Consider the following 482,272-nt stretch of genomic DNA (forward strand, 5'->3'; position numbering starts at 1 on the left):
CATGGTTGAATTCAGTATCAGACTTAACTGATTTAGGTCAAACCAGTTTATAAAATTTGTGTCCCAGACCCCTTCCTGGCTCAAGTTAAATCAGAATCCCCCAGCATCTTAGGATGCTTTGCAGCCCTGGGCTGGGCTGTGCTGTCTGCTTGAGCAGAGAAGGGTTGTCCTCATCCCTCTGCTCTCAAGTCAGAGTAGTGAGGGCTGGCTGACAAGGGGCTGGAGGTGTGAAACCCAGCTGGGGACATGGCCTGATCCCCCTGGCAGGGGAAAAGAAACCCCTGCTGGAGTGGACAGGGTAGAGGAGTGGGACAGCAGGCTCAGGCTAATCCCCTGTCTCTCCCCTCCTACCGGCACAGGGACCCCAGCCTGGGTCTGCCGGGCTTTCCCTGCCGCTCACCACTAGCGTGGGCCTCAGGTGCTGTCCTCCCCCCAAGCGAGTGGCCAGCAGGGGGGGAAAGCTGCGCAGACCCCAGCTAGGGTTCCCATGCCAGGGAGAGAAGGGTTAAATCCCCCTCCCTCCCTCCCCTTTGCCTGATGCTGCCTGGGCCAGCTCTGGCCATGCCTCCTACTGTACAAGTAGTCATCAGGACGGAAAGCTGAACAGACCCTGTCTGGGTTCCCCATGCCGGTGGAAGATGGGAGAGATGGGGGTTTAAGCTTCCTCCCTCCCCACCTTTGCCTCTGGTGCTGCCCACTGGCCATTCCCCTGCCATGCAAGCAGGGGAGGGGAAAGCCCAGCAGACCCCAGCTGGGGTCCCCGTGCTGGTGGGAGAGGGGAGGCAGTGGGGTTTAATCCCCCTCCCTCCCTACCTTCGCCTGAGGCACTGTCACGCCTAGTGTCTGACCATGCCTCCTCTACCACTCCCCCCCCCCCAGCCAAACCTGGCTGCTTCCCCTTTTCCTTCCCACCCTGGCTGGAAGTTCCTGCAGGCCAGGATGGGAGTTTAATTCCCTCCCCAATTGTACTCAGCAGCCTGCCAGGGCCTGGGCATGCGCCTCCCAGTTTAGCTTCCCTCCAGCCTTCCTGCCACTGCCAAAGAAAAGGGAGGGCTCACTCTAGCTCCCCCTCAGCTTCTAGCCTGAGCCAGTGCAGACATGTGGCTGCATTTCTAGAATCAAAAGTGAATGTCTATTCACTTGCTTCTCTGTTCAGTCTACACAGGTTAGACTAACCTACAAAGATTGAATCAATTCAGCCTCAGGTTTTTTGAAAGTCTGTGCTTAGCCTTGATGATAAATTCTGTCCTTCACAGAGGGCTAGTACATAATGTTATACAACCCTGAAGACCCTCTTAACCCATTGCACTATGAATCCTACACATTCTGTAATTCTTATGTCTGATATCTGTGTGTGAGTAGCTCTATAGAAACCAATCTGAGTTTCTTCTGAGTGCACCACAGTGCAAACCATGCTTTTCAGCTCTGTTGTGGGAAGAACTTGAGGTTCTCAGTACTGTAAAATCTAGAGCTTACTCACTGAAAAGTTATGGGACTACTTGAAGAGCTTGGTGTGATCAGGGCAGGTAGAATCTGACCCAGGGTCCCTGTGTAGCCACTACCACCTCCCAAAATCTGGGAGAGATGTAGATGACCAAGCAGGAGTCTGTTGGCAAACAAGTAACTGTAGATCTGTTATCCCCTAACTTCAACGTACATAGCTTGTAGGACTACCTGTTTCTAACTCCCATTTGTGTTTATGCTGTAAAATCAAAGACAGAAGGAGGGAAAAATTCACATGGATTTGAATCCCTAACACTTCCCAAAACTGTCAGACCTCAAGGAAAAGCCAAAGATCCTGCTATACTGCTGGGGCCCTCCCAAGCCATTTTTAGTTATCGCCAAGTGGTTGCATTCCAGTGTCCAGTGGCATGTGTTTTGTATATCAGCAATGTCAAAAATATGTTAATACCCTGTGCCAAATTGACATGTCATTGCCACAGCACCCCCCTCCTCCTGCAAATGTATAGCTTGCCTTGCAGTTCTCTGGCATCTCTGATACCAAATGGGCTTTATTTTTTTTCTTTCTTTAATCACCACTGCATTTTTAGTGCCTCTTCTAATGGATGAAAAACTGCAGTTATACTTTACCAATGTGCTGTTTGTGTATTGTAGTACTATAAGTGTATAAAGGAACACCTCATAAAATATTCCCCCTTCCAGATGTTTTTACTAATGCCTGTTTTTATGTTGGAAGTATGTATTTCTGGCTTCCCTCCTTTTGCTGTAGGAAGGAGCATTATCATGGGGAAGGAGGATAAAGGAAAGCTTTAAATCTGAACTGCTCAATCAAGGGTGAAAGCATTAAAGGGAACGGCATTTATCCTTAGCAGTTCGCCATTTAAATGGTGCATAAACATTTATAAAGAATAAACTTTCAATTGCTGACAGTCTGGAAACGAGACAGCTAGTATTACAGCATGAAAAATGTCTCCACATGCCAAACTTGAAGCCTGATTCTTCTTTCCCTTACTGTTGTGTAACTCAGGGCTATTGGTATTGAAATAAATGGAGTTACAATAGAAAACAGGTGTGAAATCAGAATCTGCTTCCTGATTTAACTGGCTGTGGAAGGACTGAGCAGGAAGGAACAACTTGCAGGATTTATAGGTTGTTGTTCTATATTAATTTATAATATTCTTGGGAACTTTAGCTGTGTTTAGAGTTAGCATTTTTATAATTTTCCAAGAGCTGAATTATCTTGCATAAGAGAAATGGAAGAGATAAATGATTTATGAATCTTTGTCTTGCAAATACCTTAAGAATCACACACAATAGGATGGCCTGTTGTGCGCTATACACGTCCATTCTGGTTGGATGCCACACTGCTGACAGGTGATGTAGTCCACCATACCACCTCCACTAGGCACAAAAGCATGTAATGTTCTCTCTCAATATATAACCTTACCAAACACACTGTAAAATCACAATTCTTGGAGGGAGTTTGAGGAGAGGGTTAAGGAAGGCTGAAACTCAGCTCACACTTTCGGCTTGAGTTGCTGATTTCATCATCCAGCCATTTTCTGTGCTGTTCCCTGTGCCCTGCATGTCTATGCCAGGCTCTGTATTTATGCCTGCTTCAAAAACAACTAGAAACAAGCAAGCGAATAGTTGGCAGCCAGGTATGCAATTGATCCTGTCCTTCAATATATAAAAATATTAAGATGTACTGATGCAGAAACTTTGCAGATGCTGCTGCTATATGTGTTTTTCTTGCAAACTGACTCTGCTAGTCAGTTCCATAGGTTTTCTAGTAAATCTCATCTATCTGGGTATGCTCTGAATTTTTGCCTGATGGGTCATCAGTATATCTTGTTTATCCCCTAGTGTTAAGTAAAGCAGTATGTATTCTTTAAATTGCTACTGAGGACTAGTGTCTATGCAACTGGACAGATAACAGATGGCTTCACCCATTTCCCAGCTACATACTTGACTTAGTTATTTTCAGTATTAGTACTAATCATGTCTCAGGCAAGTATCTATGGCAATTCTGACTACGGGGGTTGCAATATAATAGTCTGAAGATAAAAATCCCAGTGAGATAACACAATAATAAATTATACTAACTGCTATTATAGCCATCCTCAAAGGGTTTATGACAGTTCTACAACATTTCTAAGCCATTGATAGCAACATGTACAAAGTTTGCTGCTGTTCCAAACCAGAGCTGCTAGACTAGAAAACTAATTATTTTCTCAAGATAAAAGTTCATCCTTTAATCAGGAAAAAGAACCATGCTGAGTATGTAAGTAGAAGTACGCAGATTCTCATTTAACATTTACCCATTCATTATTAGCTTTTCTTGCTTCCCTCCACATTACTAAGAAATTAAACAAAACAAAAACACAACCCTAAACAAATCAGAAGTTGTTTTATTACTTGATAGCAAATGGTAGTTTGATATTGCTTTACCAATATTTTGAAAGTGATGTGAAAACCAATTTCTTCATTAAAATAGGAATTGATTTTTTTTTGAATCATCAGTATGGAATTAGGAAATCAATCTGTCACCTGATATTTTATTTAAGTTTATTCTCCCCATAAATGACTGGTGCAGAAGAGAGAGCTGTGATTATTCCTAACATTTTTATACTAATTTGAGATTCAAAGAAACATCTTGTCATCAGAAATTTCAGTGTGCATATATTACAGCAGTATATTCATCTGCACATTTCATGAAACTGGAACAAGGAGTTGGGTACTAAGGCCAAGTACAGACATTACACTTTTACTGGTATAAGTAATCAGCAGGGATCTTGGTTTTCTCTGTTTAAAAATCGCAAATTCTCTGATTTAAAACCCCCAAATCCATAAATTTAATAAATCCATAAAATTAATCAATTTCTGTTATTAAAATGAAATGCCACTAATATCTATATATATCTATAGCTATATATCTATATCTAGATATATGTGCGTGCATATGTATGTATGTGTGTGTGTTTCATTTGAACACAATAATTTGTTGATATATTTACAATTTTAAAGCAATTTGAAAGCCTACCAGTGCCTCAAACACTATAATAAAATACATTCTAAATCCCCATAAATTTGCTGGTTTGAATTTTTTGGCTTTTTTATTATGGAAATCAGAGCTCCCTTTACCCCCTTCGCTCACCAGGATGCAGGTCCAGCTGTGCCTCACCCCCCACCACCGCCTCCCACTGCTTTATGACACTGAGCAGCCCTAAAATGCCAGTGCCCCTCACTTCTGACCCACAGCCCTCTGGGCCTGCTGGTACCCCTCACTTTTCATCCACAGCCCCCCATCTCTGATGGTGCCCCTCACTCCCCACCCTCAGCCCTGCCAGAGGGGGCCCCAGTTGCCTGGGCTATGGGTTCAGAGACCCAGGTCTGCAGCCCCCTGGCCTTGCAGCAGTGCCCCAACCCCAGCTGCTGCCTGTGGGAGGTGGCTGTTGTGGCGAAACCCAGCTCCCCCTCCCCCATGGGCAGCATGGCCAGAGCAGAGCCTGTGGGGGGTGCGGGTGTGAGCTGGTGGCTGCAGGCTCAGGCTTCCCACCCTGCTGCCCTCCACAGCCCAGTGGGCAGTGTGGTAGGGCAGAGCAGGGTGGGGAAGCTCATTGCCACTGCTGGGAGCTCCACACTGCCATGGCGAAGCACCCCCTTCCTGCCTGGCAGCAGGGAGGGGCACGACTCCGCACCACCACACCTGCTGCTGCTGGACGGGCAGGGGACACTTTGCCATGGTGACTCAGGGCTCCCAGCAGCAGCATTGAACTTCCTGTCCTGCTCTGTCCTGGTGCACCAAGTCCCACCTACTGGGCCCCAGGGGAGGGCAGCAGAGCAGGGAGCCCAAGCCCACACCCACTAGCCCACACCCACCCCTGCCCTGCACACAAATTTGGGAGTTGCGTTCCCCCCCTTCAGGAGTGCATGCAGTGGCAGGAAACCAGCCTCCCCCCACCCATGCCACCATCCCACTCCCTGCCCAGGCCCTGTGGCCATGCATTATGGCCCCAAGCCTCATGCCACATGCACCGCCCCAGCTGGGCAGGAGCTCTAGCCCTGCACAATTCCCTCCCTCCCTTCCTCACTATGGGGGCTACAAGCCTCCGGCTCCCCCCTGCTGCCACTGCCAGACCTACCTGTGGGGAGCTGCCGCTCCTGCTGATTGCCCTCCTCCCACTCTCTCCAGGCCCGTGCAGACTGGAACTTTGCCAACTTGCAAGGGGAAACCCACTGTTTACCATGTTTTTTTCCTTAACATGAGAAATTCCAAGTTTTACCATGTTTTTTCATGGCAAATGGAAAACCTGGATCCCTGGTAATCAGAAACTGGTCTACACCTATAGCAGAACAGAAATTTGGCAGGCACGGGCTGTTTTAAAAAATGGCAGAACCCAGTCTAAGATTAGACTTGCCCTTCCCCGCAAAGGGCAAATGTGTTTTATTCATACTGATCTAAACTATACCACTTACAGAAAACTGCATAACTTTGATTCCATCTCAGGCTTTTTGAATGTCTGTACCTAGCCTCGAAAAAGCTCAGCTCTGCAGTGTCCTGAGTATGTTGACCCTAATCCAGCAAAGCATCGAACTGTGTGCTTAACTTTAAGCACAAGTCATGCTGTTTATGTTACTAGGACAACATGCATGTTTAAAGTTAAGGAAGTGTTGGAAGGCTTGTTAGACTAGAACTAACATGTCAAATCTTAGGTCATGCCAAAAGAGGTCATTGAAGGAAAATAACAAAGTTTAGGGTCCAGCCCTGATCCCATTAAAGTCACAAGAGTTCTATGAATGAATTCCTAGGATCCTGTGGTAATCCTGATCCCAGTGAAGATAGGGCTGGAAGAGACCTCGTGAAGTCATCTAGTTCAGCCCCATGTATCCACGACTAAACTATCCAAGACAAGTGTCTGTCTAACTGGCTCCAGGGACAGATTCCACAGCTCCAGGGACAGATTCTAGGTAGTGTGTTCCAATGCTTGACCACCCTCGTAGTCAGAAAGTTCCTCCAACCTAAATTTCCTCTGCCGCAGCCTGAAGCCATTGCTACTAGTCCTATCCCCCTAGTCCTGTTACCATACATATAAACTTCGTGTCAGCTCAGTGAACCACCTACTAAGTAGCACAGCTGATCTGTGCTAAGTGCAGGACCAGAGGGATCTCAGGCGAGTACCTTCATAGATTTGGGGCAGTGCTGTGATCCACAGGGCAGCATCAGGAAGCTGGCATAATTTAGACAGACCTTCAAGTCTGCACAAGGTATGTTCTGAGGTCCTTCATTTTTACTTTTACTAGTGAAAACTGTCCTTTGCTAACAATGAGGAGTCACCCAGTGAAGTGCAATACTTCACCTGTAAACAACCAGCATATCAGAAACCTGTTTCACATGAGATGTAATAATGCAGATGATAAAAATGTATTTGAACTGCATCTAAATTGCAGTGTTTTGTGAATCTGACTTCAGCTGTTAAGAAAGAAGTTTTAATCTCAATGTTATGTAATGCCAAAGCTGCAGGTTTGTCTAGATATTGGCTTTGTACCAAGTTGTTTGCCTTGTTTTTGTAATGGCTATGCTTCAGCACTCATTTCCACAATTCTGATTTGTAAGAGCAAATCAAAATCTGCTGGCTTCAGCAGCCACCATAAAAGTCTGAGTTCTAAATAATATGCACAATATAGTTTTGGATGCTTTTGGTCGCAGCAGTATCTTCCATGCATGCCAAGAGTAGATTTATTTTCGATAATTGGAATTAGACATTTATAGCTGCCTAATACAAGGACTATTGCATTTTTAATGGTAGGTATCACTTCTAAATCTGTGTAATTAGAGAGTAAAGAAATTTAATGTTTTAAGATTAAAGAAGCCCTATATCAGGGGTGTCAAACCTATCCAGCCCCATGAGCTGGATGAGTGTCACGGGGCTGGTTTGCTGGTCTTGCTAGACCCACAGGCCAGCCCTGCATTCTGGATCTGGAGCCACTGCCACCATGGGGCTGTGCAGCACAGCTCTGGAGCTCCAGGGCAGCCATTGCATGCAGCATGGCCCCGGAGTGTCATGTGGCCACTCCACAACTCTGTGAGCTGGAACAGGTACCCCATTCAGTGCATTTGACATTCGTGCCCTAGACTATGCAAGTCCCACTGGTAAATGCACTGATCCCTATATTACAAAGTGGCTACACAGTAGAATTTAGATGGTCTTTTTATTAAAAGCAAACCATTTTTACTGACACCAAATTAACCCTGGTTTGTAATGTCTTGTTTGCTGAGGCCCAATTTACCTTTCATGAAGGATTGTTAACTGTCTGTAAATTTATGGATAAGCCATTTGGTTTAAAAAAAAAGGAGCTGTCTATTTTAACTGTAAGCTTGCTTGAAGCTCAGTCATTGGAATGAGGCAGGATACAAGTGTTGACAGATGTACAGAGCAGAGCAGTGCCGCTTTGTGTCCGAGTGGAAGTGTAGCTTGGCATCCTATAGGGAGCTCTCCAGCAGGGCTTTGTAGTACACAAGATCCTCTGTAACCCTCTCCCCATCACCACTACATGCTGCTGCTGTGTCCCATCCAGCATTGCCTACCTGTAACAGCTGTTTGCCTTGAAGTTAGGCAGGACCACATGGCCCCAGGCAGTCTCAGGCACCAGGTGAGTTAGGGTGAGGGGCAGCCAGGGTAGAACTATGGGACTGGGAGGGAGGTGAGGTAGTTGGTGAGTAACCAAGCTGGGACAGGGGGAGTGGAGCCAGCAGGAGTAAGGTTCAGGGGTCTGTTGGGGTGGGGAAAGCATAGTGTGGCCACATATGTCAGTAAAAAGAAAAAAAAAAGTTTGCAAATTGTCAGTAAAAAAAAAAAGAAAAACAAAAAAAACCAATCTTTCTTGGGTTAGCAACCCTGCTTCCTTGTAACCCCTGCCTCCCTGTTCCTCCCTTCCTAGATCTCTGTTTTCCCTTCTCCCTTGTGAAGGATATTTCACTTTCATTTCTCAGGACACCACCTTCACACTATCTGTACCTCTCTTATCCCATTGTCCCACTGGCTTGCTATTGAAAGGTAGAAAAAAAGGGAGGAAATCATCTAGGCCAATTATGCCTGCTGTATATGTGCATTTGTATTAAGGAAATGGTAGCTTTAGTGGTGCTGTAGCCATGATGGTTCAGCAATTATGTGACGGAGGTATTTCTTAGGATGCTATCTTTTGGTGGACCGACTGCATAGTTGGGATAGAGTTAGACAAGCGTTTGAATACTTGCAAGATTTTCTTCATCAGGTCTGAGTATTAAAAGCCAGCATAGCACAGTAAAAAAAACAGCTGTAAGAAGGGAAAGAGAAATCCCCAAAGCTAATAAAAACAACTAGCAGAAGAAAAAAAAGCTGATTACTGGGAGATCAAGGTCTATCAAAATGGAGGAGAATCCTTCTCATCTTTCATTTGGAAAAAATTGAGGAATCGGGTAGGTTATAATTAGCACCTGAAAACCATGAATTTAAATGATATTTTCATGAAAAATGCATTTTGCAACAAAATACCACAATATGGCTGCTTGCTGGGGAGTTTGCCAGCAAATGGCCACGTCATGGCATTTTGCTGCAACAAGATGGCTGTTGTAGGCTGCGGAAAGAATTCCCCAGCCAGCAGCAAAAATGTACCAGCCCATGGGAGTGGGGAAGGGGTCCCAAAAGGGACAGGGGAAGGAGGAAGTTTGAGGATGGGTTGGGGAAGGGTTGCTTGCTCCTCCAGGAGGGAAAACTGGGGAGCAGGGAGGTGGGAGATCCTGGGGGCTGCCTTTGCAGATGGCCCTGGCCCAGGGTAGGGGAGAGGCTATTGGTCTTCTGGGTGGTAGACCTGAGGCACCAGGGATTGGGGGCAGGGGAGAGAACACACTCATGGAGCAGCAAACAGCCCCTCCCCTACCTGGTGCTAAGCCATCTGCCAAGGCAGCCCCCAGGCATCCCCAGAGTACCCCCAACTCCCCATACCCCAGTTTTCCTACCCAGTGGAGTAAACAGTCCCTCTTCTATTCATCCCCAAGCTCTCTCCTGCCCCCCATCCCTCTTGCAATCTCTAACCCCCTCCCCTGGGCTGCTAGGCTTTTGCTGATGGCGGGGCCTTCTACTAAGGCAGCCAGCAGCTTCCAAGCCCAGGAAAAAGCCTCTTGCCTTCAGTGGAGGTAATCAGGGAGCATGGGGGAGTGAGGGTGCAATGATCTAGGCTCTAAAATTCATAGATTCATAGATGTTAGGGTCGGAAGGGACCTCAATAGATCATCGAGTCTGACCCCCTGCATAAGCAGGAAAGAGTGCTGGGTCTAGATGATCCCAGCTAGATACTCATCTAACCTCCTCTTGAAGACCCCCAGGGTAGGGGAGAGCACCACCTCCCTTGGGAGCCCGTTCCAGACCTTGGCCACTCGAACTGTGAAGAAGTTCTTCCTAATGTCCAATCTAAATCTGCTCTCTGCTAGCTTGTGGCCATTGTTTCTTGTAACCCCCGGGGGCGCCTTGGTGAATAAATACTCACCAATTCCCTTCTGTGCCCCCATGATGAACCTATAGGCAGCCACAAGGTCGCCTCTCAACCTTCTCTTGCAGAGGCTGAAAAGATCCAGTTTCTCTAGTCTCTCCTCGTAGGGCTTGGTCTGCAGGCCCTTGACCATACGAGTTGCCCTTCTCTGGACCCTCTCCAGGTTATCCGCATCCTGGAAATGGCAAACCCCACCCCAATTGGGCCATGATATTAGTGAGCTGGGCCCACGATTTAAACCAGGCCCTATTGCAGCAGTCATGCCAACAGCAGCCCAGCTTGCCAGCTCGAAAGGGCTTCTAGCCATTGGTGGGACTTTCCCATTTAACCAGGTTTATCTTAAACCAGTTTCAGTCATTATGAAACTGGTTTATGTGCACTGAATTTCTGTTCTGTTACAGGTTTAAACTGGTTTCTGTCCGATCACTTAAACCTGTTTATGTGTAACTTATGTCCCTAGCCCTAGTGTTATCTAGTACATTTTTGACAAGATACAGAAGCTTTAGATGTTCCCCACTATATGAAGAATTAACTCCAGCTTCCCTTCTTGCACACCTTCCTGAGAAATCAGAGAGAGGTGAGGCTGCCTCTCTAGTTACTGATCACTGAGCCTGTCAGGGAAAGAGTGTTTTTTAAATGCATTGGGTTTTTTTAATTCAATTTTCCAGCCAGTGTACAATTTCCTTATTGAACTTGATCCTTCATTTGCAAGGGGATGTACTTAATGCTCTGTCTCTCTAATAGTTTCTAGCTACTGATCCTGTGCATTGCAGCAGCTGCCCAGCTACCACTAATAATATCAGGCCATTTAACTCTCATAACAGCAGACCCAGTCCTGTACTAAACTATATCCATGAAAGGCCATTGGAGCTAGTGGGTTAGCACAGGTCTCCTGGGGGCAGGATTTGATTTGCCATGCTCAGACTTGTCCCTTTCATCTCCACACCGTTGCTATATAAAGGCTGTTCCTGCTTCAATGGATTAAAAAATCTAATTATTTATTGTGTTATGATATTTATCTAATGTTCAAGACACCCAAAAGTGTGCCAGGCATCTCCCCATCCAGGTAAAAGACAATGCCCCTGCCTTATGGAGCTTACAAAATAATGTCAGGCCTGGTACAAGGAGGGAAGTAACTAAGCAGTAAGTAGGGGCAAGGTTAGGTTTTATAGAATTCCCAAGCAGCTGACGTGCAACACGAAGGGGAAAAATATTTTTGTGATGCATAGAAAAATGCTGAAAACTATCAGGTCTAATGAGCAGATGTAGTTGTAGGCACTGTAGGAAGGAATGTGCCAATTCAGTCTCCAGCTTAATAGTTTTCATCTATCTACTTAAAAAAATAATTTGAGCCTATTCTATTTTGTTGTGTTGCTATGGGTCCTACTTCCCTCATTCGTTTACTCTTTTTCCGCTGGTGAAACTCAGCAGAGTTGCTACTGATTAGAGCAATAGAAGTAAGGAGAATCAGGCTCTTCCCTTTTGAAGACTAGATTATTGCTTGTGTCAGGTCTTCTGACTAAAGGGATTAAAAAAATCTATCCTGAAGGATCACGGATCAAGGAGAACAACTGAAGCTCCTACCTCTGACACAAAGTAGTGCTGCAACTGGTGAGCCTAATCTTTTGGCATCCCATTGAATTGTCCTACTCCAAAAAGCTGAACTAGGCAATTCAGTTGCACCTTGTTATGTTCTCTGTCAGCCAGCTATATGCACTGTATGCTCTCTCTCAGAGATGGTGTCTTATAGGTAGATACATTCAAGACGAAAGCTAAGAGTTTTAGTTTACTTCCTCTTGGATATGAACTGAGACTTAATGGGACAAAGTTGATTCAGCAGTACTTCTAAATTTTTTAACACTAGTAATTACACCACTGGCACATTTCCACATTTAAACACTCACAGATTAGCCAGGGTTGGGGAACAGGTGTGTCCATGTTTATTCCAGTAAGGGGTGTGTTGGGAGAGGAGCCACCCTTTTTTTTTTCTCTGCCACACTTGTCACTTTCAATCCTATCAGGTGGTTATTCAGGCTGAAGTACCACAAACTCTTCACTTCTTCACTGCAGCACATTACAGCAGCACTTGATTGGTTTTGCTAGTCACCCAGGGACATATTCTATTCTTGCTTCAGAATGTGCAGAAGTCAGGCTTCTTTTTTCAGGGTTATGTCTGATTAATGAATGTATCCACAGGGTCTCTAGAAAAACTCAAAATACTTATATTCTGATGGGAAAGGCAATTCTTAGATATACTCTTCTGCCCTGGAGAAAAAAATGTCTTCAGAATGGCAATTCTTAAATAGATTTTTAGAAAATGCCAATGACTCCCTGAAAGATCCAAGTGTAATAGCTATAATGACCAGTAATAGTACCTGAGGGTTTTTAAATGTTAATACAGACTTAAAAGTAACTCATAAAAAAATCTTAAGAAGCCATGTTAATTCTCCTTCAGTAATTTTTGTCAGATGTATTCAATTTACAAAGCAAAACAAGATTTTTTTTCTAGATGCCAGAAATTAAACTCATTATTAAGTACATTATCCAATAGCTTGATTGTACTAAAAAGTAGTTGCTTACGATTTGTCATTTTACAGGCTAGGATGAAAAAGGGAAATGGTTATTAGTCTTCATATTTCAGGGCATCATTCTCAGGGATTGTTAGACTTTACAAGCTAAATAAGTTTGGGTTGGGTCAGTACAGAGAGAAAGGATGGTCCAGTGATTATTGTATTTGCCTAGGATCTTTGAAAAATTACTTTAGGCACAGACCATCAAAGGTCTTTTGAGCACTCAGCTCCTTTTTTAATACAACAAGGATTAGGTGCCTAAATATCTTTTGAGGACCTGGACCTTTAGATTGTGCTTGTGCTCCCTATCTGTAAAAAGGAACATGAGAACACTTTCCAGTCTTACAGGTATGCTCTGGGAACAAATACATGAAAGATTGCAGTTATAAAAGCAATGGAAGCCATACAGGAACCTTTGGTGCACAAGTTGCTTAAAGTTAATTGTACAGCAGTATATATAACCCATAAATGCACTGGAAGGAAAAGAGAGCTGCACTTTCTCCTCTGGCATTCTCCAAAGGCCATACTGTTGATCTAAAAGATGGTTACATTACACCTATGAGTCTGGATGTGGTCCACAAATGTTTGGATGCTGCCCAAGATTCCCTGACAGCCAATAATATTGATGATGATCATGTGTACAACAATCCATGCTCTGCTTTGAAATGTTGCCAATTAGAGCAACAAACACATTTTAAAATTATTCCTTCTGTGTTTCCTCCCCTTTTGCAGATATGTCAGTTTGAAGAACGGAAGTATTGCTAATCATTCCTGATCTGAGCAGTTGTTATAGAAAGAATACTTGCAGGGATCAGAATAGTCTTTTTTTTTGTCTGCTTCACAAATACCAAAGGGTATGATTGTGTGCGCGCTTTGGCACTGCAGAATTATTTCCCGCCACATGGAGCTTTCTTTGCACGGTGCAATTCTCAACTGCATAGAGAAAACCCCGGTGCAAAGGAGTTCCCACCACCCGTATGTAAATTTGTTTCCCACTATTGGCTGTTTCTAAATTATTCCCACGTGGCGGCTAGCGATTGGCTTGCTAGCCGTATAAGAGGCTTGAGCAGTTTCCGCCCAAGGTGGAGGAGGAGGACTTCACATCCATCTCGTGAAGAACTCTAAGCACGCTGTGGAGCCTAACAAACTCCGTGTGTGCCTTAAAGGCCTGATCAACCTCTAGCCTGATCAACCTCTAGCCTCTCCCCGTCGCCGCACGATCCCTCGACGTACCCCACCCTGCGCGCTCGTGGAGAGTCACCTTTCGGACTCTCATTTCGGACGGTCCACGGAGCCTAGCAAACTCCGTGAGTGGTATCCAGAGCTCTGTTCGTGTTTGTTTAGCGGAGCCTAGCAAACTCCGCTCGTGTGTCTTCGGTGGAGCCTAGAAAACTCCACGTGTGTGTTGTTTTTTTTTTGTAACTGCAACTCAAAGTTTTCCTGCCTGCACCGCGACCATCTACGGTGTAAGTAAAATAATCTTTAATCAACTTCTACGCGTCCATGCCTAATTCTAGTTCGCCGTGCCGACCTTTTCCCCGGCCCACGTGCCCGGGCTGCTGGCCACAGCCCCTCGGCCCTGACACATTCATGTGTGCATGTTTGTGCTCCCTCTCTCTCTCTTTCTCTTTCCATGCATGTGTATAGAATTAAGGGTGGGGAAAAAAGTTAGCTCTACATTCTCCAACTTCTCAATTACAGAAAATGTTATACCTTGACTTACAAATCCTCATTCCAGTTTCACAAACACAGCTCTTATTCACCATGACATATGAGTGAAAATGTTAGTGACCACAACCTTTTAATTAACTCTTTGTGGTCACAGGTTAGGTAACTATTGGTAAATGTTAAAATGGCCACAGATCTGCCCTCAGTTAACTGATCCATCATAATTTTAAGGCTGAATTGCTGAACTGGTACTCCTTTTAAAAATTGGTGCCACGTAACCCTATTAAATAAACTTCAGATGCATTTGCAATTTCTGTTATATTATGAATCGTATGCGTTCTATTCCTAATCTATCTAGTGATAAGAACGTCACCATTCTTATAAAGGATCTTCTTCATAAACTGTTCATGCTTACATATATTACATTTCCAGGAACATCATTGACATGAGAGAATTCACAGTAACTTCTAGGATCCTTTAAAGCTAGGCTGAGGCTTGTGGAGGTCATCATGCTAACATGTTTTGTGTAAGTACTGTCAAGCATTTAAGAAGCAGTAGTCATAGACTACTTTCTTCACATTCTTCACATAAATTACATGCAATGAAAGTTTCTGCACTGAAAATAGCAGAAGCCAAAGTTCAGAGTTGTAACTGGATTCAAATTTTACAACTTGAGATTTGAGTCAGTAATGGAACCCAACTTCCCAGCACACTCAAATGTTGGGAAAACTCTGGATCCAAACATCCCAGCTAAAGGCAGAGCTCCCCTGGAGACTGATGTCCTCTGTGTAATCCACACAAGAGTCACAAGCGCAAGCACCGATGACACAAGCCTGCTTAGGCTGTCCTATAACCCCAAAGGTCATTTCTGGTGGTAGTTATGATGATGAAGGAAACTAAGTGAAAACTCAGACCACTAAATTATTTTCAAGCTAGTCAGGATGAACAAACCTTTTAAGAAGCCTTAGTCATATGATGGGAATTGCATGATGGGAATATATGACAAAGGTAAGCCTCCTGGAGAATATAAGGAGAGCCAGAGCTCAGAGAAACCTATGTAGAATTTAGATGCCAAAGTTCATATCTGCAGTCCAAATAATTTCTGCTCTCCTGCTGCCTAATCCTGGAGCACTTGTATACTGGAAGACAATGGATTGTAGGGTTGGAGGTCAAAATAAATAGCATGACTTCCTCTTGTTTCATTCCATTATTCATTTAGCTTTTGCAAACCACCCAGTTTCTTTTTCAGGAAACATGAGGGAGATACGGGCGGTGCTGTAATTGTGCCGGTGAAGAATATAAATGGGCTGCAGCAAACATCTACTACAGTTGCATAAAAAAATGTATAATTGGGGTGTTGGGAACATCTGCAAGGAAGACGGCTGAACCCGAGCAGACACTCTTTCTTTGAGCCAGATTCACTTTGTGGACTGAAGCTTTGGGGTTCAGATAACTTGCACTGTCTAGTAAGACATAACAGCTGCAGATGTGAGATGAAGGAAGGTTATGACAAGAAAAAACACATGTTTCTATAACTCTCTGAGTTTGCTACAGTAGTTGTTCACCTAAAGAAGTTCCCCCTCTCTATGGTCTCTTTTTATGCTTAGGTGAGAGGATCTGAAAAAGTTCATGATGCCAGAACCTTTAAAAAGTCTGGGCCTGTTCAATAACAAAGGAAATTGTTGTAACCAGGGTTTACAGAAGCATTAATGGTATTGCCATTCTTCCACTCATTCTAGGAGACCATGCATGTCCTCTACTCCCCACTTCCACGACTTACACTGAACATTTGGATAAGAAACATGCACTACTTACATCAGAAGCAATTATGAAATGACTGTGGAATGTGCAGTTAAAAAGCAGATGGAAGATCCCAATACTAAGGCTGGATCCTAAAGAGGAGCATCTTCCTCTTTTGATGCAACTTGTTGTGTTATCTCCAGCCTTCCTGATACCAAGGAGAAATGTGGGTGCAGGAGCTGAGTTGACTTGGTGAATGTTTGACCAACTAAAGAGGAGGCCTCTACAGAATGATGCAGCTACTCAGGGTGGGATATGTTGCACTTGTTAGAGTGCAGGGGTTCCTTGTGAAGTCCAAATGTACATAGCAATATACCAAATGCTAAGTAATCCGTGCAAGAATTCCATTATAATTTGTGTACAAAGAATCTCATCATATGGGTTCTGTGCATCATGAATTGGGTGGTATTTCAGTTTTGCGGGTACTATATCTAATGTAAAGGAGGGTCCAAGGCTCAGAAGCCTGAATGCAAAGACATTTCAAATTCTTTAAAATCTATAGAGTTTTCCTGCTTTCCTTTCATGGCAGCACTGGAGAATTTGGAAGATTGTATGTGGTGGACTGGGTTGAGGTAGTCCAATCCAATAATTTAAAGTTGAGGATTGGAACAGAAAGCAAGCCCTAGGTGAGGGAAGAGGCAAGGAGCAACAACTGCAGCCTTAAATGTTGACCAGCCTGCATTTAATTTCTGTGCTGCTCCATATTCCTGAAAACCTTCCATGTGCCCATAGCTTCTTTCCATCTCAGTCTACTCTCTCTTTCAACCTTCTCTGGAAAAAATCTTGAAAATACTGTAACCTATGAGCACTGGCCTTCTTATCCTTATCCTATTTGCTTACTGAAAAAATAGCTCTACTAAAATTGATATTCAGATTATGAAATTACTGAGGCAGGGACTCAGTCACATGACTTTTCAATGTCCTCCTCACCCTCTTCTTGTACTTGTTTGTATGGGCCAGCTTCTCGAGGACCCTACGCAAAAGCACTTAAACAAGGAAAAAGAAAGGACCATTCCCTCCCTTGTATCATGTGAGGCCAGAAGAAGAGCAAGCCACAGCCTACCTTTGTAGACTGGTGGGTTGGGTGATAGAGGAGGAGGCAAAGATTTTAGTCACTGGTCTCAGAATTATTTGTGTTATACCCAATAATTCCAAAAATCTTCTGGGGATTAGTTCTCCTTGGAGATCACCCTAATCCAGATATGTAACTTCCATCCTGGGCTGCAGTAATGCATAGGGCAGTAACACCAGCTACTATTTTTCCAGGACTGGTGCCTCTCTCATGCCTCCACTTTGTTATACTACTGCCCTAACAAATAGATTCTGTTCCCCATAGCCTAAGGGTACAGTACTATCCTGGAAAGCAGAAGTGGTAGGTTTGAATCTCCTCAGGCTTAGGGGTGCATAGAGGAGGGTGAGAGGTCAAAGAGAAGAGTAAAGGTGGGGGTGAGAGTGAGAATTAAAAATATTTCATCCTGAGTACACAGTCATTTTACAGGATTTTAAATTTCCATGCATCAGTAAGCAATATCCACTAGAAATCACTCCAAAGCATTTCCAATTCATAGCATTAATGATGTAGAAATTGAAGAATTATACAGCTGAAAGGAAATTCAAGGGCCATCTATCCAACCCCTGCACAAATACAGGTTGCACTTTTCCTAAACTGTCCCTGTTAAATGCTTATTCAACCACTTCTTGAAAACCTCCAACATAGAAGATTCTACAGATTCCCTGGGCAGTTGGTTCTGTTCTCAGGATGTTGGGAGGGTAATAAAGTTTGTTTGTTTTTTTCCCTTGCGATGTAATCTAAGTCTTCTTTGCTGAAGTTGTAAATCTGTTGCATCTTGAACTGCCCTCTGTTCTCCCTCAGTTGCTCTCCCTCTTCTTTATGGCAGCTTTTCAAATACATTATCATAGAATCATAGAAATTAAGGGCTGGAAGGGACCTCAAGAGTTCATCGAGTCCAACCCCCCTGCTCTGAGCAGGAATACTGCTGAGATTGAATGATCCTAGCAAGGTGTCTGTCCAGTCTCCTCTTGAAGACTTCCAAGGTTGGGGACTGCACCACCTCCTTGGGAAGTCTATTCCAGATTCTGGTCAGCCTGACTGTAAAGGAGTTTTTCCTTGCATCCAATCTGAAACCATCCTCTAACAGTTTATGACCATTGCTCCTTGTCCTCCCCTGGGGTGCCCTAAGGAACAGTTTTTCCTCAAGCTCCCAATATTCACTCCTTACATATTTATAGATGGCAACCAAGTCCTGTCTTGATCTTCTCTTCCCCCGGCTGAACAGTCCCAGATCCGTTAATCTTTCCTCATAAGGTTTGTCCTCCAGGCCCTTAATCATTCTTGTGGCTCTTCTCTGGACCCTTTCAAGATTATCCACATCTTTTTTCAAGTGTGGTGCTCAGAGCTGGACACAGTAATCCAGCTGGGGTCTCACCAGTGTTGAGTAGAAAGGAAGTATCACTTCTTAGCCCTGCTCGTGATGCATCAGCTAATGCATCCCAGTATGCGATTAGCTCTGTTGACTGCAGCATCGCACTGGCAGATCACGTTCATTCTGTGATCAACCATAACCTTGAGGTCCCTTTCAGCCATTGCGCTGGCCAGGACATCTCCTCCTAACCTATATTCATGTCGCTGATTACTTCTCCCCAGATGAAACACTCTGCATTTATCCTTATTGAACTGCATCCAGTTCTGCTCTACCCACCTTTCCAGCTTGTCCAAGTCTGCTTGGGGCCGCATCCTAACCCCTAGCATGACCACTTTTCCCCATAACTTAGTATTGTCCACAAACTTGGCCAGCGTATTTTCCACATCCTCATCTAAATTGTTGATAAAGATGTTGAACAGCACAGGGCAAAGAACCAGACCCTGCAGTATACCACTGGCCACCTCCTGCCAAGATGATACAGACCCATCCACTAACACACTCTGGGTTCAACCCCTTAGCCAGTTCCCAACCCACCTGACTGTGGACTCTGCCAGTCCACAATCCCCCAGTTTTTTTTTATAACAGCATCATGGGAGACCATATTGAAGGCCTTTTTAAAATCCAAGAATATGACACCAACTGCATCTCCCATATCTAAGTGGTTCGTTACTTAATCAAAGGAGATGACGTCAGACACGACCTGCCCACAATGAAACCATGTTGGTTATCTGTCAGCATCATGCCTTCTGCCAGTCTCTCACAAATGGACTTCTTGATAATTTTTTAAAAATTTTACCTAGTATTGAGGTTAAGCTGACTGGACTATAGTTTCCTGGATCCTCCCTCCTCCCTTTCTTAAAGATTGGCACCACATTGGCCCTTTTCCAGTGGTGCCAATTCCAAGCACCACGAATCTTCAAATAGTAGTTGAAAGCTACTAGCACTTTCCCCCTCAATTTGCTTTTCTCCAAACTAAACATACCTTGTTCTCTCAACCCTTCCTCACACAGCTTGCATTCCAACCTCTTTATCATCATCCTCACCTCTGGACCCTCTCCAGTTTCTCTACTCTTTCCTAAAATGTGTAAGTTAGAACTGAATGTAGTGCTCTGACACCAGTGCCAAGTAGGGTAGTAATATTGTGCTTCCCATGTCTTGCACACACTGCTTCTGTTAATGTAATCTAACATTCAGCACAATACACTTCTGCTTCTGAGCTTCTCCCAATCCTATTTGATCCAAAACATCAAAATAAGGAAAATGAGAGGGAAGGAGGCAGAATAGCTTTTTCCCCTGGGGAATAAACAGATAAGTTCTGCCAACTATACTACTAACTGGTGCAAAAATGACTCAATAAAGATTATCTGCTTCACAGAAAGGGAGTTGAGCATATGAGAATTGAACCTGCAGGGTTCATGTGAGGTTGTCACTCTTGCTTTACCTAATTGCCAAGGTTGATCACACTTCAGTGCTAACCCAGCACTGCATGTTGTAGGTGGGATGATTCATCAACTTTATTTCTGGTGCTCCCAGCAAAACCAAGGCTTGGAACAGGCAAATTTTTCACAGCAAGAGTTAATAATCCTTGCAAATTTGCAAGCTATAGAAGTAGATCAAGGGAGAGGGGAGCGTGCAGTTAGACTGACAGAGGGAAGCTTTCATTTTTATCATCATGTTTTTCTATACTGAATCTTCCTTTATGGCACTGTATTCTCCACTTACCTCAGTAGATTCCAAGTGGGAGAAAATTCTAAATGTTTGAATGCTACTTTGTTGCAATGAGTCCCTGCAATGCAGCTATTGAACATCTACCTGAGGAGAACTGCAAGAACACTATTTAAATCATGTCAGCACCATTTCTCAGTTAGTCTGAGGCATTGTGCTTGAGAAGATGGAGACAAGAGTCCTTCATACTCCATCAAACATTAGGATATTTTGTAGTGCTTCATGCATACAGCAAGAGAAACTAGAAATCCATCCAGCTCTCATTCACAGCAGTGTGGATGAATGCCACTATGGTACTGAGCTGAACAAGACAGGTATTTTAAGCTATTCACTGCAATAAAACAGAAAGAGTACCACTTATACAAGTCATCGGTACATATGGGTAATATGTTTTTCTGTATCCTGCTCACTCATAGACTTCTCTGAAGGTGAAAAAAAATCTTATTGCAGTTGTTTCTTATCTAGCGTATTTGAAAGACATGTGGTCATGATCTGGTTTTTAGGAAGCATTTAATATTTTACACATAGTTGAATTTAAAATTACTATAATACTAGAAACAAGTCTCAAATCTTTTTCTTTTTTAATATATTCTGATTAAGCCATCAAACACACATGTTGGGCAGAAAATTTGGGACCAGTCTAGTATACTTATACTACTCCAAAGCCACATTCCTGGTATATACTATTCTTTAAAATAGTAACATACTAGCAAAGGGTATTGTGATCTGAAACTAGTGCAGAATGCAGTGACATAGTTGCTTAATGGAGCTTCTCCCTATATTCACATTGCTTACCGTTTGCTCTGTGACCTCCAGTGGCTGGCTGAAATGTTCAGAAGGACTTGGCAGTTGGCACCTGTTTATATGCAAATTAATTTTTTCTGCAATCATCAGGGGCACTCAAGTAGAAGTTTGTCATCCTAACCACCAAAGGTTTGGAGGGAGGGAGGAGGGGAAGAACTGATAGCATTGAATGGAAATTTCTGTAACTTCAGAATTTCATCTCCATCTTACTCCAGAATAGCACAAAACTGTTGACCTTTAAAGCAGCTGCAAAGCTTATACCATTTTCCAGGGCCTATGTGAAGAGGGTGTTTTGAGGTCTAAGACTTGTGACTTCAGTGTTTTGACTTCTTTTGGTGTGTGTTCTTTATTACTATTATCTGACTTGTATTTCTAATATATGGCAAAGGCAAGGAGCATTCTGATTTGGGGTCTTTCAAAGTTTTGCTTAAATGGAAGTAAGTCAGTATTACAAGAACCAAGCAATGAATTGCTCTAGATTTCTATTTGCCTCTTCAAATGCTGTTTCACTGATGAAAATATAATTTCAAATAAGAATTTTCAGAGTAGTAATTTTCTGCTAAATCAGAAACTCTCCATTTTCGTTCTTTCACTTACTTTCTTCCTTTGCCTTTAGATGGTTCAGAGTTGCAGTGCAAAAATAACCAACTCCAAAACAACAGTAATAACACCTAGTTGTGAGGTTCTTTTAAAACTTCCTCTCTTTCTTCCCTTTGAAACCCCACATACAGTTTTCTTTTACAACTACTCCTTCCTACCAGAAACGGAACTTAAATACCACTATAGCTCAGAAGGAAAATAAGAGAAGAAATTAACAAGCACAAATTATTGTGAAGTCTTAATGTATATGCCATGCCGTGTTCTTGACCTCTGTTTCATTTTGTGTACAAAATCACGCAACAATGCCAGGAGAAGAATTCACTATCCAGTTGAATCTGACTTGAAAAATTAAAGTTGAAGACTTATTGATTAGGGAATAAAATATGCTTCCAGGCTACTTAAAATATGTTTGCATTATTTTAGAAGTAAGCTGTATTCTTTACTCAGAGGTAACACACTGCCCTACCCAGGGGACTTGAAACTGCTGAGCACATCTTGGAGAATTTGCTATATGTTATTCCATTGAGATCAGGCCATATTCTTCCCCAAAGTGAGAAGATATGCCCTGTAAATGAGGATATTCCATATCTACTGATCTCAGAGGAATCCATCCTAAGTAAAAAGGTTCTGCATTGAAACATTTTTAGGTTTTTTTGCACTGCAGCTCATCTCTTTCTTTCATGTGACCCCTTAGTACAGCCGCTCTAGCACCTTGAGGAACAAGCACAACTTGTTGCAGGTTCTTTGGCCATTGAATTTAGTGGGAAGAATGGTTTGATGTTGTGCTGACCTCCCTTGTTCTCTTTTTACCAGGAGCATACTCAGGAAAGGCATTTCATGGCATTAGAAGGAAAGGGGAAACATGAGTGAAGATCTTTATCTCTATCCCCAGCCACGCTTCTTCTCTATTCCTAAAGCAGAAGGGAGCACAAGGCTTAAATGAGTAGTAGAGTTTGCCCAGATTTAAATATGCCTTTCCTTGTACTAATTAGATCCACCAAGCAACACCAGCTGACCAGAAACCATTTGCTAGAATACCAGAAGTTCAGCTGGATGTAGAGTGATATAACACTGACTCTAATGGAGACTTGTCACTGATTTATCATTATAAACTGGAGCTGTAGTGAGGGTCATTACTGGTGTACTATCTCTTGCATTAGTGAGTATTTGAAATATTTTATATTTATACATTTTTTAAATGGGGAATGTATACTTATTGAACATACTAGCACCTGATTGATTTACTGCAATACAGCTGCCAACAAGTCTCTTAGGCAATTCAGTTCAGCTTTTCACTAATTGCATAAACAGGAGAAAAATCATTAATTTCAACATAAGATTCAACATTAAAATGTTATTCCAAGTGTTGAGGATCATAGCTCTTTTCATCAAATGAATGCCTTTTGATGTATGTAACTTTACTGTAATTGTATTGGCATTGATAAATACTCTCCCACAGCTTCTTTTGAGACAAAATGGGCAAAAGAGAAGGGAATAGAGTGTAATCACTTTTATTTGGACTTCTGCAGCAGAGGCCAGTGTTGCCATAGCAACAGGATCTCTAGATTGCTTGAATTTGAAGCACCACTGCAGTCAAAGTCCCTGTTGTGGAAGAAAACAGCTGCATTGTTAGTCTATGCTCATTCTAGCTTCTGCTATTTAGAAAAGCCTGCAATATATTTCTGGAATTCTGTTGGCTTATATTTCTGTTACTAAGAATTACTGGGAAGCAGTGACAGAGCAATTGAGGTGTCTCACAACAGCTGTGGAGATTTGAGTTTGAGCTTGCTCCACATTGATGCCAGAGACCTCTCCCAATTGACCTGACTATAGATGAACACCTAGTCCTTCAGGAGTGGAGTTAAAGATGTCTGTACATGAGGTTAACCACATCCTTCCTTTGTGTGCCTTAATCCTGCTGTTTTAGGGGCTACTTGGGTCAGAAGTATTTGGATCTGTGTGGGTTCTTTGGGTTTGATTTTTGCGGGGGGGTTCTTATATTTCTCTGCTATTGTATCTGCAAACTGCTACCTCTTTAATTCTTCCTCCCAAGTCAACCTACTTATTTCCAACAACTCTATTTTGATTGCACAGAAGGCCATGTACGTTCCCAAATTGCTTACATGAATACCAAAGCTGTGCTAGCAAATGGGTAATTTGATATAGCTATATACTTATTTGTGAGCTAAACTTGTAACTGATAATATGCACATAGATGCTTTTTGTGTAGAGACTTGTGTTTTCAAGTCGGGGGGGGGGTTAATGCAGATACTAGTTTTACATCTACTCTCACAGACTAAGGGGAATAAAATATACCTTTTTCAGAAATTAGGTTAATGGTGGAGAAAGCAGAATTTTAAAATGGGATTTTAAAACATAAGAGAACAGTATACAATACCAAGAGTTATGGGTTCTAGTACCGTATCCAATTTAGGAGCTGACACCTAGTACTGTATTAAATTAAACTATAAAAGAGAACAGCTTGTTATGCAATGCCAGCATGTACAAGTTAGTGAAAAAAAATATTGCTGTTTAGATAACCAAGGTTTAGACAAGTGAGGTAGTGCTGTGTTAGAATAATATTAAGAGAACAAGCAGAAAATTAACTCACTTTAATGCAACAGGTGTAATTTCTGAATGTTACATCCCACCAATTTTATATCTGTACCTTCATTTTTTTTCGCTTCCTACTTTTTGGCTGTTGATGCTTTTTACGTATTAGGATTAATCCTTCCCTCAAACTCTCCAACGTTAATGGTCTCCTAAGACCATACTATACCATCCTGGCTATAAAAAGTTTTAAAATGAGAGTAAATTGTATTTTATATTCTGGAGTGGAAAGGTGTGGCTAAGTATGAATGGGAATCAGGCCTTCAAATGACTCTCCAGTGTGATTTTGTCTTTTTATAGTTACTGTTCCTTCAAAACTTGATGTAATTTCTACATTACAATTACTGTCACAAATAGCATTACTGATCTAACAAGAGCTGCTACATACTGGGCAGGGGGTGGGGGGCGGGAATATTTCCTATGCTGATTTGCAGGCACTGTATAAAATTTTACATTGTCCAACACATCTGCTAACTATTGGAGTGATGTTCCTTTCTCCCTACCCTGTAAGAGTGGCATTGCAGCTGGCAACTGTAGCTCACAGGTGGAAATGTGACTGTTTCTGGATACATGATTGCCGTCACAAAATAGGGGCTTGTCTACACAAGGAAATCACCAACATGGCTATGTAATTATACTGCTATAGCTATGCAAGTCTAACTCCCTGGGTGGACATAATCTGCCTGGTTTTAGAGTCTCTTTTTATTTTAACTTGCATGTCTTTAAACACAGCTTAAGTTGAACTGCAAAGGCACTATAAATCCCAAGAGTAAGTGCCCACCAAGGTACTCACATCAGTATATCTATAGAAATTTGTCATATTGAATGTAATATTTGAATGTTTGTAATAGTTGCCCTTTAGCCAGTTTAGGAAGAAGACAAGATTTATCTTTTTATCTAGGCCATTGTTTTGGTCTATGTGAGGAAGGTCCTGACTTTGCTCAAAGTCTTCGCTCTTGAATTTTATCTTTAGAGGCCTTTAACAAAGTTAACCTAAAAATGACCCTTAAGCAAACATCCCACATTCTGAGAAATCAAACCCTAGGAGCCTTTTAAAAGATTGGAAAGAAAGGAAATTCCTCAAAGTAATTGGTCAACAAAAGAAACTGAACCCAGCAGAAATCTGTTGAGTAAGATCTGAGCCCAAATTTGGGAGTAGTAACAGGTTTGGGTAGGAGGGGCCCAAGACGACAACTCACTCAATAAAAACTGTAACCTACTGTTCCAATTTGGAGGTAACCTTACTTGCAGAACAATGAAGGAAGAATTGCAAGTGTAGGCCGAATCAGACTGATCACCTGAACCACCCTCTCCGTGAACACGAATCTCTTAGTTCACGCTGAAGCCGCACAGCACCCGAAAGGGACTGAAGGAAGGGGACTTAGTCCTATCAGTATTGAGGCCAGCCCATTGAACCATACTACTGAGGCCAACCCATTAAATTGTACTACTGAGGAATGAAACCATATTTAGGTGTTTGGCTTCTCGGAATTCTAGGATTGTAAGTATATTATGAAAAATAATAGTATTGATTCAAATTTAACTTTGAGTTGTAATTGTTTTAAGGAAGTACATTTGGAGCATTGTTTCTGATATATGTTGTTATTGTGTTCTTAATGTTTGTGGTATTTCTTAAAGCTAAGCAATGTTATATGTGTAGCAAAGAATTTTAAAATAAAATTGTGTTGTATGAATTAAGTGTGTAATCATTGTGAAATCGTGCAATCAACTAACTACTCCCCCAGCCAGTGCATCAAATGAATCAGTAAGTTGTGTGGGATTATCTCTATTCCATAACCCACTAGAGACCAAATTGAGCTATAGTAGATAAACATCATGTACACAAGCCTCAACATAAGCCCTTCATTGTTCATTCTAGGCAGCCCTGCACTGCAGGCCCCATGGGCTATACCAATGGGGGCCACATGCAATGCAGGCTGCTTCAGAGCTAGGCATAACCATCCTCTCCAGAGGCTGCACAACCCCTGGACACCCCCCCCCCTCCACACTGCTGCACCATGCATCTGCACTCCCTGCACCCATGCAAGTGCCCTCTTGCTGCACTATGTGCTGGTGACTCCTCCCCATACTGCAGCATCATGAGCCACATGCTTACTTTCTGCATTCTGTGCTGCCCTGCTCCCACCAGTTGGACAGCCCACTTCTAAACAATGATGCTCTTTCTGCTTGGGCTAATAAAAACACCTATAATGCACAGAAGCACTGTTACTTACTTGTTACACTGATACACTGTTACTTGTTATGGGCTGTGGGATCCTATATAACGAGTCAGTTATATAGTTGATCCACCCAGAAATGCATCTTTGTGTATTTACCCATACACTCACCACTGCTGAAAATAAGTGTCTTGGCTGAGCAATTAGCCCGTTGAATTAACTAATCATGTTGAGGATTTAGATTTCAACTCCAAGTGACATCTATAACCTGAGAGCCATCTCCCTGGCTGCTACAATTAAACTGTCAAGTGTCACAAGCTCCTGACCTAAATGGAGCTGTGTAGAAGATGGTCTTTCTACAAAGCATGGATCCTAAGCACTCCTTGAGGTTTTTATGACTAAATACTTGCTTCTTGTGATTGTGGCTGGGACAGGACATCCTACTGCCCTCAAACTCTCCATGTGTCTCTACAGTTTAACTACCAGTAGCTTGAGAGCTCTTAATGCATCATTAATATCACACTTGAGTGACATTTTAGGTATATTTTCCTCAGTCAAGAGCAGTAAATTGTGATATAGCAAGTACTGAGGGAATCTCCTATGTATGTCACTGTCTGGTTAGTTTACAGGGCAAAACACATTGCTATGGTCTGTTGCATACTCTGCGTTGTCATTTGGGGTATTCAGCACAAACAGGAAGTGCCACCTTTTGCACCCCTGAGAGGGGTGAGCAGGCACTGAAGACAGTGCAGTCTGTCTTCATGGCTTCAGGTGGGAAGTAGAAGAGGAGGAGGAGGAAAATTATCTTAAATTTCTCCAGGAATTTTGTGATGAGGAAAATCATTGTGTGATTCAAGGTATCCTTGATTCAAGGTATCCTTTGAAGACAGCAAAGACAGTAAGCACAACAGGCCCAGATGAGTCAAGAACACTACTTCCCAAGTGACAAACTTAGATTCTTTTGAAAAAGTCAAGAGTACAATATAAATTAAGTTCAGCTGATTGATTTTAGACTTACATAGGTACATATATAGCACGTAACCCAATTAGACACTGACCTTGGCAATATGAAAAGGATAATCTTTTTTTATAAGGATAAGCTGCTGTTCTTGATGAATGCCCAACATATGCTAAACATCTTGCTTATGTCCACCCTGGCCTGAATTGATGGCATGCTGGAAACCAAAACAATTTTGAACTGGGAACTGGGTAAATGAGCCTCTAGGGGTATTGATATTGGGTCATGTACTGGCCTTAGTTTATTAGTTTGCCTATGGACCAAGTAAATGATATTTAGGATCATGATGGGAAGTATTAGAACTCTGATCTTGGCAAGAGAAAACAGTGATATAGCTCAAGGCTTGAACTCTGGTATGTAATAAGTCAACCAGTAGTTCAATGACAGAATGGAGTTCTTGGCAATCAGGGTGAGAGCAGTTACATTGCAAACTGTAGCCCTGTAAAATCTTAGACACAGAAGCTTTAAAAAAGCCTCTAAGCTATAAAGAAAAACCCTTTGTAAGTGACCAAGTTCTATCATATAGTTTTAGGTATTATGATAAAATTGTAATGGGACTATAAAATCTGGGATGGTCATTTTGTTGACAAGGCAGTATAGTACTCTTGTACTTTTAACATAGGACAACTGGAAGTAAAACAACCCCTGGGAGCAATGATGTAGTTGGGAAAGAATTGTAGTTGATAGGCCTGTGTCTGAGGTTTAACATCTCCTTTGCTGATGCAATTTAGACTTTATTCCTTGCTCAGGGCTGCACCTAAAGGCAAAACCTCACCGCAGTGTTTGGCAGGGTTCAAGAAATGACTGCACATTTTTGCTCCTACGTTATAAAAAATTGCCCAGCTATATTATTTTCCCAGCTATTTATTTTTATTTTTTTTAACATTCCTAATCTAAAATATTTCAGATAAAGATGGATGCTTGGAAAACATGTTTTTGTTTACTACCTTCTCTATTTCACTTAGCACATTGTCTTTTCAAATAAAGGTTTTTCAGCTTGTATTTCAGACCTACAAAAGATAACTTTATTTTACAAGACTGCACATGTATTAGTCAATTAAATTATAATATAGACTATATGTATTGTACTCTGTTTACCCCACACAGGAGGTTCAGGTTACTAAGGGAAGCCTTACATTTGTATACCTCAGTTTTTGAACCTGGTTGTTTTTCCTACGTGTTAGTTTTTTCTTTTTTTTTCTCTGGTTTTACAAATCTCTTGCTCTGGATACGAAGGAAAGAACAAACTAAAACAACAAATATTAAGACCTTCCCAGAATATTCAGCAGGAGGAAGCACTGCCATCTTTTGGTTGTGCACAATGTTGCAAAATCCTGTAATAAGTTTTTTTCCCTGCTCAGACTGAAATGGAGATACTGGAATTCCAGAGCTTTATTCATATGAAGATCAATTATTGTTTACAGCTTGCTTAATAAACCTCATGCTTCTGTTATACTGATACATTATATACTATTGAGGAGAGAAAAACTAAACTTGGATAATTTGCATCTTTGGAATATTAAACATAGTGATAGAGAATTTGATCTGGATAAGAAATTTTAAAGGCCTGGTAAGTCTAAAACACATTTACTTCCCAGTACTTCGTTCATTGAAAAAGTGCTGGAAGGCATGCATATATACGATAACCATTATACTGCATCACACAATTATGTATTCCATCCAATTATTATTACACTATGTATGTGACATACTACACAAACACACACACATATAAATGTATGTAAAATGATGATGATGTAACATAAATGTTTATCAACAAGAGTTTGAGATAAGGATTCATAAACAGTGAAACCCGCACATGAGTAATAAATAATATCCTAAATAAAAGAAAATACAATCTGTATATCCCCTAACACTTGACTAGGTACAAACATACGTTACAGAACTATTTTATGCATCATTTTTTTAAATCCCAAAATTTATCTAAAATAGGGTTTGTTGGGGTGGGCGGGGTCAATCATATATAGCATCTACATAATAGAATGCTATGAAAAAAGTAATGGTATTTCTTTGAGATGAGGTACATAACTCATTCATGGATTCACCACTTGTGAATAAGGCACCCATTTTAAACTCATATTGATTCAAGCTTCCAATACCATGCTACCATGTATTTCCTGTATCCATTTGCTATATCCCCTGTGTGTACACTAAACATGATAGTGATGGTCATCTGGTCATTTCACATAACTTGCACATGTCATTCTTATTCATAATGTAACTAACTCAAATTCGTTGAAATGTTATAATTTCTATATATGTTCACTCTTTAGCCCTCCAAGGCTGACTCTCTTGCATCTCTAAGATTGTGTTCTCAAACTCTTCTCAAACTCTAGCTTAATACCTGGTCCTTCTCTAGACTGAACCATTAACAAAACTATCCATTAGGTGGCACTACATAACAAGACTACAATGAAAGTTCCTTGTGCAAAGCAATCCCTTGATCAGAAGCTAACAAATAATTTTAATCTAAAAGGTTACATGATGCCACTGGCACATTTGGGTCTATTCATAGGAAAGTCTTAGTTGAATGGATGTTCTCAGGCTGAGCTTTAAAATTCATAAATGTGCTACTGTACATTTTTATTGCTATGCAAAAGAATTTCAGTGTGAAAATGTAAGCTACTGCATAACAGTGGGTTGACTCATAAACAAAAATGAATAGTTCAGATTATATTTGATTGCACTACTTTTTAAGCAGAACTATTTTCACAATTATTTGCATAGTATCTATATTATATATGAATGGATACACAGAATGATAAAGGAATAGCATTTCTGATAAAGGTATTATTGGATTTTAGTTAGAGATGGCTATAGTAAACACATGGAGGAAGGTACAAGCCATTTATGAAGTTCATCTTCATGTGTATGCCTCATCTGTAGAGAAAGATTTAAGAGAGTTTTCCAAATGCAAATTGGGACCTTCATTTATGTCTCCACCTGTGCATTCAGGTGACTTAGTTCCTATCATTCCCATTCCAGTAGCTACAAGGTTCAGGTAGAGCCATACAATCTTAACTATTCTAAAATGGCTCTCCCAGTCATAAATATTACATGAATTTAAAATCTATTATATCAAGCTTTCCAGAGACAGAAAAGACTGTTGTGTGTCTCAGTGGACTATGAGAAATACCATGGTATCAAGCTCTTGGAATGAGGTTCTGCATTGTGCTTCTTAAAAGCATAGCATAGGACTTACAGTCCTGGTGAAGGGAAGGATAAAATATCTTTAGCCAACCTTCCTGATCCTAGGCTTCTCTCAGGGTTGAAGAGATCGACAGTGTAATTTAGACTGCCTACTGCAGTCTTCTCCTCTCACCCCAAGTCCTACCCAGTGCAAAGACTAGCTGTGGCGTCCTTGGAAGAAGCCTTAGTTTTCTGCTGTGTTGGAATTGAGTGAATGTTCCTCATGTTGCAACTGTTGTTATAGGGCCTTATGCTATATGTTCTTTACACCTCCTTCTGAGAAACCAGATTAGGGGGATCTCACTCACTAAGCGCCTAGCCTTTTGGACCCCATGATTTCAGGCTTTAAAATCATGACATTTTAATATATGGAAAAGCTATTACTGGCCCAAAGCTGAGCTTTTCCCCCTTCCTGCCCTTAAGCCATGAAATAATTACAGAGAGAATCCATGATGTTGTGGTGTAATATAGCAGTTTTATTGGCATTAAGCTGGCATAAATGGAAGTGTCATAAATTGATTATTTGGGACATGAATGACTATCACAACAGCCTCTTGTGTACTTGTAGTTATTGTTAGAATGTGTTCCACATATCAGACATGCCACAAAATGCTACTGTAGAATGGGTATTCTGTGTTTTTATCTATATTAATAAAAGGGCCTCTGTGTGTGTGTTTGTCAGTGCCATAGCTTCAAGACCATGATACCTAGAGACTTAAAACTTTGCATGTATACTAAGGGGACCCTGGCGGCATGCACCTGGGTGCTATTTTTTTATTTCACTCAAAAAAAATTTCACCGATTTTTTATTTTTATTTAATTTTGTTTTATTTATACTGCATAACCCCCTGTGACAGGTCAGCCCCAGGAAGCAGAATAAATTTGCATGTGCAAAACATTCTTTAGCAAAGCTCCTGGCCAAGGCCAACCGGTACAGCTGGAGAAGGCTCTGCATTTAGGAGTATTCCCCTAAGGGCTGTGGTTGGGACTAGTTAACAGGACCTGGAAGCAGCCACAGGTGGAGTGAGGGCTTAAGGAAGGTCCAGGGAAAAAACCATACTGGGCCTTCTCAGGGACTGATTAGGGGATTGTGAGAGGCATTCCCTGTAAGGCAATCTACAAGAAGCAAACCTGCCAAAAATTGACTTGCAAAAGCTGCAGCCAGAGCAGATGAGACTCCAGAGCTGTGAGACAAGAAACAATCAGAGCAGCAATGACTGCATCCAGAGCAACTGAAACTCTTGCACAGCAAGTTGCAAACAGAGCAGTAATAGCTACAGCCAGGAACTGGCCCTAGAGGAAAAAAGAAAACTCTGCCTTCTTCTACAATCCAGCCTTGGATTATGGTTCTGATCCATTAGTTGTAATTGGCTCAATGGCAACTTCTTGCAGCCACTGCCTTGCAATGAGATGGAAAGGAGAAGCTCCAGGGATATGCTGCAACAGTGGCAAGGTTCAACTTCCCCAAATGAAAGATCCTCCTGAGCTCCTTCATACATTGTTGACAGGCAACACTCCAGATACAAGTCATTTCACATGGCTCCTACCAAAAATAAGGCCATCTACAACAAGCTAACTTGCCAAAAATCAACTTCCAAAAGCTGCAGCCAGAGCAGCTGAGACTCCACAGCAGCAAGTTGCAAGACAACAAACAAACAGAGCAGCAATGGCTGGATCCAGAGCAACTGAAACTCCTGCACAGTGGGGGTACTGGCAAAGCAAAGATCCTGCAGGAGTGCTAGCTTATTGTCTGGGATAAGTGCACAATAGGTCACAAAGCTGCCTTAGAGGCTCTTGATCACACCCTCCAAGATCTTTGACATAATGACAAAACAATGGGAGGAGTGACTCTGGTGTTGGCTGGGGATTTTCAACAGACACTGCCAGTCATTCTACATGGAACCAAAGCTGATGAACTGCAGGCCTGCAGGCCAAAGCTTCATACATTTGGAAAAACGTTCAGCGACTCAGCCTTATGACCAACATGCGAGTGCATCTAACAGGTGATGCATCTACTGGAGAGTTTGCTGCAAGCCTGCATGAACTGTGAAATAGTTCCATCCTGATTCTCAGATACCATGGCCCCATCTCAATGAACAACATTGGGAACACAGTTGCAACATGTCAAGAACTGAAAAAGGCAGTTTTTCGTTGCACACCACTTTCATGACCACAAGTGGCTCTGCCAAAAAGCCATCCTGGCACCAAAAAAATGATGCAGTCAATACCGTAAACAAAGACCTTCTTTCTCAATTGCCTGGCACTGTGCAAAAATACAAGTCAATGGACACTGTCCCAGACACCAATGGGGCAGTCAACTACCCAACAGAAGTTCTCAACTCTCTCGAACCACCAGGCATGCCTTCACACAATCTGAAGCTCAAGATTGGTGCACCCATCATTCTTCTCAGGAATCTGGACTCACCAGAACTCTGCAGTGGAACACGATTGGCTGTAAAGAAGATTATGCCACATGTCATTGAAGCCACCATCATGACTGGCCATGCAGCGGGCCAGGATGTCTTCATTTTGTGCATTCCAATCACTCCCTCTGACCTGCCATTTCAATTTAAACAGCTCCAGTTCCTGATCCGCCTCAGTTTTGCCATGAGCATCAACAAGGCACAGGGACAATCAGTCAAGGTCATTGGCCTCAACCTGCAAATCCCAAGCTTTTCTCACGGCCAACTCTATGTTGGTTGTCCCAGAGTTGGCAATGACAAAAACCTTTTCATCTTGGCACCAGATGGCAAAACATGCTATATTGTCTATCCTGAAGTTCTACATGCATAAAAAAGTGTTAAACACCGTCATAAATTGGGACAGAAAAATGTGATGTGAAATTCTCAGTACTATGCTAAAGTCTTACAAAGTAAATAAATAATTCTACCTCACAATTCAGTTGTTTAATACATTTAAATGTTCAACTTTTATAGGTTTTTGGTATGACCAAAAGTTCAGTGTCAAAGTGTATCACACAAGTAAAATAGGGTACAAAACTAATCACATACACACAGCTTATTAGTAGAGGGAAATAAGATAGAATTAAAATATTTTATTTATAAAACTTTAAAATTTGATTACTGCAACCCATGCAAAGCCAGGTACTTTGACTAGTTGTAAATATTTTAGACTTTGTGCACTTTAAAAAATATATATATTTACATCTTTCCACCTGTAAAGTCTTTTATGAGCCCAGCAGTATAAAGCTCAGAAAAAAGCAACAAAAACCTCTTAAAATGACCAAAAATACATTTTTTATACTTAAAGGTACCATCATCTTATGGTTTGAAGTCTTTGAAACGTCTAGACTCAACTCATTCATTCCAGTCCTGTTAACAATCTCCACACTTCCTCTTTTCAGTGGTTTACAACACTTCTTTCTAGCCCCTAATGAAGGATGTAGTATTAGATACCAAACCGTTAATTGGTATAAGACTGAGTATTGCTACTCTTGGCTTTAGGCTCTTGGAATTTAAGGGGAAACTTTCACATTTGCAAAGTGAAAAGGAATTATTTCTTGGGATGCGTGCTTTAAACACTTAAAACATTATTATGTAATAATGTTGGAGTGTTGTAGCTGTGAGGGTCCAGGAATCTTGATTAATACAATAATACTCTTGAATTACATGCTGCACATGCCTTGTTGTTATTGAACAATGGAATTTGTTCACAAGAGGATCAAGGCCCAGGCATTTGCTGATTCTAGTAGTGATGTACAAAAAAACCTCCCAATAAATAAGAAAGCTGAATTAATAACCAGAGTTTTAAACTGTTTCCTAATTGTGAATAAATACCATGTGAATAAAGCAAACTGGACTAAAGTCCTTATAAGTAAACCAAAGTGAAATTAATTTAAATTAGACCAACTGTGAAAATGTTGACCCCATGTGTTTGTAAAAACTGTCTAAATATAACAATTATTTGCTGAACAGATAGCGCCAAACGGTGCATCAGTGTTCAAAGTAGGCTCTGATTCACACTAGGTACATTTCTAAGACACAAGAGTACATAGTGGGCTGAGGACAGACATGCATCCACAATGAAGCTAAGTAAGGATTCAGATCTTGCACAGTAAGCATTGTGATTCTTACACTGCATTCTCTGCTTTATTTAGGAGAGCAGCAAAATCTTCTTATCTGAGAAACTGCACCAAATTTACCTCTAGTGTAACATAACTGAGTGTAGAAATGAATTTGAATCAGAATATCTAGATACCTAGAGAACATGGGAAAGAGTGAAAACTGTTGTCCAAGCCCTTGATTAACCAAGCATTTAAACATGTCAATGGCACACAAGTACTTCAGTGAAAAATAAATACATGGTTAAATAAAAACACATTTAAAATTTTTGCTTAAGAGCAGTAGTGTAACTAGGGTGGGGCACCAGCCCCAGATGCCTAAATGGAGGGGGTCCCAGCATGGCCCCCTTCCCCCAGGAGCCTGGCAAGCACAGCCCTGCACTCAGTGTAGCGGGGGGGGGCAGGGGGTAAAATTACAAACCCCACAGGAGGCTTTGCTGTTGGAGGCACAGCCCTGCACCTGGGGTTTGGTGAGGGGAGAGAATGGGGCACTAGGAGTGGCCTCCAGAGAGCCTGTGTTGCTGTCTGTTTTTTGGCAGCAGCAGCACAAGCCTATATTGCTGCAGGAACAGCTGCAGCAGAAGCAGCTGCTGTGAAAAGAATTCCATTAGGTAAGACCCAACCCCTCCTCACCTTGCTTACCAGTGGTCAGTATAATCCCTTCCCCATCTTCTCCCCTACTCCAGAACTGAACGTGCTGTACCCCTCTGCTGAAGAGGGACTTAAAGTGCTTAAAGTTTAAATTTTAAGTGCTTAAAGTTTAAGATTTCTCTGACTCAGGTCCTATGCTAGCAATAAATATAATTTATTTACTAAAGGAAAGGATGGAGGAACTAGTAACAACAGGTCATAAATTCTTTCTATTCAGCTACAGCAGGCAGCTTCAGTCTGCCCAGGTCAAGATGAATATCATGCATTGTATAGTTCTAGAATAACCAGGATTAATTTAATGCCAAACTGCAGCTAGATCATGTAAAACTGGATAGAAAATCCTGAGGGCTGAGCATCCACTGGTTTGGACAGGCAGCTTTCCCTGCCTACTCTGTGGTTTCTAATGGGATTGGAGATCCAGTTCCCTTTTCCCTTGCACTATTTTTACACTGAAGTCTATGAACTTACTTCTCATTTACATTAGTTAAGGCTCTGATGATTCAGCAAATACTTTTACATGTAATTAGAACCATTGATTCGAGTGGAAGAGCTCCTCTGAACAGAGTTATTGTTACCTTCTTCTAGATGAGGGGTTGGCAATATTTCTGGGCAGAGTGCCAAAAACACCTGCAGCCTTGACTAGTAAGATGTTGGCATGCGAGGGGTGGACTGCAGGGAAGCTGTAGGCGGTCTGATCCTTGTTGTGCTAGCACAGCCCCAGCCCTTCCCCAAGGCATGCATGCCAAGCAAAATGCCTTCACGTGCCACACTCTGCCATGTGTGCTGGGGGTTGCCTACCCCTGTTCTAAATAATACATCAGCATCATGGTGCTTAAAAAGAATAAGGAAGAGTAGGTGAAGAATATTGCTGGATGGGTACCATGTAGAAGGGGCATAGATCTGGGAGTTTCTTTTTTTATTTGATTTTGTTCTGGGAATGTAGGATTCCCTCTTCCTCTGCATGGATAAGTATGATCTATGCCAATCACAGCTGTGGGTGTGAAGAGACATTGTGTGTGCCCAGAAGAAAGGGGATAATTGAGGAGTGATTCAAAGGTGGGAAAAGGTACCTGAGATTCTGGGCATGGGGTTCAATTAAGTTGGAGAAGTAGATTTGTTCAGCTAGGGGGTGTCACAACCCAAGGGTGTGATTTTTGTTTTGTGTGTGCTTTGGCACCACTGAATTATTTTCCCGCCAATTTGTAGCTTTCTTTGCAGCGTGCATTTCTTCTTTGCAGCATAGAAATGCACGGTGCAAAGAGTTTCCGCCATTTGTATTATAATTCGAGCCCCATTATTGGCTTGCGTTAAATTATTCACACATGGTGGCTAGTGATTGGCTTGCTAGCCGTATAAAAAGCTTGAGTGGTTTCCCCCCAAGTTGGAGGACTCCACGAACACCAGGAGGAGGAGACTTCACGCTGTGTGAAGATCTCTAAGCGCTGTGGAGCCTATCGGACCCAGCGCATTTCAAGCAGGCAACAGGGGTCTGATCAGCCTCTAGCTTCTCCCCGTCGCCGTTCTCAATCCTCGACGTATCCCTCTCCCTACGCGCAAAAGGATCCACGGAGCCTCAACAACTCCGTGGGAGTGATCCGAATATTGTCTGAGTCCTCAAACGAGGATTTAAGCGGTGCTATGCCTGGGAAACTGTCCAGCCTACACCGTGACCATCTTCGATGTAAGTAAATAATCTTGAATCAACCATTACGCATCCATGCCTAATTCTAGCGTGCCGCCTGTTTTCTCCGACCCAGCGTGCCCGGGCTGCTGGCCACAGCCCGCGCGGCGTGAAAAAGGGCCCGGATCGCTCCTGGCCTGCACAGGGGGGTGAGAACTGAAGGAGAGAATAAATAAGTAGTAGAGGAAGTCTGCTTGATTATTGGATTTCTGCCAAAGATGCCCTACAAAATTAGAGCAGGAGAAGATGATGTTGGGGTGGTCATGAACCCTTGTTATGTTTTGGGAGTTTGTGGTCTGTTGTGAATATTTTCTTGTACTGATATGTCTTATTGTCTCTTTGGAAAGCCCATATAATGCTTTATCCATTTGTCACTTTTATCACTGTCAAGTCACTGTTTAGCTGATACCTGACCTTGTGATTCCCCCCAATACAGGGCTTATTCCCCAACTCTTCTGCTACGCCTTGATGGAATGGAACTACTTAAAGGAGGGGTTCAGTGGTGTGATATGAAAGCCCTGGCTGGGGTTACTCACAGTTTGGACATGGTCAACTTGGGGCTCTGCCTCCCCTACACCCCGTCCACTTGCCAATCATGTGTGTTGATACGTATAGCTAGCTAGAGCTGCTTCCACCCTCTAGACCCATATGTCCACCACCAGCCAGAATTCAGCAATCGGGTTATCTGGTGGGCTGTTTCTGGGGCGCACTGAGGCATACCCAGAGTCCTTTCTGCCACCTGGCTTTAGCCCACTCTGAGGGTCTCTCACCCTACCTCAAACCTTCCCTAGAAGGCATCCTTTCTAGTTGACTCAGTGGTCATAGCACACTGACCAAAGCAGAACAAAACAAAACAAAAGCAAAAGGAGCAAGGCAAGTCACAAAGCAATAGAGGGCTAGCTACAAAAAGGCTCAGCCAGCTATCTGTAGCTGTTCCTCTACTCTGCCTCCCCACTAGGAAGGCTCTGAGGGAATGAGCCTGAGATAAGGAGCCAAATAGGGGCTCCCTGGGGCTTCCCTGCATTAAATTAAATGGGGACCCAGCATTCCCGGTGTCCTGTACCAGCCTCGGCACCCCAAGGCTTCCCCACACCCAGGCTCAGCTTACCTGGTGACAGATCTCTCTCCCCTCCGCTTGGTACTATGCATGCCTTTAAAATCTCCTGCAGCAGTACCTCCAGCAGCATTGTCTGCCTACAGTGGGAAAAATCAACTCCTCAGTAGAAAGGCAACTGAGATAAAAGGCCCTTAGCCAGAGGAGCTCCAGGTGTCCCAGGGAGACCAGAACGTCCTGGAGGATTCCATGATCATGGATGGGCTGGGTGGAGGTGATGTAGGAAGCTACTTGTGGGATATGTTTTGTCATTGAATCTCAGGCTTTGGAGGTTCAAGGTCCTCAGTGGTCAGGGCTGGGAGAATCAGCAAAAAGGCTGAACTCTGGAAATACTGGCAGGATTCTCAGGAGGGCTAGGAGATGTAAGAATTTGTACCTGTTTTGTTTTTCTGTCTCCAGATCTATGGTCAATTTTGCTTGTATTTTTTTTTTTCCTATGTAGCAAATCATTTTGTTGTATTGTTTCCTCACTGTGGAAGGAGTGATTTTTGGATGAGTGGTATTCCCAGACAGCCCTTTCTACAGAAAGGGGAACCTAAAACTTCTTTCACAACCCAATGAGGATGCTACCTAGAGCTGGCAGTTTCCCTTACTACAGCTACAAGGTCTGGTATAAGGGCAGTGGAACTGAGGCTTTGCTGGGGGCAACCTTGGTCTGTTCCTTGAGACAAGAGGCAGTATGGTGGGGATAAAATTGGAGCTCTGGGGGTCCTCTGAGGATGGGTTTAGGACAGGAGTGAGTTAGGGCTTTAGGTTGATAGGTTGAACCTTACAAAGAAGAGAAAGGGGAAAAGCATCAGGGGTGGGGCAGAGTGAAGCCTGGAGAGAATCAAGAATCATAAATGGAGGCGGGGGGGGCGAGGGAAAAGGCTGAAAGCAAGTAAAGTCATCAATGCTTATGGACTGGAAGTCATTGAAATGGTGAGCGACAGAGTCAGAAGGAAGTGGTTAATAGGCAGTTGAGAGAGACATTTTTCTCATTGATATTGAAATGTAGAAACAGCTGAACATTAATAACCCATAAATATGTACAGCTGGCTTGAAGACTCTCCAGGTTTTTTAGAAAGAAGACTTACAGAATTAGTACACTAATAATTACTATTTATGTAGCACGGTAACTGTGTGTGGTGATGTATATTCAATAAAATGCCATCTTTGCCTGTGGATTGTGCCATGACATGGAGGGAAGGCTCATGTGGTCCAATGATACTTTGGAAATGTATGGCACCAAAACATTCTTCTGGCGACACGAAGGCCAAGCAAACAGATGTCCATGCCCCTTGTCATGCAACATATTTGTGGCTGTGGCATAGGTGATATCAATTTGTGCTGCTTACTTGCAGCAGATATCTGTTTATTTTATGACAGGAAATCACACAGCCTGGAGCTGCTCATGCTGTCTCATCATCCTGGGCAGGCACTCCTGGAGCTTCAGGGTCTGAACCTGTGCACCCTGAGAATTTCCCTGCATGGGTCCCTACACAGCAATACAGGGTGGCATGGGACCTGACTGAGGTCCCAGGGCAGCATGGCAGCACAGGGTGGTATAGAGCAGAGCAGCACTGGGCAGCATGGGTCCCGGTAGGCATGGGGTGGCACAGGTCCCAACATGGTGTGGCAGCACAAGGCAGCACAGATCCCAACGCAATGTGGGACCTGCCATGGTGGCACAGTGCAGTGGTATAGTTCCCAGCCTGAGATTCCCAGCCTGAGATAGTGTTTGCAGAAGCACATAGCAGTTTTGTCCCACTGGATCAGGCCACTGCCACTGTCAAGAGCAGCACAGATCCAACTCTCCAGGACAGTGGGTGATATCTGTTTTGCCCAATGAAGCGGATCAGTGATGCTGGGACACATCCCAGCCCAACTGATCCACTTCATTTGGTGACATGCGTTTATACCCTGAGAACTATGGTACTGAGAGTTTGGTACTTCCTGGGTATGGCCACCTGCTCAGGCAACCAAAGGGTTGGCTTAGGACTGTATGAAGAGCAGTCCACTGGTTCTCCAGCTTAGGAGTTAAGAAACAGTATAATAGGCATGTCTTGGTTGTTCCCTAGGTAATGTCTGACAATATGATAAAGATTCTGATAGCATATTAACACATCATATATAAAGTTGCTGCCTGAAGGGTTTTACTGTCTGAAGTAATGGCATCATTTAAATTGCCTTTTAAATGCCAGTGGTCAAATTCATTCCTTGTATAACTTTGCTGTTTCCAAGGAACTTCTCTGCATTATAGTCTCTTTCAGTCTACAGCCAACTTTTTGAACTTCATCTTTCCTCCCTCACTTTTTCCAAAATGGCAGGTTTAAAGACCCTGTCTTATACAAGCTCTGGTCCCCTTTGTCAAGAGACTCTTAGATCAGACTCATCAGATGATGAAATCCCTAACTAGATTATTAATTTCTTCCTTGCAATCCATCTGGGATTAGATTTAAAAAACAGGTTTGCCCATCTCTTTTCTAGAGGCTCCATTTAAATAGATGATCATAAAAGATTTAAAAAATTCTATAGCTAGCCTGTGGCAGGGCACTGCAGGAGCCTGCCACTTTAAGGGCCTGGAGCTGGCAGCTTCCAGGTGCCTGATGAGGGCAGCCATTTTGAATCTGGGGCTGCCCATACAAAGAGGGCAGTTCTGCTGCTGGAGGTGAGGTAGCAACATTACCTGGCTGCAGGTATCATGTGGAGGTAAGGGAGGAGCTGTAGAGGATGGTCAGGAGGCTCCTGGTCCTGGGCATGACCTAAAACTGCACCCTGCCGGGAGTGGGTGGCCTGGTGGGGCTCCCAGTGGTGTGGGAGCCCCCAGGAAATGTCAGGCCAGTTACCACCCCGGTGAAAGGTGGGTCGGGGCACCTTAACCCCTAGCCCCCACAACCGGGTGGGTTATGCCTTGTTGGAGGGTCTGGAAGGTGGACCCCATGGAGAAAGAGTGAGGCCATAGACTCTCACCTGTCTGACCTTACCCTGACTGGCCCATGCTGGGGCCAGGACCAGAAGGGTCGAAGGGCCGGGGGCCCGCCTCAAGGAACGCCCAAGAGCTGCAGGCCTGGGGTTCCAACTGGCCTGGAGGTGGGCCAGGGCTAGTGAGCCAAAGGTCCCAGGGGGGACCACACCCGTAGGGGAAGCAGTTCAGGGAGCTATGCTGCCCAGGATGACAGTGGAATAGACCGCCTGAGGAGAGGAATCCAGGCGGGGTTCAATTTGGAGGATTCTGGGGCCCAGTGTGGGAGGTCGGTGATTATGATAACATCTAGATGCCATCAGCGAGGCTTGGGCTGTGGTGTAGGGGAGGAATGGAGCCACAGATAACGCCCCCTGGCATCGGGGCAGGAAATGGGCAGCCTTCTGCTTAATTACATCATTAACTAATTAATTAACAACAAGGTGTGGCGGGCGAGAATGTGGGTGGTTAGCCCAGAAACAGGTGGGCAGGCCATGGTTAAATCCGCCCTGAGAAGGCCCCCTGTTACGTAGCCCCACGTCAGGAAAGAGAATTTCTCTTTCTACCTCCTTTGAATTTTATCTCAGTGTGGAGGTAAAAGACCACAAAGACAAATAAGCCTCCAGTTCAAACTGGAGTTTGCTACTGCAGACATAAATACACACAGAGGGCATGTCTACATGTTCATTAATGCATAATAGTTACTGTGCATTTAGTTTAGTACTTGCTTAATGAAGTACCAACTATGTAACTGCACAGTTACTGCACAGTTACTGCACAGTAGCGCTGGGGCATGTTTTTTTTTGTGATGCTTACTGCGCAATAGCCCAATATCACTGTGCAGTAGTGTATTAGCACAGTTTTTGACCAGTACACTACTGCACAGTGATATTAAGCTACTGTGCAGTAAGTGTCTTGTGTAGATGCACCCAGATAGTCTCAAAAATAAAAACAGAATTACCTTCTGATTATCACAGTGTTGTTATTAACATTGAGAGAGAGAAAAGGGTGCAACAGAATTTAGGTCTTATACTTTGTAGACAAAAATAAATGTCAAGTGGTCACACTACTGATGGTCTCCAAGAAGATAATGAATGATGATAGAGACATAGAGAAGGGGAGCTTGAAGGGACCTCCAGAGGTCATTTAGTCTAACACCCTGCTTGAAGCAGAATCATCCCCATCAAAGCCATCCTATACAAACCATAATTTGAACTCTACATAAGGCTGCTATCAACCCTAACACAACACAGACCTAACACCCTAATTTGCCACAGGTAAAGCAGGGCAACAATGTCATCCAATGTTCTGCTTCTATAAAATGTTGTTAGTATACGCTCCAGAAGTATATGCTCCAGAAGCATATGTTGCTAGTATGGAGCTAACTGTGCAGGTGCTGCCCCAGTTCACAGGCAGCACCTGCCGGATCTAACTCTTTTCTCAGCCTGCACACTGGAAGTCTGCCAGACACTGCTCACTGCACAGGTCAGGGAAAAGTTGGATCCAGCAGGTGCTGTCTGCAAGCTGGGGCAGCACCTGTACAGCTAGCACCCTACCCGAGCAGCCCCAAAGGGCACCGCCACCATGGAGGGAAGGACCAAGGCCACCCTGCAGCTCAGGGGCTGCATGGCCCTGTAGCAGCTTGCACAGGCAGGCTCTGCTGAAGGGGAAAAAGAAGAAAAAGCAACGAGGGGCCTGATCTTCTCCCCCCACTCCACCCCACAGAGCCTGCCCACCTCCCCCACGGCTGGGGAGCAAGCTGCGGGGGGGGCCCTGAGCTGCAGGGGGCCCCACATCTTCCCTCCACAGTAGTGGTGTCCCCTGGGGCCACCCAAGCAGGAGGCTTGTGGGCAGGTGCAGCCCCAGGCTCTACGGTGGAGGGGGGTGGGGGGGGAAGGTTCAGGCTCCTCACCACTTTTGCCTTCAGCCTACCTCTCCCACAGTCGGGGGCACAAGCTGTCAAAGGCTGCAACATTACAAATAGCTAAATTGCAAACTAAACTATATGCAGATGTGGTTTAATTTGCAACGTAGCAAACTCATTTAAATCATTAAAAAAAAACCCTGAACATGTGCAGCATGACACAATTGAACTGCAAAGAACAGCTAATTTTTGTCACGTGTACAAGCGCCCTAGAAGTCTGAACTGCTAAGCTATTCTCACAGGGATCTCCCATTTAGGTAAATGGCAGCTTCGCATCTGGAAGACTTACAGGATTTGGTGCCAAGTTAAAACATGAGATAACAAAAAAAGAGATAATGTCTACTATGTAGGATGGGGAGAGAATTTAGTGAAAAGATGACAAGAAATAGGTACAGCAATAAACTCATGTGGATGCTATAGCTAATAAAGTTCATACCTAGATGGTTCTGTGCAGGTTTTTAAAGACATTTTATGCAATTTTTTTTTAAAGGAGGGAGGGCCTTCTGCTCCCTCTGTTAGTTCATGCTAGAGTAGAGGCTCTACTGTATACTCGGTAGTCCTCATGTTATGTCATGTGCTTTGGCTATCATCAGCTATTTCATACTGATTGTTGTCATGTAAGGCTATTCACAGCAAACAGAAAAGCGGTCATATTCACATCTCTCCTAGAACCTGATATGGCTCTGAGGCATCTGAGTTGAAAACATAAATAATCAGTAGATTAAATAATGAAAAGTAGCTGCACCTAATTATAATTGTGATAGCTTTTTTTAATAAAGGAGTTCACAGTTGCAAAAAAAATCACACTAATTCCTTTTTTTGAACTCTGTTTGAACTACTACTATATGTATTAGTCTTAGAAAGTCATAAGGCATCAGAAGAAGTCAGGTCAGCCTGTCACATTATTGCTGAAAAGCAATTCAGCATCTCTTGCCACACTACTCTTATTTCTGCAATTAAATATTATTAAGCTTACTATATTTTGGATACAGAAGAAATACTAGAAATAACATGCATTGTTTAGACCAGTAGTTCTAAACCTTTCTGGACTCGAGGCCCCCTTCACTTCTGACCCACAGCCCCCTGGCCCTTCCAGTGCCTCTCACTCTGGACCCCTAGCTCCCCACCCCCAGTTCTGCTAGTATTCCTCACTCCCAACCTGCAGCCCCCTGGCCCTGCTGGTACCCCTCATGGCTGAACCACAGCCCCCCACCCCCCAAGCCCTGCCGGTGCTCCTCACTCCTGACCTGCAGCCCCCAGCCCCTGAGTGTGTGGGGCAGGAGGGAGTGTGAGGTGGGGGTGGGCCATGGCTTGGCTACTGCTGCTCCCTTCTGGCTGCCCATGCTGTCCCCTACCCCATATCCCCTCTGGCTGTGGGAGGAAGTGAGAGCATCATGACCATCCCCAGTCTGTCACTCACTGTGCTGCTGGCAGTGCAGCTGGTGTGGGGGTCCCAGCAATGGTGGTGGCAATGAGTCTTGCTGCCCCACTCCACCCTTCTGAGCTGGGTCCTGCCTGCTGGGCCATGAAGGCAGCTCCTGTCCATGCCAGTCTAGCTAGGCTGCAGCCCTGTGCCTGCTGTGAATGCAGAAATCCGAGGGGGCACCCTTGTCCCCTATGCATTGTCGCATAGACTTACCTGTAGGGAGCTGCAGGAACAGCAGGGTGCAAGTGGCCTGCAGGCAAGAGTAGAGTATGGTGCTGCGGCAGGTGGCACCACATGAGAAAGTGCTCTCAAAGAGCATACTGGGCTGTTTCACCAATAGCACTGTGCAGCATGCCAGCTGCCCCTGCAGCTCATGCAGTGCCAGGCTCAGCCCAGTGTGAAGCCCAGCATGAAGAATGCCCGGCCTGAGCCCCCTGCCTGGAATCAGCTGGCACCTGAGCGCTGTCCCACCTCCTTGTCCCTCAGGTGTGGTCCCCCTGAAACCTGCTCACCTCCTCCCCTCCCCCTCACCAGAGAACTGCTGGTTTAGCCTATTTATATTATTCAATGGGTTAGTTCAATTTATGTTCCCCACTTCAGCAAACTTTGCTCTTAAGTCTCTTTCAGAGACTAATTAGGGCATTTTGAGTGTAAGACTACTGTAACAGAGCATGGTCCAGTGAATAGGTTGTCAGATAATAGGTCAGAAGTCCTTGCCTGTACTCTGATTTCAGCTCTGTTATTAACTCATTATGTGACTAGTGACAGATTAACTATCTGCCTACATTTCCCTATCTGTAAAATGAAAATAGTAATCCTTTATCTTGATCTTTCGATGATCAGGCTAATATAAGTGCTAAGTACCATCCAGTAATTTATCTGTGTTGATATAGAAGTAAAATTATGTATACCCATTCTAATATAATAAAAGCCTTAGTGTGTCTGTCTGTAATGCTTTATTCGCTCTCTGATTGGTTGTCTCGGCAGCCAATCACAATGCTGAATGAAACAACCAATCAGAGTGCTCTGCACAGACAGACACACACAATGGAGCGCCACCACGATGGCGGGGACTGAAGGACCAGAGTGGTGAGTGAAGCCAGTGGCACTAGAGTTGCCCCACGCCAGCCCTGCTCCTTGGAGGCAGACGGCAGGGACAGAGCGGGACTGAGGGGCTGGAGTGGGGCAGCACTGGCCTCACCCCACCCCCCTGCCCTGGCCCTGCTCCTTGGAGGCAGACGGAGGAGCCAGAGTGGGACTGAGGGGTTGGAGCAGGGGGGCAAACCCAGCAACGCTGGCCTCTCCCTCCCCCCATCCTGCCCTGGTCTTTGGAGGTGGCAGCGGCATGGGGTGCTGGCAGTGCAGCGCTAGCCTTGCCCCCCCGCTCTGGTCTCGTTGCTGCATCTAAGGGGTGACTATTCCCCCCGCACGGGCAGACAGGAGAGAGGGATGGGGGGGTGCCACAGGGCCGAAGGCAGAGTGACGGCATTGTGGGGTGCTGGGTGGTAGCGCTCCATCCCCACCTGCTCCGTCCTCCGCCCCACCCCATAATTCATAATGGGCAATTTACTAGTTCTTAAATAACAGAGAGAGTCCCAAATTAAGATTTTCACAAACTTTAGATAAGACTTTATTTTTGTATGTTCTAGTTAAAAACTAACCTCTATGTAAATAAGAAAGATGAAATTATAATGCAACTCCACTGAAACAAATACATTGCAGTTGATTCAAAATACAAATTTATATGAGGGACACAGAATATATTTGTATATAATGATCAGTATAAATTGTTAGGATGACAGTATTTGGATCTTGGGGAGCATTGGATTTGCAGCTGAATAAAAAGGCTATAGCCTGTGGCCTAGCAGAGCTGCTAACTACAAGGCAGAATGGTATATTAAAAGTAACATTGCAGGATGCTTAGGCAAGCATTTTCCTAACAATATAGTAGTGTTATGAAATATATAGCTCATTATGTAAGAAGAACAGGATGCAAACCACCGGCTATCATTAGGAGATAAAGAAGATTTTGCTTATGAATGCTTATGCTAAGCCAACCATTTGCTTATGCTAAGTAGCCATTTTAACTGTGTCAGCCATTTTCAAGTGAGTCTGTGTAAGTCTGTGTGCTGTGAATTAGGTGGTCTTAGGATTGTGGAGATGGTACAACATGGGACTGAAAAAACAGGCTGGAATGTGAAAGACAACATGTAACTGGTAACAGAATCCAAGATAAACATATGCGTAAAGGTGAATGGTGATTGGTAAAGAAGCCTCCAGAAGCTTCCAGCTTTGGTCAAGTCTGCCCAAATGACCGAAAGAAGCAAGAGTCAGGGTCTTATGCATGCGCTTATAGTAAAAAGACATGTAAATAAGTGAAATGCATAGGCAATTCCATGCTAATGAAGTAAATAGTAAACAGAGGCAGGGCTTAAAATGGGAAGGACTAAGGGTGGAACAAAGGAGGGACAAAGGTGGGGTAAATTTTAATGAGCATAAACCAAGGTGTAGAAATATGGAAAAAAAACTAATGTTCACTGCAGCTCCCCGGTTTGTTGGAGCATTGCCCAAAGCTGTCTCCATTTTGAATAAAACTGTTGTTGAGCAATGTGTGCAGGTAATGTGTGATGGCATTGATCCATTGTCTCCCTAGTCATTGGGTGTCACATGGAGTCGGGGTCTAACATAAGCAATAAATGTTTTTAATGAATAGCCTTATTCATTCCTTTTTCTATCAATAGTAAAATTTCTAGATGAGAGTATGAATTGCCCAGTGTTGCTAAAGCAATGTCTAAAAACATAAGCTATCTGTAGCCAAGCTGAACAAAGTACAGTGTGTCCTTGCCTAAAGGAAATATAGGAAAGGAAAAGGAAAAACATAAAATACCATGCAGTACTAATAGTAGATAACACTATTTGTATACAAAACATGAATATCATAGGGATGTTCAAGTGCTATGTTGTATTTTTTGGTACCATTTAAAAAGTACAACAATCTATATGACACATGACCTTGGCTAAAGTATTTCTTGATATTTTACTGAGTTTACCTCTCTTAGTAGCTAATGCAAAAATTATCCTACCTGTAATTCATTCAGTAGGCATTTACACAAGATATTATTAAATGATGACAAGCTGTATGTATATTACCTCAATTAGGTATGCTTTACTGGGAGTATGCTTAAGCTTTCCTTTTACTTTTTCTATATAGCTTGCTGCTACAATCATTCTAATTTATTTCATGCAAGTTGTGGAATGGAGCTAGAAAATTTTCCATAGCTCTTAAATCAATAGAGAAAATAGGTAAGCCACAGCTGCATTTAAAAATGAGGATTGCCTATAACAGACTCTGAAAGCAGGCAACCGTCAATCCTCTGGTCTAGTCAGATGCCTGATGAATCCGCTTATGCGAAGTCCTGCAACCATTACACCAAGACTTTTGATGCACACATCTAGGCAAGAGTATGGATGGAGGAGTGGAAGCTGTCCAAAACTTACCATCCCTCTTTAGATAATTGAGACAGAATTCAAAGGCTAAACCAAGTCCAGACATTCAGGGCGCCTATACACAAAGGCGGAGGCCTCTCTGACACACTAGAATTCCAGTGTGTCAGAGCAGACTCGATTAACTAGGTCTGTTGGAGTGTGGCAACTGTCGTCCTCCAACAACCACCTGCATCTCATGTATTAGTGTCCCTGTGTTTAAAAATTTCAGCAGGGGCATTTGAACTAAAGTGAGTCGAACAAAAAGTGCCCCTGCCATTTTTTAGCACAGGGGCGCTGATATAGGAGATGGAGCAGTACTTTAATTAGAGAGCAGCTCTCTGAGAGCTACTCTCTAATTAAAGCAATGCTCTCCCCCACCCCTGGAGCATGTGGAAAAGTGCCTTCAGTGCATCAATGGTTGTAGCTTCTGCCAGAGAGCAACAGATAAAAAACTGCTGCTGACTGCCTAATGCCTCGGCAAAGGAGCATTTCTGTCAGGGTGATATCCCTTAGCCTTCCTCCAGCCAAGGAGCATCCACAAGGCAGTGGGGGCTGGAGTTTTGATATACTTACCTTACTCTGGGTATTGCAACATTGTGGTATTTTGTCGCAGCTACCCTGCCATGAGTAGCCCTACCTCATTGCTACCAGGCCCTTAAATCAGATGCACTTTATGGTCATAACCAGGACCTTTAGCACCAACTCCAAAAGCTACTTCCTTGCAAATTGGTAGGCCAACTCCTTAGCTGATGAAACAAAGTAGTTCTGTCCACTCTAGTAGACTGTTTACATCAGATCTAGCCCACAGTGAGTCTATCACTTTATGAGTGCAAGTTAAGTGCTAACATCTGTAACTTGATTTGTTACAATATTTCTAGGAATCTTTGCCAGGGTGTTCTGAGACTTGCTACATTTATACCAAGATTTTTTCTTCATTTGTAAGAAGATATCAGAAACACTGAAAGCATTTGCAGTATTCTCTGAATAGTGATTTGGTTCATCCACTGACACCTGTAACTGTCTTGATGGGATTACTAGTAAACTTTGCAACAGTACAGGTATGAGTTGGCAACCTTTTCCCTGATACTATTTCTTGTCTGTGCTTTCATCAGATGTTTCCCAGGTGTCTGTCACACATTATACCTATTGGAGAGGACTCCATGGAAAAGGTTTGTGTGCAAGTTTTTGACTTTCCCTATTTAATTTGCCAAGAAAAATATGGGTGCTTTCTCTCCACTAGGATTGTAGATTGAGGTAAGCACAGACAGTCCTCAGACTTACGACACAATTGGTTCCTGAGAGCCTCATCTTAAATTGAAACGTTGCAACTGGGAACCGATTTTTCCCAAAGGAAACAATGTTATAAATGGGGGATTAGTTACTGAACCAAGGCCTGATATCCTATTTTCACCAAAAATAACCCAGAATTTTGTACTTAATCAATTATAGATGAGTAATATAGCTATATTAACATATTTATATTGTAAATAGCAATCATATTGATTTAGAAGGACTTCTTTGAGGTTGTGATAAAGAAAAGTGACCAAACGCCAAACACGAGAGCAAGTTGTGCTCATGGTGTGGGGGAAGTGGTGGGCGCAGCCTGATAGCCACGTGATCGGTGTTCCAGGCTTGCGCGAAAAGCCTCTGACATAAAGTCAGAGACATAATTTAATTGGCTGAGTGACCGTGTGTGTCCTCATGCAGCCCGCGCAGCGCGCCAAAAACAAATCGCCGGATGTACTCAGCTCAATCCTATTGGCTACCCGAGCAGTATATCTGGAAAAAAAGGAGGGGGGGGACCCCCGCACGATATCGAAGAGGCCTGATCACCCTCACTGGAGGTCCTGCATCCATGCATCCCTTCCCCCCGGAAGCCCCCCATTGCGACTGAATATATCGTTCAGACGTGTAAAGAGCTCTCGAGTTACTGGCAAAGCTTAATCTTGAAACTGCTGTAAGTAAAGCATTTATTTGTTACACCGCTTCTTTAATTGTTTTCCGTCAACAGGAAGAAAGATAAGGGAAGGGGAAGCAAGGTCCCACAGCCCTTTCGTCCCTGGCCTGTTTGCGCAGCACCTCTCGGGGTCCAACCACCCACCATCAGGTTGGTCATGGCGTCACGAACAGGATCCTCGGGGCAAAGGGGGAATGAAGGAGACGTTGACGAGCTAGCCAGATATTGCCCGCGGGGGAACCATCACCGGCCCCCGACCACGGACGCTGATACTCTGTGGGCCCACATGGCATACCATCAAGCTGGGCAAGACGGGAAGATCGGGGGCTATGTCTCCATCCGCCCGACTGAGGGCAGCGGGGAGCCGCTTAAAGAATGGGTCATGTCTGGCCTCAGCCCTGCAGCCCTAGGATGCCTCCTTTCCAGCCCCGCGGTTCTTTACCACCCGCCCGACACAAAACCAGAGGCGTTACTTAGCCGTGTCAAGCCTACAGGCACAGACGACCGCACTCCCGTGGAAGAGTATGCCAGGTGCATCCAGTACCTAAAGGAGGGGTGCGGCTGTGAAACCCCCCCCCCCCGATAAATTCAGATGCCCCAACCTCGATCCTGGGGGCGCTGAAAATGAAATCCTAATGGCACTCCATGAGAGTCTTGAGACCGATGGGCGGGACACCACAGGGTGGACAGGGCAAAAGTGGAATAAGGGAAAGAAGATTAATGTCCTGTTTTGCTCGGTGACCACCTTACTACGACACGCAGCGAACCAAGCCAACATGATAGATACGCTGAGTAGAACGGCCGTGCAGCAGAGTACCGCACAACCCGAGCCACCGCTTAAAGATGGCGCCACGGGAGAAGAAGAGGGAGTGGCCAAAAAGTTCCAGGCGGGAAACCCCGACGCTAGCAAAACCCCATCGTCCCCGCCCGAGGAACCGCCCCCATATAACACCCCACTGCGGCTATATTCCGCCCTCCCTGCCGACATAGGCGCACCCGTTCTGCATGCGAACCCTGTAGCCTTAGTGAAAACTATCACCGATGGCACGGGAACCCACACCCTCACTACCTTCTGCACGCGCACCAGAGAGGAACTCCAAGAGTTGGTAAGAGACACCCGACTAAATCCAGGTGAAACACTGGTGATATGGTTGGGACGATTAATTTTAGAACACGGGTCAGATTTAGTAGACCCTGAAGAGTGTACTACCCTAATGCGCCAACCCGCATGGAGCGGAGGAGCATGTAGCGGCACGACTCAAATACTGCGCAACCAGGTTTGACCAATCCCTCTGTGTGCTGCCGCGGTCCCAGCGCTGCTAAACCGAACTCACGCTTGGCATGCGGATCCACCCGGTGATTCATCGCCTGCACAGCTCCTGTATGCAATAGCGGGAGCCAGTTACTTAACCTGGGACGCCGGACGGTTTCCACTAACCCTGACTCCACACCAGGCAAACAGTGTTTGACCGCATCGCTGGTGTCACGATCCTGGTAAGATCCCTGTGTCTGCATCAGCAGTAGAGGCCTGCGTTGAAATTTACGGAGGTATGAATACACCCATGTTTCGCTTGTTATTACACCCACTGGTAGGGGGGCTGATACGGAACGTCCTAAGTAGCCTGGGAAAGCTTACCACAGCGTGTAAAATGGAACCCAAGCCCACCCCATGAGCGGCAGTGCAGGCGGTAGGAGCGTGGGGGGCACCGCCTAGTAAACCCCAAACCGATCGCTTGCCGCGTGGGCGACCGCCGGACTGCACACCTGAAGAACATGCCATGTTTGGCTTTCTGCTAAACAAAAGCGGCCTGACGAAGAATCAGCTTCGCGGGCTAGGAGATGAGGGGCAAAGAGCACTGGTGCTGAACCTAGGCTTTAAGCCTAGGGGGCAGGAGCCAGACAAAGAAAAAAATGAGTAGCAGCCGTCGATATGGGCAGTGACGGCTGACCCCCCCAATGACAAACGCCTGTACGCAACCTATAGTGTAAGTGTAACTGTAAATTCTACCCCTACCCCTACACGCTTTTTGCTAGACATAGACACGGGGGCCCAAGTAAACGTGTTGAGACCTGAAACGCCCCATGTCAAGACATCCAAAGTTATCTTTGTACAAGGGCTAAATGCCACGACATCCGCGCCTGTGGTCAAGTTTTGGATCAACAAAAGGGCCCTGTAAGGAGTCTTAGGGGGCATAAACATCTTGGGCATCCCTGCAATAAAGGCGTTGGCCTTAAAGAATGCCATATACTTAGCACTTCCATTGACTGTGGCACCAGGTGAAAAACACCAGCCAGTGCTAGCAAACCCTGCACCCTGGCGGTATCAGCCAATCCTGACGCGCACTGACCTGCAGCCTCAGATCCGAAACCTCTTGGCTGACCTGTGCAAGCGAGGGTGCATTCAGCCCGAAAAATCCTCCGCCTACCTTTCAGCTGGATGGGGTATCCCCAAACCGGGAAAACCAACGGAAGCTCGTCTAGTGGTGGACTACCGACAAGCGAATCGTTGCTGTAACCCGCTCCAAATGCCTGCCGCGCAAACCGTCACGGACATCCTCGATGGCATAACCGAGATGCAGAGGGGCGGAGAGTGGTTTGCCACCACACTAGACTTAAAGGACATTCATAGATTCATAGATTCATAGATGTTAGGGTCGGAAGGGACCTCAATAGATCATCGAGTCCGACCCCCTGCATAAGCAGGAAAGAGTGCTGGGTCTTGATGACCCCAGCTAGATACTCATCTAACCTCCTCTTGAAGACCCCCAGGGTAGGGGAGAGCACCACCTCCCTTGGGAGCCCGTTCCAGACCTTGGCCACTTGAACTGTGAAGAAGTTCTTCCTAATGTCCAATCTAAATCTGCTCTCTGCTAGCTTGTGGCCATTATTTCTTGTAACCCCCGGGGGCGCCTTGGTGAATAAATCCTCACCAATTCCCTTCTGTTCCCCCGTGATGAACTTAAAGGCAGCCACAAGGTCGCCTCTCAACCTTCTCTTGCGGAGGCTGAAAAGGTCCAGTTTCTCTAGTCTCTCCTCGTAGGGCTTGGTCTGCAGGCCCTTGACCATACGAGTTGCCCTTCTCTGGACCCTCTCCAGGTTATCCGAATCCTTCTTGAAGTGTGGCGCCCAGAATTGCATGCAGTACTCCAACTGCGGTCTGACCAGCGCCCGATAGAGGGGAAGTATCACCTCCCTGGGCCTATTTGTCATGCATCTGCTGATGCACGATAAAGTGCCATTGGCTTTTCTGATAGCTTCGTCACACTGCCAGCTCATGTTCATCTTGGAGTCCACTAGGACTCCAAGATCCCTTTCCACCTCTGTGCCACCCAGCAGGTCATTCCCTAGGCTGTAGGTGTGCTGGACATTTTTCCTCCCTAGGTGCAGCACTTTGCATTTCTCCTTGTTGAACTGCATCCTGTTGTTTTCTGCCCACTTGTCCAACCTATCCAGGTCTGCCTGCAGCTGTTCCCTGCCCTCTGGCGTGTCCACTTCTCCCCATAGCTTTGCATCATCTGCAAACTTGGACAGAGTACATTTGACTCCCTCATCCAAGTCACTGATGAAGACATTAAAGAGTATCGGTCCAAGGACCGAGCCCTGCGGGACCCCACTGCCCACACCCTTCCAGGTCGAGACTGACCCATCCACCACGACTCTCTGGGTGCGACCCTCTAGCCAATTTGCCACCCACCGGACTGTGTAGTCATCCACATCACAGCCTCTTAACTTGTTCACCAGTATGGGGTGGGATACCATATCAAAGGCCTTCCTGAAGTCTAAGTATACGACATCCACCCCTCCTCCTGTGTCCAGGCGTTTTGTAACCTGGTCACAGAAAGAGACTAGATTGGTCAGGCACGACCTGCCCGCCACAAACCCGTGCTGGTTTCCCCTCAGCATAATTTGCCCTGCCGGGCTCTCACAAATGTGAGCCTTGATAATTTTTTCAAAGACTTTACCAAGGATGGAGGTGAGACTGACTGGCCTATAGTTGCCCGGGTCCTCCTTCCTCCCTTTTTTGAAAATGGGGACCATGTTAGCCCTTTTCCAGTCCTCCGGGACTTGGCCCGTGCGCCACAAGCGTTCGAATATTCCTGCCAGTAGCTCTGCTTTGATGTCGGCCAGTGCCTTCAGCACCCTCGGATGGAGCCCATCCGGGCCTGCCGACTTAAAGGCATCCAGTTCTTCCAAGTGACTCTGCACCACCTCAGGATCTACGTATGGAAGTCCAGCGCCTTGCTGCTGCCTCTCTACAACCCCAGTGAGAGACTTGTCGTGCCCCTCACTTAGGAACACTGAGGCAAAGAACTCGTTGAGGAGTTCAGCCTTGTCCCCCCTATCTGTCACCAATTGTTTCTGCCCATTTAGCAGGGGTCCTATTCCTCCCTGGGCCTTCCTTTTACTCCCAATATATCTAAAAAACAATTTCTTGTTGTCTTTTACTTGGGTTGCCATCCTCAGCTCCATGGTAGCTTTGGCCCGCCTAACTGCCTCCCTACAAGCACGAGTAGAGGAGGTATATTCATCTTTAGTGATCTCACCCTGTTTCCACTTTTTATGTGCTCCCCTTTTGGCCCTTAGGCTGCCCTGGATTTCTCTGGTCAGCCATGGAAGCCTCCTGGCCCCTTTCCCTTTTTTGCCTCGCTCGGGGATCGTCTTGCTTTGTGCCCGAAGGATCGTTTCCTTTAGGCACAGCCACTCTTCTTGGGCACCCATCCCATCAAAACTCCTACTCTGCAGTGCTTCCTTGACTAATCGCCTGAGTGCAATGAGATCAGCTTTCCTAAAGTCTAGCACTTTCACCCTACTAGTTACCTTACCCATTCGCCGTCTTATGTTGAATTCTATTATTAGGTGATCACTGTCTCCCAAATGGCTACCGATCTGGAGGTCCCCTATCATGTCATCTCCTGTTGCCAATACCAGATCCAGTATGGCATTCCCCCTAGTGGGACCATGCACCTCCTGTGTCAGGTGGAGGTCCTGTATACAGGTTAGAAACCTGCGTGAGCGATAGGACCTTGCTGTCTGCGTCTCCCAGCAGATGTCCGGGTAGTTTAGGTCCCCCATGACTACCGCCTCTTTAGCTTTTATGGTCTCCGAGAGTTGCCTCAAGAGCCCCACATCTATTTCTTCCCCTTGGTGTGGGGGTCTGTAGCAGACCCCTACCACCAAATCCCTTTCTCCTTGCCCCCCATGTAGCCTAACCCACAATCCTTCTACTTCCTCAACCTTGGATTCTGTCTTGATGAGGGTTGATGTATATTGCTCACTGACATAAAGTGCAACCGCCCCCCCTTTCTTCCCCGACCTGTCCTTTCTATACAATCTATAGCCCTCAATATGTACCACCCAGTCGTGGGATGAATCCCACCAGGTCTCTGTTAGCCCCACTAAGTCATAGGTGTTTAGTGCAAGCAGGAGCGCTAATTCATCCTGCTTGTTCCCCATGCTCCTAGCATTAGTATATAGGCACTTGAACCCTGCGACTGGTGCCTTTGCTGCCCCCCCGCTCCGAGTCCCAAGGGACCCATTGTTTCTTACCTTCTTGTTTCTTACCTGTTCTGTAGTGCTGGTCTCCCCATGGCTTTCAGGTTTCCAATGTTCTCCTTCTTCAGGCTGGGCTGTCCTTGTGGGTGCCACATGGTTTGGTGGTTCACAGCTTCCCCTGCCCTTGTACTCCCCTCCCCCCGACGAGCCTAGTTTAAAGCCCGCCAGAGGAGATCCGCCAACCTAGTAGAAAACACACGCTTACCTTTGAGGGACAGGTGAAGCCCATCCCAGCTGAGCATGTCCCTCGTTGTGATGTGTGGGTCATTGTCCAGGAGTCCGAAGCCTGCCTCGAGACACCACTGCCGAAGCCGCCAGTTGGTCTCTCTGATGCAGTTCTCCTGCCGTCTTCCTCGTCCGGTCACTGGTAGGATGGAAGAGAAAACCACCTGTGCACCGAACTCCTTCAGCACGCCACCCAGAGCACTGTAGTCCACCATCAGGTGATCGGGGGTTCTCCTGGCCGCATCATTAGTACCCACATGGACTAGGACCATGGGGTAGTAATCGGTGGGCTTGATCCTGGCCTGGATTACCTCCGTCACATCTATGAATCTATGAATCTATGAAAGTTTTTGGGGACACGATTCACAGAACAATGGCGATCGGGAACAGCGCACAAAGTTACCCCTGAGTTGTCCTCACCTTGGCTGACCACGCAGGCAGACTTTCAAGGCCTGCTAGGCCAGCTAAATTGGTTCTGCAATTTCATAACGCCATCACATTTAAAAGCTATCCAACGTTTACAGCACCAAATTCGCAAGAAAACACGATGCAGAGCCCCATGGAGTGAGCGTGACCAAGCCGCCCTGGAAGAAGTTGTGACAGAGGTTAAAAGGACGTGTTTGATCGCACCCCCTGCTGGCAATCTCCTGACAATTCACGTGGGCTACACCATGGAACATAACTGGTTTACAGCCAGTGACGCCGAGACGGGAAAACTCGCATACACCGGTCACCACACACAAAAGCCACCAACATCGGTATGGTTGTCTAGGGAAAGTCATACTCGCGACTCAACTAGGAGAACACCTTGCGGCAAGCCCAGGTGTACTTGTTGCACCCGGCGGCACCACATTGGGATTACTTAACCCTAGCAAAATCCACCCGGAGTATCAGGGCACGGCAAAAACTTGGAGCGCCCTAGTCCTTCGTCACCAGTATCACTGGTCGGCGTGGCAAGTCGCTGACAGAGAAATGATTCCAGCCATCAAAGAGGATGATCTCATTGTACCACGATTGTATGGGACCTCATCCCCGGCGTGGATAGCTTCAGACAGTACATCCCGTGATGGCGGAGGGTATGGATATTATTGAGACCCCTGTCACAACTACGAGCTTCAAACGTCCCATCCAGGAGAATCGGTCCAGGCATCTGAACTACGAGGCTTTCGACTAGCTCTCGAACACGCCTACTGTCACCACGATGGGACACTCCCAGTACCCGTCATAGCCATAGACTCAGAATATATATACAAGATTGTCACCGGAATGGCACAAGTTACGGAACACACACCCCTCTGGGACGATGTCAAGGCCACTTTACTACTTTTCTCTGTCCGCCCCTTAATCAAGCACACGCGCTCTCACCGACCTGACATGGACCCCGTATATGCCGTCATAGATCGGCTACTGGCCCACCAAGGACCCATGAACTAAAAGGACATACCTCAGTTACACGCTATTGACATCATAGACACTGACCCCTTCCTCGCTTGGCTCCACGAGCGTTGGGGGCACCTCGGAGCAAAAAGGGCGCAAGCTCGCTGGAGGGAGCAAAGCAAAAAAGGACCAAGGGTAGAACAATGGAAAAGAATAATCCAAGCCTGGTCTGCTTGTGCACGAGAAAAACGGGTGCACCAGAAGCACCAAAAGGGTGCCTATGACCCAGCGCACTTTGCTCCAGGTAAGGTGTGGCAGGTAGACCTGCTCGGGCCACTCCCAGGAACCAAGTCACCAAACAAGGGACTAGTAATCGTAGACCTGGGAACCCATCAAATCCTCGTCCTCCCCGCGAGGAAGACCACCGCTCCCGTAATTCAAGGATGCCTACAGCTCGTTTTCGCCCATTGGCAAGTGCCCCACATCATACACTCTAATGGAGGACCACCTTTTAACTCCAAAGGCTTAGAGCGGTTCGCGACAGAGCATAACATTCAATGGCATCACCATCTACCCTATCACCCGCAGTCCAATGGTGTCGTGGAGCGCCAGATAGGACTATACAAGGAACAGTTAAGGCTAAAGGAAAATGGATCATTCAAGAACTGGACCAAGTACAACAATGATGTACTAATTGCCATGAATACCACTAAAGCTTTGTGGGATGAACGCACCCCGGTGCCACGTCCGCCTTGAAAGCCATGTTACTCATCCCAAGAAACAGTGTGGCTAGCCATTCCCACAGCTACCAGCAAGCGCCCAACCCCAGCTCCTGGTGTTGTACTTAAACCCGGTGAATACCCGAATACCTATTTTGTCTCTCTTGAAGCAGTCTCACCTGCACGCACCATCTTAGCCCACCATAATTGGCTAAGTTGACATAGCACAGTTTAGTATACATTACTAACAAACCCCAAGTTTTGTTTTCCAGCCTAAAACGGTATGAAGCCGCTGATGCATAACATGGTGTGAAACATCGCATTGGTGCTTGTGTTCGGGACAACCGTTGCCGTGAGTGAACCCATCGGCGACAACCCCCGGCAAAAACGCACCTTGTAAAAATCTAGACAGACGCGGCCGGGTTCAGTCTAGATAACCCTATTGTTACCATTGTTTGGTGCCTTATTATGTATTTGTATTGGATGCTGTATTTTGTATGTTGTCAAACGGCGTTTGATGACATTTCAGTTTTGTATATACCCACTTACTCGCTATAGGAGAAAAGGTTCTCGAGCTTGAAGATGTCTGAGCCTGGTCAAGGGGGCATGTGATAAAGAAAAGTGACCAAATGCCAAACACAAGAGCAAGTTGTGCTCGTGGCGTGGGGGAAGTGGTGGGCGCGGCCTGATAGCCACGTGATCGGTGTTCCAGGCCCACGCCAAAAGCCTCTGACGTAAAGTCAGAGACATCATTTAATTGGCCGAGCGACCGCGGGTTCTCATGCAGCCCACGCAGCACACCAAAAACAAATCGCCGGATGTACTCGGCTCAATCCTATTGGCTACCCAAGCAGTATATCTGGAAAAAAAGGAGGGGGGGGGACCCCGCACGATATCGGAGAGGCCTGATCACCCTCACCGGAGGTCCTGCATCCACGAAATCCCTTCCCCCCGGACGCCCCCCATTGCGACCGAATATATCGTTCAGACGTGTAAAGAGCTCTCGAGTTACTGGCAAAGCTTAATCTTGAAACTGCTGTAAGTAAAGCATTTGTTTGTTACACCGCTTCTTTAATTGTTTTCCATCAACGGGAAGAAAGATAAGGGAAGGGGAAGCAAGGTCCCGCAGCCCTTTCGTCCCCGTCCTGTTCACGCAGCACCTCTCGGGGTCCAACCACCCACCGTCAGGTTGGTCAGAGGTGACTTGGCTGGACTTTTTGAAGGGTTCCTGGTTGGACTTTTTGAAGGGTTGTTGGCTGGAGTCTTCTCAGGAGTCTTGGCTGCAGGTTTTTCTGGAGCCTTGTCTGCTTTCTTAAAGGAAGTTTGAACAGACAGGAGATAGGCGACACAGCGAATTTGTTTGCTGGCGTGGCGTGGAGTGGCATTGGATTAAGTGTTGTAAAATTGAAACTGACACCAGAAAGTTGAAACGGTGTCAATTTATAAGTGTAAGTGCAAAATGTTGTAGCTCAAAACATTGTAAGTCAAGGCCTGCCTGTACAGGTAACCCCCATTTAGTGCTCTTAAATGGTTCTTGAAAAACTGAGCATTAAGTGAAACAAGCGTTAAGCGAAACCGAAAGTATTTGATGGCCCAGGGTAGTGACTGCAATTGTTTTTAATGATCCAAGATGGTGACCACGAGCGTTAGAATGAAACTCGCTGAGTGATAAATGAAATCAGGTATCAATTTAAAATGAGCATTATAGCGAAATAGCTCTAAGCAAAACAGCCTTAAGCAGGGTTTGCCTGTATCATGCACTAGTTATCTTTATGTGAAAACACAGTCTTAGTTCATGCCTCAATGTAAACAAAAGAAATGGTTACATAATAGAAAATATAGCAGTAGGTTGCAAAAGAATTTCAGCATATGTTCACTTCTGGTACATTTACAGAAAGGAGAATTTTATTTTTCTTTTGTTAAAGAGTGCTTTTTTCTTTCTAGCTCTCGTGAGAGCCATCTACTTCTGTTCAAGGCATCTCATTTTTTTTATAACAGCTCTGTTGCATCTTTTAGGTTTCTTTTGTGTGTCAGGTTTAGTATGAGCTCAGACAATTTAACTCCCATGGAAGTGGTCTTTGAGGTCTATGTCCAGATTAATTCCTGACTATAGTCTGTTATTCAATGCCAGGACTAAGCAGTTGCAATACCTGTTTTCATGTTCTGTCTCTTTTTCATTCCTTTCTAAATGTTCCTTTGAAGATAGAACCACAGAAACATCTTGTGTGCACTCCCCACACTCACCAGATGGCTGCCCCCAGCTTATTCCAGATGAGAATAAGTTATTTTGTGATGCTAATGAATATCCTTTCTAATATTTACAGTTCTTGAATGGATGTATTAAATACTATCTGCTTTGTCTTGCATTTGTTTGCATATGGATCTCTTAGAATTCTTCTTGACATTATTTCTGCTCTATAATCACATGTAAATTATTGATGGATTAAAGCCAATCTGTCATGAGTATAGCAACCTGCTTTCTTTATGGAACACAGCAGTTCCAATCAATTCTTTCCACAATTAGAGGTGAAAACCATTGGTTTCAATTCAGAATAACCTATTCTCAGTTGTCTTCTATGCCTTGAATATTCAACATGATCTCCTCCTCTGTATGTTGCCTATGTTTTTCGACTGCTTAGAGAGCAGACCACTGCACTGCATTTTGATTAATCAGACACAGATTTTACATTGCTGATTTTATAAATATGTTAATACTTTTCTCTTTTTTTATAACACTTGACATGTGACACCCAGAACTGACTGAAGGTTTTTTTAATGTGACAAGTAGCCTGATAATATCCCCCCCATATGACCTGTTTTCTGAATGATCTCTATGAATGGCTTGTCAGTCATCAGAATGTATATACCATGAACCTTCCAGCATATATCTCTTGAACCCTTAAAAGTAAATATTTTCTAATATGTTTGACTGGTTAAAATTCTTTGAACTAGGTAGGCAAATACAATGCTTTGATTGTTGGAAGAGGTGCTATGAATGTCCCTGTGTGAATAAGAGTTTGGACATTAATGAGAGTTGATTTGTTTATTTTTGCCCTCAGGTGGGAGGATAATATAATACAATCATTAAATATTCCCAATACACTGCAATTTAAAACAAAAGCCTGAAAGCAACTGATATTTGGCAAAGACACCTTAATAATTAAATCTGATAAAACAGTAAATAAATATTTGGAAATGTAGCTTCCATAGCTTAGACAATAAAAAGATGCATTCACTGCATTATGTTATTCTGAATAATTTTTAAATACATGGAACAAGTTGATTTGGTATTATAGTTAGTATTGTGATGTCTTTAGTGACAGCCTAGAACCTAGATCCTACATTGACATCTGTGGAAGTCCATTTTGGAGAAGAGCATTATACTATGAGATCCTGACCCAAGAAGAAAGTCCAAGTTGCTAGTGAAAATTAACGGTAAGTTTCTCCAGTCTTTCCTTCTGTCTGAGTAAACAGTGTGCATCTCTAATACTGCTGAAGGGCAAGCATTTTTTTCTTTTCAAGTATGATTTATAGCAAAAGCAATTGAGGTGAAAAATGGCACCCTTCTAGCTGCAGCTGAAGCCTCATAGAGTGGGAAATGAAGTTCTTTGTAGGCTTAGAGCTTAATTAGGTCTTGGGTACATTTTTGAGTAGAGGAAATATGTATGTTTAAACATCCCAAGCACATCTACAGATGGTTTTATGCTCCAAAGCAGTAGTGTAACTTGAGGTGAGCAAGCAGGGCACCAAATTAGCAGGGGTGCCAGAATCGCCTCTTTCCCCTAAAAAGTCTATGTTCTGGCAGGAGAAGCAGCCCTTTGGAGTAGCTCTTGAAGCAGCAGCTGGGTGCATGGATGCTGCAGGAGCAACATCCAGGGTGGGTGGACTACGTTGTGGCAACAGTAGCAGCCACTGCTGGGGACTGGTTTTGAGTCCCCAGTATAGATAAAACTCCCATGGCTCCCTTTTTCTCTCCAGAGTTCAACAGCACTCCCCCCCCCCCCCCCCCTTTCCTGCAGGGGTTGCCCAGGGTGCAAACCCTGCTCATTATGCCTCTGCCTCAAAGATACTCTTTAAAACACTTTTTCCATTCTGATTTCCCTTTAAACTGAGGGATGGAGTACAGGGATTCTGTTGGCCTATATGTTTAGTGAATGATAGCTATACCTCCACAATGGCAGTTAGTACAGTTACTGAATCTGGGAGCATACTTGAACAGCAGCCTGCCCATCTCTCACTTCTCCACACTCACCGGTTTTGCTTGAAGGATATGCAGCATAATATGAAGAGTAATTTATATCATTTGCTTATTCTTGCCTTTCCAGACCCAAAATCAAGGTAGCATAGAGAAGGGTTTAATGGGAATTCTGCATAAGTTGAAGTCATAACCAGTCCCTGATTGTTGAGTCATCTTGCTAAAGAAATGACATCCAACCAATGATAAATTAATTGAGTGAAATGTGCTTAAGAGAAGTAGTCCCTTTCATATATGCCTGGTAAATGTGTGTACTTTCCCTTGAGAGTGTGTACTTTTCCTTGAAATATTAGTTTACATCTTAAGCCTATACATATTTCTTTCAACACCTCCGATCTGGATAACACTTCAGTATTTCAATGTAATATTGAAATGCCACAGAATGGGCATAAAACCAACAGTCCCATTTGTTGGATAAGACAGATAATGGGCCTTGCTTATTGGTTTTAATTTACTTGTTTTATTAAAAAAGGCAATTCTGATAAATAACTTTCATTTGAATCATGAATGTTTGGAACTGTTGTAATTTTCTTCTTTTTATTACAGGTTATGTGTATACAAATACAATCCAATAATGTACAATGCGATTAGACTCCATATAATGAATTTGTTGGTCTAATAAAAGATATCGCCTCTAGCACAAGAGTTTTGTCTGTTGTTGCTACCACTATGCATTTCTTATTCTATAGTCAAATGTTTATGAATTTAGGCACATATGGACAGTGGTATGCAATGAATGTAGGACCATTCCATGAATCTAATCATACATGGCTTTTGCTATTAATAGATCTGAATTCCTCAGGCAGATGCCCAGCAGAATGTGAATATTTGTTTGAGTATCACAGTCTTTATTCTGTGCTTGAATGGCTCTGCACTGATATACTTGTGTTGCTTTAAGCAGCTTTTTACATGTCTGAAAAATTAATTGCAGGCTAATGTATGGATAAAGAATCAAGTTTTATAAGGAGAAAAATAAATTAGGGAAAGCAAATCAACAACAATCTGAGCTATCATCAAAACAGGAGGTAGGACGTCTTAAGACTGATTAAATCAAGGAGCAGCAACATGAAGGCAACTGACATAACTGCAAAAAAAAAGAAATATTTCAATAACAATAAAGTTCCCACAGGGCAAGTACTACACTACACACATATTGGTCACTGTGACTGAAAAAATATTCTGTGTTAGAAGAAAAATTACTACGCTGTGGCATAGAATACAGTAATAATTACTGTTATGATAACTGCTTTAAACAAGGTCACTGGAGTGCAAGTTACGTGAAGTTTTTAGTAAATTTTCAGTTATATTTTAAAACAAAAATCTTGAATATAAAGTCAATTCCTGTAGTTTCATAGTTTCTAGGGTCGAAAGGGACCTGAAGAGATCATCAAGTCCGACCCCTTGCCCTGGGCAGGAACGAGTGCTGGGATCGTAATACCCCAGCCATATATCTATCCAGCCTCCTCTTGAAGACCCTCAAGGTAGGGGAGAGCATCACCTCCCTTAGCAGCCCATTCCAGAGCCTGGCAGCCCTAACCGTAAAGTAATGCCTCCTGATATCAAGCCTGAACTTACTCTCAATCAATTTGTAGCTGTTATTCCTTGTTATCCCAGGTGGTGCCCGGGGGAACAGAGCCTCACCTATTTTCCACTAGTCCCTCCTGGTGAGTTTATAGATGGCCACCAGATCTCCTCTGTCTTCTCTTGTGGAGGCTGAATAGATTCAGGCCCTTTAGTCTATCTTCATAGGGCCTGGCCTGCTGCCCCCTGACTATGCAAGTGGTCCTCCTCTGGACCCTCTCAAGGTTAGCCACATCCTTCTTGAAGTGCAGCGCCTAGAACTGGACACAATACTCCAACTGTGGCCTGACCAGTGCTGCATAGAGGGGAAGGATCACCTCCTTGGACCTGCTTGTGATGCATCTGTAGATGCATGACAAGGTGCGGTTAGCCTTACTGACCACTTCCTCACATTGGCGGCTCATGTCCATCCTGGAGTCAACAATGACTCCAAGATCCCTTTCAGCCACTGTGTTGTTGTGAAGGGAGTTCCCCAGCCTGTAGGTATGTTGCAGGTTTCTTCTCCCTAGATGCAGCACCTTGCACTTGTCTGCATTGAATTCCATCCTATTCTCATCCACCCACCTCTGTAACCTGTCTAGATCTAGTTGGATTCTGTCCCTCCCCTCCAGTGTGCCCATTTCTCCCCACATCTTTGTGTCATCAGCAAATTTGGACAGCATGCTTTCCATGCCCACCTCCAAGTCGCTGATAAAGATGTTGAATAGCACAGGCCCGAGGACTGAGCCCTGGGGAACTCCACTATCCACATCCCTCCAGGTTGAAAACAACCCATCCACCACCACTCTCAGGGTGCGACCATTGAGCCAATTTGCCACCCATCTGACTGTGTGGGCATCAATACCACAGTCGCCTAGTTTTTTTAATGAGAATGGGGTGAGAAACAGTGTCAAAGGCCTTCTTGAAGTCCAAGTAGACGACATCCACCTCAATGCCTGCATCCAAGGACTTTGTGACCTGGTTGTAAAAGGAAACAAGGTTAGTCAGGCAGGATCTGCCCGCAGTGAACCCGTGTTGGTTGCCCCTGAATATTACCTCTCATGCTGGGCCCCCACAGATGTGTTTCTTGATAATTTTCTCAAAGGTCTTCCCAAGGACCGAGGTGAGACTATCTGGCCTATAGTTACCTGGGTCCTCCTTTCTCCCCTTCTTGTAAAGGGGGACCACATTGGCACTTTTCCAGTCCTCTGGGACTTGGCCAGAGTACCACGAGCGCTCATACAGCTGTGCCAGGGGCCCTGCTATGACTTCTGCCAATTCCCTCAGTACCCTCAGATGAAGAGCATCCAGACCTGCTGATTTATACACGTCCAGTCCCTCCAAGAGTTCCCTAACTAGATTGTCCCTGACCCTAGGCATGGCATCGTGTCCCCTGAGCCTGTCCGTACTCCTAGTGGAGGAATTGTCCTGGTCTCTGCTCAGAAATATGGAGGCAAAGAACTTGTTGAAGAGATCAGCTTTTTCCTTTGCTGCAATCACAAGATTGCCAAGCCTGTCCTGTAGGGACCCCACATTACCTGGTGCCTTCTTCTTACTCCCTATGCATTTGAAAAAGGACTTTTTGTTATCCTTAATTCTGGTCGCCAGCCCTAGTTCCATCACTGCCTTGGCCTTCCTAACTGCCTCCCTACAATCACGAGCAACGGAGGTGTAATCCTCCTTGGTGATTGCCCCTTGATTCCACTGATTGTATGCCACCCTTTTTGCCCTCAGGACCTCCTGGATGCCTTTTCTGAGCCAAGGGGGCTTTTTAGCACTCTTGCCCCCTTTGGTTCACGTTGGGACTGACTCCCTCTGTACTGCTTGGCAAGCTCATCCGCAGCCCTAATTAAAGGCTTGTCCTACTGCAGCCTCAAGTTGCTTCATTGGTGTAAAGAACAAACGTGGCAGTTAACAAAAAACGCCGTTTTCGATCCTCCGTATGCGTGTGTAGCTTATCCTGATTTCAAGCACAGGTAAACATCAATGGTAGAAACTGATTTAAAACAGTTGCACCAGACTAGCTACCCCTGGGACTAACCATCAATCAGTATACTTAACGCCTACGTTGGCTCTGCTTTCTATGAATGTTTCTATGAACTCAAGGGCGTTTCATAGAACAGTTGTTGAAAAAATAACTCTAATTTTTTTTTTAAGTATTATTAACATATTCTGGGCAAAATGCAAATGTATAAAGTAGAAGGCTCAATTTGGGTGTTTAATTCAGGATTTAGGGTAGATTTGCGCTGTATAGACTAATCAAAGTAGAGCTCTCTGTATAGCACGAGCTTGTGTGGGCTGATGCTCACATCAGATGCTATGAAAAGAAATTTTGTTCTATGTGTGTGGGTGTATGTATATATATGTGTATATATACACAGGTGTGCGAATGACATATGCCCCTGGCAGCTGGGGGTGGGCATGGTGGTGGCGGGAGTGCGACAGCAGTAAGTGGGGGAGCTCCCGCAGGCACTGCCGGCACTGTCAGCGGCAGGGGGCTGGGGGGGTGGTGAGCACTGAGCAAAGGTTGGTGACCACCCACATCTACCACCAGCATCATCAGTGGCAGCCAGCAGGGATCATGGACCGCAACCAATGCTGGCAGTGTTGGCGGTGGGGTGGCAAGTGGCAACTGCCTGCAGGAGTTGGCGCCTTTTTGCAGGAGGTGCACGTGCACCTGTGTGCACCCTCTACGCGTCACCCCCGCACACACAGCATGTGGGTATGTATTATGTATGTATATGTATACGTGTGTGTATTTATATACGTTTATCTATCTATATAATGTGTGTGCACCACATGTATATACTACACACCTGCACACACACACACGTGTGTGCATGCACACGCTGAAGCTGAGGAGACAGCAGGTGCGTGGTATACACGTGTGGCACAGCTCTAGCTCAGCTTTCCTCTCACAGCATCCCTGCACAGCGAGCCTGAGCTCCTGGACACTCTGCTGCGTTTACATAATGTCCTCTGGCCAGTCCATAAGCTGCCTCGAGCTCCGTAAGATTGTTCCCGAGCTCACGAGACACTGACTGAGCCGTCTCCGTCTCGCAGGTGCCGCCTTCCCCGCCCGCTCCCTCCCTGCCGGGCTCCTGCAACGCCCCCGGGCGGCGGGGGAGGCGTTGCTAGGTTACGACGGGCTCATAGGCGCCGGGACCGCACGAGCAGCCCCCCTCCCACGCAGGCGTGTCCAGCCGCGGCTTGGCCTGACGTCCATGACGCTGTGACTGAGGAGCCGCCACCCGTGCGCCCCCGCCTGGCGGGGCGGAGAGAGAGCAGCGCGCGCCCGCCTGCGCGGGCTCGCGCACGTACGCACGTACGCAGGTGCCGCTGGGGGCGCGCGCGCGCATGCGCCAACCGTTTGTCTCCTTGTTGCTGGCTCGGGGGTCGTTGACGCCGCCGCCATGTTGCTGTCAGCGCCGGTGCGGGCCGCCGCTGGTCTCTTGGTAAGGGAAGCCCGGGGCGGCCGGTAAGGGCGCGGGGGTCTTTGCCTCCTTCCCTCCCTCCCACGTCAGGGCTCTGCGCCGCCTGTAGGTCTGGTGCGCGAGGGGCAGATAGAGCGGGAAGCGGAGCAGCACGTCGGGGCGGGAGCAGGCGGGACAGGGTCGCATCCGGCACGGGCAGGGGAGCGGAGTGGCCATCCATGGGTGACACACCTGTCAAAAAGGTGGGCCCCCTGCTGGGTTTGATGCCCACGGGTGGAAAACCTTGATTTGTTTCGAACTTTGGCTTGTTTTTTTAACCTTTCCTTTTTTTTTTGTTAGTGGTCAGCGGTTTGGAGGATTAAAAAAATAACAAAAAACAACTCTACAAGAATTACTATTTCCTTGTCAGGGTATCCTAGAGCTGTAGGACAGTAAAGTGCTGGAACAGGCTCCCTGGAAAGGTTGTGAATTCTTCATCCTTGGAGGTTTTTAAGACCCGGGTGCACAAAGCCTTAGCTGGGATGATCTAGTTGGGGATGGTCCTGCCTGGAGCAGCGGTTGGATTAGATGGCCTCCTGGGGTCCCTTCCAACCCTCATTTTTCTATGATTCCAGCTAACGCTTAAGTGTGTTACCAGCGGGTCAAGGGAAGTGATTATTCTTTTCTATTCAGCACTGGTGAGGCCACATCTGTGTTCAGTTTTGGGCCTCCCCCTGCTACAGAAAGGATGTGGACAAGTTGAAGCTAGTCCGGGAGAGCAGCAAAAATGGTTTGGGGGCTGGGGACATATGACTTCTGAGGAAAGGCCAAGGGAACTGGGCTTATTTAGTCAGCAGAAGACATGACTGAGGCAGGATTTAATAGCAGCCTTCAACTACCTGAAGGAGGGTTCGAAAGAGGATGGAGCTAGTCTGTTCTCAGTGGTAGATGACGGAACAAGGCGCAAGGGTGTCAAGTTGCAGCAGGTGAGGTTTAAGTTGGATATTAGGAAAAACTTTCTCACTAGGAGGGTGGTAAAGCACTGGAACAGATTACGCAGAGAGGTTGTGGAATCTCCATCCTTGGTGGTTTTTAAGACCTGGCTACAAAGCCTTGGCTGGGATGATCTAGTTGGGGATGGTCCTGCTTTGGAAGGGGTTGGACCAGTTGACCTCCTGAGGTCTCTTCCAATCCTGCTTTCCCAGTGATTAAATGTATGTGTTTTTACGGCTTTGTATGTTTTAAGAGCTAAATAGTGTGATATAAAAAGTTATGTAGCTCTTTTTTGCTTTGGTTTCTTGTATTTGGTTTGTTAATTTTTACTACGTTATATTTTTCCCATATCACAAATGGTGTATGACTTGCTTCTCATTTTAAGTTTTCATTTCTGGCTGGACATTGGAATTCACTGGAGAGTTGTGTATAAGTAACCTTGTGTGTCTTGGATACACATGAAAAAATGTTTATCAGCATTTACCTAGAATTTAACCTCCATATGTTCCCATGGGGTAATTTCCTACCCCAGAACCATATTTTGTACAGTATTTTAAAGTTAATTGATTCTAAAAAAAATTATTTTTAGAACACTGTCACTGGCACCACAATGCACAATATCCCCAAAGAACAGCCAGCTTACATGAATGGTTTGCTCTCTGTGGATGAAAAACTGCCCAGGGTAACATATTACCTCAGTTGTTACCCCATATGGAAAAACACATTCACAACTTACCCCAAGCCCATGATAACGCATTGCGGTAACTTGTTACCCCCATGAATGCTACGTGCCCCCAGGGCTGGGGGGGATGGTGAGCTCCTGCAGGTGGTGGCAGCGCTGTCAGTGGTGGGAGCATGGCAGCGGCAAGCGGGGAGCTCTGGCAGGCATCTGCAGCGGGGGAGGGTGGCAACCACCCACAGACACTGTTGGTGGCGATGAGCAGTGACTGCCTGTAGATGCCACCAACAGTGTCACAGGGGGTGTACCGCCATGCTCAGGGGGTGCATGTGCACCTGTGTGTACCCCTTACGTGTTGCCATTGGTTACCCCAGTGCAATTTCTATATAAATGACAGACCTAGACCTGTTTGGCCACACTGGGTGGATGCATCTGAAAGGTCAGCATTCATACCTCATTCATGTTCACTTCAGGTATCCATGGTAACTAATGGATCCTCTACTCTGCTCTTGCCGAAGATGTGGCAATTCCTTTTGCTAACCACTTTGTTTACAGGCTGCAAGATCATCAAAACAGCTTGCTCTTTGCCAAAAAACCCCAAACACTTTGTCACACCCAAATCCACCTCTGTTCTCTTTTCTCATGGCAAAACTCTCTGTCTCACCTGCCCCTTTTATAACATACAAGCTAGTTTGCTTTGCCTTTGGAAGTGAGGACAAGGAGCAAAGGGACAGCAGACAAGAAATAGAACAACATCATACTGCAATACAGTGTACACTATGGAGTCCTCTTCAACGGTAAGGTCTTGACACCCACCCCCCACCGTTCCTGTTTTACCTGCTCTGAATAAGCCCCTGCATGTGTGGTTTCCAAACAGCATCCACCCACATTTGGCTTGCTTGTAAAGGGTGGATGCTAGTCTCTGGCTTCTGTGCCCAGGAGGTGAGGGTGCTACTTGCATTGCCATAAGGCAGGGCGGAATTGCTTCTGTGACAGCACAGCATTGCTTCTGTGATGGTTTTTGGACCAGGCTTGTCTTTGATTGTTATTTATACGTATTTGGCAATAATCAATTTTTTCTTTTTCTTCTGAAGTCCAGTATGAGAAGGCAGCGTATACTTAGTGGTGAAGCCTGTCTTGCACAGGTAACTGGGGATGACAGCGACACATCCACTGGTGAAATCTTATCCCAAGACAGTGAGGATGCTGACTTCATTTCAGACATGGGAGATTGTTCAGAGCAAGAAAACCATATGTCTATGGAAGTTTCATCCAGCTCATATGAGGAAGAATTGATGCTAGAACTAGAAGTGATGCCAGCACTTCCAGTGGGAAAGGGAAGAGGACTAGCCCAGGGCTGCCGTGGAACACTGAGAAGACCTGCAGCAGGACGTGGAGCAGAGTTACTGCCACCACCCACAGAAAACATTGCAGTTGATGGTACCTTTAGAGGAGGGAATGGCAGCGTGTGGAAAAAAAGTCCACAACTAATACATCATTGGAGAACAGCCAAAGACATAGTCCATGGAAGTGCTGGGCCGACAAGAGAAAGTAATAAAGACACTGGTGGAAACGTTCCACCTGTTTCTCTCACAAGATATCCTGACTGTTATTATAAGAGAAACAAACAGAGAGGCAGAAAGAAGATTCAGGGAGTGGAATCATAGCCATCCTGAAAATAGAAAGGAGTGGAAAAAACTAGATGAAACAGAGCTGAAAGCCTACATTGGCTTCCTACTGCTGAGTGGTCTATACCACAGTGATCATAAGGCACTGGAGGAGTTGTGGGAGCAACGCACTGGGTGTCCTTGCTTCCATGCCGCCATGAGTTTAAACCGATTCCTTCAAATCGCCAACTACCTGAGATTTGATAACAAACTGACGTGAGAAAAGGAGAGCTGTGGACAAGCTTGCTGCCTTCAGAGAGATTTGGACACAATTTGTGAAGCAGCTCAGGAAATGGTATATTCCAGGAATACACCTGACGCTTGATGAGCAGCTCATTGCATTTAGGGGTCGCTGTCCCTTCAGACAGTATACACCCAGCGATCACCAAATTTTCAAGCCATATTTGGCAGGGTGCTGTGGTGCAGCAACATCATTCCCCCTCTCTGGAGACATCTGCCTGGCCAAGCAACCAGAAGCTCCGCACCAAGGTAATCTTGTACCCAGGTCATTGAAAAACTGGTTCATTCCTGATATAAAATGGGAAGGAATATTGTGGGTGACAATTTCTTCACAAGTACTGACCTGGCAGAAAGACTGCGACAGCAGGACTTGACCTACGTGGGTACGATTAGGAAGAACAGGGCCAATATCCCAAATGAAATGCAGGCAAATTGAAGAAGGGATACTTTTTTTCATCCATTTTTACTTTTGATGGGGAACTCACCCTAGTTTCCTATGTTCCAAAGAAGTCCAAAGTTGTGCTGTTGCTGTCAAGTATGCACCATGAAAGCAAAGAAAGCTGGACATCTTCCATGACTACAATAAAAACAAGGGCGGGGTGGATAACCTTGACCATTTAGTCCGTATGACTACCTGCAGATGGAAAATCAACAGATGGCCAATGACACTATTTTTGAATATGTTGATGGTGGCTGCCATTGCCAGCCTCATCATTTGGCTAGGCCACAATGCAAACTGGAAGCAAAGATCACCTTTAAGAAGATGGCACTTTTTTTTGCAGGAGCTTGGAGAGCAGTTGATTGATGGACAAATAAAACAAAGAATGATGGATACATGTAATCTGTCTAAGTCCGTCAAGTCTGGTATGACTGCCTTAAATTACAAATTGCCACAACGCACCCGAGTAGAACCTGCAAGCATGAGTGGACGTTGTGCTTTTTGTCCAAGGACAGATGACCGCAAAACCCGGAAACGATGTGAAGATTATAAGCAATTTGCTTGTGTGCACCACAGTACATCACTGCTGCTTTGTGAGGAATGCAATATTTAGTTAAAACAGTTAGGAAATGTTTTTGAAATAATTGTTAGTTTGAAAACAGTGTGAATTGCAGACTTAGGAAATTGTTTATCCACGTTTTGAAACTCCAAAAATGTTTAAATTTGGTTCATAGCTCTAGTTAAATTATATTTTGGGTTTAAATACTCATAAATACTTTTTCAAACAAGCTGTATGTTTAATAAATAGTTTTTGGTACATTTATACTGTTGTCACTGGTTCCATTTTGTTCATGTGGTTGGAGTAACAAATTACCCTATGAAACCAACATTGTTGAATTGCAGGGTAACAAGTTACCCTATGAGAACAACAGCGGTTACGGTTTCATGAGAACGGATGAGGGTTAAAGCTAATTGATGTATTAGGCAAAAGAAACAGAGTCCATAAGGAGAGAACAGATCAGAATTTTTTTTTCAGGGCGCTATCCCCCAACATTTTTGAGTTAAAAGATTTTATCTTCTCCCCTTGTTTTTATTTACAGATTGAGAGGGGAAAACAGGCTTTCCTGCTTTTTTTAAGCCCATTGTGTTTCTTAACTTAGAGTGAACTTGTCAGTGAATAGAACTAGCTGAATAAATTGACGTGAAGAAAATATTCTCTTTCTATGTGCAGAAGAGGCTACTGCTGTTAAAAGCTGGCTATCACGTAGTGACTGCCTAAGTACAGCTTTTGTCCGGTTCAGTTATTAGACATTTATATAGAATATTGTCAGTAAGTTGCTGCTTGAATAGCTTGTATTTAACATAAATGATATTTAGAGGTGCACCAGTATATCGGTGGTGTATCAGATTGGCACTGATAAAAGGAAAATGAACATTATTGACAATCAGCTTTTTTGGCTGCTGTAGCTGATAACGTCACCGATAAATGTGGTCTGCATGCATGCAAGCATTAGTGGTTTTCTTTTGGTATTGTATTTTTGATCACTTATATCTATGGTTTGTATATCTCTTGAGAGAAATTTCTGTTCATCTGGCATATTTAAGCATTTGTTTTGTGGCATAGACCTTTGGCTTTTCTATAAAAATGATTGAGAATGTATACTTGTATTGGCTTCTCATATAGGAAACTTGTTGGTTAATTCCACTTGGTTCCCTTTGAACTTCAGCAGACTTAACATCATAAAACTTATTTTCTCCCTATGTATGATCTTAAAATCATTGAGGTATAGGATTGTTGTCTCTGTTTTCAAATAGAAAGTGTCTTGCTTTGATGGAATCAATGCTTTAACATTTATCTTGGGCTACTACAGGGACTTTAGGAAAAGATTCTTGGATTTTTCCAAACGTGACTAGGAGGAAAAAAAAACAGTTTTTAAATTCTTGCCATTATCAATATTTTCCTTTTGTCTGTTAGACTTCGTGGATACAAATCAATGATTTTTAAAAAAGATTTTTAAAATTTTAAATTGTATTGTTTTATTTTTATTTAAACTGTAATTTAACTGTAATATTCCTCTTTAAAAATAAATTAGCCTAAAATGAAATTTGATTTTAATACAGCATAGGCTAAAATATAAATTTAGTATAATCTATTAAAATAATTTAATATATTGAATCAGTGAGCCTGTACTAAAAACTTGAGGGTTAAAAGCTGATTTTCTTCTATATTAGAAAAGGGGTGAAGGCGGGATCTAACTTTTGAGGTAAACCTTTAAAAATATGGAAGAGTATTTCATATATTAGGGGCTTGACCCTGTTAGGGGATACAGGGCTTATACTATGGGTGGCAAAAGATCAGCAAAGTCATCACAGGTGTTGGAACCTAGCCTCTGACTCCTGCAGGCACCGTCCTGTGCGCTCTTTGATCAGGATTATCAAATGAGCACATCCTGATAGTCACATTAATTCCTGAACTCTGACTAGCTCTATGCTCAAATTATGAATATTTGAGTCTGTTCTGGAGGCTTATTCTTCAGCTCATGGAAACCAAGCATCCGCTCAGTAAAACCCTCTGCTTCTGAATGGTTCTGAGTACTCCAGTCAATATTCTTTCTTGGTCCCTTTGACATTTATGAGTTCTGAAAACTTGAAAGAAAGGGGGTAAAAATTTTCAAAACAGCCTAGGTAAAAAAAAAAAAAGACTCTAATTTAAAGAGAATAAGGCAGGTAGGAACTTAAGCGCAAATGACTTTCACCTAGGCATTTTAGAAAACTTTCCCACGGGTGAACTGTAATAATTATTCACTAACCACTGTTCATCCTTCTAATGCTATAACAGATAATATTAGTGTTTTAATAAATTAGTTGTTAATCTGCACCATATTATGATTTAAAAAAAAGTTTCTGTATCCAAAACATTGTTTTGTTTAATAAATCTGAAATGCTGGTTTGTATCTTTTAATTAAATTCAAGTTGCCATCTTAATGCAGCTTGATAGAAATATGAGCAAAAAGCGAATGATTTAGTGAATAAGAAATATATATTTCACCATTTTATAGCTTATTAAAATGTAGGATTTCTAACAATCCAAATATTTAAGCTATATATTTAAAAATGTAAAGCTTATCTGGTTTGTGTATCAAGGAAACTTATGTACTAAACCTACTGTAAAAGCTGTACTTAGTTGTAAATCAACATGTTTTAATTATTATATCAACCAATGAAAATATACAACGGGAAAGCTGATAAGAAGCAATTATTTAAATTGAGGTTTATGGCTTGCTGATTTAAAACAATCCACCCTGGCCAGAGTAGGCTGTGATTTTAAAATATTTTAGTTTCTTACTGCTGCTTTTTTATTTTTCCTTGCCTTTTCCTTAAAACTTCTCTATGTGGTCTCACCTTTTGGAAAAAAATACATTTGGGTGGGAATCACAATGTTTGGGTTTACAAAAGTTTGCAAAATACATTTACAAAAGTATTTTGATACTGAAAGTTGTAGTTAGACACCTGTTGGGATTTACAAAAGCACTTAAGTTAGGCAACAAAACCCCAGTGATCTTTCAGACTTGCGCACGTTTATTTCTCTTCTCTGTTGTCTTCCAAATTTGTTTGTGTTTTCCATTTTTATCTCCTCTAACTTCATTTTTAAATGGATACTTTACATTATGAGGAGAAGTTACTTTCTTCATAGTAGGCTGGTAGTGAGGCTCATATTTCAAGTCAGTATTTTTAGACTTTGGCCCGTTGAAATTTACCCACTTGAAATTCCACAAATGGGATCATGGAGTAAGATAATGGAAATCCAAAAACAGGTGTTCTTGTGAGACAATAAGGTGTCTTGGGTGTTTATTTTATATTTTACGGCCCCTTAAATGCATTTGACGTAGACATTTCAAATTTGAGTCAAAATGTCTGAGACACAAACTGTAATACCTTTTGTGTAGTTTTAACAGGGTTAGCTACACAGTCTTGCTTGCTCTTGTTTTGCAGTTGGGTATATAAGCTGAGCCTTATGCCATTATGGATACTCACTGAAGTTAGTGAAACTCTGTATGGGCACAAGATATGCCAATGTTTATCCTGTTGCAGCTTCAGGGATTTATTTAGCTTTGTGATTAGTCCTGTAGAGCCCAAAAGGACCATTCAGTTGTATAGCTGTTGGTTTGTGAAATGCAAGCAGCGGTGCTCCACCTTTGGGCCCTGCAGGCCAGATGAGGGGTACAGGGCCCATTTGTGTGCCATATTGGGCCCTAGGGGCCCCCTTCCCACCCCCTGCATGCCAGGTTGGGTCTTGGTGGTCTGGCATCAACCCTTCCTACCTCTTGTGTACTGGGATTGGGTCCCAGTGCCCTGGTGCTGCCCTCTCCTGCCCCCCACCCCATGTGCTGGGATTGGGTCTTGTAGGGCTGGCACCAACCCATCCTGCCCTCTCACCCCAACATGCCACATTGAGCCCTGGGGTCTGGGGCCATACGCCACCCCTGCATGACCCTGTGTGTTGTGACTGGGTGCTGGATCCAGTGTGCAGGGCCTGGGGCTCTCCATGGGTCTAGAGATTTGACTGCCCCCTCACCACCAAATTTATGGACCCGTGGGGAGCCCTGCGAATTGGATGACTTGGCACTGTGGGCCAGATCTGGCCTGCGGGCTCAAGATTGAGTACCCCTGATTTACAGGATCAGGTTGTCAGTCATTCTACATATGTCTTAAAGTATATGTGGCTGAGGTTTGTATATGAAGTATGTGTTTGAGGCATTGGTCAACTGTTTTTTTGGCAGCACATTGGAATGATCCAGCTAGAGCCCTAGCTGAGCTGGTACTAGGACCTGGCCACTGCTGCTGTTTCTTTCTGCTGGCCATCCACAACATGGCATAGGGACCTCCCACAGGGAGCTCCGGGCTGCAGCATGGTGTGACATGGATAAAGTTGTCCTCTGCCCATCTGCATTATGGCTTGGGCAAAGCTTTCTGGCTTCAGGATGGATCCAGTGGCTCTGTGGGCTGGATCTGGCCAACTGGCCATAGGTTGCCAACCCCTGTGTTAAGGCAATTAATTCTATATAAAACGTACTGTGGCTGATGAATACTTACATGCAAGAAGATGACATTGTGTTATGTTGTAAAGTAGTGGTGCCTGTATTTTTTGGATGAGTGAACCATTGCTACTTTCCTGCAGGCCACAGCCCCCCCCTTGTTTTTTGTATATATTATAACTATAAAGGTGATGTAAATAGGGGGGAGACCATTCTAAGTTGGTCTTCCCTCATACATTTTCATTTTGCTACCTGGAAGTGGAACTTTTCCTTTATGTATCCCACAACAAGAGGGGGCTTCATCACTCTGAACATATGCTGGAGGATGGTAGTGCTGTTCATTGCAGCTAAACTTCTCTATATGCATCCCAGCTAGGGGAAGAAGTGACATCTTCCCCATATATACACTTGACAAAGCTAAGAGAATTTCCTGTCCAGGAGCATCCACAATATCCATGCCTGAAAAAGGGAGTTAGCTATCCTTTCAAAGAATTTTTTTTCACCTTCTGCCCCAACAGATGAGGGGGCTACAACCTGACCTCATGACCTACTAAGGAGAGGAGCTGCCATCATAAACTCAGTCCCTTGAATATACATTTCACGTAGAGAAGGAGCCTGCTGCCCAAATACATCAATTTCTTACAATAGCTGTTTTCTCATGAGCTGAGGGAAATGTGGTATGTAAGGCAGAGAGAGGCTGCTGTGCTGTACCATGTGCAGGGGATGGGAAGAGAAAGTGGCGTGGCATCTTATTAGCACAGGACCTGATGAGATATGTGCATCAGTTGCTAACTACAGTTGGGAACTGTGGGTGTAAAATTCTGTTTTACAAATTTAAAGGATTCGCTTCCTAAACTTACCTGAAATGATTGTGGGTTAAATGAACAAGGATACTCTCCTAATAATATTAGGAGAAGCTTTGAATGTTGCTTATTGTTTCACTAGAGAACAAGGAAGAAAACAAATTGTTCATTTGTCGGTATTTGATAGTAAGTATTTGATCCATAATTAAAGGCATTACTGAAAGCAATGTATGGCAATTGTATAAATTTTGCATGTATTTTTAATACTCTATAAAAAATGTATTTGTAGGTGAGACAAATCCGCGGCTTGCATAAAACAGTTGCGCGTAGTGGAGCCGGTGGAGCCTTGTTTGTGGTAAGTAATTTTGCACAAGATTGTTCTTCCCCCACCCAACAGAAAAGGGAATTTAAGTTGAGAATTGAGTGAATATCTAAACTTTTGATTGTCAAAAACTTTTTCCTAGAGTGCCATAGACATTCACGAAGAAGCAAATGTTTTCATTAGATTCCAATGCTCAATGTGTGTGGGGGTAGTGGGTTTGAAAAATCATTTTCTTGTCACCCATTTATTTCCGTAAATAGTTGATGCCACTAGTTTTTAATGAGAATTAAGGTGATAGATAATTCTAGAAGTTGAAACAGTAGAGTATTCCAACCTTAATTGTTACTGAAAATGCTGTAAGCAGAAATAAATAAATAGCATTATTTGGCATTTAGTAAAGAGGAAATAATGTGTTATAAAAGAGTGATTCAGACTCAGTGTTACATTACTGCCTGGTGTACATGCACTGTGATGCTTGCATTCTTGGTTGCACGGTGTACCAGCCTCTCAGGGTGAAGGATTCCTATTCATCCTGGTGATTAGGGCACTCTCTTAGGAAGTCATAGAATCATAGAAGTAGGGTTGGAAGGGACCTTGTAGATCTTCAAGTCCGACCCCCTGCCTGGGCAGGAGAGAAACTGGGCTCAAGTGACCCCAGCCATGTAGCCATCGAGCCGCTTCTTAAAGACCCCCAGAGTAGGAGCCAGCACCATTTCCCTTGGAAGTTGGTTCCAGATCCTAGCCACCCTAACTGTGAAGTAGTTTCTACGGATGTCTAATTTGAACCTACTCTCCAACAACTTGTGGCTGTTATTTCTTGTTATCCCAGGGGGCGCTGGGGGAAAAAAGGTCTCCCCCAAACCCTTCTGGTCCCCCCTAGTGAGTTTATATACGGTCACAAGGTCCCCCCTCAGCCTTCTCTTGTGAAGGCTGAGGGGGGACCTTAATAGCTGTTGACATACCATATTTACCTGAATTCAAGAGGACTGAATTTAAGACGACCCCCCCAATAATTAGATTCTATACATATAAAAACTGTTATAATTTGTTATAAGTTTCCATATATAGAATACATGTATAGAATTTTTTTTGGGGGGGGGGGTCATCTTAAATTTCTATTCCCCCCCCCCCAGCCGCTGGCCCTATGGGCTAGACTCCCCTATCACTTGTTCCCTTGCCCCTTGTCTCCCTTGTGCCTATCCCTCTCACTCCCTACCTCTCTGCTCCCCCATGTAGCTTCCCTGCTCCCCATGCCTGCCTCTACCTCCACTCTCTGCCCACTCCCCTTTTACCTTCTGTTGTGCCCAGCCTAGCTAGGCAGAAGTGGCAACAGCTCACAGCTTAGCAGGGTGGGTCAGGGCTAGAGGGACCAGAGCTGGAGCAGAAGGTAAAGGGGGAGAGGACAGTTGGGGGGAAGATTGCAGGGGGTGGGGGGCAGGTTGCAGGGGGCCTGGCACAGGGACAGGAGGTGCAGGGCAGGCACAGACATGGGGGCCAGGGGGGAAGGCTGCAAGTTCTCCCCCATGAGGGGGAGACCTTTTGGGGGGTTTGAAGCAATATGGTAAATCTCTCAGGATGCAAGGGGCCTAGAACAGAGGCAGGCAGTTATTTCAGCTGGAGGGTCACTTTACTACTTTTGGTAAGCTGTCAAGGGCTGCATGGGTAGCCCCACCCCTTGACAGTTGCCCTATCCCCTGGTTGCCATCTTGTTGTCAGAAGTCCTGCCCCCTAATCCCTGCCCTATGCCACCAGAAGTCCCTCCCTTTGCCCCTGGAAATAGTCCTTTTGGGAGGGGGTACTATGGCCTTGGAACTGGAAGGTACACTCTGTCACGTGGTCTGTGTCGGGTAGGCAACATTTTTTGGCTGGAGCACCAATGTCTATGTGTACAATGTCTATCTTGTAAGGTGCTGGAGTGCCGGCATGCCAAAAAAGACTGGGGGAGGGGATATGTGGCAGGATGCACTGCATATTAATATAGTTAATAATCATAGGTATTTTTTTATGGTAAATACCAGGTTTTCTAAAAATTCTAAACCTGGTGACAGTACATAAAATTTCATAGCGGGGGAAAAGGGAGAGAAGAGAGTGGGGAGAGTGATGGGAGAGGCTTTGGGGTGTTCCTTGCTCATCCTCTGTGCACGCTGGGCACAGCGTGAGTAGGCGAGTGGGCTGTGGCAGGAGCCCCCAGAGCTCTGGGAACAGCTGTGCAAAGCTGTGCACTTACCACTGCCAGTCTGGCCTGTTCGGTCCCGAGTGTCACACGGTTCAGCCACCGCTTCTCCTCACTGGTGCCAACTCAGCCGGGCCCATCACATCCTGGGCGGCATGCAGGGAAGCAGTGGCTGGGCCGGCTTTGCTGTGTGCTGCTTGGGACGGGATGGGCCCGGCCAGGTCGGAGAAGTAGCAGCTGAGCCAGATGATCCGTGTACTGCTTCTTCGCATGCTGCTTGGCACAGGCTCAGCCACGGCTTTGTCTCTTTGGTGCCAACCCAGCCAGGCCCAGCCTGTCCTGAGTGGTATGGGGAAGTGGCACGCAGCTCACCTGGATCAGCTGCCACTTCTCCTCACCAGTGCTGACCTGGCCAGGCCCATCGTGTCCCAAGTGGCATGCAGCAAAGCCAGCCCAGCTGCTGCTTCCCTGCGTACCACTCAGGATACGATGGGCCCAGCCAAGTTGGCACCGGCGAGGAGAAGTGGTAGCTGAGCTGGTCCCGAGTGGCACACGGCTCAGCTGCCACTTGTTTGCTGGTGCTCACCCAGCCTGTCCCAACCCGAGCAGCATGAAGCAAAGCTGGCCCAGCTGCTGTGTCCCTGTGTACCACTCAGGATGGGCAGGGCTCGGCCGGGAGGGCACCAGCCAGGAGAAGTGGTGGTTGAGCTTGGGACCAGCTGGCAGAGGTAAGGGAAGGAACAGCTGAGCTGTGTGCTGCTCCAGCCGGGCCAAGCTGGTTCTGAGCTGCACTTGGCTAAGCTGGCTGGGCCTCTACTTCTCGCCAGTGCCGACCTGGTTAGGCCTGTCCTGTCCCATCCCGAGTGGCACACAGCAAAACCAGCCCAGCTGCTGCTTTGCCGCATGCTGCTCAGGACAAGATGGGACAGGCCTGGCCAAGTTGGCACCAGTGAGGAGGAGCAGCTGAGTAGTGCGTGCTCCCACCACTCCCTACAGCCCCTGCTGCTTGCAGCACTGCTCCTGAGGGCCCCCGCCACTCCCTGTGTGGGTGGGATGGGGAGTGGGGGTGGGCTGGAGCCGGGCTGGCCTTTCTGCTCAGTCACAGGCTCCTGCTGGGTCCTGCTGCTGTTGGCTGCCTATCGTCTTTGACAGGCAGCAAGGGGCAGGTAAAAATTAATTTTCTAAGATTTGTAGAGGCTCTATGGGCTGGATAGAATGGGCTTGTGGGCTGGATGCAGCCCGTGGGCCGTATTTTGCTTGCCCATGGCCTAGAACCTCAGTCTCCCAATTTGTGGGTAAGTACTCTTACTATTGACGTAGTATATAAAATGTGGACAGTGGCATCTTCTCTTGTTGCAAAAAGAATGATTCCATTTTTTAACAAGAATACTTGTTAGGCATCTGGTTTCATGAGTGGACTGTGGGCTGTCGAGTCCAAATAGGTGGAGGTGCCTCCATTGCAGCCTAGATTTAGCCTAAGCTGTGGAGATCAGAATTCCTCTGTCCTCAGTATTTCGTGTTGGCTGGCTCTAAGCAGCACCCTGCTCAAAATGTAGGTATTTTGGATCATCCTTCTGAGGTGTTTACCTCTACAGAGCTTAGGGTACTTAATTCTTGGTTATGGATTTTTCTGGAGACCAGGTTCCTAGATTTGTTTTGCAGTGCTGAACGTGTAGGTAACTAGGGTCAGAGCCAAAAGGATGTAAGTTCCTGAATGACATGTCAGTATTCTCACTTTCCTTTTCTGCTTCTCTTGCTTTATGGTGTTGAAGGTCAATAAAGTTTCATTATTGAAAAGAAAAGGGATCATTCTGGAGCAAATCTAACTTTACTTCCAGTGTTATAGTTCTAGTTTTATGTCGGTTTCAATATAAAATGATTGGTTCTTATATTCCTGTGCATGATTTTATGATGCCATGTTGTTTTGTACTTGTTGCATTTCCAGTTTAAAGACTGCTTTTTTTTTTTTCTTTTTAATCCTGTGGACTCTACAGGATTGGTTTGAAGACATGAAGGGACATATTCAAGCTAATATAGTTTGTTTGTTTTTTTAATGGATTAAAAATAGCTTTGGATGCAGCACATGCTTTTGTGCCCTATTGCAGACTTTTGTTTTACAGTCATGCTTGCCTGTTTTAAGTGTTTCTTGTCTCATTCTATAAGGTTAGTGTAGACTAGCTGGAATGATTGGTGCTGTTGGTTATAACCTGGATTCTGCTTTTAACCTGCACTAGAAAGTGGCCCACTTCATAGTGTACATGCAAACTGTGTTCAGGTGCTGATAATCATTGGGTGCCCTCTTTCAATTAGTCTGCCCAGAATGACAGACGAAGTGTACCACAGACCACTAGGAAAGAATCATAAACTAGTTAATCTTGTTGCTCCAGAAAGAATCATGGGATATATCCCTCAAAGCTGTAGTGATGCATAGGGAAATACAGCATCGGTGACACGGTGTAGTAGAAGTGCACCGCTATATTGGTTGCATATCCAATCAACAATGATAAAAGGAAAATTAACTTTATCAGCTATCAGGTTTTTTTGGTCAGCGTAGCTGATAATGTCACCGATAAATATGATATGCCTTCTGGCCAAGGCCTCTGAACACTACGTGCATGCATGCAGCCACATGCATGCACGTGGCCAGGAATGCAGCTGGGCAGCATGAAGAGCAGTGCCCTGCAGGTAAGTCTGTGGAAGAGAAGAGACGTAGGAGGGGAAGGTTTTGGGGGGAAGCAGATTAAAGCCCCCATGGTGAAGGAGGGAGTGGGGCAGGGGCTGGGGGCACTGCCTAGCCAGGGCAGTAAATGGGACCTAGCGCCAGGGTAGGGAGCAGATTGGAGCCCTGGGTGGCTCTTTTGGTGGGGGGGAGGGGGGAGGGGAGTGGGCAGAGGGCAGAGGATGTGGCTCCCCACTGCTGTGAATACTCCCTAGAGGGCATGGGGGAGGCATGTGCTTCCCCCAGATTTGTGCATGGGGCAGATGCAGGCTGTTTGCTGTGGGCTTAGGGCTCTCCACTCTGCTGCCTTTCCCTTGGGAGCCCTGTGCTGGCTACATGCCCCCTGCCCACATGGCAGCAGAGGGGGCAGCAAGTTGTCTCCTGCTGGGTGGGCAGGGGGCATGCGGTCAGCGCAGGCCGCTGGGGCAAAGGCAGCAGGGCAGAGAGCCCCAAGGTCAGAGCCAGCAGCCTGCATCCATCTTCGCTCTGCTCAGCTCCATTCCATTTAAAAGTGTCCCTGCACTTAAAAATGGTGACAGTGGCGGCACTTGAACTCAAGCTCATTCAATTAACTTGTGTTCAAGTGCCCCAACCACCATTTTTAAGTTCTAAGACACTGATCCACTGGACAAGCTGCCTGTGGCTCTGTCCCACTCCCTGCCCCACGTCCCATTCACCACCCTGGCTAGGCAGTGCCCCCAGCCCCTGCCCCACTCTTTCCCTCACCATGGGGTCCTCAATCTGCCCCACCGCCCCCCATACCCCTTCCCTTCCATAGGCTTATCTACAGGGAGCTGTTCTCCACGCTGCCTAGCTGCACTCCTGTAAATTGGTTATCAGATTGGTATTGGCTGATACGGCTAGTTAATAACCGGCTATCAGTATCGGCCAAGAAAATTTTTATTGATAAACCCCTAGACAAAAGGGAGAAGGACCATAAAGCATTCATCTTTTCTGTGCATGTAGATGGTTGTCCTTAGGTCAGCGGTTCCCAAACGCCGACAGATTGCGCACCACCAATTTAAAACAATGCAACCTTAAGTTACACCAGCAAATTTTTGTCAAATAAAGTAATTGTAATAAATCTGTTAATGCATACCACTGACAGGTTGTCTGCGTACCACTCATGGTACCCGTACCACAGATTGGGAGCCACTGACTTAGGTGGTAGTCAGTAAATAGGTTGGCTCAGGTGTTAGTCAACAAGGGTAGCAAGGGAGACTTGCTGAAGTGCTCCATCCAGCACATAAGGCACGGTTGCTGTCAGCAGTAAATCCAGTCTGGCTCTCCAGACTGTTCTGCCTAGAAAGGGGCAGAAATGAGCCTTTGTTTTAAAGAGTTAAACTAGTAAGCATAAATCTAAGGCAGATGGTACCTTTTTATAAAATACAGACAAATCCTGCGCAGCCCTGGATGGAGAACAGGTCTGGATGAAAAACTCTCAGACTTCACACAGATGCTTTCTTTCACCCCCAAAACATTAGCAACAATTACTCATACTGGAAGTTGAAGAAGCCAACAAAATAGAAAAATTTCTGCTGTTCACCTACCTGGTCTGTATCCTCTAATATGATTGCTCCAACCTCTGCTGCATAGACCTGTGCTTAGACAGTGACAGTGGGTCATTATTTCCTGCACACTTATGTGTATTTCTGTCTGCTTGAGGAATCTCAATAAATAGCAGTTGTTCCAGAAAAAGTTGAGCTTTTATAAATCGAACTGACTTCTTTGGAAAAACAAATTTAAGATTAGTAACAAGAATTAACTGAGTCACAGAAGCATATAAGACAAGAAAACAAGCAAAAATAAAATACAAATAAAAAGTCATACAGGTTTGAGGAAACATTAATATATGGAAATAGATCCATGATACATCATACAGGTTTGAGGAAACATTAATATATGGAAATAGATCCATGATGCACAAATGTATCTGGTGTACCCGTGAGAAATGACACAACTGTATCATGACAGTTGATACTCTGTAAGAAATCTGTGAATAATTAAATGATCATATTCCTGTATCTGAGAACACATCAACTATTTTTACAAAAGTCCCTTCTTTCATTTCATCTTCTAGTGAACTGGAAAACAAAATGAGAATTATTTTAATGGTAGGTGCTATTAGATAATTCAGCAGTGATATATAATCTTACAATATTAATGAAGGGAGAATGTAAATATTATTAAGACATACAATCATTAAGTTAAGCAGTATATAGCAGACAACTTTATTCGTGATAATCCAAATCAGTTGTAACAGCACTAGCCTACAGTTACAGGTGAAATCACCATAGTCATAGTTGTGACAGATACAAAGGTATTAGACAGGCAAAGCTCCAGGCTTAGGTAGGTTGCTCATGCAAATATAAAAGTAATTTGCAAGTCACCTATCACCCAGCACTTTGCTACTGAGCAATGAGTGTTAAAGCCAGCTGAGCACCATTTTTAGTCCATCTTGCAGCAGTGCTGCAGCCTCTGCTTCAGTTCTGATGTCTCTTATTGGTGAATCCCTTTTCGATAATTTTCCTGGTTGAATCCCTTTTTATTCTTTTCCTGGTTTACAATAACATTTCTGTATTATCTTTTCCTGAGAGATTTTTGTTTACAGTGAAGCACATATACTTTGTAGGATGTATATTACAGGTAATTTTTGATACAGACCTTCCTTATCTGCATATGAGCCTTGTAGATTGGGACTGGTATGTATGTTTGTGTGATGCTTCATTTATTAGGTAGTTACATACTTTGTGTGGAATTTTCAAAAACAACTAGATTACTAAAGAGAGAAGACCCAGTGAAAGTCAGTGAGGCTTGTTCTCCTAAATTATTTAAGTGCTTTTGAAACATCCATTTTGGACTAGTTTGGGGTTTTTTTTAACCATTAGAACCTGAAACCCACAGAGACCATGATAAAGGGTGTATCATTCACAAAGAACACTTGGCTAAATAATGCGTCTTGATGTCAGATGGAAGCACACATTGAGATCTATGAGAAAAGGTGTCAAAGGTTTTGAAACAAGATCATTGTAGCTAGTTAAAGCTTCTTACATAGGAGACTTTTTCATTGAAAATTGTTTTGTCAAAATTTATGCCTATATGGGAAAATGTCATTTTTTCCTCAGCTGTCAGCATTCAGGTTGATATTTGAATTTGAAACTTCAATTTTAGTTTTCTTGTTATGAGATTTTTGCCTTTTTTTTAGGGTATTATGTGTGTTTTCCTTTTGAATAACATTTCAACTTCCTGTTCTTATTGGGAATTGTAGCCAATCAAAAAATAGAATCTCTGGTTTCACAACCAGACCTAAGGATCTTGTAGTTAACTTGGTTAGTAATGTGCACGTCTTAAGGATTTTGCAAAAATGTTAGATATTTTTAGTTTAAGAATACTAGAGTTCATACAGTATGTATTAAAGACAGGAGGAATGCTGCCACATGGTCAGATTTTTGTTCTTCAAACTAGAAATAATAATTTACTTTAAATCAGAGGTGTCAAAAGATATGGCTCTGGGGCTGGATCTGGCTGGCAGAGTCCTATTAGCTGGCCCCCGGTGCTACTTGTGAGTCTTGGAGTTGACCCACAGGCAGCATGCAAGGAGGCCTCACGGCCCTATGTGCTGCACGTAGAGCTTGCTCCAGGACTGTGCCACAGCATGCATGCATCAGCTCAATGAAGGATCCAGTGGCACAGACAGCTGTCACATGTAGTGTCCACACTGGCTGCTCCAAAACATAAGCAGGATCTGGCATGCAGGCCTGGTTTGTGCATCCGTTCCAGCCTGTGGACCAGTCCCACATGACTTATCCAAACCATGGAGCCAGATGCATTTAACACCCCATTCTTTAACTGTTTAAAATAAAGGATGACCTATTTTGTTTAAAAGAGAATTTAAAGTTTTAACAATCTTTTATAGCTAATGCTAAGTTGCCCAGAAGATTTTATTTTAAGATGCTTCCAAACTCATGTTTTGAAATATTGAAACTATTTCCTTATTAAAAATGTGCACTCATTACTTTATGACCCAGGAATGCAATTTATATAGGGATGGGTATGTGTTCCTGTTGAACTCTCTTGACTTAAATGAGGCTGTACTTGAGTGCAGGGATCAGCCCACAAACTCAGATGCCAGCTCAAGGCCTTAGAGATAAATCTACTACATCTGGAGAAGTATCCTTCTTGATTTAGAGAGATGTTAAACAAAAAGAAAAGTTACAAAAAGGAGAAATAACCTACAGATTGGAGGGCTATTTTGTGATTTTTAGAGTTAGCGGTTAAGAAAATGTAAACTACACTATTAACTTAAAATCTTGTTAGTTGATGTCATTAATGTATACTTCGGATGTTAGAATGCAATTATTACTGCATTTACCTGAGGTTTTTTCCACCTGCCAGCATTGGGGAAAAAGCCCCTTGTCTTATTTTTTTTTTATATATCAGACCTCTCCCCCCTCCCTGTTAAATATATTATCTGTCATTAAACTGCTGCTGGAAGCATCATGTGCTCAGTCATGGAAACCAGTTATGAAGTTGACTGAATGCAACCCATGCTCAACAAGCCTAGAAAACACATGGCCCATACTGGATGGAAGCATTAATGGAACCTTTTTTTTGTGTGTTTCTTAAAAACAAAACAAACCTCTGTCTCTCTGTCTCTCTCTTCCCCCCCTCCATATGTATATGTATGTGTAGATAGAGGTATACAGATATATATCTAGATATAGATCTATAGACAGTTATATATTTATAGCTATAACTATACTTTTAACAAGCTGTCTTGTGACGGCAGGTTCCCTGGACAGTCCGAAACATACTTTAACAGCTACACCATTCTTAGTCCTGTTACAAAGACCACTCCAACCACCATCACCTTTAAACTATCACAGATACAGATAGGACAACTTCAGCCCCTTGCCCCTTCCTTCTCATCTCCCCTGCCTGTTTGTCTAGTCCTGTCAGCCCCCTGCCCCTTCCTTCTCATCTCCCCTGCCTGTTTGTCTAGTCCTGGGTACCTGGCACAAGCCTAGGTTAGTGCAACCCATCCAAGTAAGTTATAGTGCCTGTTGTGCTCAGTCCCCCTCAGCACTAGTTCTTTTTCAATTAATGGTGAACCACTATATCATAGTATCATAGTGCCTAGGGTCAGAAGGGACCTAAACAGATTGTCAGGTTCGACCCCCTGCACCAGGCAGGAATGGGTGCCGGGGTCATATCACCCCAGCCAAATATCTGTCCAGCCTCTTCTTGAAGACTCCCAAGGTAAAAGAGACAGTACCACCTCACTTGGGAGCCCATTCCAGAGCCTGGCAGCCCTAACTGTAAAGTAATGTCCAGCCTGAATTTTCTCTCTAACAATTTGTGGCCGTTATTCCTAGTAACCCTGGGTGGTGCCCAGGGGAACAGAGTCTCCCCCAGTTCTCACTGGTCCCCCCTGGTGAGTTTGTAAACGGCCACCAGATCCCCTCTCAGCCTTCTCTTGTGGAAGCTGAATAGGTTCAGGCCCTTTAGCCTCTCTTCATAGGGCCTGCCCCACTGCCCCTGGACCATGTGAGTCGCCCTCCTCTGAACCCTCTCAAGGTTAGCCACATCTCTCTTGCAGTGCGGTGCCTAGAACTGGACGCAGTACTCCAGCTGTGGCTTGACCAGTGCTGCATAGAGGGGAAGGATCACCTCCCTCTACCTGCTTGTGATGCATCTATAGATGCACCATAAGGTATGGTTAGCCTTATTGACCACTTCCTCACATTGGTGACTCATATTCATCCTGGAGTCAACTATGACTCCAAGATCCTGTTCTGCCACCAAATATCAAATACATTTGACTTTCTTTTCACTTGTGCAGCTGAGCTGTGCCTTTTTTTCCTGTTTCCAATGATTCCTGTTCTTTCACCAGCTTTACATGTCTGGCAAACATCACCAAACTTCTATATAGATGAGAGACTTTCCAATCCCTCTCTTGGCCTGTCATACGTGATCAGTGTGGCCCTACCCTCCTTGAGGTGGAGCTAGCCCAGACAGCCCCACGTTTCATCTGCATATATATTTTGGAGGTTTCCAGGACTTATAGATTCATAGATGTTAGGGTCGGAAGGGACCTCAATAGATCATCGAGTCCGACCCCCTGCATAAGCAGGAAAGAGTGCTGGGTCTAGATGACCCCAGCTAGATGTCTATCTCACCTCCTCTTGAAGACCCCCAGGGTAGGGGAGAGCACCACCTCCCTTGGGAGCCCGTTCCAGACCTTGGCCACTCGAACTGTGAAGAAGTTCTTCCTAATGTCTAGTCTAAATCTGCTCTCTGCTAGCTTGTGGCCATTGTTTCTTGTAACCACCGGGGGCGCCTTGGTGAATAAATACTCACCAATTCCCTTCTGTGGCCCCGTAATGAACTTATAGGCAGCCACAAGGTCGCCTCTCAACCTTCTCTTGCGGAGGCTGAAAAGGTCTAGTTTCTCTAGTCTCTCCTTGTAGGGCTTGGTCTGCAGGCCCTTGACCATACAAGTTGCCCTTCTCTGGACCCTCTCCAGGTTATCCGCATCCTTTTTGAAGTGTGGCGCCCAGAATTGCACGCAGTACTCCAACTGCGGTCTGACCAGCGCCCTATAGAGGGGAAGTATCACCTCCTTGGACTTATTCGTCATGCATCTGCTGATGCACGATAAAGTGCCATTGGCTTTTCTGATGGCTTTGTCACACTGCCGGCTCATGTTCATCTTGGAGTCCACTAGGAGTCCACTAGGACTCCAAGATCCCTTTCCGCTTCCGTTCCACTAAGCAGGTCATTTCCTAGGCAGTAGGTATGCTGGACATTTTTCCTCCCTAGGTGCAGCACTTTGCATTTCTCCTTGTTGAACTGCATCCTGTTGTTTTCTGCCCACTTGTCCAACCTATCCAGGTCTGCCTGCAGCTGTTCCCTGCCCTCCGGCGTGTCCACTTCTCCCCATAGCTTTGTGTCATCTGCAAACTTGGACAGAGTACACTTCACTCCCTCGTCCAAGTTGCTGATGAAGACATTAAAGAGTATCGGTCCAAGGACCGAGCCCTGCGGGACCCCACTGCCCACACCCTTCCAGGTTGAGACCGACCCATCCACCACGACTCTTTGGGTGCGACCCTCTAGCCAATTCGCCACCCACTGGACTGTGTAGTCATCCACGCCACAGCCTCTTAACTTGTTCACCAGTATGGGGTGGGATACCGTATCGAAGGCCTTCCTGAAGTCTAAGTATACGACATCCACCCCTCCTCCTGTGTCCAGGCATTTCGTAACCTGGTCATAGAAAGAGACTAGGTTGGTCAGGCACGATCTGCCCGCCACAAACCCGTGCTGGTTTCCCCTCAGCATAATTTGCCCTGCCGGGCTCTCTCAACTGTGAGCCTTGATAATTTTTTCAAAGACTTTACCAAGGATGGAGGTGAGACTGACTGGCCTATAGTTGCCCGGGTCCTCCTTCCTCTCCTTTTTGAAAATGGGGACCATGTTAGCCCTTTTCCAGTCCTCCGGGACTGTGAGAGAGAACATGCAGTTCCAGTCATGAGTGAGGGGCTAATTCTCATGTGGATCCTTTGTGGAGAGGGTATCTGGAGTATATGCACATACTGAGCAGTGCTGGGCTGTCAGGTCACCATGGCTTGAAATGCTGGCACCCAGCCCAATAAACTGTGTGATAATAAATCATGAGCCATTTGGACTATTATTAGGCATAGTTTATACTTTGTATAAGGAGGTGTACAAGTACTGCTCAAAAGTCTTAATAAAGTATGTGCTGAAACTTGCAGAAGTATGCAAGAAGTTCAGATGTATCAATTCTGGATGAACTAAGTCTGTAGTAATTGTATATATTCAAATTACTGTGAGTATGTTTATTTCAAAGTCAGTACATTTTTTTGGCTCCTTTTTTTTCAAATTAACAAGGTTTTCCTATGCAAAGTTGAGGGGCAGACAGCTGCTGTGGGTTGGGCCAGAGCCAAATGCACAGCAGCTTCCTGCCCCACCCCTCTTTCCCCCACTTACTGTCACATGCAGCGCTCGTGCTCTGGGAGGTAACAGATCCTAAATAAGGTCTGACGGTAAGGGGGTGAGGGATGAGGTAGAGACTGTGGGGGCAGGAAGGCCACAGGGGGAAGAACTAGGGTAGAGCATAAGGGGGCCACCTGACCTCCTTCCATATCACTATTTTCCCTGCTGTAGCAGTTGGAGAGGGACAAATTTAAAACAACCCTTCAATAATTCGATTCTATACCTGGAAAATTATTTTTTTTAAATACACATTTTCCGTGTATAGTATCTAATTACTAGGGGATTGTCTTGTATTAAGGCTCGTTTTGGATTTGAGCAAATACATTTGAGTCTAACATCACTTTTAATATTCAAAACATGCTAAATATAACATCACATGTCTTAACTCTAAAAGGAATATGAGCCTTTACAATTGAATTAACCTGAAAGTTTTCTCATTTTGAATGTTATCAAATCAGTTTAATTTATAATCTTGCTGAAAATTTAGTGTTGCCTAACATTCTGATAAATTGCTCATAAATATTATTAAATGCTATAAATAGGATTGGTCTCTGTTTATATCAGGCTTGTTTTAAACTGTGTTTTATGTATCTGTCTTACTATTGTCACAAAACTCCTTGCTTTAAAAAATGACTTCTTGCTCATAGCGAAGAGAAAATTCTGCTCTTTTATATATTTTTCTCCAACTACAAAAACAAATTTTCATAGTCACTGAACTAACATATAATAATGCCCCCAGGTTCTGACAAGTAAGGATTAGATTACAAGTTTAGATATTCTACGTGTTTTAACAAACTCATCTTAAAGAAGGTATATTTTATTTACTTTATAACCACATTCAGCGATTCTCATGCGTGCCATGGCATCTTGGAGTGTCTTGAGATCTCTTCAAGGATGCTGTGGGGTGCATGCAATGTTATTACTGTTAAGTGTGCACATATGATTCACTAGATAAACCCAGAGATTTCAAACAGGAATCCGTAGTGTCAAAGGCATCCTGACGTGGTGTTTCTGAATTCTTTGCAACAGAAGAACTGTTTTATTATATTTCTGTAGTAAGAAAACAAGTGAAATCTAAGAGTTGGCATTTTTCACTGATTGCCTCAAGTCCACTGAGGGGTGTCTTGAGTCTAAAAAGGTTGATAACTATTTAATTATATTGTGAAATATTCTGTTTTTTCCCCCTTTATAATAGCATTTTGACCTGTTTTTGTTCTTTCTTTTAGCACAGAGATACTCCTGAAAATAACCCGGATATTCTGTTTGACTTCACACCTGAAAACTATAAGGTATTCATAAAAGGGCATAAAACTGTACAGAAAAGAACACAAAACTGAACCTAAGTGTTGTAAATTATAATTTTTCTTTCAAATAGAGAATAGAAGCAATAGTAAACAACTATCCAGAGGGACATAAATCTGGAGCTGTGATGGCAGTACTAGATCTGGCCCAGAGACAGCATGGATGGCTGCCCATCTCTGTTATGAACAAGGTACTTAATAAGTAGCATTTTTAAAGCATCATTTTACTACTATTGATGAAAAATCTTAGCACTACTAATAGGATAAATACATTAGAATGTTCATGCTTGAACATGTTAATGAAGAAGTTTAAATCTGGCCTAAGATTGTGAGAATCAAATTGATTTTACAAATTGTCGCGTAGGTTCTGTATCTGCATTGAGTGCTAGAACCTTCAGGCCTAACAGCAAACAAATTTGAGTTGCTCTGCTCCAATCAAAAAAGCAGTATGCAGGTAGAAACAGAGGCTTGTAAGCATTTGTTCACAATTGAAGGGAAAAGGAACATGCAAACAACCTGTTTGACGACCCCCTCCCCGCCATTTCATTCCAACTTCTCCAAGTAGCAGTAGGGTATACATACATAAAAGATAGAATTCAGTCCCTGGGCTGGCAGCATCGTGATTATCTGTAAACTGCTTATGGCAAACGTGCATCTTGCATCACTTTGTAGCAACTGTTTCCAACATTTGTTTCTTATCAAATTGGTTCATCACAGATATGGCAAAAAAAACTAGTGCAAAACTCAAAATGAGAGGATAGGGACAATCAAATAAATAAAAATGTGTATTCATTTTGTGAAAGAAATATAGTGAGAGTTAAAAAAATACAATAATATAGATTAAAGTGTGATTTTTATCATGCAATTAAAATGTGAACTTTTTTAATCAACTTGAACCACAGTAGTTTCTATAGTACCTACAACAGTTGTCAGCAATGGATGTAAGTGAACCTCTGCGTGGAACATATAGGTTAGACTACATTCTCTAGATGTGCAGCTATGTTTAGCACCATTTCAGCAACCATGAATACATTTTCCACTGATATTGAAGCCTTATGTTGGCTTACTCTAAACTTGATTTTTATTTTTTAAATCTGTTTTATACATAATAAACTAGTAAGATGCAGCAAAAGTTCTTCCTCAGGCCATATATATTTCAGCAATAAAGTGAATCAAATGCTAAATCTGTTAGAATTAAACTATCTTGTTTTTGTTATGGTCCAAGAAATCTCTTCTGATAGGTTTTTTTATGTTAACAACTGCTGAAATTCAGCTATAGACAATTTAAAGAGAGAGACTAAAATTACTGTATAGGAAAGAATGTATTTGAATTTACTGTGAGTGAGGAGGCTCAGAATAAAGCTGCATACAAATGTTAATTTCTACCAGTGGAAATTTCTGAGAAATTTGCCTGGTAGAAACACTTCCAGGAGAGGGAACAGACATTCAGTCTGTAGCCATCCCCTCTCTCCTGCTCTCCATGCCTTCCCAAGATGAGGGTGACCCCCCAGTCTGGGGAAGATGGAAGCAGTGGGGAAAGAACCCCCACCCCACCCCCTGCACCTGCCCCAGCCTGGACTCTGGTGAACAGGGTGCGGGACTGGTTTCCAGGGTGGTGGGAGCACTGTGGCAGAGCCCAGCTTAAGAGCAGTGGTGCCTCCTCCTCCCCCTACTCCCAGATCAGTAGGAAAGGGGAAGGGAGTGGTGAGCGGTTAGACAGAGCCCCTTCCCAAAACTGGGTACTTCTGTGGCTTGGACTAGTCTGGGAGGGGAGAGGAGCAGTGGGGCAAAGTTCAGGGAAAGTGCCCCTGGGAAAAACTTAACCATGGTTGTTGCCAGGTAATTTTTCTCCCAGAGCAGCTGTTTTGGCTCTGGGAGAAAAAGCCTGAATGTCTGTACACTTCTTGTTTCTACCCAGAGAACAGCAGTTCTGGAAGAAACTGAACATCTGTACATAACCTTAGAAGAATCCCTGTTTAAAATATTTGGGTTTGGCAGGGATGAGGCATAGTAATATTAACTTAGAGCTAAGTGGAGAAGAGGATTTTGGTTTCATGGGAGATTTAAATACTGTATTTACTTGAATACAAGACAGGACTTTTTTCCCCAATCAGCAAGGGGGGGAAGTGCCTACTCCTATAAATGCATACAAAGAAACCTCACTAAATACATTGTCTATCATTAAACTACTGCCAAAAGCAGGAAATGCTTAGAAATGGAAACCAATTATGAAGCCGATTTAAATGCAGCCAACGCTGAGCATGCCTATAAAACACGTGCATTGCCCTCACCTCCTCCCACCACCAGGCATTTCTGCAGTGGGCCACGACTCTTCCCCAGAGGGGAGGTGGGGTGGGAGACAGCTCAGGCAGCATGAGGGGAGTGATGGCCAGGCCATGGCGGTGGACAAGCGGGAAGTGAAGGCAGTACAGTCCCCTCCCCTTGCCCCCTACTCTGTTACTCCTCGGGTTGCTGGTGACGAGGCTGATGTGGGGGACCTGGTGGCAGCAGTGGCAATGAGTCTTGCCACCCCGCTCTGCCTTCCCACTGGGCCACAGAAGCAGCTCCTGTCCATGCTGGTCTGGGCATGCTGTAGCCCCATGCCCCACTATGGGCGCACAAATCTGGGGGAACACATGCCCCCACCCCATTCCCTCCAGATGTGTTGCCTGTGGTGTCCCCACTGCTCCCCCCTCCCCCCCTGGCTCCCACCCCACACATTGGGGGTCTGAGGGCAGCAGGTTGGGAGTGGGGTACCAGCAGGATTAAGCGGGGTGGGGGGAGCTGTGGGTCAGGAGTGAGGGGCACCAGCCGGGATAGGAGAAGGTGGGCTGGGGGGACTATGGCTTGGGAGTGAAAGGCACTTGTATATCAGGGCTGCTAACTGCCACAAAGCAAAGGTGGGGATGGGGGACAACTGCAGCTAGACTTGCATCCTGGTTAGTGAAGGGGAAAGGAGGAGCTCTGATTTTCTATGATAAAAAAACAAAATCAAATGCCAACATATAGGTATTTATAATTTATTTTATTATGATTGAGGCACTGGTAGGCTTCCAAATTGCTTTAAAATTGTATATATATCAATAAAAAATGTGTTCAACTGATACCTGTATATATAGTGGCACTTCATTTTAATCGTGGAAAAATGTGCATTTTGGAGGGGGTTTAATAGATAATTTTTTTTCTTAATTGGAGAATTTGCAATTTTTAAACAGAAAACCAGGTTCCCTGAATCAGGCATAGTTTGTACTATATATATATATATATAAATAGGTACAAAACTGCTAAAACTTGCAGTAGTTTCAAGAAAAGGTAAAATGCATCAATTCTGGATGAACAAAGTCTGTGGGTACCTGTAATAATTTGCTTATATGTGAATTTTGTCCCTCACTTCCATGTGCTCAGGTAGAGCAGGGTCCATCAGGGGGGGAAGAAGTTGGGTGGGGGGCAGAGGACAAAGGGGCTACCTGACCTCCCAGATCTTTTTTCCTGCTGTATCAGTGGGAGGGAGACAAATTCAAGGTAGACCTCCAGTAATTAGATCCTATACCTAGAAAAATACATTAAATATATACATTTTCCATACATAAAATCTCATTATTAAGGTTTGTGTTATATTCAGGGTCATCTTATTTTTGAGTGAATATGGTATTTTGGAGCAAACACCAGCTCTTCTGAAATTCTGTGAAAGGAAAAGCAGTCCATCTGAGTTACATGTGCCAAAAAGTAATATTGATGCTGATTTACTCTCCTTTTTCATTTTTATATGTAGGTTCCCATAACCCATTTCTACATTTAGGTGACTGTTTGGAGTGTCTGTTTTAAATGAATAACTTGGAATCAATTTTTATCACTAAAAGTTGTGATTCTTTTTCTTCCTAGCAAAAAAAAATTTTTTTTAGATACTGTCATACTATTATTTTAAAGATACAGTGATATCTTTAAAAGTTTTCCTTCGGGTATATATTTCTTGGTTAGGATGTGCGTGGTTCCTTGTTGATGAGATAGTTGAACAATTCAGAATGATGAATTATGTAAACTTCACACGGCTCCTTATTAAAGGCATGAGAGTCGCAAAGTGATGATTTTATTTTTTTTTGTAAATTCTCTTGTACTGAAGGTAGCCATTGCAAGTAACTTTTTATTTTAGCTTCATCGTCGTACTGAGGGGTGTCAGTACTACAGGACAGGGGTGTCAAACTTGCCTGGTTTCCCACTCCCCAGTCAGATCCGAACCACAGAGACAACAGGGTGAGTGGTGACAGCAGCTGTCGGGGTTAATACCACTCACCCCCAGTGGATTTTGGTGTCCCTGATCTTGGCAGTGGGCCCTATCCTCAAATTACCATCTCCTTTATGAGCCCTGTGGGCCATACAGCATGGCTCCAGGTCGGATCCTGCCCATGGTCTACAAGTTCGGCATTCCTGCTATAAGGTACTTGACCAGAATTAACATTATCAGTGCTTTTGAAAACAGAGCAATTTTCTGAAATTTCTCTAATAATACCTTAAGAGAATAAAAATTTATGTACTATTCTCTTTTTCTTAGGTTGCTGAAGTCTTGCAAATGCCTCCCATGAGAGTGTATGAAGTTGCAACTTTCTATACAATGTATAATCGTAAGCCTGTTGGAAAATACCACATTCAGATCTGCACAACTACACCTTGTATGTTGAGAGACTCTGACAGCATATTAGAGGCCATTAAGAAGAAACTTGGTATGATACAAATGACATTTTATATTTTCTAAAATTGTGTTTTTACAAATAGTGCTACAAATTTTCAGTGCCTGCAAATTTGATATTTCACTATCCAAATAAGATCTTTCAAAATGAGGAATTTATGTGGTGGTGGTGATGCAAAAAGAAAATACAGTTGCTTTTTAAGTTTAGATATAAACTTGTTTATCCTTATTATTTATTCCAAGATATTCTTATTTATTCATATATATTAGTAAGAATAAATTTGAAATTTATGAATTTTAGATTTGGAACAATAATGAGTAAATGGATTTAACAGCACTATAAGGTAATGGTGTAGAGAGGACAAAGAAAATATTTCTCTGGAGTGATCCCTCTTGATTTTATAGACAGCTTGAGAGAGAAGGAGTTTTGGTTTCAGAATTAAAATGTGAACCATGGGATCTTTGGAAAATTCAGGGTGTCCCATCCCACTAATATTGAAACATGTTTCTCTATCAGGTGGTATCAAAAAAATGGGTGCCCTTATCACATTTTTAAAAAATATATGTCTCTGCATTTGTTATCTCCAACATAGCTGTGTAAGAAATAAGTACTATTTGAATAAACTTGAAATCAAAGATGCCCCTTCTCAAAATTATGAGTAAAATGGGCTAAGTTCCATTATAATAAGGATTTCAATGTGATGACCTGTATTTCTGGTCCCTCCCTCCCCTCCCCCAGTAATTACCTTCATCATTCTTTAGACTGATAGGCTTAATATTGCAACACATGGCTTATTATGGAGAAGAGGATTATAAATAGTACATTTTAAAAAGTTGAGATTTGGTATTTTATTTTTCAGGCATAATTTACAGAAAAATGGTGTTGCTGGGTGCTTTGAAATCTCAGTCAGTATGGTTTGAAATGCTCTGTTTCACGGTTGCATCTTCCTTGCAGAAATTGCCTTGTCTTGAAAACTAAAATCATGGCTGCTGCCATTTTTTTTCACCAGCACCATGCTTCTATTTGCATAGTTCGGTTGGAATGATCACTTAGGCCCAGCTATGTAAGCCAGTAGCAGACATCTAATTATTTTGGTTCTAGTCCTGCATATCAGCAAACTTGAGAACAGTGGAATTAAATAGTTATAAATATGCAAGATTGATACCTTAATGCCCAAATTTACAACTTGTTGACTGCCACCTTCTATGGTTTGTATGCTCTGCTCTCACTTCTCTTGAAGTGGAGGCAATTGGCATCTAGCCCAGTTGGAGCTGGAGCAAGTCCTTTACTTGGTGATGGTAAATGCATGTCTTCTCTCCCCTTTTTAAATTAATTTTCTCCTTGGTTTCTGTCCAAAAATATAGCTGAGTAGAATTAGTCCTCTAATCTATTGATAAATATGTAATTGGTTTATAAAATAATTTTAAGAAATATGAAGCGAGTGAGTAGTTTTTCGAAATGTTTTGCTTAATTGAACTAGAGCTGTTTGAGAAGTGTTGATAGGAAAATCAGATAAGAACTAGAAGAGTTTTTACATATGAGGTGAAAATTAAAATGAATCATGAAACATTTAAAAACCTTTTCCTGTTAAATTTCTTAAATAGCCACTGCTGAACCTAATGTTCTTTGTTACTTTAGGCATACAAGTTGGTGAAACAACACCTGATAAACTTTTCACATTAGTGGAAGTGGAATGTTTGGGTGCTTGTGTGAATGCACCAATGGTACAAATAAATGATAATTATTATGTAAGTATTTCATTCTGTTTAAAAATGCATAATAGTTTAACTTGAATGTTGTTCATGCGATATATAATTTGCATTATCTTAGATTACAAAATTCTAGCAGCTCAGGTAATTATCAAGTACTAATTGACTTACAAATTTTATAGATTGTCTTTCTGCTGTGTGAAAGACTGTCTTCAAAACTATTTTAGAACTGCAGTACCCTGTGCTTAATGTTGAACATACCAAGAAGATGCTTTTAACTTTCTGGAAGCTAAAGCAGCGAATCTCAACCTTGAGATCCTTTCAAAGGGGCTGCAGGATGCCATGCAGTGTTAGCACTGTTAAGTGCACCAATAGGATTCACAAAATAAACCAAGGGATTTGAAATATGATTTTTTAGTGTTAAAAAATTGACTTGTTAAGGGCCCTTATGAGTTCTTTTCAGTGAAAGAATGGCTCTGTTATCTTTCTGTAGACACACACAACCTGTGAAAATTAAGAACTGTTATTTTGGAAGGGGTGCTTTGAGTCCAAAAAAGTTGAGAACCACTGAGCTAAAGTATCTTGTAGTTTCTTTATCTACAAGAGACTACACACATCATTTTGTACATTGTGATAGATAAAGCATTCTAAAGGGACCAGTAGGAGCTTTTTTAATGTTCACATTTTCAAAATTGGATCACAAACAAAAGTACTTGTATATAGTTTTTTAGTGTGGTATGAATCTGTGAACTCTCATAGGTTTGGAGAAGTTGAAAGATTTAATTCTGTAGGACACGCCTGATCTAGACAAAGTCTACTGTACAAAACCAAATTTGGGTGAAGTTAGGAATATTTTAAATAAGAACTTCAAATTACTGAGTTGGGTTTGGGCTTAACATGGAATCAAATGCCTACTGCACTCAGATGGCTTCATTTAAGAAAAAAGTAAGTCTCTAGGCCTCAATGGAGAATTGTCAATGAAAATTAGGAAGTTTTCCTATCAGAGCTGACATTTAGGCAAACCACTTCTAAGAGTATCCTTTTTGATAGGAGAATACTCCATCTTTGGAGGGGAAGAGGAGGGAAGGGGCATGGGCTCACGGCAGTGAATATGACCCCCACTAGAAGCAGGATAGAGCTGCAGACAGCTCGTCTGGGGGTTGGGATGGGGATGCGGAGGCTGGGGAGGGGGGACAGCTCCCTACTGTTGCATGCAACCCCGGGGGAGGCATGTGCCCCCTGGATTTGTGAGTGGGGTGAGGGCGGGCTGTGGGCTGGGAGCAGCACCAGCCTCTTCCTGGTGGTGGGACTGGGCTGGGGATGCATTCAGCGGGGGGAAGGGGGACAGTTGGTGGCAGCGCTGGCACTGGGAGTGGTGGCTATGGGGTGGGCTAGAGCCACCCCAAAATTACTTGTAGCCACTCCTTCAACTGCCGCCACCACCTGCCCCAGTGGAAGATAATACAGCTGTGCCCCCAGTTTCTTCAATGTTTGAATGAATTTATTTTTAATAGGCTTTGCAAGAATAGTAGTTACTTTAAAAATCTAAATATTATTAAACTAGGAAGTTAAAAACTGAAATTGCAAACTAATTGCATGAATGAGGTAAGGGTAATACTCCTGAAACAAATGTTTGAGAACAAACCATTTCATATTGAAGGACACTCAGGCAGCCTCAACTCTGTTGTACTGTGGAAAGCCTCCAGTCTTAAATGTTACGTTTTTTTTAATCAAGGTTGACCAGGGGCATTTTGACGTTGCAGCCAGATGGCAGTAATTTTACAGGTTCATGGATTTCTACACTTCCTAGTTTAATTTGGGAATAAAGAGACATCAGGCATTGCTTTTAGATATCAAATGTATAATTATGAAGCCATTTTTGGACGTATACCTATTCACTAATCTAACTCATGTTCTTGGCACAAGTGCTGTAATTTCATGCTATGTAATGGTGCATAGAATCTTTAGTATTACCTCTAATACAATTTCCTGCTTAAATAAAGTACTTATTTTATGGCTGTTTAAAGATTATAGAAAAATAAGAACCATTGCATCTGGTTTCCATTTAAGGACTTCAGTGTTAGTCAGTGGTGACTGATAAACTGATGTGGCTAGATAGGTTTGGTTCAGTAGCAGAAATGAAGTTGTTTGGATTACTTTAATGGAAATGTTTTTCAGCTATTTCATGACATGTATGTGTATGTTTAAACATTCTTGTAAGATGCATGTAACTTTAAATCTGGGAAAGAGGGGGATCCAATTCCACTAGTATCCTTCTCAGTAAATGTACAGAGCATGACTTGCTCATCACAAATACCATCTTCAGACAGTGTGACAAATATAAGACCATTTGGAAATGCCCATGCTCCAATCACTGGCACCTTCTTGATTATATTATTGTTAGAGCCCATGATTGTACTGATGGCCGTATCACCCAAGCCCTGAGAGGTTCAGATGACTGTTGGATGGACCACCATTTAGCCAGATCAATCATGGATATGCAGTTTCCTTCATAACACCGTAAACAATGGAAAGGAATGAGGAAGTGATTTAACATCAAGGCACTCCAAAACCAAGCTAGATGGGAGGCTTTTCAGCAGTGCTTTACTGAGAGACTCTCTGACCTACCTGATGACAACAACATCAAGGACATCCAGGCACATCGGGGGAACTTAAGAACACTATTCACAAGGCATGCACTGAATCTAGGGGTGCACTGATAAAGATTTTCTGGCCAATACTGATAGATGATTATTAACCAGCCATATTGGCCGATTTACAGGAATGCAACTGGGCTGCTTAGAAAGTAGCATCCTGCTGGTAAGTCTTTGGGGGAAAGGGGCATGGGGAGGCAGATCAAGGCCTGCATGGTGAGTGAGGCAGGGGTAGGGGTAGGCACTGCCCAGCTAGGGCAGTGAATAGGACCCTAGGGCAGGGCACAGGACAGAACTGCGGGTGGCTTATCCAGGGGGGGGTGGGGAGGGGGGCTATTCCTCACTGCTGCACAACCTGGGGAGAAGCATAAAGGAGCATGTGCCTCCCCTCCCCCTGAGATTTGTGCATGGGGTGAAGGCAGGTTGCCCACTGCAGGCTCAGGGTCAGGGGCAGTGCCAACCAGCAAAAATGAGTCTCACCATCATCCCAAAGCTATAGTTCAGAGGAGACTGGGGCATCAAGAACCAGTGGTGCCACGAGCAAAGGCTATGGAGATCCAGAGTTTTGCTGATCAACATGACATGAGAAGCTTCTTTCAAGCAATACAAGCCATCCATGGGCCACATTCCAATGGCCCAACCCCCTGCAATCCCAGGATGGCTCCTCCCTTCTCACGGACAGTGTATCTATCTAACAACACTGGAAGGAGCACTTCAAGATTTTACTCAGCCATGAATCTCAGGTCTCAGCTGCCATTTGAGTCCAGCCCTTGACACCCAGTAAGAGAATATCTTGCTGTTCTCCCATCCTTCAAGCAAGTCTGGCATGCCATCATTCAGACCAAGAACAATAAGGTGCCAGGCCCAGATGGCATTCCTGCAGTTGTCTTCAAAGCTGGTGGAACAACACTAGCATAAAAACTTCACCAAATTCTCATCAAAATATGGGTTAACAAGGAACCTCCACCTGACTTAAAGAATGCCAACATTGTGACTATCTTCAAGAAATGAGAAGTCAGTGTGGGAACTACCAAGGCATTGCTCTCCTCTCTGTTGCTGGGAAGTTTCTTACTCACATCCTTCTGAATCACTTCCTCCCCCTTGCCGAAGATGTCCTCCCAGAATCCTAGTCTGGCTTTAGACCAGTTTGGGGTACCAACATGATTTTTGTTGCCTGACAGACTCGGGAGAAGCGCAGAGAGCAACACCAGGAGCTGTTTATGGCATTCATAGACCTAACCAAGGCCTTCGACTCCATAGGTGTTGGCTAAGTTTGGTTGTCCATTGAAGTTCATCAGTGTCCTCAGGCTACTCCATGATGGGATGACTGCCACAGTCCTCTGCAATGGATCAGAGACCGACCCATTTGCCATCTGTACCGGTGTCAAGCAGGGCTGTGTCATCACCCCAACCCTTTTTTCTATCTGTCTTGCTGTGATTTTATTTCTTATCCATGACCACCTTCCTCCTGGAATTGGGGTTGAGCACTGGATGGTCAGCTTTTCAACCTGTGGCACCTTCATAGCAAAATGGAAATTACCAAGGTTGGCATCATTGACCTTCAGTATCCTGATGACTAGGGGTGCACTGATAAAGCTTTTCTTTGCTGATACCAATAGCAGATTATTCATCAGTCATATCAGTTGATACTGATTGTATAACCCATTTACAGGAATGCAGCCAGGCATCATGGAGAGCAGTGCCCTGCAGGTAAGTCTGTGGAAGGGAACGGGCATGGGGGAGGGAAGTGGTGGGGAGGGGTAGATCAAGGCCCCCATGGTGACAGAGGGGGTTGGGCAGGGGCTGGGGGTACTGCCCAGCCAGGGCGGTGAATGGAACCTGGGGCTGGGGTGGGGAGTGGGACAGAGTCCCGGGGATCGGCGTCTCTGTGCTTAAAAATGGCAGGGCGCTTGGACAGAAGTTTGTCAAATGAGGTTTAGTTTAAGTGCCACTGCCACAATTTCTAAGGGAAGGGATGCTTCTAACTGGAGCAGGGTGAGGGTGGATGTGGGTTGCCTGCTGTGGACTTGGGGCTTTCCCCTCTGCTGCCTCTGCCTCAGGGGTTCTGCATTGGCCATGTGACCCCTGCCTGACCAGCAATAGGGAGCGCAACTTGCTGTCCCCACTGCTGCTGGGTGGGCAGGGGTTGCCTTGTCAGCATGGGACCCCCCCCAAGGAAAAGGCAGCAGAGTGGAGAACCCCAAGTCCACAGCAAGCAGTCCTGTGCACAAATTTGGAGAGGCATATGCGCCCCCATGCTTCCCTCCAGTGGAGGTGTGCATGCCGTGGTAGGGAGCCGACTCCCCCCGGCTTTAACCCCTATGGCCTGTGGACAAGCAGCCTACGATTCCATTCTGCTTCCTGCCCCAGCCCCAGGTCCCATTCACTGCCTTGACCGGGCAGCTGCTCCAGCCCCATGTTCCACTCCCTCCCTCACCGTGGGGGCCTGAATCTGCACACCTCCCCCATACCCCTTCCCCTCCATAGACTTACCTGTAGAGTGCTGCTCTCCATGCTACCCAGCTGCATTCCTGGCCACATGCATGCATGCAGCTGGGCATCCAGGGGCCCCGACCAGATGGTATATTGTATTTCTTGGTGACATTGTTGGCTACATCAGCCAAAAAAAGCTGATAGTCGATAATGTTAATTTTCCTTTTATCAGTGCCAATCCAGTATGGTATTGGTGCACCTCTCCTGACTACTGTTATCCTTGAGCACACTGAGACCAATCTGCAGTCCACCCATTACCTTTTTTCAGGTGCCTATCATAGGCGGGGACTCTCCCTTTAATATTGGGAAGGCCCAGGTGCTCCATCAGCCTGTCCCAGCACAAGCTGCCTCCTCACCCCCACAAATTACCATTAGTGGAGAACCCCTGGAAAACATCAAGCACTTCCCATACCTTGTCGCCCATTTCTCCCAGTCAAGCCAGTCTTGATGTAGAAATTGAACATAGGATTTGCTGTGCCAGCATATCCTTTGGAAATCTGTTTTGCCATGTCTTTGCCGATCTGATGTGCAGGTGGAAATTAAAATCCTGGTCTATGGTGCAGTGGTTATCCCCATGCTCCTCTACGGGTGTAAGATATGGGTGACATATCGAAGCCATCTTAAACACCTGGAATAGTTTCATATATTCATAGATGCTAGGGTCAGAAGGGACCTCAATAGATTATCGAGTCCGACCCCCTGCATAGGCAGGAAAGAGTGCTGGGTCTAGATGACCCCAGCTAAATGCTTATCTAACCTCCTCTTGAAGACCCCCAGGGTAAGGGAGAGCACCACCTCCCTTGGGAGCCCGTTCCAGACCTTGGCCACTAGAACTGTGAAGAAGTTCTTCCTAATGTCTAGTCTAAATCTGCTCTCTGCTAGCTTGTGGCCATTATTTCTTGTAACCCCCGGGGGCGCCTTGGTGAATAAAACCTCACCAATTCCCTTCTGTGCCCCCGTGATGAACTTATAGGCAGCCACAAGGTCGCCTCTCAGCCTTCTCTTGCGGAGACTGAAGAGGTCCAGGTGTCCCAGTCTCTCCTCATAGGGCTTGACCTGCAAGCCCTTGACCATACGAGTGGCCCTTCTCTGGACCCTCTCCAGGTTATCCACATCCCTCTTGAAGTGCGGCGCCCAAAACTGCATGCAGTATTCCAACCGCGGTCTGACCAGCGCCCAATAGAGGGGAAGTATCACCTCCTTGGATCTGTTCGTCATGCATCTGCTGATGCACGATAAAGTGCCATTAGCTTTTCTGATGGCTTCGTCACACTGCCAACTCATGTTCAGCTTGGAGTCCACTAGGACTCCAAGATCCCTTTCCGCTTCCGAGCCACCAAGCAGGTCATTTCCTAGGCAGTAGGTATGCTGGACATTTTTCCTCCCTAGGTGCAGCACTTTGCATTTCTCCTTGTTGAATTGCATTCTGTTGTTTTCTGCCCATATGTCCAACCTGTCCAGGTCTGCTTGTAGTTGTTCCCTGCCCTCCAGTTCTTCCACTTCTCCCCACAGTTTTGTGTCATCTGCAAACTTGGACAGAGTGCACTTCACTCCCTCGTCCAAGTTGCTGATGAAGATACTGAAGAGTATCGGTCCAAGGACTGAGCCCTGCGGTTCCATTAGTGTTACCTCAGAAAGATGCTTTGCACTAGATGGGAGGACCGCTGCACCAATGTCAGTATCCTCTTTGCAGCTAACATAGCCAGCACTGAGGCAGAGATCAGGAAACATCAACTCTGCTGGGTTGGCTACTGTGTAGATGGCTGACACTCATCTCCTAAAACAAGTCCTCTTCTTTCAACTTAGTCATGGTAAGAGGACCTGTGGAGGACAGAGGAGATGCTACAAGTACACCCTGAAAGCATAACTTAAAAGTGGCATTAAGCCTACAAATGGAAGTGCTGGCTGGTAACAGGTCTCAATGGTGATGTACCGTACATCAAGTTACAGCCCACTTCGAAGAGAACTGTCTTGCTCAGGAAGCTGAGAAATGGCAGAGGACGAAAGAAAGCACGTAACGCCCCACCCCAAGGCACCACCTGTCATATCTGTCGAAAAACTTGCAGGGCCTGGATTGAACTTCTCAGCCCTCTTAACTCACCAATAATTCCCTCCCCCTCCTCCCAGCAGATATCATCCTTGTATTGAGGGATAGTTGAAGATGTATGTTTAAACATTCTAAGATGCATGTAACCTTTAAATCTGAATGTCCTGGTTTCTTTTTTTAAACAAACTGTTTTTTTGTTCTTACCCTTTCCTGGTACAACCTGAGAGTAAACAGTGTTTTCCCAACTCTGTTACTGGTGGGCTTAAGCCCTGAACCATAGAGTTTACCATATTTACTCTAATCCAAAACCAGGGTCCTCCCCCACCCCCCAGTCAGAATGGGTGATTGTGGGGGAACCTCATCTTAGATTTGAATACCAGCCCAGGGCAGGTGTTGGCTGAGCTTTGGCTTTGGCCCCAGGCTTGGGGTTGAAGGCAGAGCTAAGCCACCACCTGTCCTGCTAGAGCAGACCTGTGCAGTGGAGGGGGCGGAGAGAGGAAGGTGGAGGGTGAGTGTGGGGTAGGGTCGCCATCATACAGTACATTCCAGTTTTCTGCTATTCTGTTCTGTCCCCTCTATTGATACGAAACCCAACGCCTTTATGTCCTCTATTTTTCTCTTCAGGAGAGAAATCAGATGGCCTTTATGTCCTCCTTTTCTCTTCAAAAGAAAAATAGAGGACATAAAGGCGTCCGATTTCATATCAATAGAGGATAAAGGACAACCGGACTGTAATCTGCGACGGCCCTCATAATGTGGGTGTGATGTACCTGTGGTGTGTTGCTTGAGAGTGCAGGGGAGACCCCACGGCCTGCCCCTTCCCAGCCACTTGTCCTTCTCTGACCACTTGCCCTCCCTTCTCCCCTCCCCTCCACTTACCTTCAGTTCTAGCTCCAGCCCTAGATTTGCCACACTGATTAGCTGCGCTGGGCCAGGGCTGGCACATGACAGGCAGGTTAGGCTAGCTGGAGTGACATGCAGCAGGGGATGAGAGGGTGGGGGCCAATGTGGCAGGGGCAGGTGGGGTGGATGGGAGGCAGGCAGGGAGGATTAAGGGTTTGGGTCTGGCCCGTTCCTTCCCCTGCCACTGCTATCCCCACCACAGTGGTGGGAGGATGAATTTAAGATGATTCCTCCAATAATTAGATTCTTTACATGTCCAAAATTTTTTTTCCATATGTATAATCTAATTACTGGTTGTCTTAAATTTGAAGCCATCTTGATTTTGGGTATATCCCTTGCAAAATTCTTGTCTGTAATTCTTATTATTTGTATCACTGGATGCATTTGCCATTCATGGCAATACTTAATCCTTTTTTGAATCCTAGTAATCTTTTGGCCTCAGTAACTGGTAAAGATGAGTTCTATTGGTCTGATTGTATAGTGTGTGACAAAACTGATGAAGGAAGCAAATTTTAAAATGTCCTATTGACTTAATTGAACGTTCCCTTTTTTGTATGTTACATGAGAGAGTGAATACCAGGCTTCTGTGAGTCATTCATTTCTTTGTAGAGCTTTATCATATCCTCTTTTTTGGGATGCTGTTTCAGAGATGATAGTCTTTTCGGCATCCTTCATATATTGGAGTTTTTCCATGTCAAAACATTCTCATTGCCCATCCTTAGAGACCCACTTTCTGTTTCACCCCGTTTTGATACGGTGTGAGTAGAAGTGAATGTGGGATTTACGAGGAGAGTGTGCAATGGTGTAACTGTGTCCTGCCTCTTTCCCTCCATTCCCCAGCCTGTGTCCACCATTAAGAGAACATAGAGACCTTTTGGGTTATTGAGTCCAGTTCCCTGCTCTTGCAGACAGCAGTATTATAAAATCCTATTCATAAATTTATTGAGCTTTAACTCAAAACCAGTTATTTGCCTCACTCCTCATATTGAGGACTGTTTCATAACTTTACTCCCCTTTCTATTAGAAACTTGCTAATTTCCAGAGAGTTTATACTCATCTGTTCGTGTGCCAGTATTGTTGGTTAGCTTAAATTTTGTTCTTCTTCCTCTCAGGAGACATAGAGTGTAGTCATATCCTCAGTCAGTTTATATTTACTAAGTTACATAGCCAAACTCCTTCAGCCTCTCTTCTTAAGATAAATCCATCTTCCCCTAATCATCCTAATAGCCATTCTCTGCACCTGTTTGAATGTATTTTTCATGAAGATATAGATAACCAGAACTATATGCATAATTCTTTAGTATTTGCCCAGTACTTTGTACAACAGCATTAATACTTTCCTATCTCTGTTTGAAACATGTCAGCTGATATGTCTTAGGGTTGTGGATTTCTTCACAACTTTTTTCCCTGTTTTTATTAACCACTACTAAACCACTGAGGATAAGTCTTCATTATGAAATCCGCAGTGATGATGCATCTTTTTCTTGATGTAAAAATATATACTGTTTGAGTAGTTCAGATTATTTCTTCCAGTGTTTTGGTACATTTTTCAGTATTGAATTTCAGCTGTCAAGGCGATAACTTTTTACCTAGCATTGCTTATGTTCCTTTGCAGCTTGTCAAAATATTGGTTGGTGGTGCGTTTATGTAGTTTGAAGTCTTACTTGTCACCTCCTTTTTCAGATCATTGATAATATAGTGATTTTTAGTAAAAATCTTGTGACGTTCTGTGAACCTTTTGCCTTAATATTATTACTTACTCTTTTTTTTTGCCTCTCTTTAGTTTCTAATCCTTGCTACTACTTTTCCTTTCACTGCAGTTTAATGAATTTTTATTGGTCATTTTTGCACCTTGCTCTCAAGAAAACTTTCACCAGTTGTTTTGCTGCCTGGGCCTTTCTTTTCTAGGACTAATATTTCAGGAGTTAAAGGATGTTAATTGCTATTGAAAGTGCCAAAAAAATAAGTTTGTGAAAAGTTTAGAGCCTTAAAAAAGGAATGTGTAATTCTGAAAGAAATTGTGTTGTCTTTCACTTAAAGTGAAAGTATGCAAGGAATACAGTGTAACAGGTGCTGGGTGCACCTGTTACTTTAAGAAGGCAGAGGACTGTGGAAGGACCAGAGTCAAGCAGGGGAGCACATGACCAGAAAGGGGCAGAGCTTAACTGGGAGATAAGCCCCAGGCCAGAGCTGGGGCAGGCAGTCTCACCCTGGCTGCTGATATGGAAGGAGCTCCTGAGTGTGCTGCCGACAGTGGGAGAATATGTACTCCCAGGAGTTAAGAGAAGGCAGCCTTAGAGCTGGGCTAGGGCCTGGTGGCTTAGGGATTGAGACAAGGGGCGGTGATGGTCTCAACAGGCCTAGGAGGAAGGAGCCAGAGAGGGCTCAGGCCCAGGAGCAGGGCAGACTGAATGATAACATCTGCAAGACATGGGCATGGTGTAAGGGGTGGTTGGAACCATGTAATAAGCCCTTAAGGAGCTGAATAGTGATACCTGAAAAGCAGCATGAAATCAGGGATCCCTGGGTAACTTCCCTTTCCACGGATTTAATAACAACAAGGCATGGCAGGCAAGGAGAAGGGGAGCAAGTCTGAGAACCGAGGCAGAGCAGGGGCCAAGCAGCTACCCCTGAGATCAGCACCTGTTACATACAGTATAATGATATTGCATTCATTATATTAAAAAGCTCTGAAGAGGTTTCTTAAAAAATATTTTTCTTGGCAAATTTGGTCTAGTTAATAGGTTCTTCTTCCTCTTTTTCCACAGTGGTAAGAGTACTGACTAGTGGGATGCGACAGTTCAGGAATACCACAGTAAAGAAAATGAATTCTACTTTTAAGATGAAATTCAGATCATGCTGTGGCTTCCCTCTCATGTTTCCTTTGACGTAATTATTTTGCACTGATTATTCAGCTGGCTGGGTGTAGTATGCATTGCTGTACTAGGGAAATCCATAATCATGCTTTTGATAGAAAAATCAGTTTTGTTCTTGGCTACTGACCAATCATCTCTTAGTGCTTGTATGTATTTCAAAACATACAACATGTAATAATGGTAGAAAGGAAACTGTCCATTTTTCTACCACAATGCTCCACTTACCCTCTCAATTACAAGGGGCGCTGTGGGAAACCCTTCAAAGGGATTTGTCTTCAAAGAAAGGGAAGGGAAGATCCTGAATGGTATTTAAAGGCAAAAGCATAGAAATGGGACAGAAGAAAGAACTAGTATACAGAACAAAGTTGGTTGACTTCATTATTTTTTTTCTTCTAAACATTTTCGGTGTAGCAAATATACCTGATGGGATTTTTTATCTTTGTTACATTTCTAAACATCCCCACTAGTTCTGAATTGTGCATGTACATGATTAATGTAGGTTTTAATGGAACGATGGGTTGTAATACATTTAAGACAGACAAGGTTCTTTGGGTAGATGTGATATCTTTTATTAGACCAGCTACTCAAAGAACCTTGTCTGTCTTTATGTCCTTAGACCAACACGGCTACAACTAACAACCCTAACAAACTTACGAGAATTTCAGTTTGGGCTGGATTTGAATCTACTTTGGCAGTATTTTAAACATTGCAGATTTTGCCTGTATAATTAGAGGTGCACTGATACATCAGTCTGATATTGGATCGGCATTGATATTAAGAAAATTTACTATATTGGACATCGGCCATATCGGGCCGATAAATGCCCCCATGCATGTGCACAGCTGCAGTGCAGCATGCAGGCAGTGAGGAGCACAGCTTGGCAGTGTGGATAGCTGTTAAGTCTGGTGTGGTGGAAGGGAAGAGGGGAGGGGAGGGAAGGGAAATGGGGCTCGCCTGCTTGTGCGGCAGCTCCTGCTGCTCGTCCGGAAGGGCACAGGAGGGGTCATGTGCCCCCAGATCTGCACAGGGCAGGGTAGGCTGGGGCCAGGGCTGCACCAAACTCTTTCTGGCAGAGCAGTCTGTGCTGGGAAGAGGGCCGAGGGGGGGGGGCTGCAGTTACAAATTCACTGTAATCCCTTCCCAGCACAGCTTTGGCCCCACCCTACACAGATCTGGGGGCACCCTCATGCCCTCCCAAACTAGTGGCAGGAGTCACCGGGTGAGCACCAGACCAGTGGCTCCTGGATAAGCGGCCCAGTGTTGGGAGCTGCCTTTCCCCCACCCCCGCGCCCCACCCAGATGAGCTGCGTGCCCATCCTATGCCCGCCATAGCTGGGCAGCACTTGCCCCAGCCTCTGCTCCAGCCCTCCCTCCCCACAGAGGCCTTGATCTCGCACCCTCCAGGTCCCTTCCCTCCCCTCCCCTCCCCTCTCCTCTTCCACCACTCCAGATTTACCAGCTGGAGGCAGCACTCCACGCTGCTGGGCTGTGTATTGGAAATCGGATCGGTATTGGCCAATATGCCTTCTTAAAAATCCGCTATCGGTATTGGCCTCAAAAATCTCTATTGGTGCACCCCTGCGTATAATCATACTGTTAAAAAAAAAAAACAAACCCAAAATTAATCCATTTGAATGAAATGGGTCTTTAAAGTGCAACATTTTTCTTTAAAAAAAACTGAGACACAAAACACAAATCTGACTTTTTTTTAAATTATTTTTCAACCACAACTTTGAGCACAGTTTTAAACTGTGAAACTAGTTTTAATTGTCTAGGCAACTGCAGGTATAATGAGAGGCAGATAGATCTCCTTTCTGCAAGAATAAGTTAACCTGCAGTCACTTTCATAATATGTTTGTTATGTGCAAGTTCAACAGATATAGGTGATCTAAAATTAGCTGGTTTAAAATCCATTAAAATGTATTTATTATTATATTAGTTTATCATGAAACTTCTAGTCTTAGTTTTGCTAATTCTTTAAACCTGGATAGATATTAACTGATATGGTCAGATTGATTATCTGTCTTGTATTGAAAATGGTGAAGAATTTTTGGTTAATAGGTAAAAGGACTGTTAATTTGAGATATTGTGAATACTTCATATTGGCACAATTGATGACAATTCTACATTTTGTTTTAATATTATATGGTCTCTTTTATTATAGGAAGATTTGACACCGAAAGATATTGAAGACATAATTGATGAACTTAAGGCTGGCAAAGTTCCCAAACCTGGTCCAAGGTACGTTGTATAACAAGAGCTGAGTAATTAGAAATAGCTTTATGGGGGGAAGAGATGTTATTTTAGTGTCTAGTGAACTAGTGTGAAAGGGGACGGAGGTGGTACAGCTGCTAAGGTGGTTGACAAACCAGAGTTTGCAAGTTTAAGGCCATAGAAGAAGTGCTTATGGCGTGGCCCTGTCACATTCCAACAAATCTGTAAATTTTACTAAATACCTTGTCACACAAGGACACAAAAAAGATGGAAAGTTTCTGTGAAAGGTATTGGATTATATACCGTAGAAACAAAGGCTTCACTGTTTAGTGAAGTAAAGGTACAAGCTTTTCCATGTGTCTGAATCTGAATATAAAGAGGACTGGGCAAACTGTTGAGGAAAGTTTTTCATTTTTGGTCTTTTAAGACTGCCAACAGGAGCACTTAAAGAGGTGAGGGCTTTGACATGGCTGGGAGACCCATAACTAGAAGTTTTGCCTAGAGTACATAAACACACTACTAATCTGTGCTGTATTTGAACCTCCTAAAAAGCTCATTTCTCTGTTACCTACTGTTCCTGAACCATTTTGTAGGTGTAGGAATGTGTAGCTAGGAGAGCTAATTATTGATATATATTTAGAAGTATTATGTATTATTGATTTTTGTAAGCAGACTACAGTAATTGAGGAAAAAATACAGCTTTCAGGTAACACAGAAATGAATGAAACATTATGTTGCCTTCTGGTGTTGACTAGATTAAAAAGGGGTGTTAAACCCATGGACCACAAGTTAGGTCTGGTCCGCATTGCCATGTCATCTGGCCCATGGGATTTTTTATGGGTCTGAAAATTTGGTGGGAGGTGAGTGGTGGTACTGTTCCCCTGCTTCCCAATTTCCAGACCTGTGGGGAGAGCCCTACAGGCTGGATAGCGTGACTGTATGCATGATGCCCTAGGGCCCAAGGCATCCCGCAGACCGGCTCTGCACCACTCATCTGGCCCACAGTGCCAAAAGGTTGAGCACCACTGCTATAAAGTACTCAGATGCTTGACACTGCTTGAATTAGAAAAATAGCAGACCCAAGTTTGAGTCAGACTACTTTAATCCTTTGGATAAATGACAATTGTTACAATACTGAGTAGTTATTTAAAAACAAATCTGATAGATCTTTTTCTTCCCAGGAGTGAGCGATTTTCTTGTGAACCAGCTGGTGGTCTTACATCTCTGACTGAACCACCCAAGGGACCTGGATTTGGAGTTCGAGCAGATCTATAAGGATTGATGTAATAAATTATAAAATCACAAATTGTATTAGAATAATAAAACTACTTTCCACTCATTAAACGACCATTATGATATGTTTGAACCTTTTTTAAAAGGTAGGATAGCAACAGCAGTAAAATACAGTTAACAATACAAAATGCTAAAATCACCATCTTCAGATTTCTAACCCACTGCAGTAGGGCAAACCCTAAGTAACCAGTTTGGTGGAAGGGAAGAAGTAGTTTATGATAAAGCATCATAATATGTAACAATTCCTGTCAAAGTACTTTTGTGAGTTTCCCTGATCTTTTATTTATAAAGGTTCTTTCAGTGAGGGAGAAGCTGACTAATTAGCTGCATACCTAGTGCTGGCACACACTCAGATACACTGGAAACAATTTTTTCCCCATACGTAACTTCCCTTTATTATGTGTTACTATAGTAGAAATGCTTTATGGACATATCATTCTTTTTATTTAAACCGCTTTTTAAACATTTGTTGGATTAAGTAAAGACACGTTTAATTCTCAATAATGCCATGTTATGAAGAACCAGAGATGGCCTTTTAAAGGTACAGGAAAATATAAGTGGAATGCACACATAGAACAGCTGGTCTCCAATGATATATTAAGTAATAATGCATAAAAAAAACACCTTCTGTCCAAATTTATTATCGACCACAGTCAAAGTGTGCAGTTAGAGGATGGTGTGCAAGATATTTTTATAATGCATCTTAATTTTGCTATATGAAATGTCAGTCCTTTGGTCCATGGAAGGGAGTGGGTGTGTGGCTAGGCCCAGGTGAAGGGTTCTGACCACCCGTGTCTGCCTGCCCAGTGTTCAGTTTAGGAGTTGGCAGACATGGGTGAGCAGCGCTGCCAGACAAGCCAAGGCCTGAGGCTTTTAAGTGCTGTAAAACAGACTGGAAATTGACACAGACCTTTTGGAGAAGCTATTATTTAAGAACAAAGTGTGCTACAAACCTTTAAAATTATGAATATAACTGTTCTTGGAGTCCATGTTGACAACTGCATTCAAAATTAAGACAAATATTAATTGAAGTGTGAATCTTTAATAGTGTTCATAACATGGCTTACATTTTCAATTTGAGACCATCTGAAAGTCCTGGTCCTGTAACTCTTTTGGACCTGGGTGAGTAGTTGGCTAGATAGTCAAGTTGGCCCTTTTACTTTTGTTTTCTTATTAATCTTGTGATTCATCTCTGATCTCATTGTTTTGTGTTTGCTGTCACTGTTAATGAGCAGGAGACTGGTAATAGCATCTTTTTCTTTTTGACCTGGGCTTTTTTTATCTATCTAGCTGTCAGATGGTTTTTTGGTATTTTAGTCAACAGAATAACACTATGCAGTTTATTTCTTCATAAAATATTAGTGTAACCTGTTATGATGGTGTATGCATTTGGTAGAAGAACTGTTTTCCACGATCATGAACAGGAAAGAAAGATGGCCTATGGAATAGTTTCAGTACGAATGTGGTCTTCCTACTAAAAGATTTAAAATTACTCCCTATACCATATTTCCAATTGAGGAGAAAGTTATGACAAATAGCATACCTTTTCTGAAATCAATCATCTATATGGTAGTCTCCAGCTTTCTACGTAAGTGCAAAAACCAGTGAAACAAAAATAGTTAACTATCATAGCACACAATTATACTAAAATTATTTCCCTATCCCATATAAAACCCTAATTAAATGTTGAAAAATGTCTATTTTCTTGGCTTCAGAAATTTAGCAAGCTATTCATTCCCTGCAGCAGTCCCAAACATAGTGTATGCCTCCTGAAAACGTGTAAAGGCAAGTTAGTGACCTCAACATATACTGCATTTCCTGATGTTCTTTGTGCAACTGCTGTTATGACAAGGTCCACAGCATATGTTCTGACCACAACACTCACAAAGTCAAGTGGCATGTCATAACTTATATTGCTTGAAATAAATTGTATATGGTGCTATAGTAGTATATTTTTCCCTTTTCAAATATAAATTTTTATACTTTAAAAAAATAAACCTCATCACCTTTTAGTTTCCATGAATGCTGCCATAAAGAACCTTTGCAGTGGTAGTATTTTCAGTGTTATCTGTATGATGTGTTCTTGTAGTAGCTGTGCAAGTTGTAACTTTGTAACTTGCAGTTATCTAGTACTACTTTAATAATAATCTTCAAATACTTTCAAATATTAGCCCTTAAAAAGCAAGCACTTTTTTTTTATAAAAAAGCAATTTGAGTAAAGTGACTTGTTTCAGGATTTTTCTACATCGAAAAGCCAAATTAGTGGTAAGTGGTCCATAACTGGTGAAGTGCCAGTGGTCCAGTGTGCCACACTAGCAATCCAGTTTTGTGTGATGCTTAAGCTTGAGTTCTCCATTTGAACTCTACTAGAGCAACTGCAATGCTGTATCTTATGAGCCCTTATTCTAAAGCTCATGATGATGATCTCTGAAAACAGTTGCTTCTGGGAGGTATCACACGCTTATTAAGGAGTCAAGCCCGCTATGAGAAAAGACAAAAAATCTGTAAGTCTTTAGTTGTTGGGGCTGTATCCAAGACTTTTTCAAAAAAGACCAACATGGCAGTTTTGGAAAGTGAGTGGCAAAAACATCCAAGGTAACTAGCAAATGGAAAAACAGTTAATTATAGTTTTTCGGTGGTGGTCATAAGTGCATTTTCTAGCTTCCTTTCCTTCTGGTTCCATACAATACTCAGATTCTAAGTACTGAGGTGTTTTGGGGGGGGGGGGGGGGTTATGGTCCAAACCATGACAGCAGAATGGCCAGACATTTGTTTTCAGGTCCTGAGAGAGAGAATAGCGAGTATAACTTTAAAATGTGGAAGATTTTTCTGTATTCCTTTGATCAGCTAGAATAACTGTGCCCAAATATGTGGAATAGTCCACTGGAACAATGCAGCAAATACCCTAATAAGTTGGATATCTCGGCTAGTTAGTTAGCTGGATGTGTGGTCAGGGATTGCATAGTGGGCAGGCATTATGTTGTTTTGCAATAAAGAATGTATAAGAAGGTATACGAAAAGTGCACATTATAATCAAAGGATATAAGCAATTTAAATATATTTTATGTTCAGGAGGTACATTTGGACCTGTGTGCCCATTCTGTGTCTTCTCTTTTCTCTCAATTAACTCTCTTTAAGTGTGTCCGCTGAAAGGGCTGCCACATGTGTGCTTTGCAGCAGACTTAAGATAGGAGAAAAATCATTGGAGATTCTGTAGCTGCCTTACTTAAAGGAAAATACACAGGCTTTACTGAATTAAATACAAATGAAATACAATCACCAGATACACTATAGTGAGTTAATTTTTAATACTGTTTCATTTCCAGTTTTCAGCATGCAAGTGAAAACAAAAAGGGTTAAATTGTTCACTTGTAACAACTTGGTGATTAAATGCAACCATATTTGCATACATAACCTATATGTAGAAGGAGGTGACTTTAGTAGTTCCTGCAAAGGCTAACAATTTTGCCCTGGAATCTGTTGCATATATTGGTATGACCTGTAGTTTGCACTTCATACCGTGTCCCCACCATCATGGCAGCACGCTGCCTTCTGTCAGAATGCTTCTTCATGCTCTGATTGGCTATTTGTCAGCCAATCAGAGCATGACTAAAGCATTACGGACAGACAGACAGATGCAGGCTTTTCTAATACTAGAATTCCTTTTGGGACTACTGGTCTCTCATTGTTCTCTTTTCCTGATTCCAGAAATAGTAGCCAACATTTCCCCTATTTTGTTGCTTGAATTAGTCTAGTCTCTCACACCTATGTCTTACTTTGTTCACAGACCTTAACATGAGATCTAAGTTTTGTTATGTGCCCAGAAATTAAGTTTTCCTTGCTGTTTCATTTCCTTACCCTCACTAGGATATCTGTAATGTGTATTAGTGATAGCTTTATGAATCCTATACCTTATTAGTGTTTATATTCATTCTGATGAAGGAGTATATAGAGTGGTTAAAAGATTCCATATCAGCTGCTGGTTATCATTGGACAACCACAGTGGAGGAGATGTGTTAAATGCAAAACAAGTAATGACTGTTGCAATAGGCAGACATTTCTTGAAATAGCAAGGAAAATACCAGAAGTAACAATTTCAGTTCAGTTTCAGATTCCAATACCTTTTTGCAAGGGTCTCTCCTTCAACCAGATTTAGAATTCACCCATGTGAGGTATATGGGGAAGGAACATTTTAACTAGAGTAATTAGTATTACCTATTACAGGGCATATGGCCCCTTTGAAAACATTTTTGTGGGGTCCAAGAAAAAAATTAATTTCCAGACAAGGGGGATGGCTGAGAAAACTGTACTATGGAGGCACTGACTGCTTTGTTGCCTCCCCCCACCCCTGCAATGTAACTCTCAAGGGTCTGAGGGAAGATTAGTTGAAGTTGCCACTAGATTTCTAGTAGCAAAAGTCAAGTCAAACAACTGCTGATATGGGAAGTGCATTCCCCTGATCCTCATGACTTGCGCTGCAGCCACTACTAATATCCATCCATCCAGAACGCACGCGCGTGTGTGTGTGTGTGTTTGTAAAGTATCCATAGCCATCCAGAACTTAATTGTTGTATAGGGAATAGTAAGACTGAATGAAAATAAGATTCTACTGAGATCTGAACAGAATGCTAATTAGGTTCCCTGACTCCTTGGTGTGCCAATATAGATAAAATGTAGCATGTGCTTGGTTATGTAGTGTCCAGTATGTAATTTCTTACAATAACATTTTTATTGTTGGCCTTTTTATTATACTGTTTGTAATTGCCCCATCAGTTGTTTAGCATTTTTAATTCAGCACGAGGCATCAGATAATGTGCATGCCAATCTAGACACATTTGTCCAAACCGGTAATAGTACTTTATGCAGCAGGTAAGAGGTTTTCAGGGTAACAGAGGTTTTCAAGGTTGATGCCAAATCAGCGGTACTGTTAAGGTACTGGATTGGTTGAGCTCTAGAGGAAGTTGGCAGCTGCACCTGTGTAACAAGGAAAGGAAGCTACAGCTTTCTGGATATGTTAAAGAGAGGGAAGGGAAGGGAAGGGTCTTCTTGTCATGTGATGCTGTATCTACCCTTTTATTGAACCCTTATGGCAGCTTTTGTAAGAACCTGGGTAACACTTCCCTTATCTATCAAAACTTTCAAATGTACCTGTGATTGAATTTGCAACCATATCTGCTGCAGAGGATCCATGCCCTCCTCCCCCAGTTACTTCTCACCCTGAATTGGCTTATCTGCTATTTCTGGATTTCCAATGTTGTTCTGCAATTAGTATTCGGAGTCTCCTTAGTTGCTTCCTTGCCTTCCTGACTCCTCACATTCAGGACCCATGCTTCCTCTTTATGCACCATTACACCTGGTGTCTTTGGGTTACCTAGAAGCATCTTCTGTTTTAGTGAGAGGATACATCCTTGAGCATTTGGTTCAGCTTATAAGTTTTCTTTTCTTGGAGGGGGCCTAGAAGAGCCCCTACTTGTTCTGAACTTTGTTTTATAGAACAGCGGTTTTCAACCTTTTTTCATTTGTGGACCCCTTTGGATATTTCAAATGAAGGTTTGGACCCCTTTGAATTTTAAGTGTGGGCATGCACATGTTTTTGATTGGTCATAGGCATCTTTCGCAGACCCTTTAGCGTCTGTGGACTCCTAGGGGTCTAGGGATCACAGGTTTTAAACCAATGATGTAGGACATTCAATCCTGTTGCCTACTCTTGGCACTGCCTGCCACTCAAGTGACAACCATCTCGACCAGTCCATCTGATAGTTGTTTATTAAGTTATTGCAAAATGAGAGCAGCTGCCCTTACAGATGGCCACCAGTGCCCTTAAGACATCCTCAGGCCAGCTGGCAGCACCCTAATAGTAGCCTCCAAGACATGCTAATAACAGCATCAAAGTGAAAATGCTGTACAAAGAGCATGCAACTGAACTCCATGGTGAACGAAGTAGTATTTGTATATGAGAAATGACTCCAAGAAATTTTGAACTTTGTGCAACAGAACTGAAAAAGCTGATCAGACAAGCTGCCTCAATGCAAAGGAATGTTTGCTTTGTTAGGTCTGTGACACCAGCAATCTCTGTCCACATATAGAGAAGGGTGTGTTGGAGGGCCATGCAATGGATAACTGTTCTCAAAACCAGCCTAATTCAAAAGGTGTTCAGAATATATGTACCATCTGAAGCATGTGTAGGGACACAACATGATGTTGGCATACTGCATACTTGAGGAATGAAACGTCAAAATTTCTCTAGCATAGACTAGACCAAAATGCCAGTTCTGCAACAATTCAGGAGAACAGAATCCAAATTTTGTATTTAACTGTTTTCAATGGTGACAACCTTTAGCCCTGAGGACTTCTTGTCTTGCTACCTTGTTACATCCAGGTATATTCTTAAATGCACTTGACTCTTCTACTTCAAGTCTTCAAGTTATAATTTAAGGGACAGTCTATGCAAGATAATTTTTTTCAATTTAATGTTAAGCTAGTCATAATTATCATTTGAGCATGGCTCCACATTTAATACCATCATGCTGACTCCTAGTTTTGCCAGTGTTGCCTCTACTGCACCACTATCTACAAATGTAGATTTTGAAGGGCATTTTTTAGGAAGTTTCCCAAACGCAGACGGGACCTACCATTCCTGCCTCTTAAGGCTGCTGTAATTTCAGTTAATGCACAAACCACCTAACTAAATAGTTTTGGGACTACCAGAAAAAAGTGTATACTATTTGACCATTGAATTGTCCCCATTTGGGACTTCTGAATCTTGAAAAACCTCCCACAAACTCAAGATAAACTAAACCTGCCATCAGTACTACTTCAGAGACAAAAAAGTAACTTAATCGCATTTCTTTTATTAATTTGTATGTCGCCTTCCCCCAAAATGGCTCAGAGGTGGTTTATAACAAAAAACAATATACAAATACTATAATGAAATGTTGACAGCAGTAAGGAGAGAGTTCTAGGTCTAGTTGATATGTGCATTGAAAAGTACCTCCTAAAGTATTTAAACCTTTCCTACCTTTTCCCTCAATACAAGAGGCTGTGAAAACAGGATCAAAAGGGTACAAAAAAGTGGCTGTTGTCCCCTGAGATTCATGGTGGTGCGTGCATAGGGAGATGAAGTATTGGATGGAGGGGAGGAAGCAGTTTGAAAGGCACCTTTTACAAATTTGCAGGAGAAGCTTAGAGCAGTGATTCTCAAGCAGGGTGCCTTGAGAGCCTTTCAGGGGTGCTGGGACACGCCACACAAAGTTAGCCATTAGGCATGCAAACACTAGTTCACAAGATTGAAACCTCTGGGTTTAACAGGAATCCATGGTCTCAAAAAACCTGCCGTTTCATAGATTCATAGAAGTTAGGGGCTGCGGCTTTTTCAAGTCCTTTGTAACAAAAGAATGGAAAAGTATTTTTTCTATAGTCAGAAAAACAAGACTTTTAAAACTTTTCAGAGTTGGTATTTTCCAAAGGGAGCCTCAAGTTGAATAAAGGGTGCCTTGAGTTAAAAAAGTTGAGAACCACTGTCTTAGAACGTTGGTTCTTAACCTTGCTAGACTTGAGGAAAATGCCAGTTCTTCACTGGTTTTGCCTTCTCTAGGAAAATACTAGATTAGTTCTTCTGTTGCAAAAACCTGGTGAAGACCACAACAGAGCAGAATGCTTTTAACACTAGGGATCCCTGTTTGAAATCTCTGGGCACATCCCTGTAAGCAGGAATGTACATTTCCCTGGGGACAAGTAGCGAGTGGTAGCACACCTTGTGCCATTGCTACTTGTCCCTGTACATGTGTTCCTGTGTGTGACAGGTTACCCTAGGTGGGATAGGGGAGATGGGCTAGCAGCTGTGCTGGCTCCAGCAGCCTGTCCTGGGGGTCTAGGGGAGCTGCAGCACTCCTGCAGCAGGGAGCCTGGGCACCAAGTAGAGTATGGCTCTGGCCAGCCAGGCTCTGGTTTTCAGTGTGTGCTGCTGCCATGTGTGCTGCCCTGTGTGTTTTTGTGGGTTTTTTTTGGTGGGGTTTTTTTGACCCAGGGATTCCTGGGGTCAAGGACACCCCCCCCCCCAGTAGCAGCACAGAAAACACCTACATGTGTGGTGCCACAGATGGGTCTGCAGTGCCACCTACTGCATGTCTGCTCATCTGGACAAATCCTCTGGGTTTATGTTGTGAATTGTGTTTGCACACTTTAGTAAAGAGCTAAAAATTGTGTTGTACCTTCTACCACCCTTGAAAGGCTCTCAAGGCACCCTGCTTCAGAATCACTGCTTTAAGCTGGGGGTGCTCAACCTTTGGCTTGATGGGCGGTGTCTGATCCAACCCCAAGCGGGATGGTGGTTCCAATCCAGTGTCTGGGGTTGGGGAGGAAGGGCATCATCCAGCCATAGGGGGAGGAGGGGGGCAGGGGGCTTCACCTAGGCCAGGGGTGGGCAGAATGTGGCCTGCCAGGCCAGTCTATCTGGGCCACCGGACCCCTTAAAAAAATGTAGAAAATAATAGTTATCTGCCCCAAAGTAATTGCCTGCCCCTGACCTAGGCCTGTGGGGGGGGGGGGGCAGGTAAAGAGGGGGCATGGCTCAGCTGGGGGAGATGCGGGGGTGGAGAGGTGGGTTTGCTCCAGCCAGCATCCAGGGTTTAGGAATTTGGCAGGGGGAAGAGTGGCTGTGTGTTACTGGCCACCACTCCCAGGCTTTCCTGACCCTACAGCTTGCACAAGGTGCCTGTCACCTGGCTTCTTCCCCTGACTCGTGCTGCATCTCCCTGTGCCCCACCAACCCCACCCCTCAAGCTGTCTCCCACTGTCTGTGCCCTTCTCACCCTCAGCATGAAAACAAGTGCAGTTTTTCTGCTCCCAGGACCTCAGCAAGCCCTCCTATCCCACCACCAGGGCACCATAACCTGGGGGCTGCTCCCAAGCTGGGTTTATCGCCTGAAGGGCAGCATTGCCATGATGATAATCATATCTATAGGATAATATCAACCCTTGTACACCCTGTGATAGATAGCACTAAGTGTTCAAAACATATAATTTGAAGGCAGCTCATTGAAGCAGCATCTACAAAAAACCCACGCCTCTCCTAGGAAGTCTTAACCCTCTTTCGGGGTTGCTGTCTGTACTTTCTTATGCTCTGGTACCTGCAACTGAAGAAATGCTTCAACTTTGACGACCCAGTTCTCGCTCGCTCCCTGGCAAGTTACAGTGAGCAATAGAAAGTAAATAAAACGACTGACTTGCATACTTATTTGCATACCTTTTTTTTCGGTGTACAGTAGTTTTCCAGGAAATAGGATCATTTCGTATTTAAGACCCGGCCGCGCCGAGGGTCATGATACACCTCCACGCCCCAGGGCGCCCCCGCCGCCTGCCCCCACCGGCAATAGGCTGCAGCGTGGCCACCTGCGCATGCGCACTGCGCCAGTTGTTAAAACTCCCTGCGCCATCGCCGCAGGAAAAACCCCTCCCCGGGGAGGGGGCGGCGCGGACGAGCGGCTCCCTGGGACGCCTCGGCTACTCCGTTCCCGTTTCTGAGGGGGAGGAGGGAGGTAGGAGCCGAAGTGCTCCACTTCCGCCCCCTCTTTCCCTCTCCGGGACTCCCGCAGCCTCGTCTCCGCCGCCGCCGCCATTTCCAGAATGTTCCAGTCGCAGCGGCCAAGAACAGAGCTGCCGCTCCGCGCATGCGCCTCGCCAGCCGCGCCCCGCCCTCTCCCGGGGTTGCACGAGCAGCTAGTCCCCTCAGTCCCTGCGCGTTTCTCCCGCGGGGGAAGCGGCGGGAGTCGAGGCAGCGCACGGGGAAGGGAAGAGGGACGTGATGTGATGTGATGTGACGTTGTTGTGGTCCTCCCTCCCTCCCCCGCTAAGCTCCCCACCTAACCGCCGCCCAACTCCCCTAACGTTCGCGGCGGCGCGTGCCCGGCTGCGTCTCGTGCCTGGCCCGGGTCACGTGGGGCGGCGCAGCCAATGGGAGCCCTCTGGCGCTGAACTCGGAGCCCGACGCTGTGAGCGGCGGGGGAGGGGGCGGGGAGGGGTGAGCGGCGGGCGGGGAGGAGAAGGAGGGGGGAGGGCTGTTTTCAAACCCGACAGCCCCAGCAGCGGCGACGGCTCCTCGGAGCGGGGCTGATACTGAGGCTGCGGCTCGGTTGGCACAGACGGGCGGGCGTCCTGGGTCCTGCCGCTTCCGCCCCGAGGAAGGTAAGGCCGGGGAGCCGCCCCCTCTGCCCTCGTCCGCGCGGCTGTCGCACCCCCCCCCCCCCGCCATTCGCGGCGCCCGGGGGCAGGGCCGGGTCCGCCGGGGCACCGCGGTGCCCCCACGTGCGGGGGGCGGGAGCGGCCGCTGTCACTGCCTGCGGGGCCGCGTCCTTGGTGCCAAGCGGGAGGCAGCCGCTCTCGGGGGGCGCGGAGCCGGGCCGGGCGCGGGGCGACGCTTCCGCGCTCGGGGGTCCCGGTGCTGCCCGGCCGCGGGCGGCGCTGGCACGGCCCTGGGCGGGCGCACGAGCCGCGGGTGCCCCGGGGCCGGAGCTCTCGGGCGGGCGGAGGGTGTGTCCGGAAAGGCAGCGCTCTGGGGCTGCGTGTCGGCCAGAAAAAAAGCTCCTTGGAGAGGGACGGAGGTACGGCGGGGCCCGGGGCTTTGTTACCCGGGCGCAGGGTTCCCGACACGGCATGACAGGTGTGTGGGGAGGGGTCGCTCTTCCCGCTGGCAGGGCAGGGCACACCCAGATGTCATTGTGTCTTCGCTGCCATCCAGCTAGTATTCCCCTTGCCTCCGGGCCTCTACCTTTCCGGGGGGCTCGGCAGTGTCCCCCAGGGCAGCAGGTCTTGAAATCAAGACAGCTGGGAGATGATGCATCAGGACGGTCTACCTTTTAGAGCTGCCGTTTCAGGCCTTCTGGCAGATGTTGGGTCACACTTGCTTTTCTTCAAAAAAGGGAGGGCTAGCTAGTCATTTCTCATCCCCCCCCCCCCCACCTGCAAGTTAAGATTCAGATTTTGTCGCAAGGCTGTAGGACTGCGAGGCAGGTGCTTTTGCCTTATGCCCAGGAGGGTAAAAAATTAGCTGGGGGCTCTCTGCCTATACAGTTGTAAGATCTGGGCCACAGTAAATCCTTTTCTTTTCTTTTTTTTCCCCAGAAGGTAGTGGTGTAAACCATTACCCATCTGTAGTAATTTTGCTTGTATTCCGTAAGCTAAAAATCAAGGGGAACTCTTGCTGGGTCAGAATGGGGTTTATAGGCTGTAGGAGCATTTCTGTGATGATGTAAGCCCTTCAGGGCTCCGGTCTCTGACTTCCTGGTTCTCCGGCAGCCCCTGACACCAGCTTCAGAAAACATGTGGCACATCATAGTGAACTGTGCCTTTTTTCAGTGAGGTTCGCGGCAACTGAGTGATGTAAGGGCTTTTCCCCTTCTGTTGACACCTGCTTCACTTTTAACAAAGGAAACGGAGTTGGGGGTCTCTCAAGTTAACCATTTTAGATTACAAAAAATAGCAATAATCTTCTGCTACCCCAAAAAAACAGTCTCAAAATTTTGTATGTGCTTTGTATTCCAGTTTTAAACGGAATAAAACTTCCAATAGGAGACTCATTTGACTTCAACAGTGCAAAACAAATTTAAGTAAATGTAAACCTTGCAGTATTTCTTGTTAGAGGAAATGATTTTGTGAATAAACCGGATGATTGTGTACAAGAATGAAATTTCAAAATTGGCCTTCTCTTTCTGGAGTGCCTGACTATACTGTGGTAGGAGCATCAGAAAAGAAGTAAAATTCTGGGTTTTTTTTGTTTTTGTTTTTAATCGAGTAAGGTATTAAGTACAGTGATAAGTAAGTGCTCCACACTTTTCCTGACACATTAAACAGCAGCTAAACTATAAACCACTACCATGGGATATTTTTGGCACGTATAAGATACTTTCAGAACTGAAACATCAGCAGCTACAAATAGCTTATTTTGAATTCCTTTTTGAATATTGAACTTATGAATATAAAACAGTATGTTGCACTACTTTGTATTCACTGGAGAGTTTGGTTGTAAGGACTGTCAGGGAGACTATGGCAGCTGGTTATCTCTTGCTTTCAAATCAGAAGGAACTATTGATCGCAGAACACACAATGATTAACTTGCTGTCCTACTGGTACTATTCATGTTTCTCTTGGTATAGAGCAGCACAATTTAATATTTTCGGATTTTATTTTCAGAGGTGGCCTGCACAAAAAAAATCTTTTGGCATAATTCCTTTTGCATATTTTATTGCAGATGGAGCTGTATAAATGTTGACTGGTCATTTAGTCTCCAGATCAGACCATATTTTGTAACTACCACTTCATTAAAAGTGTACTTAGAATCCAATGACAGATGGTACGAGATAACACGGACTATATCTGGCTTTTCTCTTATAACATTGAATAATTTTATTAACAGAATAGTGCGAGTCAAATCCCTGTTGACTTATCTAGTGTTTCCTCAGCAGTCTATCATTATTCAGGAGACTTCAGTATTCTTACCTGAACTATTAGGCTGTTTTAGACTCTTATCAGTCAGCTCCTAATATTAATGAGTCCTAATTTTTCAGGGCTCAAATAATCAACGCTACTTTTGCAAGTGAAGAGACCTCAACAGCTTCTGTACAATCAATCTTTGATTTAAAGCAGGGTTGTCCAACTTCTAAGACCACAGGGACCACACCAGTATAGACCACATGTTGCATGGGCTGTGCCAGGTGCACCACATAGACACTTTCTTTTTCTCCCTGCCTTCCCCAACCACTGTACCATGTGGGTACTTCCTAACTGGTGCACTGTTCTGCGTGGGTATGCATACTCCCTGCAAGGCATTCCCTCCTACTGCTGCATGTGGTCCTGAATCTTTCCCCCCCCCCCCCTCCCCTTGTGGCCCCAGTTTAACGTTGGGCAAAATGGTAGATCCAGTCAGTGGCTAGACTCCATTTCACAGTACCCCCTGCCTGTGTGGCTGGGGCCAGAGCTGTGATCTGCTGCCTGCATGTCCCTGCCTGGGGCGTGCAGGCTGCAGATTGCAGCTCGGCCCTGGCTCTGGACCATGCTGTTATTGCCATAAGATCCCAGCCTGGCCCTGGAGCAACTCCTTGCCCTGCCACACACTCTGCCAGCAGGCGTGGTGCTTGGGGAAGCTATAGCCACCCCAAACTTCCCTATAGCCTACCATACCCACCCCTCCCAGTGGCACCACTTGTGCTGCCTGCTCCACACAGGCCACCACACAGCCGTACCCAAGCCCACCCCACTCCTGGCTGCTGCATGACCCCCACTGCCAGGAAGAGGCCTGTGCTGCTGCTGGGACTGGTCTCCAAGGAAACCCTGGCCATGCACTATCACAGTGTGGCTGCTGCTGGGGTTTCCATGGAAACCAGCCCTAGCCACACAGGCAAGGGCTTCTGGGAAATGGAGTCCGCTGCCGGTTGAATCCGGCCCATTGGCCAGACTTTGCCCACCTAGATGCACCTTCAGCTCCAAGTGCTGCTGCACTGCCCCATCCCTGGGGTGAAAGCAGGAAGTTGCAGCTGGAGGAAGGAGTCTGAGTGAGAGTCAGGGGGCCCTACGTTCATGTGGCCCACAGGCCACCAGTTGGACAGCCCTGATTTGAAGAAAGACGGTCCCTGAGAGTAACAAGACTGCCTTTGTTTATATTTTGGTTTATCTTCCTGAGTCTAAAGGAAGCTCTCTTACCCCTACTGCAGCTACTGGTACATTTGGTGAGCAGCACATGAATAAACTAAGAGCCCAATCAGTTTCACAGCTGCAGTTCAACACTACATGTAGCAATGAAATTGTCACAAATTGGGTTGTTTCCTGTTGCCAGTGTTTGGGAAAGCTATCAGCAATGCCATGGACACAAGCAATAATACAATTTATAAAGAGTAGAATCCAAAAAAAAAAGGAGACTGTAGAAAAAGAGTAGAAGAAACTTTTTTTCTTTTTAACTTGTACCTCTTTGTAATTATCAGTGATCTGAATGAGGGGCAGAATATTGGGGTTGTACTCCCTTTGCTCCTACTGTTGTGACTGGGATATTCTAAAAGTTGAAGAAACACAAAGCCTTTTTTCCCTTTATTTTTCCTTTCATAGCTTCTTCAGCATAACAAGCTGGTTATATTCCTGCTCTGTACTGAGGGATGCTACTCTGGTAGACATTCTGGAAGCTTCTCTGTGGCAGGGAGCTGCCATCCCCTCTCCCACAGTGTTCTTGGAGTCCTTTTCTCCCTTCTGCCCCCCAAGTCTTGAATATTTTTCTGACTAGAAGGTATCTGTCAAACTTTCCAGCTCCTGATAACTGGCTAAGGAAATTGTCCATCTGGTGGAAACATTTCAGTCTTGGAGGCGTGTTGTCACTTCAGACATACTGTATTTTACAAAGTATATTCACTACAAAACATAAGCTTTCTTCAGGTACCTTTTCTGCAATGCCACTTAAATATATAGGCCTAAGTATTACTATCAGCAGGGAGAGATGGGAAAATTACAGAAAACTACTAATGACAACTCCCTTTCTGAAACTGATTGAAGCTGCCGGGTTGTTTTTCTGGCTCCAAAAAATAGACACATTGACAGCCAAACCAGATTTTTGGATTCTTCCTTTGTCTTTAGATGAACTCATTCTCTACTGTCATTTTACCTTTAATATCCAGATTAGGAGGCTTTGTTCTTCCTTTATCAGAGCACTCTGTCAGTAATGTTACACCTCTGTCAAAGGGATATGCTGCGAATTAAAATGGCTTTCTGGTGGTTTTATGTTTCTTTCTGCTAAAAGTTGTAAGTTTGTGGAGCAAAGTTCCCTTTCCCTTTCTCTGGTACTTTCTCTGTGTTTGGAGATGGTGGCCAACACTCAGTATTCCAAACTGCTAGAATTCTTCAGTACAGGGTGGCTAAGGTAAAGGCAAGGTATCGAGTAGGGGAAATGAGGCTTTCATTCTTCCATGTGGGTAAGAACTGCACTTTAGATCCTGAACAAGGAAAGCTCATGAAGAATGAGCTTTCTTGTACTCGGGCAGAGTCATGCTGAAAGCAAATGTGTATGCATGGCCACAGGAGTCCACCTGCTCAGACCTCATTGACGGATCAGGTTAATGCGTTCGTTTTTGTGTCTTAGAATGAAAGTGTTTCAAACATGATTATTTTCTTAGTTGGTACGTTTTCTCATTGGTTGGATAAAGGCTTTAATGTTACCTTCCTGAGTGTTCAAGCAGTGAAGACGCCTTGAAGACAAGATAAAGTACTCTTCCTTAGCTAATATGGGTTTATTTTTGTCTTGTTTTATAGAATTGGTGATTGGCTAACACTAAAGCTCATTGAAGTCTGTTCCTCTTCTCTGTTTCCATCTGGGACTGCATTCTGATGCTAAACATGTCTTCACAGGTGCTTCCCTTGAACCCATACACCATCCTAGAGGGATACAGAGGAAGCACCTGTGAAGACATTCAGCATCTGATTTCAGACCTTTTAGATAAGGAATGGACCTGGGAGTAAGGCAGAGGACTAGGCCTTAAAATCTGATATCAGTTCTCTGCTTTTACTTTGTTTTACCTAAGGTGAGTCAGTTAAGTCTGGATTTTTTTTCAAAAGTTCTTTCTAAGAACATAAAACCTGCTTTAATGCATTACAGCAATGGTCCATCTAGGCTAGTACCCTGTCTCTTGACAGTAATTGTTGCTTAACAGCAGGGGTGTCAAATTCACTTCCTGCCCTAGGCCAGATCTGGACTGCGGGGTTCTTTGTGTGCTGGATCCAGCAGCAGTGGTAGCCACTTCAGCTTGTGGTGGTGGCTCCAGTTCCCACCATATGCCCCATGCCAGAGATGCAGATTCTGCTGCCAACATGTCATGGTTGGATTGGGCGGGGGGGGGAATGCAGTTTTGGCTTTGGCTCTGGCACAGAGTATATGGCGGAGACAGCTCTGGGTCCAGCACAGTGCACAGGGCATGAGGAGGCGGCAGCAACAGTGTGGGCTGCTGAGGAGCTGGTGCTGTGGTTGTTGTGATAAGTGAAGCAGCTGGAGGATTTCTGGGGCTGTCAGTCCTTGCTCACCCTCCTGTTGCTAATTGCCATGTCCACCAGGGCCCTGAATTCTGCCGCAAGCTCTCTGTCTGCTCCCCCCCCCCCACCATGTCCTGCAGCAGTAGCCTGGCTGATTGGATCCAAGCATCTCTGTGGGCCAGATTCAGCCTGTAAAGCATATATTAGAAACCCATAAAGAATACTGTATAAGAAATCAGGCATATGTATAGTGAGCCATTCCCTATTAGACTCTCCCAGTTAGCAAGCAGTCACCAGGTTAGGAGTGAAATGTTAACCACATTTTATCTCTCAGGAGTGCTACGAGCACAAATTCATTAATATTTGTAAGGAGGCTATTTACAACAGTGATTTATGCAATGTAAAAATCTAGATAGATTTCTCAACTTAAAATTATTTTATTGACTTTCTGTTAAAGTTGAGTTTGAAGTTATTTTGCTCTGTGACCCCTTCCTGTTTTTTCACTGTGACTGCACACTAAGCATACTTGTTTTTAGGAAAGTTATATGTTTAACTGGAAGGGTGAAGATGCTCTGAAATTCAGAGTGAAGCGGTATCTCCCTTTAGTAAATGCTTCTTATCCTCTGAGGGCCAGGTGTATTTCTCAAGGGAGTTAAATGATTCCCATCTAGCGCTGAATAAAGTAGCCATCTTAGTGGCTTTATCTAATGTAATTCTAGGCTGAACATGACAGCCTGCCTGCTATTCAAGCTTTCCTAGGTACCTGCCTTTGGTCTTTGTGAAGCTGGATATTTGCTGGGCTGGCATAAGAAAGATGCTGGATAATAAAATCAGTTGTTACATTCAGCATATAAAAGAACAAATGTACCACCAGGAAGTAAGTGTCACTAGGTCCACTGCTTTCATTTAATGGAATATCTGAATTTCATACATACTAGCAGTATGAGTAAAAAACCATTAGATCCTAATTTTAGTAGATTGTGGTTCATTGATGAGCTTCTTATTGAAAACCTGATTATTCCTCTTAAAATCTGTAAACTACCTCCTTTCAAATGTCTTTACAAAACAAATTAGTATGATTGTTTTCAGCACTTCCAAAGCAATTGTACATAATCTATTTTCCTAAATTTTACTTCTGCTTCTGTATTAAGGAGACAGTGCTTTTATACTGCTCCCTACATTTGGTATGTAGCCAGTTCTGCAAAATTGGCATTTTTTCAGTGTATTCTCAAAGATGCACATTCTCCCCTAAGCCATAGCTTTGGTTTTCATTAAGTAGTGTAACTCAATGTTTGGTATTTTAAGAGAATACTTGAGGCAAATAAGTAGTGTAGTAGTCAAAGAAATTAAAGATTCTTAATCACGTTTATTTATGGAAAAACAAGCTTGCAAAATCTATTTTTCTCTTAAAACTTTAAAACATTTCAATTTTTTTATTTAGTATTTGCTACTGAGTGAGAAATTGAAAGTGAAACAAAAGAATTCAATCCAAGGTGAAATACAAAGTATATAGTATAAATATTAACAGCTTCACTCTGTTTTAAAAAGATAGTAACCTAAGATTGAGGACCATAAAGGTAAAAAAACCATATTTTTAAGATACCTTTTGAAAGGCAAATGCAGATTTAAGTAGAGTCGAAAACAACTGCAGCCAATTTTTCTGTACCTCTAGTTCAGTGGTTCTCAACCTTGTTAGACTTGAGGGACCCCTTGGAAAATGCAAGCTCTTAGTGTTCACTGATATTTTTCTTTTTTTTTTTTCTATAAAAATAATAGTGGATTTCTGCTGCTACAGAAAACAGGTAGAATATTTTTAACATTATAAATTTCTATCTCAAAATCTCTGGATTTATTTTGTGAATAATATTTGTACGTCTAACAGTGTCAGCATTGCACAGTACTCTGCTTCATCACTCTGGTTGAGAGTCTGCTCAAGTCTCTTCTTCCATTACCCAATTTTCCTGCAGAACAGTCAGCTTATGTGTATGATTTTGTGGGAGAAAGGGCATGAGGGAGGAAATACAGAGATGTACAATGAAAGAAAATATAGGCACGAATCAGCAGCTGGCATCAAATTGGTTTATTACAAGTCTGTTATCATCACTGATACTGGGTATTGTTGGGAGCACTGCAGAAACAGTGCATTTAGCCTAGAAGGAAGGATGTGCTTTTGATGTTATCTAATGACCATCCCAGACTGACCAAAACAGGGGCCAGCTTCAACAGCATCTGTAGGAAAGATGTTACTTTGTTTGCTTTTGATTGATAAGATAAAAATGGATTCCAAAAGAATCCTTTTTTGATTTTTCTCCCTCCTAAATTGAAAACTATACTTTTAAAAACTGTATTAGAAATACATAGTTTTTCCTTGGTCTGAAAGTGTGTAGTGGCTTCCTTTGAATTAAACCCTTTTTGTCTTCTCATGACTACTTATTGTGTTGTGCGGATTCCAGAACTGTTCAGCTTTAATTTTTTTAACCCATTCTGCTTGACCTGCTGTCTTTATCATAAGTTATTAATATAAGCGTAAATTCGTGACTTGTAATAGTTTCTGATCTTGCTCTTCTAATTCAGTCAATATTATCAATATGTGCTTTATAAGTTTCTGTGTTAATTAGGTCCGTAGTCCTGCAAATACTTCTGTTAAGTGCTGAGTAGTCCCACTGAGTTTAAGTACATGTCAGTGGGACTAATTTGTGCCTGAATTTTAACCAGGCATGCAGATCATTGCAGGACTGGAGCCTAAACTGGTGGTTTGCAGGCACTTATACCAAAGCCCCTTTCATGGTCACATGGTTTCCTTTGTACATTAAGCAAGATAATAAAAATTGCAATTCCATATATTTGACTTTTAATCTGAAAAGGAATAGATTATATAGTGGAAAAATTATAAGACTTGATTATTTTTGCTTTCTTAGGTTTTTTTTAATTCTCAGATGGCACTGGAGTGTCTTGACTGTTAGTGTTGCACAGAAATCTGTCTTGGAGCTTCCTATTGCTAGGCAACATCTTCCCCCACCCTCTGTTTGCAGACTGGTTACCATAGTGCCCCCTGTCAGTGCCGGCACAGTTGGCTAACAACACTTTTCATTCTGAAGTGTTGTACGTTCAGTTTAATTCCGTTAAGTATTGTAACTTTTGTTTTAGGTGTCCTTCACGTATAAGGGGAGAAATTATCTCTATTTCCCTCTTCTTTCATTCCCTTGCTAATGCACTTCAGAGGTAGGGAACAAGAGGATGTGGCTTATTTTACAGGCTCTTCTAGCACTGATAACTTCATTGACTCCCTTGGTGAGTGTCCATCCTTTTGAATAATGACTTATTGGGCTGCTTGAGTTTTAATGCCCAGCCATGTACCATATTCACCTGAATCCAAGATGACTGAATTTAAGACAGCCCCCCAGTAACTAGATTCTAGAGGTGGAAAATTTATAACTTTGAATAATTTTTCATGTATAGAATCAAATTTCAGAGTGTTTTGTTTTTTTTTAATTTGTTCCCCTTACCACTGCCAGAGGGTATGCAGTGGTGGGATGCAGGCAGTATGACACTCAAGTAGCCTGACCCTTGCTGCTTATCCCCTCCCCTCAGTTGTGCCCCCTCTGCCTGCCCCCCAGGGTACCTGCATACCCTGGAATCTATCACCCTCCCACCACTTGCTCTCCTGATATCTGCCCTCCCCTGCCTGTGCCTTCTGGTACCTACCCTCCCCCACTATATCCCCTACTCTGCTTAACTTACCATTGCAGCCCCAGCTGGGGCCCTGGTTTTCATAGAGCAGGTGCTGGCTTTTGCCCTTGCCTGGCCACGTAGTAATAGTGATGCAGCAGCTTTGGTCATGACCCCAGCCCTAGCTATGGAGCTGGGGCTAGAGCTGTCACCACCACCATCACCGTTGTGTAGCCAGTCAGGGGCCAGAGACAGCATGTGCTCCATGCCTTGAGCTGGAGCAGAGCCCCAGCTGGAGCTGCCCTGGGAAGGGGGCAGTGGTGTGGTGTGCGGAGATGGGACTATGGCTCCAAATCTTCCTCCAAGCTCCATCCACCCCCTTGCTTGTACACAAATTTAAGACAAGGGGCTTTATTTCCCCTATATTGAATGGGGCGAGGGGAGAACCTTTTCTTGGATTTGAGTAAACATGGTAGAGTGCGACACTAAAGCAGAAATAAATTGAATAGAATCTAGACCGGTCTGTTTCTTTCAAATGTTCCTTTAAACTCTTTACCTGGAGAGTTCTAAACAGTCAGTCATGTAGCTTGTAGCTCCCTTTTTTGTTTTTCTCATTTCATCAGTAATTGTCATTTTCTTACACTCCAAGCAATGATGGATTATTTGCTTATTCCTCCAGCACAGCAGTATGCACGCTGCCAATATACAATGACAAAAAATAGATTTTTTATGTATTCATAAAAATGCCTCCCAAATTCTGGTTAATTCTGTGCAACCTCAGCACTCCAACATCAGGGATAGGATTTGTAATCCCTTATTAGTTAAGGACTTGCCTAAGTCTGAAGTTGGTAAACCGCATGCCTCCATATCAATTAATTTTATCCATTCCCAGCTACATGTGCTGCTTGACCTCCTTTTGCTAGTGCAGCATACTTGTGATCAACATGTAGGTCCAGCGATGGTTCTTTACATCACTTGTGCTGAAGCAAGGCAGCTTTAGGGGTGATTTGTAATTACCTCCATCTGCTTGGACTTGGTGTAAAGCAAGGATAGGCAACTCCCTGTGCCAGTTAGTGGTATGTGGAGACATTTTCCTTGGCACGCCAAGGGGTATGCTGAGGACATTTTTTTTTTTTCAATTTTTTTTTTTTTAAGTTGCTGCTCTGGGCTCTTTCAAGAGACTCAGGAGGAGATGCTGCTTGAAGAGCCCTCACAGGGAGCTATTGGAAGCAAGGGACAAACCCCTTTTGCAACTCTCGCTGTACCACTGCCAGTGGAACAGGCTCCCCTGCCTGACAGTGGCAGCTGCAGCTCTGCCCCGCCTGCCCTGACGTATCCTCCTGCAGGTTGCCGGGGGGGACATGCCTGTGCGTCGGGGAGTGCAGGAGGGCACTGGAGGAAGTGGGGCTGTCAACCCTGCCATGCCATGAGCTGCTGTATCTTGGGGGCAGGGAGGAGCAGCAGCAGCATTGCTCTGACTCCTTGCGGGTGCTGCAGCTGCATTGGAGCTGCTTGGCCAAGGAGAGCCTAAGGTGAGAACAAGGGGGCCAGAATTGCATTGCCCCCACTCCCCTCCCCTCCCCGCCTGTTGTGCTGCCTTCTTCCCGCTGCAGTGCGGCCGCAACCCCAAGGCAGGGGGCCCGGCCTGGCCCAGTGTGGCATTTCTCTTCCCACCCTGGGGAGGAGGCAGCTGGCTGATGGGTGGGCTCCAGGCTGGAGCCTTGCCAGCCCACACTGCAGCCCGGAGGCTGGCTCCCCAGGGCAGCCCAGGGGCTGATGTGGACCCAGGATATTGTTAGGTTGCACTTTGTCCTGTGGCCCTGTAGCCCAGCTGTGTGCATACATGTTTGTCTGGTAGTATGTGTGTGCACACGCGTTTGGTAGTGTGTGTGTCTGGGGTTATGTTTCTGTGTATGCATGTATCTGATTCTGTGCGTTTCTGTCTGCATGTGTGTGTCTGGCTTTGTGTGAATCCGTGCTTGTGTCTGTTCTGCGTGGGTTTGCATGTGTGTCTGGTTCTCTGCACGCATGTGGTTCTGCGTGTGTGTTTGTGCGTGTGTCTGGTTCTCTTCTCTCCTTTTTCTTTCTTTTCTTGTTTTCTTTCTCTTTCCCTTTTTCTCTTTATCTTTTTTTCTCCTTTTTTAGGATGTTTAGAAAACCTGGTATTTACAGTAAAAATAAAAAAAGCAACATTTAAGATTATTAATTATACTAGCCAATTGCCCATCAAAAATGACTGGGGGGGAGCAGGCAGGGATAGAGCCGCTTGTCTGTCCCTCCCCCCCATCTAGGCCCACTGCTCCCTTCTGTGCTGCCACTTGGGGTCTGGGCCTGCTCCCCCCTTCCCTGACGTGGCGGCGGTGTGGGGAGGGGAGGAGTGGCTGGGCCCAATCCTCCCCTCTCCACACCGCCGCCGCGTCGGACTGGGCCCACCCGTTGTTCCCCCTGCCGCAACAGCATGCCCGCCCCTCCCCCCACCCCACATGGGGTCCACTCCTCCCCCCATTGCTGCCATGTTGGCCCTGCAGGCGGCAACGATGGAAGGGGGGAGGGCTGGGCCAAGGCATCCCAACCCCGCTCCTCCCCCATGCTGCTGCTGCCATCTCCAAGGAGCAAGGGGGGGGGGACGGTGAGGCCAGTTCTGAATTTTTAATGTGTGAAAGTGCTATATGATGCCAGGTACTGTGAAAAATCAAGTGTTGCAAATTAGGCACCTGAAATTTTGAAACTATGAAAAGCTTGAACACCAACAGTACTTGAGGTATTCATAGAATTATATTGAAAAGATTGTAAAATTTGGGTTGGGGAAAGAATTTTATGTGGTATCTCAGGGCAGTGGGAAAGTTTTGCTGCTTGTAGCATTTGGTTAAAATTGTGCACCTTTGTAGCCATTAAATGACTGATTTCAGCTTTTCCCTTGAAGACTAAGAAGGTGTCATCAATTCATCAAAACAGTCCCCCAGAACACTTTAGCTAATGATTTAAGCATGCACCTATGTTAAAGCTACCTTTTTAGTCTTGCACTGTCTGATAAAGAAGCATTTCAGCTCTGGGCAGTTTTCTTTTTCCTCTTCAAGAAATCTTGCCAGGTCTACTCCTAAAGCAGATAAAGAAGAGTCTGTTAGCCTCACCACAAATCTCTAATGCACAATCAATGTATCTGTATACTGCCAGGAGTATGAATCATCTGAGTGCTTCTACTTTCTTTTGCTGTATGATGAATTTTTCTCAGGTACTGATAGAAGATAAAAACTGTGCAAAGACCATGGTTGAAGATTAAAGGCCTAACACTTCTTAGTGGACATGTGGTTCTCAGGTGATTCTGGAGCTTGGCTTCCTTCTGCCTGATTTTGAGGCAGTATTAGATTGATTTATTTAGCAACTCAGTTCTCCTCTTCTTACATCCTTTTCCTGTAGAAGTGGCACCTGTTTGGTCCCTTCTTCCTTTTTAGTCTGGTAGCACTCTGTAGTTAAGCTGTATACTTTTCTTCTTAAGTTCTGAAGAAGTAAGACTGAGTTTAACTATAGACAGATTCTGTAAAGCTGGTGGGAGGTTCCCTCTTTGTTCCTACAATCATGTTTTACCCTTTCTTCTTCATTAAATATTAGGAGTAAAAAATATTCCTGTTATACCTAAAAATTATTTCTCTGACAAGGGGCTAACCCCAACCACTAAGCTGTCATTGTACAACTTTTGTTCAGCATTTCATATTGTCCTTGAATAAACTTAGTTATGGAGACAGCAGTTGGCTGATCTGTTCTTTGATTGGGGTAACTTACTTGCAAAGGCTGTAAAAGAGAAGATAATAGCCACTTTTAGCTGAGGGCAAAGCAGGAACAGTCTGTTGATAGAGAACAGAGTGAAGGAGATTTAAAGGAATTACCCCCAAGAGGGGGAAAGAAACACTCCTCTCCCTCTTGTTCTTTGAATATATATCAAGGCAAGTAACGTATCTTCCTCTCAACAGTACACTCTCTTGAGCCGTATCTCAGGCAAGTTACTACCCCTATACCAGGTAGCTTTGGCTATATTGGGAACAGTTGTCCTGTGTCTTTACAATAGATCTCTTCTCCTGGTCCAGGGAGAGGATGAGCTCTTGTGCTTCCTTCATTGTTTTTGGCTGGATCTCTAACACCAGAGCCTTGATTTGCTCACCATTAGCTGGGATTAAATCCTTAACTACGTGACATTCGTAGTTTCCATGGAACAAAAAGTCGTGATGAAATGTCTAGTAGAGGTGCACTGATACATTGGTCTGATATCAGATTGGCACCAATATAAAATTGAGCATATCGGAAATCAGCTTGATGTGGCCGATAATTTGGCCAATAAATGCCTGTGCATGTATGCAGCTGCTGTACAGCACGTAGGCAGCAAGGAGCTCAGCCTGGCAGCTTGGAGAGCTGTGTGTAGCTGGTAAGACTATCGTGGGGGGAGGGAAGGGATATGGGGGGACAGATCAAGGCCCTGCAGTGCGGAAGGAGTGGAGCTGGGGCAAGCGCTGCCCAGCTGGGGCAGGGCGTGGGGTGGTTCCCGCTGCTGTGCACACCCCGGGAGGGCACAAGGGGGTGGGAGGGAGTGTGCTCCTCAGTCTGCATGTGGCACAGGCGGGGTGGGCTGCAGCTGCGGGCTGGGATGGTGCTGAGCTTTTCTTGGTGCATGGTGGGGGTTGGGCTGGGGCTGCGCTTGGGGTGGGCGATGGTCCTGGGAGGGGGGACGACAGCAAATTGGGGGGGGCCTGCAGTTTCCCCTGTAGCCCCCTCCCAATGTGCTGCCGCCCCCCAGTGCACCGGGAAGAGCCCAGCATTGCCCTGGTCCCAGCCTGCAGCTATAGCCCACTCTGCCCTCACCCTACACAGACCAGGAGGCACACGATGCCCTTTCCCTATGCCTTCCCAGGGTGCGCACAGTGGTGGGATCCAGTTCCCCGCCATACCCCCTGGACGAGCCGCAGCTCTGTCCCACATCCTGCCCCGGCTAGGCAGTGCTTGCCCCAGCCCCACTCCTCCCTCATTGCGGGGGGCCTTGATCTGTGCCCTAGTGCCCCTTCCCTCCCCCCCTCTCCTACCACAACAGATTGATCAGCTGCACACAGTTCTCCATGCTGCATCGGAAATCAGATCGGTATCGGCTTATATGCCTCCTTAAAAATTGGCTATCGATATTGGCCCCCAAAATCTCTCTCGGTGCACTCCTAATGTCTAGCAGTGGTTACAACGTACCTTTGGAGACATGAGATCCTTATGTGGGTGACTGATTGATCTGAGGCAGGATAGGAGGCAGTGATATGTCTAGGTTGTTCATTTAGCTGTGTTTCTAAGAGAGAGGTTTTTTCACAGTTTACTATCACAAATGATACAGTTCATAGCTCCTATGATCAATCTCTGGTCAAAACAGACAAGCTCATGTCTCTGATACTACTAGAGAGAAAATCAAACCTAACTACAATATGAACTTGCTCTGAAACATAAAGCCATGGCAGTTTGAACATAAAGAATGCTGCTTGTTATTCTTCATCATAGCGCCTTACAGCTCTGACTCAGGTCTATCTACTTGCTGATGTGATAGTAGATGGACAGAATGATCTTGGTGCCATTTTATGTTCTTGGAGTATTAAGGTGGCTGTTAGAATCAACAAACATAGGAAGAGGCATACCACTGGATCATCTGAGGTACTCCTGCTGTCTTATACTTTCCCCTGACCCATTACAGTTTTCCATTCTGTTGGTAATTCAGTTTGCAGACACGCAAACAAGCTTTCACAGCACCATTGCCAGATATTCCATCTAGCCTCAAAGTCCCTGTATATTGGCTAGCTAAGTATCATCAGTTGGAATTACTCCAAATAAATTCAGGAGATCCTGATACAGAATGGGAAGATATGTATAAGAAGGACATTAACATGGAAGAGTTTTCTGGACAGTCTAAAAGGCAATGTAGAGGCTACTTGGAAGGTAGCCTCTAGTGTAGACTTTGGTACAGTAGATTTGCTGCCATGTCTTTCATCTGAAACTTTGCACCAATCTTAGCTTGTCAAATTGGAGTATTGGGCCAAAAGAAATCTCATGAGGTTCAACAAGGACAAGTGCAAAGTGCTGCACATAGGATGGAACAGTCCCATGCACCAGTACAAACTGGGGCTGACTGGCTGGGCAGCAGCTCTGCAGAAAAGGACCTGGAGGTTACAGTGGACAATCAAGCTGGATATGAGTCAACAGTGTGCCCTTGATGCCAAGAAGGCTAACAGCATCCTGGGCTACATTAGTAGGAACATTGCCAGGAGATCGTGGGAAGTAGTTATTCCTCTCTATTCTGCTCCAGTGAGGCCACCTTGGAGTACTGTGTCCAGTTTTGGACCCTGTACCCCTTACAGAAAGGATGTGGACAAATTGGAGAGAGTCCAGTGGAGGGCAGTGAAAATGGTTTGGGGGCTGTGGCACATGACTCTGAAGGTGCCGGGGGATTGGAAACTGGCTAATGTGGTCCCTATTTTTAGGAAGGGGAGGAAGGAGGACCCAAGTAATTATAGGCCTGTAAGCCTCACCTCGGTGCTCGGGAAGCTCTTGGAGAGGATCATCAAGGAGCATATCTGTGGGGGGCCTGCAGGGGAGATCGTGCTCAGGGGCAATCAGCGTGGGTTCACCAAAGGCAGGTCCTGCCAGACCAGCCTGATTGCCTTTTACGACCAAGTAACTAAATCCTTGGATGATGGTGTCGCTGTGGACATAGTCTTTCTAGACTTTAAGAAGGCCTTTGACACTGTCTCTCACCCCATCCTCATCAATAAATTAAGCGACTGTGGTATTGATGCCTACACAGTTGGATGGGTAAAAAAACTGGCTGATGTGGCACACCCAGAGAGTAGTGGTGGATGGGTTGTATTCAACCTGGTGAGATGTGAGCAGTGAGGTACCCCAGGGCTCGGTCCTCGGGCCCGCACTGTTTAACATCTTCATCAGCGACTTGGACAAGGGGGTGGAAAGCACGCTGTCCAAGTTTGCTGATGACACTAAGATGTGGGGTGAGGTGGACACACTTGAAGGGAGAGAGAGGCTGCAACTAGATTTAGACAGTACAAAAGTGGGCAGACGAGAATAGGATGGGGTTCAACATAGACAAATGCAGGGTGCTGCGCCTTGGGAGAAGGAATCCACAGCATACATACAGGCTAGGGAGTTCCCTTCTTGAAAGCACAGAGGCAGAAAGGGATCTTGGAGTCATTATTGACTCCAAGATGAGCATGATCCGCCAATGCCAGACCGCAGCCAGCAAGGCCAGCCATACCTTGTCGTGCATCCAAAGATGCATCTCAAGCTGGTCCAGAGAGGTGATATTCCCCCTCTATGTGACTTTGGTCAGGCTGCAGTTGGAGTACTGCATCCAGTACTAGGCGGCGCACTTCAAAAGGGATGTGGTCAACCTGGAGAGGGTTCAGAGGAGGGCCACCTGCTTGGTGAGAGGGCAGCAGGACATGCCCTACAAGGAGAGACTGAAGGACCTGAACCTGTTCAGCCTCAGCAAAAGGAGGCTGAGGGGGGACCTGGTGGCTGCCTACAAGCTCATCAGGGGGGATCAACAGCAAATAGGCAGAGCTCTTTTCTCCCCAGCACCACCTGGGATGACGAGGAACAATGGTCATAAGCTGATGGAGAATAGGTTTAGGTTGGAGATCAGAAGGCAATATTTTACAGTTAGGGTGGCGAAAATCTGGAACGAACTTCCCAGGGAGGTGGTCCTTGCCCCTACCTTGGGCAAATTCAAGAGGAGGTTGGACGATAACCTGTCTCTGGGTTCTTGTGAACCCAGTATTCATTCCTGCCTGTGGCAGGGGGTCAGGCTAGATGATCTGTTCAGGTCCCTCCTGACCCTAGCTACTATGAAACTATGAATAAGAGAGGCTGAGGGAACTGGGTTTATTTAGACTACAGAAGAGAAGACTGAGGAGGGGATTTGGTAGCACCCTTCAGATGGGTGGTTCAGAAGACAATGGAGCTAGACTGTTCTCAGTGGTGGCAGAAAACAGAACAAGGAGCAATGGTCTCAAGTTGCAGCAAGGGAAGTTTAGGTTCGATATTAGGAAAAACTTTCTCACTAGAAAGATGTTGAAGCACTGGAATGGATTACCTAGAAAGGTGACTGAATCTCCATCCTTAGAGGTTTTTAAGGCCTGACTCGACAAAGCCCTGGCTGGGATGATCTAGGTGGGGATGGTCCTGCTTTGAGCAAGGGCCTGGATTAGATGACCTACTGAGGTCCATTCCAATCCTCATATTCTATAATTCTAAGTTATAGTTGGCTGTTCAGTTATGATTCATTTTTCACTTGATTGTCCTAACACATATGTACTCAGCAGTCAGCCTGCTTTTAACATTATCCTCCTAAGATAGCATCATCTTAAGTTCCTTTCAGAATGCTCCTTACTTCACCCCTCAAATTGCCTTCTCCATTGTGATCATTTCAGCCAAGAGGGTAAATCAGCACTTATGTCTGACTGTTCCTACACAGTGATTCATGGGCTTCATCACCATTTTTTCCATATCTTTATCACCAGTGTTATCTTGGAATTTGATTTGAAGTCAGCATGCTGGATTTTTTTCTAAAATTCCACTCCTTATTGGAAGAAGAAAAGTGGCATACTTTTAAGTTTTCAGAATTTTACTTTGTTATGTTTTCAGAAACAAACCATTTAAAGCTCGCCCAACTTTTTTTTCTGGCTGTGACAGTGGCAAAGGCCAGACCATCGCATCACAGGAGTTTCTGAATGGATAACATGATGCATCTTGCTCTGTTACCAGCTAATTGGTATTCCTTTCACAGTAACATTTAGGTTTACTCTGCCTAGCCACGGCCAGACAAGTGCGGCCACGGTCTGCAACGCCACTCATTGCTCACTCAGGCGTTTCCTGTGCTGCTGGCTTCCAGTATGGTGTGGGAGGTTTGACTCTGGGAGATCCCGGGGTCCAAAAACCCGCGCAGAAAAAAAAACGGCAGCATATGTGGCTGCAGTGTGTGCTGCCCAAAAGTGGAGACTGGCTCACTGGAGCCACGCTTCGGCTGTCGGCCAGGCTGTAAGCTGCAGGAGTGCCGTGGCTGCAGCTTCCATGGCCTCCAGGACCCCAGTAAGGCTACTGGGGCCAGCACAGTTTCTGGCCCCAGCCTCCTTACCCCACCTGGGGTAACCTGCCATGTGCCAGGTGCCATTGCTTCTTGTCTCCAGGGAACCAAATGTCCATGCTTGTCTGGATGCAGCCCCAGGGTTCAAGCATCCTTTGGTGACTTTAGAAATGTCACAGTTTCTGAAATCTGTAAAGTGTTGGCATGAAACAATTCATTCACCTTTTTTGAGAAGTTTGCATTGGACTCACCTGCCAGACGAGTGCCAGACGAGAAGATCAGTGCCAGATCAAAGCAGTGCCAGATGAGAAGATCAGTACTATAATATAAATTTACTTGTAGGCAATTGATGAAGGTACTCAGTTGGTAAGGGGAAATCTGGATTCCCCTTCCTTTTCTGAAAACTGTTTCTGGTTTTTGCACTAAACAGTTGTTGGATTAAAACAACCCAACAGTTCTAAGAACAGACACTGCTGTTCATAAAAACACCCTATAGCAGGTGAATTTCCTCATCAGTGGGCTGTGCTCACGTTCTTTTGTTCTGGCTTCATGAATCTTGCATTTCTTTCTGCATAGCTTCAATGGGAAAGGAGATTGTCTCCATCCCTGCCTTATACCCTGGTAGTCAGAGCACTTTCCTGGGAGAGATGGATTTAAACCACTTAAACTAAGGTCCTTTATTTAGGGGCACTGTTTTAACTCTAGTATATTGTATGAAAAGTAAACAATTCCTCTTTTTCCTCCTTCTGTGGCTGCCTCCTTTAGGAGAAAACCCATACTCAAAAGGATGAGTTGGGATTCATACATTTAGGAGGGGTTTTGGCCTGTGATACTTACAACGGCATTTATTTACCTCTGGCCTCAATTTTAGATGCCTAAGTATGGGATGGGGGTAGGACTTGGGTGACTACACGGTCCGGTGGGTGGCGAATTAGCTAGAGGGTCGTACCCAGAGAGTCGTTGTGGATGGGTCAGTATCGACCTGGAAGAATGTGGGCAGTGGGGTCCCACAGGGCTCGGTCCTTGGACCGATATTCTTCAATGTCTTCATCAGCGACTTGGACGAGGGAGTGAAGTGTACTCTGTCCAAGTTTGCGGATGACACAAAACTGTGGGGAGAAGTGGAAGAACTGGAGGGCAGGGAACAACTACAAGCAGACCTGGACAGGTTGGACATATGGGCAGAAAACAACAGAATGCAATTCAACAAGGAGAAATGCAAAGTGCTGCACCTAGGAAGGAAAAATGTTCAGCATACCTACTGCCTAGAAAATGACCTGCTTGGTGGCTCGGAAGCGGAAAGGGATCTTGGAGTCCTAGTGCACTCCAAGATGAACATGAGTTGTCAGCGTGACGAAGTCATCAGAAAAGCTAATGGCACTTTATCGTGCATCAGCAGATGCATGACGAACAGAACCAAGGAGGTGATACTTCCCCTCTATCGGGCGCTGGACAGACCGCGGTTGGAATACTGCGTGCAATTTTGGGCGCCGCACTTCAAGAGGGATGTGGAAAACCTGGAGAGGGTCCAGAGAAGGGCCACTTGTATGGTTAAGGGCTTGCAGGCCAAGCCCTATGAGGAGAGACTGGGGCACCTGGACCACTTCAGCCTCCACAAGAGAAGGTTGAGAGGTGACCTTGTGGCTGCCTATAAGTTTATCATGGGGGCACAGAAGGGAATTGGTGAGGCTTCACTCACCAAGGTGCCCCTGGGGGTTACAAGAAATAATGGCCATAAGCTAGCAGAGAGCAGATTTAGACTAGACATTAGGAAGAACTTCTTCACAGTTAGAATAGCCAAGGTCTGGAATGGGCTTTCAAGGGAGGTGGTGCTCTCCCCTACCCTGGGGGTCTTCAAGAGGAGGTTAGATAGGCATCTAGCTGGGGGCATCTAAACCCAGCACTCTTTCCTGCCTATGCAGGGGGTCGGACTTGATGATCTGTTGAGGTCCCTTCCGACCCTAACATCTATGAATCTATGAATTCAGTGTTTCCTACTGGCTGACTTAAGTATCTTCTACTCCCTGCTCCTTCCATTCAATGTGATGGATGTTAGACACCTCAGAATGAGATTCATAACATTCCCCGTGTGTTGTCTAGGAGAATTGTATAGGCATTGTATGGGAACTTGGTGTAATTCCTGAGTTCAACACGCAAGTCATTTTATGGATTTGATCCTCAGTCTCTTGTAGTTTGGCTCCCCACCTATAAAATCAGAATAATAGTACTTACCTACTTGATAGAAATGATCTGAAGAGAAATAAGTACATGTAAGGTTTGTGAAGCGCTTTGCTACTACAGTGATGAGGGCCGTACAAGTATCTAATATGTGGATGCTAAGACTTCTTGCCTACTTTCCTCCACTAGCCTCTTTGGCTGCCCATGTGACCCTGTCTTTTGCCCCTTTTCTTATTACTTCTTCTTACTTGTCTTCCAATCTCTCTTATTCTAAAAAGGTTTCATTCCCTCCCAATACACATGTCCTTTGTGCCCACTCTGTCTTTAGAACATGCACAACCCCACCATTAATTCTTTCTCTCCATCATACTAATGCTTTCTGTTCCCATAGTCAGCTTCAGATTTACTGAAAATAAACACCATGTGTAGGTTCCCCTCCCTGTTAGGCTTGATCCTCTTATCTGGCTGCCACCCTCTAGAAACTTCATTCTAATGTATGACTGATTTCGCTGGACCCTATAAGTTTTTCCTGCTCAAATCTCAGGGCATTACTCTTATTTCATCTCTGTTCCTTTGTCCTCCTGTAGTCAGAGATGTGGGTTTTCCAGAAAATTTTGAATTGGAAAATGTTTTGGAAAAATTTCCAATTCCCTAAATAGCGCACGATTTGATTTACCATGTTTATTTGACTTACTTTTTTAGTTTTGTTTACTAAATGTATCCCAGTGTTAACTTTGTTCCAATAGCCACAAGTATTTGAACTGAAATACGTGATTAGGGAAAAAAAAATAAATACAGCACATTTAATGTGGTTTACATGTTATATTCAAACATTCAAAGCTTTATGTAGAAAGAAATTATTTTTATTGGAATACTCCTAAAAATGTAAAGACAATACACAATAGCATGTACTTCCCTTACGTCGTTTGTTTAAATTTAAGAAAAATGGGAAGGCACTGAAAACTTTTGACACGCTAATTTTAGTACACCCAAAGAACTGTGCATGTTATGCTGTGCTTTGGTTTTGGTTTGACCTGCACAGCCAATTAGGTGAATTCATATCTTGATTTTTGGTTTGGATTTATTATGTGAGTGTATTTACCCTCCTGTTTACAAATCAATAAAACATATATGTACTCTCTCTTATATACTTCCTAGGGATAATCACCTGAAAAATATTAATTACAACTTTGCAACAGCCAAGCTGGTATTGGCATTCATTCATTGTTACTAATTACTTTTATGTAACAGGAATCAATTTTTAGAAATGGAAAATTTCCCACAGAAAAATAAAGCACTGGAAATTTTTCTGCCTGTGGTTTGGTGTCTTTCTTCCCCCCTCTCCCCAAGCTCATTTTACAAATCAAATTTCTTTTTCCTTGTGAGGAGGATAATACATATGACTTCTGTGAGTGTCCATGGAGGTATTGTCTTTGGCTTCTTAAATTCTAAACTCTGGGAAATGTTATGTACAAGGATGGTTTTAACTGCTGTTCCCTTTCATTCAGGCTGATATATTAACCTATCTTTTTTGACATCTCTATGGATGACCAGTCATTTTAAACGCAGCTTGACCAAAACAACTTGAAATCTTGTGATGTTGTAGTTTCTCTCCTCTCACTTGAATCATTCTGTTCAACAGCACTGTCCTCCCAGTCACTCAGGTCTGCAAACTGAGTGTTATCAAATTATCTGTTTGAGTAGAACTACCTTTAATGGGTAGATTCTAAACATGACTATTTTCTTACACGCCATCTCTAAAATTTGACATCTCCTCTCTGTCCACACAACCAAAACTGTTATCAAGCCCACATCATATCACATCTTTAAAGGAGCAAATGCGCCACAGTAAAGTGTATGCATAATGCTGCTACTAAAAGCAAAAGTTTTTGGCCTGTTGTTTGGGCCATGTTAGTTGCATCTTAGAATTCCCTTTCACTTTTGTATCAGATAAAAGATAAAGACACTCTTTATGGCCCTTTATAGCTGGGCTGAACCAATCCCTTGTAAACTAGCAAGCCTAGTGTAAACTATTGTGATATCAGTGTCCTTGTCTTCTATAACATAACTTGGTCTTATTACCTCTGTCAGTTTCTTTCCTGATCATGTATGTGCCTTCTCCCACACTGTCTTGCGCATAAAACAGATTCCGTGATTAAATGTGAACAGCCTTTACCTGACGTTCTTTAAAGTCTTTTTAAGACTTGCTTCTGCTATGATACCTGCAAAACCCAAGTTGCTGATTGTGGCTGGGGAGATAGCTAACTGACTGAACTTTCCTCTCTGTATTTCCTTCTTTTCTAGTCTCCAAAAAACAGTTGTGAAACTGTGTTAATGCTTCACCAGATTAATTAGTTTAAATGTTGCACAGTCATCCCTTTATTTTTGTTTGGTTCTTTAAAAGACCTTCAGATTAGAAACGATGTATTTGCTATCTTTGTAGGAGTACCCAGAACAATGGGCCTACAATTTTGATTAGGGTCTTTGAATGAGAATATCATGTAACTGCTAAAATGCTTCATGCCCAACATCAATTTTTTTTTAAAGTGGTGTTTGTACCAGTGGTGTCTGCTACTAAGATGCTTATCAAACTATCTAACGTGATAAAATCCACAAATCATACAGTGGACTTCTGTTTGCTTGCAACTTTGGAGGCTGAACTCAAACTCAGTTACTGTCTTGAGCAGGAGTGGACAAAATATTGCCTACAGGCCAGATCCAGCCAATAGCCCTGCCTGGCCCTGGCTTGGGGGGCAGACCAGGCCATGATGTGTGTGGCCAGTCCTGCTGCCTCTCAGCATGCAGGGGGTGGTGCAGTTGCTGGACTCAGCTTCCTGGCAAGCCCCACGGCAACGGCTCACTGTCTGGCTGCTGCTGCCTGTCTGCCCCACACCCAGCACTGGGCGGGCAGTTGGATCTCCATGAAGACTGGCCCAGAACCCCTGTGGCAGGGCGTGCTCAGCCGGGTGGATGGGATGGGACCACAGGCAGATGGAGACTGGGGCCAGGATTGTGCAGCGGTGACAGCATGGGGCTGGGGCCCAGGGCACAGCTGCAGTCTGCTTCCCGCATGTCCTGGCTGCAGAAACAGCATCTATTGCAGGGATGTGAGGGAAGTGGATCATGGCCCTGGCCCCAGGCTGTCACCACCCTGTGATCCTGGCCCTGCCGACCTGTCCCGCTACCAGATGCCATTCCCTACCCACCCATGGCCCCATCCTGTCCACCTGGCTGAGCATGCCTTGCCTGTCAGGATCCTGGGTTGGTCTCCATGGAGACCCCACCTGCCTGTTCTGTCTGGCACCCCCAGTGGTAGGTGCAAGGGGGATGAGCCCAGGGCTCTTCTCCCACTTCCCCCTGCAGCCTACAACAGCTCACCAAAATTCCTTAAGTGGCCTGCCAGCCCAAATAATTTTCCACCTCTGTCTTGAGGTTGAGACCTTTTTTTTGGGAAGTGAAGAGCCATCTACTCCCCTCTCTCCACCCCAAAGCTGTAGAGTGGTTTATAGATCTCTCTGCCACTGACCTTTAGTATCTTTGAATCCAAAGTTTTTATGAACCAAGACAAAATATATAAATTACATATCTAGTCTACAGAGGTTTGTTTGTGACTGGCTTGCTGTCAGATGTTGTTAGGACTTAATTCATTTGGCTTTTAGGGTCCAGCCATTTCATTCTTGATGTATCTTTACTTGAAGCAATTTGTTTTCTAGCAGGAGGGGAGGTTGTATTTGTATTGTTCACCAACTGTATAGCTAGAAGAGATAATAGACAAGCATTCAAGCACAAAGCACAGAAATATGTTTTCTCACAACATACCCCACATTATAATGCACACCTTGTTTTCACAGGAATGAAGAAAAAGATTGTTTTGAGAGTTATAGTTTCATAGACAAGGGACAGAGTCATATTATTCAGATGACTCGCCTTCCTTCTTTCTTGGGCTGTGAAAAAGGAGGGGAGAGATCAGGAGCAGCTAGCAGATGGCAAAGTTGCCCTTAGAAAGGGTAACTTTATTAGTGGAAAGTCAGGACCATTAGCAAGAAGAGATGGGTATTAACACCTGTGGAGTGGAGAACAAGGAACCATTAAGTCAATTGACTCCCTCCTGTCTGAGCAGTAATACCACAGCTGCTGTACTGGGGAGCTGAAAACAAAGCAGGGTGCTTCTATCCAAGGCGGAAAATTGGCTTCTGTGCTTAATAGAGGCACCCCAGTTTTGGGGGCCTGATATTTTTTTGGAGAAAGGTATGTGTTATATGTGAGAAAATACAGGAATCCAATTATAATGTGCAATAAAGATATCACCAAAACCCCCTTTTTCTGTGAAACACTGCAGTGGTTCCTGCCTTGCTGTTCACTTCTACTTCCAGCTTGGTTTCAAGAGCGTGAAAAATGACAGCTTGAAGAGAAATATAATTCTCCTACCCACTTGTTTTAAGTTTATGGGCTTGAAAGGTGGCTTCTGCCCATTTAAGTGTCAAGGGTAATCTTTCCCTTTACTTGTTTCAGAAAGGTATTGTATAAGACTTTCCATTCTCCAGCCAGAAGAAACCCCAAGTTCATGTGAAGAGGCAGAGGGAGCCATAGCATGGGAGTGGTACACAGCACTCTCCTGAATGAGAAATTGCATTAGTTAGCAGAAAACAGCATTCTAAAGTGACTACTGATTAATGACCTTGGAATTTGCTGTCCTGGGCAGAAATCTGCACATAGCCGTGAAAGCAGGAATTAGATATTCCTGTCTCACCTATGTCTTAGCTCAAAAGGTACATCTACAAAAAGCAACACAGTATGGGGTCTGTGTGGACTGCTTTGTTATTACCACTGCTGTCCTGCTTCTGCTATTAGAGCTGGCTTGGGTATCTGTCTACCTAGTGCTTCATCATGCTATGTAGCCATACCCTGAAGTGTCTTGATAAAGGAATCTGTTGCAGGGCACTAAGGTGTTCCTGCTCCTTTAAGGGCAGAAACTGTCCAGAGAGAGGGCCTTAGGAGCCAGGCAGAACCATCCCACAGGTGCAGGCTGCCATGGCAGCAGGCTAATGAGGGAATTAGCCTGCACCTGCACCCAGTCAGCTGACCTGAAGGCAGGGCCCTGGGCACATATAAGCCCCAGGGCTGGGACTGGAGGTAGGTAGTGCTTTGGCAGCAGCCAGGGGAGAAGGAGTTCATGCAGAAAAGCTCCACAGAGATGCTTGGTTGCCTGTCTGGCTCTTGGTAAGAGTAATGGGCTCTAGGAGCTCCTAAAGTACCTGGGGATAGGAGGCATACATTGTTTAGGGAGAAACTGTCCCTCTTAAAAGTGCAGAGAGTGGCTTCTAGTGTTATTGGTATTCTTATTGTTAGGTTATAGCTCAGGGGCTCATATTTAAGTTGTTTAATCTGGTGGACCGGGCTGAGACTACTCGGGGGGAGGAGGCTTCATTGGGGCACATTACTATGCTGAGCCCCAGCGCCAGAGAGGGTGCCATGACGGGGCGAGGAGACCCCAGTGCCAGAAAGTGCAGTTACTGAGGCTAAGGGTCCAGTGACAGCAAGAGGTCAAACTAGACTGAGGCTAAGGGTCCAGTGACAGCAAGAGGTCAAACTAGACTGAGGCCTCATCACAAGAGACATCTAAATATCATCTGTGAGACATGGGGTGGTTTTGGAGCCACACATCTAGTCCATAAGGTTAGGGGTGTCTTGCGAGGCACCTGCTTAAAATGGGACCCAGCAAGAGGTCTAAGAACCCTCGGGGCTAGTGGGGTCCATTAGGACTGTGACTGCATACCAATGTGTGGGCAGCCTCCCTATCTACTTTCTACTATCTTAACCAACAAAGCATGGCAGGTGAGACCAGAAGACACCTGCAGGGTGGAGCTGGCACAGTCACAGGGCCCTAGGGGCATTGCAGCCATCTCTAGGGACCCCAACCTGTGGCAGAATCGAATAACTTTAAAATCCATTTTGATAAAACATAAGTGCTTCTAAGGGAAACGGTGATAGTCTCAGAAAGTGTATGGCTAAATGGAAGGGTTGGAAAGATGGTTTGAACAAAGCAAAAATCCTTCAGAAATGGAAATTCAGCCCTAATGAAGTCAATAAAAGGAACAGGCAGCAGTATGCGTGTAGTTTAAAAAAAAAAAAAAAAAAAAAAATGAAATTAAGGGGATTATCATGGAAATCAAATAGCAAATAGGTTAAGATACATCTTAAACCTTACCCAGAAATCAACAGGCAGAATAAATCTTGGAGGACTGGTTGAATGTGTATGTGGCAAATTAACTTATTTTTTAAGAAGTGCCCAACATGGCAGGCCACTTTAAATATATTTGTAAAGTAGCATTGCTCCAAGAAGAGTGGCAAAGATGTATGTTTAGAGTGGTCTGCAGCAGGAAAGAAAAAGTTGTGATTTCCTTCCCACTTGTACATGATGAAATACAAGTCTGATTGTTGAATGTTCAGCCAACAGTAACAGAGTCTAACCAAAATTCCAGCTATCAAATATGAAAGGCAGTTAATGAACAGGCTCATTCATTTTGTGAATATGGATATAACTTCAGACTGTAAGATTTTACAACAGGGTTCTGCTATTTCCCCTCATTGCAGAGCACTGCCAATAAATTTGCATTGAATCATCTGTAGGCTGTGTGTAGACGAAATGAGAGGTGCGTGTGCATGATACTTTAAAGCAGGATAAATGCTTTTGCACTGCTTAATGGTGTTGGTGTTTGCACGCCTCAGTGGCATATTGTGCATTAATTCCAGCCGCTGTAGGCAATTTAGCAGCATAATGCGCCTTAAATGACTTGGGGCTCAGGCTCCTTTGAGGAGTTAGTTTGCTGCCTCTACAGCACCGGGCTCCGTGCAGCTCCACGGCTCTGCAGGAAGCCCTGCAGGCAGCCTGGCAGCAACCTGGAAACTCAGGCTCTGCCCAAGAAAAGTGGCAAGCCTGATTTTCCCCTCCCCTCCTCATTTAATCTACATGGGGGGGGTTAATCAGCCCTAAATTGAAGCTGTGTTTTTTTTTTTCAAACCCACCAATTTAAGGCCCCTGTTTTGTCTACGTATACCCGTAGATGTTACTGTACTGAGGAATAGGACTTTGATGGACTTAACAATCTTCCTTTTTTACAGTAGTAAGGTCCATAAATCCTGTGTAAAATAGAAGCTATCTCTGTTTAGTCTTTAAGTGAGAACTTTACTCATGCTCTGCAGTAGGCACACTCATTTAATTAATGTTCTTCATAAGAATTCAGATTAAACATAGAGATTTTTTTCATCATTAACTTGAAAGTAGTTTTAACTGGCTGGCTCTTTAGAAGAAAGGGCTTATCGATTATCTAGAGATCAATAGGTCTGAGTACTACCATCAAAGCTGTAAGTATGCTTAAGAATATTGGGAGATCTGTGGACCTTTGCTTAAAAAGAAAACTTTCAGTAAATGCATGCATATTGTGAGGCATGTTCAGGGACATAGTTCTTGTGGGCCAACTTTATTAAGTCAAAGTCATATACAGATGATTATTGCACCCCGGAAGAAAGGCTAAGTTTGTTCTTTGAGCAGCTGAGAGGAATTCGAACTTCCCCCTTCAGTTTTGCTCTTACAACAGAAATCCTTAGGCTGATAAGTTTTATTTGTTCCTCATTTTAGCAGCAAATAGTGGCTATGTGGGTGGCCAGGTGGGTTGGTTCAAACATATTGGAGAATCTTCCTCACTGTTTTAGGTTAAAATTTGTAAAAGAGATTAACCCTTTGCTTTAGAAATGAGAATCCATCTGACTGATGGTTCCAGTATATTATGTTGTTAGAAGATATATCTTCTGTCTATCTTCTGACTCCAGGCCAAGTCCATTACATTCCTAGACATGTCTCACAATGTGCATATGTTTATCTCAATTTCCCTTTTTCTGGTTCGCATGTCCTGTATCCTGGTGTTGCAAGAGCAGATACTTAGGTTAAAAACAGTTCATCATTTCCTGCTTAAGGGCTCATTCCAACCTGCCAGTGATTATTATCACCTCCCATAAAATGTTGCTCTGGTGCATCTTCTCTTATTCCAAAAAGGATTAAAAGATTCCTTTTGGTTTTTTTTATGGAGATTTATTAATTGGTTAAACTAGTAGAACTTAATCTTTTGGTGCCTCAGGCCAGGTGAGTAGTATGGGGCCAGTCAGCAGGCTGAATTTGTCTCCATGTACTAGGATCAGCCCTATGCTAACTTCCATACCTGATTCAGCATGCAGGGTCATGTTATCTAGCTTGTGGGACTCCCCATAGGTCTAGACATTTGGCAGCAGTCTAGTGGCAATTAGGTCTGGCTTTGAACTGGATCTGAGATTCACTGTAGTCTAGACCAGTGGTGTGCAGCCTTTTGGTGTTGCAGGTAGTATGAGTGGCACAGGGTCAGTCTGCAGGCCAGAATGGAGCCATCACTCCAAGACTGGCTCCTGCCCTGCACTGCCTCTCTTCAGCTCATGTTGCTGGATAGGGGTCCCATGCTGCTTTCACTCAGCCATGTATTGCTTTGTACAGCCTCCAGCTGACCCATGTGCTGCATGAGGCCCACTTCTCTGTGCTCATTTAGCATACTATCCAGCACATGTGGCTCCACACAGGGCCAGAAATTTGGCAGCAGGGGAGCAGCAATTGATGTCACTACTTCCCTACTGCCAGATTTCTGGACCCATGGGGATCCTTGCAGGCATGGCTTGATAAGTCGGATCTGGCCCATGGTCTAGGGGTTTGAGTACCCCTGGTCTAGACCAAATATAGTTGACGGTGCCTTTTTCACTTTGGAGTTTTAAGTACTTTGGTCAAAGTCATTCAAAAAGCCTGTGGTAAACCAAGGAACAGAACCTATTGCATTATTTTAGTCCTGTATTTTAGCCATGAAGAGTAGTTTGGTTGTATTTAGGATCACCCAGTTTTGGAAAAAGAATGTTTGGTTGTATTTTATTGCTGCTCTGTCAATTTTAATAACATCATCTGTTTCTCAAATGACACACTTGGTATAGAAATTGCTATAATGACTCACTGATGTCGGATTAGGTCTGTTTGGGGCTGGGGGGAGGGGAGGGGCATGCGTTTCATCTCAGTTCTTCTTGTCTTTGTATATAAATGATAGCTGTAGACATATTAATAGTAAAATAACATCTCTCAGATTTACCAAATTTTGTCTGTGCAATTCAGGAAAGGGAACATGAGAACATTCCATTTTGCAAGAGCCATATTAAATTGGTTTTGCAAACTGCTTGTTGACATCAAATCATTTTGCTCATGGAGTTTTTTGGTAGTCAGTAAGATAACTTAGGCCAAAAAAAGTGTGCAGTAAATAATGCTGTGTTCTGCATCATTTAACATCATTAGTCCTCAGCCATGTAATGAAAATAGGTGTGTAAATATTGTTTAAAACATTTAGTTTAACCTCCTCTAATGATATTGGTTAAACGATTAACTGATAACATAGCAGCTCTGGACACAGCTGCTGCTGGGAGCCACTCCTTGCCTCTGAGGCTCTTTGACTAGGGGGAATGTGGGGGAGGAGGCAAACTACACCACACGGCATAGCCCAGGTGAAGCCCTGCACTGGGAGGGAAGCAGCTAATTGCTTAATTAGTCATTAAGCCACTTGCTGTTTTCCTCTTAAGCTATGGGTACTGATCTTCCCTGCTTCTCCTTCCTTCCTGCTTGCCTGCCCTGCTGCCTTCTGATTCCTGCTCAGGCACTGTGTGGCTTCCCTTTCCCCTTTTCCTGCCAGACTATGCCCACCCAGAGCTAAAGAATAACCAATTAAGCTAACTCGTTATCACTGCACTTATCGGTTAAATGATTAATTGTTTAACCTTTTACATCCTTAATTGAAAATGATAATGACTGTTTAGTCTTAATTAAAAAAACATGTATAAAGAAGTTAATCATTGTTCTTTTTCCTTTCTGCCTTTTTCTCCATCCAAAATATGCTCTGATTGAGTGATATTTTTAACAGAATACAAATGTGAAGTCTCTGCTAGGGCATCAGGAATAGTTCTTGATCAGTGATGGCCAACCTTTTTGGCAGCCATGCCACAAATTAAACCTATCTCCCTTGATAAAATTTGAGCCCTGGGGTGCCAGGGTGGAGGTTGGGGAAGCTTGATCCTCCAGCTGCAGTCTCCCAGAACATTGCAGGGGCAGGATGCTGCTGCAAGAGGAGGTGTCGCCACCAAGAGCCAGGTTAAGCCTACATTGGCATTGCAGCCACTTCAGTTTTATATGTGAGAATCCAAAGCCCTGAATTTGGCAGTGGCTGCAAGGGGCAAAGGTTAACCTTGCTCTTGGCAGTGACACTCGACAGCTTTTGCTGTAGTATTCTCCCTCAGTTCTTCTCTGCAAAGCACTTTGCTTGCTTCCTGCCTCCATTCTGGTGCCTTTCACTACTGAGTGCCCTGGCCTTGTGTGCCACACGCAAGCTGCCCATGCCACTTGTAGCATATGTGCTGCAACTGACCACCCTGTTTTAAATTATCTTCCATAGAATAAAATTTTTATTGGAAACTTGGTTAATGATGCAGCTGCTTGTGTAATCTTTTCCTGTAGCCAGAAGTTCCAGTATCGGTCAATGCACGCTCAGTGCTCTTGGTACAGGGATTGCATTTATTAAGCAGTCGGGAGAATAGATTTTCAATTTTAATGCCCCCCTGAAACTTCCCATTTTAGTGATTATATTTTTCTTCCTTGTTCATTGTATCTCAGTTTAATGGTACTATAAAAATGAAAGAAAAGGGCAGAAAAAATTGAGATTTAGAGAATAACTTTTCTTTCTGGTAACTTTGGTTTTACTTGACAGGAAACAATTAGTCTAAATAAAAGCATACAGATCCTTAAATTCATGGCTATATTTTCCTCCTTCAAAAAAGGAAAAAAAAATTGCAAAGCCTGTGGCTTCCATGTAGAACAGCAAGGGCCTGTGTTGTCTTCAGAGATTTTTTTTTTTCTTGTGAATCGTGTTGGTGTTTGCACAGCCAGGAGCGCTGATATTACGTGGCAGTCTGGTTGAGAATCATTTGTCTAGTTTTTGTTGTTGTGATGTGGGAGGTCTTATGGCTAGTGACACCTGTCAGTTAGGTAGCCCCTCCCCTCATCCTGCCTGCCACGACTTTGCTGGTATATTATTGTGAGAGGGTTCCAGTGGAGTTCTTATCAGAGGGGTTCCCCAACACGGGTGTACTCACAGCTGTTGCCTACGGTGTTCCGCGGGGCTCCGCCACCCCTACACCCTGTCCATCCGCCAACCGATCACGTGCTGGTGGGATGGTGCCCTTCGGTCCTCTGTGGGCTTTCACCAACGCAGGGACTCGGACTCAGCTGTACAGCTCTGCCAGCCCGTCATCCTGTCTCTCTGGCTCTTCTGATATCTATTTGTGTCCTTCCTTCCTAACTTCCCTAGAAATAATATTCCCCTTGGGTAAGGAGGCTCCCAGAGGTGCCTTCCCTTACCCAGTGGATTCCAGGGAATTCTGCACCTGTCCCCGGCTCTATTTCTCTTAGGGGCAGTGCTGGCAAATGCAGGGTGCCTCGTCGTTCCCCTTGCTTCCCTCCTCTCAAGGGGAGTACTGGCCTCTCCCTGCTCGCTATCTGTTGCAAGGTAGGAAGTTTCCCCTTGCTTTCCTCTGCTAGAGGTTTAGAGGCTTCTCCTGCCTCTTGTGCTGGTGCGGCACAGCGTAGCTGGTGCGTTTCCCCAGCAGGAGCCTCAGCACGCTAGACATGCTGCCTGCTCGCTTGCTCTTTCTCTTTCTCTGGCTTCCCCTCCCCGCGGGTGCTGTTGGGGATTTTAAACTTTCCTGCAGCAGCCATACCGGCTGCTGCACTTAGCCCGGCTCTCTCCCTTAGTGGGAACAGCTGCTTAAATAGCCGGCGTAATGCCGGCTCGTGTGGCTGTAGTTGCGGCTGCAGCTACTGCCGCGGTCGCGGCTCCAGCACCGCCGGGTCTCCCAGAGGTAAGTTACCCCCTCTGGGGTTCTGTTCCGGGGTTCTGTCTGCCCCACAGCCTTTCCTCGCCTCTCCTTGTGCCTGTGACAGCAGCGCGCCGCTGTCACAGTTGTAATATTCAATTTTTTAAAGATTTATGTGTTGTTGTATAATCTTGCCAGACATGATTTGGGACACTTGTAGCTAATGTGGATAAAGCCCACTTTAAAGCAGCGTGTCTGGCTTCTCAGAGATGCTCTATACTAGCAACAGCACTTATTGTCTAGTATGTCTGTAAGGCCCTTTCTACACATTAGAGGTTTTGCACAGTTAACGGGTTTAATTGCACAATTACCATAAGACCAGCTACATGTGCAGAGTACCACATGATAAAATGCTCCAACCAGCTATAAAGTTAGTTCTCAAAAATGTTTACTAACTTTTTATAGCTGGTTGCTATCAAGCTTTAATTTGCACATGTAGTAGTCTCTCCCCTGCAGCTGGGGATCCCCAGCTGCAGCTTTTATCATGCCCAGCATGAAACCTGTGAGTCCTGGGAATCATGGCTGTAGCGATTTTCCCCAGTCCTGGGGGTACTTGATAAGGCTGTGCGAAGCTTTGGTTGCTGATTCAATTTGGAGGAGATTTGGCCCAATTCGGCAGCCGAATCTCTGAATCCGAATCAAATCGGGAGACGAATTAAAAAGGTCCAAATTGATTCGAAGCCTGCAAACTGATTCAGATTCGGGCAGTCCCTGCTCACTGCTGCAGGGAGATGGACCTGGACTCTGTAGAGGGCGGGGAGGGGGGTTGGTGGAGAGGGGAAAGGACCATGGGGGGACCCCTGCCAGGCCCCATCGCCTGCCTGCTCCCTGAGTGCCCCCCAGCCCCCACCTGCTGTCCCAGCCCCGTCAATGGCTGCCCTGCCAGGCCCCAGTGTCCCGGCATTTAAAAAATAAAATAAAAAGCCCCGCACTCATTGGATGCTGCAGTAGCCATTGGGGCCTCTGGGGGCTTGTAGCAGATTCTGCGCCCCCCCTGGCAGGAGCCAGTGAGTGCAGGGCTTTTTTAAATGCCGGGTTGCTGGGTCCAGGTAGGGCAGCCATTGACGGGGCTGGGAGAATGGGCGGGGGATGGGGGCCTGTTCAGTTTGGAGGTTCGTCCAATTTGGTGGTGGGCGAATCTGAATCGGATTCAGCCGAATCAATTCAGGACAGTGATTTGAATCGCTGTCCCCCAAATTGTCTGAATCTAAATCCAAAGTGAGTACTAGCTGCTTCACACAGACCTAGTGCTTGAGGTGCCCTTGTGGCTGGGAATCCCTCAACTGAAGGGGCTTCTAGACGTGGGAGCTTGCTTCTTGCCAGTTAAGGGGGAGCCCAGGATTGCATTCCCCCTGTACCAGCAATAAGACTCAATGGATTCTAATGCGTGATCCATATAACTGCTCCTCTTGTCATGCATGTGTGGCATGGCAGGAGGCACGATTGTGTGTATTGCACACTAGATCCCATTGTGCTTTAATCTGCCTATGTAGAGGGGGCCTAAAAGGCCATTTCTCATCTCTAATCTATTTTACTGACATGCTTGGATTCAGATACAGAGTGGTAGTGGTGACACGTAGAGGGTGCGCAGGGGTGCACGTGCGCTCCTGAGAGCACTGGTGTGCCCCCTGTCAGGCTGTGCTCCCCATTTGGGGAATGGGAAGGGGGGCAGGCAGGAGTGTGGGTGCCCCCCTGCAAGCACCAGCTGGGAAGCGGGGCTGCCAGCAAAAGTGGAAATGTCTGCAGGACTTCCACTGGGGGACCCCACCCCAGTCACTGACTGCCCCTCCTGACTTGAGAGGCACCAGTTGCCCATGCAGAGCAGCGAGATGTAAGTTGAGGAGCTATTAGGAAATCCTACATTCATCTATTTCAGAACAAACAAGGGCTAACTAGGCTGTCATTAATGATAAAATTGTGTAAAAAGTATACATAGAAGGGATCTTGGGTCATCTAGCCTATCCCCTGGTCCTAAGACAACAGTCCTGAGAGGTGTTTGTCTACCCTTTGTAGGCTGCTTTGTAGGAGTATACCTGCAACGCTTGCAAGTTCCTGGATGTGTGGCTGGACACCTCTGCTCCCAGCCACTTTTACTCTAGCTGTCCCAGGTCCTTCTCTGGGTCCATGGTACTGGAGCCCAAGCTGCCCCTGCAGCATAGTGGCAAGGCTGCTCAGTCATCGTGTGTTCTGTCCTAGGTTGTTCTTAACTCGCTTTGAATTCAGTCCCCAGCTGGTGCCAGAAGCCCTGCCTGGGCTGGCTGCTACTAAGGCTTGGTCATGCACCAAGAGAAATGTAAACAGAAAGAAGATTACCTGTTGTTAGTAGCTCAGTCTTTGTGCTGCAGCAGCTCCTCTGACTCCCCACTACTTTAGCGGTTTGCCTGGGGTCTCCTCATGGCCCCTCCAGAAACTGCCACAGCAATTCCTCCTCTCACTCCACCTTTTTCCCTGCTGCTTTTCTTCCCTTCCTATTCTTCCCTTTTCCCCGGTGTCTCCAGGATGTTTAACTCAACTTCTTGTGTATGACTAAAGAAAGTGGACTCCTCCAACCATTTAAGAGTAGATCCATCAGTATTGCTGCAGTCTTTCAAATTGTATGGTCCACTAGAGGGAGCAAACAGAGGGCAGTCAGTTAGTATATGCTGGTCTGTCTGATCTCCTTTGCTACAGGGGCATGATGGTGAGTTTGGAAGGCCTATTTTATGTTTGATTTTGTTGAAGGCACTGTAGCCTGATCACAGTCAATTCAGGATTACCCATGCCTTATGTGGGAGTTTGACCAGGAGGGTGTGAGGATGGTAGTTGTGTAGTTGTTATTCCTTCGCTCTTTCCACTTTTTCTGGGGCCATGACAACAGTATGGTGTCTCCTGCTTCTTCTGTGATGTTTCTAGCAGATAGATACTGGTAAGGGTTTTCTGCTGCTTATATGTTTCTGTGTTCGGTATTTTTCAGTCATGTCATGTAGTGGATGGTCTTCCTGTTGGGCTTTGATTGTCAGGTCAAGCGGTATTTCAGACCTCTTGATATTATGAGGGGGGATTTCTGCCAAGATGAACATGTTTTCCTGTTCCTTGTATACCAGGCAGCCACTTACTGTTTGTAGTGCAGAATTCAGGGTACTGTTCAGTTTGCAGCTGTAGGCACCATTTGCCCACACAAGGAGGCAATGTTCTGCTGGTGCATAAACCATGTTTAGTGTAGTTGTTCTCAAGGTAGAGAAGCCAGCTCCCCATGTTGTACCAGCTAGTTTCTTAATGGCTGCTGCCCTTGAAGTTACTTTGTGCCTCAGCTTCTCCAGGTGGTGGTGGAAGTTTAGGCTTCTGTTTCGAGTGATACCCAGGTCACTCGAAGGGTAACTCTTCTAAGTTGTCTTCTGGAAGGGTAACTCTTCTCCACACCCCCCCCCCCCCCCCCCCAACAACTCTTGGCATTCATGGTATGATTGTTAAGGTGAAAAAGCATTGAGGTGTGTGGTCTTCTGTATATTCAGCTTCAGTCACTACTGTTTTAGGTAGGAAGCTATAAGTTCCATGCCACAGTTCAGTTTGGCCTCCATTGATAATAGGTTGCTGCTGCCAGCAGCAAGTGCCAGGTTGTCTGCTTACTTGTATTTGATTGATGTGGTGCTTAGGTAGACTGTCATGTAGATGTTAAATAGGGTGGGAGCTAGGACGGAGCCTTGTGGTACTCCATTCCTGAGTCTCTTGTGATGACTTGTCTTTCCGCATGATGTATTCAGAGTAGAGGATTGATTTGAGATCATCTCCATGATGAAGTTAACCAGACTTCTGTCTGGTAGTGTGGTAAGTAGCTTTTACTGAAGGCTTGGGTGCCAGACTGTGTCAGAGGCTGCTGTTAGGTCAACTAGAACCACTCCAACCTATGCTTGATTCTTGAAGGCTCTCTTAATATCAGTTGTAAGAGCTGCCACATGGTCAAGGGTTGATTGGATTCTTCTGAAGTCTGCTTGTTCATATGGCAGCTGTTGGTCAACAACTCAACTGGCTGTAATTGCCTGTAGCAGAGCTGGAGTCCAGCCAGCCATGTGCTGTTGCCTGGCAAGCCTGTTCCCTGCCTGTCTGGTAAGATATGTGCTTTGGGGAAACTGGCTCAGGGTTAGGGAAAACATAAAAAACAGGAGAGCAACCAGGAGCTTGTGGGGGAGAGGGAAAGTCGCAGGGAAGGGGAGAGGGAGGGAGTTGGGGACATGCAAGTAGTCTGTGCCTTCTGGCCCTAATTTTAGTAATGGGGTTGGGGGCCCCTTATACCCTCTTAAAAACTTTAAGCAATGCAGAATCTCTTGGATAACCTACTCAAGTGATTAACTATATTGTTGGAAAGTTTTTGTAATGGCTAACCTAAATTTCTCTTTGTGTCATTTAAGTGTATTGCCCCATCCACAGTAGACATGGAGAAACAGTTTCTAACCTTTCTTTTTTTAGGAATCTTTTATACACTTGCAAACTGTAATCCTCTCTCCTCAGCCTCCCCTTCTCTGGACTAAGCGATGTCAATTCTTTCAGTCTTTTCTTAAAAGTCATGTAGATCTGTCCACTTTGGTAGTGTTCTCTCCAGCTGGTCTGTATTTTTGCTGAAGTATAGTACTGAAAACTGAGTAGTATTCAATTGAAGCCTTTGTAGTGCTGTATAGAATGGAAGGATTTCTTCACGTCTTGCACGTACTCCTGCTTATACCGTCCAGTATTGGTGGTTATATTTTAGATCACTTCTCCAGTTTGTCATAATTTTGAGTTCTAATCCTTTCCATCAAAGTACTTTCAACCCTTCCTAACTTGGTATTATTTGCACATGTAAGTTCATTCTCTACCCTTTTATCCAAGTCATTCATAAAAATGTTGAATAACGCTGTACCCAAGACAAACCCCCTTGAAGCCTCTTCTTAATATATCCTACATCCTTTCAGTTTGAGAGCAAGTCATTGATAGCTAATTTTGACTTTGGGTACTCAGCTAGTTGGAAACCATCTTACAGTAGTTCCCTCTAGGCTTTGGGTCCATAGGCTGTCTAAGGGTCCGTGAAAGATGGCTGTGATCAATCAAAAGCATTTGAATACTCAAGCTTACAATTCATAGGGGTCTGCACCTCCATTTGTAATTTCCAAAGAGATCTGCACCTCCGTTTCAGATTTTGTGAGGGTCCGCAAATGAAAAGCTTTTTTGAAAACCAGTTCTCTAGGCTATATTTCCATAGCTTGTCTAAGGATGTTATATGGGATATATAGTACAGCTATATTAAATTTACTGTTTCTCCCTTATTCGCAAGACTTTTTTTTAACCTGTTAGAGAAAGACGTTGGATTCATTTGACATGGCTTACTTGGCAAATTCATGTTAGCTGTTACTTTTAACCTTATTATCAGGGTGCTTAATGATGGTTTATTTTGCTCTAGTATCTTTCTGCAAATGGAAGTTAGACTGATTCACCTATAATTATGTGAGTCCTTCTTTTTCTTCTCTTTCAAGATGGGCATTATGTATACCTTTTCCAATCTTTAGAGCCTTGCCTGTTCCCCACAAGATCTCCAAGATGATCATTAAAGGCCCTGAGATGGTTTCAGTCAGTTCCCTAAGTACACTAAAGTAAAGTTTATCAGGCTCAGTTGATTTGAAAGCATCTAACTTTTTTAAGTAGTCTCTAACTTGTTCCTTCCCTATTCTAGCCTGAATCATTGCTTCTTTATAAATTATCATTGATGCTGTTAGCCATCAGGTCTCATCTGTTAACCATTTTAGTGAACATTAAATCAAAGCATCATCTATTATTAAATTATTCTTCCTATGGTTTAGTAGGCCACCTTTATTTTTTTTTTTTTTTTTTTTTTGGACTTCCTCTTATTATTGACATACTTAAAAATGTTTCCTTAGTTTCTTTTATGTCCCTTCCTAGTTGTGTCTCCATTTTGTGCCTTACCTTTCTGATTTTTAGCCCTTCATTCTCTTGCTATACTTCTATGCAGATTCTTACTAATTTGACCTAGTTTCCACTTTTAGTATTTTTATTGAATTTCAGATCATTGTATAGTTCCCTGACTTAGTCAGAAGATCTCTTATTACATCTCTCCTCACATATCAATTCTGAGTTCATTGAAGTCCACTGCCTTCATTTTGGTGTTCTCTCTCCTTCCCCTTTTAGAAATCATAAATTATGTTGTTTCATGGTCACTTTTCTTTAAGAGATTTATTTTTGGCTAGACCTCTCAAAAATGAAAACATTCAGTTCCCAGATGTTCATACTTTGTTGCTACTGACATTCTTGATATCAAGAAATTATGATTTGAAAGAAGAATAACTTATGCTTTCCTCGAGCCTTTTTTCAAAGGTAGGCTATTTCATGGAGGGCCCACTTCTGGGGTCTTTTTTCTTGTGCTTTGAAAGGAAAGAGAGGAGGAGTCATGGCAACCTTCTGGTGATGTTGAGGAGACTCAGCACTAGATCCTGAAAATACAGAGAGGAACTGTTGTCCAGGGAATGCTCTAAGGAGTATGAGTTCAATACTGAGAGAGTTCAGTTTTTCAAGGTTAAATCATTAAAGCCTTTATGGGTACATACTGCCTGTGGAGTTGGTGGTGCTGTATTTCATGCCATGAAGTGAAAACTATTATCTGGAAGATGTTTTCCTTCATGCTTATTGTTTGAAGTCTAAGTCTGCTATGCTGGGGTAAAGTGGGATTGAAATAAGAAATCTGAAAAGTAGTAGGTGAGAAAAATGGACTAGGATGTGGAACTAGGTTGGGGGGAAATGGCCTGTGCCTGCAAGAATACATTACTTTCTTGAATCTGGAATCAAAATGCTTTTAATTAAGTAATATTCATGTCTGCTGTCAGGACATATCTGTAAAATGAACTAGAAAAGCATCATGACCTCCTAGTGCTGATGTTGCCCTTGCCTTGTTAGAGCAGATCCTGCAGGAGGGTGGTCCCCCATCTTGGTGGAGTTGCTGGTGGGGCCTGTACCTCATCAGGCCCTGCAGCACTCCTTGCTGCATCGCCTTAGTGGGCTGGAGAACAAGAACATGGTCCACTTCTCAGCCCACCATCGCCAGCTCTACACGCTTGTCCACCAAATGCTCCGCCACGCTGCCCTCGTGTCCCTCCCAGACACTAAATAGTGGGACATCCTAGGCAAGGGTGAAGCTGGTGGACCCCGGTGGCCTAGCCTGTACTCAACCTTGATCCCACATGCCACCAGGGACCTAGGCTAGTGGCTCCTTCACAGAGCCATTGCTATGGGCATGTATTTGGCACAGTTTATGCTGGCCCGACATGTTCCTTGAGTGCATCAGGTTGCAGGCCCCGCACTTCCTGCTCCTTCCCCTGCACTTTTCCCCACGCTTGTTTGTTTTTTCACAACCCATTCTTTGCCCCACCAAAGCCTGGGACCTCCTGGTCAACCTTCTCCTAGCTTGGCCAAGCTGGCCATCTGTCACTATGAGGGAGGCTTTGCCCAGGAGGGCTCCTGTGAACTGTGGGGCTGTATTCCTGGGTTTTCTCCTGTCCCATCTCTGAGTGGAGCACCACTGGGGAGTAGCCACCAACTCTCTGGCTGCCTCTGAGAGTCAGTGGGTGCTGTCTGGGGTGCTCTGCTTGGTGTCTCCCAAGGGTGCACTTGTTATTAATCTTTGACCCACCTACACATTCTCTTTTTGTCGTTTTTTGTCCCCCGCAGTCAGTTGTGGTCCTTCTTTCTCTTGCCACCCCTAAGAGGCGGCTTTTGGTAACATAGCGGGCTTTTAGGCCCACATAAAGAATGGTCACAAATAAGTGTAGTGCTGATGTCATCAACATTACAAACTCAGGGTCATCAGCAGGGTGGGAATAGTACTGTTGCATAGACTACAGATGGTTGAACTAGTGGCAGTTGATAACAACAGTAGGTTTCCTCATCTCTTTGGACCAGCTACAGAGATTGCAGGAAGTTTACTTCTTTAACCACTTTTTCCAGGCTTGACCTTTTTTGTATTGTTGAAATCATCAACAACTCTCCATGGTGCCTAGGCCCAGCAGGGCGGGTGATAATTGCAGATCAGTTCAGGGGCAATTGTAGTATCCCAGACTGAATATTTTGGCAGTATAGGTGTTAAAATTTGGGGAAGAAAAATGTTTGCATATGCTCAGTGAAAACTATGAGGCTTATAGGCTGGCCAGATTTGTGTTGATTTTTCATAAGCATGGCAAGTGATACATGGTGACACAAAGATCATTCATCCCCTGTCAAATTTCAAGTCTCTGCTTCAAAACATGGGAGCGTTTAAGGTTTTCAAAGAAAAAATCAGTGGAATTAATGTGGACAAATACTGTATATTTTTCCCTACCCTCATATTCTTTGATATGATTTGATTATTGTCTTGGCTGATATTTTCTAACTAATTTCCATGAGACAGACACCTGGCATGAAAACTGTTAATCAAATGGTTACTGTGTTTACTCAAAGATATCCGCCCCCCCCCCCCCCCCCAGCAAATTAGATTCTATATATGGGAAATGTATAAATTAGTTATAATTTTCCAGGTATAGAATCTAATTATTGGAAATTGGCCTTGAATTTGTCCCCTTCCCACTGCTACAATAGGGAAAATAAAACGGGGGGTCAGGAACTCCCTTGTCAGCACCCCAACTTCTTCCCTCCTCCTTACTGTCAGACTCTGCTCTTTCTGAGCACATGGAAGTGAGGGACAAATTTGAAAATACTGACCTGGAAATAAATATGTCTATAATAATTTGTATATGGTACCCATAGACTTAGTTCTTCCAGAATTTATGCATATTTTGTTTCTGAAACTACTGCAAGGTTTAGCACAGGTACTCTATAATCACACTTTCAAACAGCACTTTGGCACTTTATATAGTACAAACTTTTAAATTTTTTTTGCAAAATATATAAATAAAAGTAGGGAACATTGGAAGTGCACTGCATGATGGCTTCTTTAATCCTGGAGTTTCTCCTGTGTGCCTGTTGGCACTGGATTTGTGAGCCAGATACCTTGTTCCGGGCAGACCCAAACTCTCAGACCAACCATGACCTTTCCATTCAATAATAAGCAAATTTTACTGATACATAGTGATAGCAGATAAGAGTAATGCAAACAGTTTGATATCTACCAGTCCCAGGGTTCGCAGGGTCAATTTATGTCTGGCCAGTGCACGAACTTCACCCTGAGTTTCTTTCTTGAATGTCATATGGCAGCAGCCTGGAGGTCAGAGGTTAAGGCCCACCCCACCTAGCCCCCAGTGGAATGGGTGAGACGGGCTAGTAGTGTGCTCTCTGTCCATAATGGCCTTGGGTTCCCCTCTTAGGGGACCCTTTGCTGGTCTGAAATCCCTCCTTTTTGTATCCTTTGTCTTCTTTGCTGATATTTAATCTTTGGGCATTGCAGATTATCTTTCTGTGGTCATCATACTGTCCGTATTCTAACCTATCACATGTATGCATCCTAATTTGGACTTTTTCTGGTTCTTCTCCTAATTAGGTCTATCGAGCAAAACTGGAAATTCCAAGGGCTCTGCACTTGGGCACTGTGACCTGCTGGTAATGATACAGAATCCCTTATCTTTGTTATGGAACAGTATGGTACATGTCTTCAGTTTTCCAGCCTGTGTGTCTGTTTGCTGCTTGCCTGTGTCAGACACAGTGGGCTTTGAAGAAACTGTCACAAACAGGCTTTTAAAAATCAATTAACCCTTGCTGTTGCCCTGGGCCATTTTTCTAATGTAATATCTACTTTACCTACAAGCCAGTTCCCAAAAGCTTGCTCTTGGGGCCCCTTGCTGTTTAGTCAGGTGCCCAGATGGAACCACCTTTCTGGTCAGGGTTATAGGAAACTCCTGTCACTACCAGGAGGAGTACATGTGTTCTCTTCCACACCTCTGGCGTATGGGCAGTCCCAGAAGAGGTGGTTGATTGTTTCTGCCTCCCATTGGCAAGATTGCCTGGGGCAGTTGGATGGGCCTTTCTGCCCCACACTGTTTTCTCCATGCCCGCACAAGAAGTGCCCAGTGGCCTATCTGCCAGTTCAAGTCTCTCTTCCCCTTCTGCATGTCCTTGTGAAAGATTCGTTCCCATGTGGCTTGGCATCTGTCACCGGTAGTAGGGTCATGGGTGATATGATGTCTTTTACCCTTACTATCTCCTGCATCTTGCAGTGAATCACTAGGGTTGCTAGGGCCTCATCGTGTAGCTTTTATTTATCCCAGAAGCATTTCGGGACCTCATAGAACTGTGAGAACTCCATGGTCCACAGGCTTACATCGGTTGTCGTGTACACGCACAGGGTGGACTGTTGAAGTAGTTGCCCTGCAAAATACTTTACAAAGTGAGCTGTTTTGGATTTTTTTTCCTTGTTGCCATTTTGTAAATTTGGCTCATGTACTTGGCTCAGAGGAACAGCAGGAGGCAGAGGAATGCCAGACATCCAGATTTTTTTGCTTTTGTACAGTGTGGTCATTGCCATTTTCTCCCATCTGGAGTCCCAGAAGAAGATACACTTGACTCTTTGGATCCTGTGAATAACTTGCTCTGAGTGGCTGAAGCCTAAAACGGTGTGTAGAAGCATTGGTAGTAACATCACCTTCATGTGTGCCACATGCCCCCTCATTGACAGACGGTGCGATTGCAATAGTCCCATTCTGTTTGACCATGGCCTCAGTCAAATTTTCCTCGGCCCTCTGGCTGGTCAAATCTGGGTCAAACATCACCCTGAGGATCTTTACTCCCTCATGGGGGACAGAGACCTTCAGGGCTGACAGGTCCCCAGATCTGCACAGTATTAGGGTAGGTGCTTTTGCTCACGTTGAGTTGGTCCCTGCTGTGCTGCTCTGTCTACCTGAGTGTGTGGTAATGCTCTTTTAACAAAAAACTTGTCCCTTCATATGATATTGAGGTCATCCATGTAGGCCAGGATCTTCTGTTCCCTGTTACTGTAGGGGATCTTTACACGGCTGATCCCAGGGTCCTGTGTGAGCTGCTGTGCTAGCTGTTCCATCATGCAGATAAGCAGGATCAGGGGAAGTGGGCAGGCTTGACTGACACACAACTCTCCCACAATCAGAGCTGTGAGGGACCTGTTAGTCTGAGTGAGGGAGTGACAGGGATTCTGGGTTAACCATTTGGGGCCCTGTTCAGTGGTGTTTGCCAGGCATTTAAGGCTGGTGAAGAAACAGGAATCATTGGGAATGGGAAAGAAAGGCACAGCTTTGTTGCGGGAGTGAAGAGGAAGTAAAAATGTATGCTATATAGTGGCTCACCATTACGTGAAAGAATTGGTGCTGAGGGAGACCGCACTCAATGGACATTAGCATATATCTTGTTCAGATGAGCTGTGCCAACCTCTTATAATACGTTCCCATCAGCAAGTTTTATCCCTTATGGGCAGTGTGTTTTATGGTGGTGCTCAGTGTTGGCTGCAATTAACTAACTGCATAGTTGGTTTCCCTGACTAAGCACATGCTGCTTTTGACAACAGTTTAATAATAGATGATGTATTTTATGTGGTTTTGTTGTATGTGAATATAAGAAGGGGGGGCTTTTCCCCCCATGCTGTTTGGGGAGAAAACAAACATTGTATTGTATTGAAGTAAATATGGTCGTTTTTATGTAGCTGAAAAGGGAAATAAGAAATATTGGGCTATATTAAGACGCAGTTCTATGAGCCTCACCTATGATGTAGTTTGTCAAGGGTTGTTTTATTATTATTATTATTATTATTATTAATAGTAATAATATTTTAATAGCACTTCTTAAGAAACACACAGAGCCATCCTTTCCCTGATACCTTTATCATCTAAAGCAGTGGTGCTCAACCTTATCTGGCCCACTCAAAGTGGCATGGTGACCTGTGGGGCAGATCAGGGTATATATAGGCCAGATTGGACCCTGGGGCCTGGCACTGCTCCCTCCCTGTCCTGTTCACAGTGATTGGGTCCTGGGGAGCTGGCACTGCCCCCTTCTGCCCCATTTATGTCATGGCAGCGCACACTGAATATGCCTGGCTTTGCACACTGGAATCAAGAACCAGATCCAATGCACATGGCCCAGGACTCCCAATGGGTCTTTATTTGGTAGAAAAGCTGTGCTACCACTGTCCAGAACCATGGGGAGCCTTGCAGGCCAGATGATACAGCACTGTGGGCTGGATCTGGCCCATGGGCCAGAGGTTGAGCATGCTTGGAATAAAGCAGTGATGTCCATCTAATCTAGCCCCCTAAGCTGAATTTTGAGCATAATGCTGGTCTACAAGATGGATCCAAAATGTAGAGCCATTTGATCTGGCCCACAGGGTTGATTGAGATTTGGCACTGGAAACATTAATTGGGTAGCTGCATGGCCCAGATGACCCATCTCTGTGCTCTAGATCTGGCCAGCAGAGTTCCCCGTGGGTCTAGAAATGTTGGTGGCATGGTGAGTATTGTTAGTCTTAATGGCAGTGGCGCCTGTGGCTTATGGGCCATATTTTGATCACCCCCTGATCTGAAGGAACATTATAACAGTCAATAAATTGTGTGTGAGAGAGAGACAGGTTTTGGTCCAGGGGTGGTTGTGATGCCCCCTGGTGGCCACATAATTCCTGCCCTGGCTCCCACTCTAGGGCCCCTCACTCACCTCTTTACTGTCCTACCATGCCTTTGATATTATAATTTGGAAAGGAGAGCGGCTGCTTGAGGAACCTAGGATGAGCTTGTTGTTGTTTGGCCTTTTGAAGCCAAAGCTTTGATTCAGGAAGTGCAGGCCAAATGCTGGCTAGCTGCAGGAATTCTTCTATGTGGTTATTCGGGAAATGTTGGCTGCATTTCCTGAATTGGGCTTTGGCCTTTCCAGCCTCCACCTTTTTGCTCTACTTGCACCCTTTAGCTCTAGTCCACAGCTTTCTGGACTAAGCTTCAGGGTTTCAAGCTTCTTGGTTTGCCCTCTCAGGCTGTTGATCCTCCCTAGGCTCTCTCTCTCTCTTTCGGTTCTAAGCCCTGTCTTTGCCCTGCCCAGAATCTGAGTCCTGTCCTTCTCAGGCTCTGTGACTGCCCTTCTCAGACTTTCTGTGGTTGCTGTACCCTCCCTGCAGGCACTGCGGGACCTTCTAAACCACTGTATAGTCCCTGCCAAACCTCTGGGGTAAAACTGAATCAAAACCCAAACACAAGCCCTTCTGGCTCTAACAAAACTACTATCCCAGTCCTGGGTCTAGATCCATTCCTATCCTTCACCTTTCTAACTGACTCAGGGCCTGGCATACTCATAGTCTGCCTATACCTCACAAGTGCCTTTGAAGAGCTCCTTCTTGCTCTGTTCCCATGACCAGAGTGCCTAGACAGCATCTGGGGCTTCCATATATTCTTCCCAGGGACCTGCCGCCTTCTGGTCAGGTGACTCCTAATTAATTTCATCAGCCAGTCTCTATAGCAACGCAGCTGCAGCTGTGCCCTTCCTCTGGAGCAGGGCCCTGCCTGGGATCTTGTTTTTTAAAGTGACAGAGCCCACAGGCCCTCTTGCAATGGGTGTGTACATATACTAACTTTCTGACAGTTAAGACAGCTTAACTTTTTTAAGTTGACTTAACTGTCAGAGTGTACACCTGTATGTGGAGCGGGTTCAACTAAAATGTGGCACATCTCTAAGGTATATTACCTTAAGATGCATTAGTTAAGTTGACTTAGCTCACAAGATGGCTGCCACCATGTCAAAGAGCTGCATCTGTGTATGCTCTGACACGGCTTGAGTTGACTTGGTAAAGTCTCCTTATTTTAAGTTGACTTATGTGTGTATGCACCCAATGAGCCTACAGCAGGAAGGGGACAGACAAAGAGAGGCCCAGGTTACAATGACATGATTGTGCACTTGCTTGCCTATGTGATTCAGAATTTTTATTTTTAAGGTTTGAACATATCCATGCTACATGTGGTCACCTTTGTGGCTGTAACTTCTGGAACTCTCAGCCAAACTGAAGCCCTGTTATGTTATGTTCACTGTGCACACACGTAACACTTACTACTTTTTTAATTCCGTGTGACAAATGCATGAACCAAACCAGTGGGCTGGATAGATACTGCAAGGCATTAATTACAGAATGCTTTAGAAGGGAGTTCTTGGATGTTCTTTGAAATAGGAAAGTATGGAAGTCTCAGATACCTAGAATTTAATTCCAAAATGTATATTTGCACAGCAATGATAGAGGTATAAACTGGAAGGGACTTCTTGGAACATTCAATCCAGTTGCTTTCTATCACAGGCAAGCACATCATATAATTCCATTAGAGAAACTGATGATTATATCAGGGGGAGTGTCATGGTGGGGTCCTACAGGAGGGCCGTGATCTCCTTTAAGGCCCCTTCCTCTGTGCCAAGTTGGCCCAAGGGCACCCTCCGATTCTCGCCTGCCACGTCTTTGATGTTTAGGTAAGTTTGGGGAGGCTGCCTTATGCCCTCTTGGTCACTTCTTAGTATTGGTTCAGACCCTGTAGTTTCCTGGGCCCCTTACGGGTCCCCACTCTGGGTGCTTCAGGGGCACCCTAGCCTTAGGGGCTATGTGTGGCTCCAGCCACCCCTTATACCACACCCCAAGCCTCACAGTTAGAGTAGATGTTGGTCTGTCACATATACACTCACCCTCTCTGGGGGCCTTCTCTGTGCTGCTGCCCCCCCTCTGGGTCTCGCTGTGCCCGCACTGGGGCTTCTCAGTAGTGCCCCCCCCCCCCCCCAGGGCTCACCACACCCGCACTGGGGCTTCTCAATAGTGCCCCCCCCCGCGGCTTGCTGTGCCCACACTGGGGCTGGGGTCCCCACACTACTGTGGGCCCCCTACGAGGCCTCCTCCAACTCCTAATAGCCTCACCCAAAGCACCAGTAATAAACAACAACAAAGCAAAACACAGGCCCCTAGGCTACAAAGTAACTTAAAGCCGCCCGGCTAAATCACATGGCTCAGACATCCTAGAGCTGCCATCCTTTACCCCGGCTTGAGCTGTACCTGTGTTCAGGCTTCTCCTCACATCATTGCCCCAGGAGCTCCTCTCTCTCTGGCTGCTGGCAGGGGACTGCCCTGGCCTCAACTTCTGGGCTTTATAAGAGCCAGGCCTTGTCCCTTCCAGCCAGCTGACCGCTGGCAGGTGTGGGTCGGTTGCTGCCTCCAGTTGCCCTGGCAACCCGCAGGTGGGCTCCTTATTCCCTGCTAGGGCTTTCCCTCTAGCAGTTTCTCCTCTTTAGGAGCAGGGCACCTTGGTGCTCTGCGACAGGGAGTTATAAATGAATTAAGAATATGTCACTAATAAAATGAAAAGGGTAAAGGGGGAAAAAAAACAACCTTTTTTGTAAATTTTATTTGTATCTGTCCAACTTCAAAAAGTGACTGAGCTTCGAAGTGCCTAAAATAATTTAAGATATAATTTTTTAAAAGAATTTAAGTTGGATATCTTCAGTAGGAACTGCGTGATGTAGGACATTTGAAAGAAAGTCAGAATTTGAAGCAGGTGTATAGTTCAGTAGGGAATCTAGTAAAGTATACCTTACTTTGAGACCTCGGGACCTTTTGTACTTCAGAAGCAAAGTGCATTGTGACGCATTCCTCCTTGAGAAATATATAGCAGAAGATTGCAGTTCAATTTATCCTCCCCACTGGGAGAATCTAGCAAATCTCCTCACCAGAGATAAGGAATAAAGCATCTGTGGGAGGATAGTTTCCTATACCCAGGAGATTTGAGGACAGGGCAAGGAACTTAATCTGCATTTTACAGAGAAAAGAAAGGTCTCTGTGGATATTTATGCCCTCTGAACTTGCATTCATGTTCAGGATATTGTAGTTTTGAATTTTGATATTCTTCCCATGCATACCACCAAAAGTAAGAATGAGCTGAATTCTAACCTTGGGGGAAGGGTTGTAGTCTTATAAATAAGGTTAGGGACAGAAGTTGCACATAAACTGGTTTAAACCTGTAACAGAATAGAAGCTTAGTATACATAAACCAATTTCAAAATGGCTGAAATTGGTTTGAGATTAACCTGGTTGAATGTAGTATCAGACTTAACTGATTTAGGTCAAACCAGTTCATGAAACGTCTGTCCCAGACCCTTTCCTGCTTCAAGTTTAAAATCACAGTTCCCTACTTCCCAGCATGCTTTCCAGCCCTGGGCTCTGCTGTCTGCTTCAGCAGAGATGGGTTGAGGGGAGGGAGGAGGCAGGGACTAGGGCCAGGGAGGTGGGTTAAACCTACCTTCTGGTGAGTACAGAAGTGCCCTGCTGCTAAACTTACTGAAACGTAGTGCTAGCTGCAACTGTATACTACAAATTCCAGAGGTACCTGGAAGCAGGAAGAGCAAGTGATGAGCAAACCCTGGAGAGTCCTGCTGCTGTGATTCTGGAAGAGGAAGTACACACACATCCCATGCTGGCTGCATGCCAGACAGGTGTGCTCTAGAACCCCTGGCTTCTGGCCTGAGCCAGCAGTGGATGCATTTCTTGAATCAAAAAGTACATGTGTCTAGGTGTTTCTCAGTTTAATCTCTGCAGCTTAGACTAACCTGCAAAGACTGAATCAATTCAGTCTTGGGGTTTTTGACTGTCTGTACTTGGCCTAAAAGTATTACTCACTGACAATGTACTGAGTTGGTGCAGAATTTGATTTAACTGCAGATGTATTTTCCATTTTTTTTTTACTAGTTTATTTACTCAAATCTAAGATAACCCTGGATTTAAGGTGTGCCCCCCCATAATTAGATTTTATACATGGAAAATTTATAATTTTAAAAGAATTTTCCATGTATAGAATCAAATTACAGGGAGGGTAGGCAGTTGAGAGGGGTAGGTGGTGTGTGTGTGTGGGGGGGGGGAAAGTCAAGCAGCTTGCCCCCAGCTTATGCTTAACCTCCCTGCCACCTTTGCTCCCTGCTTGAACCCCTCCCCGCAGACCTGGGGCCCCTCTTCATCTTGCTCTCTCTCCCCAGCCTCTCTGCTCCTCCCTCTCATCACCCCTTACCCTTGCTCTACATAGTGGGCTCTGTCCCTGTACTAGCCCCAGCACACGGTACCAGCCATGGTTGCAGCATGAATGAAGCCTTCCAGGGCAGATCAAGGGTAAGAGGTGTTGGGGGGAGGAGGCAGGCAGGTGAGCAGAGGCTGTACTGTTGGGTGGGGGGAAGCAGGCTGCAGCTACAACCCCAGGTAAGGGCTGGAGCCTGAGCTACGGCAGCTGCCTGCACTCCCCCCGATTTCAAAGATGAGTGGCTTTCTTCTCCATGTTAAATAGGGGTGGACACCTCAACTTAGAGTTTCATAAACACAGTATTTAATTTTTTCTGACTTCTGAGACTTTTTGATTCCGCATCTTGGAGCTTAGTTCATCACTTTATTTTAAAGATTGGTATAGCACAGATTTGAATGTAGTACTTTCATCAAGCAAGATGCACATGTTTAATTGCTTGTTAGCTGTGTATTAATATATTTTGGAACACTCTTATTTTACACCAAAATGCATAACATTATTTTCAGTTGAAATTTTGTGGTGATTCACCTCTATCGCATTTTTCTTGAAATTTAATAGGTTTTTTCTTTTTATTTTGTAGATCTGTTTCTGGTGCTCTATAAACATTACTGAACTAATTTAGATCTAAGTGGATAGTCAAAGTAAGATTAAATTCACCTTTGTGATTCCACTCTAAGTATCTCCTCTGTCTTCCTTTTTAAAAAATTGACAGTTTCTCCCTCTCCCTTCAAACATTGCATTAAAATAGAAGTCTAAATTGTCAGAAGTGACAAGTGATTTTGAGTGCCCCAGATTTGGGCTGGCCAGCTTGAGATAACTTAAAAAGGACTGAGAAACAGGTGATTAACAATTCCTGAAAATATAAAGTGTCAGGCATCCAAAATCATTAAATATTTGAAATCTCCAGTCAAAAGTAAATTGATTTTTTTTTTCTTGCATTGTAATATATTTTTCAGATATTATAGTGAAATAGAAAAAAAGAAACCCACTAATTAAGATGTGTAGCTCTTAAATTTATTTTCTACTGCTGGATAAAATATTTAATATCTTGAAAACTTATGCTAACTTTAGTGAAAGAAAAAAGAGATACAGGGTATCTTTCTTACTGGCTTCCAATACTTTATCATCCTGAGAAAGTAGCAAAGGCTTACAAGTAGTCTTGAATAGCTTTAATCAGCATGTAGCTTTGAAATATGATATAGGTTGCTAAAATTGATGAGTTGTCTTATCACTACCAGTGCCTTTACATTTGGATATGGCGTGTTAATATTCTAGGATAAAAATAGTTCATGAGGATACATTGGGGATATATCCTCTGACATCCCTAAACCAATGACGGTTGATGCCAGGGAGTGGGGTATGACAGGGATCACTCTAGATTAGTGGTGTCTAACTGTTTGGCCTCATAGGCTGAAGGAGTAGCACAGGGGTGGTTTGCGGGCTGGATCAGGCCCCATGTTGCCTGTATCGCACGTGCCAGGATCGGGCTCCGTGCTACTTCAGCCTGACCCTACGTACCCACCTCAAGCCTGCACTGCCTCACCCCTGTGCACCTGGTTTGGGCCCAAGTGCCAGGATTGGGCCCTACACTGCCTCAGCTGGCCCTTATGCACCTGGATTGGCTCTGTGCTGCCACCCCAGCCCTGCATTTCTGATTTGGTGTGCTTGGCCATTCTATCCAGCTTGTGGGGCTCCCCAAGGGTCTGGAAGTTTTTGGACCCGTGTGGAGCCTTGTGGGCCAAATTACATGGCTTTGTAGGTGGGAAGGGTGGGGGGTTGAGTACCCCTGCTCTAGATAATGCCATATTCATATACTCTCACTCTAAAGTATCTACCGCTTGCTACTGTCAGCAGGGTAGTGGCCAAATTAGGGGTTGGCAGCTTATGGCCCACAGGCCAGATTCAGCCCATGGAGTCACTTTATTCAGCCATTTGAACTTTGGCATTTCCATAATAGGAAATTCCATGCAGTGGCCAGAGATGGGAGAAGCAGTGATTGTGGCACAGCAGGGGGAGCAGTGGCTCTGGCTTCAGCATGGGTAAGGTTGGGGATGGCCTGTACTCATAGCTAAGCTCTGTTAAAGCTTAGTCCCCCCTGCTGCAAAACGTTGCTCACCCCTGGCATAGATGGACCATTGGTCTAATGCAGTATGGCTTTTCTGACTAAGACATTGTCGTGTTCAGGGTTTTTTTCTGATTAACTGATTTTTTTGTGGGAGTCTTATTTTTGCAACAATAGATGAACTGTTGTTGTAAATGCTGCGGCCTCAAGAAGAAGTGCAACCTGCTGCCATCCAAAGGAATTAAACTTCTGGTCAGTTAATGTTAATGCACTTTTCATATTGGAGAACTTTGTGGAGTAAGCAGTGACTATGTGAAGATTTTTTTTTTTTTTTTTTTTTTTAATGATGCAAAAGAAGTATGGTCTTCAGCTTGGATTAATTAGTATGTTTTAGTTATAGTTATTTAACTTTTAAAAATCCCTTACCCTTTCTGAAATCCTTAGCTAGTTCTGGATTGAGTAGAAGGGCATCAGAGTTCGTTATTCAGTGGCTGATAATCATGAATCTAGGACAGTATCTTCCAAACTGGAGTGAATATCCTGCAAAAGGGGCAGGAGTTTTCTGGTGGAATAAGACACTTAAAGCATAGAAGAAAATGATGATGGAGAAGCTTGCATTAGGCTTAGTGCCTTCTAAATGCAAATGTTTTTAAACCTACAGATGGGATAATTGGAAAATCACTAGCTTCCCAGTGCTGTTCCCCCAGCAGCTCAGACTTGCAAGGTCCCCAGATAATCTAACAGTATACAGCTATTTCAGGACACCCAAGTAGCATGTAGCTTTCTGTTGGATGGAATACAGGAATGGAAATCCTTGGAATAAGAAGGTAAAAGAGAATAAATCTGAAAATCAAAAAAGGAAGTATCCTTATAGCTTCCCTCAAGAATTCCTGAGACAAGTCTTGAGTCTGATCCAAAGGTGTCCTTATTCCTCAATGCCACATTTCTAGGTTTAATATATGCAGGCATGAGTGGGTTTGTGAGGGACACTCACAAATGGGTGCCTCTGGCATCGGAAGGAATGAAGTATAGATACGTACTTTCGTTATCAAGTTGAGTGAGGGGCACTGAGGTTAGGACTGACCTCTGATGTTTACAAATGGGTCCTGGTACAAAAAAAAGTTTGAGAACCGCTGGCTTAAACCATATTGACATTTTTGGTAGCACACCAAATAACATTTTTTTGAAGTATAAATGTTACAAGAACTATTTTGATAATGAAATGGAGAGAGAGAGAGAGCGTGTGTGTGTGTGGTGGGGGGGAGGGAAGGGGTTGGTATGAAGGTAGTTATTGGTGGAGTGTCAGATTAGTGTTAGGTTCCATATTTTTTGTAACTATACTTTGTAATGTTATGCAGTGTATACTAGACAAAACCAATAACTGAACTTGATATATGAAACTACACACAAATGAGACAAGGATCTGGAGTGTGATGACAGCATTATGGAGCTGCTCTGTTGCTCACGCATTATGACCTGGGCAGCAGTGCCCCACTTTAGAAGGGATATGCTCTGCTATACCCTCTGCATACAATTATATAACAGGGCTGTCCAACTTCTGAGTGACTGGGGCCTGCAGGCTTCCTGCTGCACCATACTAAGTGGCAGGGGCACACCCCACCACTACAGTGATGCACTGGGGTCCTGGGCCCTGTGAGTTCTGCCATCCTGCTCCCTAGGATGCAACAGAAGGTAGAAACTGGAGCCTGGAGAACTCACCTGTAGCAGCATGCAAGTGATGGAGTGCCACCTGAACGAGAAATTCAGGAGGCTGCGAGGTTAACCTCTCACATGCCACAAGTTGCACAACCCTCTTATAGAGGAAAAATTGTGAAATAGGATTTTAAACCTACTGTGTGATCACATAACTAAAAGGAAGTGCAGTGCATGTGAGCTAAAGACTAGAGATAAAGTTGACAACATTAAGGGCACCTATACATGAGCAGCGAGGCTGCTCCCACGTGCTGTAATTACAGCGTGTCTGAGCAGACTCAGTTTATTGAGTCTGGAGTGTGGAAATTACCATGCTCCAGCAGCCTCCAGCATCTCATGTATCGGGGTCCCTGCACTTAAAAATGCCAGAGGAAGCACTTTAGATAAAGCTCATTCAGTGAGCTTTAAATAAAGTGTCCCCGTCACCATTTTTAAATGTGGGGATACCTGAGATGCTGTGGGCGCTTTGCTCTCGGAGCCACTCTTAATTCCTTGCACTGCACCCTGCCAGTTAAAAAATAAAAGAAGCCTTTGATACCACTTTCACACATCCTTCTCTTTCAGCAACCATTTTGAAATACTTAGGGCATTTTATACATGTGCTTCTGGAGCGGGAAAGGGGGCGCTTTAATTAACATGCAGTCCCCCAGCTTCTACCTGCTTGCTACTCCCCCTGTTGCTCAGGCTGCTGCCACAGCCTGGATCACAAAGTTTTCCCCTCTCTAACCTTTTGCTTCCTGCTCCCACCCCAGAAGCAACAAATGGTGCTGTGGGAGCCTGTCGCACTGTACAGTGAGGCAGCTGAGGGTGGGAGGGTGTCTGTGTGTACAGTATAGTGGGCTGTGCTGCCTGCCTGTGCTGTACCATGTGTATAAGCAGCCACTGCAGTGCAAAGTGGGGGATGCAGCACATGGCCTTGTGGCAGCCCCTGCTGATATGGCCCAAGGAATGATGGATTTAAAGGTTTTAATGCATATCTGATCCACAGACCTCATGGTAGAACAGTGAAGTAACTCAACTTGTAATAGATCTTCTAGACTGTTCATTATAAGCCTTGAAAAAGACTCAGAGGGAAAAATTATGCAATCATAGAAAATAGACTTCTAGAGGTCATCTAGTCCAGTCCCCTGCCACAGGGGACCTAACCTTCCCATATTGCTACTTGTCTAACCTATTATTGCATTTACTCAAATACAAGATGACCCTGAATTTAAGGTGACCCTCCAATAATTAGATTCCATACATAGAAAATTAAATGATACATTTAAAAAATGATACACTTTCCATGTACAGAATCTAATTATTGGAGGATCATCTTATATCTGTCCCTCTTACTCCTGCAAAAGGTGAGGGGGGAGAGGTGATAAGGCAGGCAGTAATGGGGCAAGCAGTGTGGGGTTTCTTGGCCCCACCTGGCCGAGTTCTGGGGTGGCAGCCTGGGCTGTGGCATGTGCAGCCGGTCCTGCTGCCCTTGGGTGCACAGCAGGGCTGGGGCAGCATGGCAGCCAGACTCCGCTTCCCAGCAGCCCTGGTGGCAGTGGCTCCTTCTGTTGCTGCCACTGCTGTGTCACCACTGCTGCTGGACCCAGCCTTGCTGCCTGGGCACCCCGGCCTGTCTACTTTACACCCATTGCCAGAAGTACCAGATAGAGTGGAGATGGGCCTGGGACCTGCATAGGCAGGGCACGCTTGACTAGGCACATGTGATGGGGCCACTGGAGGGCACTCGCTGTGCCTGCTGATTGATCCGCCTGTGAGCTCAGAGAGCTCACTGAGCATACTGAGCTCCATCAGAGAGCTAAATTTTTCTTAGCTTGTGAACTCAGCCTGCAGAGCTCTGGCACCCCATGTGCCATACAGCCAGAGGGTGGTGTGAGTGCACTACCTTTACCTGCCCTAGATTTGCCTCTGGTCTTTGGTTTATAATAAAGACTGTTGAATGCCCAAAGATATTTACAGCCATCAGTGAAAGGTATGAGTTAGAGGGAGGAGCTGTCTCTGAGCAGTTGAATTAATATTTCTCTTTTCACATTGTCTACTGTAATAGCTATATTTCTGTATTAGACTTCCTGTTCTTCAAGCCAGATATAGAGCTGTGCTTTGGTATGGTATTGGAGGTCAGGTGTGGGCAAAGCCTTCTTTTCTTCCTGCTGTGATTCAGCTGAATAGTAGTGCAGCCTACAAAAAAAACACTGCCTTTAGCACGACATTATGAACCTTGCTTATCTGTATGTTTCCCTTTTTGCAGACACACAATGAGTACACTGATGCAAGATACAGCTAGCTGAACAGATATAAAATGCCAAAATTTGGGTCCACAAAAGCAGTTCAAATTGAAAATTCTGACAGTGACAGTACGATGGTGGAGAAACCAACTGCAAGAAAGGTAAAAATACTTATAATGATAAATTATTTAATTAAATTACACTGAGGCTTGTTTAACTTTGTAAGAACATAGAACATGCAAGCCAAATGAAACCATTTAAGACATTCCAATTTTGTACATGAATGTGAATCTCTTTTGGTGCATTAGTCCTAAAATATAATTGAGAGAAATTTTACAGCTTTTTTTAAACTTTAAACCTTTTATTAGTGTAGGATCAAGAGAGATATTTAGATTTTAAAGCCTTAAATGCCATGAATAATTTAATTTTAAAAGAAACAGATTTATTTTTGTTGTTTAATATATAATCAGTCATGTTTCATTTTATATGAAACCTTCATATAATAGTATTACTGTTTTTGATTACTACATTTTATTTTATATTTTGTCAGTATATTATATTGGTAGTCTGAGCATTTTCAGAATTCTTTCAGAAAAAAGTACAACTCTGTGTAATAAACACAAATACATTTTTATATAGTTTCATAAACCAAAAGAAGTTACTGTTGAGTCATGCTGACTTGTTGATTTTCAGTCTTATTACAAATACGTGCATTTGTGTGCAATTTGAGTGTGAGTCTACTTCAAAAGTTGTAAAAGTTTGTTTTTGATTGGGGAAAAAATAGGGTCAGCTGATTAGAAACAGTAGGGGTTTTATTCTATAATTGTGTAGAATGGAATTAATTCAATGATAGTGCCTATACTATACTCTTTTAAAACTTTAGGCTAGATTATGACAACCCTTAAAGACTTTCAGTGAGTGGGTGGACATAATTTCTCTGTTGGGCTAATGGAGTGTAAGAAGAAGGGAGTAGCTGGTGTTTACAGTTCTATCAGCTTTCCAAAGGTACCCGGGTATGGCCATGCTCTGCCCTCTGCTGCACAGTGGTATAGTTACAGGGGAAAAGGATATGCTCTGTTTCTCAGATATGACTCTGCTTGCTATTTTCCTCTCCTTCCTGCTAGAGGAGGCATCTTCCTTCAGTGGTATAATCAGGTTTGGCAGGATTTTATTTCTATTGGTACACATTGATTTTTGCCTCACACTAGCAGGCTGATTGGAAAAAAAATATTTCCATCGTTAATCAAAATTTATAGAAAGGGGATGTAAGAAAAATGATGGCTGATGGAGTGTGTGACGACACAGGGAGCAGTCTTACAGAACCAGGCTGTGACTAGCTTGGACTATAGCTCCTTGAAACCCCAAAGGACTGGAAACAAAGGAAGAGGAAGTGACAAAGTGAATGAGGGAACTACAGGCCAGCAGAGCCATGACCGATGGCAGCTCAGCTGGTGGCAGTCCTACAGTAGTTATGTTTATCAGTGGGCGGTTAAATTGAACTATAATAATAGTATACTGTCATTAATAAATTGTCTGCCCCCATACTCCTAATTTCACAGAATTCTGAAAATTTAAACTGATAAATATCTAAATAAATACTTGAAAATAAACATCCATGTTATCAACTCAAATTATAAATAAAAATGGAATGCTGCCAAGCCCAGGTATAACCCTTCCATGTACAGCAGCTCATATTATGCTGAAAGTTGAGCTTGAAAGTGTTAAGATATTGGTAGACATTGATTTTAATCTGTAATTCATATTTAATGTAAAGTGAATGCTTCTGCTGTAAGTCACTTTGTCAGCCATATTAAAAACAAAAATTAGAAGTGAAATAAAGTCATTTTAATCATTTTCCCTTATACTATTTAGCTGTATAGTGCATTTTAAAGGAATAGTTCATTATTTAATAGTTCCCAAGGTTACAGTTGAAATGCCTTCTCAAAAAGGTTATTCACTGGCTTTATGTAAGACCTTTTCCTATTAACTTAACATTTTGATCTGTTGCTGAGACAATGTTATGATTTCTGTGGGAACCCAGAAAAATCCCTGCTTAGTACTCTTAGCTTCTGACATCCAATATACACCAGCCTTTTCAACTTTAACTTGCATTTATTTCATTGATAACTTTCTGTAATAGATTTCCTGTTTGGAACAATTTATTCTTATCTTTCATCCGATTTTAAAAAATGCAGGTATTTAAGGCAACAGAGAGTACAGTCTTTAATACAGCAAAGCAGTGCACGTCATTGTTCTGTCAGAGATGTAATTTTGTGTACCAGGAATTCATAGATCTGAAGACTTTGAAAAATACATGATTTCTGCTTTGGGGGAAAAAAGAAACAGATTGAGAATGCTCTTCCTTGGGCTTGTCTGTGTTTCAAAGCTTCCGCCTTCACTGAGCAGCCACCACAAGGAATCCACCACATTGCATACAGAGTTGCATGCCTTTTGCTGGAACTGCATGACTTCACTATAGTGGCTGTGCCAGCAGGGCATGTAATGCACTCTGGGAGGCACCAGCTGTTGAAGGGGCCGTGACAGTCAGCAGAAACCATGGGCACATCTCCACGTGCCTTCTGTCAGCTGCAGGGTAGCAGCAGAAACCTACTGTCACTTGCAGAGTTGGTTTTATTCCAGCTGGCAGAGAAAAGGCATTCTGCTGCTACAGAGGAGCATAGAATATGGACGCCATTTTGCCAGCAGAACTACATAGAGTAGACCAAGCTATAGTGATGATATAAACCTACTCAACTGTCACATCACTTTTGTTGAACATTTGTCACTATCTGGCTATTCCAACACAGAAATATTTTTTTTTTTGTAAATTGAGGTTGCTGAAGTGAATAGGTCACCAATATAAATCATAAATATGGGAAAACCGCAGTTTAATCTACGCACCATGTCCAATATCCTCTCTGACTCTGGACTGGCAAAAGAAGAATGTGGTTGTACAGATATAAAACACGGCTATTAAATACTGTTTTGATTAGGAAGAATGCACATGGAAGTGGTATTTGTAGATGCATGTTTAGGTGAACAATGGGAGTGAGAATATCTTGAAAGATGATGTATAGTAATTGGAGTATGATGTAGAGAATAATTTTTGGATTCTCTGGGAATAATTAATTTAAATATTAGCCTAAAGGATTCAGAATGTGAAGTCAAATATTGATTGCTGCTCTAATATAAATCTCTCTTAATATTACCTTTAATTATTTCTATAAATTGGTTTTGAGCATTCTGAGAGAACTCTTGAACTAATTGCTTTTTGTCCAGTTTTATAAAGCTAAATGTAGCAAAGATTTTAAATAAATTGCCATTTGGACAATTAAAATTGCAGACACTGACTATTGTGTGTGTTCAGAGGTGTTAACTGACCTTTGCTTTTGGAGAAGATGCAGTCCGTTTTCCTCTACAGAAATAGATAGCTAGTAGTACCAAATTATTTGGATTCTGTGTTCTACATACTAACAGCACGTTAAATTCTTTCTTCAGAAGATCAAAGCCAGCATGTATAATCTAAAATAAATAAGACGGGAATCTTGATTACTTGCAAAGTTAAACAGTCTAAATGAGCTATTACATTTTCAAAATGCAACTGAAAATGCTGGAACAGAGAAAAAATTCTTTGTGTACTTAAATATTTAGAGCTGAACCAATACCAGTAATAAAAATATTAAGCAATAGCTACGTATTAACATGATGTAAACTGCTACATTCTTCAATATTTTATACTAATTCAATAAAAGTTAATATTCACTATACTATGGTGGTAGCAGCACCGTAGTTGTAATCAAGAGGACATTTTTCATTATAAGCCTCCTGCTTTCTGATGTTTACAGTTTTTAGAAAAATTCTTTGGACATAATTTTTTAGCTTTAATTATCAGTCACAAAGTGAATATTGTGGCAGTTGAGATAAAAATCATATTCAGATATTCTGAGTAATCTACGAATGAAGAGATCTCTTCATGTAATCAAAGATCTTCCAGTTTTTTTTTTCTTGGTCTGGGGAAACTCAAAAGCAGCACAACAGAAATAATGTGGCATCACACCTGGCAGCACAGTTTTGGGAGAAGGTTAGCAGCCAACTGTGGCAAAAGAACAAGTTAGGGACTGCTTAGAAAAGCTGGATACATACAGTCCATGGGACTGGATGAGGGATGCACCCAAGAGTATTGAAGAAGTTGGCAGATGTGACTACAGAGCCACTGGCCATCATCTTTGAAAACTCATGGCCATTGAGAGAGGTCCTGGATGAATGGAAAAGGGCAAATACAGTGCCTATATTTAAGAAAGGAGGTAAAAGGAGGATCCAGGGAATTACATTCCAGTCAGCCTCACCTCAGTCACTGGAAAAATCATGGAACAGGTCCTCAAGGAAACCATTTCTAAGCACTTGAAGGAGAAAAACATGATTAGGACTAGTTGGCATGGATTCACCAAGGGCAAGTCATGCCTGACCAACTTGATTGTCTTCTGTGATGAGATGACTAGTTCTCTGGATGCAGGGAGACCAGTTGATTATCTTGACTTTAGCAAGGCTTTTGTTACAGTTTCCCACAACATTCTTGCAGGCAAGCTAAGGAAGTATGGGCTGGATGAATGGACTTCAAGATGAATAGAAAACTGGCTGGAGCATTGGGTTCATAGGATAATAATCAATGGTTCAACGTCTAATTGGGAGCTGGTATCAAGTGGAGTGCCCCAGGAGTCAGGCCTGGGGCTGGTTTTTTTTTAGTATCTTCATCAGTGACCTAGAAGATGGGATGGAGTGCAACATTAGCAGGTTTGCAGATGACACCAAGCTGAGGAGGAGTAGTAGATGAGGTGGAAGGTAGGGTTAGGATTCAGAGACCTAGACAGATTGGAGCATTAGACCAAAAGAAATCTCATAAGGTTCAATAAGGAAAAGTGCAAGGTCCTGCACTTAGGACAAAACAATCCCATGCACCAATACAGGCTGGGGGCTGATTGACTGGACCCAGTGCTCCAGCAGTTCTGCAGAACAGGGCCTGGGAGTTGTAGTGGACAATAAGCTGAATATGAGCCAAGAGTGCACTTGTTACCAAGAAGGCTAATGGCATACTGGGCTGCATTGGTAGGTGTGTTGCCAGCAGATCAAGGGAAGTGATTATTTCCCTCTATTCTGTACTGGTAAGGCCACATCTGGTGTACTGTGTCCAGTTTTGGGGCCTCCACTATAGAAAGCATGTGGACAAATTGGAGAAACTCCAGCATAGGGCAGTGAAAATGGTTAGGGGGGCTTCTTAAGGAACTGTGGGCTTATTTAGTCTGCAGAAGAGAAGACTCAGGGGGGATTAGTGCCACCACTGGGAGCCCCATACTGATCATGCCACCATGGCAGGGTGCCCCCTGGCAGTAGCAGTGGCAGCACAGAGTTGTGTCCCCTACTGCTTCCAGGTGGGCAGGGGGCACCTTGCTACAGCAGTGTGGCTGGCATAGGGCTGCCAGCAGCAGCACTGAGTCTCCCCACCCCACTCTGTCCTCCTGTGCTGGGTTCTACCCACTGGGCCTTGGAGACCTCCCAGCAGGGCAGGGAGTCCTGAGCCTGTGACTGGCAGTCTGTATTTGCCCCTGCCCTGTGTACAAGTGTGGGGGCATGTGCCCCCCTCTATGACTCCCCCAGGAGTGTGTGCAGGGAGCCAGGAAAAGAAAGAAAACATGGGCTGAAGACCAGGAACAAGAAGCCTGATAATGAGGGAGGTGAGTTAGAGGAAGAGCTGGAGAGTAGTTTCCTGCTGTCAGTGCCTCTAAGCTCCAGCCCAGAGTAGAGACTAAAAGTTGGAAGGTGGTGGGGAGGTGATAATATGCAAGCTTTCCTAAATGCAAAATCAGTCCAGCAGATTGAAAAGGTTGCAGGAATGGGAGTGAAGGAGCTAGAGGAGTGGACCACCCTGAGTAGTAGCATAGACAAACCTTAAAGGGACAGATGCAATCATTTTAAAACAAGCATAAATGGCATTGACAATAGTTTTGCTTAACATCAGGAGTATCTTACCACGCAAAGGTGGGAACAGATTGAACCAGTGTTGAACCAAGTAAGGGCAAACATAATCTGCCTACAGATCGGTCTGTTCTAGTGGAAAAAAAAACCTCAGTAACTGAGTTTGCTTTTGTATCAAAAGAAATAAGGATAAGGAAGAAAGAAATCATATGTGTGGCTTTTAGCAATCAACAGGTGCTGAAGGTGGAAATGAGTCTTGGTAAGAGCCCCATGAGAGGGAAGGGACTGCGGAAGATAATTGTGCAGCTGTTACATGATGAAGAGAGATACATGAGCATAGCATACAGGACAAAGTATGAGGGGTGCAAAACAAGAAGAAACAAGGCAAGAGCTAGAAACCTGGTTTAAAAGAAAGATGAGACAGAAAATGTTCTTAGCACAAGCACCCTGAGTGGGAGAAAATGAAGAGTGGTCTGGATACTTTTTAGTCAGAGTGAAGGCGTCAAAAGAAGAGCTTAAAGCAGTGTGGGAAGAAGGTGATGCCCAGGTGGAAAAGCAGGAGATGTTGGAGGCGACAAGGAGATTTTACAAAGAGCTATACCAGAAGAAGGAAATCAACAGGAAGAAGATGAAGGATTTCTTGGTGGAGATAGAAGAGAAAGTAGAGGAAGCAAAGAAGATAGAAGAGATAAGCTTAAGGGCATGGAGGAGTGTTTAAAAACCTTTAAAAGAGAGAAATCACCAGGAGCAGGTGGACTGCCTATGGAATTTTATGAGAAGTTTTGGGGATGGGTAGGGAGGATATAGTGGATTTTCTGAGGAAATGCTGGAATCGGGAGAAGCAAGGAAAGATTTTACATGAGACATTATGATCTTACTCCTCAAGAAAGGGGAGAAGGAACTCCTGAAAAACTGGAGACCAATTACGCTTCTTAATATGGACTATAAATTAATGGCCAAGACCCTGGCTTTGAGGATGAGAAAAAAACTTCAAGAAAAAAACAACCAAGTATGCTCAGTACCAGGTAGAAGGAGCTCCACAGTGATTGGAGATGCACTGTTCCATATCCAAGAGAGGAAAACAAACGCAGGTATAGGAAACCTAGATTTAGAAAAAGCATCTGACAGAGCGGATCATAATTATATAATTGAGGTGCTAGGAAAACGGGTTCCCAGAGATGTTTATATGTTGAATAAGGTTATTGTATAGAGTAGTGGAGAGTCGAGTCCAAATTAATGGATACGGAAGTGGGGCCTTTAAAATCCATACGGGGTGAGAGAAGGGTGCCCCCTATTGCCACTACTATTCGTGTGGAATGGAACCATTGGCACAAGAATAAGAAGGCAAGGTCATAAGTAGAGTAAAGATACCAGGGAGGGGGTGAGGTCAAATGCATAGTATACATGGATGATATAAATGTAGTACTTAGAGAGGGACTTTTGATGGAAAGGGTGCTAAAGCATACAGCAGAGTATGGAGAAGCGATGTGGTTAAACTAAGATCGAAAAGCATAATAATGGGAGTGGGGACCTGGAGGGACTTCAAGAAGTTGGGCTTTCAAATAAGAGAGAGAGAAATTGGAGTGCCAGGGATTCTGATGGATTCCAAAGGGAAAGGAAATACAGCATGGGAAAAATTGATGGCAAGGCTACGGCAAATACTTTGGTTACATAGTCCAGAAGGACACTGCCCTTTGCCGGAAAAATGGTGGTGGTTAAGGCTGTGTTAGTATTGATTATTCTATATATGGGAATTATGTTTCCACCAGCATGGCAGCAGATGGCAGAAGTATGGAGGGAAACATGGGTTTTCTGGAATGCCAAAAGAGAGAGGTTGACCTCAGCTGAACTGTATAAAGCAAGAGAGATAGGAGGATGGGGGCTACTGGACTTGGGATTGTTCACCTATATGAAATATGTAAGCATGATATGCAAGGTGGTAACAGAGGTAGAGGGGAAGCAGCATGTATCACTTGATTTCACAGAGCTGCAATTTTGAGGAAATGGGGAGTATATTAGACCTCTTTGAAGAGTCTGTGGGCATGGTAACCACCAGTTCATTATATCAGGATGGAAGGGTTCACACCCACAACCCCCATCCAGGAGCCCGACCAGCTGGGCTTGCAGCCCCGGGGTTCAGGGAAGATGGTGCTGAGCCATGGCAGGGCTGCCTGGCACCCTCAGCCCCCATGGCTCGGGCTTAGGGAGGGTTGGAACCTCCTGGGGACTCCAGCACAAGCCACCTCCAGGCCTACGGGTCTCCGTGCATCCCTGGTCCAGGCCCCTGGAGAGTAACAGCAATGGCAGCCCCGTGCTCTGTGCGCCCACAGAGACAGCTGCTGCCGGTGGGCAGGGGTGGGATTCCTGCAGAACCACCTCCTGCAGCCCCCGGCCTGGGCCATGCTGCACATCCAGCCCCAGTCCAGTGCTGACAGCCCGAGCCATGCCCAGCGCTGCTACCGCAGCACTGTGTGGAGCTGCTGCTGTCCTCCCTGTGCTGCTTGGGCTCCTGCTGAGACCCACATGGAGCCACTGGGTCCTGGCGTTAGCCCAGGTGGTTCAGGAAGGAGAGGTGCAGCTCTGCCCAGCTCAGTGACAGTTCTAGGCACAGCTCGGGCTCTGGCAGTGCTGGGCTGGTCCTGGGGGCTGAGAGAGGTGGTTTCATGGGAATCTCACTCCCTCCTGCCGCCATTGGCTGCTTCCATGGGGGTCTGGGGACACTGTCACCGCCACTCTCCAGAGGCCTGGAGCGGGGATGCACGGGGACCCGTGGGCCTGGAGGCAGCTCGTGCTGGAGTTCCCAGGTGCTCCTGCCCTGCCCTGCCCTGAGCCCAGACCATGGGGCCCAAGGGTTCTAGGTAGCCCTGCTGTGGCGGATCTGTGATGGGCCTGGCAGGACTCAGGATCTGAGTGGTTGCAGCAGGAAGGCATGGCCAGGAGCATGCCCAGCCACCCACCTACAACCCCCATCTAGGGCCCTGAGCAGCTGGGCTAGCAGTGCCAGGGGTTTGCAGAAAGCAGTGCTGGGCTATGGCAGAGCTGCCTGGCACCCTCAGGCCTAGGACAGGTTGGAACCACTTGGGACCCGCTGAGCAAGTAAATGGGGAAGGCCAGGGCTGGGGCCGGAGCAGCTGCCCTCCGCCTGGGCTGTCCATGTCCACCACTGCTGGGTCAAGGGCGGGGTGAGCCCATCACTGCTGGGGCCGTGCTCGGGCAGGGGGCGTGCCCTAGTCCCAGGGCAGTTTGTCGGAGACTGCTCAGATTGGGCATCCTGCCAGGGTTTACAGTGATTCCCCGCCCCGCAAACAACCCCTCTCCTCAGGCTCCAAACCCCACACACCCACTCTCAGCCTTCCACCCCCCAACCATACAGAGTACCTGCATAATTTTGCATAATTTTGAGTTTTTAGCTGTGTTATTAAAATTGCGATTAATTGCGACTAATTTTTTTAATCGCACAAGTAATCACAATTATTTTTTGTTAACTGTTTGACCACCCTAATATTTAGTGAGATTTCCATTTATGCAACTATAAGATGAAGGGCTTCCCCTGCACCACCATACTGACTGGGGGAAAAAACCTTGACTTGTATTTGACTAAATATGGTAGTTTTACCATCACCAAAACTACAGGTCTAAATGGCTGCAGAGGTCATTTGGTTTCCCCAATACTTTGAGATGAGCAGAAGTTGGCTCAGGGCTTTTGTTGCACATTGCACTGTGAGCTGCCCAAATCCTGCCCTCTTCTGTTCTTCCCTGCCCCCATTTCAGAAGTTCATGTGCAATCCAGGTGTTGAGCTCCAGGAGCCGCCCAAAATTACTGTGAATAAAGCCCTCAGTTTTACAGTAGAGAGACTTCTGAACAAATAGTTTTTTACACTGAAATCTTTAAATTATTGCATCTTTATGTTCTTGCACATTTTGTTCTGCAGCAGTAAAAATGCTTGGCTTTTGTTCCACGTGATTATCTTCTTCTTGAAGATCATATATTTGTTATATGCTCTATTTATTTATATTTAAGATAGAGCCATAATTAATACAAATGGTCTGTCCTTGAAATACCGAATAGTAAATAGGGCTTGTATTTATTCCCATTACTGCAGCACCCAGGAGTCTCACTTAAAAGTTATATTGTGTTACTTCTACGATGAATTTAGATCAAGTAAAATATATGGAAATGAAAAGTGTCATTTTTCATGTTTTCACATTTGAAACTTAGTTAAATTTATAGAAAATAATACTTTGAAAAATACTGTGTAGTCATAATTTATTATCATTGGAGGGAAGAACTAAAGTTTGAACTTCCATTTTTCTTAATTTTTGCAGACCACTGAGCTTATTTGTTCTGTAACGCACCACAAATATTTATAGAGCTGTAAAAAAATAATTATTAACAAATATAGGAATTGAATTAATATATCTAATACTTGAAGTATATTTTGATGAGTATATATGATTAGTTTCTTTATGTTCAAGAGAGTTGATTTATGCTTGATGGACTTCTCTGTGCGTAAGATAACAACTATAATAGATTGCATGAGTTTAGGACTGCTTTTAATGCAGTGTGTGTTACTGTTCTTCTTAACATAGGATACAGGGTTTTATTACTAACTGCTCTAGTCATCTCTGTGTACGCCTGATGATTGATTTTTAAGTAGGATAAACTTACCAGCTTTAGATCTGGCAAACTTGCATTTATGTTATAGCTGGCAGCCTGGTTACTCAGTACTTTGCATTAGTACTTAAACTTAAGTAACATTGGAATCATCTAGTCACACCATTGCAGAACTGCATCATGCTTTTTGATCAGCCTGATTCATAGGTAACAGCATCAATGGAATGAGAGTTTTATCAGGTTCTGTGTGAATCTTTCTTTCTATCTTTCTTTCTGAGGCTCCCCATGGGTGTCCCCGCTTGCGGAAATGTAAATATGTAAATAGACCTTTGGCTTGCTATGGTTTTTAGTCTAGAGTGTACGGGCAGGCCGTGAGCCCAGGACCATGTCCGTGAGGCCCAGGTGTTCGGGCCAACCTGTACATAGTCTTTACTGGCCCCAATTTGTCACCCTTCCTGGAATAAAAGCCTCTTAAAAGTCAAAAAGTCTCTCTCTCTCTCTCTCTCTCTCTCTCTCTCTCTCTCCTCTTCACCGGGGCCCTCCGGCTCTTGTACCGAGACTTTTCCAGCATGCTCAAAGTGAACGGGGTGTTTTGCGCTCCGTTTCCCCGCGCGCAGTGGCATTCGCCAGGGCTGTCCGCTGTCGGGCATGCTCTGCGCCCTGGCCATCGAGCCGCTGCTACACGCGCTGCACCGCCACCTGAGTGGTGTGGCCCTGCCATCAGCCACGGGCCCGTCCGCTGGCCCTCGTCTCTGGCTGTCCGCCTATGCGGACGACGTCACCGTCTTCCTCAACACCCAGGAAGACGTGCGGGCTCTGGCAGATTGCCAGCGGGCCTATGAGCGCGCCTCCTCCACCCGCATCAACTGGGGCAAGAGCGATACTCTACTGCTTGGCGCATGGACTGGCACGCCTCCCCCAGACTTGCTGGGGGGGCCTCGCCTGGCACTGCGAGGGCCTCAAGGCCTTGGGCGTGTTCCTGGGGCCGACGACCTTCATGGCGCGCAACTGGGACGACCTCGAGGAGGGAGTGGAGGCCCACCTGCAGCGGTGGTGCTGCGCCTGCCCAGCCTTTCCTACCGGGGGCATGTCCTCATCATCAACAACCTGGCGGCGGCGACCCTGTGGCACTGCTGCGCGGTGCTGGACCCTCCGCTGGAGCTACTGGAGAGACTGCAGCGACTCCTGGTGGATTTCCTGTGGGATGGATGCCACTGGCTCCCACAAGCTGCCCTCTACCTCCCCACCGGCAAGGGGGGCCGGGGCCTGATCGATCTGGCCAGCAGGTTGGCCGCCTATCGGCTGCAGGCCCTCCAGCGGCTCCTGTACACCGAAGGCCACCTCCTATGGCGACAGCTGGCGTGCCGATTCGTGTGGTGAGTGGGGGGCCTCGGCTTTGGCCGGGAGCTATTTCAACTGGACCTCGCCTTCCTGAACGGGGCAGTCCTTCCCCCATTCTACCGCAGCATGGTGCGGGCCTGGCGGGCGGCCTTCCATCTCTGTCCCCAGGCCAGGCACCTGCGGTTCCCGCAACTGCTTCGAGAGCCCCTGGTCTACAACCCGGCCCTGCAACGTGTCGTGTCGTGCCGAGCCTGGCCTCCGCCAGCCTCGTGGCAGCTCTCATCGAGGCACGTTCTACCCGCCTGGAGCACCTCCTGGACCCTGCTCGGTTGGACTGGCTGTCACCCAAGGCCCTGGCTGCCCGGCTGGCGATGCGCTCCGTCCGCACCGTAGGGCGGCTTCTGCGGACCGTTAGGGCCGCCCTCCCGACGGAGGCAGTGACCGCCCTGGAAGTCCATCTCCAGACTTGCCGGCCCCTGCCCGCCGCGGATGCCGCAGAAGACGCCTTCCCACCACTACCCGTCATCCCAGCGGTACCTGGCAAGCTGGCCGAGCGGCCCAACACGCTGCTCAGGCTCCCAGTGCCCCCCAGCAGCAATACGGGCTGCCCTTTTGGCACCCTGCCCCGCAAGGGCCTCTACATGTGGGTGGTGTGCACCCGGCACACCCAGGTACCGCCGGCCGCCCTGACACCACGTGGCACCGGCGCCTGGTGCAGCCCGGGACCCCAGCGTGGCGCACGCTGTATAAGGTGCCCACTGCCAAGAAGACCGGCGACCTGCAGTGGCGACTCATGCACGGCATCCTGGCCACCGGCACCTTTGTGCGTCACCTGGACCCAGCGGCCTCAGCGGCCTGCCCCTTCTGCCCGGGGGTGCTGGACGAGGACATTTTCCACGCGTTCCTCGACTGCCTCCGGCTGCAGCCTCTCTTTGCCGCCCTGGGCGCACTGCTTCAGGTGCTGGGCCGAGACTTCTCCGAGGACGCCTACATCCACTCCTTTCCGTACCGGGCGACCGAGCGGGCCACGGTCAGCCTGGCCAACTTCCTGCTGGGCCAGGCCAAGATGGCCACCCTGAAGAGCCGGCTCACCGGCACCGGGATGGTCGACGCCCTGCAGTTCTTCCGCCTGCTGGTGCGGACCCGCCTCTCGCTTGAGTTTGAGCATGCTGTCTTCCAGCGGACGGTGCCCACCTTTGAGGAGTGCTGGGCCCTCGGGGGCGCTGTGCCGAGGCGAGGCGGGACGCCTGATCCTCGTACTGTGATACTACCGGCTGCTCAAGCTGCAGAGACGCGTCAAGCAGGCCGAGGCATTGGACTTCTTTTGTTCATGCGGGTCGACCCCTGAAGCCTCCATGGGTGTCCCCGCTGGCAGAACTGTAAATATGTCAATAGTCCTAATGTTCGTTGTGTTTTGTGTGTGTGTGTGGTTTTGTTTAGTCTATAGTGTACGGGCAGGCCTTGCAGGCCATGAGCCCAGGCCTTGTCCGTGAGGCCCAGATATTCGGGCGTACCTGTACATGCTCTTTACTGGCTCTGAGTTATCGCCCTCCCTGGAATAAATGTCTTTTAAAAGTCTAAAGTCCTTCTTTCCTTCTAGCTCAAGTACTTCTGGGATAAAGAAGATATATAACAATATTGACTCTACTCAGTTTTTCCTATCAGGTTAACTTTAAAAAAGCTCTTTTATTGTTATCAAGAGCATAATAAGAATCAAATTATCTCAAGTATATTGAAATTCTTTTTTGAGTATTGTCTCTAGACCACACGTCAGGGATAACTGTCTCTGCAAACTTGAGCTCAGCATGTTCTGTAAAAGAGTAACTATTAATTCCTCTTCAGACTCCTTTGCTGATCCAAGTGTTTGCATTGAAAATAACTGGGGAACTCTGGCTCAGACTGCTTTTTAGATTCTGTGAGCAAGTAATGCTGGGAGATGAGAAGCCTTATTGCTTTGCCTCTGCAGGCCACCTTTAATCTGTAGTTTTTCTCCTTGTGCATGTGGTGGTGGGTATTTTTGTTTATTTGTTTTGTTTGTAAGCTTCCATCAATAAGAGTAGTGATGTTAGTGTTCATTAGTACCATTGGTATTTTTGTAGTTCTGTGACTATTGCTTCTTGGCCTCTTTCATGTTATTACCAGTATTTCAGCTCTGCTCAGTACTGTTGGGCAAATCCTTGTCATGCCATTGGTCTTTCTGTTTAATGACATTATTGGTTGTTTTATTATTGTGGATCTTGGCACAGCACTTAAAGAGGGTCTTTGTCACTTCTAATGGCAAAGTGTTGGTCTCTAACCTACATATTTAAAATACCTTCCCTTTGTGCAACATCCAAGCCCAGATTTTAGAAGAAATGGGAGACTCTGATTTAAATTCTTTCTTTTAGAACAGTGGTTCTCTACCATATAGATCGTACATATTGAACACAATCCTACAGTGTGCACCCTTCCTGGTGCCCAGCAGCCAACCTCCTCCAAATATTATGCACAACTCCACAGTCTTCCTCCCTCGTGGCTCCCTCACCAGGCATGCTGCAGAAACAGCCAATCTATCTCTGCATGCATTAGTTCTAGAATGGAATTAGCACTGTCACATTTTGTGAACTGTGCCTGGGCTAATTAGCCCAATTGCAGTGCCATATCAGGGGACTTTGTGCTTCCTGTTTGGGCAATAGTGTGGGCGCTGACAGATGTGGGGGGCGGGAAGAATAAAAAACACACTGTACTGGAAGCAGCAGCGCATTAGTTCAACCAGGCTCCTCCTTTCAAGCTGGTTTCTTGGCACTTTTAGCTAAACCTGATTCAATAAGCTGTTAGATAAGTGCCAAAAAAGCCCCACTAAAGCATCCAATCTATATACGTTGGGAAAGCCAAGTGCAACTACCGTGCTGCCTCTTGTGGGCAGATGCTGGGCTTGGCGCGGGAGTGCGCTGAGTTTAAAGTGCCGGTTTTGGGGGGTTTTTTGCTTCTCCACATCGGTAAGCAGCCAATATGATGTTGTACCCCAGGAATATTGCATGGAGGTCAGACAAACTCTCGCTCTTTCTGTTTCCAACCCTGTGTTCCTTGTGGGCCTATCCATAGCCTGCTTGTTGAGAACCACTCTCTTACAGAAGGCAATTAAGAAACAGGCTGAGTTTACCTCTTTGGGGACTTCTTCGTCCTCAGAACAAACTTCTAAGCCAAAGCTGAGGGGTAGGTTCAAGAATCACTGTTGTTGAAGGCTGAGTCATTTAGGGATGCTTTAAGAATTAAACTAGCAGCTAGGGAAGAATAAGGACCATAAGTTTTGTTTTGGTGTTTTTTGTTTTTCATTCCTACTGAAGAAATTGAAACTGAGGAACCCCATCTAGACAAAATGTTCTGTCTTGGAGATTTAGCTCTTTTTCAAGTGTTACATAAAGACTTAAAATAAACTTCTCCTTTTGGCCTAAATTGGAAAAACGTATTTGCTTGCTGTTGCTATTGAGAAAAAAGTATCCTGGACTTTTGAGGGAAAGACGTTTTCTGTAGAAGGTGAGGTCTCTGCTCCAGATGGGTTCTCAACTTCTTTGCCTCCTGTATACCAGCACTTTCTTAGTGATACATAGGTTGTGTTTTTGCCAGCAGTTTGCTCAAATACCCGTTGTTTCAGACAATGACAGCTCTCTGTCCTGCCCACACTTAGTGAGGGGCTGTAGAACTGAGTGTCATACATGCATTGATATGTTAATAGATTATCTTATATCTTTTGATATCCCTAGTATATCCTTATGTGGTTAACTATATACGTTAAACATAGAGTCCAGTGTGGGTGTGTAACCGAGGGCAACTGGTCTGTTTCACCATCTTAATCTTCTGTGACCTATCTAAAAAGACAAAATAGATTTAATACAATTAAAGTCTATCCTTTCTAAGTTTGTATAGGAATTGGCAGCAGGTCATGATCAGTGATGGGGAAAGCTGCTGATAGATATAACAATAATTGCATGGAGACTTGTTCTATTCTAGCCATTAGGATAACTTAAGATGGGTATCAGATTCCTTTTGTAGTGGGTGAGAAAAATGGACTGGCATCTTTTTAAATTCAGGCATTCAGTCTCCCTGCACTATGGTGCATTTTCTAATGGGCCATATCCTTAGGCTTCAAAGTCTTCCTAAATAGTCTTGTGTAGTCTTTTCCTTTTTGGAATTTAAATCCATCTAAAAAACCTCTGTTAGTCTGTTCTTGGATTCTGATTTTTTCCATAAAAGAAATATGAAATATACTCCTGAAATATGTTCCTGAGAATACCTGCATTTTTCCCAGTTTAAGCTAGTGTGATAACAAATTTTGCAAACTTCTTTTTACCAAAAGTGAGCCCCTTTGATTAAATATCAAGACAAATGATCTTATTTCAGTTGATCTACTTGCTGCTTGCCTTAAGGTGAGGAGAAAGGTGGGCTAAAGCATCTGACGTTCTTTGGCCTACTCAGGTGATTATATTTCTAAAAATATAAATGTAGAAAAGATCAGTATCTCTCTCATTTGTGTCTTGAACAGAGAGGAAAAAGGAGGCTTTCACAGAGGAAATTAATCAGGCAGTTTGACCTTATTAGTCCTGTCCCTTGGCATAGTCCCCCTGTAGAAAAGTTAAAACTAAGAGAACCACCTTTACTTGAGAAAACACATATGAAAGGATTAAAAAAAAAAAACCCTTGGGTAGACTTCACCATTCAGTGCACAGAACATGAGAGGGCACCATCTTTGAACATGACAACAGTCATTCTTTGGTGACTTGTATCTCTTCTGAGTATGGTACAAAGCTAATCTTGGTGTCTAACCCAATGTTTTCAGAGTCAAACAATCCAATCAGGATGTTTCCAATGTCATAATGACAAAAGAAAGTAGGGTTTGCAGTTCTCTCAAGACAAATCATTTCAACATTTATGAACATTTTTCTTACATAGTTGAAATATAAATACTGTATATAAAACTGGAATTTGATATGAAATTAATAGGAAGTGCTATAACATGCAACATGATATTAAATTAATACAACTATTGAAAGAATTTTTCTTTTAACATTTTGGGGTGATCCACCCCATCATCCATTAGACTACTTGATTTTTCCTTATACGGTTTTCATCCCGTTTGCAGTGTTTGATACAAAAAATGTAATTTTTTTGGCACTTGTATCTTGCAGTTTTGCATGTTGCACAGCTACATGTCAGCAATAATTCATCAGAAACAGAAGCAAGACATTTGTCCGGGAAAAAAAGCTCCAAACAGCTGTCTTTGTACCACTCCAAGATCTTTCAGATTTAATGTACTTCTGTAGCTGCTCTTATCCAGGCGAAAGCATTCACGTGCCACAAAGAAGCATCTCCTGAGATGCACATTTCGAATAGGGAAAGAAGTGGGGGGAAGCTGTGAGATCAGTTTACTTTTGTACAGTGCAAAATGAAGCTCATTAAATGTTTTGCAATGAAGTGATGGCTGTAGGACCTTAAGGTATTCTTCAGCTCTGTTAACTGCGTCCTCAGAAAGTGTACTGTCTTCAGCAAAACCTAAAAGGAATTTCTCTGATGCTGCGTTCAATATTGACAGTTTTATTCCCACTTTGCTGGTGGTGTCACATCCTGTGAGAATGTGAGCCTTAATAAGAGCACTGCACAAAGTTGGTCCTAGTTTCTGTTCAGGCACATGAAGAGGAACAAATCTGACTTTGAATTAAAGTAGGCTTGGGTGACAAAATTCCAAAAGTCCTTTTTCACGCAATTGAAACAGATATAAAAAAAGAAGGACAAAAACATCTGTATCATTAGACGACAATATGACATGTGTGAAACCAGATGAAACTGCATTAAGTAAATGGATGACCAGTTAAGTATCTGCTTTTAGAGCAGCAGGTAAATGATTGCATACCTTAATTCCATCATCTGTGATCATTATGCCATCCCTTCTGTTACTTCCTCCTGTCATAGTTCCACTTAACACTGTAGTATGTTATGCTACTCTTCCTTCCTTTTTCACAAAAGTATTGTTTGGCTGACAGTTGTAATAACTCCTTGTTTGCTGAAGAAAGCCAAAATTTCTCCATCTGAACAAGTAAAGGATTGTAAGAATCCAGTTTTACAAACTGTTGGTGTAATAGTCTTTCTTCTCTCTTGTTCACCTTCTTTTAATGAATTCACCATGTAACTATCAAACATATCTACCCTCGGAACCAGCTGAAATTGGATAGCTTTCCTCCATACGGTATCAAAAAGTTCTTGAAAAGTTTTGGGGGTTTTTTTGCTGTGGACTTGGCATACTTGAGACAAAGTCTACGATTACCACAAGTTGTTTTTTTGTTTTTTTTTTCCTATTCTGATGGAAATTGTAATGGTTTCAGTTTCTTCTCAAGCTCCCCTAAAAGAACTGACTTGGCTTAGTAAGAAGGCCACAATCATCAATTAATGTGTTAGATGGCAGTAGATTGTACTTCAGTATGTTCATAACAGACTCTCCTCAATCCTTTGCTATGCATAGGATTTTCTCAGCTGCAGAGTAGGATTTTTTTTCCAATACTGCAGGTGGCTTATGTTTTTCTACCTGTAACTCCATCAGAAACAAATCCTGGACATTTTATCTTCTTAATGGTATCCAGAAGCTTGTTTCCTTAACAAAATGTTCATCTCTAAACCGCATATAAGCTTCCTTTGCATGCTCTCTGAATGAAAGCAGTCTTTCAACTATGTCTCTTGAGACGCATTGCTTGCTAATGAAATTGTGAAGTTGCGTCTGACTGGATGCGATATATGGGTTCTCTCTATCCTCCCTGAACTGGAACACACAGGAAACACATGATGCAGTATTTGAGGGAGAACTCCCAGGCAGCTCATAGTGAGTGGATGTCTCATGATATCTAGTTCTATCAGACCCTGTTCATTCTCAGAATGTATTGCTGATTGTGAATATTTCATGATAAACAAGTTCCCATTCATTAACGTATTTTTGTTGCCTGGTCCATCCAATTATACCTCTCTCTACCAGGACTTTTTTGAGATCTCTGAATAGTTTGTTCCAGCTTCATGTCGGGAGAAACTACGCAGAATGACCCGTTCTGTTGTTGGAAAACAACATGGCCATCTAAAAACGTTTGTTCTACATGTCACGCGTGCCTGGAGATCTCTCATATTTTCAAGGTACCGAGATGCATAGCGCAAGTAATTAATTCTGTAAAATTCTCAAAACACACGGAGTAAGTCCTGTACAACTTGAAGATGTGATTCCCAATCACTTTCTCTATCAGCAGGTGCTAGATTTTTGAGCATCTGAACTAGGTCAATGAAACCATCCCAATACTTACACATTTCAGATTTTGCCTGACAGGAAATGCTGAAAGCCTTGTAATCTTCATAGAGTAAAATGTTTTCATAGGTGGCCTGAGATGTCTTTGCATCCTTCTCTGTGAGAGATGTCTTCATTTTTTGTGCATTTTTGAGTACTGCAAAATACTTGTTAGTGGGAGTGATTTTCCAGACAGCATGACTTCTGGCAAGATGAGAAATCCGTTGAGTAACCTCATATAGTGACTACCTTGCATAACTGATTCTAAACTTTAACACCTAATACATCGCATTCCACCAAGGTATTCTGAGCACCACTCCCATGCAGGTACTTCCCAATAATGTGCATGACAACTTTAGCTCAATGAAAAATTCCCATCATTGGAACAATGTCTGTAAACTCTGATGGGTTACACATTATTATATCTGCAATTATATAGACTATTTCCTCATCATAGAAGGCAGGTGGAGATGTCTGATTCAGCTGAGAGCAAACAGTCTGAAGGTTTATAGGGAATGTATAAGCTGTTGCATAATCAGTAACAGGTTTTGGAATTACTGGTAGCAAACCAATATACATCAGAGGTGGGGTTTTTTCTTAATAATAAAGCATGACATCCAGCCCATGTAGAAATGGGTGTGGCTGATGAGCACTCACAGACTTGTGAGTCTGGCTGCCCACATAACTCAACACAAAACAATAAACCAGGGTGGGCAGTTATTTAGGGCGGAGGGCCGCTTACCCAGTGTTGGCAAGTTGTCGAGGGCCATATGGGTAGTCTGCCCCTTGACAGGCACCATCTTGGGACCAATGTCCCAGGGCCAGCACTGGTGGGGCACAGGCTGGCAGGGAGAAGGGGGAGCTGGCCCGGCACCATAGAGCCCCTGCTGGCCAGGATCCTGTACTCCTGCCGCCCTGCTCTGAGCCCTGCTGGCGCTGGCCCTGGGACACTGGTGCGCAGGCTCTGCTTCCGCACCCGCTCACTCCCAGTGCCCTCCCAGCCCTGTGGTACAGGCAGGGGGCAGCGCATAGCCCTGACCCCCTACTCACCAGCAGGGGAGGAGCTAGTGCGGAGCACAGGGAAAAGCAGCCCCTCGCCTGCCCCGTGGCTGGCGCTCGCTGCTGCAGCCGCTAGCAGCCTGAGCAGGGCTGTCCTGAGCAGGCACAGTCAGCCCCATGTGGGTTGTGCAGGAGCCCAGCGAGGATTCCCTTGGGTTCTACTGCCCCTGGTTCCTGTCATTTTTGACAGGAAACAAGGACAGATAAATATTAATTTTCAAATTTTTTTTTTAGGGGCTCTGCGGGCCGGATAGAATAGTTTCGTGGGCCGGGTCCAGCCCATAGGCCGTATTTTGCCCACCCCTGCATTAAACCCATTAAACTATAGTTAATACAGTAACTGGTCATTAATATAATATACCGTAAATAAAAGAGTACACAATAAATTGAGCAGTTCAATAACTGTTGTTTATTTATTAAAATAAGATGCAAACTCACACATACATTCAATAATTATTTTGGTAGCGCAATATATGGTACCAATTTTTTCAGTTGCATGGATGTGGAGCTTACATGGATGTGGGAACCTACTTTCTTTTTTCACTGTGACACTGGAAACACCTTTAGTGGATTGTTTGTCCTTGAAAATATTGGGTTAGACACCAAGATTACCTTTGTACCATGCTTAAAAGAGGAGATACCAGTCGCCAAAGAGAGATTGTCACCATGTTCAGAAATGGTGCTCTCCCACGTTCTGTGCACCAAATGGTGAAGTCTACCCAAGTGTTTTTATCCTTCATCACATATTTTCATAAGTACAGGTGCTTACCTTAGTCAATTTTGACTTTTCTACAGGGGTCTATGCCAGGGGCTGAAATATATTTTTTTTCATCTAAATGCTATCTTTTATATGCTTTTTAACTACTGTATCACTGTAGCAGAGAAGATATAGTGTTGCTCCCACCATGATTTATTAATATTTTTTTCTTCTCATATAAAGGTATACTTGTAGTGTTCCCAAAAGCTCTAGATGGGTGTATTATGAGGAAATAAAAATATCTCTATTCTTCAAAGGTTGCTTTTGCACGTCAGAAGTCTTTACCAGATTTGCTAAAATATCCTAAATTTTAGTATTTTACCAAATCTCTTAAGTGTAGGAATGTAGTTTTGAATATAGTTGAAATGTTCATTGCTGTTTTTTGTTTGGGGTCACATTTTTTCAATACCAATGCAATTAGCCTTTCATCATCATTCCTATGATATGAGTAAGTAAAGAAGTTCAGCAGAGATTTAAAGGATGCCAGTTTCTTTAGCATTCCATTGCTATTTGTCTGATCAATTAAAATCAAGTACCTGAAAATGCAGCTCATAAATCCCCATATTTGATACATGTGTGAAACAGAAACACTTGCAGGTAAAACTTACTGTCTCCCAGGGTGGATGTGATTTAAATAGATTTAAATCACTGGTCATGGAGCCTTGACTTAATCATTGCTTTCTACAAAAAGTGCTTTCTTGTTGTTTTGATATAATCATTGTGGAAATAGGCTTCAGGATAGTCAGCATGCATTCTACATTTCTCTTTAGCCCAATGTTGAGAACTTTGGCTATGACAGTTCCATCTATTTTGTCACAATTTTGTTCACAAATTGTTATCAGATTCGGCCAGTTCTCAATATATCACTCAGAACAGTCCACTACTGAGTTCCGTCGCAGTTTTGTGGGAGAGCTAGGTTCCTCCTGCTTTCTTCAGAGCAGCAGCTGCAAAGTGGTTGTTACAGGAGTATTTTGCAATTTCAACAAAATTTTGCTCAAAATGTTTCTCTTTTGTTTCTGCTTCCCCTCCCTCCTTGCATTTATCCCCAGACCTTCTCCTCTTGGCCCAGATCTACTCTACCCCCAACAATCCTCTATTCATTTAACTTCTTGAAAATTTGCACTTTGAGAGAGAAGTAAGGGCTTGACTCTGTGTACACAAACTTGCAGAGAGACAATAGGGCTGATCCTAGATAATCAGGTCTGTTATCTCATCTCCACATATTGCTATTAAGAAGGATGTTATCTCTGGAGGCACAAATCCACAGTTTGAGAGCTGAAACTAAGCATCACAGAGATGCTTAAAGGGGTCTTCTAGATTGAGCACTGAGTCCCATTGAGTAGAGTGGTTTCCTTTAATCATTACTAATCTATAGAGGAGCCTCTAGGAATCCCATAAGATTGAACCCCTAACATAGTCCATGGCCTGTTGTGGCCTATTGATAAAACTTTTTTAGAAAAGTTACATGAATATATTGTGTCAAATAGTATATAATTAGAAGTTATAATCTTTATTCCAGGATGATGTCTTTGAGCTTTTAACATATCTTAAATTAAAACTATATATACGTTTATTTTTTTTAAAGCATCTTAATTGAAAAATATGATTAAGTTAAGAAATCCATTTGTTGTTTTGTTTTAAATCTGATTTAAATGCATCCTGCTGTCCCCAAATTTCCCCCCCCCCCATACTTCTAATAAAAACATGGCTTTTTTATTTATCAGTAATGTTACTTGGCTTTAAAATGCAAATATTGTATGGAATTATTTTATATCTGTATGCTTCGTGATGCTATTCTCTTGTCTGAAAACTTTACTTTTATTATACTTTTAATTTACATCAGAGCAAGGACAAGATTGCATCCTACAGCAAAACTCCAAAAGTGGATAGGAGTGATGTTGGGAAAGAAATGAAAGACAAGTCTTCCATGAAACGTAAACTTCCGTTTACTATCAGTCCATCCAGAAATGAAGATCGAAATTCAGACACAGGTAGAATCTTTCTATTTTCTCTCCTAATCATGTGTTTGCAATGAGCATTGTAATTAAAATTAGCTTACGTTATGATATTGACTTTTTCAAAACAAGGATAGTAGGTAAAATATACATGCTTGCTTGCTTGCTTGTTTCTGACGGGTTTTCATCCTGTCAAGCACTTGCATGCCAGTGCAGTTCCTTTCGGCTATTTTTTTTTTTCTAGCCATCCTCCAGTCTTACTCTTCACTTTTTCTATTTTAATCATAAATCTGTCACCTTCATTGTCATCGCCAAATGTCTGAAGAGGAGAGGGTAAGTTCCTTGACTGAAACAAATTCCTCTGCCTGTTGTGGCCTTCTGTTTTTGTCTTCCATGTGGATCTTCAATGCAAAGTCCATGGAAATAAATACCCCCATATCAACTCATAGAAGAAATTTTTCCTGCAGCCTAAATTTCTGTAAGCTATAAAGGACATAGCTGCTTGATGTTTTTTCTAATTCAAACATCTACCACTAGAATTATTTGCTTGAAGTTTTCATGGTCTTTTTTAATACATCTCTTTTAGAATCAGGATAACAAGGAGTTTTAGGGCACTTCGCCTACTCCAATGTATAATTTTCTCATAGAAATTTAACTCCCTTGAACAGGCCTTTAGTCCAATAAGCGCTCCAATAACAACAAAACAGTAGGAATGCCTCCCTCCCTTTCCCAACTGTGGTTGAAAGAAAAATGCTTCAAGTATAGTACTTTTTCAGTACATTTATTTATAGCATTACTTCTGAAGCAGCTTCTCTCCATAATAAGGTTGACTGTGCCTGTAAACTTGACACCTCCATAAGCAAGTTTAAAACTAAATACAAGATTATAGTATATCTCCCAGTTATTTACTACAGGGCTGTCCAACTTAAGGGTGAGCAGGGATCGTCTGCTGTGTGTGACATACGTTGTGGGGGCAGGCTGGTGCTGGCATGCAGCTCCAGGGATTCCCCTCTTTTCCCCTTGCTACATGGGCCCTGCCAGGATTCATTTTCCCCCAGCCATGTGGGCAGTGGCATGTAGCCACCCGAGATCCCATTGTGTGTGCTGCACAGGTCGTGCTGCCTGGCTGTGCATGCAGTGGCAACAACATGTAGTCCCTTCTGGGCCCTTCCCTACTATGTGGCAGTGGGAGAGGTGGCTGCTATGAGCTACCATTTGGATAGCCCTGATTTACTGTACAGCCAAAGTTAATATCATGCAGTGATCTGCCTCCCGAATGCACAGCACCAGATCCAAGTGAAATTGCATCACTTTTGTCCTCAAAAACAAGAATGATGAGCTTGTCCTAGTTTTAGTTTGTTAGTAGAACCATTCACATTACATGGAAGAAGAAGTCATGTCATCAGATGTCAATTTCTAGTAGCTCTTTGGAATTGTAGCATCTTTTGCAATTTATTGAAGTTTCTTAATTCTGAAAAAGCCATGTTCTAAGCATAAATTCTCAACACGCTACCAGAATCTGCTGTATTGGGTAGAGCATTTAGACACTAATAATATTTAGTCTGTATTTTTAGAGTAATTTAGAATAATATAGTGTTTTACATGAATGAAGATTTGTACAACTATAACAAAAAGTAATCATCACATCATGTAAGATTCTATTGCTATGTAATGTTTTATCAGTAGCATCTACTGTAACAGTTTTAAGAAAGAAAAAGTTAATTATGCTAAGCACTCCACAGATGTATCAAAATTACATTTCTAGTTCCAAAGAATATGTCAAAAAGATTTTTCATAACAGGTATACGAGGTAAGCAGGTAGCTTAGGCCCTGAGCAAGGGTGAGGTAAAGCAATAGGATATGCATTGATCTAGGTATTCATAGCTATGATCACAACCTGATCTCTGACTGGTTGTTGCAGATTTCTGTCTATTTTATGGCAGAAGTAACTAGTATCATCCCTGTGTTACAGATGAGGACCTTGAAGTATAGAGGTTAAGTGGTTGCTGAGGCAGTCCAGAGTCAGTGGTATTCTTGGGGCTAGAACTCAGATTTTCTAGTCCAAACTCCTTCCTAATCCATTAGATTAGACTGCTGTCTTTGATGTTGCCTGTGCATGCTGATTGTACTTAGAGGAGATTGGTAAAGGGAATTTTAGCGAGAGAAAAAGAAGTAGGAGAATCAGAGTGTGAAGCCAAATGGGGAGCAAGAGGCAATTGGAGCAAAATGGAAAAAGACAGTTGGAGAGTTAGACAAAAGAATAGAAAATGAGGTATTTCATGAACCTCATAATAAAAAAATATTTTTAACGTTTTCTAGGCTTGCCAGGTTACCTATCAAATTGCTTTTGATTACAGATTTCTAACATTTATTATCCATTATTTGAGATATTGACCAGTTTTCTTTGTGTTAGAAGTGTTCTTCTGAATAGGTAATAGAAATATTGATAGGTTTGTGCCCTGTTAATTTGAAAATGGAATCATCAGGTAGCTCATCTCTGAACACATCACTGTTTCACACACCAAAACCTAAGAAAAAGTGTGGTTACGGTTAAAGCTAGAGTGCCTATAAAATAGCTAGTCTCCAAGAACACACAGTGTTGATTGGGGGGGTGCCCAACCTTTTTATCATGTAGGCCAAATGAGCAGTGCCTAGTCTGTGGCTGGCCAGATCCAGCTGATGGGCCTGATCTGGCTTGTGGGGTAGGGGAGGTAAGGAGTGTGACCCAGGCCTGATCCAGCTGCATTGGGGCAGGGGTGTGGCCTGGCCCCAGCTTGGCCCTGCAGTCAGGAGCAGGTGTGGCCTGGCCTTAACATGGCTACATGGAAGGGAAAGGAGTATGTTTCGGCTTAATCCAGCCACATAGGGGTCGAGGGGTGCTTCCCAGCCCCAATCTGGCCATGTGGGGCTTAGGAATTTGGCAAATGGGGAGGAGTGACAGTATTAATTGCCACTGCTTCTCTGCCTCCAAATTTCCTAAACCCATGGGGAGTACCATGGCCCAAGGGTTGAACACTAGGCCTGTGCAAATCAGGAAGTATTCAATTTGGATTCGGCCGATTTTCAGAGGACGATGATTTGATTTGGAGATTCAAATCACTGTCCCAAATCGATTCAGCCAAATAGGCTTTGGAAGATTTGGCGCTGATTCAGAGAGATTAGGTGATTTGGCCATAGACTATAATGAGGAATCCCAGAAATACCTATAACTTCATCATTTTTTGGCAGATTTGGATGAAAACAGCAGTAATGGTAGCCCCTTCTGAGGGCATGAAGCCTTCTAAGATTCAAGGGAGAGAGATACAGGGGTTTCTGGGAAACTGCACCTCCAAGGTGCTGACAAGCAAAACTCATGATGCGTGTTACTCTGTGTGTGTGTGTGTGTGTGTGTGTGTGTGTGTGTGTGTGTGTGTGTGTGTGTGTGTGTTAAGGCACAGTGGAATGAAAACTGCAGGGATGGTAGCTCTTGTTCTCACCCTCACAACTCCATTGCAACCACTAAGCCTCAGGCCTCTCAAAGATTTTACAGGTCTGGACTTTCCCTAGCCAGGACTGTGCGGTGACTGGAGGTTATCAGGTGCCTCCTGCTCCCACCTGCTTTTCACCAGGGAGGTTCACAGTCATGGCATTTCCTGGGGCTGCTGCACTACTGGCAGTCCCACCCAGGCCTCCCTACCCTGGCAGGGTGCAGTTTTAGGTCATGCCCAGGATGATGTGGGACCACCTCCTCCCCATATAGCTCCAGCCCTTATGCCTTCAAGTTCTTCCTGGTACCGGAGCTCAACAGGGAGATGTTCTTCCCCTGTTGGCTGGTGAGAATCTAAACCACCGCCTCCAGCTCTGAGAGTGGGGCATTAAATGGCCGCCCTCATTAGAACCTGTCCTGCCACATACATAAGCCCTCATGTGGGCATGAGGGAGGCCTGCCAAGTTTTGGGCAGAGTGGTGCAGGGGGTTCTGTGAAACTGCACCTCGAACTACTGAAAGCAAAACTCATGTTACTTGTGTATGTTAAGGGATGTAGGCTGTAGCTGTGTTGGTCTAAGGATATAGCCCAGACAAGGTTCTTAGGGTTAATCCGATTATCTTTTATTAGATCAAATGAATAGTTGGAGAAATTCTTCTTTGCAAGCTTTTGGATTTAAAAACCCTTTGTCAGTCTGATGAAGTATCTAGTTGGTGTGTTCTCTTCCTGGATGGAAAGAATAGTAAAAGAAGCCAGAGGCTAGCGTGCAGTGCAGGCAAGAAAGCCAGTCAGTGAAAATGTAAACTGAGGCATCAGGGGCTGAGACACAGGTTTGGGGGGTGGGAGGTGGAAGGGGGATGTAGCAGGTAAACGTAGAGAGAGGTACCTGCTACCTGGAGAGTCAGATGTCAAGCAGGTTGTAGTGTGTCACAAATTGATTGTCTTTCTTAGGTCCATGAGCTTCTGTATCTAGGAGGTTGATGAAGTGAAGTTAGAGGCCTGGCTGTGTTTCTCTAAGAGCAGGGCATAGGTGCGGGTGGAGTGAGGAGGGTGGCACTCAGTAGGCCTGTGCGAAGCGGCTAGTATTTTGCTTCAGATTCGGATTCATCTGATTTGGGGGACAATGATTCAATTCAGCCAAATCTCGAAATCAAACCCTGCATCCCCTGCCTACTCTCCCAGCTCTGTCAATAGCTGCCTGTCTCAGCAGTTTAAAAAAAAAAAAAAGCCTCGTACTCACCAGCTCCTGCCGGGGGGGGCATCCCCACTGCCCCCCACTACCCTGCGCTGCATGAGGTGGCTCTGCCACAAACCCCCAGAGCTCCCGATGGCGACTGCAGCATCCGGTGAGTGCGGGGCTTTTTTTTTTAAAGCACTGGGATGCTGGGGCTGGGCAGGCAGCCATTGACAGGGCTGGGGGAGCAGGCAGGGGATGGTGCCCGGTGGGGGGCCCCCCATGGTCCCCTCCTCCCATTTACCAGCATGGAGTCTGGGTCCAGCTCCCTGCAGCGGTGAGCAGGGACTGCCGAAATTGCTGAATCTCCTAATCTTTTTCCAAATCGATTTGGAGGCTTCAGATCAATACAGACCTTTTTATTTGTCTCCCAATTTTTGATTCAAAGATTCAGCCGCCGAATCAGGCTAAATCTCTTCTCTTCTGAATGGAATTGGCAACTGAAGCTCTGCACAGCCCTAGCTCTCGCTCTGACTGTAGGTGGAACTTGTGGAACCCCAGCAGCAGGAGGTCTGCCTTAAGAAACACCAACTGCTCCACCAAACCAGGATCCAAGGAGGTGTGGTGGGGTGTCACAACATCCCCAGCAATGCTGAACACCCTCTCATTTGGAACACTGGTTGGTGGACAGGACAGGTGTTCCCAGGCAACTGTGGCCAGATGCTGCCACATCTGGCTTCGGGTTGCCCTATAGGCCAAGGGGTTGCAGTTCAGCGGCTCCATATCCTCGGTGAGTTGGGTAGCCACCGAAGTCTCAGTGCTACCTGCCTGAGACTGGGGTCTGGTGCCTCTGGACCCCAACATTGAAGATATGCCCTTGGCCCACATTGGCAGTGCGGGCGTGGAGGAGACTGGTTGATGCTGGGAGTGCTGACATGAGAAAGTGCATCCCCTTCTTCCACATCCCCTCGCCTATGCCCTTCTGCCTCTCTGATTCTGTTCACCACCACCTCCATCCCGTGATTGAGGGTTTTGCTGCTGCACATGCTCCCCTTCACCATTGGGTCGCGCATGCCTGCCAGCACATGGACCATACTGGACTGCAAGGGATCCAGCTGTTTTTTTGATGCCCTCCTTCACCTGCCTCACCAGTACCTGCACCTCTGGCAGTGGCGACACTTAGTGGCTGCATGTACACCCCTTGAGAGCGCTGGTGCACACCCTGTCAGGCCGCACTCTTCACTTAAGAGATGGGCAGGGGAGGCATGCGGGAGCACCAGGTAAGGAGTGTGAGTGCTCGATGTAGGTCGCATCCGCTTCCAGAAGCCTTGCAGCCACTTCTGGGAGTGCCCCGGCTGCCGTCAGGAGTGCACCGGTTGCTAAGTTTTGCCACGGGGGACCCCCTCCCCCAGTCAGTGCGATTGGCCATGGGAGGACCCCAGCCCCCCTGGTTGCTGACTGGTCACTGAGGAGGCATGTGCCTCCCCTGACTAAGGCTGCACCTGTTGCCCATGACCTCTGGTGAAAAGTGGCTTGCCCCAGCCAGGAATTTTGATCCCCTGGAACTTCTCCATTTGGTTCTCAAGCTCCTAGACTATGGGGATCACCTGGCTAAGGAGGGCATCGCCAGCGCTGAGGGTCTTGGTGGCCTTGAGGAACGGCTTGAGGACCAGCAAGATCTGGGAGATGGTATCCCACTTAGTTCTGTTAAGGGGGCCGCTGATCCCAATCTGCCTGAGCAAGGCCATCTCAGGGATGGCCTTCTATTGCTCCACCAGTCTTTCCAACATCAGGTATGTGGAGTTCCACTGAGTCACCACATCCTGTATGATTTTGTGCTGTGGGATGCTCAGCTCTGCCTGTTTTTCCCACAGCATCTTGCCCCCCTTGATGCTGCGGTGGAAGTAGCCCGTCACCTTCCTGTATTTTGAAATCAGCTGGGTGGTAGTGATGGCATCATTACTGGCAGCCCTGTCTCCCTCCAAAGCGTCCCTGACTATGAGGTGGAACTTGTGTGCCACACAGCAGATGCCAACAACGTTGGCATCACAGACTTCCTTGACCATATTGGTCCTGTTGTCGGTGACTGTGAACCTGCAGGTGAGCTCGCCCTGCCCTGAGAGCCACCCCTGCACCATGCAGTTTATGGCTACCATGATCTCCCTTGCCACATGGGCTCATCCAACACCTCTGCTTGAAGATGAGCCAAGCCCACTGACAGCCTTACTGATTGCACCAGTGCCCTGTGAGGGAGAGGTAGGCATGATCTCTACCCCAGGGTGAAGTGCAGAGCAACCTGTGGCCCTGCTTTGCACAGCTCCTCCCTCAAGTACTCCCTGCATGCCTTGTACAGGGAGGGCACCACTGTTCTGCTAAAGATGGTGTGTGTGGGCACTTGGTAGGATGGGGCCATGAGCCACCTGAACCCTGGCCGCTCAACTAAGGAGAAGGGCTGGCCATCCAGAGCAAGCATCTCCCCAGTGCTTTGGGTGACCTCGCTTACCTTCTGAACGCATCCCCCTTTGTCTGCAGCTTTCCCCCACCACTCCAGGGTGGCCTGCCTTTGCTTCGTGGGGATGGGGGCTTTGGAGTAAGAGGGGGACTTCCCTTTGGGCACACTACCACTGGTGCTAGGCTGAGGAAGAGCAAGGGCAAGGAGATGCTGCCTCCTGAGATTCAGCAGCATCACCATGGTGGAAAAGTGTTTCGCCTCCTTGCCCCAGCTGATCTGCCTTCAGCAGTGCTGGTAGCTGGCATGCTTGGGATCATCTGCCACTTCAAAATGATCTCACACTGCACTACTTCCCTGCTTCTGAGCTGAGGGTGGGGATCCTGCCTTCTCCCCCTCCTCAGCAGGCAGAGGCACAACAACAGGAGATGACTCAGCTGAACCACTTGCCTCCACAACCTCAACCTCCTATGAGGTGCTGCTTTCCAGAGAAGGAGACCTGGCTCTAGGGGAACTTTGAAGGCTGTGCAGCATAAACTCAGATTTCCCCTCATTGCCCAGAATTTCTTTTGCTAGGGCACTCAGGTTCCCTGCTTCTAGATCCAGCTCCTCCTCTAGCACTGGGAGGCTCAGCTGGGAGATGACATTGGGTTGGAGGAGACTGCTATTCTGGTGCTGGTGGCTATTTCTGGTGTTAGGGGACGTGATGGAGGGACAGGTACTGCTCCCACTGGCAGCAGAAGACTCATTGTTGCCAGGAAAGAGGATATGTCTGTGTTTGGGGGTGGAGGGGGAACTTACAGCTTTCCCCCTACCCTCTCTAGCCCCTCTCCTTCCCCTGCCAGAAGACCTGGCACCTGCCTTTCCAGCACGCTTCATATTAATCTTTGCCATGCTGGAAAATGTGTGTGTGTGTGCAGCTGTAATCTCTCTCTTTACCTGTGTGTGTAACTAACTAATATCTCTTCTTCTCTGTTTACTGTATGTGTGTAATGTATATGCTTTCCTGTACAGTGATGGATCATGCTGCCAGGGAAAACAGCTTTCTTTTTAAAGTGTGGCAGGTGGGGGGGTGGAAATAAGAATAAGAGGTTTTTGGGGGGAAGAGTAATTTGAAAGAAATAGATTGGATTGAGATAAGTAGAGGGATTCTAGGCAAGGGTAACTAGTAAGCTGTACTTTCCAAGAACAGAAACTAGCAGGAGACTGACTAGGAAGGCAAGCCAATCCAGTAGTACTTTTCAGATGCTGTTGCTGAGGGACAGAAAGGCTGCAGGCTTGAGCTTATGTTGTTTCTTGGTCCCTCCCCCAGAACACTGTGATTGGAAGGGGACTCGGGGAAAGATCACAGTCACTGGCCAGCTAGAGATGTCAGTCTTTCCCCCCTGCTCCCCCTCCCTCTTCTCAGTTTCTGTTCCCCTGAAAGGCTGCCTTCTGAATCTCCAAATCTTTTCCGAATCCATTTGGAGGGTCCAAATTGATTTGGAGGTGTGGTTTGTTTTGTTTGTTTTTTTTAATTCCCAATTCGATTTGGATTTGGCGATTCGGTCTCCAAATCGGGCCGAATCGTTTCCGAATCAAATCGGCAACCGAAGCTTCACACACCCCTATTGAACACTGTGCCCGCCTCTGCTCTATCAGGCGTTCTCTTGCAGCCTTACCCCGGACTATCGATCTTGTCTGTCCCGGGCCTGCGAGTGGACCCCAAAGGCTACCCCGGCTGACGTCCGGGGTTCCCCTTAACTCTCCTGCCATGACTTTGAATGGAACCTTAGTGGAGGGGTTCCCCTTTAAGGCAGCCTTCAGGGCCGTCACGCTTCTTGGCGGGCACTCGCGGGATGGCGTCCCAGTCAACCCAGGTCCCATGGGTCGTGGCTGACTCTTCTTGGGGATGCTGTGGGCCTGTCTGCAGGCTCCCTTACTCAGTTAATCAGCCCTTGTTGGGGTCTTCTGCCACTCACCCCACAGCTATCCCATTTGGGGTTCCCGTCGGCCCCGCCCTCGTTACCTCTTCTCTGGGCTTCCCCTTAGTTGCTCCGGCTTCCCCGGCACTCGTCTCCTCCTCTGTTCTCCCCACTCACCACTGCTCCCTTCGTCAGCTTCTCTGCCGGCTTCTCTGTTAGCTTCTCGGCTGGCTTGCTGGTCAGCTCCTCTGCCGGCTAGCCAGTCGGTTTCCCTGCCAGCTCCTTTGCCGGCTTGCCAGTTGCCTCCGCTGCCGGTGCCTCCGCTGCCGGCTTCTCTGCTGGAGCCTCCGCCAGCTCCACTGCCGGCTTCTCTGCTGGTGCCTCTGCTGGCTCCACCCCCATCTTCCCAGGCTGCCCGACACAGCGGCTGCGCCTTTCGGGCCATGGGCTTCCCTGTGGAGCCTCCGCTCACCAGTCTCTCTCCTGCGCCCTCGGGGCCGCCTTTTGTTTCCACCGGGTGGCGTCTCCAGCTGACGTCACCTGGCCCCAGCTGGATGGGAGCGCGGCTTACAAACCGCGTGGGCGGTTTCTCTGCGTGCGTTTTCCCCACACCTTTCGGCCCCTGCAGAAGGCAAGTTGGGGCTTTCTTCTATTTTGGCCTGGGGTTCTCCTATAACCCCGGCATCCCTGGGACAAACACCCCTGGTGTTGATGATCAAGGCTGTATTCTAATGAGTTTCCTTTTAGGTTACTTACTGATGGAGGAACATTTTGTCTTTTCTTAGTGATTAGATTATTAGAACTGCCACTGGGTTATCTCCATACTATTAGCATGTTAATTTGGAGGGTTTCTGATGCACCTTTTGAACTTTCATTTTCTCACATACAATAGCATCAGCCTTTTGTAAATGTATTCAAATTTGGCATGGCTGAAACTCAATGGTAATTCATTTGAAGGTAGTTCTTCAGTTTCTTGAAAAAAAATGTGAAAAGGAAAATTTTAGTCCAGCAGTTTTTGTGGGGGAGGGTTTTATTGTTAATATTCATTTAGTATCATAAACAGCTACATAAAATATGTTTGAACACAAGATATGTTCTAACATAGCGGTGGAAAAATGTTTTTTCTTGAGTAACAGATGCATGATTAGAAATCACTTCTAAATTCATAGATTCATAAATAAATGCAATTAAATGACTTTTCATAGTCAAGGATCCAGAAATGCTTTTTAAAATATGTATTGCATACAAGAATAATTTTGCCTGTGGTGGGATCTTACAGTCTGGTTAACCTGTGCTCTGCAAAGTCCTCCTTGACAAAATCTTTGAAAAAATTGTCAAGGAGGCCATCACCCACAAGCTTGTAACTGGTGAGGTATTAAGAAGCAACCAGCATGGATTTTTTGAGGGCAGGTCATGCCTAATAAATCTGGTGTCCTTTTATGAACAAGGGGCACGAGAGTGACATCATTAACCTAGACTTCAGTGAGACCTTGGATGCTGTTTCCCATGAGATCCTATCAATTAAGCTGAAGGGTACTGGCCTAGACCAGGGAGGTGGGTTATTGTTTGGCTCGGAGGCTAATCCTAGAGAGTTGTAATTGATGGGATGGCCTCATCCTGGAGGGCCATCTCCTGAGGTGTCCCCCACGGATCGGTGCTTGGGCCTGTGCTCTTCAGCATCTTTATCCATGACTTTGGATGAAGGGGTGGAAAGCGCAATGATTAAGTTTGTGGACAACACCAAGCTGTGGGGAAATGCAGGCATATCTGAGGATAGGGTAAGGATCCAAGATGACCTCGACAGACTGACCCTATGGGCTGGACACAATCAGATGAAGTTCAGTAGGGACAAATGCCGGGTCCTTCATCTAGGTAGGAAGAACTTTCACCTTATCTATACTGTGGGTGGTGGACCACTGGCTGGCACTGGTATCTGAAAGCAACCTGGGAGTGACAGTCGACCAGAAGATGAATATGAGCCAACAGTGTGATGAAGTCATCAGCAGGGCAAATAGAACTCTGGCATGTATCAGCTGATGTGTTGCAAACAGATCCAGAGAGGTGCTCCTCCCTCTCTGTTCGGTGTTGGTGAGGCCACAGCTGGAGTACTGTCTCCAGTTCTGGACACCACAGTTCAGGAAGGATGTGGATAAACTTGAAAGGGTGCTGAGAAGGGCCACCCAGATGATCAGGGGCCTGGCGGATAGGCCCTATGAGGAGAGACTCCAGGAACTGGGTTTGTTCAGTCTGAGCAAGAGAAGACTGAGAGATGACTTGATAGCCACCTACAAGTATGTCAAGGGTGAACACCAAGATATGGGAAGCAACTCTTCAGAAAGGCACCTCCAGGGAGGGCGAGGACCAATGGGCACAAGCTAATTGAGGAAAGATTTAGGTTGGACATTAGGAAAAACTTCTTTTCCATAAGGGTATCTAGAATCTGGAACACATTCTCCGGAAGGGGTGGTGCAGTTGCTATCCTTGGAGGTGTTCAAGAGGAGGCTGGACAAGCACATCTTTGAGCTTATTTGAGCCCAATAACCTTCTGCCCATGGCAGGGGACTGGACTTGATCTTACAGGTCTCTTCCGGTCCTTTGATTCTATGTTTGGGAAACAGTTTAGACTAGAATGTATTGCCATCGTTGCTGAATGCACTTTTCCAGTTTTAAAGCAATAATATGTATAGGTGAGGTAAAAAATGAGTGAAACATACAACATATGGTGCAATACAGAAGACATCTTCAACTATTTTGTTGTTTTAGGACCTTGTTTTTTTTGGCTGAGCATAACAACAACATTGAAAGGTGTCATTCTGAAATACTAAATATTTTAACATATGATAGCTTTAAGTTATTTTAATAAATGTAGAGTTAAACTTTAACTTGGGATATCTAACTTTTAAATATTTAAAACTTTCTAGAGAAAAAAAACATAGGCATGAGTTCATAAACAGCAAATCGTGTCACACAAAGCAGAACATATATTGTTTTGATAAATTATTAAATTAGTAGATGAAGTAACCAATTCATGTAATCAAATTAGTGGATGAAGTAATTCATGGAGGAGGTATTTTCTCTCTCTAGTTGAGGTTCAAATAAGATTTTATTATCAGTTTTATTCTTGCTTCCCCACACAAATGCTTCTTTTTATTGGGGATAGGGCATAAGTAGCAATCTTTGTAACTTTTTTTTTAGATTTTCAGTTCAGAATTAAAGAGGCTTCAGAAATGACTTTTTTTTTTTAATGTTAAAAGTGTCTCTTGGGATTTTTGTTTGTTTTGCTTTTAAAGCCACTTCTTGTCATACTTGTGATCTTTCATTATTAAAGTAATTTTGACTAAAATAGTTGAAATGTTAAAAGGATGCATTCATTTATTGAGGGTTCAATAGAGAATTTATTAATGATGCAGTGCTTCGCTGTTTTTCTGTGCCTGGGAGAAGCTTTTTTACTACCAGTGCTATATGGAAACAACCAACTTTTGTTAAGAGACAGTAGTAGGACAGGGACTTAAAAAGTGGTGAGAAAAGAGGAGCCTAGAGCAAGCAGACAAGTCTATAATAATTTTTTTTAAAAAGGTAAAGTAGGGAACTTGCATCAGGAAGGAAAGGAAAAGATAGAAACAGAGGAGACCTTGGGGTGGGGGAGAAGCTAAAATCAGAAGTGGGGAATAATGGAAGAGTAGCAGGAAAAGGAGGGAAACAGAAGGGATTGCAGATGGCTAGAGGAGTGTGAAATGGCATAAGATGTGTCCTCAATGGGACTTAACACTCCATACGTATATGTCACTTGATAATGTAACTTTAGTTTCCCAAGTCACTTAAACACTTTTGCAAAGGTTGTGCTTAATGTGTTGGTGTATATGAAAAGCTATTTTGCATAAGTCATGAATAGGAACCTACTGAATTTGCCATTTTGTGAAATCTGGCATTGCCCACAGAAGTCACAAGGGGGGAAAAAAAGAAGCAAACTTATGGAAAATAAAATGCTGGTTCCACAGAGGGAGCCAACAATTCTCAGGGGCACTGCAGCAGCCCACTGGGGCAGGGAAGAGTAGATAGAGAGCAGGCTGCCCACTCCAAGTGCTGCTGGCAAGATGGCTGCTGCTTCCATCCCTCTCCCCTGCCCCACACCTCTAATTGGCTGTGAGTGCTGTCATGTGGCCCTGCCCCACTCCACTTGGCAGTGCTTCCATATAGTACTGCCAATTGACAGGGCTTCATGACATACTTCCCCCACAGCCAATCAGTGATGAGGGGCAGGACCACATGACAGGCAGCGCTCAGTGGCAAAGGGCAGGGGCGCCAAGGCCCCATAGCCAAGCAGACGCGTGGTTGGGGGCCTGCCATGCTCCATACATGAAATGGAGCCCAAGTTCTGCCCCAAAATTGACAGGCAACCACTGTGAATTATGTAGATCCCTACTCATGAATATTGTTACATGAAAAGGGCAATAAAGCTACTCCTTACTTAACGTCCTAGTTATGTTCTTGAAAAATGCAACTTTAAGTGAAACAATGTTAAGCAAATCCAATTACATCACACTGGTTACCTGCTAGTAGGTAGTGGCCAAGCAACATTATAACTGAACATTGTGCGACTTTAAACGAGTATGTTCTCTAAGAGATCAGTGATGTAATAACAAAACAACATTAACCAGGACAAAGTTAAGTGACGAGTACCTGTATTTAATCTGGTTAAAATAAGCATACAAAATCTTGCCTCCTTATATGTAAGGCTCCTGCCACGTTTAATGTTTAAGATGTGTGTGACGGGGGCCTCCTGGGGCCGAGCTCTGTGGCCCGCCCGCCTGTCACCATGACAGCAGGCCTACTCAGGGCCGAGCTCTTCATGGCCCGCCCACCTGTCTCTGGGCAACCGCCCGCTTATCTCATCTGCCACGCCTTTGATGATAATTGATTCGTATATCGATGTCAATTAAGCGGGAGGCTGCCCATTGTAGTGCCCCGATGCCAGGGGGCGCTCTGCGGCTCCAACCTCCCCTAATACCGCAGCCCAAGCCTTGCAGATGGCATCTCGGTGTTAACGCTATCACCGGCCCCATACTGGGCCCCAGAATCCTCCTAACAGGACCCCACTCTGATCCTTCCTATCAGGAGGCCGCTCTGCCTTCATCCGGGCTACCTAGCCCCCCCCAAAGCTACTTTCCCCTCTCGGGTGTGGTTTCCCCGGAACCTTCGGCTACCTGGCCCTGGCCCACCTCAAGGCCAGTCGGGACCCCAGGCCCCCGGCTCTTGGGTGTCCCTCGCGGTGGGCCCCCGGCCCTTTTGACTACCGTAGTCCTGGCCCCAGCTTGGGCCAGTCGAGGGTACTCTCCCCTTCAGGCTGGGTCTCTCTAGCCACTCGCTCTGTCACTGGGCCTCACCGTGCCACTACTCCCCGTCCTCTCGGGGGCAACTGCAGCACCACGCCCACATTACTCCCACTCTCGGGGTCCGTCCTCTCTGGGCCCCTCACAACACTGGCCCTCTAGGCCCTCCAACAAACACATGGGTAACCCACCTGGTGCTGGTGGGAGCTAGGGTTTAAGGCGCCCCGACCCGCCTTTCACCGGGGTAGTAACTGGCCTGGCATTTTCTGGGGGCTCCCACGCCACTGAGAGCCCCACCAGACTACCCACTCCCGGCAGGGTGCAGTTTCAGGTTATGCCCAGGACCAGGAGCCTCCTGCCAACCCCTTGCAGCTCCCCCTTACCTCCGGTTCATTCACAGCAGCCCTACAGCCAGGCGATGTTGCTGCCTGGCCTCCTGCAGCCAAACTGCCTTGTTTATATAGGCAGCCTAGGCCTCAAAATGGCTGCCCTAATCAGGTACCTGGAGGCTGCCAGCTCCAGGCCCTTAAAGTGGCAGAGACACCCTGTGCTCTGCCACAATGTGATTACCAGTTTATCATATCTTAAGTTATACTTATGACTCAGCCACATCTTAAAGCAATTAATGGTGTTATAAAACAAGGAATAAGGCACAAAGTTAATCCACAAAAAATATGTAATAAGTTCATGACTGGTTCTTGTGGTGCCGTTAATTAATGTCTGGAGATATATGCCACCATGGCTGGGAGCCCTATCAACCCCGTGCACACAGCAGAAACTATCACACCTTTACCTGCATGTCTGGCAGGGGCCTAAGTCACCACAGTACTATATTCCTTTGAATATGAGACATATCTCTTAAACCCAAATATCTGTTCTAAAAAGAACCTGTATCTTAAATTGTGTTAGAAAGATAAAAATATAATCTATTACAACAGTAAATATTGTGATAATTAAATTACTTGATAGAAAAAATACTAAATGCATATTATAGTAAAAATGCCAGCAAAAGGTGTGAATGCCAAAAGATGCACAGCCAGGAGTGTGGCTGTCCAGTGTCAGATAACCCACAACAAGCAGTCAGCCACTTTAGAACACTTGTCATTGATTATTGGCAGTAATATACAGTTTCCTTTAATCTAAAAGTTGTGGAATTCGCAGAAACAAATGGAAATTGAGCAGTAGGAAGGAATTGCATTATTAATTAAGCCTGTATGTGAAAATGGAAACTTAAAATTCAAAAAACTTTCATGCAAAAAAAATACATATACAAGAGCAGACAGAACTGTGGGTGCTTCTTAAAAATGGTGAATGTTGGCTACCTTTTAATTGAACAAAGAAAATCTGGCTTTCCTGTCCGTCCAAGTGATTTGTCCAAGAGCGCATGAAGTTGCACATTCAGCTGACATAATTCATGTTGTAAAGTAAGTTTCTGTTGAGCTGAAGCTTTTGTTCCAGTGCAGGGAAAAGGGTGGAGGAGACAGCAGCATATATTGGTTTCAGCAGACTGTTGCCCCGTTACAACTAAATTCAGTGCTTGTGATGAATGCTTCTAAAGTTCACACAACTGATGCAGTTAAGAAAATGCATGATTGCAAAACAGACCTGATTATCATTCTAGGTGGGATGATATCACAACTTCAGCCACTGGATATCTTTGTGAATAAGCCAGTTAAAGATAGACTTAAAAATTCTAATATAATAAAACCCTTTGTCTGTCATGCTCTGGGCCAACTGCGTATGTGCTGCTGAGAGGGTGCATGCCAATTGTCTGTGAGGGCCCAGAGCCTTATGGACAGAAGGAGCGAGGGAGCCTCTGTACCACCCCCCCCCCCCCCCAACAACAACAGTTGGCAGGGATGGGGAGGTGGTGGAGAAGGGAGGAGAAGGGTGGCTTGTAGTGGCAGCGCCACCACCACCTCCTGGCCCTGACAACAGCCGACAGAGGGGGAGGCGGGGGGGCAGAATGTTGCCTGCCACCAGGGTGTCAGTAGCTGCTGCCGTGTGCAATCTCCCCTCCTTCCTTTTTCCTGAGACTTGGCAGCAGGGCAGGGTGGAGCAGTAGAGTGAGGGGGGCGCACAGGGCCAGACATGGTGGGGGGGGGAGCACAGGGGTGAAGGGGGATGTGGGGGGGGGGTGAACTGGGCTGGAAGCGGAGCGACAGCATTGCGGGGCGCTGTGTGGTGGTGCTCCGTCCCTGCCCCCTCTCTCCCCCGTCATTTATGATTGGCAATTTGCTAGTCTTTATCATAAATGCCTTGTAAGTAAGGAGAGACAACTGACACCAACTGGCTGAAGGTACAGTGCACCTCTTTCTCTCTTGTGTGAAAGAATTAAGGGATGGGATTCTTTGAAAAGTCTGATACACTCCTTGAGAAAATATTGCATCCCTAACCAACTTGACAGAACACAGACATTTGTTTGTGAGAGGTTAAATTATAAAGAAGATTTTTCTGTCTTGGAGGATGACTAGGAGAGATTTGTGCTGTTTAAATTTATAGCATTTTATTCCAAAAAGCTGAGTATTGTTTGGGTTTTTTATTAATGCAGTAGCACTTATATGTACACAGACGTTATATACTTATAAATGTATATTTAGTGTGATGAGGTTTTTTTTAAGAGTTATAAAAATGTATGTCATCTTAAATTTGAGGGTACCCTTATTTGAAGGAATATAGTCTGCTACCACAGGCTGCAGAATTAGCATTTTTATGAACAAATGAGGAAGGAAAGATGGAAGAATAATATGGAACCAAAATAGAAACATTTCTAAATTTAAAACATCCACTGCCATAGTTTGCAAGCTTTTTAAAGCTTTTTAAGTCCTTAAACCAAAATACCATATCTTGCATTTCATGAGTTTCTGTTTGTAAATGCTTGACTACAGGCAGTCCTTGGACTTACGACACAATTGGTTCCTGAAAACCGCATCTTAAGTTGAAATGTTGTAACTCGGAACCAATTTTTCCCATAGGAAAAATGTTATAAATAGCGGATTGGTTCCTAAACCAAGGCCTGATACTCTATTTTCATGAAAAATAACCCAAAATTTTGTACTCAGTCAATTTATAGATGAGCAGGATTGCTACATTAATGTATTTACATTGTAAATGGCAATCATACTGATTTGGAAGGACTTCTTTGAGGTGACTTTGCTGGACTTCTTTGAAGGGCTCTTGATTAGGCTTTTTAAAGCAGGGGTGGGCAAAATGTGGCCTACCAGGCCATTCTATCTGGCCCGTGGGGCCCCTAAAAATTTAGAAAATTAATATTTATCTGCCTCTGGCTGCCTATCATGTGGCCCTCAACGTCTTGCCAAAACTCAGTAAGTGGCCCTCGGCCCAAAATAATTGCCTGCCCCTGTTTTAAAGGGTTTTTGGCTGGAGTCTTCTTGGGCATCTTGGCTGCAGCAGTTTTTCTGGAGTCTTGTCTGCTTACTTAAAGTAAGTGTCCAAGGAAGTTTGGACATATGTTCTCCAGGGAGATGGGCAATGCAGTGTATTTGTTCGCTGGCATGGTATCAGATCAAGTGTTGTAAAGTCAAAACTGACGTCAGAAAGTTGAAACGGGGTGTCAATTTATAAATGTCCTAAGTGCTGTTCGTTGTAACTCAAAACGTCTTAAATCAAGAACTGCCTGTATGTGAATCTGACTTTGAGGCATAAGTCCTGTATATGAAAAGAATAGAGAAGAATAGGTAACTAATATTGCTGTATGGACAGAACTACGGTAGTGCGAGTGCATTGACTATATGTCTGTATTTTTCAGGTGTTTGTTTTTCCTGTGATAGTGTACTAAGAAAATACTAAGAGACTGATTTTGTTTGATTTAGATATAGGCATTCTTTTATCACCTGGCAGTTAGTTGGAGTGAGAATAAAATTCAACACATCTAGTTTGGAAGGTCTGCCAGCAGTGCCATAGGGAATAATTTATGACCCACCTTATTTAAAGTGTAATAATACTCCCCAACCAAATTTTGGGTATGTTTTTCCACCTGTTTAATTCATCTAACTTTCCTCTCCACCCTCCCCCATTTTATTTCATTTTATCTTGCTTTTTGCTTTTAGACTTATTTTCACTTTTACACCATTTTTCCAGTTAGTGGGTTTAGGGTATCAGCCAGATGAACAAAGGAGAGCATGCAACCAAGCAGACAATGTTTTCCCAGCTAACCAAATTATTTCAGTTTCTCTGCCCCTAACAACGTAACTCAGAAGGCAAAGGAGTGTTACTACTGACTGGGGGTTGCAGGTTACTGTCCCTGAACTGAATGGTGTGAAGATAAAATCTGAGCAGGCAAGCTGAAGGGAGAGATTGGTAAAACAGATAATACCACTATAAACCATTACAGTTCCTGCTACTTCCTTCTTTGTAGAGGCCTGCTTTCTGCATTGAGAACAGTACTTGATTGAGCCTTTAGGGAAGGGTGACAGAAAAGAAAAGTTGTTTGGTATGCATCTAAGATGTTATTTCTTTTGACTGATATAATTAGAGCAACCTGCAGACCTTTCTGATTGTGTAAACCTTTAAATAAAAGTAATGTAAAAGTTGCAGCCCCTTTTCCCCACACCATATAATTTGTTGATAATTGCTGGTGGACCGTCTTGGAAATCTAAGCAGGTTTAAAAATGAAAATAATCATCCCTTAATATCATAATACTCTGAAATAAGTAGACAAGCGTGTTATCTGTATATGCTGATACTACTATTGTAATAAAACAGAAAATTGGTAGTTACCTACAGAAGTAAAACTAACAAGTACAGAAAACAAAATTGTCTGGATAAAGTTAGTATCTATAGGGAAAATATGGTAATAGCAAGAAATCCATTAGAAAGAAAATGGTTATGCTAAAATAAACTTGGGGAAAAACAGTAAAAAACAAAATGTGAGTCTTTGAGATTGCAGTGTAGTGTGGCATTATAAAAAAGATGATGCCTCTTTGGGCTGCTTGATCAGAGGTATCTTATGCCGAATCAGTTCCTCTTTGTAATTATCTAGTAAAGCCAAGCCTGTGTGTTCAATTTAGGGTACATCTAGATCAGAAAGAAATAGGCAGCTGAAGGGATCTTAAAGTTAAGAGGCCAGAGTTTTCAAATTATACAAATAAATATTAATTCTAAATTCATATGAGGGACAATTCTGGTTGAAGTCAGTGGAAGTTTTAGCTTCTCAGTAACTTTGGGAAAATGTGCCATTTATTTAGATGCATAATTTATAGAGGTGCATCAGTACATTGATCCGATACTAGATCGGTACTGATATAAAGACAATTGGCTGTATCAGAAATTGACCTGAAGTGGCCGATTGTAAATGTCTGTGTGTGCGCACAGCCACAGCGTAGCATGCAGGCAGCGAGGAGCAGAGCCCAGCAGCATGTAGCTGGTAAATCTGTTGTAGCAGAAGGGGAGGGGAGAGAGAAGGACCGTGGGGGGCAGATCAACGCCCCCTGCAGTGAGGGAGGGAGGGGGCAGGCACTACCCACCTGGGGCAGGGAGGGGGGCACAGGATAGAGCTGTGACTCATCGGGGTGGGGGAGCGCCTCCCGCCACTGCGCACACCCCACGAGGGCATGGGGGGGCATGGGCCCCCAGATCTGCATGGGGTGGACTGCAGCTGTGGGCTGGAACTGGGGCTGCGGTGGACTTTTCCTAGCAGGGGCTGGGCTTGGGGCAGGTGGCAGCAGTGCTGGGAGAGGGCTGTGGAGGGGACTGCAGCCACCCCAAATTTTGTTGTAGGCCCCCTGTAGTGCCACTCCCAGCGCCTCCCACCCAGCACAGCCCTGGCTCTTCCCAACACATGGGTTGAGCTGGGGCTGTGCTGGGTGGGCAGTGGCAGCATTGGGAGAGGGACTACAGCACAATTTGGGGTGGCTGCAGCCCTCTCCCAGCACCACAGCCACCTGCCCCAAGCCCAGCCCCCACCAAGAAGAGCCTGGCCCAGCCCCAGCTCCAGGCCACAACTGCGGCCTGCCTGTCCCACCCCACGCAGATCTCGGGGCACATCCAACCCCCTCCCCCATGCCCTCCCGGGGAACATGCAGCAGCCAGAGTCGCCTCCCCCACCTCCGGATCAGCCAATATGCCTCCTTAAATCTCAGCTATCAGTATCAGCCCCCAAAATCTCTATTGGTGCACCCCTAATAACTTACGTTCCCCAAAAAATTGACCTGGAGTATTAGAGACTTTAAATGGTGACTTGAAGGAGAGGGATAACATAGAGAAGTTATGTGTACTTGATGAGTGTGAGCACGAACGAGGAGGAGAAATGCATAAGATATGTTGCAAGGGGTTATAGCTAAATGTAATCAGATGAATTCCAGAGCATCAGTACTTGGGCTGAATATCGGGGGGAGGGGAATTCCCAACAGTGAGATTTATTAAATCAGGAGTGTTCAACCCCTGGCCCTTGTATCTCTCGATGGGTCCAGAAATTTGGTGGTTTGGGAGCGGTGCCACTGCTCCTCCACCACCGAATTTCCAAGTCCTCTGCAGCTGGATTGGGCTTGGCCTTGCATAGGGAGATCAGGTCCCATTGCATGTCTGGATTGCTCCAGGGCCTGAGGCAGCCATGCAGCAATGGCCTGGCTGGGCCCTGATGCAGCCATGTAGGGCCAGGCCATTCCCACACAGCTGCATCAGACCCTGTTCCTACATGGCTACATTGGGCTCCAGCAGATCAGGCCTACAAACTGGATCTGGTGTGTGGGTGGACTTGGTACTGCTTGTCTGGCCCTTTGGGCAAAAAAGTTTGGGGAACACTGTTAAATAATTGGGCAGTCTGCTAAGGGAAGTGGAGTGAAATTTTTGATGTTTTAAAGCTAGATTATACGAACAAGGAAATATGGAATAACATGGGAGTAAGGAGAAACCGTCTTGTGCTGTGATTTTTAATGATCAGATAACTTCATGACATTTTTTCATTGCCTGAAAAATCAGAATTGCAACAAAATCACCACATTGATATACAAATGGATTTTTTTTACCTTATCTTCTATATGATATACTTCCAAAAGTTCTAAGTCCTTTACCCAGGACATGTAATACTTCTCAAATGAGAACTGATGGGTATGATCTTTTGGAGAGTTCATGTCTTCATGTTTATTTGTTTTTTTAACTTGTATACAAGATGGGGATGTATATTTCAGCCTATTATTTTACAACCCCCAGTTCACATATTTGAAAATAGAATTCTAGAGACACAAATAACTATGCTAAAACTGTGATTTTTGTCAGAATTTAATAAGTATATTAACATTACCAGAAAAAGAAGGCCCAGAGAAGAAGAAAATGAAAAAGGAACCTGGAAATAAGAAGGCAGCACCAGTTAGCATTCTTTTTGGTTATCCACTTTCGGAGCGCAAACAGATGGCCCTTCTTATGCAGATGACAGCGAGAGACAACAGTCCAGGTGATACCCATCATAACTGAATATTTTATTCTTTTTCTTTGCTGTTTTTAAATGCTACAGAAGTAAATTATGCCAGATTTTATTTGAAGCATGTAATTTTTAAAGTAATCCTTGATTTAACCAAAAACTATTTTGTGTTCAAAATTCTGTCCATGAAAAATCTTAGTTTTTCAGAAATTGCACTTTTCATTGAATATATTAAATTGTTTTTTACTATCTTTGCTTATTGCTGAGAGTGTTGAATTACAGATAGCAGTGGGAAATGAATTTCTAAATAATCCACTCGAGTATTTTAGCTTTTAACCATTATATTATTACTTTTTTCATCCAATAATGTATTCTTAGTATTCTAGAGTGCAATTGCATGCTCATTAGGGTTCAAGGGTTTCCTAATATGTTGCAAAATTTTTTTCCTATTGTCTTCAAAAGGTACCAGATCAACTCCTTAGAATCTTATTCTGTTTTTATGTAGAGGGTGACCCCATAAAAATATCCACAGAAGAAACTGATTTATATTGACAAAATGTAGCCATTTAACTTCCATAATAACTCAAGAGTTCCTAAGTTCATTCTGTAAAAACAAGAAAAACTTATGTGAAGATAAAAGACCGAGTTTACTTTCAGAACATGGCAACATTTAATTAACCTTTCAATTGGTCCTGCTGTGTTTAAAACTAAAGTTGTGTGGAGAAGGTGATTCAGTTTGCATGAAGGGGTTGGATATTTTGAGGTTCACTTTTGGAATAAAATCCAAAAAAGGGAACCTTAGGGGTCAATGGCTGCAGAGCTGCTTGGGAGTTAACATTCCTAAGTCTTTCAGTCTCTTCACTTCCCCATTAGCCTGTCAGGAGACTTCCTGAAGTGCTAGTAGCTCAGAAGTCCAGGCTCCCCAGCTGCCCAGAGGTTGAGGAATTGGGTGGGTTAACTGTCAGATAACAAGACAGGTATTCCTATGAAACCATGCCTTTTTTCTGTTTGTCCTTCATCAAAATTGAATAGTTTCCACCAATCTCTTTCCTTTCAGGTAACTAACATGATCCAGTGAGAAAACATTCTAGTGGAAAAGCAGCAAGCAGATCTAGTTTACAGCTTTGTGACTAAAATATTTTCTTCTCAAGCAGTATCACTTAATACTAGCATTTCAAATATGTGCATTCCTTCCCTCTGCCCTGCTCCATTTTTTTTCTCCTGGATTATTTATTTCAAGGGTAGGGTGTTTTTCCTACCTATGGAAACTGCTTACTTGATATCCCTGTTACATGCCTTACTCGGACTTCGGGAGCTCAACCATATTGTCAGTAGGATAATTTAAATTCCTGTTCTAGTTTTGACCTTTTCACTGAGTCTAATAGCATAGTGAAAAACTTTAGTGAAATAGACGTGAGACCAGATTTTCAAAGTTATATAGGCACCTGGTGGGATTTTCATAGCTGCCAACACACCAATGCCTGTTGGTTTCTGTTGGAGGCCGATACTTAATCAGCATTGGTAGATTGTATATGTGCCTCAGTATCATAAAAATCTGGCATTTAGTCCACTAGTTGCAGAAGAGATCAGTAATTTATCACAATATAAGCAATTGTATCATTTACAGTTTATCAGAACCAGATGGCACATAAGATGGGAGCCTAAATTGCTCTAGAACAGGGACTGACAACTTTTTAACAACAGTGACCCAAATTAACACAGCTGTGTCCAAAGGCAGGCTGCCAATTGGAGCTCCGCTGTCAATGCGTCATCCCCTGCTGCAAGTTGCCGCTGACTCCTTGTGGTGCCAATTACTACTGCTCTTTTGGCTTGGCAGGCCAGATGAAATCTCTGTATGGGCTGGATGTGGCCCACAGACTGTGTAGATGGCTGACCCATGTTTCAGAAAGATACAATACTACAGTAATAGACATTGAATTCACTCAGTCCAATGGTGTCATGAAATGCACTTGCAAGTTTGTGACAAGTTTGTACATGTATTTGAAATGCAATCTACATAGTCTGTTTAATAATACAGCTAATAATGCTGAAGATTGTATGCTAAGAAAATGAATGTAAAGTAAAAATTATTAGTCACGTATACTGACTGTTTTGATACTTGTTTTGTAGATGCCACACTAAACCATTCTTTGCAGACAACTCCAACACAAAAGAAAACACCAAGTTCCTCATCAAGACAAAAAGACAAAGTTAATAAAAGAAATGAACGAGGGGAAACTCCTTTACACATGGCAGCTATTCGAGGGGATGTTAAACAAGTTAAAGAGTTAATCAGTCTAGGAGCAAATGTAAATGTAAAAGATTTTGCAGGTAAGTTCACGTTCAATTCTTTCAAAATAGGATTTATTCTTCAATTGTAAAAATTCAGTGTTAGTCCTGACTCTTCTAGAGATTTAACTTAGTTCTGTATTTCAATTTAATTTCATTCTGAATCTAAAATTTACTAGAGGTGCACCAATACATCGATCCAATATCGGACCATCTTCGATATAAAGAAAATTTATTGTATCAGGGAATCAGCTTGATTTGGCTGATGGATTTTTTTTTTTTTTTTTTTATGTCTGATTTGGCGCAGCCCTGGCCACGGATACCCGGTAGGGCAGTGCCTGCCCCAGCCCCACTTCCTCCTTCACCATGGGGGACATTGATCTGCCCGCCCTCCCCTCCCCTCCCACCACAACAGACTTACCAGCTGCACTCAGCTGTATCGGAAATCTGATCAGCATTGGCCAGTATGCCTCCTTAAAAATTGTCTATTGGTATTGGCCCCCAAAATATGTTGGTGCCCCCCTAAAAATTACAATGGTCAGAAGTTTCTTAAATTGTATTAATGACTGTAGTGGTAACAAGGGATGATTAGTGGATATGGTGGAAGGGAAGGGGGTGTTTTAAAGCACTTTAATAAGATCCTTCAGAGGCACCAATTACACCTAGGGCTTTCTGTGTTAGGTGCTGTGCAAAACTAAAGGCATACAGTACACTTGAATAACTTCATAATCTTAAATTATGTCTGTATTGTAGTTGAAGGTGAGATTGCAGAGTGCAAAAGTGCACGTGAGCTAGGATTAATTAAGCCTGTTCTGGTAATGATAACACTGATGCAATGCCACAGTCTTCAGTGCAGGCTGTACAAGCCTACGGAATCCTTACTGGGCAACCAGCCCACACCAAAGTTAATGCCATCACCTCTTCAGTGTAATCGTTACTAAGCCTAGTTACGTTAAGGCTAGCTCACGTGTGCCAACATATGCTGAAATCGTATCTCTGCCTACGATGAAGAGGGATACTAAGATACATGAGCAGCTTGCACCGTTTTCTGTAATACTCCTTTTTTCTTTTTACCTCTGTCTCTTGTGTACATTCTTTCTCTCTCTGTGCGCACATTTGATATTTTTAAAAGTACATATTTTTATTTGTAATTTTAGATTTATAGTTATGCTAAAAAAGAATTTCCTCATCTATTCTTGAGCCACTTGCCTTAGCATTAGCCATTAAACTCTTGCTATTTTTGCAGTTATAGAAATGGGTTATGGAAAGGTATTTGGAGGAGAAGAGAGAGGAGTGTCCTTGCAGTTCGGTTCAGGCTGTCCTCTAGATAGGAGGCAAAGTGGAAGAAAGCATAATGATAGTTGTCAGAGCAGTTTAATGTTGAATTATATAATATTAGTATTGTAGATGTTACTATCCAAGGCTAAGCTCCTTTTGACTAGGTACTGTGTAAATTTGGAACAAAAATGCTGTTCTTATCCTATACAACTTAAAATCTGAAATATAAGGTAAAGATAATAGTTGCATATAGATGGTGGAATACAAGAAAGCAGTTGAGTCCACGTTGATTAGTGTAGTAGACTTAGCATACCAGCAACCTAACTGTTTTCAGGTTTTAAAGGCAAGGCACCGTGAACTGTCAAACCCAGATTATATTACTTCTTTTTATAATATGCTGCCTGTCAGCACTGCTTTCATCAGCAGCAGCTGACTTCTTTACGTAATATTTTATTTGTTATTACTCTGGACATTATCACAAGCTGCTTAATACCAGCTACTTCAGTGATCTCTGCTGGGTAAATTTTTACCTGTTAATGTCAATTCATTGTGCCTCTGACCCCATGATCAAGTCAGTTAGCAGATGATTAAAGTACTGCTGGTCTCAGTGGTCCTGTGATCATAGAATCATAGACAATTAGGGATGGAAAAGACCTCAGGAGGTCACTAGTCCAACCGCCTGGTCACTAAACCATCCCCAACTGGATCATCCCAGCCAAAGCTCTGTCTAGCCAGGTCTAAAAAACCTGCGACGATGAAGAGTCCACAACCTCTCTGGGTAACCTGTTCCAGTGCTTAACTACCTTCCTAGTAAGAAAGTTTTTACTAATATCTAATCTAAACTTCTGTTGCAGCAACTTGAGACCATTGCTCCTTGTTCTGTCATCTGCCACCACTGAAAACAACCTAGGTCCGTCCTCTTTGGAACCTCCCTTCAGGTAGTTGAAGGCTGGTATCAACTTTCCCCTCAGTCTTCTCTTTTGCAGACCTAAAAAGCCCAGTTCCCTCTGCCTTTCCTCAGAAGTCATGTGCCCTAGCCCCTGAATGATTTTTGTTGCCCTCCCCTGCTCTTCCTCCGTCTTGTCCACATGCTTTCTGTAATGGCGGGGGGGCCCAAAACTGGACACGGTAACTCCAGATGTGGCCTCACCAGTGCTGAATAGAGGGAAAGAATTACTTCCCTTATCTGCTGGCAATGTTCCTACTAATGCAGCCCAGTAGGCAATTAGCTTTCTTCGCAATGAGGGCACACGGTTGACTCATATTCAGCTTATTGTTCACTGTGACTCATGACTCTTCATCTGAAACTCGCCAAAAACCAACAGGCGACAACTGTGAGTGCATATGCCCTGACTCTCGATGCTGGTGAGATCATGAAGAACTTCTACTCACAGCTAGATATCTTCCCTTGGGATATTTGAGAGGATGGTAAGATCATTGTAATCTTCCGTGTCTCTCCCCTGGACGTTGCATGTGTGGATTCTTTTCGAACCTTGCTGTGACTTTGGGATGAACAGTTTGGTTACTGAGTGACTTCGGGTTGGTTCCCCCAGGGGCCTTGCCTGCCACGTCTTTGATGATAATTCTGTTTGGATCAGGAGGACGATGTTTGGTCCCGCCTCCCCTGGCGCCTTCCCTTGGTGGTTCCCACTGTTCCTCCTTTATGGGGCTCCGCCTCCCCTACACCCTGCCTAACACCAACCACAATGTCACCTGTGTTGTCGAAGTTAATGTCCAGAACCTTCTCAGCGCTTGGGCTCTTGGGATCTTACGGCAGCAGGCTAGTAGTGATGTTTCCACTCTGAACCTCTCCTACAGCCCCCTTTTCTCCACTTATGCGGCATCTGTCCTCGGCACCGTTCTGTCCCCTGGCACGTTGCCTCTTCCCTGGGTTTGATATCCGCCACCCATCAGCTACATCTGGATCCTGGTGCTGCTGGGTCCTGCCGGGCTCCAGTCTTCACTGTAGACTTCCTCTGCCCACACTGACCTCATAGGTAAATCCTCTGGCCCTGCATTCTCGGAGGAACCCCCTCCTGGGGTACCCACCAGGTTCCCTCGCTGGGACCGCTCGTGCGCTCCAGCCCCTCCAAGCCAGCTGGGGACTACTTCCGGTCCTCCCTGCTGGTCTTCCACCAGGTCTTTTATCCTGGCCCTGGGCATCTAGCCAGCCAATCGGCCCAGTATGCTAGTATAGAAAGTGCCCAGGCTGATGCGGGAGCTGTTCCCAGCTTCTCCCGGCTTGTCCTTTTTTTCCCTTTGATCTTCGCCCGTGGTGGCTCCGCCTGCTGCTGTTTCACTTTTGCCATGCTCGTCTCCTGGTGCGGTGTCCCACCGCCTCCAAGCTTTATCCGGTAAGTCTTTTTCACAGTCATCCTTCTCGGAGCTTTTAATGCCAGAGTGGGAAAGAGACTCAAAACTTTGGAATGGTACTACTGGAAAAGAAGGCATTGGAAATTCAGATTCTAACGGGGTCCTTCTCCTAACAAAGTGTACAGAACATGGGCTTGTCATCACAGATACCCTGTTCCATCAAAGGAACAAATTCCAGATGTCCTGGAAACACCCTAGATTGAAACACTGGCCTTTGATCAACTATGTGATTGTTTGGACTTGTGATTGCCAGGATGTCCTGATTTACGAGACTCATGACTAGTGCTGATGACTGTTGGACTGTCCACTGCCTCATCCATTCCTGCATGTCCATCAGGACTGTTCCTAAATGAAAAATGCAGAAGAAGCAGGTCGGGCACGAGTTAAACATTGGGTGCTTGAAGGACCCATTCAAGCAGAGAGAAGAATTCCAGCAACTCCTGAATGAGGCACTACCAACAGAGCACCCAGAAAGAGTTGAGGAGCACTGGACAGGACTTAAGACAGCTGTTCTCTCATCCTGCGAAAATACCATGGGTTACAAGACCAGGAAACATCAAGACTGGTTTCACAAAAATGACACTGAAATTCAAGGTCTCATGGACAGGGAACGGAAAGCTTTCTGTGCCTGGCAGAATGACATCAACTCTGCCATCATGAAAAATGCGCACCAACAAGCAAAATCAGGTGCAAAGGAGAACACAAGAACTGAAGAATGAGTGGTGGATTTAGAAATCAAAAGAAATCCAACATTTTGCTGACATCTGTGACACCTTGCGGCTTCTTCAGTGCTACCAAAGCCGTCTATGGCCCTAGCACTCAAGGCCTTACTCCTCTAAGATCAAAGGATGCTTTGCTTGTTTTCTAAAAAAAAGGAGGAGGGAGGACTCGGGCAACTATCCTGGGGAAGCTCTTTGAGAAGATTATCCAGGAGCACATCTGGGAAGGACCAGCAGGGGGGAGGGTCAGGGGCAACCAGCATGGGTTCATTAGGGGCAGGTCCTGTCAGACCATCCTAATTGCCTTCTACAGTTGGGTCACAAAATCATTGGATGTAGGTGTCGTGGTGGATGTAGTCTTTCTGGACTTCAGGAAGGCCTTTGACACTGTCTCCCACCCCATTCTCATTAAAAAGCTAGGTGACTGTGGCATTGATGCCTACACAGCCAGATGGGGTGCGGCCCCTCAGCCGATTTGCAACCTGAGAGTGGTGGTGGACAGGTCATATTCAACCTGGAAGGATGTGGGCAGTGGAGTCCCCCAGGGCTTGGTCCTCAGGACCGCACTATTCAATCTCTTTATTAGCGACTTGGACAAGGGAGTGAAAAGCACCCTGTTCAAATATGCTGACGACACAAAGATTTGGGGCGAGGTGAGCATGCTAGAAGGGAGGGACAGGATACAGCTGGACCTGGACAGACTACAGGGGTGGGCAAATGAGACTAGGATGGGATTCAATACCGACAAGTGCAGTACTACACTTGGGCAGTAAGAACCAGCAGCATATCTATAGGCCGGGGAACTCCCTTCTCGAAAGCAGTGGCAGAAAGAGATCTTGGAGTCATTATCGATTCCAAAATGAACATGGGCCACCAATGTGAGGATGTGGTCAGTAAGGCCAGCTGCACCTTTTCGTGCATCTACAGATGGATCACAAGCAGGGCCAAGGAGGTGTTCCTCCCCCTCTATGCGACACTGGTCAGGCCACAGTTGGAGTACTGCATCCAGTTCTGGGTGCCACACTTTAGGAGAGATGTGGCCAGCATTGAGAGGGTCCAGAGGAGGGCCACTCGGATGATCTGGGGACAGCAGGGCAGACCCTATGAGGAGAGGCTATGGGACCTGAACCTGTTCAGCCTTCACAAGAGAAGGCTGTGATCAGCCCAGAAATGGCTATTCTGACAGTGGTCCACAACTATAAGGAGAGAGAGTGCTAAGAAATTAGGAATAGGTATATCAACAGTTTCAAATATAGTCATCAGAAGACTGCAGATAAAAGAATACCACGGTTTGTTGTCTGCAATGAGCTGTAAAAAATTGAGAACCTACACCTGAATGGAGTTGGCGAAGGTACTGCTGAAGTGGTTTAAGTCCATTCATATAATCTTCCAGTAAATAGGTCTTGGTTGTCAGAAATGGCAGACACTTGCTAAATATTTTTGGATTAGAATTTTATAATGACTTCCTTGAGTAATTCAAGAAACATAATATTCCATTTAAAGCTGTCACAGGAAAAGCTGCCAGTGTTGTTCATGATGCTTTGGAATAGTGGGTTTCAAGATTACCAATAACTGGAATCGTTACACTTTTGATGATACTCCATATGGGCGAAACTGGATTCTTTTTTGGAACTCCTTCTTGATGGAACATTCTGTTTCAAAAATGAAAAAAGTTATAGTGGTAAACAAGCCAAGTCTTGTTGGACAGTTGCTCTTTGTACCAATATAACTGGCACTGAAAAATGATCGCTGTTTGTGATAGGAAAACATCTCAACATTTATGATTCAAAAATTTAAAAAAACATTCTGAAAGGGCTAACAGCCTCTCATGGATTGGTGGGCAAATATTTGAAGAGTGAGTTGTAACACAACACAATAAAAGCATTGTTGGGTGATTGTCAAGCTTACACCAAAATTAAAGAGCTAGTTTTACTTCCATCAAACATGACCTGCATGCTTCAACTATGTGACCAGGGTATCCTCAGTGTATATCCAAACAACAGTAATATCTGAAGACAAATACATTATGACCTACATACCTACATGCTGTGGAGTAGAACAAGAAAGAGATTGATGAGAAAATTTCCATTCAGTTTATGCACAGAGCCTGGAAAGTTGTCATTCCTGTCACCATTACTAATTGCTTCTTTGAGGCATGTTTCAGCCAGCTAACACCTCAGTAATTAGCCCATCCAGTTCCCATCATGTTGGAAATGTACTACTAGCATCAGTTTCAGACTCGAAATGATCTACAGTTGTTGATGCTAGTGTAACTTCTGGAGAGTTTATCCAAGTTTACAGTGGGTTTGTGACATTTACAAAAATGATTGTCAAAGACATTACTCGAAGTGTCAGTAGATGTTGTAATGATGATAAAGATGGGGGAGAAGAACAGTATAATGAAGTTTCTGGTCCTGTTACTGAAACGATGTCATGCATGCAGTCGCTATCCTCATTTCAAGTTGTCCAAGCCTTTATAAATAGCATTCCTGAAGTAATAGATGTGTTCACTGTTTTGCTTCATGTACAAGAGTACTGACTAAACAAGTAGAGAAAACAACCTTTTATGTTACAGAATTCACTGTTGTTTAAAGTATTGTATGTACAATGATATACCGTTATGTATGCTGGTAAAGAAAATTAAATGTGTTGCAACAAAGAGAAACCTTTCTTTCATAATATGTTATTTGCAAAGATATATACAGGTAAAAATTAAATGGGTATTACCATGTAATATTGGCTTACTCAGTACTTCTTCAGCATGTGCTGCCATCTGGTGTATAACTCTGGTTATTGTCATAAGCTTAAAATCAGGCTTTTGTCAGTCCCATGTATGCAATTTTATTCAAGTTTGACTGTAACTTTAGAAAAAATAGGGCTGGAAGGGACCACTAGAGGTCATCTAGCTCCAAATTCCTGCTCAAGGTAGAATTCATACATTCATAAATGCTAGGGTTGGAAGGGACCTCAACAGATCATCTAGTGCAACCCCCTGCCAGTGGCAGGAAAGAGTGCAGGGGTCAGATGACCCCAGCCAGATGCCTATCCAGCCTTCTCTTAAAGACCCCCAAGATAGGGGAGAGCTCTACCACCCTTGGAAGCCGATTCCAAATTCTGGTGACCCTTACCATGAAGAAGTTCTTCCTGATGTCCAGCCTAAATCTGATCTCTGTCAGTTTATGACCATTGTTTCTTGTTACATAAAGCGTCTCGAACAAATAATTTGTTTAATCTGTATTTAGCATCCAGTGCCATAACACAGACGTGCTTGCTTGGTGATATGAGGGGGCAGCCAACATTACTGGAAGCAGGATTTAGCATCTCAGTAGTAAATAAGAAGTTCAGCACAGGCATTTAAAGTTAAACCTAGTAGTTCCTTGTAGCATATGGGGGAGATGACAGAAACATACACAAAACTGCTGGACTGTAAGCTGCAACTACTAAGGGCTGGATCTTTCAAGTATTAAGCAGAAAGAACACACAGGTAGGCTGTGTCTAAATTGTAAGGACCTTGATGGAAATTGAAGAGAAACATAAATCCCAGATTACAGGTCTGAGTGACAAACAGAATGGTGATGCTCGTTTGGTCAGGGTGAAGAACCAGAACACAGTGAGAAGTTAAGAACAGTAAAAGGGGTATTGAGAGCTGGTGCCAGGAGGTGGGAAGGGATCACTGGGGAAAGTGGAAGGGTTAGAGGAGGGAGATCATTTGTGAAACTTAAGCATCTGTAACCAGGAGTCCAGGGAATGGTTGGCAATTCAAAGGAGAGGGGATGGTCACTTCTTGTGTTCTCAGTTTTTATAGGATATGGCAAATTTCTTCCAAGTGAGGAGAAAGAAGTCTTGGTAGGAGGAAAGGAATGATTGAGGACTGAGTCAAAGGTAGTAAAAGGTGTGTTGCAGAGCTGCTCAACCCAGGCCTGTGGACCAGATGTGGTCTCCAGAGCTGTAAGACCTGACTTGCAGGGCTCCCCAAAGATCCAGGATTTGGCAGATGAAAACAGTGACAATACTGCCACCACTCAACCCCTTCCAAATGTCTAAGCCCCCCCAGGCCAGATGACACCCTGTGCATGAAATCCTAGCACACAAGGATACCAGGTTAGGGCCCAATCCAGTATTCGTGGAGTCAAAATAGTGGAATCCCATATGTTACACCTGGTGCTGTGGTTGGGCCTGGGACCAGGGCAGCAGCCTTCATGTGGTGTACATGGGACTGTGGTTGAGGGGTTAGGGCCACAGCAAAAGGGTCCAATCTGGCATGCAAAGGGCCCAATCTGGCTTGCTTCGGGCTGGTGCCAGGATAGCAGGCCTGATCCAGCACAGGTGGGAAAGTGACCAATCCAGCATAGGTAACCCATCTGGCATGCAGTGGATTAGGTCCACAGACTAGGTCCAGATTGTAGACCCACCCCACACACAGCTGCAACTGTCCCATTCCAGCCTGTAGACCCACCCCACTCACAGGTGTAGCTATTGGCTGAACACTGCAGATTGTGCCTGAAGCAGCAAATGAGCTGCTGGTAGTATTTGCCTTGCCTTTTTTTATATTCTGCCTTCCAAGAACAAGGCTCATGTTTCATTTGGGGATGTGTTGTTGGGGAAAATACCATAACTTGCTTTATTTGTCAATAGTTTATTATTTAAGAAAGTGAGAGAAATGCCATTCTGAGCTGTACTTAGCAATATGAAGTTGTTACTTCTGTTACATGTTCAGTGACTCTAAAATAGCACTGGCAATTAATACAAGGTTTTGCTTTAATTCTAAACTAAGGACTGTTTTGTTTATCTACATAATGATCTTTCCAAGGGCTTAACTAATGAGTTTTGTGCCCTGGACAAAATCTCTGTGCATCCCAGAGGGTGGAGGGGAGTGAAGATGAAAGGTGTTAAGTGCTGGAGAGCAGGATTGGGGGATGAAGGAAGGGTGTATCCCTATGGTGTGTACCTACACTGTGCATCCCTATGTTTGGCTTTTCCAGCTGGGTCATGAAGGACTGATCCAGGCCAGCTCTTATGGCCAGATAGAGCAGGGCTGTTTCTGCTGTGTCAGAGGCTGGGGAGGTGGGTACCACAGTTGCCCCCGTCCCCCCTCCCTGCAAACTACACTACCAGACCTTTCTTAAAATGCAGAGGAATGTTTGTTTTTTTTAATGCAGTGCTTTTATGGTCAGATTTTCAGTCATTCCACAAACTTTAATTTTGGTATGTGTTTGGTTTCTATTTACTCAAAATAAAAATTGGGTGCTTGCTTGTCCAGAGTGTTGATAAGACTTAAATTCGTAAAGCATTTTGATCCTCCAACCGAGGTGTTGAGTAGCATCACATTATGTGCGTATAGCACAGTATAACATAGGAATTACCCTAGGGCAGTTGTTGCTCAACCTTCTGACCCCATGGGCCAGATGAGGAGGAGAGCCAATCCAGGGGCTAGACCCTGCATGGCGTTGGCATGCAGGGTCAGCCCACAGGTATGATCCAGCATACCAGCCTCGGAAGGCAGACCTGGCACACTGGCCTGACTCCTCACATTGGATCCAGCCAGGAAGCTGTCCTGTGCACTGATGCTGAGGCCATGTCATTTAGTACAGAACTCCCCGTGTGTCTGGAACCTGGGCGGCAGAGGAACAAGGGCAGTGTTAGTTGCCACCACTTCCAGAGCTGAGCTGTGGCAATTAATGCTATCACTGCTTTCTTGCCCTCGAATTTCTGGGCCTGTGAGGTGCCCCATGGGCCAGATGTTGAACACCACTGGAAATAGGGAGTTCATTTCAAAATCACGAACAGGTAGCAATTGTATTGTCTTAATGTTTGTAGTTTTGTTATAGGAGGTATCACTTGCTTACAAGCACATGTGTATGATCAGTAATTGAATTTTGTGACTTTCACTATTACAGGTTGGACACCGCTGCATGAAGCTTGCAATGTTGGTTATTATGATGTTGCTAAAGTCTTAATAACAGCAGGGGCTGATGTGAACACACAAGGATTGGATGATGATACTCCACTTCATGACTCTGCTAGTAGTGGACATAGAAATGTAAGTATATAATAATAATAATCTGTAAACTCAAGTTTTGAATTGAGCAAGAAAACGCATTCTGAGCATCACCAAGTGTCTATATAACCCTGGTTCTGCTCTTCCTGGGTCATCCTTTTCTGGCTTTAGTCCCTTTGTTCCACTGACAGAACTCCACTTTTCCAGTCTTTTGTCTTAATGCCTGTTTCAAAAACTAGAAAGCCTCTAAAGGCTATTGAATGGAAATCACCCCCCCCCCCCCAACTTTCTACTCTGTTTCTCAAGAGAAAAGTATTTCCAAATTATGTTGTAGCTTCCGCAGGATACCATATTTTTTTGCGTACAGTATAAACCTTCTCTCCCCCACTCCAAAAAAAGCCAGCTGCTGGAAGTTGGGGTGTGCATTATAAGCAAGAAAATATGTTGATAGCAGCTTCTGCCCCTTAAGCTTCTGCCAGGCCAACGTGAAAGTAACTCAGCACATGATCCATAGGGAGCAGAAAAATCAGCAGGCTCAGCTCCCTAGCTGCTGCTACTTATTTACTTACTACAAGGAAATCTTTTTTTCTTCATTCTGCCTTTCAGAAATCAGGTGTGTATCTAGTTCTGGGTGTGTTGTATGCAAGAAAATATGGTGTTTTAATTCATACTTCTATATCTGTATTAATATATTTAAATAAAACAGGGTGCTTGATACCAGGTCTTAGGGAAGGAAACTGAAGGTGATCCTGTACGTTTATAGCCATTTGTTTTCTTCTTTATTTTTTATTTGTGGTTTTATTTCTGTTTTAGATTTCTTCAAACTAGCTGTTCCTGTCTTTGATTTCTTCTCTTTGAAAATTATTTTAGGTACTACAGTGTGTATGGTGTATTGTGGAAGATGCAAAATAGAAATATTGCTTACATCAAGAAAATTATTTTCTAAATAAGTCACTGAACTGAGAAAGTACTTTTGCAAGTGTAAAGAGGCAAATCATGAGGGTGTTGTTGCCATATTGGAATAATGAAGGAAGGTGGTGGATATGTCTAATGAATTAATAAATAAAATAAATAATTGTCTTATTCCTTATTGGTATCATGGCAGAAGTGGGTTTTCATAATGGAACTGAATGAAGACAGTGCCTGAGAAATGGGAAACTTTGTGGTTATGGGTTAGATGGATGCTGTGTTGTTTAATAAAATGGTCATAAAAGAAGCATATCCCAAACCCACTTGCAGTTTCTTTTCAACTTGTGACTAACAGTAAATTGCATAATTTGGAGTTGCAGCAAAAATGTAAACAAACCTAAGTGACTTGGGCTGTTTAGTTGAAGATGCAACGATTTTTGGTGATTGCTGTGATCGTTTGCTTACTGTGGATGTTTTCATTTCAAATGTGGGTGGCTGTGAGAGCTAGTTACACTACTGTTGCTTGAAGTGTCACTTCTTTTTAAGCAATAAGTGCTGTGAAGGTGGAACAACTGGAGAAAAGTAGGGCATATTGAATCTGGGTTGTGTGAGAGAGGGGTTGAAGCAAAGGGTCAGGAAGGAAGAAGAGTTAATTTATTTTTTCTTCCTATTGCTGTGTTCAAGCAAATGCAGATACTATAATAATATGGGTTTTTTGGAAAGGGAAAGAGGGTTCCCCCCAGCTTATGGGTTATAGCTTGCTTTGGAGTTGCATTCCCGCCTGTTGAAGTTTTGTTCTGCAGCCTGGGCTTCCATAGATAAAAAGCTGGAGCACGTTGTTAAGTCACAACAATACATGTGTCCCAAGTCAAATTAGAACTCGCGTTACAGAAGTAAAAATATATAAGAACACAGGCATAGAAGAATGCATTCAAATATTAATCTATTTACTGCATATATTTTCTGATGGGTAATTTTGAAGCTCTTGCAAAATATAAATGATATTCTCATGTATTGCAGATTGTGAAGCTGCTGCTTCGACATGGTGGAAATCCTTTTCAGGCCAACAAACATGGAGAGAGACCGGTCGATGTAGCTGAAACAGAAGAGTTGGAAATGCTGTTGAAAAGGGAGGTGCCTATTTCTGATGATGAAGACAGTTGCTCAGGTTAGAGAGTAGACTTTTTAATTGCACAGTTCTAGCAACAAACGCTTTCTACTTTTTATTTTAAGACCCTATTTTCTGTTGTGTAATTGCCGGACATCACCATTTGAAATTAATTATTGGAGGTGCACCAATACGAGTAATACCAATATGATTGGTCAGTGGCTTTAGAGGGTTACACCTTGTATAGGAGAGACCATGTGGGGAGGAGGAGTAGGGGTATTGCTCTTTACGTTAAGGATCAGTTCACCTCCCTGCAGATTGAGTTTTCTAACCAGGAAGGGCATCTTGAGACTCTCTGGGTCAAAATACAAGGAGAACATGGGGAGGGTGACATACTTGTAGGAGTCTACTATAGACCTCCTCACCAAGAGGAAGATCTAGATTGGAAATTCAATCGGGAACTGGTCAAAGCCGCACACTTCTGATATGTGATTGCCATGGGGGATTTCAGCTTCCCTGACAACTTCTCTTGGGATGAGCGCATGGCCAAATCTGACAGGTCGCATAGCTTTCTCACTTGCATTGAAGACCTGCATTAGGTAGAGGTCAATGGGCCAACTAGGGGAGAGAGGCATTGCTTGATCTGGTCCTGGCCAAAGGGGAGGACCTGGTGAGCAATGTGAGGATTGAGGGGAAGCTTGGTGACAGCGACCATGAATTGGTCACCTTCTTAGTTCACTGAAGAGCAGGCAAACCCCTCAGCAAAACAGAAGTCCTTAACTTTGGGCAGGCTGACTTTTGCAAACTGAAAGAATTGGTCTGTCAGGTAATTAGAGGCCATATGCCTCTAGAAAAGGGAGTACATGAGGAATGGTCCTCTCTCAAAAACACATAATCCAACAAGCACAGGGGAAAGCCATTCCATCTCGCAAGAAATTCAGTCAATGGGCACAGAAGCCCCCTTGGCTGAATAAGGAACTGTTGGATGTATTTCTTGCTGGGGTCACTTGATCCCAGCTGACTTTCTGCCTATGGTAGGGGAGCTGAACTCTATCTCATGAGGTCCCTTCCAGCCCCTAATGTCTATGAAATACATCGGTCCCATATCGGATCAGCACCAATATGAGGAAAATTGAGAGTATCGGCAATCAGCTTTTTTTGCCTAATGTGGCCAATAATGTGGCTGATAAATACCCCGTGCGTGCACTCGGCCACAGCATGCACGCAGCTAGGAGCTCAGCCCTGCAGCTTGGAGAGCAACATTGGCTGGTAAATCTGTTGGGGGGGGGGTATGGGGGGGAGGAGCAGATCAAGGCTTCCATGATGAGGGAGGGAGTGGGGCTGGGGCAGGTGCTGCTCAGCCAGGGCAGGGAGGGTCACAGGACAGAGCCACAAGTGGCTTGCCCAGGCAGCACAGGGGATGGGGGGGCGGCTCCTGCCACTGCGTGCACCCTGGGAGGGCATGGGGGGGGGGGGGCATGTGCCCCTGGATCTGTGTGGGGCAGGGTGGGCTGCTGATATGGGCTGGGGCCAGGGCAGCGCCAAGGTCTTCCCAGTGGGGAGTTGGGCCAGGCTGTGCTTGGGACAGGCAGCGGTGGCACTGGGAGTGGGGTTACGGGGGGGCCTATGGCAAATTTTGGGGTGGGTGCAGCCCCCCCATAGCCCCTCTCCCAGAACTGTCACCACCTGCCCTGAGCACAGCTTGGCCCAGCCCCCTGCCAGAAAGAGCCTGGCACCACCCCAGCCTGCAGCAGCAGCCTGCCCTGCCTTGCGCACAGATCCAGGGGTATGCATCCCCCTTGCCCTCCCGGGGTGTGTGCAGTGATGGGAACCGCAGCCCCCCAGACAAGCCACTTGTGGCTCTGTCCTGCACCCTGCCCCACTTTGGCTGAGCAGCATCTGCCCCTGCCTCACTCCCTCCCTCATTGTGGGGGGCCTCAATCTGCCCCCCGCCATGCCCCTTCCTTCCCCCCCACTCCTTCCTCCACACCAGACTCCACACCTGGCTGCATATTGGAATTGGATTGGTATCAGCCAGTATGGTTTCTTAAACAGCCGCTGGTATTGGCTCAAAAATTCTGAAAATGTGTACCCCTATTAATTATTTCATGTTGTGTGTCTACACTTCAGGGGCAGGCAATTATTTTGGCCAGAGGGCCGCTTACTGAGTTTCGGCAAGCCATCGAGGGCCGCATGACGGGCAGCTCAGGGCAAATAAATATTAATTTTCTAAATTTTTTAGAGGCCTCGCGGGCCGGATAGAATGGCCTGGTGGGCCGCATCCAGCCCCCAGGCCACATTTTGCCCACCCCTACTACACGTGTTTATTTTTTGTAATGGTTTGGTTGTTTCTCTTAGCAAGGTAGAGGAAACTATATTTTTGTCCATGCTAAAAAAAAAGACCCTATATGCCCAATAACATTGAGCAAATCTAGTGCCCCTGTGCTTTCAGAAGAGGCTTGAAATGTGGCCTTCAGTCACACTGGTGACAAGAATATGCCTTGTGCGAGTTCTGAACAAGTAACTTTCTAAGTTAGAAAGAACCATTTGAGGATTAAACGGTGGTGTAAAATGTTGAATGTATGTAACAAGGTCTTGGCCCGAAGGGTGGCTGTGATGCCCCATGGTGACCTAGTGACTCCTACCCCCCTCTGACTCCTTAGAGTACCCTTCCTCTTTAACCAATCCTGCCATGCCTTGATGCATCTTACATAGTATAAGGAGACTGTCCCACAGTCCCAAAGTGAGACCCAAGTCCTCAACCAATCAGCCTCAGGTTTGCCCTTCAGGGCACTTAACTGTAGCACACTTGGCCCTGCTGTGTCTTGGGGCACCAGGCACCTTTTGGGCTGCATTTGTGACCTCCATCCTCCCCTGTAGTCATGCCCATGCCTTGCAGACGGTAATTGATCACTTTGGAGGGTCCCCTTGGCCTTACCATAAGACTTGGTCCCCTCAGACCTCAAACCTTTGTGGGGGCTTCAGCATTCCTGGCTTCGGCACCTTTTTCTCTGGTTGTGTGCCCCTCAACCTAGGTCCACTGCCCCAGACCTTGGCTTCTGGGCCCTGGCTCTGGTCTCACCCTTCTCTGGACCTGGGGCCCGCTGGGGTCCTGGACCCAGACAAGGCTGCTCTTTTTTCTCAGCCCCCTGGGGTCCCTGACTTGAGCAAGGCTGATTGCATAGCACCCAGCCCCTTGGGACCCTCACTTGAGAGAGGCTGTTCTCGTGCTGCCAAGCTTCTCCCTTATGGTCCCAGACCCCTACAAGGCTCTATGCAGGGTACGTCTGAGGTGCACCTATGGCCTCCATGCTGCCCCCATAGCCACAATCTGGTCTTCTGGCATCAACTTAAAACAGAATGCAAATACAAATAACCACTTCTAACAAAAACTCTGCCCCACTCTGGGTTTATGCCACCCTGCAAGCCCTACCTCCCTTTGGGCTCTCACCTCCCAGCAATCTTGAGTGCTTGGGTGCTTGCCAGACTGGTTCTTTCAGCCCCTCTCTCCCTGGAGCTCTGCTTCCTGCAGCTTGTAAGGCCACACTGCCTGCCTTGCCTCAGGCCCTGGGCTTATATGCCTCTAAGCCTCACTCCTTTCAGTCATGTGGCTCCCCCAGCCACACACACGGGTTTCCCGTTTGCCTAATGACCAGCCTGTGCTCCTCTGCTGCAGCCTCACATAGCAGGCATGGCATCCTGCACTCCTTACTTAAAGTAACAGGGGCTTCTGGCTCCTTGTCACTGTGTTACTGAGATTTATGGGTTTGAAAGTAATTTGTTACCAGAGTACTAATATTATACTTTCCAAGTCTCAGGGGAAATTATAGTAATCAAGACCTGGACTTTTCATATACAAATGTTTTGCACCATGCTTAATTTGTAGTGGGTCATTGAATTAAGAATGGGACACTTAGCTGTTGGCTGTTACTTTACAAAGGGTGTCTCACTTGGCTTTTAATAGAGGGTGAGCTCCAGTCAGCTGGAGCTGATTAGAGAAGTGGTGCGTTTTGAAGTAAAGGCTTCTGCAGGAGACCTGCTCTTGCTGTATATACTTCCAGATAGTTTTCAAGCTCTTGTATTTGTAGAGGGATTAGGAACCTAACCATGGAAAATAATCCAGGTTATACTGTATACTGGAATTGAGTATTTGATTAATATTCCTAGATGGACATGGGTGTCTCCTGTAGGAAGAGAGGAGTGAAAAAATGGTGTATAATTGAGTAGCAAGATAATAATTGCTTTAAGTCATTGCATTTAAGTGGCCAATAATTGCTTTATGTCATTTCTCTTTCATTTCGATATATTCGAAATGAAAGAGAAATAACTTAAAGCAATGTTTTGATAAATTATATAATTAGCTATGTATTTTAGTTAATATTCACATAAAGAGTCTGATTTGTTTTCCATAATGGATTTTAGTCATCTTATTTTAATTGCTTTTGTTTAGATATAGTTATTTCAGCAAGACTTAAGCAAGTCTTTCAACTGTAGATGTTTTAGCCATTTGAGATCCCTCTAATTAATTACTTTCTCCATTTTATCCAAAATTAGCTTCTTTAATTGTCTGAGGGTCTTTTGAGACACCAAGTGTGAACCTTTTAAGACTTAGTTACACCAGTGAACATGCCTACATTGTAATATATTTAACTTCTATAAAAGTAACTGACAAGATGTTTATATAATAAGCTTTCCTTTGAGATTGTTCTCTCTTGTCTCTACCTCCATGCCATAGTTTTTGTATTCTGTTGCTTTATTATTTCTAACTTAGATTATAGATTATAAGCTTCCTGGAAAAGCACTTGTCATATCTTTAATGTGCATATAAAGTATGAACCTACAGCATAAAAGGAATAGAATGTTAAAATTTTCTTCTCCACACCAGGTAGGCTGTTGTGAAATAAAATTTAACTTGGGCTTGATGGAAAGCATCAACGTCGCAGGATTTTAGAACTAATGTCAAAAACTCTTTTTATGATTTTCTGTTACAGGTTTTCATAAGTTAACATCTAACGTTCCCTAAAAATGAATATAAGGGGCAGTTAAAACATTTGCACACAGTTCAACCCTTCAAATAACAGCAGCCTCTGCATTATTAGCCTGTACATTTATACTGCAGTGACTGGTTGTGCCAAGTTGTGCACAATATGATGAGTGATGGGATATATAGGTTCTCAGAGTTCCAGTGGGTAATTCACTCAAAAAAGCTCCCTATTCCTATTGATGCTTTGTGAGAAAAATCTCAACAGCTGGTGAAAAACATTATTGGCCTGAACCTACACATTTAGGTGGGATTTGATAGCAGTCTTTACCTGAAGGTTAATTCCAAAGAGGATGCAGTTAGACTGTTTTGAGTGGTGGTAGATGACGGAACAAGGAGCAATGGTCTCAAGTTGCAGAAGGGAGGTTTAGGTTGGATATTAAGAAAAACTGTCTTGCTAGGAAGGTGGTGAAGCACTGGAATGGGTTACCTAGAGAGGTGGTGGAATCTCCAATCTTGGAGGTTTTTAAGGCCTGACTCAACAAAGCCCTGACTGGAATGATCTAGTTGGGGATGGTCCTGCTTTGAACAGGGGGTTGGACTAGATGACCTCCTGAGTTCCCTTCCAACCTTAGTTTTCTATGATTCTATGCAGAGCAACCCATAACAGCGCATCTTAACACACAGGGCCACATGTGGCCCATAGGGCTCCCCATGGGTCCAGAAATTTGATAGCAGAGGAGTGGCAGTTAACTCTGCCACTACTTCCCCACCACCAAATTTCTGGCCCTCTGGGTTGAATGACATTAAGTGGCCCTTGCAGTCCTTATGAAACCTGCAGGCTGGAGACAGAGCACCAATGAACTAGACCAGTGACAGTAAACACCTAGTTTAAAACCCTTGGCCTAGAGCAGTACATTGTGTGACAGCACTGAAATAGTTATGGTGAAGTCTTAAGTGCTGTTTCGTTTTGCCCTCTAATAATACTGTTATTTATCTGTAAACTGAGATATTTTGTCCTTAACTAAAATGTGAAGGTTTTTTTTCTCTTCAGTCTCTTAACCTTGTTTGTTTGTTTTTGTGTTCTCAATCTAGATTCTGAAGAAGCTCCATCTGTAAATCCTTCCAGTGTAGAGGGGAATGCTGATTCAGAAGTAGAGAAAGAATCTCTAGTCAGTGACAACAAACAGATGGTCCCTAGTAAGGCACCAGTTTCATCTGCTCTTGATGAATATGAGTTTAAAGATGATGATGAAGATGAAATTAAAAAAATGATTGATGACAGACATATTCTTAGAAAGGATCTAAGGAAAGAGGATGAGTCTGAAGTAGAAAAGAGTAATTTATTTGTAAAACAAGAAAAAGTTGTTTTTCCAAAATCATTTAAAAGTAAAAAACAGAAGCCATCACGAGTTTTGTACTCAAGTTCTGAAAGTTCAGATGAAGAAATTCTTCAGGACAAAAAGATTGTCTCTCCTTGTTCTATCTCAGAAACTTCGAACTCTGATGTAAGAATGAAAAAAGAATACATTGTTTCAAGTGAACACAAGCAAAAAGGGAAAGTTAAAAGGAAATTAAAAAATCAGAGTAAAAATAAAGAAAATCAAGAGCTAAAGCAAGAAAAAGAAAATGCTAGAGTAACAAACCTAGCTAGTCCTGGATTAGATTCTTTAGATAAAGCCAGAGAGGAGGAAACTTTTAAAAAGTCTTTCAGCCCAAAAGAAGATTCTTCATTACAGTTGTTTCATATCACTGCTGGAAAATCTCCCAAGCATCCCTGTGGATTAAGTGAAAAGCAGTCAACACCACTAAAGCAAGAAAACACTAAAGTATGCTCATCACCAGGAGGTTCTGAAATCACATTACAGTCCGAGTTAGTTCGGTATGATCATAATACAGATTCTGAATACCTAGTGGAAAGTTCTAGTGGAAAATCTTGCAAACATAAAGAAAAAAGCAAACATCACCAGAAAGAGTTTCAGTTAGATTTTGGAGAAAAATCTAGTCCTAAAATTAAAGATGAAGATAATAGTCCAACTTTTGAAAATTCAGACTGTATGCTGAAAAAAATTGATAAGGAAGGCAAAGCTCTTAAAAAGCATAAGCTGAAGCATAAAGAAAGAGAAAAGGACAAACACAAAAAAGAACAAGAGGGGGAAAAGGAGAAACATAAGCACAAAGATAATGCTAAAGAGGTCCAAAGAAATATTGAATTTGATAGAGAATTTTGGAAAGAGAATTTTTTTAAAAGTGATGAAACTGAAGATATATTGTTAAACACAGAACATGAACCTCAGTCCTCAGACAAAAAATCCAAGTTGGAAAAAACTACAGCAAAAGAAGATAAATTAGGAAAGGAGAGACACTTCCAGAAAGAGAGAAGTTTAAAGGAGGAGAAAGAGAGAGAAAAAAACAAAAAGGAAAATGAGAGATTGTTTAAAGAAGAAAAAATCAAAGATATAAAAGAAGAAAGAGAAGTCATGTTCACAGATAAAGAAACAGAACTGCTTTGCTTAAGTGCAGGTCTTAAAGATGAGCCAACTAGCACGCATCTAGTAGAAAAAGAAGTGGATACTGAAAAGCAGGAAAAAAACTTTAAGGAAAATAAAGAGAAAGTTGAAAAGCGAGCCTTGATTAAAGAAAAAGACACTGAGAAGATAGAAAGAAAAAATGTAGATAAAGAAAAAAAGATAAAACATGAATATAAGCCAGAAAAAGAGAAAACAGAACTAAATGAATGTATAGAAAAAGCAAAGGAAAAACCAAATTCCCAGCAAGTGGACAAATGCCATAAAGAAAATGATAAGATAAAAAGTTTTGGTACTGTTAAAAAGCTAGATGAAAAAGAAAGAAGCAAAGAAAAACTTGATAAAAAATATGATAAAGAAAAGATTGAAAGCAAAGAAAAACACTGTATAGAGAGAAAAGTTAAACAATCGGAAAAAGATGGTGACTATGGTAAACCAGAAAAAGGTAAAAATAAAGACAGAGAGCTTGAAAAAAAGGAAAAATCCAGAGATAAAGATAGCTTTGCTGTAGCCAGCTCTAAGCACTTACAAGACGAAAGGAGATGTAATACTACAGAAAGTAGTAAGGCAATGCATGAAAAATTTTTGTCCTTGAAAGAGAAAGTAAAAGATGAATTGCTGAAAACTCCAGATGGGAGAGAGAAAGATAAAAAGGATAAAGATATAGATCGATACAAAGAACGAGACAAGCATAAAGATAAAACTCAGCAAAATAATTTACTTAAACTGAAACTTGAACCTGAGAAACCTAAACCTAAGTCATCACCAGCACCAAAGGATACTCGACCTAAGGAAAAACGATTAGTAAATGATGATTTAATGCAAACTAGTTTTGAAAGAATGCTTAGCCTTAAAGATCTGGAAATTGAACAGTGGCATAGGAAACATAAAGAAAAAATTAAACAAAAGGAAAAGGAAAGATTAAGGAATCGGTCCTCTTTAGAACTTAACAAGATAAAAGATAAGGAGAGAACAAAACATTTGGTAACTGACTCAAAAAACAAAGAGCTGATTCGTTCAAAAAGCTCAGAGCTGTCAGACGTTTACATGAAAGAAAAGCAGCTGAAAGATGCTACAAGTGGTAGATCACAGTCTGTGGACACAAAGAACTTAAACACTGGAAAGTTGTCATTAGTTTTAGACAGTAGCTTCAACAGATCCCCTAAATCAGAAAGTGAAAAGACAGGTCTAAGCTCCAGATCAGTGTCCATGATTTCAGTTGCTAGTTCAGAAGATTCATGCCATACTATAGTAACTACTCCAAGACCTGTAGTTGAATATGATTCAGATTTCATGCTTGAAGGTTCTGATTCCCAAATGTCCTTTACACAATCACCATTTTTGGTTAGTGCCAAATCACCAGCCCTCCTTGAAAGGGAGACTGATAGCCTTGCAGAGTTGCCAGACCGCATTAAGCCACCTTTTGCAAATAGACTTCCACCAACCTATATTAGATCAGCTTCTGTTGAAGATGTTAAACTGGTTTTAAGTGACTGTAGACCTGTTGTAGAAGTACGAAGGTGTAGTATGCCTGCTGTTATTCCTGAACATACAAAACAGCCTCGACTGTCTGAAGAAAATAATCAGAATGTTCTGTTAGCAGCTCCAGGTCATGTTTCCAGTTCCCCCAAACATGAAATACCTTCTAGTTTACCTGAAAGGGATTTTCCAAATAGTACATCTAATTTGCATTCCAGTTTTGCATCTTCTCCATCTAGAAGTGATTGCAACAAGATTGTTACATCAGATATAAATATTATTAAAACTACTGCTCAGATGAGCCCTTCAGAAGAAAATCATGTGCATTTAGAGCTGTGTAATCAGAGTAGTATGACTCAGCAACCTAAACCATGGGATGTGCCTTTTGACAGACTTAATTCTCTAAACAATGAGTTTAACTGCTCGGGTTCTGGGGTGTCAGAACAAGATACTAATACTGTTGCAGCATTGCATAATTCTGAAAACAGGACAGTTAAAGAGCAGAAATTGTCTGACTTTTTACCTCAACATGCTGAAATTATGGGAAGTTCCAGTTTTCAGGAATCTGCATCATTTTTGCCTTCACAGTCACCCAACTCTTTGCATATCCAGCCACCTCCAAATACAGAGTGTCCATCCAAAAATACATCTTTACTAGGTATTAGCAATCAAGAGCCAATGTTTGTGCAACAGCAACAAAACATAATTCAGATAACCAATTCTACTTTGGATACAGACAGTAGTAGTACAAAAGAGACTGAAAACGCCTTATTCCCCTCAAATATTAAAAAGGCTGATGTACATATAAATGTATATCCTGAGAGCTCCACAAGGAGTGTTTCACATAATTTTGAAAGAGCGAATACTCTCTGTGTGTTATTGTCTGAAAAGGATGTTACTACAAATAGTGGTTCACAATTAAATGCAAATTCATATACCTTCAATAAGCTTGTTTACAAGAATTCTCAAGCTGATGAAGTGGATAGTAGCACAGCTGAATCTCAAGAAATCAGAAATGAAAAGGTCCAACAAGAAAATTTTGTTTCAACTCATGAGGTTAATAATAGAACAGACATTGATCTATGTGAACTAAATACAGGCATACCAAAAGGAATTATGAGTGAATCTGCTAATAAAAAAAATTGCTCTGTAGATAGTGGAGAAATTATTTTGGCAGATGATCTACCACAGTACCCTTTATCTCACTTGGAAAATGGTTCACAACACACTGCACAGGAAGATGTACATAAATACAATGAAACCATTAAGCTAGAAGTAGAAGAAACTGAGGATCATAAGGCAGAGCAGCAAGAAGTTCCTCAAAGAATTACTAGAAATAGAGCAAATATGCTTGCTAACCAGAGTAAGCAAAATCTTGTTGGCTGCCCACAAACATCTGAAAAAGAATCTGAATCGTCTGCATCTCTGAAAGGAAGGATAAGATTAACCGAGGAAGATGATGCTCAGGTCCACCATCCACGTAAAAGAAAAGTGTCACGTGTACCTCAGTCTGTACAAGTGAATCCCTCTTTACTTCAAGCTAAAGAGAAAACACAGCAATCTCTGGCAGCTGTTGTAGATTCCCTGAAACTTGAAGAGATTCAGCCATACAGTTCGGAGAGAGCAAATCCATATTTTGAATATTTGCACATAAGGAAAAAGATAGAAGAAAAGCGTAAACTATTATGTAGTGTTATCCCTCAGGCACCTCAGTATTATGATGAATATGTGACATTCAATGGATCATATTTACTGGATGGCAATCCCTTGAGCAAGATATGCATTCCAACTGTAAGTAATAAGGTCTTTCTGTGTACAATACAATGGATGGCATGTTTTCAGTTTGCTTTATTATTCATATTCTTCCCATTCACTTGAAGGCTTCTGAATATTTTACCCCTAGTTTTGGTATGTTGGGCAGAGTCTGCGTGCTGAAAGACGCATGCTGACTAGTGTTGTACTAATGTTGACTAGTGTGCGTTCATGTAAGTTTTGTATGCTTGCCCTTTATACTAGTCAGGAGCAGTAGGCATCATAATCATCATTATAGAAGACTAGCAGTAATATGTGAAAGGTGTATAGTATAAAAAATAAATAAGGAAAATTTTTCATGCATTTGAATGTGTTCTGTAGTATAAAAGCCCTTCTTGTAAATGAGATCTCTGCTAAGATCAATTTTCTTTTTCAAGTACCTCTGTATTCCTACTCCTGGTACAGCTGACCTCACAAACAATCTTGTAATTTTGGGGGCAAGGGAATACATGTGGATTTCTCTGAGATGTCATGTTCAGCACCTAAGGGTGCCTATACATATGGTCAAGAGTGGGGAGGGGCCGTTTTAATAAGTGTGGTTCCCTGACAGCTGCTCTAATTAGAACACAGTCACATGTATTAAGCCCCCCACATTTTAAAATGGCCACAGGGGCACTTTAAAGCTCATTTGATTAGCTTTAGTTAAAGCACCCCTGTGGGGATTTTAAAATGGGGGGGGGGCTTAATACACATGATGGTGAGGCAACCCAGAGTCTGTTCTGACACATTCTAAACAGTATGCAAACCAACACACTTGTAGGCAGCCTAAGTCTCTAGAAGGGAGTGCACATCTTCACCATCTCATTTCTTTTCCTATTACAAGGAGAGCAGAAGCAGCGCTATACTGTGTGCTTGTTTTCCTAGTTACCTTTAACTAGCCCAATTTGTAGTCAGTTCTTTTTTAAATGTTTATGTAGGTAATATAAAGTATCAAGGCTTGGCTTCAGTACTGGCATTTGCCTATGCCAGAAACATGAAAGGGCGTCAAGAAATTCCCCGCATTTCTGGCAGTACCCACATACATTGCTTGATTTTCCTGGGGAAAGTAATTCCTGACCTAGTATGCCTAAGGCATTTATCCCCCAGACCTGCTGTGGCTCTCAACTTTGATATGGGGGAAGGGCGTGTCTAAAGGCTGTTAAGCCTCCAGAAGATCACAGTTCTGTGCATTATTGGAAAAATCTCTTTCATGTAACAAAACAATTTAGTGGACTGACTCATCTGCTCCAGAAGCAGCACTGGCACTGGCATTGGCACTGGGCTCAAATGTGGGGTCTGTAACAGCTTTACCACATGGAGAGGAATCAGAAAAGATTTGATACAATGCTTTCAACAGCAGCATCTGCCTGGTAGAGTCCCTCCTAGGTCCCTTAAGAGGACACATGTATGCCTCAGGTTCCTCTTCATGGAAAAAACTGAACTAGAGACGGAGCAGGTGACCACTAAGTCTGTTGAAAAGTCAGTGCAAGCTTCTTCTCTATACTGTTTTAGCACATGATTCTGCACTGATTGTTGTCCCTTCTAAGGAGAAGAGAAGAATATAAATCTTGGTCTGGCACTAAAGACCTTCTCAAAGACCCCCTGAAGTGATATACTCAAAAGTAGGAGATATTTTTCATCTGACTCAAGGGAAAGCATCTTATTCCTTTCACGACAGGGATCTCTGGTAAATTGGACTTCTTGCTGTTTCTGAAAATCTCATTCTGGCATCCTTAAAAATCTATCTAGCTATGGTTCTTACATTCTACAGAAGAGTTTCTCAACTTTTTAGCCTTAAGGTAGCTCTTCATAACTTTTTTTTTTAATTTAGTGGCATCCCTGTTGAAAAATCACTGAACTTAGAATCTAAATTCAGAAAACATAGCATGGGAATGCATGTTGGCAATGAAAGAAGACAGAGAGGTTATTCACTGGCAACTTTCTTGTTCTTCATGAGTTGCGGAGATGTATTTATCCTTCCTGTCCACCTTTCCCTCTGCCTTGGGAGTTCTCTGTGTAATTCAGACCATGTGGTTCAGGAAAATAAATTGAGGCAAGTAGTGGGTACACTTTCTTGAGTAGCTTTAGATCCAAGGATTTGATGACTCACTGGGTGTATGAATATCCTTCCCCCGCAGACACAGCTTGGAAGGTTCTCTGAAGACAGAGACAATTTTTGAAGATCAGTAGTTACTGATGGATGACTTTCGTTATTTAATCCAGGATACTGCTTGTTCCATTTTAGACCCAGTTGTTTGATTTAGGTTATTTCTATCTTGTTAATTACCACTGCTGGAGAAAGAGCAGGCACAGTTCCTTGTTGATATATTGTCAGAAGAGGTGAAAGAATACATGCAGAGTAGATCTGCCCATGGCGTCTAGTCTGCAGCAATGCCTACAGTTTCAGCTTCTGGCTAACAGTTCAGCTCTGAAAGTTAAAACTGAAACTGTTGCCTGAGCAGGAAAGGCATGGCTGAATGAGCTGAAGATTAGGCTCTGTCCCTGCTGTATATGATCATAATTAAAAAAACAAACAAAAAAACACAGCAACTTTTTTTTTAATTCATTCTGCTATCCCAAAAACAAGGTGCATGTCTTATATGGGGGCATGTGGTATGCGAAAAAATATCATAGCTATTGATAATAGTCCTTTCTGCTGTTCAAGCATCTTCTACCCTTGGCAACAAAAAGTTCAACTGGGTCCATCCCAATTTCCACAAAGAAGTTCCCAATCTGTATGGGATTCCTCATACTAGAGACATAAATCTTGTAAGGTAGGAAACATGATAATGAGCAGTTGGTTTTCCAAATTCTGCCCCAGTCTCCTAAGACTTCTCAGTTTATCTTTCAGTAAGACTCGGATGGAGAAAAGTTGAGTTTGTAGGAGTTTCTGTCTGCTAATGGTCTCATTTGCTGCTGAACTAGGCCTCGTGTAGAAGGCCATACTTTTATTCTCGTAGTCTTCTGTATCTGTCCCGATAGGAAAAGGACAGGCACAAGAACTCCCACTGTTAACCCACCACACATTTTCCTTCCCTTTTTCAGAACCTTAATACTTCAAGAGATTTTATTCATAGCATCTAACCTGTATGAGCCCTTTCCCAGTTCTAAGGAATGGGACTATTCACTGGACAGAAGTGGAGATGAAAATCCAGGCTCTTTTGAGACCATAGTTAACATAATCCAGCCTATGGATGATTAAAACTCACCTTGTATATGAAATTGTAGAACAAAAAAATCATCCACTGACTGGATTGTATTAAGTGTGGTCTCAACAGAAACTGGATTCTTGTCCCATTACCTGGATTTATTTTCCCAGCTATTTCAGTGGGAAGGGGATAAATTCAAGACAAAACTCCAATAATTAGAATACATATGGAGGCTCAAGTAGCCCCTCTGCTCTGTGCCACCCCAACTTTTTCCCCCTGCCGAGTGGTCCTCCCCCACCTTTACTGTCAGACCCTGCTTTCCCTGAGCACATGGAAGTGAGGAGCAAACTTGAAAAAAAAGACCTCAAAATAAATATAGCTATAGCAATTTGTGTATAATAAAAGTGGACTTAGTTCATCTACAGTTAATGCATTTTACCTTTTTTAAGAACTGTTGCAAGTTTTAGCACAGGTACTCCATAAGCACACTTTTAAGCAGCACTTTAGCACCTACTTATATATAATACAAACTGCATGATATTAGTCCAAAGCCAAAAGATTCATGATTTACCATATAGTTCATTTGGCTGGGCCCCAGCAGAGTCGACAGTGTTTCAAGCCATGGTGATTCCACAGCTCAGCCCTGCTTAGTATGCGTGTGTACTCCAAATATCCTCCCCCACCAAAAAATAGATGAATGTGTTAATTAGCCCTCTGCTGTGACTGAAACCAGGTGTTCTTGACAGAAGCCCTAGGATCCATCAAAAACTTGTATGTAGATCTGACTTCACCTCATGGAGGGCAGGGCAACAGTAATCATATGGAATACGCTGAGAGAGTGCCTGATAGGGGTTCTGGGAGAACTGTTTTGGGGCCCTGTTCGGTGATATTTGCCAGATATTTAAGGCTGATGAAGAAACAGGAATCATTGAAATGCGAAAGAAAGGCATAGCTCATTGTGGGAGTGACAAGGAAGTCAAAACATATGCAGTGTGGTGGCTCACCATGACTTGAAAAGAGGGGGGCTGAATGCAGTAGGAACTTCTATATTATTTATTCAGATTGGTTGCACTTCCACAATTTATGGTGCTGGGCTGGGACAGTGTACAAGCCACATCTGCAAACTGGCAACCAGTTCAGAAACAAAAACAGACTGCTTTGTCAAATACTATGCAGGGTATCTGCTGAGTCAGTGGCCAGGTATACATACTGCCCAACTGGAGACCATGGAGCAGTTATAGTTCTACAAAGTCTTGGACATTTTCCGGAGCGAGTATGACCTGTTCGAAGAAGTGTCTGCAACCATGACCAGGTACCAGAAGTTGCGGGAGGCTGTCAGAGATGACGACAGACTGTTGACCATGGACCTGCTTCCTGGTGATGGCTGCCAGGCCCTGTGGATGTGAATCTTCCGCGAGGGCCTACAGAAAGACCACAAAGACTTGAACTAGCAAGTAGCCCACCAGGCACTCTCCATGCAGGCTCTGAGATGCAGAGAAGGCCAGAGAAGCCAATCCAACTGCCCCAAGGAAACCTGCCCCTGGAAAGCAGATACCATTGACTGTCTCCTGTGGTTCTGCATATACACCAAGGCGGTGTGGGAGAAAGTAAACCAGCTCCACTGGATGGTGACAGGGGTCAAAACCATGACCAGAGAGGCAGCGCTGTATGGTCATCTGACCAAAGAATAGGTGTATCCATCATTACACTTTGGTCGGTTTGTCTTCTGGGTCAGGAGGACCCTGTGGAAGATCAGGAACGTGCTGAAGTACTGACGCACAAAGCTGTCAGTTGAAGACTGTGTTAAAATGGGACTGAGCAAGCTGCAGACCTACTACCAGAAGATGATTGGACAGGACAGTGAAGAGTTGACAGAGATCATCTGTCAGAGGAACCATTGGCACAGACTGTTTAAAGACAACCCCCCGGGGAAGATAGCAGTGACAATGTGGAAGAAGTCAGGGAGAACAAAGAAGAAAGTGGATCAAACAACAAGGGCGGCAGAGGAAAAGAAGATGGTGATGACAATGAGGACCGCAACAACAGAGTGAGCAGCAGCAAACACGTACTAAAGACCAGAGACTAAAGAAAGGAATAGAAGGCGGAGGCAGGCCAGCATAATTGTAACAGTGAAGAGAGTGTGGATGGGTGCATGGGAACATGGGTGCGAGAATTCTAACAGGAGTGCAGATGTGCGTGTTGTAATGGGTATACTGTAATGGTGTACATGCTTGAATATTGGAAAGATAGAGTGTGTGTGTGTATTTTTTTTATTTTTGTTTTTACAAAAAAAAAAAAGGTGATGAGGGATTGTTCTCAGGCTTTTCCTCTAGCTTGCTACTTCATTCTTCAGGGGGCATCTGAACTCCAAGGCCTCTGGGCTTGGGGTTTGCATGTAGAATGCCTGCCATGGATTTGGGAGTGTCTGAAGTCCCAGACTGAAGAGTCTAGGAGGTAGGATATTTACTGGTGGTAGTGCCACACAGACTTGAACAACTGAGCTCTGCTTAGTCTAAATTTGGAACTTAATTTGGAACTGATTTGGCCTTGAAAATGAAATTTAAAAAAAAGCAGGTTCCCATCAGCATGTTTGCCTAATATGGGCCAGGTACTTTGTGTTAGCTGCATTTAATCAACTTTATAGTTGGTTTCCATTACTGAGCACATACTGCTTTTAGGAGCAGTTAAGAAAGAGACTGTGTACTTAATTAAGTTTCCTTGTATGCAAATGAAGACAAGGGGCTTCCACCATGTTGACTACAGAAAAATCCTCATCTTATATTTGAGTAAATATGGTATTTAAATTGTTTTCCTTTCTGTTTAGTACCTTTGCTCTCTGCAAGTCTATTTATAGCATCTAATAAAGTATGCTGTTGCCTATGAAAGCTTATACCTCTCTAGACATAAAGAAGAAGAACATATGTTATTGCCTATGAAAGAAGCTGGAGGATGGTGCTAAACAGTCTTCTTTCGCATCTTGGATGTGTAACCAGGGAGCCTCTGGGAGTTTGTGATTCTATTACACAAAAGCTGTCCTTCACCCAGAAAATGCATAGCTTCTATACTCTATCATACAATATTTTTAAAGCATTCCTTTGGGCAAAACATTGGCTTGTAGCATCTGATTTCATTTTTTTTTTTTTTTTTTTTTTTTTTTTTTTTTGCCTCGTGTTAATCCAATACACAAATTAAAATGTATTTTTCTCATTTGTTCTTATGTTTTAAATATTACTGACTTTAAATGTCAGTATGAAGCCAATATGTTTAAACTGTGATGCTGTTCACCCTCAGTGCAGTTTATAATGGACTATAATCAACATAGGATTTGTGATGACAGTACCAGGGGCAGGGGGAAGAAGCAGAGGGTGCCTAAATCGGACAAGCCTTAAATATTTCGTAGACTAGGAGACAGTTCTCTGAACTGGAAACCATGAATTTAAATCTTACCTCTAGCCCATTTTTTTTATACTGATAGACACGTCATTCCCCTTCAGTTCATAAGGCATGAACCCGGCCACTCAAGTATGAATTAACATTTCTGTTTCTTCTTTGTATGTGAGGGGAAAAAAGTTATGGCAGCAGAGATGGTGATAAAATCTAAATAAAATATTAGTCATTTAGTCATACTACCCTTTTAGTTTAATAAATCTTTAGGTATGTACTTTCATGTTTGTAGCCACTACCCCACGCTCCCCATTTAGAGCCAAAGAATGACTCCAGGATTTATAAACTCTAACCTATAACTGTTTAGCAAGTTGTCATGTACTACATTTGGAAAGTATGTCCAGTCACATTATAGTGGGTACGACTCATAGAAACTAGCAGTTACTCTTGTAGTTCAAGTAAAGAGCTGGCATCGCTAACATTATGGAATCACTATTGAGGTGCTGCATAGAAGTGCCAGTTTGAATTGAGGATACACTTTTGGTATCTGGAGATGGAACTGAAAGTTGTATAGAATGGAGTATTAGAGAGGATTCCTGTAAAGAATGCCGTGAACCTTTCTATATTCTCTATGGTGTGTTAGGTTTTGCATGTTTTAGGTATGTGAGTCATAGATTATCAGGCTGGAAAGGACCTTGAAAGATCATTGGGTCCAGTCCCCTGCACCAAGCAGGAAAGATAAATGGGGGTCAGGTGACTCCAGCAAGGTGACTGTCTCGTCTTCTCTTCAAGATTTCCAAGGTAGGTAATTGCACCACCTCTGGAGGGAGCTTATTCCAGAGTGGACTACCTGACTGTGAAGAAATTTTTCCTAATGTTGAGCCTGAATCGATCTTCCAGGAGTTTGTGGCCATTACTCCTGGTTTTCCCCAAGGGTGCCCTGGTGAACAGTTGCTCTCCCAGCCCTTGATGTTCTCCCCTAGTGCAGCAGTAAGCTGCTACCAGGTACCCCCTCAGCCTTCTTTTCCTCAGGCTGAAAAGTCACAGATCTCTCAGCCTTTCCTCATATGGCTTGCCATGTAAGACTGATTATACGGGTGGCTCTTCTTTGATGCAGTCACGACTTACTAGCAAATACTTCGTTTGTGTTAATGCAGTGGCTGTTTTCTTATGATATAAGGCAAATAGTTAAACATCTGACTTCTCTCTGGTTCTCCATAATGGCTAGTGTCTCAGTTTAGGCCTGCAGATGGGTTTCATTAGTACTCAGAGAAGGCACGGTTCTAGTATTTCAGAGCATTTCAGTCTCAGAGATAGCTCCTTTAGTGAAGTCCAACCCTAAAGTACCCTGGCTTGGTAACCAGATACAGTTAAACTTGGGTCTTCTGTTCTGTTGTATCCTGAAGTCCAACTAGACCTTCATAAACTATTTTGTTCTCTGTGAACCCATAACTAATATATTGTTATTTTTGAGATGCGTTACTGTTGTAGTTCCCACCTCTAAAAAGAGGCTTGTGAGTTGACTTTTGTAATCTGGTATAATTTATTTTTATTTTTCACATGAAATCACGCTGAACCCAATTCCCAGCTTTTTTCAAAAATTCAAATCCTACCATATTTATTGTACTCCAAGATGAGTTTCCCCCTGCCCATTTAACAAGGCAGGGGGAGCTCCTCAAATTGGATTTGAATACAAGCAGCTGCTGTGGCTCTGACTCAGCTCTGACCTAGCCTCAGTCAGAGCCACAGCTGCTGCCCACTCCCCACGGTCTCTGCCCCTTCCCCTTTGCCCCCCACCGCTGCCTCTGTTCCCCACCCCCCGAGCAGCTGCTGCCACCACCACTACTGCATGTCTGGGCAGGGTCCAGAGCTAACATGTCCCATGCCCTGTACTAGAGCAGGGTTGGAACTGGTCAGAGCTGGAGGATAAGGGAGAGGGGGAGGGAGGGTAGGTGGGATGGGGTTAGTGAGGGGAGTGCAGGCACAGGAGGCACAAACAGCAGGGGGCAGGCACCAGGGAGTGTAGATATGGGGGCAGGCACCATGGGGGGGGGGGAGGAGCGGGGAACAAGTGGTAGGGAGGGAGAGGCAGAGGGCAAGGAGCAGGGGTCAGGCCACTTGTCTCATTTGCTGTCTGCCCCCTTACTGCTGCTTGCTCTGCTGCATTGGTGGGCAGGGGGCATATTTAAGATGGCCCTTCAATAATTAGGTTCTATACATACATGAAAATTTATAATACATTTTCCATGTATAGAATCTAATTTTGGGTTAAGTTGTCTTCAGTTAACAGTTATGTTGGATTCAGGTAAATACGGCATTTAGAGGGAAACCAGAACACTTTCTTTCTGTACTTGTGTGCAAATTCAGTGTCAGACAAAGGTATATAATTCCCCAGCAGATGGAGTTAAGCTTTTTGTTCTCTTTACAATCTTTTTGGGAAAAAAATAGATTGTCTTCTGTTACTGATCAATGGTTTAATCAAGTCATTTATTAGAGGTTTGTATTTTTAAAAGTAGACTGTATCTTAGTAGACTAAAAGTCATTCATCCTGAGGCTATGGTATCCTTTTGGGTAGAAACAGAATCTTGTTTCTGTAGAAAATGGTTCAGACTACCTCCTCATCCATATTTTTACACTATCACAAGATATTGTATGGATACTAGGAAGTTGCAACATTTGGATGTAACGTCTTAGATACTGTGTTATGGAGGTGTCATTGTAGATTTCTTCTTCTCATACTCATCTTGTTCAGTTTATTTGTCTACATAAATTATGAAAAAGAATGCATATTTATCCTTCAGTTTTCAGTACCCAGGAAACTGTCAGTTTATTTTCAAAGGCAGACAAGGTTTTTTGGGTGAATCTGATATCTTTTATTAGACCAACTTAAATAGTTGGAAAAACATTTGCTTTAAAAAAAAAAAAAAAAAAGCTTTCAGGTTTTAAAAATGCCTCATCGGGCTGAGGAAGTTTCAGCAGTTGGTGTGTGCTCTTCCTGGATGGAATGAAAAGTAAAGAAGCCAGAAGCTGGGCTGGTATGCATACAAGATAGTCAGTGAAGATGTAAATTGAGGAGTCAGTGGGTGAGAGACAGGCTGGGTGGGGGAAGAGAAGAGGGATGAATAGTGGAGAGGTACCTGGGAAAAATCTATTGCAGGATGTATGAGCTAATAGTTTACAGCAGTGATTCACAACCAGGGTACTGCTCAGGACTAGCACTGTTAGGTGTGCAAACACCTACACTCGATTCGTAAGACAAACCCAGAAATTTCAAATAGGAATCTGTAGTATCAAAAATACTCTAACCTGCTGTGGTCTTTTGGAATTCTTTACAACAAAAAAATTGTTCCATTGTTTTATTTGTAGTCTGAAAATAAATGAAAGCTAAGCACTGCTATTTTCAGAGGGGTGCCTTCAGTCTAAAAGCATTGAGAACTGCTGGCTTATAGTTTTATGGTGCCACGTGCTGTTCAGAATTCTTTTAAAGAAGTGTTTAGGTTGAATTAGAGTACTCTGAACTTTGGTATAGACTAGGGAAGACTTAGTAAGAACATACCAGATAAAATAACATTGTTCTTTCACATTAATAATTATTGGTTCAAAATATGCATTGACATTTAGAAAAAAAGAACAGCATTCTAGTAAAACCATCCCTTAGTCAGCTGCACATGTATAGAAGGGGAAATAATTGGTCTGGCAGTAGTGCTGCCTAAAAGTATCAGGGTTTCATCATGAATCAGAGACTCAATATGAGTTAGTAGTGTGATGAGTGATCAATACCACTGACAGATTGCTCAAAGGGATGTGGCTACAGAACAAAGATTTCTTTTTTAAAAGGAAAGAGGGTTTCAGTATAAGCAAGCCAACATATCCTGGACCTACTGTAAATTATGATGCTTGAAAATTCTGGATTGCTTATTTAATTGAAAACACGGTGACCTTCAGCTTCATTAAAACAATCTCAAGCACGGTATCTGTCTATACAGTCATGTTCTGTCTTCCATTTGACGGAATCAGTTGCTTAACATCCTATTGCATGCATCAGTCAAGGAACTGGGTCATGTCTGGGACCTCAGTGGCATCCTTCTGAGGTTTATAGAGCTTCCCTGCAAACTTGCTTTTTATTTTCTTTTATTCAGGGGGAGGGCTCCTTAATCAGCTCACTCTGAAGGGATTTCCAGTTGTCATCCCTTCAATCAGGAGAGAGCATGACATTTAAACATTTTTGGCTTTTTCTCCCTAATCAGCTTTCTTTGGGATGAAAGAAAGTTAAAATCTCACCCTGCATTTTCCCCAGCATAGGCTCAAAATTTTCAGCCAATTAATTTACTAATCTTCCCGAAATCCTGTGCCATGCTGGAACAGAAATTAAACGCTCTGAATGTTTTCATGTACCTGGACAAAATAAAAATGTTCACATTATCTTTCTATTTCTGGCTATAGATAGCTATTCTGAAGGTTAGGCCATTTAATCATAGAGAATAGCTAAGTGGATAAAATAATGCATCATACCATTTAGCTAATGTATCTCTTCCACCCTTCATCAGGGGACACTCTTCCAGAGTTCAACTGTGATCTTGTCCAGTGCACAAAAACTACAAAGTAACACCATAGAATAATGTATTGATTATAAATAATATGCATTAAGTTAGCCCCTAGATCACATACTTTTGCATGCAAGTATGTATACATCCATAATGGCATCCTTGTTGATGATGACATTGCAGAACTTGAATAACAGCTCTTTATGATTAGATTCTACATGATTGACAGAGAAGTAGAACTTGAAGGGACCTTAAGAGGTCATCTACCCTGATCTCCTGCTCCAGGCAGTCATCCCTGTATAAACCATTCCAAGAAAGTGTTTGTTTAACTTGTTCTTAAATACTTCCAAGGATAGAGATTCCACAACCATTTGAGGTTGTCTATGAGGGTCACTAAGCATTGGAACAGTGAGAAGTCTTCCTAATATCCAGCCTTAATTTCCCTTGTAATTTTCAGACTATTGCTCCTTGTCCTGTCCTTTGTGGTCTGTCACTGTCCATTTTATAACAACCTTTCAATTACAGCTACCCTGTTCGGTCTTTTCTTCTGTAGACTAAATAATACCAGTTCTTCCAGACTTTTCTCAAAAGTCATGTTTCCTAGACCTTTATTCCAAGTTTATTTGTACTTGGGTCTCTGCCTTCACTCTGATACAGAAGATTTCTTTTTTTACTTCCATGAATGCCATGACTATTTTGTAAGTTCGGGTATGAAACCAAATTATTGGGGGCTGGGAGGGTCTGAAAATTCACTGTATTTGCTATGGAATTGTTGGCTTATTGGGTCATATAATTGTGAGCGTAAGAAGCATAAAAGAAGTAGCCCAACGTTGAATGAAATTGCAGAATACTGTAAATGTTGTTCAGTAAGGCAGAGACCAAACCCTTTTCTCATAAATATGTAGGTATGTAGTATGAATCTTGTAGACAGTGTACATTTTTATATCAAATTAGGCAATTGCCTGCCAAGAATGAGGGGGGAGGGAGAGTGGGTGGGCAGTGGCTGCTGCCAGGGCCGCTTCAGCAGGAGCTGGGGTGAGTGGGGACAAGTGAAGCCCCAGGGAGTTTGGGGCACGGCGCAGCCCAGCAGCTGGTGTTGATTGCTCCCAGGGCTGCTGCAACAGGGGCTGGGGTGAGTGTGGACAAGCTGCACCATGCCCCATACCCCCTGGGGCTCTGCTTGTTCCCACTCATCCCAGCCGTTGCTTCAGCGGCCTCGGGAACAGCTGACACCAGTTGTGGAAGGAACTGGCAGTGGATGTGGGGCTGGGGAGGTGCAGCTCTTGCTATTATGTGCACCCCAGGATTGCTGCAGGCTGGGGGGCTATGCCAGGCTCTTCTGGGGGGGGGGCATGCGTGGCCTCTGATTTGCATGCAGGAGAGAAGGCTGCCACCTGCCCCAAGCACTGGGAAAAGCCCAGTGCCGCTGGCGGCCCCAGCAGCAGCCTGCTCTCCTGCGTACAGGTTAGATAGGCATCTAGTTGGGGTCATCTAGACCCAGCACTCTTTCCTGCCTATGCAGGGGGTCGGACTCGATGATCTATTGAGGTCCCTTCCGACCCTAACATCTATGAATCTATGATCCAGGGGCAGGCATTCTCCTTCCCCCAGCCCTCCCATGGCGCGCATAGCAGCAAGAGCTGTGCCCCTCCCACCCACTGACAGTCCCCCACACTTTGCTCCCTGCTGCAGCACCAGGAGTGGCTGATCCCACCTGCCTGCAGCCCTTGGGCCGTGTCCGCTGCACCCTTCCCCCTGCCCATTCCCTAGGCCCAGCCTCACTCCCTCACCGCTGTAGGAACATATCCCTATTTGTTACCTTATAAACTGGGTTCCCTTTATGCAAATTCAATTTAGGTGCAGTTTTCCAGAAACGCATGTACTGCATAAAGCAAGGGAAACCTGTATTATGATGATAAAGGCACTGGTAGGCTTCCAAATTGCTTTAGCAGTTCAGCTGGCACAAGGGCTAGTGTCTCCAGATACCAACCGGTCAGGCCCCAGAAGCTCCTGAGCTGCTCACCAGGGCAGGTTTTTATACAGCTGGGGCCAACAAAGGGCAGGTTTTCATATTGCTGGGCCCACCACAGGGCAGCTTTTTATACTGTCATCATAATAAAATAAACTCTAAAATATCTGTATACTTTTGCTTTTGGGTTTTTTATCACAGAAAAATCAAAGCTACCCCTTCCCCCTTCGTTCACCAGGATGTGGGGACAGCTGGAGCTGGACCCACAGCTTTGTGGTGCTGAACAGTGTGTCTTGCCACATCTCAGTCTGCTTTGAGATGCAGCAAGAGGCACATGTGGACACGTCTGGACGTGTCTTAACTGTTGAAAATATAAAACACTTATTTAAAGCATTTCAAGATAAACTCGAGTATGGACTGTCATCATTTGACTTGTACAGTACTAAATGCACTGTCTCTATATAATAAAACAAATTATTTGTTTTTCTTTTCTTTAGGAGTTTTTATAATCTCATTATATATTGTTCTTTACCACAAACAAGCTTTTTTAATAAATTATTTACAAACAAAGGTTACATACAAAGTTAAAAACAATACTTAAAACCTACAGGTATTCTAGTCTTAATTATTATTTTGTTTTTTTGAAAGGGTTGCACATTAAAAATCATGTGTCATGAATATTGTCAAAATTGAATTAAAAAAATTTTTGAAATGCCACTCCCACATACATATTTTTTTTAATTTTAAAGATAATCAGATACTGTTACCTCAAAAGGAAGAGTTGCTTAATTAATAGGATGCAGCAGTAAATATGTAAATTCAGTTATGTTCTAGATGTGGTTCTGAGAAATACATCCTAGTAAAAAACTACTGTTTATGCTTTTATTTTGCACTTTGGTTGAATGCATAAAACCAATTAATGTAAAACTGTTGAATATATAGTCGGTACATTATTTGTAACTATTTTTTATAGATTACACCACCTCCTTCACTGTCAGATCCACTTAAAGAACTCTTTAAACAACAGGAAGTTGTGAGGATGAAATTACGTTTACAGCACAGTATTGAAAGGGTAAGACTATAATAAAGTATTTATGTCTTTGTTATAAGCTTTTTTTATATGGATGGGCTAGAGTTTAAGTTACTAGTAAAGTCTTTACCTTGTTTTACAGTTCAGAGAAGTGTTGCAAATATTTATGCTACATGTTAATCTGGAAATAACAGCAGAATTTAGATACAATATAAGTGGTAGCACACCCCATACTAATCGATAGGTAATGTGAGAAGTCCATCAACTTGAAACTTGCTTGGGTTGTCTAAAAAGCAGTTTTTATATGAACTGTGGAAATCATCCAGAAATAAGGAACAGCATTCTAAAAATGTTTTGAATGTCAGTAGTTCTGATATTATAACACTGACTAGGTTTGCTTAATGTGTGTTCTGTTAATACTACAATGTATTTCTTAAATAAATTAAACAATAATTAAACTGGGTTGAGTTGTTCTGGAGTAATTTCCAGCGAGAGTTTCACCTGGCTCTGAAATATCCATGTTAACAAGAATATTTTGTTATTTTATTTGTTAGAATCTCACTACATTTTTGTTAGAGTTACATCTGCAGACTTTTGGAAGTTAGAGATGGAAAATCCTATGCCCTTGCCAAAGTATATTTTTAGATCCTTCAGCATTGCCTGTTGAGCTTTGCTTTAAGAATTCTGCATGTATTAGAAAAAGTAGCGAGAAAAAGTCTGTAGATCCCTTTAAAAATCTTTCTAGTACAAAGGTGGTTCTAAGAAAATCATGTTCTGAGGAGCATTAGCAGCCCACTAAAAGCTGAGTATATTAGCCCAAGGTTTTGAATTAAAGCAGTGTTTCCCAAAACAGTGCTCAGATGGAATGTGCTGTTCTGCAGATCAGGTCCAGCTTTGAATTCTGCATGGCCTTGAGCCAACTTAGTTATGTAAAGCCACATTCCCTTGGTACTTCAGGCCAGGGCCTCACATGCCCCTGAGTACCCAAAATCCCTCCCTCTGTAGCAGCCCTGCCACTTTTTCCATTGTGCACTTTGTTGTTTATGTAGGCTGACCTGCATGTCAAGTGAATGTAGCCTAATCTGTTGCCTGTGATGTGTATAGGCAGCAGCAGATGGTGCTGGAGAGATTCCTTTGCTTTCTCCAAACATGAACTTCATGGAATCTCTCCTAATGGTGAATATCAGGCTTTTACCATTTACCTTTTTGAGACTTCTGTTTACTGATACCTAAACTGTTCCCTGAAATGTTGGAAGTGATTGGATAGGAAGTCCAACCCTTCAGTCCAAACATAATATCTAAGAAGTCAGCACAGTTGTCTGTTTTAGGCTGGTGGTGGGAGAGGCAGAAACACAATTTTTATCTCTCAGCCCAGATAACTTGCCTTCCTTCTGCATCATCATTGGAAGCTCTCAAAACAATTCATGAGTCCTGAAAGGCCTCTGGATTTAGAGATGAAAAAGGAAAATGAGATTCTTATTATTTCTGCTGCCTTGATCTCCCTTTTTTTTTCTCCCACTGTACATCCTTACATCTAGACTTAACAACCTCCACTTTGCCTGTTGCTCTCCAGCAGCCACCTACCCACATCTTTTCTCCTTTTGCATCCTCTCTGTTCTTTATCCTTGCCCCTTCCCCTCTTACACACTAAATACTGCTCCCTGCCTTGGTCCTTTCTTACCTTGATTCCTCTTTGCTGCCTCTCCCCTTGCTCCCTCTTAGTCCAGCCAAACTGCTACTGCTAAAATCACCATCCCCTCCTGCTGCTCCACTTATGTCACTCATTTCTTCATAAACCTTCACTGCCCTCTCCACATCTTCTGCATCATAGTCAAATTTCTCCCCTCTACAGCTATAGCTCTTGTCCTGTTGTCCCCTTTTTTCAGCCCAGGCATCTTTTGCATCCTTATCTCTAGCATCTCGTGCCGTCTTCCATTCCTCACCATCCTCACTCACTGAACAATCATTCTGTTAACCTGTATGTCATGTGATCTACTTTTCTGTTTTATTCCTTCCCAGAACTATATTTCTCTCAAGAATAATCTTACTGAAATTCCTGTATGGAACTCCTAGGGTACTCTGGGTGTGAATTGTGCTGACTGGGTCCTGATTCAATAGCATGTCTTTCTCAATTCAAAACCAAAATTTCAATGAATGTTCTAGGCATCAGTGGACTGAACCCACTGTAGATTTAGGTAAAAACTGGTAAAGCCTAATTTCCACTGAATTATAAGCTCCTTGGGCTGAGGAAGAAGCAGCAACGCATTACTTCAACCCAGCTCTGCAGCATCTGTAAAGATCAGGTGCTTCAGCGGGGCTTTTTGATGCTTTTAGCTAAACCTGATTAAATCAGCTATTAGATTAAAGCACCAAAAAATCCCAACTAAAGCACTTGACCCTTACAGACACTGCAGAATCGGGTTGAAGTTATGAGCTGCATCTTCTGGACATGCGCTTGGCTCGGTGCGGGAACACAACGAGTTTAAAGCACCATTTTTAGGTTGTTTTTTTTGTTGTGTTTTTTTTGGGGGGGGGGTTACATCTGCAAGCCCTTGCCAGCAAAGACCAAAGTCAGTGCCTATGGGCACAGGGCCAGTCCATGGGCTGGATCAAGTCCATGGACTCCCTGCCCTTTCACCCACCTGCATGCTTGATCCAGCATACGTAACAGCCACCCAGCCCAGGATGTCAGCCTGAGAAAGTTCCATGTGCTAGTCCACAGAATAATTTTTAAATGTTTTGGTTCTGCTGGTGGGAGAGTTTCTGGGAGTGCCCTGTATTTTGAGGAAAAAAATTTCCACATTGATCTAAATTAACCAAAGTTGACAGGCCATGTTAGCATAATGTTTTTAATTTAAAAAATCTGTATCCTCATCCTTTATCTCTGCCTAATGACGAATGCATTTTTGTTTCCTTGTGGACTAGGCATTTAATTGATTGACAAGAAACCTAATGATCATTTTATTTTTGAATGTTTCTGCATATGAGATGATCTAAAAATGCCCTCTTCATTTAAAAAAAAAAAAAGTGTACATATTAGGGATGTGAAAGATTAAATATTTATATAAGTATATTTATACCAGTAACGCATTACCAGTTAACATTTAGTGCTGGGCGCAGTCCAGTGAAGAAGGGAAGCGGTGTGGTACTGCAGGAATAGGAAAGTAGCACAGTAGGCAGGAAGGAAGAGTGAAGAGAAGGCAAGGGGTGACTTGTACCCATAGCTATTCTGCTCCCTCCCTCCCAGCGTGCTAGCGGCTACAGCGGGCTGGGAAAGCCTTTTGCCTGCTGCTACTGCCCACGGCTTCATGTGGGCTGTGTTGTCTGGCAGGGCTTGCTGCTGCCATCTCTCCCCCGACCGTAAAAAGCCTCAGGGAGTGGCTCCCAGCAGAAGCTGTGTCCAAGTGGATCTGTGCACGACCCCCAGCTCCTGGTGCTTCTCTGGGCAGGCGCTGCAGTTTCTCCCCCATGGCAGGGTGGGGTGGGGCAGGCACCCACCCGGGGCTCCGCACCCTCCAGCTGGGACTAGGTATGTGTTACTGGTTAACCATTTAACAGATATAATTAGAGGAGGTTAAATGGATTTTTTTTTTAATTTATATTTACATCCCTAATACTTACCATGATACATACAGCCTCTAATATCACCCTACCCTCCAGCTGCTTCTGAGGCTTATTCCAGAAAATGAGTATCAGTACCAAGAGACTGTAGAACAAGGAAGAAGGGAAATAAAACTGAGAATGAAATCCTGACCTTAATGAAATTAATGGAAGGTTTGTCATTGACTTCAGCAGGGCCAGGTTTTAGTTCAGAACTTTAACTTAGAGAAGTGATATCTTGCCACGGAAAGCAAAATATATATATTTTTTTTGCAGGTATGGCATAAGGCTGTTGCTACAGGAAAGAAGGGACAGAAAAGTTTTAAGCCTGCAGTTAGCAATGAAAAATACTTCTAAACAAAAAATAAAATATGAATTCTTTCATAACTAGGGAGCAAAGTTGGCCAAGAACTAAGCGTTTTGGGTGCCATCAGAGCACAGTGTCTCTTTATCTAACATACTAATAGTCTCTGCTACAGTATGTTTGGAGTTTTGGTTCTTACTCCACTGCTGAGGTGTGTAAAGTAGTTAGCATAACAGCTGCACAGTCTATCTCCAACAAGATAGGAAGGTCAGATGATGTTTCCATTTCAGCTGTGATACTACATCTCACCTCAGGATATGATAAAGAAACAGGAAGTAAAAACTAGTGCTCTTTAGAAACCAAGTAGCTTGCCAGAAGGTGGTGGTGCCACTGTTGCTTACAAGACGAGCTTTGTTGCTTGCATGGGTACTCTGTAAACAAACAAACTATGTCTAAGGTTTCCAGCTGTCACTGCTGCAGATATTAAATCTTGGATAATAATTTGAAATCTAGACCTTCAGAATCATTGTAATACATTTGATCTTAGTCTTTATGTAGAAAGCAGGAAGCATTTTCAAATGCTTTGAATCTTAAAAAAAATTTTGAATATCATACGCTATGTATGTTATGAAGGGCAAAAAATAAGGGAGCGTTTTTCATTAAAGCCATTAAAAAAAACTTAAGGCCTGTGCAAAATAAATAAATAAAATAGGTATGCAAAGATCTTTACAAATGCCAATTAAAATGACAGTTTATGACGTCTACATTTATATGTTCATATTTTATTCAATTAGGAAAAGCTTATTGTATCCAATGAACAAGAAGTTCTACGTGTCCATTACCGAGCAGCAAGAACGTTAGCTAATCAGACACTACCATTCAGTGCCTGCACTGTACTGCTGGATGCTGAAGTTTATAATGTGCCTCTGGATTCTCAGGTAAAAAAGGGTGTCAGAATGGCAAGCTGAATGGCTCTCCTAATCCTTGTATTTGTAAATTCTTACAGCTGACTTCAAAAGAGGAGACAGTGGGTGACATCTTTGTGCCTTGGCAAAACTCCTAGAATTTTGCCTGTTGTGGGTCATATTTGATTAGTCCTTATTTGGGTGTACAATTGAGAGGACATCACAAGAAATTAGAGCCACCATGTTTCCTTATTTTAATGCATCCACCTCTTGAAAATCATACAAGATGGTCTACAACTGATAATTCTGCTCTCTCTTCTGAAATTTAGCTTTAATGCAAAACAAGAATTAGATGGACACAGCCCGATCCTAAACTGAAAAATAATCTTTTTTTTTTTTTTTTATTATGTTGCCCTAGAACAGGGGTAGGCAACGTTTTTTGGCCGGAGTGCCAAAAAACACCACAATGCCTACCTTGGAAGGTGCTGGAGTGCCGGCATGCCAGAAAAACAAAATGAGGGTAGGGGGTACATGGCAGGATGCCTTGCTTGTGCTCCCCAGCCCAGGCTCTGTGGCTGTCAGCAACTACCCCAGCTCTGGGTAACAGCTGGAGCCTAGGCTGCTCCCAACAGGGCTTGCAGCGCAGCCAGCCCTGAGGTCCGCACAGTCACTGCCAGCATGGAGCTGATGCCAGAGCTGTGGAGCCCGGTGCAGCTGTTTGCAGCCTGCCCGCTGCTTGCTGCAGCTGCCGAGAGCCCAGGCTGGTTACAAACAGCTGCACTGGGCTCCAGAGCCCAGTCACCAGCTCTGTGCTGGGAGTGGGGGAGAGACCGGGGTTGCACTGCCTCAGGCCCCTCCCCCACTGCCCGCTCTGAGCCACGTGTGCACACACAAGTACAGAGCTGATTCCTGGGCTCCAGAGCCCAGCACAGCTGTTTGCAGCCTCCCTGCTGCAGCCGGCCCCAGCTCTGGGTAGCTGCTGCCAGCCGGGAGCCCAGGTTGCTCCCAGCAGGCAGCTTGGATGCTGCAAGCCCTGCTGGGAGCAGCCCAGGCTCCGTTGCTGGCAGCAGCTACCCGGAGACGGGGCTGGCCATAGCATGCCAAGCAAAATGGCCTCGCGTGCCATGCTTGGCACGATGCCAGGGGTTGTCAGCCCCTGTCCTAGAAAGATCTGGGGATTGGAGTAGCATGCATAGTGAAGAAGTTTAATGCTAGGACCTTCTTGCTTTGTGCATAACACTAAATTGCTCAAATCAGTCATAAATAACTGACAGTTGCCACTGAAAGTACTTGGTATAGCCAGCTGTGGTGTATATGGTGTATTCCTCCCTAACCCCAAGTATAGCAGGTCTAAACACATCATATTCTTGAGCTCACTCATTCGGTGTGGAACAGTGTTTGGGAAAAACAAGTAGTTGACCCTCTAAGGCTACTCTTTGTATTTTTTTTGATATATAGAACTACTCTGACTGCTGCTGTGAATCTGAGAACATTTGTATAGTACCACTTTTCCATGAGCAGTCCCATCAAAGAACAGTAGTAGAGATATGATTAGATCTTGCTTTTTGATCGTGTGTTCCACTCAGAAGTAACTGTAGAGAATGGAATAAAAATAATAAAACTAGAACTCAATAGAAAGTATAGGAAAATAACTATAAATAATAGAAAAGTAATAACCCAGTTTATAAGGTAACAAATAGGGATACATTTCTGTAGTGGTGAGGGAGTGAGACTGGGGCTAGGGAATGAGCAGGGGGAAGGGTACAGCAGACGCAGCCCAACACTGTTATAGAAATAACAGTACAAGTAATAAAAATAACTTGAGTTTGTTGTTGTGGCTATAGGAAAAATATTGACATATTGTATAGAAGACACTTTAAAATGGAACTGTTCTGGAGGTGTCGATGTATATGGAAGTCCACATTAGTTCTGTAAGTCTTTTTATAGAATGGATCTAGTGGCTTGCAATGCTCCCTTTAGTGGAATTACTGCCATCAGAAATACCATATTTACTCAATTCCAAGATGAGGTTTTTTTCCCCATTCAACATGGGGGGTGGGGGGGGTGCAGAGGAAGACTCAGAATAGGGTATCAGATTGCTCCAGCTGGGAGTTGTGGAGACTGGTACATGGAGAGTTCAGTTCAGCCAGGAACAGCTTTGGCGGCACACAGGCTCCTTCTTTGAGCATCTGCTCCCTGCCTGGCTCCCTCGTTGGCAGGGAGCAAGAGGAGAAACATGCACAACCCCACATCTGCTCCCTGCAGTGTAGGGCAGAAGTGGGTCAGGAGCGGCATGTGCCTGCATCAGCTGGGAGTTGTGGGGAGCAGCTGTGCAGGAGCATGACTCTGCCAAGGACAACAGCAGCAGTGCACAGATTGTTCCTTCTAGCCTCTGCTCTTTGCATTAAGGGAGATGTGGAGGAAGGGAGTGGTGCAGGGAGCAGAAGCTGGAAGGAGGAACCTACATGCCATAAATGCTGTCTCTAACAGCTCCTTCCCACAGCTGCTCCTTGCAGAACAGGGTAGAAGTGAGTCAGGAGCAGCTGTGGGGCTCTCCCAGGGCTCATCAGCTGGGGACAGCAATAGAAGGAGGGGGACAAGTGGCTGGGAGGTAGATATGGTTCCCCTCTAAGTGGTATGGGCAGGTGCCCAGGGGTACAGGCAAAGCACCTAAAGCAGTTCAAGTCCTAAGCATATGTTTGTCTTATTGAAGCCAATGGAGCTTAATTCCATGTTTAAAATTAAGCTAGAACTTAAGTGTTTTGAAATGAAACCTTGATGGGAGTATTGGAAGGGGAGTGATACCACTTTAAAATTCAAGAATATGTCTTCCTTGTAATAATTTGTTCTATTATCACAATCTTTTCTAAACATCACACTTTTGTACTACTCATCTCTTCATTTTTGTTTTATATTGAAGCCCAAAAGCAAACGACTCTTAATATTTCGTAGCAAAGGAAAACATAAATAGTTTGTCAGGGAAAAGGAAGGGCAAGCAACATCCCAAGCCAAATATGTTTCAGGGAAAAAACTGTTTGAAATATCAGCGGTATTGCTGTGAGACTGCTTAGTACTTCTACTCTTACTGTGCGCATGTATCCCATGAGCAGTGCTCTATTATAGCAATTAATGTTGTACATTGAGCAATAGACCTATACAGTTCTAGTCATGTCGACTACACCTTCAGAAAAATGGGAACCTCATTAGTTATATCTACCTAAATACTGCTTCTGTGTTATAGTTCAGGTGTAGTACATTTTCTAATGATAAGGATCTTTTTCCAAACGAATCTGTTCCATTTTTTTCTTTAAGCATATGTAAATCTTCATTACTCTCCTCAAACAGATGTCTGTCTGTCTGTCTCATTCTCACCCCACTCTTCGCAACCCCCGGTCTCACCCTCTACCCCTTTATAATTATTTTCTTTTATTGTTTGACTAAGTCCATCCAGGATGTTTCTCTCTCTTTTCCAGAGAGTACTAGACCCTTAGACTGTCTAGTTATGTTTAAGTGAGAAGCCAGTCCAATCTAACTTCAAGACCCTATACCAAAAATCCTATGTTCTCGGTGGGCAAATTACTTTTCATCATCCAGATCAGGATTGTCCAAGTGGTGGCCTGCAGGCTGCATTGCACCCCATCCTGTAGCCTTTTGGGCAACACTCTCCACCTTCCTTTCCTCCCCTCATCACTGTCCTACTGCAAGAGTCTCTGGGCTGCCTCTCCCCCCCCGTTTGTTTCCTGCCCCTGCCCACTCAGAAGTTTGGACGGCTCTGATCCAGATCATCAGATTTTATGATGATGGCAAGCAGATTAGAAAATGAACCAGTTTTTATCTTGTTGGACTGAGGGACACTTATTTCATTTATTTGATTAATTTCATTCAGTGACTTGTATTTAATCATAAATATTTGGATATCTAAAAAAAAATAGAACAGCTTTTCTTGAAGTCCTTTGCAGATTGTCTTTTTGTCTTTAAAAGCATGAATATAAATCTTCCTCCTGTTCTCCTGTTGAACAGCTGCTGCAATCAATAAAATTGACTGCTTATGTTTTACATGGGTGCTTTTGTTCTCATCCCCAAAAATCAGTTTCTTTTTTTCTTTTTGTTTTTATTGTATCTGCTGCTGCTTTTAAAATCTAGTAAGTAGTTTAATAATTCTATGCTGGATGCATCTTAGCATAAGTAAAATTAATAACATTTTGAGATTTATGTAAGTCTTCTAATTTTCAGAACCTCCTATCCAAAATGGTTCAGATAACTTTGAATCCTAGAATTTAAAACTCAGTTCTTTGTTAATTAATATACCCATAATGAAACATTGTGGCAATTTGAACTGTTATGCTATCGGCATATACAATCTTAGTGCATTGAATCAAAGTCTAATTTTCATCTAAAACAGTTTCCAAACGTCCCACAAATTTTAGTTTATAGTAGGAGAATGAGTTGATACTAAATAGTATATGCCACTTTATTATTTGAAAAACTGATTCTAATATGTTTCTTTTGCAGGCTGATGATAGTAAAGCATCTGTTAGGGATCGATTTAATGCAAGGCAGTTCATGTCATGGCTACAAGATGTAGATGATAAATTTGACAAATTGAAGGTATGTATCTTTGTGTCTTGTCAAGTCTGAAAATATAGACTATAGATGATGCTGTAGAGATGAGATGGACTTGTTTAGGTACAATATCATAAATGGGAGAGAATTACAATATAAGCAGCTTACCTTCATGTCATGTAAAGAACTCAGCAAAACACAGGTCTGTCCATCAAATAATATTGGAATTAAAATTTATATGTACATAGATAAAATAGTACTACCAGCGTATATCTTCCAGCTTTTAAATCTCACTGGCATTGCTTAAATGAAACTCTTCTTTTAACTTTTCAGTATTTGAAAATTAAATTTAACTTTTTTCTTCTCCTAAAATAGACATGTCTTTTGATGAGGCAGCAGCATGAAGCAGCAGCTTTAAATGCAGTACAGAGACTGGAATGGCAGCTCAAACTACAGGAACTTGATCCTGCTACATACAAATCTATCAGCATTTATGAAATTCAGGAGTTTTATGTTCCTCTTGTTGATGTTAATGATGACTTTGAATTGACACCAATTTGATAGCTACCATCTCTCTTTTAGTCTACAACTTGAAAGTGATGTACCATGATGGACAGAAATTTATTTATCTGTTGAGCTCTAGCACTTCCATTTGTGGAGTACCACTTTTTCAGTAATCCAGGTATTCTTTCAGAAAAATGTTTTCACAAAGTCTTGTAAAACATGGAAAATGGATGTTACACACTGTGTCACTTAGTGATAAATGACATTGGTTATATTGGATGCTAGTTCTACAGCCAGTTCCTGATAAGTACCATTATTTATATTTTAAAAGTTAACTACAAATTTAGCATGTATTCCTTTTAAAGGATTATAAAACATGGCGAGTTTACAGCGCTGGAAGCTGTTAACAGGGTAGAACAGCCACTGAAAAAAATTGATATTTAATAAAGCTTGCTTTAAATCTTTATATTATAACATTTCAATAACAGTTGAACTCCCACAGAACAAAACAAAGACACGACCTGTGGAAGAAAATAAAAGATTTGGAGGAGAAAAATGTATTCATCTTATTATATTTGTAAATTATCTGTACATTTTTCTTTTTGGAAAAGATGTAATATTGTCTTCATTTTTAAATAACTTATTTTATACATGTTGTGCAAATGTAAATAGTCTTGTAATTAATGTTCAAAACCTGTATAAAAATAGATATTTTAACTGTAAAACTGTTTTGTCTAATGTTTTATTGGACCAAAGTTGTAGTTTTTATTAAGTGTAGTGTGTTTCTGGTTGGCAGTTCTTTTAATAAGGCATGTGTTTGATTTAGCTACTTGTTTCATCACCACAACTGTAAAAGATTTGAAACTGAACTGTATTGCATGCTCAGCTCAACTCCTTTACTTCAGTAACTGATACATAAACAATTGTAATATTTACAAAATCATATTTCATATTAGTCTGCTGTTGTAATGCCATACCTATGACTTACTATGCTGAAAATATTTTTATTTAAATTAAAACATAAAACCTTTTGCTCTTATATGGTGGTCTCGTAATAGAGCCTATTTTTTTTCCAACAAAATGCCTTTGAATGAAAATTCTTAAATTGTACATTGTCTATTTTAATATTTACCTATGGAAGATATGTAAATAATTGTAAATATAACGTTTAATAAATTTTATTGGTCATGTTAATATACAGTTGGAGTTTTTGTAGCAGTGAAATTTAAATTTTGAACCTTTATAACATGTTAAATAACCTGTAAACATTGCTATTTAAAGATAGGGAATATTTGTATTTTTTTCATGTTTCCAGTAGTTTCTGATCAACTGATGATTGGGTAGCCTTTATCTTTTCTATCATTCTGCTGAGCAGAGCTAACATGTATAGCTTTTATCATTAGTGTTGCCAAAGTGTAAGCCAGTGAAGTATTTATTTGTGAAAGATTAGAGAGCTTCATTAAAAAATAGTTGCTGTCTTAGTCATTAAACACTATTTTCTCATGTATAACATGGTTCTGAAATGAGAGACCTTGTTTTTGAAAAACAATGAAGAAAAGAAAAGATTTTTCTTCATGATGAGTAACTTGAATAGCAGCAGCTAGGGAGCCAAACCTGCTCATTGTCATCTTCTCCCTGCAGAATTCATTTCTGCACCCCACCTACCCACCATATTTCCTTGCATATAGTGTGCACTCCAATTTCTAGCTGCTAATTTTTTTTTAACTTTTTTTTTGGGGGGGGAGGGGTGTGTTTGCAAGCAAATATGGTATTCATACACTTTGGGTCTGATGTCTGCTCTGAAATTACTCCTGAATTAAAAAGTTTATATGAGAAACTAGCTAGTTGGAAAACAGATCTAAATACTGGGAGTTGAACCTACAGCAGCTGTTTAATTACTTGGTGAACCACAGAGCATCATGCCATATATACCTGTATAAAGAAAGTGCTTTTTCAGATGGGGAAAAAGCTTAAAGATTTATCAGGAGAGAAAATCCAGTGTCATGTCATAACTAGTCCTATTCCAGGATAAGAAGATAGTAAACAAAAAAGCCACACTGTGCCAGCTAGGAAAAGCAGTTAAGGAGCCTGACACTTCTGCTGTGCTAGCTATACTCCTTTGTTTACTTTTATTTGGCACTGAAGAACCAGAGAGAGCTGCCCCAGGTCTGTACCTTAATAAGAGGATCAAGCTGAAGTTGGTAAGAATGAAAAACGGATTTTGGATCTTGTGAAGTAAATGATGAAATGTTCTTACAACTGCAGATATAGAGGAAAGTACACACTGGCTACAACTACGAGTGGCAGGCAACTGTGCAGTCATTTAGTACTTGCATAACCAACTACTAAATAACTATGCAGCAGCCACCATGCACAGGTTTGTGTTTTGTTTTGTGGTTGGTTTGTTTTTTTCCTGACGTTACTGCGCAGTAGCAAGAAGCTACTGCCCAGTAGCATCGCATTAGGGTTAGTGCCCACCAACGTTATGGCGCAGTAGCATCTCATGTAGATATGGCCACTGACTACAAAAAAGTGTGTATAATTAATGTTAATTGGATCTGGATAAATGCTAAGAGGAACACGAAAGAAACACGATAACATTTCAACAGTGTAAAAGATAACTTTTCAACAGTGCCACGGCCTGCAGCCACCTCCGTGCCCCGCAGCTCCCCCCCTGGCACGGCCTGTCCCTGTCCCTGCCCCTAGGCGGGGCGCTGCCTCCTCACCCGCCTCCTCCTGGCTGCGGGGGAAGCGGCGGGGCCGGGGCTGCCTCTGCCTCCTCGGGAGCGGCGCCGTGCGGTGAGGGGGACTGGGGCTCTTTGTCCGCAGACCATGGGGGAATGCGGCGGCCGCGCCGGGGCGGGGAGACACCCTGGGCCCATCTCTCCTCGGGGACCGCGAGGGGACTACCGGTGGCGGCAGGCCGCGGCGGCCCGGCCGGGCCCAGGCGGGCTCCCCGCCACGCAGATGCGCGCGGCCCCGGCCGGCGCTGGGCAGCGGCGCCTCAGGCGGGGCGGGCCGGGCCGGGCCGGGGGGGGCGGGGGGCTCTGCGCGCCTCGGCTTCACTTCGTCCGAGGCTGGGACCGGCCGCGGGTCGCAGGGAGCTGGTGCTGCAGCTGTGCGTGTGCGCCCAGCCCGGCTGTGCTCTCCGTGCACAACTCTGTATGTAATCTCGCTCCCTCTTGTTTCTCTCCCTCTCTGTAGAGCTCTGTATCTAATCTATTATATCTTTCTCTATCCAGATATCTCTAATCTCTGTCTCTCCTTGTCTGTGTATATATTTAATCCCTCTCCCCACCCCTCTCTCTAGCTATATCTAATCTCTCTCCCCCCTCCATATATATATATCTATATCTATTTATCGATAGATAGATATCAGTATCTAATCTCTCTCCATATATAGATAGAGATATCTATATTTCTAATCTTTCTCCCTATATATATATATCTCTAATCCCTCTTCCCTAATATATCTACTTTCTCCCCTGTATTTATATCTATAGCTATATCTAATCTCTAAAAATCTGTATCTCATATTTCTCTCCCCCTTCCTGTCCATCTTTCTATACATAGTTACTCTCTATGTATAGACAGATAGATATAACTATCTTATCTGTGTCTGTGTGTGTATACACACACATGCGCACACACACACACACAGATATGTGTGTGTGTGTGCATATATATATATATATATATATATATATATATATGTATATCCCTCTCTGTAGATATGTATATCCCTCTATGTCTAATCTCTCTCTCTATATAGCTATGTCTAATCTCCCTCCTTCTCTTTCTGTATCAACTTTGGTTAGTTTATAAATTATAAATCTGCACTGCCTTCTTGAGACACTGCCATACTGGGGTTTTGCCTACTTCAGGAAGGTTTTGGCTAAAACAAGTTTGCTTGGAGAGGGTTTCAGCAGGTTGGGTTGGCTGGAAGCATTGACTGCTTTACAGCATAGATCCAAGGGGAGCTAGCTCCAGGTTAACTAAAGCTTACCAGGACTCAACCAGAGAGCCCTGTTTGTGGTTAGGCGCACATTTTGGGAAGTGAATAACTGGGAATGAGTGGACTGATGTACACAAGGAGAAACAAGAGGGTAGGTAGTTAGCAGAAACTGAACAAGGGTAAGGGGTAAAGATGGTTGACGGCAGTGAATAGTTTGAGGGCAAGCAGGGTGCAGCAAAGATGTGTTGAGTAAAGATACAGGAATGAGAGATGCAGGGAGGGCGTTGGGAAGGGGGGCAATGAAAACTAAGCTCCTCACCCTGCTACTGGCGTCTATGTTAGATTAACGGGACACTAGGAGTGTGTTCATACAAGGAACATCTATCCAATTTGGTGTTCAGAAGCCATTTATATACATGATTAAATCCAGACTGATGATGATGAAACAAACGCTTTGATTAAAAGCCCATTTTAATCATCCTCTATCAAAGCTTAATGTTTGCACTAGCTTCTCTGCTTGGGCTTCCTCTCTTACTTCAAGTTACCTTGAAGAATCTTAATTTTTGTCTCCTGCTTTTTTATTTAAGATAATTATAGTGAAATCTAGATTCTAATTATGGTGAGCATCAAACCTCGTATATGTTTGATGTCTTAATAAACAGTGAATGTAAATGGTTTGTGGTTTTATGAAGGATCCTGCGTCTGTGGCTTGGGTAGAAGAAGCTCTGCAAAACTCTAAGCGAATATGAATCATGTTTTTCTAAATTAAAAAATGTATATTTAAGGACTTAACCTCTCTATTTCAATCCTACATCTTTATTTGTTTACATGTTGGAATTCTTGACTCTCTTCCCACTTGCAGTCTTAAACTCCTCCAGAGGATGTTTTGCACTGGTTTCTTAAATTAGTTTCCTGCCTACTTGTGGAATTGGAGATCACGTAGAAATGTTTCTTTGCAAAGTAGTTTCACACTTAAAATGCTCATTGCTGGAAAAAAAAACGAATCTAGAGTCTCATTAACATCCTCATGGTGAAAACAATAGCAATTCATTGTAAGCTGCTTGAGACTGAACTTGTCTTTTGTAGTGTTTGTGTACAGTTTGCAGCACAAAGGGGTTTAGGTTTATGATTAGAGTTCTTAGGGTACCATGATGCAAATAATAAGGAATGGTGAAAGCAGTATTCCATGCTGCCTTTGTAATAAATACTACTTACCTACCTACTGATAGACTTTCACAAGTGGAAAAAATGGAATGGCTTAACTAGACTACTTTCTTTTTGGCAGGGTTTGAAGTTACAGGTGCACCTGGTCCCCTTTTTGCTTTGAAAAAAATCACACCTTCAGTTAGCATTAAGTTCTTATTTTTGAAAGTTTAGGGTTGAGTGTAAAAATTTCACATTGCCTTTGTTGATATATTCACATGTAAGTTAGACTTCGTGTTAACACAAGCAATTTTATTTTGAACTGAAAGAGATTTCATGCCATTAAAAATGTTTTTGATACAGATAGAATTTTAGCCCTTGATGCTGCAACTGAATAATTTTCATATGAGAGAAGTTATGTACCTGATTGCAGAGGCAGCCCCTTAATTTTTAGTATTGGCGTGTGTGATTTTTTTTTGAGGGGAGGAGGGTTATAACATTCAAATAAAATACTCTATTAGTCATAGCATGTGAAAAACACAGGCATTTCATAATGTTTCCTCAGCCTGACAAATCCTCAGCCTGACAACGGGTGTTTGTGCCTGAAAGCTTGCTAAGAAGAATTTTTCCAACTATTTAAGTTGGTCTAATAAAAGATATCAGATTTACCCAAAGAACCTTGTCTACCGATGTCTGTAGACCAACACGGCTACAATCTATACCCCTGAGGCAGTTTATAATGTAATTTAGAGTAAGTTATAATCAAAAGTTATATTGGCACAAATAAATTGTTTTATATATATTCATATACACACATGCACTTAATTTGATTTAAATTAATTCACCCTACCAGAAATATTAAATGGTATCCAAAGAGTTATATGAAAGGAGTTATATGAAAGAGTTACAAAAAAGGGCTTCCACTCTAGCTAAAGCAGCCTTTTCAGTTGTGGTTTCTGATTTCAGTGCTGCTTGGAGGTTCCAGAAATCGCCTGCCTGCAGGAAACATGAGGTCACAGTACGTCACAGCGCCTGCTTTAACTGTCTTAATGTTTTTATTATGGATTCAGCCATCAACAAGCTGCAATAAGGCCCTCTGTGCAAGTGATGTCAGTAAATGTCTAATCCAGGTATGAAAAGGTACTTCTGTTTTTTACCTTAAAAATTTAGAAACAGATTTGAAAAGATGTCTCAAGTAGATCTAGTGATCTAAACAGTCAACAGTAATAATATCCCAGTGAAATTTAAATGATAATTTTTGAGTCAGGCCCTTCATTTTCAATGGGGGGGAGGGAGGGGAGAGTGTGAAATATGAATCAAAATGCTAGGATTTTAAAGAAGCAAAGCTTTATTTTGCTTAGCTACTTATTAAGAAAGTTGAATTTTTTTGGAAACTGTTCTATTTTTATATTCTTTTACTGTATGTTTTGTGAATGTTAATGGAAACCATTCATTTCAGATTTTAAATAAATACAAAATGGAGCTAGGCTCCTGTCCCTTATCTCCCAAATAAAGGTGGGTTCTTCTGTTTATCACCAAAGTTAGTTGGTTGTTTTTTTGTTTTTGCTTGGTTTGGTTTTTAAACTGGGTTATAAATAAATATAAGTTCTGTTGTTCACAATTTTAGTAGTAACCATGAGGAATAGAGGACATACATTATTTAAAATTAGGATGCTTTCAGAGTTTTTTTGTAAAGTATCTGATGCTTTTTAAAATGGTCTGTGATGTGAACATCAGTATCTACTTAAGTACCTAGATGCAGGTTGTGGAAAGAACTTCTTTTGCTTTTCTGCGGGCAGTTAAGAAACATGGCATCTGGAGGTGATGGCTAGCTTTCTAAATGCATAGCTCAGCTCAAGACTGCATAATGCAGTTAAGAATTGTGGGTAATGGGATTCTAAATTTTCAAAGCTCAGGTTTTAGATTACTGAAGTTAGGAAATGAGGGAGAGAAGGAAAACGTCATAAGTCTGTAACATATTTTGTGTGTTTACTTTAAACGTGTGGTTGTAATATAAAAAGTAACTTTAAAATGGCATCAAGAGTTTCCATGTTTGTTTCATTAGCTTCCATATAAAATTTGCTCAGTTTACAAATAAAAATATCTGCCAGACTGGCAAATTCCTTCTGGGCTCTGAAATGGGTTCTTCCTGGCACATGAATTGCCATTTGTAATAGGGCTTTTGCTAAGGGAACTAGTTAACAATTCTGTAGATGTGTGAGCTCAAAAAACAGCAACAGAAATTGGAAGAGTTCCCTTTTTTTTACTTAAGTCAACAGATAGGGCTCTGTGCTTGCAGTGAGTGGATGTTGTAAGGATCATTTTCCTTATCTCATTTCCAACTACAAATGTGCTTAAAACTCTCTAGAAAAGGACTATACTAATTGTGACTTTGAAGGTACATTGCATTTCAGCATATAACTGATTACTGGAAATTTCTTTAATAATGTCTGTTCCCAAAAGAAAGTGCTTCGTTAAAATAGTTTAAGATGCCTACTAAGTAAACACCCAATGCTCGGATGTTTTGAGCACTTGCATGTCTTGCTGAATTAATTTGGAATCTGGATGCTTGAAGCTAGTGCCACTTGGATCAGAAAATCTCAAAAAACTTCAGTTTCAAAGACATCTATAACATTGAGAACCACAGCAAATGCATATATGTGGTCTCCTTGAATTGGCTTTGTCAGCTACTGGTCCCTTTTAATACACTAAACTTCATATTTTGTAGTGCTCTCTTTGGCCTTATGTAGACTGGTGATTCACCCCAGTTACAGCTGGTGGCATACACTTGTACAACCTCAAAGTTGCTGTTTGTACTAGTAGGCCACATCCAGACATGCAGACACATGCAGTTTTTGACACTGCAAGCCACACACCCAGAACATTAAAATGTGCTCCACGCTGAAAATTTTTAGGATGGGGGCAAAATTTGTTACCAGGATTTCCCAGTAGCAAAAAAAAACAAAACGAAACCTGCCAAGAATAAAAGCAGTTCATGCTACAATAGTGTGAGCCGGAACAAATAGAGGCCCAGTCCTTTAGGGAGACACTCTGGCTGCTGGCCAGAGCCTCTGTATTATTTCATTTGTGCCCCAGCTACTCCAGCATGCTGGGAGAAGCGAGGAAAGGGCAATTTGCCTGAAGCAGGACAATTTGTCCCTCACCAAAGTGCACGTGCAGGGGCATGCCCTGCAGTACAAAGTAGCAGCACAAATTTGTGCTGTTACTAGCACATGCCCCTGCAAATCTGGATGTGGCCCCAGGGTTTAGCCATCCTTGAGATAGTTATGCTCCACCTGTGCAAATAGGAGCTTTGTTTTCCTGTAGAACAGGTTGCTTCAGTGCAGCCTCAGCGATGGGTATCAGGGCAAATGTAGAAGGAGATTTTCTTTTATTTTCTCTACTAATAGTCTTCTTACTGGTATCTCAAACATTCGTTTGCTTAGAAGAAGAGATCCTGTCAAAGTCAGGAGACCCAGCATTTAAACTAGCCTTTATACCTCATTCTTAGTCAGTTATCTACATCACTTCAAAACACTTTCCCACTATGAAGAATGCAAAATATGTTATTCTGCAATAAACAAGCCTTTGTTTTATCCCTAGTTTTGGGGTAACCAGGCAGTTTGTTTCAGGCCTGTCCTTTTCTTATGAGTAGTCCTGGCCTGCTTCGCGATTCTATTTCCACAAAACATAAATTGGGTAAGGACAGGGAAGGAGTCACCTGAGTGTGCAGAGCAAAACACAGCTCATGGGGTTTTTCATGACTCTTAAAGCATCAGCTGCTTCTCTAAATCAGTATATCATCCTTTGCTTGTTTCTGTAGCAACAGCATTGACTGTGTTAGTTTGGTTGTGGGGCTAGTGTTAAGTGCTATGTGAGACGTACCTGATTATTCTTGATTCTGAGCCCTGTGTATAGGTGTGCAGGTAGTCTAGAATCTTTACATTTTCTTAAAATTATCTTGGTAATAGAATTGTGAACTTTAAAAACAAGCAAAACTTCTTGATATGTTAAACTGGAAGATAAAAGGCTTTCCCCGTCAAAGCAGGACAACTGTGGGATAAGTAAAATTTGTGGCCTTAAAGTGAATAATGTTTCTTTTCATTTCACTGGGGAGATGAGACAGCATGTGGATACTTTTTCATTTGTACAGATAGTGAAACTGCCTGGCTTGGAAAAATTGAAATAAAAGACAATCTCGCTTACAGCATGCAGTTGTATAAATATTTTTGCCATCATGGCTGGAAATCAGTACAGTCATTACTGCCACTCCTTACAAGCTGCAATGTTTAAGGGTGGTCCCTACATAAATATTTATTTTGTTAGCATGAGATCAAGAACTTTGTATTCATTCAGCTTTCTAAGTACTCTTGCTTCATTTGTGTTCTTGTTTTATTGGCTATAATTTTTGTATTCCCCATCAAAAGACTACAGTAAAGTATTTTGCAGCTTCTCCATCTTAAAAAGAAGCCACATCAGGCTTGGAAACAACTTCTTAGACAAAAGCCTGTAGTGAAGCTTTCCTTTTTTAAAGGAAATAAGTACAATAAGATCATATAACAGCCTTTCTGTAACTAGGCATGTACTTTGGGGGCCCAAAGTACTTTCTTGTCGTTATGAAAACCTCCTTCTTGTGCTGTTGAGGTTTTGTGGGCATTTGGGTTTGAAGGTGCAAGATGATAAAGTAGCGAACTTCCTTTACAGGGAGATAATTCAGTCCTGAATGCTTTTCAAACAAATGAGTAGCTAATATAAATTAGCTCTCTGAACAGAGTATAAGTTGTTGTTCCCTGCCTCTGTACATAGAATAGGTTAGAGAATGACGAGGGCTACAGACTTTTAGGGCCCTGCTCTAACTCATGGCACTTTACACACAACAGCATGAGCTAGAGCCTCCTCCCCCCACCCAACAGACATTTGCCTGTTGGGTGAGAGGGGGAGCTGGAGTCTGCCTGCTCCAGCCCTGGCCAGCAGGTGGGGGCGCTCCAGCAGCCTTTGAGGAGACTGCCTAACCATCCCTATCCCAGGCCCCCCTCCTCCCATCTCTGGGCTGTCAGCAGGGAGAGAGAGAGAGGGAGCAGCGCAGAGCTGTCAGCTGGTTTGCCTTGCCAGAGCTGGAGGGTAGTATGGGGTGCAACAGAGCTCCCTTGCCTCACACCCCCCCCCAGCTACTCCAGCTGAGGCATTGGTAGGGAGCCGGGCTGGGCCCATGAGGCAAGGGATAGCTTTGGGGGGGCTGCAAGGTGAGAGGCCTCCATTCTGCCTCACAGCAGGTCTGTGCTGCTCCCTACCCCTCTCCCTCCCTCCCCAATGACAGCCCCACAAAGCAGAAATAATCAACCCTGGGGGGAACACAAGTTCTCTAAGGCACTCTGCTTTAAAGCACCATCATCTTTTACCTGCTTTGACCAGGGTTAATTTTTCATGTCACGGGCTATTTAAAAGCGCTCTACATCCATGCATGTGTGTTGTGTCACAGCTTTACAGAGCCTTCTTGCAAAAAATTTAACTTGTGTAAGCACACTGAGATTCATTCTAGTGTGATAGAGCAGAAGCTTTGTTAACAGTTCTGTTGTTTCCCTTCAGTACACTGAGTAAGTCATGAGAAGCACATGGTTGTATGATGTGGTATCATCACAACTGCTAAGAGACTGGCTTAGGAGGCAGGCCTGAGGTTTGCTTATGGATAGGGATCATTAGAATTTGTGCTGGAAGTGCACTTCATGGTGGCTCCTTCAATTTTGCAGATTCCCCCATGCGCCTCCCCCCTTCCCCTTCCCCCTTCTGATTGGTGGAGGGGTCCTGGTAGCCCTGCTACTTACTCCTGGCAGCTGGGAGCTGAAAAACAGAGTTTTAAATATGCCACAGTTTTTGCCTCCTGGCCAGTTAGGACAAGTGGGGGCTGCCAGGGCCCTTCCACCAATCAGCAGCAGGAGACAAAAAATGCATTTTTAAAACCATGCTTTTTGCCTCCTTGTCAGTTGGGGGGGCAAATGGCAGTGCCGACAGGGCACCTCCACCAATCAGCAGGAGGGGACGCCCGGGGGGAAATTGCAAGATTAAAGAAGCTGCTGCACCGCACACTTCCAGCACAAATTCCAGTGGTCCCAACTTATGGGGAATGGGGCCCACTCTGGGGTAGTAGGAATTAGGGTATAGACACTTGTGCATTAGGGCTCCATAGTAGCTGCTACCATGGTATGAACAAACTCCGTACAAAGTTCCTCTTCTCCCTACTCCTCCTATCCAAGGACTTGTAACATGAGAAACATACTTCACCTTTGCCTTCCTTGCTCAAGCCTGCCAAGTTTGAGCAGATGTATAAAATTACTTGAACTCTATTGTAGAGTGCTACCTTTTTTTCAAACAGCTGCTGTAGGTAGTGGAGCAACTGCTGTAAATTGATACTTGAAATACATGCATTTCCAAAGAAAGTGTGCTCTACAAAGTGAAAAGATGGCTAGTGATGCTTCATTTTGATTTAAGTTTTTTAAGTGAAGATACAATCCATTGTTAATGTGTATGCACACTTTAAATAGCTGTAAAGGATGTTGACAGCCCTTCAGCTCTGTAATATCAAATAAAGAATATTTTTATAATCTTGTTGTTTTTTAAACAAAAAAAACTTTTATGCAAGTTTTTTATATGTAGGTAATAAAATTGGATTACCGAATAGTTTGCATGTTTGTTTCCAAGTTTGTCTTTTACCATGTTAAGAAAAAGTATTAGCTTTTGCAGTTTTTTAAACATTGCCAGTGCATTCAATTCAGGTTTCTCACTGCACTGAGAAAATAAGATGTATATGTTAAATACTTTGTATCAAAGTTTTGTTAGTAAAACATCTTTATAGGTCCTTTAATGCAGAAGTATCTTCACAGGATGATCTTCTTGTCTTCCCACTTCATGGTATATTTTTAGATTAAAAGGTCTCCTTCTTTGCATCTCAAAAATATACTCTGAGGCACCTTCAGCAGTTCAATTTGGGGAGTAGCCAAATTCGCTTATGAGTAATAATTTTTTTTCCACTGTATTCTTACCACCCCCAGCTCTTAACAAGGAGCATTTTCATCCTACTCTGCTTTACTTCACCCACATCTTATGCAACCTTACTTTAAAAAGATGTATCCTGTGCAAATATCCAGTTTGGATGACTCAGTTTGGAACTGAGAGTGGTTTAGAAAAACAACATATATGTATTTTATGGAAACATATGTGGTTCTTGCCCTAAAAACATACAATCAAATTCTGAGGGGGTGGAGTTGAAGAATTGTGCAAAGTATGAGTATCTCTTCTCCCCTTCTTTCCCATCTCTCTTCCCCCAAGTGTTTGAAAAAAATTAAATGACAGTATTCATAAATATTTCTACTTTTGAAAGACTACTGTTTAGTATATCAGTAATTCTGTTCCAAGCTACAATAGAACAGCTTTTTTTTAAAGCACTGAATATGTAAAATTCGGAGTTTTATCTAGTTCTGTCGGAATACACTTACATGAACATAATCAAGAGTGCATCTACAGACTGAGCCAATTTAGTGCTCTGGCTCTGATTCAAATATTTTCAATTTAATAGCTTATAGAGAATAGCCTACTCCCACACATTGGCTTGTTCATGTTTCAGTTGCATTTGTAAGGTGGCTCGCTCAATTTTACTTGAAAACTTTCCATAGCTTCATATATGAATAATTATATATTTTTGGTAGTTAAGGTAAAACACTATGCATTAGGGTGATTAAGCATTTTTTTTGTTCAAGATTCTTATTTTAGTAAATGATAGTGTATGGTTATCAAACATGGTAATAATGTAATATTGAAATATCATTTACACTGAAAAGGCATGAAGTGGTCAGACTGGCTCCCAGAGGAATTACTTCAAAGTAGTGTTATGCTTTTTCCCTATGCAGGTGCCAGTAGAAGTCACTGAGCCATTTTCCCCACTTCTCTGCCACCACTGATACCAACTTGTATAGTCAAGAAGATTTTTATAGGCAAACTTTCATAAGCACCCCTGTACTTTCTCCATTGCTACAACTTTTATATAGAAGAAATTCTCCTAGAGTCCTACAAACCCATTAAATCAGGGGTCGGAGTGTTTTTGGGCAGAGTGCCAAAAACACGCATAACCTTGATTTGTAAGATGTTGGCATGCCAGGGATGGATGGCGAGAGAGCTGTGAGGGGCCTGATCCTTGTTGTGGGAGCACAACTCTGGCCCCTTCCCCACCATCTGCCCCAAGGTGCATGTGCTAAGCAAAATGCCTTCATGTGGCACACATGCCAGGGGTTGCCTACCCCTGCACTACATGATTCTCCTCTCAGCTCTTTTCTTTCAAACCTGGATTTAAGACCACATTAGACATTGTACTCAGATAGTACCATTGCTACACCTTACTGCAGTAAATGCAGTTGTTTTCAGTGTCATCTTTTGTGCTGCCTGCCATCTGTTTGTTGTAACCACCTGATGTCTCTAGTTTTATACTTAAAACTGCAAGTATAACTGGCTGGTAAACAGAAGTAACTTCCCAAAATGTATTTTTATTTTATTTGCTAGGCCTGTCTTGGAACAAAAAGTCATATTTGAAAATTCTCTTGGGAAGAAAAAGTCTCAAATTCCTTTTCAAGGTAATTTTTAAGATTGGGTTTTCAGTAGGGGTGTACAAAACGGGACATGTTCAATTTGAATGCATATTTGGCCCGAATTGGGGACAGTGGTTCAATTCATTGATTCGGATCACTGTCCCAATTCGATTCAGCCGAATCCGAATCTGAAGATTCGATGCTGATTCGACCATAGACACAGCTTTAAATGTTTTTTCTACATACCTTGAGGTACCAGGTGCAGCTCGTGAACTCTGCTATGTTGGGGTGGATGGAGCATCCCCCAGGAGCACAGGGGAGGCTCCCACGTGCTCAGTGGCAAACCTGGAAGCAAATCAGAAGTAGTTCCGGTCCACTTCCAGGTCTGCTGCCAAGCACATGCCCCCTCCCTGCACTGCCCTGGCTCAGCAATCAGCTGTAAGGGTCCCTGGGTGCCCCCCCCAGACCTAGGAGGCACTAGTTGCTGAGCCAGGGGGCGTGAGGGGGGCCCAGTATGCTGCTGGCGGACCTGGAAGTGAACCAGAAGTGCTTCTGGTCCACTTCTGGGTCAGCTGCCAAGTGCACTGGGGACAACCCCCCCCCCCCCGCTGCATTCCTGTGGGATGCGCCATCTGCCCCAGCATCTCAGCATTCATGAGCCGCCTGGTACCTTGAGATATGTAGAAAAAAACATTTAAAGCTGTATCTATGTCTGAATCTTTCTGAGGGTTCCAATTCAATTTGGAGAGATTAAAGGGTCTCCTGATTCAATTCAGAGATTCAGCTGCTGAATCGGGCCGAATTTCCACCGAATCAGATCGGTGACCAAAGCTTCACACAGCCCTAGTTTTTAGACCCCTTACACAAGGATTATAAAAGCCTAGCGAACTCCTCCTGCTCCTCTCCACCCTGACATTTCCTTTTCCATTTGGAAAACTTATGACAAGGTCTAATTATAAAATTATTAGGAACAAGGTCCATTGTTTTATTTATTAGTAGGGCAACCCCTGGGGCCTAAAATGAGCTCTCTCTTCCCCTGCCCCCCCCCCCCCCCAACTTGAGTCATCACCTCAAGACAAATAATAAACCTATATTTTTAGAAAGATAAAAACAGATGGTTATCTTCCAACCACCCTTTTCTCTAACATGTGTGATCTTCTAATATCCATCAGCTCTTCAAAGATATTTCTGTGTCACTTTTGTGTATGATTTAAGCTATTGTTGTTACCCCATTAACTCTTCCAGTGTTTCTGTCATAGTTGTTTTTTCTATAACATACAAGAAACTGACCGAAAACTTTGTTCAAAATAAATTGGCTAAGTCAGGGTTGCCAACCTGCAGTGCACACACCACAAGTGGCACTGGCAGCTTCTTTATGGCACACAGCGGTTCAGGGCATGGGGCAGAAGGCAGAGCAGCAGATCATGCAGAAAGCACAGGACAAGGAAGAAAGTAGAACAGCAGATCAGGAAGGGAATCAGAGTGGCACTTGGGGAGGGTATTGGGGCTAATTTGCTGCATGCCCACGAAAAAGGTTAGCCTCACTGGCCTATGTAATTTGACTTGTACAAAATGAGAAGTATTAAGGGTTACATGCATACTTAACTACTAAACTAAGGTCAAAGGGGTCTGAACTTCCCTTTCTGATGTATTAGCCGTGCTGATTACTACAGGAAGCAAATTAATGAAAGCCTTCCCATAAGCTAATTCTTTTAGGCAGGGCTATTACTTATGTTGGAAAAAATCTATACTTGGGCAGATCATCTGGATCTGCAATGACATTTGTAGTTTTCACTTTTTAAAAGTATAGTTTGTCTGCGGTATAGTGAAAAATTGATGCTGATTTAGGTGTTAACACTTGCAATGACTGGTGCTATGAGAGTGAAGTGGCAGTTATATAGAAAAATATCAAATTACTTTATTCTGGATGGAAAGAAAAGTTAATTTTCTTGTGAAGATGTTCTTTAGAATAATTGACGAGACTTACTTCCCACCTGTCACTTGCTCCTGTCCTGTCACATAACATTTATACCTAATTATAAATCAGTAAATAGTATACAGAAACTTCTATTTTTGCCATACCAAAAATATACATGAATAGCTGATTTATTAAGAGGATATAGCAAACCTATTTTACTATTTACTCACCAAGTCATGTAGAAGTATTTCTGTAATGTTCCTTAGCTATTACAGGCAGTGCATTATAGAGAAAAACCGGGTTTCTGTACTCTGTTCCTAAACTGTGGTTAACAAAAGAAGGCCTTTGATGTATAGAGCTTTTTCCCCCCAAGTGTTCTTTAGTTTAACTTAATTGAAATTTCTGTCTTTGAAGAGAATCAGAGCACTGGAGTGAGAGTTTTCTCTCGGCTTTTATCTAAAGTGTTGGAGCTAGTGAAACTTTATTTAAGAACATTTTCTTTCTAATTGGTTGTTGATATTGGAGTTAAATAGATGCTGTCACCGAAACAAATTTAGTCTGACCTAAAAATGACACCACTCTTAGCTGTTCAAGTCTGTCTCTAGTGGGTTATGGAATAGAGAAAATCCCACACAACTTACTGATTCGTTTGATGCACTGGCTGGGGGAGTACTTAGTTGATTGCACGATTTCACAATGATTACACACTTAATTCATACAACACAATTTTATTTTAAAATTCTTTGCTACACATATAACACTGCTTAGCTTTAAGAAATACCACAAACATTTAGAACACAATAACTACATATATCAGAAACAATGCTCCGAATGCACTTCCTTCCCAAACAATGCTATAAGAATTAGTATTACAAAAACAACTACAATTACAACTAAAAGTTAAATTTGAATCAATACTATTATTTTTCATAATATACTTACAATCCTAGAATTCCGAGAAGCCAAACACCTAAATATGGTTTCATTCCTCAGTAGTACAATTTAATGGGTTGGCCTCAGTAGTACGGTTCAATGGACTTGCCTCAGCAATACGATTCAATGGGCTGGCCTCAGTACTGATAGGACTAAGTCCCCTTCCTTCAGTCCCTTTCGGGAGCTCTGCAGCTTCAGCGTGAACTAAGAGATTCGTGTTCATGGAGAGGGTGGTTCAGGTGATCAGTCTGATCCGGTCTACACTTGCGATTCTTCCTTCATTGTTCTGCAAGTGAATTTACCTCCAAATTGGAAGAGTAGGTTACAGTTTTTATTGAGTGAGTTGCCGTCTAGGGCCCCTCCTACCCAAACCTGTCACTACCCCCAAATTTGGGCTCGGATCTTACTCAGTAGATTCTCTTGCTTAGTAATTAGTTTCTTTTGTTGATCATTTTAATTACTTTGGGGAACTTCCATATTACTACAAGTGACCTTTTCTTTCCAATTTTTTCAAAGGCCCTAGGGTTTGATCTCTTGGAATTCGGGATATTTGCTTAAGGGTCATTTTTAGGTTCTCTTTGTTAAAGGCCTCTAAAGATAAAATTCAAGAGTTAAGACTTTGAGCAAAGTCAGGACCTTCCGCACGTAGACCAAAACAATGGCCTAGATAAGGAGATAAATCTTGTCTTCTTCCTGAAACTGGCTAATGGGCAACTATTACAAACATTCAAACTATTTCATTCAATATGACAAAGTTGTATTTTGTGCTGTGATCTAAAACTACATCTGCTGTCCAGACAGCTACTATTTCCTAGTTTCAGTTGCCCTATTTTTACAAGAGATCTTAGTGTCTGTAGGATTGTGTGAGCTGCAAAGCTGGGCACTTTTGTAGGCTTTCTGAATACACAAGTGGTGGTTCAATGCTAGGAAAACTGAAAGTAAGCATAAGTGTTATGTGAAGCTTTGGTCTGTGATACAGTTCGGAGATTTGGCCTGATTCAGAGGCCAAATCACCAAATCTGAATCGAATTGCAAGAGGGGAGAAAACCTCCGAATTGATATTGAAAAGATTCGGAAGGCAGTCTTTCAGGGGAACATAAACTGAGAAGAGAGAGGTGGAGCGGGGGGGAAGCATCCGTAGCTGGCCTGTAACTGTGATCTTTCCCGAGTCCCCTTCCAATCACAGTCATCTGGGGGAGGGACGTAGAAATAGCATATAAGCCTCTGTTTGCAGGCTTTCTGTGCCTTCTGTGAGCTGCTTCTGCTTGAGCAACAGTATCTGAAAGGTACTGAACTAGCTTGGCTTTCTATCTAGTCAGTGTCCTGCTAGTTTCTGTTTTTGGAAAGGAACGTATATAGCTTACTAACGAGAATCCTTCCACTTATCTCAATCCAATCCATTTCTTTCAACTTATATTTGTTCTTGTTTTTTCCCCCCCCACTTTTTAAAAAGAAAGCTGTGTTTTCCCTGACAGTGTGATCCATCACTGTGCAGGAAAGTACATACATTACACACACTCATACACATACATCATAGGAGAAGAAGTCGGATAGAAATTATTAAACACAACACAGAAGAAGTTTGGCAGTCATACATTAGAGAAGAAGAGGAGGAAATATTATTAGTTAGTTACACATACAGACACATTTTCCAGCACAGGAAAGATTAAAATGAAGTATGCTGGAAAGGCAAGTACAAGGTCTTCTGGTAAGGGAGAGGGAGGGGCTGGGTGGGGATAGGGGGAGAGCTAGAGCTGCAAGATTCTCCCTCCACCTCCTCAAACATAGATGCATTCTCTTTCCTGGCAGCCATGAGTCTTCTGCTAACAGTGGGAGCAAGGAGGTGGGAGCAGTACCTGTCCCTGCACCTGTACAACCTCCCCTAACACCAGAAATACCCACCAGCAGCAGAATGACAGTCTTCTCCACCCTAATTTCATCTCCCAGCATTGAGCCTCCCAGTGCCAGAGGAGGAGCTGGATCTGGAACCAGGAGACCTGAGTGCCCTAGCTAAAGAAATTCTGGGGACCAAGAGAGAATCTGAGTTTGTGCTCCACACCCTTCAAAATTCTCCTAGAGCCAGGTCTCCTTATCAGGAAGGCATCTCAGAGGAGGTTGTGGGGGCAGGTGGCTCAGCTTCCCCTGTTGTTGTGCCTCTGCCTGCTGAGGAGGGGGATAAAGCAGGATCCCCACCCTCAACCCAGAAGCGGCGGGGGGGCAGTGTAGTGTGGGATCATTTTGAGGTGGTAAGTGATCCCAAGTATGCTATCTGCCAGCACTGCTGAAAGCAGATAGTCCAGGGCAAGGAGGTGAAACACTTGCAGGGGGACAGGGCTGCCAGTGATGGTGCCGTCACTATCACCCAGCTGATTTCAAAATGCAGGAAGGTGGCGGGCTACTTCCACTGCAGCATCAAGGGAGGCAAGATGCTGTGGGAAAAACAGGCAGCTGAGCATCCGACAGCACAAAATCATGCAGGATGTGGACACTCCATGGAACTCCACATACCTGATGCTGGAAAGGTTGGCGGAGCAACAGAAGGCCATCCCTGAGATGGCCTTGCTCACAGAGATTGGGATCAATGGTCCCCTTAACAGAGCTGAATGGGGTGCCATCTCCCAGATCTTGGTGGTCCTCAAGCTGTTCCTTGAGGGCACTGAGACCCTCAGCACTGGCGATACCCTCGTTAGCCAGGAGATCCCCACAGTGAGGGAATTTGAGAACCAAATGGAGAAGTTCCAGGGGATCAATGTTCCTGGCTGAAGTAAGCTGCTATCACCAGACGTGCAGGCACTGGTGAGGCGGCTGAAGGGGGGCATCAAAAAACCGCTGGATCTGTTGCAGTCCAGTACAGTCCACATGCTGGTGGACATGTGTGACCCAAGGGTGAAGGGGAGCATGTGCACTGGCAGCACCAAAACCCTCAGTCACTGGATGGAGGTGCTAGTGAACAGAGTCAGGGAGGCAGAAGGGCAGAGGCGAAGGAACATGGAAGAGGGGGATCCACTTTCCGATGCCAGCCCTCATGGCACCAGCCAGTCTTCTCCATGCCAGCCGCTGCCAATGTGGGCCAAGGGTGTAGCTTCAATGTTGGGGTCCAGATGCATCAGACCCCAGGCTTGGACAGGTAGCGCCAAGGCTTCAATGGCTACCCATCTCACCAAGGACATGGAACTGCTGGGCAAGCCACAGCCAGATGTGGCAGGATCTGGCCACAGTTGCCCAGGAACACCTGTCCTGTCCACCAACCTGTGTTCCGAGCGACAGGGTGTTCAGCATTGCTGGGGATGGTGTGACACCCCCCCTGCTTGGATCCTGGTTTAGTGGAGCAGCTGGTGTTCCTGAAGGTGGACCTCCCGCTGTTGGGGTTCCCCAAGCTCTAGGTGCAGACAGAGTAAATGTCACCCTCCTCATTCTGTCTGCACCTGTTTCCATTTTTTTAAATCCAATTAATGCCCCGCTCGCTGAGCTGGAGCGGCACTCACTGCATCACCAGCCAGTAGGGGAAGAACACGTCCCTGCTGAGCTACTGTGCCAGGACGAACTTGAAGGTATAGGCAGGTGCTATGGGGAAGGAGGAGGCCCCAGGTCCTGGGCATGACCATTAAAACAGCACTCTACCAGGGTTGGGAGGCCTGGTGGGACTGCCGGTGGTATGGCAGCCCCAGGGTATGCCAGGACTGAGGATCCCTCTTGTGAAAGGCAGGTAGGAGGTGCCATAACCCCCAGCCACCACACACACTCACACAGTCTTGGCTGGGGAAAGCCCAGACCCGTCACGTCTTTGATAGGCCTGAGGCTTGCTGGTTGCAGTGGAGTTCTGAGGCTCCAGGTGAGCTCAGCTTAGTTGCCTGGGATGCTAGCTTTCGGCTTGAAAAACACTTCATCAGGCTGAGGAAGCACCTGCAGTTGGTGTGTGTGTGTGGGTGTGTGTATGTGCTCTTCCTGGATGGAAGGACTAGTAAAGAAGCCAGAGGCTGGCATGCATTGCAGGCAAGAAAGCCAGTCAGTGAAAATGGAAATGGAGGCGTCAAAGGCTTTGAGAGAGAGGCTGGGGTAGCAGGGAAGGGTGATATAGCAGGTAAAAGTAGAGTGGTACCTGGGGAGTCAGATGCCTGGCAGGTTGTAGTATATCATAAATCCAATGTCTATATTGAGTCCATGAGTTTCTGTGCCTAGGAGGCTGATGAAGTGAAGTTCTTAGGCCCGGCTATGAAAAGTGGTTTGTAAATTCCCTTTCAGAATCAGGCCTGAGAGACTGGAAACAGAGGAGTTTTTTTGTGAGAAATGTGCCACCACAGGTAGTTGGGTATTCTTGTCTTTGATAGATTTTGGTGCACAGTTTGTGAAAGTACTAGAGATTGTTGGCAGGTTTTGTTTTGAGCTGTAGGAAGTTGGCTTCTGGTGATGAGGTTAGGTTAGCAAGGTTCAGTGCTTGTTTGAATTTACAAACCAGTTTTCACAGCGAGGCCTATGAACTTCACTTCATCAACCTCCTAAATACAGAAACTCATGGACTTGATATAGACATTGGATTTATGACACACTACAACCTGCCAGACATCTGACTCCCCAGGTACCTCTCCACTTTTATCTTTTATATCCCCCTTCCCTCCTACCCCAGCCTGTCTCTCTCACCCCCGACGTCTCCATTTCCATATTCACTGACTAGCTTTCTTGCCTGCATTGCATGCCAGCCTCTAGCTCTTTAACTATTCCTTCAATCCAGGAACAGCACAGACACCAACTGCAGGTGCTTCCTCAGCCTGACGAAGGGTTTTTCAACCCAAAAGCTTCCTAAGACATATTTCTCTCACAATTCAGTTGTTCTACTAAGAGATACCAGATTGACCCAAAGGACCTCGTCTGCCAGTGCCATGCCCTTAGAACAGTACCCCTATCACCTGTCCCCAGTCAACTGACCAGAAGGACACAGGGCCCTTGGCAGTGGGCACATCTAAGCCCCAGGGCTGGAGCTGGCAGGGAGAGTTTTCTGGCAGCTGCTGGTGAAGAAGGTCGTGCAGGAAAGGAAAGAAAAGCTCTATGACAGTTTGGCTGCCTGAGATGCTGCTACTAGAGTTACTGTGCTGCTTACTAAATTATCACCTGTTGTTATTTAAAGTGGTGGACTGGACTGAGGCTGTAGGGGAGGAGGAGCCCCAATTGGGGCGCACTTCCATGTCGTGTAGAGGCCCCAGCTCCAGTGAGGGCGCGCCTTCACACAGACACACGGTATCACACATGTCATGAGTTTTGCTTGTCAGCAGTCTGAGGTGCTATTTCCCAGAAACCCCTGGACCTGTCTCCTTGAAACCTGGCAGGCTTCATGGCCTCAGCTGGGGCTACCATACCTACAGTTTTCACACCGCTGCACCTTAATGCACACACGTGACATGAGTTTTGCTTGTCAGCAGCCCGAGGTGCAGTTTCACAGAAACCCCTATACCTATCTCCTTGAAGCTTTGGCAGGCCTCATGCCCTCCAAAGAGGCTACCATTCCTACAATTTTTAGCCGAATCAGCCAAAAAATGACAAAGTTATAAATACTTCAGTGATTCTCCATTATACTCTATGACCGAACCTTCCAGAGCTGATTCAGCTGAATTGATTCGGGACAGTGATCCGAATTGAATACTACCCTATTTGCACGGGCCTAGTAAGCATTCGGTTTTTTGCAACAGGGCACCTCTGCCAGTTTTCCCAGGTGTAGGTCCAGAGAGGAGAGGGTTTGTCCTCTAATTGCTTCCATACTTACCAATGTGGAAAAAAGTGACTAGTATAGGCAAATTTAATAAAGAAGCCTCAACAAAAGTCTGTTCGTTCTGGTATGTATCACTGGCTTCATTTTTTTTTTCCTCTTAGAAAAAAGAAAGCTAACACATGTTCTTTGTAGCATGTGGATGTAGTCTTTCTGGACTTCAGCAAGGCCTTTGACACTGTCTCCCACCCCATCCTCATTAAAAAACTAGGCGACTGTGGCATCGATGCCTACACAGTCAGATGGATTGCAAATTGGCTGGAGGGTCGTACTCAGAGGGTGGTGGTGGACGAGTCATATTCAACCTGGGGGAAAGCGGGCAGCGGAGTCCCCCAGGGCTCGGTCCTTGGGCCCACACTGTTCAATTTCTTTATCAGCGATTTGGACGACGGGGTGAAAAACAACCTGTTCAAATTTGCTGATGTTACCAAAATTTGGAGTGAGGTGGGCACGTTAGCAGGGAAGGAAAGACTGCAGAAAGACCTGGATAGGTTGCAGGGGTGGGCTAACAAAAACAGGATGCATTTCAATACTGACAAGTGCAGAGTGCTGCACTTGGGCAGTAGTAACCAGCAGCACACTTATAAGATGGGTCATCATTGACTCCAAGATGAACATGGGCCGACAATGCGAGGTCACGGTCGGCAGGGCTAACCAGACCCTATCGTGCATCCACAGGTGCATCTCAAGTAGGTCCAAGGAGGTGATCCTCCCCCTCTATGCGACACTGGTCAAGCCACAGCTGTAGTACTGTGTCCAGTTCTGGGCACCCCACGTCAAGAGGGATGTGGACAACATTGAGAGGGTCCAGAGGAGGGCCACCCGCATGATCCGGGGACAGCAGGGCAGACCCTACAATGAGAGGCTATGGGACCTGAACCTGTTCAGCCTTCACAAGACAAGGCTGAGGGGGGACCTGGTGACCGTCTATAAACTCACTAGGGGGGACCAGAAGGGTTTGGGGGCGACCTTGTTTCCCCTAGTGCCCCTGGGATAACAAGGAATAACGGCCACAAGTTGTTGGAGAGTAGGTTTAGATTAGACATCCGCAAGAACTACTTCACAGTTAGGGCGGCTAGGATCTGGAACCAACTTCCAAGGGAAGTGGTGCTGGCTCCTACCCTGGGGGTCTTTAAGAAGCAGCTCGATGCCTACCTGACTGGGGTCAATTGAGGCCAGTTTTCCTTCTGCCCAGGCAGGGGGTCGGGCTTGAAGATCTACAAAGTCCCTTCCGAGCTTACTTCTATGATACTATGAGTCTATTATATCCAAGTGTTCTTGACTATTGATGTTGTTTCTGTTTATGTTTCAGTTAAATCATAATGATGTTGATGATGGCAAATAATTTCCCTTTCCCTCTTTAGATGACAGTGGGCACGTCTACACATTCATTAATGTGCCTTTGCTACTGCACATGGAGTTTAGTACCCCTGGGCATTTTTAGACGTGTGAGAGACTTGGCGCCGGGTGCTTTTGAAAGCACCTGGCCCTGTCTCGCATGCATTTGTATAAATGGCAAAATGCACATCAGCACTGAGAAAATGGCAGTGGCGCATTTTTTAACTATAACATGACAAAGGTGTTTCAGTTCAAAGGTGCATAACTGCCATTTTCCCAGGTCTGACATGCATTTCACCATTTATACAAATGTGTGCAACTCAACGCCTGGTGCATCAGCTTGTGCATAGAGCAGACTTGATTAATCCACTCTGCTTCAACATGCCAGAGATCCAGCACATTGTAGCACAAAAAGGTATGTATATAGGTACACATAAAAGTACCTATAGGTACATATAGGTCTGTAAAAAAGTATGTAAAAGATACATCTAATATGAGATACTAGATAAAGGTGAAGTAGCTGCGCTAATGCACGGTGGCAAAGGCAAATGGGGTTTTTTTACACTTAATGCACAGTAGACTAATTAGTGCATTAACATCGTTTTTGCCATGATGTGCTAATGCACAATAGAACAGTCCACTGCGCATTAAGGTGTTTTGTGCAGGCATCCTAAGTAAGAATTATCCCATAAGTGTATCAAAGGTCTGATTATCAATGATTTTGCTCTCTTTCTCTAACCATTGATTTTTGTCACTGTGACAGAGCAGCTTTAGTGCTCTGTCACTTTAAGGCTGGGGCAGCCAGCAGCCAGGTGTCTGATGAGAGCAGCCATTTTAGAGAGCTGTGATATAAGAGCAGAGCAGTTTGTGTTCAGGAGGGCTGGAAGCAACATCACCTAGTGGAGCTTCTGCTCTAGGAATATTTCAGAGGTGAGGCTATGGGGAAGGAGGCGGCCTCATTGGCCCTGGACATGACCTGAAATTGTACCCTGCTAGGATAGGGAGGCCTGGTGGTCCTGCCTGTGGTGGGACAGGGCCACTAAAATGCCAGGTTTGAGGACCATCCCAGCATAAGGTAGGTCAGGGTGCCTAAACCCCTGCCCCCACCTTCGGGTGGGCTTTGGAGGCAGTTCAGGACCAGGCATGCAGAGAAACTGCAACTGAGCCCTATGGGGTGGTAGACCCTGGAGGTGGGCCAGGCGCAGCAGGAGAGTGCTTCCTGAGCCTGCAGAGGTATTCTACCTCAAGCTCTGAGTAAGAGGGCAAAGTGGTGGGCCAGGCACAGCAAGCTTAGTACCACCTGAGCATACAGCGGTGGTTGACCCCAAGCTCAAATGGTAGGGTAGAGTAGCGAGGCCCTGAGTTTGGGGCGATGTTGTGAGAGGTAGTTGAGTTGTGGGGCGCAGTGGTGGGGCCCCGAGGTAGAGGAGGCAGTTGACAAGGGCTGGTAGGTGCCTCTTGACTAGAGGCCAGGTGCAAGACCACATATATGAAGGCCCGGCATGTGCCCCAGTTTGGAGGCTGGGTGCTAGGCCAGATATGGAAGGCCCGGTGTGTGTACCAGTAGAGAGGCCAGGTGCTAGGCCTGAAAACATCTGCGAGGGCGCTGGGACCTTGAGATCTGGTGGGGAGTGAGAGTCCCATGTGAGACTCCAGCGCTCGGGTCCCAGTGCTACCTAGCTGTAGGAAGTATCTGCGAAGCATGGGATATGTGTAGAGGTGGTTGGAGCATGTACATTTGGCCCTTGACATCAGGGTGGATTGAAGAACAGCCTCCCACCTATTAACATCAAGGCATGGCAGGAAAAAGAGGCAGCCAGTTGGCCCAAGGACAAAGGAGTGGGCTGGTCTACTGACTGGGCTGCAAGTTGGCTCCTTTTACCTTTAGTGACTGTGACAAGAATGCAAAATGAGAGAGATTCTTAAAGTTAAATAGTATGATGGGAATTTAAACATTTAGTGATATATTTCAGATACAAATTACTGCATAAGAGGCATTTGTCTTTGTCCAAATATCTTGGGTTCAAGTGACTTCACCATTATGGTTCTATCAGAATTCACAAATAGGTCATCTGCAGGCTACTTTTAATTCTAGGCGGTATGTGCATATTTATAAAGCTATCTACATGTTCTCTATTTTTTGAGACAGAAATTAAACCTTAGCAGCCAAACACCTGTGAATGCTTTGTCTGTATGCAAAATGATTTAGTTTATTCTGCAGTGTTATTAAGTTCAAGTATTCATGGGGAAAATGGTCCTTTCCCTCATTTTGTTTTTAATACTCAATAACTTGATATTGCAGACACTAATTAAAAATAAGTTTCTCAGAGATGCCTAAACTATTAAATCTTATCCTTTGTAAAAGAACAAAATAACTCTTGCTAGGGAAAGAACTGCTATGATGTGGTGTTCTGTATCTCTGAAAGCTCTGACGTAATGTGCTGTGTTTCTAGGAGTTGTGTCAGTGCCGACCTGGTGAAGGAAACTGTTCCTGTTGTAAGGAGTGCATGCTCTGTCTAGGCACGCTGTGGGATGAGTGCTGTGACTGTGTCGGTAAGTTTCATATTTATTGCCCCTGCTATTGATCATTGCCAGATCCGTATTTAGGTAATAAGATCTTCAGAGTACAGCTTGAACTATTTGAATGAAGTAACAGCACACTGGGTGTTGAATTATAAACAAATGTCAGGTCATTTTGGTTGGTGGAATTGTTGACTTGACTTGATTTTTTTCAGTGTCACGCTAATTGATTTACTAATTCTGATTTAAATCATTTCATCTTGTTAAAGCAGGCGAGCTCAACCTTTTTTGCCTGGTAGGCCGGATGGGCAATGCCCAGTCTGACCATGGTCCAATCTGACCAGTGATCCTGATCCAGTACCTGGGACAGATGCAGTAGGACTCTGTTCAGCCACATGGAGAAGGCTAGAGGGGCAGCCTGACCCTGATCCAGCTGTGTGGGGGAAGGAGCTCAGCCTGGCCCCAACCAAGGCCCACAGTACATGACTTGGCCTTCATACAGCTGCACAGTGTGAGGGGGCATGACCTGGTCCCATGGGGACAAGATGGCATGGGCCAGCCCTGATGCAGCATTCAGGAGAAGGGGCCGGACTTAGCCCCTTGGGGAAAAGGTGGCATGGCAAAGCCCTAAGCCAGCCATGCAGAAATAAGGAGGTAAGCGGCCCAGGTCCAATCTGGCTGTGTGGGGGAGGGAACATGGCCCTGCTCTAACCCACCATACTGGATTTGGAAATTTGGCAGCAGGGAGGGGTGCCAGTATTTATTGCCACTACTCTCCTGCTTCCAGATTTCCTGGCGTGTGGAGACTTGTGGACCAGAGATTGAGCATCCCTTTTTTTAAAGCAACTCTTGATACAGCAATTCCTTCACCAGATGTAATGACTGAATGCTGTGATGGTCTTCACATAGTGAAGTTCAATTAACTTATAATGCAGTTGCAATGTAGGGTCTGCTCTTGCGTTTACCGTTATGAGCAGAGGACAGCACTCTTGGATCCAGTCTGTACAAGAAATGTACCTGTTAGTGGTGTGAACTTATCTGTTTCTGGATAGTAGGAAAAATGACTGCTTCAACTATGAGCAGTACTAGTAACAAGAAAGTCAGGATGTTTGTGAGCAAGTGCTGCCCTTGTTTAGGAATGCCATCTTCTTGTTCAACCACTTGCTAATGGATCTCTTCAATAAAACTCACTGCTAGAAAGGTGAGCAACACATTTCCCTCTGGAGGTCCTCTTCACTTCTGTGAAAGGGGCCAGTTTCTGTTGTTCTATATGCCCCAGACTCACTATTTCATAAAAGACTTATGTATGGTGGGCATGGGGGCATAAATGTCCAAGAAGGAAAATGTCCATTTGGCATTTGTGCAAGTACTTGGATTTTATGAATCCTCCAAGTACTGCTGAACAGGGATGATTCCTGCCTTCCCAAGGGCATAGACTGTTTCTAACCCTGGAGGCTGCATGAAATTGAGACTAAAAGTTGTGTTGCTATAACGACCAACCTGGTGCTCATTTCTTTTCTTTTCTTTTTTTTTTTTTTTCATTCCTGTTGTGCTTTTGCCTTTATTTTTGGTAGGCTTTTTAGTGTGTAAATATTTAAATTTTTAATTGGGGTTATGTTTCACTTGTGTAACCTAAGAATAGGAATGTGTACTGCTTTGTCATGATCATGAAAATCTGTTCCCCTGGGGAAGTAGGATACTTCCTTGTGTTAACATTTTTTGCCTCCTTCAGAATGGAAGTTTTATCATGTGCTTAAAAGCAAAAGAATCCTAACCTTTACGGCTGTGATGAAGAGCTTCCAAACAAGAGTCAGGTTTGAACAGGTCTCAGCCCTGCCATTGCTTCATGTAATACTACCCTGTAGCACAGGGGTGGGCAATTATTTTGGCTGGAGGGCCGCTTACCAAGTTTTGGCAAGCTGTCAGGGGCTGCATGGGTAGCCCTGCCCCTTAACAGATGCCCTACCCCTTGGTTGCCATCTTGTGGCTGGATGTCCTACCCCCTAAGCCTTGACCTTTGCCACCAGAAGATCCTCCCCTTGTCCCCGGAAGTACTCCTTTCAGCAAGGGGTTTTGCCATCTCAGAACTGGAAAAATACTAAATTATATTCTAAAAAGCGAACATCTACAACCTTCATTAATTTGATTTCAAAAAATATTTTTGTCCTGATTGACATGTGTTTGTGTAGTGTACATAGAGCTGCACAACAGCTTAACATGAAGTGTTACTTTTGTATACTGTGGGGAGGGTGGGGGGCATGAGGAGGTAGGTATAGGTTTGTGGGGGGCTGTGGGCATGTGGGGTGTGGGGGAGGGTATGGTTGTGTCTATGGTGGGGTGGACAGGTGTGGGGTGAGAGACCATGTGGGTGTGTATGTGGATATGTGGTGTATCGGTGGATATGGGGTTTGTGGGGGGAGTGGCTGAGGCATGTGTGGAGGTGGGGGTCTGCATGTATGGCAGTGTGATGGGGGGTGTGGGTATATGTGTATGGCTTGTGCAAGGTGTGCGTGTGGGACTCGCCATACGAACAGACACACAACACACACCCCTCCCACTCCTGGCCCCAGGGTACTGGCCTGGGCCTCATGCTCCCGCAGTCCAGTGATGCAGCCAGGAGCAGCATGGTGCTGGAGCAATCTGTGGGTAGCAAAGCAGGGAAATGGCTGGGGGTGGGGTAGGACTGGGCTGCCAGGTCCTGCTGCCAGCTCCCCCTGGGTTCTACTGGCCCTGGCTCCTGTCATCTTTGATAGGCAGCCAGGAGCAGATAAAGATTAATTTTCTAAATATTTTAGGGGCCCCATGGGCCAGATAGAATGGCCTGACGGGCTGGATTCAGCCCATGGGCCATATTTTGCCCACCCCTGCTGTAACACCTGCAGGGTGGAATTAACAAGGTCTTGGTCAGTTTTATTACTCCATTTAAAAACATTCTTGATGGCTTCACTGATGCTGTCAGGAAAGTCAACTTTGTGTTGTCCTTGTGTGAACTGTGAGTAACAGCAGAGGCAGCAATTGCAGCTAGTAAATGTGAAAAGTGGTGACTTGGAAGGCCCTAAAAACAGAATGGGGTAGGAATAGGGCAGGGGTTCTCAAAGTTTTTATGCCGTGGCCTGGCAAACTGTGGTCCAGAAGTGGCCATGGCCAGGCAAACTGCAGCCTAGCAGTCACAGCTGACTGCAGCCGGAATTTCCAGCTGGCAGACAGGTAAGGATATCTCCACCCCAAGGCCGGTGCAGGTGGGCCAAACCCTGCACTACTGCTGGCCCTGCAGAAGAAGCCATAGCCTCTCTGCCCAGCTCTCGGGGTGGCTGCGGTTTGCCGTTCTGCAGCCACTTCCGGTCCAGCAGCTGACTGCTGTGGACCAGCAGATGACCAGGAATTGAGAACCCCTGGAATAAGATATCTGAGGATCCAATCACACTTGAAACAGCCAGGAGAGACTTTGGGGGTGGACAGAAAAGTAGAAGAAGGACTTTGGGTTTTTCACCTGACCTGAGATTTGTATATTAACTCATAATGTGTCTTCTGAGCATGTGGAGTTTAAAAATGTTTTAAAGCCCTATATATGCATGAGGGGGTGGTTAGAATTAAGGGTGCAGGGCAGCTGATAAGTGGGCTGTGGAGACTAGAAATGGGGAGAGTAAGATAATGAGAACAGAGTGTAAGGAAAGATAGGAGTGGATGAGGGGGAAGAAAGTAAATAGGAAGCCTACTGGAAGGCATCTAGAACACGGTGATTTATGATCTGTGTCAAGAGGTATGAAAGTAGAATGAAAGCAAAAGAAAACTGCATAAAAAGTTGCCGTAAGTACTATAACACCACATCTTTATTGCCTTCCATCCACTTGCAAAAGGGCTACATTTAAGCAGTTGGTGTTTATTCGTCCTAGTTTTTAGGTCACTATTGCAAAAGGTCACTACCAGGAACGCCAAATTTAAATTTAGGTGTGAGAACTAGTGTGCAAGGGAATGCATGTTTTATGAGCTCCAACGTTTCTGGTCTGCTGAGAAGGCTCAGTCAGTCCAGATGTTCTCACACACATGGATGACTGGAATAGTCCATCTTTTTATTTAAATTTGTTTTATTGAAACTTTGCATTTGGAGGATGGCTGCTGAATGAATGTGAACATTTGTTTTAAATATGTATGATAGTGCTACCAACAGCTTCCACAGCTATTAATCCTGGAAAAAGAAGCAACAGTGTAATAAAATAGAATGGAATTAAGAATTTTAATGACAAACTAAATTGAAAGCAGGGTGAAATCATGACAGGACCTTCTTACATGTTCCTGTATTAGACTGACCTACACAGACCTTGCACTCATTAAATAATAAATCAGCAATTACTTGATATCAGCTTTTGAGGTTGGCTTGGGTTTGAGGCCCCTCCCCTCCCCTTCTCTTCTCCAAGTGTCCCAAAACAATAGAAAGAGATTTCAAACAGGCTGTTCAGACATGGACTCCTTTTGTAGACATTTTACTTCTTTCAGGTTTACCATTTACTAATGGTATTGTATTAATATCTCTATGAAGCTTTTGTGCCTAGGAGAGTTTTTAGACCTCTTTTAAATAAACTTTTAGAAGGTCTTTTCTTCTTACAGGCACTTCTCTTCTAATTTAATTTCCCAGATGTTGCTTTTGCTCAGTCAGGGGAGAGCTAATGGTATAGGAGGGCTTTTCCTTAATTCTATGTTATCTGTTTCTCTCTCCTACAGGTATGTGCAATCCTCGCAATTACAGTGACACACCTCCGACTTCCAAGAGCACTGTGGAAGAGTTGCATGAACCAATACCTTCCCTCTTCCGGGCACTCACAGAAGGGGACACACAGCTGAACTGGAATATTGTTTCCTTCCCTGTAGCAGAAGAACTGTCACATCATGAGAATCTAGTTTCATTTTTAGAAACAGTGAGCCAGCCGCAGCACCAGAATGTGTCTGTTCCAAATAACAATGTCCATGCACCATACTCCAGTGACAAAGGTAATAGACTATTTGAAGGCTAAATTCTCAGTCAAGATCAAAAACCTTTCTAACCAGGTTCAAGTGTGCTAGGTAAAACAAAAGTTCTGCTGTAAAGAGTTTGGTCTAATTCTGAACAGGTTATAAAGGAAGGTCCAACTTCAAATTGGTTGTAATGCCACTGTAGAGACTGGAGGAGGACAGGGTTATTGGAAAGGCCAGTTGTAGGAAGTAATGACACATATGACATCTTGTCAACATGAAATTCCATCTCCCAAACAAGGGGTTTAGTTTACAGTGTTCCATATGGGCTTATGTAAATAAAAATCTTGGAAGTCAAAGCAATGCTTCTGATTCGGAACCTAAAAATGACATTAGAACCAGGAACTAAACTTAATCCACCCAAGAGCTAGGCCATCAAGACAGAGTTAGCTGTTTTGTTTGAAAAAAGAAAAAACAGGAGGCTGAGGGGAGCAATACCAATTGCTAGGGGTGTACAAAGCAAGCCCTATTCAACTTGGATTGGGGCCGAATCGGGGACAGTGATTCAATTCGGCTGAATCCAAATCTAAAGATTCGATGCTGATTTGGAGAATCAGTGATTTGGACATAGACACAGCTTTAAAAGCTCTTTCTATGTACCTTGAGGTAGCAGGCTCAAGCTTGTGATCGCTGCGGTGCATGGAGCGTCCCACAGAAGTGCAGGGGAGGCCCTTCACGTGTTCAGCAGCAAACCCGAAAGTGGACAGGAAGTACTTCTGGTCCTCTGCTAGGGAGTGCGCTGGGGGGCCCCCCTGCACCTCCCCAGCTCAGCGATCAGCCACAGGGGTACCCCAGGTGCCGTCTCCAGGCCCAGGAGGCACCAGTTACTGAGCCAGGCAGAGACGGGGGTGCGGGGAACAGCACGCCACCCAGAGGACCCGGAAGTGGACTGGAAGTGCTTCTGGTCCACTTCCAGGTTTGCTACTGAGCGCACTGGGGAGCCCCCTGTGTTCCTGTCAAACTTAAAGCAACTTCTTAAAATGTTCCTCCCTTTCATAAAATTTCTCCTCAAGTCTGGTGCCTTTCCTCTTATTTATTTATTTTTTTAATTGTTAGCCGTATTTGGAATCAGTATTGGCCTATGGCTGGTTTGTTTAAACATTGGTAGCTTTCCTTTCTGCTCTTGTTCTGGCCTTCTAGCTATTGAATGGGATCCTAATTGATAGACACATTGTTTTCCGTACTAGCTCAAATCTCTGACCTAGTTAGGTTTCTAAGCAAGACTGCTTTTAATTAAATGGAACTCAAACAGAGAGACTTTTATAATTTCCTTTGGTTAAGGCACATTAGGAAAATAAATTAATTCCAGATCCAGGAAACCACATGGTCAGAAAATATCTAGTTCATATCTGTTTGACATTATTAAAATACTTGCTCTCTGTTATTGGAATAATGCAAATAACTATGTTAAATGGTAAGCCACAGCCATGTGTGTTGAACAGTGCATGCAGTACAAGTGAATTATGCCTGCAAGAGTTATGGTTATAACTATCCTGAATCTATCCCAGATAGCTATGTTATGCAACCTGAGTATCCTCATTTGCCTAACTTTAAGGTGGACTAATAATGAATTTTCACCATTACTGTGAGTTTGAAATACAGCTCAAAGAAGTGAAAGAGATAACATTAATAAATGGAAATAAGAATGTAAAACATCACCAACCTTGTTTTAATGAAATGTCCCGATCCTGGCACCTACTTACTACACCTTGTTTCATGAAACTGAGTGTTTAATAAGGGTGTGCACACATGACACAATTAGTACAGAGTAATTTACTCTGGATTTTATTCAATATTAGAGTGGACACAATTTCTTGCAGGAGGTGATATTATAGGACCTTGCTACTAGATGGCAAGGGACCTGATCTACATTGGACAAATGGCTACCTGAGAATGAAGCAGGAGCAGAAACATGTCACTTACACTGGGTGATTTACCACAGATTTTTTTGCAGAATAACTTTACCCTGGAAAAGAGAATTATGCTGTATTAAAGGTATTCATTGTGTGCTCATTCTATTTTTAGTCTTTAGTAAACATATAGTGTCTGCACTCCAGGTAAAAGGTAGGTTAGATTTAAAAAATCTTGCATGCTAAAAAGGAATTCCTAAACTGGCAATTGAGTGAAACTCAGATAGGTACTGAGTGTGTCTGTTACCAGACTATAGTAGGCACTTAGCACAGAGATAAAAGTTAATTCTTTCTATAAATTAGAGTTAGGCAGAATTAATCATTGGAAAGATTGAATTCAGATCTTCAGTGAGTATAGATCCCAAATTGCATTCAGCTTCATGTACATTGAGAAGAAACAGAAATCACTGGACAGCAGGACTGCTTATATGGATGGGCATGTGGGTAATGCGATCACAGGATATAACTGTTTTGCATTCAGGCTTCTCTACAGCTTATGTATACGAACTGTTGTGCCCATACCCTCAAAACCAGAGAAGTTAGACAGGGCATAAGCTAACCCTGAGCAGCATGAATTGATCAGTCATATTATAGTAGTACCTGAGGACCATGTAAGAATGGCATCCCATTGTACTAGGCACTGTACAAGCACAGATCAGTAGTAAGTGGAATAGGGAAAAAGTGTGAGCTCAAGCAGAGTGAACTGAGGGCTGGTGGCAGCTGTATTAATTCCATGACTTTTGGGGGCATCAGGTTTACTTTTAATTGAATTAGCAGAACAGAAGAAGTGCAAGGGGGATGGGGTGGGATGGGATTTACAGAGTAATAGGCAAATGTAGAACAAAGCTGAGATGATGAAGACTGCTGCAGACCCCCTCACAAACAGCAAATCAGCACATAATAGAGGAAGTCCATTCTAGGAGGGTCTCTGGAAATTCAAAGAGCTGTTTTGGCTTGCTCTGTTCCCACCAGCTGGAGTTTGTCTGCCTCCTTTCTATTGTTGTTTCAATCTTGAACAAAAAGTCTGTATCAGCAGTGAGCATGGTTTAGCAAAGGCACTGCCTTTCATACCAGTGTACCTATGCCCATTCATAGAGAGTACTGCTCTAAATCACTGGGAGCTGGAACACTGTTTGGTGCAAAGTATTCTGTTCTAGTCTTGGCAGAGCATGAGTTATTGCACCTCACAATTGCTTGTTACCATCTCTCTGATTTCCTTCCTCCTCCCCTCTACCCCCTGCAAACCCAGAGTTGACATATGAGATGTTGCTTTGGAACTGTTCAAATCTGGCTTTCCACCATTAAATTGTGTTGCAAAAGTTGATTTCCAGTTCTTTGCAATCTAATCTTTGCTTTCCCCTCACATTTTTATCTTACTCTTCTAGCTGGCAACTTCAGAACCCTGAACTTCTTGTAGCTTGTTACCTTTTTAGAATTATCCCAATTGTCACAGATGACAGAATCTTGGCAATGAAGGAAAAGGTAGTAAATAACATTTTGACAACTGATGGAACAAAATCCATGCTACAGTCAAGGTTGTCTTGATTTGACTCCAACTCTTAATTGACTTTTAGCTCCCTTTTTCTGTAGCTCCAACTAGGTAAGAACTTTTTTAGCAATGTAGTATAGCTGACTTGCGGAGTGCAATAGTATGTTATTATAAAGGTCTCTCTCCTTCACTTTTAATAGCCATGCAATGGCGTCCCAGTTTGGAACTATTTGTAAAGCACTTTGAGTTTTACTGATGAAAAGTACTATACAAGAGCTAGGTGTTAGTTATTTGTTTGTAATCACAGTCTATTTTAAAATCTTTTTTTTTTTTCCACTCACATTTGTTTCTCTTCATTTAATGGGCAAAAATTTTATGGAAATTCTAAAGTTTTGGCTTTAGAAGTTAAGAAAAATATTGCAAATCAGAAGTATGATTGTGCTTCATACTTGTGTAGCACATCAGCCTGAGCCACACAGATCACCTGAAAACCAACTGTCTGTCTGTACACAGACATTGCAGTTCGTCCGATGAGCTCTTTAACTGTTGCACTATCACTTGTGATTCTTCAAAACTCTAGATTTATGCCCTGACTGGAGCAAATGGCTGGGATCAGTTGGGTCTGGGCACTACCTTAGGTTTTTATGTAATAAAAATGTAATAGCCTGTGTCAGCTTTAAGATTTCCCTCTCCTTCCGGGTTATGCATCTTTGACATTTTGTAGTCCACTAATTCATAACTTAGATCTGTAACTCTAGCCTACACCTTTATCACACATGCAACATTTGAAGGCAGTCTGCATAAGCATGTGGATTTTGGAGCCCTTAAAGTGATCTTTTAAAGTGTGAGGGTTTCTCAGTATTATTGGAATCTGAACTGGTGCTCTAATGTTGTATGAAATTAATCCTCAGCATGCACTTTACTGTGTGAATCCCCGGCACAGAATAGAGCTGAAAGGATGGAGGGAAGAAAAAGGTACTATGCATCTATCTTCAGTGGCTGGGTCTCAAAGGTGGCTAGTCCACAACATCTCCTTGAGCACAATCCAGTGAGAAGGATGCAGCCTGATACAATAGGCCTGAGATGTTGAAACTGCTCCATTATTTTTAAAGGGTGTCCTGATCCCCTGACACAAAGATAGTGCTTGAGCTCCTCATGCTGGTCACAGCACTGTATACTTCATCTCGGTTCCCCAGCTGAGGAATAGGACTTCACCTCCTAGCTCCAAGGAGAGGAGAGACAAGTATATCTTATCAGATACAAAGGAGAGTAGAGAGAAGACATGACCCCAAATTCTAGCACATGGGGAGGGAGAAAATAAGTCTCCAACATCACCAAAAAGGAAAAGGCCCCCAGGTCCTGAGTCACACCTTGAAAGTTGCAGTCAGGCAACCCATTTCCTTGACCTGAGCACTACCTCTTGTCTTTATTTCTTCCTGTAATCCTTGCCTCTGCGCCCCCTCCTCTCCTAGCAAGTGTTCACTTGTAAGATTTTAATCTCTCTACAACAAATGGAGTGAACATTTTATTTGGTAGCTGATGTTTATGGTTTACGTTTCCCTAAACTACCTCTCACTAGATTTTTACAAACTGCTTTTCAAATGGTACCCAGGGGTTGGATTCAAACTGATATTTGTCCAGGTGTAGGTCAGACTAAAGGACCACAACACATCCTCTTGTGCCACCCAGTTTATGAGAATATTGTTTTGCACACTTAACAATGCTAACATTGTGTGGCACCTTTTAAAGGATCTTGTCATGGCACCCTAGGTGAGAATTTGTGCACTAGATTGAGTGTGTACATAGTCATAGTCTATGAAAAAAACATGCTCTGTTGATTACTTTGACTTAACCTACTTGTATTTGACTTCTCTATAGGACAGCCAGAAGCCCTGCTCTTATTGTTAGATCACGTAAATTTTCCTTAACACCCAGCACAAGGAAAACTAGAAGAGTGAGTTTGTTGTTAAGAGACACTAAGAATAGCTGGGATCAAAAAGTCTTCAGGTCCTGTCATAGGCATCTAGGAAAGGAGGATTGGAGTTCGGGGCGAAGCGGTGGCTGAGGAAGGGGATTGTTGGAGTGAGCGTGGGGTTTCAGAGAAAGCAATCTAACAATGCTTTCTGAGCAGGGACAGGGACATCCTCCCCACTGGGATTCCGGATGGACCCAGGGGAGGCGCACCCAGGCCTAGGGTCAGTGAGGACCTAATCAGGGAACTTCTGGAGGGTCTAGACATGTTCAAATCAGCAGGTCCTGACAATCTGTACCCCAGAGCGCTTAGGGAATTGGCAGAGGTCATTGCAGGACCCCTGGCACAGCTTTACAAGCACGTGTGGTGCTCTGGTGAGGTGCCAGAGGACTAGAAAAGGGCCAGTGTGGTCCCCATTTTCAAAAAAGGGAGAAAAGAGGACCCAAGAAACTACAGGCCCATTAGTCTTACCTCAGTCCTGGGGAAGCTCATTGAGAAAATTATCCAGGAGCACATCTGCAAGGGGCAAGCAGGGGAGATAATGCTTAGGGGCAATCAGCATGGGTTAATTAGAAGCAGGTCCTGTCAGACCAACCTGGTTGCCTTCTATGACCAGGTCACAAAAGCCTTGGACGCAGGTGTTGCGATGGACGTAGTCTTTTTGGACTTTAGGAAGGCCTTTAACACTTTCTTTCACCCCATCCTCATTAAATAATTGGGCGACTGTGGTGTCAACGCCTACACAGTCAGATGGGTCACAAATTGGCTAGAGGGCCGCACCCAGAGAGTGGTGGTAGACAGATCATTTTCAACCTGGAAGGATGTGGGCAGTGGGGTTCCCTAGGGCTCGGTCCTAGTTCAACTGTTCAACATCTTCATCGGCGACTTGGATGAGGGGGTGAAAAAAACCTTGTTCAAGTTCGCAGATGACACTAAGATGTGGGGAGAAGTGAGCACGCTAGAAGAGAGGGACAGGCTACAACTAGATTTGGACAGGTTACACAGGTGGGCAGATGAGAATAGGATGGGTTTCAATACGGACAAATGCAAGGTACTGCAGCTGGGGAGGAAGAACCAGCAGCATACCTACAAGCTGGGGACCTCCCTTCTCATCAGTACAGAGGCAGAAAAGGATCTTGGTGTCATTATTGATTCCAAAATGAACATGGGCTGCCAATGTGAGGACGCGGTCAGGAAGGCTAACTGCACCTCGTCATGCATCCACAGATGCATCACAACCAGGTCCAAGGAGGTGATCCTCCCCTTTACGTGACATTGGTTAGGCTGCAGTTGGAGTACTGCATCCAGGTCTGGGCGCCGCACTTCAGGAGGGATGTGGATAGCATCGAGAGGGTCCAGAGGAGAGCCACTCACATGATCAGGGGGCAGGAGGGCAAACCCTACAAGGAGAGGCTAAGGGACCTGAACCTGTTTAGCCTCCATGAAAGAAGGCTGAGAGGGGATCTGGTGGCCGCCTGTAAACTTGCCAAGGGGGACCAGCAGGCAGTGGAAGAGTCTCTGTTCCCCCGAGCACTACCGGGGTAACAAGGAACAATGGCCATAAGTTGACTGAGAGTAGGTTCAGGCTAGACATCAGGAGGCACTACTTCACAGTCAGGGTGGCTAGGAGCTGGAACCAACTTCCAAAGGAAGTGGTGCTTGCCCCTACCCTGGGGGTCTTCAAAAGGAGGCTAGATAGATACCTTGCTGGGGTAATTTGACCCCAGCCTCCCTTTCTGCCCATGGCAGGGGTTCGGACTTAATGATCTGCTTAGGTCCCTTTCTACCCTACCAACTATAAAACTATGAAACTATAAATGTTTCACTAAAAAGCCACAAGAATAATGATATGATAGAGATTAGAGAAACAAGGGATCTAACAATGCATATTGTTCTATGCATGTCTCCAGTAGTTTACTGATTCTTTGAACTGAAACCTTGGTCTATGCATCCTGTTTAGTTCATAAATTACCTGCTTGTAGTGGTCCAAGTTTACAGCACACTTGACACTGTTTTTACATTATAAGATCATGAAGTTTGTAAGCTAAGTACTCAACTTGGGAAAGGTCAAAAGTTTATTCTTACCTCTGCCCCCTTAGTAAAGAGATCTTACTGCATTGTGTTGGCTTAAGTACTTGAAAGTTTCTTGGGGTGGGGGGTGTTGTTTGCTTTTTATGTATTACAAATATTGAAAGCTGGAGGCCAGGACTCATTGTATAGCCCTGCCTCATTTTTCTCTGTGTTTTGCAAGGTACCCCTTTTAAGGCTGTGAAAAAAGGGGTTCTTCTATGTGAGAAATAGAATGCGATTCTAAAAACAAAGACCCACTGGAACTGCTGTGTTTGTCCCACGGTCTTCATAAATGAATGACTCCAGCCGGGGCAACTGCCCTGAGTGCCGAAGTGAAGGAATGCCAACACGTGGTGCCCAGCTGGGGCGGGGCGTAAGACAGGCACGAGTGGCTCGTTTGGGGGGGGGGGGGCATGGGGATGGGGAAGGGCGGCTCCTGCTGCTGCATTCACTCCCAGCATGGGGGAGGGACACGTGTGTGCCCCCCCGGATCTGTGTGTGGGGTGAGGGGAGGCTGCCACTGTAGGTTTTCCCTGGATGCCAAGCTTCTTTGTCATGGTGCTGACAGGCCTAATATTCTCACCTCTTCCCTTTCCAGAATCACCGCTTCTGTTGTCTTTGTCTCCTATGGCAGGTAATTTGAATGATTCTAATCTTTGATAGCTACGTAACTAAAGTGCTGTCTTTTTTTCCCTTTTGTTTAGAACACATGTGCACTGTGGTCTATTTTGATGACTGCATGTCAATACATCAGTGCAAGATCTCTTGTGAGTCCATGGGAGCATCCAAATACCGCTGGTTTCACAATGCCTGCTGTGAGTGTATTGGGCCAGAATGTATAGACTATGGCAGTAAAACTGTAAAATGTATGAACTGCATGTTTTGAAGCAGACAAGTTGTATAATAGTAGTCTGGAGGCCAAAGTAATCTTTCTTAATTAAAGAGAAGAGGATTTCAAGTATTTAATGGGTGGGATAGGTACTGGTTGCTACTAGATATCAGATTTGAGAAAAGATGTAAAAAAATTTAAAACAACTTCAAAATTTGAAACACACCATTTTTGTTTTTTAACTCGTGTAAATAATGCTGATTAGCAAACATTTCATTTGTTAAGTTTATTCTCAGTTGAAGAGGACAGCCATGCTCATGCTTACTATCCTGGTTGTTTTGCTTTGATTTGAATGTATCATCTATATTGGTTTTCACAGTATAACATTGTAGTTAGTAAATTAGAATAGTGAAACCTCAAGGAAATAGCAACCAGATTCCCATCATTTAAGTTCCATCAATGCTCAAACGCATAATGCTTGCACGTTTGTTTTTATTACTCTCCACAATAAGGCTGATGTGGTTTATGGTCATATACCAGCGGCTGAGACTCCTGTTGTGAAAAGGATGTTTTAAAAAATGAAAGCGAGAAATTGGGGTAATTCTTTTTCTTTGGCTTTTAAACATTAGATTTAACAGATAATATGGAAGCTTCTTAGGAGGCCTCCCACCACAATATGCGATACCAGCCCTCCTAGTGTCATCTGCCTCCATTCTTGTAATTAGGCAAGTGATTACCTTGTATAAAGGAATGGTGTTCTCCTAGGTTCTCTTATGAACCAAAACAAATCTGTTAAGTTTAGTTGCATCCATTTCCTAATGCACCCCTTTTTTTCTGGGTTATTTTTTATCCCTGGAATCTCAGTGCAGTGCTAGAAATGGAAGACTGCAATGAACTGAAAGATGGTTTAAAAATAGGAATGAAATTGCAGATCCTTGGGAGCTCAGTGGATTTATTGGTTGACAGTTGACATTACTGCACCTGGTAATACTATGTGCAGCATTTTTTTTTCTACAGGTTTGTTTGGTTTTGTTTTGATTTATTCTTATGAGTAGAAATGTCATGATGGGGCAAGAAGTATCCTTGAAAATAAATGAGGATGCTCTGACTGCAGAACATTTTGTCCACTTCTGTGAGTCATATTTTAATATGTGGAAGAGTTAAGTACAAGGCAGTTACTATGGTACAAATATTTTTTTTAGTGATAAAGAATAAAATCAGAGTAGATAGTGATTCACTAGAAACTCAAAATGATGTTAATAATCCTGACTTTTTAAGGTTGCTAATATGAATAGTCAAATCCATAACTATGTGTGTTTCCCCAACTCAGTTTAATCTTTATAGGTAAAGTGCCTTCTACTTGCACATTCCTATGTCATGTACTAATAAGAGCAGTTATTTTGAACTTGCATTTTATTTGAAAAGTTTATTTGGGAGTCTTTAGTTCTCAATATTAAGCTCAAGATGAAGCAAAAAATGACTGCTCTTGCGGAGGAAAGTTACTCTCTTTCAGCTCTTTTCTAGATATGCAGAACTGTATGAAAGTTGATGGTTTGCTTAGAAAATTTTAAACTGGAGGATAATAAAGTAGAGAGAATTTTAAAAGAGTTTTTTTTATAGTTCTGTTTTTCTTCCTGGGAATAGCAACAATAAGATTAAAATGAAGGAACTTTCCCTTCAGTTGCCTTATATTTTGACAGTTTATAACTTGCATTTTTTATATGTGAACTTATTACAGTGATTGAGGAGAGAGGATGCACTTGTCTAATACTATGACTTTTTGTCTTTTGCTTGAAGAGTATATGTTGCCTCTGATCAAGATACAAAACATGCTAGTGTCCTTGCAAAAAAGTGGAAGTTTTGAGTTGTTAGACTATTTGTAATGTTAATCAATATGTTTCAGCATCTTAAGACAAATTCAGAATGATTTTCTGTTTAGAAGCCTGTTGCCATGGATTTATGACATTACTATCACTTACATGGTTATGATTTTACTGTAAAATCCAGTGGGAAGGTTGGCTGGGTTGTCTGGAGGAAGGGTTGAAACGAATTTTGTTTAAAATTAACAAACATCCAGAAAAAGCCATGGAAAAAACACAAACATTATGCAAAATACCCTGAAAGCTTTACTGAGTGAGGACAACACACTTTAAATAGGATTTGCTTTATTTTCGTAATTCATGATGCTCTCTGGAGAGTCTATGCTGTAAATTGTATATGATCTACAGCAGTATCCAGTGTATTTTCTTATATTATACTTGTTTACAAAATTATTTTAATAAAGAGACTTTACTGAGTTGTTTGATTTCTTTATTGCTGCTTGCCTCTCCTTAAGCTATGAGCACTATAAACCTTTTTATCAGGTTTAGAAACCAGAACTTAGTTTTTATACTAATAATTATATTTTTCTTAACTTGTGATTGACAGGCCTTTTTAGTAGTCAGAGAACCCTAATATTATAAGTTTGCTTTTAATTTAATATTTTTGTTGTACATAAAATGTAAAATCTAGAGAAGGTAATTTGTTTGCTCTGAAATGTTCTTAGCAATGAAAATCTCATAATATGGTACTATTATGCATTTTGTGAAGGCCATCTGAGAGTGGGAAGATCATAATTTATTTGGGGGACATTTACTTTACTAGGCCCTTGATTTAAGCATGAGATTAAGTGCCTTGCTAAAATTCTAAACTTAACTATATGCTTGAACACTTTGCTGAATTAGGGCCTTACCTAGTTGAAGCACCTGGGTAATATATATTATTAAATACTCACTATAATATTGTAAGTAATTTTAAAAACTTAATAAACATGCCTTAGTGTAATAAGCAATTATATAAATTCCAAATTTTTCAATCAGGATTGTGCTTAGCTAGATGTCATTTATGTGACATTTTAAATACAGAAATATATAAAACATTTTTTTTCAATGGGATTATGGTACTAACATCTATAGAAATGATTCAGATACATAAACCCTGGTTTACCACTCGCTGTCAACACTGCCACTTACAAATAGTGCCCCTCAAGTCTCGGGAGGCACCAGCTGTTCATGCCCCTGGGTGTTCCCCACCTTTCTCACTTGGTATACAAGAATTTGCTCCTGGATGACCAAGTAAAAGTGTGACTAAGGGAGATCCTTAGTGCTTATGGAAAATTGCATCCAGAAGGTTTCTAGTATTGATTAGGGTTACCATATTTCCAGTTCCAAAAAAGAGGACACTTGCCATGTGCATGGGGGGCATATATGACTGTTAAGTGCAGTGATATGTCAGTGCCCTCACCCTGCACATTCCATTGCCCCTCACTCCCAAGCCAAAGCCCCTCCAGCTCTACTGCAGCCCATCACTCCTGACCCAGGGACCCCTGGCCCTGCCAGTGCTCCTCACTCCCAACCCACAGTATCCTGTCTCCCTGGGCCATACTAGTGCCCCTCACTCCTGACCCACAACTCCCTGCCCCACATTCGGGACCCACAGTCTCCCCACCTCTCACTTCTAACCACAGCCGTTTGCTCCCTCCATCTCCTGGCTGCCCTGCCCCTGCAACCTTTTTCCCCTACAGTGGACTGCTGCCAACAATCCATCCCCCTTGACAAGTTGCAGTCCCACACCCAAGAGTGACCAGATGCTGCTGTAAGAGGGAGAGAAAAAGGCAGGTGCTAGGACCCTAGGGTTCTTTCTCTGCTGTGGCAAAGAAGCTAAACTGAATTTGGTAGGTGCTAGGATCCTGCAGACATCTCCTCTGCCCCAGTTCTCAGCTGCAGCCCCAGCTTCTCCCAGCCTCTGCATGCACCCACCCCACCTCACACAGCTGAGCTGAGCAATATCCCAGACATTTGAGCAGATTTTTAAAAACTGCCTAGAAAGAGATCGGAGGATAAAAAAAAAGGACATGTCTGGGAAAACTGAGACCTATGGTAACCCTAGTATCCATAGATGGCATAAATTATTATGCCAAATGTACATGTGGTAGAAGCCTGTTACCAGACCTGATCAAACAGAGTTGTGTTGATCATGAAATGAGCTGTTCTGGCAGTTATGAATACTAGGAATCTTTCACTAACCACAAACAAAAGAAAAACCTGTCATGTGTCTTTTCTGCAGGAAGGCTACAATCTGGCAGGAGATGGCATGAAGAGGGATGCTATTAATTAATATATCAGTGCTTTTTTTCCCCTATTTCTTCCTTGCATGCTTTCCAAAACTCCTCCCCATTCTTTATTGCACAGATTGAATTTCAGAGAAGAGGACCTGCCATTTCAAATACTTTAGCATGGCTCTTGTTTAAAATAGCCAGCAAGAATTTGCCAACAGTAAATGTAATGAGGCATGTGGAGTGAAACTATCTGAGGTAATGAGGACCAAGACAAGAGAGAACTTTTCTAAAGGAACAAATCTCCCAGTGAACACACACAAATCAACTGTAAGCTAGAGATGCTCTTTGTGCTTTTCACCCATTTGCCCTCCTCAGCGATTAGGGAAATCATCGTTTTGCATCATGCAGCTTATGAACCTTTATAGGCTCACAGTGACAATAGCCCATAGGAATCCTTACTCCTTGGAGGTGAAGTGGCTCTTGTGAATGTGCCTTAGAGCAGGGATCCACAGAAGCAAAAAACTACAGTGAGTAATAACCTTTCTTTCCTCCTATGGCCTGCTGTGTTAGTCTTTGTATGGTAAAAACATTTGCTTGTGATGTTAAGTAAAATAAAACAATGAGTACTTGACATTAAGATAGCCTCCATGGGATAAAAAGGGATTTATGGGAGTTGCATAGTTACATAATACATTGTAAAGACAACATATCTATGCTCAAAAGCAATCAAGAGTATTTACAACCCTCTCTTTTATATTTCCTACAGAATAGACATACACACAAATTCCTGCAGGGGACCTTTTACATTACCACAGAAGGTTGCACAAAGAGCCCATTTGTAAGGACTGAGGAGCACTGAATGTCAAGTGAATAAATGAAGCAGGTGGCAAGCTGCCATTGTATTCATGTGTCCAAAATGCCAGGATTATGCCTGGAGGCTGGGGAAATGAATCAGTCCACTTTTCACTGGAACAAATTCCCTTGTTTACCAGGAGCTCTGAAAGAGATTCAAGATCTGCAGGTGTCTAACATATTCGGAAACTTGCAGTCGAATGAAGGCAGAATACAAGAAATTATTTAAAGGCCAGAGAAAGAAAGTAGGCATTGAGATGGAAGATGCATTTCCAGGCATAGAACGTGTACTCGCGCAACAGCCGGACCCTTTCTCTGTTCTCTGGCATTCGATGCGAAAGCAAAGAAAAATATGCAAGACCAACTTCTTTGTCAAAGAGGAAGCCAAAATTGATTGCTGCTTTCTAGTCCTATTAAATTGCTTAGGGACACAAAGCTCTATAGTCAGGTTAGACCAGGAGCAAAGGAACAGTTCCAATCCTTGCAGCTGCCGGAGGAGTTGTGCTTTTGTGTCCCTTAAAAGCTGGTTGAATTTTCTCTAGTTGCAACATTTAAGGGCCTTCCAGCATGATAATTTTAACTCCATTCCGACAAGATCAGCAAACTCTGCTCTTCTTTTCAAACATATCTGCTCAAAAGAACAGACTTGTGGCTGTACTGGTGGGTTCAGCACTGCTTTACTGCACCAGGGGACCAACCTGCTTTGACAGACGTACCACAAATTAGCTCCAATCCCCTGCCCACTCTGCCACTTTTCTGTCCCCTCCCTGCCCTGTTTCCAGCTCTGCGTCCTGCCCTGTCTGCTGTTTTGGTTCCCAGTCCCTGCCTGATCTGCTGCTCTAGTTTCTACTTCCTGCCCCTGCTCAATCTGCTGCTCTATTCCCCCACCCTGTCCTGTATTCCTTTATCTGCTGCTCTCATTTCTGCTGCCTGCCTACTTCGCTGCTGTGCTCCCTACCCGATCTGGGGCTCTGCTTCTTGCTTCCTGCCGTGTGCACTGTGCCCTCACGTACTTTTCTTTCTGGTCTGCTGCTCTCTTTTCCACTCCCTACCTGATCTGGTGCTCCCGCATCTGCTTCCTACTGCCTGCCCGATATTGCTGCTCTGTTTTCTGCTCCCCACCTCCCCCCCCTCCATTTCTCCCACAGCAGCACGCATCTCTCCCTGGCCACTGAACTAGCCCCGCCCCTCAGTGGAGCCTGCCGCGCGGCCCGCTGGGACCTGTAGTCAGGCTCGCCCCCCACCCGGGCATCTGCCTCTACAGAACTACAATTCTCGGCATGTACCGGGAGGGCGCTGGCTGGAGGAAGGTGGAACTTCCCCTGCGCATCCTTACCCAGGCGAACGCTCAGGCTCCGCTGCCGGCGCCCTGTCAATGCGCATGCGTATTCGCCCTGTGCTCGCAAAGGCGCACACTAGCCGGAGGCTGCATCTCCTTGTGCGCATGCGTAGTCTCCCCTCCTGGCCTCAGCTGCTTCCCTCACGGGGGGGGGGGGGCGGCGCGCCTGCGTACATGCGTCAGCAGGCTCGCGCTGCTCCCGGCCTGTCTTTGCAGCCGCGGGCGGCGGCACCATGGGGCGCGCGTGAGGCCGAGCGGGGTCGAGCCCCCGGGTCAGTACCGAGCTCGCGCGTGTCGCGGGGGGCGCGTCCCCTCCCAACGGGGGGTGGGCAAGGGCCCGGGACAGCCACTTCCGGGCTGGAATGGGGCGGTTAACGGACGTTTTCCTGCCCCCCCTCCTCGTTTGTGTGTGTGTGTGTGTGTGTGTGTGTCCGCGTCCGCGTGTCCGTCCGTCCGTCCACGTCCACAGGAGGCGCTGTCGCGAGGAGGCTGGTGGCATGGGCTGGTGCAGCATCTCGCCAGGCTGGGACCTACCGTGACCCCCTCGCCGCATGGCGGCCCTGGACCCACCCCACGAGGCAGGGCATCGGGTGGCGGTGGCAGCATAAATGACTCCCAGGGTGGCCCTGTTTCTAGGCTGGTGGGAGCCCTATGGGCCAAGTGACATGGCCCTGCACCACGGCCTGCAGAAACACCCGTCCTGGAATAAGGGGACCTTGTGTACAGCAGTGAGGCCGTGTCCTGCCAGCTGTGTCGGTGCGGCCAAGGCGGTGCAGCGTACCAGTGCCGACAAGCCATGTCAAATGTGTGCACCTTGCATGGTGCACAGGTTTCAGTGGGGGACTCCAGCAGGGTCAGAGGGACATTGTGACTGTGATGGTCTGGCAAATGGATGACAAGTAAGAAGTTTTTGGCAGTGTCTGTTATTGGTAGTCGAAGAGCGATGGAATAGCTATGATGGCCCAGAAATGATGGGAGAGGCAAGGATTTCTTAGGGCGGTCTCTTACTGGACCAAGTCTGTAGCTGGGATAAAGTCAGGCAAACTCCCGAATGTAAGACCTGAGGATGCGAGATCTGAGGAAAAGTGTCTTGCATTTAAAAGCTTGTCTGATTATAGCCCAACTACGTGGTTGGTCCAATAAAAGAGATCACCCTACAAAATCTTTGTCTTTTACTGAGCCTACCATATAGCTGGGAGAGAAGCAAGACCAAAATGGTGCCTTCCTTCCAGGCTCTCCCTTGTGCCCTGTGCTGCCCTGGCCCCACTCCCTCCCTTGCCATAGGGGCCTCAGTCTGTTCCCCTCTACACCCCTTTCCCCCCATAGACTTACCAGCCAGACTCTGCTCTCCGGGCTGCCAGGCTACATTCCTAGCCGCGTGAATGCTGCGGCTGCATGCATGCATGTGGCATTGATCGGTGGCATTATTAGCTACACCTGCCAAAAAAAACCAATTGTTGATAATATCAATTTTCTTTTATAGGTGCCAATTTGATATGGACTGATATATCAGTTCACCTCTAAAGAAAAAAAGAAGTGCATTTTTTAACATTTAAATGTAAAGTATATTTTTCTTTGTAGATACCACTTGAAATTGGCATATTACATAATATAATTAAAATTATATTGAACCTGTACATTTGCTAATTTGGTATAATTAAAGACAAAACTGGTTGAAATGCCTGGCTAAATAACTGGAACTACAAGTTTTTGAAGTAATAAACCAGCTCTTGAGAGTTGTAGCCACCTCTGCAGGTGTAAAAAGAATATGTTCTTAATTTCAGTTTTAGTTCAATAATGTGTTTGCTCAAATTTGAGAAGCCACTAGAGCAATGATTCTCAGCTGTTTTTAGACCCAAGACAGTAGACTTGAGGTACCTTTCAGAAAATGCCAGATTTTATATTTCAATTATTTTTTTAAAATACAAAAAATAATAGCACAATTCTTCTGTTACAGAGTACTCAGAAAAGCCACAACAGGCAGAATGTTTTTGACCGTATTGATTCCTATTTGAAATCTCTGAGTATATCTTGTGAATTGTGTGTCTGTGTTTGCAAACCTAACAGAGCTGATATTGCACGACACACTTAAAAGGATTTTGGGGCACCCTGGCATGCTGCGGCACCCTGGTTGAGAACCGCTGTGCTTGAGCTCTGAAAAAGCTGGGAGACTGGTTTTCCTCCTCTAATCTGTGAATAACAACTGTGAGAGAGAGGTTGAAGTCTACCAGTTCTAAAATACTGAAGTATGCAGTGACTGAAACAGTTGGTTCAGCTCAGTAACTACAGAATCTTTCCTGTGCTTATTAAAATGTTACCTTGAAATGCAGAATATATTCTGATGTGTTACAGGGGTGTAGGTTGTAGCCATGTTGGTCTAAGGACATAGGCAGACAAGGCTTTTTGGGTGAATCTGATATCTTTTATTAGACCAACTTAAATAGTTGGAAAACAATTATTAAGCAAGCTTTCGGGTTCAAAAACCCTTCGTCAGGCTAAGGAAGTTTCTGCAGTTGGTGTGCGCTCTTCCTGGATGGCATGAAAAGTAAAGAAGCCAGAGGCTGGGCTGGCTTCTTTACTTTTCATGCCATCCAGGAAGAGCGCACACCAACTGCAGAAACTTCCTTAGCCTGACGAAGGGTTTTTGAACCCGAAAGCTTGCTTAATAATTATTTTCCAACTATTTAAGTTGGTCTAATAAAAGATATCAGATTCACCCGAAGAACCTTTGTCTGAATATATTCTGATAAACTTTTTCTTGTGTATCCAGAATATTTAATATATTATTTTTAATTATTAAAAATAGATTACAATTAATTAGATTAGATTTAAAATGCTGAATTTTAGCAATTTCAGTTTTTGTCCCAAAGCAATTTGATGTAAACCACAAGTAAAAAATTCATCATCTAGTAAATAAATAATGCAATTCACCGTTTTATAACACAATAAAATATAACAAGTATCTGAGTACATGTATATAGTTGCTTAAATGTGTAAATATCCTGGTTAGCAAAAAGAAGAATCAAATTTAGTATAAAAGCTATTTTTAGTTGTATACCTGCATGTTTTAATGGTTACCAACCAATGAAAATCAACTTAGGAAAACAATTAGAAGTTCAACAGTTATAACAATTAAAAGTGTTAATGCAAAACAAGATTAACATTGATGATGTAAACTGAGTCTTCCTGCTTGCTGATTTAAATCTGTCCATCCTGATTGGAACGTCTCTCAACACTGTTATTCCAGTATCACATTTCTTTTCCTCTTGCAGCTTGTATTTCTGTCTGTTAGATCCTAATGTTTACCCCTGACTTTTCCCAATACTTTATTTTAAATATAAATAGCACTTCTTTTTCAGAATATTCTAATTTACTGTTGCTCAAATAACATCACAGGTTACTGTAACTGAAACAGGTTGTTTATGCTTGGTTTCTTGTTTTCCCTAGCTCTGGAAACAGTTACACATGTACTTAACTTTATGCAGCTGAGTAGTCTATTACAGTCAAAGGGATTGCTCATGTATAAATGTTTATAAAGATTTGGGGCCCCGTCTGTATTTTTCTGTAATGTTTTTCATACTGCAGAAAGTAGAGTGAGAAATTATAAAATGTGACTGCAACATATTCCGTATTTACTATTTGTATAGGAATTCATGGGGCTTTTAATGTTTTTATTTTATAAAAATACCTATCTTAAACTTTTCAGTTCAGAATAAAGCTGTTCAGGTATGGCGCAAAGACTTTTTGAAAAGGAAAAGTAAAATCAAATCATGGTATTGATGAATCTTCATGAATCTCTTCCCCCCATCCCCATTACATGCTGGTACATATCAGCAATGGATCCAAAAATGCTTTACTGATCTCATGGAAAGAATTGAGAGCTCTGTTTTTCATAGAATATTTGGGCACCTTCATAAAAGTGGAAAATGTTCCCCTAGTCCAGTTGCCTCCCTCACATTAGAGTTTTGGGGAAATTTTCATCTCTGCAGGATTTCCTCAAGTATTTCAGGACTTCTGCTAAGGAAGTAGTATGGGCTGAGTTGATGGGAAAGTGACTTTGAATTGAATTGGTTTTGCTCAGGCAAGCCATAAAAATTATTTCTTGATCCTCTGTCTCATCAGTATTCTTCTAATGTATACTGTTTTCCTGTCTTAAACAATGTATTAAGATTTTTTCAATGAAAAAGGAAATGAGTAAACCAAGAGGAGAACTGCAAACTTTCCAGTCTCCCTTTGTAGGACTGCATGGCCTTCACTCAGACTAAAGTAAAGGTTTGGTGTTTGAGTGTTTTAAAACTAACATACAAAAAACTAGAACTCCTGGTTCCAAAATGATACCTTTTATAAAAGGTATCATTTTGGAACCAGGAGTTCTAGTTTTTTGTATGTCTTTTTGTCTTAGATCAACACAGCTACGAAGTATACCCCTTAAAACTAACATGCAGTAGTTAAAAGCAAATGTTAGCCAAGTAATAGTCCACCCGTGCTGGTTTTTGTGTAAACAAGGAAATGTCACTAAGCATTGCTTGTGGTTGTCTTTGTGTATGTCAGAATTGTTCATACCGTCTCCTAAAGACCAAAGGAAAATTTTTGGAAGTATGGTCACTCTCCACTGGATGTGCCTGTGTGTAGCACACAGAATTGCTTCCTGCTTTTCATCTCAATTTCAGCAACAGGACCACAGGCTTCCTGCACAAAAACATATCCCTCAGAAATGATGTTCTAATAGAGAGGAACTCTCAGGGATTGAATGAGCTCTTATGTTAATAGAATAGTATGAAGAATGGTTTAGGATGCCTGCACACAAGTGGAAGAAGAGGCATGAGAATTTTAACAATTGTGGCAAGAATTAGCATCAACAACAGTATCCTAAATGTTTCAAATCAATTTTAACATAGATCTCATTTTTACACAAGGCAAGGAAGACAATGACTCTGATACTGACAAGTGTGTTTTTAGCTTACTTGGTTCATTGAAGGAATGTAGAAGTCAGTGTCAGAAAATCTATTTAGGGTAAATAGTTAAGTTAACTTTCCTTAATAGACCTTATCATTAACTTTAACTGTGTATGTTTGTATTCTACTTGATCTTTCTGCAATACTATAACTGACATTTTTAACACCCCTCCCCATCCCCCACTACCTTCTTACATGTTACATCTAAAATAAACTGTATGTTAATATTAGAACAGAACACTTGGAGGAACAGTGACCACCTCCAGAGTTAAGCATTTCAGCAGTAATGCTCTTCCACTTCCTAATGGTAACAGTATTTTTCCTCTTCAAATTCCAGAAAAGCTGATAAATTCATGGTTGGGGGGGGGGTTTCTTTAAACCATGAAAAATAATATAGTTTATTGGACAGTACTGAGCAGGACTCATTACATAGCACCTGTGAAGTAATTATGTGGGACACTAACATGTACTAAATTGGAAATAATTGTATGGGGAAAGATGGTGATTTCTAGTTATCTAACTCTATTCTATCTAATATTATGAGCCAAGTGCTGTATCTCTTGCTAGGAACAAATATAATGTTAATCCAGGAAGGGTATAAAAACACTTAATTTTTCTTCATGCACAATAATATTTCATCTGTTCTTGTGCTGATATTTAATATTTCAACCTATGAATCAAATTAAGTTACTCAGTACCAGCCTGATATTTTTCATGTGTTTAAAAACTAGTTGGAGGAAGAATTTTTCTTATTGATTGAAAGGGCTAAAAATAATAATGACAGAGAAGAAATAAGGGTATAGGTTATATTTGTAGCCTTTAGCTTCTTTACTATTCATTCCATCTGGGAAGAGCACATACCAACTGCAGATGCTTCCTCAGCCTGACAAAGTGTATTTATACCCAAAAGCTTGCTAAGAAGAATTTTTCCAACTACTTGAGTTGGTCTAATAAAAGATATCAGATTTACCCAAGGAACCTTGTCTGCTAGAGAAGAAATAAGCACTAACTCCTAATACAGTAAAGGGGGACTGAATGTTAGATTAAACTCACTGGATTACTTCAATCTAGTTGATATATTCTTGTTTAGAAGTTTTAATCTCTACAAATTCTGTAAGAAGGGCTCTTCATATTGCTACTTGTCTCCTCCAAACTAATCTCAACTGATAAGATCTTTCACAATGAACAAATGGCGCGCTTCTGAAAATGTTTAATCCTGCAATCTGGCTTCAGAGTTCTCTGAATTTGTAAAGCAACTCAAAGATTATGTGATGTTATTGTCTGTTTGGCTTGTTCTCAAAAATGATTTAAAGATGCTTTTAGAAAGTTGTTGGAGGAAATGACTTTCAGGAGATGAAATTCAGTAATTACAAAGTCCGGCGCATAGGATGGAATAATTGCATGAACAAATTCAGATTGGGGAATGACTGGCTAGGCCACAGTACTCGGAGAAGTACCTGGAGGTGACAGTGGACCATAAACCAAATATGAGCCAACAGTGTGCTCCTGTTGCAAAAAAACCCAAACAAACAACTGCATTCTTCATGGTATTAACAAGAGTGTCACTTGCAGATCAGGGGACATGATTCTTCCATTCTGTTCAGCACTTGTGCAGTCCAGTTTTGGTGGTCTGCTCTTAAAAAAAAAAAAAAAAAAAAAAAAAAAAAGTAGAAAGATGGAGAGTGACAAAAATGATTAGAGGCCTGGGAAACATGACTTGTGAGGAAAGGCTGATGGACAAGTATAAATAAGTTTCTACTGAACTTGAGGAGGCAGCTAGTCAACTTTCACAGGCAAATCCAGCGGTTGGCTGCCATTTTCATGGGCTGAGCATGGTGTCCCTTTCCCCCCCACCTCTGATTGGCCAAGGGGCCCCAGCAGTCCTCTTTGTCCCCACAGATTGCCAGATGCCCCAAAACCGTAGCTCAATTACCCTGATTAAATCCAGGGAAGCCATTAATCCACATGCTATTAAGCATGGATTAATGGCTTCCCCAGGCTTAATTGGGATAATTAAGCTGTGATTTCAGGCTGTCCCCAAGCAAGGAGGCTGCAAGCAGCTGCACCACGGTCTGCAGAGCCCCAGCCCAGCTCACTACTGATGGCAGGTGCAGCACAGCTCCAGCTCCTTCCCTGCCATCTACCCCAAGGTGCATATGCACCCACTGTCAGCAGTGAGTTGAGTCAGGGCTCCATCTACCCCAGTGCAGCCACTTCCAGTTTCCTTGCCACCTGCCACAGCTAGTCCAGGCTTCCCAGCGGCAGAGGCCTGCCTACAGCCTAGACCCAGGCTGGCTGTGGCAGACAGCCAGGAGGCTGCAAGCATCTGCACCAGGGTCTGTGGAGCCCCAGCTTGGCTCATTGCCAGCAGAAGGTACACACATGCAACAAGCTTCATGGACCCCAGTGCAGCGGCTTGTAGTCTCCCCACTTCCTGCTGGGCTTAGACATGTGAGAGCAAAAATCCTCCCTCACTACTTGTGATCTGGAGCTCCACTACATGTAGTTTGAGGGAAGGAAAGTTTTTTGCACTCAGTTAAGCTATATACAAGTCTAATTATCCACTTGGTGCAAGTCACTTGGTAAGCAAGTAAGATATCATGAAGGAAGATGAAATACTGTTTTTTGGAAGGTAGAAAGATTTTTGCAGAGTCATGGTCAACCATATGACACAGAGTAGGACCTCCTGAAAATATCGTGTCCAAGAAGTGTGGCATTTCAGTCCCGGTGAGACAGCAGGGCATTCCTGGTGTGGCAGGACAGACAGTAGGGCTGATTTTGAGAGGGGGGAAGAGGAGTGCCTGTAGTAGCTGAGTAAATACAGTAGATTGTCTGGTTTCCTTTGATCATTTTTGAGTACTTTTAGAAGGTTGAATAATGCATCACAAGTTCCATGCACTGTAGGTGATTGTATTAATCATAATTAATAATATACTAACTATGCTTACACATTTAAATAAATTTTCCCCCAAGTCTTTGCTATAAATTAGTCACTAAGATGAGAAACAGAACATAGCAATCTTGTCTTCAAGTAAGGCACTGAAGACTTAATAAATAAGTAAAAGTTTAGACGTGGCATAAAGGAAAGTTTTTTTTCCTATAATTTTACTGCAGTATTTTAATTGACACTGGGGGGGCAGCTGCTGTGGAATGAGGAGAGTATACAGTCTGAAATTTATGCAATGAACCATAATCAGAAATGGAATTCTGTATTTATTTGCTGGATGAATTTGATAGCCTGTTACTGTACCAATAGACCCATACTAACAAATCCCACTTATATAAATAAAGTTTGACCAGTCAAAGAGATTTTTCTATTTTGCTAGTACAGTTCCAATCAGATCCCTGAATGGATCACCAGCAAAAAGGTCCTTTTGTTGGTAACTTTACACACACACACACACACACACACACACACACACACACACTTTGGTTAGTGTAGAAGGTACAAATCTGTCTTGCCTTCCAAATGCCTAAATGCCATTTTTAGCCCTTACACAGTTTGCAGTTCAGCTCTGGGCACGCAAGCATCTTCATGCCTAGCACATAAGCTCAATAGGGCTGTTCAGCCCAGACAAGGAGGCACATGAAGCTAGGTAAATCCCAAAACTGCATTTTACATTTAATAGTCAGTAGGTAAAGAGCAGTGAGGAATGTCTCTGTCTCATACAGCATATATTGGACTGCTGGTGGTGGTACGGGCACGGCCACTAGCAGAGGGTAGTAAACAACAGTAATTGGCAATATGGGTTGCTCCCCCATTTCTTTCTTTCTGTATTAAGTATTCTGTATTCTTTATGTGTTAAGTGCTAGGATAACTAATAGAGATGCCCCCCCCTGCAACATGCCCTGGCTGCCTGCAGTCAGCTGTGGGAGCAGGGGAAGGGAGGGAGGGATGAGCAGGAGCCAAAAAGAAAACAGCAGCAAAATAACAGCAGCACCTACTGGCCAAAGGCCTGAACTACAGAAATGGCACAACACCACCTGGTGGCAAAGAAAGTAATTACAAGTCTTTGAGTCACTTGGTGTTAACATGCCATGAATCCATAGATACAATGACGTAACCAGAGGCGACACAAACTAAACTATGTATGAGCAGTTTTACTTTATCACGCCAAAAAGACTTTTAAACCAGCAGGAAATCCTACTTGTGCAAACACAAATGCAGTTGTGGCGCTGTAAATGGGAAATCTCATGGTGTGTACATGCAGTCATAGGGAGCAGTGACCCAGGGTAGAAACCAGGCCCCCTCCCATTTAGAGCAGAATCTATCTCCCTGAGCCACATACCTTCTACCTTCTGTTTCGCCAGGCCTCTCATATTTTTCCGTCTTGGCTGTCCAGGGTTGGTATTTCAACTGGCAAGCTGAAGAGTTGTTTAATTCTATGAATTAGTGCCTGGCCTGTGGCCTGTTGGGTTGGTGCCCTGTGCTAGGAAACAAGTGATGGAGGTTTAAACCTTCTTGAGGTAGGGGCTCGAACTTGAGTCTCCTACTTCTTGGGCAAGTGCCTTAGCCAATAGGATAAAGCAGTCTCCTTCATCTTGTGTCCTGCAGGGTGATTCTGTTTTCCTGTCTGATGAAATAGAATCCAAAATTGTGTGTAAAGGCCAAAAGTGGCATTTATGCAGCTGCGTAACTGGCACTTAAGTGTGTAAAGCTGAATAAGATTCTGCCCTAAGCCTTTGTAAGCATAACTGCATGGGTTCAGCTGATGAAAAGCTGATGGCCCACAGATGGATTTTCTTATATCAGATCTGAACTAGTATCTGTTGAAGTTAGCGGTTATCTTTTCATTGACATCAGGTGGCTGCTGGGTCAGAAACACACAATGCACAGTGTTCTTTACCACAGTGCCTCCTCCAGAGTCAATGGTTAATTTGTTTTCCCAGGCATCAAAAGTTCCTATCATTCGATGGAACTCTTATGCAATACATAGAAGCAATAACCAATCTTACCAGATTGTAAGCTTTAACCTTTTCTTTTGTAATCTTTTCTTTCTCTTCTAGCACTATTGTACAATGCGCTTTAAATTTTTAATTGCATTTTAATTACATGAAGTTGATTAAATGTTCATTAAAGGTTGCAGTAAGTTATAATGTTACATTGTATCATCCATACCAGTATGATGTCTTCATTTTTTCATGAATTACTTTTTAAAGTTTATCTAATTGTGTGTCTTATCAGTCCATGGAGAGATCAGACCAGTTATTTTCAGCTTCTTTTTGTGTTTCAGGTTTGTCAAGGCAAATGACATCTTATGTTGTTAAATGCAGCTTTTGAGCTATTTGCAATATTTGTATGGAAAAAACTGAACAGGAAGCAACACAAATTTATTTACAATATCCATTCTAGAAAGAAGCCACTGTATTTACTTGAATCCAAGATGAATCCCTCCCCCTGCCATTTTACATGGGGGGAAAAAGCTCCTCATCTTGGATTCCAATGTGAGGTGTCAGTGGGGCAGGTGGCTGCTGCAGCTCTGACTCCAGCCTTGACCAGGGGTCAGAGTTTCCACCCCCGCCCCTGTTCCAGCAGGGCTCCATGTGTTTGCTCTGGCTCCATTCTGACCATACAGCAGCGGCAACAGCTCTGGCCCTGGCTCTGGGGCCTGGGGGGAGCTGCTGCTGCTACAACAGCTGCTGCATGGTCAAGCCGGGGCTAGAGCAACCATGCACTCTGTATCCTGGGCTGGAGTAGGGTTGGAGCCATTCTGAAGCTGGAGGGTAAACAGAAGGGGGTTAGGTGGGGCAGGGGGGCGGGTGCCAGCAGGGCAGGCACAGAGTGGGGGGTGGGCAGGCAGCAGAGGAGCAAGTAGTGGGTGGGCCAGATCGCAGAGGGCAAGGTGGGGAGGCAGCCAGGAACAGGGATCAGGCCACTTGTCTCCCCTTCCTCCTACTGCTTGCTGACATTGCTTTCTCCACTGTAGTGGCGGGAGGGATGATTTTAAGATGATCCTCTCATAATTAGATTCTGTACATGGAAAGTTATAAGAAATTTATACATTTTCCTTCTATAGAATCTAATTATTGGGGGGAGGTCATCTTAAATTCAGGGTTGTCTTGAATTTAGGTAAATATGGTACTTCTCAATGCATATTTTAAGGTTTGCATTGTGTTATCCTAATGGCAGAAGTTACTTTAGTTTTACTATAGTTTTTGTGAATTATAGTTCCCCAGTATTAGAACTGAACCATGGATCACACAAAAGTAGATTTTTTTAATATTGTTCTCCCAGATAAAGGATTGTAGAGCAGCTTTCATAAAATGGACCCAAGCATTTTTCTGTTTCTAGTTCCTAGCCCATTTTTGTCCCTTCCCAACTCCTAGTCATGTGCAAGTGTGTGGGGCCGGTCAGTGGGCTGGCGTGGCCCTACACCACTGACCTTGGCCTCGTGTCACCCTGCAGAGCCCCAGTCAGTCCTTTGCCACTCTGCACTGCCCCACAGCCTCATGCCAACTAGCTTAGTCCTCCATGTTTGATCTAGCATTCAGGGCCTTGCCATCCAGCCTATGGCTCCCCCCAGGTCTGGAAATTTGACAGCAGCAGACTGGCAATTATCTTTCACCACTCTTCCTCCCCCCACAATAAATTTTCAGACGTGGGGAGCCTTGCAGGCCAGATAACATGCCTCTGCTAGGGACTGAGCACCCCTGGTCTAAGACCTAACCTTGCATGACATAGAGGAAGTCCTCCTAGAAACATAGAGTGTCTAGGAAGTGAGGCATTGCAGGAGACAGTATGCCACACCAAGAAGTTCCTGATGCCATGCTTCCTGAACACTTATATTTCCAGGAGGACTTACACTATGTCACACAGTGGGCCTTCACTCTGGAAAAATCTTTTTTTCTACATTCTGCCTTCCAAAAACAAGGCATGTCTTATTTGGTGACATGTTATATGCAAGAAAATACAGTGATTTCCCACTTTAAAATTAAAGGTTTTGTGTGTTTGTTTTAAATAGTCAAACTAATGTATTTTCCCCATGCTTTGTTCTCTGAAAATGTTGAACTGTTTTGATTGAAATTTTTTGTGTCTGCTGCCTGCTTAAGGTTTTTGTTTTGTTTTGGGGGGTGGAGGGTGTTTTTTAATGGAATTTCAGCTCAAATAGTTAGTTTGATAAAAATTATAAATAACTAAGGACGGGGTGACACAAAATTAACTATAGGTTAAGATACCTGCCACACCTGGACTACTATAAGGTAACATTTATGTTTTATAACATACAATAAAAAGTCATATTTTCATTCTGGAAATTATACTTTTCTAAATTCGACCTCACGTCCACACTTTGCTACTACAGCTCTTGACAGCAACAGTAATTTGTTGCTGCATATTTGCCAAATGCCTGAAAGTGACATGGTCTGAAGTATTTATACCTAAAACATCCTACAGAAAAAGGGAGGAGAGTAGAATACAATAAGAACATCTGACAATAATTCCCATATTTGTCTTTACCTAGCCAAGTACCATAACACCATCACCAGAGGTGTACACGTTTTACATGATCCACAATTTCTGAAAAAGTCCTAGAAAGGGCCCATGATTCTGAGCGATTGTAAATCTAAAGCAGCTTCATCTTGCTATTGGGCAAAATGTCTTCCTGTTAATAATCAGTGAGTTAGTCTCATTTTCTTAAAACTTTTTAGCTGGTTTAAGTGAATAAATGCAACTTATTTAGGCCTCTTGATTATTGTACTATATGTAACAATCTCAGGTTCACACACTGATCTCTCTATTTAAAGCTTCATTTGCTTTCAAACCATTTTAGTCACTTTAGTAAAAACAAGAAAATTCAATTAGCTGAATGTTCAATTCACTTCAGAAAAAAAATATCAAAAGCACCCCAGTAGAAATAAAACAAGTTGTATGCAGACACCAGATCTGGCAGAAGGTATCTTAAGAGTTGTGTGCAGTTTGGTGCTCTTTCAGCTATGTGTATGCATTGAACATGATAGGTCAGAAAACAAAAGGACAGAAACTGATTTTCTTTAATAGGAAGAACAACAACAGCTTCATACCTTTCATTCTGTTACCCTAGTCTTAGTTAACCTTATAACAGTTTTCTGCTTGCAAAATTAAGTTCAAAACCCAAATACTGAGTTAGTTGTGCACTGAATTGGGGGGGAGGGTCCCATGAACAAAACAGAATGCATGATCATGTAATTAAAGACTGTATCATTACACATATGCACATGACAGTTGAATTAGGATTGCTTAAAAACCTTAATTCCAGCATTTCCTAAATTTGAGTGCTTGACTTTGCAGACAGAATGGTGTTATTTTAATATGGTTTTGTTAAACATGGTATGCTTATGTAACATTTGTAAAGCAGGTTTTATTCTTTTGAAGGAAGGCATGTTAATTCATTTGATCATCTGCTGAAGTTGTACAGATAATCATTTTGCAAAACACATTTTAAATAAAAAATAAGTTTTTGGTTATTTTAACTTTAGAAGAAATAACATTAGAGAACTCTTTAGTTGAATAACATAAACCCTATTATTTAATATAGCCTTTATTATCTCCTGTGAATCTTCAAGGAGGGTCTGTACAAGAGTTTTAATTAGTAGTTGTGCAGGGTTTATGAGTCACCTGTGTGATTTGATGCTCATCTATGCCATTGTGCTGACTTGTGGAATCTAGGCTTGTTTTACCTGTGTGTAAGATGCATTTTCCATAAGTGGCATAAAGAAGAGTAAGCCTGGGTATAAATACAGGCCTGCATACTGAGAGAGGTGATCAGGGTTGAAAAATAAGCTTCTCAAAAATAGCCCTTGAGTGTACTTAAAACCTAGCACAATGATGAATGAGCTTTATTCTGACAGCAAAATCATACTAGGTATCTATTTAAATAGTTAACTGTCATAAATTTTAAATTAAATGTTGCTTCTGAATTTGAAACTTATTTTGTGGGACTTACTTGCAGAGACAGATCTAGAAAATTAAATCTCTCTACCTGTGCAAGAGAGGGCTTCTGTTTCATTTTTGTGCGTCCATGCTTTACACAGAGCCAGGAGGACTGTTCGAATTGTTACATAGATTTGAAAGGGTGTTTTTTTACACATGCTCCAGAGGATGGCACTTTAATTAGAGTGGCTTCTAGAGCCATTCTAATGAAAGTACGCACAGTATCATGTGTATTCAGCGTCCTTCACTTCAAAATGGTAGTAGGGGCGCTTTAACTGAAGCTCATTTGATGAGCTTTAGTTAAAGTGCCCCTGCAGACATTTTGAAGTGCCGGGATGCTGAATACTCAAGATGCGGAGGATGCTCCAGTGTGCTACTTAGCACACTGTAGCAGTCTAGATTAATTGAGTCTGCTCTGACACACGCTAATTAACGTGTTGGAGCAGACATCTAGCACGTGTAGGTGCCTCAACAGACCAGGCTGACATTGTGGATGCTTACAGATGTAGAAAGAAAAAACCATTAAACAGCGCTTTACTTTCAGCTTGGCTCAGCCCCATGCCAAGTGCAGCACATGCCCAGAGGAAGAATCATGTCAGTTTGATCCAGTTCCCCAGCGTCTGTATAGCTTGCACGTTTCAGCAGGGCTTTTTGGCGCTGTTATCTAATAGCTGATTGAATCAGCTATCAGATAAAAGCACCAAAAAGTCCCACTGAACCGCACAAGCTATACAAATGCTAGGTGAGTCAGGTCAAACTGATGTGATTCCTCTTCCAGTAAAGCACTGTTTTTGGGGGGATTTTTTCCACATCTGTCAGCACCCGAACATTTTTGTTTCCGTTTTCGTGGTCATTCCACCTTGTTAGATTACTCATGGCTGTACTTATTGCACAACTGAATTCTTGTTTTTCAAATACTATAACTTGGCTTTGACACTCATTCCTTCTTCAGGGTGTCAAAGATGCAACCCGTGGCCTGGATCCAGTCCACAGAGCCCTATCATCCAACTTGCAGTGCTTCCTATGGGACTGAGATCCATGCCACATGCAGCATGTACTAGCCCTGGCTCTGTGCTCTACATCTGGTGTGTGGAGCCTCTCTGGCATGAGCTATACATGGCATGGGGACTGGAGCTGCTGCACACGGGGTTGGTCCGTGCCATGCACTGCATGAGGCACCAGCACCATGCTGGCCCTGCATCTTCGATCTGAGGCCAGTCCAGATCAAGCCCACAGACCAGCCACATGTGCTGGATCCAGCATACAAGGCCAGTCTGGCACAGCTGCCACATACAGCATGCTCCCTGAACTGCCCCTGTGCTGTTCAAGACTGCACACAGCACGTGGGCCTGGGCTGGGGCCAGCCCTGTATACAGCATGTTATCTGAACCCGTCCCACACCCCATGTGCCGCACACACCAGATCTGTCCTGCACACTGAATCTAGCAGGTGGGCCTGATCTGTGGGCCATTTCCACCTGCAGACCAGCAGCTGGGGGGCCAAATGAGTTTGATACCCTTGGTTTAGATTACAAGTAATTAAGTAATTAAACCAGCAAAAAACCTTACCTACTTGAATAATATTTGAGCTATGGCAATATACTGTGTGATGTTTCTTTCAAGAGAAGACTGATGGGAATTATTTTGATGTATTTTGTAGAAAGCAGCTAAATCTTAATGCAGTTTACAGTCAAATTATTTAAAACTAATAACATCCTGGGTTTGGGGGGGGGGGGGGTTGCTTAAGCGGTTGTCAGATTTGACAGCTGTCAGTTTATTTATGGAAAGATTAGATTTTAATAATAATTCTTATCTGAGAAATCACACTTTTGTGATTAATGTATTAATTAGTGTCTGTTTGTTAGATACGGGTTCTGTATCCAGCTCTGACTGATGTTTATTACTAGAGTTATTTTTTTCCAAGGGCACTGTTCTTTATTTACTTAATATGTCCAGGCCATTCTGTATTCTGGGGTTTGCTTTTGTGTAACTCATAAAACTTGCTCCTCCATAGTTATTGGGGGCCTGCCTTGGTCCTCCCCTATGTTTCCATCTCTTGACCATAGACTTCTCAACATCTAGGAATTCATCTTCCAGTAACAACTGACATTTGCAAGACTCTGAGGAAACCATATATTCTTTGGGTTTTGGAACCGTGTTTATGTAGTCCGACCTTGTTGTAGGCCGGCCTAATAATTGCTGCTGCAGTAAAAGTGGCAATACACCTCACCCTGCACAGCAGTTCTACAGAATAGTAGTCATACATGCTACTGCCTGTCAGGGTGGATTTGATTTGAATCACTGGTCAGTGATTTAAGCATTGTTTTCTATAAAAAGTGTATTCTTGTTTGATATCCTCTGTTCATTTAACTTCTTGAAACTTTGTACTTTTAGAGAAAGGTAAGGGCTTGACTGTGTGTACACAAATTCTCAGGAAGACAATAGGGCTGATGGGTGGGTAATCAGGTCTGTTATCTCTCATCTCCATATACTGGTGTTAACAAGGATGTTATCTTTGGAGACAATAAACTCTCCCTATGCCTGAAGAAGGGCATTTGTGCCGGAAAGTTTGCAAAGACCAATTTTTCCAACTATTTAGTTGGCCTCAAAAGATATCACATCTAACCAGAGAACCTTGTCTGCCTATGATCTCTGGAGACACAAATCCGCAGTTTGAGAACTAAAACTAACCATTACAGAGATGCTAAATGGCATCTTCTAGAGACTGAGTACTGAATCCCATTGGGTAGATTAGTTTTCTTTAATCTTTACTAAACTATAGAGGAGCCTCTGGGAACCCCATAACTTTGGGCCTCTAATATATTCCATGGCCTGTTGTGACCTATTGATAAAACTTCTAAAAAGATTATATGACTATATTGTCTCTAATAGTATATAATTAGAAGTTATCATCATGGAATAGGGATTATATCTTTGAGCTTTAACATATCTTAAAACTATCTTTATATAAGTGTATTTTTAAAATCATCTTAAAAATAAAAAATGTGATTAAATAAAATCATCTGATTTAAATTTAAAAATCCTATTTTTTAATTTAAAAAAAAAAATCGTTGATTTTTATCCACCCTGCTGCCTATTTCAATTTGGTCCTGTTGTTGCAATCTGACACAAGGCACAAGGTCAGGAGACAGGCTCAGCAGAAAACTGAAATAATGGAGTCTTTTGTGCTGAAAGGGTTTATGGTATAGTTTGGAGAAGCACAGACTGAAAGTGTTACAGGCCAAAGTGTCAGTTTTCATCCCCCTTATTACAATGCGTGCAGCTGGTAGTTTGCCTGACACTTTCCAGCCCAGCCCCTATTTTCTGCTTCTTATAACATCCCAAATAGTAAAAGTTTGGCAAAAATGTTACTTCCCAGGTGTCTGCCTGCAGCTGATATTTATTGGAAAAATCCAACTGTTTCCAAGAATGAGGCCAGGGTAAAAGGGGAAAATGTTGTTTACTCCATATAAAAAAAAAAATCTGAAGACCTTGTCTTAAAAAAGCTATAGTGCTCCATATTTTTCAGCAGGAACTAGAAATTTGCTGGAGGTGTTTGGCATTAGGGATCTGTCTTTTGCTGTCCATTTAAAACAAAACAAAATATACTAATTTGGCCAAGTTTAAGTCTTTGAAAAGTAGCATTTTTTTCACATGCTCAATAAAGCTGCCTTACAGTTTTGGTTTTTGGGGGTTTTTTTAGGGGGAAGTTTCTTTGACGATTTTACCAGTCCAAGCAGGGCATGCTTCACCATGGGGCTGAACAAGGATTTTCAGATCTGGGTGTCTGCACTGAGGACAAGGAGACATTTTCTTTCTCTTCAACACTTGAAAGAACACCTCCATTCAACCTGGCGCATTGTGGAGAGTCTCCAGGCTTCCTGACCCTTCTCCAGCTTTTGCATCCTGCCCCATCCCGTGGTGGGGCAGGGTGGGGGCTGGAGCCATACACAAGGCACTGTGCAGTGGGAGCACCTCTGTGTGGTGTGGAGCAGTGCAGTGTAGCATACACAGTATGGTGCAGCACAGCCAGGGGTGGGAAGGGGGAGGAGAAGTATCCATGTGCACAGTGTGATGGAGTAGAGTGGGGGAGAATGGCAAATGGGGAAGTGTCAGTATCTGCAGTGTGGAGCACAGTGTGGTAGAGGGGGAACATGTGTTGCATGGTGGAGCTCAGTGGAAGGAAGGTGGGAGCACATGTTTGCGTGTGTGTACGTGTGTGCATGTGTGGCTCTCAACAATTCACCAAAACTCATTAAGTGGCCCTCCAGCTTAAATACTTGCCTACCTCTGGTCAGGACTGAAGCCTAGGAGCTTGAAATGAGAAAGAAAGAAACTGGAAGGTCAGGGGAAGAAGAGGTCAAGTTGTATGTGGGGGGGGGAAGAGGAGGAGGGGACACTGAGCAGAAATGAGTGACGAGTAGAGAGGTTCTCCAAAACTCTGGATGTGACCTTTGATTCCAGGTCTTACTGGTCCTCTGTTGTCAGCAAATATCTGTAAAATGTATTATTGAAGTGTACTGTTCTCCATCTAGGTCTGGGCTGTCTGGAGCAGAGGTTGCCAGCCAGTCCATGGCACGTGTGCCACAAGTAGCACAGCCAGCAGCTGTGTTTGGCATGTGTCAGATAGGTAGGAGCAGGGAGCAGAATGGCACTTGGAGATGGGGTGGGACTTAACTTGTTGTATGCCTGCCAAAAAGGTTGACCATCATTGATCTAGATGAAGATGACAATTTACAATTGCTATCATTTACTTTGTTAGTCCAAGTGTCAGAGGTCCACATTTGGGGATTTAAAGATTCTAACCCTGCTGATAAATCATGAAAGTGAGAATATAATCACAGCCTCATGGAATTTGTATTTATTGTTGGGTTTTTATCTTTTTGTTGTGTTTTTGTTTTTAAAGAAAACTTGGAAATTACGCACAAACTATTTTTAAAAAGTTAGGCTGCAAAGTCCAACACCCAAAAGTAAAGAAGTGACTTTTGAAAGCTGCTCCTTTTTTATATATACATTATCATAATCTCTTTAATTATATACTCACATATGGTTGCTCAATATTTTCTTTTTCTCATCATTGCTTGGTGTGTGGTTCTAATCCTTGTTCAAATCCTGGGTTTGATTGGCTGTTGGGCTTTGCTATGTTGCTTATTCCTACAGTATTTGAACACTTCACAAACAGAAATTACTTTTTCACTACACCATTTCACTAGTGAAAGGGGCATTATTATCCCCATTCTGCAGGTAAAGAACAAAGACAGATTACGGTAAAAAAATACCTGTTTATTTGGGGCATCAGAATTGAGAGGCCTATGCCTGAATTTGCACTTCTGACTATGCACTTCTGCCGTTCTGATACTGAGGACCCAGGAAATGACAGAAATGCAATTAATGAAAGTGACTTTAGTAGTATCAGTTTTAGGAACTGTTTGGTGAAGGGAGGGATAGAATCAAATTCTCTAAATAGCACTGAACACCTTTAACTGTGAGCATATTCTTTCTTTTCTGTCAGTCTCCGCCTCATTCACTCCAGACCCTCCTCCAACTTCTGCCGCAGGTAGAACAGAATCTGGCAAACAATGGGTATCTTTACGCTGCAACCATGATTCATCTCTAAATTGAGCCCCTCCTGTTCACTGGAAAGATTACAAGTCACATGGGAAAAAAATGTGATCATGTAATTACACGCTGTATCATAGTTCATCAGAACAATGGTGCCAAATTAAGGTTGCCCAAGCATTTCATATCTTTTGATTGCTTAATTTGAAACCTTAATAATAATCTTTTAGCATAGTTTTTACAAGTATTATATGAAAAAAAAGTTTTTTTGTGTGTTTTATAGTTTGTGAAATGGAGGTCTTCAGCATATTTCCAGGATTCCTGCTGCTATACTGGCCTATACTCTGATCCTGGTGAGTTTTTCAAGTTAAGAGGGAAGTGTTCAATAAATATCTGACTAGAGGAGGATGTAGCAGTAAGTGAGTTATAAAAATTATTGCAGAATCAGTTCTTCAGCAGGGTATTCAGGAGAGTGTACTGTGGGAAATGCCATCTTTTGACTAAGATGTAAAGCTCATGTCCTCTCCTTTGTAAGAAAAACGTGTCCTTTTTTTCTTTTTTCCAAGAGTTAGGGTGTGAATCCAGGTGCTGTGGCCAAAATTCAGTTAAGATCATTATATTTTACCACTACTGTTTAAGTTGTACATAGCTGCAGTACATACTTAATGCCCTTCCCTAAACTGCTGTGTAATTTTAAACTCCACTGTTAAACAGCTTCTGTATTCCACGTTAAATAGCTACATTTCATTGATGCGTGAAAGGACTCTTCTCTGTCATTTACTTAATCAGGGGAGTTAAGATGTTTAATTTTCTAGCTTTTGTAGAGCACTTTGATATGCTCAACTGAAAGATGTAATGGAAGTGCAAGACTATCTTCTTTAATAACAGCTGTGGTGTTATGGATTGTTTTGATCTTGGATGGGAACAAGTTTTAAACTTGCAAAACTTCTAAGTATTTCTGTTGCAGAGCATATGTTGTTAGAGCACAGCATTTACTTGTTTTTATGTAAGAAACCAATTAGCTCAGTTATAACAAAATAGCCTAAATGAAAAAAAAAACTGATTCATAACCATAATGCATATAGAAATAGTGGAACAAATGAGACACGAGAAAAAATGAAGCAGTTGTGAGAGAGAATACTATTAACACAGGAAGGCAGATTTTCATGCTGGTAAAGAAAGAAGTGTATGCAGTTTAATGTATATAAAAGATCAAGTATATTAATAGGGTTTTTTTCATCCCAGCCAGTGTGTATGTTTTGCTTCCCCAAATGAGGGTTTGTGTACTTTTAACTGGGATTGTTTACTTAAAGTGGAAGCAGTGATTTTTCACTGTATTGTGTACTATATCATTGCTTAATAGCAGGAGCTCTGGGAGCAAGGGGTTACAAAGAAGCCAAACCAGTGATGTTGTGTTTAGAAGCACCCTTGTCATAACTTTTGTCCTCTTCAAGTGGGATTGACAGTTCTGCGCTCACATCTCACTGTAAACTTGTAATTCTGTTCTCTGGGCCTTTGTCATATGCATCAATGGATGTGGGAGTGGAGGAATTTTGTCTTCCAATACTGGACAGAAAAAGCAGGATTCCCTCTCCCTCCCATTCCCCTTCCAATTAAACTCTTTCTCCAGTTTAAAAGGAAGGGTCATATTTTAAGATAACTGTTTAGATTCAGGAGGCCAAACTCACTGCAACTAATGCAGGCAAGTCCTTCAGACTAATTTACACTTGCTTAGTGTAGGTAGAGTTTCTGCATCTGCCCTTTTAGAGTCTCTTGGGCTGGGAGGAGTTTTAATTAAGGAGCCTCTGAAGGAAGGAGGAGTTGACTTCATGGCTGTCTTGGCAGTACACCCTTAAAAGGCACAACATTCACGTTTTGGGCTTTGTTAGCTCTCTGTAGTCTCCATCATCTCTTTTTGTTAGTGAAGTTATGGTTGCTTTGCATTAGATCTAATTTCCCCTCCCTCATTCTTCCCACTGCCTCCCTTTGCACCATCATGAGCTGGTGATGAGAAGCCTCAGGGATCTCTTCTTACTGGAACGGGATAGGCAGTTTCTTGCTTGCATATAGAAAAGATAAATGACAAAAGAACGGATGAACTCAGTATGTTTTCTGTTATAGGTGTGATGGACAGGTAACAGAAGATTGTACCACTTTGCTGTCAGAGAACCAGAATGACTGAGTGCTTCCTGCCTCCTACCAGCAGCCCCAGTGAACACCGCAGGGTAGAGCACAGTGGAGGTCTTGCTCGTACCCCAAGCTCTGAAGAAATCAGCCCAACAAAATTTCCTGGATTGTACCGAACTGGTGAGCCTTCGCCACCTCATGACAGCCTCCATGAGCCTCCCGATATAGTGTCTGATGATGAGAAAGAGCATGGCAAGAAAAAAGGAAAATTTAAGAAAAAGGAGAAAAGAAGTGAGTAGATGCCCGCCATGTGTGCGTTTCTTCTATATTTAAGAGAAACTTCCTGGAAGATACTACCTAAGTTTTCAGCCTTTCTTTTTTTTTTTTTAAATAAAAAAGCTTTCTGCTTTGCTTTTGTTTTTTAAATGCAAGTGCACTATGTTTGTTCCAAATGGCTAATGTAAAGGTTTATCCAAAGTCTAAGTGGGTGCTGAATCAGTTGTCTGGCATGATGCTCTTTTCATCCCATTATCTCCCCCTGCTCTGAGTGGGGAGTTCCCAAAGTGTAATGCCAAATAAAGGCTCTTTGATATAATAGCAGCATGCCATCTAAAACAACATGCTTTGGTTTCAACTATGTTTAATTGAGCAGGAGAGGATCTTTCAAAATTATAGAAACCAATTTGAATCTAAAAGTGGAGACTTTCTACATGGGCTGAGGACAGTAAACTGAAGAACAAGTACATATATATTTTCTTATGGTTACTTAATCTAATCATGTATTTTGACTTAGTAGTATATTCCTACAGTGTCTTATTAATAATTAATAATACCCGAAGTGTACAAGCAGATTTCAAGATCAGAATCTTTTAAAAAGGGACATATAAAAAATGAAAGAAAGTGGTTCTTTGATTACAAAATCCATTACTTACCACAGAATCATTCCCCAGAACTTCAGTTTTCACTTAAACCCTCCCCTTCCCCCCCCCCCAAAGAAAATCTAACTGCTTCCATAGGTGCTAAGAACTCCAGCTTCAACAGGACTTCTTTGTTGATATAGTTAAACCTTGTGTATACCAATGCATGCTGCATATTGAAAAGAGAAAACATGGACACAGCTTGATGCATATTCAGCTTTTCTTAAATGCCTATTTTTATTCTTTTTATAATATCCTTCCTTACATATATGCCTCATGGTAATCTAGTTTAAAGGAAAGTGGAAGGGACACTGCAGTGACACAGCAGTGTAGCAAAGAAAAATCTGATGCTGTGCACATTTGCCTTAATTGTTCTTTTTTATGAGATATTACAAACTACTCTATGAAAGATTTAAAGCATTTTTTGTGATTTCAGAGTAGCTTTAACGGTGTGAGGCAAATTTAGGCAGAACCAACTAAACCTTTGCACCCGAGAGGTAAAGTTATCCAGCATTCCACATTCTTTCTATTAGTAAGCTGTGTACTGCTCAAAAGCTGTGCATGGTAGGGTGAATTATATGTGATGTTGTAAGTATTTTTAGTTACACCCCAACTGTTATCCCTGTAAAATTACATTTTAAATTATATGACTTTTTGGATTCAAACAGCAAAATGCCTCAGAGCAGGTGTTTTACTTAAGTGTATGCACAAGGTCTCTTTAAAATGATATAATACCATGGACTATAATAGCTCCCTTTTCAGCCTTGCTTTACAGTATTCTTTGCAAATTTTAATGTTATTTTCAGTCTCTTCCAGCCTTAATTTTTGCTATACCATTTATTATTTTTATTCAGCTTTCCCCAGTTTCCTGTCTACTCTCTATCCTTATAGCCCCTCAGCCCACATACAAGGCGGTACACAAGCTAGCTAGGTGTCATAAAAACTCAGATTTAAACAAATAGTTTCTATCAGAACAAATGTTTCAAAAAGCTTTGTCTTCCTCCTCTTTCCTGGATAGGAACATTGTGTAACTGTAGCACATTCAAGTAATGTGTTCAATGCTTGACACTGAATGAAGAGGAAAGGAAGGATGCTGTTTTCAGGCTTTGTACATAAAATTCAAGATAGAGCAAATGTTTGTTTGGCTTACAATGTCGATATATTAATGATAGTGTCAGCAGAACCTTTTATGTACAGCAACATTGTGCCAACAGTCTTTGCTTGCTAATTAGCCAAATAGTATTACAAACTCTTTTAGAAAAGCTGTTGTTGTAGAAAAAAGGGGCAGTTATCCTGACTGATTGGACTCGAGAGTAGACTTTTAGATGAAGCAGTTATTTGCAAAATGGTCATTGTTTCTACTCAACTGTTGCTATGTTTTTCTGTACATTAGTGTGGGAGATTTTTATCTCTGTAGTAATCTATTAGGGCTGTGCAACACTTTGGTCGCTGGTCAACAAGTAGGCGGAGCAGGCCCACTCGCTCTTATTCCCTTATATCTACAGGTAGACCTCCAGCCCCAGCCCAAAGTAGACAGCTTTGGGAATGTACCTTCAATCTGCACTGCTGGCCACAATATAAAAGCATTTCTATTACCATCCTCAATTTTAGGTTGGGAAGCAATGAAAGGGTAATTCTGTCCCCCTCCTGATGCAATCCTTGATTTCTCTGCAAAGTGCCAACCAAGATGGATATCACAGTGTTTTATGTGAGGTGGATGCTTGTTTATCTGGAATTGTAATGAAGCCATCAGTAACCAAACAGATGCTATTACTTAACAATATTTGATTTCTATTGATCTTGCTAGTCTTGAGGTAGTGCTTTTAGGGAATAGCTCTGTATGCAGCTTTAGGATTTCTGAGATATACGTTTCTTGGTATTCTCTTACCTTGATGTTTATCTCTTAGTGAGGAGATCTGAAATTCTACTTTTCCACATTCTTTTTCTGATGCATGCTGTACATTGATCTCTACTTTTCCAAAATCAGTACAGTCCTTTAAAATGAAAAGAAAATGAAGTAAAGCACTTCAGTTTCTGGTGCTTCCTACACCCAGCAGACAGCAGTAGCCCGAATGTGAACTTGCACTTTGATGTGCTTTGCATATTAAATGACATACTTGATCTACTTGTTAGTTGGACACCAAAATGCCTGCTAATAGACAAATCCTTTGCTAATTTTCCAAAGAAGAAAAAATTAGAAAGCTATTTACAGAAGGTAATTATGCATGTATCTCTGTCTCTTCTTGATACTTAAGGGACCTTTGTAAATTGATGGTAGAACCTCTGACAAATGGAAGCTGAATTTATATCTCAGAATCGCACAAAAACTAGTGTGCTTATTTTTCATCCCACCTCTTGCTGTTTGTTTAAAAGAGCCTATGCTTTTTAAATGTGTTGATTGGAGGCAAGCAGAATGCTCCAAAGAGCTACAGTAAGGCTACTGAGCATGTAGATTATTTAAAACTGTTGCATCTAGTACCTACTTCAGAGATATATCTGACCCTTTTAAATTCAACCTTACTTTATTTAAAATAGAGGTGCACTGATAAAGATTTTTTTGGCTTGTACCAATGGAAGATTATTAACCAGGCGGAAAATTATTTTGAGCGGAGGGCCGCTTACCCAGTTTTGGCAGGCTGTCAAGGGCCACATGGGTAGCTCCACCCCTTCACAGGTGCCCCGCCCCCTGGTCACCATCTTGGGACCAGTGTCCCAATGTCCTGGGACCAGTGTCCCAGGGCCAGCACCGGTGGGGCCAAAAGCAGGGTGCAGGCTGGCAAGGGTCCGTGGAACTGAGCTGGGCTGCACCAGCAGGGAGGGGGGAGCTGGCCCGTCTCCATAGAGCCCCTGCTGGCTGGGACCCCGTGCTCCTGCCACCCTGATCTGGGCCCCACCGGTGCAGGCCCCATGCTCCCACTGGCTCCCCACCTGCTCATACCCAGTGCCCCCTAGCCCTGCAGTACAGGTGGGGGGCAGCACACAGCCCTGAACCCCTGCTCGCCAGCAGGGAAGAAGCTGGTGCTGAGCATGGGGAAAAGTGGCCCCTCACCTGCCCCATGGTTGGCGCCCCACGTTGCAGGCACTCGCAGCCCACGCGGGGCTGTCTGGAGCAGACACAGGCAGCCCCAGGCAGGCTGTGAGCGGCTGCAGCGCGGGGCGCTGGCCATGGGGCAGGCGAGGGGCCACTTTTCCCCGCGCTCAGCACCAGCTTGTAACCCGCCCCACTGCCAGCCTGGCAGTGGGGCCGGGTTACAAGCTGGTGCTGAGTGCGGGGTGGGGGAAAGAAAGCAGCTCCTCCCCGCCCCATGCCTCGTGCCCCATGCTGCAGCCGTTCGCCGCCTGCCTGGGGCTGCCTGTGCCTGCTTCAGACAGCCCCACGTGGGCTGCAAGCGCCTGCAGCATGGGGCGGGCAAGGGGCCATTTTTCTCCGTGCAGGGAAGGAGCCCAGGGAAAAGCTGAGAGCGGGGGGGAAGCAGCCCCTCCCCCGCCCCACACATGGTGCCCCGTGCTGCAGGCATTCGCAGCCCACTTGGGGCTGTCCGGAGTGAACACAGGCAGCTCTACACGGGCTGCAAGCAGCAACAATGTGGGGCACCAGGCATAGGTGGGGAAGGGGCCGCTTTCCCCTCACCACGCTCCTTCCTTGCCTGGGGTGTCGTTCCCCTCCCCCCCGTCCCGCCCCCCCCACTTACCTGATCTTCCTGCGCTGGGGCAGCCACTTGCTCTCAGCCCAGAAACCACGGCTGGGGCTTCCGGCTGGGGGGTGAGGCCAGGCGGGCCCCACTGTTGTTGGAGCCTGCTGGGCTTCCCCTGGGTCCTATTGCCCTTGGTTCCTGTCATTTTTGACAGGAACCAAGGGCAGAGAAATATTAATTTTCCAAATATTTTTAGGCGCCCTGCAGGCCAGATAGAATGGCCTTGCAGGCCAGATCTGGCCCGCAGGCTGTATTTTGCCCACCCCTGTGATAGCTGATATGCAGCCCAGTAGCTTGGAGAGCAGCGTCTGGCCAGTAAGTCTGTGGGGGAGGGAAGGGGCGTGGGGAGGGGCAGGAAGGAAGGGACGTGGCGGGGGGCAGATAGAGGTCCCCACGGTGAGGGAGAAAGTGGGACAGGGGCAGGCCGTGCTCAACTGGGGCAGGGCAGAGTGTGGAATGGAGCCACAGGCGGCTTGTCTGGAGGGGCATAGGGGGTGGAGGAGAGGGCAGCTCCCTGCTGCTGCACACACCCCGGTGGGGGGCTATGTGCCCCCCAGATCTGTGCACAGGGCGAGGATGAGCTGCGGGCTCGGGGCCAGGGGCTGCACTGGCCTCTTTCTGGTGGGGGGGCCTTGGGCAGGCAGGGTAGGATGGGCAGGAGCACTGGGAGGGATGGCTACAGGGAATTTTGTGGTGGTTATAGCCTGCCCTATAGCCCTACCCCCGCACCGGGAAGTGGCCAGCTCAGCCCCTGGCCCTGAGCCTGCAGTGGGCAGCCCGCCTTCACCCCACACACAAATCCAGGGGGCACATGCCTCCTCCAGGGGTGTGCACAGTGGCTGGGAGCTGCTCCCCCCGCATGTTCTGGATGAGCTGCCAACAGTACCATCCCATGCCCTGCTGCACCCCAGCTGGGCAGCGCCTGTCCCTGTCCCACTTCCTCACTGTGGGAGCCTCCATCACTCCCCACCCACACCCTTCCCTCCCCCCACACAGACTTGCTGGCCGGAACTGCTCTCCAGGCTGCCAGGCTGCACTCCTGGCTGCAAGCATGTTTCGGCTACACACGTGCACGTGGCATTTATTGGTGACGTTATTGGCTACGCCAGCCAAAGAAAGTCAATTGCCAATAATATCAATTTTCCTTTTATCAGTGCCAGTCCAATATGGACCGATACATCGCTACATCTCTAATTTTAAAATAAACTAGAATATATTTCTGGTTCTTATAATCTAAATATGTACACAGTGCAAACAATGAAAAGATATTGGAGTCTGCAGACCAACTGAAACAAAAGCTCTAACAGATGGGAAAGGGTCTGTCCATCTCACTAGGATGTTAACTTGGGTTTATAAAAACTGCTCTCTATGAACTAGATTCAAGGTAGATAAACAGTATTTAAACATGGATTTAACTTGAACCAAGTCTTTTTTTTTAATCTATTAAAGCTTTGGCAATCTTTGGTAAGGCTGCTGCTTACTAAAACATAACAATACTTTAAAAAAAGGGCAAGCATACATGTTTACTGTTGAAATTTTAAAGGACGTAAAATTACTGAAGTAGTGGAAGTCAGTGGCTAAGCACCTGGAACCACAGTTCAGCAGTATTATAAATAAACCTTTGTCAGCAGCCACTCTGATACAGGTGCAAAGAGTAGTTGGTTCTTTTTTTTACCTTACTTTGTTCATCTACCTCAGTTCAATGGCAAGTTCCTTCAGTGCTAAGAAACCAGCTGGGAGTTAAGAAATCAGAAAGAAAGCAGGAAAGCAGTTTTCCAATCTGCGAGTAACAAATCCGAGTTTGAGAGGTGCTTCCATCTACTAGTTTGAAATCTTAAAGTACACAGTAAAGAGAAACAAACAGTGCAGTTCACTAACTGCAGATGATGCCACTTAGCTTAATAAATCAGGTAGTTTTTTTCTTAGCTTTTCAATGTATGTAAGGTAATTTTGCTCTTGCAACTCAATGACTGTGAATATCATGCAGTAATTTTATTAACTGAAAATCTCGCTAATTCTAAAGGATCATGTTTTAGATGCTTTAGGAATAAAGGGGGAGAAGGAGAATGGGGAGAGAGGTGTTCATGCTTTCTGGATATCTCTCCTCCCACATGAGGGGTGTGTTGTGGGGGAGACCGTGGAGGATATGCTGACCAAGTAACTATTGTTTCTTTAGTATATGGCAAAATTCTGTATCTCTGCCATACTTTATTTGCTTTACAGTTTGGAGATTTGCATGGTAAAATTACAAAGATCTGCTGTCCATAAAGCAGCATGTGTAAAGTATGCCTTGGGCCTCCCAAGCCTTTAGAGCAGCCCAGCACAGGGAAGGGTACAAAAGAGTTTTAAATTCACAAGAGTTCTTAATGCTTTGAATTCTGTGCTGCACTGACAAAAGCAGTAGCATGGACTTTCACCCCACCTGTCTTCTCTAAGTAATGTGTAAGTTAAATAATAGGCCTGTAAGAAATCAATGCCCTCCTCCTTCATGCAAACAGCAAAGTTCCTGGTTAATAGAATAACATGAAGAAAACTGCATGTCCTAGTATCACATGAGAGCTAAAGCTGGTTATCCAGAAGTTGAAGGAAGTTAAGAACTGCAGACCACGTGTAAGGTATTTCCTTTTTTTTTTTTTTTTTTAAACGTACTTCATATTTACCTTCACTCTCGGGATGGTTTAAGGTGGAAACCTACAATTAATTAGGTAGGAAGGTTCTTTTTAAAACCACCTTTAAAGTTTTACCTGCTCTTGCCTGCAGCGTGGGCAGGGATAGCTGCAAAGGTATAATGTATAGCAACTCGCACATATTTCACACACGGTACCTGGTATTCTGCAGCTGAAGCACAGTATTATTGCATTGTGACCACAAACATCCAAGCTCTCGAATAGGCTCTACAAGGCAAACGTACTGCTATGCAAGTATATCTGGAATAACATTATGTCTCTAATGGACAGTAAGTTTTTTCCCTTTGATTATGTTGTTGTCTAAGGCTAGAATTTTAATATTTTTTACATTCATCTTAAGAAGAGGCTTAACATTTTCAAAAAGAGAGTGGGCAATTAAGTGACTCAGCCCTTTGTTAGACAAATAAACATGTAGATTATCTCTCTTAAAAGTGACTCTTATACTATTGATTGAAGGAACTATACTATACTACACATTGCCAAAGAATTATTTTAATTTTGTATTTCTTAGACCATTAAGTGAGCAAATAACAAACGAGATGGGCATTGTTGTATTAAGTATGTGTTTAAAATATCAAATGTTTAGATCGTATGTGATATGTTTTTTCATAATTGGATGAGATTATGCAACACTGGATTTAATATTTGTCCTACTTTGTAGAAAGTAAAATGGATCTTCTGAAGCATTGTGCAGGCAGACACCATGTCTTGCTTCCTACTATATTTCCCTGGTTTTCTTCCTCCTAGATCTTGCTTATAAATTAAAATGGCCTGTAACTTTCTCCCCCTTGCTTCTCCTCTCCTTTTTCCAATAGCGGAAGGCTATGCTGCTTTTCAAGAGGACAGCTCTGGTGATGAAGCTGAAAGTCCTTCTAAGCTGAAGCGATCCAAGGGAATTCATGTCTTCAAGAAGCCCAGCTTTTCCAAAAAGAAGGAAAAGGATTTTAAAATAAAAGAGAAACCCAAAGATGAAAAACATAAAGATGACAAACATAAGGAAGAAAAACATAAAGAGAAGAAGTCAAAAGACTTAACAGCAGCAGATGTTGTAAAACAGTGGAAAGAAAAGAAAAAAAAGAAAAAGCCAACTCAGGAGGCAGAGATACCTCAGCAAGATGTTCCAAGTCATAGACCTGTGTTTGGGATTCCTTTGGCTGATGCAGCAGACAGGACCATGATGTATGATGGCATCCGCCTGCCAGCAGTTTTCCGTGAATGTATAGATTATGTAGAGAAGTATGGAATGAAATGTGAAGGCATCTACAGAGTTTCAGGTATACTGGGCACACCAAGTATATGGCATACCCAGGCTATTGTTCCCTTTGTCTAACTTCGTTTATGTCAGAAATATAGCTGCTGTGGTGGTTGAGTTGAAAAATGTCCTAGGACCCTTGCCAGTGTATCTGCAGATGGATAAATCCAGTCTTGTGAAGCAAGGAGAGGAAAGGGTTTATCAGATGTATACTGAATCTCTCCTTTCCTGGCACAGCCACCATTGTGCCATTTTCACGTGATTCATTGACTACTGTGGCTAGCCACTTGCTGAAAGTGGCAACAAAAATATATGAGAGTCAGTCTTTATGATGGGATGGAAAATACAAATGGAACATGTCTTTATGTTTGCCTTAATGCTTATATCTTTTGGTTGGCACTTGCTATTATTTTGAATAGGTTATTGTTACTCCTACTTTAGTAATGAGAGATTATACTAGTTGATGGATATAGAGATCTGGTGGGGAATTTAGGAAATAAACAGGCATGCTCCTAAATGTGCCTTCCTCAGTCCCTTGCATTATCATTTCCTTCTGAAAAGAAATTTCTTTTTGTTTTCAGTAAATCTACTAATAGTGTAGAGCAGCAGTTGAGAGTTTCAGCTTGGATTTGTCGAAAAGCATTAGTAGTAGCAGCACAGTAATTTACAGCTTTGATCATTATTGTTAATGATTTGTATATGTAAGCCATTAACATTGACTTACGTATAAGTGACAATGATTTCAGCCAAGTTAATTATCAGCTGAGTTTGACTTAGGAAGTCTACCAGCAGTGTTTATAGTTTAAATATTCCAGCTGTGGAACATGACCTGTTTAAAGGAAAAGAAAAAGGAGATTGGGAAGAGCATTTCAAGCCAAATGTGTATCATCTAAGTATATAAAACAGTACATGGAACTAATTTGAAAGGCTTTATCAACAGATAAAGCCACTACAAGTAAAAATGTATTGCGGTGCATATATACGGCAAAAGTAAAACCAGTCTCTCAGTGCTTGCATACCGAAGTATTCCCATCACAGCTTCTTCTAGAGACATAACATAGTCACTTCTTTCTGTGACCCATTTTTGATGGTTGAGATTTCCAGTTCTTTTTTCTAGTGCCCTCCTCCATACATGTTTATATAGGGTATAGGCTGATTCAAACCGAGCTAATTCACCAAATTGGAATCCTTCTCTTTATTATGTAGCTTTATGTAGGCTCACGCAGTTGAATCGAAGTCTAAGCAATAGCAGCAGAAACGGTTACTCAGGCAGTTGAGGGCTGGAGGCTTGCTCTTTATGGTGATTATTTACCTTGGACAGCATTTTAATTCACAAAATGCTGCTCTGTCTGGGACTTTTTGACATGAAACAGTTAGAAAAATCCACGCAACTTTATAGCTGTATTAAAATCCTCAGTATAAAATTCCCCTGTACAACTCTACAGCAGTCTGAACCTAAACCTTCCACTTAATTGAGAGAGAGATTTTCCTCATTTGTGTTCGGGGATCAAGACCATACAGATAAATAATATACTTAAAATACTGACTGGAGATTTTTCTAGTCCTACAATACAAGCATACCCTTTTAAAAACCATCCCAATACGGAAAAGCAGTGGCTTCTTCCATACACATACTTGTGCTCACAAACAGAATCTTTGCTTCAGCAAAACTATATTGCCACATCCAAGAGGAAGTCAGTATTTTCTGACTTCAGGGGACTTCAAAGAAAATAGACACAACACTTGCTTACATGCATCAATGCACATTTTAGTCTTGATGTCAGAGGTGTTGAGCACGTAACCCTACTAGAATTGATTTGGTTTAAGGTCTTTGTTTCTGAGCTTTGTTTTGGGTCAGGAGAGACAAATATTTTAATCTAAAATTAAACTGTGTGGAACTAAGGAGACAGGAATAGGAGTAAGGCTTTGTAAAGCCAAATGATGTACATTTCCAAAGTGGTCTCTGATTTCTAATCTGAATGTTTTAGGAATAAAATCGAAGGTGGATGAGCTGAAAGCAGCCTATGATCGAGAAGAATGTCCCAACCTGGAGGAGTATGAGCCCAATACTATAGCCAGCTTGCTGAAACAGTATCTGCGTGAACTGCCAGAAAATTTGCTTACCAAAGAACTAATGCCCCGTTTTGAAGATGCTTGCGGAAAGAGCAATGAGGCTGAGAAAGTTCAGGAGTGCCAGCGGTTGCTGAAGGAGTTGCCAGAGTGTAACCACCTCCTGATTTCTTGGTTGATAGTGCATATGGACCATGTTATTGCAAAGGAACTAGAAACAAAAATGAACATCCAGAACATTTCTATAGTGCTCAGCCCTACTGTCCAGGTATGTGCGTACCCAGCAAAAACCTGGTCCTAGCACGAAGTTCTCCCTCTCAGGCAGGCAGGCAGGCAGGCAGGAATGGGATAAATGGTAAGGTTCAGTTAAATTGCAGGTTTTCTTTAAATACTTGTCAGGCCTTCTCATTCCCCCCCTCCCCCCCAACACACGCACATGCTTTCTTCATATGAGCTGGCAAACACCACTGTTCTGGGCTTTCAAGTATAGTTATATTATTAAAGCATTACAAACACTGCTTTAATAGGAGATAGTAAGAATACTGGAGGAGTTCAACCCTCAACACCAATAGGTTTGTGCATATACTAAGAATTTGTTAGGGTTGGCTGTTCAGTGACAAGTCATTGCCCAAGAGTATATTATTGCTTAATGTGTGCATCAGGCTGGTCAGTCCAGTTTTGTAAACCCAGATCTGCCTGATGAAATAACTTACATAGTAAGAGCTGGCTTCCAAATTCATAAAAAGTGAAATATGAAATTTCTGAACCATTATAGCTGTTGTCATGCTTTAACAGCCTGGAGTCCTGCAGATGCACTTGGGACTGCAGTTTCTGCTGCAGGACGCTTTGGTTTTCATTGGGCATCTTTTTAATAAAAACCTACCTCCTTATATAATAATCTAGGTGTGAGGCCCTTGGGCAGGAGGAGGGTTTGCTGTTACTCACTGGTACTTTCTGTGCCAGTCCCAATTCTCCCTCTTCTACCAGACAAGCACAAATTATTGCAAAATAACTCATACTCTATCATGTTTTGTTTGAATAGATTCAGGGGATGAAATCAGTCACTTGTTTTGAGACAATTCTGTGAATTTTAGCTTGACAGATAGTATCAAATCAAATCTAGCATCAGAGCAGTGAATACAATAGTAGCAGGTCTTTCCAAAATATTGTGTGACCAGCATTTCCCCTGTTTAAAATAATTGAGGAGGGTTAGAGGATGCGTTAAATCTGCTGAATTACCGGGGAGAAATAAAGAAGGTAGTTATCCAACAGGCATAACTCAGTGACTCTTTATCTTTAAATACTTCATAATGTTGCTAGTAGCTCTAGAAAGAGACTCTTGTTGGATTATACTAAAATGCTGCAAGCACTATCTTAGCTGAAGACAATATATGTAAGGGACTATAATAATCTGTATTTTAGTAAATACAGTGTTTGTTAGCCAGGCTGTGGTGGCTTAGTAGGGTTATACAGTGTTTTGCCTAAGAGCCAGTTTGTGGATGTTTCTGACTCAGTCCGTTGTAAATCAATAGTTTAAGGTGGTGATACAGTCTGCAATTAAGAAGTTAATGTTGAACACAGTTACAGCATCAGGTGATTAGTCTCATTTTTCAGGAAGCTCTAGAGGAAAACATGTTTTTATGGATGAAAGACAAATGTTTGTTATTTAAAATGTAGTAATTTTCTTGTTAGTTCTCTTGTGTCTTGCTAGTAATGACTCAAATGTAAGGGACCTATCAAATTCACAGTTTTGCAATTTTCACGGAAACAACAAATTGGTAGGTTCCCTGTGAAAAAGCCCAGTCCCTGCAGAAAAGCGTGGGGACTGTGAAAAAGCGGGAAAATGGCCAGCAAGCCTGAGGAGGGAAGGGAGCTGCAAACAGAGGTGTGAAGCCCTGGCAACCGGGGGGGGGGGGCGGTGCAACAGAGCACGGCAGGAGGGCATGCCTCTGATTGGCCAAGTGGCCCCAGAAGTCCCACCCCCTCCCTGGATATTGACAGGTGGCTATCTGTCAATCTCTGGGGAGGGGCAGGACTTCCAGACCCCCTTGGCCAGTGGCGTGGGGGGGCCCACTGCGCTCAGACTGCAAAGTTTGGAGGCATCTGCCATAAATTTGGTAGGTCCCTACTTATCTACACACAGAGAGAGAGAAGCATAGTAAGCTAACAGATTTCTCTGTCTGTCATCTATAAAACTAACTGTTAACATTGCAGGCCAATTCCAAAAAATTAAGCTTGGAAAGAAAAGTTCTTATACCTCAAGGGAATCAGAAAAGGGAGAGAGAGCCCAGTGAAAACGGAATGAATACTTCCTTGAGGTCAGCAGCAGGTCTTTTAAGACATTTTTAAACCAGCTGTTGAATCTGAAATACATCATCTGAGTTAGTTGTCTTCAAAGATGAAGTAAAAGCAGTAGTCTCATCCAAGAAGATAATTGAGTTAAGATACAAAATAAACTAAAAGACATAGTATTAAAAAACCACTTTCTGAACCAACATTTTGACTCTCCTTTCTTCCCAGATCAGCAACCGTGTCCTGTATGTATTTTTTACACATGTCCAAGAGTTCTTTGGGAATGTGACTCTAAAGCAGGTGACGAAACCCCTTCGCTGGTCTAATATGGCAACAATGCCAGCTCTGCCAGAAACACAAGAAAGCATTAAAGAGGAAATCAGGCGCCAGGTTTGTTTTTCCATCAGTACACCTCACTGGCTGTCTACTTTGATTATGATGTTGCTGATTTATGTGAGAGGCAGGGATTTCTAAGGGTAATAACTTTTATTGGACCAATGGCATAGGTGAAATAGAGTGAGACAAGCTCTTGAATTCAAAACATTCTTTTCCAGGTCTGAGGAATGAAAGCCAGAGCTTCATAGTAAAAACAAATGGAAGAGTAGGGAGAGCAATTCCCAGGGATAGCAAGCAAACAATTAGCAGAAGAAAAGAAGCTAACTGGGAGATTAAGGCTTATCATAAGGCAGGAGGGTCATTATCACCTTTATTGTTTAGGCAGAATTCAGGAATCAGGTAGGTAATTTATAACATGTCATAAAACCAATATCAGTGGCTTACCAGCAGGAGGCGGCTTTCCAAGCTGCCAGGCTGCATTCCTGTAAATCAGCTATTGGATTGGTATCGGCCAATATAGCTAATTAATAATCAGACATTGGTATCGGCCAAGAAAATCTTTATTGGTGCACCCCTAAGTCATAAGAGATTTTGGTGCAAGTGGATTCAGTGGAGTGTGAGTCAGATTGGAGAGAATGGAATTGAATTAACTGCTGGCAGTGATTGCACACAGTACTTCAGTAAGCTAAAATGAAAGGGAGGAGAGGACATGAGGTCCAGGGTCAATTTTAAGTTTGAAAGTATGCTTATGTTATATGGGGAAAGGGCCAGAGAAAAGTGAGAAGCATAAAGGAGGGAATGAGATGAGCTCACTGGGACAAGTGGAGAGTTAGAGTAGAAGAGAACAAACAAGAAACTTAAGCATTTTGATGGGGGGCAGGAGAACTGTGGAAGGGAAGAGGAAGGCAGGTTACACTATATCGTGTCAGTTTTCTCTTGGAAGAAATTAGCCAGATCCTGAACAGAGGGATAAGCGGAGGCAGGAAGAGGGGAGGACTTCAGACGCGAGTCAAAGATGGCAAAAAGAAACAGAGGACACGAGATTCAATTTACTTAGGACAGAAGAGTTGTTTGCTGGATAGATGACAGTACAGGCACAAAGGAATCTGATGTTCAGGTTGAATTGACTGGGATTTGGAAAGGCCCATTTTGTGATGAGAAATGGACAAAGAGCTGAGTGGGGGAAGGATGCATGGAGAGAATGAACAGTACTGGAGGAAGGAATGAGTAATGGCTGCATTAACATCACAGTTAAATGCGAGCAGGGTAATATGTTTACTAAGCACTTTCAACCAAAATGAAAGAAATGATAGCATGAAAAATAACTATTTTAAGCCATGAAAGCATATACAATGTCTTTGCATTCCAGTGACTGGTGAACGTGATGCTCTTGGTCTTGTTTCTAGGAGTTTCTTCTGAACTGTTTACACCGAGACTTGCAGGCAGGGATAAAAGACTTATCCAAAGAAGAGAGATTATGGGAGGTGCAAAGAATTTTAACAGCCCTCAAAAGGAAACTAAGAGAAGCTAAGAGACAGGTGCGTAATTTTCATTTCATTGCTAAGCATTTACATCACAGACGCTACGTATTTTTAAACAGGTCAGCGAACAAACTAAAGGCTTCTTGTAACTTCCTACTATAGCTTCGTTGTTGCATACAATTATAACATTACGTTAAATCCTTGCCAGTACCTCACTGCAGGAAACTGAGGCATGTGGGTCTGTTAGAAGTATTCTATGATAGTCGAGATGCATTTCATGTGGATTTATAAAGAATAAGTTTTGCTCTGGGATTTAATGTGATTACCTTCCTGCCAATAAATGCTGAACATAGGTTCAGTAAGAAAGGGGCTGAATTTGCTCATTCCACTCAATTTCTTTATTTCCCAAGATGCCTTAGAACTGTACATACATCCCGTTGCTTATTTCTCAGGCTTTTGTTATGTTGAAATTGAATCTTAGGAATCTGGCACCTTACTTTTGTATGGCATGTCCTGCAGTAAAACAGCATGTAACTGAATGTCTATCTTGGACAGCCTGCTTGCTGCATATTTTGCTTGCCCAAGAATGAGTAAAGTACAGCAGCTGTCCTTTAAACTATCATCTTTCCCAAAAAGGTGCATAAATATTTAGCTTTACACACTGATATGGTTTAATCGATCTTAAAATAATAGGCAGACCTCAGCAGAAACATCTGTCATGACAGTGACAGATGCTGTCTTTGGACAAGTCTCTTCAGGATTCTGTTACATAATGCATGGTATGATTGTGTCAGGGAAACCATTTTAATCAAACTTCTATCTTTCAGGAGTGTGAGACTAAGATTGCCCAAGAAATTGCCAGCCTTTCTAAAGAGGATGTCTCTAAAGAAGAAATGAATGAAAATGAAGAAGTTATTAATATTTTACTTGCACAGGTAGATAGTGTTTTAATCCTATTATTTTCCCTAAATCCTCTGGATTTGTTATTCTTCTGTCAGCATACCGGGAAAGCCAATTTTGGAACAGGGGACTTAAGAGATGTAAATGTATTCCACAGTTACTGAAGAACTGTTTGCTGGTTAGTAAAAGGGGCCGTCATGTTCTGTTATTAATTATGTCTACACCATAACAAACCCCCCTACAGTGCCTGTCTGGTAGGGCAAAGGGGTTCAGGACTGTGGATGGAGTGACTGGCTGGTTGTAGGGATATGCCTAAGACAAACACTTTAACAGGTGCTGAAAACAAAGCACTGTGGCTTGTGAAAAGTATAGCTTTCTATTGAATACTTTTTTTTGAAGTCGGTAAAAATTTCCTTGATCTAGTTAATAATGTCAACTATTTTGCTGAAAATAGAGACCATCCTGTTATGCAAGCATGTCCAGTCTGAGTAATGTCTCATTTTGGCATCAGTAAATGAAGCTTGGAAGAAGGGAGTGTAATCACAACTTCTCCCCCCAATCTGACTCCTGCTTGGTGGTAAATCATGATGTTCCTTTTCAAATTTTGTCTGGAAAGCCTTGATATATAGGGCTGGTTTTGAAGGCTGTGAACAGAAAGGGTAATGTGGCACAATGGAGCATTTAGCCTTGATGACACAGAGTTACATTTCCTTTAATTTCTATTAAAGTACTTTAAATCATCCCAACCACTCTAGAACCAAGGACTTTTTCATGGGAGATATCTCTTAACTTCAACACAAACCCTTGCAGTCTCCTTGAAAGTCAATTTAAAATGTACCTTTATATCTCTGAAAGTACATCCCTAAGACAGTGATTTGTAACCAGGGTGCCACCGCACCCTGGGCACCCTGGGGTGCTTTGAGACTTTAAGGGTGCTGCAGGATACCATGCAGTGTTGCCATTGTTGGGTTTGCAGATATGATTCACAAGATAAGACCAGTTTTCAAACGGGAATCCACAACGTGAAAAAACATTCTGCCCTACTGTAGTCTTTTTGAGTTCTTTGCAGAAGATTACCCTACTTTTTTCGGCAGTCAAAAAAGATGGGCTACCAGCAGCTGGGGACAAGGCCCACTGCAGAATTCAGGGTCCCTGGACCCTGATAGACACAGCTATTAGTGGCAGGCTCCCAACTCTGCACTGCAAATGCAGCTCTCTAGTACCACCCACTGACTTCACACCACTGTTTGGCAAGAACCCCACACATTCACATGCCCCTGGCTCTGTGCTGATGTCTAGCCAGAGCTCCAACACAACTACCCAAACACCAACCTGTGCCATCACCCAGCCCCAAGTGGATCCAGCCTTTATTTGCTTCATTTGAGACTGAAAGTGATGTGCTCTTCGTTCTTTGCTCAGAGCCTCTTTGTATAAGTTTATAATTTGCTTGTTTAAGAACAAAAGGGTAAAGCAAACAATGTGCTGTAAGGGGGCTAGATCTCTGAAACAGGAAGGAAAGGGCACTTATCCTAATGGGCAAATATGGGGACATATAGGAGATATGGCAACAAAGAGATTAGTGCCACACTACTTGTGACAGGGAGTGGGAGGAAGCTACTCAGCATTTTTCTTTTTTCCTTCATTTCAAACCTCCATTTTTGGCCTTTCCTCCACACACCCATGCATCCATTCCCTTCCCATCTCTTTGGCCCTTCAGTCACAAAGCTCCTCCTCTCTACAGTAATTCTTGCCAGTCATTTCTGTATTAACATTTTAATTGATGACCTGTCTGCTTCTGTAATGGACCCCAGTGCTTCCCCTTTGATTTGAACTTTGGCACCTACATCTCAGCAGCACCATATCCCAGCCTTGCACTTCCTGGCTTATGCTGGAGTTGGGGCACCACTGTGCACCAGAGAGCACACAGGAATTCAGTAAGCAAAGCAAATGTTACTTGGTCCCAGACTTATTCTGGCTGGTGGGCAAGCAGAGTAGGGGACTGGCAGGTCTCTCATGCTAGGTAGACAATAGGACAGGCCCCCACTCTGAGCAGTTAAGGGTCATTTCCAGTGACAAGCCTGTCCAGTCGCTCCTGAGGATGTGGCAGTGGAAGAAATACTCATTTGTAGCATGTTCCTTATAGACTGTAAATCCAAGACCTCACAAGAAGAACTGATTGATTATTGCAGGAGAATGAGATCTTGACAGAACAAGAAGAGCTACTGGCAATGGAGCAGTTTTTACGCAGACAAATTGCCTCTGAGAAGGAAGAGATAGACCGCCTCCGAGCAGAAATAGCAGAAATTCAAAGGTAAAGAGGAACCTGCTGATAACCCCCAGGCAGGCAAGAGCTTTTGTTCTATGAGGTTTTCCTTATTTATACCTACTTTTCTATAAAGAATGAGGTTTTCCAAAGGGTTATAGACACTGTAAAGGAACCTAGGGAAGATCCTTGATTCTCAACCAGAGTGCCATGGCACCCCAGAGGGGGTCTTGAGCTCTTTTCAAGGGTGCCATGGGGTGCTCCACAAAGTTGGCACTGTTAGTTATGTGCATATGATTGATCAGATAAACCTAGAGATTTCAAATAGGAATACATAGTGTTAAAACATTCTACTATTCTGGTTTTTCTGAGTTCTCTGCAACAGAAATATTGCACTAATATTTTTCTGTGGTCAAAAAAAAGTGAAAACTAAGAACTGGCATTTTCCAGTAATGCCTTGAGTCCACTGGGTAGTGCCTTGAGTTTGAGAGCGACTGCTGTAGACTGTCCACAGCGCGGCATAGTAGATTTCATTGCACTAAGGGAAATCACACCTAGTAATCAAAGAACCTGTTGCCTCTATGAACAAATTACTATTTTCCTCACGTCAGAATTTGCTGTAAGAAAAGTTTCATTTCCTACCTCAGCAGAGAGGTGCTTCCAGAGCTGCTTTTCCCCTTGTAGTTCTGGGAAACTTGCATTTGAGCAGGGCTTAACCTTAAGGTTTCCTTTGCCCTTCAGTCGCCAGCAGCACGGTCGAAGCGAAACCGAGGAATATTCTTCTGAGAGTGAAAGTGAGAGCGAAGATGAGGAGGAGCTGCAGATAATCTTGGAAGATTTGCAAAGGCAAAACGAAGAGTTAGAGGTGAGTAAATTTTACCTTTGTGCTTCTTGCTGGCTTCCTGCCATTTGCTCTGCAGAGAAGCTTTGTTACGTAATTGGAAGAGTTGCTTATTCTCACTGAGTGAACTGGAAGAGTCCCAGGCTCCAGGGCCCTGCATCATGTGCAGTCATTTAAATGTGCAAAGTGGATATAAAACATCTGAATTGGTCATGTTCTGTGCAGGCTGCAGGATCCTCCAGAAAGAAGGGTTCCTGTGTGGGCAGCAGCTCTGTTCCATTCAGGCAGCTGTGCCTGATTTTCTCCTTCTCTGTCCTGAACGCAACTTTTCAGGAAAAAGGAATCGGAACTCTTGGTAGAGGTGATATCTTTTATTAGACCAACTAGATATTTGCCAAAAAATTCTTTATTTGCAAGCTTTTGGGCACACGTGCCATGAGTTCTCTGATCTTAGCCACTTCTTCCACGCGTGGGTGAGAACCTCTCTCTGGATGCTTTGCATGACCTGTTTTGAGGCATAATTTGGAGTACAGAGAGGCAAGACCCTTTGGAGTCAGCTTTTCTTCGCATCAGTCTTACATTTGTGGTTTGAATAGAGCTCCTCAATTGGCTAAAGTAACGTGAAGGCCCATTCATCATTCCTAAAGCCCTGTGCCTGGGATGTTATGGTGTTTTTGATTAGCATTTTTCAGACATGAGAAGACAGGTACAGAAAAATGAAGTGACTGAGCTGGGAACATGGCCCAGGTTTCTGGACTACCTGTCCCTGTGTGATAGTGACCAGCTGAATTTGAACCGTTTGGCTACTGCTGGACCACATTTGTAACCCAAATTGAAAAGGGGGGGGTGTATACACCTTTAAAAAGGCAGTGGTCTTTTTGAAGCTGTAGTCCCTAAACAGGAGAGCCTTTTTGCAAGCCTGGAAATCATTGCTCTTTTTAAAACAGCTTTGCTTATTTATATGGTTATTCCTGACGGAAGAAAAGAAGCAGTGTCAGCACTCATTTACATATAAAGTGCCTATTGGACTTGTCCCATGTTCAGATCCCACATGCTGACTAGTATTGAATTCAAAGGGCAATTTAAATAATCATTAGCAGGTTCTGCTAGGTGTCAGGTTGTGTGGGTGCAGGGATGGATACTAGGAGCATTTGTTTTTCATGTCAAAATGTAGGTTTAGTGCCTGCAGCTGTTTGTTCTGTTGTCACATAAACCATCTTGTCTAGACAGAAGGCAGCCTTTTTGGCAGGTGTGCCACAGGTTAAGCTCCCCTCCCCCTCCAGTAACCTGCTAGTTACTGCCCTGGGGAGCCAGAATGGATGCAAGAGGCAGTGTTCAGCAGTGCAGAGTGGAGCAGCAGCAGGATACTGAATTTGGCAGCATCTGTAGGGCCAATGAAGCCTTAACCTGGCAGTGACACCTCCTCTTGCAGAACTATCCTGGTGCCACGCCACTCGGCATGGCTGGAGGCTTCAGCCCCACATCACCACCTCCCCACCCCCACCCCAATCTGGCATCTCCTTTACTGAGCACCCTGGGCTTGCAGGCTGTTGTGGCACCTGTGCTCTGGGTTGGCCACCCCTGTTGCTTTGCAGTTCTTAGGCTGGGAATTAAAAGGAAAAATAAAATAATTTTGAGTAAACGTTATAAGGAGGTGGAAAAATTGCTGTGCACCAGTTGTGCTGGGCAGGGGGTGGTGGAAATCTTTGAGCAAGTTTCAGGGCTGGGGGAGAGGGGCAGGGTTTCATGTCCTTTATCAGCAGTGAGAGTTTTGTTTTGTCATAGCTGCAGGTGTCTTTACTCCTGTGACCACCTCATTTGAGGCACCTTTCGAGGCTGCATCTAAAGCTACTTTCAATGATGGTTGTGGTGTGCCCAGTGACAGCCTCAGGGCTCATTCACCATGTGGGACAGAACAGGCAGGGTCCTGCTGTCCTCACTGGGATGCCTTAGCACCACATGCTCTTTGCCAGCTGGGGCCTCGGGATGGAGCAGCACTAACATCTGCGGGGCCTGGTGAAGTAGTGCCTTCAAAGCCAATGACCAGAGCCTTAAACCCTCGGGCAGCCCAAGGAGGTGGCACTATGGGGGCCTCTGGAGCAGAGTACTCCCTCCTTCCTGAGCAGCTCCTTCAGCAGGAACTCTCTTAAGGGAGTTGCCCCAGTTGCACCTTCAGGGTCTGAGGCACTCCATGGGGCAGTGGGATGAGGTGTCCCTGAGGGCTGGTTTTCCAGGCAGTGCCACCCTGTGGGCTCCTACTGTCATCAGGGGCTAAGGACAAACACTTTAACAGGTGCTGAAAACAAAGCACTGTGGCTTGTGAAAAGTATAGCTTTCTATACTATATGGGATTTGGGGCATTGAGGCTGGAGGGTTCAGAGTGGGGTGGGGTAGCATTTGGGTGGTCAGAGGCTGTATGCAGGGTGCCTGCTGCATTCCTGGGGTACCCAGTGCAAAGCTTGGCAAGGGGTGATGAGACTATCCTCACTCTGCGCTCCCTGGACTCAGCTTGCTGCCGGCATATAAGTCTTCATCTGGGACTGCCAGGCTGGACTGAGCCCAGGCAGAGGTATAAATAATAGCTTTGCACCCTGGGCAAAACCACCTTGTGCTCTGAGTATGGGTGGGGGGAGGATGGGGGGCATGATCTGACCTGCCAGGTAGCCAGCCCCTCTGGCCAGGCTGAGGTTGCAGGGTGGGGGGCAGGGCAGGGGCATGATGAGCCCTGCTACTTCAGCCCCTCAGCCAGCGCAGTGCAGACCCAGTGAGCTGCAATGCCATAGACCCTGCCGTAATCCTCCCCTCTCCTCCCTGCCCCCAGCCCTTGCTCTAGGCCCTGGAAGGTTAGTTGTCTGTGAGTTTGTTTCCCAGTAGCTCCTGTGCAGGTGTTTACACACAGTCTCCCATGTTAGCACAGCTCACAGCATACAAAGCCCAATTAACGATTGGGTGGCTGTGGAAGTTACTGAGTCTGTGCAGTCATTTTTAGGCAAGTGATACTTTTCTTCCCCCTTGCTCAAAAGATAAAGAACAACCACCTGAACCAGGCGATTCATGAGGAGCGAGAGGCCATCATTGAACTGCGGGTGCAGCTCCGGCTGCTCCAGATGCAGCGAGCAAAGGCTGAGCAGCAGGTGCAGGAAGATGAAGAGTCAGACAAGCGCGGAGGGGGTTCTCAGCAGCAAAGAGACAGTGTCCTGGAGACAAAAGCAGCTAAAGAGCAGCCAAAGGCAGTCAAGGAGCAAGTCAAGCCATCGCCAAGTAAAGACAGGAAGGAAACTCCCATCTGATCCTCCTCGGGGATTCAGAGAATCAACTGGACTGAGCAAGGACTGTGCAACTTACTGTAATTCTGAAACTACAACTGCACAAATGGATAATGGCTGTGTACATGATGTAAAGAATCTTATCTTTTAAACCCTGGAGACGTTAGTCTCCTTCATACTTGTGGCTTCTACCCATCATGCTCAGGTGAGTTTGGAGGGGCCAGAAGAGTTTTCCAGCTAATGTCAGATGGTTTCAAGACTGACATGCTTCTGGTGACTTAAATAAAACCATTACTGAATTATTCTAAGCCAAAATAATGATTTGCTTTCATCAGAGCATAGTTGGAAGATCTCCTTTCCAATAACCCACCCACAATCATTAATTATTTGCCCTGTGGATCTGTTGATTCTCATTAATTTCTGTTTATCTACTCACTCTTGCTTGTGCCTTTTATACCTAATGCAGATTATACAAGGGAGCTTTAAATTATTTCCTGATTGGCTAAAAAAAACTGAAGGCTTATCACTGTTACCTAACAAATGCCCTCCTACAATTCTACAATGTACTAAATTTTTTTTTTTAAATCTCACAAATTATATTTGTCCCTGTCCAGTGGAAACACTCATCGAGAGCTATTGAAGTCCTTTGACAAGTTAATTAACCCATTTGCTGGTTTGGAAACAAGCACTCGTATCTATTGTGTATGTTGTATTCATGCTGCTAGCATAGAGCAACAGCCTTCTCTTGTTTAGAGAAAGGGGCCTTTTGTAAAGGTTTCATCCCTCTGATCAGTAAACCTTCAACTGATGCGCAGGTTAGTAGAGGGGAGGGATTAGGTTGCTTGCTTAAGTTCTCTTTGCCTGATCAAGCAATATATATTCAAGTCATCCATTGCTTTCCAGAGAAGCCTGAGAAAAGATGCCCAGTGGAGAAAGCAGGGTTCAGCAATAGACTTTGTTTTTTTCCTTTCATAAGAGTAACTGTGATTTGCTTTTGGTTCAGCTATTTACTGCTACCAGCAATCAAAGGCCTCCATAAAAGCTGGGATTTTAGGGCCATTTTTTGTTTCAAATGCACTCATTTATATCAGTTCATCTAAACAATAGTCCTGAGACTGGTCAGGGATAGTTAGCTCAGCTATTGACAATAACTCCATAGAGTGCACCATGCCTACTTTATTTCTAGAATCTGGATATTTATTTTCCGCACGTGTTGGACATGGTTGTATTCTTTACCTATTGCACTGTTGTGAATCATTGGCCATGATTTGATTTTGTACAAATAATGCTTTGATATGTTATAGAAAACAGCATAATATTTTTTTAAAAATTTGGAGAAAAGAATTTATAAGAGACTGAAAATGTGGTCAGATGACAAATGTAAACTTGTAAAGTGTTCTCTCTCCCTTGCCTCTCTGTTACATGCATTTTATATTTGCTGGCAATATTTAAGCTTTTTTTTTTGTTTTAAATTCATACTAATTCCTATCAAGTTGTCATGATTTTTTCTAATCGGTGTTCTTCAGACAAATCTCTTAATAATTGTTAACTTTTCTTTTGTTAGGACCATATTTATCAAACAAATAAATTCAACAGCCATTTGAAAGATAGTTTTTAATTTATCTACCTCACAATGTATGTTCATGTGTCTAATGCAGCCTAGAGTACTTGGCATGCACAGCTCTCTTCATTGTGTAAGGGGTTTGTAGTAGTAAATGTGTTACATTTAGGCTATATCGTTAGTTTCTAGATTGGTCTCTAAGGATGATCACAGCACTCTAATTCTCAAGTTCTGGAAAAAAAATCTTGGCTTACAGCCAATTAAAGAAGAACAAAACAATCCTTTTAGTTACGGCCTTTTGTTGAGACTTTTCCCTGGAGCAGTTGCCAACTGCTGCTAGGTGTTTGTCACTGTCCTCTGAGGGTTAGGCCTGAAGTTGGTGCTTTTGTACAAGAATTCATTTTTTAAAATTATTCTGACTATAAATAAATCAACTTTCTACAGTATTCTATATTTGGGGACCTCCATGTTCCTAGGAAAAGGTTTTTAATTTTTTTTAAGGGGGAGAGGAACAAAGCAGACTCTGTATCCTTCCTTAATGCTAATTCATAAAACCTTTCCTTTAAAAAAAATTATCTTAAAGAGTTACAAGGCATGAGTTTTTGGTTTGTATAATTATAAGTCATCAGTTAATTCAGAGTATTTCCATCAACAAATGCTTAATCTGTCCATTTATACACAGACAGGATCTGGTACTAGTACTGAAGGGACCATTTGTCTGAGATCAAGCAGGCTGCAGTAGAACAGTGCTAGATCTTTTTTTTTTTTTTGAAGATGGCATCTAATATTTAGTTGTTTTACTGTCAAGCTGATTTTTAATTGGACAGTTTTTCCAAGTGATCTGGGCAATGTAAAATAAGATGCCTTATCCTGGGAACACCCCAAGGTGCCTTATAATAAAATTAACAAAACCTGCAGAACAAAGCTGAGTGGGTATGTCCACATGTTTATTAATTACAGCACATAAGTTTAGTACCTGTAATGACAGGTACTACTTAATGCGCCATAATCGGTGCTACTGCACATTAGCATAGATGAGCACTTTTTTAGTGATGTTAATGCACATCAGACTAAATCTGCCATGCGTTACCACATGCTTTGCCAGCTGCACTAATGCGCAGTAGAATTAGTCTTCTGTGCATTAAGTGTCTAGTGTAGATGCACAAAGTTAGAGGTAGATATCAAAGGATGATCAGTTTTCCCCCTTCTGTCACCCTGCTCATCTGAAAAAGTACAAAACATTTACCTTTGTTCTAAAATAGGGGAGAAGTTAGTTTGTAAAGGCCCTCATTATGCTGCTGGCCTCCTAAGTGCAGCAGCTGGAAAAGCCAAGGTCAATGGCTAATGGCAGCAGGTGCCCTGGCAGGTTGCTCATTACACTGCTCCAGTGTGACCAGAGTAAAAGTAAAACTATGGCATCCACTTCCTCAAATGAGCAATGTGTGGCTGGGGCACTGTTACTTTAATCAAAGGACAAAAGTTCCAGATTCAGCTAATTTTACATTTAATGAAACCAGGAAAACAGCCCTGCCTGTGGTACCTTCAAGTCTGACCTATAAAATAGAAATGAAGATGGCTTGAGCTCTGCTTACATCATCATTAATGGCTGATAATGCAATAATAGTGTGATGGTTTAACATGGGCCACTATTCTGATCTCTGAACTAAAGAATAACCATTATAGTTTACCTGTCATTTCATCAACACTTAACCATCATGACAAAAAAGCCCTTAACTTTTTAAATTGTATACTAAACCTTGAAGTACATTTTGGTAGGCCATGCCAGCACACATCAGGAATAGTTTGCCAATTAGCAAGCCAATTACAAGTGAAACTTTAAATGCCAGCTAAAGGACAACATACCCAACTGAATAAACCAACCAAATCCAAGTGAATTGGGAAGGAAAACCAGTGTTAAGCAGAGGATGTTCCATGCATCTGAAACAGGAACTTGAAGGCTGTTAACACTCCTAATTTACTGAAATACTCCAACTGTACAAAAGCGGTCACATATTTTAGAAATATTTTTAATGCAATAAAAAAGTGTTTGTACCTTGAGAAGTAGCAGCTTGATGTGAACTCTTGCTTCTTTGCAAGAGGCAACTGAACTGAAAGGTGGTTTGTCAAATGATGCAACAACCAGATTCTTTTCTTAATTCAAGCCCCTGAAATCACACTGAAAAAGGTCAGCAAGTACCTACTTACATTTTGTGGTAGCTGCTTCTCTGCTGGCCTGAATTTAAGTGAATGCATGCTGTTTTATATAAAAACTAGAACACAGAAAGGGCCACATTCATCCTTCCTAAAGGAGTTCCGATGTTGTCCAAACCTGCACATCTAATGCTAGGGAATGGGTTCCACACCAGTACAACTGAGCAATGCCTTGAATCACTCTACCTTTAAGGGTTTTAAGTGGCTGATTTAACAACAAACACTTGACCATTATACTTCAAGATGGCCAAGATGTTTTGCTGTGAAAGACAAAAGAAAGATTGTAGCCAAAGGACAGAGTGGTTCTCTGCCATTCTGTTTTGCCCAGTATCCCACCCACATGATATACTGGGTTATGGATTTTGAGCTTCACTATCTTCTGGGCTTGTGAAACCTATAGTGAGTTTGTGAATTCGCCCTCTAGGTTAGAGAATGTTTTTGGCCAGAGTGCCAAAAACACCTGCAACCTTGACTTGTAAGGTGTTGGTGTGCCACGGGTGGATGGGAGGGGCCCAATCCTTGTGACAACACAGCCTTGGCCTCTTCCCCAAGACACATGTGCCAAGCGAAATGCCTTTGCATGCCACACTGGCACTCGTGCCCGGGGTTGCCTACTCCTGCTGTACACAATGGAGCCATGAACAATCTGCCAAGCCATTACAGCTGTCCTCATCCTTAAAATCAATCAAGTTCATTGAAAACTGACAGTCAACAACATGTTGATGAATTACTCCAATGGCCAGAAAGGGGTGCAATCTAGCAAAACCTTCTATTCTTGGTTGTTGCAAGTGGGCATCTCTAGGATCTGTCAGTGTCTTACCTGCCAATGAAAGATGTCTTGGCTGACTAATCAGAGTTCAGTATAACACTAAGTGTCCTAGCAACGTGTTCACTTTATGACAGTGTCTTCCTGCTGGAGACAAAGCCTTTCAGCCAGAGCCAAGAGTCTCTCTCTGCTCTGACCAAGCTTTGACCGTTTTATTCACTGGTATCATGGGTCCAATACTGATGTTCAGAAATGCTACTTCTAACTGGTTGGTATTAGCCATAAAACCATTTTCTTAAGTCCATGTTTCTGGTGCCCAATAGTTACAGATGTTTATTTACAGGCCCATTTTCTGAAGATATTGTGCAGGTTTCCTTTAAGGATAAGGAGGACACTGAAGTCAGAGGTGGGAGTGGCTGTCCTGTGAGAAGTGTTGCCACACTGGTTATCAGGTGTTTCTGTCCTTTATCATTTTTTCTGTGAGCACAGCAGTTTAGTTTCACCCACAGTGTCCTGTCCTTCCACCTGGGGTCTTCTGATATTTCTACTGCCCCTCAGCAGTACAAATGGGACTATGCAGAGATCACTACAAGGAATGGGGGTTACTTGTCCTTAACTTTAATTTCTAGAGGGAAGCTCTCACCCTACTTCCCTGCTCACCTTCCTTTCTTCCTTGGAGGCACACATTATGAATCCTCAAAGGTGACAAAAAGCAGCAGTGTCAAATTCTATCAGATAATAATGGAGGCATATGAATCTGTTTTGCCATAACAGTCAAGGTATTTTTTTTTAACCTTTTTGTTCTCATCTGTGTAAAACACAGACTTTTGATTTTTAAAAGTAATTTAAAGTTTCTTTTGATCCTCACATATTCAAACTGGGTGCATCTTTGGTTCTGGTTGGCCCCTTTAAGGCAGCTGAGAGAGCCAAGTTCAGCACTTTATTTTCCGTGTCCATGAATGAAAATCTTTTTTCAGTTAGTCCTTTAAAATATTTTGCCTACAGAAACACTGAATAAGTAGATACTTGAGTTTTAAAAACAGAGCTACTTATCACAGTTAGAAGGTCTAAAAAAAACAAACCCCAAAACCCCTCCTGTTGTAGTTGCAAAAACGCAATAGGGTTAGTAGATGCACCATTCAATCTTCACAGCAACAGAACCGTCAAAGACTTCGGGGTTTTTTCAAACATTTTAAAAAGCTAATACAAAATCATATAAATGCTAAAGAGTAAAACCCAAAGGTTTCAGCCTCAAAGCAAGAAAGAATCTAAAAGCAATGGTGCACACTTAACATTCTTCAAAGCTTATTCCCTATTCCATATTCTGTTTAGTTTAAGTCAGTTTAGCCATTTGTAAGCTTTACATAAAAGGAAAGGAGAACCTCTTGCCTAAAAGCTACCCTGGAAAAGGCAACATGGATTGGAAGGTGAGCCTTTCTTGTCAGCATAAGAGAGGTGAAGACCAATATAAATCAGGCTTTGGATTTTGCCACTCAGCTAGTCCCAGTCTCCTGGGCTGAAACTCAACTAGAAAAATTGTGTGTTAGTCTTTCAAGACCATTCGTATAAGAAAATGGTACAAATCTTGCTAACTGAAGCAAAACTGAGTGAAGGATGGGCATCTACCCTAGGTTAACTGAAACTAGAGGTACAGAAATGATCCCTTCTGCACATACTTACTTGATATCAATACAGATAATAGTCTCTGAACAGCAATCACTACAGGAGGAGAGAAGCAGCAAGCTACAAGCAAAAGTATTCATAAATCCACCAGTGACCTAGCATGAGTCACTGAATATTAATCTCATCATAAGCTAGTAAGTGATGGGCTTGTATACTTTGCCACAAAGTCACCTCCCCTCTGTCCTAGAGATGGCTACTGACTAAGTGGTATAATGCATTGCTTTCAGTTAGACAAGGCTAACTGGTTATTCTAGACACAAAGCAGGACCAAAATCCACTTAGTCAGAACCTGAGACATGCCTGGCTTGCGTCTTCCATATGCAATACAAATATTTTCTCTCTCCTAAAAGAAAAGTGGCAGCCAGAGCCAAGTGAAGAACCAAGGCCCTTGTATGTATGAGATGGTGCAACTCAGTTGTCCAAGATGGTAACAAATTTGCTAGACACATTCACGACTGAAAGAATTTCAATGGGACTATGAAATCAGGACTACACTGACATCTACCACAGGGCAGGACAGGAGAGGCCTAGACTAGAGGGTAGTGGTTAAACAGTGTGATCACATAGCCTGAGGATGGAACTTGGACAAAAGTCAGTTAATTGCTGATGCAGAACTACCTTGACATTTCACAGAGGCAGTGGAGATGGGATGGGGGAAAGTCTGATGCTGCTTTTGGGAACGTGAAGACAAGTCAAGTCAGTCTAGGTACAGTACCTGGATTCTACCCTAGAGATCATGTCATGCCCCTAGCTGTGCCCACTCGCAAGTCTTTTCACCCGTCTTTCTTGCTGAAAGAGATACAGAGAGGGAACTGATGCTTTCTTTGGCAGACTTCATAGACCCTGCAGCATCTGGAGAAAATAGCATATTTTCTCCACTTCTGACAGTGATGTGAACTACCCCTACAATCCCATTGCTTGAAAAGGCTCCTTTATGCATCCACGTCAACAACCCAAGCTGAAAGGGGCTGAGATGCTTGCCTGAGAACACTCTCTCAGTTCAGCAAAGGGGATGTGTGCTAGATCTCCAGGTGGCTTACAGACCAAGCCCTCAGGTCAGTGGAATAAACCAAGACTTTCTCCTGCATATGATTAGGAATCTCTGAATAAGAAAGGTGGGAGGAAGCAAAAAAACTAAATACCGAATGACTTCTGGACAAGGCTCCCTTTCTAGACACCCCTCTGCGGTATGAGCTTGGGTAGCGGTGACTTTCAGAAATAACCATATCGTATAACTGAAAGGACTCAAGTGACTTCCCTTATCAAAGTCAGATCCTGGAAGAGACTACCAATTCACCCTCTCACAAGGCTGAACGAAGAGATGAGGCAGACCATCCAAATGAGTGTCTGGTTTGAGTGGTATTCAGGGAGTGGATTCGGAAAGGAGGGGCACACAGATCATTGAATCCACAGGTCTAGAATGAGTTTGAAAAATGAAACTAGCAGATGTGCATGAACTATGACAAAGGGCAACAGCCTTTCCATGGTTTTAGGGAGGCCACTGTGGGAGTTCTGTTTGTTAGTAGTAGTTCCATGGTACCATGGAAGACAGGAGGTGTCATATCTCAGTCATTCAAAATAATTTTTTTTAATGACAGGAGAGAAAGGCATCTAGAGACCAGATGAATTTTCTATACCAACACTATACACTCTACTCAGCTCGAAATAACAGAAGTTAGGCTTACCTGGTTCTTGAGAAAAACCAGGATTAAGGTGGGTGTCCAGACTGTCCTCAGCTAAAAGGTCATCCTGCAAGAGGGTGACTGGAGAGTCAGTAAGCCTCTAAGACCAAATAAAAGACAATTTTGGCAACCACTTCTCATCTCACCAAATTACATAATTAAAAAAAAAAAACACCAATTTTAAACTCAATTTACTACACTACCTCTGTAAATACAGTGGTTAGTAAACATTATATTACTATACTGAGATTTCACTAAATCCACATCTTCAAAACTGAAAAAACTATGAAAAAAGACAAGTTATAGAAATCACTGCATTTTTGCCACAGCCATTACACTGTAAGAATTGGGAAAAGAAAAGACAGTTAATTCCAAATTTGTTCTTTTAATGTCTTAAAAAGGTAACAAGATTTTGTTCAATCTTATTAATAAATTTTATTTGGACAAGTAGAGAACAACTTGTATCACAACAGTTTTAAACAACATGATTAAAGACGGCAGCACTCCAGCGAGTGATCACAGATATGTACAGTATATGAAGAAAAGAAGTTGCACCTTAGAGCCGATCATGATCAAGTTAAAAATACCTGACGTAAAGTACATGTGCTAATAAATTTCCTTTAGGTCATGGCCAGCATGAAAATTAGGACACAGGTACTCAGCAAATTTTATGCCAATGGATACAGCAATATGCTGCATTTAAGGATTAAAATCAGATTCTAGTTTAGTGTTAGCACTGAGCCCTTGAGAAAAATCCAAATCTCTACCTTTCTCCATTTACACACATCAAAACTATTCATGCTTGAGGATGTGGCTGGTCGCACACAATCAAGTCCTTGCATGGATAAAAACTTTTATAACTAATACTGGAGGGTCTTGCATGTTGGCATAAATTTGCCTTGCTGGCTATACGACTGCCAGCTATCAGTCACTAAGGGAAAAACTTGCTAAGTTAACTCCTCAGGAGAAACAATGCAGGTCTCTGGAAATCACATCCCTTCTACAATGAAAACGATCTGCCAATTCAAGTTTCATATGTTCAGGAAGACAGAAGATTTAAGGCTTCGGTGGCAAATACAATCCTCTGAGCAATTGTTTTCTACAGTCAAAATAACATAAGTAATGTTTATTCTTCTTGACTCTTAAAAAATCCCTGGTATCAGGTTTAGATAATATCCACCTGTAGTTAGGTCTGGCAAGAGATCTCTCCTCCTCCAGAAGAGGCTGTCCTAGATCATCCATTTCAGGAGCACTTGAGGATAGTTTTGTTTTGCTTTTTTTAATTAAAATTTAATAACTTTCAAGAACTTTTTAATAAGTTGATGAAGCTGTGCTCATGGCATCATCTGCAATTTTGGTACTGGCAGGGTGAATGCTTGCAAAATATTTGACATCATTGTCATCATCCATTTGAAGTGCCATAATTGTTTGTTCGACAGCTTCTTGATGAGAGTTGGCAGAATTCAGAAAATATTCTGTTAAGTAACAGAGAATACAGAAAAAGGTTTATATGAAAAGTGAAAATATATTGTGGTGTAAATTCAAGCTACAATACTATAAAACAAGCATGAGAGCCCCAGTAATTCACAGAGGAAAGTTTAATGCAGAAAAGGCAATGCTAAGACTGACATTTCATATCAGCAGAAATGACAACCCAAATAGTTCAGGTTGGTTTTGTTTCTTCTAGTTTAATCCTTAAACAGCTTTATTCCATTAGCAGCCACTGCTTCACTGATGTGAGTTGCACTTAATCCTTGAAAAGCAGCACACAATACTCTTCTAAATTTTTTATACCCATGTAAGGATTTCTATTTCTGTTCTATCATTTTGACATGGAGGAGACGGGAGAAAGTACCAGATGAGGTCACTCCAAGACATATAACAGCACAACATTGCTGGTATTATTTTCCTTCCCATTGTTTTAACATTCTAATACAGTTGGCTTTTCTGAACATAGCTCTGCACTGAGGTAGCTACTCTCTGCAATGTCTGCAGCTTGAAACCACATTCAGATCCCTTATGAAAAGGTTAGAAAAATCTCCTTCCCGTCTCCTGCACCTCCTTCATCCCAGAGAGGCAATCAAGGTAGGGTTGGCAAATATAAGCACTTCTCCTGAGCTCCCACCATGATTACACACAGCATCAATTTACAAAATTTTAGATTGAAGAGCAGAACATTTGCCTTTATCATGTCAGCACCCCATCAGTATTCAGGTTAAGCAATGTCAGTTGCTTACAGCAGTGGTTCCCAACCTGTTTATACTGCAAACCAGCAAACTATTTAAATTGCATATTTAAATCTAATTTTTACATGGTGGGGTTGAGAGGATCGGATCAGGTTGGGGCATTGCAGCCACGGACACCAGGGGACTCTGCAGGGGAGGGGGCTGTGCAGGCCAGTGGCCTGGGGAGATCCAGCTGGGGCTGCCCAGGAAGAAAGGGCTTTGCTGCCTTTCCAAGGAGCAAGCAGCGGAGCCGCCTCCCCACTTTCCGTCCCAGGTATTTTCCCAACTGCATCCCCCCACTCCCAGCCACGGGTGGGACTCGGGGGTCCTGCCCGGCCCGGCACAGGCCCCAGTACCTGCTGCGCAGACAGCACCTTGCCAGGCACAACCACGGCACTGGGAGCAGGCCGGGGCACATAGAGCCAGCTGCCTCCCTCCCGGGGCTTCCCCACTGACCAGCTTTAACCCCACATGTGACTGCTGGCGGCAGAAACAACAACCCGGCAGCCAACCCACTGTGACCCAGTACCAGACCACAGCCCAGTGGTTGGGAACCTCTGGCTATGGACACCGGCAGTTCCTAAAACTAGCCCATTTAAGGAAAATGCGGGGGGGGGAGTTAAGGGAGGACATGGGAAGAAGCCTTCATGTTCTCCAACATCACAAAGTAGCTCAGAACTTCTGATGCTGCAATCCAGCTTGGGGTACTATCAGGGCCAGGAGGGTTAGTTTGAACTACCTAAAGGTAGCTTAGGAGAGTACAATGGCAGAACTGATTTCTTACACTAGTGCCATTTTCTCCACCTGGCTACAGCAAAGTTACGGCAAAGGGAAATATAGGAACTATTCAAGTCATCCTTGACATGTATCATTATCTATTAAGAAATATTCTTGCTGAATATCTTGTTAAGATTACCAACCTTTCTCTAAAAGGGTTTGCCGTAATGTCTTTGCAAGGAGTACTCGAACATTTGGAACTCTATCAGATGCCAAGTGCAGTAAATGTGGCAGTAGGTGCAGAGCAAACTGGTCCATAGGGAGGCAGTCATCTTCAATGACAGTCTATAAGTAAAGAAGAAACTGCATTAGCTTTCACCAATCCAGCAAAGACAGACTGCAAATCCCCCTGCCTTAATAATCAATAAAATTATTTATCGTCTTTTTCTTCATAGATCTCCAAGTGCTTTACAGTGATAATGTATTTAACATTCAAACAGGAGGTCATACTTTATGATGCAAAATGGCTCTCTGAAATTCAAGCCCAATTAGAAAGTACTACCAATCAGTGTCAGTTATTTTACTATAAATTTGGTAACTTGTTATTGTGTTGTATTTTAACAGGAGAAGTTTATAACAAATTCACCTGCGATCAGGAATAAAACATGTTTTACTGCTTTGCTCAGCTCAAAGAGTTATTGTCACCTTGCCTCTCTTTTACACATTTAGTCTTCCCTGTAAATAGATGACATGATAAGAACTGAATTATGCTAGGCAGTACACAGAAAGGGAATGGCAGTGTATTTTCAGGAGTTGCCATAACACACAGGCTGCCAACTGTCTACCCCTCCCTACTCTGAACACCCAGAACAATATTTAGTTCTGGGTGTGAGACTTACCTTCAGAAAGTTGTGCAAATGTTTAAGTACACCTATCCTGACTTCATCTAGGTCCTTTAAAAAACCATTGAAGACAGTAACCAAGTCTCCTGCTGTGAGCTGGTCTCTCACTAAGGACTGAGAACCAGTTGGCACCCTGCCTCTTGCAGAAACACATCTTAGAGACTCTGTAAAGCTCTCTCCTCACCTTAAAGGCTCAAAGAATCAAGGAGACAGGTGTTATATCACCAAATATTTCAGCTTACACCCATATTTAAGCTTCTACATCTAAACTACAAGTCTCAGAGAACACCCTGTGGGAGCCACCCTCTGAAGCCCACCTAACCAAACAATATCCAAAGACTGCATCTTTGCCACCACTGGTCATGCCAGCTTCACCTGCATTCAGTTCCCTCTCTATGGCTCAAAGCTGGCATTAACTGTTGCCTGTTTAGCTGATGATATTTAGGCCAGCATCTAGGCAACCTGTACTACCTGGCTACACAGACATAGTATTGGGTATATTCTTGCTGGCTAAAGGGGTAACCCAGCAAAATGATAAGTAGCTGCCAGCACCATTGCTATCACTAGTGAACACTTACTTCATGATGTTCCATGAAACAATTTCCAGAAGCAAGTATACTACCTAGCATTTTCTACACGCATTTTTGTTCTATACTCATCACCCCATTTTTAACACACTGAAGTCACCAGGAAGCGGAGATGGCATTAGATGGTGAATTTTAGGTATCCCTATAATGGAATTCACACTGCAAAAGAGACTGTGGAAGTTGTGGCCTATTGTTAATTAATGCAGCTGACTTCCTTAGGTAGGGAGTTAGAGACTTGTTTCTACAGCATCCCCTGCTGACTTGCCTATAGAGTAGCACTGAGCAGAGATGGTAGGAAATCTAACATCCAGGGTGAGAAAGAGCTCTCTGGTAACTATTTCCATGAATTTTAAGATGAAAGGCATGGGTATGAACTATAGCTGGTGCCTAAAGGATGCCAGTCACACGTCCCCTAACCCCTTCAACCAAAGCAAACAAAATCAAGCTTCTTACCTGGCAGATAAAGACAAACGTCTGCCGACCAGACCACTTTTGGCATCTACAGAATTTTTCAACAAGTTCATTCATGAGGTCCACCATAAATGTTGGTGTTGAAGCCATATATAGCTTTTTTACCATTTCACTAACCTATAAGAAATATTATTAATATATAAATACAAAAGTAATTCCCATCACCACCTTGAGATACAAGATTTATATTAATAGTTTTAGCTCATACCAATTTATAGGAAATCCAACGAACAGAGGAAACCTTGTCTGCACAGAGGTTGACAGCAATAGGTCTCAAATAGTCATAGACGTCTCTGGCACTGTACAGATCCAGAAGCAAGATAAGCTGTCTAAAAGGAAAACAAAGCAAGAGGTACAATTAAGGTACATTTTACATGAAAGATAATTGCATTACAGGGAACCCTCGCTATTCACAAATCTGCTATTCGTGGATTCGAATATTCATACACCATGCCAACGGGGTGGGTCAAGGAAAGCACTGCTGCAGCTCCCTCTGGTGTTACACCAACCTCCTGCCTATGCATAAGTAGGCATAGAGCGCTGCACCAGGCAGGGGAGGGCAGAGCTGGGGAGAGCAGACCGGAGAGCAGAGCTGGGCGGGCGGTGGGGGAGGGCAGAGCCAGGCAGGCAGAGAATGAGCACCGAGGACAGGGAGGGAGATGGCGGTGGCACCTTCTCCCCCGAAGGCAGCCGCGGTCGGTCCACAGGTGCTGCAGGGGAGCACCATGCTTCCAGCTTCTCGTGGAGGCAGGGAGCAGGGGAAGGCTGTGGGGTCTGACGGGGAGCCCCATCAGTATTCACGAATTTCGTCACTCACAGGCATCTCCAGAATGGATCCCCCGGGAACGGTGAGGGTCTCCTGTACTTTGAAATGTATGTGTGTAGTGAGGCTTACTGCTTATGAGTACAAATTGTTTGGTCCACTGTAACCATTTCACCTGTCCACTTCTACCCTTCAGTTATCAAAGCTAAATGGCAATGATTTCTCCCTGAATAAAACAGGTGGTAAGTGATGGCTGTTTAACTTCCACTTACCATGGAACAGAGTGAACAGATGAAACTTACAGTTGCACCACATTAAATTCCTCCCATTCCTCTTTTCAATCCATGCACTGTTTTGGCCAGTCACACCCTTACTGTATTCTTTGGCTTTGTTCTGAAGTTCCCATTTAACAGTCCTTCAGTAGTGTGACTGCAGCAGTGCAACTATGTGATAACCACCACTTAAGCACACATTCTCATTTTAATTTTTTCTCTGTTACATAGAAATTTCTCATCAGACTTGCACTAACTTTCAGCAAAACCAAGGATTTCTATGGCCTTAAAAGGAGTTGGATTCTACCTATTGGAACCATTTTTTAAAGTAAAGTAAATAAATGGTTTGAAGGTACTATAATGGAAAATATTTCTATTCAATTTGTTGTATGACAGGAGGCTAGATGGAGGAAGACAACAGTAAAGCCATAGTTGAAAACAAAACTGTAAGCAGCCACTATAAAAGACTGGTCTATGGCATTTGATGAAATGTAATTTGTGGATTCTAATTTAAAAAAAACCCAAAACAACACAGCAGAAAAAGTTACCCCAACCGAAACCTCAGGAGCAACATACTCAGCCAGCTCAGCTCGGAAACGCCAGTTCCTGCTGTTATCAGTCACTAAGAATTCCTGGAGTTGATAAAGATATTCTCGTCTTTTGTCAGGATGAAGAAGCTGAAAATAAAAATAAGATCGTTCAGCACAGTGCAGATTACAAGACTCAGTGTCAATAGATGGAAGGGCAGAAGGTAGGGTACGACGAACCCTTAGAAGCGTGAGCTTTTGTAGCCAACAACCTACTTCAGATGCTATCAGACCCATCAGCCAAAGCAGGCTGTTGCCTATAAAAGTTCATGCCTCTCTGACCGTTAGTCTAAAGTGCTACTTTGCCCTACCTTCTGCTGACTTCAGACTAATTACCTAACTACCTCTCTGATAATGAATGGACTGTGAGCAAGATGTTTACTATAGATCACAAAGCATGCACAGATTGAAAAATTACCCTTTAGCTGGAAATAATAAGTATAATGCCTGTAGAACAAATTCTGCCACAAATCATAGTCACGGAAAATTAGGGTTGGAAGAGACCTCAGGAGGTCAGCTAGTCCAACCTCCTGCTCAAAGTAGGATCAACCCCAACTAGATCATCCCAACCAAGGCTTTGTGTAGCCCAGTCTTAAAAACCTCCAAGAATGGAGATTCCACCACCTCTCTAGGTAACCTGTTCCACATTTTTACTACCCTCCTAGTGAGAAGTTTTTCCTAATATCTAACCTAAACTTCCCTTGCTGCAACTGGAGACCATTGCTCCTTATTCTGTTATCTGCCACCACTGAGAACAGTCCACCTCCATACTAAAGTCAATAAAACTACATGGCATATTATGAGGCAAAATTTACTCTGTATCTACTTTTATTATGCAAAACATATTAGTGCTTATTTTCAAACTATTGTAAGTTATGTATTTCAAATCTAAAGAATCGTGTTCGGTACAGATGTCTTTTAGAGGTTAAGAAGAAAAGCACAGAGCCTGATACCATGAGAAACTCAATTCAATTCAGTTACTCAGAAAGAAAGTCAGAAAGAGAAGAGCATCACAAAGCTCTTGTAAGACTTGTTTTGATGTTAACTGGGCATTTGGTTGGATTCCTATAAGGAATCATAATTGTGCTATCTATAGATATAAATTTACGAAGGCAAAACAAGTGTCACTAAGAGCATAATTTAAATTTTGCCCGAAGTCAAATATGAGACCTACCTTCAGAAAATCGTGCAAATGCTTAAGTACACCTATCCTGACTTCATCTAGGTCCTTTAAAAAACCATTGAAGACAGGAACCAAGTCTCCTGCTGTGAGCTGGTCTCCCAGGATGACTGCAAGCTCATGTATTGAAAAAGCTAATGTCCTTCGAACTTTCCACTGGGAGGGGGGCAAAAAAAAAAGGGAGAATTTAACTTCAAGATAAGAGCTTATCTGTTTCATCTAAGATGATGCAGTACAAACCATTAAGAAGAAAGCATTAGCACAAACAAAACACGTACATTTAAAAATAAAATAAGATTAAAAAAAAGACATGAATGGGATGGTTCAAGGTTTATTTATTGTACCTGCCTATCAAGGAAGGACACTTTAAAAGGGAAAAAAAGTAAAAAAAGGGTTTGGATATAATTTTATTCTCAAGTCACAAATGTCTCTTACACTTGCATATAGGAATTATAAAATGCTCTGTAAGTACACAACAGGAGTTGGGAAGTTTTATTATATGTGGTGGGGAGCATGACAATTCCAGGAATCTGACTTGAGAGACAGACAAACAGACATGCTCAAAGACAGACATAGTCAAAATGCTAATGATGGCAGAATAAGTGATAAGCCACAGATGTGCTAATGTAGGAGAAAAAGTGGGTGAACAAATAGGAAGGAAACTGGTAGGCCAAGGTGTCAAACAGATTGGCTGGAGAAGGTCTAGGAAGACCCTCCAAAAACAAACACAGAGTATAATATGGTTATCTGTATTGAGAATGACAAGGCAGGGTGGATAAAAATCAACTTTTTTTTTAATTAAAAAATTGGATTTTTTTGTTTAAATCAGACTTTTTTTACTTAATATATTTATTCTTTGTTAAAATGCTTTTTAAAAAAAATAAATATATATATATTAAAGCTCAAAGGCATCACTGTGGAATAGGGATTATAAATTCTAATTATATACCATTAAGACAATATTTTCATGTAACCTTTTTAGAAGTTTTATCAATAGGTCACAACAGGCCATGGACTATATTAGGGGCCCAATCTTATGGGGTTCCCAGAGGCTCCTGTATAGATCAGTAAAAAATTAAAGAAAACCACTCTACCCAATGGGACTCAGTGCTCAGTCTAGAAGATCCCATTTAGCATCTCTGTGATGATTAGTTTTCAGTTCTCAAACTGTGGATTTGTCTACAGAGATTATACACAGACAAGGTTCTCTGGGTAGATGTGATATATATTTTATTAGCCCAACTAAATAGTTGGAAAAATTGTTCTTTGCAAGCTTTTGGGCACAAATGCCCTTCTTCAGGCATAGAGAAAGTTTATTGTCTCCAGAGATAACATCCTTGTTAACACCAGTATATGGAGATGAGAGATAACAGACCTGATTACCTACCCATCAGTCCTATTGTCTCTGCAAATTTGTATACAAACAGTCAAGTCCCACAGTCAAGCCCTTACCTTTCTCTAAAAGTACACAGTTTCAAGAAGTTAAATAAATAAAGGATATCAAACAACAAGAATGCATTACAGTAAACTCTCTGTTATGCAGCATTTAACTAACCAGAATACTTAATTAACCAGTATTTCAGCAGTGGGACGCACACTACACCACGCCGCACCACTTTGCTGCCTGCTGCACTCCTCTGAGGGTACCCACATAGGGTACCTGACCGTGCGTGCCCTTCCCCCTGTTACAGCAGCCTGCGGCTGGGCTGCCCTGGCATTTGGGATGGCTGACTATTATGGCATTTTTATCTGTATATTATTTTATTCTTTATACAGTATATTATACTGTAATGTACTGTACACTAGTTCTTTGAAAATTTGCACTACAAGAATGGCACAGTCTTCCTTGAGTATAACTCTCAAATAACTGGAAATTTTAGATAACTGGCACCCCCCCCCCCATTCCCCATGCATGCCAGATAACAGAGATTTTCCTGTATCTGCAGAAAATTATGATTAAATTGTGGCTTCCTGACCAGTGACTCAAATCATAATTTAAGCAGGTTTGATTTAAATCAAATCCGGCCTGTGACAAAGTAAGTCTGCGTAGATTTGGGTTAGTTCTAACCCCTTTCTGTAACTCAAAAGAAGGTAATATAATGAGAAATCTAGGGGGATAAGAGAGGCAAGAAAGACAGGTTCTTTGCTAGTGTGAGCTGATCTGCTAGGTCAATCGAATTACAACAATACTGAATCTTAAAGCCTGCTCTCTGGGTTCTGTAATTTACAAAGCAGAAAAGGAGAGAACATATTCTACCATACTCTGGAGTGGTATAAAGAGACTTACAAAGACTTTCCTATTAGGCAGCCAACATCTTATTTCCACAAACTGTAACAAATATTCCATCTCAAGGAACAGTACAAGCATACCATTTTTCTCAATTAAGAACCATGAGGGCTTATAGTTTCTACATGGCTGTATTTTGGAGGGGAAAAAACAAGGCACTGCTCTATTGAACAGTTATTTACCACTGACATGCTTTGAGAAGTTTTGTCCATATGCATATTTCAGCATGTGCACATAAGCATATAAGCTTAAACCATTTTTATTTTTACATTAGCAATATGCATACACAGTAAGAAAATATTTGACCTGCACTGGAATGGTAACTTCCCTGCACAGGGAACAGAGGGATACGAGCCATGCCTGCATGCTTCTGTGTCTGGCAGCAACACGAGTGTACATAACCATGGCCTAGGGACGGGTACAAAAGTCGTGACTTAATGGAGTCCTCAACCTGCATGATGAGATTCCAGGAAGTAAGATTGGGTCTGGCTAGAGTCTAGAGTGGCCCATATAAACTCCAGTGTCTGAAATGGGGCTAGATTCTACTTCTAGATGTTCATCATGAGACACCATGGTGTGGAACAAGTGCAAAAAATATATTAGAGATACTTTGTCGCATGCTGAGCAGACCTGCCTTTCAATAACTTGTTGTCTAGGTAAAGAAAAACCACAACATGTTCCTTCTTAGGTAGGTGACCACCAACCACAAAGACCTTAAAAACTTTTGGGATCAAGGGTCCATACAAGTGAACTTCATATCAGTAGTAATAGGCATGACCTTCTATGAATTTAAGTCATTTTCTGCATGAGCACATGATGAAGATTTGAAAGCAGGGACCATGAAAGTTAAGGGATACAAACCAGGACCCCAGTTCCAGGAAGGGTATTAGATAAGCTAGCATAACCATCTTGAACTTGAATTTATGGATGAAATTAAGCTTTAAGTCCAAAATGGGCACCATCATCCTTTTCTTTTGGGACCAGAAAGTAATCTCTGTGCTTTAAAGGAACTTCTTCCATGTCCTCAAAGGTAAGAGGAAAGAGGATTCTCACAGAGATAAAAATCTCGTAATAATTTGCCTCTGAAAATGACCTGTTCTAGGGAGTTGCCCCCTTTAGCGTGGGGGTCTATGGGAAGAAAGAAAGCCAAGGTGTGCAAGGTTGGTCTAGAGGTCCAGTATTCCTCTCTATAAAGCATTCCATAGCCATGGTCATGTGTAAAAGGCGGCTGCCCCGGGAACTAGCCTGTCATTCTTGGAGCTGAAAGGGAGAGTGCCAGACAAGGAGATCTCAATTGTTGGTGTAGATTGACCAGAGATCAGGGATGGTTCCCTAATTGTAATAAGAACTATAGCCAAAATATTTGGGATCAGTCAGTTGGAAAAGAGCATCAAGGAGCATGAGCCAGGCTAGATGGCAAGGTTGTTTGAGGCAGTTAAACAAAGAAGCTGCATAAGAGTTTCAGAGATGATGGATGGTACAGAGTTTAAAAAGGCTGGGGAATAATTGATGTTGCTGAAACTTGTAAAATCAGGCAGAAGACAGGCCTAGAGCATCAGCTTTGATGACTACATGCCACAGATAAGTTAAATCATGCTTCAGGTGCTTGTCTTTTGGTTTCCTAGGCACTTGAGGAAACTATCTCCAGAACTAGGCTGTGACTTGGGTGTTAAAGAAGCTTCTGAGCATCAGTGGGATCCACATAGGGGCTGCTGCTAGGGCCGGGACAAATGTCCTCCTGCCCTGGCAGCAGGGACCTCCTAGGCTGTGAAATCTGAGCTGGAGGGGTGAGGAGAATGAGAAATACCTTCTTGAAGAACCACAGGACAGCGATCTCCCCCTGGACCCTTCAGTGGGCCTGCACATGCTGGATAACTTCTCTGGCACTAATGCCAAGGATGATCTTGAAATAGAATTTGAATCCACTAAAGATCTGTGCTCAACAGGGTCAGAAGGCAACTCCATAAATTCATCCAGGATATGAACCCGGAGTCCTTTTGAGCCTGAGAAGTGAAATATTTGCAAAGAAACACTTCCAAGGGACAAGGGATGTCCCTACACATGAAAGCTGCTAAGGCAGTCATACTCCTGTTGCACAAGAAATATATGTTGAAACCAGTTGATCAGAGCAAACCATGCTGATTGTGAAGGAGAAGAGTGATCAGACAGAAGAGAAAAATGGAGCTGCACTCAGCTAGAAAAGCCAAGTAACACAGGCCAGGAGAACCTCAGGTATTGTAGAGGGGTGAAGGTAAGGTGGGGAACAACACCACACACAGAGATCAGAACTAGAAAGGTACAAAATACTTTCTGAGGTGTAAAAAGATAAACACATTCAAAAGGATGATTGTAGGGCAAGCATGCAATGTAGTCTGGAACGAACTCCAGAAGCTCTGTCTTGAGCCAAGGTGGCTCAGGGGAAACAGAAAGCTCACTACTATCTTATGAACTCTGCTTGGAGCATGGGGACGTGAAAGGTATGTGTAGTAGTATGAGATCAACTAGGGTAAAAAAAATTCTCTGACCTTGAAAAGGCACATATGCAACATATGCATTCATAGTAGGCTGTACATTTGTAGGAGAGTACTTTCTTAAACACTTTGCAAGTACCATCTATAATTTTAAACCAATTTATAATTACACATACTTAACCCTAATTCATTGATGCAGTTTCAGTTCATATTATATGTGCAGCAGACTCAACATATAATGTGTGTGGAAGATTCAAGACAGTTCTACACTGAATAAACTTTACTCATAGTAAGAGTACTGCTTATTAAAATTACTAACATCAGTGCTAAATATGGAAGCTAGGCATTAAAAAAATGCCAACACTACAAAAACATTATAATACAAGTTCACATGCAGTTTATTTTCAAAGTTTCTGAGTTAAAAGGACTTACTTACCTGCATGTCAGATGCTAATGTCTCATAGGTGTCTTTCAAACAGTGCCAGTTCTGCCTACCTAAAGTAAGTGCCACACCCGGAAGGCTGTAGGCACAATGTTTAGCAATCTCAGTATCAACTGTTTGTGCACGAGAGGGATCTGTCATGGATAAATACTGATCTAGCAAGGCCTGAGGTACAACATCCTAGAATGAGAGCAGAATTTAATTTCCACAAGGTTCCAGTTACATATATAAAAAGCGTGCTTGCGTGTTCTTAAAAGGATAATTTTTATCACCTATATAATACTGTTAAAACTACTTATAGATTAAGAATGCAAATAAATGTTTTAATTCATAAAAGATTATATATTGTATATTACAAACACAACATTTTAAAAATATCTTAAGATACTATTAATCCAGAAAAGTGACTGAAAACAGAGGATTATTCTCTGAAAATACACACACATTATGAATGAATAAGTTGCTCTATTTTGCCAAAAAGTCAAAATTGTTCGGGGCAGCAAATCACTAGCAGAGAAAAGAAAAACAGCCTTTACTACCAACTATATTAAAATTATACTACCTCCAAGACCTCTTCTACTCTCATTTTTAAACTGGAATAGACACTTACCTCTAGAGGTAATTCAAGAAAGATTATACAGTGACTTACCAAAAAGTTTTTTACATCCTCTAAAAACTGCAAAATATATCCATGGACTACACAGGTTAAGACTGTTCAAACAATACCACTTCCACTTTTTAGATGCATAATGAAAAAACATCCTTTACCTGTACTTTGGATTTTCTTTCCTCTTCAGGGCTAAAACTGCTATTGGTACTCAAGTCTGAATCATTATGAATATATGGGAGATTGGAACCCATGTTCTGTGTATATGAGAGAGGACAAGGATCACTTACAAAAAGGGATGTTCAAGGTTTATACAATCTGAAATTATCACAAAGCTTTACACTTTATCAGGGAGGACAGGGAAAGCTAGGTTTGCTTCAAGATTCCAGCTATGCATTTTTTGTTTTCAGTATATCTTGTAGCAAAAGGATTTAATAAAATGTTGCTATGTATTTATATCAGAAAAAAAAAATCAAACAAATATGTCTTGTACTTAGACTGAATGATGAGAAAGGTTTCTGATAGTCCTGGGTTGCTGGGAGCATTCATTCCAGTCCCAAACCAGTTCTCCAAGGAAAATGCCATCTCCACAATTAAGATAAAACCTAGTTGCGTAGTAGAGTTCCAGCATGCTAACAATCTTCAAAATCTGGGCCCAAGGTATGGAGCACCTTGAAGACAAGGACTGATATCTTGAGCCAGATTCAAAATTCTATGGGAAGTGAAAGACGTTTGATACACTCATGGTAGCTGACATCATGCCTACCATTAACACAACTTTCTGAGTTTTCCCAACTCCTGAAGGCTTTTATTTGCCTAGATAGAAAGCTTTTATGTAGTCTAGGGAAGCAACAAATGTATGCGCAATCAACAGCTGCTGGGTCACTGTTCACCAGAATGGGATGAATCTCCTAGTTAATCAAAAGACTGTGCAAACAACAGTGCAATGCAAGTTCTCAGTGTTCACAAGGAATAATCCAAGAGTACTCCTAAACTATGGACTGAATAGACCAACTGTGCATCCATAACCTCAAACACAGAAGCTTAAAATATGTCTACAAACCCTTTCAAATGCTTTCTTCTTCCCACCACCATTCTCTGTTTCAGCTTCATCCAGCTATTTTTCTTCCATGAGCTGATTTAATCCAAACTCAGGGTCATTCTGGCAGCGAAAGTATGGTCATATGTGACAATGGATAGGTAGACGTATGACTCAGAGGGCAGCAATTCTCAACCAGGGTGCCAAGGTACCCTGGGGTGCCTTGAGATCCTTTCAAGAGTGCTATGAAGTGCAAACATAGGTGTCCAAACATGATTCACAAGGTAAAACCAGAGATGTTAAATAGGAATCCATACCATCTAGCGAGAGGTACTTTATGTCTACCAAGAGGTGGCTTGAATCCTAAAAGGTTGAGAACCACTGAATATGGTACTGCTAGAACTGGTAGCATGTAGATGTTGAAAAGAACCAGAGACAAAACTGATTTGCATGAATGCCACAACTGGTGTGGGGAGTAGAAATTTAAATAGCATACAATAAAACCTCAGCAGCATTGAAATCTGCTGCACAGGGCCTTGGCCAACCAGCTAGCTACTTACCTGCTTGATATTTTTAAAAAACCTTCTTCAAAAAACCTGACCAGACACCTGTAGCAGCACAAATTCTGGCTGTTTCAGAACATGATTATACTGGATGGGGGTGGGGAAGGAACGAGAAGAGCAGCAACAAGTAAAAATTTAGAAATTATGTTTCATGGTAGTATCGTCCCATACACTCTAGAACAGCGTTTCTCAACCTGTGGATCGTAAGAATATATGAAAGGGTCGCAAACAAACTTTAAAAATGAATTCTCCTTTAAAGGAGAAAGACATAGGAAACCGTGGCTTTTCCCTTGCAGGCTGCAAAGTTCCTGCCTGTAAGGGACTGCCTAAACAACTCTCCCTACCCACACACTGAGGGGCTGGGGCCTGGAGGCAGTGAGCAGCGGGTCAAGAGTGAGAGGCACTGGGTCAGCACTGGCCATTGATGTTTACAAATTGGTCCTGGTACAAAAAAAGGTTGAGAACCACTGCTCCCACAGGGCCTCAGGATCTGATTATCTCCTATACAGAACAGTACGGTATGCTACTGCTGGGTGCAATAAAACAAAGTCTTTTTTTTTTTTTTTTTTTAGAAAAAGAAAGGGCGACTAACATTAAAAAGAGCTTTTTGCCTCTGATAAGACTATTTCACTGCAGAAAAACAAAAGCAATGCTGAATTGCCTCAAAATGGTAAAATAACAGAACTGAGGTTTAGACTCAAGGAATCCAGTGACTGTTACACACAAATAAAGAACGCTGGAGAGTAAACTTAATGCAACAGGCAGAGCTGCAAAATCAGCAGACAAAAAGCTGAGCATCGTGTCAGCATTAGATGTAAAGAGTTACACCTCAAAACAGTGCAAAATTCAGCTCTTACTGGTGCTCTGAACTGAGCTTGCTGACTCATCTAAAAAACACACAAGTATGTTTCTTACCTCAACAGTGTCACTAATCAAAGGCACAGTATCATCCTGAATTAGTTTACAATTTAATTGGTCTTTGACATCCAGGTCATTTTGTGAGTACATTCCTTTGCCAGTTCCTGCTGATGTTTCTTCCTGAGGGTCAAGACTAGATGCTCGGAGTGCAGCTGAGAGGACTTCCACTTGTGCTATGCAAAAAAATACATTAACTGCTTCACAAATAATTGTTCACACAGCTAGCAGCGACAAATGCATAGCAACTCTCTGATAATTTTACTTTTCGATTTATGAAATAGACAGAGGGAAATTGAAAACTTCCCGATCAGATAACCTGTGGAAAGTCCCAGGTTATCTGATTCCATTCTACAGGAAGCTGGAAAGATAAGACAGTCACATGCTGGACCTGCCTACACCTCAAAAGATAAAACAGAACTGGGATAGGAGAGTAACTATCCTTGATGCAGGAAACCCAGAAGGGATTAACTGCTGTCAGGACAGTATCTGTTCAGAACCTTTTAAATAAGATAAAATAAATAAAAATGTGACAAGCAGCTCCAAGGCTAGGTACTGCCATAGGAATAGGCAAAACACTATTTTATTGGCAGCTTTCATGGAATGACAACTACCAGTAAGGAGTAGGAGTACCCTGACTCTTTAGATTTTAATTGTGTAGACTGGTGAAAAACTAAAAACTGCTAACAACTAAAAACTCTGTAGGGGCTCACAGAAAACAATCCTAAGGGCAAAATGGGCAGGGTATAAATGTACAAGCAGTATACAACTGCATCCCTCTATACCAGGAGCGTCAAACACGGCCTGTGGGCTGGACCTGGTGCACAGACCCTCTTTGTCTGGCCCACTGAACTACTAGTAGGCACAGGAAGTTGAGGAGCATGGCCTGCAACATAATCCAGAGCCCTTTGGCCATGCTGGGCATGGCCATCAGCAGTGACTCTGGCTTGCTGTCACCAGCCCTAGACTCCTTGCCACTGCTGACACCCACTGCTGCCACAGTCGCCACTGCAACAGAAATAATGCCATAGTCTGGAGGCAGCCCACAATCCAGACCCCACCTGGGCTCCATGTGACTGACACCCCTACTGTATACAGGAGACTACCATTTTCCCCCTCAAAAGGTCTCCCAAATACCCTATTTTCTCACATACTACAGCCCCTAAATGATATATGCACTTTGTTCTGGGGAAGGAAGACTGAAGAAAAACAGATTTTTTTCAAAGTTATACCTGAACAGAGCTGAGTGGAGCCTATTCCTTCACTCACTCACCCTCCCTTTCCTGCATAACGAAAAGCCAAACCCCTAGCTATTGATGAAAACTGATCTCAATGGTTGGATCCATGATTTTGGAAAGGGCTAAAAACTACAAGGCCATGAAATGGAAGGAGTAGGCGTGCACCAACAGATTTTTGAGGCCAATACCGATAGCCAATTTTTGAGGCATAATGGCCAATACCAATCCGATTTCCAATACCAGTCCGGCAGCTTGAAGAGCGGTGTCTGGCTGGTAAGTCTATTGTGGAGGGAAGGGGAGTGTGGGGGGGCAGATCAAGGCCCCAGCGGTGAGGGAGGGAGTGGGCCTTGTCCCAGCCCCTGCCCCAGTCCCATTCCCTCCCTTACCGCGGGGCCTTGATCTGCCCCCCACTTCTCTCCCCCTTCCCCTTCCACCACAACAGACTTACCAGCTGGGCACTGCTCGCCGCCTACGTGCTGCATTGCAGCTGAGCCTGCATGGGCCATTTATTGGTCAAATTATTGGCCATATCAGGCCAATTTACAATACAGACAATTTTCTTTATATCGGTGCCAATCCGATATCAGACCAATGTATCAGTACACTTCTAGAGAGAGACCAGGCAGCAAAATGGCCGAAGAAAGGTTAGCTTGACTACTGAAACAAAGACCATTAAAAAGAAGAGACAACTGTTAACACCTGTTGACAGAAGACCAATGAACCATTAAGCCAACTGTCTTCTGCAGCTGCCAGAATTGAGATACCACTGCTGCTGACAGGAAGCTGATTTTGGAGCAGGAATCAAAGTGAGGTGTTTCTATTCTAAGCAGAAAAACAGCTTTCCCGCTTACAGCACACATCCCAATTTTGGGAGGGCTGTTTTGGGGGTGAAAGGGTGTGTGGTACGCAAGAAAATATGGTACTACACTCATTCTGAATAGAAAACAAGAATTCTCTCTTACTCAAAAGTTCCTTCTTGGAATTTCAGTCATTTCCCTGTGGATTTACTCTGACAAGTAAAGCTGACGGGATCTGTTTGCATTGCCAAAGCCAACTGCCAAGTTTTTTAATGTTCATTAAAACCATAACTTGGCATAATGCTGGTTACTAAATGCACTATTGTAAGACAGTGACATGGGGAAAATGTATACCACCATGAGTTAAGATTAGACTTGAGCTGCAATCTTATGCCAGGAATGGCCTGTAGATTGGGCAAGATGAGCAGAAGCAAAATCAGTAAAGAAAGTGGATTTGATCTTTATGTAGCATGGCCAGTTCTGCACTCAATATTTAATAAAATACCTGAATTAAAAATTTACAGTAAAATCACTGTAATCCAAAAGTGAAGGGAAGCCCACTGCAAGTTAGCAAGTAAAAAACATCAGTAATACTTCACAAAAAAAAAATAAAAAATCATGTACTTTAGAAAACAGCTTAGTTTTAATTAATACCCATAGACCATACTATATTGTTAAATATTCTACCCTATGTTTTGTAAAATTAATAAAGCCTTGATAATAGGAAACAAGCTCAGTATAATGTACAATAGTTACTTCTTTAAAGAAAAGTAAAAGGAGAAACCCATATTTTTAAGGAAAAGTACAGCTGCATGGATCAGCAGGATGAAAATCAGCAAAATTCTACTAAATTAAGTAGGAAGGGAAAATAACATTACCTTAGGGCCCTTCTCACCTGACTACTTGGAATGAAATGCCATTTCAGATTTCCAGATTTTATTCTTGTGAGAAAAAGATACTGGAGAAATAAACTGAACTTTTATCCTTATGCAGATATAGAACTCACCGCTTCTTTATAAACTAGAACCAATTTAAGTGCAGGTCTTATATCTTCAACCGAGTGGTAATATGTCAGTTTACTGCAGGGATGAGCAATTATTTCGGGTGGAGGGCCACTTAATGAGGTTTGGTGAGCTTTTGAAGGCTGCATGGGTAGCCCCGCCCCTTGACAGTTGCCCTGCCCCTTGGTTGCTATCTTGGGACCAGAAGTCCTACCGCTAACCCCTGACTTTTGCCACTGGAAATCCCTCCCCTTGCCCCCTGGAAATACTTCTTTTGGGAGGGGTGGGAGATGCCATCTTAGAAGGAGAAAAAACCCAAATCATACACTAAAAGTCAAGTGCCTACTATAAAATATTTTAATTTTATTACAAAAAGTATTTCTGCCATCATTTGTGTTTGCGTAGCATGTACAGAAGTGATTGCATAACAACTCAAAAATAAATTCTTAGTCTTGTATGTTAGAGGGGTTGAGGGGTGTATGCATGTGTGGGGGGGTTGTGAGGGTGTGTGGCTGTGTGTGTGGGAGGCATAGGGTATATTGGGGGTTGTGGGGGAAGGGTGTGGGTATGTGGCTTTTGTGTGGTGTATGGAAGGGTGTGGGGGTGGGGACTGAGCAGGGTGCAATTTGTTGGGTGGTGCCGCAGGCCAGATAAAAGTGCCTGGTGGGCCATATCCAGCTCACGGGCCATATTTTGCCCACCTCTGGTTTATTGGGTTCTGCACTGTGTCCTAAAGACCATCTCCCTATTACTTAAGGCAGGGGTGGCTAACCTGTAGCACAGGCAGCCTCTGTATGCGGCATGCAACAGATCAGGGACAGGACAGGTAGCACAGTAGCAGATTGGGCAGGCAGCAGAAAGCAGAGCATCAGATCAGGCAGGGGAAGTGGATCAAAGTGACACTTAGGGAAGGTGAGGGGCTAATTTGTGGCACACCTGCCAAAAAGGTTGTCGCCCCCACCCCCACTTAAAGGTACAAGTTGTTAGGGTGTTATTTAGGAGTGAAAAAATTAAATGAAAAAAAGAAATCTTATTAGCTATTTAAGATACGGGACATTTTATAACTTGAAAATCTTTTCTAACTACCATTCCTTAAGTTTACTGCTCTCCAGAATTTCTCCCTTGTCAGGGCACTGTATTTCCTTCCTGCTTTTCTCCTTGCATTTCATTAAAAGAAATATTTTTCTACATGGCAATGTAACATCTCCTTCCTCTTCCCCACCCACCCCACTTTAAACTTCTCTTCTGTGCTTTCCTAGGGGTCACCCATTGCTTTTTCTTTCCTTGGTGTTCAGTTATTACCAGCTGGCAAAACTGCCATGGTGATTATGTAAAAGTGTTATAATGATGTAGATAGGATATTTAAAAACACATGTTCTACAGCAAGTGTTAAGGAAAGAAAAGCAACAGAGGTGGGGAAAAAAAACTAGGGGTACATGGGTACAGAAGGCTGCGATAACTGTATAGAAGCAAAGAACAAGGACCAGGAGAAGATGGATAGAAGCAGAAAGACAGAAAAACAGAATGTCTCTAATCATTAGAAATATTACTTTACAGAACCTGGAATTGAATTGAGTCCTAAATCTCCATATACCTCTGAGGCCAAATAATGGCTGTGAAACTGACTGAAAAGTGCATCATTCACCACTACTAGTTGTTTCACAGAGAATAACAACAGTATTACTATTCACAAAGAATAAGTACTACAAGATCAAATAGTAGACCTTCAGGCTCTAATTCAATGGTGGTTAAACTGTGGCTCACAAGCTGTATGTAGCTTGCTAGCATGGTTCTTGCAGCTCTCTGGAGCTTTGGTGGAGAAGCTCACCCCCCTCCTGCTCTGCAGCCGTGCTGGGTCACTCAGCACCCCCTCGAACCCCCGCTCTCTGGCTTTGGTGGAGGATTGGATGTGGCTCCCAGGGTGAGTAACTCTAGCCACCCTGCTCTAATCTTTAAGAACTTTGAAAATTAGCTATACTGTGAGTTAATATGATTCCATGATTGAAACTGTTCTCAGTTTTTGTGATTTAAAAATTTTATACAAAACGACATGAAAAGAACATTAAAATTACAAAATTAGATTAGCCAGAATGAAGGTAGTTTGTGCAATCTTCATTTGGACCAGTGTATGATGGAGTTGCTGGTATACCGCTTTTGCCACAGAATCCCTATTCTGATCAAACCCATTTTGGGGACAAGTCAGGGCTGTATAATTAACATAAAACACTTAAATCATTTGTGGCAAAAGCTGGAAAGACTTCAGAAATAGAATGATCACAAGCCTCATGATTACAGTTGAATGTCACCCTTGACTGCACCTCCGCCCCACGACAAAATTCTTATGAAATGCTGGACAAGTCACTGAAACATTTTTTTTCAGATAATTGCCAATCCCAATGTTTTCTGGAAGCTCAATCTGAAACACCTAGGAGTTGGTCTGCAGAAGTGTTGAACTCTTGCAACTGACTGGTGCAGTGCTTGAATGTGAACTTCTAAACTTCTATAAAAATGCTTAATAATCTGAGGGGAAAGAAACCCTAGACCAGGGGTTGTCAACCGGGGGTACGTGTACCCTCAGCAGTACTTAGAAAGGTCTTAATGGGTTATGTATGGGCAGGCTGGCCGGTGGGCAGAAATGGAGCATGCCCTGGGGTGCTGCAGTGGCATCTCCCCGGCACGTTCCCACACTTCGCCAGGGGACGGGGAGGAACACATTAGGCGCTGCCAGCCCCACACTGCACACAGTGGCGCCTCCCTGTCCCCTGCCCCAGCTTGTTCTCTCAGCTGGCCACTAGCCCCTTACAGCAGACCTGAGGGTCTGAATGGCATGGGGGGGGAGAGGGGGAGGGTGTGTTTCATGTCCGCCCCCCGGAGCATGACTGGCTGGGCACAAGGCCCATCAGCAGCCTGCGGAGCCACATGCGCATTATAACAAAACTTGTTGAATGCTAAGTAAAATTAGGTATCAATTTAAAATGAACACTACAGCAAAACAGCACGAAGTGAAACAGCATTAAAAACGGGGTTTCCTGTAAACAGAGGTGCTTCAAGAAATTTGGAACGTGCAACATTACTTCAAAAAAAATTCAACTGATAGTTCAAGAGGTAAAAAAAAAAATTACATTCAAGCTTCATCTTCTGAAAAAAAATCTTAATATGGTTTCTAATTCTGCATGTAGGCTAATGGCAACATTTTTTCCCACATCCTTCAATACTCAGGTGACTTATGCCCCTGGCAGGTAGAAGTGTAAGTACTAAAAATTGCAGATGCTAATTAGGCCTACAATTAAGCATTCAACAATCAAAGTAAAACAGCATTTGCACTATTAGAGGCTGCTTCTCAGAAATGAGGGTCCTTTCAGTCTGTCATCATTTTTCCCCAATTAAATAATGCCTACTAAACCTATTTTAATTAAAATTCCCCCAAAACCCAAACATTCACTTTTCAGAGTCCATTTTTAAACAGCTTTGTCCAAAAGGTTAAAAATGAAAACTTCTAGGGGAAAACATTACACGAAAATTCCCGCATACTTCCATATTTTTGCTATACCTTTAACATCTGGATCATCAATGTGAGGCTCCAGATTTTCTATCATTTCTTCCAACTCCTTCCTTGTAGCCATAGTAATGTTTGGAGAAGCTGGCACAGTAGCTTCTTGTGTTCCTTCCTGAATTTCTGGAGTAAAGATTATATCAGAGGCTTGCTGAAGCTCTAAATCAATATCTATCTCAGGAAGTGGAGTCCTCCAGAAATGGAAAGAGTTGTACAACTCCTGCTCTGAAAGGGAGGTTTCATGGGAGTTCAACCCAGACTCCCGCACCATTGTTGTACAATGACTAGAATTTTGCTCATTCTCCTCAGCTAGTTCTCCACAAGAGTCTGAAGACAAAGTGCAACTTAAGAATGTCTCAGTCAAGAAATCAGTTTCATTCTGGGATTTACTGGATCCAAGGTTTTGATCTGCAGTGTTTTCAGGTTTCAGCATACAATCACTAATATCAACATCTGAAGATATCTCTACTGTCCTGCTGCATGCATCCTCTGTTATGAGATTTGCTGTATTCCTCATCTTTTCACTGTTGGGTGTCAAAAAAAAACAAACACATTTATCTGAGGGGGGAAAAAAAGAATCTGCAACCAATATATAGCTTATAAATGTAAAAATTTATCACAAACATCATAGACATGTTCTACATTTGGTAGGTCTATAATTAGCCAACAATGCTATAAGTAAAACTAAGTGAAATACCTGAAAAGAAGAGTTACTGAAAACTTATTTAATTAAAGAGGAACCCAATAGTCACTTACTATAAAAAAAAAGAAAAGTTCTGGAGTATTCACCTACCAAGACGTGCAATAAAATTAAAAAGAAAAAAAAAAAAGTTTCTTAAGTACTGGTATCTTTATAAAAAAGAAAGTTGGGAATGAAATCCAAACCCTGGAAAATTCATACCTATTTTCCTTAGCAGAACTATGATCCTCTGTAGTTTTACTTTCTTCTTCTTTAAAATACTGGCCACTGCTAGATGGATTAGCAAAAGTAGATATAAAAGGCCCCAGGGACTGAAAGGCAGCTTGGCGGACCTAGGAAAAAGGGGGCTCAAGATAAATCGTTTAAATACAATACCTGCTCCTTCCGCTCCTAAGAGGCATATAGCCACTGGGGAAGTGATACGAGAGACTTGAACCTGAGAACTGTACCAGTACGCTGCATACGCCAAGTGGCAAACAAAACCTAGAGGTGAAAAAGGTTGGAGTGATGGGTGAAATGCAGCGTCAGACAAAACTGTCAACTCAGGTAATTGTAGACTTTGCCACACGGTTTGTGATGGAGGTTAATCCTGTCATTCACAACTTTTTAAAATGCCTAAAGCAGATAATTTTGGAAGCCAAGTGAAAAACCGAAGGGATCAGAAAGTCGGAATTAAATCTTAGTGCACCTATTTTACATCATCATTTAATTCAAGTTGATCCACTGAGAACCCATAAGTTTGGAATGTCTGCTTTTCCAACCTATTATGTCTTGTCCTTCAATTATTCCTCCTCCCCAACTTACTCCTTCCAGTAAGTTTCTCCTGCCTGCAGTTCTACTACATCTTTCATCATACTTGACTGGCTCAAGACAAAGAGTTAGTGCTTCTGGTCAGTGAGACTTCCCTCTGGCGCTGAAAATAAGACTCTGCTTGTTGACAACCTTGTTACAAATTTTAAGGGAGGATTTTCAAGGCTAGGGGAAAAAAATTTAATGGAGTGCAATGTAATTACATCTGCAATTTTCCAATGGTCCTGATGACTGCATAGCAAGAAAGCCTGCAACTCAAAAGACCTTGCCTCAGTGGTATAATTACACTTTACAACATAGAAGGAAGGCTATACTCTAGTATAATTAGAGCATATGCTATCTGCAAAGCCACCACTCTACTGTTCTTTTTATACCATACACATGAACAAGCTATATCTTTTTGAAAAAGGTTTACATGGGGTATCAAACTGAAAAATTAACAGTATAATCAATAAATAAAACAATTCTTACCCATCGTGAAGGGTCACTGATCAGATTAATAAAAAGAGTTGACAATTTTGTCCGCCGGACCTCTTGTGATGTTGCACATGAAACTGCCATGAAGCATTCAGCGCAAGCCTTCCGGACTCCCCAGACATTATCAGAACAGAGCTGGAAAAACCTTGGGAGCTACACAGAACATGGTAAATAAGCTTTTATGTAGGCATTATGGTGGGTGGAGGGGTTACTTGCTCCTTTATCATATCACTTTCTGTCAAAGGTTCATCCTGATGCTAAAGGCAGCATCTGTTCATTTTTTTATTGTAAAAGGATATGCCAGTAGTAACTACCTTCTTAAATCAGTTCCCTTCAAATTGATTTTAGGGATGTACACTGCAGAACATATATCTAGATTCAAAACATCTTTTTGGCTGCAGAGTTTTTTCTTTCCTACCCCCATCTTCTGCATCAGAATAAGTCACCCTCTATAAAAATGTAAACTGCCCTTAAAATTCTTCAGTACATAATTTCTTTGGGAAAAGGTAATGTTAAAAGGTACAATGAAATTACACTTGCCTGCCAACTTTCTAGTCAATAAATACCGGAAAGGACAAGATTGGCAACTAGAAACAAAGGGAGAACTTCTTCAGAACATGGAAACTCTAATGATAAAATATTCCCATTTCCTAATAGAAACAAGGTCTGTGAGGCAGCAGACCTTAAAATCTGTCATTATCCACCTTGCACCACGTTATAGGAGCAACTGGGAGAAAATGTGGAATCCCACATTTGATGTAAAGAAAGCAGTTTTATTGTTAGATGTTTTATAAACATTGGAATTTGTTTGCAGTTGCTTAGGTGTTTGAAATTGTTGAAACAATCCCAGTAGAGATGGTTTGCAAAGAAAGTGCAGCTGAGGTATTTGTAACAAAGTTCACCTTAAGATCATAACCACTTGTGGTGTGGAGAAGAGAGTGGTACTGTGTGCATTATAACCCTGGGTTTCAGGTGCTGAAGAAGTCTCCCTTGGGGCTGAAATTTCCAGATTTTGTTTCAGACTAAAAAGTGGGGGTTTTTCAATAAAAACAAACAAAACAACAACAAGTTTCAGAAAAGAGTCATTCAGCTGTTTATAAAAGATAAGGGGAGCGCAAAAAAACATATACTCTCCAACAGCCGAAGAGATTCCCAGCTTTTTAAAAAAACTCCACAACTGAAAACATCTGGGAACTAAAAACTGTATTTTTACCAAACAGCTCTCAGTGAGGAAAGACATCCACCCTTGTACTAAAAAACAGACCAATTTTAATTTCATAACATCGTCTAAAAATTTCACACTTGTACATACAGTATATCCTCCATGGTTTTTGTTTTGTTTTAACATGAGCTTAAAGTATCTCTGTTTAGAAGAGGCAGGTTCTCCCTATCATCACCTCCCCAAGTGAGAGAGGATACCTTAGTGATGATTAGCCTAATAGTTTTAGATTATGAAAACTGAATAAAAAGACCTACTAGCATTTCTTCAGTAGCTTGCTGCCCAACCACACTGCAGATATCTCCAAAATTGGCTGCACAGACCTGCAGATAAAAGTTAGAGAAGTACATAACATTATATGATTTACTGAATTTGAAAAAGTACTGTAATAGCCAGTAAGATATTACAGATTTAAGTTACTCAACATGAAAACCTGAAATCTAATCAGTTTAAAAATGTGAGACAAAGGCAGAATTAGAAACTACATCAGAGCAAATCATCTCTCCATTTTAGCAGTTATAAAACAACAAAAAAATCCTATGCATTTGAAAATGTACTTTTTGCCCTTCTTCTATAAAGCCCCCACAAACACCTGAAGAAACTAATTAAATACAAAGGTACTATCAAAGAGCAATCAAATGCACACAGTTAAACCAAAAAGATTTTATTCTAACATTAGATTCTCTGTTGCAGAACAGAACCAATTACATAGCAGCAATGCTTAAATTCCATGATACCTCTAGGTTATTTGTCCATTTTCCTGAATAACTCCTCATTCCTCTCCTCCTATCTACAAAAAGGAAACTACAGCTCAGGCAGATGATATCAAATCTGTTTATGCTTGGTGCATGTTTTCAAGGTTACCTCCACAAACATGAGGACCAGGCATTTTTTTAAATGATATTAAAGATTCTGAAATGCAGTTCTGCAGCACATTTCACAGCTGAAGATCTCTAAACCACCTGGAGCCCTGTAACTTTCATTCTGTTAGTTATTCTAGGTATACAAATAATAACTGGAAAAAATTCACACAAAAGGTGGCTGATGGTTCACCTTTGAACATTAAAGTAACAGCAGCTTAATCAAACCAAACAGGGAAAAATGATACCTTACGAACATGAAACATTCTGCAATCACAACACATCTCACAAAACCTAGGAAGAATGAGTCTCTCTGTGATGTCTTTCCCCACCATGGAAGCCATTTTGCACATTATCTAATGACAAAGAAAGCATTTATTAGGAATGCCTATCTAACAATCTCATTTTGCATAAACAATAATGCTTTTATATTATTAAAATTGCTGTAACAGTCAAGCTTACATCCTAATGCACATAATTCTGTTTTTTGTTACTTGTATCAAAAACACTGAAAAATTTGTGCATTCGCTAAGTAGTTTTAACAATTTATTTCTCTGCATCACACTGCAATAGGGGATAGGAGAAACAAGAGTATTTCCCCAGTGGGCACGTCTACAAGATGCTGAAAGTGCAGTAGACTAATTCTACTGTGCATCAGCACGTCATGGCAAAAGCCAGGCTAATGAGCAGTAGAATTATTCTACTGTGCACTATCGTCATGTGAAAAATGTGCACCAGTGCTACTGCACGGTAGTGCCAATTACAGTACATTAAGTAGGTACTAAATTTAATGCACCATAATTATAGCACATTAGTGCCCATGCAGATGTGACCAATATAATGTAAAAATCAGAGGCCTAAATCGCAGAAACCACCAAAGTCTTAAACAAATCTGGTAGAACTTTAATGAGGTTAATTCACGCTACCATGTACTATTCTGTATAAAAGTACAACATTAATTAGGCTTTAAAAAGCAGTCAAATATGAGACTTCATTCTCCATTTCCATTAAAATGTTCCACTGCTCAAAAGCAATTTTCTGACATTTTAAACCAAGCACATCCATGTTTTTAGCACAACCAAGTTATTCCTACAGCTCTTTGAACATTCAATATTTACTGACACAGATTTCTAAAATTCTATTTTTTACTATAAGAATATTAGCCTCTGTAATATCCTTTATAAGTTAAAGAAAATGTTTTAAGCAAAATAAAGTGGTAATTCCTTCTAATATTTAGGTCATTTGTTGATTTCTAACAATTTTTTTTTCTTAAGAAAAATGGAGGCAGCTGAATAGCTCTCCTAGGAGACTGATGAAATAAACTATTCTTCAGAAATAAACTACCTATCGTTTTCAAATTTCTATGTTCTGATGCTCAAGATGGAAACTTCTGATAATCAAAAAGAAATTGCAACTTCAATGCAATGAAAATTTTTTGTAAAATAATTTAGTGCTTTAACTTTATTCTCACTCTTGCTACTCCTCTCTGTCATCTCTTTACTTTTAAATTTAAAGCTTAAAAAAGGATGTCAAGTATAGTGTCTAGGAAAACAACCACTAACCTGGCTTTAGGTGCTAAAGGTTAAATAACAGTTTAATAAGAACCCTTCCCGCACATGAATAAAAAATGGTTAAAGTAGAATGGAAAGGTTTACAATGCACTTAACAGAAGGTGAGCCTTTTTACTATATCCAGCATTTCATTAACTTGTCAGATGACTTAATCAATCATTCTTTTATTTTTCAAAAATATTCATAATTTTAAAACTTTAGTAAGTGTACATATTCCCAGGTCAAACAACTAAATTAATTTTGTCCATTCAATACCATAGATTTCACATAATAGAACTTATTCAAGATGATCTTTGAGAATTATGCAGAGCCAGAGATGGATGTAGTGGGACAGAAAACAAACTCGCAAGGCAAAGGTCAGTAAAATCCCAGTACCAAGAACTTTCCACTGAAAAGGGAACAGTACAAACACAAGCAAGTGACACAGGACATTAAAGCAAGAGCCCAAACTAGCAGGAACATTACCAGGTAGCAGTACTAATCTCCTGAATGGTTTTGCCCTATTGGAACTTTCTTCTTTTAGGGAATGTGCAAGGAGTTTATTTGAATCATGACCTTGATTAGGTGTCAGATAGTGCAGATAATACTATAGGTTAGTTTACTGACATCCATCTGAATCTCTCAGGCACCATAGTGAGGAGTGTCTTTGAAATGCTTATACACCTACATAATATCAGCGTGATCTCAATCCTTAGACTTACTAGTGCAGTTGCACTGATTTACTTACAGCGACTGCCTCAGTCTTCACATCATCATTGCTGTCTGGGGCCGTCAATTCTATAAGAACTGGGCACACTTTGGTCTCCACATCATACCTCTCAATAAGTTCTTGTTCCAACAAAACGAGTAATGCTGCCTGGCTTGTTTTTCTCACCTATTACAGAAAAAAGCCACAAAGCAAAAAAGAAAAAATGTAAAGTAGATTATTTCTTTTAGATGCATAGTAAAGTCTGCATCTACATCCATATACTGTTCCTAGCACTAGGTGAAGACTATGGTGTATGCATATTAAGTCCTCCTGCAAATTATAACATTTAAAATAAAGTCAACCCCCAGATACATTCATTACTTTAAATTAATGCAATGATACATATATTGCAAGACTGTACCCATACACTTTATGAAAGACAAAAAGGCTGATGATTCAGTAAACAATTCAAGAATGATAACATAATTAAAGCAAATCAACTCTGTTTTATGGAAGACAACTTGCCAAACAAATCATCTTGTTGATGAGCTATCAAGCAAAAATGTAAGTAGTAATATGCTGACATTAAATACATTGAGAATTTTGTAAGCCATTTAATTTAGTTTTACATGAGACTGATAACAGTAGCATTTTGATCTGCATCAATTTTAATATAAAGTGTCTAAAAATTATTAACCAACAGTTTTAAAAAGGGAACTGCAAGCAGGGGAAGAATAATTCAGCTAGGCTGTTTCTAATTACATCATCCCAGGGCTGTTCACTATGGGCTTGACCTAGAAATGATGGTGAGAGTCTATGGCCTACATTGTAAGTGCTCAAACTAGATGATGAGATCATGTTCTCTTCTGGTCTTAATTTCTACGAATTACATTTCACACTTCCGTTTTGCTTCTTCCCTTCTTTTGATGCTTTTACAGTATATAGGCCTATAAAAATAAGAGTGTTTATTTGTGTACCTGTGCCCTGGCACTAAGATACCAAAGGCCAACTTACGATCCTATTATTAAAAAAAACCCCAAAGCCTCTCTCAATCAAATTCCACATTCCTCAAAACTGTATTTGCTCCAAAGTGTAAATATATAGTAAGTCAGAAAAAGTATCCATATTCTATGTATAACGGACTCTTACCTGGTTATTCTGGTCTGCGAGGTATCTTACCACAATAGGCAACAAGTATTTGGAAAAAGCATAGGGGATTGATGGCCTGTTTTCTTGACAGAACATAGCAATATGAGGCACCTGCTCCATCAGCTCTGCTCTCACAGTTGGTTCTGTTAAATAAAGCAGAATGACAAAATAAAAAAGCACTATTTAGGCAATCATGCTTCAATGGTTAAATTAATCTCTTCACCATTTTAAATAAATGAATTACATTCTAATCCCTTTATGTTAAAACTGGTTTAACAGAATACTGTTCTTCTGCAACCCATGACACAGTTTTATCTGCACTTCTTGCCAGCACTTAAGACTGTCAGGATGAGAACAGAGGCTAAACACTTAAAACATTCATGCACAGAAATTTCAACACTTAAGAACCAGCCCTATTCCACATTAATCACAGAGTAGAGGGGAACTATTTGAGAAAGAGGACAACCTTGATACCTGCAACACCCTTGTCACCAAGATGAAAGAAAAGGAACACTTGACAGGCTGCAAATTTTGAAGAGGAACCCTGCTCAGTAAAGCATCTTGGGATAATCACGTATGTTCCTTAGGGTATTTCATTTTTTCCATTAGTTAACTTGATTTTTTTTTTTTATGAATTTTGTCAGCTTCAATATTTATTCATACTTGAAACTGATATATTAAATATGGAAACATGCAACTGAGTCACCAAAGTTTTCCATTTAGAATATATTTTCATATTAAAATATGCAACTTTTAAAGGAATACTAATGCAATTTCTGTGAAGGAAACAAATCACTACCTGAGTGAACCCAGGTATCTACAAGGATGAAATGTACACCTGAGTTGAATCTAAATGGGATGTTCTGCACATTCTTATTTAAATAGACAGCAGGCCTTTATCACAAGCCCAGGAAACAACCTATTTCAAGCCTGAACATTGTACAAGTTCTGTCATTTGGAACTTGCTGATACTTTTAGCTGATGTTACAGAACAAATTATTTATGGCCCTGAAAAATGAAAAAGTTCATTGCCTTCAGCTTACAGTAATTTTGACTATTACAAATATTTCTATGCAATATTATTCCAGAGTTCCATTTTTGCTGCCTGTACCTGCTATAAATTCAGGAGTTAGGTGAATAAAGCCTCTGAGACAACAACTAACATACTAATCAAACAACATTTATTAAACCAATGATTGTAAAAAAAGTCTTTATTCCTTTATAAAAAGATTAAAATTATATTTATTTCTAATATGGACTATTTGCATCTAATCTTGATTGGCACTGATTATTTGACAGCAGCTTCTGCTACATGTGCTACTATCAGTGTTCCCTCTAAGCTGTGCGGCGTGCATGGCTGCGCAGATGCGCTTATGCCACACTGCCAGGAGTGCCTGCGCAGCCGCGCACCTTACAGAGAACGCGAGCCACTATGTTGAGGGATCTATCTAAGCAGAATGGAAATAAAGCAAATAGAATGCGCTGTACAATCATTCCAAGCATGGGTTATAATGGTGTGGTAATGCAGGAAATACTGTATTTACCGGAATCCAAGATGACTTCCAATTTAAGATGCCCCACAATAATTAAAGTCTATATCTGGAAAATTTATAAAATGTAAAGTATCTAATTATTGGAAGATCATCCAAGACAAAGGGGCTCTCTTACCAACCCCTCTCCCCAAGTTGACTGGGGGGACCTCATCTTTGATTTGAGTAAATATGTTAAGATTTATATTTCTGCCAACCTGTTCCATTATTTGTAACATATATTTAATTTTATGAAGCATCAAGTAGAAAATATTGTAAGAGTTCTTTTTATAAGGCACTAACAAATTCCCCAAATAAATCAAATTGCTTGGCTGTTCTATGCATTAGAAAGCAGAGTAGAAATCCACAAATTGTACATTCAAGCATCCATCCAAAAATAAAATCCCAGTACAAGCCCTTTGAACACGTTCAATTCTTAATCAGAGTGGAATTAAATAAATATTAACACTAAAAAAAGCTTAAACTTCAGTTTACTGAGAACACAATTTTGGCACGTATGATCGTAAAGGTAGAAAAATTTAGCCAACTTGACTATTTTGACTGAGAAGACAAAAGCTGTTGACAGTTCAGCAGTGAAAGGGTGAAAACTGTAGTTTGATTGGGGGGGGGCAGGGGGGAAGAAGGGAGGGGAGAGAAAGGGGTGGAGGGAAGAGAGGGGAGCAACTGCCCAAGAAGGAAGGGGAGGGTGGGCGAGATGAAGGTTAGACTTTGTCCCTGCTACACAGTCAAAACTCTGGAAAAAAAATATCTTTTTTCTTCTTCATTCTGCCTTCCCAAAAAACACCCAAAAGGCGAGTGTCTTACTTGCATGGGATATGGTATGTGAGCTAATACTAGGGATGTGGGATTTTGCTTTGCTTTTAAAAGTAGTATTAGATTTGAAATTATCTGTACTGTTTATTAAGGTTATCCAACACTTCCTATTAGGAAGACCCAGCTTTCCATTATGTGTAACCTTACCAAACTCATTATTAGTATGAAATATTACATGCTGGATTCTCCTTCAGGCTGAATTCCTTTGGGAAAGTTTCAGACAAAAAAAAAAAAATCAGCTGTTTTCATGCATAAGCTAAAGGAAATAAATGGTTCACATATGTTAAATTCCGGTCATATTTCTTTAATATGCTCTGGCTTTCTCATGGAATTTGGCTGGGGGCATCCTTTATGCCAGAGAAGTGCCTTTTGCTACCTCTGTCAAAATCTGCTCAAAACTGAAGAAGTTAAAAGCCTCTGAAAGCTTCAGTTTGTAGACTGAGCAGCAGACTACACAGAATACAGCTACTTAAAAAGGAACGCTAAGCCCACACACCAAAGATGCCTTCTTCAGTGAGCATACTTCAACAGTCTCTCACCGTTCCCATCTCTGATCCAGTGCCATGCTGCATTCCCTCACATTGCCTGGTGCTGACCAGACTGTGTGTGCACAGAGTAACTGAGAATAGGCTATGGGACCAAAGCAAACATGCCCTGTAATGGTTCTTCCAACTGCACTGGGCCAGGCACCAGGAGTAAAACATACAAGTTTATCTTACTTATACCCTTAATATTCCACTGGCTGCAACCTAGGCAGCACAAAGGAAGAAATCCTAATCAAAACCAAAGACAGAGGGGAGAAAGGTCAGAAGAAGAATAAAGAAAAAGAACAGACTGGAAAAAACAGTTTGGAGAAACTGAAAGAACAAAGGAAAACTGGGAGAGTGGGGCTTGGTTCATCACTCAAATAAAAAGCCAGATAGTTCATAGATTCATAGATGTTAGGGTCAGAAGGGACCTCAATAGATCATCGAGTCCGACCCCCTGCATAGGCAGGAAAGAGTGCTGGGTCTAGATGACCCCAGCTAGATGGTTATCTAACCTCCTCTTAAAGACCCAGCTAGATGGTTATCTAACCTCCTCTTGAAGACAGTGAAGTTTTGGTGAAGTTGTGCTGGGCAAGTGGGAGACAGCTAACAGGTAAGACCTTTGCTACCTGAGGAAATGTGGGATGCAGTTTGGGATTTTGGTATAAGCATTTGAGGCTAATGTGATAGGGTTCTCTACTCAAAGATAGGGAGAAATGACTGAAAGTAAGAGGAGACCATTCCAAAGGGACAGCTCCAGTAGATGAGAATCTATTGCTGAAATGAGAGGCAAAAGGCATCATAAACAGATCTCAACTGCTCTTTACCCAGCTGCCAAAAGTTTCCTCTTCCTTCCACAAGTTTTGTCACAGCTGATATCATTGTATAAACCATGCACACAGTGACTTCATACTTAACCATTTAGACTTTAACATTAAATATATATAGGAAATGTATCAGCCTGCTTAGGGTCTGGGTTCAGATTGCACTAAAGTCCAATTATGAGGAATTAGATTCACATGTCAGTTATATGTTGGAAGAAAAAGGAGGAGTCTTTTTTTTGTTCCTTTTACAAAACCCATAACCGTTAGTTATCTTAAAATGGAAACTGACCAATATACATACTCCAGAAGAAAGTGATCATGTGGGAACTGAACTCTTTCACTGTAGTCTTGCCAGAATAATTATTTTGGTTTGTTTTGGAAGCAGAGTAATTAATCTAGAATAGAATGTCCAAAATGGAGAGCTATTCCAGAATGACCAATATACAGATGGTGCAGATTAAGTTAATTTCTCCAAAGTAGATAAAGCCAAATGTATTTGGATATTGTGAGATTTGTGTTGTAATGCACTGGACAGGTTGCAGATATTTAATGTTATCTTAACTGGTAGTCCTTTTTGGTGCATTAACACAGTACATATGACTCTTGTTACCTCTTGTCAATTTAAAGGGGTCTTGCATAAAATATGTTGATAAATCTGAATTAATACTTTTTAACTTAAAAAGAGTTATCTCCTTAAACACACTTAACATTTAGTTTACATGTGCTGAAGAATGAATAGGTAGCATGGAGATAAAACACTACACCACATTAAACCTCCTTCCTGCATACATCTCCATCTGTTTTTCTTTACATAAGGTACAGAATTTGCAGCACTGAGAACCACAACAGCGCCTTACCAAGAGCATGGGTGGGAGTAATATTAAATCTGCATGTGCAAGAACTGTCTCAAGATACAGTTAGAATTTTACCAAACTTAGCATATAAACCATAGAAGAAAGCAAGCTGTATTTCAGAGAGAATGTGCTGAACCTGGACCAATGACGGAAGAACCAAATACCAGATATTAGCAAAATGTTAAAATAGAGGAGCACTTAGTGATGAGCCAGAGGAGTAACATTATGCCTATATTGAAGACTGAGAAGAGAAGTAACTTAACTAGGCTCATATATAAATCTGTAACAGACCTAAGTAATCTACCCAGATTTCTTGAATCCTATTCCAACACCTTTTCCACAAGCCTGTCTTTAAGGAGGGGAGAACCACATTCCACACCTTAAGGCTGTTGGTGGGATAAGGTAACAGTTGTGAAGCATTTAAAGACTACTATACTGTGTTCCATAAGAATATATATCAACACAAGGCAGAAATACATTTGACTATAAAACTTCTGTTCACCTGTCAATATATTTAAAAAAAAACAGTACAAAAACATTTTCCCAAACCAAACTGCAGTTAGTCTATGGAACTCATTACCACTAAATACCCATGAGATCCAGAGTTTAACAAGATCCAAAACAGCACCAGACACTTTGTATTGGGAACAATAATATGCAGGGACAGAAGTAAACTATCACTGTATTTACTCATATACGAGACAAGGTTCCTCCCCCAACCCAACCCCTCTCCACCCCCCCAATCACCATGGGGGCAAAAAAGCCCCTCATCTTCTATTCATGTACAAGGAAATCACATTAAATACACTGTCTATCTTTGAACTGCTGCTAAAAGCAGCATGTGCTCAGCAATGGAAAACAATTAGCAAGCTGATAAAACACAGCCAACACTGAGCATGACATGAAGTACGTGGCCCATATTGGAAAACATGCTCATAGGAACCTTTTTTTTTCTCATGGTACTTAAAAAAGGGCAGTCGCTCCCCCAGGAGAGAACAAGCATCAGGCCCAGAAGTACTGCATTACCAGGCCATCATTCAGAGAGGCCACAGCAAGTTCAGACACTCTCCCCTGGTGTCAAAAATGCTGGAACCCTTTTTTTTGTAAAAATATGTCATACACACGCCCTTTCTAGTCACTGTTCATTACCTCTGTATCCATCATCACTCCCTGATGAACGGATGCCATTAAACTATGCTGTATAGTTTGTACTATATAAAAGATACATGCCAAAGTGCTACTTTAACGTGCGTTTATGGAGAACCTGTGCTAAAACTTGCAGCAGTTTAAAAAAAAAAAAAAAAAGGTAAAATGTGTCCAATCAGAGTGAACTAAATCTATGGGTACTACATGTAAATTATTACAGCTATGTTTATTTAAGGTCAGCTTTTTCAGATTTGCCCCTCACTTCTATGTGCTCAGGGAAAGCAGGGTCTGACAATAAGAAAGCAAAAAGGACTACAAGGAGAAGAAGCTGGGGTGGGGCCAGAGGGCAAAGGGACTACCTGCCCACAGAGATTTATTTTCTCCACTGTAGCAGTGGACAGGGGGGTAAATTCAAAACAAACCTCCAATAATTAGATTCTATATCTGGAAAATTATACCAGATTTATAAATTTTCCATATATAAACTCTAATCATTGGGAAACTGTCTTGTAAATATGGTAGTAAGAATTTGAGGAAGAACAGAATCTCTCGTACTTCAGAACAAAAGCCAGGTACAAGAACCACTGGGATTAGGAGAAAACCTCCCTGGGGGTACAAATTATTTTGATGTAGACTATAGGTTTCCTCTGAGAAAGTAGCCATTACTGACCACTGTACAAGCCAGGGCGTTTGATTAGAAGGATCACTAATTCCTGTGCTCTCTTGAAATATTAATTGTGGTATTATTGATTTCTAAACAGTTAACCTTTACTGTATCCCCCTGTATAAGACTAACTAGTCCCCCAAAGAGGATATAAAATGGTGGGAAAAGTTTTAAACAAATCTAATTGAATTTTTCCATTTTTAATACAACATCAAATATTTTTCACAATATTTCATACTTCATACCTGAATCATCAGCCAACCTGCTGATTCTCTCCAACACAGCAATACAATCTCTTTCATCATCACTGACTTCTTTCAAAGTATCCAGCAAACTTCGAGCCACCATTTGCCTAGTTAAGGAGAGAATAAATATCAGTTTTTGGAAGAAACAATGGTCCAGTTTTGTTTAGTCAACATTTGAGGGCTGAGAAGTCTCTTAGCAACACTGGAAAATGAATTTAAATAGTTAATAATGTTAACTGAAATAGCTTTAGGAATACTGAAGGATTTTCAGGAGCTATAATAAATAGCTAAGTGGACATTAAATGTAAAAACATCAATAAACATTGAGAGTCTATACTTTCAGTTTACACGGGCAAGACTACAATTACTCTATCTTTGGAAGAGTAGTCAACATTAGGTTTCCATCCAACTATGAATTACTTACTAAGATGAGGAAAACCAAGGCAATACTGTCAGTGTTAATCATTTTTGTATGAAACTATGGTCTTATTTTCACATATGACAATATGAGAACTCCAACTGATTATATTCAAAACAAAAAGGTAAGCCACAAAAAAACCAAACTTCCTTCTTCCACGCCTATCTAAGCCATATATATATACACAAGCACTGTGAAAACAGCACATGTGCAGCTGTTCATATAGAAAACAAGTATGACATTCAGGTAAATCAAAACCATCTTTACAATTTTTAATTTATGTGAAATTTGTCTAAGGATAACAAGTCAAATTGATATTGGAACCATTAACTATAAGAGAAATGTAGAGGACTAGTTCCCATCCACAACATGTTCTAATCAGAACTGTAACCTGTTAGTGCTATGGGTGGTTCTAAATACGGTCTTCAGATATCATAGTTATTAACTAGTCAGTAATCATTTGAGCCATCAGCTTTTCCTTTTGTCAGATGCCTATATTGTCATGATTGTCTCTCCAAAACCATCTTGCTCAATATTTGGACAATGAAACAAGGGGGGGAGGGGAGGTGAAGCAAAGAACCGAAATCACCAGTTTTGTGACTACCTCTATTCTCTAGACACCTGCTCCCATATGACTGGCTAGGCAAGTACCCCTACATGCTAATGGATCTTTCTGTGGGTCCTTCACAGACAAGTCATCACATCATTTAATCAGCAAAGGATGAATGTCCAGCTAGAATGGACTAATAAGCAGTATTAGAAAGTAGGCATAGCACAGGGTTACCATATCTCCAGTTTCAAAAAAGAGGACACCTGTGGGGGTGGGGGGAATATGATGGGGGGGGTGATACACCCATGTCCTGCCTCTGCCCCTGACACCCAAACCACAGCCCCCCCATCCCTGCTGCTGCCCCTCACTCCCAAACCACAGTACCCTGCCCCTCAAAGCCATACTAGCGCCCTTCACTCCCAACCCAGCAGGCAACCACCCCCCTTGAACACACACACCTCCCCCCCCCCCCCCAAGCCCTGGTCTTACCTGCCTACAGCTGCAAGAGCTTGCGAACAAATGCACGTGATGCCCCTCTCCCGCTACCCCCAGTCCCAAGCAGTTCCTTGCTGGGGCAAGCCAGGAAGTGCCAGGAAAGCAGAGGCAGAGCAAAATCTTGGACTTTTGCTGATATTTAAAAAAAAAAAAAAAACACCTGGAGGGAGGTGGAGGGGCCCAAAAAGATGACATGTCTGAGAAAAACTGGACGTATGGTAACCCTAGCATAGCACAAGCATTGTTGGCAAATTGCAGTGCCATCATAAAGAGCATCTGTGAACGCAACTCCAACATGTTCATTAAAATTGTGGCTCACATGCAAGTGCCCAAAATGCCTTGTGTTTCTGGCATATGCAAAGCGTTAAGAACCCTGCAAGTCATTTAATTGAAGTCATGAAAAAACAGGCACATTATATGAATAAAGCGACAACATTCACAAGTCAAAAGTAGAAAATTTCTACTGTACCGAAAGTAATCACATTAATTAAAAAACAACTCTTCAGATATGCATAAAAATATATTTCTTACAAACTACAGCTAATCTTTGCCTTTTATAAGTTTCAGCCTATGGTGAAGGTAAAACTTCATGTCCCCACCCAGGCCAAGTTTCAACTTGAGCAAAATTTTATAATGAAGCACATTCAGATAGAGAAGGGAAGAAGCAGGTTTCCTTTAAGAGTCGCACAAAAGCACAAGGAACTCTGTACCAGAATCCATTTTTGTTCCAATGTAATTTCCAGTATGGAAACATATCCTCCAATGATTTGACAACACCATCATCAGCTCTGCTTCTGGAGTCAACACAGAGGTTTCATAGACATCAGTAGTAAGACAGAAGACCACACTACCGGTCAGATGCAGATAGTAGTGTGCATCCAGTGTTGAGCGAAACCAACCTCCACTTGTCCTCGCCCCTGCACCTTCTCAGGCTTTCCCTATCACACGGATCAGCAACCCCTGGCACATGTGCCATACACATGAGGCCATTTTGCTCGGCATACCACAGCTGGCCTGGGCTCTGAGCAGCTGCTGCCAGCCATAGAGCACGGGCTGCCCCCCAGCAGGCGGCTGGGAGGCTGCAAGCCCTGCTGCAAGCAGCCCAAGCTCCATGGCTGGCAGCAGCTACCCAGAGCCTAGGCCAGCTGCAGGGACAGAGCCAGCCTCTTCCCAGTGGGGGGAGCTATGAAGGAGCTGCTCTGTGGGCAGAAGCAGGGCAGGGCAGGGCAGGCTTAGCTGCGCGATAGCCACCCCAAAATTCAACTTAGCGCCTCCATAGCCACCCTTTCAGTGCCGTATGTCCCACTCTGAGCCCAGCCCTCCCCACCCAAGAGCACTGCACCTTTGTGGGCTCAGCTGCATGGGACAGGTGGCAGCCACAGTGGGAAGGGTGGCTATGGGGACGGCTAAGCCAAATTTTGAGGTGGTTATAACTCCCCTTAGCGCTGCCCCTGCATCAGCTGATGGCTGGGCTTCGGGCCAGGGCCTTGGCAAGCTATGCTGCAGCTCAAGGGCTGGCTCCCCAGAGAAGCACAGGGGCTGCAGCGGGCCCAAGGCATCATCAGGTTGGTCTTTGTCCTGCCGCACAGCCACCCAGCTGCATGTGCACACACGTGTATGTCTGGTTCTGTGTGCATGTGCGTGTGTGTGTGTGTGTGCGCGCGTCCGTGATTGTGTGCATCTCTGTGCGCATGTGCATCTGTTTGTCTGGTTGTGTGTTTTCCTACATGTGTGTCTGTCTGCACGCATGCACACGTCTGGTTCTGGGTGCACACGCATGCGTGCGTGTGCAATTCTCTCTCTCTCCTTTCTCTTTTTCTCTTTAATTTTCTCTCTCATCACAACATGCTTACCAAAAAAAAAAAAAAAAATACACAATGACAAAGGGAGTATATGAAGCTTTACTTGCTGTCACCAGGTTTAGAATATTTAGAAAACCTGTTTTTACAGTAAAATAAAACAAAAAAAACAACCTTTATGATTATTAACTATAGGCAATGAGTCCTGTCATATACCCTCACCCCAGTTTTGTTTTTCTGGCATGCCTGAATTCCAGAACCTTAAAATGTAGACACTGCACCGCTTTTGGCACTCCGGCCAAAAATGCTGCCTACCTCTGCCCTATCAGAATCCATCGAGCTCCATCCCAGGAAGTCTTTGTCCCTATGCTTGAAGCAGCCCTCTCAGTGCAAGTGAAGCTGTCTTCAGTGTATGGATGTAAATATAGTTTTAAAAAAATATTAGTTTAACCTCCTCTAATTATATTGGTCAAACAACTGATAACACAGCAGCTCAGACACAGCTGCTGCTGGGAGCCACTCCTGGCTCCTGGAGCCTTTTGACTAGGGTAAGAATGGGAGAAGGCAAGCCCAACCAGACAACGGCACCCAATGCAGCCCTGCTGCTGGGAGGGAGGGAGCACCTGTGAATGAGCAGCTAACTGCTTAATTGACAAGTCATCATTAGGCTGCTGGCTGTTTTCCTCTTAAACTATGGATAGTAGTTGCCATGGGTGACTGGTCCACATGCCATACCACCCCCCCAGTCAGGGATGGGGTGGGTCCCAGCGGCCAATTGCGCTGACCTGGGGGGAGAAATGATCTCACTCACCAAAAAGCAACTGCACACCTTCCAGAAGTACCACTTTTGCTGGCGGCCCCACTCCCTGGCTGGCGTCACAGGACGGGCATTGGTGCTCCCGCCTGCCCCATTACCCACCAGCTAAACAGAGAGCATGGCCTAACAGGGGTTGCACCAGCCATGCACCTGCTATGCATTGTCACTGCTAGTCCTCCTTGCCCTTCCCCTCCTCTTCACTCCTATCTCTCTCCTGCCTGCCCTGCTGCCTTCTGATTCTTGCTGCAGCACTGTGCAGCTTTTCTTTCCCTTCTTCTGTCAGCCTGTGCCTGCCCTAAGCTAAATGATAACCGGTAAGCTAACCAGTTATCACTGCACTTATCCGTTAAACAATTAATCACTTAATCTTTCACATCCCTAATTCAGAGATTTTTTTTTTCTACTGGAACATTTGTTAATATTTTCTAGCATCTAGAAGGATCTGGTACTTTTCTCCCCTGGGTCCAAAGAGACTTTTATTGGCTGTTCCAGTAAGCACAGCCTCAAACCAAGGATCCTACAACATGCAATATCTTGAGGAAAACAGCTTACACACTGAGCAACTACCTAGTAAATTGTCATCCAAGCAGAAGAGACTTGTGGTATATATATATATATCTCTGTTAGAGAGATTAGCCTACTGGTTCTCACCCTTTTTATGCTTAAGGAACTGCTCAAGAGACTTGAGGACTCTCTCAGACAATGCCAGCTTTTTTTTTTTTTTTTTTTGACTACAGAAAATAATTCTTTAGTTGCAAAGAACTCAGAAAGATGACATGTCAATACTTTTGATACTATGGATTCCTATTTGAAATTTCTAAATATATCTGGTGAATCGTGTTTGTCCATCTAACAATGCCAACATTGCATGGCATCCTGCATCACCCTTGAAAGGATCTCAAGGCACCCCAGGGTTCTGTGGTACTCTGGATGAAAATCACTGGATTAAACCATAGCAAGAAAGCCAGAGCTCAAAGCCCCAAAGCTTGTCACAAGGCAGAAGCACCTGAGCTGCCATACAGAGCGGAGAGGAATGGGTGTGTGTGGTGGTGGGTTGCTAGCCATCTAGAGTCAGTACAGGTGGATGATATTTACTTGTTGCTTCCTACAGCAATTAGAGAGTTCTGACGAGTTTAACAGAACTAAAACAGGAGGGTTAGCAGGCTGTACACTTGCTAGGTTGCATCTCATTGCCAGAGATACCAAGATGAACCAATGGCAGCTGGCAGCCAGCCTACCCTTTATGTCTTCACATAGGAGTACAAGGCAGTAAGAGTCACATATGTGAACCCAACACCATATCTATTCCAGATTTTGATCTTGCACATGCATATACTCCTACTTTGGGATCTATCCTGACACATTTTTAAGACCTACAGAAGCTTTTGCTCCATCACTCTAGATTCCCTTAATCTGTTGACCTATTTGGAATTAGTACCGATGGCAAACAAATAATCCAGTAACAATACTTGGACAAATCTTCAAGCTTACAATAATTACATCTTAAAATGAACAATTTTACTATTAGTAATGAGAATATTTGGCAAACCAGGAGTCAAACCTAAGTGAGTTTCTGAAGCAATTCCTAAATGAAACTCGTATTGCTAATAGAACGATTAATACACATAACAAACACCCTTTCTGGTTTTGGTAAATATGAGAAGTACTTATACAGCAAATTAAGACTCATAGGATTGGCTCAACAACAATGATAAATCTGTTAGCTCAGCTTCTACTGACGTCATTTCAACAAATTCCTAACCTAAGCAATGTCACTCAATTCTATGAAGGTAAAACATACTTGGAAATAGAGTAATTTTCATTTGATTTTGCATGAATATCCATATTTATTTATTTTTAGCAAAAGAGGCACCGAGACTCTCATAGCCATGGATCAAGCAGCCATATAAAATTCATCCACTTGTAGTGCTGACTTTGCTGTATGCTTGATAGCGTGTCAATTTATCCTGAGTTTCCTGCAGGAGCAAAAGTCTATGTAAACACATTCAAATGGCCTGGGAGAACTCTTCTGGGCTTGTTCTACTAGTAGAAAAAATTACCTGAAGTCACCAGAACAAACATTTGACTGCTGAACCCCTGAAGAGCAGAGAGCTTGAAGCTGATGCTTCAAACACATCTCAGCATGCTCTGAAGGCTCCCCAGGTCTGCCTGGTGACAGATGGCAGCAGTGCATTGGGCAGTCCCAACTGGCTGACTCAGACTGCTCAGAGTCAACCTGTTTCTCTCTACAGCACAATGTGGGATTGTAAAAGGGGTGCGTTCTGCTCCTTCATTGGCTGCAACAGTAGAGTCCAGCCTGAGTGACACTGTCTGCAGGGGGGCAAGAGGGATGGGAGTAAAGCATCTTGGGATGCAGGAGAACGGTCTTGTTCCTTCATAGTATCATAGTAGCTAGGGTCAGGAGGGACCTAAACAGATCATCTAGCCTGACCCCCTGCCACAAGCAGGAATGAATGCTGGGTTCACAAGACCCCAGACAGGTGATCATCCAACCTCCTCTTGAATTTGCCCAAGGTAGGAGCGAGGACCTCTTCCCTCAGAAGTTGGTTCCATTTTGGCCACCCTAACTAAAATATTGCCTTCTGATCTCTAACCTAAACCTACTCTCCATCAGCTTATTACTTATTATTATTGTTCCTTGTCACCCCAGGTGGTGCTGGGGAGAAAAGGGCTCTACCTATTTGCTGTTGATCTCCCCTGATGAGCTTGTAGGCAGCCACCAAGTCCCCCCTCAGCCTCCTCTTGCTGAGGCTGAACAGGTTCAGGTCCTTCAGTCTCTCCTCGTAGGGCATGTCCTGCTGCCCTCTCACCAAGTGGGTGGCCCTCCTCTGAACCCTCTCCAGGCTGGCCACATCCCTTTTGAAGTGCGGAGCCCAGTACTGGATGCAGTACTCCAACTGCGGCCTGACCAAAGTCGCATAGAGGGGGAGCATCACCTCTCTGGACAGGCTTGAGATGCACCTTTGGATGCATGACAAGGTATGGCTGGCCTTGCTGGCTGTGGTCTGGCATTGGCGGCTCATGTTCATCTTGGAGTCAATAATGACTCCAAGATCCCTTTCCGCCTCTGTGCTTTCAAGAAGCGAATTCCCCAGCCTGTATGTTATGCTGTGGATTCCTTTTCCCAAGGTGCAACACCCTGCATTTGTCTATGTTGAACCCCAACCTATTCTTGTCTGCCCACTTTTGTAGTTTGTCTAAATCTAGTTGCAGCCTCTCTCTCCCTTCAAGTGTGTCCACCTCGCCCCACATCTTAGTGTCATCAGCAAACTTGGACAGCGTGCTTTCCACACCCTTGTCCAAGTCGCTGATGAAGACGTTAAACAGTGCAGGCCCGAGGACCGAGCCCTGGGGTACCCCACTGCTCCACATCTCACCAGGTTGAGTACAACCCATCCACCACTACTCTCTGAGTGCGCCACATCAGCCAATTTTTTTACCCAACCAACTGTGTAGGCATCAATAGCACAGTCGCTTAATTTATTGATGAGGATGGGGTGAGAGACAGTGTCAAAGGCCTTCTTAAAGTCTAGAAAGACTAAGTCCATGGCAACACCATCATCCAAGAAGGATAATGTTGTGTACATATTCAGTCTCTAAAGAGAAACTCTCTTTGAAGTAATTAAACCCTGGCTATGCCCAAGTTATTATTTTTCCTGGAGCAGTCATTTTTGTTCTGGGAGAAAAATCCTTAACATCTGTGCACTCCTGGTTTCTCCTGGAAGAGCAGCAACTCTCCCAGGAGAAACTGAATGTCTGTACATGAGCTAGGCCATGAAGAGGCCGTCATTTTTCTCCTGCATCAGAAAACTTGTGAAAAGGCCTTGACATTTGTGACATTAAATTGGAGGAAGGCTGATAAGGAAAAAGAAAGAGCTTCTTATCTGGAATTCCCATGGGTTCAGAAGCCATATATGATGGTCCTCAAAACATTCAAAGCCCTAATGAAGAACTTTATAGTGTTTTCTACTCATTCTAAAGTGGAGGGAAGTGAGACTGGGATGTGACAAAGTCCCTCTTACCAATCCAATATGGCCTCACTAAACTGGCATGACAGTTCTTGTCAACTTTGCAGAGTTGAGAATATTTAAAAATTTGTACATGTTCGCTTGGACTGGTTCTGTCTTGATGTCCGACTTCTAAGCTATCGTTGAAAACAGGTAAATGGAAAGCCCTATCCAGTTCCAGGGTAATGGTTATTGATACAAACACTGACAGAGACAATCTTCTCTTTCTGACATGAAATGGGTTTCCACTCACATTGGGAATGCAGGCCCAACACAGCTAGAGTAGTAAACAGCACGAACAGTATGACCAGACTGTGGCTAGTCCATCCACTTCTAGTTATGCACTGGTGCTCTATGAAGGATACTGCTAGTACTCTCCTTAAAGTACATTTCAGTCTAACGTTCCCTGCTCAAAGATGAGGAGAAGCGACTGTGAGAAAGCAAAAAGAAACACATCACCAGAAATGACAGCTCCATCAGATAATATGTTGCTGATATGAAGGGCAAAGGCATTTCCTTTAAGGCATCTCTTGGTGATCAAGGGCTTATTGGTTTGTACCAGTATTGGGACAGAACATGGAGTTGGGACACAACATGGGCTTTCTTCATGACTTATGACCTGCTGTAATCCATTACCATAAAGGAATATTCAGAAGAACACTTTGGGTCCCCCTTGCTGGGCTGTGATCTGCACCCAGTGCAACTGTATTGGATGGCATGGATTCAGCATCCTTGTCCTGAAGTTGGCACCAGAGATCCTGGTACCTGTAGAAGTGGCCTTGGCACTTTTAGGTTTCCTTTCCCTGCTGGAAGCAGAGGCAGAATGCCTGGTTACCAGGATGTGCCAATAGATTTTTTTCCTCGGTGCTGGTTTGGAGTCTCTTCTCTACAATCATAGGCAGCTTTCATGGACTGTTACAAGACATGCAATTTGAGCCTAATATCCTCCAAGTTTCAGGTATAAGACAAGATAGCAGTTGGAACATCTGCCCTTCCCCAAGGCAGAAAACATGTTTTCTATGCATGCTGATTTAAGTCATATGACTATCACATGATGGATATTGTTTAGATGCTCTGAGTATAGACTGGCGTGCAAACAGCTGGTGCAAAATAGGTATAAGAACATAGAACATAAGAACATAAAAACTGCCATTTACTGAATCAAACCATAGGTCCATCTTGTTCAGTATCCTGTGTCACAGTGGCAGACAGTGAATGCTGAAAGGGAGAGTGAACTGAGTATGACCAAGGTTTTTTCCCCCTACTATTCCCCTCTCACTTGAAGGCTTAAGCATTTAAAGGTATAGGAAGTTCTAATTCATGCTTCCCAAATCCTGTGCTCAACAGCTACTGATGCCCCTTTTCTCCAAGAACCTGTCCAATCCCTTTTTTGAGCCTGGCTAAACTGTCAGCTTCCAGAACATCTGGGGGCAACGAGTTCCACAATTTACTTACAAGCTGTGTGAAAAAATTTCCCCTTGTTAGCTTTAAATGTATTACCAACTAGCTTCATTTTGTAACCCCTAGTTCTTGTACTATGAGGCAGTAAATATTAAATCCCTATTCACTTTCTCTTCTCCACTGAATATTTTGTAAACCCTTATATCATGACCCCCCCACCCTTAAGCGTATCTTTTCTAAACTGAATAGGCGTAGCCACTTTAGTCTCTCCTCATATGGAAGCACCTCCATACCACTAAACATCTTTGCTGCCCTTCTCTGTACTTCTATAGTTCTTCTTTATTTACCCTTCTTTAGTTCTTCTATATCCTTCAGTCCACTGCAAAAGACAGCAGAGAGGCACTGACTAACTTTTTTTTAGAAGGTCAGATGAAAAGTAACAAACAGAAGAATGGGAGAGGAGGGGAGAGAAATTTCTGCATAATAAGATGAAGTGCAAGGCCCTAGAAACAGAAGGTCAGAAGCCTCATGTTCCATCTTGCTATCACAGGAGGTAAGACAGAACTGAGGGATGACTATGGTTTTGCAGTTTGGCCATTGAAGCCAATGCTATTAAAAAGATCCCAAGCTTGTGCATAAGGTACAGGCACACATACAGTGGCATCCACACTGAGACATACTCAAAACACAGCTTCACTTTTCTTAAGTGGAGCTGAAAATCTCCTGAGAAAATATACAAGTAAAGAGTATTATTCCTGTCTAAATCTGAAGGAAACAGGCTGGAAAACAAAGCTTCTGAAAATGTCAAATCTGTCTTGGCTTTTATTACATAATTGTTGCAATAAAATACCATGAGCCTTAAGGTCTATTTAAAAATAACAAAATGGGGAGGGAAGGGAAAGGTTACAGGCTTTAAGAATCAGCTTATTTAACCTTAAGTTGTTAAATGAGGTAGGTTTTAGGCACCAAACTTTTCTCCAATTAGAAAAAGCTTAAGTTAACCCCCCCAATTTTTTTTTTTAAACATGAGGTACTTAGAGAAAAAAAGATTATTTTTTAGGTTATAACATGCCAAACTACTCAAATTTAGAGCATCTGAAACTTTAGTTCAGTTTAAGTATTAAAGTGGAACAGTCTTGTAGTAAACTGGAGTATATTACTTAGTCCTTTGCATAGTATTTTCATGGTACTACAATTGAGCACGTGTAAATCCTTGCAAAACTGGGACCCTGAACAAAAAACTAAATAGACTAATCCACAATGTGACTGATTAGGAGTACATGGAAGGCAAGCTTTTTAATTAAAACTGAATGTAAAAACCAAGCACATATTCTAAAGGTTTAAGTAAAAAAAAAAATGCAATATTAAAAACACCACATAATTTTAATATCAGGCATTGTAAAAATTCTCAGCATCTTTAAAATTCAAGCTAAAATGTTTTCACTTGGATTTAAAAAGACCCCTTCAGCATTAAGCAACAAACATTGTAGAATGCCTGATGCAACAACTCATCACTTTAGGAGTTTGTGACTTGTTTGCTTGCTTTACCAGAAACAAAACAAGGAGGGGAAAAAAATAAACCAGGAGCATAGATGTACAAAATGTAAGATTTGTTTTAATAACTGAAAATGGCAATGACCCCAGTCTATGACCCCAGAGAGCTGGTGGTGGTGTGCTGAGAATTGGCACATGACAAAATTAGTAGGATTCCTTGTTCGCAGATGCCAGTGCACTGAATATGTACCTAATACAACTTTTCCAAAAAGCTATGGATAAACAAAACTACTATATAAAAGAGTTAACGGAAAGAGGAGCATATGCAACAACTTTTAATACAGTGCTCTTTATGATCCCTAAAAAAACAACAACAGGTAAAAATATTTTCTGCTACCTTGCTTTTTTGGAGAGGTAGGAAAAGATGGCATTGCAGACAGACAAGACTGAGAGGATTAATGTATGAAATTGTACCTAAACATGTATTTTTAAAAGAAACACATTTACATTTCACACACATGAACTCTATAGTTAAATATTTAAATCATAAGAACCTCCCACACAGAACAAAAGAGCATACCTGTTAAATATGTTCTCGCTTGCAGCGTATTTATCCAGTCTTCCCAAAGGCGTCAACATTTCATCTTGTGAGACAAAGTCCAGGGCTGAAGGTATAATAATCACATCAGACTCTGAGCTGTAGTCATCCACACCAACTAGCAGAGACATCAGAAATATTCCTTATAATCACAGTACTTGAACACTAAAATGATGCCCACTGTTTTTCTGAGACAAGCAAGTCTAGGCAAGAATCTGTCTCTGAGGTATATACTGAACCAAAACACACACATACACACACACACACACACACACACACACTTTCCACTACAGCAGTTTTCTTCCTATAAAGCCTTTTTTATATAGTTCAACAAATACTCCAAGAAGGCATCTGGCCTAATTTATGTGCAATATGCTCCAGTGTCCCAAGTACAAAATTTCAGAAATGTCTGAAGTAACTTAGGTTATACAACATTTCCATTCGTTTGTCATGTGGCCAGATAATTCAATAGCTTTTTAAAGTATCTTCATAAAACTCTAACTACAGCTGTCAACAGGAAAATAGTGCATCTCTAGTCCGCAATCCACGCAATTGAAAAGTACCTCTAATAAATACAAAGCAAAGCAAACACACATTTTTAAAAAACTGATGCAAACAAATACCAAGTTAGAAAATATCAAGCATCTCAGAGAGTCTCAGTTGAGCAAAGCTGAGCCAGTGCCCCCCCAAATTTAAAAAATTGGATCCTAGTTTTAACCTTATTTTTCCCCCCTCCAGGAAAAACCTCACATCACCGAGTAATTTATGCTGTCCTGGTACAATGACAAGCAACACCATACAAAGACACACTGCTCCCATTCCACATGCTAGTTCCTGAACTTGAAGCACACACAGCCTACTACTGTATGCACAGCACCCCACTGAGATTACTAGAATATTTTCATTTGGGAAGCAGAATTCACAAAACGGGCACAGTGCTTACCACTGTGCAATATAAATTCCCAGTTGAGGCTCAGAAGTTTTACCAAAATACATTCCAACACATTTATTCTATATAGACTACATATATGAACCGATTGCTATGCACATGCACTCAATTCAATAAAAATCTCAAAAAGTAAACACATACACATTCAACCTTAATGAAGCCATTAATCCTTTCCTCACTGGCTCAAGTTCTAATCGTTCCAAGTATATTACTCCTCTAAACTACTTGAAAATTCAATACACATAAAAAGGACCCATCCTGTAATCTTTACTTATCTGTATATTTCCTCTGACTTTAAACCATTCCTACTTGTGAGACTGTATGATAGGGCCCACAAGTCACACGTCTGCCCCTATAGGTCTGATTCTGCTATCGTATAACTGCATCTAGTCTGACTATACGAGTTCTGCCATGCTATATTTCCAAGACTGAAGCCTCAATATATAGCTTACGACAGGGGTACTCAACCTCCAGCCCGCGAGCCAAAAATGGCCCTGTGAAGCCTTGGAATCTGGCCTACAGGGCTCCGAAGGGGTCAGAAAATTTGGTAGCAGCCGGTATGCTGCCACTCCTCCCTGCTGCCAAAATCCCAAGCCGCATGTGGTGGACCAGAGCTGGGCCACAACCTTCTCCCTGCACAGTCAGATAAGGGTCAAGCCAAATCTCCTTCCCTTTACACAGTCGGGTTGGGCCTAAGCCATGCCCCCTCCCCCTGTGCAGCTAGTTCAGGGCTAACCCATGCCCCCTTCTCCACCCCTCCCCACAGGTCCAGACCAGTCCATTCTCCCCGCCTCCTTGCAGGTCCAGGCCCACACCCTCTTACTTCTGCCCAACCAGGTTGGGGCTGGCCAAACCTCCTTCCACCTGTACAGGTAGTTCAGAGCCAGGTCACACTCCCTTCCCTCCACCCCGCAAAGCTGGATCAGGACCAGGTTATACCTCCTCCCCACCTCCCACAAGCTGGGTCAAGCCCCTCTCCCCCACACAGCTAGACTGGGGATGAGCTGCCCCCAACCCTCCTCCACGCAGCTGAATGAGTCCCTGCCGCACCTGCCCCGAGTGACAGATTGGGTCCACTGACTGGATCCAGCCTGCAGAGGAACCAGACACTGCCTATCCGGCTCACCGGACAAAAAGATTAAGCACCGCTGGTCTAGAAGTATATTTTTTTAAATGAAATAAAAAAACTGCCACTCTTCCCCACTCATCTGTTATAAAATCAAACTAAAAGATGTGAGTTAGGTTTTTAGATGCACCTCTCTCCCCCTGGCAAAATTTTCAATGCCTCATATGCAGGCATCTCTGATTTTCCACAGAATATTTAGGTTTTAGTTTCAAAGTGTATTTTCCCTTAATACTACACTTTTTCCTGTACACTTACAGAATCTTTTGAGATTTAGAAAGTGTGTATATTCAAGACCACCAAGTAAACTATGCTATCCTGGTACAATGACAGATAACACCAAAGAAATGTTCATGAAGCAGCACAACTGTGTTAGTACAAAGCTTAGTTGTGAGTACACGGAACGCCACCAAGACGACTAGGCTACTTTCATTATATTTCCTTTCACTGCGACTAGAAATAAATCCCATCCTTAAAAAAAAAAAAAAAAAAAAGACAAAATGATCAATACCTACAGTAGCAAGTAGTCAAATGTATGCCGTTCTTAAGAAAAATGAGATGGAAAGTGAAAGAAGTAAGTGGACAGCTAGAGAGATAGGGTAGAAAGGCAATGGAAAACTTGCTGGGTAGAAAGGATAGAGGTTAGCAACTGATAAGTGTTGGAAACAGTGAAACAGGAGGAGGAAGAAAAGTATGTGCCAGAAGTGGAGTAAGGCTAGGTGGAAAATAATGAACTACCATATTTACTTGAATCTAAGACAACCCTGAATTTAAGACGACCCCCCCCCAATAATTAGATTCTATATATGGGAAATATATAAATTTGTTATAATTTTCTAAGTACAGAATCTAATTATTGGAGGATCATCTTTAATTCATCCCTCCAACCACTGCAGGGGGGACAGTAGGAGGCAGGTAGTGAGGGGAGGTCAAACAGCTTGCCTCCTACTCATGCCTGCCCCCCTCCTACTGCATCAGGTCCCAACCTACCCCAGCCTCTGCTCTCTGCTCCCCACCCCCTGCAGCCTCTGCTGTGCTAGCAAGCTTCATCCCCATTCTAACCCGAGGCATGGAGCATGGCCCCACCCTGGCCCCATAGCAGCCATGCAGGCTGCACACCACAGCTACAGAACCAGGCTGGGGCTGTGCTCAGTGCCCCAGGCTGCAAGGTGAACCGAGCCTGTCAGCAAAGTGAGGGAAGGAGAAAGGCAGATGGGAGAGCAGAGGTATATGGGAAGGGAGAGATGGGGTAGAAGAGGTTGCAGGGGGGAGACAGCAGGTGTGGCTGTGGCCCCGACCCCAGGTAGGGGCGGGCACCCAAGCCACAGCATCTTCATACCACAGCCTATACCACCCAAGCCACAACTGCCACCTTCATACTCGGTTGTAAAATAAGTGACCTTTCTCCCCATGCCAAATGCAGGGGGGGGGGGGGGGGGAGGGCAGGACTCATCTTAGAATACAGTAAATAGGGTACTCATCAGGAGAACTCAGGAATCATTACTGTAAGACAAGGGGTTACAGCACTAAGCAAGAGCACTTAGCAACCCTGTTTGTATAGGCGTTTGAGGAGGACTAAGGTGTTTGAGATAAAGGGTTTATTTTGAGAATATGGCCTTATCTTCATGGGGAGGGAGGTGGATAAAGGTGCATTATTAAGTTAACTCAAAGTAAAAACCTACTAAAAACAAAACAGGCTATGGTTTTCATATGAGCTAAAATATGGCTCCCCCTCATAAAATTTGATTCTACCTGTTAACTCATGTAAAAGCTGCAAGCTGCTCTGCCTTCATTACGACTTAATTCAAGTTAACTAACTAAGGAATACACCTCTTTTTCATTGAGGAGGATGCCAGCGATGAGAGAGATACAGAGTTAAATCAATTAGAAAAAATAATACTGCAACATCCACGTGTGGTTATGCTGGTACTGTTCTTTCAAGAAAAGAGTAATACCAGTACAACTACATACTTACATAATCATGCTAATTTTTAATTTTGTACAGCTGAATCAAAATAAATAACTGTAGGTAGACAAACACTGTTTCATGTTAAGTGACGTCTGCCACTTGTGTATTGCTATGTATAGGTTTTAAGAGATGCCTTACTACCTAGAATCCTAGGTGTGGTTTTGGCAAATTAAAAAAAAAGCCTCTTGGAAGGATCCAAATCACATGTAACTGAGTGAAGAGAGAAAGTGTGAGCTCTTGTGAATCTGTTTAGTCAGCGCCATATAGCACTTTATACCTGTAATGCAAGCCATCTAAATAAAAGTACAAAGAACTATGGAAACGTGTTACTGACACAAGAGTCAAGGTTATTTAGAATTACAGAACTTTGCTAGACTTCAATTTATTTGCTAACCACAAAAAAGAGAAAAAAAATCTGAGGCAACCCTGATTTACTGAAGCACAAATGAATTTCTAAAACCATCCAAAGTCTCCTTCAAAAGCTTTGTCTTGGTGTTTCATTTTCAGGACCACCATATTCTTAACAGTACCTAAAGCTCTCTTTCTCCATGCTGACCCAACAGGGTACAACACTTTTCTTTATTTACAATGGTTTAATTTGCATGATTTGCTACAGGTTTAGGGAATTTTATCGAAAGTAGCTGGCAGAGTTCACCAATCTCCCAGTAACGGAAGGCAGCCAGTGATAGCAAGGGATAAGCTGCAATTCCCAATGTATTTGCCTCACTTCGTCTGGAGGTAACAAAGAGATACCTTTCAGACAGCAGCATTTGTCCCTGAGGCTGTCTCAAGAGCTCCTTGCCGTGCTGCACAGACACCTTTCCTAGCTGAAAAATCATATACAGCTTACTAGGTAGGAGTTTTGGTCCAATGAGCCACAGAAAAGTTCATACACCAGTATAACTAGAAATGAAGCAACTTTGTAGGGGCAACGGGAGTGAAAAGGGAGGATATGCATGGCCTTCATAAATCCATCTAATCTCCATGTCTCCAAAGCCTGCTGTCTCCCTACTCAAGCTGTATATATTTAGTTCTCAAGAACAACTTGCTCTCACTAGCCTGTGTTCCTGGTGAAAGTCTATTTGGTTAAACACACTCACCAGCCACTGCTTTGAGCCAACTATCCCAGGGGTGCATGAGGAACCGTGCACAATCATTGCAAGGACTCTAGCTAATGGTCCCTACCTCTCCATAAGTACTGTTAGAATATCTATCATTTTGATGTGCAAATGCTTATGAACAACTCCAGCAGAAATCCATCTCCAGCTGGAGTAAAGTAGTCATCCTGTTCTCTGCTTTGAGAACCAGACTTCAGAAACTGTCCTTATCCCAAAGAATTTGAGAACTTTGCTTCTCCTCCTCACAGTTCTACTTGACATTTTCAAATCTCACACTATTTGGTGACAGGCCAGAAACTAAACAGTGGTCTCCAACATTTTTAAGTAGGAGATCACCTTTGGCATTTAAAAGCAACCTAAGATCTACAGTGTGCTGCTGCCACCCCCTCCCCCACCCAACAGGTAAGTCTGTGGGGAGGGAAGTTGGGGGGGGGGGGGAAGGGGGCAGATCGAGACAGAGGGAGAAAAAAAATATTTGGGGGTGCACCTCCCCAGCAGGTAAGTCCCACCCGGCTGGGGCTCCACTCAAACTACCCCTGCTACTGCCTCTACAGCACTGTCCCTCACTGCAGGAGCTTCAATCTAGCCCCTGCCCCTTCCCTCCCCCATGGACTGACCTGCTGGGCTGGGGTGTGTGCATGCATGCATGCAGACACTCAGTCCCCCATCCCAAGCTCAGATTGACTCCAAGAGGCTCTGAGATCTACCAGTGTATCTGATCCACTGGTTGGTAACCACTGAACTAAAGGGAACACAGAGGACAGTGTTGCTGCAACAGCATAGCACAAGCATGGAAAAAAAAAGTTCTAACTACAGTAGTACATATACCACACAGCTTAAAACAGTGCTATCCCAGTTTGATATGCTACAGTAAACACAGTCAGACATGCGTTCTAATATGACTGTTAACAGCTACCATGGATAGTCCTGTCCTTGTGTTAGGGAAGCATATTAGTCTAGTTTCAGGTGAAGAGATGCAAGAAAGCTCTTCTGGTTGATCAGACCTGCAATACTACCTTCATGTGCATTTAAAGGAAACATGTTACTGAACATGGTTTTCAGTAAGTGTCTGCTGTAAGTGTTAATGAAAATAGTTTTAGCATAGATCAGACAAAATAGTTTAATACCTTTTCAGAAAGCATGCTTGAAGCATGATGAAAACCTGTGAAACATGGTTAAATGTAACCTGGAAAAGAAGAAAACAAAGTATTGGGCTTACTCTTTACTTCTTAATGATATAAAAAGATAGCCTGAGATTTTTATGGCATCTTCTCTCTTAATAAAAGTGGTGTGCAAGTGAGGAAAGAGGTTCTTACTGGTCTGCTATCCAAATCCAAGTCTATCCTACGCTCAGGTTGCTCAACATCCTACCACAGTTAACACACACCAGAATCTGTCACCAACAGTACCCACAAGGGAATGATGTGGCTGCTATCCCATACAGCATGATAACCAGGTACCCAATCACAGCAGGGTTAACTGGGTCTTTGGGACAAGTCTGGAGTGGAATGAAAATTCATGACTATGGATCTGTAGCAAAACGCTCACTGTTTTAACATGAACCCTTACCAAAGCTTTATCTATCTTAAAATATTCAAAAGCAGTTGGAAAACTACTTGGATTACTATAAAACACTCTATTAAAAGACATTAAATAATTTTAGTCAGAGTCTGAATTCTGTTTTCATGAAATAAGTTAATACTTATACCAAACTGACAAAAGAAAAATGCTGTGTTATATTTTTCAGGACCTCTCCTTCTTCAATTAAGGTGCCAAATCTGGAAATATGTATTCTTTAACACCCCTGAAAGGATTTCTTCCTTGAAGTGAAGAATGAGAAAAAGGTACACCTTTCAGTCTTTCACTTTATACCATAAAGCAGGGGAGGAAACAAAATATTTTAAAGTCTTTGCAGAGGAAATGGAAGCTTTAATTTGGCACTGTAAACTGAAACCATGTTTGAATCAGGTTAGTAGGCAAGTGAGCTGTAACCAGTTCCTCTATCTTGTTTGTATCTGTAGTACCAAGAGGACTTCTTTTCCACTCTACCTTCTCTATTTTTTTCTGCAGTTGCAGAAAGAAACTCTAAATAGAGTTAGAGTAACTCTATAGAACCCAAGATACACATTTTAGTGTGTTTAAATACAAACAGTATTTAATCAATATCTGCATTGATTTAGCACAGCACTCTGCACTCCTCCTTGATACAAATTAGATTTAACCCCTTCTCAAAGTGTGCTTATATTTCTGAATATCAAAATACCTGATCATTCATTTCACTTATATGACCTATAAGTGCTAAAAGTGAAAAATTTCCCTAAGTGCCTTGCCATACACCAAGGATTTCTTGGAATCATTCATATTAGCAGTTGAACAATAACATGGAGCATCTAATTAAGGTGAATGAGGTTAGCAATAAGTAAGTTATGTTGTTCTCCAAGGATCACAAAGTATGCTGTGCACTCAAATGGTTTCTTGTTAGACTTTTTTTTTGTAATGTTGCATACAGAACACCACTATCTTGGGATAGCTATGAATGCAAGTTTTTCTCTTGGAAAAAGTAATTCCACAAAGCAGTCAAGTTGTAGAATTGTGAGTATACCTTTCCTCCCCCTTTTAAATTTTTCAGTATCTGGAGGAATAAGGAAAGGGGGTAATCTCTTTGTCATATTAAAACTGTTGAGGTTCCTGGTTTTTGCTCTCAGCCAGCATGGTTCACTACAAAGCATTGTAACTTTCCTGCCTCTGTTCTTGTGCCAAATGAAATGAGTTTGACAGAGCAATCTAGCAAGGCATGCAATTTTTCCCATCTTTAAAAGCAAACAAAAAAGGATAAAGATAAAATCTGTTGACCTAATATGAAATGTAGGCAAGCCCTGAATATCCACAACAGGAAGTTGACTGAATAGCTACCTTTAAATAAGTAATTCTGCAGCTACTCTTTTGGAATATCTCCCTGGGGAGACCCTAGATTGAGGGTCCACAAAGGGAGCCGCTCCAGAGTAAGAAGCAGGAAGCACCACAAAAATGCTGACTTCTCTGGATATGACAAACTCGGGAAGATTTTAAAATTTTAACGCTAGCTATTTCACATGTACTTATTATTCCTGGGTTAACATTAAAATGTCATTATAATAAGTTACTGATTTTCTGTTTCAAGATAAGCTTCACTATATGAAAGTCAATATAAACACCTTGTTTACTGAGCAACCAGATAGAATAAAACAATATGCCTGTTCATTTGATATTTAACATTTACTTCAGGGTAATTCTGACCATTTACTCTTTACTTTTCCATTTCTAAATCATTAAACTCAAATCTATAATACATTATAATTCATGGTAACCTTTTTAATCCCAAACGGATGAAAACTTGTTTCCTGACCTTACCCACACATTCCCTGAACCATTACACACTCTCCTTCTAATATCTGAAATATGATTCTAGCCTGGGTCCACACAATTCAGAAATCTAAGAAGCTGCTGTATCCTGTTTCAGTCTTCAGTATGGGTTGGAACATACAACCAGGCTAAACAAAAAGGGAGCCAGTTACACACACATATATCCTGACAAGTTGGTTTTGTAGTTTCAGGCAGGAACACTGCATATCGCTTCTTGAATGCAGGGGTAGAGAGGAGGGGGGTCAATTTATCTGATCCATTTAGAACACTTTCAGGTAGCCCTCATATTGGCCTTACCTGTAAATAAATTATTTAATCTCTGTTGTAGTAACAATTTCAAATAAACAGAAGATAGACATTACTAGCTACCCATCAAAGCAACATTAGAGCCATGTTTGACAGTGTCTACACTAACTTTTTTTCTTCACTATCTAGTGCCAGTGCTGTTGTAACTATCATTACCTGCAGTCAGTGTAGACCAGGAGTTAACAACCTTTCACTAGCAGTGGGCCAACACCTGCAACCTAGACACTGCCAATCCCTTGCCGTTGATTCAGCCTTCCCCATTCTGTGCAGTGGGCTACTCTCTTGTCCCTCTAACGCAGCCTCCACTAAAAAACAGGCTGCTGAAAATCACGGCAAGGGATGGTTTCAAGTGGCCTACTCAGCAACAATGGTAAGCAGAGGATATGCTTAGGGGGTGAGAGAGAAGCTCTCCACATAGAGCAGGCACAGCTGGAGCAGCAGCTGAAGCAGATTTGATCCATGTTTCACCTTTAGTAAAACATGGATCAAATCTGATAGCTGGGGTGGCAGAAGGGGATTGGTGCATGGTTAACAGAAATCAGCCAGATCAGACATTTGCGGACGAGATCCAATCTCTACAGCCAATGTGCCACAGGCTGCCAAACTGCTGTAAACCATCCTGGCAATGGGTTAGATCAGGGGTGCTAAACCCCTGGCCCACAGGACAGATGCGACTTTTGCTGACTTGCCATCCAAATGTAAATGTGGCATGCAGGGTGGCACAGGGCCCTAGTCCTGGTGCACAGGAATGAGTAGAGGCAGCACAGGGTTACAGAGACCCAATCTCATGCATGTGGGGCTGGGTGGAGCCTGCATGGTTTAGATCTAGGCATGCAGGTCCAATCCTGGGGGGTGAGGTCAAAATCTAGCCCACAAACTGGCCCCATGCCACTCATTTGGCCCACAGAGCCAAAACGCTGAGTACCACTAGGTTAGATGACATTGTTTACAGACTACAGAATTTAAACCCAGGCCTGTCTGGCCTGTGAAGAAACCAGAGTGCTGTAGTCACATTACTGAATAAGTCTATAATCTTGTGCAGGCAACAGCAGTCAAATTCAAATTTGACAACTCAGAATATACCACTCACTTCTACACTGGAAAACTAAACTAGCTTAAACATGTTCAGGCACTATCAAGTTATTCTTTGTCCCAACATCCCTTTACCTATCATCTCATCACCCAACATTGCTAACTATAGTGTAAAATGCACCTTACTATTTTTGACCAAGGACTTGCCTCTAATGTTCTAGTTTTTATAAGTCATAAACTTTAGTTGCATAAACTTGGAAAGAAAGGCAGTTCAGCGTAGCATGAGCAATCCCCATTTTAGGGGGAAAAAGGATCAAACTAGCAGGCAACATAATATTTCTTTTTAATTCTGTTTATTTTAAACAGAAATAACTCACCATTTTCACCTCTGAGCAATGCTTACTTATTCAGTCCTCACTTAATACTTTCACTTCTGTACTGTACTTATAAAACCACTTTTGCAATTGTCCCAAATTATTCTGCTGTATTTTCTCACATATTATTCACACCCATAAATAAAACACGGATGTTGTTTTTGGAAGGCAGAACGTAGGAAAAAAATGATTTTAGTTATGGCCAGCTGTAACACAGAGAAACTCCTTCTGACAACACAGCATGCTGAGAGAATGGCATCCCAAGATACAGTATGGGTGAGGCAGCAGAAGCTTCCTGGTGTTACAGGACAGGAAGGCTAGGCCCCAGATCAGGGATTGGCAACATTTTTGGCCAGAGTGACAAAAACACAACAACCCTGACCCATGCCTCAACTTGACATGCCAGAGGCAGTTCACGGGGGAGCCATGAGGGCCTGATCCTCACTGCTGACAGCAGCTGCACGTGTACCACTACGGCGTTCCAAGCAAAGGCCTTGCGTGCCATGCTCTGGCTGACATGTTGGGATTTGTTGCCTCCTCCCCCTCCACCACAATCTGCATGAGTCATGGCATCTGTCCCAGGGACGCCAGGGTTAGAAGGGTACCCCGGGGCCGGACCAGGGGGGAAGTAACCACTTACTTACCCCACGCAGAGGCCGGGACAAGCAGGGACATGCGCGCGATGAGACCGCCAGCACGGTTTGTAAGCCGCGCTTATATCCAGCTGGGGCCGGGCGACGCCAGCAGGAGACGCTGCCCGGCAGAGATAAAAGGCGGCCCTGGAAGCGGGGCCGGGAGAGAGGCAGGGGAAGCCCCCAGGGAACCCCGAGAGCGGGACCCGTGCCAGCAGGGCACATGTATCCGACCCGACAGGGTCAGCCGAGGCAGCGGCGGTACCTGCAGCAGCTGCTGGGAGAGCTGCGGTGATAGCAGCACCAGCCGCGGCAGAGAGAGCCGCTGCGTTAAGGGAGCCGGGAGAGAAAGCTGCGGCTACAGCAGCAAGGACTGTGCTCTTAAAGGAGCCGCGCACGAAAAAGAAGACAACATCGGTAGCACCACGGGAGGAGGAACTGGCTACGGTCGTAGCAGAAGTGCGGGTGGCGAAACTGGTGAGGCAATCGAGCGCGGACCCCACGAGAGAAGTGACAGGCAGACCGGTGGGGAGCCGGCAGCGGACTCGGCGAGGGAGAGAACGCCAGGAACAAGACTCCCAGAGAGAGGGAGCCACAAGCTCAGGGAGTAGGCACCCGGGGAAGCCGGTGGCCTTAAGCCTCCTGACAGGCCGGTAGCCAGGGGGGAATCGGTCGGGGCTTAGGCACCCGGGTCAGAGCCTGGGCTAGGCGTGATATAGGAGTTGGAGTTTAGTTTCAGTATTTCGCTCCCCTTTTGGGGCTAGCTCGTGGTTGTAGTGTTGCGGAGGCCTTGGGACCAGACGGGCTAGGGGCAGCCGAGAAACCAGGAGGGGTGAGACCCCTAGGCAGCTTTCAGCCTGGGTAGTTTGGATCCCCGGGATAAGGACCACTGGGAGATTCAGGACCGGAAAAGCGGCGGGGCCGCCAGAGGAAGGCCACTAGAAGATCAGCAGCAGCAGGTGGCGATTGGCCGGGGTGTAGGGGAGGTCAGAGCCCCGTAAGTGCCTGCCGAAGGCGCAACGACCCCAGGAGGCAGCATTAACGGAGACCCCCACCACTGAGGTTACATTCAAAGTCGTGGCAGGCGAGGTTAGGGGGCCTCCCGTCACCACCCGAGGCACCTCCCGGGGCCCTCTCGTGAGCTCGTGGCCAGTGAGAACGGCCACTCGGACTAGAGCATCCCGAGAGAGCCTGGTCGAGCGGAGGCTGGCACAGCATCTATTTGCTAGCTCTACTCTGCTTCTATTTGGAGGGGAAGGGGAGAACAATACAACTTCCTTGCTTAAGATAATGCACCTGAATTTTTGAGGGATGATTGTAAGGCAGGGGTAGGCAATTATTTTGAGCAGAGGGCCACTTATTGAGTTCTGGCAAGCCATTGAGGGCCACATAACAGGCAGCCAGGGCAGACAAATACAGTAAAAGCTCTGTTAACTGGCATCCATGGGAATCGGGGGGTGCTGGGTAATCAAATATGCCAGTTGTCTGAGAGGGTTTTTTTCAAAAAAGAAACTAAGCCTTCATTTCAACTGTGATATAACTTTTAATATAACATTTTAAGATAACATTATTATAACTTTTAATATAATATTTTAACTATGGTATAACAACTTTTAATATTTTAACTATTTTAAACTTTATTATTCCTTATATCATAGTTAAAATATTTAAAGAAAATACTATACTGTACTATTACTGCCTCTCAGCTGCTTCTGAAGGCTCTGCTTCGGAGTGTGCCTCTTCTTGAGGCTCATCAACATCAATAACTGATCCTTGACACAAGCTGCCTGGATCTTTGACACAAGCTGCAGAAGCTCTTTGAAGCAACCTGCGGATGTCTGCCTGCCTGCAAGTCAGTTGCCTTTTTTTTTTTTCAGGAAATTGTTGTGAACAACATGAAGCTGCATCACTTCCTGAGCAGAATAAGACTGCTGCTCAGCAAATTTCAGAAATGTTTCCAGACACTGTGCAGCAGTAGCCCAAGCCACTTTACTTTCTTCACTGTGGTCGTCTTCTTCTGAGTCTCATTCAGGTGCAGAAGATCTGTCAGGATGCACAACCTTTTCTATAATTTCAGCATCAGCAAGGGTTTGTGCAACATCAAGGTCTTGATCAATGTTCACCCACTCTTCAAGTTCAGTATCTTTGAGTTTAGTGAGTGGATTCGTGGGGTCAGCATTTTGAAGGACATCAAGAATCTCTCTTAATGATTCTTTTTCATGTCTCACATTGAAACCTGCAAATTCTTCTTCATCAGAAGATTCCTATGCAAACATCATTGCTGCCCACAATTTTCTCCAAGCCTTCTTTAAAGCTGTACTCTTCACAGCACACCAGGCACATGCCACATTGAAAACTGCATCCTTAATTCGACTGAAAATCTTGGAGACTGCCTTCATAGTTGAATAGCTTCCTCATAAAATCCCTTCTGTAGATGGATTTCAGGTTTTCAATAATTCCCTGATCCACAGGCTGTATGAGTGAGGTGACATTTACAGGCAGGAAGATGGTAAATATATTTCCAGACACTAACTCTGCTTCAGGAGGGTGAACTCGACAGTTATCTAAAATCAGAATAAATTTTGTGTCTTCTGGCTTTCCAAGTTTCTTCAGATGCTCTTTCACTGCTGGTACAAAGACATGGTGAAACCAATGCAAAATATTTCCTTGTCCATCCATGCATTAGATTGTGCCTTGTACTCAACAGGTAGATGAATGACACCCTTGAATGCTCTTGGTCGCCTGAATTTTCCAACCACTAGCAGCTTGATTCTGTGTGTGCCCGCTGCATTTGCACACGTAGTACAGTCAGGCGGTACTTGCTCTGCTTAAAACCAGCTGCACCAACCTCACCTGCCCCAGCCAAGGTAGAAGCTGGCAAACAACACCAAAAAAGGCCAGTTTTCATCAGCGTTGTAGAGCTGCTCTGGGGATACGCCAGGCTCCACAACCAATTTCTGGAAAAATCCACAATATTTTTCAGCAGCCTCATGATCAGCAGATTTTTTTTTTCTCCAGACACATCAAGCCTTCTGATACCATGGCGAAGTTTGAAGCAAGACAACCATCCATCTGAAAAAACACAGGCCTCGGTCATTCCCATTTGTTGATAGAAGTCTTTTGCTTTTTCGATCAGAATTGGGCCAGAAATTGGAGCTCCCTCTGAATGTTTTAAGGTAAACCATTCATACAATATCTTGTCTAATTGTTCCAGTTTTGGTTTGTGCAGAGTACAGCATTGCTCAATTAATTTACTTGTCTCAGAATTCGTCATGGACTGAAGTAACTCTGCCCTCTGTGCCTTGATGTCATAGATCACAGACGAGCTGAAACTGAATTTCTGCATCAACCTGTTCCTGTTTTCTCCTTTTTCCAGGCACTTAATTATGTCCAATTTCTGCATAATTGTAAAAACAACATGCTTTCGCTTCTGTCCTCTGCTTGTTAATGGAGTATTGGTAGCCACAGTTGCAGGATGGGCGAGATATTCAGCAATATTGTGCACAGGCACAAGCTCAATGCAATCACAACCTGATCAAAAGAACAGGCACAAGCTCAACACAATCAAAAAGCACAAGCACAAGCTCAACGTGATCACAATAGCGGATGAGACTGCCGCTAGCAACACCACTCAGCTGCGTCTCAAACAGCAAGATAGTGTCTGTGACAAATGCCGGTTAATAGAGAATTCCAGATGATAAAGTGCTGGATAATGCACCTTTTACTGTATTAATTTTCTAAATTTGTAGGGGCCCCACGCGCCAAACAGAATGACCTGGTGGGATGCATCTGGCCCGCAGGCCACATTTTGCCCACCCCTGTTCTAGGGGAAAGGTTGCATGCTGTATGCAAGTAAATATGGTACATAGTAAGTGACAAACTCCAATGAAGTGTTAAAAATCCTGGTTTATAGAGGGGGTTTTTTAATTAACATATTAAAGCATGCAATATAGTAATATGCTGTTGCTGACACAGATGAGTAGCAGGCACAGCTGAACACCTCAGCTGCTAATATTGACAAAATAAGGTACTTTGACAGAATCCTGGTGGCAAACCCCATTTTTATTCCTGTATTACTTGTCTTTTATCGAATTTAAGTAATTAACACAATGGGAAGAATACCAGAAACTGATAAAGCACTGTCTAAAGCAGAATGCATAGATTCACCTGTGGAAACGTTCCTGCAGTGTATTTAGTCAATGGGTTGATTTTGCTTCCTTTCTTGAGTGGTATTTATTAACCAAGTAGCACCTACAAATTCCATGGAACATCTCACAGAACAAACTAGAAGAACAGGTAAGAAACAAGAAGGTAAGAAACAATGGGCCCCTTGGGACTCGGAGCAGGGGGGCAGCAAAGGCACCAGTCACAGGGCTCAAGTGCCTATATACTAATGCTAGGAGCATGGGGAACAAGCAGGATGAACTAGTGCTCCTGCTTGCACTAAACACCTATGACTTAGTGGGGCTAACAGAAACCTGGTGGGATTCATCCCACGACTGGGCGGTACATATTGAGGGCTATAGATTGTACAGAAACGACAGGTCGGGGAAGAAAGGGGGGGGGGTTGCACTTTATGTCAGTGAGCAATATACATCAACCCTCATCGAGACAGAATCCAAGGTTGAGGAAGTAGAAGGATTGTGGGTTAGGCTACATGGGGGGCAAGGAGAAAGGGATTTGGTGGTAGGGGTCTGCTACAGACCCCCACACCAAGGGGAAGAAATAGATGCGGGGCTCCTGAGGCAACTCTCGGAGACCATAAAAGCTAAAGAGGTGGTAGTCATGGGGGACCTAAACTACCCGGACATCTGCTGGGAGACGCAGACAGCAAAGTCCCACCGCTCACGCAGGTTTCTAACCTGTGTACAGGACCTCCACCTGACACAGGAGGTGCATGGTCCCACTAGGGGGAATGCCATACTGGATCTGGTATTGGCAACAGGGGGATGACATGATAGGGGACCTCCAGATCGGTAGCCATTTGGGAGACAGTGATCACCTAATAATAGAATTCAACATAAGACGTCGAGTGGGTAAGGTAACTAGTAGGGTGAAAGTGCTAGACTTTAGGAAAGCTGATCTCAATGCACTCAGGCGATTAGTCAAGGACACACTGCAGAATAGGAGTTTTGAAGGGATGGGAGCCCAAGAAGGGTGGCTGTGCCTTAAGGAAACGATCCTTCGGGCACAAAGCAAGACGATCCCCAAGCGAGGCAAAAAAGGGAAAGGGGCCAGGAGGCTTCCATGGCTGACCAGAGAAATCCAGGGCAGCCTAAGGGCCAAAAGGGGAGCACATAAAAAGTGGAAACAGGGTGAGATCACTAAAGATGAATATACCTCCTCTGCTCGTGCTTGTAGGGAGGCAGTTAGACGGGCCAAAGCTACCATGGAGCTGAGGATGGCAACCCAAGTAAAAGACAACAAGAAATTGTTTTTTAGATATATTGGGAGTAAAAGGAAGGCCCAGGGAGGAATAGGACCCCTGCTAAATGGGCAGAAACAATTGGTGACAGATAGGGGGGACAAGGCTGAACTCCTCAACGAGTTCTTTGCCTCAGTGTTCCTAAGTGAGGGGCACGACAAGTCTCTCACTGGGGTTGTAGAGAGGCAGCAGCAAGGCGCCAGACTTCCATACGTAGATCCTGAGGTGGTGCAGAGTCACTTGGAAGAACTGGATGCCTTTAAGTCAGCAGGCCCGGATGAGCTCCATCCGAGGGAGCTGAAGGCACTGGCCGACATCATTGCAGAGCCACTGGCAGGAATATTCGAACGCTCGTGGCGCACAGGCCAAGTCCCGGAGGACTGGAAAAGGGCTAACGTGGTCCCCATTTTCAAAAAAGGGAGGAAGGAGGACCCGGGCAACTATAGGCCGGTCAGTCTCACCTCCATCCTTGGTAAAGTCTTTGAAAAAATTATCAAGGCTCACATTTGTGAGAGCCCGGCAGGGCAAATTATGCTGAGGGGAAACCAGCACGGGTTTGTGGCGGGCAGGTCGTGCCTGACCAATCTAGTCTCTTTCTGTGACCAGGTTACAAAACGCCTGGACACAGGAGGAGGGGTGGATGTCGTATACTCAGACTTCAGGAAGGCCTTTGATATGGTATCCCACCCCATACTGGTGAACAAGTTAAGAGGCTGTGATGTGGATGACTACACAGTCCGGTAGGTGGCAAATTGGCTAGAGGGTCGCACCCAGAGAGTCGTGGTGGATGGGTCAGTCTCGACCTGGAAGGGTGTGGGCAGTGGGGTCCCGCAGGGCTCGGTCCTTGGACCGATACTCTTTAATGTCTTCATCAGTGACTTGGATGAGGGAGTCAAATGTACTCTGTCCAAGTTTGCAGATGATGCAAAGCTATGGGGAGAAGTGGACACGCCGGAGGGCAGGGAACAGCTGCAGGCAGACTTGGACAGGTTGGACAAGTGGGCAGAAAACAACAGGATGCAGTTCAACAAGGAGAAATGCAAAGTGCTGCACCTAGGGAGGAAAAATGTCCAGCACACCTACAGCCTAGGGAATGACCTGCTGGGTGGCACAGAGGTGGAAAGGGATCTTGGAGTCCTAGTGGACTCCAAGATGAACATGAGCCGGCAGTGTGACGAAGCCATCAGAAAAGCCAATGGCACTCTATCATGCATCAGCAGATGCATGACGAATAGGTCCAAGGAGGTGATACTTCCCCTCTATAGGGCGCTGGTCAGACCGCAGTTGGAGTACTGCGTGCAATTCTGGGCGCCACACTTCAAGAAGGATGCGGATAACCTGGAGAGGGTCCAGAGAAGGGCAACTCGTATGGTCAAGGGCCTGCAGACCAAGCCCTACGAGGAGAGACTAGAGAAACTGGACCTTTTCAGCCTCCGCAAGAGAAGGTTGAGAGGCGACCTTGTGGCTGCCTATAAGTTCATCACGGGGGCACAGAAGGGAATTGGTGAGTATTTATTCACCAAGGCGCCCCCGGGGGTTACAAGAAACAATGGCCACAGGCTAGCAGAGAGCAGATTTAGATTGGACATTAGGAAGAACTTCTTCACAGTTCGAGTGGCCAAGGTCTGGAACGGGCTCCCAAGGGAGGTGGTGCTCTCCCCTACCCTGGGGGTCTTCAAGAGGAGGTTAGATGAGTATCTAGCTGGGGTCATCTAGACCCAGCACTCTTTCCTGCTTATGCAGGGAGTCGGACTCGATGATCTATTGAGGTCCCTTCCGACCCTAACATCTATGAATCTATGAAACTACTGAGCCTGAGCAAGGATGGCAAAAACAGATTCTATACCAGCATCGTTCTAAAGAAAAAGCGTGTATTTGCAAGACAATATAATGAGAAAAAAGTCAGCATGTTGTGTCTTATAATTCCAGAAAGTCATGTCATATAGTCATCTATAAATATTCAGATCTACCCACTATATCACACTCAACATTAATGATACAGATTTGAGTTAAAACAAGCTTCAAAGTAACTGAATCATCATATTCTGAAAAATCCCTCAAGCAGGTCTCCATATGCAGTTTTTCCTCAAAAACAAATTATTGATCATCAGATAGCCTAACCAATTCCCTACCAAAACACATGATATGCCCTGCACCACTGAACAAGCTTGGTAAATCTTGAAATTTATTTTAGTGGAAGGACTTTATAAAATGAAGTTTTGGGATAGCAGTGTAAAGACAAATAAGGAAAATAAATGTAGTAGCAAAAATGAAGTGAGTAATGCCTGTTCAGTTTCCTCTGCTTCCCTACCACATCCCAGAACCACAGGACCAATAACATCCTACAGCAGTTACCATCTTCGCACAGGTTAGAGGCATGAGTTCAAGAGTCATCTGCTCTATAAAACCAAGCACCATTAGATCAATAGAAGCTGCAACAGTATATTAACAATAATATGGCCCTTACGTTATACCAAGTAATAAACTAAGTCCCCCTGTTTCTGAAGAAAAACTGTGTCTCAGCTATTCATTTTCTACTTTGTTACTTTGTCCCATTTTCTTCTTGTAAAAAGTTGAAGTTCCAAATCTCTCAAAAGGTATTTTGAGGCTTAAATCCAATTTAAAATAGTGAGAGAGAGGAGTTAGGCAGCCAAATACCTTTGAGGATCTGGTCTTAAATGCTTGTATTTGGCAAGCAAAATAAACATGCCCAAGGAAACTGACAACTCCACTAAACAACTGTATCCTTGAAGTGAAAAGTGTCATTTGCTTTTCCCTCCCCAGTAATTAGAGAGGAACTCTGAGACAATGTTGGGAGAGCTAAGTGCAATATCAGATTTTTTTGCCTGCAGTAGTGCAGTAATAGTGCAGAATGACCAAATGCTTAACAGCTACCAGTGTTTGAAAAACGCATTGCAATTATACTGACAGTATAAAACCACTACAGAAAGCAGCAGCAGGATTTGAAGGAATGTTAGACTGGGAGTGAGATGTAGTTTCTATTTCTTGTTCTGCCGATAACCTGTTATGACCCCAGCAAAGTCACTTTACCTCCCTATACAGTCCCATTCCCATCATTAGTGTCTCTTGCCAATTTTATTTACAGTATTTTCTCACATACAGCATACCCACCCAGGAATAACATAGGCAACTTAGTTTTGAGCAGCAGAATGAAGAAAACTATCTTTTCTTGTAGTAAGTAACTCAATAACAGCAGGTAAGGAGCCAAGCTTGCTCATTGCTCAGCAGTTGCAATATGGAACATCTAAAGTACAAAAAGACTGTTTAAACAGTAGAACTGAGTTTAGTAATTACTCTGTATAAATGTGCTATTAAAACTGTCATTTTTCAATACAGAGCAACAGCATGTTTTGTTCTAAAACTTCTGAGGGCCATAATGGATATATTTGAGCTCCCCATTTTGAGCTCTAATTCCTTTTAACCATAAGTAATTTATTCCACCCTTTCTATATTTTAATCTATTCTTTTCTCAAGATGGACCATCTTATGTTTGAATGCTCCAGTCCAGAAAGTCCACAGTGACAGCAGTAATATGAATAAAGCTGCCTTTTTTTTTTTAACTTGTCACTACACTTTATCTCTATTTTAATCCAGGCAGAAGGCAGGGGTACCTTACAGACTAATGAAGTCAAAGATGTGTAAGCTTTCATGATCCAGAGCTCACTCCGCTCACTTGAGTACAGTACCATCTATTACAGCCTTAAGCATTGATTCAGTTTAATTTGGTAGCCCAGGTTTATTTTCCTGCTGGTTTTGTTTGTTTTTTGCTTAACCTAAACATTGTAGCTAAAGTAGATATAAAAATAATTACAAAATATACTAGAGACCAATCTCACCACCTGGCCTGCCAGACCAAGACATCATTCATTGGTTATAAACACTGATCCCATTACCAAAACAGGCTAAAGATCAGTTTCTAGGAAATCTGCTAGTTCTCAAAATACAGAAGCAAAGTGAAAGAAAAATGGAACATAAATATTAGAGGCTTAGGTAGATACTGGCAGTTCTTTTTTAAGAACTGGAACTGTGAATGCTGCACAATTTCTTTCAGCAAAGTTATAAGGTAAACGGAAGTATGGTTCAGCTGTTTCCATACTATAATCACCAAGACTCTGAATTCAGAAACCCGAATTCAAGTCTCAGAGAAACTTCCTGCCTGCCATTTTTCCTGCATTTGTGCAGAGGGGTGGATCAGATAACCCTTGAGATTCCTTACAACTCCATGATTCTATAAATACAGCTCTTCAAGAGAAAGACAGCCTTACAACAAATACCAAGCCAGCTGCCACCAAATTACCCTGGCACAAAAACTTGAGACTAACCATAGTCAGCTATTCTTTTGTAGAATATTTAAATTCAGTGAACACATTTTTTTATTATTTTTGAAATAATGAGCAGAACAATAATCGGAGATGCTGAAAGAACTGTGACATTCCTTCATCCAAAAAAAAAATCAATAAGGAAGCAAGAGAACTATGCAAGATTATTTTAGTGGAACAAGTGAAGTTAGAAATAGTCTGTTTTCTCCTACTGCTTGTAAACAGCTTAGAAAATAACCAATTTTGTGCTACTCAACTCATCATTAATGTGGAAAAGATCAGAACAAACTTTGTATCTGCAAAAACCTGAAGTGACAATTTGGTTCAAAGAAAATTAAGAAAAAGAAAGTAAAAAAATACTAAGGGGTAAACTGTTATTTTAACATGCATTTTGTCTACAAACTTCCTTCCTTCCTTCCTGTCTAGATTTTTATGCCACACCCATCACCATGGTATCCAAGCATGTTACTGTTTAGGTTTCTTTTTCCCTTCCCAAACAGTTTAATATTCCCAGTGTCTAAATGAAGAGAAGCCAGCAAAGGACTAAACCAGACAAGATTAAGGAAAAGCAAAACGTTTAAAAACAAACAAAAATAAAAATGCTTCTTCCTATACAGCCTTCCCCACTGTCAAGGAAGTGACTCTGCACTTTGGGTGCCTCTGCACTACAAAACACTATAATGGCAAAAAACCATTCGCTTCCATCTTCAGCTGAGCAAAAGATAGCACTAGATCCAACGAAACACTAATCCACACATTTATGGCTTGATCTTGCAACAGCAGCCCTGCCCGTAATCCGAAAGCCTGCCAGGCACAAAACCATCTAGGTGAAATTAGGCGGTACTTCAAGCTTGAACTAGCTGGCTTCTGTGGTATGAAAATTGAGTGCTGCAGAGTTTTAGCTACCTATGCTGTAGGGATGTAGTAGCTTGAGTTACAACAATTCATCATCTGTTAATCGAATCATTCGTCTTAATTCAAATACTGTCTTGCTAAATGGTCACTGTTTGTTCTTGCTCAAGCTAGGCTAGTTCAAGTACAGGAACTTGTGTGCTAACTTGAAATAACTGTTGCCAAGGAGACAAGATTTGCATTTAGGAAAGAAGCCATGGCTGACAGATGCAGATACCCATCTGTTTAACTGCACTAATCACTTTGAAACATCACCTCAAGGCTTCCCTCTCTGCACTTACATTCCAATTAATCTGTTTCAGGGACTCTTCCCAGCAGTCAAAGACCTTCATAGAACTAGCCCAAGTTAAGAGATCACCAGTGATCCTGGCTTTCCCTGATAAAAAACTGCAAATTGTCTAATAAAACCCCCAAAATCCGTGATTAAAATGAAAGGCCCCCCACAGTCCCCCCCAGCCCTGCTGGTGTCCCTCACTCCCCACTCACAGCCCCCTGGCCCTGCTCATGCCTCCCACTCCCCTCTTACAACCCCCACAGCCTTGCTGGTGCCCCTTGCCCCCCACTACTCATAGCCCCTGCTCCCCAGCCCTCCGCTGCCAGGGCTATGGGCCCAGGTCTGTAGCCCCCTGCAGGCTCGGGTGGGGGAAACTCCCCACCCCCACGCATACTCCAGGGTGGGGTAGGGATGACCCCAGATCTGTAGGTGAGGCAGGCACAGGCTGCCTCCCTCCCCCAGGGCCTCCACAGCCCAGTGGGCTCCACCCAGCATGGCAGGGAACAGCGGAGACACACAGAGAAGCTGCTTGCTGCTGCTCACTCCACACTACCCTGGCAATGCATCTCCTGCACATGACAGCAGTGGCTGCAGTGAGAGCAGCAGCGCCGGGCTGCACCCCACAAAGCAGTGGCATGTGCAGGGAGCACATCGCCAGGGCAGCAGAGAGCTCACAGCAGCAAGGAGATCCCTGCACAGCTCCACTGTTCCCTGCTGTGCTGGGTCATGCCTGCTGGGCTGCGGGGGCTCCGGGGCAAGAAAGCAGGGTGGGAGCCTGAGTGTGGCAGCCCGAGTGTGGCAGCCCATGCCTGCCCCACACACAGATCTGGGGTGCCACTTCGGAGTGCGTGTGGCAGTAGGGAGCTGGAGCCACCCCCCCCCCGCCCCCCGGAGGAGACACCTGCAGCCCTGTCCTGCTCCCCACTGGGGTCCTGCAGCCGCACATTGCAGCCCTGGGCCCCAAGCCCCATATACCGCCAGGCTGGGCAGCAGCCCCAGCCCTGCCCAGCTCCCTCCCTCCCTACAGGGGCCTCAATCCCCCTCTCCTGCCTACTTACCTGCTGAAGCTGCTCTCTGGGCTGCCTGGGGCCATGTGCATGTAGATGCACATGGTGCACCCTGTCTGACCACCCTCCTCCCAACTCCCTGCAGGCTGGAACTCTACCAGCCTGCAGGGAGCTCATTGCAAAATCCATGGGTTTCTCAGGTAAAACAAGAAATCCACGTTTGCCTCCGGTAAAAGGTAAAATTGGTGGTTTACTCCGTTTTTCCGTGGGAAATCTCCCCGATTCCTGGAGATCGCTCCTCCCTTGGGACTGGGACCATGAAAACCTACAAAAGATTACATATAGTCTTGCTGAGAGGTTAGAAGGGTGGGGGTGGAGAGGGAGTAAGAGGACAAGACTGACCACAATAGGAGGAGACTCACAAATGCAGGAACTGCCACTGAAGCCAGAACTAGCCTGAGAGAACTCACAATTATGAAAGATAAAGATGACCACCAATATCACCATTTTCTGAATTAAAAATGGAGAATATAGTCCATTGATCTAGTTCTACCTCAGCAAATTCTTTATACACACACATGCACGCAGGCTATAAACTAATCCAGTTATTTCCCTTAGAGGCTGGGGAGGAAACAAGAAATTACTTTTAAATACTTAGGGGATACACATGCAAAGTAGGGTGATGGAGGCCTTTACTGATATGTTTACCAGGGAGCACACTCATATTACCCAAAAATTTTATCTCAAATAATTTGAACCATCCTCTCTGTAGAACAGCACTGGATAACAGTAGAAATGTAAGCATTTCACGGAAGGTCTTAACTTGCATTACAGTGAATATGTATCACTGTTTCCTTAGTTTAAAATTTATTTCACACAATCCAAAGTAGCTTTAGGCAGCCCCGCTACACCCTGTTCCTTCAGGGGAGACACTGTGCTGCCACCAGGACTTGCTTCTGCTCCCCAATAACTAGAATCAGAAAGCTATCCTATCCCATTCTGCATTGTTACAAATCATCCCTTGTTGTTACTGCTACAGCTGCACACAGAAGCCATAGCAACAGAAATCCTGTTCAGAAAAGAGGTGCTTGCTCTTCACTACCCCGTACTCTCAATCTCTATTTTCAGTTAGCAGGCAAAAATCAACTTAAGAGAACACTGATGCTGCCCTCTGCACCATCCTTCCTCCCCCCACCCTCTTTTTGGACAATAAAGTCTTGCACTTATCTCTCTCTTTCCCCCATCCTTTCCCCTTTTGGGCATTTTCCCCTCACAGGGAAAGGATTTCCATGGGGGGTAGGGAGGAGGAGGGAGCAGCAAACAAGATAGAAAGGAAGGGAACTGGTATCCTTAACTCAGAAAAGCAGGAACATGGAGTTAGGAGGTAAATGCCACAGATTTGCCTCTAAGTGATTGGGGCCTGGCAGCCACAGCAAGGGGACAGACAGGAAGAGTTTCCTCTTTGATCAACTGCTTGGATTGGGGCGGGGAGGGGGAAGAAGAGGAGGGGGGTTGCAGGGAGGAGTAGAAGCAGTGTGAAGTGCCATAGAAAGGGATACATCCAATCACACATGATCTCTCCCCACCTCAGCTCTTGTTTCTTTGGCTTCAAATAGGCTGACTGAGAAATAAACTGGAGGCAACCTTTTTGAGATGATAAAATAATAGGCGTATACAGGAATTATGCCTCTCTGTCCTACTTCCTGGTGGGTCTCCCTGTCTCCTAGGAGATTCAGGCATCCCCTCAGGAACCCAAAGGAGAACTGAAAAATCAGAAGACTTACCACGTTTGCTCTCAGCAAAGTAGCAGGCTTAATAAGTATGCCTTGTTGAGTACTAAAAAACTAAATACAAAAGACATTCCCAACTAGAATCACAGTCACACCACGATACTTGGAGAGCTTTTACTCCCTTGTTTTATGTTGACACAATACTAGCACACATCACTGACAACTTGGTCACAAAAGAGCATGTACAACCAGCAAGTTGCCAAACCACTAGTAACTCAAACACTTCTTCAATCTTTATTATTCTCATAGGGACTCAGTCCTGGCTTTAAAGCAATGATTTTGAACCAAGGTGCCATAGCACTCTGGGGTGCCATGAGATCCCCTTAAGGGTGTTGCAGGGTACCACTCAATATGAGCACTGTTAGGTGTGCAAACACCTACATGATTCAAAACAGAGATTTCAGCAGAATCCACAGTGTCAAAAACATTCTGATCTACTGTGATCTTTCAAATCTTCGCAACAGAAGAACTGCTCTATTATTTTTCCACTCAATAAATAAATAAATGAATGAATGCTAAGAGCTGGCATTTGCAAGGGGTGCCTAGAGTCTACCGAGGAGGGGTGTCTTGACTCTAAAAAGGTTAAGAAGTACTACTTTACAGCAGTGGTTTTCAACCTGTGGACTGCCGGCTCCTGGGGGTCCTCAGACTATGTCTAAGGGGTCCGCAAAAAGATGACTATGATCAAAAGTATGTGAATACCCACACTTACAATTCAAAGGGGTCTGCACCTCTGTTCAAAATTTCCAAAGGGGTCTGCAAACCACTGTTTGAAAAAAGTCTGAAAGCCACTGCTTTAGAGGAACCAGGAGTGAGAACTGCTGCTAAGTGGCACTTCTAGTGGCATATAAAAATATTGATTCCTACCTGTAGTGAAGTTAACCATGAAACAATATAAATTCCTGACCAATAAACAGCTGCTAAAATCATCATAAGGGTCTTCATTAACTCTCTCCTTGTAATCAAGATAATAAGCACAGAGAGCAGAATGCAAACACTTGCTCATTATCAACTGCACCAGAGGCAGCAGGCAAAGGTGACCTCTAAAGACTTTACACGTTGTACTTGTGTCATGCCAATTTATACAAGTACCAATTTATAACCAGGCACACTTGGTCACTATGCAGCACTATAAGCAAAAGATGGTATATTATTACTGTAATATCACACCCCACTGAATAAGTCATTTTAAAAATCAGAGTTTTTATTTGAATATTTTCTTCTTAAAAGACAACCTATAAAACTAATTTTGAAGTTGTGGACAATCTTGGAGGCCTAAACTCACTATAGTCTGTTAACAGTTAATACTCAACTAGGAGATGTTTGGTACCAAAGAAAAAGCAAACTACTGAACTGGGGAAGTCATTTGTAAAACACCTGGAACAAAAGGTTTTTGAAGTGATAAACCAGCTTTTTACAGCTGTAGCCTTCTCTGCAGGCGCAGAGAGATTTCTTCACTTCAGTTTAATTCAGTAACTAGTTCATTCAAAGCTGAGAAACCAAGTGGGAGCTACCACAGGCTAAAAACACAGTTTGCCTGATCAAAGGCAGCAAACTAACATATGCTGTATTTGAAGAGTTTTCAAGAACAGATAAAACTCCAGTGTGAATAGGGCCCAAAGGTGGCAATTACACCTAACTTGCACTGCAGGTGCCTGGTCACTTGAAACTGAAGCAGAATTAACCTATTTTATACATAATGGCCAGATGACCAGAGGATGGATTCAAGCTGAAACCCCAGAAGTGAAAAACTCTACCATAATACTCTTACTTAAAAAAAAATCTAGGAGAACCACGTTCAAAAGACATAGTCTGTTCACATTACATAGTTGATGTCACCTTCCCATATCTATCCCAACATTTCAAAATTATGCTTTGGGACTAATCTGTCAGCTATTTATTTAAAATAGATTTTTGAAAAATGTAAAACATTTCAATTATATTTGAAAATATGACAATGTTTTTAATGCCAAAAATCACTGAATCCAGGGATGTCAAACATATCAGCTGGAGGGAGAGATTTGCTGCACCCCAATCCTGCAGTGACCATGTGCGAATGTGGAGAGGGAGAGACCCTGCAGGGATGCAATGAGTGAATGAGGGAGCGGAATGAGTATGTAGTCCTGTGCCAAGGCAGCCAGAGCAGGGGCTCTGCCCCTGGTGGTGGAGTTTCCCATTGCACCAGCCAGCACCACAATGACAGCCAGGACGGTGACAGCCCCAGCACCACTGGGGTAAAGCCCTATGGCTGCAACGCCTGGGCTTCTGGCAATGACAGACAGCACACTGGTGAAAGCTGGTGTGCTGGCATTCTGAGCAGCACTATGGACAGAAACTCTACCAACATGGCCAGAGCTAGAGCTTTTGGCATAAGCCAGTATCCCCAGCTTTTGCTGGTGCACAGGCAGTCCCAGCAGCACCACATTAGGCTCTGCCACAGGGCCCAAAGTTCCAGTGGCCATAGTGGCATGGCTTCAAACAGGCAACAAGACTCCTCCTGGTTTTTGCCAGGTGTGGTTAGCTCCATCAGCACTGAGGACAGAAGCAACGAAGAGTCAATCGCTGACACCTTAAGCAGCATGAAAGGTTCCTGTGGTGGCAGCCCATCATGGTGAGAGCACGGCAGCCCCAGCAGTAGGGGCCAGAGTCAGGCTCTGGAAAGATGGTGGAGCTTCCCATGGCAGCAGCAAACGCTTTGGCGAGAACCAGGGATGCAGGTATCTCCAGTGACACCATGGGCAGAAGCTCCTTCACAGTGGCCATGGACCAGATGACCTGGGTCAGCAGGCTGGATCCAGCCCAAAGTCTGACACCACTACAATATTCCATTCAAACCATTTAAATTTAAAAAAAGAGTACACAGCCACAAAGCAGCACGTAGGCAGTGAGGAGCATAGCCGGCAGTGTGGAGTGCTGCGTGCAGTCTGGTGTGGTGGAAGGGGAATGGAAGGGGGGAGGGAAGAGGAGTGTGGGGGCTAGATCAAGGCCCCCATGGTGAGGGAGGGTGGGAGGTTGGGGCTGGACCAGGGGCTGGGGCAAGGGCTGCCCAGCCAGGGCCAAAGCGGATGCAGGACGGAGGTGAAGCTCCCACCGCTGCATGCAACTCATCCAGTGCTCATCTGGCAGCTCCTGCCACTGCTGATCCGGGAGGGCAGGGGGGCTGCCCCCAGACCTGCATGGGGTGGGATGGGCTGGGGTCAGGTAGATCAGAGGCACATGCCCCCACCACCCTCCAGGAGCAGCAGCGGGAGCCGCCCCCCCTTCCCACGCCCGCCCTGGCCTGCAGCTGCAGCCCACCCTGCACAGATCCAGGAGGCACACACCCCCCCGCCCCTGATAAGCTCCTTGCGGCTCTGTCCTGCAACCTGCCCTGGCTGGTCAATGCCTTGCCTCTGCCCCTGCCCCAGCCCCATTCCACCACACCAGATTTACCAGCTAGACGTGGCTCTTCAAGCTGAAGAGCTGTGTATCAGAAATCAGGTCAGTATCAGCCGATACACCTCCTTAAAAATCTGCTATCAGTATTGGCCCCCAAAATCTCTATCAACGCACCCCTAGTACAGGCTTGTCCAACATATGGCCTGCGGGCCAAAGCCGTTTTCTCTGGCCCACAGTGCTGAGATGGGAAACAAAGGTAAACACAATTTACTTTCGTTCCTACCCCTTGTCCCTCCCCCAGCCCCTCAGCAGCTTCCTAATGGCTGCTGAAGGGCTGGGGAAGGGGCAAGGTTCCCACACGCACCGCATCAGCTTGACATTGCTGACACGGTGTGTGGGGGAAGAGGAGTAACCATGTGCTGCTCGGGACAGGATGAGCCTGGCCGGAGCCACAGGGGACTCAGCTGCACTTTCCCCCTACCTGCACCTGTCAGTCCCGAATGGCACATGGCTCCGCTGCTGCTTCTGCTGGCTGGTGCAGACCCAGGCGGATCTGTCCCATCCAGAGCAGCATGCAGCTGAAGCCAGATTCCCATGTGCTGCTGGGGACCGGAGGAGCCCGGCCGGGTCTGCACTGGCCAGCAGAAGCAGCGGTGGAGCCGTGTGCCACTCGGGACTCTCCAGCGCACGCAGGGGGAAAATGCAGCTCAGCCCCCCGCTGCTCCGACCAGGCTCGTCCCGTCCCGAGCGGCACATGGCTCCGCCGCTGCTTCTGCTGGCCAATGCAGACCCGGCTGGGCTCCTCACGTCCTCAGTAGCTCGTGGGAAGCCGGCTTCAGCCACATGCTGCTCCAGATGGGACGGACCCAGCTGCATCAGCACCAGGCAGGAAAAGTGGCACGCAACTGAAGCTGGCTTCCCACGTGCTGCTAGGGATGGGACGAGCCCAGCCGGGTCTGCACCAGCCAGCAGACTGGTATAACGTGACAAGCCTATTGCTGGGGAGGGGTCAGGCTCCCTAGATCTGAGACCTGGTGTAGGCTATGGCACAGAGACTCACTCTGGAACAATGTGCTAATAAACTTGTGTCTATACCTGCCAGGAACCCAAGTAGCAGGTGGCTGATACCTGGTAAGCTCATGTGAGTAAAGACTGCTTATTGCTTTCTGTGTGGCCTTCAAAATGTTTTTATCCTACTAAAATATGCCATATTTTGTGAGTGTCATTGCCTCTGTATGAGAAAGCAGAATCATAGCCACTGGACTAAATTCATGCCCCGAGGGAATAATCACAATTCAGCAAAATGGGTGGGAAGGAAAAGCCAGAGTTTTAAGTGTGCACCCTAAAAGAGACCATGAAAGAGTCAGAAGCACAGCCTTAGAACCAGGACAGCTATCCAGTGATGGCAGTCCAGGAGGCATGATGGGAATCCTCTACTCTCATGAGATATAGGAAAGCAAGAGGACATGAGAAAAACATGTAGGCAGAGACAGTGCAGGGCCTTGGAGCCATGTTAATAAGTGAGGACAACTATGTTCCCACTGTGGTCAGTGAGTAATTGTGGGTACATCTTCACTAGCTTCAAGACACTCAAACCTGCTGTCAAAACATAAGCCCTTCCTACCCACTTACACTTTACCTGCTCTGAACTGGAAATGAGGCAGTAAGGGCCCTTCTAGGGTGGTCCAAGGACAGTAGAAGCAGATCACACACAGAGAGTGAGAGATGTTCCCAGAATGTCCTTACCACATTTCTTCTGAAAATCAGGGATGTCCTGAGGTTCATTTAATGTTTGTAAAATGCTTGGAGAGTCCCACATAGATGCACTTCATAGAAATGCAAAATATATTTTTACTTATTTGGTTGGCACCTTGGACTGAGATTTTCAAAGCTGAGTCAAAAGGCCAACTTCCATTAAAATGAATGGGATTTAAAGGGCTCCAAATCTTACAACTTCATAACATGCCTATCTACCCCTTTTTGCAAGTCTCAGCCATAGTTTGGAAGCTCGGCCAAAGAACGTAAGAGCATAAAAAGTGCCATGCTTGGTCAGCCCAATGGTCCATCTAGCTCAGTATCCTGTCCCAAACAGTGGCAGAGGTGGATGCTATAGAGCAGGCTTGTCCAACATACGGCCTGTGGGCCACCATTTTATCTGGAGCGCAGGGCGGCGCGGAGCGTGGAGCCGTGGCAGCAGCAGTGCGGAGCACAGCAAGGCGGGCAAGGCCAGCCCGCGGGCCCCAGGCAGCAAGGGGAGGGGAGCTGCTTACCCACGCGGGGCCCGGGGGAGCGGCCCCATGCGGGAGGCCAAGCAGCGGCCACTGGCACTGCCAGTCCGTGCCTGCCTCCTCACCCACCCGCTTCAAGCCAGCCCCGCTGCCCTGCCCTGCCCCAGAGCAAGGCAGTGCCTGCTCCCCCGGCCAGTCTCCCCCCGGGCACTGCAGCTCTCTGGGCCCAGCCGCCCGCGTGCAAAGCCCCGTGGGGGCCGCTTCTCATGTGCTGCTGGGGACGGGAGGAGGCCGGCCAAGTCTGCACCGGCCAGCAGAAGCAGCAGCAGAGCCATCTGCCACTCGGGACGGGATGAGCCTGCGCCGGTCAGTCCCGAACAGTACATGGCTCTGCCACCGTTTCTGCTGGCCGGTGCAGACCTGGCTGACCTCCTCCCATCCCCAGCAGCACGTGGGAAGCCAGCTTCAGCTGCATGCTGCTTTTCCTAGCTGGTGCTGACCTGGTGGTCCTGGCCGGTGCCCAGGTGGGTCCTGTAGCACCATGTCAACCTGGGCATGGCACCGGGAGGCTGGGCAGGCCCCAGGTTAACCCTGGCCTGACCCCGCGGCTTCTCCAGCACCAGGTCAACCCGGTTGTAACCAAGTGGCTCCTGTATCACCATGTCAACCCGGGCATGCATGCCATGACAACCCCTGCAACTTCATTGGTGTCAAAGGTCACATGACATCTCTTCCTGATGTGATACCGCTTCCTGTGAGGTCTTTGAATGTAGCTCGCTGGCCCACTGGATGATAAAAAGTTCATGATCCAGCCCCACATTCAAAAAGGTTGGACACCCCTGCCCTAGTAGATCATTTGGATTAAAACACAATCTACTGAATATTGCATGACATTTAGGCAGTCATCTTCCCCTTTAAAAAAATAAAGTACTTTAGAAAGTGAAGCCAGTTCTCAGCTACATTTCACAACTTCTTCCTTTTCACTGAGAACATATTTGTCAGCATTGTAGGCAAGGCTTGAAATTTGGTTGTTTTTCTGTAATTAGTCTAATGTCAAAGGATTATTCAAACTCTGGGTTATTGTTTCCAAGATACACAGTCAACTGATCTTATTTCAAATATACATTTTTTAGACAGATATAATACAAGTACATCCAATTATACCAACGTTCCTAAAATTATGCCTGCACTACAAGGAATAATACATACACAGTTGCATTGTCTGCCCTTGCAAAAATTTAGGCTAACTGCAAGACCATATTTGACAGAATTACACGTATGAGTATATTCAAAAGACTTTTTTATACCCAAGAATGTGCCAATACATCCTAAGATTTTTTTAAAACTTCCCAGAGCCTATTCCCAAGCCTGCTGCTGGAAACGCAGCTGAAAAATAAGAGCTTTAAGGTCATCTAATCTAATTCCTCAACAATACAGAACTGTTCCCTGCATTAAGTTTTAGTCTGCTTTTTGTCCAGTTCCTTACCTTTTCTAGAAAATAATTGTGTGTGTTGAATTGTTCATTTTTATTTCATTTATAAAAAGCTTCACTCTCTTCCGGTGAGGTCCTTTAAAGTCCTTTGCCTGCTTCTTTCATAATTCTAGCCTAGGGCAGCATTCATCTAATCTTCACAACCTACAACCAAGTATGTAGATGACTTTGATTTTTACCATAATTTTTTCCTTTCCATAATGTTCCATCTATTTTTGGGAGGCTAAGAACAAAGAATCAGACTGTGTGTGTGTAGGGCGGCTATAACATATATATGTTCTATCAGTAATCTCCTTTATTTATGTTCTGACTTTTACGTTCAAGGAAAATGTTACAAGGAAGACTAAGAGATATCTTTGCCCATTCATATAGAGCTGTTACACAAATTAAAGATATGCTATAAATCTGAAATCTGGTCAAACTGAATGAAAAGATAGTTAAGAAACCTTACAAGAGATAACTCTCTCATGCTAGTCCACCATGAAAAATCTGAACACAGGATACAAGGCTGAAACACTGGATCACTATCACTGAAGTGGGGGAATGCTGCTTAAAAGTGTTTGTTTTCACTTGAATTTTGACCAATTTAACAGATGAACTGCTATTAGTTTTAGATTCCTTAAAGACTATTTCAAACCAAACTAAAGCCACAATCTGCTCACAGGGAGACACCCCTTCGACCTGTCAATGGCTGGAAACAGACATCCTCTTTGGAGCACAGCTAATCCACTTCAGAGACATCTAACAGACACTGTCAGACCTGTCGCTGTCCACAGTCCATATCCTGCCACTCCCAGGGCTTCAAGGACCCAATCCTGGAAGAAACGAGCACTGAGTTCGGGTATGCATTTACAAGGGGGGAAGCCCCAACTTGTAAATTCGCCCCCATGTTGGGATGCAGGGGAGCCCTTCAGGAGGGGATTCCCCCAGCTTGTGTCTGCAAAGCATGGGGGGGAGAATTTCCCTGGTGTTCCCTCTTCTGGTTGCAGGGAGCACCCCAACCCAGGGGCACCAACAAAAAAAGGTACCAGGCACCAAGGCCATGTGCAAGAAGAGGGCAGAACTCCTAGAAATTCCCCTCTCCACATCTGCAGAGCTAGGGGCATAATACCCCCACTATAATGTGCAGGTAGGAGAAGCCCTTCACACTTGCACACATGCATCAGAGGTTATTCTGCCAGCCCACAGTCTCCTGCCATAAGTAAACAGATGTCACGCAAAAAGGCAGCACAAATTGTTAGTACCCTTGTTGGTGCCACAAAATTTAAGCACTTTTGGCCCAACAAAGGGCTATGATGTCTGTTCACTCAGTTCTCGTACCTCCATAAAGAATTTTATGGCGGCACATAGGCTGCAAACAGACACTGACTATCAGTCTCCAGATAGGAGCACAGGCATGCCTCAGCAGAGTGCAGGACTGACATCTAAAACAGAAGCCACATAAAAGAGCCATGTTTCTTCATCCCTACCTTATAGTTAGCATTTGATATCACCTTTGTTCTGTTTCCAGCTCTCCTCTATAGCTAGAATTTCAGAATACTTATTTATACGATGAGGTACTTTCTGTCACATCTAATACCACAAACTACCCGTCACTGCACAGAGTTTCTTTACCTAAAACGAACACCCTTTCTGTTGCTAATACAGAATTCTACATCCATCTTTCTACTATACTGCCACAACGCCAGATTCATTCTCCCTCATTGCAAGCATTTTCATTAACAAAGAAGAAAGCAATTTAAAGGGGGAAAAAAACCCTTCAGGGAGTAAAAAAAACACATCTTGGATGAGGTCACAGACACAACAGGCTTTCCTAGGGTTTCTCCTTGCTTGCTCCCTAGATCCTTTACACAAAGGTCCTCAGTTTCTGAATGGGGTCAGTCCTCTGCAAGTCTTAGCCTCATCCTAATCTCACCACGTCCTCATGCTGGCGTCAGGCTGTTACGGAGAACTGAATAACGCGGTTATCCTGGGCAAGTGCACGGGAAACAGACTCCAGCTTCCTCAGAGTTTAAGAGCCCAAGGAGCCTCATGCAACCAGCACAACCCACATGCCCAGCTGGTGAATCCCAAACACCCTGGCTCCTGCGGGGCAAGAAGGGGGGGGGGGGGGCAGCCACACCCACACAAACGGGGAGGGGCATGGGGGACACACGCCCATGCACACACACAGGGAGGGGTGTGGGGGACACGTGCACACATGCACGCACACACAGGTGTAGGGGACACGTGCGCACACGCAGAGGGGCATAGGGGACACGTGTATGCATACAGAGGAGACACACACCCATGCACACATACAGGAAGGGGCATAGGGGACACGCGTGCACACGCACGCACACACATGGAGACATAGGGGACACGTGCACACACAAACACAGAGGGGGTGTAGGGGACGTGCACACATGGGGAGGGGCGTAAGGGACACACCGCACACAAGGGGAGGCATGGGGACAGAGGGGCAGCTTCGGATGTACACACAGATATACACAGAGACGGGGAGCAGTTTAACCCACGGACACAGGGAGCAGCTTAAGACAGGCAGGGAGCAATGCAGGACATGGACACATACCACAACCTGGAGAGCGACACCCGTGCCCGCTGCTTCGCCAGGGTCGAGCCCTGCCCCTGCCCCGCCCGCACTCGTCCTCCGCCCCGCGCGCTTCCTCCGCGGCTGTCCGCGCCCCGCGCCCCGCGCTTCCGGCCCGCCCGCGGCTGCGTGCGTGCCTGCGTGCAGGGCGGGGCCGAAGCAGGCGCCGGGGTAAAGCCCGGGCCGTACTCACATGCGTCCACCTCCTCCTGCGCGTCCTCCTGCAGCAGCGACACATCTGCGGGGAGACGCGCACAATGTAGTGCCCGCCCGCGCTGCCCCCGTCCTCCCTCAGCCCCGCCCCACCCCGCCCGGCCTGGCCCGGCCCCCCAGGGCTCCCGGCTCTCCGAGGGGGGAGGGGGCCGGCACCTACCCGCCATCTTGCTGCGGCCCCCGCGGGACTCCGGCTGCCTCTCAGCAGCCGCGGCGGCGGCAGGGGGGGAGGGGCGGCCTTGCGAGCCTGCGGCTCTGTCTCCAGCTCCGGGCCCGGGCGGCGCCGGCGGGTGTCCCCGAGGGAGCCCCGAGCTCAGCCAGCTGCGGGGAGGGAGGGAAGGAGCGAGGGGGCTGGGCCGGACACGCTGCCCCCGCCTCCGCCTGGGAGCGGCGCACGGCGCTGCCGGCCCTCCCCGCCCCCGCCGGAGCCGCCTCCACCCCACCTCGCGGCGCCAACCGCCTCCCCGGCACCAACGTTCCCCCGCCCCCGGCGCCGTGTCGGCCCCGCTCGCCTCAGCCCGGCCCCCCGCGCCTGGTACTGCGCCCCTCTGCCGGCACTGGCCCTCCCTGCGCCCCGCGTTGGCACGGGGCTGGCTCCCACCCCCCTCCATCCCAGTGCCTCCCTGCCTCTCCCGCGGTGATGAGCAGGGATCCTGGTTTTCTCTCGTTTAAAAAAATTCCCACATTTTCTGATTAAAAAAAACAACTAAATTCTCCTTTTTCCCTTATTAAAATTAAACACAGGCACACACACATATATAATATGTATGTATTAAATATCACATTATATTATACATATACACACACACACACACACAGAGTACATACTTCCCGCCTGCCTGTGGCGCCACGGGACTGATTGCATGGGATCGTAGTATCTACTGTGTGTGTGTGTGTGCGTGTATAGTGGTTCACTTTTTCATCTAATGTGATACATAAAATATGTACATACATAAAATGTTATGTATCACATTTTTCCGTGATTAAAATGAAACACCACTAATATGCACACATATTAGTGGTGTTTCATTTTAATCACAGAAAAATGTGATAATATGATTGTCGCAGGGCACCTCGGTGCCCCTGCTCCTAGAGTGGAGAAACTGCCAGGGAGCAAGTGAGCGCGCCCTGGCCTGACATAACGAGCCCAGCTGAGGCTGCTCAGGTAATGAGCGCAGCTGCAGGTTGCCGGAGCAACCAAGCGGAGCCAGCTGCCTGTAGGGGGCAGGGCCTGGCCCTTATAAAGCTCAGGGCTGAGGCCAGGCTGGCAGTTCTCTGCCAGCAGCCAGGGAGGCAGGAGCTCCCTCAGCCGAGATATGGGAAGGAGCCTAAGTCGCAAGTACAGCTCATGATAGCCCTGGAGGTTTGAGCTATGATGAGGAGTTATGGCCATGCGGCTTGCATTTGTGTTACAGCCTAGGGGCTTGTGGTTTTGCTTTGTGTTTGTGTTATTACACCCGGAGGCTTGGGTGAGGCTGTAGGGGTTGGAGGAGGCCTCAACTATAGGGACCCCAGAGAGTGTGGGGTGCCCTAGCGCCAAGAGGGCGCATTATCTACACAGCGCCAGGGAAGGCGCAGCTCGCACGCCAGTATATGAGCAACTGGCGGCGAGGAGCGCGGCCAGTAGGTCGCGGGCGCGACCTGTAGGTTGCAGACGGGGACCTAGACCCCGGATTGCGTGTGGGGGAACATAGCCCCCTGTATAGCGCCAGGGAAGGCGCAGCTTGCACGCCACTGCACGAGCAGCTGGTGGCGAGGAGCGCGGCCAGTGGGTTGTGGGCGCAACCCGTAGGTTGCGGACGGGGACCAAGACCCTGGATTGCGTGTGGGGGAGCATAGCCCCCGGCCCCAGGAAAGGGGCGGTATTACTGAGGAGCCCAGTGTGGGCGTGGCGAGCCCCCAGAGAGGGGGAATGCCCTTGTACATTATTGAGTAGCCCAGTGCGGGCGTGGCGAGCCCCGGAGAGGGGGAACGCCATTGGGTTTTATTGAGTAGCCCAGTGTGGGCGCACGGGTATAGCGAGCCCGACCGCAGGCTAGTGCGGCAATACCCCTCAGACCAAGGCAGTGTGCTGCGGTTGCCCCTGAGAGGACAGGGAGTAGCAGCGCAGGGAGCCAGAGTCAGGGAGGGTGTCCGTGCAGTTGGCCCATAGGACCGGAGGCCCGCTAGAAAGTCCTGAAGCGGAACCACACTGGCAGGGGAGGCCCAGAGTGGGGAGGCCCAGAGTGGGCTAGACGGGAGTCCCAGCAAGAGGCTGGGCATGAGACAGGGAGCCCAGAGTGGGCCACATTAGAGAGGAGGCCTGGGAAGCGGGCATATAGACCGAACAACGTCCTTTACGTCTGCGAGGCTTGGGGCGTGGTATCAGGGGAGGTAGGAGCCACGCATAGCCCATAAGGCTAGGGCACTTGGGTAGCGCCCATTGTACGGGGAGACCCACGAGGGGTCCAGGAGCTGACAGGCCCGAGGTAACACAAGGCAGCCTCCCTATTACATATATTCCATCAAGACGTGGTGGGCGAGAATGGAGGGTGCCCTCGGGCTGGAGTAGCGCAGTGAGAGGGCCTCACAGAGATCACGGCCCTCCGTGAGGACCCGAGGGAGAGGGAGAGAGGGAGGGTTTTTTGTTTTAATCACAGAAAAATGTGGATTGGGGGGGGGGGGGGGGGTTGAGTCAGAAAATTTGGGATTTTTTTTTTTACTGGAGAAAACCAGAATCCCTGGTGATGAGGCTGAAGCTGGTTGGTTCTAGGGAACCAACTTCCCATCTCATCCCAAGACACAGGGTTTGGGGAGGTGGTGACCAGGGGGACTCACTAGGCTGGGGAAGCAGCGCTGTGCATTTGCAGTGCACTTGCGCCATGCTCCCGGGTGGATCCCGCCATTGTGATGTCACTCCCCAAGGAGCCAGCTCCTGGAGGTGATGGTTCCAAGGCTGGTGTCACTGTGCCATAGGGTGGGGTGGTCAGCTGATTTTTTTTTTTTTTTTTTTTTTTTTTTTTTCCCCTCTCCCCATAATCTAGAGCTTCTGGTGCCAATTTAAAAGCCACCTTGAAATGTCTTCAGTGCTGTTCCACTTTAGAGCAATTTGGGCTTGTGGGATTGCGGAAGCCCGGTGTCTAAACTGGTGGCTCTCAACCTTTTATAGTTTTGACGTGCCCCTCAGAAAATGCCAGCTCTTAGTTTTCACTCATTTTTTTGACTGCAGAAAAACAATAAAGCTATTTTTCTGTTGCAAAGAACTCAGAAAGCCCATAGCAGGTTGGAACGGGTTTAACACTGTGGATTCCTATTTGAAATCTCTGGGTTTATCTTGTGAATTGTGTTTGTGCAATTAACAGAAGTAATAACATTGTGTAGCACGCTTGAAAGGATATCAAGGCATGCCATTGTACCCTGACTGAGAATCACCGGTATAACGTCTAAACAACTTTTAATTCAAAAGGTTAAGAAGAGATTGGTTACCAAGCATGTCATGCCTGAGGCTTATTTCTGAACCTTTTTCCAACCCATTACAAAAGTATAATAAGGTATACCAAAACACTATGCATCCATTACCTTTTTATAATTCTTATAAAATTAATTTGCGTATTTTAATTTAAGCTTCTATAATTTGGAATTGCACTAAGAGCATTTGCTTTCGAAATTGGGCATTAGTAGTGTTTATTTTTTAATCATGGCATTTTTATGTCACTTTGGGGGGAAGTAGTCTACAGGGTATTTAGGAAATTTAATTTTTCTATAATGTATGTTTAAATAGGGGAGCTGCTATTTATGCAAGGAAACAATGTAGAATGACTGTTTTGAGAGATTTGTAATATGTTGTCCTGATTTTGGTACTCCTGTTAAGAGTACTGTTTCTGTTGCTATGTTCTGGATATACAATACAATGGGATGTTTTTACATTGCAAAGTTAATTACATTTTCAGTTTTTTTGCAACAAGTTACTTCAATAGGTATATGGCTCCTCATGTGCAACCAGCAGTAGATGTATTATTTATAGCCACTGTGACAAATTTATGCAACTAAGAGGGCAGGTAAGTGGGATATGATGTTGGTCTACATACCTTTTGCCTATTGGAAGTCCATGGGGTTTGCTGCATTTGACCTTTCATATAGCTGGAAGATCAAGGGCCCTCTTGAGCTTGTCCGTGACTCCTGAGAGGGTAGCATGGAGACAGGGGGAACAAACCACCAAGTTTGTCCAAAGGTTCTGAATGATTTAAGAGCTATGATGGATTTGATGCATCAGAATCTGACTGGAACCAAAGAGAATCGAAGTTTAGAGGGGGCCTTGGTTCCATATTATCACCAGGGAAGTGCCACAAAATACAGAATTAATGGGAGGCAACCATTTGAAATTGTAAAAAAGCAGAATGATGTGACCTAGCGTGGAGAAGCCTTGGAGGGTGTTCCCAAAATTGCAGCAATTCATTTTGGGGGCACTGTTTTCTCACATAATTCCCCCCAAATTGGATCAGTGTAGATTTGGGTACCCCATGATAGCCTGTCACAACAGTGTCCACTTCTGTAAATGAAAATACTGTATAACCAAAAATCTTGCTTCAGTAACACATGGAAAAGAGAGGAGGAGAAAAACTCACTTTTATCTGGAAATGTGCCACCATATGCTGCCAGCTTCTGCTTCCTGAATATGGATGTCCAGATGGCCCTATTTCTAAACTTTCTGGCTGCGATGAATGGGATGTCAGTCTAGATCTTCAGTCTTTCAAGGCCTGATCCACAGTCCACTTAAATATCTGATAACACTCCCACTGATCTCAATGGGCTCTGGCTCCAAATAAGGAAAGGAACAGAAAACTTAATGTGTATGACACATAAAATGGGTCTTGAGATATGTGATGAATTGCCAGTTTCAAAGATATTATTACTACAGAATGCCCTCCAGGGGGTGATTGCTTGGGACCACCTGGATTTTGTGTGGTCTCAGAGTGTATCCCAAAACCAGACCAGGTGTGGCCTCTAAAGCATGGGGGGAGCCCTGTCTCTCTCCCATTCTGAGACACTCCTGCTGACTTTTTGTTCCTTACCCTCCCATTTATGTCCATAACCCTGACTCAGAAACCTAGCTCCTGAGAGAGGGACTTTACCTCTTGTTGGGCAGACCAAATGCAACCCAAAGTTTATTTCCCTGTTTCCCCTAGACATCTGTAATCCTCACCTTTGTTAAAATGTCAGCAAAGCTATTTGAGTCTCTGTAGATGGATGCAATGGATGTGTCTTCTTTCATGTAGACCAAAAACTCCAGCTTCACTGTCTCTATAACCCATTTCCCCCACCTCCCCCCACCCTTCTCCCCTATGTTAGCTACAGGGAAACAGAGGCATGCAACACTGTTACAATACGAATACAGTTAACACAGAAATATTACAATGAACACCATAGTCCATCACAATTGCCATTTAAAAAAAAGTTATCAAGACTTTGAAATCAAAATGATATTAAAAAAAAAAAAAAAGCAAGAGACATTTCCTAATATTAGATTAAAAGATTTCAAAGAGATGTTAAGTGCTCAACAACAAATCATTTAACCAGTGGTGTAGTGGGACCACATATGCCTGGGGCTGCCAGGACACATGGGACTAATGAAAACATTCAAATAGATTTTATACTAGAATTGGAATGATCTTTCTTTCTCTACTCCCAAATGCCAGAAATGCAAAACCATAAAAATAACTAACTTGGGGCTTGGTTTCATTAGAAAGTACATAAATCTATGGAAGACTACGTTATTATGTTGAAAAGGCAGGGGTATAAATTAGAAGACAAAAATGGAGAGCACTTGACATGGTGTTTCATACATGAGGAAAATGGGAGTATGGTATCTAGGGGTATAGGTTGTAGCCGTGTTGACACGGCCATCCCTGGGAGGGGCGAATTGGGGCCACTGCTACAGACCCCATGCTTTGGGGGGGCCCTGCAGTCAGTACAGTAGAGGTCCTGCTGCGGCCACCACTGCCAAGTGCTGCTGGCTCCGGCTGCTCGCCACCCCCCCCCTCCCAGGCCCCGCACAGGCTGATATGCCCCATGGGGGCCCTGCATACCCCTAGGGATGGCTCTGCCTGTTGGTCTCAGTTCTAATCCTCTCAGTCATTGGCAATGCATAGTATATACATACATGTATATATACATGCAGGGGCATGTGTACCCCCTGAGATTGGTGGTGCACCCCCTGCAAAAAGCGCTGCCAGCAGCGCCTGCTGGCAGTTGCTGCTCACCACCCCCCATCACCACCAACACTACCGGTGGCATCTGTGGGCAGTCCCCAATCACCGCTGGCCAATGCCAATACTGCTGGTGGCATCTGTGGGTGGTTGCCAACCACTGGTCAGCACTCACCCCCCCTGCCAACAGTGCCATGGCCACCTGTGGGAGCTCGCCACTCGCTGCTGCCATCCTCCTGCCGCTGACAGCACCACTGCTGTCTGCAGGAGCTTGCCATGCCATGCCAGCCTCCAGGGCCTCGTGGCATTCATGCTGTCAGTGCTCTCATAGCTTTCAGTTCTAATCCTCAAAGGGAAATTACAAAACACCTTTCACAGACACACCTACGAACTTCACTTCATCAACCTACTGGATACAACAAATCATGGACTAAATAGAGACATTGGATTTATGACACATTATAACCTGCCTAATATCTGACTCCCCAGGTAACCTCTCTTCTCTTAATCAGCTGTATTCATTCCCTTTCCCATCCCCCTCACCTCTCTCTCACCCATTGACTACTTCAATTTGTATTTTTACTGACTGGCTTTCTTGCATACATACTGGCTTCTGACTTTTTTACTATTCCATCCTGGAAGAGCACAGACTAACTGCAGACACTTCCTCAGCTTGATGAAGGGTATTTGTACCCAAAAGCTTGCAAAGAAGAATTTTTTCAACTATTTGAGTTGATCTAATAAAAGATATTGAATTTACCCAAAGAACCTTGTATGGTATCTACTGTCATGTGCTACATTATATATATCTAGCTGTTCAGTGTTACAGGGTTTTAATATTTATATAAAGTACTATGTTGCTCCATGCAGACTAACAAAAATGATAAAAATATGCAATATTTAGCTAACGCTAGTCTCAATGGAATCCTATATCAGGTTGTAGCTGAGTTGTGAAATTACCACAGTCAAAACTGTGGTAAATCTGAAGGCATGAAACAAAGGCAGAGCGGCAACCCCAGATAGTTTGCACATGGGAGTAGCCAAATAATAATCAGGAAATTTGCAAGCCACCTACCATCTCTCATTCATTACCAAGAAATCAATTCCAATTTCAATCAGTGGGAGCTAGTCTCCCTCTCTCACTTGTCAATTTTTCAAACAAACAGCTGTGTGCCTTCTCCCACACTGGCTCTCCTGTATGCCTCATCAATGTTTGCAAAGCTGCCTCATTATCCTCCTTAAACACTCTCCATTGCTGTGATGCTTACAAAAATTTGACAAGAGTTAAGTTGCTGGTGCACTGACTTAACTGGTTATCATGCCGACTAATGTCTGCTAATTTTCCTGTACACTCCCATCTGTCTGTCTGTATCCATCTGCTGTCTCTTTTCTTAGACTATAAGCTCTTCAGGACAGGGAGCCTGGCTAAGATTCCTATGTTCTGTCATGTAAATACCATTATCATTATTATTATATATTAATAATAATATAGCTTATACATGGACTGTTGCACCTGATTAGAGGCCCACTGGGATACAGGATGTGTTAGATTAATAGTCTGAGAAAAATTCTAATATTCTTGCATTAATTCACTCACAAAAAAGCTATGTTAATGCCTAGTTAAGGTAGCCTTGTGATATCTTATGCCCTTCCAGAATGTCAAGTTCAATAACACACAACTGAAAACCAGGAAATACAGAGTTAGGGTAAGTACCAGTGCAACTTTAACTGCATGAATTATGCAATATGTACTGAGAATTGCCTGCATGCACTCCAGCCACGTTTGTTCTGTTAAGTATAGCTGGATTGATTGGTGGAGGGATTATTTGAAGCAGCATAAAACAGCTCGTGTCTGTGATCTAAGGAGATCTGGGAACAAGCCTGATGCTTTCAGTAGGTCTGACCCCTAATATAGTTATAGGGGTCTACTGAACCTGAGGCAGTGGCTGGCCAGTTTCACAGGCAAATGCCTAGGTGGCCACCATTTTCACAGGGGTAACGTGGCAGCCCCCCTCCCCCACACCTCTGATTGGCTGTGAGGGCTATCCGTCATGCGGCCCCACTCCTTGCCACCAATTGCTGGAGAGGGGCAGGGCCATATGATGGGCAGCCCTTGAAGCCAATCAGCAGCAAGGGGTGAGGGCGGCAGGTATCTTGGCATGCTGGGAGCCCTCTTCCCCCCCACGATGAGCTGCACAGCCGGGCCACAGCAATCATGAGGACTGCTGGCTTCCCAGAGGGAGCCAATGTTTTTTGGGGGGGCTTAATTTTTTATTTTTCGGGGAGGCCGCCAAAAGCATGGAGCCTGCCCAAAATTGCAGTTTCTCCAAAAATTGCAAAATTGCAATTTTGGTAAGTCCCTATATACACACTATCAAAGGAAAAGGGTACATTGATTTCTCAAGGTACACAATCTACTTCCTGGTGGTGTAGAGTTGTCTAGACTGTAGTAGTGATACATAGCAGTTTTTTGTCCAGGCAACAGATGGCAGTGAAGTGGGATACGAGAGTGGATTTAATGATAGGCAAATGAAAACGTAGTGTGAGATGGCATATTGTGGGTAAGAATGTAGAGCTTGCAAAAGAGAGCAAAGGGATTGTGGAAGTATGAGGTTGTTTCAGAGAGTTGGCTCAAGGTTTGAGTATGCAACTAGTGTAGGTAGCTTCCTTTCAGTACAGCTCACTTACCACATGTTTTTGCTTAGGAATAAGAAGGTATTTGTTTTGTGCTAAGGTTTTCATGTGCCTTCTTCCCTAAGTGATATCCACTGTCTGCAAAGGCATAATGCAAGCAGGTATATATTTTATGGGCATATTGTGGTGTTGTTCTAAAGGAGGTAGAGCTAAGATTGCATTGGTATGCACTTTTACTCTGTGACCTGGTTTTTAGAAGTTTGAGTGTTGTTGAACTTGACATCTTGGAAGGAAATGAGACACCAGAGGACTAATAATAATTTAAGTAAGGTACAAGTGCCTTCAGAATTCTCTACTATACTTCAGGTTACATTACCCCAAAATAGAATAATAGAAAACCTGCTAGAGGTGGATTTTAGTGACATGCTTAGAGATCTTTTTTCAGATTTCATTTAGCTGAAGGTCAGATTCAGTGGCCGCAGCTTAACTACATTCAAGTTGTGTGAATTAATGACTGGCTAGGAATCCTCTTGCCTACTCTGTCCAGCTATGCACAATATATTTTATTTAGGACACACCAGTTAGGGACATGCCTTTGTGGACAGTTAGACTCTTTTTCAAATACTCTTTTCAGTAGATATCAGCAGGATAAATATTGAGTTGTTAAGCCTATTTGGGACATAAAGCAAGGCTTTTATACTCAGGTCTGAACAAAGAAAGGTTGGTACCATCTGTTACCTTAAGAAATGCTAGTATATGTTTTTGTTTTGTTTAGTGGATCTGTATCTCTGGAATCACAGGCTCAAATGACTCCAAATGTTCTTTGTTAACTGTCATCCACACTGCCAGGCATACTATATTTCAAGGCAACTTAAGGAAGCATGCGGATTTTAGAGTATACAGAAATGTCGACTTTTAAACAGTAGGGGAATGTCAATCCCAATTTAACAAAGCAAGCACCCCACTATGATAACGTGACTGATAAAAAGAGCCCTAGACTGTGGTGCTGGGGATAATATTCAACTCTGCCAGTGGCCTGCTGGCTGTCCTTGAGCCTGCTGGGTGCCACTTCTCTGCCCTGCCTCATTCCCACCATTTCTAAAAGGGAGATGATGATATGGTCTTTGAAAACCTTTTTGAGATCTACTGATGAAATACTCTACATAAGAGGTAGTTATTATTATAACACACAGAACAATGGGACCTGGCTCATACTTGGGGCTCCCGGGTCCTATAGTGATAAAAATGATAACAGGTGCCTCCACATAGGCACAGCAGTTTGCCCATGAACAACATCATGCAGGATTGTAATCTTGGGATGTAAATTAAGGCAGAATCTGCCCTTAAATGATCTTGGTCCCCTCATACTGCAATTTTCAATTTTAAAGGTAAAGGGCCAATATATTTCTTTCTTCAGATAAGTTAGAGGGAGAACTTGGCCCTGAAAAGTAGGGATCACAACAAAAAGAGCAATACTTAATCCATTTTTTAAAGAATTTGTTATACTAGAAACACTCAGAAGTACAATGAGGATAAATCCCTTAAGGACCTGATCAAAGTTCAGACTCAGATAAAACTTCTGTAAAAAATTGTGACTACGAAAACTCTTTTATGTCCTCTTTTTCTTTTAAGAATGAATAAAATCTAGAAACTGTTAGCAAGGATTATGTAACTAACAAAGAAAGCAATCAATAATAAATAAAGATGATAATGTCATACTTAATTTTTTAAATATGCTATTTACTTAATTTTGTATGGAAAGAGGATTCAGTGGATGATGCATTTTAGCAGAAGTAAATATAAATGAGAGGAATACCAATACAGATAATAGGTGTTTCTACAATCTTTAAGAAAATTTTAGAGTAAGAACTATGAAATCTGGCAAAAATACAGGGCCAGATAGCCTTATAATACAAGGTATAAAAAGTTTAAAGATTTGTTAGCTTCAAAATTAGTTTTTCTTCATTGGTTTAATAAACTGCTCCAGAAGGTTAAGCACTTCATACTATATCTTGAAAAGTAACTCTAAAACAATAATGTCATAAGGTTCTGTGTTTATTATCTAAATAATTTTCTGATCAAATGTATTTAGTTTACATACAAGAGAATGTGAATTTTCTAATATGATTCTGCTGGATAATCCCAGTAGGCTTTGGGCCATGATACTTTTAAGGGCCATTGTTGACTCCAGGTTGAACATGAGCCGCCAACGTAAGGAAGCTGTCAGTAAGGCTAATCATACCCTGTGATGCATCCACAGATGCATCACAAGTAGGTCCAGGGAGGTGATCCTCCCCTTCTATGCAGCATTGGTCAGGCCACAGTTGGAGTACTGCGCCTAGTTTTGGGTGCCACACTTCAAGAAAGATGTGGCTAGCATTGAGAGGGTCCAGAGGAGGGCCACTTGCATGATCAGGGGGCAGCAGGGCAGACCATACGAGGACAGACTAGAGGGCCTGAACCTATTTAGCCTCCGCAAGAGAAGGCTGAAAGGGGGACCTGGTGGCCATCTACAAATTCACCAGGGGGGATCAGCAGGGAATAGGAGATGTCCTGTTCCCCCAGGCAGCACCTGGGGTAACTAGGAATAATGGCCACAAGTTGATAGAGAGTAGGTTCAGGCTAGACATCAGGAGGCATTACTTTACGGTTAGTGCAGGTACAACCTGGAACCAACTTCCAAGGGAAGTGGTGCTCGCTCCTACCCTGGGGGTCTTTAAGAGGAGGCTGGATAGACACCTGACAGCGGTCATATGACCCCAGCATCTGTTCCTGCCCAAAGCAGGGGGTTGGACTTGATGATCTGTTTAGGCCCCTTCTGACCGTAGCTACTATGATACTAGGATATTAATGAAAAAGTAATGCTTTAACACTCATGGGCAACTGGTGCCTCCTGAGCCTGGGAAGGGGTACCCACAGAAGCCAGTGGCAGCATTGGCAGTGCGAACAGAGCTGGCAAGCACCTGCAGATGCTGGCGTCAGCGTTGGCGGTGGGGACAGAGCTGGGGAGTACCCGCAAACACCAGCATTGGTGGTGGCAGGGACAGAGCTGGTGAGCACCTGCAGATGCTGCCAGCGGCGTCAGTGGTGGGGATGGCCCTGTCAGGAGGGGCATGTGCCCCAGCCCATTCCCTCCCCAGTCGCCTATGTTAAAACTAAAGTCATAGTCCAGCGCTGTCAGAGACAACTACTACCAACACTCTACATTTTCCAGAATTCAAACTCTTCCAGAATTTGAATAATAACAACATTTCAAATCTGAACCTACATTTAAAATGAGATTTAACGTATGTGGAATGCAGCATTGCCAATAATCTCTTGAAGTAGGTGTGTTTTATTGCATGATTCATAAAGACAAGTCAGATGTAAAGCATGCACAGTAATACCAGTGTATGGGTGGGATCAAAGTAATGATTTAGTGGAATATATTTGTCAGGCATGCCCTACAGGAAAACCTCTGATTACAAATGGACTTACTTATCCCATGGTGAGCAGTAATGCACACGCATGTAAAACTCATTTCAGTGAACTCCCAGTGAAGACAACAACATGGCACATTATAAAGAAGGAAATTCAATATCACTTGCCCTCAGATATTCCACTGGCCATGAAAACTAACATGTTGTAGTTGGGGTGAAACATTAAAGTGCACAAATATAACATTTATTTAAAGGGCCTCTAGCTATAAGTAATTGCAATCTATTTTCTTTAAGCTCCCTCTCAATCAGATTAATTAGGGAAAAAACAACCTGAAGTACTGGGTTTGTTATGATTGCAGCATTTATTGCTTGCTTTACTCTCTCTCTATTCTTCCTGCCCAGGTGACACTGAAATCTGTAATACTAATTTTGTTTGTAGCATTAAAGATCTGCCCCTATTTGGCCTGGAGATTATGGCCAAAATAATGTTGAATCAGACCCTAACAATGGGGAGTGGATTATATTATTCTAGCCAAGGTGGTACAACCTTCTTAAGTCTAGTTAAGAAAAAATTAGTTGTAGAAAGATGTGTTGTCTATGAAAATACCACGCTAAAAAGGGATTCATGACTGAAGTGCCAGATTTGTTTTGAGCAGCTGCATAAGTATGTATTGAGGTAGAAAAGGGTGTAGTAGATATTCTGCCATGCTTCCTTATGCTTCTTGCTAGGGATCAAGTACAAGAACACACCCATGTGTACTGAAAATCTTTCTGGTAACCAGGATTGTGATATATAGTGTATCACTAGAATGCTTCTAAGTACGCATCAGCAACTAAGGGCATATGTACCCCTTCCTTGGGTATGGGTGGAAAGTGGAATGTGTGTGTTGAGTGGACTTTGTATATACAAGTGTTTTGTGGTTTCTGAGGTGTTTGTATTCATATTGGGACAACTGTATTTCCATGGATGTGCATAAAGGTGTGGAGCAACAGTGGGATGTTGATGTGTTTACACCCAAATTCTGAATCTTATTCAATTTATATTAAATAAAGTGTAAGTTAGTGGAATGACGCTAATGCAAGTCCAACAACAAACACACAGAAAGTTGCATTTCTACAACATTGTTGGGCAATTGTCTTGTGTGGGCATGCTACTACCTGATTTATACAACAGTGTTTAGTGTAGTGCAGTGACTATTTATTTCAACTTGCTAGAAACTTCGAGCATAATCCAAAGTTCAGTTTTAATCATATATGCCTTAATTGGTCAGTTTGAAAAAAACTAGAAAAGAAAACCTGAAGCAAAAAGCTGATGTGTTCTTGAATTATTAGTGTACAGCTACTGTCTTAAAAAATTGCTTTTCTGCTGTGCCTTATCTGATTATGCCAAATTACTAGTTAAGATTATTTATTTGTCTGTGATGTTTGAATGGCTGAGAATGTGCAAAATGAGAGAAGATTGATGCTTCATATAATCTGTCCACTACGCCAGATCCTCCATTTCTTTTGGCCCTGTAGGGAGATGAATAGTGGTGCTTCTTTCTAATTTATGTTTTTAACTAAAGCTACCGGTAAAATATTATATCTTTTCACCTGAATATATCTGCTCAGGATTTAAATCAGATTAAGTACATAAATAAGATTTTACTTTGCCTCTCTGATTTAGAAAGACTGGGAGAAATCAATATTTTATGCTCTGTGAGGTGTCATTTGCTTAGGTATCTGGGCCTGTCAAAACTAGTTGATATAGTTCTCAGTGATGTCAATCAACACCACTTTGGAGAGTAGAAAAGCTATTAGTTTCTTGTGAATTTACTGCAAAACTTTCTCTTTGAAAGAACTTCTTACTGAAAGGTCAATTCATATGCACTACTTATCTAACAATGATTCTTGGTAAACAGCGAAGGATCATGCAGCTTACACAGCTGTTGACGAGACAGTGAAGATTTCTGGAGTGATTTTTTCCTTGAATCCACAGATACACTTTTCATCCATTGAAGTGTGCTCCCAGATGACATAGTCCAGGGGTGGCTAAAGTACAGCACAAGTGGCATGGCGCTGTGTGTGGCAGATCAGGGAGGGGAAAAGCAGCACAGCAGCAGGTAGGGCAGGAAGCAGAAGGCAGAGCAGGAGACCAGGAAACGAGCATAGGGAAGGAAGCAGAAGGCAGAGCAGGAGATCAGGTGCAGAATAGGGAGAAAAGCAATTGATGGAGCAAAGAAGGAGATCAGAATGGCTCTCAGGGAGGCACAAGGCCAATCTGCGGCACACCTGCCAGAGAGGCTGGGCTCCACTCATTTAATTCATATGATCCTTTACTTGAGGAGGGGAAGGATGTGTCCAGGAGTCCCATCCAATGGACAGAAATACTGCTTGAATTCTGCTATTCAGTAGCTCTGTTCTGACTAAGCTCCTTGCACATTGTTATTTGCAAAGTTATTAGTGAGCCAGAGGTCATGTCCTCTTCTAGCTTTGTGGTCAGTTGACTTCAGAAAGACCATATCTCTCCAGACTTTTCTGAATTTTGAATGAATGCCTATATTCTCTTTGGTTTCTTCCTTGGCATTGGAAGGATACTAGTTCTTAACTTAATTTATTATCCTTCTGTTCTGGTTCTGTGACTATGGTGGCTTCTCTGGCAAAGCATTCTCCTCACTCTCTAGTCAGAAATAATTTAAGAAAGATCCTAAATTTGTTGCCCAGCCTACACTGTTGTGGCTGAGTACTGCCGTTTAATTTAGCTGTAAACCTTCACTGTAGATTTTCACAGTAATTCTCTACAGAAATGTATTCAACAGCCTTCATGTCTTTGTCTGAGTTTTATCAGTCTTAGTGTGGCCCTCCTTGGCCTATCTGACGCGGTGAAAATACGTGGCTTTGCACTTGAGGAAGAAAGCTTACTTTGGAACTTTGACTGGTATGTACCCCTGTCCAAATAGCAGTATTTACAGCCTACAAATCTGTAGCAAAGTTCTAAAACCAGCCACCCTGTAATGTCACCTTTTCTACAAACCATCATCAAGGCAGGTGTGGGGATTAATCAAACAAAACAAAAAAAATCCAAAATCTGCATTATTCAAATACTTTCCTTTATTTCCACACCAAAAAAAAAATTTTGCTCTGTGATGTACTTGTCTGAGTTTGCAGTTAATTCATTTGAAGTTATTCTCTTAGCCAACATCATAATTAAAATGTGACTTTTGCTTCCTATTAATATATCATAAATAAAATCATCTCTTTTTCTTGATCCTTCATAGCATATTTTGTTACCAAATGTAAAGTAACGTACAAAACAAAATATGCAGACCTCCTATATAGGCACAATGGGCCAAATCTTAAAGTCCCTACCCAGGTAGAATTTCCACTGAAGTAATTTGGAGTTATGCTTGAACAAGTTCAACTGAATAATAACAATACTGACAGAATAACCACAATAACGATAGAATATGCTTGCATTAGAACTTTCTGAAATGTGTGGGGCATGACTGTATGAGAGCATTTTCTTTGCTCTTATATTAGAGATAGCTCTGGTTCCTAAATCCTCCCATATTTCAGGGTTGTTTGCATTTAGATGTTTTGTTCAGGTCATACCTAAAGCCTCAAAGTGAAACTCAGTCAAAACCATTGAGTTTTATCTCATCTCCAAACAAAAAGCATTTGGAATCACCATTTGTTGCCTAGCACCTAGTGAGAGTTTTTTTCAAGAGTGATAAGGCAGGCTTTGTGCAGGCTTTCTTTCAGCAAGTACCCTGACTTACTGTCTAGTTTATCCACAAATCCATTGCATCTATGATATGCAAGGCATCACTAAAAGGTGTTTCAAGGTAACAGTGAATCATGGAAAACTAATCTATTTTGTTTACTCAGACCCTTCTATCTAACCAGCAAAGTAAAGGTGAGTCACTGGGGTGACAGTTTATTCTGCTCACTCATTTCCTTTGGGTGTGCTCAGCTTTTTCCTATCCTTCACAAACTCCTTACAGTAACTACTTCTAGTGCAATTTAACCAGTGTAGATAAAAAGAGTGGAGGTGCTAATGTAGACTTGTAACTGGCATGTAACCAGCAGTTAAGAGTACTGCTGAAGCCACTATGGATGTTTGAAGCTGGCCAGTATTTGTACCTATTTAATTTAAAATTTATTTGTAGAATCTTTTCCAGGAAGTAGTTGTGGAGAACTTTCTGATCCATATCGTTCTACAGAAAACCACCTATAAATAGGCATTCAGCAACTGAACATCAGTTTGAAGCTAAGCTCTACTTGGCTGGCACTACATACACTGGGCACTTTTTAAACAAACCTTATGCCTATTTGGCAGTACACAAATTGGCCATCTATAAAAGAACCCTGTTATCTCTTCTTGGCAATACACACAATAGAAGCCTGCTTACTTGACAATAGAACTTTGGCCTTAATTTAATGCTTTTTTCATACTTTACAATGTTTAGCTTAATTAAAAGGAGGAATTGCTATCCTTTCAGCTGGCAACAAACAGAAGCTATGGCACCAAAATAAAGCTAATGGTGTGTGGCATGGTGCTAAGTTACAACTATCTACTGTATCATCCAACATAATATAATAAACTATTCTAAGGAATTTACTGATAGCAAGTTACTGAGATGCTATTCAGTGAAGCCATCTGTATTTTACTGTGGGATTCCCACTGAATTGCTCTTTGGGTGATTTGGAGGCATAGAGATGTTGTTGTTCTGCAACTACTGCAAGGTCTGACCCAGTGCTAGCATGCCTCAGACACTGCCTCATAAACTGGTATATATGAAAGCAGCTACATCAGGATCCTGAACTGGACCAGAAAAAAATAGCATGTCAGCAATGCAATCCATACAACCTTGATGGACTTGCTTGGAATAATCATTACTCCTGACATTTCAAAGGGCACTCAATAAGATCAGGCTGAGGAGAATTCTATAAAGGAAAATCATTTATAGTAGCTACTGAGGCTTCTCAACTGCAACTTTGTATACCCATGTAAGACTCTATGCAAAATATGCAATGACTACATAAAATCCTAAAAGCTGCCTTGCTTATTTTGCTGTTTATGGTGCTAGTATATACATGCCCAGACACATACTTTGTGCTGATTGCAACTTAATCAGTTACCAATATGTGTATCATAAAAGTGATGGATACTTGATTACTAAGCCTGACCTTACTATATTATTATTTTGAATTCAGCTTTGATCCATAGAGGTTCAAACACTGGCTGTTTGGTGGACTGAGGCCACTTACAGACATTCAGTTTCTCCTGGGAGAGTTGCTGCTGTCCCAGGAGAAACCACCAATGTACAGATGTTCAGGAGTTTACTCCCGGGGAACAACCAGGGTTAAATTATTCTCAGGAGAGTTTTTCCTGGGAGACTGAAAGTCTGCAATTTACCCTTCTGAGAGAAGCCAAAGCACAGTTCTCCAGCATCCTAGGGTGCCTTGCCCTCCCTTTCCCTGCAGGGAGACTCTAGCTAGACTCTACTACTCCAGCCAAGCAGGAGGCAGGGCATGCCCCCTTTATGATCCTACATTGTGTTTCAGGGACACATAATATGACTCTGAGCAGTCTGGGTCAGCCAGTCCATAGGAACCAACCTTGTTTTTTTGCTGGTGGTTGCTTGGAGACATAATTCCACCCCCCAACAACCCCCAAACCTGTCTCAAAGCAGTGTTGAGCCCTGCACATGCTCAGAAGCAGCAACGCGTTACTTCTACCTGGTTCTGCAGTATGTATGTGTAAAGACTGGGTGCGTTAGTGGGGCTTTTTATCTAATAGCTGATTGAATCAACTTTAGCTAAAAGCACCTAAAAGCCCTGCTGAAGCATCCAATCTATGCAGATGCTACAGAGCTGGGTTGAGGTAGCACGCTGCTGCTTCTGGTAAAGCAAAGTTTTGTTTTGTTTTTTAACATCTGCAAGAGGCTCTGTGGGTGCTGACCACCCACTATTTTTTTTCAGTGGGCGCTTGAGCCCTGGAGCACCCACGTGGTCAGTGCCTATGAGTCAATCAGGGATGCCCTTTATTCTCCTGCCATCTGCCTCTGGGCAAACTGAAGGAGTCTGCAGAGCATGCTGGGATGTGTGCACAAGGGTCCCCTGGCTGTGCAGTGTCAGCAATGCAAGCTCTTTGCTCTTCAGGGACTCTGCAGTCCAATGTCTGTTCAGGAGTCTCCAAATACATTTTTCTACCAAGCGAACAAACCCAGAAGAATTCTTCCAGGTCATTTGAATATGTGTACACAGCCCAAGTGAGGCAAACTGGTGGTCTTGGTTCAGTCCCCAGTAGACAAAGGTCTACTAGTCAATTAACTAATTGACTTGATGGGATTGTGTCACCTGTGTTGTCCAAGTCACAAAATTAATATAATGATTGGTATTACCTGTGACACCTACACAGGACCTACACAGAACTGGAAAGTACCTACTGAGTCACTAGTCCAGTCATGCATTTCAGGACTGGACCACATTGTATAAGCCCATTCATAAATTTATCAAGTTCCATCTTAAAACTAGTTAAGTTTTTGCTTTGACAAATCCTATCAGAAAAAATTGTTTCAGAACTTCACTTGTCTGGGGTCTGCTTGCTGCCAATTTGTTGACCTATTTGTTTGCTGCTAATATTTTCCTTTATCTTAAAAATGCTTTTTTCCCCTGCTAGGTGCTTATACTCCTGATCTATGGAGAGCAAACATATTCTTTTTCAGCCTTTGACTTGCTAGGCTAAAGAACCCAAGTTCCCTTAACCTTGTCTAGTAAGAGAGTCTCAATGGAGGGAGCGCATACTGAGTGAGCATAGAGACCAAACTATCCTTTTACTGTTACAAGTAATCTTTCCAGCTTTCTTCTCAGGTATATTAGTTATCAAAACCAAGGAGGTCTGCACTGCTTGCCATTAGCTACAGCACTGGGTGTCTGGATTAGCAGAGGACAATGGTCTCTAGTTCATGAACATGGCTCTTTCCACAAGCAAAATGCTTCTCAACTGCTCTGCAAACCATACAACTACTTTAGGCTGCACCAGTATGCTTATAACAGATTGTGACAGCTGAAATTATGTTTGTGTAATAAAAGTGCTTGCTGAAAGCCCTATGAAGATTAGACCAAGTGTTTTTCTGTATTTGTTTAGATATTAAGCTATATGTTGTTGCTAAGAGCCTAATTAAAGTTTAAGATGTAGTGAGGCCTTGTATAAAGTAAGGTCTAGTAAATTTAGCAAAGCCTTGAAGTAGTAAGGCCTGTGGCATAGTTAAAATTACCTTATCAAAGGAATGCAAGGCTTGTACTGCTAATTGGTCAGTCTAAGGACAGTTGAAGTAAAAGGAATCTGAGTGGTTGTATGTTATCAGAACCATTCAGAAGCTTTAAATTGGCTGAAATATCTGGAAACCATTCAGAAGGAAGATACAGATCTGTGAAAAGGATTAGTTAGCTGTTGCCTGCATCAGTGGGCCCGTGGACCTCAAAGAGCCCAAGAACTGCATTCCAGGGTCCTTTCCGGTACCCCTTTGGACAGTGTCGTTCAGGGACGCCTGACTTTGCTGAACTTTGTGGAAAGAGAAGCTTGCTGTACATCAGGCATCAGAGGGGACTGCCGATAAGCTGCCGACGCAAATTGCTTTTGTCTGTCATTGTTTGTTTTGTTACTACGCGTAGTTGTGTTTTTGTTAAGTCAATAAATCTTTCTTACCTTTCTACCCCCGACCATACTCTCAATCCCGAACCCTCCGCAGGCAGCTGGGACACAGATAACCAGATTTTCTGTAATTATATTTGCAGGATGGCTAGGAACCTAATGACTGGAATATCTTGCAGAAGTCTCTTTTCCTTCTAACCCCTTCCCACGGTGATTGGGCTACATGGATCTGGATCTAAATCTAGATCTATCACTTCACCAAATAGCATCTTAGTAGCTTTCTTTCAGTGAATTCCTCAGAATAGTTCATTATATTATAAAGGTGTAACAGGGACCCAGAGACTCCTGTTACTAGAAAGTGGGAAAATAGTTGGCTAGTCTGCTGGGTAAGTAGACAAGCAGACAAGAAGGGCTGCAAACAGCAGGCCTCAGCAGCATCAGAGATGACTGAGCTGCCCATTAGACCTAAAGGTAATCATCTGGGTGAGCTTGAGAGTCACCTGATGTAGATAAGGTAGTGCTCCAGGGTACATAAGGCAATGCCTTGGAGACAGGGGGTACCTCCAGGGAACTGAACTCCCAGGGAAGAGTGGCTTTCTGAGAAATCCCTTTGCAGGTGCCAGAGCAGCTTTCCCTGGAGGAGTGATAAGAACCCAGAGGATGAGGGCTGCTTCAGTATGTGTTTACCAAGAGTGGGGAGGTTTTTCATTGAAGTAATAGCTTGCTTTTCTTTATGTTTGTTTTAGCCAGAGTGGGGATGTTTTGCTAAAGCAAAAGCTTACCTTTTTTTTTCATTACATTTGTTTACCCAGAGCGGGGAAGTTTTGGGTGCTTTTAGTTTAAGTGAAGTTAACATCTTTATGTTATAGTTAGAGAAATGGACCAGAAGTGGATACAAGGGATGAAGAAGAAGCTACTGGGTTGCCTTGAGGGGCACACTGAACTTTGAGCCCTGCCAGATGGCAGCGAGTGTGAGTTACAAGAGGGCTCAAAAGACACAGGTGGTCTTGGAACCCTGCCAGGGCTGGACACAAGGCAGGCTGGTTGAAGCCTAGAGGGCAAGAGCCTGAGCTAGGCAGGACAATCTAGAAGTGGCTTGAGGTCAGGAGGGCCAGGGCCAGAGGCAGAGCCTGAGAAGGGCATATACAAGAGACAGGAGCCTGAGATAGGCAAGAGTAAACCTGCATCCCAAGAAAGGCAAGAGCATGTGGGAGGGCCAGGGGCTCGGAACTAAAGACCAGGGCTGGGACCTGATAGCCAAGATGCCCAGACAGTGAGCTTTGGGCAAGGAGCCCAGGTAGATAAAAGGAACCAAAGCTGGGAAGGCTGAAGGTCCCATAAAGGTTTTGAAGCCTAAAGGGCCAAACATTGAGTTGGGGCAAATCACTGTGTTGACATGATAACTAGTAACATTTGTGAAGCTATAGACATGGTAAGAGGTCGCAAACACAGCTCTGAAGGCATATGGTGTCCGAAGAGTGACCTGGCAGTGGACTGGATTCCCTATGGGCATTGGCTTTACTCAATATAGAGACCTAAGCTTTCCTTTTCAAACTATATCAAGGTCTGGCAGGAAAGTGAGAAGAAAGGGCCCAAGGAACTGGGAGAGGGTCACAAGAGGGCACTATAGCACTGCTTGACTCCAGCCCTGCCACTAAAGGATAATATAGTTTAGGGGTGTCCAACTCACCTAGTGCCCTGGGCCAGATCCAACCTGGGGCACAAGGAGGCAGTGGTGGCAGTGAGGTACACAGTAGTAGTAGTGGTAGCAGTGGAGCATGTGGTGGCAGCTCCAGACCTTGGCACATGCCTTGTACCAGACCCAGAGCTGCTGTCACCATGTGCTGTGTGTCATAGCAGCAACCCCAGCTCTGGCTCCAGCATGGGGGACATGGTAGGGGCTGAAAGGGCTGCCACATGCTCTTAATCTGCTGCTACTGCTTCTGTGGGCACTGTCACTATCACTGTATACTCTGCTGCCTCTGCATACTTTGCTCCTTCTATATGCTTTACTGTCTCCACTGCCACTACCACTTCATGCCCTCAACTTCCAGTGTCCCACTGATAGTCCAGTGGGCTGGATAGAGCAGCTCCACAGGCCAGATCCAGCCCACAGGCTATATGCCTGACACCCCTAAGACAAATATTTGTAACTTTGCACCATGTCACTTCCTCCACCTCTCTCTTTCTCATATACATTATATGTACATTATGTGTGTGTATACATTGTTATAAAGTACAAAATTGTGTGTATATATTTATATGATAAAATATACATTAGCGTGTGTATGCTATCCGAGGGCAGGAGCAAGGATGTCACAAGCAATAGTAATGTTGGAATATGATACTGGTCTACAATAAAATATCAGTCATTTAGAGTTTCTTATAGAAGTGGCATTTAAGGAAGTCACTGGACTATTGGCCCTAATTTTCTTTCTAGGCTTGTGAAAATTAGGAGTGACAATACTGACACTAACAAAACTACACAGCTTTGAACCACTGCATGTGAAGGAGAATTGGGCCCTCCAGCATAGAGGTTGGCAACCTATGGCCCATGAGCCAGATTGAGCCAGTGGAGCCATTGGATCTGGCCTGCAGATGAGGGGGCTTTGCATGTGGGCACCCTTATCGTGTTACTGCAGACTCCCCAGGTCTTAGCACCACCCACCTGCCTCTGACCCCAGGGTGGATCAGCCTAGCCTACCCAGAAAAGTTTGGCCACCTCTGCTTTAGCTTGTATCTATATGGCATAATAACTGAGCTAGACCTGCATTGTATCATGTAGACACACCTTTAGATTTGTGCCTTTTAAATAATATAATTCCACTAGTACTAGCACAGGAGGCCTGGGGATCATGATATAGGTCAGGGAAGCTGGACATACAGCCTGCAGGCCAGATCCCACCCTGTGTGGTTCCAGGCAGGCCACAAAATTACTGAGTGGGCCCTGCTGCAGTATCTGAGACTATGGGGCCCATTGAGCATGGCTGTTGACAGCTGGTGGGGTGTGAGGGCTGGCACAGCCCTGTTTCCCCTGCCACCATTTCCTTCACCATTGTTTGCCCCACTGCCACTGGCCCCACTGCCTCTGCCAGGTCCAGAACTGACCTGTGAGGAGCATCACCGTCCAAATCTGGCCCAGGGGATGGGATGAGTTTGACACCCCTGATATAGACAAACCATTTCTAATGAAGAGGGAAATTTTAAATTATAAAATGTAAGAGAAGACCAGTTCCAGTTTTAAATTATATCCTTCCCACTGACTTTCTGTACATTGTGCGGTCTAAACTACAAACTGCTCTTACACTCCACCTGCTGACGTGGGCTACTTGCTCCCTGTGGCTGGTCTTTAATTAATAGAACTGATGTTTTCTAGGGACCACATCATGAATATTTCTGTAGCAGGAAATTATTATTTTATTAATTCTTGTATTTTTATTCATTCACTGAAATAGGTATTAAGTCTTAGCAGGTAATGAGTTAACTTTATGTATTGGGAATAACTGTTGGGATGGCAGTCCACAGAAGGAGGCCGTAGGAGTTGAACTCATCTGCATGGAGGAGGGAAAACATTTTTGTGTCAGAAAGACACTTGTTATTTAGAAGGATAGTAACAGTTGAAGAGGGGCACTCATTATGATGTACTACAATGTTCCAAGGAGTGAATAAATATAAGGTTCTTGAAGAGGTCTGTGTCTACATCTGCCCCTTGAAAAAGAGAGAAATTGGGTGAAAAGTATAGATATTTCCTAAGCTCTGAGAAAAATTCCCATGAGTTAGAGAACTGCCATTATCCCTCTTTTATAGACGTGAAACAGAGGCACAGAGCTAAGATGTGGCTTGGCCAAGGTCATACAAGTCTGTGATAATCAGAAATAGAATCCATATTTGTCTTGTGTCCTCATCTTTTTTTCCCTTTCCTCCAGTGCTTGTTCCTCTGAAAAAAATAGCATTTTCCCTACCTGGGTAGCCACATTTCCCAAAAAGTAAACATAGACAATATTCAATACCTAATAAAGTTTGCCAGTGCTGCCTTTAAACATCTCTGTAACCATGTCTTTGATGATCATGACATCAGGACCCAAACCAAATTTCCTGTCTACCAGGCTGTTGTTATCCTTACTTTGTTATTGGGTGTAAAACTTGGATGATATATCAGAAACACCTGAAACCTTTGGAATATTACCATCAGCTATGTCTTCAGAAAATCCTCCATATTAAAATTTGAAGGACAGAAGAATGAATTCCAGAGTTCTGGCTCAAGTAAACATCACAAGCATTGAAACTATGTTTATACAGTACCAGTTCTGTTGTTCAGGACATGTCATAAGGATGCCTGACAACCAGCTCCCAAAACAGGTCCTATACTCCCAATTCACTGTTGGTCATTGCTCTAGAGATGGGCAAAATAAGAGATTCGAGGACACCTTGAAGGCCAATCTGAAGAAGATTCAAGCACTGAATCATTCCCAGTGGCACTGTGATACATGACAATGCATCAGCAGTTTTGAGCAAACTTGCTTATTATGGAGGTAACCCAACATCACCATGATCTACTCCTTCCTTCTGGAGCTATTTGCCATGTCCGCAGTTGAACATGTAAATCTCAGATCGGCCTTGTCAGTCATCTGTGCACTCACCATTGACTTTCTTATTTGCTGGAAGTCTATCATCATTGTATTGAGGGACTGCCAATGCTCCTATAAAAAACTCTACCCTCCCACTATAACTAGTGCTATACTCAATATAGATACCTGAGTTGGGGCCTAAACAAACCTCACAGACCCACGTTTCACACCCATCAACAGCTGGGGCAAGATCAAAACTTTGTGGCTTGAACTCAATCCTAAAGGTTGCTTACGCCAGAGTAACTGTTAGTAGCAGGCCTGGGAAGGGTTCTTTGGCAATTGCCTGCATATTCAGTTTATGTTACAGGCTAAAAACAGATGTCACATTTTTTCCTAGGAAAATGGCTTTTGTCCTGGGATCCTACAGACCTATTTTAAGTACCTCTGCTATATGTGAGATAAAATGTGAAAACTCACCCTTCTCTCCCCCCACACGTACACAACAGTGCCTCATTTGAGTTAGTTGCCATTCACTCCAGGGGCAAGCTACATATGTATAGGAATATACAGCTTTTCATTTGTCCCAGACAGTGATTCTCAACTGGAGTACCTTTAGATACATTTTAGGGTGCCATGGGGTGCAAACAAACATGATTCACAAGGTAAACCCAGAGATTTCAACTAGGAATTCACAGTGTTAAAAACATTCTAACCTGTTATGGTCTTTCTGAGTTGTTTGCAGCAGCAGAATTGTAGTGAAAAAATTGAGAGTAAACCAAGAGCTGGCATTTTCTGAGGGGTGTTTTGCATCTAATGAGGAGTACCTTGAATCTAAACAGGTTGAGAAACACCGGTTCCAGGTTTTGATTCAGATAAATCAGAACTGCCTCAAATCCAATGTCTGGATAGTTTAGCCATGGTGATATAAAATCATGGTATAGGCAAGGATTTCTTAGGGTGATATCTTTATTGGATCAGCTATGTAGCTGGGATAAGGTTAGACAAGCTTTTGAATGCAAGACATTCTTCCTCAGGTCTCTGATCACAGGAACCAGGGTAAATAAGAGGAACATCTGTCTCTAGCAGTCACTAGAAACTGAAGTAAATGAGCTTGGAAAGGGGATAGGGCATGATTAGAGAAGTCTAAGAGAAATACTGCTGAAAAATGGAGCCACTTCTTACTGGAATATCTAAAAAGCAAAATAAAGGCCGGGGAAAAGTGAGGCAAGATGTTATTTTAAAACACTATGAATCTTATAATTATTAGTCAAAATAAGCTACCACAAAAGGAAAAAGAAACATTTAGGATATTAAGGCTTGTTTTCCTTCAGTTTCAAGCAGACATCTAAAAACACTAAAACATGACAAATTCCTCAAAAATGTTTCCCTGACCACAGCTCCTTACATGCAGACAAACACAGAGCTTCCAGTTCTTGGAAGAGAGAACGTCATTAGCTGTTTTTAATCTTTAAGCACATGTCTGTATGTGTTGTTTTTCTTTCTTGGTCACTCAATCTCTGTATTTGCAAGCAAAATGTGTTGCCTTTTTCTTGTTTTTTTATCTCTCAGTCTCTTTGCTAACACAGGCAAAATGACCTTAGCTGCCTTTGCTCCCTCTAGTTCATCCTGATCAGTTTACCTTGTTATTTTTGTGAGCTGTTTTTAATTTAACAAGACCTTTTTTCTGAAAATAGATGGCTCCCTGTTTATCTTCCTTAGGTTCTGAAGTAAATTTACAGTATTTGAGATTTCAGCATTTTAATTAGGGCTGCTATTTTCTCATAGTTGAGAAAAAATCCTAGTGAAAAGAACCAATATAATGGAAATGTAGGTTTGGGGCTTTTTGTTTTTTGTTTGTGTCCATTGTGTTAGATGTCATGGGCATTGTATTGTATCCCAGTGAAAGTGAGCAGAGGCCCACTCCTCTTTCTGACTGTATATAACCCCTAGACAAAGACATAACAGATAAACATTCATGCAGTAATTACTCATGGAAGTTGGAAGCTGCTTTGAATCAATTGTGTTGTGAGCAAAAGGCTGTTTATGTTCTTTTCAAAAACATAACCTAGTTTGTTGAAGTTTGTTGATTAGCCTGTTCTATTTTATATTATTTTATGAACAAAATATTTATTTATTAGAATTATGTGATCTTCCCAAAAAGACTCAGGGTGGCATACAATAAAATATAAAAGACAAAAAAAAAAAAAAAGGTACAACCCACCCAAAGCCCCCCTAAATTTAAAAGCGTTCCATCCCCTCTGCTCCCTTGCCTCTGACCAAGAACATGTATTTCTACTACCACTACATCCCCTTGTTGCCCAGCCCAGCCTTGCTTCCCAGCCTACATTTAATATTTCTGTAAAAAGAAAGTAAAATCCTACCCACTCCTACTCCCCTGCCTCACACAGGGGAGTTCCCTCTCCCACAACCTGTCCTTCTCAAGTTGTACTACCATTCTCAAAACTCATATTCCTCTTCCCCTGGAAATACAAATATTTCTAATAAATGTTTAGAAGGAGCCATACAATAAAACACCCCTTTCTTCACCTCTGTCCCCACCAAATGACAATGCCAAAGTGTGCTCGTTGGTCCTATCTGCCCCAGGGCAGGCTCTAGTCCTTTTATGGGTCCAGTCTGGCAAACCCCATATGGGGTTCACCTTTTATGGGTCCAGCTCTATATGAATCTTAGCAAGAGGCCTGTTGTAAGGGTGATTGGAGAGCCTGTCATCGTTATTTGCAGGGGTTAGGTATTTTCTGTCCTGAGTTTCTGTATTGTGGTATGCTCTTAAAAATGCTTTTGGCAGAAGACAAGTTGCAACTACAGATATCTCTGCACAGACCCTATTTGTTCTTGGATTACATCTTTCCTGATAGGCCAGGATATTTGGGATGCTAACACTCCTGCACTATAACAGCTTTTTCTAATCTCCTTGGGGATAACAACTATTTCTCCTTAGCTGTTTCTTTTGCCGAGGATTTTGGAGGTTTGGAAGACAGAGTTTAAACATGGGATAAAATGTGGAAGTAATTACCAGCATGATGAACACAGCAACAGTTACTATGGCAGGAAGCTCCAAGTGACATGGGGATAATTTCAGACTGACCAATAAAAGTTGTCCATAGTTTTGTTTTAATAATTCTAGCTGTTTGGACTAATTACTGTAACAAAAATAGATCACAGTTTATGGGATAAAATTAATGTGACTACAGTTACTATGACAGGAATCTTCAAATGACATGGGAATAATTTCAGACTGGCCAATAAAGATTTTCATAGTTTTGTTTTAATAATTCTATGTTTAACTAATTAATGACTGTAACAAAAATGGATCACACCATTTATGGAATAAAGCAAAGTTATGGGATAAAACAAAACCTGCAAAAGCATGCTTCTATTAATGGCAGCATACCAAGTGAGGTAGCATATAATCATACTCCATTGCTTGTAATATTTTGTCCCTTGAATGCAGAGGAAAGATATGGTAGTAATTAAAAGCCCAGTCCAATGCCCAGTATTACAGATGTCAAAAACAGCACCCACATGGACTTCAGTGGCCTGGTCTTAAATTAAGTTGCAATATATGGCTAAAAATACATCATTAAATATTGATGAGATATCATAAATTCTGGTTCATAAGGTGTAGGTACCCCTCTCCCTGTTCACTTTTGCTGCTCCCCAGAAAAGATAACATCTTGGAAAAGGTCTATATTAAACATGCCAATGCAACAGGACCCAGGGGTGAAGGCTCTGGATTGGTGGCCAATCCTGACCCAGTGTACCTCACTCCAGACCCCCTGCCCTCTGCCCCCAGGCCCCAGACCCACAATGTGTGGGGTAGAGGGTGGGTGGGGCAGGGTGGGGTGTGCATGGGGGGCTTTCCCACATTTTTCTCCTTAAAAGGAGAATCAATTTTTAAAGTGTGCTCGCAACCCTTTCATATATTCTTGTGACCCACTTTTGGGTTGCAACCCATGGGTTGAGAAACACTGGACTAGGTGACATCTGCAGGTCCCTTCCAGCTAGGGTTGGGCAATTATTTGGGCCTGTGGGCCACATAGACAGCTTTACTGGGCTGTTGCAGGCCAGGTCAGCACCCTGCCCCCTGTACAACAACTCCCCAAAACTCCCTATGTGGGATGGGGCTGCGGGTGGGTAGGGAGTGGTGTTCAGGAGCGAGCAGGACGAGGCTGGGATCACAAGGTGGTGACAGTACAGAGCTGGGGCCCCAGGCAGAGCCAGGATCCGCTGCCCTTATGCCCTTGTGATGGGGATGGGTTCCATGGGCAGGGGCATGCAGGGAGTGGATCACAGCTCTGCCCTAGCCCCAGCCCCATGCTGTCACTGCCTCAAGATCCTGGCCCCAGCCCTGGCCCTGGATGCAGCTTCCTGTCTGGCTGCATGCCCTGCCCACATCGCTTCTGGCTGGTTTCCCTGGAGACCCTGGGATTGTGGGGTGGTGACAACGTGGGGCTGGCAGTTTGGTGATGCACTGTCTGTATGTCCCTGCCTGCAGAACTGGGGCTCTGCCCCAGCCCCAAGCTGTCACAGCTCTGCGATCCCAGGGTCTCCATGGAGACTGGCTGGGAGTGGCGTGAGCAGGGTGCATAGCTGGCCAGGGAGCTGCATCCAGGGCAAGGTCCAGGATCTTAGGGTGGTGACAGCGTGGGGCCAGGTCTGTGGCACAGCTGCAATCTGCTACACCCCTGCCCACGGAACCCGTGCCTGTTGCAGGGGCAGGCTGGCAATGGATTGTGACTCTGCCCCATGTCCCAGTCCCGTGGTGTCACCAGCCCATAATCCTGGGGTCTCCCTGGCTCTGCCTGCCTGTCTTGCTCCCTGATGCCCCTCCCTGCCAGCTTGCAGCCCCATCCCATCCATCCGGCCATGCACCCTGCCTGCATGGGTCCTGTCCCCAGTAGTGGGTGGGGGGCAGACATGCCGGGGGGGGGGGGGGGTGCCCAGGCAGTGGAGCTGGGTCTGGCAGCATCAGCTAGGAGCCACCACTGCTGGGGCTGCCAGGAAATGGATCCAGGCACTGGACTCCTCCAGCCCGACTGGCCACATGCACCATGGCCTGGGCTGCCCCTTCCCCTTGGCCAGGTGGGACCAAAGGACCCACCACAAGCTGAGCAGGATCCCTCGGAGGCCTGGATTTGGCCTGCAGGCTGTATTTTGCCCACCTCTGTTTCCAGTCCTACTTATCTATGACTCTATGTTACCACTCCAGCTAGCCGCTGTGCTGCAACCTGGGGCCTCCTGTGAAGAACCTCAGCAACCTTTCCTCTTCCTGCAGTAAAACCAAAGCCAACCACAGAAACTCAGAAAAAAGGTAGCAGCAGCGGCAACAACAATCCCCACACAGGCCGTTTTGCCAGCAAAGCAAAATGCTTGTGGCCATTTAGAAACGTGGTGGGGCTCTGGGGCTGCCTCAACCTTGGCAGACCCCAATCATTTCAGAAGGCTGATTTTGGGGAGGGGGGTCATTGTTGAAGCAGGACCCCAGTCATTTTGTAGGGCTGATTTTGGGGAGGAGGGTTGTGGTT

At 43.6% G+C, this 482,272-nt stretch overlaps 5 protein-coding genes and 2 long non-coding RNA genes across 17 annotated transcripts; 4 read left to right on the forward strand and 3 right to left on the reverse strand.

Annotated features, from left to right (window-relative positions):
* Window positions 1-66,918: 66,918 nt before the first annotated feature.
* Window positions 66,919-112,302, forward strand: NDUFV2 (NADH:ubiquinone oxidoreductase core subunit V2). Its single transcript, XM_014606659.3, has 8 exons — window positions 66,919-67,024; window positions 77,129-77,194; window positions 91,299-91,361; window positions 91,448-91,564; window positions 95,923-96,091; window positions 97,697-97,806; window positions 110,905-110,981; window positions 112,136-112,302. The coding sequence occupies exons 1-8, from the start codon at window positions 66,983-66,985 to the stop codon at window positions 112,227-112,229; spliced, it is 738 nt and encodes a 245-aa protein (XP_014462145.1). The 5' UTR covers window positions 66,919-66,982; the 3' UTR covers window positions 112,230-112,302.
* LOC132249342 (uncharacterized) lies at window positions 112,239-122,239 on the reverse strand. Its single transcript, XR_009460769.1, has 2 exons — window positions 121,492-122,239; window positions 112,239-117,221 (listed from the first exon to the last, which is right to left on the reverse strand). It is a non-coding gene; the product is annotated as an uncharacterized LOC132249342 (long non-coding RNA).
* A 58-nt stretch (window positions 122,240-122,297) lies between these two features.
* Window positions 122,298-273,454, forward strand: ANKRD12 (ankyrin repeat domain 12). 4 transcript variants are annotated; one of them, XM_019490468.2, is made up of 13 exons: window positions 122,298-122,429; window positions 164,672-164,730; window positions 178,187-178,324; window positions 201,043-201,190; window positions 222,742-222,888; window positions 224,986-225,186; window positions 235,412-235,554; window positions 237,442-237,589; window positions 243,606-248,308; window positions 262,328-262,426; window positions 267,083-267,226; window positions 271,706-271,801; window positions 272,132-273,454. In XM_019490468.2, the coding sequence occupies exons 3-13, from the start codon at window positions 178,238-178,240 to the stop codon at window positions 272,315-272,317; spliced, it is 6,102 nt and encodes a 2,033-aa protein (XP_019346013.1). In that variant the 5' UTR covers window positions 122,298-122,429; window positions 164,672-164,730; window positions 178,187-178,237; the 3' UTR covers window positions 272,318-273,454. The 4 variants fall into 4 exon arrangements, with proteins under 4 accessions (XP_019346013.1, XP_006262912.2, XP_059580228.1 ...); XM_059724245.1 differs by lacking the exon at window positions 122,298-122,429 and adding an exon at window positions 148,331-148,425; XM_006262850.4 differs by lacking the exon at window positions 164,672-164,730 and having other exon boundaries at window positions 122,299-122,429.
* A 1,499-nt stretch (window positions 273,455-274,953) lies between these two features.
* On the forward strand, window positions 274,954-313,971 carry TWSG1 (twisted gastrulation BMP signaling modulator 1). 3 transcript variants are annotated; one of them, XM_006262854.4, is made up of 5 exons: window positions 274,954-275,059; window positions 278,325-278,488; window positions 298,332-298,431; window positions 303,118-303,384; window positions 311,551-313,971. In XM_006262854.4, exons 2-5 carry the CDS (start codon window positions 278,366-278,368, stop codon window positions 311,730-311,732), a joined length of 672 nt encoding a protein of 223 aa, XP_006262916.1. In that variant the 5' UTR covers window positions 274,954-275,059; window positions 278,325-278,365; the 3' UTR covers window positions 311,733-313,971. The 3 variants fall into 3 exon arrangements, with proteins under 3 accessions (XP_006262916.1, XP_059580230.1, XP_019345883.1); XM_059724247.1 differs by lacking the exon at window positions 274,954-275,059 and adding an exon at window positions 275,328-275,422; XM_019490338.2 differs by lacking the exon at window positions 274,954-275,059 and adding an exon at window positions 285,906-285,976 and having other exon boundaries at window positions 278,399-278,488.
* Window positions 313,972-316,404: 2,433 nt separating this feature from the next.
* Window positions 316,405-318,048, reverse strand: LOC109283832 (uncharacterized). Its single transcript, XR_009460770.1, has 2 exons — window positions 317,960-318,048; window positions 316,405-317,321 (listed from the first exon to the last, which is right to left on the reverse strand). It is a non-coding gene; the product is annotated as an uncharacterized LOC109283832 (long non-coding RNA).
* Window positions 318,049-318,145: 97 nt separating this feature from the next.
* RALBP1 (ralA binding protein 1) lies at window positions 318,146-363,116 on the forward strand. 3 transcript variants are annotated; one of them, XM_006262855.4, is made up of 11 exons: window positions 318,146-318,234; window positions 337,667-337,736; window positions 339,505-339,801; window positions 347,625-348,083; window positions 350,050-350,399; window positions 352,652-352,813; window positions 354,166-354,297; window positions 355,068-355,175; window positions 357,330-357,451; window positions 358,145-358,268; window positions 361,268-363,116. In XM_006262855.4, exons 3-11 carry the CDS (start codon window positions 339,558-339,560, stop codon window positions 361,532-361,534), a joined length of 1,968 nt encoding a protein of 655 aa, XP_006262917.1. In that variant the 5' UTR covers window positions 318,146-318,234; window positions 337,667-337,736; window positions 339,505-339,557; the 3' UTR covers window positions 361,535-363,116. The 3 variants fall into 3 exon arrangements, with proteins under 3 accessions (XP_006262917.1, XP_006262919.1, XP_006262920.1); XM_006262857.4 differs by lacking the exon at window positions 337,667-337,736; XM_006262858.4 differs by lacking the exons at window positions 318,146-318,234; window positions 337,667-337,736; window positions 339,505-339,801 and adding an exon at window positions 346,915-347,078.
* Window positions 363,117-369,778: 6,662 nt separating this feature from the next.
* PPP4R1 (protein phosphatase 4 regulatory subunit 1) lies at window positions 369,779-452,671 on the reverse strand. Of its 4 annotated transcripts, none has more exons than XM_006262859.4 (20): window positions 452,442-452,671; window positions 452,262-452,306; window positions 417,710-417,845; window positions 406,128-406,234; window positions 399,505-399,647; window positions 398,395-398,541; window positions 396,345-396,452; window positions 395,494-395,559; window positions 394,012-394,170; window positions 392,932-393,062; window positions 392,028-392,554; window positions 385,442-385,617; window positions 383,086-383,181; window positions 382,312-382,497; window positions 377,112-377,273; window positions 375,927-376,027; window positions 374,524-374,644; window positions 374,298-374,432; window positions 372,559-372,700; window positions 369,779-370,888 (listed from the first exon to the last, which is right to left on the reverse strand). In XM_006262859.4, the coding sequence occupies exons 1-20, from the start codon at window positions 452,446-452,448 to the stop codon at window positions 370,725-370,727; spliced, it is 2,859 nt and encodes a 952-aa protein (XP_006262921.1). In that variant the 5' UTR covers window positions 452,449-452,671; the 3' UTR covers window positions 369,779-370,724. The 4 variants fall into 4 exon arrangements, with proteins under 4 accessions (XP_006262921.1, XP_014462167.1, XP_019345885.1 ...); XM_014606681.3 differs by having other exon boundaries at window positions 417,710-417,794; window positions 452,442-452,670; XM_019490340.1 differs by lacking the exons at window positions 452,262-452,306; window positions 452,442-452,671 and adding an exon at window positions 452,051-452,118 and having other exon boundaries at window positions 417,710-417,794.
* Window positions 452,672-482,272: the final 29,601 nt, after the last annotated feature.

Source organism: Alligator mississippiensis, chromosome 3 (genome assembly GCF_030867095.1).
Source record: "Alligator mississippiensis isolate rAllMis1 chromosome 3, rAllMis1, whole genome shotgun sequence".
In the NCBI taxonomy this organism is placed as follows: domain Eukaryota; kingdom Metazoa; phylum Chordata; order Crocodylia; family Alligatoridae; genus Alligator; species Alligator mississippiensis.

Coding starts and splice junctions, on each gene's coding strand:
- RALBP1 (XM_006262855.4), top strand. CDS start 339,558: ATGACTGAGTGCTTCCTGCCTCCTACCAGCAGCCCCAGTGAACACCGC. Junction 339,802..347,624: donor TAAGAAAAAGGAGAAAAGAA/GTGAGTAGATGC, acceptor TTTTTCCAATAG/CGGAAGGCTATGCTGCTTTT. Junction 357,452..358,144: donor GAAATAGCAGAAATTCAAAG/GTAAAGAGGAAC, acceptor TTTGCCCTTCAG/TCGCCAGCAGCACGGTCGAA.
- NDUFV2 (XM_014606659.3), top strand. CDS start 66,983: ATGTTGCTGTCAGCGCCGGTGCGGGCCGCCGCTGGTCTCTTG. Junction 91,362..91,447: donor TCACACCTGAAAACTATAAG/GTATTCATAAAA, acceptor TCTTTCAAATAG/AGAATAGAAGCAATAGTAAA. Junction 110,982..112,135: donor GTTCCCAAACCTGGTCCAAG/GTACGTTGTATA, acceptor TTTTCTTCCCAG/GAGTGAGCGATTTTCTTGTG.
- PPP4R1 (XM_006262859.4), bottom strand. Junction 394,171..395,493: donor AAGCTACTGAAGAAATGCTA/GTAGGTCTTTTT, acceptor TGTTCTGTGTAG/CTCCCAAGGTTTTTCCAGCT. Junction 385,618..392,027: donor TGATGATCCAGATGTTAAAG/GTATAGCAAAAA, acceptor TTTTTTGCATAG/CACAAGTGGAAGTCCTCTCA.
- ANKRD12 (XM_019490468.2), top strand. CDS start 178,238: ATGCCAAAATTTGGGTCCACAAAAGCAGTTCAAATTGAAAATTCTGAC. Junction 235,555..237,441: donor CTAGTAGTGGACATAGAAAT/GTAAGTATATAA, acceptor CATGTATTGCAG/ATTGTGAAGCTGCTGCTTCG. Junction 262,427..267,082: donor TACAGCACAGTATTGAAAGG/GTAAGACTATAA, acceptor TTATTCAATTAG/GAAAAGCTTATTGTATCCAA.
- TWSG1 (XM_006262854.4), top strand. CDS start 278,366: ATGAGGTCACAGTACGTCACAGCGCCTGCTTTAACTGTCTTAATGTTT. Junction 278,489..298,331: donor TCAGTAAATGTCTAATCCAG/GTATGAAAAGGT, acceptor CTGTGTTTCTAG/GAGTTGTGTCAGTGCCGACC. Junction 303,385..311,550: donor ACCATACTCCAGTGACAAAG/GTAATAGACTAT, acceptor CCTTTTGTTTAG/AACACATGTGCACTGTGGTC.